Source organism: Puma concolor, chromosome B1, assembly GCF_028749965.1.
Source record: "Puma concolor isolate L17-30 chromosome B1, mPumCon1.1.hap2, whole genome shotgun sequence".
NCBI lineage: Eukaryota > Metazoa > Chordata > Mammalia > Carnivora > Felidae > Puma > Puma concolor.
The window spans coordinates 125,939,202-126,515,917 of record NC_141670.1 but is presented as its reverse complement, the minus strand read 5'-3'; the positions used below and the strand labels follow the sequence as shown (position 1 = coordinate 126,515,917).

The 576,716-nt window shown below is 35.4% G+C and overlaps 1 pseudogene; it reads left to right on the top strand.

Moving 5' to 3' along the window:
• The first annotated feature begins 129,250 nt into the window (after positions 1 to 129,250).
• Positions 129,251 to 129,569, top strand: LOC112858310 (large ribosomal subunit protein eL42-like; annotated as a pseudogene).
• The last annotated feature ends 447,147 nt before the right edge of the window (positions 129,570 to 576,716 follow it).

Here is a 576,716-nt window from a genome sequence, read left to right as displayed (position 1 = left end):
AAGTTTATCTTTTAGGTGGTGGGGCATTATTATTTTTATCCTTGTTACTACCATTATTAGCATTGTTATTCTTATTGGAATACCAGGTTTATGCAGGAAATTCTCCATTGTGGCGTCCTGTCTGCATCAGTTAGCTGTTGCCATATCACAAACGACATTAGAGACTTTAAAACACACACACACACACACACACACACACACACACACACACACATACACCACACTTATTTAGCTCATGAACCTGCAGTTCAGAAATTTGCGTGTTGTTGTGTTGGTTTGGTCTGATCTGGAATTGGCTAATCTCAGCTTTATTCATTCCGCTATCTGTGGTCAGCGGGTAGGTAGGTCTGCAAAGACTGGGTAGGTTATAATGGCTTCAGATGGGACCACAGGGACAATTGGGCTTTCTCTCCAGGTAGTCTGTCATAGGTCAGGCTAGCTGGAGCTTGGCCACATAGTGACAGAGTTCCAAGAGCAGCAACAGGACGAGATCCTATTTACAAGTACTTTGTATCTATTTCCAACATTTTGACTACTATTCCCACAGACCCAAGGAAATCCAGGACTAAGGCCAGAGTCAGAGTGCAAAAAGCACCTCTAATGAGTCTGATTACAGGGAATCATGAACTAACTGGGGATATTACTGCATCAATCCACTACACTTGCCTACATGGACTCTGAAATGCTGGGATACCTGAATACCCAGTTGAAGAATTCCTCCAAGGAGGGTAGGTGTTCGTCACCAACATTCAGTTAAGCTCTTCTCAGGCTCTGCTCCCACCTCTAGCCTCAGAAGGCACACCCCCCACTTAAAAAAATTTTATTTTTGCTCTTGACTCACATTGCTGGAAATAAAAGTTCTCATTATTTTTTGTATTTGTGTGTTTGTAGAAATCTTGAAATATTTAATATGTAAGAAAATTTAAATTGAATGAAAAAATGCTTGAGCTCTTTATTCAATACATCCATTCCAGTATTATTATTTCGTTCAAATAAATTTGGCAAAGTTTGGAAATATCACAGTTACTGTCTTAAAACTTCGTTATGTATCTATATATCTATAATTCTCTGTCTATAATTTCCAATACTCTGGAGCTGAAAGGGGACATTGCAATGGGAAAGAGTAGTAGGAGTAATAACCATTTCAGCCTGATTCCTGTATGCCCCGTATGCTGCTGATCCCTTCGCGCAAATCCCCCTCCTTCTTCAGGAAACTAAATGAAGGGTCAGTTTACACAATTTAAAATGCTAGGTATTGCGGGACAAATAAGTATTTATTAAAACATAGTAGTTAATTGTAAATTAATATTTTATTGATAGTAATAACAGTTAATTATAATCCTAAAGTTTCTGTTGTTCAATGTTAAGGAATGAAACATTATTTTTCTTATATAAGTTTAGATGGGAAATGTCTAATTTTACTTACAGAAAAGACAATGTTATCCCTTAATTATATATTTTGCATCCTACCCATTTTTATTAAATTTTTTTTTCAACGTTTATTTATTTTTGGGACAGAGAGAGAGCATGAACGGGGGAGGGCCAGAGAGAGAGGGAGACACAGAATCAGAAACAGGCTCCAGGCTCTGAGCCATCAGCCCAGAGCCTGATGCGGGGCTGGAACTCACGGACCGCGAGATCGTGACCTGGCTGAAGTCGGACGCTTAACCGACTGCGCCACCCAGGCGCCCCTCCTACCCATTTTTAAAGTGTCTTTGATGACCTTATGAATGCTTTACTTATATACCCACCCAGGAGTCCTGGTCTTTCCCCCCATCCGTAGGTGCTTCTCAACCCTGACTTAAAAGTTAGTCTTTTATAACCGAATGATTTCTGTTGAAGTGGCTTATTTTTAAAAAAGATCTGTACAAAATTGAAATTAGGTCTCCAGTTGCCTTATATCCTCCTGAAAAGAAAATTAGCCTAATGAGTAAGAATTAGTATGAGATGTTTCAGAACATTTGTAATACTCCACAGCACGGGGACCTGCCTGGCACCAGCTCCTCAGGCAGTTGCCCCCAGGGCAGGGAACTGTTCTCTCTTTATTATCTTTTGCATGGATTACCTCGGGGTCTTTTAGCATTCAGTCTTTCTCCTTCCTTTTCCCTTGTGTTCCTAATAATTTGCTGTGGGTATTTTCAGCACGCCACACAACTGCTGCTGCTGATAATGAGAACCATTCACCTACTTTCTCCCTGCCACGCACTGCGAATGACTGTCTAGAGTTGGGGTATGCAGTGGAAAACCTTACCAGAAGGCTGTGAGTGGAAGAATGATTACATAGGGAAAAGCCCCAAAAAGGCAGGCACCAGCGAAATGTGATTAGCACAGCTTGTTATCTATGGGTCAGACCTCAGGGAAGAAAATGTTTCTTCACTTTCCGCTGTCTCTGCTGCCTTGGACCAGGTGGCTGCCGGTTATGCCCCACGTCCAGCATGGGTCCAGGCATCCCGAAAGCACACCTTAATTAGTTATAGTTGACGGACTCAAATGAGCTGGAAGGTTAGATCAGGCCTCCTGCTCCATGTTTTGTATTATATGTTGGAGACAGAATGGATTATAATCTTTAAATGGAATTTCTCAGGGCCCTTGTGAACACCAATAGTCTCTTGAATTTGCTCTTGTCAACTAAATTGCAAATTACTTAACTTAATTAGCAACAAGAGTTTAAGAAATGTCTGCATTTAAAGATTATGGGATGACTTTGTTCCATAATATGTGTTGAACACTCACTGGGACCAGAACAATGAAACACCGTGGGGAGATTTCAAAGCAAATAGAAGAATTCCCTCTCCTCAAGGTATGTTGGTCCATGTCAGACAGGCTTCAAGGAGCATTTCAAAGGTAGAAGATACAGACTTGACATTATGAGGCAAGGCTTTTAACAATTGCAAAAATAATAAGATAAAAGCACAACAAAACATCTCAACTTCATGGACCTACACACATACCTGTCTTTGGGTTAGATTATATTTTATGAATAAGTCACTATTCTTAGTGTTCAAAACTTTTTTTTATCAGAAAAGAGAACATAAAATTCATGAAGCTGATAACTGTAGAAGAAGTAATTTCTTTCACAAGTGTATCACTAACAAGTATTTAAAAACTTAAAAAAAAATTCCCATTGATCTACTTGCTTCTCATTTTACTCATTCTCTTTAATAATATCACTGGTAATAAGTTGTCTAAACCAGGAACCCTGTAATTATATTTGATTCCTCCTTTACCATTATATAATGTATTGTTCAGAAACCATGTTACCATTCTAGCCATCTCCGTACCTTCAAACTCGCCTGGCAACCACCTCCTCCACTCCACCCCCACTATCTTATTTTCAGATTCTTCATGTGGTACGTGGACAGTTTGTATGGCCCTTCTGTACCTGACCTCTTGCTATTGCAGTCCATATTCTGTCTTCTACAACGGTGATCTCTTAAAACGTTTCTGATGAATCTCCTTTGCTTATAGCAAAAACCCTGTACTTTAGTCGTGGTGTATGAGGACCGATGAAAACATTGATACTGGCTCTGTACTATGATAGACAACACTCTGAGGGAAATATTTGTATATAATTTATTCAAGAATAGGAAAGCTACCTTGCCAAGGACACAAAATAAATAAGAGTAGAGCTGAGGTTTGTTTAGCTCCACCTACCTGACTGCAGAGCCAGGCTCTGGCCTACCTTTACTGTCTCACCCCTGCTGCCCTCACTGGTATTGCACTGGAATTTTACTGCCTCTCCTGGATGGCCCATACTTCCTGCTAATCTGTCTTATCCCCTACCCATCTTTCAAAATTGAAATCTAGTACATCTTTAGTTCCTCAGTTTCCCCTGGATGTCTCCTCCTGCAAAATGACTATTTAATTATATGTTTGCATTCCCATAGCATTTCATATATCCTTCTCTTCAGCAGTTTTCAGTTTATATCAGAGTTATTTGGTTATTTATTCATCTCAACCATATTATGTCCCTTGAGACCTGAGATGATATATTACTCTTTCCTAATATCCACGGTACCCACTATAATTTACATTTCATAGTAAGGCTTCCATAAATATATGCCGAATTAAAGTGATACTGCAAAGAATTATGGAATGATCACATTGATAATGTCTTAGGTAAGAAGTTTGACAAAGGCATTTATTTGCACGTAGTAATTTTATTTTTTTTCTTGCAGAATCTTTAGTACATAGCAAATGCAGATCTAAATATATTTATTACCTATGTAGATACACAAATATTCCTACATTATGTGTATACATGTATATGTTGAAATACATTATAAACTATATAATGTAGTTGTGCATACAATGCATGTCTATTTGTATTCCAGATAATTTGTCAAATAGATTACAGTTAACTTGAATGATTATTTTCCTGTTTGCATCCTATCCTTGATCTGGGATATTAGTTTTAAGAGACACTCTAAAGAAATTGGTAACAGTCCATTCATTAATGTGCCTCATTTTGTCAAGAGAAAAAAAATCCAATAAATTAAAAAACCCTATGTGTATGATAAAGCTTGCCTTTAATATATATATCTTTGTTTGACCTGTTTACTATTGACTAGGGTCTACATTCTACAAAGTTATATATTAGTTTATAAACAGTGATATGTAGCAAATAATGTCCATTTGTTAAACATTCAAACAAATTTCATCCCCTAGAAGAGATACATCTCAATCATAGTTTTGTTCTGTATAATACATTAGTCTGTGCAAATGTGTTCCAGCACATAGATTTTACAGGAGTCTCCCTATCTCATTTTGAATTGTGCTATTTGGCTTATTAATGAGTGAAAAGGTGCTTAACTTTTTCTGGCTACTCTTCTTCTGGGTATTCAAGTGAAGAAAATGAAAACACTTACTTAAAAAGATAAAGGCACCCCTATGTTCATTGCAGCATTATTTACAATAGCCAGGATATGGAAACAATTTAAGTGCCCACTGATGGACAAATTGATAAAGACAATGTGCTTATATATTATTATAATATTATTATTCCACCATAAAAAGAATGAAATCTAGCCATTTTCAACAACATGGATAGATATATAGATATTAAGGGCATTATGTTAAGTGAAATAAGTTAAAGAGAGAAAGACAAATACCATATTATCTCATATATGAAATCTAGAAAACCAAAAATAAATAAAAAGAAAAATAAACAACCTTACAAAGAATTGTTGTTTATCAGAGGTATGGGAGGTTCACACTCTGATCCTTGTAATTTGTGAATATATTACTTTACATGGCAATGCATTTATGTGTTTATGCTTTTAAAATTATGGAATTTTAGGGGCACCTGGGTGGCGCAGTCGGTTAAGCGTCCTACTTCAGCCAGGTCACGATCTCGCGGTCCGTGAGTTCGAGCCCCGCGTCAGGCTCTGGGCTGATGGCTCAGAGCCTGGAGCCTGTTTCTGATTCTGTGTCTCCCTCTCTCTCGGCCCCTCCCCGGTTCATGCTCTGTCTCTCTCTGTCCCAAAAATAAATAAAAACGTTGAAAAAAAAAATTTAAAATTATGGAATTTTAGAAGGGAAGATTATCCTGGATTACCTAGGTGGGCCCAATCATATGACTACTGAAATAGCAGAAACTTCTTCCTGGCTGTGGTCAGAGACAGATTGGACAACAGAATATGGCAGGGAAATATTTCATGGAAAGGCCTCAGTGCCCTATTGCTGGTACTGAGATGTGGGACAATAAACAAGCAAACAGGAAAAATCTCTTGGTGTTAAGGTTGGCCCCCACCTGATAGTCAGCAACAAAGATCCAAAATAAGAACCTTAGTCCTGCAATCACACGAAACTGAATTCTGTCAACAACCTAAATGAGCAGGAAAAGGATTCTCCTATCTCCTATAGAGCCTTTACACAGCCCTACTGGGTTCTTGATTTCACCAAGTGAGAATCATGCTGGATTTCTGTCCCAATAGGAATGTAAAATAATTAATTTGCATTGCTTTAAACCATCAAATTTGTGGTAATTTTTTTACAGCAGGAAGAGAAAACGAATAAAATGAGTTTTAAGAGCTTGGCTATTCAATCTATACTAGTGTGAGAGTTAGATTTTTGACTTTCTGAAAATTATATTTTGACAATTATAAGGTCTCCTTGAGTGTTCATGCCTGGCTTAAGCAAGGCGCTGAATTATGGTTTAAGAAATACTATTTACCCTCCTTTATCTGGCTTAGAAATTAATGATCTTCTCAGAAAAGATTCTTCTACTACAAGCAGATTCTCTGCTTTGAGGATCTTCTGGAATGGTACCTATTCCTGAGAAGTGGATGGTTAATACGTGTGGAAACCCCTTAGAACCTGCCAAATATTTCTTTTTTTTCATATTTTACTTTTAATTTAATTTAATTTTTAAATTTACATCCAAATTAGTTATCATATAGTGAAACAATGAATCAGGAGTAGATTCCTTAATGCCCCTTACCCATGTTGCCTATCCCCCCTCCCACAATCCTTCCAGCAACCCTCAGTTTGTTCTCCATATTTATGAGTCTCTTTTGTTTTGTTTCCCTCCCTGTTTTTATATTATTTTTGTTTCCCTTCCCTTATGTTCATCTGTTTTGTATCTTAAATTCAACATATGAGTGAAGTCATATGATAGTTGTCTTTCTCTGAGTGACTAATTTCACTTAGCATAATATCCTCCAGTTCCATCCACGTAGTTGCAAATGGCAAGATTTCACTCTTTTTGATTGCTGAGTAATATATATATATATATATATATATATATATATATATATCACATCTTCTTTATCCATTCATCCATCAATGGAAATTTGGGCTCTTTCCATACTTTGGCTACTGTTGATAGCACTAGTATAAACATTGTGGTGCATATGTCTCTTTGAAACAGCACACCTGTATCCCTTGGATAAATACCTAGTAGTGCAAAAATATTTCTTAAACATCATCATTTTATATGCATTGAAAAAAAGAAAGGGAATCAATTTGTTAGAGCCTTTAGTCTGATAAGAAAATATATCCTTTAAATACAAAAAAGAAAAAGAAAAAAAAAGTTTCTAAGATGAAAGAAATTAGTTAAGTTGCCAAAGATCAATTTACAAAATAGACTGAAGAATGCCATTTCTGAGACAGAAGGGTGGTGACAGTGTTGGGAGATGCTAGAAGTGTTGATAAGATTCTAAAAGGTAGTGGGAATGATCTTACCTGACTTCCTCCTCCACTCAGTGGGGAAACATGTTAGTATCCTGCATAAATGCCTGGACACAAGTTGCAGAGGACAAGAATTCCTTGTGTCTTATCTTAATAGACTGATAAAAGAGTCATGAATATTAGTCAATGTTTATAAAAACTGTTTACTGATTAAAAGTGTACAATTTCTGGGGCGCCTGGCTTAAGCAAGGCTCTGAATTATGGCACTGGCCCTGAATTATGGCTCGGTCGGTTACACGTCCAACTTCGGCTCAGGTCATGATCTCACAGTCCGTGAGTTCGAGCCCCACGTCAGGCTCTGTGCTGATAGCTCAGAGCCTGGAGCCTGTTTCAGATTCTGTGTCTCCCTCTCTCTCTGCCCTTCCTCTGTTCATGCTCTGTCTCTCTCTGTCTCAAAAATAAATAAACGTTAAAAAAAATAAAAAAAATGAAAGTGTACAATTTCAATAAGATTTTGATCTTTAGGATGTAGAATACTTTTAGAATACTTGTAAAATTCGATGAAAATAGATAACTTTTTACATTGTATTGTTCACTTTACTCTCTTCAAATCTATGTGCTGAATTTTTAATAAAAAATTCATTTTACCTAAAAAAGTTATCTAGGATAAATTATAAATATTTATCTTTTTTATATTCCCTTGGAAAAAATTCTTTTATCCAAATTCCTATTTTGCAAAATGTCTTTATTTTATGGAGTGTTTCCATTTTCCTAGGGAGAGACAGAACATGCATGAACATACACACACACACACACACACACACACACACATACACATGCACACATTAATCTAAACTACCTTGTACCAGAAACAACACAGTCTACATTAATAAAGAATATATAGGGGTATCTGGGTGGCTCAGTCGGTTAAGCATCTGGCTTCAGCTCAGGTCATGATATCATGGCTTGTGAGTTTGAGCCCTGCATTGAGCTCTGTGCTGACAGCTCAGAGCCTGGAGCCCACTTTGGATTCAGTGTCTCCCTCTCTCTCTACCCCTCCCCTGATCACACTCTGTCTCTCTCTACTTCAAAAATAAATAACATTAATAAACATTAAAAACAAGAAAAGAAAATATAGGTCATTTACACATTTGGGCCACTAAAAAAGATGCATCATAATGAAGAAATGTATAAGAACATGTTGATATAAATGTGTATCATAGTTTGGCAACTAATGAAATTTATTAATTATTTGAGCATTACTTTATATGTTACTGAGGATATTCGTTTATTTTAAACCATTGAAGGAAGGAATTCATCATTGCTGGAAAAGAAAAAAAAGAAAGAGAAAATTATCTTACTTTAACACAGTATGAAAATTTGAAGAGACCCTAACTTTATGATTTGTACTTCTAAAGATGTACCAGGATTTATTCTAGTGAAGTGTATATTATTTTTCTTGATCAAATACTTTCAATGGCAGATTTCAGTTGCATTTTCTATCACTCTGACAATATCCACATGGAATGCTGATCTTTGTGCTCATTTTGTCAAAGTAAAATATGATCATATTCTAAAGGGAAAAATTAGGGGCACCTGGATGGCTCAGTGTGTTAAGTGGGACTAACTCTTTTTTTTTCAATATATGAAATTTATTGTCAGATTGGTTTCAATACAACATCCAGTGCTCATCCCAACACGTGCCCTCCTCAATACCCATCACCCACCCTCCCCTCCCTCCCACCCCTCATCAACCCTCAGTTTATTCTCAGTTTTTAAGAGTCTCTTATGCTTTGGCTCTCTCCCACTCTAACCTCTTTTTTTTTTCCTTCCCCTTCCCCATGGGTTTCTGTTAAGTTTCTCAGGATCCACATAAGAGTGAAACCATATGGTATCTGTCTTTCTCTGTATGGCTTATTTCACTTAGCATCACACTCTCCAGTCCCATCCACGTTGCTACAAAAGGCCATATTTCAATCTTTCTCATTGCCACGTAGTACTCCATTGTGTATATAAACCACAATTTCTTTATCCATTCATCAGTTGATGGACATTTAGGCTCTTTCCATAATTTGGCTATTGTTGAGAGTGCTGCTATAAACATTGGGGTACAAGTGCCCCTATGCATCAGTACTCCTGTATCCCTTGGGTAAATTCCTAGCAGTGCTATTGCTGGGTCATAGGGTAGGTCTATTTTTAACTTTTTGAGGAACCTCCACACTGTTTTCCAGAGTGGCTGCACCAGTTTGCATTCCCACCAACAGTGCAAGAGGGTTCCCGTTTCTCCACATCCTCTCCAGCATATATAGTCTCCTGATTTGTTCATTTTGGCCACTCTGACTGGCGTGAGGTGATATCTGAGTGTGGTTTTTATTTGTATTTCCCTGATGAGGAGCGACGTTGAGCATCTTTTCATGTGCCTGTTGGCCATCCGGATGTCTTCTTTAGAGAAGTGTCTATTCATGTTTTCTGCCCATTTCTTCACTGGGTTGTTTTTCGGGTGTGGAGTTTGGTGAACTCTTTATAGATTTTGGATACTAGCCCTTTTTCCGATATGTCATTTGCAATTATCTTTTCCCATTCCGTTGGTTGCCTTTTAGTTTTGTTTGTTGTTTCCTTTGCTGTGCAGAAGCTTTTTATTTTCATAAGGTCCCAGTAGTTCATTTTTTAATTCCCTTGCTTTTGGGGATGTGTCAAGTAAGAGATTGCTATGGCTGAGGTCAGAGAGGTCTTTTCCTGCTTTCTCCTCTAGGGTTTTGATGGTTCAAGTGGGACTAACTCTTGATGTTGGCTCAGGTTATGAGCTCACGGGTTTGTGGGATTAAGCCTTGCATGGGGCTCATGCTGACAGTGTGGTGCCTGCTTGAGATTCTCTCTCTCCTCTCTCCCTGCCCTCCCATCCTTCCTTCTGTCCCTCCTTCTCTCTCTCTCCCTCTCTCTCCTTGTTTTTCAAAATAAATGAATAAACATGAAAAAATTTTAAAAAAGGGAAAATTGAAAAGTAGCAATAATCTGACTTACATATTTCAACTAATTGAAGTTTCCATTTAGAAAATACATTAATTGAAAAAAGGAAAGACCTCAAGATTTTTGACCTTACTTAATGTATGTTGATTTAAATGGAAACACCACTTTGTCTGATTTAGTGCCTCATTTCTGCAACTTGGTGGTGATGCAGTTTCTTAGATCACTATAATAAAAGGAAGGTCCTGTTTGTAATCTGATTGTAGGTTCAGACAACTGTATCTTCTCTTCCCCGTTTCTTGCCAATCATATTTTCTCTCACATAGAAGAATCCTTCTTTCCTCTGCCTCAGAGGATATTGATGATTTAGAGGCATTAGAGTTACAGAGAAAATAATAGCTATATAAGAATGAGAGAGATGGTGGGGAGAGAAGGGAGACTGTGAGAGAAGGGTAGGGATAGAGGAAGACAGCATGCATGCGAGAGTATAACTATGTTTGACCTTCACAATTTCCCTCGGGTTCAAAGACAGAAAGAATAACTTTTATTGTTTATTGATTAGCTCTAAAGCAACAATTGTGAATCTGAAATTCTCATAAATGTGATTGAAAATTAGCACTAGAAGAAAGTTTGTCTACCTTGTAGGACAGAAGACAGAAGAAAGAAATTATTTTTTATATTAAGAAGAAGACTTAAAGAATAAAATACTCCCTGGAAATACATTTTATTTATATATAAGCTTTTAAATTGTATACCCTCAGCAGAGATACAGGCATCATATGAAATTCAGTTGATGCTAGCAAATGATTAGACATCATTTACTTTTTTATAACATAATCCTAAGACAGGACAGACTCATGTTCTATTCAGTTTAATAATTGCTTTGGTCTGAGTTCATTATAGAATCATTTACCAAACACACACACATGAAAAATAATTATTAGTTCTCAAGGAAATTCTTCAATAGATTGTGTATTGTGTCATTAATTGAAGGTGTATTTCTCAAGACGTATGAAGATGCCTCCATCCAATTCAGTCAAGCACAAATCTATCTAATGATATGAATTAAGTAATAGAATTGGTATGTCAGCATTTTGGATATAATTGAAAAGCATCAGATTGCCATTACCTCTATGCTAAATAACATACTTACATTATCCCCTAGATTACAGACAAGGATATGTCTAATTATTTTATTTTGGGCATACGTTATATAAGAACTCTTACTCAGTAAGAATGAGAGAAAATGTTTTTCTGTGTTTTAACACCCTTTCCTGAACTATGAAAATCATTAACTTCCCACCCATTGGAACAAAGTGTCAATGGATATTGGCATAAAGTATACATTAAATAGTGTTGCTGATGTGTTCCATTTTGTCTCTCAGAAGGAAACTTTGTGATTTAGTAAATAAATTTTCGATTGAAGAAAGTGTTGTGAGTTGAAAATATGCTCATTTGCCTGAAACATGACTGGGCTAAATGATTTCCGGTAGGTAGAGAAAGGCAGGAATTGGTTCTGCCAATGTTAACATTTTAGGAAGGAGATCAATAGCTAACAAGGCCTATTAAGAACAAAAAATGAATAAGGCAAGTAGATTGCATTATTGGACATTTACATTCTGTTTTCATCCTCATAACAACACTATTGGTACTGTCTTAGCCGCATATTTTATTGAAGAGCAAACTGACGTTGAGCCAGGATTATAGAATACATAGATGGAGGGAACAGAGCCAGACATGTCCTGCTCTACCTTTTACACTTAACTATCACACTAAATGACTAAAACTCAATTCAAAATTATGGGCCCTGAAATTTCCACTTTCACGGGAAAGACTGCTTATTTGGACTTTTTTTATTAGGTAAGACTGGGAAAGACAGAGTAAAAGATTTAAAAATCCAAGGAAGTTCCAGAAGGAGAGATTAAAATAAGATTTTGGGATAACTTTTGGATTTTATTCACTTGTGATATTCTAAGTATCCATAGAAAAATAATGTCACTGGTTTTAATAAATCAAGAATGGTTAGTAAAGTTTTCTCCTAATAAAATCTCTACCAGAATAAAATTAGTTGGTAAAGTCAGTTCCATGTTTTGAATGCAATCACCCAATTTATCACTTATATTTCACTTAAAGTTTCCTAAACATAGTGATCACTCAACTTACTCTGCCACCTAATGCTTATGCACATTCAAGGAAATCAACAATTATTGAGCAGCACTACATATAAGGTGGTGAGGTTGATGTTGTGAGATACATGGTACATGCCATCAAAATACTCCCAATTAGGTAGATGGAGTAAAATGTAAGTCTTATCTTTCCAAGAGGGTAGAATATGAGGAATTCAGGAAGGTAAAGTTTAGTGATAGTTTAGAAGAGGTCAGTGGAAGCTTTAGAGAAAAAAAGCACTGGGTCTTGGTTGGCAGGCAGGTGGCATTTGGACAGAGAAAGGAGTAGATGGGAAAGAGAAACAGGGCATTCCAGAAAGAAAGAAAAACCTAAAAAAAAGCACAGTAGTAATTGCTTCTCAGCGTTTTGGCTAAGATCAAGTGTAGAAAAAGCACAGTAGTAGTAAAAAAACAAAAACAAAAAACAAAAAACAAACAAACAAACAAAAACAGAGTCTATTTCTTATCATCTAAATGTAATTCTTCTGAAGAACATGAATGAAATTGGCCATGGACCATATCTTCGAGGTCTTTGGACATCCTATCTACTCAAACTTGGCAGGCCAGAAAGGAGTGGCAGGAAATTTTCCATGTCCTGAATAGGAAAAATATGCAGCCAAGAATTCTTTATCCAGCAAGCTTGTCATTCAGAAAGGAAGAAGGGATAAAGATTTTCCCAGACAAAAGCTGAAGGAATTCATCACCACTAAACCAGCCCTTCAAAAGATCGTAAGGGGAAAAACATACCATGCTCACGGATTAGAAGAATAAATATTGTTAAGATGTCAGTCAATACTACCCAAAGCAATCTACACATTCAATGTAATCCCAATCAGAATTGCACTAGCATTCTTCTCAAAGATAGAACAAACAATCCTAAAATTTGTATGGAACCACATATGACCCCAAATAGCCAAAGTAATACTGAAGAAGAAATCCAAAGTGGGAAGCATCACAATCCCAGACTTTAGCCTCTACTACAAAGCTGTAATCATCAAGACAGTATGGTATTGGCACAAACACACACACACAGACCAATGGAATAGAATAGAGAACCCAGATTTGGACCCACAAATGTATGGCCCACTAATCTTTGACAAAGCAGGAAAAAGTATCCAGTGGAAAAAAGACAGTCTGTTTAGCAAATGGTGCTGGGAAAACTGGACAGCAATATGCAGAAGAATTAAACTAGACCACTTTCTTATATCATTCACAAAAATAAACTCAAAATGGATAAAGGACCTGAATGTGAGACAGGAAACCATCAAAACCCTAGAGGAGAAAGCAGGAAAAAACCTCTCTGACCTCAGCCGCAGCAATTTCTTACTTGACACATCTCCAAAGGCAAGGGAATTAAAAGCGAAAATGAACTATTGGGATCTCATGAAGATAAAAAGCTTCTGCACTGCAAAGGAAACAATCAACAAAACTAAAAGGCAACTGACGGAATGGGAAAAGATATTTGCAAATGACATGTCAGACAAAGGGCTAGTATCCAAAATCTATAACGAGCTCACCAAACTCCACACCCAAAAAACAAATAATCCAGTGAAGAAATGGGTAGAAAACATGAATAGACACTTCTCTAAAGAAAACGTCCAGAGGGCCAACAGGCACATGAAAAGATGCTCAATGCCATTCCTCATCAGGGAAATACAAATCAAAACCACACTGAGATACTACCTCATGCCAGTCAGAGTGGCTAAAATGAACAAATCAGGAGACTATAGATGCTAAAGAGGATGTGGAGAAATGGGAACCCCCTTGCACTGTTGGTGGGAATGCAAACTGGTGCAGCTGCTCTGGAAAACAGTGTGGAGTTTCCTCAAAAAATTAAAAATAGAACTACCCTACGACCCAGCAATAGCACTACTAGGAATTTATCTAAAGGATACAGGAGTGCTGATTCATAGCAGCATATGTATCCCAATGTTTATAGCAGTACTTTCAACAATAGCCAAATTATGGAAAGAGCCTAAATGTCCATTAACTGATGAATGGATAAAGAAGATGTGGTTTATATGTACAATGGAATACTACTTGTCAATAAGAAAGAATGAAATCATGCCATTTTCAGCAATGTGGATGGAACTGGAAGGTATTATGCTGAGTAAAATAAGTTAGTCAGAGAAAGACAGATACCATATGTTTTCATTCATATGTGGATCTTGAGAAACTTAACAGAAGACCATGGGGGAAGGGAAGGGGAAAAAAGTTACAAACAGAGAGGGAGGGAAGCAAACCATAAAATACTCTTAAATACAGAGAACAAACTGAGGGTTGATGGGGGGGGGTGTCAGAGAGAGGGGAAAATGAGTGATAGACTTTGAGGAGGGCAATTGTTGGAATGAGAACTGGGTGTTGTATGTAAGTGATAAACCATGGGAATCTACCTCAAAAACCAAGAGCTCATTTTGCACACTATGTTAGCCAATTTGAGAATAAATTATATTAAAAAAAAAAGACGTGAGCTGTTCTGTCATATTAAACTTGTAGTAATATGCCTCTACATCTTTTGTCATGTAAACAAGGCACAGATGCACACATCACTACCTACTAACTTGATGTAGTGTAAACGTAGAATAATAGAAAACTTATGAGCAGAGAACTATCAGAGCACAATATCCATAAGCTTGCAGGCTGGAGGAGGAGGCTGAGACCAGCCATGGCTGGACTGGATACACCACAGAAAAATATCCAGGAGAGGGCACTTCTATTCAAACAAAACAAAACAAAACAAAACAAAACAAAACAAAACAAAAAACAAAAGCAGACAGAGAACATCACAACAAAGGGGGAATAAGAACTTTCTTGATAAGTTCTTGATAAAAAAAAGTCTTGACAAAAAGGCTGCACACCCAGAGTCCAGCGTCTATTATCAGCCAGTTCTTCAGTGAGCTGCCCTAGACCTACAGAAGGGTTTCTTGCCTTCTGGCTCATTACCAAAAGTGGAGGAATGGGGCCCCCAAGGTTACTGAATTTGTCTCTTCTCATTTGTATAATATGGTTTGGTCAAATCCCATTTCTACATAGCTGAGCAGCTAAGTAATTAGTACAGGCAAGTGATGTAACATCTGATAGTTCAAATAGGAAAAACAGCTCAACGTTGATTTAATAGTAAGCTAGAAACTGGGATGTTACCGAGAGTTGATAGTACATAAAGAGTATTACCTATTATTTCTCGCTTAAATGACTTTATAGTTTCACTATAGTTTGAGAGATGAAATAGACACATGTGAAAATATTTCAATAATCATGATGCTCCAAAAATCCAAAATGAGTTGTATAAATAAACGTTGATATATATTTGTTCCATTGGCAATTTTACAACACACTTGTATGACAAAAGAAACACTCTCTAGTCCAACAAAATTGTAAGAAGTGACTTGTCATGATTTTAAGAAGATTAATATGAAGTCTGTTGGATGCCATTTGAAATTTGTTTTTTGAATTTTTCCACTTTTGCCTTGTTCAATGTCAAACTTAAAACAAAGAAGATAAATTAATATCTGGGAGGGTGAGAGATGGACTTTTCTCCTTCAACACATAATCAGAGTTTTACCAGTTTTATTAAGTAATTTGCTTTCCAATTACTATTTCTATTTTTATTTTTCATAAAGCAACATATACTGACCTTATAAGCAACTGGTGATAGACTAAGATTTTTTGGTACATTTTGTTATTCTTGTAGATATTGCCCTTTTCTCGTAGGTTCCAACCCTTGACATAACATTATTAGCATAGAACACAAAGGGTTATTTGGAATAACCCCAAAATGATCCATAATAATTGAGCAATTTGGTTTTTAATGTATTTTGGAATTGTCATGTGTCTATATAATCATTCATGTCTTAAACCTATACACGTAAGTAGGATGCATTCCATGCTCAAGAGTGCAACAATTTTCCTGGGGTTGCAACAGGTCAATTTTTGACACTTTTCATGAAAAATCAAGCAATACTATATGTACTTTGAACATAGCCTATAGCTAGTCAAAATTGCTTCTTACAATTTTGGGGGTATTAACTCAATGTTAAAAAAGGATGAGCAGATGGAAATTTTGGCAGGCCATTTCCTGAAGCACTTTTTAGTGTCAGAATAATTACAAATCTACATTATTTTCTTTAATTTCATGATACTAGATTATTTTCTTCATGTTATTTTTGTAGTTTTCTCCTTGCTGACTTTAACATTTATTGCATACCGCTAATATTTCAAGTACTTAAATATTATTTTAATTAATAACCACAAAACCAAGCATGATATGTTATTCTTACCCCAGACTATAGACTCAGAAACTAAAATCAGGAATTTTTGGTAAATTTTTGTAAGTCACACATCTGTAGCTAGGAGCCCATTCTTATGCTCTCCCATTCCACTTATCTTAGGATAAAATGTGACTTTGAGAAAGGATTGAAACATAGTATTATTGAATTTTTCTTTTAATTGACTTATATGATCTTCACTTTTGTTTAAGGAAACAATGCATAACCCTACCCTAGCCTTTGGAATATGGGTTGTCCTTTACAGTTGCACAATAGCTCTGATAACTCAATTTCCCCTACAGGCACCTTTCACATCACTTAGATAAAGAATAAAAACTTTATTATCTGTTCAATGCATCATTTCCCATACGTGCTAGAAATGTTCAAGCCATTGAGAGAGAAACATTTGAAGTTGTTTATATTCAGACAAAGCCTGACTGAATATTTGCAGTTAGTCACAAGGTAAATGGGATACCAAGGGGAAACACACACACACACACACACACACACACACACACACACACACACGCCACACGCACATACACAGAATACTGAATTACGTAGGAGAGTAACTTTGATTTTTTTTTTCTGGTAACAAACAACTTTTTAACACTAGAGTTATTTATTGTTTGGCTGTATATTAATTAGTAACCCTACTGACTACTAATAAGGAAAATGAAACTACAGAAGAGTAAACAAACCTAGACTTACAAAGATCATACTCATCATAACATTGCATCTAGAGTTCTATGCTCCAGGAAGGGGAAGAGAAGAGTTGATATGAAGAAGAGGAGAAAAAAAAAAAAAAAGATTAAAGCATTTATTAAAGTCTGCAGGGTACTTGCTATTTCATATGCCCTGTCTAATTTAGTTTTCTTCCAAAAACTCTTATTATATAATCCACTCAACAGATGAAGAATTGGCAGCTAATAGAAGTTAAGTAAATAACTCAAGGTCAGTTACATGAGTGTGAGCAGAGAAATTTAAATTGACGGAGATAATAAAAAAGCAATAATAATAAATTGAGAAAGATAGATTGCAGATTGATTGGTTGATTGCTTCTGCTTTGATTTGTTCTACTCTCTGATACTTTTAAGATTAGCAATTCTTTATTAGATTTCTTGATGTTCAAGTAAATGAGTAAATATCTGTTGTAAATATTTCTGAGGTAATCAACTCGTTTATTTCCATTTCAACCTCCTTGATTTCAGACTCTGCAAATTAAAATAGAAATTCTAATAAGTGAGAATTTACACATATGTTGGTAACTGAGAGGTTTAACTGTTACAAATGTAAATCCGTAAAGTGAGACCCATTGTATTTACATAATTTGCAAATTTAGCAAATGTGAAGTATGAGTTTTCAAAGCTATGAGTAAGTGGTGATAGGAAAACATTCATAATATCCAATTTTTAAAAATTTTATGAAGAAGGTAGTAGTTCATGAATTATTTATTCATTAAAAGAAACACTTAATCCAGATGAGGGTTTTCTAGATTATTGTATTTCTGTGAAAGAAGACTTATGTTTGGGTAGTAAGGCAATGAGTAGGCAATTAAATATTAGATAATAATCATTAAAAAATGGGTAAAGATGTTTCTGATCTGTTTTTTTTTTTAAATATGTGAATGAATAACAAGCTGATATTTGCCCATTTGACTGTCTGGGAAGTATTGTTTTGGGAACAGATTTTCAGTTTCAGTATACAATTTCTGGGTATTAGTCTCAGAACGATATGTAATCAGACCAGAATCTTTATCTTTCCAGCTTTTCCTTAGATAAATATAAACCTATTTCTGAAATACAAGGTATTTAAAAGAAAAACAAACAGTCATGCACTGAAATGTGTAAGTGGATCTGTGGGGGGACCCGCATCTATTTGCAGGCTACACATGGTTTGTTGGCACTACAGACTAACCACATTGACATAATCCGAGGGCCCCTGTGGGATAAACTGGCATAGAGCAGAGGTTGTTGATAATCATGCCTGACATGTGCTTCCAGGTATTTGGCAACTAAAAGTATTGTGTGCACTGGTCAGCTAGCCAGTCACACTCAGGATTCAGGGTGTGGAAGGAAGAAACTAAGATTAGGAAAAGTTTTAGACTTCAATAAATTACCTGATATTTACATCTTTAGCAAAATCTAATTTTTCTTTAAATTAATTAGTAGGGGCACCTGGATAGCTAGGTGGGTTAAGCGTCTGACTCTTGACTTCAGCTCAAGTCATGATCTCCTGGTTCAAGAGTTCAAGCCCCACATAGGGCTCTGTGCTGGCAGTGTGGAGCCTGCTTGGGATTCTGTCTCCCTCTCTCTCTCTCTCTCTCTGTCCCTCTCTTGCTTGTTCTCTATCTCTCTCTCTCAAAATAGGTAAAATAAATAAACAAATAAACAAACAAATAAACAAATAAAACTTTAGAAAATTAAATTTCAATTAATCAGTAGACATTAGCTTTTGGTTTCACCACCCCACCCCTTTTATTCTTTTTAAAAAAATTTTTTTAACATTTATTTATTTTTGAGAAAGAGAGGCAGAGTATGAGCAGGGGAGGGGCAAAGAGAGAGGGAGACACAGAACTCGAAGCAGGCTGAAGGCTCTGAGCTGTCAGCACAGAGCCCAGTGCGGGGCCTGAACTTAACAAACCGTGAGATCATGACCTGAGCAGAAGTGGGACGCTCAACCAACTGAGCCACCCAGGCACCCCTGCACCCCTTTTATTCTTTTTGTACAGTTTCATTTCTTTTCTTTTTTTTAATCTTTATTTACTTTTGAGAGAGAGACAGAGTGTGAGCAGGGGAGGAGCAGAGAGAGAGGGAGACACAGAATCCAAAGCAGGCTCCAGGCCTTGAGCTGTCAGCACAGAGCCTGACGCGGGGCTCCAACTCACCAACCGTGAGATCGTGACCTGAGCCAAAGTTGGACGCTCAACTGACTGAGCCATCCCAGGTGCCCTGTACAGTTTCATTTCTAAAAAAAACTAAACATAGGCGCTCTTTATCTATGGCCAAGGTCTATATGCTGAAGATTGGGTAGTAACTCCTAGTGACATGTTTAAGTTTTTGATTCTAGCTATAATTGAGTGTTATTTTTTTTTCCATTTGACAATAGTTTGCTACAAATAAGTAAATCAATGAGAGAATAGATGAATGAGTGAATAAATGAAATAACAAATGAAGCCGAGATTATTCTAACCCTTGCTTCAGATAAAGGCTAACCATGCCAACTGGTACTTTCTGAGGTGCATGCTGAGACATTTTGTTACAGTTCTCATAAATGGATTTCTTCTCCTTTTTGTGTGTTTCAGAGTAAAATAATTTCTTTTAATAATATTCTCTGTCATTAACTTTTAAGTAAGCTACAATTTTCTTCTCTATAAACAGCTAATGTCAAGTGCACTTTTGACTCTATGAAGTATTAATTGCCTTTTCAATGTATTCCAGCAATGTTATGTAAGTGTACTTAGATTCTTAGTACCAGACACATCACAAAATTTTTCCATGGGCAATAAAACTATTTCTTATAAAATAATATTCTCTTATAGTATTGAAAAGAGTGTATGAAAAATTCAGGAGTTAATCATCAAAGATGTATGTCCATAAGTCAAAACAAAGTAGTTCAAGTATTTTTGAAGACCATTGCTCATTCTGCCAAAAAAAAGATCATCTTATTGAGCATTGTAAGGTGCATAAGAGAGGTTGTATTTATTAGTCTTAGCTAAAGACTTTATCAGGTTTCTGTTTTTCTAGATTGCTGAATATAAGAGTAACATTTTATTGCTTCAAGATATATAGTCAGTCAATAATTTTTCATTATCATCTTAGGAAAATAATGTGGAAATATCTCTTATAGAGTTTTACATTTATTACATTTTTTAAGTTTATTTTTGGAAGAGAGAGACAGAACATGAGTGGGGGAGGGGCAGAGAGAGAGGGAGACACAGTATCTGAAACAGGTCCCAGGCTCCGAGCTACCAGCACAGAGCTTAAGCGGGGCCCAACCTGTCAACTGAGAGATCATGACCTGAGCCAAAGTCAGACGCTTACCTGACTGAGCCACCCAGTCTTCGCTACATTTATTACATTTAAAAACTGAAGTCATTCTGTGAAAAGCATTTGTTTCATATAGAAGTAGCACAAATTTTGCTGGGTATACATCATTCGTATAAAAAAGGTCCTGGGGTTGGGGGGCACCTGGTGACTCAGTCAGTTAGGGCTTAAGTGCCGACTTCAGCTCAGGTCCTGATCTCACAACTTGTGAGTTTGAGCCCGAGTTGGGCTCTGTGCTGACAGCTCAGAGTCTGGAGCCTGCTTTGGATTCTGTGTCTCCCTCTCGGCCCCTCCCCCAACTCACACTCTATGTCTCTCTCTCTCTCTCAAAACTGAACATTAAAAAAAATTTAAAAAAAAGGTTCTGGGGAGCCTAGATGGCTCAGTTGGTTCACTGTCCTACTTCGGCAGGTCATGATCTTGCAGTTTTTGAGTTTGAGCCCCAGAGCTGGCTCTGTATTGATAGCTCAGAGCCTTTGGATTCTGTCTTCCTTTTGTCTGCCCCTCCCTGCCTCTCTCATTCAAACATAAATAAACATTTTTCAAAATAGTCCTAGTTAGAAGTTTAACTTTACAATCACTTAGAAAGGTGGAAATTGATGTTCTATACAATTTGTGGGAATTTTTAAACCTTTAACTATTTTTTTAAATTCTGTTTCTTTTAAAACATGTAGAGTAATATGATAAAATGTAAAGGATGAAATTACCCGTATGGTTACATTCTGAGATATCCAACCTTAACATTATGCTTGTACTATCAGAATTGTTTAGGTTACCTATATGCATTTACTTTAAATTCCAATAAAATTAAAATCATGCTTCATATATTGTCTTTAATTGGATTTATCTCAGTGATATAAAATTAATTTATTTTATATAAATAAATGGATTTCTATTATGCCACTTTACATGGCTGTATAAAGTTCCATCTTAAAGATTGTGCTTAATCATTAAAACCCCAATCTTCCAATGTGAAGGTTATTAATATTTTTCCTCTGTATCAAAACAATGTTACAATAATCATTCTTGCAGATGGATGTTTGTGTATGTCCTTAATCATTTTTTGGGATGATTAATAAAAAGGGAGATGCTAAATGTTAATAGCTAATACCAATTTGTGGCAGGTAGTCTTCTAAGTATTTTATATCTATTACCTCCAAATTTAGTGTACTATTATCACCTTTATATTAAATATGAGGTCACTAAGACATATTGAGTTTAGGTAACGTGATCAAGTTTACAAATGGCCCCAGTCTGTGCTCTATAGCACATCAATGACTATGTATACACCTTACTCAATTGGTTAATATTACTAAATTGTTCCTAAGTTACAACAGGACAGTTGACCTTAATTAGCAATGGATGAACATTACCTTCCTATATATTTTGCATTGACTAATTAAGAATTAATGCTATTATGCTAATATGTTTCTACAACTGAATAGGAATGAATTTGACTAGTTGATAACCTACCACATTAAAGTTTTTTAGACTTAACAGTCCATCAGCAAATCTGTTGCCGTTTCCATTTCAGTTAGGAAATTAAGTCAAAATTTGGTTGAATGCTTTCTTGTTGTCACTGAAAGATCCATTCTAGGTTGTAAAGACTATAGCATAGTGTAGGCTCATATCATTCTACAAAAACTTTTTCTTTTAGCCTGCTCTTGTGATTTCACATTGACTTAACTTGAGGATGTGCATGCATGCATCACATTGTGTACTTCCCCCTAATTTCCTCAATTATTTAACTAAAGTGAAGTGAATGCCCAAAGGAGTTGTATTATAATGAGCTTGCTCTATTAACCTTGAATTTCTGGCATAAGTTTTTGGAATTTTTGGAAAGAAGACGAAAAGAAGCATATCAGTCTAACTTCATATGACTTGTAATCAATATTAGAGATTCCTGTGTAGAAGAAATACCAAGATGCCAAGGCAAAACTGGATTGATATTAATATATACATATGAGTCATCTGCTTGGAGAAATATCTAAAAGCACAAGCTCATTCACTAGCCTGTTGTGACTTGAAATCACTCCAGAAGCCATCATTTACACAAGCCAGTAATTTTATATACCTGTATCATCAAGTCAGAGTATTTGACACCACTAACATTTTCAAATATGATATGTGAAATGTGATATGTGAAAACCCTACTCTACTAACTTGAGAAGTTGAACAAAGAAAATGCCAGATAATGCCAGAAAAAAAAAGCTTAAGTTATTTTTAAAAAATGATATGGGTTAACTTTCCAGGACAAAACAAAACAAAACAAAACAAAACAAAAAAACATAACCACCCCCCCACACAAAACAAAACAAAACCAAAAAAAAATCCAAAAAACCAAAAACAAAAAATTCTGTATGAAGCAAAACAATATTCCTTAGTAAATATATATGTATTTGAAACAGTATATCTAAATAATGGATTACTTTGAAGAGAGTTCTCTACCTTTTCCTTACAACGTAATTCAATTTTATTCTGAGGATTTTGAAGGCAGGTAAACCCAGATTCATGTACCATTTAAGGAGTGTGATAGAGAATGATAGTTTCAACTTTCGGAAGCTATAAAACTCATTGTTCCATAAACAATTTGGTAGATTCTTTTAAGTGTAATTAAATTTCAGCTACTGTCATACTTTCTACCTTTTTTTAGAGCCATTAGACTATTTTAAAAAAATTTTCATCTCCTGAATGAAATTGAAAAAAATGAAAAAGTAGGTCATTTTGTATTTTCCTTTCCTGTATAAAAATTAAACAGGGTTATAATGCATTTTATGAGAGTTACTTGGAAGAGCAAAAAATAATAACAGGTACACAATGATCATATCGTTTTATATTTTCAGTTTACTGAGTATTCAAATTAGAAAAAGAAAAACTGAAACAGGTGCAAAAAGACGGATTCAATTAGAAGAAAATGCCCTTTGGTTTTTAACCATAAATTGTAAAACAAATGTTTTCCTTTTTCTTTCTTTTTAAAAAATGTTTGTTTATTGAGAGAGAGAGAGAGAGAGAGAGAGAGGAAGCATGCATGAGCAGGGGAGGGGCAGGGAGAGAGGGAGAGACAGAATCCCAAGCAGGCTGCACACTTTCAGTGCAGAGCCGGATGTGGGGCTTGATCCCCACAATCGCGGGATCATGACCTGAGCCGAAATCAGGAGTTGGACGCTTAACCAACTGAGCCATCCAGGCTCCCCTCTTTCTTTTTTTTTTGCTGGTCCATTTACATTCTAAACCATAATTCAAATCATCCCTAACTTTGGTAAGCCGGCTGTACATCAGTTCCACATATCCCCGTTTTAATTGGAATGGTGCTATGTTTAATCTTTGCAAATCTATATGGGAGGTAGTCAGATCTGAATGGTGAATCTGAATTGACCTGTAGACCTGGTACTGCTGTTGCCCTGCCTGGATCCCCTTTGAGAACTGATGCACTCAGCCTCTGTTGCTGTGAGTGCTGGCTACTAGTAGCTCACAGCTGCCTTTTCCCTTGATTTTTGCCCTCTGCTAATGGGAACTGCTTGGCACAGAAATATCTAGGAGCTTATACTCCCCTTCTACTTCACAGGCAGCCTGTGGCCAATGACTTACTCATAAGGGTGAAAAAAAGGCTGAGCCCTTGCTTCAAGGGGTGACAACTGAATGATACCATTCCCACTCCAGGATTCCCTGTGAGGTGAACTTGAGGCCAGACTTCACCTGCATGGACATGTGAGCCTAGCTCTCCCCTGGCTTAGTCTGCTTTCCTCACTTGCTACAGGGGTCATCAGGACCATTTCTCCAATGCAGAACTTACACAAGAATCTGTTTCTCAGATTATGCTTGTAGTGAATTTGATATAAGACAATCTGGTATCCTTACTGGAAAAACAAATCAGTGTCAGTTGACATTGAAATGATGCTTTTTAAGTGTAATTTGAGGAGGTTCCAGATGATTCTAATTTCGTGCATTCATTTAAACTGAGAATTTTTAAAAACTGGGTTCAGAGTATTGGTTTATTTCTTAGTCCTCGTCTGTTTGCATTTAAACTCAAGGTTGTTGCCAGTTGAAAGCAATGTACTTCCCTAATGTACTTTCACAAAAGTTGCATTTTTACCTTTAAAGCAAAGTTTGTTCTTTTCTCACTATACAAGTAAGGGAATTTAATAGTACCAAATAAGATTGTCAACTTTTTTTAGAATGTATAGAGTTTATTGATAGAATCAACAATGAATGTGAAGAAAACCTAAATGTTTCCATAAGCATGCTGGGTTCCTCAGTGTTTTTCTCTGCTTAAATGATATTGACGGTTGTCCTTATTGAAGAGGAAGTAAGTATGTGCTTGGAGCCTCGAAGACAACCATTCATCATGCTCTCATGCAAAAGATAGAACCCCTGTGCCAGCACACAAAATCCAATGGCAGCTACAGTAGCAGAAAATCAATAGACTGTATTAGAAAACTCAGAGGCTAATCAGAGCCCAATCTCCAGGCGTGATGTACTCCAAGAAAAGCGTTGCTTTAGGACATAACTCAATTCTCCGAACACCACAGACTGTGGCTTAATTCAAGCATTTAGAGGGAAAATGAGGGTCTTTAAAGTATACATTTTGTTCTTTATTGCCTCCCAGAGAAGCTTCAGTGCAGTACTGTAATGAATAATGATAACATACATTCTTAAAAACTGATGTTAGCTCAGTCATTATGCCCAAAGAGAATGAGAGCCCATGCTGTGTGAAGCAATGAGATGTCATTAGTAAGCAGCATCTCAGCTTAAAAGGAGGATGCATATTGTTACTTGTTAAACACACTATTAATATATGTAAAGGTAAATGACAATTGGGTCTTTACTTTCATAAGCGGTTGCATATTTTAATAGAGGCTGAACTCTAAGCGGAGATACATACCCAAATCAAAATTTATTGTGTGAAAAATTTCAAGTAAGTTGAAATTGAACATGGAAAATAAAAATACACATAGGTTAAATTATTCAAAAATACCAGGCTTACAACAATACCTGAATATTTTGTACTGGTATAATATTCTCCCCCTTGAGAACTCAAAGCACTCTGGAATAATACATCATATGGCAACTGTTCTAAATTGTCTCTAGGATAAGTAGAATATACTTCTAATTTTAGTACTTTTATTTATTTTTTGCCATTATGGAAGTGTGGATTTATGCAAGATTGTACCATTGATAAACTTTCATAATATATCTATCTTTTAAGTCATCAAAAGTCTCCAAGAATGGGTTTATTTTTTTTGATAACTTTGTCATATCTCAACATGATTCTGAATTGTATATAACAAATTCCTGTTTCAGTATGAAAGGGACATTTATGTTTTAATGAGTCTCTGATTTTATTTTAGGGTAACAACTTGAATTTAAACATTGCATAAATGTATGCATTTATTGTAATAGATGAAATGTCAAGGTCAATTTGAATCTAATAATCCCAGCAAAATGAAGTAACATCATGAAAAATGAAGCCCTGCTTGGAAACAAAAGCTAATTAAGAGTTTTTTAATGCCCCAGAGAGAGAAGTGTAACGGAGAGTAGTCATAGTTGGTTTAAGATTGGCAACTCTGTCGGATGTGACAGCACATTCAGCTTGTTCCATGCAGACACAATCAGGCATCTGGGATGGTAATTATTAGACTTCAGAGCACTTCTTGGAAACTGTCCATGTATTAGAGTACTTACAAAAGCATGCCTTCTGGAATTACCACAGTTTTATATATTAATAAATACTTTATCAATATTTATTTATCACTTTACCTCTGAGTTATAGCTACTTTGACATGTAAAAAGGGGAGGTCTGCAGATTTAAAGAAATACTTTTACAAAATATCAGCCCTTTGGTTTCCTTTTAGAAACAAATCTTATCATTTACAATGACAATATTTAAAATTCCAAATACACTACCTCTGTTGAATAATACTGGTAAATAAGGTATCATAAATAAAATGAGTTGAAAGCATCTAATTTTAGTATAAACTTAAATGATTTTGCCTTTTTTTACTATTAGCAATTTTGAGGTGTCTTATTTTTAAAGGATTTTAAATAAATGTTCATATATATTTATATATACAGCATCCTGTATAATATTCACTTAAAATGTTATTTGATAAGTATTTTTAAGGTGAACAAGAAAAGACTAGTATAATATTCACTTAAAATGTTATTTGATAAGTATTTTTAAGGTGAACAAGAAAAGACTAATTTGAAGCTTCAATGGATAGTTTTCTGGATAGATGTTACTATACATTAGAAGTGGTTGAGTGTGTATTCTTTTCTGTCTGAGAGCTGATGTGATTTATTATTGAGGCATAGAACAGGTTCTGCCACTCTGTAACCTTGGGTAAGTCACCTCAGTGTGTTCATGTAGAATCTTAAGACAGTTTATTGACTGTAAACAATTTACCAGACATAAGTCTGACAGAATAAAATAATTTTACAAACACATTGATATGCTACAATATGAAGATATTTTCTCAAATTTTATCCAACACTATTCTCCCAAATTACATAAAGTCTATGTCCTATAGTTTTTAGCAAAAACACATTCTCACTCTAGCCTCCCTGTTTTTTAGCTTCTAGACGTCTTCAGATATACTCAATATATTACTGAAAGCTCTTTTAGATACAAGTAATGGAGACTAAATTTAAATGTAACAGAAAATTGATTGGCTTGTATAACTGGGAAATCTATAGTCTATTGCTTTGGGCACTACTGGATTCATGAAATTAATGATGTTAAGACCATGTTTCTCTCATTCTCAAATTTTCTCCCCATATGGTTGGTGAAGAGCCTGCTAGAAGAATCAGACTCTCATCCTAATATCTTATCAGTGCCAGTGTGAAGGGGACATTCCATTGAAAAGAGGCAACTTTCCTGGAAGAACTCTGGTCCAATTTTGTCACAAATATTTGTTAGGTGAATGAACCCTCCTCCCTTATAGTATCATAGGGATACTAAAGTCAGATTTGTTACGCCTGCATAATGGCTAGAAAAGCATGAATGGTGAGTGGCAGGGTCAGCTCCATTTGAAGACAAGGAAAATTTCCTCAAAGATGAATGGTTCTGCCATTTGTCCTTGTTTCTAGATCTACAACTAGACTGGACTAGTATAGACTGAGCCTATAACTAGACTCAGTTATTAGAAATTCCCAAAGAACAAGGTACAAAATGTGACCCATAGAAAGAACTGCATGGTTAGTTTTCACATATACTTACAGAAATCTGGGGAATATGTATAGGAATGGATTTTAAGGATGTGGGCAATTGTGAGAAGAACATAAAGTTAGATCAGGCCAAATGTATTGATAAGCAGAGATTTTGTGTTTGACTGAAGATATTAGAAAGGGATCTAATGCTTGTTTTGCTGGATTGTCTGAAGCCTGGTTCCTAAATTGCCTATCTGATATGAAGATGAAGTTTCAGAATTGTCGTAGTATACTATCAAGGAAGATTGTCCCAAGCTTAGAGAGATTATAATGTTAGACTATATTTATCAGGTTAAGACATGCTCAGTCATCTCAGGAGGGTCCATAAGACATACCTTTCACAACAAATATGATGAATAAATGTGAGGGGAGCCCCAGCATCCTTGAAGAGTTGGATGGTCATTCTTCTATGCAGGTCAGAAATTACAGTGGGGAATGCAACCATCAAACAGGGTCCCAAAAGGCACAGGGATAATGAAATACCAGGATGGCAGGGACCAAGCGATGGCACTTAGCTATGAAGGCAGGGTAATTATGGCTAGAGAACAATTCTCCACGAATATATGATTTTTCTACATATTGCTGATTCTCTTAGCAAAAGTGTTTATAGCAAAGTTAAGAATATTTCTATCAGAAAACATTTCATGGTAGTAAAGTTAAAAACCTCTGCCTCTCCAGAGAGATTTCAAGGTAATAAAAAACAATCCTTTCTCTCCTCACTGGAGACATTTGTTAACATTCCAGTGTAAGGATAAGGTCACTCTCTCTCTAGAAGTAGGACAGTCAGGTCATCAACAGGCCTAACAAATTCAGAGTTTCCTAATTTTTATGTTTCTCTCCTATGATCCAGGCCAGTGTATATGCAGGTAATTAATATATACTCCCAATTTGTCACCTGTGAAGATAGAGGTTTGAGTAGCAGGGATAAAATACTATTATAGCTCCTGCTTTTACTATGAGTAATAAACTTATGTGCTCTGTTTCTGATTCATGGATCTTATGTCTTCTTATTTCTCTCTTGAAGTGTGTGTGTGTGTGTGTGTGCGTGTGTGTGTGTATGTGTGTGCGCATGTATGTATGCGTGTAAAGTCAGGTTAACTTGTTAGCTTACAAATAGAGTGAAAGCTCATATCTTTCATGGTGACTGACCTATCATTTGATACACATAATACAATTTAATGAGGAAAATTATTTGTGTAAATATAAAATACAAAAGGAAAAAAGCTTCATACAATATTTTTGCTAGTGAAAATGATTTTTAAGAAAATTGTGGGTAATCTTCCTAGATAAGTAAGTCAGAATCCCTCAGAAATGGGGATAGGTATGATTATATTCATCAGAATAAGGTATTGGTTTATAAAATAAGGTATTAGTTTACAAAATGTGTTGGTTATTCAATTTAGATGAATTAATTCATGACGATTTCTTGTGCATACATTGTGTGCTTAAAGACATTGTGTAACAACATATTATCTCCAAGTAATCTTTACTAGTGAAAAAGAGCTAAAACTATCTCCTGTGAACAATGGTGACTGATACATCTAGATTGCAAGTTCTGATGCATGTACGCAGATTTTTGGATTTCAGAAATACCATAATTACTATGGGACAAAGTAGAAGAGAAAGGCTTCATAAAGCAAAGGGATATACTGATATTTAAGATTTTGAGATTAACTGAATTAAATTTTAAATTTCTTCCTTGGGGGCGCCTGGGTGGCTCAGTCGGTTAAGCGTCCGACTTCGGCTCAGGTCACGATCTCACAGTATGTGAGTTCGAGCCCCGCTTCGGGCTCTGTGCTGACTGCTCAGAGCCTGGAGCCTGTTTCAGATTCTGTGTCTCCCTCTCTGTCTGACCCTCCCCCGTTCATGCTCTGTCTCTCTCTGTCTCAAAAATAAATAAACGTTAAAAAAAAATTAAAAAAAATAAATTTCTTATTTGTAGCTAAATACAATAACCTTTATTAACAAGGTAACATTTCTCTGGTAGTATCATCTTACTTATAGTTATTTCTAACTTGATCCTGCACAAATATGCTATGGAGTAGCAGGTAGATTTTATGTGCATTTTAAACATCATATATGAGACTTCAAACAAGTTTGGGCTTGAGCAGGGCTGATTTAGACACTGGAAGATGTAGATTTTTCAAGATGAGTCACTCCCTACTAAAAATTCTTCAATAGATTCCCATTATACTTACATTAAATCCAATCCCTTAACAAAATCTGCAGAGCATCTGCTTGATTTGTTCCCTGCCTATGTTTTTCAATCTCAGCAAATACGAGTCTCACATCACTCATTAAATTTCAGTCAAACTACCGTTTGGACTATTCCAGGAAAATATTAAACCTTCTTCAAACATTTGCATTTTCCGTTCTTTTTCCCTGGAAAGCTCTATCCTTAGCTTCCATTAAGATAGATTTCCTTCATTCATTAAGATCTCTGATTGTACTTCTGCCCACTCTCCAAACTGTAGACATTATTTTCACCAATTTTGGAACATTCTCAGATATATTATCTTTAAATATTGCATCTTCCATATTTTTCTTTAATTCTTTTCTACTGAAACTGTAGAAGATAATTTTGTCTTTATAATCCATATCATGGTTTCCATTTCTTTATATACTTTCCATTTCTTTATATCTCTGAGAATTTGGGACAATTTTCTTAGTTCCTTTATCAATAAGTTGTATCTGAACTGTTCTCTATGTTTCCACTGAGTTTATATTTATTTTTTATTTTTTTAAAAAAACTTTATGGTTTATTTATTTATTGTGAGAGATAGTGAGAGACAGAGAGAAAGAGAGAGACAGAGCCCCAGTGGGGGAGGAGTAGAGAGAAGGAGAGAGAGAGAATCTGCACTGATAGTGCAGAGCCTGATGCAGGGCCTGAACCCATGAACTGTGAGATAATGACCTGAGCTAAAACCAAGAGTTGGACACTTAACCAACTGAGCTACCCAGGTGCCCTGACACTGAGTTTTTAAAACTGTAATAATGATTTTAATTTCTAGAATATATATTTTTTTCCAGGTACCCATGTTTGTGGTAATCTATTCTGTCATGATTTTTAGTTCTTCTTTAACTTTCTAAATAATTTTATACAAATTCTGTAATTCATTTATGAAGAGTATTATATAAACTGCTGACTCACTCATGTTTTAAATTGTTTCAAAGCTTTGATTCTAGTATTTGGATTGTGAGCTTATTACAAGCATTGTGTACTCTTAGCTGTAGAAATATCCTATCCAAGGGATACAGGAGTACTGATGCATAGGGGCACTTGTACCCCAATGTTTATAGCAGCACTCTCAACAATAGCCAAATTATGGAAAGAGCCTAAATGTCCATCAACTGATGAATGGATAAAGAAATCGTGGTTTATATACACAATGGAGTACTACGTGGCAATGAGAAAGAATGAAATATGGCCTTTTGTAGCAACGTGGATGGAACTGGAGAGTGTGATGCTAAGTGAAATAAGCCATACAGAGACAGAGAGATACCATATGGTTTCACTCTTATGTGGATCCTGAGAAACTTAACAGAAACCCATGGGGGAGGGGAAGGAAAAAAAAAAAAGAGGTTAGAGTGGGAGAGAGCCAAAGGATAAGAGACTGTTAAAAACTGAGAACAAACTGAGGGTTGATGGGGGGTGGGAGGGAGGGGAGGGTGGGTGATGGGTATTGAGGAGGGCACCTTTTGGGATGAGCACTGGGTGTTGTATGGAAACCAATTTGACAATAAATTTCATATATTAAAAAAAAAAAAGAAATATCCTATAGAGAAGCTTTATGTTAACTTCTTCAGATGCAGCATATGATAGAGTATAAATTTGCTTTACAATTGAAATCAGAGCTTAGGTTCTGTGTCTGAATTTTTCATGGGAAATAGTTTTTCTATACACAGAGCCACAAACAGGAAAGTTTTCTTGCTACCTCCTTGAGTCAATGCAAATAGATAGTTTTTGTATACACAGAGCCACAAACAGGAAAGTTTTCTTGCTACCTCCTTGAGTCAATGCAAATAGATTGCATTCTCCTTCCTGCAGAAAGGACTGATTTAGTAGAGTCCCAACACAAAGTATAAAACTAAAGTTTCTCTTTTAGCTCGCCACCTCATATGAGCTCATAACCACATTGCTTGCCATTTCTTGGACATTAGCACTACCAATAAACTTTGCAATTAAGTTTCATATCCATGTTACTTCTCTGGACAGCCAAAATATTAGCTCATGAGTTTAATATCCTGGCTATAGTTTCCATTATTGCTTATTAGATTCATTAGTGGAAAGGTCCCATATTAGCATAGTCAACTAACTTCTAGAGTCAGGAGTTGCCACTCTCTCAATATTTCCTATTTTCTGTCTTAACGTCATATATTCTTTCTGCAGAGAAAGTATATATACGTGTATATATATATATATACATGTATGTGTGTGTATATATATATATATATATATATATAGTAACCAGATAATAATATAGTATTATATATTACATATATTATATATATACTATATATAGTTATATAGTATATAATATGTATATTATACATACTATATATATATATATATATACTATATATATACTATATAGTATATATATAGTATATATAGTATATATATATGTATATATAGTATATATATATGTATATATAGTATATATATATACTATATAGTATATATATAGTATATATATATATGTAATATATATAATAATATAGTAGCCAGATAATTACCAGATAATACATAAAATCATAATTACCAGATAATACAGAAAAAGACTGGAACATAATTCCAAAGAAAGGAAATTTTCCACAATAAAAGTTCTGCTTCTGGAATGGCCAAGTAAGCACCTAACAGGCTGATCATTTCACAAATAAAAACTATAAACTTTGGACAATAATTTCTGGCATAGTGGAAAAAAAACAACTAGGCATACTATGGAAGGAATTTTGATATGGAAGAATGAAAAAGTGTCAAGTAAGTTTCAAATATTTATGACCTTTAGCTTGAGAGTAGACTGTGGTCGGCATTTCTTAGGGCAACTAAAACTCCAGTAGAAAATTTGTATATGCTTCGGGGCCTGAATAGCCATTGAGTAGAGTATATGGCAACCACAGACACTAAAAATTGGCTGTGGAGTCCTAGAAAACAAAGATACATAATTGAGAACCTCATGGTCTATGAATAAGTTCTTTACAAATCTCAATCTGCTCAGTGAAGCATGCCTGCCTATTACAGACAGAAGTCCTGAGAAGGGGGAATCAAGGGTCTGAACTGAATTTGGAGCTGTTAACAAGAAAAAGAATTTTAGTCCACCCAAGTTAGTTGCCTGCTAAAATAAAAACATAAAAATTCTTCAGAGGAATATAGCAGAATGCATAGTCTCCTTAACACAACATTCACAATATCTGGTCCCAAGTAAAACTTACATGATATATGATGAATGAGGAAAATTGACCCGTTTTTTTAGAGGAAAAAAAAAAGAAAGATAACCAATACGAACTAATCTCAAGATATAAGAAATAACAATAATGACCTAAAAGCAGCTAATATAGCTATAATAAATGAGCTAAAATAAAATATGAATTTGATGAAATAAACAATGAAAACTTCAACAATGAAATAAAACTACAAAAAGAACAAGTAGGAGATGAAAGAGCTGAAAATACAATATCTGAAACAACATCAATCAAATGGATTTAGAGTTGAATAAGAATTGGTCAGCTTGAAAATAAATCAGTAAAAATTATCTGATTTGAAGACCATAGCAAATTAAAAGGTCAGAGAAAATGGGCTTCTGGGTGGCTCAGTCGATTAAGCGTCTCTTTGGCCCAGGTCAGGATCTTGCAGTTCATGAGTTCAAGACCCACATCAGGCTCTGTGCTGACAGCTCAGAGCCTGGAACCTGCTTCAGATTCTGTGTCTCCCTCTCTCTGTCCCTCCTCCTCTTGTGCTCTGTATCTCTCTCAAAAATAAACATTAAACAAAAAGAATTAATTCAAAAATCAGAGAAAGAAATTAAAATAGGCTTAAGATTGTTTGAATAATATAAAAAAAAACACTAACATGTATGTAATCGGAAACCAAAATGAGACAGATGAAATGCAGTGAGGCACGAAAAACAGTTTGATGAAATAATGGATGATTTTTTCCCAATTAAGTGAGTGTTACACATTTGTAAAGATAAGAAGATCAGAAATCCCCAAACTAGATACATTTTAAAAGTGACAAGCCTAGACACATCATAGTAAAATGACTTAAAACCAGCAATAAATAAAAATCTTGATAGCATCCAGAGACAAATCATATATTACATCCAGAGAAAAAAATGATTCAAATGATAGCTGCCTTCTCAATGGAAACCACAGAAGCCAAAAGAGAATTGAGTACCAATTTTAAATGCCAAATGGAAAAAATATATTAACCTAGAAATCTAAATCCATTTAAATTATCCTTCAAAAATAATGGCTGAAGATATTTTTTAGATAAAATAGCTAAGAGAAATAATCACCAGCATACTGTACTACTAAAATGTTAAATGAAATTATAAAACTTACCACAATTAATAAAAGATGAAATGGTTCTATGACTATTAAATAAATTGATTTTATTAAAAAAAATCCCACGAAAAACCCATGCCCAGGAGGTTATGCTGTGAATTATATTAAAAATCAATTTTATTTAAAAAAAACTTTCATAAAATAGAAGAGGAAAGAACACTTCCCAGTTTGTTTATAAAAACAGCATAACTTTCATACCAACACCTGTTAACTGTATCACACAAAAGGAAAGTATAGACAATAGTACTTAAGAACATAGAAACAAACATTTGTATAAAACATTAGCAAATTATGTCCAATATTACATACAAAAAATAATATACCATGACCAAGTAGGATTTATCTGTGGAATGCAAGGTTGCTTTAACATATAAGCATCAAAAAACGCTTGCAATTCACTATAACAGAATAAAGAAGAAAGACTATAGTCATTTCAATAGAAGCACAATAAACTTTTGACAAAATATAATACCCACTCATAAACAAAGCACTCAGAAAAACTAAAAATAGAAGGCAACACTTTAACCCAATAAAAGGCAGCAACAAAAAAAATATAGAATTAACATCATACTTAATTGAATATATTTACCCTAAGATTGGAAAGAAGGCAAGGATATTTGGCCTTACCACCTCCTTTCAGTACTCAACTATAAGTACTAAAAATTGCAATAAGGCAAGAAAATAAATGAACACATAATGTTTGGAAAGAAAAGTAAAGCAATCTCTATTTAAAGATGACATAATTAAAAACATAAAGATGCCATGATTGTATTCATTTAAAAAATCAAAATTTCAACAAAATAACAATTAGAACTAATAACTGGGTTTAAGACAATATCATCAGATATAAAGTTAAACATCTAAAAATGAATTGTAATATGTTAACTGGCAACAAACTTTTCTAAAGAAATTAAAAAAATATACTTGCCATCACATTAAACATTGATCTATAAGTTAATGAGGTGTCTGGGTGGCTCAGCTGTTTGAGGATCCATCTTCAACTCAGGTCGTAATCTTGTGGTTCATGAGTTGGAGCCCGGGTAGAGCGCTGTGCTGACAGCTCAGAGCCTGGAGCCTGCTTCAGATTCTGTGTCTCCCTCTCTTTCTTTCTTCCCCTCTTCCACTCATGCTCTGTTTCTCTCTCTCTCTCAAAAATAGATAAAAACATTTTAAAAAATTCAAAAGAATATTTATAAGTTAAACAAATAAATAGGAATTCTATTGCTTGCCACTATTAAAGAACTGAATAAATGAAGAAATAGGTACCAGGTTCATGAATTGTAAGGCACATTGTTGCAATTTCTCATCAATTAATCTATGATTTTATTGCAGTCACAATTATAATACTAACAAGAGTTACTTATTTTTTTTTTTAGAAATGGACAAGTTAATTCTAAAATTTATATGAAAATGGTGGTGCCTGGGTGGCTTAGTCGGTGGCTGGGCAACTTCACTAAGGTCCTCACAGTTTGTGAGTTCGAGCCCTGGAGCCTGCTTCAGATTCTGTGTCTCCCTCTCTCTGCCCCTCCCCTGCTTGCACTCTGTCTTTCAAAAATGAATAAAAATTAAAATTTTTTTAATGTATATGAGCATGAAAAAAGACTCTCCAAAGCAACATTAAATAGCAAGAACTGAGTTGAATAACTTACACTACATGACTTTTTTTTTTAATTTACTGTAAAGGTATGGTAATCAACATTATGTGTTTTACAAATAGAATAACAGAAAAGAATAGACAGGACAGAAATTGAGCCCCAGCTATATGCTCATGTGATTTTCATTACAGACACTAAAGCAATCTCATGGGAAATGGGATGTCTCTTCAACAACCTGTGTTGGAATTACTATCTATCGTCTATCTATCTATCTCTCTATCTAAATAAAGGAATTTAATTCTCTACCTTTCATCATACATGAAACTTAAAGCCTATCTTAACAAAATTGTTGAGGGAAACACATGGAGAATATCTTCATGTTTCAGAGATATACTAAGCGCAAAATGACATGAAAGCTTCTCAAAACCATAATGTTCAGTGAAAGAGGCCTTGCACAAAAAGCATGTATGGTATAATTCTATTTATAAGAAGTTCTTAGAAGAGTCAAATCTGAACTATAATAGATAAAATCAGAAGAATGATGTCCTCAAAGGAGAGCAGGTAGAAATTAACTATGAGGTGATATCAAGGAATTTTCTATAGTGATCAGTATGTTCTTTATCATAAAAATTTTGAAGTATATACATTTGTCAAAACTCAGCTATTAAGTAAGAGAGATTTGTGCGTTTCACTGTATGTAAATTTTATATGCAATGAAAATATCTGTAAAAATATTTAACTACTCAATGATATTCAGGCTACACCGTTTAGAAAGAGGTGTACAGATGTCTACAATTTATTTTAAAGTTCATCCAAAAAAAGATCCTATTTTGCATGACTAAAGCCAGAAATACATGGACAGATACATCATAAAATAAGAACACTGAATGTTTATGAAGTTAGAATCTAGGTGATGGGTATATAGGTATGCACTGTAAAATTATTTAAGCTCTTTTATATATATTTCAAATTTTATAATCTAATGTTGGTGGAAAAAACGTAATCAGAACCCCCTACTCCTTATCCAAACAATAAAAAAAAAAAACAGAAACAAAGATTAAATCCATAGATTATAAACTTCGTGAAGACAGGGACAATATCTGTTCTTTTCACTGATACCTGACATATAGGTGGTACTCAAAAAAATGTAAAGAATATTTGTTGACGGAATAGATAAATAATTTCACTTTCCTTCACCATCAGGCTAATTTCCTATTAATGTTTTACATGTTCTTTGTAACAAATAAAAAAGTAATATATACACCAGTCTGTAGGAATCCCTGATGTAATTAATAGATCATTTGATAAGTGCCTAAAATATATAATTAGGTTCAGAAAAAAATATTTCTCACAATAAAGTTTGGATATTTAAGCTTAATATCCTGGTATTCATTTGAGGAATTTAGAACCTATATCAAACAGTTCAACAGAAATTAGAGCCCACAAAGTTGGGAACTAATCACCTAAATAAAAGAAGAATGGAAGGAGCAAACAGATTAAGAAGGAGAGTTAAAGCAGCAGTATTATGAACTAAGGAAAGCCCTCTCTACACTTGGGCATGATGGGACAAAGGAAGAAGCTGATATTAACCTCCAGGATCCTAGGTTGCCTTCTTGGATCTTAGAGAAAGGACCACTCAGTAGGAGAGGCAGGAAGAGAACCAGGCAGCTTCCCATCAGAAGCTGGGACCAAAGAAGAAGGGCCCGCCCAAGGGAAATGGAACCATTGAAGAAGAGGCAGCCACCACCATACTGCACCAGACTCCACCTGAAGCCAAAAACCAAGAGAACAAATACCCAAGATCTTCTCTTCTCTTGTTGTCCCATCTCCTGTCAGTGCTTCTTGTCAGCCTGTTCCAAGTCAGCTTAAAAAGTGTAATTTGTAAGGGTTAGTTCACTATGATATGAAGAAGGGCAGAGAAGGATTGGAGAAGAAACAGGCAAATGATTAGTTCACCTACTATAGCACATTTGAGTATTTCACATCTGTAGTGATAGTTGCCAAAATGTATAAGAACACCTGATAAAGACATCACAAAAATGTAAATTGCTTAGCAATATACCTAGCATATTGTGAGTTTAGGAAAAATGCTTATTCTTCTCTTTCCCTATTTCTGCCTTTGTCAGAAAAGAAGGAAGCTACTTCCATAAATTTCTTGCAGTATATTTATTTGTTCATCCCAAGGCAGCAGATGTACTAATCTGATTAGGCTGAGTTTGACATTCTTTGGACTGAACGCTGCATGCAAGTGAATAGTTCTGTCTCAGACATCTTCATTTTTTATTACCTATATCAAAGATATGTAAAAAGCATCCTGGAATTTTTTCTCCCCTATTGTATGCAAACCAGAGGAGGGTTCAGTCTTGCAATTATCTCCCTAGTGGCAACCCGGGTCTCTTCAGACCCAGCTCTCCCTGAGGCATACCTGAGTAAGGAAGATTCAAAGGGGAAGGTTGGTTTATGATGGAGGACACGCCATTTCAGACCCTATTCTCAGCTCTTCTCTTGTTCTTCACTACAGCACATAAATGAAAGCCTTACACTTGACATTTTAAGTTACTTGCACAAATTAATAAAATTACCATTTGATTTTCATTTGGCTAGAATGTTTGGCTAGAATGTTTCTTTTTAATGTTTATTTACTCTTGAGAGAGAGAGAGAGAGAGAGAGAGAGAGAATGTGCACAAGTGGGGTGGAAGGCAGAGAGATAGAGGGAGACAAAGAATCCCAAGCAGGTTCCAGGCTGTCAGCACACAGCCCTATGCCAGGCTCAAACTCATGAACCATGAGATCATCCAAGAGTCAGACACTTAACTGACTAAGCCACCCAGGGGTCTCTGGCTAGAAATCTTTATGTGTATATTCCTTCAACCAGAAGCTTGGTGTGAAAGAGAAAGGGGTGTTTTTTCTTTGAATCCCAAATAGTAAGTTCTAAATAAATGGTAGCTGTTTCTGTTGTTGGAACAACATACCATAACAGGGTTTTGACAGGGAAAGTAAAATAAAGATAATACATATAATTCTTATCTTTTTCCAAATTTCCAAATTATATATATTAATTTAAGCTATGTATGTAAAGGGAGTATATCTGCAACATTAACATTAAAAAATAACTGAGAAATAATGACACCTGTTCATTTTTTAAGACTAAAATCTTCTGATATTATCTTGGATTAGGGATGTTTATTCACTCCGTAATACTTTTTCTCAAATAGGAAGAGGGAGGTTATTCTGAGAAACAAAATTAATGGCAAAGGATACCATAGAAACTGCACATAGCAACGAGGAAGACTGAACAATGCTGGAAAATAGAGGGAGATGAAAGCAAAGATCATGCATAAAGAGCACTTATACACGCCACTATCAGAGTAAGGTTGGAAACACAAGAAGCTAAAATGAAGTGATTAAAAGAAACATTACATTTCATGTAAAAGACACAAGTACAGGAAAAACAACTGTCTTCCATCCCCAGTACTAGTAGGTGTTTTAGTTCCACACAAGGTAGGAGGAATTTCTCGTAAAATTGTTTAGAGACCTAAACCATCCACCAACTCACATTGTCTTATTAAGAAGCTGATCTACCCCCTTTACTTCCCTCTGTGTTACCAGGGATCCAAGAAGTTGACCTCACCAAGCATTATTTTACTTTTCCATTTCTTCCCTGTGTGCAGCATGGGTGAATGGGTTGAGTCAGAGACTACTAAAACCAATCAAATTCTCCTATCGTTCTCTAAATATTAGACAATATGTTAGGCAGACCCAACTCCCTGAAATTATTTTGATTCCTTTCAGTACACACATTTCAGCACTCCCAATGCTTTCATTTTTGCTGCTTTATGGCAATGTTTTAGTCATGCATGCATAAACATTCCTCTGAGTTGGCTTTAAATCAATCTTTTTAATCTTCTAAATCTCTACATCTGATATAAAGGATTAACTAATAATGTATTTGTGTCACATCGAAATTACTTTCAGATTGTGGAAAAGTAATTTGAAATTCATTTTGTACCATAGTTAGGTAGCTCTACTCGAAGCACACAGAAAAACTCAAAATGAAATGTAATGTATATTTTAAATGTTTTTTCTAGATACGTTGTTTAAAAAGCCTAAATTTAGGACTCATTTATCTAAGTTGAATGTGTGAGAGACTATCAAACTGGCCATTAAAACCAGTTTCTCTTCCTATACATAGAACTAGACTACATGTTCCAGCCTCTTTTGCAGCTAAATATGGCCATGTGACTATATGGTAGACAAGAGAATGTGGGTAAAATTACTATGTGTTCTGCCCATAAAACCCTCCCTCATATGAGCCACTGAGATTATTTCCCTTTTGTAATGACTGGAAGACCACACCTACAGCAAACTCAGGTGCTTTGTGTTGAAGATATTAGAGCCATAATGTGGAATATGCTAGAATTCTTATGTGGCTACTTGATAAAGAATTATTCCTGATAAGGAGCTTTCATTTTAAACTTCATTTGTCATACCAATAGATATGCTTTATGTAATTGTCATGATAGACTACTGGATTTGGAGGTTTACTTGTCATCACAGCATTACTTTAATGAAGGTAATATAATAAAAGTAAAATAAATCAAAGTATGCTTTAATAAGGTCCTTGTAATGTTAAAGTCCTCATGTATCTTAAGGGAAAGAGGTTAACCTGATGTCATTCCAATTGATGTCCTATCTGGGAGGCCATTCTCAATGGCAGTTGTGCCTGTATAGTATCAGACTTTATTATAGGCTACTTTTTCAAGACTATTGGCATAGTAAACAGCCTTGGAAGATCTAGCATCCTTCTCTAGGGCTGAGGGTAAATTGGTTTCCTGTCCAGGGTAATAAAACTTATGTCTTTGTCTGAGGCAAAGAGTTGGCCGTTCCTTTATAATATTAAAGACACCCTAATTTTGGACTTCCACAGGTGGGAAACAAGCTACTTATGTGCAGTCCAAAAGGGTCCACATCCTTATAACTTGTGTGGGGCTTATGGAACAAGGGGAACCAATGAGAACATGAAGCACCTGCTGCCTGCTGTATTATGACTAACACGATTCTTTATCTCTGATCCGGGAGTCTGTTGGCATGTATGAAACCTTAACATGCTAACTTGTTAGCTTACAAGTAGGATAAAATCTTAAAGCCTTCCCAGTTCTTGCCAGCCCTCTCGGGGTGTGTGTGTGTGTGTGTGTGTGTGTGTGTGTGTGTGTGTTTAAGTAAATTTAGGTGCTATGTTTCTGTGTCTATCTAAACTAAATCATACTTTTTGCTTTCTTGCTCCTTCCTCTTTGCTCCACCAACTACTACCTCTTTTGTATGCCGAAAGTACGTACACATTCACTGAATTCCTGTTAAAGAAGTGTGGTAGACACAGATATTAGGGAAAAAAATCACATGTACTTGATAAGAATAGAAACAAAAATAATGGTGATAATAGTGTTGATTATTGTAAATTAGAGGACTTTGTACATGACAGTTATATTAAGTACTTTTCATATTTAAGTCATTTAATAGCTACAACACCCTTATAGGTAGTACAACTGTTATCCCCATGCACAGTTGCTTAGAAATATTTATTTTGGATTTTTATGAAATTGTGTACAATGGTTGGTGCTATAGAGCAGTGTCTTAATCCATTTGGGCTGCTATAACAAAATACCACAGACTAAGATGGCTTACAAACAACAGAAACTTATTTCTCACAGTTTTTTACACCGCAAGTTCAGGACAAAGTTACCAGCATTGTTGTGTTCTGGTGAGCTCCCTCTTCTTGGTTCATAGATGACACCTTTTCTGTGTTGTCCCATGGTGGAAGGGTTAAAGACTCTTTGTGGACCCCCTTTCATAAGAGTGCTAACTCCATTCACAGGGGTACAGCCTTCCAAAGACCTATCTCCTATTACCATCACCTGTCAGGGATAAAATTCAACATATGAATTTGGGGGGCACACATTCAGACCGTATCATTTAGACTAGATGCACTGAGCAGCACCAGATGCTGCCAGAGGCCAGATACTCAGATGCCATGACTTACCACAGCTGCTAACCAACCTCAGAATTTTGATGTCACCCTAGATAAGGAAGGGGATAAGAAAAGGAAATTTGTATTGATTGTGCTTTCAAAATTGTAGTCATCTGAAGTCACTGAAAAAAATCACAGAATCAGAAGGAAAATATGAATTTCTAAAATTTATTTTTTTAAATGAGAGCGAGTGATTGATATCAAGTGCAGTTGTCATGATTTATAATGGTTATTCCTAGAATTAGAATAAGGAACGCAAGTGCTGTAGTTTTCCTAAATACCAGATCTACAAGAGACAGGATGATCAAGAGTATAGATTATACAATAAAAAAGGAAGTTTATTTCCTATGTGACTCAATTTAGGTAAGACAGGAAAGGCAATTGTTTTAATCAATTTTTAAAATCTTCTCCATACTTTATTTGAAAACACATAGATATTGAACTATAGAATTCTGTTTTACCAAAGTTTTACCTTCAGAGTCAGCAAATTCCAGAAGACACAGAGTTTAGTTTCATTTCCCTCTGTATCCAACAATCTTTTGTCTCATGTCTTAGGATCCCTATAAAGTGGAAGATTCACATATTTCCACTGAGGCTGTTTTCTGTATCTCAGTCACCCACTGAGATCAGTCATGCAGTGATGGTTTCGATCAGAAGGCCCTTGGGACTCTCCTTTAAATATTGTACCCATAACTGTATCTTTCGAAATAAAATATGGAGAAGACAAATTGTTTATACAATTGCCTTCCTAGCCCTACCTGGACTGAAACACTTAGAAAGTAAGCTGTCCTCTTTTTTTACTGATTAATCTACACTTCTGGTCCTCCTGTCTCTATAGACTTGGTATTCAAGATTCTTACAGGAGTGTCTGTCTTTACTTCAATTCTCAACATAACAAGGGCAAGCCAAATTGAGGGTTTAATTTACCACTTAGTTTTAGCCAAATGATTTCAACTTGATTTATAAAATTCCTTACTAATTAGAATTCAAATTGCTGAGCTCACACAATTCAGATCCCCAAAATGTAGCTCAATCCAAATGTTTACATTCGGTTGCAGATTTCTGCACTGAGATCCACCAGAACTGTTATAGTGAAGGAAAAAGTACACTGAAAAATGAGCTCATACTTTCTAAGGGATGAAGGAGAGGATACCCTCCTTTCATTGAATTGTTATATGAAACAATGAACAGCATTTAAGAATAGAGTATTCAAGCTTTGAAAAAAGAATACTTTCAAAGATAATCACAACATTAATCTGAACACTACCTTTTAAGGGTGAAGAACTACCATGCAAATTACATTGTAAAGACTTGAGAATTTCACACAGTTGATTAGATTCTTATTTTACTATTGAGAAAGAATGGAGATCCACAGACATAAAAGTTCTGTAGTTGTGTGTGTGTGTGTGTGTGTGTGTGTGTGTGTGTGTGTGCGGTACGTATCTGTATTTCAACTTAAATCAAATAGGTTATTACAATGGTTTTCTTAGAATACCAACTGATCTATTGGAACAGCTGCTGGGGTGAAGGAAAAAATTTAGGAGGTGGGGCTTTACCTGTCCCCTTAAACCAGAGCAAATGTAGATTCATCTAGAATATTAAAACACTCTAAAATTTGCTTTTTTAAAAAAAAATATGCCCTGGAGCCCAGAAATGGACCCACATAAATATAGTCAAGTGATCTTTTTCATAAGAGCTAAGTCAGTACAATGGAGTAAAGATGGTATTTCAAAAAATGGTACTGGAATAATTGGACATTCACATACAAAAAAATGATAAATCTAGACATAGACCCAATACCCTTCACAAAAATTACCCCTAAATATATCACAGACCTAAATGTAAATTGCAAAATTATAAAACTCCTAGAAGATAACAAAAGAGAAATCCTGGGTGACTTGGGGATTTTTAGAGCAGCAAAAATATTCTGAATTATGTTATAACGGTAGACGCTTATCACTATACATTTGTCAACATATAATGAACAACACTAAGGGGAAACTCTAATGTAAGCTATGTACCTGGGTGATAATGGTATATCAATGCAGGTCCGTGAATTATAACAAATATACCTACTCTGGTGAGGGATGTTGACAATGGGAGAGGTTGTACATGTATATGCTCAATTTTGCGGTGAACCCAGAAGTGCTGTAAAATATAAAGTCTATTAAAAAAGTATAGGGGTGCCTGGGTGGCTCAGTGGGTTGAGCAAATGACTTTAGCTCAGGTCACAATCTCACTGCTTATGAGTTTGAGCCTTGCATCAGGTTCTGTGCTGACAGCTCAAAACCTGGACCCTGCTTTGGATTCTGTGTCCCCTCTCTCTCTCCCTCTCTCTCTGTCCCTCCCCTGCTCATGCTCTGTCTCTGTCTCTCTCTCTTTCTCAAAAATAAATAAATGTTAAATTAAAAAAATGTATATGTCTTGGGGCAGCTATGTGGTTAACTTAACCATAAGCATCCCACTTTGGCTCAGGTCATGTTCTCCTGGTTTGTGAGTTTGAGCCTCTGCTGTAGCACGGAGCCTGCTTCAGATGCTCTTTCAAAAATAAATACACATTAAAAATTTTTTTAAATGGCTATGTCTTATAGAAGGGAAGTCTGAGGAAAATAGTTTTTGTAGTAAAACCACTGCAACAATGCACAACATAATTGTGTATGCTCTGTTCATCAAAGTGTTCACTTCAAACCTAATTATTAAGGCTACAAAGCCCTCCACACTGCATAGACTATGTTTTGTCAATTTGCTAGAATACCTTTTGATTTAGAGCTTATAACTCAAAGTTATAGAATGAAACAAATTTCTTGAATAATGTCATAGTATCATCAGTAATTTAAAGAGCTACCAAAGAAAAAAATACAACAAAATTCTATCATATTCTAGTCCTCGCATCTATGATTTTGTGGGATGATTCAGGCAATGCCTCAAGGAAAAGGGAGATGAGTCAAAAGGAAACTTTACAGTAAATTTTTGGTACAGAATAAAAACCACATTGGGGGTGTCTAGGTGGAAATAATTACCCATTGTAAAATAGAGAGAAAAAATATACAGATTCAACAAAAATTAAACAGTAGGTAAATATCTTGTGGACAGCCACAGAAGTGATAGAAAACGGAGAAAAAAAAGGAACAAAGGTAGAACATGCAAACATAGTATGCAAAAAATTGAAAAGATTCCATTCTGGGAGTAGATATATCTTAAAAGATGAAAGAAACTTTCTAGAAAGTATTTATTATCTCTTGGAAATTAAAGATAACGTGCAAGTGGCAAAATAAGTGATAAAAAGCCAAGTGTTAAGAGCACAGAATGGGAGGAGGAGCCAAGATGGCAGAACAGCATGGAAGTTTTTTGTGTGTCTTGTGTCCATGAAATACAGGCAGACCAACACTAAACCATCCTGCACACCTAGAAACTGATCTGAGGATTAACAGAACAATATGCACAACCTGAACCACAGAATTCAGCAGGCATGCAGCATGGAGATATGAACTAGGGGAACGAGAAGCTGCAGAGGGCAGGGAGCCACTTTTGCGTGCAGAGAGAGGACAGAGACAGCGGGGTGGGGGGCGGATAATAAGGGAAAAGCACCCTTCCCCAAAAGCAGCTGAAGAGAAAGTGGAAAATTGGAAACAGCCATAGGGACTGAACTAAAAAGGGAGAAAGGAGAACCGAGAGGGTTTAAATTCCATTAAGACTGAAAACGGGGAGAACAGAGTCTGAAACTCTGCAGCTCGATACTTGGCAGTGCTCTGGTGGGAAGGGAGAATCCCCAGGAGCAGAGTGGGGTCCAGGAGGTTCTCAGGTCACACGGTGAGAAGCGACTCTACTGCTGGAAGTATATTTGGTAGAGACTGTGAGGCCACCTGGGCCCAGCAGTCCCCAGAGAATGGCCACATTTGCTGGTGCTGGAATAAGGTTGTTGGGGGTCAAGTCTGGTGCCAAATATGTATTGTGATTTTCCATAATCTCTGAGGCACTGCTGCTACACTGTCTTGCAAACTTTTCCTGGGGCGGGTTGGCACCTGGCCGTAAGTCTCTGGGCGTTGGCAGCAGCATGGTCCCGCAAGTGTTCCTGGGTGCAGCTGGCACCTGGCCATTGCTCAGTGAGACCCTCCGCAGAGGGGTGGAGCAAGTCAAAGCCGCAGTCCCTCAGAAGTGGGAGGCTAGGGAAGGCAGCCACATCTGAGACAAAACTTGGGAGAGAGGTGCTGCCTGGGGCTTGGTCACAAACAGTGTGGAAGCGGGGAGTGGACAGAAGCCGAAGATGAAGGACAGGTGTGCAATTGCTGATTGGGGAGAACAGAGTTCCAACACCAGAGACTGGGTAGCTGGGTGAGGCCATTTTCACCACTCCTGTGCATGAGCATAGGCACCTACAAGCACCACAGCACTCCATCCCAGTAGGCTAGCAGCCCCATCTAGTGGAGAACGGAGTGTTACACTAAGCCCCGCCCAACTGGGCCAACCTCACTCTTCAAGAACACAAGTCTAACCACATTCTTAGGTTATGGACTACAAAGCGCTTCATAGTTTGATTTCAAGGGAAAACAAAGTAATTTCATTCATATTTCAGTCTGTTAGCTGATCCCAATATTCAATTTTATTTCTTTCATTTTTTTTCTTTTTCATTTCTTTTCTTCTTCTTGAATACAGAAAGAGGAAAAATTCATTTTTATTTTCAATTTTTATTAAAAATATTTTTCTTGAATTTTTTTCTACCATATTTTTTACTTTTGTATAATTTTTTTCAAATTTTATTTTACTCCCATCATTTCAGTTTAGTCTACTTCAGCGTACACATTTTTTCAAATTTTCAACCGATTTCCTTTTTTTCCCTCCCTTTTTTCTCTAATCTATCAAGCCCCTTTCAACACCCAGATCAAAACACACCTAGGATCTAGCATCACTTATTCGATTTTTTTTGTCTGTGTGTTTGTTTTTAATTTTTTAGTTTTAATATTTTTTAATTTTAATTTTTTCTACCTCATTAATTCATTTTCTCCCTTCAAAACGATGAAACAAAAGAATTCGTCCCAAAAGAAAGAGCAGGAAGAAACGACAGCCAGGGACTTAACCAACACAAATACAAGCAAGATGTCTGAAGCAGAATTTAGAACCACGATAATAAAAATACTAGCTGGAGTTGAAAATAGATTAGAACCCCTCTCTGTGGAGATAAAAGAAGTAAAAACTAGTCAGTATGAAATAAAAAAATGCTATAACTGAGCTGCCATAATGGATGGATGCTGCAGTGACAATGATGGATGAGGCAGAACAGAGAATCAGCGATATAGAGGACAAAATTATGGAGAATAATGAAGCAGAAAAAAAAGAGGGAGATTAAGGCAAAAGAGCATGATTTAAGAATTAGAGAAATCAGTGACTCATTAAAAAGGAACAACATCAGAATCATAGGGGTCCCAGAAGAGGAAGAGAGAGAAATAGGAGTAGAAGGGTTATGTGAGCAAATCATAGTGGAAAACTTTCCTAACCTGGGGAAAGACACAGACATCAAAATCTAAGAATCACAGAGGACCCCCATTAGAGTCAACAAAAACTGACCATCAACAAGGCATATCATAGTCCAATTCACAAAATACTCAGGCAAGGAAAGAATCATGAAAGCAGCAAATGAAAAAAAGTCACTAACCTAAAGGGAAGACAGATCAGGTTTGCAGGAGACCTATCCACAGAAATTTGGCAGGCCAGAAAGGAGTGGCAGGATGTATTCAGTGTGCAGAATCAGAAAAATATGCAGCCAAGAATTCTTTATCCAGCAAGGCTGTCATTCAAAATAGAAGGAGAGATAAAAAGTTTCCCAGACTAGCAAAAATTAAAGGAGTTTGTGACCATTAAATCAGCCCTGAAAGAAATTTTAAGGGGGACTCTCTGAGGGGAGAAAAGATGATAAAAATAATAAAAATACATACATATATACATACAAAAAGCAATACATACATACATACAAAAAGCAATAAAGATTAGACGGGACCGGAGAACACCACCAGAAACTCCAACTCTACAAGCAACATAATGGCAATAAATTAATCTTTCAGTACTCACTCTAAATATCAATGGACTACTTGCTCCAATCAAAAGACATAAGGTAACAGAATGGATAAGAAAACAATATCCATCTATATGCTGTTTACAAGAGACCCACTTTAGACCTAAAGGCACCTTCAGATTGAAAATAAGGGGATGGAGAACCATCTATCAGGCTAATGGTTAACAAAAGAAAGCCAGAGTAGTCATACATATATCAGGCACTCTAGACTTTAAAATAAAGACTGTATCAAGAGATGAAGAAGGGCATATCATAATTAAGGGGTCTATCCACCAAGAAGACCTAACAATTATAAACACTTATGCACCAAATGTGAGAGTACCCAAATACATAAATCAATTTATCACAAACATAAAGAAACACATTGATGGTAATACCATAAGAATGGAGGACTTCAACACCCCACTCACAGCAGTGGACACATCATCCAATCAAAAAATCAACAAGGAAACGATGGATGTGAATGACACACTGGACCAGATGGAATGAACAGATATGTTCAGAACATTCCATCCTAAAGCAGTGGAATACCCATTCTTCTCCAGTGCACATGGGGAACGTTCTCCAGAATAGACCACATAGTGGGACAAAAATCAGACCTCAACAAGTACAAAAGGATCATACCATGCATATTTTCAAATCAGAACTCCATGAAACTCAAAATCAACGACAAGAAAACATTTGGAAAGGTAACGAATACTTGGAGACTGAAGAACATCTCACTAAAGAATGAATGGGCCAATCAAGAAGTTAAAGAAGAAGTTAAAAAGTATATGGAAGCCAATGAAATGATAACACCACATCCCAAAACCTCTGGGACACAGTAAAGGCTGCCATAGAGGAAAGTATATAGCAATCCAGACCTTCCTAAAGAAGGAAGAAAGATGTCAGATATACAACCTAACCTTACTCCTTAAAGATCTGGAAAAGAACAGCAAATAAACCGCCAAAACAGCAGAAGACGGGAAATAATAAAGATTAGAGCAGAAATTGATGCTATCGAAACCAAAAAAACAAAAAACAAACAAACAAACAAAAACCCAAACCAAACAAACAAAAAACTCCACGGTAGAACAGATCAATGAAAGCAGAAGCTGGTTCTTTGAAAGAATTAACACAATTGATAAACCACTAGCCAGTTTGATCAAAAAGAAAAAGGGAAGGACCCAAATAAATAAAACCAAGAATGAAAGAGGAGAGATCACAACCAACTCAGCAGAAATAAAAACAATAATAAGAGAATATTATGAGCAATTATATGCCAATAAAATGGGCAATCTGGAAGAAATGGACAAATTCCTAGAAACATATACACTACCAAAACTGAAACAGGAGATATAGAAACAGACCCATAACCAGTAAGGAAATCAAATTAGTAGTCGAAAATATGCCAAAAAAACAAGAGTCCAGGGCCAGATGGCTTTCCAGGGGAATTCTACCAAACACTTAAGCAAGAGTTGCCACCTATTCTCTTGAAGCTGTTCCAAGAAATAGAAATGGAAGGAAAACTTCCAAACTGTTTCTGTGAGGCCAGCATTCCCTTGATTCCAAAACCAGACAAAGACCCCACTAAAAAGGAAAACTATAGACCAATTTCCCTGATGAACATGGATGCAAAATCCTTAACAAGATATTAGCCAACAAGATCCAACAATACATTAAAAAAATTATTCACCATGACCAAGTGGGATTTATACCTGGGATGGAGGGTTGGTTCAATATCCACAAATAAACCAATGTCATATGTCACATTAAAAAGAAATAATAAGAACCACATGATCTTCTCAATAGACACAGAGGAAGTATTTTACAAAACACAGCATCTTTTCTTGATAAAAACCCTCAAGAAAGTAGGGATAGAAGGATCATACCTCCAGATCATAAAAGCTACATATGAATGACCCAATGCTAATATCATCCTCAATGGGGAAAAATGGAGAGCTTTCCCCCTAAGGTCAGGAACAAGAGTGGGATATCCACGCTCACCACTGTTATTCAACATAGTATTGGAAGTCTTAGCCTCTGCAATCAGACAACACAAAGGAATAAAAGGCATCCAAATCGGCCAGGAGGGGTCAAAATTTCACTCTTTGCAGATAACATGATACTCCATAAGGAAACCCAAAAGATTCCACCAAAAAACTGCTAGAACTGATTCATGAATTCAGCAAAGTTGCAGGATATAAAATCAATGCACAGAAATCGGTTGCATTCCTATTCACCAACAATGAAGCAATAGAAAGAGAAATCAAGGAATTGATCCCATTTACAATTGCACAAAAAGCCACCAAATACCTAGGAATAAATCTAACCAAAGAGGTGAAAAATCTATACAGTGAAAACTATAGAAAGCTTATGAAAGAAATTGAAGAAGACACAAAAAAATGGAAAAAGTGTCCATGCTCCTGGATAGGAAGCACAAATATTGTTAAAATGTCGATACTACCCAAAGCAATCTACATATTCAATGAATCCCTATCAAAATAACACCAGCATTCTTCACAGAGCTAGAACAAATAATCCTAAAATTTGTATGGAACCAGAAAAGACCCCAAATAGCCAAAGTAATCCTGAAAAAGAAAACTAAAGCAGGAGGCATCAAAATCCCAGACTTCAAGCTATACTACAAAGCTGTAATCATCAAGACAGTATGGTACTGGCACAAGAAAAGACACTCAGATCAGTGGAACAGAATAGAGAACCCAGAAATGGACCCACAAATGTATGGCCAACTAATCTTTGATGAAGAGGAAAGAATATCCAATGGAATAAAGACAGTCTCTTCAGCAAGTGGTGCTGGAAAAACTGGACAGCGACATGCAAAAGAATGAACCTAGACCACTTTCTTACACCATACACAAAAATAAACTCAAAATGGATGCAAGACCTCAAGGTAAGACAGGAAACCATCAAAATCCTCGAGGAGAAAGCAGGCAAAAACCTCTTTGATCTTGCCCGCAGCAATTTCTTACTCAACATGTCTCCAGAGGCAAGGGAAACAAAAGCAAAAATGAACTACTGGGACCTCATCAAAATAAAAAACTTCTGCACAGCTAAGGAAACAATCAGCAAAACTGAAAGGCAACTGATAGAATGGGAGAAGATATTTGCAAATGACATATCAGATAAAGGGTTAGTATCCAAAATCTATAAAGAATTTATCAAACTCAACACCCCCAAAAACAAATAATCCAGTGAAGAAATGGGCAAAAGATGTGAATAGACACTTCTCCAAAGAAGACATCCAGATGGCCAACCAACACATGAAAAAATCCTCAACATCACTCATCATCAGGGAAATACAAATCAAAACCACAATGAGATACCACCTTACCCCTGCCAGAATGGCTAACATTAACAACTCAGGCAACAACAGATGTTGGTGAGGATGCGGAGAAAGAGGATCTCTTTTGCATTGTTGGTGGGAATGCAAGCTGGTGCAGCCACTCTGGAAAACAGTATGTAGGTTCCTCAAAAAATTAAAAATGGAACTATCCTATGATGCAGCAATTGCACTACTAGGTATTTATCCAAGGGTTACAGGTGTGCTGTTTCAAAGGGATTTATGCACCACAATGTTTATAGCAGCGCTGTCAACAATAGTCAAAGTATGTAAAGAGCCCAAATGTCCATCGATGGATGAATGGATAATGAAGAAGTGGTATATATATATACAATGGAGTATCACTCGGCAATCAAAAAGAATGAAATCTTGCCATTTGCAACTAAGTGGATAGAACTGGAGGGTATTATACTAAGTGAAATTAGTCAGTCAGAGAAAGACAAATATCATATGACCTCACTCACGCAAGGACTTTAAGAGACAAAACAGATGAACATAAGGGAAGGGAAACAAAAATAATATGAAAACAGGGAAGGGGGACAAAACATGAGACTCATAAATATGGAGAACAAACAGAGGGTTACTGGAGGGGTTATGGGAGTGATGATGGGCTAAATGGGTAAGAGACATTAAGGAATCTACTCCTCAAATCATTGTTGCACTATACGCTAACTAATTTGGATATAAATTAAAAAATAAAATAAAATAAAGAGAACAGAATGAACTGACCAAACGTTTGATAAAAGAAAGAAAAATTTACATAGAAAACATACAGCTACCAAAAATCAGAAGTTACAACACGATGCAACAGACAGATATCGTGAGTAGGAAAATTAACACAGCCTCCAGAGCAAAAGGATATTATTTAGTGCCAGACGTTAGTGGAGCAATGTCTATAATGAAGGAAAATACCGTGAATTCCAAATTGCATATCCAGGAAACTGTGCTTCATATGTAAAGGCATCAGGAATATATATTATATATATACAATTGGTATGCAACAATTCAGGAAATACAGTTCTTCATTAATATTACAGATATTCATAATATGACTGGAAAGAAAAAGCTCCTCTATGCAAAGAACAGTATTAGGGGAGTTTTGATAGAATTCCCAACTTTCAAAAACGCTGATAATTAATCCAAGGTAAACATGCTTATTCCAGTTTTCCTCCCAGTAAAATTTCAAAAGTAGGAACGGGCCCTCCAACAACACCGGAGAGAAAAGATGCTAATGGCTTCTACGACAGGTTTCTCTATAACTAGGAGAGAATTAAGAAAGAAAACTTCCCTCTTCTTCACTTGGATACTTTTTGTCTCTTTTCATCTCATTGTCTTGGATGTGACTGTGGCATCTGAAATTTCTCCAGCCACCTGCTCTCAGTTTAAGTTTAAGGGCAACACTGGTCTTTGGTAACATTACTGAGACTGAGATGTTCATTGCAATATTCTTGGATCCTGCGCCATCTGTAGGCTTCTACTTATGGAAGACATATTTCCTAAATTTTTAAGGCAATTTAAGTGATTTTTAAAAATCCCGTTTCCAAAATCTTCTTACCTGCTATCATATGGTGTGAAAAGATTGATACAGATAAAGACATTCACTATAATGGAGCCTTAACTAACTGTGATGATAGTACTGAGAAATGGATAAAATAGTTTATTTTCTGAAAAGACAAGTTCTATAAAATAAAACATAGTAAGTGCTATTAGCTCTCTTTAGTGATTGCAGATACCTGAATATTTTAGTTACGTTAAGAATGAGGGAAGAGGGGTGGAAGAAAGTATTCATCAGTTTATTAATTTTATCATCTTCCATATCAGGGAATTAGTAGATGCTTTTCCCCTCACTGAAATTAATAAAATAAGAAAGGCAGGTTTAAGTTATGACTTAAGTTAGGAAAAAAATTACTTCTGAGGGGATGAAAACAGTTTATCACTTCTATGAGGCAACAAACAGATACACAAAGACAGAGAAAAAAAGGAAAAGAAAATAAGGAAGTAAAATATCTGATAAGGTGACAGAAATAAGACTGAACAGATGATCTATGAGGAGCAGATGGCTCTGACCTGTCTTCTCCTCCCATGGTCTTGGCAAATCGCTTAACCTTTCTGGGCCTCAGTTTTCCATTTATCAAATGGGAATAATAGTAACAGTAGCTATCTTACATTGTGGGGGGTGGTTAAATGAGTGAAGGCATATTCAGTTGATGGGGGCACATAGGAAACTTTAGACAGAAGTTGGTTTTATTGTTGTGGTGGTTCTTCACAAAAAGGAAGTCACGATTATCATTTGTTCTTGAATCACAAGGCGTGATATTATAAAGCTGCCCATTTTCACTAACCTCTTAATTAAATATAATTACAATTTAAATCTTAACATGCTTTATTTTTTAGATTTGATAAGTCTTAGATCTCTTTCTGGTTTCTATATATCTATGTCTGTGTCAAACGGTCTTAATTATTATAGTAATTATACCCCACGAAAGAAAAGAAAGCATTAAATATCAATAGAATAAATGTAGATTATTATTATTTTTTTTTCAACAAAAGCTGTTGGGTCTCTGGCTGGCCATTTGAAAAATAATTTTCTTACCTGGATTACAACCACACCTTGTAACTGGCCTCCCTACTTTCACCCCACTGGCCTTTGGCTGATTCTTAACAGAGGCAGATACCATTGCTCAAAACTCTCCATTGTCATCCTGTCTCATTCAGGGAATACAACCTGGAGAAACCTATGATCCAGTGCCTCTTTCTTCTGTGCCTCATCCTGTCCTTGCTAATCAGGTCCTGCTCACTGGTTTCCTGGCTGTACCTCAAACATGTTAGGCCCGATATCAGGGCCCTTGTGCTTCTTCTGTCTGTCTGAAATAGCTTCTCACAAAATTCAAAGCACCTGTACGCAAACCTCTTTCAGCTTTTGTGCACTCTTACTGAGTGTGCTAAATGAACAACCCTCCTAAATAATTGCTGTTGTACTCAGCAATGTATATTAATTAAAAAAGTAAAATAAATTTAAGAAATTGATTTTAGCTTAGTCTTTTGTAGGATATTTATTTGAAATAGGAAGTTGGTTTAGACTATTTTAGGGGCATTGATGTGGCAGCCTAATTAACTTTGGAGATTATTTTCCATTATTTTCCCCAAGTTTTCTTTTGAAGCACTACTTATAATATGTTTGATGTTTGCATATAAAACTGACATCTCTAGTTTTTCAGTGGCCTTGATATACAGAGGTAAGTAAATCAACGAAAGCAAAAGCCTAAATTAATAATGGTGATATTTATATTTAGAAGTGGATGATATAATTTTTCCTGAAAGGATGTTATACAATTTAAATATATATAAACAAGTGTATTTATACTTCCATATATAATATATAAGTTCAAAACACATTAATTTCAAGTCAGACACCTTATAAAATTTTCTTAATGTTTATTTGCTTTTTCAGAGAGCGGGAAGGACAGAGTGCAAGCAAAGGAGGGGCAGAGAGAGAGGGAGACAGAATCCAAAGTAGGCTCTAGGCTCTGCGCTGTCAGCACAGAGCCAGATGCGGGGCTTGAACCCACAAACCGCGAGATCATGACCTGAGCCAAAGTCGGACGCTCAACCGACTGAGCCACCCAGGCATCCCTCAAAACAGATACTTTGAAGATGCGAGAATATAATCAATGAAGGTAAATAATATTTAGCTTTTTTTGAGGTGTAATTGACATACAGCACTGTATTAGTTTCAGGTATACAACATAATGATTTGATATTTGTATACATTACAATAAGTAATAAGTCTTAATACCATCTGCTACCATACCAAGGTACAAAACATCTTTTCCTGTGTTGAGAACACTTAAGATTTAATTTCTTAGCAACTTTTAAATTTGCAATAAAATATTATTGACTATAGTCATCATGCTCTACATTATATCCCCATTACTTCTTTATTTTATAACTGTAAGTTTGTACTTCTCGATCCCCTTCACCCATTTTACTCAGCCCCTGTAGCCCCTCTCTCTGACAACTGCCAGTCTTTTCTCTGCATCTGTGATTTTTATTCATTTGTGTGTTTGATTTTTTTTAGATTCCACACATAAGTGAGGTCATATAGTATTTGCCTTTCTCTGTATGACTTATTTCTCTCAGCATAATACCCTCAAAGTCTATCCATGTTGTTACAGATGGCAAGATTTCATTCTTCTTTATGTCTGAGTAATATTCCATCATCAATATACATACAGAGCATTATCTTTATCCATTTCCTCCATCAGTGGACACTGAGGTTGTTCTTTTATCTTAGCTGTAATAATAATGCTGCAGTGAACATAAGGGTTCATCTATCTTTTCAAATTAGTATTTTCATTTTCTCCAGAATATTACCCAGAATGGAATTGTTGGATCATATGGTAATTTTATTTTTAATTTTTTAAGGTGTTGCATCCACACGACTCCTGAAACAGAATGCTACGGGCACCAGTGACAGTCACAACAAAGTTTATTGCAATGAGAGGCAAGGCCAACCAATCGGGACCAACACTCTTGATCAGAGTGCGGCCTCGAACAGCCGGGGTACAGAGTTTTTATGGCCGATCACATCTTTTATCATCACCTGGGAACAGAACAGAGAAACAGTTCCCAGATGAGTTAGAAACAGTTCCCAGATGAATTAGAAACAGTTGCTGGATGAGGAGATTATTTTAGACTTTCTGCCCCTAAGTTGCAACCAGTGGATCTCCTTGACCTTGCCTCTGATGCTCTTTTCTTTGAGCGTTTGTTTCCTTCAGTGGTGAAGCCTGATTTACAAGATTATAAAGCATAATTTACAAGAGTAAAGCAAGGCTGTTATCTCTTGACCTTCAGTGTCAGAACAAAGCTGTTATTTTTCAAGCTACAGTGTTAGCCTAACACTACAATTTAACCCTTACAAAAGAACCTCCATACTATTTTGAATAGTGGCTGCACAAGTTTATATTCCCACCAAGAGTGGACAAAGGTTCTTTTCTCCAACACTTGTTATTTCTTGTTCTTTTGATAATAGCCATTCTGATAGGTGTGAGGTGGTATCCTCTTGTGGTTTTGATTTACATCGCCCTGATGATCCATGATATTGAGCATTTTTCATGTGCTTGCTGGACATCTGTGTGACTTCTTTGGAGAAATGTCTATTGAGATCTTATGCCCATTTTTTCATTGGATGGTTTTCTTTTATTGTTGTTGTCATTGACCTGGATGAGGTTTTTCTGTGTATTTTGGATATTAACCTCTTCTCAGATTTATGATTTCCCAATATCTTATCCCATTCAGTAAGTTTCCTTTTTACTTTGTTAGCAGTTTCCTCCATTATGCAGAAGCTTTTTATTTACATATAGTCCCATTGGATTACTTTTGTTTTTGTTTCCACTGCCTTTGGAGTAAGATCTGGAAAAAAATGCTTTATAGTAATGATTTAAAAGTTTGTATAGCAATACAATTATCTGATGGTTTTGCTACCATTTATAATTTTGGTATGTATTTAAAGATTAGATTCTCCATTTATTTTGTTTTGTGGGTGTTTGACCATTGCTCATTTTGGACCATGATGTTTTTAGTGCCTCATATCTAATGCTTATCATATTGAAAAAAATGCAAAGAATGGTGCACAGAATTACATGGCTCCATGTGTAAGGAAAGTCTAAATTTGTAAAATGAGTGTATTTCTTTTCTCAGCTGTTTTCTGGTAAGCTTACTTGTATAAGTGAATATGTATAGTCCACTATTACATATGAAATTCCTTAGGGATCTTTCAGTGCTTTTAGGGGAAATTTTAATGGGAAGTGTAGTTTGCACTTAAAATGTTGGCATATTTTAAAATACAATATTTTTAATAAAATATATTGAAAATGGAAGAGATTATGTTAAAGGACTCACTGCGCTTTTAGCCCCATCTTTGCTTCAGCTTTTTGTGTAATTAGCCAGCCATTGTTACCGGGGCACTTTTGGACAATTGATGCTTTGGGGCATACACCTCAGTGCTCACACCACAGTGTTGATAAAACCTAGTTGATTGTAAATCCAGAAATCCTATCCAGAATGCCTTCACAAAGGTTTTGTTTTGCTGGCTAAGTGGAGATCTTTGCATTTTTTTGATGTTTCAATTCACAGAAGCCTGATAACTTGTACATTTCAAAATCAAAAACTCAAGAAGCCAAAGAGGAACTCTCTGTTGGATGTGGTATAAAGAGTACAGTTAAGTGGGAACATGGACCAAATTATAGCGTTATTGTTTACTACAAGATCCAAAATGTTGGCTTGCATAAATCCAACGAATTAATCAACTCATTTGTTTTTGTTTAATTGTTTTATCAGGTTGTTTGTTTTTTTGAGCACCTACTAATTGCCATGAGGGCATAGCGGTTAACAAAACTAAGAAGGCCCTGCCCTCTAGTGGAAAGACATACAATAAACAAGTAAAATGATAAGTGCAAATTATGATTAAGTGCTGAGTTTTTGATGAAGGTTATAGGAATCTTTCAAGATTACATTCTAGAAAAACAAGCCTCCCTCTCTTTTTTTTCTTTCTTAAATAGACTTGAGTATTAATAAATGTTCTTTAAATGCTTAATCCAGAGTACATCAATGGCTATTCAGTGTTCCACAGAGTTGTCAATTGAAAAAAAAAAAAAAAGCTAAACAAATGGGTTGAGAGTTAAATATAGAATAACTAGAGACTTTATTCTTTTAAAAGGAATAGTGTTTGAACACTTTGAGCTTAAAGTGCTTGTGATTTTTGTTTAGATAAAGTGATATGTATTTTTACTTGAAGGATATACTTATATACAATGAAATGTTACTTCTATCCAATTTTCCCCAGGTGTAAATACCAATGAGTGCATATACTGTTCCAACAAAGTGAAAACTATCCCTATAACAACGCTGTTCAGCTTTGAATTTGCACACAAGTTGCATGTGTTTGATTAAAGCTATATAAAAATATGTGATATATAAAAATTGGATGTGACTACTAATGGCATTCTCCCATTATTTTGTATAAATTAATATTCCAATAAATAATTTATGATGTTTACATTTTTATTTTGAAAAGTCCAAAGAATGTTATGAAGCAAGAAGTATCATAGTGTTTGAGATTCATAATGACGGAAAAATTTAAAGAGCTATGCTTCTAACTTGTCACTCAAATGAAAACATGAATGATTTTACTTTCAAGGAAATAGTAAGTTTCATAGGTGCATATATTTTTTTATCATGCTTCAGATGCCTTTTACCAGTTAGAGTTAGAGTCTGTATCCATGGTTTAGAAGAAAAGCACAGCATGATTTGGGCAACAAGCGGCAAGTAGAAGTCTACCTGATTTAATTATTCATTGTTTGCATCTTTTTGGAGTGCTCAACTGTTTAAACAACCTAATAGGAGAAATAGACATGAAATGGTAGAAAAATTCTTATCCTTTTCTTCTCATCCTAAAAAGGGGAGAAAGGATTCTTATTTTCAATTCACTGCTCATACATTGTAAGGTTTGGAGCTGGGGTTGAGAGGGACTCTAAGAAAATGAAATTAATTTGAGTTTGGGGGTCGAGATGATCAGTTTGGAATGAAGAAATGAGATTCTCTTAGACATTCTTCCTGATGTAACCATCTACGATGCTTGTGGTCCCTGGGCCACCACCCAAGTCATATGGTTTCCTTCTCCTTTCTGATGCCATGGATTTGTTCCTCTGCTTCCCTTTCAGCTGCCATCATCTGCAGCTTTAACTGTGATTCTTCTTCTGTGGCCTACTGGGTAAGAAAATGAAATCCTTAATTTGAACCAAGTCTCCTACTCACAAAGCCCACATATTTTGTTGAGGTAATCACAAGCAATCTTACATGATCTAAATGTAGACCTGCATCCACTCACAATAAAAACAAACAAAAAGTTATATTCCTCAGAAATGTTTACGATGATTAAATGTTATTACATCTTTTTTTTTTTTTTTTTTTTTTAAGGAGGAGGGTGTCTGCAGACAAAGACCAAGCAGTTCATGGATATGGGAGGAAATGGGATGAACTGAATGGAATGTCACTAGGTTTTGGACATTCCCAGAGCTTCCTCTGAGAATACGAGAGAATTGCATTTAAAGATATCAGAAACACACTAGTTGCAAATTATTTATAAAATTTTCTCAATGTCTGGTAGAGTTAATAATGTCCTTACATTTAAAGGTTAAGATTGATTGAAACACCTTTCTTTTTTTTTGCTATGATAGAGCAATACACAGTATTTACAATAAAATTCAGCAAACTTTAGATGTTTTCTTAGGATAGATTCTTAGTTGTGGAGTTATTAGTTTAGAGGGTTTGGTTTGTTTATGTCACTTGATGGATATGTGCTGCCAAAATATTATATTATACAAGCAAGCTCTGATCATATTCAATTTACAGCATTGTCATCATAGTGATTATTTTGAAGTAAAAACATTTCTGTTAACTTGGTAAGGAAAATTAGCTAGCAGTTCTCCACCCTTTACACACACACTCAAAATCCTAGAATGATTCTAAAGAAATGTGCGGGGGGGAAAAAGAAATGTGTGAAGTTTCATTTCACATTTTCAAAGCAAATTAAATTAAAAAATAATAATAACTTCACCTTCTTAAAAAAAATACATGGTCTTGGTTTAATAAAAGTATTTGGATAGGGTGGCTATCCATACTTGGTTTCCTTAGCTTTCTATTTCCAGCATTTCTTGTGTTAAATAGTGGGCTTTTTAACAGAAAAGCATGCCATCTATGGTGTAGTAGCAACTAAATAACTCCTTAGTAGATTTCTTAATATTCAACTACATAAGGGGCGCCTGGGTGGCGCAGTTGGTTAAGCGTCCGACTTCAGCCAGGTCACGATCTCGCGGTCCGTGAGTTCGAGCCCCGCGTCAGGCTCTGGGCTGAGGGCTCGGAGCCTGGAGCCTGTTTCCGATTCTGTGTCTCCCTCTCTCTCTGCCCCTCCCCCGTTCATGCTCTGTCTCTCTCTGTCCCAAAATAAATAAAAAAAAAAAAAAAAACGTTGAAAAAAAAATTATAAAAAAAAAAATATTCAACTACATAAAAAATGTCAAAAAATTGTAATCCTTTTGTTAACATATCCTGATAGTTCTGTGTGTGTGTGTTTAATTTTAATTTTTTACAAGCTAGTCCCAAGCCTTGTCATCATGTTTAAATGATAAACATGCTTAAACATGTTTAAAGGTTTACATGGATAAAATGATTCACTGGTCTTAAAATAAGAGGTGAACATTTTAAGGTCTTTTCACTACTAGATGTATTAGTCTTCACGTTGCCTAAGACATTGCCAGATCAGGGGTGCAGGTCTTCTCTTCATGGCTTCACAACATGGCAGTCTAGGTGTCAGCCAGGCCACTTTCCTTTCTGGAACTTCTCATCCTTTTTCAAACTCATGTGGCTATTGACAGAATTCAGTCCCTTGCTGTTATGTTGATGGAAGTCCCCACATTTTTGCTGGCTGTCAGCTAGGGATTCCTCTCAGCTCCTACAGGCTCACTTACTCTGAGGTCCATCCATTCACAACATACCCACCTACCTCTTCTGTCAATGGGAGAAGCTTTTACTCTAGTCTATTCAGATGGGGTCTTATATGATCTACTTACAGGGGTGACTCTCTCACCATTTTTGTCATATTCTATTGGTTTCAAGCAAGTGCCTGGTTCTATTGGACTTGAAAGGGAATAGATTATAAAAGAGCGTGCATGATTCACTGAGGTTCACCTCAGCATAGTGCCTCCCACACTAGACAATAATATGACTGCATTTAACTGCTCTGGGATCTATCAAGCTAACTGTTAAGTACTCCCCCATTCCAGAGTCGTGAGCTGTTTTTCTTACCACTCTACTCCAACTGTCTTACCAGAACTAAGGATCTGGTCAGCATAGACTGACTTTCTAAATATCATTAGTTGTTTTTGTTTTTGTTTTTTTCTTAATAAGAAAAATAATGTCTAAACTACATGGAGTATTTTCTAATTTTTAAAGAATTTTTATATAATTATTTTACTGTATCCAAAAATTCAGTAAAGTTTTAGTTATATCAATTCATAAGTAAAGATACTTTTGCTCAGAAGTTAAACAGTCATCTGCCTGATTTAGTGTAGCTTTACTAAAGACTTGTGATTGGATATGATGAGTTTTAGACTTTTCTTAAATTAGAATGACCAGAAAGTGGCTTCCATGAGTTCTTTTGTTGGATTGGGTCATCAGTTTGGTTATTTCTCATTTTGATCCAATCTGTCCAGTGCAAAAGGCAAAATAAAGATAATACTTGGACTTATTACAACTGTGAACATTTCCACTCATGCATAGGACTTTTTTTTTTAAAGGAGATTTGAGGAAAGGTATTAAATAAAGACTATATATGGTTTTCAAGAAAAAATAGTAGCTGAGCATAAGCCAAAAGTCAAGAGGTAAAAGTTAAATAGGTAAGAAAACTATGCTAGAAACAAATGTCAGCAAGAAAAGACAGAGAAGGAAAAAAAGTTTTACTTAAATTTAGAAGAAAAATTGCTGACTTCATTTCAAGATTGTATCAACTTGAAATTTGCTGGCTGTGAATTATAAATACTGGGAGCCACAATTTTAAAGTTATAAGTTATGTGAGGAAATGCTCCCTTCTTTGCCTCAAGGTCTGAGACTATTGTTAGCTCACATTTACCCTTCACCACTAGATTTTTAAAAACCTCCATTAAAAAAAGGTTTTGATTACAAAGGCTGAATTACATTATTTTATACTGAAATATATCACTTAGACTGAATTATACTCTCCTTAGTATCAAGAAAAACATCTTAAGTTAAATGAACACAGAATGGGAAATGCTCATGCTAATAATACACATGTAATAATTACCATAATGAAAAATGTATACTTTTCCTTATTTTTTACATGGAGAACATAAACCTATTCATAGGAAAAGGGTTGAGAAGTTAGAGGCAAGTAGAAATGAATAGAGCTAGTTTAATAAATTATAATTATTAAACACAACTGATTATTCATTCCTGTACTTATTTATTAAGTTGTCATTGTAATAAAGAAAACTATGCACTTGACTAATGTACTCATCATCAGACAGGACCTCAACATTAAATGTCCCACCACACAATAACATCTCTTTTTGAATTTCACAAAGCAGAGCTATAATTTTTCTCATTAAATAAATCATTGAAATAAGAAGTTGTTAAAGATGCCAAGCTTTATAAATTTAAATCCAAGACATCATAAATGACTAGCATCTCAGATTCTATTTAACAATCTGTGATTCATTTTTCTAAAACATACAGCTTGTAGATACAGCTGATAGATTTAACAAACGAATCATGTTATGTTTTATTTTGCTGTAATAGACAGATATCGATCTTGTGATATAGAACGAGTAATGTCCTTGTCTTGCAGCTATTGAGAAGTTTCCAAATATTTTCTCAATATTTGAATAGTCTACCCACTTGAGAAATTTTTACAAAGCCATCTCCAAGGATTAGAAATTGTCAAAACTAACCGAGAACATAAAGTCTAAAAGACAAGCTTAAGGGAAATCTGAGACTCTCCCTTTAAAAGCCTTCCCAAGAGCCCAACCAGTTGACATCTACATGCTCTATACCACCAAAAAGTGTCCTGCATTGTGCCCATATCTGTAAGAAAGGCTATTGAAGTAGGTATTCTAACAGGGCACACTGGAAACCCCTGTTCCCACTAAAAAAGTTGCTTCTATTTGCAAAGTAGAAAAAATGAATAGCGGATAAGTGACTAACAATGTCTGCCACTCCTATGGATGTGCACATATGTTTCATAGGACTGTATGACTAGAGATAAATGGGCAAAGAAATACAGCAATCTGCTAAGATTAATTACACCACAGGGGTGGGAATGGAGGTTAGAAGACTGTTAACTTTTTACACTATTTGTGTATTGTTTCACTTATTACAATTAGAACACATGCTCTTTTTATTTCAAGCAAAATGAATGGAAATAAATGAAAAAAAATTGGATGAAAACATGTCACCAAAATATTGAAAAATACTAATTACTGAATTTACTTTAAGTTGTGGAGTGTAGGAAGGAAGAAGACCACACTCAGAGAGACGTACCTGCTATGGTCATAGTAGCAAGATCCTGTAGTTGTGCATAAGACTGTGGATTCCATTCTAGGGCCAAAAAGAAGCCACTGAAATTCTTTAAGAGGAGGTTTTCATTTAATAAAAGTTACTCCAAAAAATGTGAATATTAGGTTATAAGAAATATTCATAGACCAATTCAGCAACTCTCCTAAGGGTCCCAGAGGAAGATGTTGAGAATCTGAACTGAGCAGATGACAGGTAGAGAGAAGATAGATATGACTCGTGTAAAGGAAACAAAATCAACATTCTCCTTCTTATTTGAATTGAAAAATTACTGATGTCATTTGCTTTATCTGATAGAGAAAATAATGTGTATTAATAGTGAGTTTTACTTAATTTAAAATAGCCACTTTTTTTCCAGTTTTGTAAACTACATGTAGGTGTCATGAAACAAATGTGTGAAGAAATCTGTATTACAAGTAATGAACATATGTTTGCATATTGGATAGCACATTTTGCCATAAACACATTGTACATAAGAACATTTCACACCATAAAATTGATCAATATGCTTATTCAAGTTAAAGATTTAGCTCAAAAGTACCTCTAAACTTTATGAAAAATGCATAATTCATGTGACTATATTGTAAGGACACGTATGGGGTGTGCATTTGTTAGTGTTGAATGTTTTATTTGACCTAATGTTTAAATGTTAAGTTTTATATTAATACCTTAGGCTTTTCAAAACACCGTAAGTCATTGTGTTAGCCAGGAGAGTCTAGGCTATCCCTCGGTAACAACCCAACATGAATCTCAATGGCTTAAAACACATGGGAAAAGAATTAAAGGTATATTCCTAAGGCTATAAATTCATCTAGGTTTTCCTCACAATAGGGTCCAAGTAAACGGAACTTCCTCTATCTAGGATATGCTTGGTCACCATGGCAGAAAGAAGGCAATATACTATACATTGTCTCTTAATGGCCTCTACCTGGAAGTTACACATGTTCTTTGCAGGATATTTCACTTATAAAAGCAAGAAGTGAGGACATTTTTAAGTTCCATAAACGGATATCTAATCCTACCATGTGCCCAGGGAAAAAAATTTAAAGTTAAAGGTCAACCAAACTAATATCTACCATTGTAATGCATTACTTTCCCTTTCACTAAGAAGAGATTTTGATAAGCAAAAAAAGAAAAAGAAAATCCAGGTGGAACAAAGTTTCTATCCATGTACTTAACATTAGCACATTTGGGATAAGTATGCTCAGTAACTGAGACTTGAATGAACATTAAAAAAATTTTTTTTTTCAACGTTTTATTTATTTTTGGGACAGAGAGAGACAGAGCATGAACGGGCGAGGGGCAGAGACAGAGGGAGACACAGAATCGGAAACAGGCTCCAGGCTCTGAGCCATCAGCCCAGAGCCCGACGCGGGGCTCGAACTCACGGACTGCAAGATTGTGACCTGGCTGAAGTCGGACGCTTAACCGACTGCGCCACCCAGGCGCCCCTTGAATGAACATTAAATGTAATGTCACATTGGCTTTATAAAAATTTTAATTAAGGTAGAAATATGGAAGAGAATCAAACTCATATCTCATCTCAAAAGTCTTTAAAAAATACAGACTTCAGTCCTAGTTGGTAATGAGCTCTTATACAAGCCATTTGTATGTTCCATATTATGAACAAGCATACACCACATTTTAATATTTTTATAGGTTGCAAGGAGAAACTTTCCCCAAAACTTTCCCCCAAAAAAGACTAAATTTAGAACAGAATTGGAACAAGGATTTTTATATAGTACTATCTGAAGTAGTTATTTTTGAAGTTTTAGTTACTATGCTTTCTCGAATCTCTAAAATTAGAGTGATTGGTGAGAAACAAAATTTTCCATAAGTGGTACAGCATACCAATAGGCATATGCTTAATTTTATTTTATTCAGGTCACAAATAATGAAAATTACAAAGAAAATAAAAACAGGCACCATCTTTTCCTTTCAACTAATAAGTGTACCTTCTTCTTCTAAAAAGCAGATGTATGTGTTAGTGTCAAGACACTTAAAGCCCTCAAATATTATTTATGTAATGATATCAATAATAACAACCATATATTGTACTGAGTACTTTCTGACTATCAGGGATGATATAATAGTTATTTTACATATGTATGTTCTGTAATGTATATAAAACATCCCAGGGCTAAATATCACATCATAGCAATATATATATATATATATATATATATATATATATATATATATATTCAATATATATATCATAGCAATATATATATCACATCATAGCAATATATATGTATATATTCATCTTTCAAAATGTGCAATTCAGCATTTTTTAGTATTTTGAAAGAATTGTGCAACCATCACCCCTCATTTTATTTTTTAAAAAAAAAATTTTTTTTCAACGTTTATTTATTTTTGGGACAGAGAGAGACAGAGCATGAACGGGGGAGGGGCAGAGAGAGAGGGAGACACAGAGTCGGAAACAGGCTCCAGGCTCTGAGCCATCAGCCCAGAGCCCGACGCGGGGCTCGAACTCACGGACCGCGAGATCGTGACCTGGCTGAAGTCGGACGCCTAACCGACTGCGCCACCCAGGCGCCCCATCACCCCTCATTTTAAACCATTATCATCATACCCAAAAGAAACTCCATACCCATTACATGAATAATATACACCATTACATGGCCATAACACCTTTTTATACATTCATCAGTGACAGACTGTTTCCACTTTTTGTCTGTCAGATATGATAATGCTGATATGAACATTTGGGTTTAAATTTTTGTGTCAACATCTTCCTAATTTTCTAAATATATATCTATGAATGGAATTGCTAGGTGATTTTGTAACACTGTATTTAACTTTTTGAGGGACAGTAGAACTGTTTTCCATGTTGGCAGCACAATTTATATTCCCATCAGTAATGTAGAGTATTCCAATATCTGCACAACTTCGTCAACACTTGTTAATGTCTGTGGTCTTGACTGTAGCCATCCTGATAGGTATGAGTCAGCATCTTCATTGTCATTTGACAATTTCAGAAATTAGCATATTTTCATGTGCTTCCTGGCCATTTATATATTTTATTTGGAGAAAAGTCTATTCAACTTCTTTGGCTATTATTTAAATTGGGTTGTCTTTTTATTGTTGAATTATAAGTGTTATTTATATAACAAGTTCCTTATTAGATATGTGGTTTGCAAAAAACTTCTTTATTTGGAGGTTGTATTTTCATTTATTGATGGTATTCTTTGAAGCTCCAATATTTCATTTTAATTAAGTTCAATTTATCTATTTCTTCTTTTGTTGCTAATACTTTTGCTGCCATAGCTAAGAAATCATTGCCTAATCGAAGGCAAAGAATATTCACCCCTATGTTTCTTTTAAAAGTATTATAGTTTTAGCTTTTATGCCTAAATCTATGAATATTTTGAATTAAAATTTTGTATGGTCATGAGTTAGAGGTCCAATGTAGTTGTCGTGCATGTGGATTTACAGTTGTCTTGGCACTATTTGTTGAAAAGACTATTCTTTCAGACTTCTTGGCTAGCTCAGGCTGTAGAGCATATGACTCTTAATCTCAGGGTTGTGAGTTCAAGCCCCACATCAGGGGCAGAATTTACAAAAAAAAAAAAAAAAGACTATTCTTTCCCCATTTAATTGTCATGGTGCCTGTCCTAGATCACATTCCACTTTTACATATGAACAAATGGAGACTAAGAAAATTAAATATAATGTCAAGATATATAATGTCTTATAAATAACAGAGACATTATTTTCAAGCCTGAATTGTCTGGCTCTAAAATCTTTCCACTAAACCAGAAGCTCCTGGGCTCTGGATCCTGGAGTTGGGGGTGGCCACAGTACACTTTGAGTTATTACAACATCTATGAATCTAGATACCTGCAATTTAAGATCTGTCTAGTGAGTGTTTTTAAGAGTGCAACTACCATAATATAAGGAATTCATAATAGTTTTTGATATTCAAAGAGAAACTAAACATATATGTATACACGTATAGTCATATATTAATATATGTATACATATATAATTTGTCATTTATGGTATATATGTATATATATAGAGTTTATGGTTTGTGGTTTATAGTGTATATATATGCGTGTATATATATACACACACATACACACACATGTAGCTTGTGTGTATGAAAAAATACATGCATAGTGTTATACCATACCATGCTTTTTATTCTTTGAAAATAATATTTAGGAATGTTGGGAGATTGCATTTTATAGAAATGTCTTATTTTATGAGACATTTGCTGTTCACCATATTAACAAAGCATTGTAATATTTTGAGTGCATAAAATAAATGGATATTTACTGGTATTTCAAAGAACAATAACTGATATTTTCATTACAAACTAAAAAATGTTTACTTAAGAGATGACTAATTCTTTCCAAATGTCCAGAAGTCATTTAAGTCAGGAACGTGTTTGTATCCACTTGAGTAATTAATGCAAGGTACAGGGATCCTTAAACTCAAATGTTGAGAACAGGAGAATTACAAATTATCATGCTTTCTGGTAGACAGCAAAGCTCTTGAGATAAAACTCTAAGAAGATGTGTTAAAAATACAAATATCAATACACTTTAGTGAAGTTTGAAAAAGTATTTAGATGAAAACTAACAAAAATAATGGTTTCTGTATTTGTGATTTGAAGTATAAGGGACAGAAGAAAAAGTTACTGATATAATACAGAAGATATTAATTTTTTTCCTCATAAATACTTCTACTCCACTTATTTGGAGCATGAGAAGAATGACTTTTAAATACCAGGTTTATTTTTTATATGGTCCAGTTGACCTTTGCATTCTACACTTAAGTTTAAAGTTTTGTTCTCCCTCCCCTCACCCTGCTCCCCTCTCTCTCACTGTTCTCTCTCCCTCCATCTGTCTTAAGTAAGCTCTCTATCTTCCCCCCTTGAACCTCACACTCCCAGGTGTAAATTCATAATAATATTCCTCAGCATTATTGCGAATATCAACAAGATCAATATAAACAAAAAATATATGAAAACTGTGTATAGCTATCCAAATGGAATTTTTATGACACTTATGACTATCTGAAAGTATCAGTCCATGTATTTTTGAATAATATTTTCCTCCACCTTGTATTTCTGGTACACCACTATCCAATTGATTTTAACAGTGACTTGCACTGAGTAGGGATTCAACAAATGAGAGAATTCTATAGGTAATATGTTGTTGGAGTTATTATTACTAGATAAAAGCCTGCAAATGAGCAGTTATTCACATACTGTTGAGTGAATTGTGTTCTCTTATATTTCAATGTCAGCATACTGACATTTTACATATTACAAAATGAAAAAGAAATGTAGGGAAAAAAAGATTTTTATGGATGCTCTTAATGAGGTAGTTCTCAATGAACCCAAATACCAAACACTAGCAACCTACTCATAATAGATATATTCATAATTTGAGTGTTTGATTATATTTGTTAAATCGTTTGGTGGAAAGCTCCGTTACCATTTTTGTTTTCATCATTGATTTCAGTAGCAGTAAATCAACTTAACAATACTCATTTTTACCCACTTGGAGATCTACACTGGCTCCTGAATCAGCAGGTGACCCATTAATTTAAGAGACTCATTAGACATAATCAATATGACTTCAGTGCCTTTACTAGCTCTAGAGTCTTAATATTCAATGTCTCTGAAAGAATCAAGATTATGAATTTCATTTAAACTATATTTACTGGTAGATTATACATTTTATCTTAAGGTTTATTCCAGTCATTTAAACCATATTAAAGGTATCATTCTTAACTTGATGTTACAACTTATTTAGCAATTTATATTATGCAAATGGATATAGAATATGGAAAATAATAACTATTAATTTTATAATTTAAAGATATTTTCTAATATAAAATCCAATAAACCACAAACAAAAACAATAAATGAAATACTGAAAGTAATTTCTCCTAACTCTTCTAAATATTAAAATGTGTCAAAACAACAAAAGAAAATCCTGGGGTTTTCAGCATAAATATCAACTAAATACATTAAATGAAATAAAATGCATATATAAAAGCTAACATAAAATGTTAACATAAAAAAGAGAGCCCTAAGAAAAGGTCAGAACAATGGCTGATGTAACAGTTTATATGAACTGACAGAAAAAGCTAAAGACATTAGCTTCATTAAGCCTATGCTTTGGAAATATTTAACCTATGTTAGGGGCTACAGGATATTATGATAAAATTTCTGAGTAAGGGTATGGAGCTATTTAAGCTACCAATTAAACAAATAATTACCACAAATTAACAGTATGCAGGGTGACTCTAGTGTTAAAGCAGTCCCTGTCTAATAGGGCAGAGTGAAAAATTTAACAAGTCTGATAAAGAGACCTACTTCTGTCTTGGCCTTTCTGCAGTTTCAAATTGTGTCACCTTAGTTTTTTATCATTTGCTGATTTTTGTCTGAGACTCATTCTTTATCAAGTTTAGCAGCCACTTTGCTCATACAAGGAAATTTATGCACATTTTTTACATAAAATTTGACATTAAATCCCAACTGCCTGAGTTTGCAATTGCATCAGACATTAAGAGTTTTCATCAACTGAGGAATAATAATAAGAAAGGAAGAAAACCTTACTTTTTGTGCTACTTGAAATAATCCCTTTGTGCAGAAGTAATTGATGCTGCTGTATATTTAGCGCATACCCCCAGCAAATAGAGTTACCTTTGAAATTTGTGTTAGAGTACTAATACCATGGCAGTGTGCAAATAAATCATAGCTAAAAATACTGGTACTTTCTCATATTGGTATACTCCCTCCAATGTACTCTTTTTCAAGATAGAGAAGTTTTGAAGGCTAATTATAAAATAAGATATTCCAATGTTTAACACATTATTTTCATACTTAGTGTATATTGTCAGTAGTCTTTCCTGCTGTATCACATGATGGTATTTAGGTTATGTCAGCATTACAACATGTATTGTAAATTGTATTTTTATATTTTGGAGTAATTCAAATAATTGAATTATCACTTTGTTAAAGGTTATTTAGAGCTGCATTCTAAAACCACATGGAATTCTTGCAATTTTAAATTTTTTTTTCAACGTTTATTCATTTTTGGGACAGAGAGAGACAGAGCATGAACGGGGGAGGGGCAGAGAGAGAGGAAGACACAGAATCGGAAACAGGCTCCAGGCTCTGAGCCATCAGCCCAGAGCCTGACGCGGGGCTCGAACTCACGGACCGCAAGATCGTGACCTGGCTGAAGTCGGACGCTCAACTGACTGCGCCACCCAGGCCCCCCAGAATTCTTGCAATTTTAAATAGTAGGTCTTTAAAGGGGTGTCTGGGTGGCTCAGTTGGTTAAGCATCAGACTTTGGCCCAGGTCATGATCTCACGGTTTGTGGGTTCGAGCCCCACATTGGGCTCTGGGCTGACAGCTCAGAGTCTGGAGACTGCTTTGGATTCTGTGTCTCCTTCTCTCTCTGCCCCTTTCCCGCTTGTGCTCTGTCTCTCTCTCTCTCTCTCAAAAAATAAATAAACATTAAAGAATTTTAAATAGTAGGTCTTTAAATCTGTTTCCTGATCCTTTTATGGTTTTTGATTTGTTATATTTCTTTATAGGTCAATTTTGATCCAATAGTTCTATATAATGTTATAAATTTCCTTGCGATCTTGTAGTTTCTCATAAATATTTTTATAATCATTTGCAAATTTGATTCTATTTTTTATTTCATTACCAATTATAATTTTACTGTGTCTTTTGTTTTTAGTCAAGGCAACTGAGAGTTTCTTTATTGTACTTTACAAAAAGCCAGTTTTTATATATATTTTTAATTTATCTACTAGTTTTCTTTCAATTAATTTCAATGGGAGAAATGTTGAACAGACTGTGCCATAATCATTTTTGGAATACTATGTTGCTTTTAAAGATATTGAATTAGATGTATAATCATTGATATATATACATATATATCATATGGGTGTATATATCTATCCATAATGTATTATTAAATGCAAAAACAAGTATTTATGAACAATGCTAAAAAAAAAGGCTTCTATTGAGTACCTTTTGAATAACTTTGAAAACCTTGATTACCTTTTGAAAATACACATGAAAACTATTAACTGTGTATGTGTTTGAATGTTTTTGTGTCTGATAATAATCCCATAACACTTTTCCCACAAAACAAACATGAAAAACTTTAAAAAGGGGGAAAAATTACAACAAGTAAAATTTTGCTGTTCTATACAGGGCTTTTGTTTGCTTGCAAACCATTCCAATAATTTCAAATAAAACTAGACAGGATGAAAAAATACAAAAATCTCAAGGCTTCTGTAGATTTTGAAGAAGGAGATGGACAATCTTCAGTTGAATGGGTACAAGGTTGTGGGAGATCAGGAATCTCTCACCTCCACATCTTAGAGCCATAATGTCCCTTCTATAGCTATGTCTTTTTGCATGTTCTTTCCTGACAGATTTCCTCTTACTTGTGCCCCCATACATGTCCTAGAGCTCATTTTCTTTCTTTCTTTTTTAAAACTCACTTTCATAACATGACTTTAAGGGACAAGTTCTACCCCCAAAAGCATAGTTTCTTAGTTTTTCAGATTTTAATCAATTGATCTGTATGTCATAAATAACAAACCAGCTTGTGAATTGTTTCTCGTCCATTCCAGAATCAACTTCTGGTCTGGTCGTCTGTGGCTGAAGGTGTTAATTTCTTGTTCATTGCAAAGAAGCAGTGGACAAAGATTTCCTTAGAAACGTGTTCCCCACATAGATGGTATGAATTTGTAGCTCCGCGTGGCTTTTTATAAACACTTGGAAAACAACTGAGCAATAAAATGAAATTAAAGCAGGGTTTAAGGATATAAAGCCAATTGTATCATGAGATTGGAGAGAGTATGCCTTTTGAAAGAGAATTATGTAAGGAGCCATTGCCATAAATTAATGTTCTAACTTACCCCAAATTTTCAAGAAAAGAAAATAGGACTTCTTTTTCAGAACCTATAAAAATTTAACAAAATCCTAGGTGATTTAGGTCTCTTTCCAAGAGAGAAAAAAATATGCTGTCTTTTCCAAGACTTAAACCAGTACTAGGCCTAAAGCCTTTGAGTGGTGACATAACTTGAGTCACTGAATACATGTTCTGTGAATTATTTTAGCTAGTCATAAGAACTTGGATCATTAATGACTTTGCATAAGATCCCTAACTTTAGTTCTCTACCTGGCTTATGTAAATATCTAATTATTTCTTCTGTGAAAATACCTACTTAATACCCACAATACCCAAAAATTTACCCATGAGGACAAACTGTTTAAGCAATGATTTTGTAGCAAAGAAGAAAATGGTGCATATTCCCTAGCCCCTCTTCTCTACACTTGATTCCATAATTTGATACTCTCAAGCTCTTTTCATCATACTTTGGGGAGAATGAGCAGTATAAAATAGTTTTTAAGGCTCTGGAAACAAGTCTTTAAGTTACATCCTGATTTCCATTAAATAACTATGTGAACTTGAACAGTTCACTTTAGCCTTCATTGCCTCAGTTTCCTCAACCACACAAAGGGAGCAATAGCACCTAATTCCTAGGGTTGTAATACATTTTAAATGAGTTCTTTAAATCAAATTTTATAGAACTCGTTAAAATCTATAAAAAGCTCAGTAAATATTCAGTGCTTTATGATAGCAGAAATTTCTCTTTAAATTTGACTGACTTGGTTTTTCCTGATTCATGCCTGAAATTTTGAGTTTCTTGTTCAAAGAAATTTGAAGAGCAGAGTCAGATCTCAGAAAGTCATTAAAAATACAACCACACACATGCCCCACCTCCCTCCCCACACTTGTATGTGCACATGCACAAACAGAACTTAGTATACCCAACTGTAGGACATTCTATTAACTTAAATATATGTTTTTACAATTGTTTCTATTTAAATGTAATAACTAAATTGTTTGTTTTTCTTAGTGAAAAAAAGTGTGTTGTTTCTCTTAGTGAAAATAATTATACGTTAAATGGAAAAATACATATGGCCACCAAGCAAAGATTATCCACTTTTTTCATTAATAATTATGTTCCTAAGTATTTTTAATAATAAATTAGACTTCAATCCTTCTTTTCCCAAGGAGGAAGATATCATAACAATATTCTCTAAAAATTCTGCTTCCATATACACGTGAGAAAGTTAAATCTTGGACTATAATGACAATTAAAACCACAGGTAAAGTTTGAGTCCCTGGTGATGAACAAGAATAAATGATCCTGAACTAGGAAAGGAACCAGATGAAGGCACCTAGTCACGAGCAGACACCTATAAATCAAGCTATAAACTAAGGACACAAATGAGAAAAAACTGGGTAAGTGACAAGAAAGGAACACTCCAGAAGCAGACGAGTATTGCTCAGAGACTGCAAACTTAGAAGGCAGCTGTCCTCATCGGTTGTCTACATGTGAGAATCCTGCCAAGGTGGATGACTCACTACCTTCTCTATACATTTTTAGGACTTCACTTTGGCTTTTCTCTCTAAAAAGAAAACCCTTCCTTAAATAACCCCAACTTCTTTCCATCATCCAAGGCCAATGCCTTTGTTAAAATTTTCATAATAATTAATGTTTTCTTATTCTAAATTCCAATAATAGATTACCTATGCCAATTATGGAATATCCTTATCTATCTTACAATTTCTTGTATCTATGGCTTACCCCGCTTACTGATTCTGCAAAACAAAGAACTGAATATTATTTTTGTATCTTCAAATGTACAGTGCTGCATATGTAATATTGAATATGGAAGGGTAAAAGTAAAACAGGCGAACATGGACTATCAGTAATATTTAATATATATTATCACTACCACAGGAAGTATTTAAGACTCTCCACAATTATAAAAATTGCTATGGGGGATTGGGCCCAAAGAGGTTAATTATGTTGACTAAATATGTTAGCAAAACAAGAATTTAAACTCAGGCCTGTTTTCTGAAACTTCCTGCCAGTTAAGTAGATATATGATAGCTAAATAAATCTACACAAGAAGGGCAGATTAATGGATTAATGTCAATTTAGATAGGCTTCCCTAGTAAAATAATGCAGCTTCTGTTCCCATCCTTTTGATGTTCCATTTCCCTTTATTGAAGAGATGAATTACAGCTGAGAAAGCATGCTCATAAAATTTTTACATGGCACAATATTGCTGTTCCTTGCCTCCTTGGCTCTGTTCATGCTATTCATTCTGTCTAGAATGTCATTCTTTCCCTTGTATGGTTGATAAATACTCATTATTCAATGTCCACCTCCAAAGTCAATTCTTCTGAACGATCATCCCCATTTGCCTTGCTTTCACAATAATCAAGAGAACAAAATCGCACTTTCTCATTTGAGTTACTGCTGAACCTGTGATTAACCTAGTCTCTGAGGCTCTTATCTTCTAATGACTTCTCAGGCTCCTGCATTCCTGCCTGCCGGTTCATTCACAAGACCCAGCCCAGCTGGTCTTTTGTAGTTCCACAAAGTGCTGAGCTGTCTCCCTGCTCAGTGCTCTATTTCAGCCTCCTCTGTTTACCTGGAATATTCCCCAGTACCCTCATCTTCCCTTACGTAACTAGTTCTTTACACTTTGGTTTCAGTTTAAATGCCACTTTCTTAGAGAACCATTTCAAACCACCCAACTGAGTCTTTTCCTGCCATTTACTTTTGTGTGTTTTCATCAGAGCACATTCAAATATTTCTAATTGTTTATTGTATCTATATATTTAATATTTATATCTCTCATGGATGATAAAATCCAAAAGATAAGGACTACATCTATGTTGCTCATCAAATTATGAACAAGAAATATTTATCATACACTTTTCTTTGGTCACTCTATTTACTGGTATAGCAGCATTTACTCGAAGTCCAAACTGGAAGCTGATTTCAATTGATTACTATAATTTTTGAAATCCATCTAGTACTTATACAGGCATATGAAATAAGTGATTATTCTACTTCACTATCATCCACCACATGCCAACAATGGACTAAACATTCTGGAAATAAAGACCAACCTGGAAGATGCCTGAATTGACTACATCTCCTCAGACGTTCACTGGGACATCTTACCAACCCCTAAAGGGACCAATATTTCAATCTGGTTAGTTCCCTACCTACTCCAAGAGTCCTCCCTTGCTCCACCAGATTGCTATAGGAGCCTAAAGTGTCTGAAGGCCAATTGTTGAAATTTCTTTTCTCCTATGCACCAGTTTTGTACAACTATCTTTTTTCTTTCACAATTGTCCCAGTCTCACAGATGTGTGCACTGAGAAATACTAAAAACAAAACAAAGAAAAACAGGCACTCAGCCTGGCTCATCAGTACTACCTAGAAAAAAGCATTTGCATTCCTTTCAGTAAATATCAAGAATAAATAAATAATAAATAAATAAATAAATAAATAAATAAAGTGAGTAAGTGATTATTAATAAAGAATTGTATTAGGCAGAATAATTGCTCCCTAAAGATATCTATGTCTTAATATCTTAATCTCTGGAGCCTGTGAATATGTTATGCTACATGAGAAAAAGATTATGTTTAAAGACCTTAAGGTTGGGGAGATTATTTGGATTATCTTGGTGGATTTGTTCTAATCACCTGAGTCCTTAACAACAGAAACTCTTTCCCAGCTGTGGCCAGAGTGTTGAGGCAACAAAAGAGTCAGAGAGATGCACTGTTCTGGCTTTGAAAATGGAGGGGGTGTTAAAAGATAAACCGAAGCATATTAATATTTTCAAGAGTTTAAGTATACATCGATTTGATTGGGGCAGCACCAAATGGAAAGTAGTTCGGCATGCTTCACCAGCAGGAGCTAGGGCAAAAGTTTTTAAAAAGAAGGCACAGAAACAAAACAAGAAAATTTTGATTGCCTACAGTGTAGGTAGTCACTTTATCTGGGAAAGCTTAGTTGGCTGTTTGTGATTATTTCTAAATTTCATTTTCTTGGATTCACGTACGTTGACTGGCTCGGATTTTGGGTTACTTACACAGGCTATCAAGACAGTAAAGCCACTCCAATCTTATGGCCTCTTTATGTAATTGCTTTAACAGGAGCCATGAACAAAAGAATGTGGGTGGCCTATAGAAGCTGGAAAATGCGAAGAAATGTATTCTCCTCCAGAGATTTTAGAGATGAACACAGTCCTAGAAGCACTTTGATTTTACCTCAGTGAGACCCATGTCAAACTTCTGACCTACAGAAGCATAAGATATTTTGTTTGTTGTTATCTTAAGTCATTAAAATATGGGAATTTTTTCACAGCAACAGTACAAAAATGATTACAGAAATATATAATACATAAGTAAGGTGACAATTCAGATACAGAAAATTCTTTTTCTTTAAATTAAAAAAAATTTTGTTTAATGTTTTTTTATTTATTTTTGAGAGAGACAGACAGAGCACAAGCAGGAGAGGGGCAGAGAGAGGGGAGACATAGAATTGGAAGCAGGCTGCAGGCTCTAAGCTGTCAGCATGGAGCCTGACATGGGGCTCGAACTCAAGAACCAAGGGATCATGACCTGAGCCAGAGTCAGACGCTTAACCATCTGAGCCACCCAGGTGCCCTGAAAAAATTTTCAATTATTCAGAAAAATGGGCTGAAATAAACACAGTTCAACTGTGACTGTAAATCAGTATATAGGCTTATATTTAACACAAATGTCACTGGATTAGAGATATCTAACTTAGCAGAAATTCATGTACAAAAGACCTTGGATTTCTAACTTGACGATGACCATACCAGGAGTAAGAATTGTGGAAATTCTCTTAAAGCAGCTAATGGAACTTTAGATTACACTGGTTGAAATCTGGTAAGATAAGAGACAATTGGGCTACTCTGTTCCACAGTGCTCACATGACATCACGTTTGTTGTATATTGCACCATAACACCATGTCATATTTTAAGCACACTGAAAAACAGCTACCTAGGCTGGAGTAAGCTTCTGAATTAAAATTATATAAAAATATATTTAAATAAAATGGGTTGAAATATGCAAGATTCAATAGATTGTAAGTCAATATAATTACTGCAGATATTTATTTGCTTGTCTTTCTAGCAGGTACAAGGTCATCTTTATTATGTACGTAAGAACAGAAAATAGGAGGAAGGTCAATGAATGACAGTGAGTGACACTGGACTGGATTCTATATTGTATAGAGGTAGGGACAAGGTCTATGTCAAAGAGAAGATGCTAATTCTTTCATGCATTTCATTCTTTCATGCAAAATTTCCCAATTGTATAATTATCTGAAAGTCTACCAATAAATTATTATCAACATATATTTCTTCTTGCTACTAATATGTGGTATTTTTTCCTGAATGAACACCCACTATTCTCTTTTTAATAGTAAGTGCACATAACTACACAGTTTTTTTTTTGTTCATAGTCTAACTTAAGACTTCTATCATTTCATGCAATGCACATACTCACATTGAGTAAATAAACCAAGAGTTAAAAGTTTACATAAATAATATTATTTAAGAAAAAATTATGGTAAGAAATACCTTATGGTAAATATGAAATATGTTTAATATCATGACTAAGAAAAGCATAGTAAGTTTTTCATCATCCCACTCAATTAGATTGTCATCATCCTACTCAATCAGTTAAAAAAAAAGATAAGAATAAAAAATAATAAAGAAGGTAAAAAGATTTTGTTTATATTAATTACAGACTAGATTACCAGGAAGATAAGAGAGGCATATTAAATATGTGAAGCTATAATTGTTTGGGATTTTTCAGGACTAATAAGAAATATCAATCCTCAGATACAAAATGGTCAGTTAATCCCAAGCAAGATAAATGAATGTTTATCTATGAATTTCTATCAATGAATGTTTATCAGTGAATCTTTCCCTAGATACAATATAAAAGAACACAACCAAAGATATAAAGAATTAAAAAAAAAAATGACCCAAAAGACAATATCTCAAACAAGCAGCAGTTGACTTATAGGGGTTATAGTTGACATATGCTTGACTTACACAACTTATCAAAATCAACAATAGAAACAATAAAATGTTAAGATATTTTCAATAACTACTACTACTACTAATAGCCAACATAGCTATTCTTCTATAACTGGTGAAGTTTTTTTTTTTTTTTTTATCAAAATTAAAGATGAAATAAAGATACTTACATACACTCAGAAACTTAGAGAATTCATTAACAGGAGACCTGTATGAAAGGAAATCATAAAGGGTGTTCTTTAATCAGAGGGATTTGCTAGTAGAAGGAAGTTCTGAGAAGGAAAAAAGGAAGAAAGAGCAAAGACATTGGTTAATAGAGGGAAAATGTAAATAAAACATTATATTGAGGGTATAAAACAGATGGGTTGGAGAAATCAAATAATATTATTTTTTTAACGTTTATTTATTTTTGAGACAGAGAGAGACAGAGCATGAATGGGGGAGCGTCAGAGAGAGGGAGACACAGAATCTGAAACAGGCTCCAGGCTCTGAGCTGTCAGCACAGAGCCGGACGCGGGGCTCGAACTCACGGACTGCGAGATCATGACCTAAGCCAAAGTTGGCGGCTCAACTGACTGAGCCGCCCAGACGCCCCAAATAATATTATTTAAAATGCCGTACAAGAGTAATGAAGAAGTCATGAGGATGGTAAATGAAATCAAAGTTCTCTAAATCTGTTATCTTGGAAAATAGCAAAAGTTTAAAATCAAGGTGTCAGCAAGGCACGCCACATCTGAAACTTGCAAGAGAATCTTTCCTTAATTTTTCCTGGTTTCTGGTATTTTGTGTACAATCTTTGATGTTCCTCGGTTTATAGCTGCAGTGGTCCAGTCTCTGCATTCATCATCACATATGTTCTCACCGAGCATATCCATTTTCAAATGACCGTCTTCTTATAAATACACCACTCATATTAGAGTAGGACCCCACCACTTCCTGTATGACCTTTTCTTAGCTAACTGCATATGCAACAAGCCTATTTCCAAAAAAGGTCACATGCTGAATTAGGTTTAGGACTTCAATGTATCTTTTTTTGGGGGGAGGAGGGGGGAGGGGTGGGGGGTGGGGAACCCAATTCATTACATAATACTCATTAATAGAATAGAAACAGGATATGTAGCTTCCAAAAGAGTAAAGATAATAAATATTTCTTTTAAAATTTTTTTGAACATTTATTTATTTTTCAGAGACAGAGAGAGACAGTGCACAAGCAGGGGAGGGGCAGAGAAAGAGGGAGACACAAGATGCCAAACAGGCTCCAGCTCTGAGCTGTCAGCACAGAGCCCTAGGCGGGACTCGAGCCCACAAACCGTGAGATCGTGACATGAGCCGAAGTCAGATGCCTAACCAACTGAGCCACCCAGAAGCCCAGAGAATAAATATTTCTTAAGCAATATTCCTAGCAAGCAAAGAAAAAGGAAGAGCATGAAATAAAAGGCAGAGCAGAAAAATTAAAAGCTCAAAAGAAGAAAGTGGAATAAACTGAACTATAATTATATTGAATGCGTTACATTTTATTAATTAAAACTACGGTTAAAAGACAAAGATCATCAGACTAGATGAAATAATAAGTTCAATCATATGCAATTGTGAAAGAGTCATCTTAAATATATAATTACAAAAATGTTGAAAGTACAAGGATGAGAAGAGATATACTGTAAAAATAAAAAAGAAAATTTATTAGCTAGTATAGTATATTAGACACAACTTATTTTAAGGTAAAAATATAAATAATATCTTCAACATGATAAATGCTTAAATTTATTTACGATATGTAACATTTTATAAGTTGTATGACCATAGCACCAAAGCGTATCAACAAACTTCTTCAGGGACAAAGTGAAATAAGCCAATCAGAAATGGGTATTTTATTCAACACTGTAAATAATAGAATAGGCAGACAAGATGTTAGTAAAGTTATTGGAGATTTGAAGCATATGGTGGAAAATACTCGTCATAAAGTATTTATATAAAACAATGCACCTATCAGGTTAAGAGACATTTATTTCAGAACATATGGATCATTTATAAAAGTTGTTCATATCATACGCTGTAAAGCATATCTAAATCTTTCAAAATATTGAAGCCATACAGAATGTGCTCTCTAACCACACTGCAATTTAGATTCAGATGCATTTTAATAAACAAACAAATAAATAAATAAATAATCATTACAGCCTGGAAATAGGGGATATACTTCTAGTCAATCTATGGGGAGAAAGAAATCATAGTATATATTTAAAATTATTTAAGAAATTTTTAATGTTTATTTTTGAGACAGAGAGGGACAGAATGTAAGCGAGGGTGGGGCAGAGAGAAGAGGAAGTCACAGAATCCAAAGCAGCTCCAGACTCAGCTGTCAGCACAAAGCCCGCTGTGGGGCTCAAACCGGTAAACCGCAAGATCATAACCTGAACTGAAGTCTGATGCTTACCAACTGAGCCAACCATGCGCCCCTAAAATTATTTTGAATTAATAATATGCGCAACTCAGAACTGTAAGATGTGGTTAAAGAAAAACCTATGGGAAATGTTTATGTTGGAAATGAATAAAGTTAAAATCAAGTCACCTCAATAAATTAAAGAAAGCAATAGTAGAAAGTGTTCAAGAGATTAAAAACTAGAAGAAAATATTTAAAAAAACAGTAAAATTAATGAAACAAAAAAAATCACATAATTGAGAGGAGCAAGAAAGACTAAAGCTGGTACATTATGAAAATCAATTTTAATAAAAATGTATGATGACAGTGACAAAACAGAGGGAGAAATTACAAATATCCTATGTCAAGAATGAAAAGGGAATATCACTTTAAAAAGAAAATAGGATAATTATGAAAAAATTTTCCTATTAAGGACAAATGAAACAATATCTCAATAAATACAAATTAAGAAACTTAAATCAATACTAAAAAACGTGAAGAATCATTTAAACATTTAAAAATTGCATTGCTAGTGAAAATATAGCCCCAAGAGAAAGGATTAATTCCAGAGCGCATAACTGAGACTTAACCAAAAAAGACAAAATCCAAATTAATACAACTGTTTGAAATTAATTTTCTAAATCTAGAGAAGTCCTGATATTCAAACCTTACAAGGATAGTAGAAAAATGGAAATTATAAGTAATTTCATTATAAATATAGTCATGAATATATTAAACATTAATACACTGAATAGCAATGCATAAAGGATATTCATGGAGGTTAGTTTAACATATTACACATCATATTTACATATTACATATTATATTAACAAATTAAGGCAGAAATATAACATGCTCAAAAAACATTTTCATGAGCAACTCAATAGATTCACAAAAAAGCTTTTAATGAATTTCAAAATATATTCATTTCAATATTTACATAAATTTTAGTCAAGTAGACATATAGGGGATGTTCCTAAACTTGAAAATTTATAGCTTGACAATTCTTACAGTAAACAAATTATTTAGTGCTGAGATATTTAAATATTTCCCTTTAGAAGCTGTAAAAGACAAAACCTACTAATTGCACAAATATTCAAGATTATTAAATATGAACAAGATATCTGAATGCTTATTTCATAAAATAGAACATCAAAATGACCAGTAAACCTATGAAATCTCATCTCAGTTCATTAATTATTTGGACAAATGTAAATTAAAATTTTTTTTAACATTTATTTATTTTTGAGACAGAGAGAGACAGAGCATGAATGGGGGAGGGTCAGAGAGAGGGAGACACAGAATCTGAAACAGGCTCCAGGCTCTGAGCTGTCAGCACAGAGCCCGACGCGGGGCTCGAACTCACAGACCGTGAGATCATGACCTGAGCTGAAGTCGGCTGCTCAACCAACTGAGCCACCCTGGCGCCCCTGGACAAATGTGAATTAAAACCACAATTAGATTTCAAAACACAGTCACTGGTTGGAAACATGGAAAGTGTGATAATAGCAAGTATTGACAAGAATGTGGAGCATTACACATTGTCATATACTCTTGTAAATTCACACAACTATTTTAGAAAATATCAGGCATTATCTTATGCATTTGAAATATACATAACCAAGCAATTCAAACACTAGACATATATTCAGTATACACAAATGTCTATGTAGTCATGGATCACTGATATGTGTGTAATAACACGTAGAAACATCCCCAAATGTACATAATACAATGGATATACTCATACAAGGGATTACTACATTGCAATGAAACAATACAAACCAGAGCTACACGTAACAATAAAGATGAATTTTGCCTACCTAATGTTGAGTGAATTATACAAGACACAAAAGAAAACATACAATTTAATTCCATGTATATACATTTAAAACAGGCAAAATTAAAAAAAAATAATGTCAGAGATTTCCACATGGGTGGCAAATAAAATACTAATAAAAGCAAGGAGCAAGCTTCAGATTACATATATATGTACTAAGTTTCCTCAGGTGGAGAAGAGGCTTCAGAATTAGTAAAGTGGTCTCTTAGAGTACAAATGATATGGTGTTTTTTGACCTGGGTGGTAATGAAACAGCCAAACAGGTACATGTAATTTGCATACACATTTCTGAATAAATATCATGCAACACAACGTCAAAAAATCTTTAAGGATGCCTGAATGGCTTAGTCTGTTAAAGGTCTGACTGGGTTTTTTTTAACTTTTTTTTTTAATGTTTATTTATTATTTTTGAGAAACAGAGAGAGGGTGAATAGGGGAGGGGTGGATAGAGAGGGCTCCAGGCTCTCAGCTGTCAGCACAGAGCCTGACACTGGGCTCAAACTCACAAACTGAGATAGATCATGACAGGAGCTGAAGTCAGACACTCAACTGACTGAGCCACCCAGGCACCCCAACTGTCTGACTCTTGATTTCTGCTCAGGTCATGATCTCAGAGTTCGTGAAATGGAGCCCCACATCCATCCAGAGCCTGCTTGGGATTCTTTCTCTTTCTCCACCACTCCCCTCTCATAGGAGAGCACATGCTACTGTCTCTCAAAATAAATAAACATTTAAAAATATTTAATGTTTTCATAATTAAAAATAAGATAAAACACAAGTTTTCACATAAGAAATAGATTTTATACAGTCCTTATTGTAAATTATATTTCAATTAGTGTATCTAAATTATTTCTAAGCAATCTACACATTTTACCCAAATTGGACACTTTAACTACATATAAAAGGAAAAGAATTATACTGGGGAAAGTGCAGAAATTGTGAACAAAATTGGAAATAAATGAGGTGCCACTCACCAGAAACTAGAATTTTTTCTATCTCTGGTCCTCGTATATGTTTTGACACACTCACACCCCACACGACTTGTGTGTGTGTGTGTGTGTGTGTGTGTGTGTGTGTGTGTGTATGCTTGTATAAATGTTACAGACAGAAATCAGGGTATCGGAAAACTGATTGTACTTCAAAATAACATTTGAAAATTCAGATTAGATGTGCACTGACTGCCATCTGCTAGGGATATGATTCACAATAAGGGGCTACAACCCCCAACCCCATAACACACACACACACACTCCTTCAGAAGCATCTTGGTTGTTTCATCAATCTGAAGTCTTAGACATTAGAATTTGTTTCTGTCTCATTGCCTTATTTCTTCTTTAAACATCTTAGAGGTGTGGTGAGATGGCAAGGGCGAGGGACATAGCTGCTTTATTTTAAGTAGAGGGAGAGAGAAGTTTGTAGCATAATTGATTAGCCTCTACTGAGTCCCGCTAATGTGCTCAGGACTGATCTAAGGGCCTTTTGTGAATTGTTAATTGTAACAACTGTAACAATTATAACAATTGTGAATTGTTAGTCCTTTTAACACTTCTATGACTTATATTATGATGCTTAGTTTATAGATGAAGAAGCAAAAGCACAAACTGTTTAGGTATCCTGCCCAAAGTTATACAGCTAGTAAATGGTAAATTTAGAAATTAAACACAGGCAGTCTAGCTCCAGGAAATCCATTCTCTTAACAGTACTTCCTCTCTATTATTAAAATAATCAATTTGTTTTCTGACATTGTCATACTTACCAGAATAATGCCATGTGTAATACATTTTAAAAACAAAACGAACTTAATGGAGAACCTGACCAGTTATTACGTTTTTTCCTGTTTTTCCCCCTTTTCTTTTTTTCCCAAAGGAATAAAAACATTATAACACTCAGAAAAATTGTGAGTTATTTTTGTCATACTTCACAGATCTGTTTTACTTGCTTTTCAGTGATGATGATATATTTTGGTTTGGTTTTGGTTAAGCTGACAGAATATAGTAACATAATTTAGCCAGTTGTCTTTTAATAACCAGACTTGTATAACAGCAGATTTTTCTGATCAAATATAATTTTTATTTTTTTATTTTTTATTTTTTCATTTTATTTCATTTTTTGTTTAGTGTTTTTAAACCTTTATTTTTAGAGAGAGAGAGTATGAGCAAGGAAGGAGCAGATGGGAGGGAGAGAGAATCCTTTTGTTTTAATTTATTTTAACATTTATTTTATTATTTTTGAGAGAGAGAGAGAGAGAAAGAGCATGAGTGGGGGAGGGGCAGAGAGAAAGGGAGACACAGAATCCAAAGCAGGCTCCAGGCTTCAGGCTCTGAACTGTCAGCACAGAGCCCCACACAGGGCTCAAACTCATAAACTGTGATATGATGACCTGAGCCGAAGTCGCACACTTAACAGACTGAGCCACCCAGGCTCACCCAGATGTATATAATTTTTAACACTCCTAGGTTAGTCATTATATAAACTCAATATTTCTAATTCTATTCCCTGGCACTTGGTAAATGGCAATCCCTGTAGTCTTAAAGTGAGGTGTGGCCATATGAATTGCTTTGTTCAGTGTATGTCTCATGGTGGCAGAGCTTTATGAGCCAGCATAATTCATTACCTTCTCTTTGTCTCTACCACCATACCAGATTTAGTTGATGAATGCTCTGTTAGCATGGTTCCAAGACTGAGATGTAGCAGGACCCCAGTTGACACTGATAGACATGGAAAATGGAAAGGAAATAAAGTTCTGCTGAGATTCTTGGATTCTTTATTATCACAGCATAACCTAGATTATCCTGACAGATACATACTCTTGCTAAAGCAGACGTATGCAGGATTCTCAAAAGAAAATATTTGATTTTACAATGGTACTTTCTTCGGAACATGCTGCCTCAGCATGAATGTATTATGTTGTCTTAATAACTTCCTGTATACTAACAAAATAACTATTTTAGGATTTACAGAATAAGGATGGTGATATAAAATCATACATATAAACTTAGTATTTGGTGGTAAAGCAGGGAACAAATTTTTCTTATAAATTGTTACAAAGATTTTGTGACAATATTGAATCCCCGTTCTCTACTACTTCTGTATTTTTTATATTGTGATGCAATACTGATGCCATATTAACTTGTTATATATAGAGATATGCAGTCTAGAAATGTCCATTACTTTTTCTCTCCATTTTTTGAACTTACTTTTCTCTTTTTTTAAACATTTTTTTAATGTGTATTTATTTTTGAGAAAGAGACAAAGCACGAACAGGAGAGGAGCAGAGAGAGAGGGAGACACAGAATCTGAAGCAGGCTCCAGGCTCTGAGCTGTCAGCACAGAGCCCGACGTGGGGCTCGAACCCATGAAGCATGAGATCATGACCTGAGCCGAAGTCGGACACTCAACCAACTGAGCCACCCAGGCGCCCTTACTTTTCTCTTTTTTAACAAAGGTATTTTTTTTTTCTGAAATAGCTTTATTTCATGTCATTTTCTGTCCCAATTATGGAGTTCACAATAAAAATTTATGATTGAAAACGATTTTCATATGTTTCCTAGACACAGTATTAATGTTAACTAATTGCTCTCTTATTTATTTATTTGAGAGAGAGAGAGAGAGAGAGAAAGAAAACGAGAGAGTGAGCAGGGTAGGGGCAGAGAGAGAGGGAGAGAATCCAAAGCAAGCTCCTTGCTGTCAACACAAAGCCCAATGTGGGGCTCAAACTCATGAACCATGAAACCTGAGCTTAAACCAAGTGTTGGATGCTTAACTGACTGAGCCACTGAGGTCCCCCAATGTTAGTTGCTTTCATAATAACAGCACTTTGTTATCACTGCTGCTATTTGTTAAAGAAGTAAAGCTCAGGGGAATCAATGACTCAGCACTTCATAGATGACAAAATTCAAAGTAGTTCAACTTGCCCATGCCTCAACAAGTGAAAAACTGAACTTCCATTTAGTAAAAAAATGCATCACATCACTCCTTAAAACACTGGGTAACCATTGCATTGTAATTTTGTTGTTGTTGTTCTTGGCAGAAAACTTGACTCTAATGGAAGCTCATTCAAGTGGAATTCAGATTTGCATATTCCAATACATTGCAGCAATTTCTACTTTACCGTAACTGAAAAATCACTACATCTCTATTTTCTACAAGTGAATCTTACAGTATATGCATAATGTTACTGTTGCCAAATTATATAATATGCAATATTGTTCTACTCACAACACATTAAGATCCTCTATGCTAATCATTTGTCAGCTAAGATATCAAATTGCCCAGTGGTCACTGTTTCAAAGCCTATCACAGAAAAACATATAGCTGTTTTAACATATAAGCAGAAAAGAAATGGACCTATAGTTCAGCATGATAACTTTCATCTAGAGTCTCTTAGTGTTTATGTGTGGAATGTTATATGAAGAATGGATGGCAATTTATTTATATGCACCCTCAGTTTTCTATCCATATTCTATTTCTAACCATGCTTGTAATTGACATTGCGACTGTGTCTGAATTCAATACTTTCTAATGGCTGTAATGGCATCAAATTCATTCTTGCAGGAGCACCAGGCCTGTGTAAGTACTGAAAGTACTAACTAAAAGAATGAAATTGGGAATGAAAAAAAAGACCTAGAATTTCCATTAAGAGAATTATAGACTATCAGATGAATTCAAAAGTTAAAGAAAGTTCCCAGAAGCATCAACATAGCAAAAGAATAATGAGGTACTTTGGCATGGATTTATAGTAATAATTGTCACACCTGTGGTTGAATGTGAATCTGTAAGAAATTTTGCTTCAGTACAGAGAACAATCATTAAAACTGTATCTACCAGGCATTTTACATAGATAATTACCTTTTATTGATTCATCAGAGAAATTTTGACTAAATAGAACAGTTATATAATTTATCTAAAAAAGGTGAAAAATTTTGCTGAATCTATTATCTTCTCAGTTATAAATGTAATATTCAAGGGACTATAATTTGACAACAACTTTGGTGAGTTTGCACACAAATCTCTCATACTTGACAGTATAATTCAACCAAATCTTTCTAATCTAAATTTTTCATGTAAGAGGTAAGTGAGGTGGGCTGCAATACTATCCTAATAAATCTTAGGACAAAGTAAAATATTTGAACATATATATTTATTAGTCCCCATTAATGTGTTTATATCCTCCCATGTTGTACTGTTAGGTCTCTAAATAGCTTAACACCTGAATCTTAGATTATTTCCGTATCAATTTTCTAAAAAACACCAAGATTTTCAGAGAGAAAAGATATAAAACTAATACTTATCTCTTTTTTAATTATTACATAGGTTCTATGCCCAGCGCAGAGCCGGGCACAGGGCCTGAACTCACAATGCTGAGATCAGGACCTGTGCTGAGATCGAGTCAGATGCTTAACTGACTGAGCCACCCATGTACCCCAATACTTACTATTAATACTTATTAATTAATACTAATTAATCAATACTTTTTAATACTTATTAAAGTATTAATTAGTATAATACTAATTAATACTAATTAATACTTATTAATTAGTACTTATTTCTTTAAGTACTAATTAATTTAATTTGTTATTCAGTGATATACAATATAATGGAATACATATTATTCAAATGTATGTATAAATATATGCATAAATGTTATAAATAAGACTATTTCTGAAACTCAACAGTGAGGTCCAAAAAAGATATAAGAAACACTCATTAATAAGTAGCAATTATGCTGCTGAAACACTGAAATTAACATCCTGTATTTATTGCTTTTCTATCCTCCTACTAAATTTTGCCAATTAGATACAGAAGGTCATAGGAAGACTCAAAGCACATTTATAGGGGTAATTGTACTGAGACTAATCCAATTATGTTTAAATGCTTCCGTGATGTTATCATTCTTATGGAAACCTCTGTTACACCAGCTTCATTTAGGAGACAGAGCAGATGTTGCTTTCCATTTGCCTACTTCCCCTCATCCTACTAAGTCCGGAATGTGGTCCAGTCAGGATATTATTCAGAAGAAAATGCCTTGATACTAGTTTCTTTAAGTTAAATTCATTGGCTATACATAGATTCCAGATTAATGTGGAAGGGATTGGAAAATGATGAGCTATTTCAAGTATTTTCTACATCATTAACATGATTAATCTATGTCTGTATTATACAACTCCAGCTCTCCAAATATTCTATCATGAGGAATAATATTGAGCAAGGGGTTATAATTTATCAAAGTTGTGGTAGAAAAATGACCCTAGCTTAGACTTTCTTGATTCTTTTTCCTGAATGTCATGTGTTCTAAATTATCAAAAAAAGTCATGAGAAAGTAACTGCTAGTGGCAGTCCCAGATGGTGGTACAGAAAGATCCTGAACTCACTTCTTGCCATGGATATCCAATCTACATCTACATATGGAAGAGTTCTCTCTGAAGAAGAACTGAAAACTAACTGAAATGCTCTTCCACAACAAAAATAAAAGGGCCATATCAACATTATAGGGGAGGCAGACATGTGGTCTCACCAAAACCCCACCCCCAATATGGTGACCCATAATAGGAAAGAATCTCCCTAGTCTGGAGCTTCTCCCTGATAAGTGAGGGGTGTGGACTTCAGGTCCCGAAACCCTAGGGATCTGGACCAGAGAGATGAGCCCGTGAAAGATCTGGCTTTGAAAACCAACAGGCCAATATCCAGGAGACCTAAAGTGCTGTAGGAAACTTAGATACTCCTTTTAAAGGGCTCATGTTTAGACTCACTTGCCTGGGATCCAATGCAAAAGCAACAGTTTGCCAAGATGTACACAAAGGAGATTTATTTGCTATTTTTAAAGCATCTTCCAGAGGGGCAGAGACCAGTTGGGACTTTCTGAAGGATTGGAGGCACTGCCATTTTTGTTCTCTCCCTCTACCTGGCTAGTGCAGGGATCCACATGAAGACACAGCACCCTTCTGGTACCTTGCTAAAGCAGGAGGCCACAAGTGGTCACAGCATTATCCTGGTGTCTTGCTAAAGTTGATGGAAATGTGCAGCCACAGAATTCTCCCATAGCTTTACTAAAACCTGTCAGTGGGTATACATGATTATAGCACTTTTCTGCTGCCTTTTTAAAGCTGATGATGTTCTAAGGCACAGCATTCTCCCACTGCCTTGCTAGGATTGGTGGGCACACATAATCAAAGGATTTTCCCACTGCCTTTTAAAAGTCAATAGGCATGCCCCATCCCCAACATTCTTCCATTGCCTAGATAAAGCTGGAAGATGCCTGCAGTCTACATAGGGATATCCCTTAACACCTGACTATAGTGGCTCAGGTCTTGAACTCCTGGGACCCAAGGCACTATAAAAATCAGAAAGACAGGTCTTGGCAGGCTACGCCCTCCAGAGTATTGCACAGACAGCAGACTGAAACACGCCTCTAGTCTTCCTGTGAAAAAGGCCTATTTACTTGGCCTTGAGCTTCAGCTTGTAAGACATGCTTTAGGTTTGCTATACATTTGAAAAACTATGCAGGTTCTATCAAGAAATGTTGATGGGGGACACCATCATTGGGCTCTCCCTTGCCCACATTATGGTTCATGTATTCCTCTCAGAAAGGAGTTTATACACTTGCCTGAAGTCCAAATTTTTGCAACGGTTTCCCAGGGGACAGCTCAAGATATCCTAGTTTGAAGGCCAGCAGGGTTTATGATTTCAGTCTCACAACACTGTATAAAATCTCAATAACTTAAAAGCTAGTGCCTGTTGATCTGGGTCCAAATGGCCTGAATCTAAGTGTTGACTGAGATCCCTCCCTATGAAATGCTAACATATCTTGGCAGATCCTCAAAAACTGGGACCTAGCAAGAATAAATCATTCTGCTCAGACAATTTCAAAAGTTCAAAAGACAACCAAGAGCAAAGGCAAAGTTGATGATCAGGTTCATCTCCTATACAAAGTCACTCCTTCAAGACTGGGAGAGGCACTTATTTTGCTAATACACAGAAACAAACACAAATAGTCCAGCAAAATGAAAACAAACAAAAAAATAAATAAACAAAACAAAACAAAATGCAAAGTGAAAAAAAAGGAATATGTTCCAAACCAAAAAGCAAGATTAAGCCTCAGAAAAAGACAATGAAACAGAGATAAGTAATGATAAAGGGTTCAAATTAATGGTCATAAAGATCTTACCAAATTTGGGGAAAGAATAGATGAACTAAAAACTTCAACAAAGAGATAGAGAATATAAGAAAATACAAAACAGAAGTCACCGAGCTGAAGAATACAATAAATGAACTTAAAAACATCACTAGAGAGGTTCAATAGCAAACAGAATGAAGAAGAAAAATGAATCAGTGATCTAGACGACAGGGTACTGGAACGCACCTAGAGCAGCAAAAATAATTTTAAAAAGAATTGTAAAACTAAAGACAGTTAATACTTGTGGGATAACATCAAGCAGAATAATATTTGGATTAGAAGGGTCCCAGCAGGAAAAAAGGGAAAAAAGGGGGCAGATAATGTATTAAAAAATATATTGGTTAAAATTTTTCCTAACCTGGGGCAGGAAAAATATATCCAACTGCAGAAAGCACAGACTTCCAAATAAGATGAACCCAAAGAGATCCTCACCAGGATATGTTATGACTAAAGCATTAAAATTTACAGATAAACATAATTTTAAAAGGAGCAACAGACAAACAACTTTTCATGTACAAAGGAACCCCCATAATACTATCAATAGATTTTTCAGAAGAAACTCTGCAGGTCAGGAGAGAAGGGTATGATACATTAAAATCTTCCAACCAAGTATACTCTACCTGGCAAAATTATCATTCAGAATTAAAGAAGAGATAGAGAAAATCAAATGCAAAAGAAGTTTATCATCATTAACCTAGCTTTACAAGAGATATTGCAGGTACTTCTTTAAGCTGAAAAGAAAAAAACACCACTAATTAGTAATAAACAATATTAGTGAAAGGAAAAAAAAATCTTATGAAAGTAAAAGTCTCACTGGTAAAGGTAAATATATTGTAAAAGTAGTGGATTAATCCCTTATAAAGCTAGTATGAAGGTTAAAATACAAAAGGCATAAAGTTAACTATAACCATAGTAATTATTTAAGGGCTACAAAACATAAAAAGTTGTAAAATATGACACCAAAAACGTAAAACATCGGATTATAGGGAATAAAAATATACAGTTTTAGAATGCATTCAAATTTTAGTTGGTATCAACTTAAAAATAGATCACTTTATAGATTTATAGTCTATTAAATATGAAACTCATTATAATTACAAAGTAAAAAAACAAAGTAAAAACATATAGTTGATAGACAAAAAAGATAAAGCAATCTAATATAACACTAAAGAAAGTCTCAAATTAAAAGGCAAGAGAGTAAGAGATGAATAAAATGTAAAGGAATTACAAAAACATGTAGAAAATATTTTTTAAAATGGCAATAATACATACATATCAATAATTACCTTAAATGTAAATGAACTAAATTCTCAAATCAAAAGACATAGATTGGCTAAATTGATTTTTTAAAAAAAACAAGACTCAGCTATATGCTGCTTATAAAAGACTCACTTCAGATGTAAGCACACAAACTGAAAGAGTGATTCCATGCAACTGGAATTGAAAAGTGGTTTAGCTATACTTATATCAGACAGAATAGATATTAAAACAAAGTCTGTAATAAAACACAAAAAAGGGTATTACATAGAGATAAAGGGGTCAGTCCAACAGAAGACATAACATTTACCAATACTGATGCATGCAACATAAGAGGACCTCAATATATAAAGCAAATATTAACAGACCTAAAGGGAGAAATTGACAGCAAAACAATAATAGTAGGGGTCTTTAACACTCCACTTACATCAGTGAGTAGATCATCCAGACCAAAAATTAATAAAGATAAATTGGCCTTAAATGACACATTAGACCAAATGGACTTAATAGATATGTACAGAACATTCCATCCAAAATAGCAGAATTCACATTCTCTTCAAGTGTACATGGAGCAGTCTTTAGGATAGATCACATGTTAGGCCATAAAATAAAGTCTCAATAAATTCAAGAAGAATGAAATCATGTCAAGCATCTTTTCCATCATCAATGGTATGAAAGAAATCAATTACAGGAAGAAAGCTGGAAACATCACAAATACTGGTGATTAAACAACATGCCACTGAACAACTAATGGGTCAATGAAAAAATAAAAAAGACAAATAAAAAATACCTTGAGACAAATGAAAATAAAAATACATTACAAAATCTATAATGGGATGCAGCAAAAGCAGTCTTAAGGGTAGTTCATGGCAAAATAGACTTACCTCAAGAAACAAGAAAAATGTCTAACAACCTAACTTTACATCCAAAGTATCTTTAAAAAGAACAAGTGAAGCTTAATATTAGTAGAAGGAAAGAAATTATGAAGATCAGAGAGGAAATAAATGAAATAGAGATTTAAAAGACAATAGAAAAGATCAATGAAACTAAGAGCTGGTTCTTTGCAAAAAATTACACCTTTAGCTAGATTCAACAAGAAAAAATAAGGACTCAAATAAATAAAATCAGAAGTGAAAGAAAAAAGTTACAATTGATACCACAGAAAAACAAAAGATCATAAAAGACTACTTTGTACAATCGTACAACAATAAACTGAACAAACTAGAAGAAATGAATAAATATCTAGAATCATACAATACTCCAAGACTGAATAGAAAGTCTGAATAGACCAGTAACTAGTAAGAAAATTAAATCAACAATCAAAGAACTCCCAACAACAAAAGAAGTTCAGGACCATATGACTTTACTGATTAATTCTATCAAATAATCAAAGAAAATTTAATACCTATCCTTTTCAAACTCTTCCAAAACATTAAAGAGGAGGGAATACCCCCACACTCATTTTTCAAGGTAAGCATTAGTCTGAAACTAAAGACAGAAAAAGACACCACCACCACAACAAAAAAATTACAGGCCAATATCCCTGGTAAACATAGATGCAAAAATTTTCAAGAAAAGATTAACAAGGGGCGCCTGGGTGGCGCAGTCGGTTAAGCATCCAACTTCAGCCAGGTCACGATCTCGCGGTCCGTGAGTTCGAGCCCCGCGTCAGGCTCTGGGCTGATGGCTCAGAGCCTGGAGCCTGTTTCCGATTCTGTGTCTCCCTCTCTCTCTGCCCCTCCCCCGTTCATGCTCTGTCTCTCTCTGTCCCAAAAATAAATAAATGTTGAAAAAAAAAATTAAAAAAAAAAAAAAAGAAAAGATTAACAAAACAAATTCTAAATACAGTAAAACGTTGGTTTGTGGGCATGATTCATTCCGGAAACATGCTTGTATTCCAAAGCACTTGTATCAAAATGACTTTCCCCATAAGAAATAATGGAAACTCAGATGATTCATACCATAACCCAAAAATATTCATATGAAATGATTACAATACTGTAATATACTATAATAGAGAAAACACAAAATATGAAGAAAAATAAACAAATTAACCAACACTTACTTTTGAAAACCTTTGTGACTGGTGTGAGGGAGACAAGAAAGAGGAGGGTTATTGTGAAGGATGAATTTCACTGTCACTAATGGAATCACCGCTATCTATTGGCTCAATGGAATCCTTTTCTTTTCATGCAACTTTAACAAGGAACCTGTCCAATGACACTTGCTTTTGCCTCCTTTTGAGGATTTTGCAGAGATGTGACATTGCACTGTCATTAAACAGATCCATCACTCACTCTGATACAGCCTTATTTGGATGGTGCTTTGCTACAAAATTTTGCACTGTTTCCTACATTTTACACATCTCCCTAATCTCATTTGAAGTGAAGGTTCCTCCATCCTTTTCTTTTCCTCCTCCTCCTCTGCAGACAAGATCTCCTGCATAACCTCTTGCAGTTGCTCGTGATGTGGATCCATCAGTTTGTCAGTGGTCAGATCCTGGTCATGTTCCTCTACTAGCTCTTGAATGTCATTCTCATTCACCTCCAGTCCCATGGTTTTCCCCAAGGACACAATTTCATCGACAACTGGCACCTCCTGTTCAGGAAAAAGCCTCTCTAAGTCATGTCCAAGAATGTAATCAGGCCACAGTTTTCTCCACGCAGAATTGAGGGTTCTGTTGGTGACTGCATCCGAGGCTTTACTGATGATCTTGAGGCAGTTCACAATGTGGAAATGATTTTTTCCAAAACTCTTGGAGGGTAAGGTTTGTCCCTTCAGTCACCTCAAAACATTGCTGAAATAGTGCTGTGGTGTAAAGCTTTTTAAAGTTTGAAATGACCCGCTGATCTATGGGCTGGAGGATTGGAGTGGTGTTGGGAGGAAGGAACTTGACTTTAATGAACTCAAAGTCCTCTAGTAAGTCATCCCCAAAGCCTGAAAGATGAGCAGGAGCATTATTGATAACCAACAAGGCTTTTAGTGGCAGATTCTTTCCTAAAAGTTATTTCTTCACTGCAGGACAGAAGACCTTGTTGATCCACTCAGTGAACAAGATAAGAGTGACTGAAGACTTGCTGTTGGACCTCCACATAATGTTTAACTGGCTCTTCTGCACCTTGAATTTCTTTAAGGCTCATGGCTTCTTGGAATGAAACATGAGCACGGGCTTGACTTTCAAATCCCCACTTGCATTAGCACAAAACAAGAGAGTGATAAGGTCTTTCATGGGCTTATTACCTTCTCTTGCATTCTCTTCTTCTGTAATGTAGGTCCTCTTTGGCATCTCTTTCCAAAAAAGCCCCATTTCATTGAAGTTAAAAAGTTGCTCCAGAAGGTAACACTCAGAAAACATGAGCTCTGGACTCAGTAGCAAACACCTCAGCTGCCTTTGTGTCTGAACTCGCAGCCCCTCCATGCCTCACAACACTATGGATGCCACTTCTTTTAAGGTTATCACACCATCCCATGCTTGCCTTGAAGACTTATTCATTTTCTGTTGACCTACTTGGAATTTTACTTGTTAGGTCAGTGTATGAGGTCTTTGCCTTCTTGTAGATTAAGCTCTTGCTCATGGTTTCACCTGCTAGTTGCTTATCATTTATCCAGAAGCAACTTTTCTACATCTTCCAGAACACGTAGACATTGCCTTGGTATTTTGTGACTCATTTTGCTGCATCTAGCCTCCTTATTTCTTTTTCTTCTTTACTATTGTGTAAATGGTCAGTGTAGACTTCTAATAAAATCTTGCAATTTTGGCCACTGCCGTACCTCATTCATACTTCTCGATGATTTCCTTCTTAACTTCCACCGTAATCATCTCTTTCTTCTTACCACCTTTCTTTTCAATGTTTTCTTCATGAGGCCATTGTATACACTTGCACAGATGCTGACTACAGTACTGTATTAGTACACTCTTCTCATACACTGTATTTAATGTAACTGACAATAAGGCAGTGAGGAAAGGGTCTGTATCTGCAGGCAGTTTAACCTAGAATGAAGCAAAGAATTGCTAAGCTTACTCTTATATGGAAAAGCAAAGAACTGTCCATAGGTGCTTTGAAGTGACAAATAATACAATAGTGCCAGTTGTGGGTACCTTCCAACATTCTGAAAAATCACCAATCTCTGACAACCACCACAGCCTGAAACCAAGTGACCAAGTATGGGAGACAGTCACCCATAATCCTGTAGTGAAAGATAGAGAAGAACCATTGGTTCAATTGTAATCACATGACATTCAGCATCATGTACTACTTGTATTGCAAGACATTGCTCGTTTATCAAATTAAAATTTATTAGAAATGTTGGCTCATCTTGTGGAATACTCAAAGAACAAGTTACTTGCAACCCTAGATCTTAGTATACATTAAAAAATCATACACCGTGACCAAGTGGGATTTATTACAGGGACACAAGGATGCTTCAATATCTGCAAATCAATCAAACTGATACACCACATTAACAAAATGAAAAATAATAATCGTATGATCATTTTAATAGATGTAGGGAAAGCATTTGACAAAATTCAACATTTATTTATGGTTAAAACTCTCAATGAAAGTGGGTTTAGAGTGAACATACTTCAATATAATAAGTCCACAGCTAACATTACACTTGAGCTTAATATTAAGCACATGAAAAGGTGTTCAGCATCATAATCATCAGGGGAATGCAAATCAAAGCCACAATGAGATATCACCTCACTTTTCTCAGAACAGCTATTCAGAAAGAAAAGAAATAACAAGTGTTGGTGACGATGTGGAGATAAGGGGACCCTGGTGTAGTATTAATGGGAATGTATTGGGAAAGCCACTGTGGAAAAGAGTGTGGATGTATTCAAAAAATAAAAAATAGAACTACCATATGATCCAGAAATTCCATTACTAGGCATTTATCAAATAAAACAAAATGGACTAATTAAAAAAGATATATTCACCCTTATGTTCATTGCAACACTTTTAATATTAACCAAGATATGGAAACAACCTAAGTGTCCATTAATGGATTAAGAAATAAAGAAGATTTGGTATATATATATATATATATATACACTCAATGGAATGCTTCTCAGCCATAAAAAATAAGGACGTCTGGACCATTTGCAACAACATGGATAGACTTTGAGACTATTGTGCTGAATAAGTGAAATAAATCATATAAAGACAAATATTACATTGTTTGACTTATATATGGGATCTAAAAAACAAAAGAAATAAATGAAACGAAGCAAAACAAAATTCAAAAATTTGGAGAATAGATTGGTTGTTGCCAGAGGAGAAGGGAATTGGGGGTTAGGAGAAATGGGTGATGGGGATCAAGATATAAAAACCTCCAGATAAAAAATAAATCATGGAGATATAATGTGCCACGTGACAACCATAGTCAATAATACAATCTTGCATATTTCAAAGTTGCCAAGAGTGAATCTTAAAAGTCCTCATCATAAGGGGAAAAAGTCCAAATTTGTATGGTAACAGATGGCAACTAGACTTACCTTGGTAATTATTTCATAGCACATACAAATATTGAATTATGTGAAAACCTGAAACTGATATAATGTTGTGTGTCAAAATTTTACCTCAATTAAAAAAAACATGGTGATGTATCACTTCTGACGATTAATGTTATCTGCCTTTTTAATTTTTGTCAATTTAATGAATATATGAATATGTCATTGCACCCTTGGTCTGTATTTCCCTGCTCACAACTGATATTAAATAGTTCATAAGTTGTTTTGCTAGGTGTGTTTCTTTTTGTAAGTAGTGTCTATTCATGTCTGTTGCCCATTTTTTACTATTGGGTTTTTTGTGATTTTTAATTAGTAATAGTAGTTATTTATATATACTTGACACTAATATCTCCGTTGTATGTTCCTAGAACATCTGCAGTTTATATCTTCTCTTTTTACCTTCTTATGGTATATGTGAAATAATCAACTTTCTCAATTTTAATATACTGTAGTCAAGTTTATCAATATTTTCTTTTATGGTCAATGTCCTTTTTTGTGTAGGGTTTTATAATTTTCCTTACTTTAATATCTTATAAATGTCTAATTTTTTTTTCTGCTCAGTGTTTTAGTTTTGTTGTTGACATTAATGTATCTAAGTTTATCTTGGTTCATGACATGAGTTAGTCATCCGATTTTATCTGTTTTCCACATGGATTACCATTTTATTTTCAGCTCCACTTGTTGAAGAACCCTTCTTTACCCCATTGATCTACAGTGCTCCCTCTGTCATATACTGAATGTTCCAAACATGTGTGAGTCTACCTCTAGGTTCTCTGTTCTGATCCACTGATCCCTTTTTACCAATACTATAGTCTTAATTACTCTAATTTATAAGACCACTATACTTTCATGCTTCAGAAGTATCATGCAATTTTTATCACTCCTTAGCAATTTTAGTATTTTCTTCAAGTAGTTATTTTCTAATTTTATTTCTTAGAATTCTGTTTAAATGCCATAGCTTCTGTGAAATTTTATTTGATACCCTGATACATTTTCTGCTACTCAGAGCATCCCTCTTCAACAACCTAATATCCATTATACCCACTATGCTTTGTAATCATTTCCAAATTACATTTGCACACACACACACACACACACACACAGATGTTTACTATAAGCTCCACAACAGTTAGGGACCTCAGTTCTCTTATCTTTTCAGGTCTTAGTACATAGAAGGCAGTTATTATTTTTAAATTTTTTGTTTGTTTGTTTATTGATTGAGAAGGAGAGAGCATGCATGAGCAGGGGAGGGGCAGAGAAAGAGAGAATCTCAAGCAGGCTCTGTGCTGTCAAAGCAGAGCCTGATGTGGGGTTCAATCTCTAGAACCCTGAGATCATGACCTGAGACGAAATTAAGAGTTGGTCATTTAAAGGGCTGAACCACCCAGGTGCCCTGGCATTTTTTTTTTTAAGAGTAACTTCCTTCTTTGGGACTGCACCAGAATAACTGTTCCTCCTTGTCCCCTGCTGTAGATCTGACTCACCCTGGATTGCAAAGTCTGGTTGAATCTCATTCAGACCTTTCATGTACCTTTACAGGATTTAGAAGAAATTGATAAAATGTTATCATGAGCCAATACTCCACTGATGGTTTTATGCTCATTATCTCATTTAATTCTCAAAGCAACCCTATGAAGCAGGATTATTGCCTCTAAAGTTCTAATATTAAGTGAGATCACTAACAATTTGTTAAGTAATTTGCTAAAAGTCACACAACTATTTCAAGAAGAAAAGGATGAGAACCAGGTTGGTGAACAAAGTCTGGGCTTTTAACTATGTGGTAATCTTGTTTTTTCACCTGTGAACTCAGCAGTCTTGAGGCTTAGGATATGTTTTATCTTTGCCCATCACTGGGTTATGTTATTTTTCTTTCTTTTCTTGTGTCTTTTTTTCCCCTTTATTTTCTTTTTTGGAGATATAATTGACACACAACATTGTATAAGTTTAAGGTGTACAATGTATTGATTTGACAGGCACTTAACAAACAATTAATAAATTGATGAATAAAAACATAAATGTATCTGAAAATTTTTTAAAAAGTGTATTATTTAGAAAAATGGTCTTATTCTCAAAAATTTCAAGAACAAATTAATTTCTTTTATACTGATAAATATATGATTTAGATATTTTATCTTCTTACATTTTTCCTCAGATTCAATCACAGGAATTTTTCTGCTTAAGCATAACAAATAAAAACATCCACAAACAATATAGATGCTTGGAAATAGCATAACTTATTTTGATTATAATTTTTGTCTAAATTTGTATACTTCAAGTGATTTTAAATCATTAAAGCTTTGCACACATAGCTTTCATTTTCCAGCAGTATACTGAATCCTACTTAATACAATGTAGATGAGTACTATATGTATACACATACATAATTTCATTGCCCATGAATCTTTTGGTGATATAATGTTGAAAAATATACTGAAGTCCAGTTTCTTAAAATCAAAGTTTTTAACATTTCTTCTTTTTATCTTTGGATTCATGACTTAATATAGCTCTTAGATAAAATGAACAAATGGCTTCCACAACTGTAGACAACCAAAAAATCCCATATCTTATGGGCACGTGGCTGGCTCAGTGGGTAGACTCTTGATCTTTGGGTCATGAGTTTGAGGCCCATGTAGGGAATATAGTTTACTTAAAGAACCACAACAACAGCAACAAAGATACCGTATTCCACAATATGCTGATAATATGACTCCATTATCATAAACTAGTAGCTGGCAATTGCTATCAGAAGGAATGACTTAGAATGAACTACTCTAAAACTGAAATCAGTTTCAGGCACATGTTCCCCAATGTCTAATTGGCTTACATCCAACAATTGTATCCAGAGTGCTAACATGTTTAGTTACCTCAGGGTGTATTTTACAACTAATTTAGCTTTTAATGGTTCACTGGGAAGTCAAATTGCTTAAAATGCAATGTTTTAGAGGCCCTGGTGAGTGATTGATAATATTCGCTGCGAAAATTGTTCAGGATAAAATTATTGAAGCCATCTAGTGTGGTACAAGTCTTTAAGGCCTCAATAATTTATTTATTTTATTTTGGAACAAATACAGAATTATTTACCAATAAAATACCACACTCACTGTAGTTTTTCTTGCTATCTCTATGCAAAGATGGGTGGACCACTTATTTAGACAAAATTATTTGTTTTGAAATCTAATTTTCGTGTTATATACCAAGTATCCTTTCTATCCTCAGATAATTATAAAGCATATAGGCCTGCCTTTAATCAATAGAATGACTATTGGGTCTCTAGATTCCCACAGACTATAATCTTATACTCTTTGTTCCTCATTATAAATAAAAATATAAAAGAACGAGCAAAAACCCATGGTTACTGTTAATGGGGTACTCTTGGAAGATGTGTTGAATCATGTTATCATGCTTGATATGAAGAGTAGTACTTTCAACTATATTATATATGTACTCTACCTTAGAGTCTCTGAGGACTGCATTTTGACCTCCATGCTTCAGTATCTTAACTTCCTTTATTGGACTTTCCTGTGGTATCATGTGCTCAGCTTAGATTTACAGTGCTGTAGGAACCATTATATTGAACTGATTGGGTGGCTCAGTCAGTTAAGCGTCCAACTCTTGATTTTGGCTCAGGTCATGATCTCACGGTTTGTGAGTTCTAGCCCTGCATCAGGCTCTGTGCTGACAGCAAGTAAGCAAGTAAGCAAGTAAGATGATAAAAACTAAAAGTTAACCTACAATTAAAACATTCCATTATTTTGTTGGCTTATTAAGATTATCTATTCATTTTTCTTTCAAAATTATCACTTTCATTTACTTTTATCTTAGTGTGCATTTTGTCACCTGCCTTAAAAAAACTTAGAAATTGAATAAATAAAACATCATATCCATATCATATCAATCCAAGATTGCTCATTCATTAATTTGTTCATTCACTGAACAAAAATATGGTAGATACTCACCCTGTACCAGATACAATGCTCAGTGTTGAGTTGTAAAAATGAATAGAATCTCACTTATAAATACACTCAAATCATTTGAGACAAAGGAGCAAAGAAAATACAACAGATCAAGGATAATCTTTTCAATAAATTGTGCTGGAACATTGAGACATGCACATGCCAAAAAAAAAAAAATTCAAATATAGGCCTTAGACCCTTCACAAAAATTAACTTAAAATAGATCACAGATCTAAATTTAAAATTCAAAACTATAAAACTCTTACTAAAAGATAGGGGTGCCTGCGTAGCTCAGTCAGTTAAGTGACCAAGTTCAGTTCAGGTCATGATCTTGTGGTCCATGAATTCAAGCCCTGTATTGGACTCTGTGCTTACAGCTCAGAGCCTGGAGTCTGCTTCCAATTCTGTCTCCTTCTCTCTCAGCCTCTCCCCCACTTGCGCTCTGTCTCTCTCTCTCTCAAAAATAAATAAACACTAATTTTTAAAAAAGATAATATGAAAGAAAACCTAGACGACCTTGTGTATGGAGATGATTTTTTTGTTACATCACCAAAGCATGATCCATGAAAAATATAGTTGATAAAGTCTAGCTTATCAATTTGATAAACTTCATTAAAATAAAAAAAACTTATGTTCTGCAAAAAACATTGTCAAAAGAATAAGACTATCCATTACTGGGAGAAAATATTTGCAAAAAAAAAAAGCGTACCAGATAGATGTCCATTCTCTAAAATATACAAAGAGCTCTTAAAACTCAATAATAAGAAAACAAATAACTCAATATAAAAATAGGCCAAAATCTCTCAAAAGAAGATATACAGGTGGCAAATAAACATATGAAAAGATGCTCCACATCATACGTCATCAGAGAAATGCAAATTGAAATAATAATGAGATACTTCTATACAGCTATTAGAATGATCAAAATCCTGAACACTGACAACAGTAAATGTTGGTGAGGATGTGAAGCAGCAGTACCCTCATTTATTGCTGGTAGGAATACAAATGCATACATACTAATATTTACCCAAGGGAGTTGAAAACTTACATCCACAAAAACAAAAACAAAAACAAAACAACAACAACAAACCTGTACATGAATGTTTTTCAGGTTTATTTATAATTGCCAAAACTTGAAAGCAATGAAGATGTCCTTCGGTATGTAAATAGATAGTCTATGGTACATCCAGATAACGAAATGTTACTCAGCACTAAAAAGAAATGAACTGTCAAGCAATGAAAAGATATGGAGGAAACTTAAAGGCATATTCTGCAAGGCTGCATACTATGTGATTTCAACTATATGACATTCTGGTCAAGACAGAACTATGGGGACAATATAAATATCAGTGGTTTTCAGGGGCTTGGAGTGGGAGGAAGGAAGATAAATAGGCAGAGCACAGATGATTTTCGAGGCAGGGAAAATACTCCGTATGATACCATAATTGCTGTTACACACCATGATACATTTGTCTAAATCCACGGAATGTACAACATCATTAGTAAATCATAATATAAACCATGGCCTTTATGATGTGTCAGTGCATGTTCATCATTTAAAAATATGCACCATTCCAGGTAAGTGATGTTGATAATGAGGGAGGCTATGCAAGTGTGGGGTCAGGAGTATATGGGAAATACCTGTATCTTTCCCTCAATTTTGTTTTGAACCTGAAACTTCTCTAAAAAACACAGTCTTGCTAAAAGTTAAAACTAAATAAAAAAGAAGAAGAGGAAAAAAGTGAGTAAGACACAATGTCTCCAAGGAATTCACAGTTCAATAGAGCAGACAGATAAGTGAATAAGCATTACCAGTAACAGGTAGTGTGAGATAGACCACAACAGAGTCAAACACAGGATGTTACTAAAGAGAGGAGGGACATGTAATCTGCTTTTCATCTAACAGTTTGGGTCAAGAAACAATTTTCTGGAGATGGCAATGTAGCTGATTCCTGAAACCCTCATTTTAGTAATTTTGATAGGTTCTGCTACCTCTTTTAGGACACTTACTTATATTAAGATTAACCCTAACTTCACTCCCATGATTTCTAATTCTACCCCAACTATCGCAGGTCATGGTTATAAAAAGGCAAGTTAATCAAATCAGAATTAGAATGTCTGCATGCATTAGTTACATCATTTTTGCCTACAAACTTTTGTAAAAATAGGAAGCAGAAATTTTACCAGGAACATTGAAATTATTTCCAATTTTTCTTTTATTTATTATCCAGTATCGATGTGAGTGGCATTAATTATGACCCATTCCATACTGGTATATTTACATTTTGGTACCTATATTATTTTTGGTGAGGTTTGTGATCGTAAGTCAATCTATCATTAATTTCCAGCTAACACTCATCTAATACTTCCAATTTATTCTTAAAGCCAACAACCTTTGAGCAAAATTGTGCTTGAGAGGCATTAGGTCACTCTTTTTCAGAGTTGCTATTTAGGATTAAACAAATAAACAAACTTGATTTTTATTGAAGCCAGTAGAATCCTCAAAAATGTCAGACTGAAGAATTTTGATTCAACTTAACAGCCTGAAGGAAACATTTAGGAATAGCTTCTTTCAAATGCATACAAAGGTCATTTCTTCCGTTACTTGAAAATTATAGTATTGTTGCATTGTGCAGTTGTAGCCTAGAGGGAAAATAGTGAGTAATTATTTGATACACACACAACTTTATTTCTAAGATTTCTTTGTTATAATCATTCATGTCATTAATATAAAAAATCTATAAAGTAAATTCTATTATAAAATTGTAATCGCATTAAATTTTTAATTCTATATTTCCATCTATATAATTGTAGTAAGAACAGTCATAAGACTTTATTATGGTATTATATTTGTATAATGATTAATTTGTCAATTTGTTTTAATATTTAGTATTTTATTCTTCAGTTTAAATAGGGTGATCCGTATGCAAAGATAAGAAAGATACAGTAGCTTGGAAGAAATTATTGCAAATATTAATGATCCATCATTCGACTATTTTGGTGTAGCTTGCAATATTTTGACATTCTGACATTTCAAATCCGTTTAACTTCTGATGATTGCTTTGTACAATTTCCACAGCTTAAACTAAACTATAAGTTGTATACCAATGGCTTCTTGGAACAGCATTTATTTAACTTACTTTTGTGGTATTATACATCTTTTGTTTGTGTTTAATTTCTTATTGTTTCCATTTTAGGAATTACCATCTTCATTTTCTCTCATAGGAAACTTTATGTTTTTTCTATTACCTTAAAATATAATTTTAAAATGACATGTTACAATAAAGGAGTAAAGGAAAGATGTAGAGTTTATAGTTTGGGTGTTAAACTACTACTTGTTGGTTTTCTGCTCAATTGATTGTACTCATCATAATAAATTCAAGATCAGTTCTGAAGAAATGGTCATAACAAGAATAAAATCCCTGGTAAGCGGGATGTGTTACAGAAAGCACACAGTTGAAATCCATAGACACTTATTCAGCCCTTGCTGAGCTTAAATTGTTTTGCACACCAAATGCAAATGTAAGAGTAATCATCCCCCAGTCTAGGTGAGGTTTCTTTATGACAGTTGTTTTTTTTTTAAAGTTTATTTATTTATTTTGGGGGGGGGTGCAGAGAAAGAGGGGCAGAGAGAGAGGAAGAGAGAGAATCCCAAGAAGGCTCTGAGCTTTCAGTGCAGAACCCAACATGGGGCTCTATCCTGTGAATAGTGAGATCATGGTCAGAGCTGAAATGAAGACTCATATGCTTAAATGACTGAATCACCCAGGCACCCCGCCCCCCCCTTTTTTTTAATGACCTGTAGCATTGGCTTTACTTGGGAAGTAGTTGTGCAAAATCCAGCAGCTCTGTAATTTTGGTAGAGTAACTTAAGCCCTCCAGAGGATTAAGATATGTGCTGAAGATTGAAAAACACTGCTTTGTGAGATGCTCCTAAAGACCACTTTCCTTTCACACACTGATCTGAATAAGTGAAATAATGCATATTTATTACTATATAGAGCTTCTTCATTACCTTCTTGTAACTAGATTGCAAACTCCACTGCAAGATGAACCTCCTCTGTGTTTATTCATTATGTATCCCCAGGGTCCTGCACTGAATGTGTCATTTAGCTCTCTGCAACATTGTTTTTGGTAAATGACACTGTAGTTTGGAATTCGACTCTAAAAGGTAGACATTACACAACTAACTTACAAAAGAAGGTTATACTAAAATACTAAAATTAAATATGAGGGAAAAATAGATTTTACCTTCCAGCTTATGTGCCTTAAGCATTTCTTACCATAACTTTCTATTATAATCTATTCAAAATCAATGCTAATAATGCAACATTTATCTCAAAGACATTCTTATAAATGCTCACTATAATTAGGTTAATGTTTATATTTCTATAGTACAGTTTCACTATCTAATATATTCACATATAATTCTTGATTTAATTTAACACATATGAAAGGGTTTAAATGCATGTCATAGTTTCTAAATGCTTTCATATTTTTTTGCCTCTTTTGATCAAATGGTGGGAACAATATTTTTAAAGTATCATTATTGTCATTTAGGCAAAAAATGATAATAGGGAAGTTACCAACCCAAGAAGTCTATTGAGAAGAAGCGTCAGGTCACATTTTTTTCAGAGTTGATTCTTAAGATTAAAAATATGAAAATAATATATTGTAAAATTTTGCAACTTTCCTGAATTATATTCATTATGCTAACTCTTGCATTTCCTTTTTTAACATATGTTTTTTTTTAAAGATCCATGTGGTTACCTCTGTAAATACAAATACCTCCTCCCTTGACTCTTCGTCTGCCTATTTTTTGGTCCTTGATGAGAGGATGCATAGAAGGCCTTAGGGGATTTTGAATATATATAAGAATAAGATGAATTATCTTAATTCTGTATTTACAGATCTTCCAAATCATACTCTAAGAGCATTCATAATGTGTATAGGTTATTGTTCATTCTTGTCTTTAAAGCACTTACAGAAAAAAAGAATTGCCAACACAAATGTTAAGTGCAATGATCTATGACATGCAGCTTAAGGTCTGCCCTTGATATTTGCAAGACCAGGACAAGAGCAGAAATGAAGGCTCACATTCCATATGTCTAACATTTAAATATTACATTAAATTGGAAATAAGAAAGAGATAAGTCTGCTCTAATCTCTTACTTTGAAAAGGTACTCCTCAAAATTACATGGAACAGAATTTAGTACCAAAATTACATGGTACAGAATTTAGTACCCCAATGTGGCTGTGCGGTATGTCCCCCTTTTCTTCCAGGCTTGCCTCAGTCCTATACTACAAGGTCAAACACTCCAGCCTGAACTTCCAAATCTGTCCAAAGTCTCCACAAATAATCTTCCTTGGCTGACACTTGAGCCCAGAGGCACCCACAACAGTGGGTGATCTGTCCTACAGAGGATGCAAGCAGATTCTACAAACAGACTTGGAGCCATTTGGGTGTGGAATTATGATACATGGGAACCAGTACCAGGATCTGGAAGCATTGCATGGGATCTGAGTGCCCACATCCTGGAAGGCCCAGTGATGCCTTGCCCCCTGAACCCCAGCCCATGGGCAGCTGAAGCTGAAAGGAGATTAGAGCGTGGACCCTTCTAGTGCATGACAAAACAGGCAGGATTTCTGTTTTCCTCAGTCCAAGGTTAGAACTGTGCATCACACAGGGAAAACATTTTAAGGCAACACATTCTACTTGTCTTTGCTTAATTCAGTGAATATCCTCATGATTTCACTCCTTTATGGAACAAATAGCTTTCAAATTTTTCCCCGGAGCATTTTCCAAGGTAGTTTGAGACCTGCCCTCTAATCACTTGTCATATCATTTTTGTTCACTTTTTTCCTTATTATAATAGCATTATTTTTTTTTAAAGAGTCATGTTGCCAGGGTTACCAGAGTGAAGAATGGGCATTGCTGCCTTTGCTGAACATTTAACTCTTCTTGAATAAATTTACCCTGTAGTATTGGACCCATTCAACTTTTTGTGAATAGTTTACAATCTCTGCCTGTTTCTTTTTTTAATTTTTCTTTCCATCTCTCTCTCCAAGTGTTGCTGTGCTATTGATTTTCTCTTGAACTTCCTCTTTCTGTACCCACCATTCAATATGGGTACTTTCCCTTTTATTCCCTAGATTTTTCTCCTCTGTTCATTACCGCACACTCCACATTCTGCCAAATGGTAGCACTGGCTGCTCGTTAAAACTTACTGACTCAGAGAACCCTGTTCTACTGGTAACTTTTCAAGTTGGCCTTACATGAGAGCATCTGTAGCAGCCTGTGCTTAGATTATTTCTCTGCCATTGCTACTGCTCCATAGGAGGGGATTGGCCTGTGCAGGGTAGGCAGTGAGAGAAGAACAGAAAGCCAACACTAATCTGTACTCAAAGCTATTTTCTGCTTTCACTTAATACTTTTCTGTGTCTTCTCCAATAATTAAACTCTATTTCCAAATAATTTAATTGAAAGGAAGAACCAATGGAAGCACCGTAAACAAATCACTGAAGTTGGAAGTGAAATCATACAGGATTTATAACTTTATATCAAATATGCAGGCTAAAGATGAAGTTTTGCATACATTTAGTGGCTTTTCATATTAGAGGTTTGTTGCTATTTGTTCGGTTTGGAATATTTTAGTTGATGCTTTAAACCACACAGGTTTATTATGAATATAAAAAAAACACTCACACTTTTAGGCATTTTCTGGGATACTTTTCCCTGGGATTTAAATTCAACTAGAAAATAAATTCTGATGCTTTACCAGCCTGTGTTCTTTAAACGTCCTGAGTAATACTATATAAGCACACTTTTCATGAACCTGCAGTGGTTAAATTGCAAACAGGTGTCTCTTTCAAGGCAGGCTCATACCCTGGTGTTTTCCAAAAAGGATCATGGTTTTTCACACCACATTTTAAAAGGAAACAATCTCAAATCTTTTGACTAGTAAGTTTTCTTTGATGCTGCAACTTTGCTCGTTTTATCACTGAATATAAAGGAAGCAGATGCTGACTTTAGAAACTGAATTGCTTAAGGAGACATTTGCAGATAGGTAATGATGTTAGTGCCAAGCAGAAAACACAAAAGTCAAGAACAATACCGAAATAGAGGAGAAAGCTGAGCAGGTATATAGGGAAGTAAACAAACACACCTGGGAAGTAAGGAAAACAAGCTTACTGGTGCAATGAATATAGTGAAAAAGCACCCCAAGTGAGATACAACCACAACCACATTTTGTATATTACCACCCTACCCCTTTATCTTTTGTTCAGTGGGACTAATTTTTCACCTGTAAGTGGATAAAATCCCTCTCTCTCTTCTCTCTGCACAAATCAGATCCAAGGTAAACACTCATATATCCAACACACCCTGGAAGGACTTATCAATCAAACTGGTATTGTCTCCTTTATTTCTGCTCTCAACCCAAGTACTCTGTACCCACCCTACTTCAGAAAGTAGACGTCAGGCTGTCTGAAAGATCTCATGAAGTCTTCCTCTTTAGGTTTGAGAAAAGGGCATGCATCCCTCATCCTGGGAATGAGGCGGGGTCTCAGAGTCTAGCCCAGCAATCTCTAGAGAAATTCTCTTTCTTCAAATTCCCATTCTTAAAAAATCTCACTGAGGGTGAGAGTTTCCAGGATCATGTAACCATTTTTTTAAAATTTCAACGTAAAGTTATATATTGTTCTGGCACTGAATTTTGACTTAGCTAATTTTGTATATCTTAGCACTTCATTGAGAGAATCAAGTTTAACATTCCAGTTTGAGGGAAAAAAATTATACCTAAATATTTATGTATCCTTATACATTTATTTTTCCCTACATATTTACCCTGTGACTAAAATTACCACTTATTGAAGTTTAGAGGGAGTGGGGCATAATGGCTTATGGACAGCCTTCATTTTCCAGTAAGTATATTGAGTCTACAAGCCATGATTTATCTTTCAATCTGCCAAGAAGAATGTTAATGATAATATTTTAAATATTAACTACCAATTCTCTTAGGGCTCAAAAACCATTATATGTACCCTACTTACTGTTTTATTTGTATTTTTAAAGCAAATTTTATAGTGGCTCTGAATTCTGTATCCTCCTTTACTGGTAGCATCATCCTAAAGTTGTTCAATAAAACTAATAGCAAATAACTCTAGCTTTAGAATCATAAACTGTGTGTTCAATGTTAATGATCTGATAATTAAAATGAAACATGCTACTAAGCACATCCACTTTTGACCCTGTATAAAGTGCCATACTTTTGAACTCTTCCAACTCTGTCTATGTGTACATAGAATTGATAACTAGATACAGGCTTGGGAAGATTCTCAATCAGGGTAGGTGTCGGTCATGTAAGGTACAATGGTGAGGCAGCGTAGGGAGGATGGATCCAGACGGGAGCATTTGAAAGCCACTGAAGCCAGAAAAGGTAGTGGGTTGTACTTAAAAAAATTAATCTGTTACTACAGGATATAAAATGACAATGCAGGAAAATATTTGGAACCTACAGAAAACAAAAATAAAAATGATATAATCATCCATTTATCTAAACCCAAGAGGAATGAATTCTCAAGACTTAAATGGCAGGTCAGCAATCTTTTTTTTTTTTTTTTTTTTTTTTTAATAGGACAGAAAAAGTTGTGGAGATGAGCAAACAAGAGAAGCCAGGTGGTTTTTTTGTGTAAGGGATTATTTTAGAGAATCATTTCTTTAAATTTTTTTTTTTTTTTCAACGTTTATTTATTTTTGGGACAGAGAGAGACATAGCATGAACGGGGGAGGGGCAGAGAGAGAGGGAGACACAGAATCGGAAACAGGCTCCAGGCTCTGGGCCATCAGCCCAGAGCCCGACGCGGGGCTCGAACTCACGGACCGCGAGATCATGACCTGGCTGAAGTCGGACGCTTAACCGACTGCGCCACCCAGGCGCCCCGAGAATCATTTCTTAAACCTTGAGTCATATATAACTTTCATTTTAGAATATAATTTTGGAATTTCCTTAAGAAATTTAAAAATAATTCAGGTGATTTCATACTTTGCAATATATTTAATGAATTAAATTAATTATGACAGTACTATAGATTGTTGTACCAAATTCATTTTAATATAATCTGTAATACTATTTATGACACATGGACAAATGGTAAACAAAGTGTTTAATTGCTTTATACAGAAAAAAAAGTAACTATCAAAAGTGAACTTTGAAATCATAACTCAGGATGAATTTGGTGCATGAGTTAATACCAAAAATATGGATTGTGTTTTGACTGGGAAGGGGCTGAATGCCTATATTTGAATCCCAGTCAGCCATGGGTCTCCATCACAGGCTTGCTACTGTTGGGCAAGTTGTTTTACTTTTCATTTCAATTTCCTTAGTTGGATCATGGGAGTAAAAATAGCATGCACATCAGATAATATTTTAAGAATTAAACAGATTAATCCACACAAAGAGCTTCTAATAGTATCTGAAACATGTACAAACTCAACAAATATTGCCAATGCTCTGTGGCACACACAAATACAAATGTTCAACATGAATATAAATTTAAAATGTTAAAAAAGAAAATATAGAATAATATCCTTTTGACTTCAAAGTAGGAAAATATTATTAATAAAGATAATAAAGACACATTTCATTACATGATAATTTAAAAGTACATATAAGGGTGCCTGGGTAGCTCAGTCTGTTAGGAGTCTGACTTCTGCTCATGTCATGATCTTTGTGTGTTCGAGCCCCACATCAGGCTCTGTGATGATAACACAGAGGCTGGAGCCTGTTTCAGATTCTGTGTCTCCCTCTCTGTCTGCCTCTCCCCTGGTTGTGTTTTGTCTCTCCCTCTCTCAAAAATAAACATTAAAACAATTTTAAAGTACTATATAAATAAAGTAAATATGTATAAAATTAAAATAAGTCATGGATTGGAAAAAGACATTATATGTGTTTATAGTATATATTTATATATGTATGTACACACATATATCTGATTTAAAAAATAACATTTAAAAAGAGTAGGTCAAGTCAATCAAGTAAGACAAGGTTCAACAGGAAAATATATCGAAGAATTAGAATAACAACTCATGGAAAGGAAAGCTTGAACAACAATAAAAATATGAAAAAGTGATCCATCTTATCAGAACAGCTCAGAATCAGGCAAGTGAAAATTAAATATTAAGTAATGCTTCATATATATCAGACTGAAAAAAATTAAAAGACTGGCACTACCCCGTGAGGGTGTGGAAATCAGAAAACCCTCATATAGTACTGGTAAGATATAAACTGACAAAATTGAAACGTACCATACTGCATAGCAATTCTACCAGTAGATTTATTCTAAAGAGTTCTCAGGCATGTGCTCAAGGAGAGAGAGATGTGTGTATTGATTGCAGTTCTGTTTGTAATTAAGGATACTTGGACACTGTATATATCCATTAATAAGACAAGGGATATATAAATTGCAGAATAATAAGTCAATGTACTATCCTGGAGTGAAAATGAAGGAATTCCAGATATATGTTAAATGGTGTCATTTACAGAAAATGAAAAAGAATACAGAACAATGTATATTGTTTATTAATTCAGAATATTGTGGTACAAACTCCTAATGAGAATAATGACAGCAAATTGTGAACACTGTTATCTCTGAGAGGTGAAGAACAATTTAAAAAGTGTTCTGTAAGTGGTTTTACATCTTTAGTCTTTACTTGGTTTTAAATATATATATGTATTTAAATATATATATATTTAAATATATAATTGTTATACAGGTATTCATTAAATCAAGCTCTCCTTAGTTCTCATGTTTAAAATATTTCATAACAAGGGGCTCCTGGGTGGCTCAGTTGGTTAAGCATCTAACTCTTCATCTTGGCTCAGGTCCTGATCTCACAGTTTGTGGGATCGAGTCCCTTGTCAGGCTCTGTGCTGTCAGTGCTGTCAGGGCAGAGCCTGCTTAGGATTCTCTCTCTCCCTCACTCTCTGCCCCTCCCTCACTGGTGTGCGCACTCTCTGTCACTCTCAAAATAAATAAATAAACATTAAAAATATTTTAATTTTAAATATTTCATAACAAAAATCAATTTAAAATACAATAAAATATAAATTTATCTACTTGTGTTAAAACATTAGAGATAGGCAAAATGCCTTAAAATTAGATTACTTTATTTTGTGCATTTTAAGTATTCATCAGATTACTGTGTGTGTTCCATTTTTATTAGTTTTCAATTTCAACTTATTGAAATTGACAAATTATTGACAAATAAACTTGTGAGATATTTAAAGTGCATATCATGGTGATTTGATGTATGTATACATTGTGTAAGAATTTCCCCCATCTAGTTAATTAACACATCCGTCACCTCACATATGTATCCTTGTGTGTGTGTGTGTGTGTGTGTGTGTGTGAACATTTGAGTTCCACTCGCTTAGCAAATTTGAATTATACAAGAAAGTGTTTTCAACCATAGTCACCATGTTATACATTAGACTCTCAGACATTATTCAACTTACAGCTGAAATTTGTACCCCTTCACCAACTTCTTCCCATTTTCCCTACCTCCGAGCCTCTGGCAACCACTTTTTTACACTCAGTTTCCTTGAGTTTGACTTTCTTTTTTTTTTTTTTAAGATTGTACATATAAGTGATACCATGAAGTATTTGTCTTTATCTGTCTGACTTATTTCACTTAGTGTAGTGTAATATCCTCATGGTCTATTCATACTGTCACAAATGGCAGGATTTTTTCCCCCATGGCTGAGTACATTATATATATATATATATATATATATATATATATATATACATACACACTATCTCTCTCTCCCTCTCTCTCTCTCTCTCTACACACACACACACACACACACACACACACAAACAAAACATCCACATCTCTTTTGTCCATTCATCCACTGATGGACACTTATGTTGTTTCCATATCTTGCCTATTGTTAATAATGCTACAATGAACATGGAGTACAGATATCCCTTCAATATCCTATTTTAATTTCCTTTTGATATATACCTAGAAGTGAGATTGCTAGATCATATATTAATTCTATTTTTAATTTTTAAGGAACCCCTATACTGTTTTCCATAGTGGCTGTACCAAATTAAATTCCCACAAACAGTGCCCAAGAGTTCCCTTTCTTTACATTCTCACCAACACATTTCTTACCTATTTTTTTTTTTTTTAATAATAGCCATTCTAACAGGTGTAAGGTGATATCTCACTGTGGTTTTGATTTGCATTTCCCTGTTGATTAGTGATGCTGAGCACTGTTTCATGTACCTGTTGGCTATTTGTATGTGTTCTTTGAAAAAAATGTGTATTCAATTCCTCTACCTGTATTTTTATTGAATTATCTATTTTATTGGTATTGAGTTGTCTGTGTTTCTTACATCTTTTGGATTTTAACCCCTATCAGATACCTGTTTCACAAGTATTTTCTCCCATTCCATAGGTTGTTTTTTCATTTAGTTGTTGGTTTCCTTTGCTCTCCAGAAGCTTTTTAGTTTAATGTCCCACTTGTTTATTTCTGCTTTATTTCCTTTGCTTTTGATATCAAATAAAAAAAAAATATTTCCAAGACTGATGGTAAGGGACTTAACTCTCGTGTTTTTTTTCCTAGGATATTTATGATTTCAGGTCTTATGTTCAAATCTTTAATCCATTTTGAGTTGATTTTTGTGTACCACGTAAGAAAGGGGTCCAATTCCGTTCTTTTTAATGACAAAAAAAAAAAAAAGCCACAGTGCTGCAACATGTTTTATTCCAATGTTTCACTGAAAAAATACAATGCCTCTATTGGTACCTTTCATTCCAAAGAAATGAAAATCCATATTGCATTTAATCAATGTTAAATGTTGAACATATTCACAGTTGCATATGATTATCACTCTATTGTCTCTTAAAAGTTTTTAAGTATTATCAAATACTTATATACTCCTTGTGCTATATAAACATTTTGATTTCAGAATTATTATTTTATGTCCCTATTAACTTTGTGTATGTCAACACTCATTCTTTTCAGATAATCTCTCTTTATCTTTTTTGATCTTTTGTCCTTTATGAGTCCAATGAAACAATATATAAAAAACAAGAAAGACAATGTAAAATTATGATATTCATAACAATTCAAAACTAAATTTATAGTCACTACGTGAAAAAACACCTGAAAAATCTAAGTTTGAATATGTTGATTTAATCTCCTTTAGTAGCTGTAAATGCACACTTGGTCACTCAATCTGCTCTCGATTAAAGGGCAAAGAATTTATTTTATTGAAACTATTCACTGATTTTTCAAAATAGACATTCAAAAGTGTTAGTATAGGCTTTCATTATTTGATACTTACTACCCTCCCAAACCAAACTAATAGTGACTTCCACTCAGGAATCACCAATTGGGAAATACATTCACAGAAGCAGACAAGCTAAGGCTTTGATATCATTGTGGCATAATCACATGCATGATTCTAATAGCAATATTAATTATTTATGTGATATGTGTCCTACATATCACATTTAGTTAGATGCAACCTGCAGACAAACTGCTCTAGCATAGCTGGCTAAGAATTACCTGTTTGATAAAGTCCCTAATTAACTTCTGAAAGGACTCATCACTTCTGTCAGGAAGTTAGAGAAAACCAATATTATATGTGCCAAGGACTGTGTGACATGCTATGAATATTGTAAACATTTATGTTATTTACACTTCACACCAGCAAAGCGTATATTATGTTATTAAATAAGTTTTATAGATGTTAAGGGAGATGTTTTGAGTAGTGCAATTCCTCGCCCAAAGACATATAAATAATAAGGGTTTATCAGAATCTAAAATCTATGTTCTTCCTTACCGTTTCACGACTCTGCCTCTGGATCCACCCTGATTTAACAAAGACTCATGGCTTAATAAACCCAACAAGAGAGTTCATATGAATGAAGTCAAGAGTCAAAGCTAGTCCTTGAGTTGGGGATACATTTCAAAATAGAAACTAAACTCAATTATTGGGTGTTCAGATGTGCAACAGTTACAGAACACACATGTTTTATCCATTCAGATATGTAGGACCAGAAGAGAAACACATATCAGTAAGAAGTGGGAAAGGTAACATCAGTGAAACAGCAGCCTGTAAACACTGATATTTGGAAAGAGCTTCACAGTTCTCAGCAACCTGTTGGTTCCCTGTACAATAGTATAAACTTTAAAAGACTCAGAGTGCTTAAGGGAAATTACTTTCTTAGCTTTTTGGGTGTATCATATTTAAGAACATTTACATAAAAGTGGTTAAAATCCTATAAAAGTATATGGTGGTGTTAGAATTATAAAATTGCACAGAAGCTCCCTGTCCTTGGTGTGGTCATGCCTTTAAATAGCTGCAAAGAAAGCCCTACTCTGTACCACCCTCCCCCCAGAAGACAGCAAACTTTACAGGGCTTCAAATGAAAAAACTGGCAGCCTTTGTATCTGTTGGTTCTTCCAATTAGCGCATCAAAAATGTAAAGACAGAGCTAAAATTGCAAGGAATGTACTGGAGGGAATGCTAATTAGAGATAAGGGGAGAGAGGACTGTAGCAGGGCCAGGCTTCCTGAAATCCCTCAGATAATTCTACAGGTCTGATAACTGTAACAAAGAGGGTCAGAATAGGAGACTGGGTAGGAAAAGTCGCAGACTGCTTTGCAGCTCTGAAAAAGTCTCAGCCAGCCCCTGTGGGAGTTCAAGCACAAAGACTTGTTGGAAGAAGTGTCCTGCATGGGGCAGAAATGGTTGGGGCTTACTATCGCAGCCATGCTCACTAGTTGGCTGGGGGCTGTCTGGAAAGAGGATGGCCTCAGGCAAATGCTGTGTTATATTCCAAAGGCACTGAAGGTGGAGGGTGGCTGCTAACTGAACGCCTTACAGCTGATCATCCTGTTCTGTGAAGGGGAATCCAAGGAGTGTGCTTCCATGCTGCCACAGACTGACACACATTTGGCGGCCACAGGCTTATTCCACTGTTTTTTAGCCCCTTTAACACATACGCACAATCAAAAATTTTTGTTTGTCCTGTGAAAACTTGATCCTAAGATGGTCTTCTGCTGAATTTTTCTGGCTGAAATCTTTTCTCCAAATTTCCATCAAGGCTGATTTGAGTCTGAAAATACCACCCCTGTCTTGTAGCAACACCATTTATTTCCATCTATTCAGTACCCTGTGTTCCTAATCCAGACACTGTGTTTTGTTTTTCTCTCTGCTGGAACCTGACAAGTTTAACAGTGATTTTGGCTCAGAACTCAAGATTGATGGTAATTGAGTCTGTTTTCTATTTAATGCATTTACTTTAACACAATGAATATACTTTGAGTATCAATTTCAATCTTATGTTGATTACATGGAAACTTAGTACATGAGTCACCTCAATATTTGAAGGATTCTTATTGAATAAATAAAATGCATACATAGGAAGATGTGGGCAGGTGTATCTTGAATTCAGTCTTTTTCTTTCATTCTTTCTTTGTTCTTTCCTTACCTTTTTTATTCACTGAAAAACTGCAGATTACTTCAACAGAGATGACCATACATGTCTACAAAAAAGACACATACAAGGAGAAATGGAAACACCCATTAGGGCAACTAGAATAAGAAAGGCAATTGTTATTGTGTTGATGAGAGTGTATAGAACATGCAACTGTCATACATTGCTTGTGAGACTATAAAATGATGCAGCAACTTTGAAAATAGTCTAGCTAACTTTGAAAATAGTCCCAATATGGTATACTTAGAATTATTATATGACTCAACCATTCCACTCATAGGTATACACTCCAAAGAACTGAAAACATATGCCCATACATAAACTCATACATGGATATTTTTAGCAGTATTATTCATAATATCCAAAAAGTGGAAACAATCCAAATGGCCAACAACTGATGAATGAACAAACAAAATGTCATATATTCTAAAAAGGAGGTGCTCATACATGATATAACATAAATAAAGCTTGAAATCATTGTGCTAAGTGAAAGATACTAACCCCTAAAGCCACATGTTGTGTAATTCCATTCACATTAAATTATAGAAAAGGTATATTTATAAAAAAGGAAAGTAGAATAGTAGTTTCCAGGAACTAGAGAAAGGAAGGGATATTCAGTGACTACTAGTTGGTACAGACTTTTCTTTTGGGTGGTGAAAGTGATCCATAATTATATTGTGGTGATGGCTGCACAACTTTGTGAATATACAACAACATCAACAGACAACACTCAATTGTACACTTTAAAAGGGTGAATTTTAGAGTATGTGAATTTTATCTCACAAAACACATACACACAATCAGAAGTTTTTATTTTCCTTACGAGACAAAAGCATTAAAGAAAAATCCAGTTATTACGTAAACATATGGTTTGAATGCTGGTTACAATCGCCAGCCTTCAAGACAACCTTGAATCATCTTCTTTCAACATACACCCTTATGTAGTTCACTGCTACATAATTTGGTCTATTTGACCAATAAAGTACAGAAGAAATGATGGTATGTCTCTTCCAAGATTAGATTATAAAGACACTGTGGCTCCCATCTTGGTGACTGTATTACATCAGTCTTTCTGGGAAAGCCAGCCATGCCATGCATGGCATGAAGAGACCTTGTGGTAAAGAACGAAAGCCTCCTCCGAAATCCGTGTGAGTGGGCTGAAATGTGGATCCTCCAGCATGAATCAAGCCTTCAGAGAAATGCAGCCTGAGCTAACAGCTTGAATGTTGGCTCATGATGGACCCTGAGCCAGAACTATACAGAGCCTCAGAAACTGCATGAGAGAGTTAATTTGTTGTTTCAAGCTGCTAAATTTTGAGGTGATTTGTTACACAGAAATAGAAAACATACATAGGCAAATTTCTAGACATAGAGGTGTTGAGTAATGGGTGTGTATGTGTGTATTTATATTTTATTTTTTATTAAATTATTTTATTTATATCTCATATTTATTTTATTAAATATATACACATATTTTATTGAATATATATAAAATAAAATGCACAAAACCTCAAATATATTTATCTCAAATATATATATGTATATATTTTAATGTTTTGGTTTTTTTTTTTGAGAGAGAGAGAGAGAGAGAGAGAGAGAGAGAGACAGAGCATGAGTGGGGGAGGAGCAGAGAGGGAGACACAGAATCTGAAATAGGCTCCAGGCTCTGAGCTGTCAGCACTGAGCCTGATGCAGGGGTCGAACTCACAAACCTCGAGATCATGACCTGAGCCAAGCCGGACGCTCAACCAACTGAGCCACCCAGGCGCCCCTACCTCAAATATATTTAATCACAATATATAACATGTATATATGTATATATGTCATTACATTTATACATATTCTCTTAGAAAAACATTTAAATAAAAGAGATAAAGAGGAACTGTAAGAGAAAAATGCACTAAGGAGATAAAACTGAGAGAAATAAGATAAATATTGTGTGATAGCCATGTGTTTTCCAAACTTAACACAAAGAAAAGGGTAATAAATGTGTTTCTTAACCAAAAGAGTAGAATAATGATGGATACAATTAAGAATAGTCCCCAAGGACACCTTAGAGCATTATATGACTTTTCAGCCAAAAAATGGAGCATTATATGGAGCCTTCAGCCAAGTGAGTAAGTGCATTAAATAAATATAATAAGGCACAAGCAACCATAAACATCTAAACTGCTTCAGGTGAATAACAAAAGCAAAGTCAACATTAGATGAAATTTTAATGTACTTTTTATGATTCTTACTGTGAGAGGTTTAGAACAGTGCTGAATAGGGGGTTGAGGGTGGAGTTGAAATAACTCCAAATACTATGATCATTGATTTGATAGTTTAAAATCATTCCTCTGTGCCTTCACAAATGTTGGAAGTCTTTAAAATTCATATCTAGACAGGAATAAAATTACAAACCAAGGAAAATAAAAATTTCATTGTATAGAATACAAGCAAATTTTTTAAGTTTATTTATTTCGAGAGACAGAACGCAAGCAGGGGAGGGGCAGAGATAGAGGGAGAGAGAATCTTAAGCAGGCTCTATGCTGTCAGCACAGAGTCAGATGTGGGGCTCAGTCTCATGAGTATGAAATGATGACCTGAGCTGAAATCAAGAGTTGGACACTTAGTTGACTGATCCACCCAAGCACCCCTAGAACACAAAGATTTTTAAGTGCAAACATTATTCTCTGCTCTGGTAACAAAGACTATTTTAATCATCTCGTTATGTATTTTGTAAAGATCATATAATATAAAACATCTAAAATGTGACTACAAAAGCAAATATGGATTAACTAACATATCCAGTTGAAGCATTTTCCTTAAATGTAGACATGATAAGTGGAGGAGGAAGGAGCGGACAGACCACACTTAAGTCAAAGTTGCTATAGTACAGCAAATAGATTTTGTTTTGTTTTTGTTTTGTTTTGCTTTAGCTCTCTTCCAGTATATATTTTCAAAGGTGATGCTTAAAAAAACCTTTAGCTACTATCAATAATCATTTATGAATTCGTTTTTCTTCAGAAATAATCTTATAACTTTCAGAAAAAAGTTAAGACTCTGAAAATCAGGGAGTACCTGGGTGGTTCAGTCGGTTAAGCATCTGACTCTTGATTTTGGCTCAGGTCATGATCTCACACTCCTGAGAATGAGCCCCATGTCAGGCTCTGCACTGAGTGTGGAGCCTGCTTGAGATTCTCTCCCTCCTTCTTTCTCTGTCCCTCCCCTGCTTGTGTTCTCTCTCTCTCTCTCTCTCTCTCTCTGAAACTAAAAACAATTTTTTAAAAAAGGCTTAAAATAATATATTGTTAGAACCATAAGCAACCTCATTTTACATGTGTAGACAATTGGACCCAGAAAGTCTGATATCGCCCAAAGTCATACCACTGGGATTAGGACATTGATATTTTTTCTCCTATTACACATTTTTTCCCATTCACTGCAATTTTTGTAAATGTTTATCTTCAAGTTTCTTGTTCACTGCTGCTTTGCCCAGTACATTAAGTTACAAGCGCTATCCTCACTATTTTTCTTTCTTACGTAAAATGATGAATACTTAGCTTTAAAGTACACATTTGAAAAACATTTCAGATTGCATTAGGTTTTAGTAGAGGTACAAGATACTTTTTAGAACTACTAGTATTAAAAGCAATTAGTTGTCTCCACTAGAATATAGTCATATATTACTTGTTCACAAACTAATTAATGGAATTTTTGGACATTGACACTTTATCTGATTTTCTCAGAAAAAGTCAGTGTATCTGCAGGTTCCTACAGAGTTATATTTATATACATGCATGCACATACACAAACACTGTTAAGTAAACATCCGGGATTCATAGATTTCCTCAAAGTCAACCCCATGAGCCATGGGCCTCATTTTAAATCATTGTTGAATTATCTTCCTTTCTAATTGCTTACAATGCTTATTTTCCTGCTTAATAGTGTAAAAATAAAGCTGAAAGTTGGTAGAAAACGTACCATCTTTGGTCAAGTCTGATTGATAGTCTGGTCAAGTCTGATTGGTGAGGGCTGTTGAAAATGCAGATAGAGGGGCGCCTGGGTGGCGCAGTCGGTTAAGCGTCCGACTTCAGCCAGGTCACGATCTCGCGGTCCGTGAGTTCGAGCCCCGCGTCGGGCTCTGGGCTGATGGCTCAGAGCCTGGAGCCTGTTTCCGATTCTGTGTCTCCCTCTCTCTCTGCCCCTCCCCCGTTCATGCTCTGTCTCTCTCTGTCCCAAAAATAAATAAACGTTGAAAAAAAAAAATTAAAAAAAAAAAAAAAAAAAAAGAAAATGCAGATAGATGATTCACATTCAGCTACATTCATCAGGTTAGAAAGAAAATTTTCAGTTTAGGAGATTACCACTTTTTATAATTAGAATCTAGATAATTAAAAAATGAACCTTAATTTTGAGAATCTTCACATCATGTAAGATATAAACAAAAGTCTTCAGAAAATAATGACAACACTCTATGAAAATTTTCTTAAAATAGGATGAAAGCAAAATGCTCTTGGGTTGAGAAGATTCATTCCAATTTTACCCTAAAGCAAATATTTTACTTTCAAAATAAAAATCTCCAAAAATAGAGTCTGAAATGGAACTGCTGACAAATCCTTGGCTACAGAGTTGCAATTGGGTACAAGTATAATGACGTACATATTTCTTTGTGAAGGAATTGAAAGCGGCAATAATAAAGCTTAGTTGTATAAAATTGAAATCCTCTTTCTCTCTCCTTTTTTTTGGCTTTTTTTGTTTTGTTTTGTTTGTTTTTTTAACCTCCAGGGAGAAAAACAATTAGAGACAGACAATCTAGCTAAATAGACTAGGAAACAGTCTTGCTACATCTATGCTTCATTACCCTTCCTCTTTCTTCTCTCTCATTTTCCACAAATGGCTTATGTTTACCTGACATCCACATACTTCCCTGCTGACTGGCTGTGGGTGCTCTGAAGCCAAGATAGACAATGTTTGCTACGAAAACTTAAGAGTCCTTTGAAAAGAGGCCAGTTTTTGTGAATATGTAGTTGTAACTTCAATATGTCTGTGACTGTAGTTTCCCAGAATTCAAAAGCACTGTCTGAAACCAGCCTTACACAATAGTCGTAAGTGGAAGCAAGATTGCTCTGGGGTGCAAACGCTCCATGTTAGCTAAGCAAACGCAGAGTCAGAGGTTAGGAATTCATGCCATGAATAAGAAGCATGCCCCCTAAAAGGTTGATCAAATGTTGAACTCCTTTATACTTTCAGAAGTCAGGGCTTTTAGAAATATGGCTACCATGTTTTGATGCCCTTTTACTCCCAAATCCAGCAGGATAATGGCCTCTAACTGTTGCACTGAAATAAAGTGCTTTTTCTAAGATGAAGCTCTTTGCAAGCACAGTCTGGGATGAGAGCTGCGGAGAAATAACAAGCAGCAGAACTGATTTTCCTGAGCTCTCTTTATGGACTGAGCCATAAATCTATAACGATGTGAAGGCTTCAGAGATTTCCTAGTTGCCCTCATAAGAAATAGACATCATTCTATTTTCTGACAGTTCAGGTAGTAGAAGTAGGCACATTTTCCCCATTGTCACCAGGCTATGAATCTGAGTAACTAATCTACTGATAATTAGATGTGATGCCTCAAATTAGAAACCAATATTACACGTGTGAATTAATGGCATTTCATTATGTATTACTGTCGCCATTAATAAACTGTGACTAGATTAAGCTTTTCAGCTCTGAGGTAACTCAGGAGAGTTCTGTTCAAGTCCAGTTTCAATCAAGGACAGTATGAAATGATGAATGTAGGAAATGAAATACACCGAATATATCTTATAGGCAAAACCATCTGGAGCTTCCCAGTGTGTGTGAGTCAAATTCCTCTCATGCTGAAGACAGCAGAACGTTGCAGAATGAAAGGTAAATGGGGATTTAGAATCCTCAGTGACTCTCAATCTACACAACAGATTAAACAAGTCATACTCATTGATTTTAAGTTAGAATGGTCACAAACTGACCCAGCTCATTGAGTAGAAGGAACTTGGTCTGGATTCATAAAACCTGAATCACTGAAAACCGAGCTTTGTTTAGAAAGTGATAAAACTGATTCAAGAGCAGAAGCTGAATGTAATAGGGACCCCTGTGATTCTCCTTTCTCATTTGCAACCTCCAGCTTCACTGCTTGTTACAGCTGAACAGGCAGCATTTATGCAGTGAATAAAAAGCTGCCTTCCCTACATCTTCAAGCCCCTTCTCAAATCCTGCAGTATTTCCAAATTCAGTCTGCTATTTTAAATGAAAAGAAATGCTATAGCCCTAAATCTGCATTAGTGGATCATGGAGGACAATTTAGGTCAGCTCAAAATGTACTAATGCACAGAGAGGCCCTCCTTTCTTGACTTTATCAAGGGTTGGCCTTGGTCTGTCACTCTGGAACAAAATTTCCACTGTTTGCGTGTGTGTGTGTGTGTGTGTGTGTGTGTGTGTGTGTGTTTGTGTGTGTGTGTGTGTAGAGGCGGGGACATATCACTAGTTTGTCACTGGTAAGGGTACTCCCCATGTTGTCTAAGTATGGGTGAGAAAGCAATTTATTTTTCAGATTTGGAAGATTGTCTCTTCTAAATTGATTTTATTATTTTCATTTCAAACACATTTACACACGTGTATGAATCTTGCATTTTTAATACTGCATATGTTTTTCTACATACATATTTAAGTGAGGTAATATAAAGAAAAATAATGCTTTGTCTTATATTCCAAATCTTTGTATTCAATTTTTCCCCCAAATTATCCATCTGCCATCCTAACTTATTGTCTCTCTCTCTCTATTCTCCTTAGATATAATAGTGGTTTTAAACTTTGGGTTTTCTTTTGGAGCATATCATGATTCTGGGTACTGCCCCAGTGCCTGGCCGTTTAACTGAACTTGACCATAGATGGTGTCTCTCTTAGCCCGACATGGCTTAGATGCTACATGTTTTATTCTTTTAGTTTCCTCACATTAACATGTGTAATCCCAAATGCTGTAAAATAATGAATTTCTCTTCCAAAATCTGATGTAACTTTCGAGAAAGTCAGTGTATCCTCAATTTAACTTTGCCTATGCTGTTGTAAGCTCTATTCTTTCCGTGAATTAAATTTACAACCAAAAAGCAGTATTCTCTTTCCCTTTTCTCTATTAGAGAAAAATAGGTAATTAGTTTGATCCAGAGTACTTCGAAAATCTACTACTAATCTATGAGTTTTTGGTATTACAATCCCTAAATGTCATGCAGTTTGTCTCTGCAAGAACCTGCGTGCTGATATTCCACTCATGGCTTTGAAGTCTCTAATCTTCCATGCGGTTCTATTCACTCCAGTAAGAATCACCTTCATCAGGCATCAATTTCTCTTTCAGAGGCCAACATATCCTTGTAATTGCATCTCAAATTAAATTTATAGTTAAGGGATTCTCTTGTGACTGTTAATTACTGGGTTCAACAAAATGAGAAAAGAGGAGGAGAATTAAATTTGTCTGCTCTGTGCTATGTATTTTATATGCATCCTCTCATTTTAGACTCAGAGCAAACCTGAGAAGAAAGGAGTATTATTTCCTCTACATTAGTGAAGAGAGTGAGACTTATACATATCAAGAAATTTTCCTACATTCCTAAAGCCACTTTAGGTCCTTTTTACTTCCTTGTTTTAAAGAGAGGCAGGGGGGGCGCCTGGGTGGCGCAGTCGGTTAGGCGTCCGACTTCAGCCAGGTCACGATCTCGCGGTCCGTGAGTTCGAGCCCCGCATCAGGCTCTGGGCTGATGGCTCAGAGCCTGGAGCCTGTTTCTGATTCTGTGTCTCCCTCTCTCTCTGCTCCTCCCCCGTTCATGCTCTGTCTCTCTCTGTCCCAAAAATAAATAAACATTGAAAAAAAATTTAAAAAATAAAGAGAGGCAGGGGCGGGGGTATGGAGGAAGAGGGTGGGAAGGGCCATTTGCCAAGAAAAAAGGTAAGATATGTAAGGTCACAGCAATGTTTCTTTCATTAATTCACATATGTATAGTCTCTAAATATTTTTTATCAATATTTGCACAGTGATGTATGAGCGCTTGAGATATATAAAAATATTACAAGGAGAAAATACAAGGGGTGCACCAGATAGCTCAGTTGGTTAAGCATCTGACTCTTGGTTTCTCCTCTGGTCATGATTTCATGATTTTGAGCCCTTCACTGGGCTCTGAACTAACAGTGTGGAGACTGCTTGGGATTCTATGTCTCCTTCTCTTTCGCTGCCCTTCCCTTCTTTCTTAAAAAAGAAAAGAAAGAAAATAGAAGGAAACACTGCCTAAATGAACCCATTTTTCAGATTATATACTAATTGTCCATGTACATTTGATGAAAAAAAAACAAATGATAGAGCAATGATATTAACATTTAATAGCATAACTACACATAATTAAAATCATTGCAATTATAAATTGTGCCATAGTAATCAGGCACATCCTGCAGACAATTTTAATTTCTGCAAAAATATTTGTCAATTTGGAGAAAGTGTATGGTGGATGAATGGTTCCTTTTAAGTACATGTTAGGGTAATATGCAATAAAAATATGAAACAATAACTCATAGATATTGGAAAAGGGTTATTTTGAGGAATAATATCAAGATAAAAGCAGCAAAACATGATAGATTGCTTTTAAGTTCACAGAATTACATGTTTCTTTCACCACTTGCCCACAAAAAAGGTTAAAGGAAAACATTACTTGCTGTTATATTCAAAGATGTTGAGTATAGCTTAGAGGGCAATAAAAATTCCATTATGGTAAATATTTAATTTGCACGAGTCCCAAATATATATTCTTATTTATGAAAGATATAATGTAATAGTGGAGAAAGATCCATAAAACATACGAAAAGGTAACTGCTGAGATTTTGAGATAAAATAACACCTACAAAATGGGCTTTAGTACTATCACTTGGAGATCAATTTGTATTAATATAGGTAGGGATGAACAGATTTGTCATGTACTAACACAACCTCTGTGGATCCCTAGACATGGACTCATTTCCTTGCACCCACACTCAGGTGGTATTAGAGCCTCCGGGCACTGCTGTGCAGTGACTTTGTGCAGGTGGTGGAAGGGCCATCATTCAATGGCTCATAAGTCCAGCAGGGCCAGCAGGTGCTGGGGTTTGCTTCCACGGGTTTCCACTAAAGCACTACCACTCAAGCAATAGCTTGTTTGGCTTGACAAACACCATAACTCGCAAGTGATATGCTTTCCATATGTATTTTATTTATTTTTTTTTAAGTTCATTTATTTTGAGAGAGAGTAAGTAGGGAGGGACACCGAGAGAGAGGAAAAGAGAATGTCAAGCACGCTCTGCGCTGCCAGCACAGCACCCGAAGTGGGGCTTGAACTCACAAAGTCACAAACTGTGAGATCATGACAGCCCAAATCAAGAGTCAGACGTTTAACCGACCAAGCCACCCAGGCTCCCCTCCATATATATCTTATTAGCTAAGAACAGTGGTCTTCTGTGAATTTCAACTCATGTGCCTCTACAGTATGGCCCTGGTGGTGGACACCAGACGTAAAGCAACGACCCAATCATTCATACTCCCATGACGCAAAAGGTGATTTTTTTTTTTGCCTTGCGGTAGAAAGCAAAGACGAATATGCATTTTTTTTGTTTTTTACCTATTAGTGTTAAAGAAAATTTAGTTACTGATATAAGGAAAAAAATTATGATTTGCATATATAAAGATAATTAACTTTTATGTAAGAAGTTTCTTTGAAATTGGAAAAGAACATAAAGAAAAGAAATTAAACGAAAACATTGAATCCTAATTCATTGGATTAAAATATTTTAGTAGGAAAACAAATTATTATTTTGTTAATTAATACTGAGTGTTTACCATGTGTTATTCAGTTCTAAACACTTGACATGTTTCGTCTCATTTATCCTCAAGACACCAGAACAATCAATACTTTATCAATACTTTATCGATGAGTAACTGAGGCTCAGAGTGGTTAAGTAACTTCCCTGAAATAACAGTAAATTTCAGTGCTGAGGGTTGACAATGACATTATAACTAAATGGTTCAATAAAGCCAATTAATTGCCCATATTCAGATCTATGCTGAATGTTAATTATAATGAATTAACAAGGAAGAAATACACTTCATATGTATGACCTGGCTCAATTCTGGTAACAACTTCATGGAACAGAAATTTTCATTTTTATCATTTTACATTTGAAGAAAGTAAGGCTTGGAGGGGTTAGATAAATTTCTCAAAATCACTCAAACAGTAAGTGTTCAAAGTGAGTACTTGGACAAACTACCCACTTTCACTCCAGAACTATTTCTCTTATCTACTATTACATATAATTTTATATCCTCTATCCAAGAAATTATGTCATACACAGGTGTGAACACACACACACTCAGATGTTATTTTGTCATTACTCATTATACCTATACAACAAACAGGAATGCAAGTATAGAGGAAAAACAAAAATATTTGTGCACACTCTAACAGATTACATGCCTTCTGCCTACTCCAAAGAAAGATTTCGAATTTTATGTTGCAATAAAAAGGGCTGGCACAAGTTTTAGACTATTGACCCATGCTGCTTCAAGATTTTAAGTGTGAAAAATAGAACATCAAAAATGGACTTCTACATGAAATACATTGTTCTATAATTTGCCTCTAGATAAACTCACAATCGAGTTTTATACAGTATAAATATATATCATTTAAATAATTCATAATAGCTAAGGGGATTGGAACAAATAAAAAGTAAGGTTGCTAGCCTTTTGAAATTGTTGCTAGAGTCTGACTATTTTTCTTAAAAGCCAATATTGCTCATATTAATTTCTCCTTTTTCCTATGTAGTGTTCAAGAACTCATAATAGTGCATACTTTTTAGCCCTTTATTTATTTATATGAGATAATTCTGGCATACATACCACCACTGGCTATAACAAATATGACAATGCAGCAAATAAAACTATGCTTCATTTATAAGTCGCAGACTAGTGCTGTGCAGTTTGTAACCGATTCCTGGAAATAATATATTTTTGCTGATTAGTTGTCTGACTAATCTTCCGAGCTTGGAAAAAAAATGGAAATGCAGAAGTGAATGACAAAATACTGATGATATTGTATGGTTTATACTGGTCTTGGCCACTCTATTGGATCAGGGCTTAGAGGTCACATTACGGACTATTCAGCCCACCATACAAGCTAATTCGTTCTTCTGTTGCAAGTCTTCTCCCCTTGGAAGCCACAAAATAAACTGGCAAATCTTCTTGGGGGCCACAATTTTAATATTCTCTAAAATGTTTTTATTTGCTGGGTGTTTGGGTGACTTAGTGTGTTGAGTGTCCGATTGTTGATTTTGGCTCAAGTGGGATTGAGCCCTGTGTCAGGCTCCATGCTGAATGCTGAGCATAGAGCCTGCTTAAGATTCTCTCTCTCTCTCCCTCTCTCCCTAAAATAAAAATATATATATATGTATATGTATAAATAAATAAATAAGCAGTAAAATAAAATATTTTATGTGCAAACCTATATGTCATGAAAAAGACGGGAAAATCCCAAAATTCTCTTAAAAGATTTAAAATTTACATATACAGAGAACCCCTTTTGCCAATATAGGTACACTGTATTTAGAGTACACTTAAGAAAGAGTAGTTGAAAACCCCAGAAGATACTATGCTAAAAAATATGTAGGGTCAAGTCTTTCTACCACTGATAGTGACTAGGATGACAATCTTTATCTTCTCTTCTGGCAAACAAGCACTGCATGATTATATAGAAGTCTCTGCCCTCATGTGGTTATGGCAAAACTAGTCTCCAGCCAAGGGTGGTGTTTGAAATAACCCTTGCTCACTCACAGACAAGAGTGTAACCTCACACAACGTACTCACAACGACGTCTTATGTGTTTTAAGAGTATAAATATACACTAATTGAATAAGAAAATATTTGAATATTGCCCTCATGTATCAAAAAGAGAGATGGTCAGTTAGAACCCTAGGGTTTGGACATGGCTTACAGATGTGTTTTCTTTTGCCCACCACCTTTCTTGCAAAAAGAGATCTTTTTTACCCATGATGATAGCGTTCTTGCAAACATGGGGAATGTTCCTAAAACCCACAAAACTTTTTGCAACAAGTGTGGCAAGCACCAACCCCACAAAGTGACAGAGTACAAAAAGGCAAAGATTCTCTTTATGCCCAGGGAAAGAGGCATTTTGACAGGAAACAGAGTGGCTACAGTGGGCAAACTAAGCCAATTTTCCAGAAACAGGCTAAAACGAAGATAAGATTGTGCTGAGGCTTGAATGTATTGAGCCACAAGTGCAGATCTAAGAGAACGCCGGCTGTTAAGAAATGCAAACATTCTGAACTGGGAGGAGACAGAAGGGCAAGGGTCAAGTAATTCAGTTCTAAGCTTCATATTTTGTTATATTATGAAGACAACAGAACCTAGAGGTTATATTCAAAAGAAGAGGAAGAGGAAGAAGCAGAAGAGAAGGAGAAGAAGGAAAAGGAGAAGAAGAAAGAGAAGGAGAGGAGAGATTTTAGATTTAAAGAAAACTCCCTTATTATTAGCTTCTCTTAAAACAGAAAAATCTGGCAACAATTTGCCCACATTCTTGTACAGTGACAATCCGCAATACACAAACAGTCAATGGTACTTCATGCAGGTTATTTGTTCTTTGGTTGGCCACAGTCTCCACCATTCCCTATTGTTTATTGCTTTTCACCTTCCTTCATGTATTTCACCTCTCTAGCCTTTGACTATCAAGACAATTAAAACAAGCACATACTAATTTACCATTCTGACTACTAAGTCATTCATTAAATAAAGCTTTTTAGTCAAAATGACTGAACCACTTATGAATGGAAACAGGCTAACTATGATACATGCATCTCACAGTAGCATTGATCCATTGCTTGCCAAATGTCAATGTATATACATTATTTTTAATTAATGGTAGATTTCCAGGTCAAATAATTAAAGGATTAAGGAAGAGAGTAATTGCTTAGATAAATTGAAATTGATTACCTTTTCCAAGCACAGAAGCATAAGAACATTTTGGTTGGGGAAAGCCAATGTAAACAATTTAACTACCTTATGGACACAAGTGATTCAATTTTCAATTTATAAGATGTCCAGCTACAAGTGAGTTTACCCATTATCACTACCCATAATCTCCACAATCTCGATTCATTTTCAAAATGACAAATATGCATAGTGTTGGTAATTTTACTGAATCCTGTTTTATATTACTTGGCTTCACAGAAATTGTGGTCCAAATGCAAATATATTTTTGCTAATTAATAAAGCCTGATGTTATTTCTCCTATAACTCTCTTACTCTTGAAAAACAAGTTCAGAAATGTTAATGATCACTATTGATTATTATGAAAGATGAAAGAAAACCAAAAACAAAAATGCAATCATCAAATGACTTTCATTTGTAATTGAATATACAGCATCCTCAAAAGCAGTTTACCCATTTCCTTACATTTTTAGAGTTTTTCCTTTGTAAAGATGTCTACTTTTAGAGGAAAAACATACTTTTTCAGTCATAAATTTTTATATATTTTCAATAGACACTCAAAGATCAGGAAGTGGAGTAGTTTTCTATGTTTAATATTCTATTTGCTTTGGACTAATTGCTTTATGTGCATATTGGATACTAAACCCTACTTTATTTTGAATTAAAAAATAATCAGCTAAAATAATTTGAAAAGAAAAGCATGGTTTTAAATCTTATGTTTTCTCAAAATGTATGTGTCTAATTCATACTAAATTAATTGTTATTAGATTATGAAATGACTTTGTAATATGCTTTTACCTGGTTACTAGTTTGGGAGATAGGAAATCTGACACTTACAGTGATCAATCATGAGATCTTGGGAAACAAACTTTTATTTTCAGTCCTCAGTTTCCTCCAATAGTGCCATTCTATCTCCAAAATTCTGATATAGATTACTCTAATTTTAATATGTGTTTCTGGAAACAAAATAGCCAATTTTTGAACAATTTATTTCACTCTTTATGGGAAATGCTATAATTATTGCAATGGTTATAATCCTCCTCTGCCCTCTTTTCACCATACAATGCTTTGTCAGAAGACCATGGAAGATGAACATCTAAGTTATTTTTAGTCAGCCATCCTAGTCCCTATTCTTGTTTTCAGATTTATTCTGAATAAATCATGTTGGATTCCTAATCAAGGGCCTTAAAAAATATGTTTTGTTTTTTTTTTTTTTTCTGAGCAAAGTGGATGACACAGTAAGAAAAAAGAATCAAGAAATTGGAAGTAGAAAGCTTGGGTATAGAGAAACAAAATGGGACAATTTTCCAGATGATCAAATTGTATACTTAGATGCACAAGAAAAACAAACACAAAACAATTTCATCATATAAGAGAATGTGCTTAGGTAGCTACTTACAAGATTAATTTTTTAATAAAATTTTCTTTCCCATATTTCAAGAAGAAAAACATTACAAAATATCAATTAAAGTAAAAGGCCACAAGCTGATGGTTGCCAGAGGGGAGGTGGGTGAGGGGATGAGCAAGATGTGTGAAGGGGAGTGGGAGATACAAGCTTCCAGTTATGGAGTTAATAAGTTATGGGAATAAAAGGCACAGCCTAGTGAATATAGTCAATAATATCATAATAGCATTGTATATGGCAGATGGTACCACGCCTGTGGTGAGCATAGTATACCATATACAGAAGTTGAATCACCATGTTGTACACCTGAAACTAATGTAATACTGTATATCAGCTACATCCAAATTAAAAATTTAATAAATAAAAAATAAAGACCCACATGGTGAGGCAATAAAAACAGAAAAAAAAATTTAGACAAACTTAAGAATATAAAACAAAAAAAAATATGAAAAATGGTAATACATATCCTATCATTAGTTAGGAAAACTCAATATTAATTCAATGAGGTCTATACTAAAAAACATAATCTCAGTAAAATACCAAATTTTCATCCTTACAGGAAATAATTATGCTAATTCCAAATTCTAAAAAATAAACTGAATAAAATAATTTTTGATCTGTACATGCATAATCTCACAAACCAACAGAAAAAACAGAATCCAAAGATAGGCATGGCAGATAAAAATGATTTAGTGGGCAAAATACTTTTGCAATGTATTTAAATCTTACTTTAATTTTTTTATTTGTTCTTATTTTTTTTAATGCTCACTGAAGTACAGCACACACACAGAGAATTCCATGGACTATAAATTGCACAATTCAATGATATTTTACTAAGTAAACATAGAACTATAATCCAGATGAAGATATAGAAAAGTATTATCATTGTCCCAGAAGTCTCCATCTCATCCCCTCCCACTTATTAGCACCTCCTAAGGGAATTCACTACTTGGGTGTGTTTATGGTTGAGCTTTATAAAAATGAAAAAAAAAAATAGTACATATTATTTTGTGTCTAGCTTCTTTCACCATCGTTAAGTATGTGGGATTTACCACATTGCTTATAGCTATAGTTTACTTTCTATTGTTGGCATACATTTAAGTTGTTTCAAGTTTTTGAAAAACTGACATGAACGTTTTAGGTCTGGGCCAGAGAGAGCTCAGATTTAACAAATACTGTGAAAGTTTCTTCTAAAGCAGTGTGCCAATTTATGTTCCAACCATTAGTGAACGAGCTTTTCATTGGCTCCATATTCTCACCAACTCTTGAAATTAAAATTAACTGTTTTTTTTTGTTTGTTTGTTTTTAATTTTTGCCTCTGTTGTGTTAGGCGTATAGTGACATTTAATTGTATGTTTATTCTTTATTTTCCTCATGACAATTGATGTTAAAATCCTTACACAGACTATTTGGCCATTTGGGTATCATGTTTTGTAAAGAGTAAGTTCAAATTTTATTTTCTAATATTTGCTTGTCTTTTTTTTCTTAATGAATTCTTAGAAATTCTTTGTTTATTCTGATATTCTTTGTTTATATCTTTGTCAGATATAAATATATCAGACTGTCGTTTCTTCCTCCTGATGGCATCTTTTGATGAGCAAAATATTCTGCTTAATGGAGATCCTTAATCAATATTTTTGTAGAATTAGTGTTTCTGGCAGCCAGTTTAAAAATTCTTTGACTAGGGGTGCCTGGGTGACTCAGTTGGTTAAGTGTCCCATTTTTGATTTTGGCACAGCTCATGATCTCATGGTCGTGAATTTGAGCCCCACATTGGGCTCCATGTTGACAGACCAGAGCCTGGGATTCTCTCTCTCCTCCCTCTTATTCCCTACTCCCATTCACTATTTCTTTCTAATAAATAAGCATAAAAAACTCTTTGCCTACTCCAAAGTCATAAATATATGTTTTATATATTTTATTATAGAATATTGCTCTATCATTCAAATAGGTCTAAATCTATCTAGAATTGATTTTTTGTATGGTATGGTGTAGATAGATTTATATTTTCCACAACGGACTCTGTGTTAACAGTGTAGATCCTGCTTGGGACTCTCCCTCTTTCTCTGCCCCTCCCCCTCTTGCAATCTCTCTGTCTCTCAAAATAAATAAAACTTTTTTAATAATAAAAATAAGAAACCTCTATTATTCCTAGTTTCATAGTGAAACTTTTCAAATATATCACCATTAAATAGACCCTTTACTATAGAAATTTTGGTAGATACTCTATTGTATTAAGTAAACTCCATTCTATTTCTGGTCTGCTAATTATTTTTAAAATTCATGAATAGTTGGTGAATTTGTTAAATATATTTTTGGCATCTATTGTTATGGTCATATATTTTTCCATATATTTAAAAAAATTTTAAAAACCATTTTTAAATGTTTATTTATTTTTCTGAGAGAGACAGAGTGCGAACAAGGGAAGGGCACAGAGAGAAGGAGACACAGAATCTGAAGCAGGATCCAGGCTCTCAGCTGTCAGCAGGCAGCCCTTCACGGGGCTCCAACTCCTGAACACTGGGATCATGGCCTGAGCCTAAGTCGAAAGCTTAACCAAGTAAGCCACCCACCTCCCCATACAGTGATTCCTTTTAATGTTAAACCTATCTTGAATTTGTTGAATAAATCAACTTTGTTATCATTTTTAATAAGCCTGAATTCAGTTGTTAATTTTTAATGATTTTTCCAAGTGTTTATTATTGTCCCATCCTTCTCCATAAATGGGACTCCAATACCTGAATATTAGATACCTTTTCCATACATTTTATAGCTCTTATGGCTTTTCTGCATTTTTAATTATTTTTTTCTTTCCAGACTTCAATATGATATTTGCTGCTGAACTACATTTCACTTTACTACTTTTCTTTTCTGCTCTGTCTAGTGTGTTATTAAAGACTATTGAACTATAATTTCATTTATTTTATTTTTCAATTTCAGAGTGTCCATTTGATTTTCGGGGGGGGGGTAAATTTCAGGTCTGCTAAAATTCTCCATCTTTTCTATATTTTTGACCGTATATATTAACATTATTTTAAAAGCACTGTTATCCCAATATTCTGGCTTAATTTTCTGTTTTTTTTTCTCTAGGTTGTCAGTTATTTTATTCTGTTCCTTGATATAACTGACTCAATAGTATTAACAGGATTTTACCATTAGGAAAGGCCCTTGATATTAAGTTTTTCCTGAAGAGATTTTCTACAAACAGGTGATTAATACCACCTTTTTTTTTAAATTTTTTTTCAATGTTTATTTTATTTTTTTTGGGACAGAGAGAGACAGAGCATGAACGGGGGAGGGGCAGACAGAGAGGGAGACACAGAGTCGGAAACAGGCTCCAGGCTCTGAGCCATCAGCCCAGAGCCCGACGCGGGGCTCGAACTCACGGACCGCGAGATCGTGACCTGGCTGAAGTCGGACGCTTAACCGACTGCGCCACCCAGGCGCCCCTAATACCACCTTTAATTCATGTGAGATTGAGATGATATTTGCTGATATTCTTCTTAACTGTCAAACTCAAGCAAAAGTAGAAATATTTAAAGATTTCTATTTCCAGCATTGTTTATCAAAAATTCAGTTTCCTTTTAAAGCGTAAGAATCTTGTCATTCCAGAGCCTGACAGAGACTTGTTCAAGTGAAAAAACACTGTCTGCTAATTAGGTTATTTTGGGCAGCCATTTATTACTTTCAAAGCACCTAACAAAATTTGGATTAATATTTCCTTAATTGTGCTACTGAAATTAACCTTGTAGCTTAAACATTTTGCTGAGAACCCTATCTACAATGAGTCCAGATTTCTGTATGTGATAAAAGATTTACATGCTTTTTGTACCAGTTTTTCATGTTTAAAATTTTTTTTTTCATTTATTCATTTTTGAGAGAAGAGAGAGACAGAGCACAAGCAGGGGAGGGGCAGAGAGAGAGGGAGACAGAATCCGAAGCAGGCTCCAGGCTCCGAGCTGTCAGCACAGAGCCCAACGTGGGGCTCGAACTCACAAACCACAAGACCATGACCTGAGCCGAAGTTGGACGCACAACCGACTGAGCCAACCAGGCATCCCCCAGTTTTTCATATTTTTTAAACATTCTCAAGGGAACTGATAATCTTTTAATAAACTCAATCATTTTGTAGCATCATCCAGACACATTGGTTTTCATTTCCTCTCCAAATATTTTGGACGCCAGCGTTTATCTGGGAACAAAGCAGTGTATTATAACAATGTTACAATTTATTTTATAACAAGAGACAAAACCTCTCATGGGCCAAGCATTAATGGAATAACATTAGTAAAGAAGCCAACACAGTTCCTCCTGGATAGAACTTTCTAGATTTGGGGGCACCTGGGTGGCTCCGTGGGTTAAGCATCCGACTTTGGCTCAGGTCATGATCTCACATTTCGTGAGTTTCCGCCCTGCGTCAGGCTCTGTGCTGACAGCTCAGAGCCTGGAGCCTGCTTTAGATTCTGTCTCACTCTCACTCTGCCCCTCCCTCGCTCATGTTCTGTCTCTCCATCTCTCTCTCAAAATAAATAAACATTTAAAAAATTAAAAAAAAAACTTTTTAGATTTGAAGATAAAACATGAAATAGATCTTGTCCTCTTTTTGTTTCAGACAGAAACTTGCAGCAAGAAAACGTTGTTTCTGAATTTCACCAACATTTACAATTTTTACAAATACTAAGGCTTGACCTTTAATGATGAAATCTGTTTACTTATCAACCTGAAAGAAGTTGTTTTTCTATTTATTTTCTCTCAAATCTCTTTAGTTTCAGATGATAGGTCTTCAATATTTCAACTTACTATACAAAGAGACAATGGAGTCTTCAATTCTTCTAACTGCATCTTAACCTAGTATTTTATTGCCGTAGTTTTACGTGGTTTCATCGTTACGTTTTCACCAACCATGTGATTTTTCCTTTATGGGGTAATAATTTCCACCACCAAATAATTTGATCCTTGAAATGTTTCATTGGATACAAGTACTGTTTTAACAAACATGCACTGAGTTTAAGTTTCCAAGAACCATTCGGCACCTTGCCTTGTTAAGTGACTGGTTTGTATTTGTGCCTTTTTCCTCCGCTTGCTTCACTTAGAGATTGTTTGCAACCCACTATGTACAATAGAACTGGGTACCCTGGATTGTCATCTTATGTAAACAGAAGTGATATTAACTTTCATGGTAAAGATCAGGTTGATTGCTATTATTATTGTTGCTGTTGTTTTTTGTCTTTCCTTTGTTGCTTGGGTTCAATTACTTTGAAATGACTTTGAAGATTGTGATTATTACCAAACATATTAGAAGGAATCATAGACCCAAGGCCAGAATCATTCTCTTCCATCCTACACTTCATGTTCAAAAAATACCATATTTGATATTGAAGCATGTTTGTCATCAGAAACATTAACAAAATATTTTAAGAAGATGATAAACAATTTAAAAAGAAAATCACAAAAAAAGTTAAAATTTTATAACTTTCAACCTACACTATCCACATTTTGCAACATTTGCAGTAACAGTCAAGTGGCAGGACTCCTGATATGTGGAGTCATTAGACTAAAATTTTGTCATTAGAATGAAACATTTTATCTTATTTTCTATTATACCAGCAGGTCTTGTTTATTCCTGCCATTTACTGGGTGGTGCTTAGGAGATGATTTAGAAAGGAAGTAATTCAGTACTGAGAAGCTGCCATCATCAGCTTACTGACCTCTTCTTTCTCAGTCCACCACTCATGAATTTTCAATGGTCCCCAAACCCCACTTTTGCTCCCAATCTGCTGACAAAATATGAGTAAATACTCAATACATTCAACCAAATGAATATGGTTTCCTACTGTGCATGCATATGGGGCTTAAAAAACTGCTAATGGAATTGCTAAAGGTGCTATTGACAACTCTGAACTTTATCATTGTATATCCCACAAAGTTCCGAATCAGTTATTTTTAGCCATGAAGGAAAGAGAGAAATCCTAGGATTCTGCAAGGTATTGTTTGAAAACTCTGAATTCTGTATTTTAACCACAGCAACCTTAACTGTTAAAACTATAAAGCCATAGCCCCACATCACTCATGTAATTGTCTTCTAAAATGCACTGGGGTACCTGGGTGGCTCAGTCAGTTGAACGTCCAACTCCACTCAGGTCATGATCTCTCAGTCTAGGAGTTCGAGCCCCACATGGGTCTCTGTGCTGACAGTTCAGAGCCTGGAGCCTGCTTCAGATTCTGTGTCTCCCTCTCTCTCTGCCCCTCCCCCGCTTGTGTTCTGTCTCTCTCTGTCTCTCAAAAAATGAATAAATGTTTAAAAAAAATTAAATGCAAACAAATGGCCCAGGAAGAAATAATCATTCTTTTCAGTGCAAAATCTAGGAGTGGCAAATATTATACAAAACTTGTATGTGTGTATGTAAATAGTAAATATATTAGTGGTAAAGATAAATAATTTTAATAGTATATTTTCACATACACAATGATGACTCGCAAAGAGAATACTAACCCATAGCTAATACTTGTTTTTTTATTGCAACATACCTGAAGAAGAATATATCATCTGTTCAATAAAAAGCTCACAGTGGAAGTAATTTTCTTGGATACAGTGAAGGATGTTCCCCTAAAGGGGATCTATGAGATCCCCAAAGTGCATGAGCAATTTGAAAAAGAAAACAAGTAAATCTGTCATTCCCTCTAATTCCATTACTTTATATCAAGTTGAGAATCAGTCTTGACCCTCCAGATTTCATCTCTTTTATATGTTCTACTTAGAAAATATACACTGTTGTGTGTGCTATGTTTTCTCAGTGTTAGCCAACAGACTTAATTTTAGGGCCTCCTGGTAGGTGATCACACTTCTAATATTAAAATGGGCTTTCCAAAAGTGGCGAAAAATATAACTTGCAAAATTGTGGGCCAAATAGAAAGAACTACAGTTTTAGTCTTTTAAAGATCACAGCCGTTATTTTTGCTACTACTAGGAGAGGTTTTAATTTTCAAAGAATCATGACTCTATTAGTCAAACCCAATCATATTGTCACTATTTCTAGTTTTGTTCTCTACTTAGGAGGAACTACATTTCTGTCGCGACCGGCGCGACAAACACCGAGGTCAATGTCCTGAGGGTAGGGGAATGCAAGACAAAAGAGAGAGAAGAAAGTTTGGGAACAGGAGGGTCCCCTGGGCTGATGGCCCAAGTGATGGCTTTATTGTTGCTGTACACAATCTTTTATATCCAGACTCATATGGGTCAGGCCATTCTAAGAATAAACAGGTTTCACATAATCGCTGCCAACCAAAACATTTAGTTCTGTGTTTCTTGTGCATTTTCTAGACGGGTCACAAGACCCTGTTGATAGATTGCTAGCAAAACACAATTCCCATGTTTGTTTCTATCTGACTCGGGGTAGAAAAAGGGAGGTAGCATTACTGCCAACACCTGCAGACCACAGGCTTCAGGAATTAACTTTCTCAGCCTTGACAAGGCTTTCGTATGCCCTTGAAAGTGGCGGAATGGGAGGGGAAACCACCGGGTTGGCTAAGTCAACAGGTAACGTTGCTCGACCCGGTCTCAGCCTGGCACCGGGCCCGGCCCCCCACACATTTCCATAGGTGGTGTACGCTTCCATCCCATTCTCTACCCTCTGTTACCATTTGATAAGATGCAAATAGAGTATGTCCGGCACTAATAAAAACAGGAAAAGGCATTTATTTGACTTTTGCATTTAGTTCTCTGCACCAACAAATGGCAACTTGCTTTGAAAATGAAATTAGATTTAGTTAATGTGTTAGTCTCCTATGACCACTATAACAAATCACCACAAATTGGGTGGCTTAGAGCAACAGAAATTTATCCCTTTGCATTTTGGGAGGTGAGGAGTCTAAAATCAAAGCGTGGGTAGGGCTGTGCACCCATAAATGCTCTGGGGAAGAATCCATTTCTTGCCTTTCCCAGCTTCTGGTGTCTCCAGGTTTTCCATGGCTTGTGACCCCATCACTCTAATCTCTGAAACCACGATAATATTGTGTCTTCCTCTTCTCTGTGTCTGTCTTCTCTTGTGTTTCTTAGTCCAATTTCCCTCTGTTAAAAGGACACGTGCAATCGCATGTAGGGCTCAACTGTATAAGGTAGGATATTATCTTCCTCTCAGGGTCCTTAACTTAATGACATATGCAAACACCTTTTTCCAAACAAGATAATGATCATAGGGTTCAGAGATTAGTATGCAAACATATCTTTTGTGGAGCCACCATCTAACTCACTACAATCTGCCCTGACACCCAAATATATTCACTGTGGTCCAGCTTCCCCCAAATACTCAGCCCCTTATTTTTATTTTATTTTTATCCTCATTTTTGCTTCCTCCCATCCCATGCCAACCAATTTGCTGAGTCTCCCAATCAACTAAGTGTCCTACTATTCAATTAAATTCTGATACTATCTACCTGGAGTTAGGGTCAGACACCAAATATTTAAGGGCTCAGTTCCACAAGACTGTTCCCACTTCAGACATCAGTGGCAACTATCAGTCCCCCAGGTCACCCATACTTCTGAATTTCACCAGTTTGAAGGTTTCTACAATCTACCACTCAAGTTTGATAATTTGCTAGAATGCAAATTCTATGGTGCTAGAATGACTTTTAGGACTCAAGAAAATGCTATTCTTACTAATAAAGGTTATTTTAAGGAATATAAATGAACAGCCAGATGAAGAGATGCATAGGACATGGCCTAGAAGGGTTCCAAGTGTACGGGTCTCTATCCCGATGGAATAGAGGTATACCACCTGGCCAGCACATGGATGTTGCCAACCAGGAAGTTTCTTGAATCCCATTGTTAAAGGCATTGTTGAGATTTCATTCCACATGCATGACTGTGCTATTGCTAATTCAGTCAATCTCCAGATCCTATGCCTTCCCTGGATGTTAGGGAATGAGGCTGAAAGTTCCAAGCTTCTAATCACGCCTTGGTTCTTCTGGCAAACAACTCCCATCCTAAAGATATGTAGGGGCCAGCCAAGAGTCACCTTCTTAGTACAAAAAACACTCCTACCATCTTTATCACGGAGGAAATTCCAAGGGCCTTTGAAGCTCTGTGCCAGGAACTGGGAATAAAAACCAAATATCTTTCCTATTATACTATGGGTTCTTTACTCAATTTATCCCTTACCTCTTGTATGTTCCTGTAAACAACAATAAGAAACAAGATCACACATAAAACCTTTCCCTTGGCAATTTCTTCATCTAAATATCCCAATTATTGCTGACAAGTCCTGTTTCCACACAATTCTAGGACAATATTTGAACAGGTTTTCTGGCACTTTGTAATAATTATCAGCTTTCCTTTAGCTTCAATAACATGTTATTTATAAATCTCTGAGCCCTTTATATCCTTTTTTCCTCTCAATATTCTGTTCATAACAACACAAGTATTCTCTAGAACAACAGAAACTTTCTCTGCTACACTCCTCGCTTTTGAGAGGTCACCAAAAGCACTTTAAAATAAATATTTATTTATATATTTTAAGAGAGAAAGAGAGCATGGGAGAGGGGTAGAGAAAGAACAAGAGAGAGAATCCCAAGCAGGCTCTGCGCTGCCAGCACGGAGGTTGACACGGTGTTCCATGTCATGAACGGCGAAACCATGACCTGGGCCAAAATCAAGAGTGGATGCTTAACTGACTGAGTCACCAGGCACCCTACCAGAAACACTTTTAATGTTCATAGTGCTAACCTTCTGTTCAAGGACATCTACGCTTTTTCTATCATATGCTTTGAATTTCTTCCATTCCTTATCTTTCTTTAATTCCAAAGCCACTTCCATATATTTAGGAAGAGCAGGCTGGAAACTTTCAGGCAGGAGCTTATACTGAGATCCACAGAAGGAACATCTCCCCAAGGAAGCTTCAGTTCTGCTCTTAAGGCTCTTCTACAAATTAGATCAGCCACATGCAGATATCAAGGACAATCTCTTTTACATAAAGTTTACTGATTATAGATGTTAAACACATCACAAAATAGCTTCACAGCAACATTCAGATTAGTGTTTCTTTGAAAAACTGGGTCCTATAGCCTAGCCAATGTGACACATAAAGCCAATCATCACACTTAATTTAAGCAGTATTTTAATTAATTTCAATATTAATATAGCACTATTAATTCTAGGTGAAATGTAGCCTTTTAAAAATTATGTCTAAAATTTTAGGAAGAGTGTTTTAAAAAACAAAGAGTATCTTACATATTTGCCTATTTCTATGATACACAACCTCTATGTGCATGTTCAGTATATATTGCACTAAGATAAATACACTTGTTGACCCTGAGCAATAAACCGGTAGAATAATGAATAATTCAGCCTAGGTGTGATACAAAGGTAAAGTGAACAATAATATACCAAATTAAATGTGTGAGGAATACCCTTGTCTTACTCAGATAGCTTTTCTTGCAACTAATATATTTTTAAAAAGAGAACTTAATTACATTTGCCTTAAAATGTGAAAAATCTTGCAAAGGAATTTTCTGAAATTACACAAAGATTAAAAAAAACCAAAACAACCTAATACTGGAAAGGGACTTCAGAGAAGGTTTATTGTATAAGAGAAAGTAGAACAAAATGACCAAAAAGTATAAAATAATAATTCTATGGAACGCAGTAAAGGTATAAAATGAAATTTTTTATATGAAAGTATTTATCTAGATCTTGCCCATGATCTGGTGCTGTGGTCTGACTTTTCAAAAAAAATGGTCTATAGGCTGCAGATATGTAAATGCTTCTGAGATTATTACAATTCTGTATGCCTCATGTTACTAGTATTTTAAAGGTTATTAAAGTTATTGTATTTACCAGGGCTTTGCTCATATTAGAGATGAGCAAGAAACAAATTTTATAATGACTTTATAATGACTAGGTTTAAATTTTGTTCATATAAATATTATTTACATATTAAAATTCAAAAACATACTTATCAATTTGATTTCAGAAAGTAGTCTAACAAATGGACACATAAAGACCAATCCACTACTTTTGTAATCATTTTTACACAAATCATGATGTACTATCTACTTCTGAAATTCCCACAAATACATTGTATGTCTTAAACATTTTTCCTTGACAGTTGATATATATCTCATTATTTTTGTTAACCAGTGCATAATATTCCATAAGTAGACTTAGCCATATTGTATTTAATTGGTTTTATTCAAGATAAAAATTTGGTGATTTGCATTTTTTGCAATTACATACAATATATTCTTTCTCATGCATTTTTAAAGGTGATTTTCTAGAACACTTTCAGCTTAATAGATTCTGCCAAATTGCCCTTGGAAGTGTCTGTATTGACTTATATTCATTAGCTTTGTCTGAGAGTACATGATTCCCCAGATTTTGCCAAAGCAGGATATTGGGTGGAATTACCTGTCACCACTCTTAAGTAATCTTTCTGAGATTTACGCATTCTCCAGATGCAAGGGTTTTAATTTTTACAATGCAAAAGAAAGAGAATTAAGTAGGCCCTTTTAAAGTCTTCTGGAAAACACCTGGAATACTACCATCTTTCCGTAAACACATCATAAAGTAGTGTATATTAAAATTCATTAGTTCATAGTTTATAATACATATTTTATAGTATGTAAAAAATGAGACAAAAAACTCAAAATATTGGGGCACCTAGGTGACTCAGTTGGTTAAGCGTCCGACTTTGGCTCAGGTCATGATCTCATGGTTTGTGAGTTCGAGCCCAGTGTCTGGCTCTGTGCTAACACCTTAGAGCCTGGAGCCTGCGTAGATTCTGTGTCTCCCTCTCTTTGCCCCTCCCCGTTCCCTCTCTCTCTCTCTCAAAAATGAATAAACATTTAAAAAACCTCAAAATTGTATCATGATAATGTATTTTTTCTGTAAATATTAATTATGTCCATATTTGGCCAATTATAGTTTATTAAATATATGTAAGGCAATGGATTTATTTTTTGTGGAATCAAGGTAAGAAATTTAACTTCATCTGCCCTGACTATATTAATATATAACCAGCCACATGATTTCCAGCTTCTTAGGCCCATCCCTAGAATTTCTAATTTAAAAAAAAAATAATGTTTATTTATTTTTGAGAGAGAGAGACAGACAGACAGACAGTGCAAACAGGGGAGGGACAGAGGTAGAAGAAGATACAATCTGAAGTAGGCTCCAGGCTCTGAGCTGTCAGCACAGAGCCTGACACGGAGTTCAAACCCATGAACCGCGAGGGAAGCTTAACAGACTGAGCCTCCCAGGTGCCCCCCCCCCATCACTAGAATTTCTGATTTAATAGTCTAGGGTAAATCCTGAGAATTTGTATTTCTGAAAATTTCCCAAGTAATTCTGATGGTGAAGGTGCTGATTCAGAGTCAGTACTTTGAGGACCACTGCACTAAGTAACCATGAAATGTTAATCAAATTATCGTCCATGAAAGGCTCCTAGCAGCATCACTTGGAGCTTGTTAGAAATGCAAATGTTAGGGGCTCCTGGGTGGCTCAGTCGGTTGAGCCTCCTACTTCAGCTCAGGTCATGATCTCGTGCTCTGTGAGTTCCAGCCCTGCGTCGGGCTCTGTGCTGACAGCTCAGAGCCTGGAGCCTGCTTCGGATTCTGTGTCTCCCTCTCTCTCTGCCCCTCCCCTGTTCATGCTCTGTCTGTCTCTGTCTCAAAAATAAACATTAAAAAACAATAAAAAAAAGAAATGCAAATGTTAATGAACTAATGGGACTTCCTCAAGTTAAAAAGCTTCTGCATAGCAAAGGAAACAACAAACCTAAAAGGCAGCCTACAGAAAGGGAAAAGGTACTCTGCAAATGACATATGTAATAAAGGGTTAGTATTCAAAATCTATAAAGAAGTTATCAAGGAGCCTGGGTGGCTGTCTGTTGAGTGCTGACTTCAGCTCAAGTCATGATCTCGCAGTCTGTAAGTCCAAGCCCCTGACAGGCTCTGTGCTGATAGTTCAGAGCCCAGAGCCTGCTTCAGATCCTGTATCTCCCTCTTTCTCTGTCCCTCCCCCACTCACGCCATCTCTCTCTTTCTCTCAAAAATAAAATAACTATTAAAAAAAGTAAAACAAAACAAAACAAGAACTTATCAAACTCAACACCCAAAAAACAAATAATCCTGTTAAGAAATGGGCAGAAGACATGAATAGATACTTTTCCAAGAAGACATGTAGATGGCTAACAGACACACGCAAAGATGTTCAATATCACTCATCAATCAAAGAAACGTAAATCAAAACCACAATGCATTACCACCTCACACCTGTCAGAATGATCAAAATTAACAACACAAGAAACAACAGGTGTTGGTGAGGATGTGGAGAAAGGGGACCCCTCTTGCACTGTTGACGGGAATGCAAACTGGTGCAGCCCCTCTGGAAAACAGTATGGAGGTTCCTCAAAAAGTTAAAAATAGAACTACCCTACAATCCAGCAATTGCACTTGTAGGTATTTACACAAAGGATGCAAAAATACAGATTCAAAGGAGTACATGCATCCCAATGTTTGTAGGAGCATTATCAATAATAGCCAAACTGTGGAAAGAGCCCAGATGTTCATCTATTGATGAATGGATAAGGAAGAGTTGGTATAGTAGTGCCTGGGTAGCTCAGTCAGTTGAGCACCCAACTCTTGGTTTAGGTTCAGGTCATGATCTCACGGTTTGTGCAATTGAGCCCTACATCAGGCTCTATGCTGACAGCATGAAGCCTGCTTAGGATTCTCTCTCTCTCTCTCTCTCTCTCTCTCCCTGACCCTTTCCTCCTCATGTGCTCTCTGTCCCTCTCAAAATACATAAATAAGCAATTTTTTAAAAAAGGAGTGATATATATATATATATATACATATACCCGTTTAATGCTTTTTAAATTCTATATTTACACCATCAAATATGGCAGTCACTAACTACATATGTCTCTTTACATTTAAATTTAAATTAATTGAAATCAAATTAAATTAAAAACTCAGTGTTTTAGACACAGGAGCCACATTTCAAATCCTCGATACCAACGTGTGGTGAGTCGTGACCATATTTGCATCATCACAGAAAGTTCTACTGGACAGTACTATTTCATAGGAATACCAAGGCTACGTATTTTCTTTCTTTTTAAAAACAAGGTTTAGTTCACTGCATTCAAAACATATTGACTGTACTATTTTGGCAACCATGAGGCATTTCTTGGGATTTTCCTTAGAATATCTACTAAATAATTCTGATGACTAGAAGTACATAAATAATACTACAATTGTGTTTTCTTTTATTAAAAAATTTTCTTAACGTTTATTTATTTTTGAGCCAGAGAGAGGCAGAGCATGAACGGGGGAGGGGCAGAGAGAGAGAGAGACACAGAATCCGAAGCAGGCTCCAGGCTCTGAGCTGTCAGCACAGAGCCCGACGTGGGCCAAATTCACAGACTATGAGATCATAACCTGAGCCGAAGTCGGACGCCCAACCGACTGAGCCACCCAGGTGCCCCTACAATTGTGTTTTCTTTTAGGACACATAGAAATATATGGCACATTCATAGTTTTGTACTTGGAAGGCTATTAAAATACGACTTGTAATTTACCCAACAGCTTTTCTCCAAAGGGCTCAGTCCTTAGAGAGATAATTTCAAACTAATTCCAACTTTCTAGCTTTTATCTATCCCTTTCTACTCTCAGTAGTGTTGTAATCAATAGAAACATGTCTAACTTATTTGAACTTTCTAGGCTTCTTTTCACTCTGTACTGTAATAATGAACTTTGCTTCTCTGTGCTAAAGTCACTAGAGATGCAAGGGCAAGTCAAATGTTTCTTATGTTAAAAATAACTTTCACTTTGACAAAAAGAACCAAAATCCTAGGACTAAGATATGTTGCTTATAAAATTATACAGAAGATGTTGCATAAAGAGAATTAATTCCCTTGTGTTTAGGTGCAGCCCAATCATTGCAACTATTTATAGTATTCTAAGAAGCATCAAGACTCCTGAGTGCCAAAGTTCCTCCCTGGAGGCAAATTCATTATTCATGGATGACCAAGATTTATAGAAGATTGGAATGCCACCATGATCCATTATTCATAGAATTAGAATACAAAAGTTCCTAAAAATCCAAAGTGCTTTGGTAAGATTGTGGCCAAAAACATTAGTGGTAAAACATGCACTGAATTGATGGGAAGAAGTGTTATGTTTAGCCTATATTAATCCTGTACAGTTTAACTATTCATACAATTTGCTGAAGAAATACAATTATGTTTGATTATGGGAGGTAACGTCAGAACCTTCTGGGAATATTTACGTGCCAACTTTTTCAGTGGAATGTTGCTTTATTTGGGTCTCAAATAAAGATATAATTTTTAGAAGTCAGAGACAGTAGTACTCATATAATCCATAAAGGTTAGTATATTATGGTTGAGAATATCAAACAGCATTAGATTTGACGTATTTGAGAAGGGACTACGTAAGGGGCATTAAACCCAGGAAAATGTCTCTGCTGCAAGGACACATAATTCAGACTTGTGTTTACCTGTATGTGCACATAATTCTGAATTGTTCAGGGATAGATAGCCTAATAAATGGAATACTACTGATAAGCATTATTTTTCTGATTCAATTAATATCAAGTTTGCAAATAGTTGCATTGAATAATGTAAGTTTATGTATCAGGGACAATATTGGATGTAGTCCCACTCAAATGTAAGGTCAACAATGGGACAGTTATTGATAATTTGTTGGAGACATGAATGATACTTACTAAAATGAAGTTGAGCCGAATAGAAAATATGAATAAGTAAGCAGTATGTAGAAACATAAAGTTATTATCTTAAGAATTCATTTTTTCCTGAAACAAACATATTCAGTATGGTTTAAATTCATTAACTTTTATAATATTGTGTACATAAGGAAGCACTGAATTGTTATGAAAACAAGCTAACAATAGGGATAGTAAAGGCATATAGTGCTAATTATAAATAAGCAATTTCTTCTAAGATACTCAAAACGTGTACTGATACCATATTAATCTCCATGTACCTTCTTAGTTTTAAATTCTAAGAGTTAAAATATGTGTCAAGAATAATTCATAACTCATCTAAGACACAGGAGATTTCTTGCTGACATCAAGTGGTAAATATCACACTTAATTATTGTGAAAAAATGTGTTAAAATGTATAACACTTAGTATAGGTTAAAACACTACTTATATTACCAAGCTGAATTCAAATAGAAAGCATTCACTAAATGTCAGCTACCTTTATTTCATTAATAGTCAAGTTCCTTTCCTCTCACACTGCCTAGATGACTCTAAATTCCACTCTACTTTTAGAAAGGATTCATGTTTTTGTTCTTATAATCCAATGGCTTTCAGTGTCTTTATAATGTATATCTGTCTATACATATCTATTCCAAAATGATAATAAGCATTAATGTCTGCAATAAACACTCTAAGCACAAAATGCCACTCTATCCATATGTTAATGTTCTGTTTGCCACCATTCTTGTGATTTCCACTTTCAACTGCTTTGAGTGGGTTTAAGTTACAGAAACAAAATTGTTTGGCTCAATAAATAGAACAATTAGAAATGCCGCCAAATTTCATTGGTTGCCTCCTGAGGTAGTAAATTCCTCTTCCTTGAAAGCTTTGGACTGGAGTCTGGATGGTAAACTACTAAATGAGAAACATAATTTTGGATCTGTGATAGTTTTCAGTGAGGTAATTCTTAAAAATTAGTCAGATAACATTGAATTAGTTTAAAAAATGCATTTCCAGGTCTTTCCTCCTTGCAATTTTAATTCAGAATGTTTGAAAAGGAACTTGTTTTTATTTTTTTATTTTTTTTACTAAGTAACTCAAATTATGCTGATGTTGGTGATCAATAGACCATACCTTGGGATCCTCTACCTCAATGATTATTTAGTTCAAATCTCAATTTGCAAATGAGGAAGTGGAGCACAGTAATTAAGTGAATTTGATGTAAGTTATATAATTAATTTGTTGTTCATCTGGGCGTTGAAGTAACATCTCCTGATCCCTAGTCCATCGTTCCTATTTTTAAATAAGTCTCCAAATAACTTGTGGGAAACATCTCTCTAAAATTTTACTGTTTTGCAGATTTTTTAAATGGGGAAAATTCAAACAGATTCTCAAATAAGATTTTTTTAAATTTTTTTTTAAAACGTGTAAAAACAGAAACTAAGTTAAGCTCTCTCTCTTTATATTTTTTGTCTCCATTGGAAACTAAACTCAATTTATAAATAGAATTTATATTTACTTAACAGAAACTTATATTGTCACTATATGAATCAATCCCTATTCTAAGAACTTTAATAGTAATATTTGTAAATATTAATAAAATTAATAAACCAGCTGCTCTTCTATTAGCAATGTTAATTTAATGTTGCAAATGGCACCACATTGCTGAAACTAATTTAAGGGCCACAACATGGACATAGTGGTAACTATTCTGGTGTTCTATAACCAATAATAATATCTGATTGTTGGCCACTGGACTCAAGAAGTAGGTTGGCCCTGTGAGGAAGATGGCAGGGTAGGAGGGTCCTAGACTCACCTTCTTCCATTGATATACCTAGATAACAACCACATCAGTGTAAATAACCCAGAAAATGACCCAAAGACTGGCAGAACAGACTCATCACAGCTAAATGTAGAGAAGAGGCCACACTGAAGAGGGTAGGAAGGGAAGACAAGTAGTCCAAAGATAAAAAGACCCAAGGAACCCTGGGGGGGGGAGGGGGAGGGACGTGGTTGGGAGAGGAGACAGGAGCAGACTCCATAACAAGCATCCCAAGCATAGGAGACCTGCACTTCATTGGAAGATGAATCCCTATAACATTTGGCTTTGAAAACCGGAGGGGCCTAATGTGTCAAGTTCTTATGATCGGTAGGGCTTAACACCTGGAACCTTGAAAATTACTGGGCTTGGCTCTAAGAGAGCCAGAGGGCTATAGGAAATGGAGTCCTCACTCTTTTTTTTTTTTTTTTAATTTTTTAATGTTTATTTATTTTTGATAGAGAAATAGAGCTTAAGAGGGGAAGGGCCAGAGAGAGAGGGAGACACAGAATCCGAAGCAGACTCCAGCCTCTGAGCTGTCAGCACAGAGCCCGATGTGGGGTTCGAACTCACAAACCGTGAGATCATGACCTGAGCCGAAGCTGGAGGCTTAATGGACTGAGCCACCCAGGCAACCCTGGAGTCCTCACTCTTAAAGAGATAGCACAACAAAAAGCTCCACTGAGATACAACATAGAAGAAGCAGTTTGGAAAACACCTGAAATATAAGGGAAGGAGATTTATTTACTGATCTGAGAGAGTGCTGAAGAGGCAGACATCTTTGGGAGACTTCTCCAAGAGCAAAGGTGCTGGTGGGTAAAGTTAAAGGAATTCCTCAACCCTAAACCAGCCTCATAAGAAAAGTTAAAAGAGATTCTTTAAGTAGGAAGGTAGACCATAATCAGGAGTAAGAAAAGTGGGAAGCACAAAAGCAATAAAATTAAATATATCCATAAAAATCAGTCAAGTGATTCACAAAATAAAAAGACGTAAAGTACAACACCATATCTTATGCATTGAGCAGTCTATTTTAAGTTGATAGTTGCTTAAGTTTGACCCATTCTAAAACCACTAAATTTTTATTCCTCTCCCCCTCCACATTTTAGGTATATGGTGTCATACTTTACATCTAATGTAACGACAAATCAAAAATCAGTAATAGATGTGCAAAAATAGAGAGGAATCCAAGTATATCACTAAAGAAAGCAAGCAAACGGTGAGAAAAGGGAGCAAGAGAAGAAAGGAAGAGAAAAGAACTGCAAAACAATCATAAAACAAATAACAAAATGGAAATAAGTACATACTTATCAATAATTACATCAAATGTAAATAGACTAAATGTTCCAATAAAAAGACATAGGAGATATAATGGATAAAAAAGCAAGATCCGTCTATATGCTGCCTACAGTAGACTCATTTCACACCTAAAGACACATGTAGATTGAAAGTGAAGGGATGGAAAAGCATTTATCATGCAAATAGAAGCAAAATTAAAGCTGGGTTACCAATACTTGTATCAAACAAAATAGACTAAAACAGACTGTAACAAGAGAAGGTCACTGTATAATTGTGAAGGGAAAAATACCAAAAGAGGATGTAACAATTGTAAATATTTATGCACTCAACATGAAAACACTCCAACATATAAAGCAGCTAACAAAATACATAAAAGAAGTAATGGATATGGGCATCTCAGTCTGTTTAAGGGTCTGACTCTTGATTTGGCTTAGGTCATGATCTCACAGTTTGTGAGTTCAAGCCCCACATCAGGCTCTATTCTCACAGTGCAGAGCCTGCCTAGGATCCTTTTTCTCTCCCTCTCTCTGCACCTCTCCTGCTTGTTCGTGCACTCTCTCTCTCTCTCAAAATAAATAAATAAACATTAAAAAAAAGAAATAATGGATAGTAATACAATAAGAGTAGAAGACTTTAACACACCACTTATACATCAATGGGTAGATCATCCAAACAGAAAATCAATAATCAGTGGTTCTGAATGATACATTGGACCAAATGAATCCCACAGATGTATTGAGAACATTCCATCCTAAAACAGCAGAATACACCTTATTTTCAAGTGAACCTGGGACATTTTCCAGCATATATAGCATGTTAGGCTACAAAACAAGTCTCAACAAATTGAAAAAGATGAAGTCATAGCTTGCATCTTTTCTGATGACAATGCTATGAAACTAGAAATCAACCACTAGAAAAAACCTGGAACAATAAGAAATACATAAATGTTAAATAACATGCTACCAAACAATAAATGGGTTAGCCAAAAAAAAAACAAGGAAATAATATATATATATATATATATATATATAGAGAGAGAGAGAGAGAGAGAGAGAGAGAGAGAGGCAAATGCAAATGAAAACACAATGGTCCAAAGTCTTTAGAATGCAGAAAATGCTATTCTAAGAGGGAAATTTATAACAATAAAGGTCTACCTGAAGAAGCAAGAAAAATGTCAAAGAAACAACATAAACTTACACCTAAAAGAACTAAAGAAGAACAAAGAAAAGCCAAAAGCAGTAAAAGAAAGGAAATAATAAAGATCAGAGCATAAATAAATGAAATAGAAAGTAAAATAAACAAACAACTCCCCACCAAAAGAACAATAGAACAGATCAAAGAAACCAAGAGCTGGTTCCTTGAAAAGGTTAAAAAAAAAAAAAAAAAAGAAAAGAAAAATGTTTAGCCAGACTCATCAAGGGGTGGGTTTGGGGGGGGGGGTAGAGGACTCAAATAAACACAATCAGAAATTAGGAGAAAAAATAACCAACACCACAGAAATGCAAAAGACTGTAGGAAAATGTAGTAACAAAGTATACACCGATAAATTGGACAAACTAGAAGAAATGGATAAATTCCTAGAAACATATACCTCCCAAAACTGAACCAGAAAGAAACAGAAGTATGAAGAGACCAATTACCAGCAATGAAATTGAATCGTAATCAAAATACTCCCAACAAAAAAAAGTCCAGGACTAGATGGTATCACAAGCAAATTCTGCCAAACATTTTAGGAAGAGTTAGTATCTATTCTTCTCAAACTATTTCAAAAAATAGAAAAGAAAGAAAAGCTTCAAAATTCATTCTATGAGGCAAGCATTACCCTGATAGCAAAACCAGACACTACAAAAAATAAAAGAGAACTACAGGTCAATATCTCTGATGAACATCAATGCAAAAATCATCAACAAAATATTAGCAAACCAAATCCAACAATACATTTAAAAAGAACGTTCACCATGATCAAGTGGGATTTATTCCTGGGATGCAAAAATATTCAATATTTGCAAATCAATCAACATGATACATCACATTAAGAAGAGGAAGGATAAAAAAAATGATCATTTTAATAGATGGAGGAAAAACACTGACAAGTACAACATCCATTCATGATAAAATACCTTAAAAAAGTAGGTTTAGAGGAAACACACCTCAACATAATAAAGGTCATATATGAAAACCCATAGCTGACACCATACTCAATGGTAAAAAACTGAGAGCTTTTCCCCTAAGTTCAGGAATAAAACAAGGATGTCTACTTTCACGAATTTTATTCAACATAGTACTGGAATTCCTAGTCAGAGCAATCAGACAACAAAAAGAAATAAAAGGCATCTAATTTGTTAACGAAGCAGTAAAACTGTCACTATTTGCAGGTGACATGATACTACATACAGAAACCACTAAAGATTCCACCAAGAAACTCCTAGAACTGACAAATGAATTCAGTATTCTTATGATACAAAATTAATATGCAGATACTTGTTGTATTCCTATACATTAATATTGATGTATAGAAAGATAAATTAAGAAAAAAATTTCCATTTATAATTTCACCAAAAATAATAAAACACCTAGGAAAAAGCTTACCCAAGGAGGTAAAAGACCTATATTTTGAAAACTGTAAAATACTGATGAAAGAAATTGAAGATGATACAAACAAATGGAAAGATATACCATGCTCATGGATCACAAGAACCAATATTGTTAAAATGTCCATACTACCTAAAGCAATCTACCAGATTTAATGAAATCCCTATCAAAATACCAACAGTAGTTTTCACAGAATTAGAACAAATAATCCCAAAATTTCTAAGGAACCACAAAAGATCCCAAACAGCTGGAGAAATCCTGAAAAAAAAAAAAAGAAAAAGAAAGAAAGAAAAAAAGGGAACAAAACTGGAGGTATCACAATCCCAGATTTCAAGATATACTACAAAGTTGTAGTATTCAAAAGAGTATGGTCCTGGCATAATAAAAAACACATACATTAATGGTACAGAATAGAAAGCCCAGAAATAAATTCATGGTTATATGTTCAATCATCCTTTGACAAAAAAGAATTTATAATGGGAAAAGTACAGTCTCTTCAACAAATGGTGTTGGAAAAACTGGAAAACTACATACAAAAGAATGATACTGGATCACCTTCTTTTACCATACAGAGAGAAAAAAGCTCCAAACGGATTAAGAACCTAAATGTGAGCTCTGAAACTATAAAAATTCCAGAAAAGAACACAGGCAGTAACTTTTCTGACATAAATCGTAGCAACATTTTTCCAGATATGTCTACTGAGGCAAGAGAAACAAAGTGAAGATTAACTATTGGTACCACATAAAAATAAAGGTTCTGCACATTGGGGCTCCTGGGTGGCTCAGTCGGTTAAGCATCCGACTTCAGCTCAGGTCATGATCTCACAGTGCATGAGTTCAAGCCCCGCATTGGGCTCTGTGCTGACAGCTCAGAGCCTGGAGCCTGCTTCAGATTCTGTGTCTCCCTCTCTCTGCTCCTCTCCTGCTCATGCTCTGTCTCTCTCTCTCCTTCAAAAATAAATAAAAACATTAAAAAATTAAAATAAAATAAAAAGGTTCTGCACATTGAAAGAAACAATTGACAAAACTAAAAGGCAGCCTACGGAATGGGAAAAGATGTTTGCAAATGGCATATCTGATAAAGGGTTAGTATTCAAAATATATTAAAAAATTACATAATGCAACATCCAAAGAAACAAATAATCTGATTAAAAATGGGCAGAAGACATAAACAGGCATTTCACCAAAGAAGACATACAGATGGCCAACAGACACATTAAAAGATACTTAACATCACTGATCATCAGGGAAATGCAAATCAAAACCACAATGAGAGATCACCTCATGCCTGTCAGAATGGCTAAAATCAACAACACAAGAAAAAACAGGTGTTGGTGAGGATGTGGAGAAAAAGCAACCATTGTGCTCTGTTGGTAGGAATGCAATCTGGTAGAGCTATTGTGGAAAACAGTTGGAGGTTCCTCAAAAATTTTTAAATAGGATTATCACATGATCCACTAATTCTACCACTGTGTATTTACCCAAGAAATATCAAAACATTGATTCAAAAAGATATATGCATCCCTATGTTTATTGAAGCATTATTTATAATGGCCAAATTATGGAAGCAACCCAAGTGTTCACTGATAGATTAATGGATGAAGATATGATATACATATATATGTGTGTATAAATATATATACATATATACATCATATATGTACATAAGTATATATACACACACAATGGAATATTAGTCACAAAAAACACAATAAAAATCTTAACCATTTACAACCACATGGATGGAACTAGAGGGTATAATCCTAGTGAAATAAGTCAGTCAGAGAAAGACGAATGTATATGCTTTCACCCATATGTAGATCTTAAGAAACAGAACAAAGAAAGAAGGAAAAAAATAAACCAAAGAACAGCATGTTAACTACAAAGAACAAATTAATGATTACCAGAGGGAATGTGGGAGAGTGGTTGAAATAGGTGACAGAGATTAAGAGGGCAATTATGATGAGCACTGAGTAATGTATAGAATTGTCAAACACTATATTGTACACCTGAAACTAATATAACAATACATGTTAGCTATACTGGAATTAAAATGAAAAAAAAAACATAAAAATACTAACCTTGCTGTATTTGATATCCATATTATTCCCAATTAAAAAAAAAACACTTTTCCTTCTATGTCCTTTTTTTTTTTTTTTTTTTTTTTTTTTTTTTTTTTTATTTATATATGAAATTTATTGTCAAATTGGTTTCCATACAACACCCAGTGCTCATCCCAAAAGGTGCCCTCCTCAGTACCCATCACCCACCCTCTCCTCCCTCCCACCCCCCATCAACCCTTAGTTTGTTCTCAGTTCTCAACAGTCTCTTATGCTTTGGCTCTCTCCCACTCTAACCTCTTTTTTTTTTTTGTTCCCCTCCCCCATGGGTTTCTCTTAAGTTTCTCAGGATCCACATAAGAGTGAAACCATATGGTATCTGTCTTTCTCTGTATGGCTTATTTCACTTAGCATCACACTCTCCAGTTCCATCCACGTTGCTACAAAAGGCCATATTTCATTTTTTCTCATTGCCACGTAGTACTCCATTGTGTATATAAACCACAATTTCTTTATCCATTCATCAGTTGATGGACATTTAGGCTCTTTCCATAATTTGGCTATTGTTGAGAGTGCTGCTATGAACATTGGGGTACAAGTGCCCCTATGCATCAGTACTCCTGTGTCCCTTGGATAAATTCCTAGCAGTGCTATTGCTGGGTCATAGGGTAGGTCTATTTTTAATTTTCTGAGGAACCTCCACACTGCTTTCCAGAGCGGCTGCACCAATTTGCATTCCCACCAACAGTGCAAGAGGGTTCCCGTTTCTCCACATCCTCTCCAGCATCTATAGTCTCCTGATTTGTTCATTTTGGCCACTCTGACTGGCGTGAGGTGATACCTGAGTGTGGTTTTGATTTGTATTTCCCTGATAAGGAGCGACGCTGAACATCTTTTCATATGCCTGTTGGCCATCCGGATGTCTTCTTTAGAGAAGTGTCTATTCATGTTTTCTGCCCATTTCTTCACTGGGTTATTTGCTTTTCGGGTGTGGAGTTTGGTGAGCTCTTTATAGATTTTGGATACTAGCCCTTTGTCCGATATGTCATTTGCAAATATCTTTTCCCATTCCGTTGGTTGCCTTTTAGTTTTGTTGGTTGTTTCCTTTGCTGTGCAGAAGCTTTTTATCTTCATAAGGTCCCAGGAATTCACTTTTGCTTTTAATTCCCTTGCCTTTGGGGATGTGTCGAGGAAGAGATTGCTACGGCTGAGGTCAGAGAGGTCTTTTCCTGCTTTCTCCTCTAAGGTTTTGATGGTTTCCTGTCTCACATTCAGGTCCTTTATCCATTTGGAGTTTATTTTTGTGAATGGTGTGAGAAAGTGGTCTAGTTTCAACCTTCTGCATGTTGCTGTCCAGTTCTCCCAGCACCATTTGTTGAAGAGACTGTCTTTTTTCCATTGGATATTCTTTCCTGCTTTGTCAAAGATGAGTTGGCCGTACGTTTGTGGGTCTAGTTCCGGGGTTTCTATTCTATTCCATTGGTCTATGTGTCTGTTTTGGTGCCAATACCATGCTGTCTTGATGATGACAGCTTTGTAGTAGAGGCTAAAGTCTGGGATTGTGATGCCTCCGGCTTTGGTCTTCTTCTTCAAAATTACTTTGGCTATTCGGGGCCTTTTGTGGTTCCATATGAATTTTAGGATTGCTTGTTCTAGTTTCGAGAAGAATGCTGGTGCAATTTTGATTGGGATTGCATTGAATGTGTAGATAGCTTTGGGTAGTATTGACATTTTGACAATATTTATTCTTCCAATCCATGAGCAGGGAATGTCTTTCCATTTCTTTAAATCTTCTTCAATTACCTTCATAAGCTTTCTATAGTTTTCAGCATACAGATCCTTTACATCTTTGGTTAGATTGATTCCTAGGTATTTTATGCTTCTTGGTGCAATTGTGAATGGGATCAGTTTCTTTATTTGTCTTTCTGTTGCTTCATTGTTAGTGTATAAGAATGCAACTGATTTCTGTACATTGATTTTGTATCCTGCAACTTTGCTGAATTCATGTATCAGTTCTAGCAGACTTTTGGTGGAGTCTATCGGATTTTCCATGTATAATATCATGTCGTCTGCAAAGAGCGAAAGCTTGACTTCATCTTTGCCAATTTTGACGCCTTTGATTTCCTTTTGTTGTCTGATTGCTGATGCTAGAACTTCCAGCACTATGTTAAACAACAGCGGTGAGAGTGGGCATCCCTGTCGTGTTCCTGATCTCAGGGAAAAAGCTCTCAGTTTTTCCCCGTTGAGGATGATGTTAGCTGTGGGCTTTTCATAAATGGCTTTTATGATCTTTAAGTATGTTCCTTCTATCCCGACTTTCTCAAGAGTTTTTATTAAGAAAGGGTGCTGGATTTTGTCAAAGGCCTTTTCTGCATCGATTGACAGGATCATATGGTTTTTCTCTTTTTTTTTGTTAATGTGATGTATCACGTTGATTGATTTGCGAATGTTGAACCAGCCCTGCATCCCAGGAATGAATCCCACTTGATCATGGTGAATAATTCTTTTTATATGCCGTTGAATTCGATTTGCTAGTATCTTATTGAGAATTTTTGCATCCATATTCATCAGGGATATTGGCCTGTAGTTCTCTTTTTTTACTGGGTCTCTGTCTGGTTTAGGAATCAAAGTAATACTGGCTTCATAGAATGAGTCTGGAAGTTTTCCTTCCCTTTCTATTTCTTGGAATAGCTTGAGAAGGATAGGTATTATCTCTGCTTTAAACGTCTGGTAGAACTCCCCTGGGAAGCCATCTGGTCCTGGACTCTTATTTGTTGGGAGATTTTTGATAACCGATTCAATTTCTTCGCTGGTGATGGGTCTGTTCAAGCTTTCTATTTCCTCCTGATTGAGTTTTGGAAGAGTGTGGGTGTTCAGGAATTTGTCCATTTCTTCCAGGTTGTCCAATTTGTTGGCATATAATTTTTCATAGTATTCCCTGATAATTGTTTGTATCTCTGAGGGATTGGTTGTAATCATTCCATTTTCATTCATGATTTTATCTATTTGGGTCATCTCCCTTTTCTTTTTGAGAAGCCTGGCTAGAGGTTTGTCAATTTTGTTTATTTTTTCAAAAAACCAACTCTTGGTTTCGTTGATCTGCTCTACAGTTTTTTTAGATTCTATATTGTTTATTTCTGCTCTGATCTTTATTATTTCTCTTCTTCTGCTGGGTTTAGGCTGCCTTTGCTGTTCTGCTTCTAGTTCCTTTAGGTGTGCTGTTAGATTTTGTATTTGGGATTTTTCTTGTTTCTTGAGATAGGCCTGGATTGCAATGTATTTTCCTCTCAGGACTGCCTTCGCTGCGTCCCAAAGCGTTTGGATTGTTGTATTTTCATTTTCGTTTGTTTCCATATATTTTTTAATTTCTTCTCTAATTGCCTGGTTGACCCACTCATTCGTTAGTAGGGTGTTCTTTAACCTCCATGCTTTTGGAGGTTTTCCAGACTTTTTTCTGTGGTTGATTTCAAGCTTCATAGCGTTGTGGTCTGAAAGTATGCATGGTATGATTTCAATTCTTGTAAACTTATGAAGGGCTGTTTTGTGACCCAGTATATGATCTATCTTGGAGAATGTTCCATGTGCACTCGAGAAGAAAGTATATTCTGTTGCTTTGGGATGCAGAGTTCTAAATATATCTGTCAAGTCCATCTGATCCAATGTCTCATTCAGGGCCCTTGTTTCTTTATTGATCGTGTGTCTAGATGATCTATCCATTTCTGTAAGTGGGGTGTTAAAGTCCCCTGCAATTACCACATTCTTATCAATAAGGTTGCTTGTGTTTATGAGTAATTGTTTTATATATTTGGGCGCTCCGGTATTCGGCGCATAGACATTTATAATTGTTAGCTCTTCCTGATGGATAGACCCTGTCACTATTATATAATGTCCTTCTTCATCTCTTGTTACAGCCTTTAATTTAAAGTCTAGTTTGTCTGATATAAGGATGGCTACTCCAGCTTTCTTTTGGCTTCCAGTCGCATGATAAATTGTTCTCCATCCCCTCACTCTCAATCTAAAGGTGTCCTCAGGTCTAAAATGAGTCTCTTGTAGACAGCAAATAGATGGGTCTTGTTTTTTTATCCATTCTGATACCCTATGTCTTTTGGTTGGCGCATTTAGTCCATTTACATTCAGTGTTATTACAGAAAGATATGGGTTTAGAGTCATTGTGATGTCTGTATGTTTTATGCTTGTAGTGATGTCTCTGGTACTTTGTCTCACAGGGTCCCCCTTAGGATCTCTTGTAGGGCTGGTTTAGTGGTGACAAATTCCTTCAGTTTTTGTTTGTTTGGGAAGACCTTTATCTCTCCTTCTATTCTAAATGACAGACTTGCTGGATAAAGGATTCTCGGCTGCATATTTTTTCTGTCTAGCACACTGAAAATCTCGTGCCAATTCTTTCTGGCCTGCCAAGTTTCAAAAGAGAGATCAGTCACGAGTCTTATAGGTCTCCCTTTATATGTGAGGGCACGTTTACCCCTTGCTGCTTTCAGAATTTTCTCTTTATCCTTGTATTTTGCCAGTTTCACTATGATATGTCGTGCAGAAGATCGATTCAAGTTACGTCTGAAGGGAGTTCTCTGTGCCTCTTGGATTTCAATGCCTTTTTCCTTCCCCAGTTCAGGGAAGTTCTCAGCTATTATTTCTTCAAGTACCCCTTCAGCACCTTTCCCTCTCTCTTCCTCCTCTGGGATACCAATGATGCGTATATTATTTCTTTTTAGTGTATCACTTAGTTCTCTAATTTTCCCCTCATATTCCTGGATTTTTTTATCCCTCTTTTTCTCAGCTTCCTCTTTTTCCATAACTTTATCTTCTAGTTCACCTATTCTCTCCTCTGCCTCTTCAATCCGAGCCGTGGTGGTTTCCATTTTGTTATGCATTTCGTTTAAAGCGTTTTTCAGCTCCTCGTGACTGTTCCTTAGTCCCTTGATCTCTGTAGCAAGAGATTCTCTGCTGTCCGCTATACTGTTTTCAAGCCCAGCGATTAATTTTATGACTATTATTCTAAATTCACTTTCTGTTATATTATTTAAATCCTTTTTGATCAGCTCATTAGCTGTTGTTATTTCCTGGAGATTCTTCTGAGGGGAATTCTTCCGCTTGGTCATTTTGGATAGTCCCTGGCGTGGTGAGGACCTGCAGGGCACTTCCCCTGTGCTGTGGTGTATAACTGGAGTTGGTGGGCGGAGCCGCAGTCAGACCTGATGTCTGCTCCCAGCCCACCGCTGGGGCCACAGTCAGACTGGTGCGTGCCTTCTCTTCCCCTCTCCTAGGGGCGGGATTCACTGTGGGGTGGGGTGGTCTGTCTGGGCTACTTGCACACTGCCAGGCTTGTGATGCTGGGGATCTGGCGTCTTAGCTGGGGTGGGTAGGCAAGGTGCACAGGGGCAGGAGGGGCAGGCTTAGCTTGCTTCTCCTTAGGTGATCCACTTCAGGAGGGGCCCTGTGGCAGCAGGAGGGAGTCAGATCCGCTGCCGGAGGTTTGGCTCCGCAGAAGCGCAGAGTTGGGTGTTTGCGCAGAGCGAGCAAGTTCCCTGGCAGGAACTGGTTCTCTTTGGGATTTTGGCTGGGGGATGGGCGGGGAAGATGGCGCTGGCGAGCGCCTTTGTTCCCCACCAAACTGAGCTCTGTGGTCCGGGGGCTCAGCAGCTCTCCTTCCCTTTGTCCTCCAGCCTTCCCGTTTTCTGAGCAGAGCTGTTAACTTATGACTTCCCAGACGCTAAGTCGCGCTTGCTGTCGGAACACAGTCCGTCAGGCCCCTCCGCTTTTTGCAAGCCAGACTCCGGGGCTCTGCTTGGCCGGCGAGCCGCCCCTCCGCCCCGGCTCCCTCCCGCCAGTCCGTGGAGCGCGCACCGCCTCGCCGCCCTTCCTACCCTCTTCCGTGGGCCTCTCGTCTGCGCTTGGCTCCGGCGACTCCGTTCTGCTAATCCTCTGGTGGTTTTCTGGGTTATTTAGGCAGGTGTAGGTGGAATCTAAGTGATCAGCAGGACGCGCGGTGAGCCCAGCCCCTTCTATGTCCTTTTAAGACCTTTTTGCCATCTTTAAATTTGATAAGAAGACTTGTGCCTATAACAAACATTTAATTCATATCTCCAATATAGCTGAAATTAAATATTTTCAAACTAAATTCATGATGTCCCTCCAAACCGTGTCCTCCACTGAAGTTAGCTCTACTACCTTGCTAGAAAAATCATAAATTCAAAAGTCATCCTAGATGCCTTTCCTCCACTTTCCCTATGTATCAAATCCTTCACCAACCCCTCCTTGAACAGGTCATGAAGCAGTCTGCCTTCTTTAATCTCCACTGCCAGAATTGCCATCAAAGTTACTGTTGTCTGGACTGGTATAGTTTTCTAACTGAGTACATTCATGGCACCTTCCAACCAATTATCTAAACTATTACCAGAACAAGCATATGAAATGTAAATTTAATCACATAATCCTCAACGTAAAGTATTTCCTTTTACAGTGAGATTAAGTCCAACAATTCTACTCTCAACTGTTTCCTGTCTCATCCTGTCCTATTTTCTTTCCTGCTTCCTGTGACCAGGTCTCCCTGATGATGAGTGATGTTTAGCATCATTCAACTGCTTATGTCTATAAAACTCACCATATTCCATCCCCTCCCTGCAATCATCTTTCTTTCTCCACCCTCTCCCATCTATGCCATGTTAATTTCTATTTTTCCTGCAAATTCTAGATTCATCTTTATTTGGTTTGAAATGTGCTTCCTGACTTCCCAAATAAGGTTAGTGATCAATACCTTCTGGCACTATGTGCATCTCTTCTTTGTAGCAATGTCCACAGTAACAATTTTAAATTTACATAATGTGGCTCTCTGATTAATTTCTCATTTTCCAATTAGATGAAGTCCATGAACTCTCCTTTATTTCTCCACTCCTATATCCCAAGGACTTTCAGTAGTAGATTTAATAACATTTGCTATATATACATTGCTGAACGGACAGCAGTAAATTCTGAATGCTGCAGAACAACACAAGAAAGGATTACCTGCAGAAATCCTACTCAACATTTCCTTACTTTACAGCATTACCTATAATTGAGAAATGTCCTATGTCTTTGGACTCCTAATGAATTCCTTATGTGAGAAATTCATTCAGGGCTTTTCATGCACTTCCATATCTAGATGTTATTTTTCTATATACTTAAAGGATCTTATTAGATAAAACTTTCTAGAAAGCAAAGACTGTTTACTGTAGATCTTCATTCCTCTACGTCTCAAACCAGTATTTCATACACAATATTTTGAACATAACACACACACACACATACACACACACACACACACACACACACACGCATGCAAGCTCACTATGTAAATAAAAAAAGAAGCCACTGGATTGTTTTCTATATATTAAGTCTCTTTTATCAATTTCAAATTTCTCTGGAGAATTTTTAACATCACAGTTGAATAAAGAGTGTGGCCTTCCCTCTTCCACCTCCTTCCCTTCACCCCTACCTGATGCACATAAAAATACAGGTCCAGTCTATTAGTGCATTCTTCAAGATAAGTCATTGTGCTTCAGGGACATGAGAGATTAGTGGACATTGTTTATTCATTCTCCAGTAAGTTCATTTGTCTAAGTTTTTCATAAAGGCAACAGCTTTAATAGGTATTTTATTAGCATTTTGGATATAAAATTAAATAACTTCAACAATGTAACTCCTGATAATAATTGTATGTTACATAGAGTGAGAAGTAACAACAATGAGAAATGAAAGAACAAATCTAAGAAATATAGGTTTAAAAAGAGAAATTTATATACTAGTAGTTTAGAAGTTAACATTAAAATGGCTTTCAAAATTGTGCTATTGAGGATTTCTATAAGTTATTCATTTTTTATCAGTTCCAATTTGAGTTGGATTCTCACATCAAAGCAAAACTCAAATCATTTTTATATTCTGCTCCTCTCGAAAAAGTCTTACAAAAAAAATGAACAATGCTACAAGATTTTTATTCTTACATACACACTTGTGTATTTTCTTGCTGAATGTTTATAAGTCAAGATAGATTTCTCCAGATGACCTGTAACGACATTCTTTTAGCTGGTCTCCTCCTGTTATTTTGCTTTTTCCTTCTCAGGACTGAAGACAACATAATTTCTTGTCTCTGTGAAAGAATGCTGAGACCAAACAAAAACATCCCAACTGCTTGCTCCAGGAAACTAATTGTTCCTAGAAGACTGTGAACCAACCAACAGCTCACTTATCTAATAGCTTATTCATTAATACTAGTTTCAGGACACTCCCTCACCATGAAGACCAACCTAAAAATGTTAGGTTATATACTCTGCCCAATACTAACCAGATGCATACCTTGCAAGATCTACCTTAAAATTATCCAGCCTAAGCACTAAAGTCTTTTTAATATCTCCCCCCAATACTACTAAAACTTCACAGTGGGGTTTTACCTTTCTGCCCAAATCTAATAAAATTAATTTTGTTTATTTCTTGTGAGCTTTTGAGAGGTAGTCAACATTTGTATTACTTTCCTATATTTCTTCTTTAAATATGTCCTTAGTTTCAAGGACTGTCCTGGCTTCTTGCTTGTTAACTGAATGACCTTGACTAGGTTACATCTTTAAACTTATGTCTCCATAAGCAACATGGCACCCTCATAGAGTTCTGCTGAGAGTAAATAAGGAAGTATATGAGGAACATTAACACATTTCCAAGTATATTGACACATTTAATACTTACAATAATTGTGTAAGTCATTATCTATATTTTGTAGATAAATAAATGGAGGCAGAGAGAGGTCAAATAACTTGCCATCAGTCACAGATGTTATAATCAGTGATGCTGCTTTGCCTTATTGGTTTGGTTCAATTCTATCTTCATTGTTGGAAGAGGTGGCTCCATGTGCTCCTTTTCCATTTGAGTTATCATAGATACTAACACAATCATCTTTATTGTATAACAGGTGTCAAATACTCTTTGTGAATAGTGCTAGCCTCCAGTGATTAGAGATAAGTTGAGGTTATATCACCTCACTCCTTTTTCCCAGTCCTGATCCTACCTCATTTTAGGGAGGGAAAAGGCCCAGCAGATATGTCTGGAGAATTATTGGAGTATGACGCTTCCATCCATCCATCCTGAAATTTGTTATTTTCTTCCACAAAGATATAGGCTTAGGGAGGAAAAATGACTCTCTACTTGCAAGTTAAGAAAAAAGAGAGCCAGAGAGAGAATATACGGAGAAGAAAACTAACTACTTGAAATTTGGAATACATTAGTAGTAATAACAGTAGAAGAAACAGTAAGGTTAGCAAGACTATTAATTGCAACAGCAATAGTAGTAACAATTGCAACCTTAGGTAGCACTGCCCCTGATTCAAGTAACAAATGTCTATTGACCATTTGCTATGTGCATCGTGTTGTGCTTCATTCTGGGGCCCCTGGCTAAGAACACTGTTTCCTCATTGGCCCTTTTGTTCTTCATACGTCTCCTTTCTATGATTTAACTATCACCTTTCTGATAGAGGCCCAAATCATTATATCGAATCCTTATTTCTCCTTTGTGCAGCAAAACCAAATGCTTACTGACAAAAGTACTTATTTCCAATAGTAAGTCAGAAACTCAAAATTCACAGAAGTGAAAATACATGTTGTCTTCCCCCAAATCCAGTCCTCCTTTGTTGTCGGTCTAAATGAATGGCATCACTTCCCATTTAGTTGCTCAGTAGAAGTCTAAATATGAATCTCTGAGTGGTCCAGGACCTCAAGTCGTGATGTATATTGACTGATGTCCCCTCTTCCACACCTGGTCTGCTAAAACCTTACTGTCTGACATGTCACCATGTGCACCACACATGTTTTTTCCATGTGTCTTTTAACTCCACTCTCACAGAAGAACAGTGAAGGCCAGGATCCACTTTTACTTCTCTGTTTTGTAAATATATATATCTCAAAGGTGAGTGAGATGTCAATCCTTATGATCAAGAAAGAGTCAATCAGTAGGCAAAAGGGTGTTTATAAACATTTTTAAATTGAATGAAAGGGATCAAAGTGTCCAGTGCTATTAGAGAGGGTCAGAAGAACAGAACTTAATTTCTTCATTTTCATAAGCTAAAACTGTTGCTAAGGCAAGGCTGCTCATTTAATTTCTCAATTGTTTTATTTGAAAAATATTTGTATTTTATAGGTTTTATGACAGTTAAGTAATTAAGCATGACAAGGCATGTCGTACTTTAAGACAGGGTGTTTATTGAATGGTTACCATATTCTATGTGTTTTTACATGTACCGCCTCAGCCCACAATTAGAAAGCTGCCATGGTGTGTTGTTATTTTATTAAATGACTCTTTCCAGAGCTCAATTTTAAAAAGTTTTTTAAAAAGGTGAAGGTCTAGGGGCGCCTGGGTGGCGCAGTCGGTTAGGCGTCCGACTTCAGCCAGGTCACGATCTCACGGTCCGGGAGTTCGAGCCCCGCGTCGGGCTCTGGGCTGATGGCTCAGAGCCTGGAGCCTGTTTCCAATTCTGTGTCTCCCTCTCTCTCTGCCCCTCCCCCGTTCATGCTCTGTCTCTCTCTGTCCCAAAAATAAATAAAACGTTGAAAAAAAAATTAAAAAAAAAAAAAAAGGTGAAGGTCTAGACATTTGAACTTGAAGGTTTTTTTTATCGCAAATCCCAAAGTCTTTCTAGTTTTCTCTTGTCCTTGTCTTTTTAGCACTGATCCTCCTTCTGATGTGCATGGTCTGTGTAATTCTTTTATCTCCAGCCAATGCAAGCAGAAAATTAGTCCAGCAAACATATTCTCTATTTCAGAAGCACAACATTGTTGCTTTGCTTCAAATGAGATGACTATATAATCAGAATAATATATCATCCCTTGAGGACCTATTGTTTTGTGTTAAAAAAGAAAAAAAAAAAAAAACTCATGAACTTGTACTGAGTTAAGTAGTACGTTGCTGAGTGTCTCTCCAAAGACTTGTCACATGGCTCATATGAGCTACACATTTTCACTCAGTCATGGGACACTTTTAGTGTACGTGTTTTTTTTTTTTTTTTTTTTTTTTTTCAACGTTTATTTATTTTTGGGACAGAGAGAAACAGAGCATGAACGGGGGAGGGGCAGAGAGAGAGGGGGACACAGAATCAGAAACAGGCTCCAGGCTCTGAGCCATCAGCCCAGAGCCTGACGCGGGACTCGTACTCACAGACCGCCAGATCGTGACCTGGCTGAAGTCGGACGCTTAACCGACTGCGCCACCCAGGCGCCCCTGTGTACGTGTTTTAATAAAACTTATGCCTTTTGAAAAAAGGGCAAAAGTGGATCATGTTTTTCTATGCCATTGAGGAATCTAGGGCTTCATTTGTTAAACAAAAATTATTTGTGACACTTGTTAAAGAACAGTAAAATAGATATTTGTCAGAAACATTGCTATGGTTGTCAGAACCACTGCAATGGGGTTTTGTAGTCAGGGAGGGAGATTACAGTCAATTCAGAATACAAGGAAAGGGGAATTTATAGTCAAGGATCAGGGTGGGAAACAGTGGATGAAAACTTACTTAGATGAAACATCAAGGGTAAGGAAGAAGTCTGGCTAACAGACCTAACAGAATTCTTGCTGTAGGCAGGCTGAGGTGCCTGGGCATCACCTGCGTGGGGGGTGGGGGTTGGCAGGTGAGGAACCCCATTAGACAGCAAGGGTGGTTGGATATTGAAGATGGGGAATTTGGGCTAAACCAACTTAAGAGGCTGTTTGTTAAAACTGAATGTGGAGACAAACAAGGAAGATTAAATTCAGGGCCTATGTGAGAAGAGAGCTCAGAGAAACCTGAGTAGTTTGGTCAAGAAGAGAATCTTTGTCACAGCTTATTTTATTTACTTTTTTAACTTTTTTTAAAAAAAAGTTCAGTGTATTTATTTATTTTGAGAAAGACAGAGACAGCACAAGTGGAGGAGGGGAAAAGAGAGAGGGAGAGAGAGAATCCCAAGCAGGTTCCACGCTGCCTGCACAGAGCCTGATGCAGGGCTCAAATCCACCAAGCCACAAGATGATGACCTGAGTCAAAACCAAGAGTTGGTTGCCTAATTGATTGAGACACCCAGTCACCCCTCAAAGTTGAACAATTCCCATACATAAACAGAAAACACAAAACAAACATCTTTAAGAATTACAGTGATTTATCACAGTCATTCTTATTATGAAACATATACTGAGGTGTATAAGCATCTTTCTTCAAAATTTCCAAAGGTGGTGGTCAAAGGCTGTACAAAGAAAAGTCTGAACAAAGAAAAGTCATCTGTCTGAACACCTTAAAATGTGACTAAATTTGGAAGATCACCATTTCGAAGATAGTAATTTTCACTATTTTTGTAAGTGCAGAAAACTAAAGAAAAAGATGACATGTTCAAAGAAAATAGTATTTCAGAGGAATTTGATAGCACAGGAGGGTGTTATTAAAAAAATCTAAGAAAGAACTTACTTATCTGAATATGTATGAATTATTGAAATAATTTGGAATGGTATACATGGAACTATATAAAAGACAAAAATCAAATACAGCGTTCTTAGTTTAGACATGTCCCACCATTAGAATGTGAAATCTCTTGAATAAATCTTTTCCTGTCCTCTGGCCAGTCTGCTAAATGAGGCATACAAGGCAATTACTAAGTTTTCCCTTCCTATGTGAATAGAGAAATACAAGCTCTGGGCTTTTGTTATTTTATAGTCACTCCCATTAGCATTACTAGCTGCATTGAAAAAATAGACTGATGAATGGGGTATTGTTTCTGTGAGTGACTAAATAGCATTTAATGTTCTGTTCTGAAGTTTAAGAAATTAGGAAATGGTAGGGCAGTGTTTGACATGTATTTATTTGTGAACACAAGGCTATAACAAGGGCAGAATTAATTAAGAAGACCTAGAAGTTCTTGTGATGATGATTTTACAAATTTTTTGCTTGTGTAGGTTACTTCCTTATATATATATATATATATATATATATATATTATATATATATATATATATATAATATATATGTATATTTTATATTTGTACATATATATGTGTATATTTTATATATATTGTATATATTTTTAAATATTTTTAAGGTTTATTTAGGTTTATGTAGGTTACTTCCTTTATATATATATATATATTATATATTTTTTAAATATTTTTAATGTGTATTTATTTTTGAGAGAAAGAGAGAGCGAGACAGAATGTGAGTGAGAGAGGGTCAGAGAGAGAGGGAGACACAGAATCTGAAGCAGGCTCCAGGCTCTGAGCTGTCAGCGCAGAGCCCGATGTGGGACTTGAACCCACCAACCATGAGATCATGACCTGAGCTAAAGTCAGACGCTTAACCAACTGAGCCACCCAGGTGCCCCATTTCCTTTATATTTTTAAGTAGAAAAACATTAGTTTGACTCATAGACTCCTGAAGTAGACACATGCCTGTTCAGTAATTATATAAGATGTTTCAGAACTTAAACTAAGTTCATTTAGCAGTGTTTAGTGGAAAAATTACTGATTTCAGAATTCAAATTCCTACCTTCAAATTCTAACTCTCTGTAACCATGGGAAAGTAGCAAATTTCTCTAAATTTTAAATCCTGCCTTTTTCAAACTCTGTCTTGGGTACATAATTTAAGCCTTCTAGACTCAAGTAACCTTGTCTGCAAAATGGAGATAGCAGTGAAAATTTAATGAAATCCATCATTTAGAAGTATAACGGAGCATAGAAGAGTGTTTATAGGAAAGAAGTTGGAAACATGGGCTCTGGAACCTGATGCTTCTGGCCAAATCCTGCCTCTTAAGAACTTGAGCTTATTGTTTCACACTTCTGTGCTTCACTTTACACATTTGGAAGACTGGGATGATAATAGTAGTACATATCTCATTGGATCTTTGATGTAATGCTTATAAGGCACTTAACATGATGACTGGTACAATAATCGGCACTGAAAAAGTTATATTCCTATTATCCAGGGCAGGTACTAGGGTATAGCTCATGTTCAAAAAACACTTTCAAAAAGGAAATATGGTTACTCATTCTTTAGAATAGCTGTTATAGTTATTCTTAAATATTGTCAAGTGCTTGCTCCCTGAAATATCACCAATACAACCTGTTGAAAAGATGAAGCTGAGTGTATTATCTACTGCAGCAAAGGAGAACACCATTGCATTACTTCCTTAGTAACATCCAAAGACAGAAAGACAAAGCTGGGATATTTATTAAGATCTTTAAGGCATGTCAATCAATGCATGGGGCTTGTTTAGGATTGAATAAGAATCAGGATATAATAATTTAAATATTAAAAAAAAAACACAGTTAAGATGTGAATTTTGAGGTAAGGTTTTCAGAGTCTCCAGGTAATAACTATATTTTGATGCTTTCTTTTGAAGACAGCATGGGTATTTCAGGAAGTCCCTGGAATGTACAACAACTTTATTCACAACTTTTACCTTACTGGGACAATAATGGTGTTATATTGATAAAACAGTGTACTAATAACTCATGATATTGTAGACGGTGATCTGTGTGGATGATTTCAATACTCAAAAGTTGTATATAGCAATAAAGCAATCTTAATTTTCTGAATTATACACCCACATTAGCATCTAACAGGAAAACACTAATTTTTCAAATCTTAATCACACCTTCTGTTTTCTCTATATTATTACTAAAGGACTTGTTTTCCTAAGTAAATGAAGACACAGGTGCTTTTATCTACCAAGAAATACAAAAAAAAAAAAAAACAGATTCATCAAATCAATATAATTTTTAGAATGAACATTGACTCAAAATGGTTATTTCACTATTCATAACATTGAAAAAATTGATTCAATCTTATGCATTTCTTTCATTGATGTCTTCATAATTATACTTCCCCTTGTTATAACTCTGTTTACAAATAATCTTTAAGTATATTGTGTATTTTCTTGATTTCCTAAACTTCAAAACTAAATGCCATATAAACATTTACAGAAACAGTATTCTGCTCATCACTTTACTGGATTAGGTTAGTAATGTTAATAAGGGTGATTATAAAATAATAAAAGCCTAAGTAAGATTTATATTTTTTTCCATGTCAATATATATAGATCATGCTCATTATTAAATTTAAATAAGAAACTGGTATTTTGGTGTGAAATTGCTATAAATTTCTTGTGATCCACTGACATTTATTGAAATCCAGAGAAGTACAGACATTTTTCTGGAATTAAAATAATATGGGGACCTAGACAAGATAGTGTAGACTCATTTTTCCCTGCTGCTCCCAAGTAGATACAACTAAAAGCCATAGAGATTGCAAAAGGCAATCAAAGAAGATCTCTGAAAGGTGGTCAGAGGAAGGTAAATTGGTTCAGAATCCCAGGACTACAGAAAAAAAAACACAGCATTGTAGAGTGCCTGCATTTCTCTTCCAACAGAAGGAGGTGATTCAAACCTAGTGTTTCCAAAACCCAAACTTAGCAGGTGAAGGAAACCCAGATAGGCCCATTCCTCTCCTGGATTGAATGGGGGTCCCTCCGTTAATCTCAGATGAGCGTAGAATTATGGAAAGAGTGTTATTAGTAGAAATCCCGCTAAAAATAAGTAGCCAGTTCTTTATTCTCTGAAGGTCTGAAGACCCCTTTTGCACCGATAGATACCAGGGCAGCCAGATGGTACCAGCAAGAGGAACAACACTATAGTAAATAGCTTGGTTCTGAAAGTCTGTTTATCCCTGTGGGTTGAGAACCTCTTTTGGTTCTCCTCTGGTGTCTGCATCCAGGTGCCCCAACCAGTGTTGCTGGGTGGACCAAGGGAATGAAAGGAGCCATTCTGCCACAATGAACCCCTAGCTCAACAAGGAAGCTCCCACCACAAAAGCATATGGTCGATATACATGTTGGAGTGATCATATGGAACACAGCAATGGCAGGGACTGATGGAAATCCCACAGAGACCAGATAAACCAAGCTGATGAAAATAACACCACGGAGGCTCTGAAAGCAAGCTGTGTTTAGAGGCACAGCCCACAAGTGTAGGTTAGAACCTACATGCAGAACGTAATGAACAGGATGACTGCCTGTTAAATAAAAAGATTTAATTGGGACTAAGAAACTCCTAATCTGATAGACAAAATATCCAGGATACAATTTAAAAAAAACAAACAAAACAAACAAACAAACAAAAAACACACCACTTGGATTACCAAGAACCAGGAAATCACATTTTTTAATTTAAAAAAAATTTAATGTTTATTTATTATTTTGAGAGGAGGAGAGAGAGAGAGAGAGAGTACAAAGGGGGAAGAGGGGCAGAGAGAGAGGGAGACACTGAATCCAGAGCAGGCTCCAGCCTCTGAGCTGTCAGCACAGAGCCCAAAGCAGGGCTTGAACTCCTCAAGCATGAGATCATGACCTGAGCCAAAGTTGGATGCTTAATGAACTGAGACACCCAGGTGCAATTTGAATGAGAAAAGCTGATTAATCCTTATAAATATGTTCCAGCTATCAATTATGAATTCCTTTGAAATACATGAAAAAAAAAAAAAAGAAAGACACCACTAAAGAATAGAAAAAAGCCAAACAAAAATTACAGAATTAAAAGATAAGACGATAAATTACAACCTGCTGGATGGACTCCATAGTAGAGTGGAGATGACAGAGGCTGACAAAATGGGTGAAATTAAGGACAGAATATAGAAGCTACCAATGTAAACAACAGAGAGAAAAATACCAAAAAATAAAATAAAATATAATATAATCAATGAAGAATCTCTGGGAACTATGGCACAATAATAAAAATCCAACATGCATACAGTCAACTCCAGGAGAATAAAAATAAAGCAGAGCTAAAAGAATTGTAGAAGAAGTACAGTATTGTAGAATATCAGAAAATGTCCCCATAGAGAAACACTAATTTATATTTCTCATCTGAAACCATAAAGCTCAGAGGAACTGGCATGACATTTTTCAGTTGATGGGTGGGGAGAAGTGTTAATCACCAATTCCATTTTCATTAAAGTTATTTTTCAGTAATGAATAGAAATAAAGTCATTCTAAAATAAGGGAAAACTAAAGCAATATTTTGCTAGCAGACATACCCTTAAAGATTGCCAAAAAGAAATTCTTCAAGCAGAAAGGAAATGTAAAAAGAAAGATTCTTGGAGCACTCAGAAGGAAGAAAGAATAATAGGGGGAACAAAAGATATATTGGTATGTAGCATAGATAATCCCTATTCTCATGAGTTTCACAAAAAGTATTTGATAGTCAAGACAAAAAAATTAATACCATCTCATACACAATACATTGATATTTAAATCAAATAAAGGGGCGCCTGGGTGGCTCAGTCGGTTGAGTGTCTGACTTGGGCTCAGGTCACGATCTAGTGGTTCACGAGTTAGAGCCCCATGTTGGGCTTTGTGCTGACAGCTCAGAGCTTGGAGCTGCTTCAGATTCTGTGTCTCGCTTTCTCTCTGCCCCTCCCCTACTCGTGATCTCTTTCTCTCTGTCTCACAAAATTAAATGCTAAAAAAAGTAAAAATAAATAAATAAAAAAGAAAGATGAAAGAAAGAAAGAAAGAAAGAAAGAAAGAAAGAAAGAAAGAAAGAAAGAATAAGGATCAAATTAGAGGCAAGTTTCCAGAGTTCACTCAAAATGGTAAACTATTGATACCAGTAGATGGCAATAATCTAGTTATATATACTGAAATACTGGGAACAACAACTACAAAAGCTATACAAAAATAAGCTCAAACGCACCATAAATGAATCAGATAGAATTCTTACAAGAGGTACAAGTAGTCTACTGAAAGATAAGAGGAACAGAAGAATGAGGACCAGAGAAACCAACAGAAAATAAATAATAAAATAGCAGACTTAGGCAGAATAACATGTCCATAATTAATTTAAATGTAGTCTAAATATGCCAATCCAAAGTGAGAATTCACAGTGGATTCTTTTAAATTACTAAGCTATATGCTGCTTATAACAAATTCAATTCAAATTTAATGATAAGAGAAATCTGAGAGTAAAAGCATAGCAAAACCTATAATACATAGACATTAATATGAAAAAAGTGCCAGGAAGAAGTATATTAATATCTGATAAGTTAGATTTCATAGCAAAATAAATTACTAAAGACAAAGGACAGTGGATAATGATAAAAGAATCAAGCAACCAGGAAGACAAAAGGATCCTTTATGTGTAGGTATATCCTACAAAAGAACTATAAAATATATGAAGCAAAGAGTCACAAGAGTGAAAGGAGAAAAAATTCCACAATGAATGTACTCAGCAACTGATGAACTTACTAAGCAGAAAATCAGCAAGATAAATAGAAGAGATCTGAACAAATAAATCAATCAATAGGATCTAATTCAGATACACAGAACACTTCACCTGACAACAGCAAAATGCATGTAATTTCAAGTTCTCACTGGGCATCATCAAAAAAGACCAGAGTGCAATGTCTGATGATAGTAGAATGAGAAATCAATAACAGAAAGTCAACAGGAAAATCTGTAAACACATGAAATTTTAATAACACACTTCTAAATGATCCATGAGTCCAAAGAAAATTCTGAAAGTATTTAAAAAAATACAAAGAACAAAAGAAGCTGAAAGTAAATCATATTAATCATATGCGGGATGCAGCTAAAATAGTGATGAGAGGGAAATTTATAACCTCAAATTACATTAGAAATGAAGTAAGATCTCAAATAAACTGTTTACACCTCAAGAAACTATAAGAAGGAAACTAAACACAAAGCAAATAGAAGGAAGAACAAATAAAGATAAGATCAAATATAAATGATTTAGGGGCACCTGGGTGGCTCAGTCAGTTAAGCATCTGACTTTGGCTCAGGTCATGATCTTGTGGTTCACAGGTTTGAGCCCAGTGTCAGGCTCTGTGCTGACAGCTCAGAGACTGGAGCCTGCTTCAGATTCTGTGTCTCCTTCTCTCTCTGCCATTCCCCTGCTTGCTCTCTCTCTCTCTCTCTGTCTCAAAAATAAACATTAAAAAAAAAAAGAAATGAAATTAAAATTTGAGAAAAAACAGAAAATCAATAAAACAAAAATCTAGTTCTTTAAAACAATCAGTAAAATTGATAATCATTAACCAAAATGGACAAAAGTTTAAAAATAGAAAAAGATTAGTCAGCAATATAGAGATTGAAATAGGATACCACCATAGACCTTATAGTTATTAAGAAGATACTAAGAGAATACTATAAATAATTTTACACTGATAAATTTGACAATTTATTTGACATGGAGTAATTACTCAAAAACCAAAAACTACTGTCAATAAATTAAAATGAAATAAACAATAAATACTTTTATAATCATTAAAGAATTTAAATTTATAATTAAAAAGCTCCTGAGAAAAATATCTCTGGTCTCAGATTGTTTCACTGCAGAACTCCACCAAACAGTTCAGAAGAACTAACAAAATTCTGCACAGTCCTTTCTAGAAAATAGAAAAGAGAATAATCTTTATAGGTTAGTATTACCTCAATACCAAAATCAGAAAAGTGGAGTACCAAAAAAGAAAAGAATAGAAAACTACAGCCCAGTTACTTTCATGAACTTAGAAAATAAAAGCAGATTAAATCCAATAATTTAAAAAGAATTACACATCATGACCAAATGAGATTTTTTTCTAGGTCAGCATGTGTGATTCACTGTTCACAAACCAATCAATAAACCCACGGTATCAACAAGTTAAAAAGGAAAAAATCACATGATCATTTCAATTGATACAGAAAAAGCATTTGATAATATCCTAAACATAGTAAAAAAACAAAGAAATAAACCAAAAGCAAAAAATAACTCTCTGCAAATTAGGGGCAGAGGAGAATTATTTTTACATGATGAAGAAGAACTGCAAAAAAAATCTACAGCTGACATCTTATGTAATGGAGAAAGACTGATAGCCTAAGACGAATCTGTCTGCCTTGACCACTCTTTTTCAAGTACAGTACTGGAAAAATTGTAGCCACTGCAATAAGAAAGAGAGGAAGAAAGAGAGAGTAGAGAAAGAGAGAGGGAGAGATGCAAACTAGAAAAAAGAAAACTTTCCTATTTGCAGATGGCCTGATTATCTACATGGAAGATTCCAAGAATGCCACCAAAAAAGAATACACCCTCATAAAACTAAAAGTGGATTTCATAAAGTCTCAAGATATAAGGTAACACACAAAAATCATTTCATTTCTTTATGTTAATTATGAACATGCAGAAACTGAAATTTAAAACAAAATATCAATCATAGTGACTCCTCAAAAATGGAAATACTTAGATAGGCACTTAGTCAAACATATACTGTGTCTATGTGATAAAAATTATAAAGCACAAATTAAATAAAAGATGACTTAAACTAACTGAAGGTACACTATGTTGATACATTGAAATACTTATCATAGCAAAAGTATTAGCTCTTCCCAAATCAATCTACAGGTCTAATGCAATTCCTGTCAGGTCACAGCAAGGTTTTTGTAATATAGACAAGTTTATTCTAAAAATGATATGGAAAGGCCAAGCTCTCAGAGTCACTAAAATAATTTTGACAAAGAAGCATAGAGTGAGAGGAATGACTCTACTTGATACTAACTTTTACTATAGGACTATAGTTGTTAATACCATGTGGTATTAGAGGAAGGATGGATGGATAAATGGAACCAAATAGAAAACCTAGAATTTAGACCCCGCACAAATATTCTCAGTAGATTATTGACAATGGTGTGGAAACAATTCATATGGGCAGCTCAATTCAATACAATAGTTCACAAACAATGTTGGACACCATTAGCAAAAATTAAGCTCAAAGTAAAACTTACACCTTTATTCAAAAATTAATTAAAAATGGAATAAAGATTTAAATGTGAAATGTAAAAACACAAAACTATTAGAAATAAACATTAGAGAAAATATTTGGGATCTAGAGCTAGATATTTGTTGATCTTAAAGTATAACAAATAAAAAGAAATCTGATAAATTTGAACTTTGTCCAAATTCAAAATATTTTCCTTGTGACAGATCTTATGAAGTGGATGATATGAGAATCCACAGACTGGAAGAAAATATTTGCAAACTGCATATTTGACTAAGGACAGGTATCTAGAATAGTAAAAAAAAAAAAAAAAAACTTTCAAAACTCAAAATAAATGCGAGAAAAGAAGGAAGGAAGGAAGGAAGGAAGGAAGGAAGGAAGGAAGGAAGGAAGGATGGAAGGAAGGAAGGAGAGAGGGAGGGAATGAGAAAGAAAGGGAAAGACAAGGGGAGAGAGAGAACAAACCCAAAACAATCCAATTGGAAAATGGGCAAAAGACATCAACAAACATTTCACTGAAGAGGATATAAACGTGGCAAATAAATACAAGAACATAGATGCGACATCATTAGCCATTAGGGAAATGTGAATTAAAACACAATTAGAAGTCTATGTATCTATCAAAATGTTATAATTAAAAATAATAGTGACAATACCAAATTGGGGTGAGGATGCAATATAACAGCCTCTACGGAAACAATTTTGTAGTTTCTTATGTAACTAAAGTGCAAATACCTTAGGACCCAGCTATTGCACTCTTGGGTATTTATCCCAGAGAAATGAAAACATGTTGATGTAAAACCATGTACATGACTGTTCACTGTAGCTTTATTTGTGACAATAAAAGAAAATAGAAATAAATATTCTTCAGAGGTGAATAGTTAAACTATGTTCAAAACATACCGTAGAATGTAAAACAAACAAACAAAAAACAAACCAAAACAAAAAACATACCACAGAATGCCATTTGGCAATGAAAAGAAACAGGTTATTGATACATGAGCAGTCAGGGAATAATGTTGAGTGTATAATACTGAGTACACCAATTCCAAAAAGTTTCATATTTTATTATTCTATCTATGTGGCATTTTGAAATTACAAAATTTTATAAATGGAGAACAACTTATTGGTTGCTAAGGGTCAAGGATGGGAATGGGTTATGGGAGGTTGATGTTGTTATAAAGGGCATGGAGCTGTTTTGTATCTTAACTGTAGTAGTGGATACAGACACCTACCCAAGTGATTAAATTGTATATAACCAAGTACACACACACACACACACACACACACACACACACACACACAAATTAAACCAAGGAAGTGTGAATAAAATCAGTACTTTGTGTCAATGTCAGATGCTGCCCTGAAACTGTACTAGGGTTTTGCAAGTTGTTATTGATGTAAATTGATGTAACTGAGTAATATTGAACAGACTGGCATGAACATTGACACTGCATTTTGAAAGTTCACATTCATTAAATGACGAATATTTCTAGTGGGTAGAGCAAAGGGGTATTACTTGTCCACTGTGGGGTTAGAAGGGACATGACAAGCTAGAACAGAAGACTATTGCTAAGAATATGGACTTGATTATATAGTCCAATAAAAATTATCATTGGGTTTTCAACTGAGATGAATTTGAAAGATATTTAGGAGGTAGAATCTGCATAACTTGTTGAAAGGAGAGGTTAATCAATGAGAGAAGTCATAGAAGATATAACTGTTTTGGCTTTAGGATTAGAAATCTCATATTATCATTATCTGAGAATAGAAAACTTAGGCAGAGGATTCAATTTATAGGAGTGGACCATTAAAGAGATGTTTAATTCCTTTCAATAAAAGAATTTGTATTTTCAAGTAAATTTCTAAATAAAAGTTATCATTTAATTAAATACTATTTAGAAATTAGCAACTGGAATTTCTAGGAAATTGCGGACAAAGCATTTTTATTCAATTTAACTCCTTTGATTTTGAAGGTATTCTTGTTCTGTAATTCTATTTTAATGAAAATAATGTCATGTATATCAAATAATTATAGTGATATACAAAAATATATTTTTCAAACAAAATCTACTCTCAAATGAATGTGTAAATATGTTTATTTAAAATTTAATATACATAGGGCGCCTGGGTGGCGCAGTCGGTTAAGCGTCCGGCTTCAGCCAGGTCACGATCTCACGGTCCGTGAGTTCGAGCCCCGCGTCGGGCTCTGGGCTGATGGCTCGGAGCCTGGAGCCTGTTTCCGATTCTGTGTCTCCCTCTCTCTCTGCCCCTCCCCCGTTCATGCTCTGTCTCTCTCTGTCCCAAAAATAAATAAACGTTGAAAAAAAAATTTTTTTTAAATTTAATATACAGAAAACAAGCTTCAAAAGTTTTCAAAATCATAACAGCAATTAGCTTTTTATCTGATCAGATACAGATATTTCTATATCTTCTCTATCTATGTATCTATGTGTCTATGTATCTATGTATCTATCTATCTATAGTTCTTTCAACAAACTGACCACCGATCATTTCCATTATTGGTAGGTTGAAAATAGTTTTTCTTTTGGTATACTCTGTATAGTAAGCTCATTCTCTGCTGACCTTTATTTCTCTTATCCCACGGGTAATATTTTCTCCAGTGACTGCTACTTCACTGAAAGAATAATTTTTCCCCTGGTAAGTTTTTGTGGCTCTGCCAAACAGAGCAAACCTTTAGGATAGGTTTGAGTGTATAGAACAGTTCAACATATAAACTATGGTTAACCAGGTAATTAAATACGAAGTAATACTACTAAAATTGTATGCTAAGGTGGCAGTGGAATATACCTAATGTTTTGGAGTATACTGTGAATTACTCTACGGCCAACTTTCTACTTCAGTCATCATTGTTCAATGAATCTTCAATTCATATGGAAATTTATGTTTCTTATAAGGCACTCAATATATATTCATATAAATTAAGTGCAAGTTTCATTCTTCATAATTTTTTTTTACTGCTTCCTTTTATTTCTCTGTCATTCTTTCTCTCCTTTACTGGCTTTTTATCTCTGACTTTACCTTTCTGTATTATTATCAACAATTTAGTGAACAGTTCTCCCTTTTAACCTTATTTTACAAGTTTATGAATTATTTCATAAACCCCAAAACATGGCTACTTAACACTTCAGCCCAAAAGACAAGTGTTGAATATATTTAAGAGAATCAGATAAAAAGAAAAGTGATGAACAAAAGCAGAGGGAAAAAAATCACAGGATAAATACAAAAGGAAAAATAAAGAAGAAGCAAAGCAAGGAAAGGGGAGGAAGGGATGGGAGAGATAAAAGGGAGGAGAGCAGCATGAAGAAACACAGGCATGAAGGAACATGGGATGATAAACTGATGGAGACACAGACTAAATCATGTAATGACCACAGCAGTGAATCTGTAGGTTAATTTTGTGATATCCATAGAGCAAATTGCCTCTATCTGAGAAGTACTAAAGAATTAATAATAGTAATAAGTCAGAAAGGTACTAAAGGAATGCTATGTATTTTTTTTTCTTTTCAAATTTTCATTTAAATTCTAGTTAGCTAACATACAGTGCAATACTGGTTTCAGGAGTAGGATTCAGTGATTCGTCACTTATGTACAACATCCAGTGCTCATCACAAGTGCCCTTCTTAATCCCCATCACGCATTTAGCCCATCCCCTGTCCACCTCCCCTCTCAACATGAAGTTTGTTCTCTATGGTAAAGAGTCTCTTATGGTTTGTTTCCATCTCTCTTTTGATCCCCCTTCCATATGTTTCTGTTTTGTTTCTTAAATTCCGCAGATGAGTGAAATCATATGGTATTTGCCTTTCTCTGACTGACTTGTATCACTTAGCATAATATACTCTAGCTCCATCCATGTCATTGCCAATGGCAAGATTTTATTCTTTTCAATGGTTGAGTAATATTCAACCCATATATCTGGTGATATAAAAGGTTTCCTGGTTTGAATAGAACCAGAGAAGAAAAGGGCTTTGTAGTGCACTTACCATTCATACACCTGCCTTTGTGGCATGTCTATTTGAGAATTGTGTCCAACTTTTATTGCGTTTTTTAAAATACTGAATTGTGGGATTTTTCATGTATTCTGGACACAGTCCTCAAAGATATTTGCAAATAATTTTACATTCTATGGCTTTCTTATTTGTTTTCTTAATGATGTCTTCTGTAAAGCAGATTTTGTTGTTGTCTAATTTATAGGATGTTCTCTATTGTTATTTCTATATAGATCAAGATATTTTGGCTACCTCCAATGTGTGATCACATTTTCCTATCTTTTTTCTTTCAGTTTTACTATTTTAACTTCTATATTGTAAATCTATGATTGATCAATTCATATTGTGTACTCTATGAGGTAGGAAATAAACATTGTTTTGTGGTTTTTTTGCCATATCAGTATATGGTTGTTTTAACACCATTTCTTAAAAAGACTTTCCATTCTCTACTGACTGTTATATCATCAATGAACTTGCCATTCTTTGGAAATATTCTTTGTCTTGTCAGTTTTGTTTGATTTTATTACAGAAACTCTAGTTCTCCTATGCTATTTATTTTCAATTTACCACACCTGGCTTTTGCTCATTTTCTACTTCTTCCTTTCTTTTTGGGTTTATAAACTTCTTATTATTAATACTCTATTTTAATTTATAATAGGATTTCCTGTACTTCTTTGAAAAAATTTTAATATGTTCTCTGGGGCTTACAGTATGCAGCCCTAATTTATTAGTCTACTTGGAATTGTTAACATACCACCTTATGTACAATGCAAGAAGCTTGCAACTTTACATTTCTATCTACTCCTGCCTTAAGTTCTACTTTAGCATTTGCCCATATTCTAAATACCACGATTCATCAATTGAATGCTGCTTTAAATAGTCATCTGTTCGGGGCATCTGGGTAGCCAGTTGGTTAAGCAGCCGACTCTTGATTTAGGCTCAGGTCATGCTCTCATGGTTTGTGAGTTTGAGCCCTGCAGTCAGGCTCAGCTCTTACTGCATGGAGCCTGCTTCAGATCTTCCTCCTCCCTCTTTATGGGTCTCTCCCGTGTGCTCTCTGTCTCTCAAAAATAAATAAAAGTTTAAAAAGTGAAATAAACAAAACAGTCATCTATCTAAAAATTGAAAGATGTAAACAGTATGAAGTCACATGTTTATACACATATGTACAATTTCTAGTATTCTTCTACTCTTCCTGTATATCATAGTTTACATATGTTGACATTTCTCTACATGTAAAAATCATTTTTATCATTTCTTTAAGTTCAGAGTCTGTTGCAACCAATTGTCCCATTTTTTGTTTATCTGAATTGTTACTTGGCCTTTGGATTTGTTTTTTGTTTTTGTTTTTGTTTTTTTTAGATATCAAATTCTTGGTTGATAGAGTTTTTTGTTTGGTTGGTTGGGTGGTTGGTTTTTGTTTTGTTTTATTCTGTTTGTTTAGGCACCTTAAAGGTATAATTTTCTTATTGTTTTCTTTATTGCTTCTGATGAGAAGTCAAGCATCATGTGTACAGTTCCTCTTTGATTTTTTTCTATCTGCTTCAAAGATTTTCATTCTTTTTGATTTTCTACAATTTTACCATGGTGTTCTTGTATGCTGGATATTACATTTGGTGTGTTGTAGAAATTTTAGATTTATTTGTTTTCCTCAGAAGAATATTGATTTCTCTTCAAACAGATGGTTAATATAGCTGGACTCAAACTCTAAACTTTTATCTCCTGTAGTTCTGTCAGCTCCTGCTTTTGACTTGCAATGGTTTTTGGAATGACCACACACATCCTGTTCTGGGGTCTGCCAATCATTTGGGCAAGGTTAAAATGGAGATTTTGTGGGTTGCCTCTTTGGTAGCTCCTTCTCTTTGGAATGTCCTGTCCCCTCCCTGCCACCACATTCCAGACACTGCAGTGCTGCACTTCATCCTCTGATTTCTCAAGTCAGCAAAGCTGTGTGTTCCTTTTTGAGTTGTAACCACTCTATACCTAATTGACTGAGAGTGATTCTAATGAAAATGTACAGAAACATCAATTTCACCCAACACCGATGTCTACTTTCTAGGGTCAACTCCTCTGTAGTTATGGCCTGATACTGTTTTTTTCTCTAGTGCTTTCAAATAGTTGCTTTGAAAAGTATGAGGATCAGTCGGTTGAGTGTCTGACCCTTGATTTCAGCTCAGGTCCTGATCTCATGGTTCATGGGTTTGAGCCCCACATCGGGCGTGTGCTGACAGCTCAGAGCCTAGAGCCTGCTTCAGATTCTGTGTCTCCCTCTCTCTCTGCCCCTCCCCTGCTTGCACTCTGTCTCTGTCTCTGTCTCTCTCTTTCTTTCAAAAGAAATAAGCACTAAAAAAAGTTAAAAAAAAAAGAGAAAAATATGCTCCATATTTAATAATTACTATCTGCAGGAAGGATAGTTTGATATAATTAATCTGTCATTTCCAGGAACTAAATCATGACGTTTAGCTTTGGATCCTTCTGTCCTCTGTAAGTACCATCTTTTTTTGTCACATCCCTTATTTCATGGTCTTTCCATTTTTATTATGGAGAACACATTCTCCATACATATGCTTCCTGTTTCTGTACAATTATTTCCACTTTGTAAGAGTCCAAAACAAGTCTTAGTCTTATAATTTCTTCCGTACCCTACTTTATCTTATTAAATTCCAGATTAATTCATAGAAATGGCAAGATTTATTTTGTAAACTGGTACAGCCTAATATCCATTTGATTAATACCAAAGTAGGCAAAAATGGACCTCATGTTGTTCCCATAGGAAAGATAATATCCTTCCATACTTTGCAGCAGAGGGCGAGTCATATTAGCAAATGGTAAAAATGTTCTTTGAAATTAGAACTGGCAGTGTGCCTGTGTGGATCAGTTGGTTGACCATCCGACTTCAGCTTAGGTCATGATCTTGCAGTTCATGAGTTAAAGCCTCATGTCAGGCTCTGTGCTGACAGCTCAGAGCCTGGAGCCTGCTTCAGATTCTGTGCCTCCCTCTCTCTCTCTCTGCCCCTCCCCTACTCATGCTGTCTCTCTCTCTCTCTCTCTCAAAAATAAATAAACATTAAAAAAAAAGAGATTAGAACTGGTAATAGATATTTGAAAGATGTCCAAGTGGTAAATATCTGGGATACGTAGTTGAGTATGCCACATTTTGTCAGGGAAGCAAAGCATTGAGAATATTTCTCAGTTGAGACTTTACATTTTCAATTATGTAAAGTAAAAATGTGGTAATTATGAAGTCTGCTTTTCTTTTCAAATTGAGGGCCAATGATCTACATTTCCTCTTAGCCATATGGATGATCCATATCCACTTCCATAATGTTTGAACGTATTTTCATAGTTTCTACGTTATTGTTTTTGATTTCTTAACTTAAATAATTCTCAATCAAGACACACTTTTCAGACTGGCTATTTATTTTTAAAACAAATATTTGTCCTCACTCACTGTCCTTTGGGTGATATTAGATTCCCATTCAAACAAAATATCGGAGCATAGGTTGAAGTATATCACTCTCACTCATTTGCTTACAAATATTCATTTAATTTAGCTTTCTAGGTTTAAGAAATATTTCCTACTTCCATTATCTCTTTTTTAAGTTCATTTAACATAATGTAATATGTGAATAACTGTGGTCCCACTTATGAAACATTAATTACCAGGACTATTCCTATCCCAACTCTGGTCTTAATGTTAAGTGTACAACTTGTAAAATCCACCCCCAAAATTACTATTTCTATTTCCTAATTCCTTATCCGTATTCTGTGGTCACTACAGACTGCACATAGATGTAGAACTATGCTAGTAGAGGAAGAAGTGCAGACAGCAAAGGTACCTGCACCAGCGTCCTTAGAAGCTAGTGCTTTAGATTAGAGGTTTTCTTCCTCATAATTCTGAATTTAGAGGAACATGATAGATGAGAAGTGAAATAGGTTGTAGATCTCTTTGGATTAGCATATTTGCTCCATTTTAAGCATCACCTTTTATATTGAACAATCATTGCTTTTACCTTCTTTTGCTAATAGATGTTAAAAAAAATCTCCCATGTGGTACCACCACTTAATACATTAGCTTTATCATGTGCTCTTTTTCAAGAATTTTAATTGTGGTTTGGGAATAACTATAACTGGAAGTATAAGTTTAAAATACTGTATAGATTTATGATAAAATGTAGGCATTTAAAATATCATATTACACAAAGGAACAATAGATACATGCAGTTTGGATTTAGCTATAAACCAGAAACCAGATTTCTAAAAACATGTGATTTTCTCAACAAGAAGCATCTTATCCAAGTATCAGCTTACTATTTTAAAAAGTCAGTCAAGGGGCGCCTGGGTGGCGCAGTCGGTTAAGCGTCCGACTTCAGCCAGGTCACGATCTCGCGGTCCGTGAGTTCGAGCCCCGCGTCGGGCTCTGGGCTGATGGCTCAGAGCCTGGAGCCTGTTTCCGATTCTGTGTCTCCCTCTCTCTCTGCCCCTCCCCCGTTCATGCTCTGTCTCTCTCTGTCCCAAAAATAAAAATAAAAACGTTGAAAAAAAAATTAAAAAAAAAAAGTCAGTCAAAACTAAAAGGGTATGAGAAAAGTTGGATTTTTTTATGCCAAATAAAGATTTTAAAGTATAGTATGTGAAATCTAGAAAAAAGGTTGGGAAGAGAAAAGAAAAATAAAATTTTCCTAAGAATAAAACATTTCCTAGAGTATTCTTTGTATTTCCACATTTCACATTAGGTATATCTTTTTATTATTTATTTATTTGTTTGCTTATTTATTTATTTATTTATTTATTTTTAATGTGACTTATTCCTTTTTTAATGTTTATTTTTGAGAGAGAGAGAGAGAGCAAGCAAGGGAGGGGCAGAGAGAGAGGGAGACACAGAATCTGAAGCAGGCTCTAGGCTCTGAGCTGTCAGCACAGAGCCCCTGACTTGGGGACGGAACTCACAAACCATGAGATCATGACCGAGCTGAAGTCAGATGCTTAACTGACTGAGGTATATCTTGAATAATTTATATCTGAATAAGAACATCTTATCACAGATCACAATATTTGGTTTAAAACCTGAACTAAAATACATGTGTAACAGGAATCAGTGGTATCAGGCAAATTCATGATGATTTAGGTAATTTAAAGTGTCCTTTTTTACATAAAGGGGATTAGGAAGGTATTTATCTTGATGAGCACTAAAAATATATAGAATTATTGAATCATTATATTGTACACCTGAAATTAATATAACTCTGTACATTAATTACATTAAGAATCTCTTGAAAGATAGGAAGGAAGGAAGGAAGGAAGGGAGGAAAGAAAGTAGAAAGAAAAGAAAGTGCCCATTTTTTGGAGGCCTGAGTTGATTGGTCCTGGATGCACATGCCACACTAAAATATGATGTGATGGAGGGATATAAAAGTGAAAGAATTTTACAAAAGATAATTGGGCCTGGGAAACCTACATGGATATGCAAATACATTATCCAGTAAATCACTTTTTAAGGAATGGAAGGTGAGAAATTAGAAATTTATTTCTTTTCAACTATATCCTTAGCTCCCCCTGAGCACATCTTCCTAGACAGATAACTGCTGTCCAGTATGAAAACCACAATTTTAGAAAATAAAGTTTAAACTACTGTCTAATGCTTATTTGTCTCCTGAAAGTGGAAGGGAAGTTATTGAGAAAAAAGGTAAACTTGTTTTTTCCCTCCTTTTAAACAAGGAAGACTCTATGTTTCTTTGGATGGTTTGATGTTTTCACATCCGTAAAACTGCTTATTCTTGGTTTACATTTGAAGAGTGACATGAAACAAGTTAAAAATACAAAAAAGGAAACATGTTTTATTCAAGTCCAGAGGCAGTATGAAGCTAATAATATTTAACCAAACTATACTTCATTACTATTGGAACTGAACACATTTTGTTTGTTAGCTCTATTCTTTCTCTCTTTATTCAATGTTCTTTTCAAGTTTTTCTTTAGTGCCTCTTGTTTTCTTTAGTTGCAGTTCTTGCTTCGTTATCTTGCCTTCACCTACTCCATGCAAACTCTATATTATTCTAGTCAACAAGAACGTGTCTGTTCTCTTCATCTCTAAACTTTTCATGCCTGTATTTGAGACCAAGTGTTTATTTCCCCTTTCCTGATAAGGAACAGCTAGATTAAAACAAACCCAAGGAGAAAAATCCTAAGCACTCTCTCTTCCCAATTCTTGCTTTGGTCTTATTTGATATCTTTTTGGGGGTTAACACTTTCGTCCTAAGGTTTATAAAATGGTATTTTTATTTTATTACGTTCAAATATATAAATATCTAGTGCCTTTACAATTTTGGAATCATATTTTCAGAATTCACCTAAGATTAAAGAATAAATTTCAAGTAAGAATTGTGACTCTGATATATTTATTAAATGAACACATTGCCTGCATGGCTCAAACGGTTAAATGTCCAACTTTTGATTTTGGCTCAGGTCATGATCTCAAGGTTGGTGAGTTTAAGCCCCACCTCAGGCTGCATCCTGACAGGATGGAGCCTGCTTGGGATTCTCTCTCTCCATCTCTTTGTGCCCCTCCCCTGCTCATGCTCTCCCTTCTACTCTCTCTCAAAATAAATAAATAAATTAATTAAAAAAATAAAATGAACACATAGCAAACATTTTAGTAACCCATTAATAAAATGAGAAAACTAGTAATAAGTTACAAATGCTTGAAAGGAGGATCCAAAGGACATTTTTATAAATGTACAATATTGAAAGGAATTTGCAAACAGATGCAAAACTGGCTTGTAATGCAGTTGGGAAAGGAAACAAATTGAACCTCCACATGACAGAATTTGTTTGCATACCTATACACACAAGTTATTTTGCATTGTTATCTACAAATCACAAAGGTGCAAAATAGCTCAAAGGCAAAGAAAATCACAGAATCCCAATAGGATCAGATAAACTGAAAGAGTGCACTATAAAGAGTGCAATTATTGGAAACACTTTTATGTCAATGTCATGAATATTACTTACAAATGTCGAGCATATTTATTGCCTTTACACATTGACTAGTTTTTTCAGCTTTATTAAGGTCTAACTGACAAATAAAATTGTATATAATTAAAGTTTACAACGTTATGTTTTGAGAGAGAGAGATAGTGAAATGATGACCAGAATCTAGTTAACATATCCATCACCTCACATAATTATCATTTCCTTCCTCTCTCTGGCCCTCCTTTCTTTCCTTCTTTCCTTTCCTTTCCTCTTCCCCTCTCTTCCTTCTCTTTCTTCCTCCCTCCCTCCCTTTCTTTTCTTTCTTTCTTTCTTTCTTTCTTTCTTTCTTTCTTTCTTCTTTCTTTCTCTTTCTTTCTCTTTTCTTCATTCTTGTCAGAGGCTTAGGATTTGCCCTGTAAACAAATTTTAAGCAGACAGCACATAACTGTAGTTACCATGCCATACGCTAGATCTCCAGAGCTTACTTATTTTGTGTAACTGGAACATCTTATTTGTTCACAAACATCTCCCCTGTTCCCTTTCCCCTAGACCCTGACAAGCACCATTCTAGGCACTGCTTCTATTGGTGTGACTATTTTAGATTCCACATATAAGTGAAATCATGAAGTATTTGTCTTTCTGTGTCTGGTTTGTTTCACTTAGCATAATGTCTTCTAGCATAATGCTCCTGCAAAGGGCAGGATTTCTTCTTTTTTAAAAAGTAAATATGTTCCATCACACACACACACACACACACACACACACACCACTTTTTCTTTATTCATTTATCTATTGACATTTAAATTGTTTCCATATCTTGGCTACTGTGAATAATGCTGTAATGAGCAAGAGAATAGCATCTATCTCTTCAAATCACTGATTTTTATTTCTTTGGATAAGTACCCAGATTGTACAGTAGTTCTATTTTTTGGTTTTTTGAGGAACCTCCACATAATTTCCTATAATGGCTGCATGAATTTATGTTCCTACCAGCAGTGTAGGATTCCTTTTTCTCTACATCCTTGTCAATGTCAGTTGATATCTCATTGTGGTTCAGATTTGCATTTCCCTGATGATTAGTGATGTTTTGCACCTTTTTACATATCTGTTGGCCATTTGTATGTAATCTTTTGAGAAATGTCTATTCAGATCCTCTGCCCATTTTTTAATTGGATTGTTTGTGGGTTTGTTTTGTTTTATTTGTTTGTTTTGCTGTTGAGTTGTATGAGTTTACTATATATTTTTGGTATAAACCCCCTACCAGATACATGATTTCCAAACATTTTCTCACATTCAATAGGTTGCCATTTCATTCTGTTGATTGTTTCCTTTGCTGTAAAGAAGATTTTTAGTTTGATACAATCACACTTGTCTATTTTTGCTTTTTTTTTTTTTGCCTGTGTTTTGGTGTCATATTCAATAAATCATTGCCAAGACTAATGTCAAGGATTTTTTTTCCTGTTTTTTTTCCCACTAGTTTTATCATTTCAGGTCTTATCTTTAAGTCTTTAATTAATTTTTAAAATTTTTTTAATGTTGATTTATTTTTGAGAGAGAGACAGAGACAGAGACAGAGTGCTATCAGGGGAGGGGAGGCGATAGAGGGAGACACAGAATCCAAAGCAGGCTCCAGGCTCTGAATTGGCAGCACAGAACCTCATGCGGGGCTCAAACTGGTGAGCTGTGAGATCATGACCTGAGCTGAAGTTGGCCGCTTAACCAACTGAGCCACCCAGGTGCCCCAGTCTTTAATTGATTTTTGGTTGATTTTTATATACAGTGTGAGATTTAGGGTATTTTCTCAGACTCCCATAATAAATATATTGGTCTATTTAGTAGTTCTATAAGTCCCTTAACCTATCTTCATTCATTTTTGTTTCTTTTTTTCCTCCTCTTACTGGATCTCTTTTTTTCACTTGATCTGGTCTGTAGCCTCTGCTAAATTTTCAATTCAAGTATTGTATTCTTCAGCTCTGTTATTTTTATTTGATACTTTTAAAGTACTTTCTATCTCTTCCTGAGAACTCTCACATTATTCATGCAATACTGTCCTGACCTCACTGAGCATCTTTATGACTGTCATTTTGAATTTTCTGTTGGTTAAATTACATATCTCTATTTCTTTAGGGTCAGTTTCTGGAGATTTGTCTTATTCTTTTATTTGAAACCTATTTCCCTATTTCTTCATTTTCCTGTTGTTTGTGAATTAGATAAAACAGTTATCTCCCATTCCTCACAAATTGGCTTCAAACAGGAGAAAACCCTAACCACTCAGCTTGGCCAGATATTTTGGTAGCACTCAAACCTTTGGGTTTGTCTCAACTTCCAATTTTGTTCTTAGCAGCCTCCAAGAGTCTAGAGAAAGCCAAGTCCCATCAGTGCCCCAAGACAGGCAATACCTCAAGACAGCCAATCCCTCAAGTAGCACCCAGAAAGCTTGAGATGCTAGATATGCGATAAAAATCCTTCTCTCCTAGGGAGAATCTGGGAAGTGGAGTTTATCACCCATTCACTCTGCACTAAGCTGGGACAGAAACCAACCTCTTTCAAACCATTGCTTTGTTTTCTGTAGCCCTCAAGGGCCTAATGAATTCTATGCCTGTCAGTGTCATAGGCAGTCAATTAGAAGCCAAGCTTTTATTTATTTATTTTTATTTCTTTTTCATTGTTAAAATTTATTCTATGATTTGGTCTTTTTTACTCTACATATTTTAAAATAATTGTAATCATACTAAGTAAGAACTGGTTATTCAACCTTTTCAATTAATATTTTTGCTTATGTCCCAATTTTATTTTTAGTTTATTTATTTATTTTGAGAGACAGACTGAGAGAGGGAGGGAGGGAGGGGCAGAGAGAGGGAGGGAGAAACAGAATCCCAAGCAGATTCTGAACTGTTAGTGCAGAGCCCAATGCAGGGCTCGAACTCACAGGCCATGGTCATGACCTGAGCTGAAATCAAGAGTCAGACGCTCAAATGACTGAGCCATCCAGGCGCCCCTGTGACCCATATTTATAATGAATATCATAATTATATTATAATTATTGTATTTACCCATGAGGATAAACATTTTTCATGTATCTTTTTTTTAAAATTTTTTTTTTCAACGTTTATTTATTTTTGGGACAGAGAGAGACAGAGCATGAACGGGGGAGGGGCAGAGAGAGAGGGAGACACAGAATCGGAAACAGGCTCCAGGCTCTGAGCCATCAGCCCAGAGCCCGACGCGGGGCTCGAACTCACGGACCGCGAGATCGTGACCTGGCTGAAGTCGGACGCTTAACCGACTGCGCCACCCAGGCGCCCCTCATGTATCTTTTTAAATGTATACTTTTTTGCATTGTGAATTGCCTATTCTTTCTCTACTCATCTCTTCAGCATCTTTTTTTTTTTTTTTTAATTTTAGGAGTAGAAATATATGATTTCATTCATATGTGGAATTTAGTTTAGCATAGGGGAAGAAGGGAAGAAAAATAAGATAAAAACAGAGAAGGAGGCAAACCCTAAGAGGCTTTTAAATACAGAGAACAAACTGAGGGTTGCTGGCAGGGTGTTGGGGTGGCGGGATGGGCTAAATGGGTGATGTGCATTAAGGAGGTCACTTGCTGGGAGGAGCACTGGGTGTTGTATGTAAGTGAGGCTGGTCTTTGAAGTAGCAACAGGAAAAGTTGGGGGACAAGATGGCTCTCCTTCCAGAGAGAAGATGGAGGCTTGGTTTATTGCTGGAGTGATTTAGAGGGGAAGAGTCTTGGGAAGTCCTTTTAGGCACATGCAACATTATCACTTTGTGCTCTGTAATCTAGTGAATTTTGGCCCTACCAGCTTCCAGAAACAGGAGAGTTATAAGCCAGAACTTCGAGTAGCAGTTGGAAAAGTTAGGGCACTACATATATGGTATAAACTGCTCCTCAGATAGGAACAGAATTAAGGGTTCTCTCCTAATTGTATGGCACTGTGTCAGGAATGGGGTTTATGGCAAGAGTGTGTCTCAGCTTCTTCTAACAGTCAATATGTGTAGTTTCTCACTTGCCCAGTATACGAGTCTCTCAAGTAGTGTCTGGATTTCTCATTAAGGGAAGTGATCCTTTGGTAGCTGTTAAATCAGTGGTCTGTGAGGACAAGGCGTGTGTGAAGCCTTCTATTTCAGCATTGTTGATGTCCACACCTTGATCTGGTTCATGCCCACACTTTCATGTCCGCATTTGACTATTTTAAAATATAGTCTCAAAATGAGAATAGAAATATTCCTTATAATCTTTTAAAATACATAATTTTAAAATAAAAATGAATAAAGGAGGCTTTTTTCTCTTTTTGTACATAAAATACATTTTGTCATTTGATATTAGGAAAAGCAATACACACATCTTAGGCAAAAATTATAAGATGAACACATATTCAGGTCACATTAATATATGAAAATGCAGAGTATATGAAAAGTATTATTTTATGCAAATAATCAGCAATTATGTTGCCACATCTTGTGGTTCTTAAAACTAGGAAAAGCCCTGTCAGTCTTGAAGGCATCACTTCTGAGAGGGCACTTCTGAGCTTTTTTTCTCATGCTTGGTAAAACATTAACTTCTAAGATGAAGCTTACACTCATTATGTGTTCTCCATTTGGCTCTATTAATACCCTCACTCTACTATCCCATGTAATAAAACAGCCGCTGTAAAACATAAGATAATATCTGAAGGAAATAAAAAAAGATGTTTGAGATAAGGTTTTAGTTAGCTTTGCAAAATGGTATTCATCAGATATTTGTACTGTTATAAGCTCAGCTTTTCATTCTCTTTGGTTGATTTAATTATTTGGGATAAAATGTCAAGATAGTAAATAACTCCTTTATTTGAAAGATTTCTTTTCTCTTTTTTTCGCCCTTATAGTGCATTACTTCATATAACATTATCTCATCTTGTGGGCCAGAATGAGGGCTGAAAACAGTGCATATTTAACTTATGAAGAAGTAATTCTTCAGAATAGGAAGAGCACTGTCAATTGAGATTATAACTGGCTTTTAGAAAGTAGGGGAAAAAATCAATTTTTAAAAAGAGTTCTATGATGTCCCAGAAAGCTAAGCATATGTACTCTATACTTTAGAAGCACAGGGCCCAAAAGCCATTTTACTGACTTGAATGACAATAAAATTTACTAGAGGCTGAAAGTGACTATTCATTCTTTTGCAGGATAAAAGAAACTGCTGTACCACCAATTAAAGGGATGTGGGCCTGGGACTGAATAAACCTGGGAAGATCTGAGTACCTGAAAAGATAAATACAAACACAAGTGGGAGCTGGATTAACTGAAGCAGAAAGTCTCGCTTGATAGTTTGGTTGAAAAGAGATCCATTAAAAGCAAGTAAGTGGGGAAACAGAAAGGGATTAGTAATAGCAACCAAAACAAACAAAGAAACCATCAATGAAAACATAGTCATTTTCACCCCAGGTCTCAGAAAACTACATCATTTTGAATTCCCCAATTATGCCTCCATGCTGCTCTTTGGTGAAGGAAAATAAAAAAGCAATACCCTAGGTTTTATTGCTTCAAATGACCCAGCTCATCATGAGGTGATCTACCACTGTGTTAAATATGTGTTATATCTTGTCACAAACTGACCCTTCAGAGCACATTTAAAAGAGTTTCTAACACTGAACTTTAAACGCACAAGTTCACTTGTCCAAATTGATGTATTCAGTTTAAATAAAAATGAGCTGTTTGCAATGGCTTTAAGTATGTTGTGCTAAATTAATGCAGATACACACAGATATGCATTTAAAAATAATTTCCCATCTGGGGCGCCTGGGTGGCTCAGTCAGTTAAGCATCCAACTTGGGCTCAGGTCATGGTGTCATGGTTTGTGAGTTCAAACCCTGCGTCAGGCTCTGTGCTGTGTCTCCCTCCCTCCCTGTTCCTCTCCCGCTGCTCACGCTCTGTCTCTCTCTCTTTCAAAAATAAATGAACATTAAAAAATTAAAAAAATAAAAATAATTTCCCATCTGACAAAAAAACAAATATATGCCTGAAAATACTTAAGTAGAATTATACAGTTTGCACTTCATTTTACTATTTTTTAATTACAACATATAAGATGTTTGTCTTATAAAAATGAGGATTGAAGTGAATCTTGTTATGACCTGGGAAATGGATTGAACCAGAAATGTGACTACAACACAGTTAAATATTGCAAATGAATAGCCACGACTGCTGGTAGGAAAATGATGCTGTACATTCAAAAGATTCTCTAACTTTGTTGTAACTTTTAGTGAAGATAATGTCTGTGACAATATGGTGATCATATTGTAATGTAAAAACGTTAGGACAACTGGGTTTTTTAACTGACAAGAATTCTCTGTTATGCATGTTTAGTTTATATGATAAATGATACCTGGAACACTCTCTTGTTTTATCATCTCTTTACAGTCCATCAGGAGTTATAGATCTCTGTAGCCAAGAAATTTCACAGATCTCAAAGTGGGCTTCTGTTTTATATGGAACCATTGATTTAAATAAAAGTGAAGTCAGGGTGCCTAGGTGGCTCAGTTGGTTAAGTGTCTGACTTCTGCTCAGGTTTGTGAGTCTGAGCCCCATGTCAGACTCTGTGCTGACAGCTCAGAGCCTGGAGCCTGCTTCAGATTCTGTGTCTCCTTCTCTCTCTGCCCCTCCCTCACTCATGCTCTGTCTCTCTCTCTCTCTCTCTCTCTCTCTCTCTCTCTCAGGAATAAGTAAACATTAATTTAAAAAATAAATAAATAAATACGAGTGAAGTTAGTGCACTGCAAAAACCAGGATCTACTTTAGTAATATGAGGAAGAAATCCACTGATGGATTTGTTTATTAATTCAATCATATGATTTGTCATTTTACAAATTGTTTAAAAGTTGATCACATTGCAAGGCCCTTTTTAAAAGATTTTTTATATACTTTCTATTTCCTGCTGAAACTTCCTATTTTTTTTTTCAACCTTTAATTCCTTGCAAGCACATTTTTCTTTATCTCATGAACATTGTTATAATAGTTGCTTAAAAGTCCTTGTTTGCTAATTCCAACATCTGGGTCATTTGGAGGTAGGCCTACACTGATTTTTTTTCTTTTGAAAAATAGGTTACATTTTTCTGATTCTTTGTAGAATAAAATACAATGTAATATTGTATTGTGTCCTGTTCATTGTGATCTTACACTATGGAGACTCTATGTAAGAACTCTTGTTATTTTCCTCTGCATAGTGCTGATTTCTGTGGTTGTTATTGTGTTAGCAGGCATTTAACTTGGTTGGATTCAAGCTGGGAAGTCCTTGTGTGGAAGCTCAAATCTCAATTCAATTCATTTCCTGAAGGTTTACTCTTTGCCATCTATCCCACACTTGTGGTTCAAGGGTCAGCAGGGATATAGGCAAAGTTTATACACAGAATTGAATTCTTCCCACGATTTCAAGAGACAGCAATTCCCTCTAACTGTTTTCCAAGTCTTCCAGGCAAGAATGGGTGTTTTGCACTAATGGCTGTAGTAAAACAGGCTAAAAATAACTTACAAGACCGGACATAACAATGCTAACAAATCTACAGTTTATTTCAGGACCAGGCAACTCCATTAAAGTAAAAACAAAAACAAACAAAAAACCCAAAAGCTGCCTTGATAGCAAAGGGTTGGAACTTTGGAGAGGTCAGGTGGGAGCTCAAACCGTTCTCCCTCTGTAAAAACACAAATTTTCTATAAGATCAAGACTCACCAACACGTGTATAAGTCTTCAGAAGAAGGAGACGCAAATTGGAGTCTCAATTGGGGTTTTTATATTGTAGTGCAACAGCAAGGCATTCATTATCAGGAACAATCACACACACACACACACACACACACACACACACACACACACACAATCTAATCAGGTACAATAATGATATACTTAATTTTATCCCATAACCATAGAATAGAAAATAAAAGTGATGAACATACCAAATTATATACCATGTTTTATAAGGTTTTATATTATCAAAATGAAATATTTTGAAAATATATCTTAGAGATCAATTTTTCATGTTATTTGAATACTGAAATATTTTAATGCACAATGAAAATACAGTGACAGTATATTTTTAAAAAAGAAATCGACAGCTACAATTCTAAAATACAGTCTTCTATATGTTGATTAATAAAAAGTCATTTTATGGAAAGTCAAAGTAGTGTTACTGGCATAGCTAGCATATTTTCATAAATATTGCACACCTTTAATCATTCATTCTAATCTCCCATTGATCAAACAAACAAGTCAAAGACGAATAACACAAATTAATACTAAAGAAGAAAAAAACAACAACAAAAAACTATATAATTATTTTTCTACCTTTGAATTCACAGAGAATGATTTTCCTATAAAATTGTTAGTAGGCATTTTTCATCAAGCAAGTGTAGTTTTATGATCAATTCATTGCAATCATAAATCTTTTTCTTAAATTATATTTATATCTACGTCTCAGTAAACATACCATGTGCAATAACAGTGGCAGATAAATAGGGTTCAATTGTTACAAAATTCTCACAGAATCCAAAATGATGGTGCTTTCATATCTATAGTTACTTGAAGGGAAAGAATACAATACAACAATGGTGCTAAAATAAAGATATGAAGCACAGCCATATGGTCTTATAGCAAGGGGACCAGAGAGGTCAGGTGCAGGTTTCTGTTCTCCTCCATCTGTAAGGGCTGTGGCAGAAAGCACTTTCTCCTATAAAGAACCACCAACGTGTGCACAGAACTTCAGAACCAAGGAGCCCAGCATGGTGTCTCAGCTGGGTTCCTTTACGTTTTGCTGTTTTACACATAAATCTGTTATAAAGCAGCTTCAATGGCAGAGTCTCTGGGGGTGGTGGGTGGGGAAGGGCATCGCAAGGCGACCACATGAAAATAAAATATCACTCTTAATAATATAATGGTAAAAAACTGTTGAAACTATCCTTAAATGAGCAACTCACCTATGTTGATCCATTCTTACAAGTTTCAAAGTCTCTCCAGAATTTCCCTGCTTTTTCATTTTCCAGGGCCTCTGGATAGTTGTATTTTGTGCAGTTTACTGTTGTTATCTGAGGGGAGGTCAGTTTGCTCAGATTTTAGTCAAATGCAAGGAGAGTTCCTTATTCAAACTAACATGTCCAGTGAGCAGTAATACGTGGAATAGTACCTTGGTTCCAATAACCTACAGCACTATTTTTTTAAATGTTATTTTCTAACATTCTTTATTGATTATTATAGTGGATATTCTAACTTTCTACATTGATAAGTAGAATATTTTAGTTTTTATTAAGAAGAATATTTTTAAAAATTAGTCTCCAACCATATCATATTTCAATCTAGTTAACTTTCCTACTTATTTAAGATGTACTAAAAAGCAAATTATACTGGCTATATCACTAAGACATTAATTCTCACCATTAAATATCTTATGTACATCACTCTATTATATAATAATAGCCACTACCTATTAATGAAGTTGTGCTGAGCAATTATGTCCTGAGAAATGCCTATGTATTGTCTTATTTAATCCTTAAATGTCCTATAAGTAGATTGTTTGTTATTACTACTTTATAGGTTAGAAAACTGAAGCAATATGGCTAAGTGACTTTTCTGGCATCTTGAATGTAGTAAGCATCAGAGTGCCAATGGAATCCCAAAGACTGGCATTAACTACTTAAAAATAACAACAATAAACTCCCAAACAAACCAACAAAAAGTATTAACTTCTGCAGTTAACATCTTTCTTTAGGAATGGATCATGATAGAAAGAAATGTTCATTTCTCACCAAGGACATGTATAAACTCACAAGCATTCTGCTGTTGTTATATTTGCTATTCACAGAAAGTGTTCATGATACTAAATCATAATATCTGTAAACTATTACCATTATTGAATTTATGTTTTGGGTTAAACTGTTGACATGTTCAAAGGTTATAAACATCAATAATCATGTTACAAGAAGATAGCTAGTGGGTGGGCAGCAACACTTACATGTGGCCATGGGTAATGGGAAAGGGTCACAAATATAGTATAAAACCTTGCAACACAGGGTGAACTGGATGCTATGTAGTAAAGGGCAAGAATAAGATGGGATAATGAAAACAAAGAAGTTGAATGTCCATGGTACCCTTGCCATATCAACACCTCATAAACAGATTGCCTTCCTTAGACTAGGTTCCAGGAATTGTCTGTCACTCCTGCTCATGCATCTGAACAATGGAAATAAATTCAGCCTAAGCAATTTTTATGAAACTTTTACTTTTAGAAGTTGATGGCTACCAAAATTTGAGAAATGAGAAATAGCATGCCAGGCCTCATGGTCTACAAAGAAAATGGAAGTTGACTATAACAAGGTAAATAAAATATAGAATCAAACTAGGAAGTAGATATTATTCATTTAAATGTGATATGGAGGTTTAAGCATGATGTAAGAAATAGCTGAAGTTAGGCAACAACTATTAAAATTCAGTCTCCTAACATATAGGATATCAATACAATATATTGATTAGAATGGGAATAAGATATCATAATGTTTAAAATCACTTAGGAGGACAAGAATGACCTCTCTTACAATGACCTAGAGGGAGAACTTCCACATGTTGTCATTGAACAAAGGGTTATTATTTGGCCAACGATTTTAATGCATTTGTAAAGAGGGAGATATTTTGGAATGACCTTTGTTATATTTAATCCTTGAGACTCACATTTAAAACCTTTTCTGTCCCATATAACTGTTTTTATAACCCCCCAATAATCTTTTAAAGATGATTTAAAGGAGGACTTTAAGTTACAGCTGGCAGATTTAAATAATTACTTCTGGGGGCTCCATACACTGCTTTCCTAAATAATGATATATTTTCATTTCAGCCCCTCAGGTAAGGCCTAGAAAACCAAAAACTTTTCTGTAAGGAATGAGAACTCATTTACTATTTTTTAAAGAGGCATACAAATCAAAAACTAAAAAGAACCCATTTTCATCTTATATAATTCATATCATCATTTTTCAATCTATCACTACAGAGAAATAAAATAAAAAAAACAAATTTGGGATAAAAAGTCCTTTACTATATATGTATTTTTTTTAATTAAAGGTAGTACTTTCCTAATTTCAGATCCTTAATGAAAGGAAAAGTTAACCAGAACATATCAAGCATAAAAATTAAAAATAGGCAATTGGGCAATTGTGTGATGTGTTGGGACAAGTTAGACAAACAACACTGCCCTGGCCCACGTACATCACAAAGGTGAAAGTCTTATGAACCAGTTATGATCATGTGTCTTTAAAAGTGAAGACTCTTGGGGTGCCTGGGTGGCTCAGTTGATTAAGAATCTGACTTTGGCTTAGGTCATGATCTTCTAGTTGGTGGGTTTTAAGCCCCACATTGGGCTCTGTGATGACAGCTCAGAGCCTGAAGCCTGTTGCGGATTCTGTTTCCCTCTCTCTGCCCCTCCCCAGCTCATGCTCTGTCTCTCTCTGTCTCTCAAAAATGAGTAAATGTTAATTTTTTTAAAATGAAGACTCTTTGGTACATTAAACAAACTGAGAATATATAATTTTGGTAATTATATGAATATTTATTAGAAAGCATTAGAACAAATGCACTTTGAAATTTATAAAAATACTTGTTTTATTCTCTGTAATGTTAAGAAATTAACATTGTGAGTTACTGACATTTATTCAGTACAACTGAAGTGGGGAAACGATTTCCTATCAGGGTAAGTCTAAATACCCTGTACTGTGTTTTACCTTGTTTTGACCTTGTGGTAATAAAAAAAAATGGCTGAAAATGATCTTCTCTCTTCCCTTGGAGAATGTTATGGAGTTGCTTCATATTCTTCTAGGATATAAGTAATTCCTGTAATATGTAGGTTTATTTTCAAAATCAAAACTGTTTTTATTAAAAATTTAAGTCATCTAAGTATTTTTACATCTTTAAAAACTATATTAAAAATGAAATTAGAACTCCAAAAGATGTGTTGCTTCAATATATTAATTTTACTCTGGAGAATGAGTCAAGATAAATAAATGGTATGGAAGATGTTTTTGTTAGAAAAAAATGCATCCTTGATGCTTGTCTTTCCTTCAGAGTAGTTGACAGATATTTTGGGAATAGACTTCTACAATCTATCTAGAGAAAAAACTGTGAAATTGGTCCATACTTAGGAAAAATCTTCTATGATGATAAAATGTTGATAATTCTGCATGTAGAATACATTGGAAGCTACATGTTGAATTGTACTTTTGGTATAGCAACATTATATTAATCCATCTTAAAAATTTCTAAAATAAATGTTCAGATCATGATTATTTTCTTTAAGATCAAAACTTAGCTTCTTTGAATAATTCAGGTATTTATTTTCCATATATTCTTTATTGACTGAGTACACTTCATCATATTTAAATTTTCTTGGTTCATCAGAGACACCATTATAAGCACTAGTTTGCTTGTTGAATTAAGATCATTATCTCAAGGGATCTTAAACGGCATTACAGGCCCTAAATGGCCCTCAATCGGGGTTTTTAAAAAATTTATTCTACACTAGTGTGTGAAATATGTTTACTGATTATTCACATCCAAATATTGCAATGAGTTCAGAGAGGATTAGAAAATGAATACTACATATTTACCCATAATAAACTTATATAGTGTTTTAAAGGATGTACAATATGGAGAAAACAATACACTAAATATTAATTCACAAAATTACAAATAAGCAACAGCTATAGTTGAGACCATGACGAAACTTGAGCTGAAGTTCAGAAAGAAAGGCAAAACCAGAAATATGGTGTTGAGCATCAAAACCATGTGAGAGTGTGGATTGCCATGGTAAAGAATGTGGAGAGAGAAGCATATCGGAAAGTAAATAAAAACCCATAGGATCTGCTTAAATTATGAAAGGAGGACATGAGGAATACATGTAAATGGAATTATGAAGAACTGATAAACAGAAAATCTTGAACAATATAAAGTCATGGAAGCCAGTGAAGAATATTTGAATGAGGAAATAAAAGCCACAAATGTTTAATGCTACAGAGACTTCTAGATGAATGGAATCTGGAAATGGACACTTTGGTAGTTTGAAAGAATTTAGGAAAATTCAACTTCTATAAAGGTTATTTATTGGAAGGCATGCAAAACACCAAGTATTACTTAGGAATGAGGAGGTAGACACATAAGAGACATTGATGAATATTACTTCTGAATTAAATATTGTCAATCCCTTTGACAGGTTGTAATTTAAGATAAGGACATTAACACTAACAGAGTAGATTTATTGTGAGAAGTAAATTGGAAATTGAGAAAACAAGAAAATATGTGAGAGGCTTGATAAATACCAATGCATCTCTTTGCTAGAGCGTGACATACGTATCATTAACAGTGGTGTTTTAAAAAGGACCTTTTGCGGGGCGCCTGGGTGGCGCAGTCGGTGAAGCGTCGGACTTCAGCCAGGTCACGATCTCGCGGTCCGTGGGTTCGAGCCCCGCATCGGGCTCTGGGCTGATGGCTCAGAGCCTGGAGCCTGTTTCCGATTCTGTGTCTCCCTCTCTCTCTGCCCGTCCCCCGTTCATGCTCTGTCTCTCTCTGTCCCAAAAATAAATAAACGTTGAAAAAAAAATTAAAAAAAAAAAGGACCTTTTGCAAAAAATAGCAGTTATCTTTGTTCAAAATCTCAAGGGTCTTTTCTGCTTCTTTGAAAATATGTTCATGTTATAAAATTTGGTAATCTATGATTGCCCAAAGGTAATAATATTTTCATGTGTTCTTGTTGTTTATACATGTATTTGCAGTTTTATAAATCTTTGAAGAGGACATTTAAGTAAGCTTGTGAGAAGGAGAATTTGAAGATCAATAAGAGTAAAGAAATACAAAATAGCACCATGTCTCTGAAAGGGCAAGAGAGCACTGGGATTAAGTAAGAATTCATTTTGTGAATTGACCAGCAAGTATCAGACTCCCTCCATTGTGGGCAAAGAGAAAGAAAAAATGTTTTTTACACTATTGCCTTAGATTCTTTTTTCTTATGGCTTCTTATTTCTCTGCCATTTCTCAAAGCCACTTTTAAAGTAATTCAAGTCTTGTTCTTATCACACTATTTTTTTTCTACTACTCTCAGCAGATATCCTTGTCTCTTACATCTCTCAGAATAAAGTTTCCTGCTTGTATTAGTTAGCTAATACTGCATAACAAAACAGTCACAAAATACAGTGGCAACAGCAATAAGTATTCATTCTCATGCTTATAGATCTATAAGTCAGATGATTTGGCTCTAAGGATTAACTGGAATGGCTTTGCTTTAGTCTGCTTACATATATGTCAGCAGGGACTACTCTGTCCCATGTGTCTTATTTAGGAGTCAAGGATGGAGATTCAGGGAATACCTCTGTGCTATGGTTTTCTTATCACAGAGATCAGAAGCTCCAAGATGAACCCACAGAAACATATAATGTGTCTTAAGGTCTATACTTGGATTTTGCACTGTTATTTTCATTGCCATTTCAATTGACCAAAGCAGGTCTCATGGCCAAATCTAAAATCAATGAGCTTAGAAATATACTGCACCTACAGTGGGAAGTAAAGGGTCATGAATATTTGTCAAACAATCATCCATCCAACAAGCAAAGTCTACCTTATTCTTCACCAATACCCCATATGTCCTCTTGCATGCAAAACACATGTACTCCTTTTCCTGTTCTTTTTTCTTCTCCATGAAGTCCTTTTCTAAGGCCACTGATAGACTTATCTGTTACAGTGGCAGCAGACTTTAAGACAAGAATCTTAACATCTGCATCCAGTCCAGGTGCAGATCTTCTTGATCTGAAGACTTAGGAACCAAAGAGATGAGCATTTACTCTCCACACCAACTTAAAATGGTGAAACAAACAAGGCTAGCCATAATAAATATTTTCATTCCACAAGGAGAAGGATAAAAGGCAGAAATAGTTAATTGTCCACAGGAATTCTAAATTCCTCCTAGGCAAATGTTGACAGATGCCTCTACCCTGGGGGTAGAGGATGTTCCTTGATTCAACTCCAGATTTGCACCACGGAAGTGGCTACTAATTCTCCATTGATTTCTTCCACTCATGCATGATACTACCCTCTGGGAAGTCTTTCTTTATCTATAATAGTCCTTAGCTACTTTTGAAGCACTATTCCTTGGTGGCTGAGCAGCTTTTTCAGATTGCTTCTTGTCTATAGAAAGTTGGTGGCTCTCAGGTATTTTTACATTGCAATATATTGTCCCATTTGTTCCAAACCGGTAGTGATTTCATTAATATAGTTGTCTGTGGATTTCTGATTATTTGACAATAGTGAACTCCAACCGCCAAAAGGCAGAACCACAAGTTTTTGGATTGTTGTTGTTGTTGCTTTAATGCTTATTTATTTATGAGAGAGAGAGTGTGAGCAGGGGAGGGGCAGAGAGAGGAAGACAGGATCCAAAACTCTGCTGACAGCAGAGATCCTGAAGCAGGGCTCAAACTCAGGAACTGAGATCGTGACCTGGGCCGAAGACGCTTAACCAACTGAGCCACCCAGGTACCCCTAGGATTGTTGGTTTTTATTTGTTTAGGCATGCTACTCTTTCTTTGGACATAATTATAGTTATTATAGTTATTTTTGCTTATAAGACTTCTATAGGACCACCTCTTTGTACTTTCCAGTGACACTTTGTCCAGCTCAAGGAAAGAACTAGAAACTACTTTAATTTACTTAGATATTAACAAAGAGTGTTACATCCTTACCTAGTACTCAGGAATTTTGTCTTTTTCCTGAACTATGTTGTGATGGCTAGGCCTTTTTGGTTTTTCTATATGCCCTCCAGGTTCTGATTTCAAACTGCCCAGCTCTTTTCTGGACTCACTTTCCCCCCTGTAGTATTTTATCAAATGCAACTAGTAGCATTTATCTCACATTATTCAAAACTTTCTTGCCCAATACTACAGTTACATTAGATATTTGTTCTATCTTCCAAGTTACCACAGGCAAAAGATTTATCAAATATTTTGCCAAAACGTATCATGGCTCATTATCTGGCCTTCAATAAGAGTTCTCCTGTTAGCTATTATTCAGTCTCAAAGCCAATGTGAACCATGCTAAGTGCTTGATAATGCAGCATCCCTGTGCTAAATATCAATTAATTTATTACTCAGCTATTGTATGTAACAAAACATCCCAAAATTTAGTGGCATGAAACAATAACTATTCTCAATGAGAATTCTCACATATTCTCAAAACTATTCCCACAGCTGTTCAGGTTGGTTGGAGGACTTTGCTCCAACTATTTTATTTTGCAGCTCAGGCTAGAGGAGCAGAAGCTAAAAATCACACCTCAAACCAGTAAGGTATACGTAAATAGACTGCCTACACTGAGGAAGAAAATGTAGTATTTGCTGAACAGTAAGGCAAACATTTCATGCCGCCTCACTTATTCTCCTGTTCCCAGATCCTTAGCCATTTCCTTCTTTCAGCTCTCACAGGGAGATGGGAGCCTTGCATCTTTGCTCTGATTATGTTCTCATTCTGCCCTTTCAAGGATACAATTGCCATCATGTCATCTTTGTAACAGTTTCATTACCTTTTCTGCAGCAATTTGAAGCTTACCATTTATTTTAAGTAAGTTTTATTTTAGTTAAAAGTTCTCCTTTGACACCGTGTCTTCTCTGATTGATGCTGACCCTTGAAAGCTAATCTACCCATCCCCATCTCCCTGTCAAAGATACACACAGAAACATGGACACACAGACATTATGCACAATACTATTTGCTTTAGTTAGGGGCCATATTTTACTTCTGTTTTGTAGAAGTCTAAAGCCATGTACGGTGTATGTCACATAATAGATAGTAAATGTTAAATGAATGAATGAGAATTGAATCAGAAAGTGGGCTGTCTTGTGGTTGGAAAAAAATGGAACACAAGGTGGGGAAAACTTTTCTACCCACTTTCACAGCCAAATTTGTTTCATCTCTTTTCAATGTCTTTGCCATTCAGCAGGTTCACTCAGGTCTGATTTACTTATTTTAATCAGCTGTGAGCCGCATTGCTTGATCACCGAGCCTGCTAAGCTCTCTTGAGAGATCTGACTAAAGGGCTAAGAGCTCTTATGAGTAAAGGTTGTATATGTGGCCTGGGCAGAAATGCTTGAACTCTGTGTTCCCTGATTGGCTGTAGTCCCTGTGGGGGGGGGGGGGGGGGAGTGGTGGTGAAGTCTGTGTTTCTCAACCTTTTATCCAGCACTTAACAGTAAACCCTAAATGAGGAAGTAAATGAATGAATGCATATTCCTGGCTGATATCCTGCTTCCACACGATATGATTTTCGGATGAGTCTCCTCTGTTTCTGGGTGGGATAATTGCGTATAGTTTTCATTTAGGCCTAAACCAAAGATATAAAACATTACGTTCTCTTTCAAATTATGGTCATGGTAAGATTAAAAAATAGGAAGTATTTTATAAAGTTAACAAAATTGAAACTAGGTTATAATTTTTCTTACAAATATTTTTAAACATATTTTAACCCACTTTTACTGCACTGAAATATAGTTTCCTGCAGTATTGACAATACCAACTGTCATTCTAATAGTATGCTGGGGCATAAACTTTATTTATTAGCATTTTGAAATTAAAATGAGAAACCAAAAGGAAAAGAAAAAGCAACAACTATATTTCTCTTTTATCTTGTGTAGATGAAGGTTGAAAGGAGAACCCTTAGTCCACTTACCAGACAAATTAATCATAACCTCCTTTGCTATGAACATTTTTTGGCCCATTATTGGTTTACAATAAAATATAGAAAAGCAATTGAATGTCAGGATACTCCTCACTGAAGTAAACATAATTTATCTCTATTCAATTTCCATGTACAAAATTGCTGATGTTCTTCCATAGATGTTTGCTTATCAGAAAAAGTCAGAATCAGAAAACCGAAAGCAGATTGAAAATTCTCAAGTAAAATAACTGCAAGATATTTTCATAAATCGCATTACTTGATGAAAATCATTGCACATAAAAAAAAAAAAACATTTAGAAATATCTATTGTAACTTAAATCACATTCCTAAAAGACTTTCCCCAAATTTGTTTCAAAGTTTTTTACCTAGGGGCTCCTGGTGGCTTAGTCAGTTAAGCATCTAACTCTGACTCTTGGTTTTGGCTGAAGCCATGATCTCATGGTTCATGAGTTCAGTCCCCGAGTTGGGCTTTGTGCTGGCAGCATGGAGCTTGCTTGGGATCCTCTTTCTCCCTCTCTCTCCCCCTCTCCTGACCTCTCACTCTCTCTCTCTCTCACACAAAATAAATAAATAAACTTAAAAAAAGAAGTTTTTATCTACACACACACACACACACACACAGTTTATGTAATAGGGAGACTACTTCAAGATTTGAACATAGATTGTACAAACTAGGGTTGTGAGTTTTCTAACATATAGAGAATGGATAATTAATTTATGTCAGAAAAGGGAATTCAGTTTTTACTAACAATGAGAATTTCATGAAATAATATTTTGAGCTGAATTTTTGAAGGATGTGAGTGGAAAAATTGCAGGTGGAACTATTCATGATTGTCAATGAAAAATTTTCTGCAATGTCAAAAGTACAGATGTTCAGCGGTGCCTGGGTGGCTCAGTTGGGTAAGCATCCAACTTGATTTTGACTCAGGTGATGATCTCACAGTTTGTGAGTTTGAACCCTGTGTTGGGCTCCACGCTGACAGCGTAGAGCTTGCTCCCTCCCCTCTCTCTCTCTGCCCCTACCCCACTTGTGCTCTTTCTCTCTCAAAATAAATAAACTTAAAAAATACAGAGACTAAAAACAGATATTAAATTACTATAAAATAATTTATTCATAATTCCATCCAATTAAAGGAATGTATACATACTACTATTGAGTTAAAAGTATTCATCTTAGTACATATCCTAAATTGTCTTAAAATCTAAACTATCAAAACGTTGGAATCAAACAAGTCTTCAAAGAGGATGATTTCAAAGAAGATAGCCACCACCTGGCTTCCTGGTAGTGAAAATCCTACTGAAAACACAAACTAGTGAGAAGGGAATGAATTTCTGTAGAGAGCCTGCTATATACTAGGTATACAGGGATTTTCTGTGAATTATTTGATTTCATACATACAACAGGTGAAATGGGCTCAGTTATCCCCAATTTACAAATGAGAAAGCTGAGGCTAAGAATTTAAAGCTTAGAAGACCCAAGTCCTCATGTACAAATAAATAACAGAGGCAGGATTAAACCAAAGAACTGTGTGTGTGACTCCTGAGCTTTTCTTTTTAGAAACATATTATCTCTTTGATATTGGCATATTTTACCATACAGATATCTCATTGGGCATTAAGAAATGTTAACCATATCGAGCACCTGGGTGGCTCAGTCAGCTAAGTGTCTGACTTTGGCTCAGGTCATGATCTCACAGTTTGTGGGTTTGAGTCCTGCGTTATGCTCTGTGCTGACAGCTCAACTCAGAGCCTGGAACCTGCTTCTGATTCTGTGTCTCCCTCTCCACCCTTCCCCAACTCACACTCTCTCTCTCTCTCTCTCTCATTCCCCCTCTCAAAAAATGAATAAACATTGAGGCGCCCAGTGGCTCAGTGGGTTAAGCATTCTACTTCAGCACAGGTCATGATCTCATGGTTAGTGAGTTTGAGCCCCACATCAGTCTTTCTGCTGTCAGCACAGAGCCCAGTTGGGATCTTTGTCCCCCTCTTTCTCTGCCCCTCCCCCACTCTCTCGCCTCAAAAATAAATAAACATTAAAAAAAGTGAATAAATATTTTAGAAATTAAAAAAATATTAACCATAAATGAACTTAATCTTCTTTTGTATATTGGTTGAACAACTAATTACAGATGTGTTGTAGATATCAAGGTATGAGAGCTTTTACAAAGAACCAGAAACACATGCTAGACACATAAATATAAATAGATATTTGGGAGTACTACTATACCATGTGTACAGTAGTTATATATACTACACTACGTATGTAGTAGTTAATATCAAACATTTCAAATGTAAGGCCCCAGAGGTCAGAAAAATGACTGGGCCTGAGAGTTAATGATAAAAAGGGCAGGGTAAAGATTGTTTTGATAAGCAATATTAAGAGTTCAGCTTTCAGGAATAATGGTAGAGAAAAAGTAGAGAAGGAAACGTTATCAAAGTTAGGCAGTCTCAAGAAGTTCTTCCACAAAAAGAAGCTTTATTTACTAAGCCACTTGATTTTTCATTATTTGCTTGAAATTTTAAGGTGACAGATAGGTTGCAATTGCTGCCCCCAAGTACTGGTGAGCAAGGGTTTACAGTGAGGAAGTAATCAGACAACTTGTTTCCCTTTTCTTTCAATCCACCCAGACTGAGGGCAGACACAGATATTCTATCTTGCTGCCCTCATGGTGAAGAGCTCTGCAGACCGATGAAAGGCCTTTTGAGTCCAACTCTATGCAGTGCTCTCCTGTTCCACCACCCGATGCACCCACACTTTGGAAGTATGAGTAGGCAGCATGATGAAATCACCAAGATCTAAAACCTTAGGGCCAGGAAAAGGAAATCTAGTCTTGACACTGCTGTATTTGTGTGTTTTCTTATTATTTCAGGTCTCAAAACAAATCCCCTCATATTCTCACTACTTTGGTCTTCTCTCTGTGTTAACATGCTTCCAAATACATGTTTCTTGTCTTTGGATTCAGATATAAGCTCTATGTTAATGAATCACAAAATTAAATTGCTTAAGCATGAAAAATATATTTCTGTATGCACACTGGATATTCTTATCTCAAATTCAGCATGTGTAAAATATGATCCAGAATGTCAAGCTCACAGCATACTAGCTATATGAAATCAAATTACCTAACTTTCCTGTGCCTCAATTTCCACATCTCTAACATTAGAATAAAACAGGTCTTCCTTATAGGGAGGGCTGTTTGAGAAGCAAATGGGTTGTTACATATAATGAATATGCTTAAAACAGTGACTGGCATATGACAAATATTCAATATTCAAACTTTATCGTCATTAACCTCTTTACGTGTTCTTTTTTTCCTCTATTCATCCTGTTTTATTTATTTTTTTTTTAATTTTTTTTTTCAACGTTTATTTATTTTTGGGACAGAGAGAGACAGAGCATGAACGGGGGAGGGTCAGAGAGAGAGGGAGACACAGAATCGGAAACAGGCTCCAGGCTCCGAGCCATCAGCCCAGAGCCTGACGCGGGGCTCGAACTCACAGACTGCGAGATCGTGACCTGGCTGAAGTCGGACGCTCAACTGACTGCGCCACCCAGGCGCCCCATATTCATCCTGTTTTAGTCATGGTAGACTTACCGAGCTGTCATAAAAGCAATTTAGTCAATTTACACATGAAACCATTAATATCTCACTTAACTCAACATGTGATAAGGACTGGATGCCATTCTAGGGTTGCTTCTATCTATCAAGTGACTTGTAGATCTAGTTTCTAAGTGATTCAGCCATCTCAAGATCTCCATTGACATCAAGTGTAGGGAAGAGCCAGACAGTTGCACGCCACTTAAATTATTTTACCCAGAAGGAACACACATCATTTCTGTTCATAGCTGACTGATGAGAAGTTCTTCCACAGAAATAAACATTATTTACTAAACCACTTTATTTTTCATTAGTTGCTTGAAAATTTGATCCTACTCTTGTGGTAACAGAAGGCATGTACAATATGGGAACACACATAGACGGTGAGCATTAAATGTCTGTGTTTCAACTAAGACATTACAATTCGCTCAAGATGGAAATCTTCAACTCATTGCTGACTTCTCCCTTTCCCTCTTCATCTATATATTTGCTTCAAGTAAGTCCTTTCATTTCTCTCCCTTTAATGTCTCTTAGATGAGCTTTTTCATCTCCACTACTGCTTCTGCTCAAATTCAGTGGATTTAGACTCTTAGATAGTATTTTATCTGATCTGTCTGACTCCAGCTGTCTGCAGTAAAATCTATCCTCCTCAGTACTTCCAGGGTTACCATTATAAAGCTATGACTACAGATTTCTTTGTATAAAAGAGCTCTGTTTTCTTACATTCCCTATGATTGAAACAGACTCCTTCTGGACTTTGGTAATTTAGCAAGGGAGAAAACAGTGTGTGATTTTGTACCAGCAATCAAATGCCCTGGCCTGAAAGTGATACCTCTTGATTTCCACTCACAACTCATTGGTCAAGACAGGCTTTAAAAGCCCTTAACAATCTAAAAATCCTTACTGTTCTGGCCTATTTTCTGTTCACTTTTATTATGACCTCTGCATCCTGGGTTTTTTTTTTTCTCATTTATTTCAATAAATATGTATTATACACATACTGTGGTCAGGGATCATATACTTTCATATAGAGGCTTATATTTCCATGCTTTTCTCATGTTCTTGTCTCGTCACATAACATATTTCCTTTCTCTTTTAAGACCAGAAAAAAATTTTAAGGTATGATCTAAATTTACCCATGCTGGACTACCCAAATAATCCATTCTATATCCATCCAAAGCTAAATTAATCCCATAGCATGTTATTCACCTCTTGGTACACTGTTAATACGTGGATTACTGCAGCTATTGATTAGTCTATGCTACATTATAGACTATTAGTCCCTTAAGGTTAAGTTACTGGAGTAACTATTCTTTGTATCTCCAGAACTTGGCACAAATTATATACTTAAAGTTGTGAAATGAACTAAAGTTTGACAACAGTTCTATAGAGTAAATGCTTGAGGGACCACTTCAAAATTGAAGTGCTAATTCTAAAGCTTTTCACAATTAGGCTTTCACTCCACAAATTACTACCAAGTAAGTAAACTGGCAGATGCACTGGCTCAGGCAGTTCGGTGTCCATTCCAACCATTTTCTAACATGCTTTCTTATAAGGCAGATGCTGAATAACTAAAACAACAACAAAAAAGAATGCAAGATCCCTTGTTATGATTTAGATTCTTCAAATCAGACATACTTGAAGAAGACTTGAGTTCAAAACTGGGTTAAGTGGGAGGAGAAAAGAGGCACAAGACATCCATTTGTGTTATGTGTATGTGTGTGTGCATATGCATGTGTGTGTGTGTGAGTGTGTGTGTGTGTAGTATAGCATAAGTATTATGGTTATGAAGCAAGCAGCTGTAGAAGTGAATTCCCAATTCAACAGAAAGTTTCTTGATGTGGCAGGAAAATCAGTCTCTTTGGGATGTAACGTACAACATAGGGTATATATTCAATAATTTTGGAACAAATCTGTATCATGACAGATGGCAACTAGACTTACTATGTTGATCATTTTGCACGGTACATAAATATCAAATCACTGTACACCTGAAACCAATACAACATTGTATGTTGATTATTTTTCAATTAAACAAGTTAAAAACAACCCCCCCCAAAATTTGGTATCCACACAATAGAATATTATTCAGTCATAAAAAGGAATGAAGCTCTGATACATGCTACAACATGGCTGAACCTTAAAACATGTTCTGTATATATTTTACTGTAATAAAATAAAATTAAATTAATAAAAGAAAAAGAAAAAAGAAAAGCAGCCCTTTTTAAGCCCATTATTGTTGACTTGGAAGTTATATTTGAGGTCTCAACCTAGAATCTATTCCCATTGCTTCCCAATAATTCAGTAAGAAATTACATTCAATATAATGCATTATTTTCTGCATATGTTAACTTGCGTGTATTCCACCTTTGCTACTAAACCATAATTAATATAACAATTTGTGCCTGGTAATAAGCCTCAAGGAAATGGGTCCCTGGTATTGAGTATATGACCTGGTTGTATTTTAAGACAATGAGGATCCTTCTTAACATCAGTGTTACAGAACACTGTCATTTTATCATATTCTATACCAAGGCAATAAATTAAATGATTATCTTGTAGTCTCCGGGGAGAAAGTGCTTATTGAAGGGAAAGTATTTGGTGAGATTATTAGCTGCTACAATATACCCTTACAACAAAAATGAACAATTCATGAATTTGGGGGTGAGTGAACTACTTTAGCTGTGCTAAAGAATATAGGATAGGAAAAAGACAAGCCTGAGTTCCAAAGTCCTGCTGAAGACATTGTCCCACCTTTGGGGAATTTTTATAAGTGCCTTAAAAGAATTATAATCTCTTACGCGGTGAAGGCATAGCCTAATATCCATGATAATCAATGTATTAATCAGGATGGGTTAAGCCGTGCTGTGTTAACAAACACCCCCTAAATCTAGGTAACTCAAAATACAGATAGTTTAAATTCCATATCCATTGCTGGAGAGTGGGAGGTTCTCTTCATAATCTCTAAGGGGCTCAGATTCTTGATGTAACTACCTTCTTGAACACAATGGCTATGTTGGTTGTAAATGAAAAGTGTGGAATGTCTCATACCAGAAATTAAATGCTCTGTCCTGGAAGTTATATACAGAAGTCAACTCACAATTGACTGGGTACAAATAATAACATAGTTCTACCCAACCTGAAGGGGGTCAGTAAGGGCAATCTTAGGACATGTCTAGAGAAGCAAAAACTAGAAATATTTGGTAAATAGTGGTAATAGTTACCACAACTGATCCAAAACTCTGATGCTATTGATTGCTACATTAAGGTACCGAAAACAATATTTACAGTCTTGACATATGTCTGCTAAGAAAACTAATACATTTGTTGGAAAATGACACCTCAAAAATCACAATGAGAGCATTTGTGTGGATTTAGTTAACTCTGAAATCCTGGAGTGCCCAGTGAATTTACCTTTCCCACAGAGTAACTTTTTCTACCCTGATGAGGCTAATTTTGAGTTGCATTAAGACTTCGGGATAGTGTCAGCTGCAGTGGTTACCTCAAGGAGACATGTATTCTCTAGCCTTACCATTACTTCCAACAGTATGTACATCTGTAGAAAGAGATCTTAGGATGATGTGAGGATAGTTTACTCATACTAGTCCACCAAAGTTTTTGCTAACATATATTAACATGGGAATGAGGAATATGTGTGAGAATCAATCACAAATATACTATATGAATGTGGTAAGAATACAATTTTAGTCATGGATAAATGTATTTATAAGGCCACACTTCCAAGAGAATCTAAGTACTATTTCTAACTGAGGCATTTGAGAATCTGTTTTGTTGGCTGGTTCCTTAAATATGAACCTAAATATGGTTTATGCTAAATTGTCAAAAGGCCAAAATTCCCATGCATAGCATAGAAGGAATCCTAATGCCTCAAGGAGTTAACAATGTTGGAGTTCCTTAATCATGGATGATTCATTTATATATCCACTATGACTCCTAAGGAAGCCCAAAGGAGAGTCTTTTCACCAAGTCATTGAAAAATCCATTGGTAAGGAAAGACATAGCATATTGTTTGCTGTTCTTTGTAGTATGATAATGAAGGTTGTATTGATATGTGTTCTGATTTTAACGAGTATCATGGGATCTCAAAATTCAGAGGCCAAGTAGAAACATTTAATTGACAGAAAAAAGGGCATCATGATTTTCATAATAGGTAACAGTAATAGTAATCAGAATTGCTGTCTAATTGTTTACCGAATCCCAAAGATTAATAAGGGGCAGCCCCCTAAATGCTTACTTTAATTTTTTATATACTTATAACTGCAATCTATATACTTACAAGTTTTATACTACATTTAATATAAAAATATATTATTTATAGCTAGACATATTTTAGAATATTAAGGGAAGGCAAAATTGACATTCTAGAAGTCTCTGGACCCATTGCATCTACCTCTACTCCACTGGTACCCTTCCTTAGCCCACATTTGTGATGCCCATATACAGAGTTCCCAATGGAGAACTTAATGGTGAAGAGGGGGAAAAAGAAACTTGTTTACACATGGTCTTTTATTATATGCTAGAAAATAGTTATAAGTGCTCCTGTAATACTGCTATTCTACTGTCTGGAAAGGAGACGGAGGAAGATTCTGCGTTTAGCAAATTTCAAATTATACATATATCACACTGTGTGGAAAAAGAGCTGGCTGCAAGTATGGCTTAACAGTTATTCAAAAGTAATGGGCAGTAGTTTGGCCAGGTGGTCAGGGAACTGGAAAAAGAAAATGTAAAAGTAGTTAGGTTATAAAAAGGTTTGGGAAAAAGGTATGTTCATGAACTTCTCGAAATAGACCCAGCACAAGAGGATATTTGTGTGTTATGTGCTTCTCTTGGTAGAAGAAACGCTCAGTAAATAAGACAGCATTTTTTATAACACTTGGCCTCTTTTCCTAGGTATCCATACTTGCTTAAGGGATCTAGGGCAAAAAGTGATCATGCTGATAGGGATAAAGATTATGAAGGAGTGTATGTGGACAGTTTTCTTCTTACTAGGGCTTAGCTGGATATACCACTTGCATAGCCGAAGGCCAGCAGCAGAGAACAACACTGAGGCCTCCACATAGCAATATCTCTAAGGGAGCAGTTAGGTAATATGGGGCATGTCAAATATGAAAGGTTTTCTTATTTGAAGAAACACCTATTCTGGTCTGTTCTTCTCTGCCTATCATGCTTCTTCTAACAATGCCATTATAGACTTACAAAATGCCTTACTCAACAGCAGAATATCCTGCTTCTTAATGAATGTGCTTATTTTTCAGCCAGAGTAGTGAGGCAATTGGTTTATACTCTTAGAAATAATCAATCTTACTCTCTAACCTGGAGGTAACTGGTTAATGGGCTCTTAAAGATTGCTATCGTGCTAGTTTGAAGCAGCCCTTTGAAAGTATGGCATCCAAGAGAAGAGAATGTGTTCTAGATATCAGTGACCAATATATGAGGCTGGGCTAGTCCTCTTATGGTCAAAACACATGGAACTGGAATCACCAGGTAGATTAGAAGTAGCATTTCTTATATTGTACCTAACGACTAACTCACAATGTATTATCTACTTTACCTTGCATCACAGAGTTCTGTTTGTTCAGAACTTTTAGGTGAATGCTTTCACCAAATAAAACAATAGTCACTGAACTTGTTGTTGAGAATGCCACCTGGTTATTTTAGGGCTTTATGCTGTTTGATCAACAACCCCGAAAAGGGGAATAATACTATGTTATATGAAATGACTGTTTCTGATTATCAAGGGCGAATTGGTTACTTTTAACACAGTAGGGGTCAGGAGGAATGTTCGATGCACTGCCGTATCTGGTGGTATCAGTTAATGGAAGACTGGAGCAGCCACACATATGTAGGAACGTCAAGACTTAGATCCTTTAGGAGTAAAGATTTGGGCCACCCCGACAGATAAAGAATCCCGAAGAGTAGATGTAGTGACTGTGAACAAAGGAAATACAGAATGGGTAGGAGAAAAAAACAACTTGAAAACCTTATTATTACCTTGTGTAAATGTAGACTAAAGTAGCTACCCATAAATCCTTCTTATATGCCTTTTTATGAATCAAATTTCTTTTGTTTCTCTCTCCCTTTGCACAACTATCTTAAATAGGATATTTTAATTTTACATCTATCTCCTAGTTAAATGTAATTGCTATCATGATGGGGTTTTAATTGAATTAGAGGAGAAACAAACATGCAGAATGTGCCTTTTCAACAAAATCTGGATACTCTTTCATTTGCCCAAAGGAAGTTTATACTTATTAGGAAAGTGCCTTTTGTTACCAACTATTGTTATTTAAAAAATTTGAGGATGGAAGCAGGTTACTGATTAGCAATTTTTGCATTGTAGTAGATACACAATGTTAATTTAATAATGATTCATTCTAACTGTCTTCTATAAAAATTCCTATATGGAAGGAGCTCAAATGCTTAAAACTTACTTTTCTAATCTTCCTTGAACCTAAAATTTTAAAAGTGATTCAGATATCACAAATCAGATAGACTGGAGCAAAACTTGCTTTCGGATTAAACTTTGAGGGAGAAAGCACAGGGCCTGTCTGAGACGTCCCTTTGCACACAAAGGTAACAGCAGAGCTAGTGTGGAGCCATAGCAGTGACTCCCTGATGCTAAATGGAGCTTTCTTACCAATTATAGGAAGAACAGTGACTTTCTTGACAGACCAGTTCTGGAGCATATTTTTGGTAATAGTTCCTGGAAGATTAAGCTACAGACTGTTTTCAGCCCCTTCCAAACTTCTTAAGCATTTAATCTTCAACAACAAACTCTTTTTTGCTAATATAAAAGCAAAGTGATTCTCTTTTTTTAAATTTTGAAGCATATCATAAACTGAATTTTAACACTGCAGTAATCACAACCCAGCAGAAAGATGTATAGAATTAATTATGTTGTTAATTAAAAAAAAAAGTTTTCAAAAAGCCACAATATAACCTTATAATGAACTTGAAGAAAATTTGCTGACATTGATGGGGTGCCTGCGTGGCTCAGTTGGTTAAACGTCCAACTTCAGCTCTGGTCATGATCTCACAGTTCGTGGGTTTGAGCCCCATTTCCATCTCCTGACAGCTCAGAGCCTGGAGCCTGCTTCAAATTCTGTGTCTCCTTCCCTCTCTGCCCCTCCCCATCTTGCTCTCTGTCTCTGTCTCTCAAAAATAAATAAATGTTAAAAAAATTAAAAAAAAAAATTTGCTGACATGGTCTTTTTTATGTCTAACAGAAAATTCACCATGAATAAAATAATGACATTCACGGGATGAGAGCTAACATTTTTTGAGTACTGCCTCCGTGCCAAGCATGAAACTAGACACATCAATAGTTTGAGATAGAAATAATTGTCCTTGTTATATAGATAAGAAATCTCAAAGTCAAAGAGCTTAAATAGAGTTCAAAAGTCACATAGCAAGAAAGGTAGACTTATTACAACTTAGGTCTATTTGACTTTCAAGTCTATGGTTTTCCCTGGCAACACACTTTTTTCTTTTTCTTTCTTCCACTCCCACTATCTGCCATTACTATGTTTAAACCTACAGAATAGAAATTGTGAGCTCATAAAACAGATCTGGCAGAGTCAGGCTTTTACTTTTAGTTTCCACCATCCAATGATCTCATTATATCCACCTGCATTTAAGACACCTCAATAAAATCAGGCAAAAAATATATGCATAGTAAAAACAAAACGACTTTTCTACCTGACAATGTTTACAAAGCTTATGGGGATGTATGGTACTTCAGAAAGTTTGTATAAATTTATCCTTATGATATGGAGTAGAATTTCAATGCTTTGCATGACAGATTATGGACATAATTTATTTCTATGAACACCTAGAGATATAGCTTCTGTCCTTTTTTTCCTAGTTTGGGAGAAATCGAACAAAGTGATTCTGTCTCCGAGGGTTTTGATAAGCAGGAGATACCTTTATTCAGCCTCTGGCTGGTTAGAGTCCATTTTCCATCGCTAGCTGAGTCAGACCCTTTTCATCCATTGACAGCCTGATCTTCTTCCCTATTCACACCTTGGTGTCAGACTAAGTGACATTATCACTTTTACTGAATCCAGCTTTTGTCTGCTTCTGAGATTTTACTAGGGCTTTTCATCCTTCCTATATGTCTCATCCACTTTTTTTTCTACCCATCCAAACAATATTCATACTACACAAAGGTTAACATGATTCTTCGATTTAAAAATCTTAAGAGTTCCTATTGGTCATTTATTTGAAAATGACTCATACACAGTGTCTTTGATATGTGTTCACTTCTAAAGGTATATAGGTCTTCTATTGTAAACAACAACTTCAAAAACTGGTTAAGATTGGATGTTTTATTCACTCACTATTTTAGGAATTAAGTGACCAATAATGTTTAGAAAAATCTAACATATAATGAAAAACATCCCAAGACATTTTTTTCTGAACATCGCTGGCATCACAACTATGCAACATTAAGCAACCCTAGATAGCTCAGGTTTATAAATCAGTATTCATGATCAATTTGAAGTTTTTCAACTCTGCTATTTTCAACCCTAATAATTAAGACACATATAATATGTGTCCTACTAAGAAAAACAAAAGAACTTAAAAGAAATAATGCCAACAAAACAATTTCACTTGTCCCATTTCAACTATAGTTATTTTTTAAAATAAAAGAGCACAGACTGTCTCAACTCATTCTCTGTTAATCTTGGAATAATTCTTTCTAATGAGAACATTATCTGAGTTTTTTTGTTTTTAACACTAGCATGAGCAATGTGTAAATCACATCACTCAGTCACTCAATGGATCATTTTTACTTAGAAAGCATTATGTGTTTTATATTTCTCTATGGAGAAAAGTTAACATTTAGCTATATTATGGAATAAGATAGTATCAGAGAAGGAAAGGACATTAGAGGAAATCAACTTCAAAAGCCCATCAAACCATCAATATTTGGTGAGCACCTACCGTTCTTTACCAGACCCTGTGGGAAATTGTAAGGGAAACACTAGACAGAGTTTTTGTCCTCCAGATGATACTTCTTGAAAAATATTTAATTCATAATCAGATCTTTCATGTTATTATCTTGCTACACTTCTTAGATTGTAATAAAAATGATTTGAAAGCCATTTTAACGTGGTTATTAATTATTTATCATTTATCAGAATTCAAAGGCTGTTATGTATGAAAATTCTTAAATATAAGGTTATATTTTAAAGTATGTTTCATGCAAATGGACATGGATTTTAGATCCTTTCTGTTTTTTTCTTTTTCTTTTTTTTAATTTTATTTTTTATTTTTTTAAATATACATCCAAATTAGCTAGCAGATAGTGAAACAATGATTTCAGGAGTAGATTCCTTAGTGCCCCTTACCCATGTAGCCCACCCCCACCTCCCACAACCCCTCCAGTAACCCTCAGTTTGTTCTTCATACTTATGAGTTTCTTATGCTTTGTCCCCCTCCCTGTTTTTATATTATTTTTGTTTCCCTTCCCTTATGTTTGTTTTGTCTCTTAAAGTCCTCATATGAGTGAGGTCATATGATATTTGTCTTTCTCTGACTGACTAATTTCACTTAGGATAATACCCTCCCGTTCCATCCTTTCTAATAACATTAATAATGTGTGTTTTCAAATAAAACAACCACTTTGAAAGAGGTCTTTCTACCTTACTTGTCAATCATAAAAGCATAGCCTAAAAAATAAAAATAAATAAATAAAAGCATAGCCTTTTTTATGTGTTATGAATGTGAAATATTATTGAATTAATAACAAATACTTAAAATCAATTCAGGAATTTTAAAAAATAGAGCACATGGGGCACCTGGGTGGCTCAGTGAGTTAAGCGTCTGACTTTGGCTCAGGTCATGATTTCACAATTCATGAGTTTGAGACCTGCTGTAAGCTCTCTGCTGCAGTGCAGAGCTCTCTTTGAATCCTTTGTCTCCCTCTCTCTTTGCCTCCCCCCCAAATTAAGTAAACATTAAAAAATACAGTGCTAATTTTAAAAATAATCTATCATCAATGCAGTGGATATCTGTATTTTAGAAACATGTAATTATATTGAAGTCAGCTTCATACTCTGATAATAATAAAGTGATGAAATGAAATCATTTTATTTATTCAAATATATATGCATATTACATGTGTGTATGTACCTGGGTGCCTATATATATATATATATATATATATATATATATACACATATATGTTTATTTATATTTCACAGTTTTCTGACTCTGATTATATGATACTCTAATATTATATTTATTTGTCTCTCTTATCATCCTTGCCTTATTAACTCTTATATGACCAATTCTTAGCTTGACCAGCAGTACCAACCAGACACTCTGTTTGTTGATATTTTTCATATTGTAATATATTTTTAGGCTTTATTATACGGATAAAATTTAACTACGGCTGTCACAGGTCAAGTACTTAATTCTAAGTTTTAAAATTTAATTTAATTATATAAGTTTACTCTTAAATTTTAATATTAAAATATACACTTAAAACGAGTGTATGAAACTATTATTGAGGCAATATAATAAAATTATGTTGACAAGGCGATATAGATAGTAAAATTGGTGCAATAAAATAAAAATTATTATATAATAAAAAATAAATAATAGATAAAAATGTAAGCAATTAGTGGGGCGCCTGGGTCCGATCTCGGCTCAGGTCATGATTTCATGATTTGTGAGTTGGCGCCTAGTGTCAGGCTCTGTGCTGTCAGCTCAGAGCCTGGAGCCTGCTTCGGACTCTGTGTCTCCCTCTCTCTCTCTGCCCCTCCCTTGCTCACACTCTATCTCTCAAAAATAAATAAACATTGAAAAATGTAAGCAATGAGAGAACGCAAAAGGAATAACTTTATGCAGAGAATAATTGCTGGTTCCAAGTGCAAAGAACAGTAATGGATGCCATGCATTAAAAGAGAATGAGGGGAAATGACACTTGAAGTAGGGGGGGTCATCAGAGTAAAAATAAAAATATAACTGCAAGGAAAGGTCCTGATGAGTTTGAATTCAAGTAAATCGTTGGCCAAGGAATAAGGAATAAGGATTTACCAAAAATCTCTACACAAACGAGCAGAGAATCTTAGCTGGGGTTTTAAAAGTAGCATATTGAAACAATATTAAATTAGATTAGAGGGTTAACGATAAAAACACAAGGACAGACCACACATGTCTAAGCATAAGTAGATGCTTCCATCCACAAAAGGTAAGAGAGTATATATGAGCTTAGTAGAATCTTCCGGGCTGGTTCTTCAGGATCAACTATACTCCCTCCATTCCTTTTTCTGCTGAACTCTGTGTAGAACTTGCTATAAACTATCCAGGTTAGAAAGGAGCAACCTCTTTAGCAAAGAGTGTCTCCCTTTATGGAACATCTCCAGGGGCAATACTCTGCAATTATGATGTTAATGATTTATCAATTTCAGCTTTCTTTTGCATGAATTCATGTCCATTTTCTCTTGTCTGCACTCTACAAGAAAATTTTCTAGATACATAATCTCAGCATGAATCTGTGCTTTCATGTATTCATTAATTTATTATTTTACTCCACAAATATTAAGTATCTGCTCTGTGTCAAATTGCTGGAGTAGCCATTTACCTCCCAAAAGGCCACTTGAGAGTGTCCATAGGAGTTTATATCTTTGTGGTTTTTTATTCATTTGGAATAAAATAGCCGTTTTAAAATTTGCATAGGGTTACAGAGTTAAAAGCATCACTGTATAATTTGATGTCCTTAATCAAACTGAGAGGTAGTTAAGCAGATAATATGACTAATTTTCATAGGGGAGCCCCAAGACTCCAAAATTAATTCCCTATTTCCCCCCCTTAAGTTGTTGTTCCTAAGGTTTTACCTATTTGATAATGTCATCACATTTACTTCATTTTTCAAGCAAAAACCATCAATCATTTATGTCTACTCCATCTCTCATCCCTAATCTACTGTCAGCAAGGAATTACCAGTAGTTACTTTTTCCCTCAATACTTGCTTCTTCAGCTTTATTGTTTTGTTAATAGAGTAGCTTCAATTTTTCTTTCTACAGTTCACCTCAGTTCAGTGCCTGGCCATCACGGAGGTGCTCACTGATTAATGAATGCTCTGGTTTTTGGTTTTTGTACTTTTCTACAGTGATATGATAACACATTTATGCAAAGATATTCTAGTGAAATGGTTGTGACAGTGTCATACTATCATTATCTGTGATCCCCGTAGCCACTTATGTATCAAGAAGTAACAACAAACTTACGTAGGGCAGTTGTTGGAGGCTCAAATGTGTTAATGCATATATGACATTTTCCTCAGTTCCTGACATATGTTAAATGAGCTAAAGAGTCAACATCCTTATGACACTCTCTATAATGTCCATTTGGCTTTTTCCATCTGGAAAAGGTCCATTTATCCTTAAAGTCTGAGCTCAGTTGTTAACCATCTTCACGAGGCCTTTGCTAAACCTCTTAGGGAAGTGTGCCATTTTACGCATGTGAGTATTGCCACTTCTCTCGCATTATTGAAATTATGTGTTCAGACATCTATTTCCCCCACTAGACTCTCTGAAAGGAGCACCATTGCCAGAATCACTTTTCTATTCCAAGGGCCTAATGAAGAGTCTGGCCTGTTAAAGGGCAGAATAAACATTAGATAACATGATTTCCTAATATTATAACACTAGTACATGGCAGGAAAGTTCTTAGTTCTCTTCAAATAAAATACAGAACTGAAAGTGACAAAGTACATTTTGAAAGAAAATCAACTTGCATCCGTGTTACTAAAAGGCCTCCTTAAAACACGAAGCCTCAGACGTCAGTGGGAACAGAAGCAATTTCATTTCCAGACTGAAACACTCTTGGTGCTCAATGAGTTAAGGTGCATTCTACCCGTTAAGTGCTTCCTTTTGTCAGCAGCCTTTGTGTACTCTTTCCCTGAGCTGGTTGCCTCTCCCCACACTTAGCTCTTGGCTTGGTCTGAAGCTGACTCCATCAACATACCCAGTTTTCTTTTCAATTGAACGGATAGCTACTTGGCTTACCAGAACACGCTGAACTGCCCACCACGGGGGTTGATTCTGCCAGGCCTTGCCTCAGCTGCACCTGATTCACATTGAAAATAAAACTCACACGCACAAAAATGGTAGCTCCATTTCCCTGTACATTCTCATTACTTTTCATGTCCAAAGAGAAAATGTCATCCAAGAGTCAGAAATAATAAACTCTCTTTTGTTGTCTCTGTATAACTCTCCTCTTTGCCTTCTAGCTCCTCTTTTGGCTAATTAATGATTCCATTTTCTGTACAATGTGGTTGCTTACTTGTGATCCAGCTGTTTCAATATTCTGGGGACTGGGAAATTGTGATTTTTACAAATCAACTGGAGTATATACTCTGTGGAGGGATAGAAAAGTGATAATAATACTACAATTTATAATCACCTATTACATGTCACACGGTCATTTATATTGTTATAGTAACTTTTACTACAACCCTTCAAGGTTACTTTTGCCAGATGAAAATCAGGGAATCTGAGAAATAATTATATGTCCCAGGGCATATAATTAGGCTGGTGTAAAGATAGGATGTATGCCCTGGCTAGTTTCATTTCTGTGTCTGTGCTTTTCCCCCTATATTTTACTCTTTAAAACATCAGGACTCCTGTCAGAACAAGTCAGTTATATGACATCAGAAGAGTGACTCTAACCAAAGAGCACCCATATTAAAGATATAGTCTCTGGAAGAGCCACACAATCCTTGAACTATTTTAATGCTTCAATAAAATAATGGATATCTGAGGGTAATCTATCATGGAGTTTTATGAAATGTGTTTTTCTATTTCTATAGGCTCTCTTCCTTTCTGCTAATGAAAAGCAGCTTTTAATTTTTTTTTAATTTTTAATTTTAGAGAGAGAACAAGTGCATGCAAGGTGGAGAGAGAGGCAGAAGGAGGGAGGGAGAGAGAGAGAGAGACACACACACAGAGGATGCAAGGCAGGCTCTGCATGCAAACCCGGTGCAGGAATGTGGGGCTCGATCCCACAACCCTGGGATCATGATCTCAGCTGAAACCAAGAATCAGGCCCTCAGCTGACTGAGCCACTGGGAACCCTTAGTGAAACTCATTTTGAATCACTTTGCACTACATGTATTCAATGAATAGCCAATACAGTATAAGCTAAAGCTATTAGAAATGTGCCTACCATGAAGGCAACTTGGTTCTTTGTGTCGTTAACTATAGCCATCAACAAGCTACCCAAAACCAATACCCCATGCCAGAAATGCCTAATTTATTTTCTTGTATAGATTATATGAGAAATTTGTTTATATATTTATTTATATATTTATTTATAATATATATATTTATAAATTATATATATATATAATTTATATCTAAATTACTTCCCCACTTTCTCACTGTGTTCTCCTTTAGTAGGTTTTATAATCCCTCTCCTAAACTCAATGTACATTACCTACAGTCTTTTAAAAATGTGTTGATTAGGACCAATAATTTGATAATAGTCTGGCTTGGAAATAAAAAGAGATATTCCCAGTTCTTTTAATAACTGATGAATAAATTAATGACACTTTTTTATTTCCATGTAGAACTTTTTATCTCATGTTCTGCACACCTTTGAAGGTTGAAAGAAGGAAGCACAGGAGGACCTGCCCATCACCATTACTCTTATTGTTCAGTTGAGTCTTTGAAGGAATGTGCCCCAGGTTGAGCCAGGGAATAATCTATACGCCTTCAGGTGGGCAATGAGCTGGGTAGTTAAGGAACACTGTTGACTCTCTGTCCCCTAAAGTTGTTTCCAACATAATAAATGCATTCCATCTCTAGTGAACTATGATTAGGAGATGGTTTGTTTTTCTACTTTTCCTACTTAGCCATCATTTCTGAACTTTTAATTGCAATTGGTTCTTTATTACTAAGTGTACTAATTTTAACTTACCTTACTTGAGAATCTATTTTTAGGATTTAACTAAGATAATTTAGAACTATATTTTTACTCTTCCTTTAAAGGAATGTAGGCTTATTGTAACATTTTCAAAGAATAGAAATATTTTGATTAAAAAGTGAATATCCTCCTCCAGTCTCCCTGAAACACATTCCCACATGTAATAATAACAGTTGCTTAAATTCCTTCCAGACATTTTTCCATGAATAATCAAACACATACACACTCACATGTGTATGCACATGTATGTGTATATATGTGTGTGTAAGTGTATGTACACATACATATATTTTATACAAATATGCTATCAACCATTCATTGAACCCTTAGCATATCTTTGGAATCACATTATACCAAAGTAGTTATGGTTCCAGGCTGCATAATTTAACAGATAGAATGAATTCAAATCCTGATTCACCTTGTACTAGCCATATGACTCTTGACAAATTATTTAACTATTTTGTGCTTTTGTCTTCTAATTTATAAAACTGGGTAAAAACAATGTCTACCCTAGGGCTATATTTGCTATGATAAAAAATACATGTAAAACATTTAGAAAGATGCCTACTATTCAGTAATAATTAGCTATTATGATGTTTATCTCATTTAAGTCTATTCGAGTAATAATCCCCAAAAGAAAGAACTATTCTTGCAATCCATTTTGCTAATGAGGACATTGGAGTTCACAGAGGTTAAGAAATTTCTCAAGGTCACACAATGGTTAGTGATGTCATAAGGTATTAGCCGGGGAACCTGCCTATAGCCCATGTTTTAACTTCTATATTATCTGAACTACATTATAGAGTGCTATACCATGCTCTAAATACATTCAAGGAGTCAGTGCTCTGCTAGTTAAAATTTTCATCTAAAATATAATAATAATAAAAGAACAGCTAATTTATATTGACCATTAATTATGTGCTAAGTGCCTTGCATAAGATATATTATTAAAAACAACTTCAGATTTAAGGAAAATGAGATGCAGGTTTATGTAGGTTAAGTACTTTTTCACCATCACATGGTAAATAAAAGGCAGTGCCTGCAAAATAACTCAGTTCTGCTGACATGAAAGTACATGCACTTAAACTCTTTGATTTACTCCTATCATGTGTTGCACATATTTCTATGTGACAGCAAATGAGTCTACTTAATCCTGGTGCATTGAATGTATGGATATATTATGATTTATTTAGCCCATTCCCATACTGACACACATTCAGCATTTTTGTCATTTAAAAACAATAATCATTTATCCATATATTTCTTTCATATTTTGTATGATTATTTCTGCAGGATACTTCCTTAGAAACAAAATGTCTGAGATAAAAAAAAAATAGGGATATAAACAATTTTGCCCTGGAAGCAGTTGTGTCATTTTTCCCACATAGCAGTAGTGTGTGAATACGTCAAGAAAATGCTAATATATAAATAACAATTTATCTATGATTTTAGGTTAGTTCCCCAGATAAAGAGTTTGAAACAGGTTCATGCAATATGTCGGGGGGAGTGCTCTCAGGAGAATGAGAAGGAAGAAACAGCAGAGAGCAAGGAAAACAGGTAAGCAAGTATGTAGTCTCAGTGAAAATTTAGCTTCAGTACACTCTCAAGAAGACCTTTAGATCTTGAACGTCAGTCAGTTATTGAACATAAACTGCATCCCATGGGGTGAGTGGTACAAGTGGTCTTTTTCAGTCGGGGTTATTCTCTGTGGGATGGGACAGTTCTAAGCCTTAGCAACTCAACATTTGTGTAGGTGGGGTGTGGTGACACTGGTTCGTAAAGGGAATCTAGGTCACCAGCTGAATGTTCACGCTTCACAAGGCATAGAATCCGATGTTTGTCCATTTTTAAAACTAATAGTATATTGCAGGTATGGCATTTGTCTACGTTGCAAGTGGATTGAACATTCAGCAGCGGAAGTAGCAAGATCAACCTCAATGAGAGGGTGCCATGTTTCTGTTCTAATGAGTAGACCCACCTGTGTCATCACATCTTTGTTTATGACTCCATTGTCCAAAGACTTTGATGGCCAAGAATAGAAATTAGCCTAAATTTATTGGCCAAGCCATCCTGTCTACTTAGTTATTTACAGGGCCTTCAACTTTGGATGCTCTCTGGTGGGACTTACATGATCTTGTGTCCACTTCCATAGATTCAACCACAAGCTTCTCTCCTAAATTTCCTCCTCAAAGATCTCCCAATATAACTTGTTCCAGAAATTCAACCCATTAGTTAAGCCATTCCCCTACCTATGAATCCAGGCATAATTTTATCTCAGGCCATAACTTTCACGACACAATTGGATAATCAGTCACACTGCTCAAAACCCTGTTCATTGAGAGAATTTACTCTCCCTGTTCTCTTTTCAGGGGATCCCATAGGAGGATCTAGTGCGGCAGTACAATATTTTTATCTAGCCACCTGTTGACCTGATCCATCCTTGAATCAAGCTGAATTTATTTTCATCCTCTATCAGCTAGTCAGAAGAAGTTCTCCATGAGCCTTAGGTGTGAGCTGAGAGAAGTCAGTACAACATGAATTGATAATATAAGGATCTGTTCTACCTCTTCACGCAGCTTGTTGTGGTCTTTGGAGTTGTCTGCTTCTAATTCTGTATGTACCATTTCCATTGCACAATGGGTTTCCACTGAGCCCTTTCACTTTATGATTTGGTAGGTCTGATTAGACCTAAAACATGATTGGCAATTCTGACCACATGGGCACTAATGTGGTATACTTTGTCTTTTCCAGACACAGGAATAAAATAAGAGATGTTTTTTGAATGGTATCAGGGAGAAGGGTAATTACTCAGTATCACTTGGAACAGAATAAGATGCTGGGAGCTGAAATAATTCTATGTCCAAACATCAGAAAATGTTCTCAAGTATATACAGACACATGTATTATTTGTAAAAAATGTATATTCACAGATATTTTATTGAACTTATGAAACTGCAGTGGTAATGGATTCTGGAGATAAGGGGTAATAAATGGATGGAAAAAGGGGTGATAAATTGAAATAAATTAATCTATGAAATAAATTATTATTTAAAGTTCAACATTGCATTGGATATAGAAAAAAATGGGTTTATAATGTAAAACCCTAAAATGTAAGTTGCTAAAAGTTTGTAAAACAATAAAACGGAAAGTCATGTTGCTTATGTACCTATGAAATGACTGTAACAAAAATTATTAACAACATTTCCTCCATTTAAGAAGAATCTTCAGTGAAACTTCCATTCTCTGGAGATCAAGAAAACATGGTGCATCTCAAAGACATTGAATATTCAGGAAGTACCATGAAGGTACTTCTACAATGCCTTTACAGCAATAATCAGGGTGTTGGAGATTCACAGTAGCTGTCACTTATGACATGAGTATCGGTCAGGCAGTGGTGTTGGTGTTACATTATGGGCACTAGCACTGCAGTAGCCCAGGCAGCATTATTGGTTTGGCATAACTATAAATAGTCAGTCCTCTCTACCAGGAAAGGAGTTTAATGTCATCAGTTTGCCACCAAACGAATGGTGGGTCTATTTGTTTAGTTGGTCGGCATCTCTTCCAATTCCTCTCTAATGTATTCTCCCCATGAGAAACAGAGAGTAATTATATTGAAACACAAATTAAAACTGAAAGGTTCTCATTACCCTTAAAGCTAAAGCCATGACCTCTGTATACCTCTCAGGTTTCCCTCATTCAGCTCTATCCCCAACCTGTGGAAAAAAGCTTGTGAATCCCTGAGTTTACTACTCTCTAGTCTCAGTTTATTTCCTACATAGCCAGAAAGCTCCTTTCAGGAGGTTTGTTCAGGCAGACATTGGTTGAGGAAAGGGCTGCACCTCTTACTACCTATTTTGCCTTCCACAAAAAAATCAATGCTATTGAAATTTTCTGTTCCAATCAGTAAAAGGGATGTAGTGATTATTACATTTTATTAAATTATATAATTATATCAATAAAATCATATTAAGTATAAAGGATAAATGAGAAATTAATATTTTCTATAGTGATTGATGTAAGATGGTGATATCTGACATTTTTGGAACATTCACTACATGCCAGTCATACTTGTTCAAAGATTACACCCATTATCTTATTTAAGTCTCAAAATAGTGAGTTATGAGTTAGTAAATGTGAAATAAATGTTAATAATTATTACTACTATATACTCCTTCTACACACTCTCCACTTGTTTATGTGGTTAGTTTCTATCCAAATTCAGCTTTTCCTGTAACTTTTCCTAACCTCTAGAAATGGTTTAACTCTCCTCCTAGATGTGTCTGTAGCCCTCTGTGCTTACCTACTGCATAGTTTTGTATTTTTGTTGTTGCTTTTTTCATATTGCATTATCTTTCATACAGTCTTCTTCTCTTCTTCCCTCAGACTGCTGCTTCAGGATGGGAGTCCAGACACACTCATCTTTGCATGCCCAGTGTCTAGTGTAGATCCTTACATATATTAAGAGCTTATTGAATATATTTAAATAAATGAAAGAATGAATGAACACATTGTCTCTAGAATGAGTGGTAGGGTGGCTCGAATATCCTTGGATGAAGGCAATGGACAATCAATTGGCTTGATTTTATTTCTACTAACCAGATTGTTCTACCGGAAGTAGAGTTTTACATCAGCCAGAGCAAGAGAACAGAGAGTTTTTGCATATATGATTTAATGGAAAATACATCAGTAACAAAAATGAGATACCTTCTTGGGATTGCAAAAAATAATCGGATGGAGATATTTTACAATGGCCTATTTAGATTTGCAAAAACTTTTGGTGGAGACAAGAGCCCCCTAAATGCTGTTTATTGAAACTCTACATAAATCTAGAAACAGAAGTCAATATTTCTGTTTGCTTATGTAGATAAAAGCATTTAAGGTAAACTCAAAACAAATTCTATTTTCTTAGAAGTTATTAGAAGCAAGTTTTGCTTGTGCCTAGAATTGCTCACCAGGGAAAGCAATGCATTATAGTAATTTTTAAAAAATATTTCAAAAAAATTATTTCAGAATATTATTAGAACTTATTCTAGAAATAAGACAAGGAAAATAAAAGAATTTTAAATCCTCATTATTCTAGGGACAGGCAACTTAAAAAAAAAAACATGACCCAAAGAGGTCTCAAATATTCTTTGACAGTGCATATGTCATTTGATAAAGGACAGTCACATGCCTATAGAAACTTATTAACAGGTCAACAAGCTTAGTTTTATGACTTTATAACAAATTGTTTTAAGTTATACATGTATAAATCAGTATTATTTTTCTTATGCAATTTGAAGATGATATAAGTGTTAGTACAACATAAAAAAGAGTTCTTAAAATCATATGCTTATCATATTGCTAAATGTTGCTGAGCATGTTATAACAGTTAAAAAAAGGTAGGTGTTTTTCACCATAAAAATAAAATTTGGGTACATTAAAATCTTACTGTTTACGTGATGTTACAATACAATACCCAAGACTATACTTAAGAAATATTCTATTGGCTTTTACCAGAATATATTTAAGAGACTAGAAATAACAGCATTCTCTAGGGATTGTATTTCTTCAGTCAGTATTAGATAAATCATTTTAGTAATGCAAGTTTAAAATATAAAAGCCTTTTTTTTCACATTAAATACAGATGAGAACACAACAGGAATAAAATCATCTCACTTTCTATGTCACCTCTGGACCATAGAGAAGAAAAATTTTAGCAACAGTACACATAATAGATAGAAAAGGGAAGACTGGTTAGAAAATAACTTTAAGTCTTTGGTGAAAGCTAATGGGAGGGATCTTGGAAAAGACACTAAAAGTATGAATACTTGGTTTTTATACTGAGAATCTACTTTCTGTTGCAAGATTGTCAAATAGCTCTCTAGAGTATCTCGGGTTTTGGATATGATATGATGTCAGCCTGTGGATCTTAAGTTCTTGGACCTTCCTTCCTAATCTACCCAGAAAGCAAGTACTGGGATTGTGACACAAAATTGTGACTTTGAAATGATTGCCATAGAGCAGAATATCCCTTTTTAACATCTAAAATTTATTGGCAGTCAATGGTCCTTGCCTTCCCACAGATGATATTAATGCTTTGGAGTTTGGCACTTATTTTTTTTCAAAACATAATTAAAGTATTTCCACAAAAATGGAAGTTAGTAATTAAAGTTTCACAGATGCTCTTTCTTCAAATTAGTGATATAGACAGCCAGAATTTGGAAAAAAAAAATATATATATACACATATACACATATATATATATATATATATATATATTTCTCATGGGCTTCTCATATCAAACATCAAAATAAAAACCCTTTGAAGAAGTAACAACAATATTTTACCCAAGTTTTTTATATATACAATTCTATATTTAATTACATATGTATATTTTATTTATAAATTATATTTAATTTATATTATATATATATAAAAATATGCTTAACCAAAGTACTAATCTATACTATTTTTTCAGAAGGCATACAAGTTATAATTTCAGTAAAACTAAGATAATTTTAATACTAACATGAACATTTTTGAAGTATATCATTACACTTAATGAAACTATACAAAGAAAAATGATTTTTTCCCATTCCAAACACATTTTAATTCTTCCAAAGTTTCCTTGTTAATATTATTATACATATGCATAATTTATATAGTTGTAATCCTTATGAACATTTAATTTTGATTTCTGTTGTTTCAGTTAACACTATATATTTATATATTATTACATATAATCTATGTTATTGTAATTGCCATGTTAATTATATCATTTATTCAATTTGATTGATATAATGAAACATAATTTTCATAAATATTCTGAAATTTTAGACATTTAGCTTGTTAATTTTAACCATTGTATATATGTATATGTATATGTATACTCTAATACTATCTTTGTGAATATAACTATTTCAGTATTTTTAAATAAATGTTAAGTTTCTAGTACATTTTCAGACATCTATTCATTCATTTGTCTTGTCATGCAGGGAGAAAATACTTCCTGGGAAACCTACCAATAAACAGACTAGATCATCTTTTAGAACTTAGGTCATAATAGGATTTTTCAAAACTGTTTTTTTCTCCCTTAAACTACATGGTTTTCTCCTGTGGAAAGAGCATTACTCAAGGAGGCCACATAGAGCTACCTGACTCAAGGTCATCTCAGATGTTTGTTAAGTAAAGTGGAGATTCCCAGTTCATTCTAGGTCTCCTAAAATTGAGTTTCTGGAGTCAGAATATGAAAATCTGCATTATTATTAAGACTTTCAGATAATTTTTCTGGCCATCAATATTTGGAATATTACTGCCTTGTCAGGTCTAAATGATTGACAACATTTTTTCCCTTAGTAGGATTCACACATCTTTACATAATTCTCATTCATATGCTTACTATGGATCCTTACAGAACACTCCCCTCGCTTTTCTCTGAAAGCACAAACCCAGAAGACTCCTTTAATATTCTTATCCCATCTTATTCAGTTGAGTGTCCAAGATGTTATCTGGTCAATTCACCTATGAGCTTCTTCCCATCACTGATATCTTGGTACAAATATCCCAAGATACTCCTACTTGAATGGGTAAAACGCTGAATCTGTGACAATCTGTTGAACCTAGTAATCATTTTAATTATTTTAGTTCTCCTTGGCGCCAAGCTCCTCACACTGGCCAGTGGAGATTTTCTTTTATACCAGATGGATTTCCTGTAGGGTGCCTTCATGTGATTAAGGCTCATCTTTTGGAATATAGCTAGTTGAACATCCAGAGGAAAGAGTTGGATGTGTTGGCATATTAGTAGGATTATCTTGGCAGAAATAAGAGGATTGCAACCCTTTGTCAGTTCTAAGTGAATTGCCCCTAAGCTTTTAAAAACATTACATACAGAGCATATGCCTGTAATATATATATATATATATATATATATATATATATATATATATATTGCAAATATTATTCCTGGGATCAATATAAAACTGGCAGTTGAGCATCTTTTATTTTGCTGGTTTTAGAATTCAGTGATTTAGGGCAGGCCTCATGCTATCAGTTTGTATTGATGCATGCTATAACAAACAGCCTTATGAGAACCAGAATTATAATTATTATAGGGATGTAGTTTAGGATATACTGTAGGACTCCAGAGTATTTTATGAGAATTATGAGAATTATGAGAATTTATGAGAATCCAGAGATTTTATGAGAAATCTAGATAATATATCTTCCCTTCAGTCTAGTTTCAAGAAAAGTTATGCTGATCAATAGCTTGCTTTTGCATTAGGACATTATGAATATTTTAATATAAACTTATTTTTACTTTTGTTTTCGCCACTAGGAAACTTGAATGAATTTTTTGGCCATCTGTAGCTCATATACAAAAACTGCAGGATGCAATTGTGTGTGCAAATATTTCCATTGCTTTTCCTTTGGCTTATGCTCAAAACAATGTATTTGATTTTTGCTATATTATGTATTTTAATAGATGGCCTTAAATATTTTGTGTAATAAGATTAAGAAACTATTTTTAATAAAGTCATAATTTTGAAGCTTCAATAACACTGTCATTTAGATAGTTTTCTTATTCAAGAGACATGTTTTTACACTGTTTTATTGTTTTTATTTCTATTTCTTGATATTAGTAACATTACATGTTTTTGTTTCTCTTTACACGTGAACTTTTGCCTTGCCCTTTTATAGTTTTGTTGCTTCCTATTGGCTACATATACCATAGAGGTAGATAGATAGGTTGGCAGGAATATATGGCTAGTTCAAATATGATGCATATATTTGTCTTACTTGATGAAGTATATGCCCATTGATGTTTCTCATTTAGTCCTTATGCCGATTTTCACTGAAGAAAGGATTTGAATTCCTATGCAAAAAATGTTTTTCCTATGTTATTTTTTCTATGAATGCTGCTTTAAAAATAATTCTCAATGATAGGCAAAACACAGTTAGCAGTTAAAAATGGAAACTAATACAAAAACTCTGAAATATACAGTTTTCTGCTATACCATGAATTCAAATTTCTATGCATGATCAATAGAAACTGTCAGTAGACAGCTACTCTAGCCTACAATTTTTAAATGAAATGCTGTTGTAGCAATGGTACTGGGCTGAGAAAAATCAATATGTTTGAATATATGGCATTAAAATGGCTACTATTTCATAAGTGTTAAAGCCAATAAAGTACCCATAAAAAGCTCAATGTTATATAAAGTGTATATAAATTTATGATGATGGATCTGCTGTGCCTTCAAAAGAAACATAAATGTAGTACTTAGATGGAATGAGTCTTGTATACTATATTCTAGAATGTCTGTGCTTTCTTTGATTTGTTATTATAGGAGTAATGTTAATTAATACCCATAACAACATATGAGGATAGAATAGATTTGTATGTCTGAGTGATTCCAAATTCTGAGTAATCCTTTTCCCATGACTTGAAATCAACATACTTGCACAACCTTACTTTGCAGCCACACTATCTACAGTTGCAAGAAATAACACACCTAACTTGGGAAGCTTATCCTTTATACAAGTTCTACCAAACAGTACCAAAATATTCTCCCAGAAATATTGTTTTCCCTTGCTAGTATGCATTTTTGTTGAGTCCATTTGTAGATTGTGCATCTTTGATGACATAAATTTTATCCTCAGAATTGTAGCCTGACAGTTACACATGCCCTAGGTGCCCTAGTTAAAGCAAAAGGTCCCAACCTGACTAGACCTGATATCATCACTTTAATTGTATTTCCTTTCTACTTTTATATAACTGTATCATTATGTATTTGTTTGTTTAACATAAAACTTGCCTTGCTCACTGTAACATAAACTCCTTGATAACAAAGATTTAGCTTTTTTCCTATTCTCTCCTCACTGCATAAAACAGTGCCTGGCACATAGTAATCATTCTATAAATATTGGTTGAATGAATGAATACGTTATATAAATACTGCAAAGTGGGACCAATTAATAGTGTTTGTTCTAAAGGAAGCAAATAATTTAATCTTAACTGATATGCTTATGATAAGAGAGTTTTCATATCTTTATATGGAGATAGAATTTTTTTTTGTGAACGAAAATAAAACATAGTTTGGATGTTAGCCTAGGTTCAGATCCTTACACAGGCATTTAATTACTCTGTGGTTCAGAGCAAGTCAGTATCTCTGGTTCTTGAATTCATCTGTAAATTAAAGATACTATTCTCTGGATTGTAAATTCTGTCCCCTTTCATTTATGAATAAAATTCCATAGATATAAATTTTTAATCCCTTGAGGGCAAGCCAAAAACTAATTTATTATTTCATGAGGAAGATCGAGCATATGTAGTTTCCTCTAGAAGTTTGTAAAAATTAAAAAAAAAATTGTTAGACATAGGAATCAGTATCAAAACCTAAAAGGAAAATAAAAATCTTTTAGTTCAATAATATTTTGACATCATAAGTATGCAAAATCACTCTAGACTATCTTTGAAAGTTAACAGGAGAAAACATGTTATTTGTGAGAAGCCCATGAGAAACTTGTGTATATCAAGACATTAAAATACAGTTTAATTTTATTCTAGTTGGCCACATACCTTAACCAAATTACAGCTTCATATTTTAAGAAATATCTGTATTTCTGACATATTAGGTCACTTTATATTTTTATTTGCATTTTGGATTACCAGAGTGATAAGCAATGTATCTTAATAAAGTCTAAAATAGCTTCTCAAATGTTTGAAATCAGGCATTTATTCTTACTGATTTGTATCATCTACCAAACAACAGAAAGTATTAAATATAGCAGGTGCTTAGAAAATATTTCTTGTATTGATTGGTGATAATATTATGAAATTGATTGCATTTAGAAGTCAGAGGACATTCATCCATTCATAGATATTATTTAATAGACTATTAAAACATACCATATATTATATTATACTATATATGATATATATCTTATATCATATATAGTGGATATTTATATTTTTAATATATTATTGACCTCATCTCCCTTCCTTAAAAATCACTTATTCAATAAATAAAGTAAAAAAAAAGAGAGAGAATAAAATCCATCAACAAAATAGGGAAACTTCAAATCACAAACTATGCAGAGTATAGGTCCAAATTTATAAAAACTAAGTTCGAACAATACCATGCACTAAGAAACAATATACATTTCCTAAGACTTTATGCAGGACAAAAATGTATTTAAAAGTAAGTGTGAGGGGCACCTGGGTGGCTCAGTTGGTTAAGCATCCAATTCTTGATTTTGGCTCAGGTCATGATCTCATGATATGTAAATTCAAGCCCTGCATCAGGCTCTGCACTGACATTATATGTATGAAAAAGGTTAAAAAAAAATACACACACACACACACACACACACACACACACACGCACACACACACAAGAAATATGTCCAATGTCCAAGTGACAAAAAGGCTGTATGTTTATTTTGGGGGTAGAAGTGGGGTGAAAAAAATCAAAGTCTGGATACAAAATAAAAAATAATTAAAAGAGGTCCACAAAATTTGTTAAAATAATTGGAAAATCCAAAATTTGCTAAAATAATTAATACAGCAAAAAGATAAAAGGGTAATGATCAACTTTTGTATCTCTGCAGCATAGGTTCTGAATTAACTTTTAACAACTACTAAATGAAATATACAAATTGGCAAGGCTTCATGGACTAACCAATAGCCAGGCTCAAAAACACAGTTATATCTGGAGATCCCATTAAATTTAAACATGACCCCCTATAATCTTAGAGGAACTGGTAAATATAAAATAGGTTTGTCTCACATTAACTATTGTATTATCTTAATTTCCCATAGAGATAGCACCCAATTGTGCTAAAATATCCCATAATGGGCCTGAGTGCCCTTATGTAATGAACAATAAATTGTAATAAAATTAAATATTGCCAATTTACATATTGTTTTGCCAAAATGGGGTCCCATTAACACCCCCAAGTTAAACAATATGGCTCAGTATAAATTAAAACAAGGTTTGTAAGAATTGAAACTTCTTAAATAAGACCTAATAAGTAATCTCACTTCTTCTACATTGAACAGCTCAATTTAGCCTGTTCTTAAATTTAACGAGAATAAATAATACTTCACAGTGGATTACTGCAACCTAAATGTTGTGCCACCCATTCATTAAAACCCCCATAATCCAGAGCCAATATTATTGAAAACATTGACTGATTGAATAATCAGCAACCAGGAAATATTTTGTTATTAGAGAATTGGCTATAATTCTCCATTTCAACAGTTTCTTAGCCACAGTGAACCTTCCCCTTCAAAAGAACACAATACACCTTTAACAGGCTTCCCATGATGGGGTACATCAGAAGCCTGTCACTACACACAACGTTTGCAGGCAATATCTTCACTGCATCCATCTTTTCTCCAGGAGCACATGTATGATATTACATTGATCACACCCTCCTTCCATATGACATATTTTAGTCTCCTCTGGGTTCAAAAGATATCATATTTTTCATTTACAAATTTTATTTAATCTTAGTAATGCTGTTACTTATAAATTGGCTCAGCCTAAATGGGAATTCCTCCAACTAAAGGTCCTACAATATGCTCAATTCGAAATCAACAGGACTCTTGTTATCGCTTGACAAACCCAAACCGCGGGCTTCTGGTATCAGAAACTGCTTTTCTCAGCCCTGCACTATACAAAATTAGAACAGCAATTACTGGCCACGTACTGGATTGTCCTGGTATTAGAGGCTTTCACAGATCCTGAAACTGACTCCATAACAAACTATCCATCATGCCTTAGGAATGAGCTCCCAACAAGCTCTGCACAGCTGCTAAAACCACCTTGCTACAGGATAGAACGAAACGTGGACCCTCTGGCATACCCTACCAGCAGGATGGGTAGCTTTCCCTGTCTTTAGTTCCTCCTCAAATGCCACAGTACTCGAGGAGGTTGCTCATCTTTCAGACCCCTTGATTACCTGGGGAGCCTGTAGGATTAACTGAGTGAAGAGCAAAGAGGGTTCATAGACTTTACAGGTGGGATTGCCACCATTATATGTGACAGAGCTCAGTGGAATGTTGCTATTTTCTTTCCCTTAACCAAGATGCCCTTAATGAAGGAAGAGACCCAAGGATCAGCATGATTGGGCAAATATCAGGCAATCATTGTAGCTCTGGATGCCCTGGTCAAAGATTGGTCTATCTGCACATCTGTTGCTAACTCTTGGGCCACTGCCAATGGTCTAGCTGTCTGGTGCAGCCATTGGCAGCAATAATTCCTCCTCTAAAGTTTCCCCTTTAGGAATCTGGGAATCTCTTGCTTCACAGATATTCAAAATACAATTCAAGGTAATTTATACTAAGCCCACAAAATAAGGCCTTACTGGGATGCTCCTAATCCCCTTTGGAGTTCTTGGCATTACTAATAGTAAACAAGGCACTCATTACACTTCTTACAGTGCATGATGGAAGACTCTTAAAGAGGGCATTCAATGGAACTTCCACCTCTAAGTCCAAGCAGCTAGTTTAATTAAGAGGCCAAATGACCTCCTCAAAATCTATTTAGGTTACAGATGGAAACTGGATCCCCTGCTGAGTCTAAATTCATGCTCCTTGAGGACATGTACCCCCACTCCAATGTTATACAGGTACCTCATTTGCCTTTGACATTTCTAAAGTCCAGGGTTTTGATAACACCACACCATGTGACTATTCTGATAAAGTATCTCCTTGGTTTCCTAGAAGAGCACTTTTTCTTCTACTAACTAAAAATATTAATCATCATTAAAGTAGATATTTGACAAGAAGGCATCAAGGGATTAATTGTAACATAGGGCCTAAAGTGTCATATGTTCTCTTGACATCTTTGGGCCTCACAAGACCACTAACTGTGAGTTCCTGTGCTCTCACCAGATAATATCCCTCACTCAGTGGGAAAGATTCCCCACCTGGCTAGTCCTTATCAGCTGGGCCAACTGCATTCCACCAATCCTCAGTCTAATGTTTTTCACTTCTTTGCCAGACAAGGGGCACCTCATCCTCTCATGATTGCAAAAGCTGCCTTTCACAGTCCCTATTTGTTCACTGGGCTCCAGAATGCAACCTCTGTGTGGTCTTGCATGGTATGCAATGTCTTCCTTTCCAGGTTGTGAGTTTATGGCACTAATAAACTGCTGTCAAGTTCATCTGTCCCATGTTAGGTTCTGGGTGTTTGCTCATTTCACACACTATTTAAGGCAGAGATCCTTTTCCCACACATCTGAAAAGTTATTGGAATAGTGTGAATTTGATAAAATCTACACACAAAATCATTTTCTTCTTGATATAAAGCAAAGAACTCTTCACACCTATAAGTACACATTTAAACACATATAGATATACATTAAAATGTTATTTAAAAAATCTATGCCATATAACAAAGACAAGATAATAGAGTAGGCATAATAAGACATGTCAACATAAAGAAAAATATAAAAACTTCACTTAGAGTCCCCCCCCAAAAAAAGATGAGTATATGAGGAAATTGGCAAAATAAGTGTTCAGCTTGCTTTATCAAATTATAAAAATTGTAAAACTATGAAAATTAAGACATTATAGAACTGATGCAGAAACAGATCAGTGGAAATAAATAGAAAGGTTTTCATATAACAATTTCTGTCAAGGCAGTGATGGGGCCAGAGATCATTAAAATTATGGTGTTAAAAATTGGTAGTCACTTGGAAGAGTAATTTAGACCTTGATCTTACATCTTACACTATAATAAATTTTGAACAAAGTAAAGATTTATAAAACAACACTGTTTCTAGAATAAAATATAGATCAATATTACATAATAGTGTGCTGTGTAAGGACTTTCTGTGCTTGAGGCCAGGGACATTATGAAGAAAAAAATAGTAATAACTTTTACAAAATAAAAATTAAGAGAAGTCTTTTATGGGAAAATATCTTAAAATTTTAATGAAATATAACCTAAAAGTGATATCTGAAATGTGGTAAAAGTATATACTTTATATTTTTATATTAAACACAAATTAATATGAAGATAGGTGAATATCTCAATTTAAATATAGATTATAGACACAAATATATTGGAAAGTATGAATGGCATACAAACATAAGAATAAATTATCAGATCTATTATTGAAAAAGTTTATAAAGAAAGAATTTAGGATAACTAGGGATAAAATAATAATAAATATAGCCCTTTTGATTTCTTCAAAAGCTCAATGTATTCCAGAAATCTAGGTAACTAAAAAACTAGCTATCAATCTAGTTACCTAACTCTATTTTTTAACCACATGAAGCATTTTATTTTATATACATAAAGTTTGCTTTGCAAAAGGGAAAAATACGTTTTTCATCCATTTCCTCTAACAAACTAGAATTATTATTCTGAAGTAGAAGTCAGAGGACTATGTGTACATAAATAAAAGGGTATGTTTTTAGATAGTTTGTAAATAGCTTTAAATAAGAAATTATTGCTATCAGCTACATCTGATGAAAAATAAATGTCAGCAGTACAAATAAGCACAAAAACTATGGGCTTCAGGTCACAATTACAGTTTTCTTGAAAAGTTTAGATAGATTTCTAGTGAGATAAATTTTAGGTCCAAGCTAACTTTTGCATGTTAATCACTCTGAAATATTTAATATCTAGGACTTTCATCTTCATATATAATGTAACTGTGGTGTTATTGAATTTATAGAGATTTTGATTTTATAGAGATTTTGATGCAAAATGAAGACAAATGGAAATGAGATAAGAATTAATGTTTTTTACAGAAAAAAAAGAAAAGAACTGAAAGTAGAGTTGGGAATATAGGTACAGAAGAGAGGCTCTAAAATCACTCCAAATATTCTAACCCAATATTCACTTCCTTTTGAGTGTGGGCTGGAGAGTTGCTTCTAACCAAAAGAGTCATTGGTAATGGGATGTCACTTCCAAGATAATATAAGATTATAACTTCCATCATGCTAGAAGACTCTCTCTCTTGTTGGCTTTAATGAAGCAAGTTGCCATGTAGGGGAGGTCCCAAACCCAGATAGGAGGTACTGAGTCCAATAGTCTAAAAGGAACTGACCCATGCCAGCAACCACTTATGTGAATTTGGAAACAAATCCTTCCCAGTGGTGCTTTCTCTCAGACTCCAACCCTGGGCAATGCCCTAATGGCAGCCTTATGAAGAGTCATGTTAATGAATCTTCTTGAATTTTTGACACACATAAGTTGTGATAAAACAAATATGTGGTTTTCAAGCCAAGTGATTTGTTATGCAGCAATATATAATTAATACACTAGATAAACCTACTTAAGTTCTTTGGACCTCAGATAACTCCCCTGAAACTTAGTTATTATTTTCACAGGCTACGAATTTACAGAGAAGAGTATACATTTAATCTAGATACTTGAAGTCTTTATAAAAGAGGAAAAGTATGTGCTAGGAATAACAGAATTATTCTGTGGGGGGGAAAGAAATATCATTAGGATAAAAGTAACATTTGTGAAAATGTGGAAAGAAAGTGTAAACCAAGTCAATATAAAAAACTGAGTTAATATATAGCTATATACATAGCTATATACATAGGTTTTATACACACACATATACACAGATGTATGTATACACAAAATAGTAAAAAATAATATATCTATACATTTCAAAATCAAAAACACTATGGCATATACATCCTAGTGACAACCATTTTCTATCCTTCTCTTCCATTCAAGCATTATTTAGATATTTGTTTAAAGCCTGATACACCATTTACCATTGCAAAATTACCTAAAATCAATCACCAAGTATGGAGAAGGATTGATTTAAAGATATGAAGATAATCATGGGTGGTTGCACAAAAGGATGGGAGTAAGATATTGATGAGAATACTTCAGAGTTCTGGCTGAGTCACAGACCGTTTGTATCAGTAACCTTCTTTTACATGTGACATTGCTATGTTGTACTCTCATCAGAAAACACATACTGGTCAATACTTTGGATTAAACCTTATGGAACTGCCATTTTCATGTTAAAAGTACTCAAACAGCAATGGATGGATATGTTTCCATTTCATCTTTCCGTTGCTTCTGAGCATGTCTTCAATAGAAACTGTAACTTATTTTAATCAGATAGGAAAAAAAAGTAATTCAGTGGGGGGAAAAATTACCTATAGTCTAAACTTAACTTTAAGAAACAATTAAAAACAATAAATCTAGGCCCTTTTAAGGTTGCATCATCATAAACTATTACTATATTCTATTTTCTTCCTTTTCAGAGGATACATCTAAGATTGCTGTTATTCTATGCATTCAAGGTGACTGTTTTTACTGACACCTGGATCATAAGAAAAAAATATAGAACCAATAGATGAAAAAATATTTACTCTTTGTTAAAATTTTACTAACAAAAGACATCTAAAATAATTTTAGTTCTTCCACCACTAGTTAAATTTAATTTCATGGTTACACAAAGGAAAGAAAGAGCCTAATTGTTCCTCCAAAAGTAGAAAAATACATTTGTACCCATTGTTTTAATTTTCTTTTGTTAAATAATGTAAGTCAGTTGACTATTCAGTAATGCTTTAGAGAGGCACATTTGAGACAATTTCTTTTATTCTTTTGTTCACAGTAGTAACTCTGTGTTTGACTTAATTTAGTTTGCTTATAATTAAAAAACAAATATCCTGTACTTAATTACTTTTGTTCTCAGATTTCTCCTTTTAAGTAATTGTGTAATCAGTGATCAAGTGTACCAGGCTTTTAGAACAGTTTGATGGTTATAGGGTATTTGTCCCACCTCATTTGGTGAGCTGGTTTGAATGAAGGTAATAGTGTTGGTATTAGTTTAATGCAGCTCTGGATCAATGCTTTCAATTTATTTTAAGGACTATAACTCTTGTTATTACACATAATTGCTCCCACCCATTGAAGAAATGTACATACTATATTTCAAGGCATAGAATGGGATCCATTTTTATCTGAACAATGCTTTCATAAAACAAGTGAGATCCAGGTATTTGGAAAGGCTTATATTTTTCAACTGTGGCCATGTAAAAGTATGATTGAAAAGCCAGGGAAGACTTTCCTTGTCTTTCAGTTTGACGATGCTGTAAACCAGGATAATTATCATCAATACAAGATAGGGTTACCTCTCAGCAGATGAAAACATCATTTAGCTAAGCTTTCTTATACCTATACTACAAATAAATAAATTTGCTGCTACATTTTCAATCCATTTATTTTTGCTATGAGTATCAAATCTCCAATTTTTTATCATTTCATTTCATTTCATTTCATTTCATTTTATCTCATCATGATAAGTGTACTCTTTAATACCCATCTCCTATTTCCTCCATCCCCCAATCGCCCTCCACTCTGGTAACCGTCAGTTTGTTCTCTATAGTTAAGGTCTGTTTCTTGGTTTCTCTCTCTCTCTTTTTCCTTTGATTTTTGGTTTTGTGTCTTAAATTTTTCAAATAGTTGATAATATTTGCAAAATTAAAAACAATGTAAGGAAAAGAAGAAGACAAAAATAATAATCTGAATGCCAAATTCAGCACCAACCAAAAGTTCAGACAGGTTATCTAAACTAGGGATAGTAAGTGTAGATTCTATTAACACAGATGTTGCTTAAGCAAAGCCTTTGAGAGTTCTTTTGGCTTTGATTTTAAAAAGTAAACAACATATTTACCTTTAATGTGGAAATTCTGGTGATATTCGCATTAGAATCTTCAACTACTTCCTTGGCTCAAGATCTGTCACCACTAGTTTTCCCTGTGAGCCCAGGTTAGTGATATCAATGCCAGAAAAAAAAAAAAAAAGAGCAAAACAGCATATTTCTCCAGTATCACAAGGTTTGTTTCCCAGTCACATAATAAGCAGAGAATCATTCCTCCTTAAAAAGTTCCAGCTGAGGGGCACCTAAGTGGCTCAGGGGATTGAATGTCTGACTCTTGATTTTGGCTCAGGTTATGATCCCAGGATCGTGGAATTGAGCCCTGTGTCTGGCTCTGCACTGAGCGTGGAGCCTGCTCAAGATTCTCTCCCTCTCTCTCTCTGCCCCTCTACCCTGCTCATACTTTCTTTCTCTGTCTGAAAAAAAATCCAGTTGAAAACACTTCAGTATACCAGATGCCAACTTACTAGTATTTCCATTTACTTATTTTGATATTTTATTCTTAAAACATTTGTATTTTTAAAGAAAATTTTTTTAATTCTTAAAAAAAACTGTCTCTGAAATTTTTAGTTCCTTTTAGTAGTCAAACAAACACATACATGTGCGCACACACACACACACACACACACACACACAAGAAAAGCAGCAAGGCGTTTAGATCCATTTTCTAATATTGCACCACATTCTATTAAGTGGCACTAATTGCATTGGGAATGAAAATTAATTGAGAAGCTCTCACTATCTTTGCATAGCTACTTGAACTTACACATTATCTTTGGAGTTCATTCCCAGTGAGCAGTTTTTTCACACTGTCTTCACAATCCATGACCTAATATGAACAAATGTATGCGTAATTTGCCAGTGCCTCACCACTGAAATGCTGTGATTCAATGTAGCCAAAGTACATAAAAATGACAATATAGTTATTTCCCAATTATCCCACAGCAGCAGAGTAACCACTGTTTCAATATAAAGTGTAATTGATTCCTAATTGCTGTAGTTTCACAGAAAGGCCACAGCCCATAACTTCATTAAATAGTGAAAACACAAATAACTATTCATAAGGAAAGAATTAGCATATGCTATATGCTTATTTACTTTCTAATCTGTAAATGTTTTAGTTTCTGGTCTGTGGAAAGGCTGCACAGTTTGCAATATGTCATTCAGATGTTCCTCAGGGAACAGGAAATTCGCCTGGTGATGTTCATTTAGGAGGGGGAAATAAAATATTGGCTATTTGATATTTGATGTGCTCTAGAGGACTTGGCCCAATTACTGGACCATTTCCAATACTGACATAGAGGAGAGCAAATATCCAAGCCTGTGAATTGAGGGCAGATTCATTTTTATATACACTAAGTCAAGTGAGGACTTCCGTAAAGGATGGAAAAGAAGAAATGATAAAATGATAGAACACATGGAAATAGGATTTCTCTACTGACTAGTGTGGAAAGTGACTGAAGAGTGTAGCTTCTAATCATGAGTGTTACTCAGGTACTATTCTAGAAGTGTCCTTGAGGTAAAAGGAAGGGCAACCTATATCTTTGTATTATGAAAAATGAGCAAACAAAATAGGAGGTGTAAAAAAAAAAAAAAAGAATTTAATTAGACCTGCTACAAAATACTTATGTTAGGTTACCAAATACTGACTTTTAACAGTCCTAGAATTGATTTTCCTACCTTCACAGTGCCCTATTATAGAACTTTATAAAAATGTTTTGGGGGCGCCTGGGTGGCGCAGTCGGTTAAGCGTCCGACTTCAGCCAGGTCACGATCTTGCGGTCTGTGAGTTCGAGCCCCGCGTCGGGCTCTGGGCTGACCGCTCAGAGCCTGGAGCCTGTTTCTGATTCTGTGTCTCCCTCTCTCTCTGCCCCTCCCCCATTCATGCTCTGTCTCTCTCTGTCCCAAAAAATAAATAAACGTTGAAAAAAAAAATGTTTTGTTGGGTTCCCTATAACTTAGCAAAAAGATTCAGATGATCTGCAAGTGTTAAACTACAATATAATTTAAAATATTTATATTATGCACTACTTGAATGATGGTAATAAAATACACTCATTGGAAATAACCAGGATTTTAATGTATGACTGCCAAAACAGTGATGTTTTCCCTGAAATAAAATCCTCATAGATGACAAACATGGCAATGATTAGAAATATGTTCACACACTGGTCGTTTTTTGAGATTCAGGCTGTGCACATTAGTTCACATAAAACTGTACAGGGAAATACAATTGTGCAGTGTAAATAGTAGAACATGTATCTGCTATGTATACTGAATTAAATAAATGCTAGACAGGACACAGGCTCATCTGCTTGTCTCATGTTCTTTCCATGGTATGATAATTTAAGAAATAAGCATTAAGAAGGCATGTGGTAGACACTTCTGGTGTTCTGTCCAAATTTCCTTTGCACACACTTTGCAGGAGAGTGTCTTCAAACCCCCAGATACTGGATGTGTTAGCAAGTAAAAACTCAGAACAACATCTTTCTCTGAAGAACTATCCTTGTTCCCCTCACATAGGAGTCTATGAATCTTCCTTCCTGCCTAGTAGACCTTGACCAAAGACTGAATGCCAGACCCATTGTCACAGGTATAAATAACATTGTAGTCTAATTTGTGCTTCAGAATAAAGCTAGATTCCAGTTAAGTTTTCATTACTCCTTAGTTCTTTCTCCTGGACTGTCCAAGATCCCTCGCCCTCCCCTCATCCAAAGTCTACTCCCCAATAAATAACAGTATAATAATCCCCAGTTCAGTCACTTCCAAGAAATCCTACTAAGAGTGGGCTTGGTTCTAGTCTCAGGAATGGTCCTAGAAAGCGGGTCCTAAGAATGACATCTAGAGTTGGCTCAGTTACTGGTCATATGACCTTGTATGTCCCATCACTATGGCAGGTTAAGAATTGATGGGTCCTGTCACACTATAGGTATAGTGAACTGGGAATGCAAATAGGTGGAAGTAAATACACTAGTTGATGCAATGTCTCCAGGTGTCATGAAAAAAGAAAATATGGGAACTTGAGAATTTCATACTTGTTGCTAAGCACCATTGATATGCTAAAGAGAAAAAGTGACAGACTCACATCTATTAATCAATACTTTAAAGCAAAGGTAGCCATGCTGTCTTGATGATTACAGCTTTGTAGTAGAGGCTAAAGTCTGGGACTGTGATGCCTCCCACTTTGGTCTTCTTCTTCAATATTACTTTGGCTATTCAGGGTCTTTTGTGGTTCCATACAAATTTTAGGATTGCTTGTTCTAGCTTCAAGAAGAATGCTGGTACAATTTTGATTGGGATTGCATTTAATGTGTAGATTGCTTTGGGTAGTATTGAAATATTAACAATATTTATTCTTCCAATCCATGAGCATGGAATATTTTTCCATTTCTTTGTATCTTGTTCAATTTCCTTCGTAAGATTTCTATAGTTTTCAGCATACAGATCTTTTACATCTTTGGTTAGGTTTATTCCTAGGTATTTTATGATTCTTGGTGCAATTGTGAATGGGATCAGTTTCTTTATTTGTCTTTCTGTTGCTTCATTATTAGTGTTTAAGAATGCAACTGATTTCTGTACATTAATTTTGTATCCTGTGACTTTGCTGAATTCATGTATCAGTTCTAGCAGACTTTTGGTGAGACTATCGGGTTTTCCATTTATATTATCATGTCATTTGTAAAAAGTGAACTCTTGACTTCATCTTTGCCAATTTTGATGCCTTTGATTTCCTTTTGTTGTCTGATTGCTGATGCTAGAACTTCCAACACTATGTTAAACAGCAGCAGTGAGAGTGGACATCCACAGACCAGTAGAATAGAATAGAGACTATAGAATTGGACCCACAAAAGTATGGCCAACTAATCTTTGACAAAGCAGAAAAGAATATCCAGTGGAAACAAGACAGTCTCTTTAACAAATGGTGCTGGGAGAACTGGACAGCAACATGCAGAAGAATGAAACTAGACCACTTTCTTACATCATTCACAAAAATAAACTCAAAATGGATAAGGATCTGAATGTGAGACAGGAAACCATCAAAACCCTAGAGGAGAAAGATGGAAAAAACCTCTCTGACCTCAGCCGCAGCAATTTCTTATTTGACACATCTCTAAAGGCAAAGGAGTTAAAAGCAAAAATGAACTATTGGGATCTCATGAAGATAAAACACATGAAAAGATGCTCAACGTCACTCCTTATTAGGGAAATACAAATTAAAACCACACTGAGATATTACCTCATGCCAGTCAGAGTGGCTAAAATGAACAAATCAGGAGACTATAGATGCTAAAGAGAATGTGGAGAAATGGGAACCCCATTGCACTGCTGGTGGGAATGCAAACTGGGGCAGCCACTCTGGAAAACACTGTGGAGGTTCCTCAAAAAATTAAAAAATAGGGGCGCCTGGGTGGCGCAGTCGGTTAAGCGTCCGACTTCAGCCAGGTCACGATCTCGCGGTCCGTGAGTTCGAGCCCCGCGTCAGGCTCTGGGCTGATGGCTCAGAGCCTGGAGCCTGTTTCCGATTCTGTGTCTTCCTCTCTCTCTGCCCCTCCCCCGTTCATGCTCTGTCTCTCTCTGTCCCAAAAATAAATAAACGTTGAAAAAAAAATTAAAAAATAGATCTACCCTATGACCCAGCAATAGCACTGCTAGGAATTGCTGATGCATAGGGGCACTTGTACCCCAATGTTTATAGCAGCACTCTCAACAATAGCCAAATTATGGAAAGAGCCTAAATGTCCATCAACTGATGAATGGATAGAGAAACTGTGGTTTATATACACAATGGAATACTACTTGGCAATGAGAAAGAATGAAATATGGCCTTTTGTAGCAACATGGATGGAACTGGAGAGTGTTATGCTAAGTGAAATAAGTCATATAGAGAAACACAGATACCATATGTTTTCACTCTTATGTGGATCCTGAGAAACTTAACAGAAAACAATGGGGGAGGGGAAGGAAACAGAAAACTTAGAGAGGGAGGGAGCCAAACCATAAGAAACTCTTAAAAAGTGAGAATAAACTGAGGGTTGATGGGGGGTGGGAGTGAGGGGGAAGTGGGTGATGGGCATTGAGGAGGGTACCTGTTGGGATGAGCACTGGGTGTTGTATGGAAACCAATCTGAAAATAAGTTTCATATTAAAAAAAAAAGCAAAGGTAGAGTTACAAGGCTTTCTTGACAGCATTTCGAAAGACTCTCACCTCCCGAAATCCTAAGGCAGATCACTGAAGTTCAAACCCAGGACTTAATTGCAAGAATGGAAGAAATCAAGAAGAGCCTGAATTCTCAGCCTCAGCTGAATTCTCAGTCTCTGTGCAAGGCTGGGGCCTGATGTGGAAATAATAAACCCAGAGATTTGGAAATGAGTATCTATGTTGGTATATTTGAGAATCTTAAATCTTGAGGTCTGAATTCTCAGGACCAACACCATCTTCTTGGCAGATAGACCCCCTTTCCTGACTGCTTGTTTCAAACCATGTAAGAACTTCTTATAAGGCAAGAATGTAAAAGACAATGTTTGCCCTCTTCAGGATGTGCCCCGAATTGTCTTCTGTCCAATAGACTATTTTTACCAGTTTTATTGAGATATAATTGACATATAACCTTGTGTAAGTTTAAGATGTGCAATGTTATGATTCGATAGACATATATACTGCAAAATGATTACTGCAGTAGGGTTAGTTAGCATATCCATTACTTCACAAAATTATCATTTTTTGTGCTGTGAGAATGTTTAAGATCTATTCTCTTAGAAAGTTATAAATATATAATACAGTATTCTTAACTACAGTCACCATACTGTATATTAGATCCTCAGAACTTACTCATCTTAGAACTTGAAGACTGTACCTTTTGACTAATATCTCCCTATTTTCTCCACCCCTCAGACTCTGGCAACCACTCTTCTACTCTCCGTTTCTGTGAGTTCAACTTTTTTAGATTTCACATATAAGTGAAATACTTGCAACAGACTCTTAATTAGGGTAAAATATCAGTATAACTCAACCAGAAATTAGTAGACCTAATCAGGATGAGGAGGTTTTATACGACAAAGGAGCTGCAGGCTGTGCTAATAGGTGCTAGCAGGAAAGTAGGCCTGGAGGGTCCTGAGGGTACCAGCAGGTAGGCAGAATATAATAGGAGTTTGTCTATATGGGGGCACTCTCTGGTGACAAAGGATTTGATACTCTCACAAGGGATAATCTAAATGCTTGAAAAATATGTTAGCGTTCATTAAATAAAGAGGAGATGCCGGAACTGCCTAGGTGTTATATTGATACCAATATACATATGACAATGTATGACCACAGAAATCACCATTCATGAGAGCTATGCAGACCACAATGAGATAAATGTTATACCTGTTAGAATGACCATCATCAAAAAGACAAGAGATAATAAATTTTGGTTGAGGCTGTGAGGAAAATGGGACCCTCATGCAGTGTTGGTGGGGATGTAAATTGGTGCAGCTACTATAAACAACAGTATAAAGATTCCACAACAGATGAAAAATAGAACTACCATATGATACAACATTTCCACTTCTGGGTATTTATCCAAAGGAATGAAAACAGGATATTGAAGATATATCTGCATTCTCATGATGTTACATATTACAGAGGAAGACACGTGCTGTATGGTATCACTTATATGTGGAATCTAAAAACATCAAACTCATAGAAACAGAGAGTAGAATGGTGTTTGACAGGGTACAAAGGGTGAGAGAAATGGGAAAATGTTGGTCAAGGGGTATAATTTTCAGCTATATAATGAGTAAGTTCCAGGAATCTAATGTACAACGTGATGACTCTAGTTAACAATACTGTATTGTATACTTGAAAGCTGCAATGAGAGTAGAGTTTTAATGTTCCAACCATAACAACAACAAAGTGGTGATTATGTAAGATGAAGGATGTGTTAACTGACCTTAATGTCGTAATAATTTCACTATATATATATGTGTGTGTGTGTGTGTGTGTGTGTGTGTGTGTGTGTGAAATCATCACATTGTACATTTTAAACTAACACAATGTTACATGTCAGTTATATTTCAAAAAACCTGGAAAAAATTAGAAAACTGAAAAGCTAAGTATATGTCTTGAGAGGGCCCGAGAAGAGTCCATTTACCAAAGCAATAAGTAATATGTTGGGGGGGGGCAGTATTATTTAAAGCCTAGGCCTGACTTCTTTAAAGATAAGAGTTGGGGGTAGAACACACAGATAAGGAACTGAGAATGCTAGTATCTGTATACATACATATGCATATACATATACAGAAACGTATATACAAACACATTATGGAGAACCTATAGAGAGAGAGAGAGAGAGTGTGTGTGTGTGTGTGTGTATAACCAACATCTACTTCATAATATGTCCACTAGGTCCACAAGCCTATCCAGTAGAAATTTCTCTGGTTCCTGAATGTACCACTGAATTTGACACACTAAGCTGTTTTCAAAATTCTCTGATTGTTGTGCTCTACTACAAATAGTCCAAAGGGACCTGAACCATCTAGAAATTCTGCAAAGCATCACATTGGTTCACTATATTAATGATATCGTATTAAACGGATCTATAACTTTTCCCACTAAGAAAGAAGCATAATGTTTGGTAGTCTTCTTTGGCACATTCTCCATGTGGGGATATTGCTAGCATCAACTTTACACAAAAAGCTTCTAGCTTTGAGTGGGTTCCAGAGCAAGAAAAGACGTGGCAGCAGGTCCAGGCTTGGGGACAAGCAGTCCTATTACTTGGGCCACAGGACCCGAAAGATCCCATCTAAGGTAGCAAAAGGGAATGCCTTGGTTTGTTGAAAGCTCTGGAAATAGAGTTGTCACATGGATCCTTAGGGTTCTGAAGCAAGGCCATGCCATCTCTGCTAGAGAACTATGTGCTCGATTTATGAACAAAGAGCTCCTGGCATGCTTGTAAGCAAACTGAGCATCTGGAGCTGGGTTATCAAGAGATCATATATTTAGAACTACCCATGATAAATCAGGTACTGTCACACTCATCGACTCATATAATTATTCACCATAGAAACAAGTAGTATAAACCAAGTACTGTGGGTAGGTCACAGAGAAAAAACTGTGACCCCATTTCAGTGTACTTCTGCTGCTATATGTAAAATACCTGAAATGTTAATGGCCCCTGGATACTTTTAGCTCTTCTAGTTAGTTATATGTACTATCACTAAAAAAAAATATTTTACACATTTATATAGGAATATCTTTCATATATGTGTGTATGTGTATGTATATATATATATATTCACACATGTGCACACACTCATATATATTATATATATGTGTGTGTGTATGTGTGTATATATAAATATACACATTTTATATACATAAAATGAATGGTAAATTTAAGGCCTAAATTATATATTTTTCTCTTACATTGTTTAAGTAGATCATTCTATGCATATGTTAAATTTCTTTACAAACATTAAAGAATATAATGCAATATCATAGCATATGGTATTACTAATGAAAAGTTTAAATTTAATCTGATTGCCCTTTCTTTAAATATAGCCTATATTCTGGGGCACCGGCGTGGCTCGGTAGATTAAGCATCGACCTCAGCTCAAGTCATGATCTCGTGGTTCTTGAGTTTGAGCCCCTCGTCGGACTCCGTGCTTACAGCTCAGAGCCTGGAGCCTGCTTCAGATTCTGTCTCTCTCTCTCTCTCTGCCCCTCCCCTGCTTGCACTCTGTTTTTCTCTCTCTCTCAAAAATAAATAAATGTTAAAAGAAAATTTATTTAAAAAAATAACTTGTATATTTATTTCTTGAAATTTCACTAGAAACATTATCTTCTCAGCAGGATTTTTGCCTTTTAAATCTAAAGAATAACATACAATTGTTTTCAACTTATTTTCCTCTAATCTATCATTGGTTATATCTTGCCTCCACTCTCTTTCTCTATGCTTCCTTAATTTCAACTGCATGGATCTATCCTCTTGCCTCCATGTCTTTTAAATTTTTACATTATATTTACTATTGTTTACCTTTTTCTCTGCCTTTTAAAAGATTTCTTCATGTTTACTTATTTATTTTGAGAGAAAGAGAAAGAGGGAGAGAGAGAGGGGGAGAGAGAGAGAGAGAGAGAGAGAGAGAGAGAGAGAGAGAGAGAGAGAATAAGCAGGGGAGGGGCAGAGAGAAGGAAAGAGAGGATCCCAGTGCAGGGTTCAAACCCAGGAACCATGAGATCATGATCTGAGCAGGTCATGAAACCAAGAGTAAGGATCTTAGCTGACTTAGCCACCCAGGCACCCTTGAAATATTTCTTCATGTTTAATATTCAGACTACCTGCTTAATCATCTATCTCATATAGTCTATTATTTAGTCTGTTTGTTTAATCTTTTACATAATTTTTAACATTTTTAAAAAATTTCTAGGATCTCTTTATTCTCTGATTGCTCTTTCACAACAACTGGTTATTTTCTTAGAGATAAAATGTCTTCTTGCAATTCCTCAAGGGATACTAATTTGAATTTTTAATGTCCTCTTTTAGTGCCTGAATTATAATCTGTTTCTTGCAGGGTCATTTCGTCTGTGTACTCATTTTGGTCCATCTATTTCATGCTCATAGTTGCTGTCAAATTTCTGATGGTTCTTAGTTCATATTTATGAATGAAAGACTAGGTTAATTAAGTGTGTGGTATAAATTGCCTCCATGATTATTAAAGTATATTTACAAAATGATCCCTTCCTTGAAGGAAACAACTGGCAAGTCACTCTAAGTAGGTTGAAGAATTCATTAACAGGTAGGCATCCCTAAATGAAATCTAGTCAGTGAACAAGCATGTACACTAGGGACCCTCTCAATTGCTTTAGGAGAGCATTATTCGGGAATTGGATTAATGTAGTGAAAGTTACATCTGGGATGAGCTGATTTCTTTTTTTGTTTTGACTCTCACATATTAATATTAAAGTACATACTTCAGTCTTAAACATTCCTTTAGTTTAGTTGTTTAAATCTTTAAACCTACATAATTGTCTTGGGCAGATTATTCCCAACAATTCTATACATGGATAAAGTGAAACGTTGTGATTGGCTCAAGTATGTAAACTGCATTTCTTTAAATATCTACAAGGCTATCTTAAAGTCATCTTCCATTTCTTCAGATATTTTTAGTTTGAATTTGAAGCTGGTCTCAACTTTCTTTAAAAGGGACTTGGATAGATCTGGTGGTACAGTTCTGTTTTTTTCTGACCTATTTGCCATCTCCAGAAATCATGCCTTTGTTGACTCTAATCTTCTAGAATGTTCTCAACTAATAATAACTAATTTTACGTTAATTTAATAATTTATGTTAATCTAATAACAACTTTACTTTTAATCAACAGTGCCTTGTGTTCACCATTTTATTTCTGTTTTCCATCCTCTACATGTGTTGAGTTCAGCACATTTTTTTTAAGACTTTTTTTTTAACATTTACTTATTTTTTGAGAGAGACAGAGACAGAATGAGAGTGGATTAAGGGCAGAGAGAGAGGGAGACACAGAATCCGAAGCAGGCTCCAGGCTCTGAGCTGTCAGCACAGAGCCCGACAGGGGGCTCCGGCTCAGGAGCTGTGAGATCATGACCTGAGCCGAAGTCGGACTCTCAACGGACTGAGCCACCCAGGCGCCCCGAGTTCAGCACCTTTTATCAGAGTTTCAATGGCTAGTTTGTTTATTTAAAATTTCAAGGCAGATTATAAAAAAAACTGAACAAATCCACTTAACCATTATAGGTTTCAAGGATCTATACTTCAAATCGCAAATCAAATACCAGTAAAACATTAAAACTTCCTAAACACTTTTAAATGACCATCTCCATGATAAGCAGTAAGGTAAGTATTTTAGTATAAAATTGGAAACTACCATAATATTGCACCCTAAATTTTATAGCAGCACTATCAACAATAGCAAAATTATGGAAAGAGACCAAATGTCTATTGACTGACGAATAGATAAAGAAGATGTGGTATATATATACAATGGAATACTACTCGGAGATGAAAAAGAATGAAATCTTGCCATTTGCAACAATATGGATGGAGCTAGAGGGTATTGTATTAAGGGAAATAAGTCAGTCAGAAAAAGACAGATATCATATGATTTTACTCATATGTGAATTTGAGAAACACAACATATGAACATAGGAGAATGGAAGGAAAATAATACAAAAACAGAGAGGGCGGCAAACCCTAAGAGATTGTTAAATACAGAGAACAAACTGAGGGTTGCTGTAAGACATGTGGGCTAGGGGATGGGTTAAATGGGTTACGGGCATTAAGGAGGTCACTTTTGGGAATGAGCACTGGGTGTCATATGTAAGAGATGAATCACTGAGTTCTACTCCTGAAGCCAAGACGACACTATATGATTGTGTCTCTTTCTCTCTCTGCCTCTCCCCCACTCACACTCTGTCTCTGTTTCTCTCTCTCTCAAAGCTAAATAAACATTAAAAAAAGATAAAAACAAATCAAAACCAGAAAGATACTGATTTGTGAACTGCTATGAAGTAGTAACTCTCACCTTGTACTAAAAAGTTCAAATTGCTTAATTCCTTAACAGATCCTTGTCATTCTTAATAAACTATTACATAACTAAATGCTATAAATCAGAGTTTATAATGTGTGTATATATATTCACAGAAAGAGAATACAATTTTATGCTTTGTGTATTGGTATGCTATTTAAATTTTCTTTTAGGGACGTCTGGGTGGCTTAGTCAGTCAAGCATCCAACGTTAGCTCTGGTCATGATCTCACAGTCTGTGAGTTCGAGCCCCATTTCAGGCTCTGTGCTGACAGCTCAGAGCCTGGGGGCTGTTTCAGATTCTGTCTGTCTCTCTTTCTGCCTCTCCCCTGCTTATTTAGAAACAAACAAATGAACGAACATTAAAAAGATAAATTTTAAATTTTCTTCTAAAACTTGAAAGTTGGTGATAATATTTAGTTTCTTTCTCACTTGCTTAATAGTTATTCAATATGATGTTTGCTTATATTTGAGTTTGAAATACTCTGTTGGCTACTCAAGAAATGGGTTATTTTAAGCACTGGCTCTTCACAGAGAAGTCAAAATGATAAAATCTTTTACTATTACAATCATGACTGGGAACATCATGCATAGGATTTTGAGGGTCTGAAGTTTAATGTTTTTTTAAATAAACTTTCATATAGCACATAGGATGAGAAATTCAAACATTGTCTTCTAAAACAGTTAAAATCATCTTCCGAGTAAACAGCAGATTATTTATCCTTGCAATTGAAGGATTAACTATAAATAGCTCAGAATTATCCTTATTAAGCTGGTTTATGGTATTTGAATTTCTCATGAGTTCATGAAAATTCTTATCACATTAAAGTTGGGGGATGCTTTACTAAATAGAAAAATATATACATTTTTCTTTTTTTTTTTTTTAATTTTTTTTTCAACATTTATTTATTTTTGCGACAGAGAGAGACAGAGCATGAACGGGGGAGGGGCAGAGAGAGAGGGAGACACAGAATCGGAAACAGGCCCAGGCTCTGAGCCATCAGCCCAGAGCCCGATGCGGGGCTCGAACCCACGGACCGCGAGATCGTGACCTGGCTGAAGTCGGACGCCCAACCGACTGCGCCACCCAGGCGCCCTGAAAAATATATACATTTTTCAAGAGGTCATCACAAGAGTGAATTTATCAAGACCCCTTACATTTTTTATTCTGGAAGGTAGACTAAGAAAGTTAAGTATGTGTTGACATACTTAATTTCTAAAGGATTCTTAATGTGCAACTAAACTATTATCTTTTTTCCTTATAGAACAATTAAAATATGTCAAATAGTAGAGAATTAATTCTTTAATAATGGTCTAGTGAATCATTTCACTATAAATTTAAATGGAGTTTAAATGGACTTTAAATTTAATTTTTTTAAATTTTTTTTAACGTTTATTTATTTTTGAGACAGAGAGAAACAGAGCATGAACGGGGGAGGGGCAGAGAGAGAGGGAGACACGGAATCGGAAGCAGGCTCCAGGCTCCGAGCCATCAGCCCAGAGCCCGATGCGGGGCTCGAACTCACAGACCGCGAGATCGAGACCTGAGTTGAAGTCGGACGTTTAACCGACTGAGCCACCCAGGCGCCCCAAAATGGACTTTAAATTTAATACACTAGTTTTCAGCTATGTGAAAAAAATGAAGTTTGTTTTCTAAGCATGTCTCATGTTTTTCATGATCTCCACTGGGAATGCAAGTGGCGTATAGATTTTATCTTAACATTTTAGTATATGTCCTTCTCTTTCCATTTAAAATATCTTCCAGCCTCTTTCAAACAAATGCTAATATCCAGTTGTTCTTCCTGGACGTGTAATTTATATATATGGGGAAAGGGAAGCTAGCATGACAGGATGGTTGTGGGTAGTTGACTTTTTGGTTCTGTGTAAAAGTTTTGTGTAACTCTTCTAGTCTTTATGGAGACTTTCCTTCTATATTTTTTCTTACTGGTATTACAGAGCTCCTTAATAGCTGCAGCTTCTACCATCTTTCTCTTGGCCTAGCTTACCCATGTCATAACTTTATTATGGAGTTACTTTGCCCCCTTGGCCCCAATAGCACAACTGCTCCTTTTATTAAGCTACCTTCTGCATCCTTGAGGGAAGACTAAGAACTTCTGGGTCCTTAAGGAGACAAGGGAGGCTCATGAGTGCAAGACTTGTTTTTCTCATAGCCCAAACATGGACAGTTTGGGGACTGCAGCTTGGCCATGCAGAAGCAGCTAACAGCTGATTAACCTGTGGCCTTCACACTCATTAGTTTAACAACCATTGCTTCTCCACCATCTTGTTTTCACGTGAGCTCACCGTGCCTAAAAAACCTTCTCTGATAGTTACAAACTGAGGATGGTGTAGGGACTTGGGCCTTTCCTTCTTCCTAATGGCTCATCTCATATTAATGCTAAAATTTGTTCTAGTATTGGAAGTCTGGACACATAAGCTTGATCATTTATTTCTCTTGCGTCTCAGTTCTCTCTTCCTATTTCTACATTAGGATGGCATAGGTGAACTATATTTACTTTTACACTGTTAATAACAAATATCTTCACCTCCTATCTTGTTGTGGAAAAGTCTCTAAATCATTCAAAGATATGAATTTATATGTACGAATAATTATATAGGACTTTCATAAATCCTTTGTATTTTTTTAAAATGTCTATGCCTACGTTATTGTGGAAGTCTGACAAATAATCTATATTCTTTTTGCGAACAGACAGAATAATTTTCATCCATTAGTTCTTTTTGATTCTTCTTCTTCTTCCTCTTCTTCTTCTTCTTCTTTTAAATTTTTTTTTAGAGAGAGGGAGCATGCAAAAGACTATGCATGGGGGAGAGTCAAGAGGGAGAGGAAAGGAAAGAATCTGCAGCAAGCTCCGTGCCCAGCATGGAACCATGCTGGGCTTGATCTCACCATGGTGACATCATGACTGTGAGACCATGACCTGAGCCATAATCAAGAGTCTGGCACTTTAACCACTAAGCCACTCAGGCACCCCTGATTCTTATTCTATTAATCCTCACTGTATTAGCTAGAGTTCTACAGAGAAACAAAACCAATAGAAAGGGAGGAAGGGGGAAAGGGAGGAAAGAAGAGGAGAGGAGCAGGAAGGGCAGGAGGGAGAGAAAGGAAGAGAGAGACAGAAAGAGAGATGCATTTATTTAAAGGAATTGGTTCATATGATTTTGGATGCTGACAAGTCAGAAAGCTGTAGTAGGCTGGCAGGCTGGAAATTCAGTCAAAAGTCGATGCTTGTCTTGAGAAATTTTGCATTAGAATTTATTTTTCTTCCAGGAAGCCTTAGTTTTTGTTCTTATAACCTTTAAGTGATTTACTGAGCTCTACCCACATTATGATGTGTGTTTTTTTTTCTTAAAGTCAATTGATTGTAGACATTAATTACATCTAAAAAATTGTGTGGTTCACATCAACATCTAGGTTAGTGTTGGTTAAATAACTGGAACTATAGCCTAAACAGATTGACACATAAAACTAAACATCATAATCACTGAATATAATAAAATATTCAGTTCAAAAGCCTATTTCGCCTGTCATAAATTCCCAATAGTGGTACATTAGATAATGTTATATTCTGTGCTTGCTTAAATTTTTTTTGAAATAAATTGTACATATTTTTCTATGACACCAAAAGCATTCATTAAGATTTACATTTAAACTGCTAAAATATAAATAATGATGAAGTAGGTCATTAAAATTATGATTTATTCTTTCTATTCATCATAATTGTTTGTTCCTTACCTGTGCTACCTAGGAACAATACAAAGAGTAGATAATTGTCATAATAGGAGAATATAGAGAATTACGTCTCATCTGAAAAGAGTTCTAATGTTTCAGATAACTTTTCTCAAATGTTCAATATTCTACATTGTGGAAATTCAAAATAATTACAGATAAATATGCGTAAACTATTCTCTTCACTTTATTATTTCTATGTTCCAACTTACATGTGATAATAATTACATCTCATACTGAGTCTATGTGTCAAACTGAATCTAAGAATAATTCTTATTTTGATTCTGACCAGCCCTTCTGTCACACAGACTTATTAGTATTGGAAATTTGCTGCCACCCAACACTTTAGATATAATTAGAGATTTAAGCAATAATTATATTTTCACACATACATTAGTAATCAGAAAAACAAAAGGATAGAGCTGTAAATTAAGTCCACAAAATAGCATGTTTACATTTTTCCAAATTATTAAATTTGTCAAAAATATTAGTAGTTACATAACAAAACATTAGTAACAACCAGTTAAGTTTATGACAATGCGATGAAACAAATAAATGAAAAGCTTTTAAATATTACTAAATAATTTTTTAAATTAACTGATAAAAAGAAATATATATAGTTAAAATCTATTAATAAAACAAAAATAGTTAAACTACTACTAAAACAAAAATGACTTTAACCTATGAAAATAAAATATAAAAATAAATGACTGGTATTTATAAAAATAAATATATAAATAATAAATTAGTAATTTTTACCTATATCTCTCTGAAAACCTTCACATAATTTAACAGTCAAAGAAAACTTGTGATCAGTTTGTGACAAAAGGGAGAGAATGGAAGAATATCTCAACACATTAAAAAAGTTACTAGGGAGCACCTGAATGGCTCAGTCGGTTAAGTGTCCAACTTCAGCTCAGGTCATGGTCTCACAGTCTGTGAGTTTGAGCCCTGTGTCAGGCTCTGTGCTGAGAGCTCAGAGCCTGGAGTCTGCTTCAGATTCTGTCTCTCTCTCTTTCTCTCTCTCTCTCTCTGCCCCACTCCCGTCACTGCTTGTGCTCTGTCTCTCTCCTTCAAAAATAAATAAACATTAAAAAAAATTTTAAAAAAAGTTACTAGGAATCCACTTCCAGCTATGCAGTATTAGGAATATGATTTTATTCTCTTCCCTTAAGCAATTAGAAAACTGGACAAAATACATGAAACAAATTGTCAGCCACTGGGCTAGAGATAACCCAAGAAAGTAACGTGTAAGAAAAGGAGAATGCTAGAATTACTTCAGATTACAGAGTGAAGTCACAGTGCAGGGAAGGACAGTCTGGTAATCTGGATTCTTGGAGGAGATAAAGTGAAGGGTCTGCGGAAGCTAAGGTGGCTAAGATTTGCGGGACTAAAGACTAGAGAGATATATGGAGTTGTATGGAGAGATTGCTTCAAGTTTTAGCCAAAGAAGAAAAAAACAGTAAATCTGAAGAACTAGTAACAGAAATGATTCCAAATAAAGCACAGAGTGGAAGAGGACGGGAACAAAGTGTTAAAGCACAGTGAGCTTTGGGGCAATAGCAAATGGGATAACACAAATGTAGCTGGAGTACACAAAGAGAAGAGAAAGTAATGGTACACAAAGACCATGAAAAGAAAAAAAAATGTTAAATTTGACTTTATGAAAATGTTTAAAAAATTTTCTCCGTGAAAGACACTCTTACAAGAATGAAACACAAGCCACAGACTGAGAGAAAATATTTGAAAACTGATATATAATTTTAAAAAACCCACTTCTATTCAAAATATATAGAAGGATGAACACTTAAGCAGGAATCAACATCTTTAGAAAACATGGGATGCTAAAAAGGGAAGGTGGTCACCAAACATCACATGTTTAATAGTTGTGCTGATTTTTGACAAAGCTATATTCAGAATAAGCCATTCCCTCTTTTGTACACCTCAGTAAGAGCCTCTCTCTTTCCCTCTCTCTTCTCTAAGAAAGACTCCTTTGTTTCTGGCAGGTACAGCTTGAAGCTCTGCAAGCTAGTCCTACTGGATAGTGAAAAATTCAACTGCCTTGCTGGTCCTGGGCCGTGAGGAACGAGCCCCCTAATCCTGCCTCTTCCTTCCACATGCCTCACAACTTCTGAACTAACACTTGTGGAAAGAGAAGACAAATCAACTGAGCACAAACAGTGGCTCCTTATTTAGGACTTGCTATATAAAGGGAGTCAGCCACTATCAACTGCATTTGGCAGAAACTTAAAGGCAAATAGTGAACTGGGAAAGCCTTGTAAGAAACAAGAAAGGATTCAGGTATGCTCCAATTGGAGCCCATTGGCATAAGGAAGCTGGAGATTCACTAACTAGAAGCTGGGCATCTTATGACATTGCTTTGGGAAACATTTAACTTTCTCTAGTTGGTTCTGAGTTGGAAGTGAGTATAAAAAAATAGGGAAGCTAATAGCATTTCTTGACCAATTCCTGGGCCAATTGTTGCAGAGGTTGGGGTCAGGGTTTTATTGATATAGATGGTCTGACCATCATATGTATTCAGTCTGTTGCATAAAGACTTTGGACAACCGCTTGGAAACTTTCAGTAATTTTCTTCAAGTTGTATTACTGGACGGTTAGTCAATTGAGAAAGTACTGTATTGCAACCCAATAGCTGCTTCTGATTCATAACTCACTGATGAAGAGAGAAAAAATGGGGGATGCAAATATATTGATAATTAATCTTTTTAAGAAATAGCTTTAATGTCCATATGTTTTTAAGCTTAAAGTTCATTTGAATTCATTTCAGCAAGGCAGAAATAAACTAACTTGAGATAAAATTATAGCTCTATTTGTGTGAGAGGTAAGAAGGAGCACCTTTTAAAATAATGCATGTCAAAATATCTGAACAGTGTTTAAATAGGTATTCTAGATTGGAAATTTAAAATAAAAAGATTATAAATGTTAAGAAAACAGTATGATCATAGACTAGATATCGATGAAGTAGAGAAATATTTGTGTCATAAATTTCAAGATGTCAGTAATACTTTGAAAAGAAATTAGAAAACAGCGAAGTCACTCATTGTTATTTAAATTAGGCAACATGAGGGGCGCCTGGGTGGCGCAGTCGGTTAAGCGTCCGACTTCAGCCAGGTCACGATCTCGCGGTCCGTGAGTTCGAGCCCCGCGTCGGGCTCTGGGCTGATGGCTCAGAGCCTGGAGACTGTTTCCGATTCTGTGTCTCCCTCTCTCTCTGACCCTCCCCCGTTCATGCTCTGTCTCTCTCTGTCCCAAAAATAAATAAACGTTGAAAAAAAATTTAAAAAAAAAATAAATAAATTAGGCAACATGAGTTCAAAATGGTGTCACTACTAAGAATTAGTAGATTTCTAGTGACAAAAAAGTTAAAGATAGTTTATTAAAATGAATGTAATTTAAAGGTTATATTTTATTTTTTAAGTTTATTTATTTTTTAGAGAGACAGAGACAGCATGAGTGGAGGAGGGACAGAGAGAGAGGGAGACAGAGAATTCCAAGCAGGCTCCCCACCATCAGTGCAGAGCCTGACGTGGGGCTCGAACCCACGAAACTGTGAGATCATGACCTGGCCAAAACCAAGAGTCAGACAGACACTTAACTGACAAAGCCACTCAGGCGCCCCTAAAGGTTATATTTTTTTTTTTTTCAACGTTTATTTATTTTTGGGACAGAGAGAGACAGAGCATGAACGGGGGAGGGGCAGAGAAAGAGGAAGACACAGAATCGGAAACAGGCTCCAGGCTCTGAGCCATCAGCCCAGAACCTGACGCGGGGCTCGAACTCACGGACCGCGAGATCGTGACCTGGCTGAAGTCGGACGCTTAACCAACTGCGCCAGCCAGGCGCCCCCCTAAAGGTTATATTTTAAAAGTTGACTCTTACTTGCTTGATTTTTACATTATACAGATAAGGTTTAGTCTAAACTCTTTCACATCGCTGATACTCTGAGTTTCAATTTTTCAGTTTTTTTAAGCTTTCATTTTTGTAGACCCAAAAATGATATGATGATGACTATCTTACAATAATTTGGGATTTCAATGAGATATTGCATATGAAAACATTAACATAATACCTGTGGTTTCTATACCCCTCCCCTGAATATCTTCCAGATGTGTTTTTGCCCCCCCCCCCCCCCACCCATTCCTCTTTGTTCTCCCAACTAACCAGTGCCAACCAGCTCTCCTTAGTCTGGACTATTGCAATAGTCATGAGCTCATCTCCCTTATCCATTTTTTTTCTCCCAAAGACAGTCAAAATGGTCCTTTTAAAGAATTCACAATTTTGTCACTGTTCAATTTAAAATTCTTCAGTGGTTAACTTTTTTCCTTAGAATAAAGTCTTGCACTACTAACAAAGCCTGCAAGGCCCCACACCACCCAGCCCAGCCCACATTTTCTAGTTCTTTATGCTCTAGTGGTACTGGACTCTTTCTTCAAAGGTGCTTTGTTCTTTTCTATCTCAAATTATTCACACCTGTTATTTCTAAAATCAAACATTCTTCTTTTTGCTTCTCTTCTTCAACTTTCAGAGGTAGGCCAATCTACCACTTCTTCAAAGAGCTTTCAAGATTCCTTGGACCAGTGTTAATGTTCCCACTGAATTTTTATATAACATCCTGTCTTTGTCCTTCACAAAATGATTGATCATGCTCCTGACCATTGACTTACCTTCCTAGCTTCCCTCTTATGCCACACAACATCAAATATAGCCCATTTTTGTTCATAAATGAAAACTGACAATTTTAGCATCTACTTATTTTATTGAAAACGACTACATGAAACTAGAACTAAGTCACCTATGACTTGAATTTCTGAATGTTTCTCTTTAAAGATAAAATAAGCATGTGTGCATGTGTGTGTGTGTGTGTTTTCACTCTGATCATAATATAAAAATAGCCGGCTGAAAGACTTCCCTTTAAAGCCCCAGAAAATACACAATGGAAGAATGACATGCATTCTCATTTTTCAGATTTTTGCATAAAAGCCTTTAAATTCATTGACAGCAGCAATATCTTTCATTTCCCCTATCTAAGAGCAAAGTGCCATTTCTCAGTAAACAAGCCTTCAGAGAACTCATATGTCTAAGTATATTTGATAGATAAATGAATAACATCAAAACTAATGCTACACTTAATGGATGTACAACTTTTCTAGCATCCATTCATTTGTGTGTGAATGCACCATAAGTGTAGGTGGTCTTCCAGTCAATTATACTTCAGCTGAGCATGACATGAGAAGAACACAAAAAAACAACCTCCTTGAGGAAGCAGTAATGGAGAACAACAGGACAGATAATCATGAGGGATTAGAACATTGCCTCATAAATCTGCAGCAAGGCTGACAAGATTTCAGCTTTGAGAATGACAAACCTTTCCTCTTACTCATGCTGTGGGGTGAAAGATACCAGGCTAATGGACTCGTTCTGCCAAATCCATCATCTAACCAATGCATAATTTTCAAAAGAAATATTTCTATATTATTTCATGTTCATCTACAAAATGATAGCGTTTTGTTCTTAATCCTAACTATTCACATGGGATTTGAATAAATTATAAAGTAATGGTTTTAGCTAATATTTTGCAGAAAGTGTTAGCACTATACTGGAAAAGTCACATCACTGCTTAATAAAAGTTTAGGTACGATAAATCTAACTCTTCAGTTCAGGGAAAACTTATATATATAAATGTAGCCCAATGTACACATGGAAATTGCAGAATTCGTACTCAGAACAACTCTTTTAGCCAATTGCAAACAGGTACAGATCAAATCCTGATTCTGAGTTTCTATGGTGAGGAAAGTTTTAATAGGGAACCCACTTTTTCCTCCCAGACTATGCTATTAATTTAAGCATTTTACCTGGTTAATTTATACAACTATAATAACGATTAACTGGTCATCAACCAGTTCTGATCGAGTACGTATTAAATGGAAATGGGCAAGAAACAAAACACCACAAAACAATAACAATAGCCCAATGTCAAACAATTTATTTGTGACCTTTGAGAGTCTGCCTTTTGAAAAATTACTACGCCAAATTAAGCATTAAGAATTATTTAATTTTGAGGTGCCTGGGTGGCTCAGTCGGTTAAGCATCCGATTTTGGCTCAGGTGATGATCTCATGGGTTGTGAGTTCAAGCCCCGTGTCAGGCTCTGTGCTGACAGCTCAGAGCCTGGAGGCTGCTTCAGATTCTGACCCTCTTCCTGCCCCTCCCTCTCTCCTCCTCTTTCTCTGTCTCTCAAAAATAAATAAACATTAAAAAAGAATTATTTAATTAAAAAAATTTTTGTTTTCAACGTTTATTTACTTTTGGGACAGAGAGAGACAGAGCATGAATGGGGGAGGGGCAGAGAGAGAGGGAGACACAGAATCGAAAACAGGCTCCAGGCTCTGAGCCATCAGCCCAGAGCCTGACGCGGGGCTCGAACTCACGGACCGCGAGATCGTGACCTGGCTGAAGTCGGACGCTTAACCGACTGCGCCACCCAGGCGCCCCAAGAATTATTTAATTTTAACTAAAACTTTAACTTTCAGTTAACTGAAAACATAGTATCTAATCACAAATTATTTATAAAGTATTGACCATAAAACCTACAGAGACAGAAAGCATGGGAATAAGGAGTGGCTGTAAATGGGTACAAGGTGTTTGGGAGCATTCAAAATGCTTAAAAATAGATTTTAGTAACATTTGCACAACTCTGTTAATGTACTAAAATGATTGAAGTATACACTTAAATTGTATCTCAATGAAGCTGTTAATAAAAAAATCAGAGCCTTTAACAAAGACATCTTGTCATAAGTGTTTTGTGGGCCTTGAGCTCTTCGAATAGTAGGCATTACTTTTCTTTTTATTTTTTTTGAAGTTTATTTATTTATTTTGGGATAGAGAGTGCAAGTGGGGGGGGGGGGTGCAGAGAGAGAATCTCAAGCAGGTTCCAAGATGTCAGCACAGAGCCCTATGCAGGCCTTGATTTCATGAATTGTGAGATGAAGACCTGTGCCCAAATCGAGTTAGATGCTTAACTGAGTCACTCAAGCGCCCCTAAGCATTACTTTTCAATCTCCTGCCTGCTGGAGGTTTTCTATGAATCTACAGAAACTGATAGTTTAATAGAAAGTGGATTGAAATGAGAACCTTAATTCTTCAGTACACTTGAAGAACAGTGGGCAACATGTTTCCTTATTTTTCAAAAGGTTTTTGTAAAGATTTTTGATGATCTGATTCTGAATAGTGATGCCAAAATATAGCAGATTTATACATCTTCATGCTAATTTAAACTATAATCAGTGCTGAAAAGCAGTAACACTACATATATTGTATATAAAAGCATATTACATACTTTATTTTATAATAAATTATATAATATAGAGTATATATTATATTCTATGATATATATCATATTCTGTGGCATATAAAAGAGCATTATATTCTATAGTCTATAAAAGCATACCACATGGGGCGCCTGGGTGGCTCAGTCGGTTGAGCATCCGACTTCGGCTCAGGTCATGATCTCACGGTTTGTGAGTTCGAGCCCCGCATCGGGCTCTGTGCTGACAGCTCAGACCCTGAAGTCTGCTTCCTATTCTGTGTTTCCTTCTCTCCCTGCCCCTCCCCTACTTGTGTTCTGTCTCTCTCTGTCTCTCAAAAATAAATAAATGTAAAACAAATAAAAAAAAATACCACATTTGCAAATGATGAGGGCACATCTGAATCACAGGGTTTATTAGCATTATAAGTCAACCCTTAATGTGTAATTTAAATGAAAATACCATATCACATTTAATTTTTCAAGTTTTACAAAATTTTGTTAAAATGATTTTTAATGTTTATTTTTGAAAGAGAGCGAGAGAATGAGAGAGAGAGAGAGAGAGCCTAAGTACAGTAGGGGCAGAGAGAGAAGGAGACACAGAATCCAAAGCAGGCTCCACGCTCTGAACTGTAAGCACAGAGCCAAATGTGGGGTTTGAACTCACAAATTCTGAGAACATACCTGAGACAAAGTCTGCTTTTAAACCAATTGAGCCACCCAGGTGCCCCATGAAGTTTTTAAAATAACTGAAACCTGTGAGAGAGGACAGTATTGACTAAAATTATATAGCAGCAGACGGAATTTTAAATGGCTCATTAATAATCCTAATCTTAAAGTAAACAGAGTGTTTACTATTTACTCAATTGATATTAAAAGTGTTATTTTTCCCCTTAGTAGAGTTATGTTTTCTCAAAATAACACACACATAGACCCCAACGGCTTATAAATCCAGTGGTTCCCAGGACATTTAAGGGAAAGCAACAACAGTCCCTTTGCCTCACTGCTCCCGGCCCCACAACCACAACTTTTTTTTTTTTTTTCAACAGTTATCCAGTAACTTATTGAACAACTCTAAGTCATATGCTTATGGAATTATAAATTAACTCATTAACTGTGAATATTATCTACTGACGTCTGCCATGACAAGGGAGGATTTATCACTTCAAGAATGTGGTGGCAGCATCTCTGTTCACGTTCACCTCACAGTATTCATTGTTGTTATCATTTTTAGTAGGATCATAAGAGAAAGAGGAAAAATCACATATTCCGGGTCCATCTGACTGAAATGGAACATGAAATACAAAGGCCTTTTTATAAAGGCTTGTTCATTTCATTAATACATCCATGCTAGTCAGTGATTCACTCTTTTGTGTCCTAGAAGAGGTCTTCAATTATGCTTAACTCTCATATTCACTTTCACATACTTTGACATACACAGTCATAAGAGTTACAGAAATTTCTTCCTTTAAGCCTCTTAAGTTTCTGCCTTTTAGGTTTACATACCTCACCAATATAGTATATATATTGTGTGTGTGTATACATACATATATATACATATATATACACACATATATACATATACATGCATATATATACGTGTGTGTGTGTATACACACACACACACACACACACACTACTTTCTCCAAACACTTCTAATAATGCCTAGTAAAAATACATAAGTAGATACTTCAAAAGGAGTATTCTTTCACTGACTTTAATTGAATAAATACTTATAATCAAGCTTGTGTGAACCATAAAGATAATGTTTATTGAGAAATCAGATTGATATTGCATCTATCATCCTAAAAATGGATATAACTCTTACAACATATAATTATAAACTTTTTAATACCAGCAATAAATGACTTTATTTGGCCCATTTTGCTTGTTGTGGCTGGATGCCCCCCTTACTTCCGAAAGTGGATGGGCTTTAACTGTGCTGTGTTCTGCACTTATTAAGTAGTCACTTCCCAGTATATTAGAATGCATTAGAATAATTTAGGAGTGAAGAAAAATCATAGCCATAAAAGTCTTCAGAAAGTCTGAGTCTGTATTTAAATATCACACACTCATATGAAACAAATGTCTAGAATTACATCTTCCTTTTCTTTAACATATAACTGATAACATCAGTTATCAAAATGCTGTTATGAGTGCACCAATAAACATCACTTATTGCATAAAGGAAAACGAGAAGAAAGAAAAAATAGTCAGTGCAAGTGGGCACATTAGTTATGAAACTACATTCCTATTTCTGTTATATTTGCATATAAATTGATCTAGAAATCCATCAGCTGACTCCATTAATGAGGTCAAGAACAACATGCAGACTTAATCAAACTCTGCTACAGCTTTTGTTGGTTAACTAAAATTCCAAAATATGAAATCCTGCTTTCAATTGCATTTCCCTCCTTTCTAGAATAATTTCTACCATAATATCATAATTAAATCTCATTTAGAAGTTCCCTCACTTTTCATTTTTACTCCAAAACTATTGATGTGTGTCATACTTGTCACTTTAATTGAACTTTAAGACATAAGTGACATGTGGTAGAATTTGGAATGACAGTATAACACAATTGCATTATTTCAGAAGTTTGAGCAAAAACCTGTCTTTGAATTGAAATTCTAGCTAAAGAAATAGACAGGAAATATGAATACATTAAAATTTCCCCTCACTTCTCTAGCTTTACAGTTTCTATGCATTCATGCCACAGATATCCTTTATTTGAAGACACTATGTCAAATCATATTCTGTAATATGACAATTAATAAAAAATCACATTCTGCAATTTTCTTATTAGGTAAAGTTTTAAAATATTGCATTATGTAGTTCAAACAGTGTTTAAGTGCTTTAGCACATATTTACATAATGTGCAGTGTAGTTGAGTGAACAAAAAGCTTTAGCGACGATGCCCCACACTATGCATATTAGCTTTTCCTTTCTGACCCTGACGCTTCTCTATAATCCCAGTCAGGGTTCTTTTTGCCATAAACTTGGATGATGAAACTTGCTCCATCCTCTAACAAGGTTTCTTTCTAGGGATATTAGAGTGAATATGTGGTAAAATGTAATCTGCTCTTAGCAGTCCTATTTTTTAAGCAACACGATATGGTTGAACAAGACAGGGACGACGAGATACAAGCATCCTTGATCAGTTTTACAATAACATAATCAATCAGCACATATTTGGTATATTATATGTATTATATACTGTATTCCCAAAACAAAGTAAGCTAGAAAAAAGAAACTGTTATTAAGAAAAACCTAAGGAAGAGAAAATACATTTACAGTGCTGTACTGTATTTATTAAAAAAAAATCTTCATAAAAGTGGGCCCACGCAGTTCAAATCTGTGTTGTTCAAAGGTCTACTGCATTATGAGTGCTTATAAACATTAGAATTATTTTTAAAGTTTATTCAATTTATATACATTCAAATTATGTTTCTGAATTTGAATCAGTAGTTGATGCCACTTTATTTCTTCATTAGTTTCCTGTTTCTCCCAAACTTATTCTGATCGAGTTACTAAAGGAAAATGTGTCACCTTATTTATAATCATGATTCTATTAGAAATGCCTGGAATTCATTTGCAGGAGACTAGTACAGCTGCAGTGATGAAGATATTAATGCACTTTACAAACATCATCTGTCATTCAGCGCTCTCTAACGTCTTTCTTGAAACTTCTCAAGGCTAGAACTGCATTGAGAATTTTTTGAGTCTATTTCACATATCATTACTAGAAGATAAAATATTTGTTTATGTGATAAGAGCTCCATTTGGGGGATATGAGAAATCATGTGTTACTAATACATAAACAAACATCAGGAAAGAAATAGGCACCTGTGTAAAACTATCCTATACAACAGCTGCATCTCAATGAATGGACCTGAATTGCCCATTAAATCTCAATCTATGACAGATATTGTTACTCCATATTGTGACAGCCTGGAATGCTCTGACGAGAATATGCCACCCCAAATAGGATTATAGGAGTTCAGGATATGCTGTCCCAAAATATGCTGCTTTGGCTATATTATTTTGAACTTTGGGCACTGGAAAAACAGCAGATACAGGGACAGTCTTTCTCTGCACTTTCCCTCTCTGTTTAAAGACAAATACTCCAAAAGAAACTCAATTGTCATAGATTTCCTTCCTGGGAGTTTTATCAGCCAGGAAAGATGGAATCATCACAGAACAGGAAATTAGAAGTTGACACCATACCCAGACAAAATTTATCACAAATTATCATATCTCTTCTCTATTCTTCTAAGGGCCCATTCATCTTTCCTGAAAATCACTTAAGGATTTTCTCATTAAGAGGCCTACATCTCCCCTCCCCATTCCATATTAAGATGGTATTTAAGTCTAACTTCTAATCCACCTCAAGGGGTTACTCATTTTTCCCTGGTTATCTCCCAAGTATACATGAAGTATACATGTTAGTAAATTTCTGTTTGTTTTTCTCTTGGTAATTTCTTTTACTACAAGGATCTCAGCTAATAACTCAGAAGGGTAGAAGGAAATTATGTTTCCTCCCTCTACCTCTTTAATTTGAATTTAACCGCTATGAAAAAAAAAAGCCACAATCTGGTTATACATTCAAAACTTGATAAAGCACAGCCTTGGCGGCAACACTAAATGAATAGCTGCATAAATAGTGCTCAATACTACCATCTATGGGAATGGTCCCTACTGGGGGTGTGCAGTGCACATCAGGAAGGACCATACGTGGTAGCCATGACAACATCTTCTTGGGGAGCATTCTATAGCAGCCCTTCCAGACCATTCTCTGCTTTATGATACTCCAGGAGGCTGACATTTCTAGGGTCTCATGTTTCCTAGCTTTTAAAAAAGGGCACTAGCAGGAGGTGGGAAGATCTTGGTAGAGAAAGACCAGAGTGCTCACTTTTTTTTAGTTTTCTTCCTGTTGGGTATCTATCTCATCAGCCATTCTGTCGGTCTTTCTCTTTCAACAGCTAGATTCACGAAGTCTCCTTCTCTGGGTTCTTGTAACACTTCTTTTCCTTGACCCTTCAAGCCTAGGAGCATTAATATTTCTGCTGTTATAAGTCTTTGGGTGCTTAATGTCTCTGATTGGTTCCATTAAGCCTCTTATCATCTCAGTCAATAGTCTTTTATTCTAATATTCTTCACCTAACCTTTTATTTATTTATTCATTTATTTAGGCGGGGGGGGGGGGGGGGCGGTGCAGAAAGAGAGGGAAAGATAGAATCCCAAGCCAGCTCCATGCTGTCAGCATAGAGCATGACACAGGACTTGATCTCTCGAACCCTGTGAGATCATGACCTGAGCTAAAATCAAGAGTCAGATGCTTTACTGACTGAGCTACCCAGGCTTCCTACTTCACCTAACATTTTGAGTGTGCCTATTTATCCCCTGGTCTGACCCAAATTGTTGTACATTATTTTAAACCCCAAATCTTGAAGGAATATTTTATAAAGAGACATTTCTTTAGGAAAGTATGTGATAAGTAGATTCTTTGTCAAATATTTTATCACAACAATGGCTACTTCTAGGGAAAGTGTGATTGCTAGATAAATAATGAATCTGGGTTCCAAGCACACCTACAGGGTTATCCACAGTTCTTTTCATGTTCATGGTGGAGCTATCTATCCAGGCACACTGCTCCTTCCTGGTGAGTTAGGGTAAAACCCTATAATTTTTATAAGCAATGTACTCCAGGCCATTTCTACCAATAGACAGTCTGAGGTTTGCAATTTCTGAGACTGTCATCACCCCATCAATGCAAGCCAAGTCTTTTTGCTTTTGAATCCAATATCCACTGTCTTCAAAGGGATTGTTGGAAACTGTTTTCACTGGTCAAGGCATAAAGTATAACCAACCTTGGGCTTTAATCTTCTTGCACACTATCCTCTCTCTTGATGCATTATGCTTTCTGCATTTTACCCAAGCCATTTTCTTCACTTCCCTCTCAAACTCATCCATAAAGTTTTCTGGATCTCTCATCCTAACAAACACATCCCCTGTATCTTCAACCTCAGTTTTGTTTGTTTGACCTTTTCACTTTAACTGAGATGAAGATCTTCCTTGAAAACGTTCTTTTCTTTCCTGGAACTATCTCAAATATTTGCTATGTATATATTTGTATTCTTATCATCATAAGGTCAAGCATTGAGAATGTATCATTCTCACATCCATAGACTCTCTCCCTGACTTTTCATATTATTCCTTTTGTTAAACAACTAATTGCAGTTCATTCCATGTAGTTCAGTGGACCTCTTCCTCCCATGCTTATTGTCACCTGAATTTGGGCCACTTCCCCTGATTCACAGAGGTGTTTAGCCCTTTGACTACAGTCTTATTTTCTACCACAAACACTAACATCTTGGATCATGTTAACATCCACGTAAGACTCCTCTTATACCAAACATGTGATATACCATATCTTATTTTTATACCATATTCTTATACCAAGAAGTGATATAGTTTAGGAGCAAAATGGGGACTGGGTAGGCTGCCTGCCTGTTTTCTGAAGCAGACAGCTCCAATCCCAAAACAAGTTACTAAACCCATCGTACCTTAACCTTCTCATCTGTGAAATAGGAATAATACAACAACTCATTTTAGGATTGTTGGCAGAAAAAAAGAGTAGACAAAATATCATGTGGGTCAAAATAAACCTTCAGTAAATATAAGCTATTATTATTATTATTACTACTACTAATTCCTTTCTCAGCATTCATATCTCCACAATGCACACCCAAAACCTCATCTTGAACACTGTTATGACCCAAATTGCTGAATCTATAAATTTCACCAAGTCGAGAATCACTGTCTCTGATTAGAACCTCCTTCCTTCCAGCTTGTTTCTGCAATACTGCCCCTGTAGCTTCACTCACCTTTATGGAGATTTTCAGCCACTGACTCCATTATTTCAGCATAATTCTCAGGAGACAAACCTTTTTTTTTTTTTCAATTCTAACCACATGTGGATTAGATTCCTAAGAGCACCATTTCAAGAATACTCTGGCAATTGTCCCACATTACCTGAACTCTTCATATTTTTCTTAACACTTTCTTGGTCAGAAAGGACAGCTCTGAGTGGAATCAAATACTTAAATGTAAGCAGGCCCACTCCCAAGCAGCTGAGGATTGTTGGGTTTAATTACAAAATAAGCAGATTGGTTCAACCATTAACCAGTAATCAACAATTTCCATTAGGCTCTACAAATGACTTTGTTTCTTATTTAAAAAGGACAGGGGTGCTTGGGTGGCTCAGTCAGTTAAGTTTCCGACTCCTAATTTTGACTCAGGTCATGATCTTTGTGTCAGGCTCTGCACTGACAACATGGAGCCTATTTGGGATTCTCTCTCTCTCTCTCTCTCTCTCTCTCTCTCTCTCTCTCTCTGCCCCTCCCCCATTCTCCCTCTTTCTGTCTCCCTCCCTCCCTCCCTCAAAAATAAATAAATAAAACTTTTAAAAAATAGTAAAAAAAATAGAAGAAAACTTATCACACAGTCTCCCTTCAATACCACCAAAAATGTACCAAGCATCCTTTTCTTTCTTTTTCTCCCTCCCTGCTGTTGTAAGAGAGGAACAGCTCACAGTACCATAGGTTAATTTCTTTGGGTGCTATGGAATCACCTCTCATTCTTTCTCAAGGCTCTTATACCACCAACTGCTTCTTTACTCTTGTTTTGCAAGCTTCCTCCCTCTGGAGTCTTTCTATCATCCTTAAAGCATGTTTAAAAAAGTTTCTCTTTCTTGGAACCCACTATCTCTTTCAATTATGGTCCTCTGTTTCTCCTTTTACTTACAAACAAATTGCTTGGAAAATTTTGTAAAATATTGGTGAGAGATTTTGCACACATTCTCTACTATATTGCTTATGTGCATTCTTTGACAGTGTTCCATGTTAATATTCATCGTTCTTCTGCCTTAAAGAGGCTTTAAAATCTTCAGAATATTTTCTTTGATCCTCTAGCTCTTGGTCCCTCATCTCCATGGTCATGTTTGAAAACTGGTAATACTTTCCAAACCTCACTTGCTTGATTCCCCATCAGTAGTCCATACTGTTGGATGTTCCTTTCTTTTTTTTTTTCTTAATTTTTAAAAAATTTTTTGAATGTTTATTTTTGAGAGAGAGAGAGAGAGAGTGAGCGGGGAAGGGGCAGAGAGAGGAGGAGACACAGAATCTGAAGCAGGCTCCAGGCTCTGAGCTGTCAGCACAAAGCCCAACGTGGGGCTCGAACTCACGGACTAGGAGATCATGACCTGAGCCAAAGTTGGATGCTCAACCGACTCAGCCACCCAGGTGCCCCTGGATGCTCCTTTCTTTTGGAACAGTCTTCGCTTTGCACAGATGATGTGATACTGCCCTGCTTTCCTTCCATCTCTACCTAGTCCTCCTCAGACACTTTACATTTCCTTTATTCTCTTGGGCCACTCATTTTAGGAATCCCTGGAGGCTGCTATACCTTAAACTTCAATCATAATATATTCCCTTATGAGGCCACCGCATCCCATAACTGAGCTTCAGTTATGACTGTATGCAGATGGTCAGAAATTTACCCAAGAGGCAGATTTTACATTTTTGCAACAATCTCAAATTTTAAAAATGGAAAAGAAATTTATCTCATAACATGTTGTGGTAAAATTTTAAAAGCTTGAAAGCAGGACGCTACTTATAAATACAAACAGACTTCAGTGGAGGCATGCAATGGTGGCATCCTGCAAAATGATACGTTAATAATGAATGAATAAGAAGACATATCCCTTTGAAAATGAGAACAAAAAGCAGTGGAGTGGACTCATACAGAAGTGTCTGCTCCAAAAAATATTTAAAGATTATGAAACCCGATACTTATTTTTGACCTCTAAAGCAATGGTATGTGCCCTGCCTTAGTCATCTCACTTAACTTCTTCAATAATTCACCATTCCCTTTTAGCTTTATTTTCACTAAAAATACAGCATCACCAGAAATACATACAAAAGTGACAGATATTTACCGAAATGCTTTGGTTCAATGAAATGAAATGAGTGTTAGTGGGATGGACAAGAGATGTACTGCAGTTTTTGTTCAAGACCTGGTTTCGGGTGGACCAGTAAAAGTTGGATTACCCCCCTTTTCAATACAGTACCCAATACACAATACACAATAGTGTATTCTATAGAGTACAGACACAGGGTGTTCTATAAATTCAGCAACTTTGCGAAAGAAGTAATATTAGAAGATGCTGCAAATATGATTTCCATTTGTGTATAGGACTGTGTTTTTAAAAAGAGCCATGTAAACATGATAATTTCTCACCTCTAAAGAATGTTTTTGTTTTTGTTTTTGTTTTAATTTTTGGTCGTCATCTAATTGAAAAGCTGAGTTACACTTGGTGTTCTTCACTTCATAACTTCTTGATGCTTATATCTAAAAGGACCCTATTTCTTTGCTCAGGCTACTATCGGCCTGCAACCCAAATCGGCAACAAATATCTTTTGAAAAGCCCGTGACTGGCTTAATTGGCTTACCAAAAAGAAACCCCTGCTGTCTTCTGTTCTGTCTATACAAGCAGCCCCACTCTGTTTCAGTGTTGATAGCCTGCTATTCAGTTCACCCTCTTGTTGCTTAAAGATAAGTTCCATGAACAGGCTGCTCTCCTCATTGTCCCATTGCTCTCCTTCATCTTTCCAGTGTCAGCTTAGTAACCGTTACTCTAAGAACCTTCCCTGAACTTCTGGAATTGGTTAGGAATCTCTCTCTCTCTCTCTCTCTCTCTCTCTCTCTCTCTGTCTCTGTTTATCTTCTTGAGACATAATTGGCATATAACATTATGTGAGTTTCAGGTGTGCAAAATAATGATTTAATATTTGTATAATATTGCCAAATGATTACCACAGTAAGCCCAGTTAACATCCATCACCATACGTGGTTAGAGTATTTCTTTCTTTCTTTCTTTCTTTCTTTCTTTCTTTCTTTCTTTCTTTCTTTGTGTGTGTGTGCGTGTGTGTGTGTGTGTGTGTGATGAGGACTTTTAAGGTATACTCTCTTAACAACTTTCAAATATGCAATAGGGTGTTACTAACTGTAGTCATCATGCTGTAATTTACATACTCTTTCTTTTATGCATGCACCCTTTCCTTACATACACACACACAAACACAATTCTGAGTCCCATCAGACCTGGGTTAGTTGTCCTCTCGGGGTAGCATTAGGGTTTCCAGTAGCAACCCCCACAGCTCAGTTCTACAGTAAACCACACTGTTATTTAAAAGCAAACTGCCCATCACCCTACAACTTAACTTCCTTACACTTGAGTCACCAGTGCCTACTTAATTTATATATTTATTTCGGTACATATTTGAATCTCGGGGAAGAAAAGTTAAAGATTTTTTAAAAAGTGAGAGACAGAATAATTTCCTTTTAAACAGAAATAGCCAAAATTGTAATTGTTTTGTAGAAAGGACCCCTTTTATCTTTTCAGTACAGCTTTACTCACATTAATAGCATAGCTAATAATTCTTACAATGCAAAAAAAAAAAAAAAAGAAAAGAAAGAAATTCTTACAATGCAATGAGCATAAGTGAAGACTGAACTACAGCTCCAAAACTTATGACTTAGACCACCCTGCAGTTTTAATACTAATTAGTTGACTGTGTAACTTTAATTCCAGTAGACTTGAATTTTCTAAACTGAAGATTGAGTGGGGCTGGACTAGACTAGTGGTTTTCACTGGTGCTAAATTAGTTTCCTGAGGAAGGTAACAAATAATCAAAAACTTGGTAGTTTGAAAGAACAGAAATTTATTCTCCTAAAATTCTACAATTCTGGAAGCCAGAATCCCTAAAGCATTAACACTGGGCCAAAATCAAGGTGTTGGCAAGACTACGCTCCCACGCTCCCTTTGGAAGCTCCATGGCAGAATCCATTCTTTGTCTCTTCCAGCTCCTGGTGGCTGATGGTGTGCCTGGACTTGGGCTGTATCACTCCATGCTTCAAGACCAGCAGGTTCAAACTTCTTTCTGTTCTCTCTTCATGTCACCTTCTCTGTGAGTCAAACCTCCCTCTGCTTCTCTCTTTGAAAGAACCAAGTGATACACGTAGGGTTGACTTGAATACTCCAGGATAATCTCCCCATCTCAAGATCCTTAATCACATCTGCAAAGAACCTTTTTCCAAATAACGTAACATTGACAAGTTCCAGGGATTAGGATCTGTGATCTTTGGTGTCAGGGGCATTTCCCAGCCTATCACAGCAGGAGTATTTGTTACTGCGACTGCTACTAATTTTACCACTACTACATTGGAAATCTCTCTATAATTGAAGTATAAAAAGGAAATCTTACATGCACAACACATAAGGCAGAGGTGCTCTGCTTGAGGCAAAGATGGTCACAGTCAACACTTCCTCTATTGTTTTTCTTCTTAGTCCTCCTTCTCCAAAGTTGATCTTGAATCTGCGGTCCTCAAGAGCAGTTTGCAAATCTCTACATTGAATAACTTTAAGTACTTCATAGAGACTGAAATGATGTAATGTTCCACTTAAAATGGCATAGAACTATTAAGTTGTGAGGAAGCAATTAAAAATATTATGAAAATGAGCAATATTACTTTGCTCATTTTCAAAGAAACCATATCTAGTGCAACATAAAAAATGCATCATAACTAAACTGCAGAAAATTTTATGCTATTTAAATAAACTAGAAAACTTCTTGCATAACACAAGCATCCAGCCCACTGACCAGCAAAAATAATGAGTGCTTGAGTAATATTTGTTAGATCCATTAAATAATATTTTTAAATGTGTATTATATCATCACATTTTTTGTTAGTATATGTCTTGCCAATTTTCTCTTTATTTTACACTTGGATGATGCCTGGCTCAATGTAAGAGCTGAATAAATGTAATATATCTATTTCTATATTTACATATATTGCAGTTCTCTATTTACATATAGAGATAGATACATAGATAGATAGATAGATAGATAGATAGATAGATATAGATAGATATCTACAAAGATTGCAATAATAAGTAAAATAGAAAAATATAATCAAGATGAACTTTGACAATATGTCCCAGGAAGTATCATGAGCTATGGATATTTCCCTAATAAAAGAGATGTTTAAAGTGGAGAGCAGAAAAAAAAAAAAAAGTGTCTTCTGACAAAAATACATTTTATGCTTATTGTCCACTGTAGCTGAAGTTAACTAATGGGGCCTATTAAGCAATTACAGTAGCAATTACAGGTTTAGAGATTGTACTCTGGAAGAAATAAAAATTTTGTTTTTTAATACATCAAAATTAAAAAAAAATTAATATAACTGAAAAAGACTGTTTTTAAAATAGAGATACCAAATAATTTATATATTAAAATTTGAATTATAATAAATTGATAAACGCTATAAATATCTGTTCAAACTGGTTTGGTACACTTGGACAAATTGAGGTACTATGAGAGAATAGCAAGATCTTCCTGAAAACACTGTAACTTTTCTGTAAGTTGAAGAGTTAAACTATTAGATCAACACATAATAATTGAGACTGGAAAGAGAAAGATTCTTACTTATCAAAAGAGAGTGGTGGCTGACCATGGTTGAATTGGTTTCAACAAACTATCAAAGACAGAATATTTGCCATAAGAAATGGTAATGGTCAACACCAAATTGGGGAGGCCATCATTGCCAGTGATTCTCTGGCAGTTTCCATGAATGGGGGGTCCAGACTTACTCTGTCCTTGTGAGAGACAGAAGTTTATGGTAGGATAGATATACCCAGATACAGTCTGACATCACTAGATATTAGTATCATCTAATTTCCCCTAGTTCAAATTCCATGCTTACAAAGTCATTGTCTAAATATCATTTGACTTCTCTTATAAATTCTTCAAAAAGATAATGTACTGGACATACTGATATATTTTTTTGTCCATTTTGTAGAAGATCAAATAAATTGCCAATAAGATTTACACATTCATTTTTACTTATTACTATCATTACTATCGATCTATCTATTTATTTATCTAATAATGACAGTTTCTAAGTAAGCCATGTTCTGGAACACTGAAACAATAATTTCTTGGTTTAAAAGAACAAGGGCAAGATCCTGGATTGTATTAAATTCACGAAAGCAACTCTACAACTTTTGCCTGGTGACACCATTATATTTATGTTTAAGTTAATAGTTTAGAGGTGTAGTATATTGCACAACACATGTGATATTTTCTCTATCAAGACTTTGCCTCAACATGGTTAATCTTGATAATTGATCATTAATCATTGATATTGTTGAAAATCTTGACAAATTTTCAAATTTAACAAGAAAACAACATAATTGTATAAGAAGTTCTAAGAAAAACTATCCAAACTTATAGAATCCAAGTGATACATAAATCCAAATGTCAGATACGCAAAAAAGGTATACTTGTAACTACCCTTAATAAATGATACATGAAAAAGACCTTTTCTTGGTTAAATGTGTTACATATTATACAAATAGATATATTAAACATGTTTTTTTAAGTAAAACCTTTTAAAACATAGGTGTGGCACTTCTTTGATACTTCTTTCATTGAAAAGTGGGATCCATGTCTTTTCCCCATGAATCTCAGAGGGATGGTGACCATAGAGTACAACAGAAGTAATACTATGTGATTCTCAAGGCTAGGTCAGAGGAACTCTTGGAGCTTCCTCCTTGGTATCTTGGAAGTCCTGCTCTCCAGAAGCTCTCTCTAGGAACACTCTCTTAAAAGAACTGAGGTACTATGCTTTGAACCATATCAAAAGGCCAGATGCAGGTGCATCCATTGACAAACCCAGCTATCCCAGACTTAAAGTCATGCCATCCCAGATGCCAGCCACATGACTGAAGAAACCCTTTGATATTTCTAGACTCTAGCCTTTTGAGTCAATCCCAGATGTTTAGGCTTCCCAAGTAAGGACTCAGATGCAGGGAAGCAGACACAAATCATATTTGCAATGTCCTATACAAATTATTTACTTTGAGAATCCATGAGTATAATAAATGGTGCTTGTTTTCAGTACTAAGTTTTGTTAGGGTTCTTCAGAGAAACCAAACTAATAGCATATAACTATAGGATAAAATTTATTAAGGAACTGGGCCATTCAGTTATGGAGGTTGTAAGCCAGTTGTGTAATTCAGTTGGAATCCAAAGGCTTGAAAATCAGGGAAGCCAATGGTGTAGATTCCAGTTCAGATCTGATGGCCAGGAACATGGAGGGCAGGAAAAAATCAATGTCTTACTTCAATCAGTCGGGAAAGGATGAATTCTTTCTTCCTCCAAGTTTTTGTTCTATGCAGGCCCTCAGCGTATTTAATGATGCCCACTCACATTAAGGAGGGCAAATTGCTTTACTAAATCTGCCAATTCAAATGTTCATTTCATCCAGAAACACCCTCACACACACATACAGAAATAATGTTTAGACAAATATCTGGGCACTCTACAATCCAATCAACAACCTAACATAGAATTTACCGTCACATATGTATATAGGATTGTTTCTTATGCAGCTGTATAGAACCAAAACAGATAATAATAGCAACAACTACAAATAGCAAGCATTTCTTTTGTATTTACTATGTGTTAGAGGTTGTTCTGCGTTTGGTTAATATTTTATGCAATTATCACAATATATCTATGAAGTATATACAATTCTCATTCTTTTTTTTTTTAATTTATTAATGTTTATTTATTTTTGAGAGACAGAGACAGAGTGCAAGTGGGGTAGGGGCAGAGAGAGAGATGGAGAAACAGAATCTAAAGCAGGTTCCAGGCTCTGAGCTATCAGCACAGAGCCCAATGCAGGGCTTGAACCCACAAACCATGGGATCATGACCTGAGCCGAAGTTGGATGCTCAACCCACTGAGCCACTCAGGAATCCCTTTATAATTCTCATTCTTAAAGTTGAGACTACTTAGGCTTAGGGAAATTAGGTATTTTGACCAAAGTTACTAAGGCAGTAGGTTAAAAAAAAAAAAATTATTTTCTCTTTTTGTTGTTCAAAATAAAGGCGAAGTAAATGTTTTATAATCTCATCTTTTAAATAATATTGGTAAGAGAATTCTACATAGAGATATTCTTTGTACTTATAAGCAATTTCTAATATTGTATGCTGCTATTGATATATATTTTTTGTCCATCATCAAGTTTGCCTGACAGCTCCTGCCTACCATAAAGAGTCAATGATATATCACTATTACATTGCACAAATTGCCAAAATAACAGGTTTTAATTTTTAACTTTTAATTTACCAGAATAAGTGTTCCTTTGGCATGCTAATATACTTCCATACGGGTAGCAAAGTAACAAGTCATTTGACTTCCCATTCCAAAAATGTAACTGACTAGGTAAATTGCAAACATTCTAAACACTAACATTTATGAACACTATAGACAGCGCATTTACACATTTAAACCTGAGATTAGAATGAAAAAGATAAATAAATTAGTAGGTGCAGAAAATTCAGAAGGAATTGAAAACAAAAGCAAGGTGGGTGGAGTGGAGAGATAGAAGTGGTTGCCACTTTAGCCCCTTGGCTTAGTCATGTGGGGTCAGGAGGTAAGGCCTTAACTTATGAAAAGCAGGGAGTTGAAACCAAGAGGCCTGAACATAATATGGAGAAATTTAAAGAACTATTAAGCTGCTAAATGTATAAACTGAGAAAACATCATCTGCCCAATAGCATAAATGGGTGAAAAATGAAACATGTATGTCTTTCATAGGATCACAATGGAAAAAAAGAAAGTCTTAAAATTCATAATCATACACTGTACCTTAAAAATTTTGTTTGAAGTGATCAGTAGTTCTAAAACATCTGAACTAGGGAAGACCATAAAAATTCATCCTGCACTACTGACAGCCCTCAAGTGCTTGGTAAAATAAAACACAAATTGCTTAGTTCCCAAGATAACTACTGATAAAGCCCTCTGTAAAAGAGCGTCACAAATGGGAGTTAATGAGAGAAACTAAGAGTGACAGAAGGGTGAGTAATCTTCAAACATTTGCATAATAAGATAATATGTTAAAGAATACGAAAGAAATATGCTAAGGAGGCTTAGGGAAGATGGCGGCGTAGGAGGACGCTGGGCTCACCGCGCGTCCTGCTGATCACTTAGATTCCACCTACACCTGCCTAAATAACCCAGAAAACCACCAGAGGATTAGCAGAACGGAGTCGCCAGAGCCAAGCGCAGACCAGAGGCCCACGGAAGAGGGTAGGAAGGGCGGCGAGGCGGTGCGCGCGCCACGGACTGGCAGGAGGGAGCCGGGGCGGAGGGGCGGCTCGCCGGCCAAGCAGAGCCCCCGAGTCTGGCTTGCAAAAAGCGGAGGGGCCTGACGGACTGTGTTCCGACAGCAAGCGCGACTTAGCGTCTGGGAGGTCATAAGTTAACAGCTCTGCTCAGAAAGGGGGAAGGCTGGAGGACAAAGGGAAGGAGAGCTGCTGAGCCCCCGGACGACAGAGCTCAGTTTGGTGGGGAACAAAGGCGCTCGCCAGCGCCATCTCCCCCGCCCATCCCCCAGCCAAAATCCCAAAGAGAACCAGTTCCTGCCAGGGAACTTGCTCTCTCCGTGCAAACACCCAACTCTGCGCTTCTGCGGAGCCAAACCTCCGGCAGCGGATCTGACTCCCTCCTGCTGCCACAGGGCCCCTCCTGAAGTGGATCACCTAAGGAGAAGCAAGCTAAGCCTGCCCCTCCTGCCCCTGTGCACCTTGCCTACCCACCCCAGCTAAGACGCCAGATCCCCAGCATCACAAGCCTGGCAGTGTGCAAGTAGCCCAGACAGGCCACCCCACCCCACAGTGAATCCCGCCCCTAGGAGAGGAGAAGAGAAGGCACGCACCAGTCTGACTGTGGCCCCAGCGGTGGGCTGGGGGCAGACATCAGGTCGGACTGTGGCTCCGCCCACCAACTCCAGTTATACACCACAGCACAGGGGAAGTGCCCTGCAGGTCCTCACCACGCCAGGGACTATCCAAAATGACCAAGCGGAAGAATTCCCCTCAGAAGAATCTCCAGGAAATAACAACAGCTAATGAGCTGATCAAAAAGGATTTAAATAATAGAACAGAAAGTGAATTTAGAATAATAGTCATAAAATTAATCGCTGGGCTTGAAAACAGTATAGCTGACAGCAGAGAATCTCTTGCTACAGAGATCAAGGGCCTAAGGAACAGTCACGAGGAGCTGAAAAACGCTTTAAACGAAATGCATAACAAAATGGAAACCACCACGGCTCGGATTGAAGAGGCAGAGGAGAGAATAGGTGAACTAGAAGATAAAGTTATGGAAAAAGAGGAAGCTGAGAAAAAGAGAGATAAAAAAAATGCAGGAATATGAGGGGAAAATTAGAGAACTAAGTGATACACTAAAAAGAAATAATCTACGCATAATTGGTATCCCAGAGGAGGAAGAGAGAGGGAAAGGTGCTGAAGGGGTACTTGAAGAAATAATAGCTGAGAACTTCCCTGAAGTGGGGAAGGAAAAAGGCATTGAAATCCAAGAGGCACAGAGAACTCCCTTCAGACGTAACTTGAATCGATCTTCTGCACGACATATCATAGTGAAACTGGCAAAATACAAGGATAAAGAGAAAATTCTGAAAGCAGCAAGGGGTAAACGTGCCCTCACATATAAAGGGAGACCTATAAGACTCGTGACTGATCTCTCTTTTGAAACTTGGCAGGCCAGAAAGAATTGGCACGAGATTTTCAGGGTGCTAGACAGAAAAAATATGCAGCCGAGAATCCTTTATCCAGCAAGTCTGTCATTTAGAATAGAAGGAGAGATAAAGGTCTTCCCAAACAAACAAAAACTGAAGGAATTTGTCACCACTAAACCAGCCCTACAAGAGATCCTAAGGGGGACCCTGTGAGACAAAGTACCAGAGACATCACTACAAGCATAAAACATACAGACATCACAATGACTCTAAACCCATATCTTTCTATAATAACACTGAATGTAAATGGATTAAATGCGCCAACCAAAAGACATAGGGTATCAGAATGGATAAAAAAACAAGACCCATCTATTTGCTGTCTACAAGAGACTCATTTTAGACCTGGGGACACCTTTAGATTGAGAGTGAGGGGATGGAGAACTATTTATCATGCTACTGGAAGCCAAAAGAAAGCTGGAGTAGCCATCCTTATATCAGAAAAACTAGAGTTTAAATTAAAGGCTGTAACAAGAGATGAAGAAGGACATTATATAATAGTGACAGGGTCTATCCATCAGGAAGAGCTAACAATTATAAATGTCTATGCGCCGAATACCGGAGCGCCCAAATATATAAAACAATTACTCATAAACATAAGCAACCTTATTGAGAAGAATGTGGTAATTGCAGGGGACTTTAACACCCCACTTACAGAAATGGATAGATCATCTAGACACATGGTCAATAAAGAAACAAGGGCCCTGAATGAGACATTGGATCAGATGGACTTGACAGATATATTTAGAACTCTGCATCCCAAAGCAACAGAATATACTTTCTTCTCGAGTGCACATGGAACATTCTCCAAGATAGATCATATACTGGGTCACAAAACAGCCCTTCATAAGTTTACAAGAATTGAAATCATACCATGCATACTTTCAGACCACAATGCTATGAAGCTTGAAATCAACCACAGAAAAAAGTCTGGAAAACCTCCAAAAGCGTGGAGGTTAAAGAACACCCTACTAACGAATGAGTGGGTCAACCAGGCAATTAGAGAAGAAATTTAAAAATATATGGAAACAAATGAAAATGAAAATACAACAATCCAAAAGCTTTGGGATGCAGCAAAGGCAGTCCTGAGAGGAAAATACATTGCAATCCAGGCCTATCTCAAGAAACAAGAAAAATCCCAAATACAAAATCTAACAGCACACCTAAAGGAAATAGAAGCAGAACAGCAAAGGCAGCCTAAACCCAGCAGAAGAAGAGAAATAATAAAGATCAGAGCAGAAATAAACAATATAGAATCTAAAAAAACTGTAGAGCAGATCAACGAAACCAAGAGTTGGTTTTTTGAAAAAATAAACAAAATTGACAAACCTCTAGCCAGGCTTCTCAAAAAGAAAAGGGAGATGACCCAAATAGATAAAATCATGAATGAAAATGGAATTATTACAACCAATCCCTCAGAGATACAAACAATTATTAGGGAATACTATGAAAAATTATATGCCAACAAATTGGACAACCTGGAAGAAATGGACAAATTCCTGAACACCCACACTCTTCCAAAACTCAATCAGGAGGAAATAGAAAGCTTGAACAGACCCATCACCAGCGAAGAAATTGAATCGGTTATCAAAAATCTCCCAACAAATAAGAGTCCAGGACCAGATGGCTTCCCAGGGGAGTTCTACCAGACGTTTAAAGCAGAGATAATACCTATCCTTCTCAAGCTATTCCAAGAAATAGAAAGGGAAGGAAAACTTCCAGACTCATTCTATGAAGCCAGTATTACTTTGATTCCTAAACCAGACAGAGACCCAGTAAAAAAGGAGAACTACAGGCCAATATCCCTGATGAATATGGATGCAAAAATTCTCAGTAAGATACTAGCAAATCGAATTCAACGGCATATAAAAGGAATTATTCACCATGATCAAGTGGGGTTCATTCCTGGGATGCAGGGCTGGTTCAACATTCGCAAATCAATCAACGTGATACATCACATTAACAAAAAAAAAGAGAAGAACCATATGATCCTGTCAATCGATGCAGAAAAGGCCTTTGATAAAATCCAGCACCCTTTCTTAATAAAAACTCTTGAGAAAGTCGGGATAGAAGGAACATACTTAAAGATCATAAAAGCCATTTATGAAAAGCCCACAGCTAACATCATCCTCAACGGGGAAAAACTGAGAGCTTTTTCCCTGAGATCAGGAACACGACAGGGATGCCCACTCTCACCGCTGTTGTTTAACATAGTGCTGGAAGTTCTAGCATCAGCAATCAGACAACAAAAGGAAATCAAAGGCGTCAAAATTGGCAAAGATGAAGTCAAGCTTTCGCTCTTTGCAGATGACATGATATTATACATGGAAAATCCGATAGACTCCACCAAAAGTCTGCTAGAACTGATACATGAATTCAGCAAAGTTGCAGGATACAAAATCAATGTACAGAAATCAGTTGCATTCTTATACACTAACAATGAAGCAACAGAAAGACAAATAAAGAAACTGATCCCATTCACAATTGCACCAAGAAGCATAAAATACCTAGGAATCAATCTAACCAAAGATGTAAAGGATCTGTATGCTGAAAACTATAGAAAGCTTATGAAGGTAATTGAAGAAGATTTAAAGAAATGGAAAGACATTCCCTGCTCATGGATTGGAAGAATAAATATTGTCAAAATGTCAATACTACCCAAAGCTATCTACACATTCAATGCAATCCCAATCAAAATTGCACCAGCATTCTTCTCGAAACTAGAACAAGCAATCCTAAAATTCATATGGAACCACAAAAGGCCCCGAATAGCCAAAGGAATTTTGAAGAAGAAGACCAAAGCAGGAGGCATCACAATCCCAGACTTTAGCCTCTACTACAAAGCTGTCATCATCAAGACAGCATGGTATTGGCACAAAAACAGACACATAGACCAATGGAATAGAATAGAAACCCCAGAACTAGACCCACAAACGTATGGCCAACTCATCTTTGACAAAGCAGGAAAGAACATCCAATGGAAAAAAGACAGTCTCTTTAACAAATGGTGCTGGGAGAACTGGACAGCAACATGCAGAAGGTTGAAACTAGACCACTTTCTCACACCATTCACAAAAATAAACTCAAAATGGATAAAGGACCTGAATGTGAGACAGGAAACCATCAAAACCTTAGAGGAGAAAGCAGGAAAAGACCTCTCTGACCTCAGCCGTAGCAATCTCTTCCTCGACACATCCCCAAAGGCAAGGGAATTAAAAGCAAAAGTGAATTACTGGGACCTTATGAAGATAAAAAGCTTCTGCACAGCAAAGGAAACAACCAACAAAACTAAAAGGCAACCAACGGAATGGGAAAAGATCTTTGCCAATGACATATCGGACAAAGGGCTAGTATCCAAAATCTATAAAGAGCTCACCAAACTCCACACCCGAAAAGCAAATAACCCAGTGAAGAAATGGGCAGAAAACATGAATAGACACTTCTCTAAAGAAGACATCCGGATGGCCAACAGGCACATGAAAAGATGTTCAGCATCGCTCCTTATCAGGGAAATACAAATCAAAACCACACTCAGGTATCACCTCACGCCAGTCAGAGTGGCCAAAATGAACAAATCAGGAGACTATAGATGCTGGAGAGGATGTGGAGAAACGGGAACCCTCTTGCACTGTTGGTGGGAATGCAAATTGGTGCAGCCGCTCTGGAAAGCAGTGTGGAGGTTCCTCAGAAAATTAAAAATAGACCTACCCTATGACCCAGCAATAGCACTGCTAGGAATTTATCCAAGGGACACAGGAGTACTGATGCATAGGGGCACTTGTACCCCAATGTTCATAGCAGCACTCTCAACAATAGCCAAATTATGGAAAGAGCCTAAATGTCCATCAACTGATGAATGGATAAAGAAATTGTGGTTTATATACACAATGGAGTACTACGTGGCAATGAGAAAAAATGAAATATGGCCTTTTGTAGCAACGTGGATGGAACTGGAGAGTGTGATGCTAAGTGAAATAAGCCATACAGAGAAAGACAGATACCATATGGTTTCACTCTTATGTGGATCCTGAGAAACTTAAGAAAAACCCATGGGGGAGGGGAACAAAAAAAAAAAAAAAAGAGGTTAGAGTGGGAGAGAGCCAAAGCATAAGAGACTGTTGAGAACTGAGAACAAACTAAGGGTTGATGGGGGGTGGGAGGGAGGAGAGGGTGGGTGATGGGTACTGAGGAGGGCACCTTTTGGGATGAGCACTGGGTGTTGTATGGAAACCAATTTGACAATAAATTTCATATATAACAAAAAAAAAAAAAGAAATATGCTAAAAAAGTTAAAGACTTATAACAATGAATTGATATTACTATAAGATAAGAAAATATGAAAAATATGTCAGGTATGTTTTACAAATCATCAAAACTCTTAGAAGCAAAGAATATTTAATCATTGAAATAAAATATGCACAATAAACTAGTTAAATTATTTTTTAAGTTTACTTATTTTGAGAGAAAGAGAGAACACATGCACAAGTGGGGTAAAGGCAGAGAGAGGAAGAGAGAGAATCCCTAGTGGGCTCTGTGCTGTCCGTGCAGAGCCCAATGCAGGGCTTGAACACACAAACCGTGAGATCAAGACCTGAGCTGAAACCAGGACCTGGAGGCTTAATGAACTGAGCCACCCAGGCAACCCCAAAACTAGTTAAATTGTTAAGAAAACAAACAAACTGCAGAAAAAAATTAAAGATAAGACTTGAAAAACACCAATATAAAGAGTTCAAAATCATGACAGAGAAATTACTAAATATGGTGAATAAAAGGTGAGAAGCTCAGGGGTGCCTGGGTGGCTCAGTTAAGCATCCAATCCTTTGGCTCAGGTCATGATCACACTGTTAATGGGTTTGAGGCCCATGTAGGGCTCTGTGCTGACAGCTCAGAGCCTGGAGCCTGCTTCGGATTCTGTGTCTCCCTCTCTCTCTGCTCCTCCCCAGCTCATGCTCTATCTCTCTGTCTCTCAAAAATAAATAAACATTAAAATTTTTTTTTTGAAGTGAGAAGCTTAAAAACCAGGAACTCCAATAGAAATACAAGAGTAGATGCCATTTAAATTAGAGAATGGTACGGGGCACCTCGGTGGCTCAGTCGGTTAGGTGCCAGACTTCCTCTCAGGCCATGGTCTCACGGTTTGTGAGTTCGAGCCCCGCATCAGGCTCTATGCTGATAGCTAGGAGCCTGGCACCTGCTTCAGATTCTGTGTCTCCCTCTCTCTCTGCCCCTCCCCCACTTGTGCTCTGTCTCTGTCTCTCAAAAATGAATAAATGTAAAAAAAAAATGGCAGAATGCTCTTAAATTAGAGAATGATAATATTCGAACAAATGTATTAAAAATCTCCAGAATTCTTGAATGGTGTGAATCTTTGTGTCTTTGTATAGTTTAGGAGCAGGGAATGGAGATGGATATAAACAGAAAAGAGACATAATCAAAGAAAGATGACCTGAAATTCTTTGGTTGTGTATGCCAGTATAAAAGTAGTTATAATGTGTAAAGAAACTATCCATGATGGTCCAAGGGCAGATAATGATGGAAGTACAAGCCAGAGTGGACTGCCTTCCATAGAAAGATTTCAAGGACTCTGAACTTTTTGACTTCTACAATTAAGGGGCAGAGCTGGCAAAGGGGACTCTTACCCAGATCAGATGCAGACCAGAACTCCTTGTTTATCTTTGTAGTTTATATAAATCTACAATAATTAAGAAAGTGTGGCATTGGCATGGAGTTGGAAAAATAAATACAATTAAAGAAGTCTCAAAAACAGACCAGTTACATGGGACCGTTACATATGCCAGAGCAGCGTAAATGAGAGAGGAAAGGCTTGGTGGCCTAAATATGCATAAAAAGAAAAAGAATTAAGATTTCTATGTCACGTGATATGTCAAAATAAATTTAAGATGAATTAAAAACATAAATGTAGAAGACAAATTTTTTAAGAAAGCATAAAAGAATCATGCGATACATAGGATTTTACTCATTATTTAAAGTACATACACTCATTATGGATCAAAAAAAAAAACTCTTAGAAAATTACAAATTAACTTATAATGTGTTGCATCAATAGATATAAGAAAATAGAAAAATATATTTTCATTTAAATAAGTGTGATTAGGGGGGCCTGGGTGGCTCAGTTGATTGAGCTTCCAACTTCGGCTCAGGCCATGATCTCATGGTTTGTGAGTTCAAGCCCAGCAATGGGCTCTGTGCTGACAGCTCAGAGCCTGGAGCCTGCTTCGGATTCTGTGTCTCCCTCTCTCTCTGCCCCTCCCCCATTCGTGCTCTGTCTCTCGCTCAAAAATAAACATTAACAATTTTTTAAAAATAAATAAATAAAAATAAATATATGTGATTAAATTATTTTTCCAACCAAGAAAAGAAAAACAAAAAAGAGAGAAAATATCTTTTAAAAAAATATTTATTTATTTATTTATTTTGAGAGAGAGAGCGGTAGAGAGTGAGCAGAAGAGACGTAGAGAGAGAAAAAGAAAGAGAGAGAGAGAGAGAGAATCCCAAGCAAGCTCCACACTGTCAGCACAGAGCCTGATGTGGAGCTTGATCCCACAATTGGTGAGATGCTTAATTGACTGAACCACCTGGGCGCCCTAAGAAAATACCTTTCTTACATCAGGTAGGGAAATATTTCTTAGGCAGGTACACATAGGACAAATAAATCAGATAAATAACTCCTAAATAAATAAATCAGTAAGAAAGAGAAGATGAAGCATTAAAAAATAGCAAAGAATATGAACAAACTTATTTTTACCCAAAATGGGAGAAATGTAAGTTAGAAAATTTATATACCACTTAATATCCATCATACAGACCAAAATCAATGTCTGGTAACACTTGGTATTATTTGGTGATAGTATAAAGAAATGAGGCCTTTTATATCTTTGCTGATGAAAGTTAGATTGCTACAATTTTGAAATTAATTTGATAATATCAAGGAAAGTTGATTATGCACATATCCTTTGACCCAGAAAAGAAACTTTTGTGTATCTTTCTGTGAACAGGAGACAAAAAGGATGCTAATTATATTAGTCTCTTTTTAAAAAGGAAGCTATGAAAATGATTTAACTCTCCCTTGGTACAGTAAAAAAAAAAAAAAAAAAAACAAGGATAAAATGATTTACTCATATAAGTAAAATCACTAAGTGGTGCAAATACATGAAGGATACATATAACACTATGAAGACTTTATAATCATAAGATCAAATGAGTAAGAATACATATAGTAGGAAACCATATAATGTTTCACAATATACATTTCTTACAAATATTAATATTATGACATATAAATATATAATATGAGTTTTAATATATAAATCCGAATGGAATATGTCAACCTCAGAGCCCTTCTTACCTCTGGGAAAGGAAAAGGTAAGAGAAGTGGCAAGGGGGCGCCTGGGTGACTCACTGGATTAAACGTCAGACTCTCCTGATTTCTGCTCAGGTCATGAATTCCTGGTGGTGAGACGGAGCCCTGCATCAGGACTGGGTGTGGAGCCTGATTAAGATTCTCTCTCTCTTTTGGTGTGCCTGGGTGGCTCAGTCGGTTAAGCGTCTGACTTCGGCTCAGGTCATAATCCCACGGTTTGTGGGTTCAAGCCCAGCATTGGGCTCTGTGCTGACAGCTTGGAGCCTGGAACCTGCTTCAGATTCTGTCTCTCTCTCTCTCTCCCTCTCTCTCTCTCTCTCTTTCTCTCTCTCGCTGTCCCTTCCCCTCTTGCTCTCTCTCTCTCATTCTCCCAAAAATAAATAAAAATTAAAAAAAATATATATCTCTTTCTCTGTCCTGCCCTATCCTGCAGCCCTCCCCTGCTTGCTCTCTCTCTCTCTCTCTCTCGGAGAGAGAGAGAAAAAGGCAAGGGAGCTCAGTTACATCTGCATCCTTTTGCTTTTGTTTAAAAGTAGATTTTTAGAAGTATGTTAACATTTATTTAATCTTGATGGTGGCTACATGTGTGCCTATTGTTTTATAATTGTTACTTTCTATATATATGATATTCTTCATTATTTTAATTTTTTAATGTTTATTCATTTTTGAGAGAGAGAGAGACAGACAGAGCACAAGCAGGGGAGGGGCAGAGAGAGAGGGAGACACAGGATCCAAAGCAGGCTCCAGGCTCTGAGCTATCAGCGCAGAGCCTGACATGGGACTGGAACCCACGAACTATGAGATCATGACCTAAGCTGAAGTCAGGAACTTAACTAACTGAGCTACCCAGGCAACTCTATTCTTCATTATTTTAAACAAAATAAGTTTTAGAGAAAAAATATTAAAAGATTTGATTAGGAGCAAAACTGAAATTCAAGAATAGTTTGCAATTGTGACTGTACTATGTATAAATCAGGTAAGGCTTATACTGTATTAACATAAAATTAGTGATTTTCCTAGGTGAGAGTCAGTAATATTTCAACCTCAGACTGCATAGGATATTACTGGAATCCTTAAATAAATCAATGCTAGTGACACAGGAGGTAATTTCTACTTTATAGGTTTTTTTTTAAGTTTATTTATTTATTTTGAGAGAGAGAACTCTCATTGTGTGCAGGTGCACGGGCAGCAGAGGAGCAAAAAGAAAGCAAGAGAATCCCAAGCAGGATCCATGCCAATAACTCAGAGTCCAAGGCAGGACTCAATTCCTTGAACTGTGAGATCATGACCTGAGCAGAAATCAAGAGTTGGATGCTTAACCAACTGAGCCACCCAGGAGCCCAGGTAATTTCTACTTTGTATAGAGAAATACACACACACACACACACACACACACACACACACACACACACACACACAAATGTAACAACATACTCCACTACCAGAATTACTTTATAGGATGATACAATATATGGTAGAAAGTGTTGCATTGACAAAACTGCACCAAAGTGATTGTAATATAAGACTAAAGTGCTAATGTGTTTTAAGTGGCTTTAACCTGTAACTATTTCTCTCTTGAGAAACCCCACACTTCATATCTGTCTGTGGACCCTTTGGGGTTAAGTTCATAGCATGGAGCTTACTTTTGCAATGGCTGGGCTGCCAAACCCACGTGGCTTCTCTCCAGTGTTCTCTGGAAGGTGTTAGGGGAACTAGAAGGAAGGCTAAGTAAAGCGACTAGAGTCCCCTCTCTTCTCCAGCACCATAGCTATTGGGAGGAAATGCATCCATTCTCCTTCCCCAATCTGCGTCTGCTTGTCCTTTTACATGGTCAGAATCCAGGACTGCCTCACGTGCCACATTTTCCCAGTAGACACAATAGCCGTGCCCTACAGGCAGAAATTTAGGCTCCCCCTTTCTCCCAGGTTTCATCCATACTGCATCATGTGGAACACAACTAGACAGGGTGTCTTCTCTTCTTTTTTATCCATGTTAGGTTAGTCAGTGCCTGCTCTGAGGACAGGCCATATTTTTCTCTTTCCTTTCTGACTGGCTTGACTTGCAAGATTTAGAATCAAGGAAACAGTGCAAGACTGCTCTAGAGTTCAAGTTGAAGTCATACAATCCAAGTTAGTTTATGCCAATGAACCTATATTGCTGTTGATTTGGGTAGACCCAAATAATCAAAAAGTATATACTTTGATTCCCATTCAGCCATGTGCAGGTCTCCCTTAGGGAGCCTTCAGGGGAAGAGGAATGATTGACAGGGAAATATTTCATATCCCTGGCAGGGAAATATTTTAACACTATTAAAATATTGCCAATATTTTCAGCAGACCCGATCTGAGTAAACTCCTGGTCCCTATGCAGGAAAATGTGAGTACCATGGATTTTAACCTAGGTACCTAAAAGCCTGAAATGAAAATTCCCTAGAGAAAAAAAAGTCTTTAAAAAAGCTTACATATTAACAACAAATTTACACACTCTGAGTTATCTTTAATAATTGGCAAAACTGTTCTTATCTATATGTTTAATTGTTTTTTGGTTGATTGTTTTTATTTTTCCCCCAGGAAGCCCAACTAACTAGAGTAGGAATTATTTTCAAATGGGAATATTTATTGTTTGTATAGTTACGCTTCTTTTTAATTAGACTAACATGATCTGCTAATTAAATTCCCTTGGAAAACAAGGCCTACACTATTAGGAGATGTACTTCCACAAATGGGTTTGCCATCTCTACCACTTAGAAAAATATTAAGAAGTTTTTCAAAAACTCACCAACAGTATTGGGAAGTTTTAAGCTTTCTATATATGCAAATTCTTTGGAGAATTTATAAAATGGTAAACAGTTTCCATTTGTTTCTTTCTTTCCCATGTAGCATATAGCAAATCCAAAATTACTGAATACTTAAAGAGTCATTTTCTCAAAGATATAAAGTGTTGTATAAATATTTTCTGTCTGATCCTGGAGCATATAAAGGGATGACATGTGAACTATGACCAGAAAGGACAGATTGGAAGGGCCAGATTGTGGAATCTGTCCCCCAGGGTGGATCATACACAGGACACGGCTACCGTAGCAGGTGTGAAGAGGAAGTCTAGCCATGCAGGTAAAACCTGGTATCGAAGCAATAGGCCATAGACAGTAATACAATTCAATCCATAATTTTGTGTCAGAGAACTTCAACTTGGAAGACGTTTTTGAAATAGGCAAGTCAGGAATCGCAATAAAGAATCAGAAGCAAATGGTATTTTTAAGATCAGACCAGTAATCAGCAAATCAACAATAGGAAAGTCTTCGAATGCGGGAGGAAATGGAATGAACTCATAGAGGATGTGTTGGGTGCCAGAGTGGAAAGGTATACATATACATTTATCCATTTAACCCTCAATAATCTGAAATAGTTTTCATTTTATGAAAAAGGAAACTATGAACAAGATAAGTTCATTATAACTAGTACCTGGTATTCAAGCCTGGTCCAATTCCTTAACCCACTGATCATGATAATCATGTTATATTTAATAATCATATGAATCAATAAATCACTCCCAGGCTGGGGAGTTTGGGATGAATAAATATAAATTGTTTCAAACAATATTAAGTCTTAAAATGTTAAGGAGTCTCACCGTTATGCTATCCATATTAATTTATATTTTTATAACTACAGACATAATATTAAACATTTGTCATGAGGGCATTTGGGGAAATGAGGCATTACACAGTGCCTAGGAAGTATCTGAAGTCTCTCCACAGTGCTCTTTGGTATTCAGAGAGGTGCTTTCTATGTGATTAAGCTCCCAGTTAAAGTTGTTGATAGACGTTGCTTACGAAAAATGAATTTTGCAGGAGATGGTAGTGACAATGCTATAATTTAACCAAACCTCTTTTCATATTCACTTTCCTGTAAGTGGAAAACCATACATACAGAATGTAGATTTTACCAAATTTATCTCACCATAGAACCATCTGTTTGTACTGAATCAGTCTGAGTAATTAGTTTTTTTCCAGAATTATATTTTGATAAGCAATGCTCTTTTGGGAGCCTAGAGGATGAAGGGGAGATTTGTGGAGGTAGGTTTGTCTGGGTCAGAACCTCATGAGAAGAAAATAGAATTAGAGTCCTGGAATAACTGGGATCCTAATTAATGAGTCAAAACCTTAGTCACTAAGAAAACAAAAATGAGTTTTTAAAACACAGATAAATAAGTCTGAGTTAGATAAGCAGCAAGGGTAACTTAATGTTGGGTTTCCACAGCATTATGTTACAGTTGCTTCAATCTCTTCTGCTTAAAATCTGGGGAGCTTGGGGCACCTGGATGGCTCAGTAGGTTGAGCATCTGACTTCCATTCAGGGCATGATCTCAAGGTTAGTGAGTTCAAACCCCACATTGGGCTTGCTGCTGTCAGCCTATCAGTGCACTGCCGACTGTGCCCCTCCCCTGTTTGTGCTCTCTTAAAAATATATATATATATATATATTTTTTTTTTTAAATCTAGGGAGATCTACTTTCTGGACAGATAATGAGTAAACAAACATGTGTGTAAATATGTACATGGGATGCAAAGGATTCAGCTCCGAGAAGAAAAATAGAGGATATCAAAACCAGTTGGGACTGAAGAAAAATTTAGGGTAAATATATCCCCTTTGATCTCTAGATCCATATCCTGTGTTAAAATAATATGAAATAGTTAAATTGCATAAAATGATAGCTTGATAGATTAGATTGATAAATTGGATTCTTTAAAAGCATGAAGCACATATGCTATGCAGGCAAAAATAGTCTTGTGAGAAAAATACACATCAATAAATAAAACAATCAATCTGCTAATACTATGTGTTCCTTTGGGTACCAAATTTGAAAACATTTGGTAATTTTCTGTCAAGAAGTGCACACAAATCCAGTCTCTAAGTTGTCCTCAAACAGACCATGGAAAAATAAATCATATGGAATAAAATAAGAAGCCTCCAGGTAGAGTTTAGACTTTTGTTTCTTTTTAGTTCCCAGTCCCAGAAACTCTATGATATTATTCCTATTATAAATATCACAAGGTTATTCTCCTCACTTGCACATTCACTGAAGCAATAAATCAGTGACTAATTGTACTTCACAGTCTCCATGTTAAGTGTGCTGTGTGATGATTTACATTATTTAGAACTATAAAAGTGAGATTAAACCATTGCCATCAATGATTACAGTAAAGGGCATAGAAGGAAATTGTAGCATTTTAATGAAAAGGGTAGCTTCTGCTTGGAGGCACTATCACTGCACGATGGCTCTCCTGGTGTTCCTAATGTTTTACCCTTTAGGGTCAGAGCAATTACTGCAATTCTCTATGGAACCAATATTTTGCCATGTTTTATCATCTCAATGTAGATGCATTTAAAGTGGTGCAATGTCATCGTCATTGCCACTATGGAAGATAAGCCTTCAGGTAAAACTTAGCATTACCCCACAAGATAAATTTTTTATAACGTTTTCAGTTGGAAATTTGTCATGTGTACTTTGCAATATCACCATAAGTTTCTGAAAGGCAGCACGTATTTTTAAAAATTAGAAAATAATGGCTTGTTTCTTTTCCACCAGGCAATATGTTCCAAACTAATTTGATTGAATTGATAAAACATGATTATCCTCAAATAAGATGATATGCTTTCCATATCTTATAAACCTGCCATCACAGTAAATGTAGTGATTTCTATTTTATACCTCTAACCTTTCTATTGCCTTAGATAAAGCCATATCTCTCAAGGTTTATTTCTATAATTTAGCATTCTATAAACTGCTACTGACGGAAGGAAAGATAATGAAAATTGGTAGTTAGAAAAAATGTCTAAATTATATAGAGTTTCTCAGAATTCATATTCGTAATCTTTACTTGATAGAAATTATAGGACATTGAGGAATATCATCTTTGCATGAAGGACAAAAGACAATCTTGTGACCTTATCAAATAATAAGAAAAGACAAAAAAATATTATAGAGTTAAAGAGAATCCCATGTAAGCCACAACTCTTTCCACCTTAGGTACCCATCATGGAGCTGTTTGCCTGAAGGAGTGATGAAAAATCTGGGAGAAATCTCACTCAAAGGGTAATGTCTTAAAGATGCATTTATTTCATGGGAAATGCATTAGTACCATAGGGAGTTTTTAAAACATCGATACCTGTTTCTTAAATTGACTTCTGTTTTTCCTTTCCAGATCATCTCTAAATTTTGAGAAGAGACTACAATAAATACCAGCCCAAACATGAGACACAGTGTCTACAAGGCAGAACTACTTGAGTACAGGTGATGGAGGGCAGAGAGCAGAGAAAGAGAAAGGGTGCAGGCTGATCTGACTTTGAGGAGTCTATTGGATGACATGGGAGCATAAACCTGACATGGTGCCATGGACAAGAAATAGAATATTACCAGCACCCCAGAATTCTCCATGCCCCCATCCAGTCAATATCCATTTGTTTCTTGCAATAGTAACTTCTACTCTGACCTCTACCATATGGCTTTTCCTCTGTCTGAGTCACCTTTTGTCCTAGGTTAATAATGCCATATCCAGAACTACTTAAGAGAGACAAAGCATCTCTCACAGGAGAAGCTAAGAAAAGTCTCCTGTCTTGCCTTTCCATTTCCCAGTTCAGAATAGATAATTATATTTTCACCTTTCAAAGTTGATTTAAAGGCTGGGAGAAAAAAATCTGGACACCTGACAGTAAATCAGACTAAACAGTCATGAGAAATCCTTAGTAATTTATCTTTGGAATTACCTCTACATGAGTAATCTATAAATTCAAAGGTGATTGACAGAACAAAGAAAGCTATGTAAATAGAATAATGGGTAAATAAGGGGAGAAAAAGAACATAAAGGAAATATAATGGATAAAATAGAAATTATTTTAGCCTCCTGTTTTTAATTTCTTAGTTTTTCTTTTTTTATTCAATGCATATCAAAATGCTTTAAATAGTTCAAAGGTTTTAACACTCTTTGGGGATTAAAATAAAACATTCTGCTAAAAATATCCTTTTCAGTTTTACTTTACAACCTCTTATTGGAATCTTTAGTCTTTATACTACTCTGCAAAAATCTTCTTATAAGTTTAAAAACAGAGAGTAAAACCGACTAGTATCATTATAAGCACAATATAACATCTTCAATGGGAATGCCTTTTGCCATACATTATAAAGCTTTAAAGCAAATATTTTAGAAAGTATATCATGAAAAGACTCTGCCATTTCATTATAAAAGAACAACCAAAATAACAGCAGTCATCATATTAGAATTACCTCATTTTCCCACCAAGCAACCTAATAACCTACTCATATGTGTTTCCATAAAATCTTCCTTTCCTCCTATCACAATATACTGTGTAATAAATTCCATTCCATTTGTGTCTCAAGGATTTTGCTATTGGAATTATTCTCTCTCATCTGTATCATAAAATTTTCCCACACTACTGGATTGTCTTCCTTTAGTTCACAGACACGTCTTGCAATATTTTTCAACTTAAAGCCAAACCAAAGCAATGAAAAGACCACAACCTTTCCTTGATCCCACATTGCTTAGCTGCAGCTCCCTTGATCTACCCATCTTTATAGCAAATGCCACAATATGTACTATTTGCTGCTTTCTTGTCCTCATCTTCTATTCTGTCCTCAACCCATGCTAGTCATCTTTGCTCCCCAAAACTCCTCTGAAAAAATTATTCCATGGTTATTGAACCCTCATCTTGCCACACCGAATGGAGAATTCTCAGTTGGTTCCCATCTTTCTCCTACACCAGCACGGAACACCATTGACCATCTTCCCTTTGAACTCCTCTCTTACCTTGACTCATAGGGAGACATATATTGGTTTTCCTTTTAAGCCAATGATTGCTCCTTTTCAATATCTTTTTTTGATTATTATTTCCCCTGAGGTTTAGACTTTTGAAGTGTCCCTTGACTAAATCCTTAGAACTCTTCTGTCTCCACACTCACTTTCTAGGGGTTCTCATCCCATCCATTGGCTTTAAATATCATCTCTGTGCTGATGAAATGAAAATACGTATCTGATACTTTCAAATATGTCTCCACCCCTAATCTTTTTTTCTGAGTGTCAGACTGATATACCCAACTATCTAATGAACATTTCCAACACAGATGTACAATAATAGAAATCTTGTTTCCCGTCCTATGAGCACCGTTAGCCTTGACCAAACATGTTATTACTTACTCTTCAGTAATGTCAATTTCAATCATACAGTTGCTCAGGTCAATAACTGGTAATTATGCCAGGCAATGTTTTTTTCAAAAATAGCTCTATATCTATTATGGGCTGAATTGTGTCTCCCCCTCTAAAGAAATTTATATATTGAAGTCCTAACCCTTAGTAACTTGGAATATGACCATATTTGCTGATAAGATCTTTACCAAGGTAATTAAAATAAAACGAAGGTAATTACAGTGGGCCTTAATCTAGTATAACTAATACCTTTGAAAGAATAGGAAACATAGATGCAGATAGGTCCAGCAAGAAGACGATAAGAAGGCGCAGGGAGAAAACTGCCATCTATAAGCCAAAAGAAAGGCCAGGAATAGAACTTTATCACACAGTCCTTAGAAGGAACCAGATTTGCCAACACCTCGATCTCAGATTTCTAACCTTCATAACTATGAGAAAATAAATTTCTATTATTTGAGCGACCCAGTGTTTTGTACTTTGTTACAGCAGCCTTAGAACAGTAATACAATATCCATCCCATCAACTTGTCCTATCAGCTCTACCTTCAAAATATATCCCAATTCTGACGATATTCAGCGCTAAATGGATTCTCTCAGCTACTTCTCTCCTGAGGACAGTGCGAGTCTGCTAATTAGTCTCTACTTCCATCCTTGGTCCCACAGTTCCACAAAATATGACGATAGTCATATTTTAAGAACACAAATCTCATATTGCTTTCCTACTCACACTGTCCACTGGCTTAATATCAAAGTAAAATAAATGCAAACATTCTACAGTAACCTAGGTCTTAAAGGATATTGTCTCCACCCAACTTCCTTCTCCCATTCCCTAATATCTGAGGGTTTGTTTGTGTTTGTTTTAATGTTTATTCATTTTTGAGAGAGTGAGACAGAGCGTGAGCAGGGAAGGGTCAGTGAGAGGGAGACACAGAATCCAAAGCAGCTCTAGGCTCTGAGCTATAAGCACAGAGCCCATTGCAGGGCCTGAACTCATGGACCACAAGATCATGACCTGAACTAAAGTTGGATGATTAACCCACTGAGCTACCCAGAGGCCCCTCCTACTACCTGAGGCTTTTCTCTCACTTCCTTCTTGCTGCTACTGGAATATACAAAGCTTTTTCTCACTCCAGGTTATTTTCAGAAGCTTTTCTCTCTCCCTTTCTCATGATCTGCACAAGGCCTTCCTTCTTAGTACATGCATTACTGACTGGCTTAAATGACACCTGGTTTTACAGCCTTTCCCTGACCGCTCTAAAATATGTATTGTCCATCTATTTGCCTGTTATTATATTATAATCCATGGTTTCTGTTGTTGTGTATTTCTCCCCTAGGAGAAGGAAAGATCCTTGAGGGCAAAGATTTTGTTTGTACCATAGCATCCCAGAATCTAGAATATATCTGGCAATCTTTACTGAATGAATCAATGTGTGGAGTCACTACCACAGAGATGCCTCACATAATACTGGTGTCCCAGAGAGAACTACTAATCTTCAGTACTAAAACATATCCTACCTTGAGTATCTACAATGCTGAGGTCACACAAAGAGTAGAAACATAACCTTCTCAAGGACCCACCCATGTTTCGCTTCACTTTCATTTGTCCCTTACAATTTTTACATTCAAGCGACATTAAAGAGATGAAAAATTATTACCCATTTGTCTCCACTAGGTTTCTGAGTTATGAAGTCAATGTTTCTTTAAGCTTTTTATGTGTAAAACATTTTTTTTCAAAAAGAAATGGAACATTTTGAAATTATATTTGAAGGTTTTCATTTCTAGCTTATCTGTGTAGGTCTCAGAGTACAAGTTAACTGAGAAACCTGCTTTTTCTTCACTCAGTACACATTCTACCTCCCACTAGGCCAAGCTTTAGCGAGAGCCCTTTTGATTAGAAGTTTCTTTTCATTCTGGCAAGATGAATGTTTAAAGATACATCAAAGTATACTTGACTAGCTGAAGATATTCTTTACAAAAATTGTTAATGCAACACCTTTATCTTAATGAGTAAGACAAGATTCCAAAACAAGCATGCTGTTTTAAAACAGTACTTGCCACTGTTAACTTTCTGAGAGTGAACTGAGGTCATCTTTACATTGAGTGACAAAGATTTAGATTTCCTTACTACACATAAAATAAACCTAGACAATGATTAGGTAACTCCTAAGGTCTTCTGAGAGGAAGATATATTGTTATACATTTTAAAGGCTTTAACAGTAATCATTACAACCCAGAATCTTTTGTGGCTGATAAGTGTTATGTTTTGGTTTTAAGAAATTCAATTATTGATCTATTAAATTAAAAACTAACTAAACACCAAATTTAAGCCATGTTCAATGATAGGCACTGGACATACACAAGGTGCATTGGGTATGTCTTATCTTTTGAAAAACTCAGAATCTGCTCAGTACAATAGCCATGTAAAAAATTACACTCTAATATCATAATAACTATGATAATAATTATAATAAATTCACATTAATTTTCTGAATTATTTATTCCACAATTACAACGGATTTAGGGTGTATACAAACTCTTAGAGTAAGCACTTTGAGATGGTCAAGATGTGTTTTGAATAATTAACAAGAATGTGGAGGAAGAGAATGAAGGAAAATATATCACTAGCAGAAGAAATGCCTTTGCGTAAGGTAATGGAACCAAAACATAAGTATGAGTTGCCATCTTCAATATTTGAGAATTTAAGTGTTGCTGAAATAAAAGTTTTTGAAGAGGATAGGGATGGCTATATTTGGTGTAAGATGAAAGAAGTAAATTAGGGCCAAACTGTGTTCCAGTTGGATGCCTTCTATACCATATGGCAGTGTTTGAATTTATAATGAAAGCAATGGTGGGCCAACATAAATCTTTTAGTTAAAACGTGATTAGATATTTTTATAAAGACGAATCTGTTAACTACAGTGAGAAGATGATAGATAGATGGTTGATAGAAGTTCAGATAGATAGATGATAGGTAGATAGACAGATGATAGATAGATTAGATAGATAGATAGATAGATAGATGATAGATAGATAGATAGATAGATAGATAGATAGATAGATAAAAAATGGTATTGACAAGAGCATTTACCAGGTTGTTGTACTTGAAAGACATGAAGGGAAAGAACCAAAAATGGTAAAAAGCATAGATCAAAAGAAATTATTAAATTTGGGATATATTTCTGATATATTTCGGTGAATTTGGTGTCTGATTTGAGAAGAGCTCAAGAGAAAAGAGTCAATAATTACAAGATTTTTGGCATGGAAGTATAGATGAATAGAGTTAAGCTTCACTAGAAAAGGTTAGAAAACTCACCTGGATGGATACCTTTGAATAGGAAGGTAATTAATTCTTTGGGGGATATACTGGGCTTAAAGTACCTGGGGGACCTGTAGATGTCCATACCTTCTCATCACATGTACTCCTGTTTAAGTGGCATGTAGGGTGGCTGGGTGGCTCAGTCAGTTAACCGTCCAACTCTTGGTTTCATCTCAGGTCATGATCTCATGCTTCATGAGTTTGAGCCCTGCATGGGGATCTGTGCTGACAATGTGGAGCCTGCTTGAGATTCTCTCTCCTTCTCTCTGCCCCTTCCCTCCTTGCTCTCTTTCTCTCTCTCTCTCTCAAAATAAATAAATAAATTTAAAGAAAAATTAAAGTGGCATGTAATTGTGGCAAAAGACAAGAGACTTCAGGTAACATAATTAAGATTTCAAAAGATTAGAATAATTCTAGTCATAAGGAGTTTTTAATTTAAATGTTGCGTAAATGATGAGCATTATTATTATTAAGAGCAACCTTGAAAACCCCAAATTTCTAGGTTAGGGATGGCATCTGTTAGTGTAGCATTTGGACTCCTTGGTCATTTAACACTTCTTTGATTCAAGAATTTCATGTCATTGGCTTTATGTAATGAGACTATACAGGTTAGTTATTGGTTATTGACTCTTGATTCAGACAAAATTGGGTTTAAATCTATGCCTAGCTATGTAACTTTGGACAAGTTACATAATGGAATAATAGTTACAGCTAACCCACGTAAATATTAGGATTGGATGAGATGCTTTAAATAAGAAACATTATTGAAATAGCAATGCCTGACACCCTATGATTCTGAATCAGTACTTATGCTATCATAACAATTAGCCCACAGTGAGGAAAATTATTATTTTCTATTTCCCCCAATTTTTTTTCTGTTGCATAAGCATTTTTTGTTGTTGTTGGGGCACCATAATTATTTTTGCAAATTACATATTGAGAAATATAGCCTGGTAAAATAAAATCACCAAAGAAGAAAAATAAGTAAAACTTTCTAAAATAAGCAATTGATTATCTTCCCCCATAAACATCCCTTGAAATCGGCCTTCTACACCTAATGATTGTGATGAGCCGGCTAAACCAGGGTCAGCCCTCCACCTCCTAGATGAGGCTATGGCCCAATTCAGAATCTCTTTCCCAGATACACATTAGGGATGAAGTGGTTGGAACGGAACTTTTCCTGCACTGTCTTAAGGAGATGCCCCCAAAGTGCCGCGGGGATGCTTGAGCTACTCTGATTTCTGGCATCTTGAGCACTTATTAAATAGTGGTGGTTTTTACTTTCTGAGTTACATGACTCTTAAAATAAATCTTTCACTTTCGTTTCCCCCCTTTTACCATTTAGGTTAGTTGAAGTTGGAGTTTGTTGATGACAGCGGAAGAAACTAAATAATACAAAAGCTGAACCAGAGAGAATCTGTACGAAAAAAGATACTCATGAAACATAGGGTACTCGGTGTCAGCTATGAGACTCAGGTTAGACAAATGCAATGGAAGTCTCTGCTAATAGTCTGGATGAGATGGAACTAGACTGAGCCTCTCAGTGCTGATTGCTTTAAGCAATTTATTTCCATCTGGCCTCATAAAAACCTTTTGGTAAAGTTTTGGGAGACCGAGCAAGTGGTATGATAGGTCAATACAGAAGTGATGGGAAATGCTTTTTAACAAAGAAATGAAGATTATTTTAAAATCATTTAATAGTTAAGTGGAAAAAATAAAAGCTAAAATTTGAATTTTTTATCTCTCAGGACTTTTATGTGATAACAATGAGAAAACAGCCTGCTGTTTGTATCTGCTGTTAAAAATTTTATAAAGAGACTGATTGTGGAAGTCACGGGACTTTACTGTCCATTGGCTGCTAGGAAGAAACTTTAAGGCTGATTACACTGTTTAGGAGCTAAGAACATTAAAGAATCCCAATTTTCAAATCCTTTGAGAATTATCTCTTTTGTACCTTATCTGACTGAAGATAATGTGTTTTCCCTACAGAAAACAAAATAACCCTTCTCATACCATACTCCCTCATATTATTACTTGCAAGATAACATAATTTCAAAGGTAACATAAATTCAAATCAAGGAAACCTAGAATTGATAAAGTAGAGTCATGACAATTAGAGGGTCATCCATGAGGATATGCAGATAGTTCGAGGAACAGATTCCGGTTTGTCAGAGTCTTGAAGGTGACAGTGCACTTGTCTTCAGTCCAGCAGGTGAACCCAGGGTGGTCACGTGCACCCAGCCTTCTCTCATTCACCTGGCTGTAATGTTGGGAATGTGTAGCCACTCTGTGATATCAGGCAAACTTGGCACTTAAAAGGGAGGTTGGGCAGCCTCCGAAGGAACACACAAGTTGCATTAGCGAGTTACTATTTCTCTAGCGCCTTGCATACATCCCACTTCCTCACCACCTACAACTGAAATCAGGGTAGTGCCTCAGATCAGTTCACTAAGGAATGGGAAGCTTCTTACCCAATTTACACATGGCTGTGAATATATGCACACAAGAGCAATGAGAGGGCAACTGGAAAATAACCTCCTCATTAATAGGAATTCCCTAAGGACAAAAGGAAAATTCTTTGATTAGGCAAAAACTTCAATCACTCTGTTTTATTTTCCACTTTGCTTAAAAGAAGTGATGGCCTGGGGTCAGAATCTACAGTAATTCATGGGTTGTGACTAATGGACTAGAAAAGTAGGTTCTCAAAAGGCTTTAGACTGAAGGATTAGACAAGAAGTTGCCTTTCCCCTTCGTTTCCACTACACATGATTTGGGGCAATATTTTTTGTTTTACTACTGAATCCTCCATAAATCCATAACAATCCCTAATGATCCTGGATTTGGAGAAAAGAAGCCTCATGACATTGGCCTCTGCAGGCTTTACCTAGACATTTTCTAGGATTGTTTCTCCTTGACAAGTCAGTGAGTTTGTTTGCAATTATAAGCAGGTCCGTTTTGAAGACAAAGACGTTTTTGGAAATGAATATATAGTATATGGAAAAAGTTGTGTGTATGTGTGTGGGTGTAAGATATCTGTGGGTGTCACACAAATAATAAAAATAAATTTTGTATGTGTTAATTATTAGTCCAGGCTCAATTTTCTTGATATACCTTCTCCTGTTTAATGTGATTCTGGTAAAGCTACCAACCATAGAATGTGTGCTTCTGTATAAAGGATACACATGTCAGAATAGCCTGATTCTTTTCTCAGGACTTTAATTAGACCAGAGGTATTCAGGAATGGAAGGTCGTTAGTCATAATTAAAATAAAATAGTTCTCTAAAGAGAATGTGAATATTTTTTTAATTGTTACAATTCCTGGAGTTACATGCTTCCTGCTTTTTTAAGACCTATCTTTATACGTTTTTTTTTTAAATTTCCTTTTTATTAGTTGTAATAATTACCTTTTTTGCTCTTAGTAGAAAGAATTAGGTCTAAATAGAATTTATCAGGATTCCTGTATAAGCAGCTTTTATAAATAAAACTATGCATATTTCTAAATACATAAATAAATATTTGAATTCAATATGGCTACCTACAAGTAAAATAAAATGTTTATTAACTTAATTGAGTTATAAATCACAGAATATTCAGCGGTAATAAAATACTGAACTAAATTTGACAGTATGTGTCAGAGAAGGCACATCCATCCAGCTTCATTTGTCCCTTTGAAATGATGAGGCATTAAAGTCATTGCAAAGATAGCTATATCTTCTGTATCTAACATCTATGATAGAAAAAAAATATGTTGATAATTACTTTAATCCCCAACGTTTACCTAAGAGTAGTTAAAACATCTACCTCCATTCAATATAATTTAGGTAGGATGGTGGCAGAGAGTTTGGTGGAATAAAATTTAAAGAAATCTACTCAATTATCAGTCTTATCAAGTTAGAGCACAGTTCAATTTTTCCACCTGTCCCTGGATACACAAAACTAATTTACCTAGAAATCTGAAGTTTCTGAGATTTAGAAAAACTGAGTTGACAAAATTAACCACCTTATCCCCAAAACATGTATCTATAAATGGACCCTGGTTCTGTAAAAATCATAGCTCCTGGCTTAAGCTAGCACATAAGTCAACGCATAAAGCACATTCTGACAATCATTTACTAGACTGTATAGAAAAGGGCCTGCCATCAATGATGTTACCCAAAACAGTCAACCCACTTGGCTGTTACCATGGTGATAAGGAAAAACTGAATTGCAAAGAACTGTGAATTGTTTACCTGTGGTGAGCATTCAGTCCTTTCAATTTACACTGGCAAATTCCTTATTTTAAGAGGAAAAATTAAAATATATTAAAGCCAACTTTATAAAGAATTACATTCTACATTGAAAAATAAATATGCTTGGAACTGCCACATTTTATGATTTTTTAGTGTTTATTTATTTATTTTGAACAGAGAGAGAGAGAGAGAGAGAGCATGAGAAGGGAAAGGGCAGAGGGAAGTGTAGAGAGAAAATCTCAAGCAGACTCTGTGCTGTTAGCACAGAGCACCAGGAGGGGCTTGATCTCATGAAATGTAACATCATGACTTGAACTAAAATCAGGTGTCAGGGGCTTAACCGACTGAGCCACCCAAGCATACCACTGCTACATTTTAAAATGCTCATTAAAATTATTTCCAGAAAGTCAGAAAATGAATAGATTAAAATATGTAAAATGATTTGTTTGACAGAGTACAAAATTGATAATCATACAGTAAGTCCTTACATTAATTAAAGGTTCACATTTTTACAGTTGCCCTAGAGAAAATGAATTACATAGGTAACATTTTAACGATAATGAAATTAAAATGTCCTCTTCACTTAGCCAAAACTATAACCTCTGAAAGTAGTTAAAAAAATCTTTTATCTATTATGGATCGTAGTGATAAATAACTATAAAATACTGAAAAGATTTCCACATAGAAAAGTGTGTTTCAGGGGTGCCTGGGTGGCTTAGCCAGTTCAGCACCTGACTCTTGAATTGGGCTCAGGTCATGTTCTCACAGTTTGTGAGACCCAGGTCCATATGGGTTCTGCACTGACAGTGGGGAGCCTGCTTTGGATTTTCTCTCCATCTCTCTCTGTCCCTTCCCTGCTCATGTATACTTGCTCTCTCTCTCTCTTTCTCTCTGTCCCTCTCAAAAATAAATAAATAAATAAATAAATAAATAAATAAATAAATAAATAAATAAATAAAATAAACTTTAAAAAAGTCCGTTTCATAGTATTATAATCCTGTTTCTCCATAAGTTTAGTTCCTTCATAAACATATTAAAAGTATATATAATTCCAAACACTTTGGGAATCTGTTCTTCAACAGATGATACAGCAGAGAGGGTTTAACATCTTCAACATTCCCACATTTATTTTACAACCAACTCTATATAACATTTTCTTTGCAAATACATCTTAATAAATATACTTTAGTATATACTAAGTTTGCAATCCTTCACATCCTTGAAACTCTTGACCAGGGTCTAAGATGCCCACTTCTTCCTTGAGTTGTTTTGTCATGTTCTACCAATATACTCTTGTAATGTTTTCTTTCTTCCTATTCTTGCTCCCAAATATTTCCACTGTGAACCCTGAAACTTCCACTCCCTAAATAAACTCCACTACAGTCTCATCCTTTCCTCTAAATTTGTGGTCTTGTGGATATAGATTTCCCTGCAGAACATTCAAGAGGCAAGTATTCTCTTCAACTGTATTGGTACTACTATACAAGTATCAACTGAGATTGGTATATTCTTGGTTCATCAAAACATTATTGCTAATTTCTTATGTAAAAACCAGTCCAGCATTTTTGGAGGCTTATTCCAGTTGGCTATGCAAACAGCTATGCTTCCTCATATTTTCATGGATGGTTCTTATTATTTTCTTCTTTCTCACTAATAACTTCATTAGCAAGCTTTTCTTATATTATTCTTTACTCAAGTTCTTACTCTCATCCTGGGTGTTTAAATGCCCGCATAAAAACTCCACATAACACACTGCATTCCCAGTTCCTTGACCTGACATTCCTATCATATTTGTTCCACCTGAGACACCCATCCATCTCTATGGCCATATCCTAAACTCGGTCATTACTCAACCTACTTTAACTCTTAAGTAATATTGTGTGTGTGTGTGTGTGTGTGTGTGTGTGCATGGTTTTTAAAAAATGTTATTTTTCTTTCTTTCTCCAGCACTCTCCAGTCAGATCAGCAATGTGCTACCTGAGTAAGGAAGGGAATTATAAACAGTGCTGTCCTATCAGTGCTTGGAATTTGTGAGAATGCTTCCACATGAAAGAGTCAATGCCTCTGTGTGGACAGACACACTGCGTGAATAGGGGACGCTGGGTTGGGTTGCAAGTGACCTCAGCATGCCACTCTAATGGACTATCTACTTTACTTTCTTCTTCTTCTTCTTCTTCTTCTTCTTCTTCTTCTTCTTCTTCTTCTTCTTCTTCTTCTTTTTCTTCTTCTTCTTCTTCTTCTTCTTCTTCTTCTTCTTCTTCTTCTTCTTCTTCTTCTTCTTCTTCTTTTAAGTAGAATCCATGTCCAGCATGGAGCCCAATGTGGGGCTTGAACTCATGACCCTGAGATCAAGACCTGAGCTAAGATCAAGAGTAGGACGCTTAACCACCTGAGCCACTCACGCACTCCCTACTCTATTTTCTCATCTCAAAGACAGGCGATTATAATATGGTGTCATCTCCATCTTCCAGATGATCTCTACCTTTTCCTAATTTTCCCACTGTACTTTGCACTAAGCAGTGTGTTAAATTCATCATAACAGTGGAGGATTCTGTTCTTCAGACCCAGCCAAATACTTGAGACCTATTCCATCCTTGCTTTTCCTTATCCAGGGGAGGTAGTGCCCCAATAGTACTACAGTATCATGGACTGATCCATCCAATCCTAGAAGGAGGTCAAGAAGGGTAAATTAAATTTTTCTTATTTTTCCTGAATAAAATCAACCACTTTTCTTGGCTCAAGCTGCATGTCTGATAGACCCCCTCCATTCACCAGAGTTTTCAAATAATTATTTCAGTCTCAAATCCTCTGATTGAACCTCAAAAATATTTCTCATATATATCTACTTCTCTTTATTCTCATCGCTATGACTATAACAGAGGCCTTTTTTTAAACATTATTATAACTGACCCTTAATTTATTTATTTACCTCTAAATTATTCCATCTGATTTCTGGGCCTTTTCTGCTTTACATGCCTTCCTGAAGCACCCACTCCTCATGACTAAATTCCCATATTATTACTCTCAAATGTGGGTATAATCCCCTTTGGACTTCTGCCCTCTCTAACCTCCCCTCTCTAATGTCCCTTTCATTTTCTCAACCAATCCTTTGTCTGTGCACCTACACAACGTTACCTCATCTCAGCAAGCATCTCATTTGATGATTATTTCCTTAATTGCCTGTATCCTCCTCATGGTCCTTAAATTTCCATGAAGGTAGGAGTATACATGTCTTCTCCCTTGGAATGTCACCATAACTAACATCACATGGCACAATATGTGTTTGCTTAAAGAACTAGTAAGTAAATGATTGACTAAATAAAAGCTGATTCATAACATCGGATATTTCTATGTAATTTCCTTACAGTCTTCAACTGTCTGATAAGCAGCCTTAACTCTTACTTCAGTCATCACTAGGATATATAAATGCTAAAATCCATATACAAAAGATGGATCTGAATTCAAAGGTGGTATGATTCTTCTATTGTACCTATTGTCATAATGGAAATAATAAATGAAAGACCAATGGGTTAAATGGATTCCACTGTCAGGAAAAGTAGGTGTTAATTTGAAATTCCCTGTGTATGGCTTAACAAGGAATTGTAAACTAATATTTTGTAGCACTAAACCTCTTGATAAAACAATGAAATTATTATTTAAATTTTTCTACTTTTGGTGGTCAGCTAAAAGATTTCTAGAACTACTTACTGTCTAAATATTATCCTTCAATAGTTAAGTCATTCAATTGCTGTTGTTAAAAAACTATTGTGAAATGTTGTTTAAACAACCCGCTTCTTCAACAATAAAGAATATTGTTCTCCTGTGCCCGTTATCCCTTCTTTTGAATCATGTTCTGCAGCTACAACTTGCTCCTAAATTCTAAGCATCTCCATTTCAAATAGCGCTTAACCTGCACCTTACAAACACGTGAATTAAAAGTTTTGCTTTACCTCTCACCTCCAACCCCCAGCAACTGACCTATCCTTCCTTTGCTGCTCCCTGAGCTTTTGGGAAAACAAAAACAAAAACAAAAACAAAAACAAAAAACAAAACTTACTCCACATTTCACACATACTATTGGGTTTCTATAAAAATTCAAAGCCACTCAGTTGATTTATTTTTGTTCTTATTCTTTTCTTTTTTAACTGACAGTTTTACTTTGTCATATATTTACCACTTTCTCTAAATTTTCATTTACATTTATAACTATTATTTTCCACATGTCTTGTGAGATCTTCTTCCAGCTCTTATTTAAATGCTGGAGTTTTCAGAGTCCTGTCTTTGGTTCCCTGACCTTTCTACAATTCTCCACATTTCTCATGGCTTTAACTAGTATCCATATGCAGAAGACAGCAAAATCTTTATCTCTTCCTCTGACTTTTCACTTGAGCTCCATTCAGACTTTTATATTTACTCAAACTTATAGACACATGAATTTCATACATTCCTGACAAGTGTATTGAATGAGCTGAGCTTTACAGGGAAGAATCAGAGAGCAACTCTATTATATTCTCCCCATTTCTTATCAAACACACTTTGTAATCTCATTCCTTCCTCTTCTTTCAAGCATGGCCCTTTTCTTTTTTTTTTTTTTTTAAGGATATTTATCAGGTTTTTATTTTCACTTGTACAACATTACCCTCTTCCCTCCATCTCCCCTTCCTTCCTTTTCTCCTCTTTCCCTCCTCCCTCCTTTCTAAGTTTTGCTTTTTTTTTTTTTTTTTTAATACTTAGCCAATAAAATTAATTTCCATTTAGGATTTTGTCTATGAAGTAAATTCAGTCAAACATGATCATAACTGGTATTCTAAGAAGATTAATGAAAACTAACAGAGACTTGTCCTCACGCAAAACTTAAATGTTGCCATAACACATGTCTAGGAGTGCACAAGAATGGAATGTTCATTTCTTTTTTTTTTTTTTTTTTTTTTTTTTTACTTCAAACTTCTTTACTGGCTGGTAGTGTTAATGCCCTTAAGGTTCTTTTTATTTATTTATTTATTTTTATTTATTTTTTTAGTTTATATATGAAATTTATTGTCAAATTGGTTTCCATACAACACCCAGTGCTCATCCCAAAAGGTGCCCTCCTCAATACCCATCACCCACCCTCTCCTCCCTCCCACCCCCCATCAACCCTTAGTTTGTTCTCAGTTCTCAACAGTCTCTTATGCTTTGGCTCTCTCCCACTCTAACCTCTTTTTTTTTTTTTCCTTCCCCTCCCCCATGGGTTCCTGTTAAGTTTCTCAGGATCCACATAAGAGTGAAACCATATGGTATCTGTCTTTCTCTGTATGGCTTATTTCACTTAGCATCACACTCTCCAGTTCCATCCACGTTGCTACAAAAGGAAGCATGGCCCTTTTCAAAAAGGGCCCATTTGGCTCCTTTCTGGTATAAGAGAAATCCTTAATTTCAGTTATTTAAATGATATCCTATCCCAAAATCCTATTGATCTGTTGGGGAGCTCTTTTCCTTCCAGGCCTGCAAAGGAGAAGCGTGGCACTTCCCTCTTCCTTTCTCAAACTCAATTTCCCCAAAAGTGACATCTTGAACAACTATAGTACAGCATCATAGCCAGGACATTGACATGCATACAATCTACCAACCCTATTCAGATTTCCCAAGTATTACTTGTACTCTGCATGCATGTGTTGTTCTTTGTGTGTGCATGTGTGTTTAGTTCTATGCCATTTTTCAGTGCTTAGGTTTATGTATTTGCCACCACAGTCAAGACACAGAACAGCTGCATCAACACAGGGATACCTTCTGATACTTTTTTTATAATCACATCCACACAGAGTACCCTAAACTTTAATCTCTGGCAACCATGAACTGTTCTCCATTTCTAAAATATTGTCATTTCAACCATTTTATGTAAGTAAATCACATACTATATAACCTTTCGGGATCAGCGTTTTTTCTTTTCTTTTTCTTTCTTTCTTTCTTTCTTTTTTTTTTTTTTTTAATTCAGCGTAATCTCCTTGAGATTCATCCAAGATGATGTGTGTGTCGCTAGTTTATTCCATTTCAGGGCTGAGCAGTATACATGGAATGGTTGTTTATTCACACAATTTGTTTATTCATTCATCAAGTACAGAACAGGTCATCCGTTTATGACCTATGTCTAATCCAGTGGCTGGCCAGAGGAGGTGCAACATTTATTAATGGGAATTCTATGATGTATGTCCACCTTATATTTCCAAAAGAATAGAAAGTTAATTACTGAAGCATTTAAAGTTAAAGTAACCAATGTAAATTGTTTCACTGAAGTTAGACTATGGAAAATGCTTAATTAATATGGAAAATGGAAAAGGAATGGATGGAATTTTAGGTAAAATTGTGTTTTCTGTTATCTTCTGCATACCAAAAAAAAAAAAAAAAAATCAATAGACCCAAAGCTAGCAGAATTGGGGGTTGGTGCTTTGGTAACTTTTTCAGATCTTTTCTCATTTCTACAACATGCTTAAATATTTTAGCATTAAAAAATTAGAAATGATCTTTAGGGAAACTATTTTTCTTTAGCTTAACTAAAACTTTAGTTGGTAACAATTTATTTTGCTGTTAGTAATAATAATTGAATCTGGTGGCATGCTTATTAGCATTGGAAGAGTAGGCAGGTTATGTACCTTCCCTGGGCCTCAGTGTATCTATGAAATGTACCCACTTCATAGCTTTATAAAGATGAAATGACCTGATACATACAAAGCTTAGACCAGTGTCTGGCAGGGTGGAAAGCAACTACTGAGAGTTAAGTTATATCAGTTAGCTTTTTTTTAAATAAAATTTTTATGTTAAAATAATTTCAGATTTATAGAAGAGTGATAATGATAATAATGAGAGTTGCAATATACCATTCACTAAGTTTCTCCTATTGTTAACATCTTTCATCACCATGGTTCATTTTTAGTGTCTAACAAAACAACATTTGCACATTACTATTCATGTTCCATTAATGTCATTTTTCTGCTCCAGGATCCTATCCAGAAAACCACCTTACATTTAATCATCATATCTCCTAGGATCCTCTGAACTGGGACATTTTCTTAATATTTCTTTATTTTTCATGACCCTGATGGTTCTGTAGAATGTCTCTTGACTTTTTTTTTTAATGTTTTTCGGATGGTTACATTAGGGACATGATTTTTGGGAAAGAATACCACAGGGGTTATTGCCCTTCTCATCAAATGATATCAGGGCTACATGTTATTAATTTGGTATTTTATTTCTGGTAAGTTCACCTGCTGTGAACTACCAAGGTTAAGGTAGTCTTTACTGGGTTCTTCACTATAAAGTTACTTTTCTCCTTCTTTCCATATTCCAGTCTGTGAATCATGTTACTAAGTACAGCCCGCCATCAAGGTAGGAGAGTAATAAACTCCACCTCCTAAAAGTCAAGTATTGACACAAATTGTCTGGGATTCTGTACAATACATCTGGCTATCTTTTATCTAAAATTTCTCTCTGATTAAATCAATTATTTCTAACAAAACAGAGTCATATATATTTATGTTATACTTGGTTATAACCAAGTTGGTTATAATTGGTTATATATAACCAAAACTGATTGATTTATTTTGTTTCTCGATTGCTCCAACTTTGGGGGCTCTTTCAGGTTGGCTCTGCCATCTCTTTGACATGATCTGATTCTATTTCTTTTTCTTTTTCTTTTTTTTTTTGAGGACTTTAATTTCTTATGAGATGCCCCTCATTTTATATTTGTGCTAGCCCTAGAATCAGTCATTTCCCCAAATGGCCATTTCTACATTAAATTTCCTTTTTACCTTTGTAAACAATCAATTAACTATATTTGTATTTCTCAATTTTGTCATACTGATTTATCTATATTTGTATTATTTTTCCACTGCCACACTGTTGTGGTTACTGTGACTTCACAGTAAGTCTTGAAATAGATTATTGTGAGTCCTTCAACTTAGTTTTTCTTTCTCAGAATTGTTTTGCCTCTTCTAGTACCTTTTCCTTTCAATATAAATTTTAGAATTAGCTTGTCACTTGTCAATATGTACAGTTGAGTTTTCTTTTTTCATTTTTGTTCATTCTTAATTTTAATTTTTTTAATTTTTAATTTTTTTTTTTCAAATTTTTATTTAAATTCCAGTTAGTTAACATATGTTGTAATATTGGTTTGGGAGAAGAATTTAGTGATTCATCACTTACATATAACAACCAGCGCTCAATACTCAAGTGCCTTCCTTAATAACCATAACCCATTTAGTGCATCCCCCGCCACTTCCCTTCCATCAACCCTCAGTTTTTTCTCTATACTTAAGAGTCTGTTTTATGGTTTACCTCTCATTCTTTTTTTTACCCCTATGTTCATGTTTTATTTATTAAATTACACATGAGTGAAATCATATGGTTGGCATGTTTCGCTTAGCATAGTACACTCTAGCTCTGTCCATTCCATCGCAAATGGCAAGATTTCATTCTTTTTCAGAACTGAGTAGTATTCCATTTTATACATATACCACTCTTCTTTGTCCATTCATCTGTCAGGGGACATTTGGGTTCTTTTCATAATTTGTCTATTGTTGATAATGCTACTATAAACATTGGGGTACATGGGCCCTTTCGAGTCAGGATTTTTGTATCCTTTGGGTTCTTTTCATAATTTGTCTATTGTTGATAATGCTACTATAAACATTGGGGTACATGGGCCCTTTCGAGTCAGGATTTTTGTATCCTTTAGGTAAATACCTACTAGTGCAATTGCTGAATCATAGGATGTCTATATTTTTACCTTTTTGAGGAACTTTCATTCTGGTTTCCAGAGTGGCTGAATGGGTTTGCATTCCCAAACAACAGTGTAAGAGGGTTTCCCTTTCTCCTCATCTTTGCCAACATGAGTTTTTTCCTGTGTTGTTATTAATCTTAGCCATTTTGACAGGTGTGAGGTATTATCTCATCCTGGTTTTGATTTGTATTTCCCTGATGATGAGTGGTTTTGAGCATCTTTTCATGTGTCTGTTAGGTATCTGGATGTCTTATTTGGAAAAATGTCTATTCATGTCTCCTGCCCATTTCTTAACTGGATTATTTGTTTTGGGGGTGTTGAGTTTGATAAGTTCTTTATACATTTTGGATACCAACACTTTATCAGATATGTCATTTGAGAATATCTTCTCACATTCCATACTCTGCCTTTAGTTTAATTGATTGTTTCTTTCACTGTGCAGAAGTTTTTTTTTTTTTTTTTTTTTTTTAATCTTGATGAAGTCAAAATAGTTCATTTTTGCTTTTGCTTCCCTTGCCTCTGGTGATGTGTCTAGTAAGAATTTTCACCAGCTGAGGTCAAAGAAGTTTCTGCCTGTGTTCTCTAGGATTTCAATGGTTTCCTGTCTAATATACAGGTCTTTAATCCATCTTGAGTTTATTATTGTGTATGCTGTAAAAAAGTGGCCCAGCTTCATTCTTCTACATGTCGCTGTTGAATCTTCCTAACATCATTTGTTTAAGAGTCTCTTTTCCATTGGACATTTTTTTCCTGCTTTTGATAGGGATTGCATTAAATGTGTAGATTGCTTTGGGTAGTATAGACATTTTAACAATATTTGTTCTTCCAACCCATGAACATGGAATGTTTTTCCATCTTTTTGCGTCCTTTTAAATTTCTTACATAACTGTTCTATAGTTTTCAGAGTCCAGATCTTTTACCTCTCTGGTTAAGTTTATTCATATATATCTTATGATTTTTGGTGCAATTGTAAATGGGAGTGATTCATTAATTTCACTTTCTGCTTATTCACTATTGTAAATTCAACAGATATCTATATATTGATTTTATATCATGTGGCTTTGCTGAATTCATATACCAGTTCTAGCAACTTTTTGGTGGAGTAACTTTTTGAGTTTTTTACATAGAGTATCATGTCATCTGCGAATAGTGAAAGTTTGACTTCTTTCTTGTTGATTTGGATGCCTTTTATTTCTTTTTGTCATCTGATTGCTGAGGCTAGGACTTTTAGTACTATGTGAAATAAATATGGTAAAAGTGGACATCTCTGTATTGTTCCTGACTATAGAGGAAAATCATTCAGTTTTTCTCCATTGAGGAGGATATTAGCTTTGGGTATTTTGTATATGGCCTTTATAATGTTGAGGCATGTTCCCTCTATCCGTACTTTGTTGAGGGTTTTTATCAAGAATGGATGCTGTATTTTATCAAATGCTTTTTCTGCATCTATTGAGAGGACATAAGATTCTTATCTTTTCTTTTATTAATGTAGTGTATTACATTGATTGATTTGTGAATATTGAACTACACCTATAGCCCAGGAATAAATCCCACTTGAACGTGGTGAATAATTATTTTAATGAACTGTTGGATTTAATTTGCTAGTATCTTGTTGAGAATTAATGCATCCATGTTCGTCAGGGATATTGGCCTATAACTCTCCTTTTTAGTTGGGTCTTTGTCTGGTTTTGGAATCAAGGTAATGCTGGTCTCATATAATGAGTTTGGAGGTTTTCTTTCCATTTATATTTTTGGAGCAGTTTAAGAATAATAGGTATTAACTCTTCTTTAAATGTCTGGTAGAATTCCCGTGTGAAGCCATCTGGCCCTGGACTTTGTTGGGAGGTTTGATTACTGATTCAATTTCTTTGCTGTCTATGGGTTTGCTCAAATTTTCTATTTGTTCCTGTTTCAGTTTTGGGAGTTTGTATGTTTCTAGGAATTTATCCATTTCTTTCAGATTGCCCAATTTGTTGGCATATAACTTTTCATGACATATTCTTATAATTGTAGTTCTGTGGTGTTGGTTGTGATCTCTCCTCTTTTATTTGTGATTTTATTTATTTGGGTCTTTTTTCTCTTTGGTAAGTCTGGTTAGAGGTTTATCAATTTTATTAATTCTTTCAAAAAACCAGTTCTTAGTTTCTTTGATTTCTTTTACTGTTTTTTTTTATTATTATTGTTGTTTGTTTGTTTCTATATCATTTATTTCTGCTCTAATCTTTATTTCCCTTCTACTGGCTTTAGGCTTTTTTGCTGTTCATTTTCTAGCTCCTTCATGTGGAAGGTTAGGTTGTGTATTTGAGACTTCTGTTGTTTCTTGAGTAGGCCTGTATTGCTATATACTTCCCTCTTATGACCACATTTGTTGCATCGTAATGGTTCTAGACTGTTGTGTTTTTATTTTCATTTGCTTCCATGTATTTTTTTATTTATTTTTCAATTTCCTGGATAACCCATTCATTTAGTATGATGTTCTTTAACCTCTATTTGTGGTCTTCTAATTTTTTTTTTCTTGTGGTTGACTGTCATTATGGTCTGAAAGTAAGCATGATATGATCTCAGTTTTTTTTGTATTTTTGAGGGCTAATTTGTGACCCAATATGTGATCTATTTTGGAGGATGTTCCTCCAGAATAGGGCTAACATTTTGCCATGTTCTCTCATTTTCCATCAGGTTGGTCTGGAGTTATTCATGTGGTATCAAGGAAGACTTCATGACATGTATCCAGAAAGTTGCTTATTTTCACTTACATTGCATTCCATTGCTTAAAGGATGTCATAAGGCTTGCTCAGATTCAAGGGATAGGCAAATGAATTCCAACTCAAGATAGGAGAAGCTAAAAATTATAATGCAATCTACCACACTTATTAACGGAGGTCAGCAGCAACATAATTTTTGGAATCATTAGATGATAAGGGCAATCACTGGCAAAATGAAAATAGAAACAAATCCATAATTTTTTAGAACCAGAATTAATTGAAATAAAGAAAAAAATAGCAGTTTTTCTTAAAATGGAATGATGGAAATTGTGGTTTCTTAGTCAATTTAGACTTCTATAAGAAAATAGTATAGGGGTGCCTGTGTGACTCAGTCAGTTAAGCATCCAACTTTGGCTCAGGTCATCATCTTGTGGTTCATGAGTCTGAGCCCCATATCGGCCTTGGAGCCTGCTTCAGATTCTGTGCCTCCCACTCTCTGTGAGCATCACTCACATTCTGTTTCTCTTTCTGTCAAAAATAAATAAACATTTATATCTCTCTATATAAATATAGATATAGATGATATAGATATAGATATAGATGATATAGATATAGATATAGACATAGATATAGATATAGATATAGATATAGATATAGATATAGATATAGATATAGATATAGATATAGATATAGATAGATATATATAGACTTAGTGACCATAGATTTAGCATCTGGTAAATACCCACTTCCCAATTCAGACTATGCTTTCTGGCTGCCACTTCACATGGTGAAAGGAATGAGCTAGCTCTCTGGGTCCCTTAAATAAATACTACAGCTGATCATGAGGGCTCCTTCCTCATGACCTAATCATTTTTGAAAGGGTTCATTTCCTAATATTATCAACTTAATAGGATTTCAACATATGAATTTTTGAGAGACACACTCAGATCATAGCAGTCATAGATTAATAATAGCAGTTTAATAAAGGAGATATTTCATTTGTCCAATCCTTAATCTAAAGTTTCATCTAAAATATAGATATAAATGCAACTCTTGATATAGATAGAAATTTAGCTCTAAGTTGTCCTGTGGATGATTGGTCCAAACTATATGACTAAGTATTGGCCAGTGTAGGATTTGGACTTCTATACTCTAGCTCCCAGTCCAGTGTACCTCCCATAAAAGTGTGCTCCTTTTTTATGGTAGAAAGCATTTTAGGAAAGTTTCCTTTAGGAAACAATATATATATATATATATATATATATATATATATATATATATACACACACACACACACATATATATACATGTATGTACATATGTATATACAAATATGTATATATACATACATATGTGTGTGTGTGTGTGTATATTAGTGTATCAATTGATATATTTTTCTGGCTTTTTGAACCAGAGTCAGAACATAAATTTACAACTTTTTAATGATTAGTGGTAAATAAGAAAATTGTCAAAATATATAAAATGATTTTTCAAAAGGCAATGTTGTTATATACTGCTTTAGTTAAAAATTTTATTCATAAGTTTTAGTGAATTTCATTTGCCAGGCTTATATGAAAGAGAAGGAAGTTTATTATTCCCATTTTGCAAGTGAGAAAAATTAGGTTCAGAAAAACTGGGATTTGAGCAAAGATCTGTAGGTAGTCATTAAAAGTGTCCAGACTTGAGCTAATCAAGTTTTTTTTTTTTTTAATTTTACTAAATGGTAGGAAAAACAGAATAAAATTGGTGATATTTTAAATGGTATTATTATTTCATGAAGGGTTGCTTTTCCTTATAACAGAGGGAAGGTATAATGATTCAGGAAAACCTTGTGCTGAACACTGGGGGTTATTATAAAGGCTGATTCTGAGCCCTTATTCCTAAGGGGTTTATTTATGATAAGTCTCTGGTGACCTGGGATTTTTTAAAGCATCTCTAATTTCAGTTCAAAAAGACATGGTAATAGGTCCCTAAAAGTTAGAGATACCCAGTATTGCACACACGTGTGTGTGTGCATGTGTGTGTGTATGTGCCTACTTGAATGTATGTTCAGGTAAGTCTTGTGTGTGCAAGTACAAATGTGTGTGTATTCAATTATATGTGGATTTATGTGTATAATGTCTTTGTGTGCTTTGCACTGGGAGAACTGCTGCTTAGTAACAATTCCTTATTTGTATGAATAAAATTATATAAAATAGTATCCCAGAAATGTACCCTTGTTCTTGAATTTTCACCGAGGTAAGTTTTACAAATTATATCCACTCAATAATGCACTTCCTACTCCTTATATTTTGTAAAATCAATAATTTTACATCAACTTTATCCTTTATGGATGTAGTACATTTCTTCAAGCATCTTAAACATGGGCACCTATGTTATATGAAGACAGACATTTTACTGTAATGGTACTTCAAATGGATTGTGAATTCAGATTGATTTTTCTCACATTAGTTGTTTTAAATGGCTTTCATAAAACAGACATATAATGGCATGGCTGTCCCCTGCCAAAAAATCAAAAAGGAAAGTATTTTAAAAGAAACAATATGAGACATTTGGAAAGAAAGCCCATATTCATCCTCTTCTAACTGGCCTCTGGAACATTTCTGCTTAAAAATGTTAATGTGTTTTATGAGTTTTGATTTATAGATATTTTTAACATCATGCCTTTAAGATATCAGCTCTTGGTAAACTAATTGTGCTCCCTTCCCCTTTTAAAAGCTTGCAGGCTGCTGGGTATACCTTAAGGGAACTGATAACCAAATGAGTAGGCTTCAGGTTTGTTAATAAGGTTTAATCTGAAATCAAAAAGAGAACAATATAATATTGCTTTGAATTTGAATAACATATTGGCTAACAGCAATAGAAGAAAACATCAATTCACATGGAAGGGAAGGCAGCTAAAATTGTATTATAGAGTCTGAATCACAGAATAGCTGTTGGACTGCAATGACCAGCAGGGACAGCACATCACCTCACAAAGCAGCCAGTCTCTCTCTTCCTGTAGTTGCTCCCCTACCCTTACAAGCACTGTCACTCCATGAGTAGGGAGAAACTAATTTGAAAATCCAAATATAAACCCAAAGGTAAAAGGATATCCGAATCAACAAACAGAAAAATACATTCTTCTCTTTTATCTATGCATCCTTTATAAAAATAAATATTGTTTTCAGGGTACAAAAACAGCCTCAGTGTTAAAATGTTAAAAACAGTGATTTTAGAACCCATGTTTTTAGGTTTTAATGTCATAAATCTAGAAGTCAACAAAAACATTGCTTGACATGTAATAAACAGAAATTTAAAATGGAAATCATCTGTAAATTAAAAACAGATTTGTAAGGGACAGTATAGCCTATCAAACTTTCCATAAATAGTGTATTGTATTTACTTAAATACCTTTACAGAAATAAAACAAATGTGCCATATTTAGTTCATGCAAATAGAAAAGAACAAAATAAACTAAAAATTGAGTTGAAACATATCATGCTAAAGCTTAGATTAAGTTAAAGTGAAAAATAAATTAATATAAAACCCTAAATAAAGCCTACTTCTCTTTCCTTAAAAAGATCAAATCTCATTAAGAAACAAGAAAGTTAAAAACAAAAACAAAAACAAAAACACGAATATGTTCCAGAAATGGTGCCAGGGTGCCTAATGTTCTATTTAGAAAAAATAAATAAATATAAACTTCCACTTTATAATAGATAACAAAATTAAGTTTAGATTCATTAAATATATAAATGTAAATTTAAGACAACTACTAACATATTAGAAGAACATCTGAGAATGTTTATATAATCTGGAGGTGGAGTAAAACTATTTAAGTAATTTAGGTAGGTTCAAATCATGAGTAAATTTTCTGCAGAATAAATTACATAACTTGAAAACATAATTTGGCAAAGGAAAGCATGGACAAAGATAATAAACTAATTCTCACCCACACTTTACCTTATTCTCAATCTTAATCCCACTCACATTTATAATAAAATGCAAAATCCAATGCGGATCCAATCTAGTCTGGTCCATGGCCATCCATCAGTGCTCCTAACACATAAACATTGCAGCTAATCACTTGATAATTAGAGATAAAAACAGTCATTTATTTTTGTATGAGTTAGTTCATTTACAAATAGAATAGACTGTAAAGCTATCAAGAGTTAAATTACAGGTATAAAAAGCAGAGAATTAATAAGGATTTCTGAAAATATTAGCAATACTGTGATTTAATGCTTAAAAGCATTGTACAAACACACACACACACACACACACACACACACACACACACACACACCAGCAAAGAAGCATGAAGGAACATTGTGAGGTAACAGATACGTTTATTACTTGATTGTGGTGCTAATTTTATGGATATATGCAAATGTTCAAACTCATCAAATTGATATTAATTAAACCTCAATAAAGTGGTTTAAATAGGTCAAAAGAAAAAGAAAAAAAAAGAAATAATATTTGGGGACAATTTTCATCCTGAATACTAGTACTTTCAAAGTAAAATTGTTTTAATTCTTCTAAATTAGACGTTTATTTTATTTTATTTTATTTTATTAAGATTTATTTATTTTTGAGAGAGAGAGAGCACAAGTGGGGAAGAGGCAGAGAGACAAGGGGACAGAAGATCTGAAGAGGACTCTATTCTGACAGTAGTGAGCCCCATAGGGCTTGAACCCACCAACTGTGAGATCATGGCCTGAGCTGAAGTCTGATGCTGAACTGACTGAGCCACCCAGATGCCCCTAAAGTAGACATTTTAAAGTAAACTTTGTATTTTGAAATAATTATAAATTCACATGCTGTTGTAAGAAATAATATAGAGAGATCCTGTGTATTCTTTATCCAATTTTCCTAATGGTTATTATATTTTTCAGTTCTAAAATTTTCATTTGTACCTTCTTTATATGTTCTATTTCGTTAGTGAGACTTCCTACTTTTTCATTAAAATTTTTTTAATGTTTATTTACTTATAAGAGAAAGAGAGGCAGAGTGCGAGTGGGGGTGGGGCAGGGGTGGGGAGAGAGAGAGAGAGAGGGAGACACAGAGTAGAAGTAGGCTCCAGGCTCTGAGCTGTCAGCACAGAGCCAGATGCAGGGGTCAAACTCATGGACCGTGAGATCATGACCTGAGCTAAGTCAGATGCTCAAGCGACTGAGCCACCCTGGCGCCCCTCTACTTTTTCATTTGTTCTCCAGTTAGTCTTTGCTGATGTTGGTTAAGGTTGGGTTGATGTTACAGCTAGCAAAGTTCCAGCAAGAAAAATATATGGCATGTTTATAAAAGGTGGTTAAAAAAAGTTTAATCATGGTCATTTTAGAGTTGTATGGACACATTTAAGGGACACCAAAAAAGAAGGTGAAGCATTTTATGGGCTAGCAACTGGTGACTTCTGCTTTTCTTAGGGTCAAACATGGCAAGGCTTGCAGGTACAGGAGGTGCTGCCCAAGTGGAGCTTGGCCCACAGTAGAGGAACCAGACATTGATAAACATAGTCTAACAGAAGAGGCTAAGGATTTAAATACAATGGCAGTTCTGCCTTCATACCCACCAGTCTGATTTCCCACTGGAATTTTCTACTGGACAAATGTAACTGTAAGGTATGGGGATAAGGAATCTAGCCCAGTCAAACACTAGTGCACAGGGTCACATAAAGAAGGGTAGAAAGTGAAACTCTAGGACCAAGTACAAAATATTCAACCCAGAGAGGATTCCAGATGGAATAGAAGGCACTAAGGTAAGTTTGTGTGAACAAAGTGAGGTTGACCTGTCTAGACAAGAATTCAAAGGAAACAGGAATTGGATGTAAAATTAGACCATAGAGGGCTGTGAATGTGGGGTCAGCAGTCTCAACCAAAGCAAATGATAGAATGTAATAATTCACAGGGTATGAAATGGTTAAAACACACATATAGGTAGTTAAAGAGATAACATGCAAAGCTAAAAATATTCATGACTCAGTTATATTTTTAATGAAAAAAAGATTTTTCACAATGAGTCAATAGAATAAAAGATAAATTTAATTAACATAGCAAAATATGATAATTTCATTGCAAAAGTGTTTAATTAAAATAGAACAACAGTGGAATAGTTGGAAAGATAGATTGGGAATTTTGTAGAGAAAAATCTATTGTGTGAAAGATGCAATTCAGATTGAAAGGCTGAGTATGTACCATTTTATTTCAAGGATTTGTGTGAATGTGGCATTTTTCTCATTTACATAAATAAGCTGTACTGAAAATAAAAAATCTCAACCAGAAATCTGCCTTCCAATGAGAGACAATGACCACCTAATCACTACCCTTTTTCTTCCCAATACAATTAGGGTCATCAGAACCACATCTTCCTAACAGGGAAAGAAACACCCAATAACATTTTAGCAGGTGCTGCATAATCATGCCTCAAATGACTTTCTGCAGATAAAAGGAAAATAGTATTTGCTTGCATAACTGAACATATCTGCCCGAATTGTTTTCCTACAGATGTTATCCTGGGAATAGAAACAAAATTGTTCATTCACTAGCAGCCTTCAAGAAGCACTATGATCTGGGGCAGCAAAGAGCCAGCAATAAAAGGCATTCACAATTCTGGAAGAAAATGCTGGTGTGGAAAATACATAAAATGGCTGTTTGGTCTCAGGACTGCCCGAGTTATTATCTAACTGTGCTGGATTTTCTAATTCCTGTGTCTCGGAGGACTGAAAATAGGCTTATATACTGATTTTTTTCTATATGTAGATAATACTGTCAAATAAACGCCAGGTTTCACTAACAGTGTTTGTTTTAAGCTCTCTACATTTTTTTAGGCTGGCACTATTTGTGGCCAAAAACACCTACTAAATTATAAATCTTTGAGAGCAGTGACTGCTTCTTATTTACTTTGTATTCACAACTTGAGCCTTCTGCATATGCAATATCATAAATGTTTCTGGCATTAAACATCCTTTATGTTCAAGCTACATTTACAACTCACAGCAGCTTAAGGGTAGGGATTTATTATAAAATCGTAGTATCTAGTATTTTACTAAAGATAGCTCACATGCAGTTTCAGTCAATTGTAGAAATCAGAATACACAGCACACATACTACTGCTCTCCTGGCAAGCTCTAGACCGTAACAGACAATGAAACTTGAGTTTGAAACTTTTCTATTGAGTCCAAACTCCGGATCGTTATCTTTTACAATGTAATCCACCAGGCAGACACTCCCAATAAATCAGAGTTGGTGAGGAACACGCAATCTGTTTGTGGTCCTGAGTTCAAAGATATGTAGCATGTACTGAAAACAGACACACACACACACACACACACACACACACACACACACACACTACTCCTACTAACTATACTCTAACTAAACTTCACAGTGCACTGTACTTAAACTATATACCGCGCTGTAACTAGACTAGACTATAACTGAACTACTCAATTACTATACTCTAAATAAATACTAAACCAGGTAGGAGAGTTAATTGTATATATTAACTTGACTGGATCAGGAAATGTCTAGATATCTGATTAATCCTTATTTCTAGGTGTGCTCATATGGGTGTTTCCATATGAGATATGCATTTGAATCAGGACTGAGTGAAATAGATAGTTTTCCTCACCATGGGTTAGCATCATCCAGTTTGTTGAGGGGCTAAATAGAACAGAAAGTCAAGGAAGAAGGAATTCATGCTTCAATCCCACCCTGACTCATTGCTTGAGCTGGGACATCTCATCCCATCTTCTCCTGCACTGGGAGTGAGATTTGCATCTTTTGCTGGTTGTCAAGTCTCAGGACTGGAACTGAATTACACCACTGGCTCTCCTGGGTCTTTAGTTTGCAGACAGCAGATCATGGGATTTCTCAGTCTCTGTAATCACATGAGCCAATTCATAATAAATCTCCTTTTTATATGCTATTGGCTCTGTTTCTCTGGAGAGACCTGACTACTATAACCAGGCAAAATATTCCATTGTCAGCATATTGTGCTTTGGAAACTAATACTGCATTTTGGATTCTGATTCAGCTGCAACTGTTCATTTATTATATGGATCTGTTGTGTTTTCACTTGATTTCTGTTTATAATTTCTCTTTGCTAAAACCTTCTGGCTTGGCAATACACACTCATCCTTGCAACACATATTTACAGAGTGCCTAGCATGGGTTAGGCCTTATGTTAGGTAGTGGAGTTGTCCAAAGGCAAGTTAGCTCTGGAAAATGAGATTCAGATTCCAGATTGCAGCTAGCCAGCTTGAATTCTGCTACCATATTTATATGTTGATATCTTTATGAGTATTAACAAGCAGTGATAACTCTATTTTCTGTATTCTTATTTATTATTATTTTGTGTTAATTTGTAGGAGATTTGCTCAATTAAATGAATGGACAGAATGAGTGATTTGTGAATAAACACACAGAATTTCAAGTCAGTGTATTCCATGTTCTAACTAATTTGTCATTCATTGACTTACTTTCCTCCAAATTTTAGTATTTAAATGGGTGTGATGATTTAGATTCCACATTAGCACTGATTTAAATGGAGTCCAATTGAAGCAAGAGTCTCAAGTTGTGACAAGATGAGTCACGCATGTACTCATCATGGTATTCATTGACTTAGGCTGTTTGGAGATACACCATGGCCAACAGCAAGAAATGAATATGGAATAGATTCTGGGTTTAGAAAGAGAGAACTAGTGATTGCTTTTAACAATGACAGGGCTCCAGCTGAGCAACCTGAGATTCAAGTGTAGACCCCCGAGTCAATGGGTAATGAGTGCACTGAAGAACTGAAAGAAGTCACATCTATGTAGTAGATAAACACAACTGTGATTTTGTATGTCCAGAGTGTCCACCCAGGCTCTGTGGCTGGTAGAACAACAGGATGATTTTCAGCCCCAACTTATTTGAGGGGTTCCTTCGCCCAGTGGTCTTCCTGCCCTAATGACTGACTCAATTACTATGTCTAAATCAGGAGCTGTAAGGTCTGAGCGTCACTGTGAAAAAGAAAGAATAAGGCTTTCAGAATTTGTAACTGGAAAAATAAGATACTTTATCTATATTCTAAATACATTTTCAACTTTTTTCTGCTCTTTAGCAATCTTCATTTATTCTCAATTGCTTTCCAGAATAATATTAAAGCCATATTCCCTCCTACACTATGCATATTTAAACATACATTTTGTTTCACTTTGTGATTTCATTTCAATACATTGTTCAATTTATATCTAGTCTATTTTCCTGCAAGTTACTTTCATTTCTCAGCATGACCAGGAATAGCCTACAATATACTCCACAAAATATCATATTTCCTTATTTCAATACCCTCCAAAATATACATTCTATTGACCTTATTTTTAGTCATTTTAGACTCTAATAAGATATAAAAATAATGAATCCAATATCAATGCATATTCATAACTTTTGCTCCAAGCTATGAGATCTGTTGACTTCAATGTGTGAACTTTGAAGGAAGCTGCAATCAATGTCTATCTCATTCTGTGTTCTGTTCGGTTCACTCTTTGTTCTCAACAGATCTTCATATCTTTTATGAGAATTACAATGATTAACTGTGTGGCTATTGTATATTTTATTAAACATCATCTCTGTCCTCCAGAAATAGATCATGTAGGAAGGAAGATAAAGTTCATGTGTAAATAACTATGACAGAAGGTAAAATAAGATAAGTACCTCATAAGGTGCATACACAGCATGTTATATAAGGTCTGAAAAGAAAGAGACCCAGTTGTACAGGAAGAGCTTTATTTAATAGGCCACATGCATTCCATTTGGTTCTTATTGTACAGAGAATATTTTTAAAATGCATGTACTTGGAAACCTTTTAGTGTTTGAGTTTTAAGAGACAGCATTGCCATATTTTTATTCACTATTACACAAAAACTCATTAATATATTAAAAAACAGACAAATATATATAACCTAAGAAAGAAGGCAGGCCCTCCAAAATAGTTGAAGGTGTTCAGAACAAGTCTCCCCACAATGTGCCACTTTGATATTTGGACTATTTTGAGCTGAAGGTAAGCAAGGCCCAGCAGACTCCAGAAAAAATTTTGCCTCTCCCTTAAACTATCTAAAAGAATTTGGAAATTCTTAGCTTAGAAAGAGAGCAATTACCGAGAGAAATTTTTTTTTATCTGAATGACCTTTATAATCTGAATGGCAGGACAAACATCTAATTACCAAACATCTGTTCTTATCATTCTGTGAATTACAGTCCCCCCACCCCTCTGCAGCCCCAGGCCCCTACCCAATTCCTTAGCTCAAGATGGCACATTAGCCTCAATTGTCCAAGCTCGTCCTTGGGTCTCATACTCTTATGGGGCCCTGGTTCATATGTAATTAAAATTGGTTTTCTCCTGTCAATCTGTTTTACATTAATTTGATTATTAGTCCAGCTGACGTGTTTAGAAAAGTAGAAGGAATTTTTTTTTTCTTTCCTAACATGGTACATATAATTTTTTGGAAAAGTAATGACATGCAAAACACCTGAAATTTCTGAAACATATGAGTCCCCGACATGTGTGGGATTGGATCTACTGTCTTTGGGGTGATAGGCTGCCTAAACACATCACATTATCTTGTTAACACAAGTCACAGTGTGTCTAAAAGCTTTACTTCATGACCACAGAGACCCACTGAGAGCATGGCCTTCACCTTGCAGAGTGGAAGTTCAATAGCAATATTTAATCTCTCGGTACACTTTTTGGAGCAAGTAAGTGTGTATCATGATTTGAAATGTAAAGCAAATAACCAATTCCAGAACTTAGAATCACTGTAAGTGCATCCTTTGTGTTCAGTTCACTTAACTCATTTCTCAGAAGTCCCTACTCTGCCACAACTTATTGGTAATTGCTTTCCCGCATTTTTAGTAGATCTCCCTATAGTTTTTACTCTTCTTCCCTGACAATGTTACATACTTCGCTTTCCCTGGCCCTCCTGCCTTTTTCCTTCCTAGAACTCAGGAGGAAGGCTTTTTGTTTTTTTTCTTCTTCCTGCCCATTCTTTTCCTGTACTTTTTTCTATGATTACAAGTCAATCCTTCATCTTTTGCCTTCTCATTTTCCTTCACAGCTGACAGTTGATATGCATGCCTGCTCCTCTCTGCAGGCAAAGTAGCAGGTAGGAGTAAGTTAGCTACAACTATTAACAGTTTTCCTTTCTTCCAGCTTCCTTGTTCTCTCCACACAGTTTGCACATGCTGTTCACATGAAATGTTCTTCCTTTATTATAACTCTGCTTTGTAAATTAGCTGCCTAAATTTGCCAGACTCTTCTCCCCCTCTTTGAGATGGTCCTTTCCAAATTGTACCCTTCTCATAAATGCACACAGAATCAAGTAAAATTTCATTTAATCTTTATATGTAGCTTTGTACGTGAAATGTGACTGATTTCCAGTTTAAGTAAATTGAGGCCCAAAAAATTTGTAATATTTTAAAGGAAATGTGACTGATTTCCAGTTTAAGTAAATTGAGGCCCAAAAAATTTGCAATATTTTAAAGGTGTCTAAAGTGTGATTAACACAGGGCATCGGGGTGGCTTAGTCGGTTAAGCATCAGACTCTTGGTTTCAGCTCAGGTCATGTCTCACATTCTTGGGATCAAGTCCCTTGTGGGGCTCTGTGCTGACAGCGTGGAGGCTGCTTGGGATTCTCTCCCTGCCCCTCCCCAACTTGTGACAACTTTCTATAAATAAATAAATAAATAAGTAAGTAAGTAAATAAATAAATAAATAAATATTTTAAAACAAAGTGATTAACAGAGCTGATACTAGAGCCCAGGTCCATATTTGTAACCTAGTTCTCTTTCCACTGCCAACCACAATCTTATCTAGAAGTAAACAAGTCAGAAACATTAATATATTATACATTGTCTCTATACTTATAGTCTCAACTAAGGCAGGTAAGATTTCCTAGGAAAGAAATGAAACTAAAATTATTTTCACAAAAACCATTACAACCAGAAGTAAAAAGTTAGAGGAAATATGGGAGAAGAAACTCAGAGAGAGGTCAACAAACTTAGAGCCTGAGTCTGGTGGAGAATCTGATTTATAGGAAAAGTTGTCTTGAAGGAATGTTGCCCTTTCTTCAGATGGTAATATATCCCTAAAGTTGTTTAATTAACTGAACATTTCACATTGCTTGATATTCAGTGCAAGCTAATATGCTAATTTAACCACAGTGCCAAACTCCCTGTGTAAGAATCAGATGGGGAATGTGTTAATTATAAAGATTCCTGGCCCTACTTTTAGAAGTACTTCTTTAATAGTTCTAGGGCACAGTCCAAGAATCACTATTTCTATGATTTCCATGTGATATGATGAGCAGTCCATAAGGGAACAATTAAATCACACTATTTATTATTAAGGATTCAGTAAAGAAAAACAAGCTTTTGAAGGAAGAAAATTTATTGAATTTCTAGATGACAATCATTTCTTGATTTCCTGTAGACTATTTTCATCACTTTCCTAAACTGCTCTTTTTCTTACTATTTTTCAAGAGAAGTTATGATAAAAGGAAAGTATTGGAAATATGTATTAATGTCATCTATTATATCCATAGTAAATATTCATGTGGAGTCAATTATAGGAGTGGGGAGGGGGAAAGAATTAAACCTAATGAAAGTTAATCAAAGAGAAGAACTTCCTTCAGGCTGGCCATGCATGTCTGTGGTTTGTCTGTCATTTATAATGCTGCAGCCTCTGGTTCATAGTCAAGCTGTAATTCTGCCAGTTAATGTATCCAATTAACCCCACTAATGAGCTAATCAACAGTGTAAAATCTGTGTAAAATCACTGAGGGTGTATGATGAATGGAAAATGCACTGAACTCTCCCAATATAAAAAGTGCTTTATTGCACTTGTTAAAGTGGCACTGTCTTATCCCTCTCTAAAGAGTAATTTATCACCAGGGTCCGTAACAGTGCCATGCCCTGATAAGGCAGAGGTGGCAATAAACCCATCAGAAAATGATTACTCAGGAATGTGGAGCAATTACAATGTCTTCCTGTATCAGAGTCATAGGCGACAAAGTAAATGTGTTTTTTTTTTTTGTTGATGCAGGGTTCAAATACAGAACCAGCAGTAAACTTGAAGGTGATCCATAACTTGTAAATGGATGGTATTTTTATATATGTGCATATTCATTTATGATCCTCTGAAGTAAGTATCTGGTATCACAAGTCTCCGTTGTAAAAGAGGATGGTGGTTCTTTATGGGAACTCCTTATCACAAGAGTGGGGCAGCACAAAAGTTGGCTGTCCTATAGAAGCTATCCATTTTTTCTAAAATCAATCATCTCTCATGGAAAGACTTTCATCAGCTAATTAATAGTCCTTTGTTCTTGTTCATATACCAAGATAACGTTCTAGAAAGGCTCATTCTCATGTGGGAAATCAAAATTTTCTTTTGGTGTATGATCCAGAGTCATCCTCTTTAGGATATAGATCCCAAAGCAAATCCCAGTATTTGCTATCTCTAATCCTATCTCTTTCTGGCACAATCCCTGGGTGGTTGACATGCTTAAAACCAGTTGGAAACCAAGGATAGACTTCTATGGAATGAAATAAGTAGCATCCCCTCTTCATTTCTGGATAATTCCTTGCCCTATTTGCTACTTTTTTTTTTTCCTATTTGCTACTTTGGCTGATCTATTTTCGTGTCATTACTTTCATGTTTCTAGATGATCCCTTTTCTAGTTATGGTCTTCAAAACAGACAAATTCCCCACTTTGTCACCTGCAAATATCTCTGCTTTTCATTACTCCCATCATCCTAACTTGAACAAAGGCATGACCTACCTTCCTTCTCGAATGAACTCCTCCATGTATGTTGGCATTCCAACCTTGCTCCACCATCAATTGCTTGCTTCCTACTTTCCCTCTCCTCTGTTCTTCTTTCTTCCTCAACAGATATGCTCAAGCATCTTTACTATTTAAGATCCTTCTCTTCCATTCTGAATCTTCCCGCTAGTTACTACTTTTCTTCCTCCTGTCACTTAAAATTACTTCTCCCTTACTGTCTCCTCTTTGCCAATGGTCATACGAACTTAACCCAATAATGTCCCCATCTGTTTCTTCTATTAGTTAAACTAAAATTGGTTTCTCAAAGTACTTCATTATCCTCTCAAATATCAAACTTTATGGTCTTGGGACAATGATCACAATAGTTAATATATGAAAATATGACACACTTGACTATGTATGCTTCCCTAAAATTCTTAACCCCCCATTACATTTTATGAAACTACATTCTTATCCTTTATGTCTCTGGTTACTTTTCTTGAAATTATCTTCTGCGGGTTTTAGTTTGCTGTACTTCGTATGTATATATTCCACAATTTTATTTTATACACACATTTAAAATATTTCTGCCATGCCTGTACACACAAACTGAGCAATCTGTTGTCTAATTTGACTATGTCCTCTATATTCCAAACTATGAAACTGCAGCTCTGATCTAGGTCATGAATTCCCTGTCTAAATTTTCAAGCTCTGTTTATGTTTTTGACATCTCACATTTAATATTTGAAAAAATTCAGCTGATTATATTTACTACTCAATCGACTAGGCCTCTTTAGATAACACAAATTCTACTTTAATTAACTTAGGCTAAATAAGGATTTATTAGAGAGATCCGGGGGTGTGACTGGACTAGCCATAGTCTGGAGTCCATATACTTGTCTTCCCTGCTTCTTTTTATTTTATTTATTTACTTTTCCTAGGAGAACATTATATTTTTTTATTTTTAACTAATTAATTAACTAATTAATTTTATTATAATTTATTGTAAAATTGGCTAACATACAGTGTGTACAGTATGTTCTTGGTTTTGGGGGTAGATTCCCATGATTCATCACTTACATACAACACCCAGTGCTCATCCCAACAAGTGCCCTCCCCAATGCCCATCACACATTTCCCCACTCCCCCCACCCCCTCCCATCAACCCTCAATTTGTTCTTTGTATTTGAGCCCTGCTTCTTTTTAGATAATGGCTTTATTAAGTCCAATCAAAACCCACACCCTACATGGGATAAGGAAGATGGTTATCAACATTGTCTGATTCTCATGCTTGAAACTTCTAGTTGTGAAGCTTTGACTGGATCTTCTTCCTTAGCTCCAGTTTGCAAAATCATGGGGAATTCTTGTATCAGCTCACTTTAGGTCAATTGAAAGACACCTGGACATTTAGGCCCACATAGGCAGAGTAAAGCTGAATTCTGAGATTGTGGGATCATTCTGAATCAGGCATCTACTCCAACTGGTACCCATCACTGCCTACTTTCTGTGTTTTCTGTCTGAACAGCAGCAACGATTAAGTCACACAAGCTAAATACCACAGCATCACATTTGCCACTTTCTTTCTCTCTCAAGCCAACTACCAACCCCTAAATATTCTATCTCAACATTGTCTCACTAGTATTTTCATTTGCCTGTTTCTCCAGTGGTCCTACTCAAGTTAAACTCAGCATCATATCTCTCTTGCATCACTGATAAGTTGATTTCTGACTTGAATCTCTACCATTTCTAGTGCATTCATCTCAGTCTAGTCAAAGACGATGATTACCACCCTCAACAAACATGCACTATACTTTGTCTCTCCTCTGTATTCACAGCCACGTTTCTCTGCTATCCTTTAGGCTAAAAGGATATAGCACAACTTGATAACAAAATTTCTTTACAAAGTTGTCAATAGTCCATGTCTTCAATTCCTCATTTTCTCTAGAAGCTAGCGAAGGTTTCCCCCCTGCCCACCAACCCATTAAACCAATCTTTCCTAATCACCAAAGACATCCATCTTGCTAAATCCACTGTCAGTTATCTATCTGCCTGACTCAAGCCTTAGAAGCATTTGTTACAGATGATTAGTTCCCGTTCTTAAATTACTTTTTTCTTGGCATTTTAGTTTCCTACCCTCCTGACTTATTTCCTATCCCTTAGATGTCTTCCCTTTTTTTTAAATTGAGGTATAATTGACATACAACATTATTAAATTAACATTTAATATTTAATATTAACATTTAATATTTAAATATTTAATATTTTAATATGTATATACTATAAAATGATACCACAGTAAGTCTAGTTAATGTCTATCCTCATGCACATTTACAAACAATTTTTTCTTGTGATGGGAACTTTCACACAGACGCCGTCGTTTCATTGCCTATACTAGATCTATTTCCTCTTCCCAAACAACAAATATTGGCATTCTATGGGGCTCAGTCCTCAGGCCTCATTGTTTTTCCTCATATAAACGTTCTTCCTAGTTTACCTGTATAGCTTTTCCTGTCCTCTCTGCATATAAATTCATCTACAATTACATTCACATACCACAACCTTGCAGTGTATTCGTAATTACTTCATACTTTTCTGTTTCTGTAATACTTCCTATGCGCTCATACAGTTGCCATAATGAAGTCTTTTCCCATTGTTTGCCTGTGCTACTACCACTATTTCTTTAAGACCCAAGTCAATGCTATTTCTCCTAAGAAGCCTTTCCTGATTAGCCCACCCAGCTTAACTGGAATAAATTATTTAAGGCTTCCCTCTCTGAGTAGCCTGTACCTCATTTTAACACTTGCTACATCCTGTATTCTCTTAAAAATTTCTACTAAATTTTTGACTACACCACTGAGACTGTAGTTCCATGGAAGGCTGCTATAATCTGTTCTGGCACACCACCATGGCACTCTTGCAGCTAACCTATGAACCCATAATTCAATTCCTGACAACCGAGGCTTTTGATCCTTACCTAGCTCAGCCTATCTGACTTGCCTCCTCTCAGGAAGTTTTATCTGTCTTTCTAACCTCTGATTTGCTTCCCAGAAGTGGCTCTATCCAACTTTTATTCTCAGTTACTTAAAAGATAGTGGGCACATCATTTAAAATATTACATTTGTTCACTCAAATTTACTTAAATTCAATGTGTTAATGGTTTATTCAAATTTTTATTTTTTGTGTGTATTTAATTTATTTTTAAAAAGTCTCTAGCCTTACCTATCCAAAAAAAAAAAACAAAGCAAAACAAAACAAAACAAAACAAAACAACAAAACCTGACAGAAGTTAATTCTTGACAGAAGTTAATTTGCTTAAGTCCACAGTCAATGAGGGAAACTTTAAAATATTTGAACTCATTTTATTTCAATTCAAAACTCAGCCTTTAAGACTGTTTCCCCTTTTCTTCATCAGTCACCCCTTTACCTTTTCTAGTGCCTGCCTTACTCTAGCAGAGTGCCCCACACAGTAGGCACTCTGTAAATATTTGTTGAATTGACTATAACTTTTGTGGAAGTTAGCAGCTTTGTCATGAAAATGCTGGGAGGCAGGGGAGGTTAATTGAATATGAGTCTCAAGGCATCTGTGTTATTTCTGTCCTCAGTACTAGCTGGCAAACTGCATTTTTCTCCTTTCCCAACTGCTTCTTATAACCAGCCACAGGGGGCCTGCAAAGCTTAGAGCAAAGTCAAATAACACAGTCAACCCATTCTAGGAAGGCTCTGCCAGAAATTTACAGTGCTAAGGAGCTAGGAAATAGATCACAGAATTGGAGGAAGAAAAAAAACCTGTCTTCTAGCATAGCAATACACTTGAAGCACTTGATGGTAAGAATACAACTTCTGTTACCTTCCAGGATTGGATTATATACAGCATGGATGAAATATGTATGGGTTTTCTAACAGACTTACTGAAATCCAACAATATTGCCAAAGAAGAAAAAGCACAGTGGTGAGAAGGTGTCTTTGTCTCTTTACAGAATTTTATTATACCTTTGTTTCTTGACAGACTTTCTAAAAATGTAACCAATGATACCAAAATTAATGATCAGATATTGAAAATGTTTCCCAGTCAAAAACAGACAAAATAATGTTACAGAGTAGCACTTTAACTTTTTTGTCAAGCAGAATTTCATAACTGATCTCTCTGTTAAATGGATTCAAAGCCATTTCCTATAGTTAAAAAGTGATCATGCCACATTTTTAACTTTAAAAAGATGAATAATCTCTTCCATTAAAAAAATCTTATGCTCTAAAATTGTTTACATGATTACTTTTTCTGTGGGTATACTGACTGATAAGAGAAAAGAAAAATAGTTGAATATTTCTTATATCTGGAATCATGAAGTAGAAGAAAGCTTCTGATCACAGTCATATTTAGAATTAATACAAAGCTCCAGCATTAGGTAGACTTTAAACACTAAATCTTTATATCACTGACAGTACACCTGCTCATCTCTGACTTATTTGATCCAAATTTCTAGGAAAAGTTTTTATTTTTTTCATTCTTCCTGTGGAGCAACACAATAATTGACCATAACACATATGCTGCTCTCCCATTCAGTCCATGTGATCTTATCCAAGATATCCTTAAATTTGCATCCCTAATGCCACTTACTCTAAGAAGCACTTTCCAATCACCTCAAGGTAACACATTGTGCTAGGTAAAAAACTGAATACTTTAACTTGAAGCCCTGTAGCTAAGAATAATGCTTTAAGCTATCCAAGAAATTTTAGTTATTTTGCAAAACATTACTTAATGTGGATTTGTATGCTCTCCTCATTATTAGATCAAGTTAAACATTTTTGTCTGAAGCAGTGATCTGTTGTATTCTTTGTGCAGCACAAGGCATGTGGTATATAGTTGTTCATTTTTTGGCAATGAAAAATTTGATCGCTTGGTTAAAGTGTCATCTAGATTTCTCTCTCATAAAGGGAAGTGAAGTAAGTCATACTGAGAAAGACAAATTCTGTATGATTCCATTCATAAATGAAATCCAAAAAAAAAACAAACAAGCAAACAAATAGATGAATAAAGAAACAAAAAGCAGAATCAGACCTATAAATACAGAGAACAAACTGATGGCTGCCAGAGGGGACAGGGATGGGAGGTTGGGTGAAATGAGTGAAGGAGAGTGGGAGATACAGGCTTTCAGTTGTGAAATGAATACATCACTAAAATAAAAAGCACAGCAGAAGGAACATAGTCAATGATATTGTCATAGCTATACAATGGGACAGATGGTAGCTACACTTGTGATGAACATAATATATAACTTACCAAATCACTAACTTGTACACCTGAAACAAATGTAACATTGTGTGTCAACTATACTCGGATAAAAAATAATAAGCAAACAAACAAATAAAGGTACCTTTCCCCTTTTGTAATAAGAAACAGTTTGTAAGGTGGTAATTTGAACCGTGTGAACATTATTTTTCCCACTAAACTTTCTCCAATATTTTCTTTTTAATACTTTTTTTATTCTAAAATAGTTTTAGATTTACAGAAAAGTTTCATAGGTAGTACAAAGGTTTTTTGTTTATCACACCCAGATTGTCCTGTTGTTAATGACATATAATGACATTTATCATAACTAATGAGCAAATATTAATGTGTTATTACAGAACTCCATGCTTTAGTTGGATTATTTAATTTTTATTCAGTGTTATTTTTCTGATCCAGGATCCCATCCAGGATATCACATTGCACTTATTCATCATGTCTTCTTAGACTTCTCTAGACTTTCCTTGTTTTTTTGATGACCTTGACAGTTTTGAGGAAGACTAATCAGGTATTTTACAGAATGTCTCTCAATTTCAATTCAGCTGATCTTTTTCCCATAATTAGACAGGAATTTAGGTTTGGGGAAGGAAAATCACCGAGATAAAGTTCTATTTGTATCATATCATATTAAGGGTACATGCTACCAACATGAGCATTCACGGTGAATATTAACCTAATCATGTGGCTGGGGTAATGTTTGCCAGGTTTCTCCACTGTAAAGTTACTCTTTTTCTTTCTTTTCATTATCTATTTTTTTGATAGGAAATCCCTATGAGCAGGTGGGACATTATGTTCCATTTTCTGAAGAGAGGTGTTTCTTCATAAATTACTTTGATTTCTTCTGTATGGAGGTTTACCTATTCTTCCTACTTTATGTATTTACCCAATTATTTATTTACATAAGTATGATTCATAGGTTTTTATTTTTACTTAGGTTACAGTCCAGTTCTACATTATTTATTTTATCATTCAAATTATCCCAGCTTTGTCACAAAGAGTAGTTCCATTGTGTTTCTTTGACATATTTCATCGTTTTATTTTAAGCACTTCCTTAATTTCTGGTACTACAGAGGTTCCAGGATCATCTTATCTATTTCCTGTCCCAGATTTATGATCATCTATTTCTCCAAGGAACTCTCGCCCTTTCTATTAAAAACCAGGATCTGGGGCGCCTGGGTGGCGCAGTCGGTTAAGCGTCCGACTTCAGCCAGGTCACGATCTCGCGCTCCGTGAGTTCGAGCCCCGCGTCGGGCTCTGGGCTGATGGCTCAGAGCCTGGAGCCTGTTTCCGATTCTGTGTCTCCCTCTCTCTCTGCCCCTCCCCCGTTCATGCTCTGTCTCTCTCTGTCCCAAAAATAAAATAAATGTTGAAAAAAAAAAAATTTTAATAAAAAAAAAAAAAAAAAAAAACCAGGATCTGAGTTCTGGTTGTGTTCATTACTACTGAAGTATCAATGTTTCCAGGATTTTTCAGAGTAAAGAGCTTGGAAATATTATATTATATACCTCTGTATACACAGAGATTATTATAATACTTTATTAATATATAATTATCTGTTACCTCATATAAGCATAAACCCATATTTATAATTATTTCTGGATCTATCCATTTGTATTATCATTAATCCAGACGTTAGTTCATATTGATGTTTCTAACTTAAGCCAGTTATTCTAGCCTTGTCTCTTTGTTTATTTGTAACCTCTCACCCCATCAGTGAGAAACCTGGTTCCCAACATCTATAATTCATTTGTGTATTTATTCAGTCTCAGTATGCATGTTGGTTATTTCAGATATGCTAACTCATAAACTTGTGAGGCACAAATTTACCACCTCAAGCACAGTGCTTTCGTGTAGTTTCTTTTGTTCTTAATCTAATGGTCTCCACTTGTTTCCCGAGTCACTTGGAACGTGATGGTTTCCCTCCACCTCCTTCGGTGATGTCACTCATTTGTAATACAATTATATTATTTCACCACAATTTTCATTTCATACTGGGATCTCTCCCACACACCTCCTAATTTACACTTAAGTTTCACTTAAGTTAATTTACACATTAAGTTTCACTTTTTGGCTGTACGGTTCTACAAGTGACAAATGCTTGCTGTCATGTATAAACCACTATAGTATCACACTATGAATAGTTTCACATTCCTAAAATAAAACCCCCTGTGCTTCACTGTTCAGTCCTCCCAAATCCCTTGCAACCACTGATGTGTTTTCTATCTTTATATCCTTGCCTTTTCTTAAATGTCATATAAATGCAATATTATAACATATAACCTTTTCAAACAGGCTTCTTTCATTTAGCAATGTGCATTTAAGATTCATTCACGTTGTATTCATTCCTCTTTTTTATTGAAATATAATTGACATATGACATTATATTAGTGTCAGGTGTACAACACAGTGATTCAATAATTGTATATATTCATTCCTCTTCGTCACTGAATTGTTTTCCATTGTATAGAGGTATAACAGGCTTTTATTATACATTCATCTTTTGAGAGACATCTTGGCTGCTTCCCTTTTTTGGTGATAACGGCTGTAAAAATTTGAATGTAGAATTTTGGTCTACATAAGTTTTCAAATCAGTTGAATAAATACATGTGCAATTGGTGTATTGTATGGTAAGACTATGTTTAGTTTTATAAGATGCTGCCAAAATGTCTTTCAAAGTAGTTATACCATTTTGTATTCCCACAAGCAATAGATGAGAGAGATTTCATGTTGTTTCACATCTGTTCTGGTAATTGATACTGTCATTTTTTTTTTAATTTTAGCCATTCTAACAAGTGTGTAATATCTGATTGTTGTTTTAATTTAGCAATGGTCTTGTCACTCTTTTACAATCTTTTTCTAAATCATTTATTAAGTTGGTAGTTGCAAAATATCAGTATTTTAATTCTATAATTTATTTAGTATTATTTGCTATTCTTGTAAGTCCTCTGTTAAAGAACAGTGCCCACCCCTCTTTCTTAAGTATCTTCCATAAATATCAATTTCTTTATTTTATTGTGTTGTAATATAGTATTGATTTTATATATTTATTTTGATGCTCAAATTATCCCACATTTATTTTAGAAAGAAGTTTATTCCTCCTTTTGACATATTTGGGACAATTTTTTAAGTAAATAAAAAAATTAATATCAGCAATAAAAATGTCTAGAGGAGAAAAGTCAGATTGCAGACTTGCTACAATACACTATCTAAAATAACTACTTTTCAACAAAAATTCATAAGACATATAAACAAACAGAAAAATGTGACTCATACTCAGAAAAAAAGTCACTATGGATGAGAGAATCCAGATGTTGGTTATAGCGGAAAAAAAAAATTGAAAGCAGCTCTTTTAACTATGTTCAATGAATTAAAGGAAACAATGCTTAAAAAATTAAAGTATGATGACAGTGAGTCAACAAATAGGGAATCTGAGTAAATACATAGAAATACATGAAAAAAAGAACCAAATGGAAACTCCAGAATTGAAACCTTTAGTAAATGAAATGGAAAATTTACTAGATGGACCCAATAGGATATTTGAGATGACAGAAAAGTAAATCAATAAACTTGAAGATTGGTCAATGGATATTATTCAATCTTAACAATAGGGAGATACAAACAAACAAAAAAAGATTGAAGAAAAATGAATAGATGCTCATACACCTGACAGAAAATATCAAGCATACCAACACAGACGTAATGTGACTGTCAGATAGATAGAAAAGAGACAAAGGAGTAGAAAAAATATTTGAGGAAATAAGGGTCAAAACTTTCCCACATTAGATGCAATATTAATTTACAGAGCCAAGAAGCTCAACAAATCCCATGTAGGATAAAAACATGTAGGATAAAAACATGTAGGTATCTATATATCAATAGATCTATAGATAAATTTTTGAATATATCAAAGTCAAATTGCTAAAAGACAAAGACAAAGAAAGTTCTTCAAAAACTAAAGAAAAACACCATATAAGAAGAAACAACATACAATTAATAAATGACTTTTCACTAGAAACAATGAAGACCAGGAAGCAGTAGGATCCACTTGTTTCCTACAGTGTATTTCACAAATGCCTAAGCCAGAAATTTCATTGTTCCAGAAAAGTGTGTCATGCCTGTGAATGCCTTTTCTTAAATCTTTGATTATTTGTTTAGGATATCTATGCTGATTATCTTTTTATCTTCATGTGTTTACTTTTGAGCTTCAGGAATTTTCATTCACTTACTTTTGAACAATAGTCAATAAATTCTAGATATCCCTATTCATCGTTAGAGGGAAACTGGAAATAGTTACATATTTAGTGTACTCTTTTGGGTACAAATAATAATGATTGCTTCATTTGCCAGTCCTTTCAGAGAGAAAATGAAATCTTTAAGTGTTGAGTTCTGAAGCATTCAAGTAGTCAGTATTTCAAAAGTCTTACAATTTTGAGGTTGCCTTTTCCATGCAGAAACAACTTCATCAGACAGACTCCAGCCCAACCATCCAACCATCAAAACACTTAAGCAGGTGGCATTATGATAGGGAAAAATAGGATAAAATAGGCAGAGAGGGAAACATTAGGACCTGGGGTCCCTGGTTTGGGGAAAACACATGTTTTGGAACAATGCTGGGAGCGTCTGACCACAGCAAACTCCCTTGGGCCTAAGGTTCAAGTTAAGAATGTAACAGACACCATCTACTCCCTCTCAGGTTCCCCTGAGGAATTTGACAAAAGACCTAACTAAAAATAAAAAGTAGACCATAAAACGTATGACCCAAAAGGAATGATATAGACCACTCCTCATCCAATGGAACCGAGCCAATCAGGAATGGGCAACCCAGCACCTAGTGATCAAGACAATAAGGGTAGGACCTGAGAAGGAACAAGGGGGAAGGGAGGGCGGGTCCACCAGAACCTTATAAAACAAGGACCCTTGGCTATTGTCATGAGCATTCACTTTTGAATGCCCCATCTCTGTAAAGAGAGCTTTCATACTATTCTTACTTTCCGATCTTATCTTATACTCTAATAAGCTTTTGCCTACTGCTCATTTTGTTTTGTGACTACCTCTTCTTTCTTGGAAGCAGCGAGACAACAAACCCTGGCATCCAGATAAAAAAAAAAAAAAATCCTGCAACAGCATGATCCCTCACACTGTCTCAAATACCAAACAAAACACCCCTTTGAGATATTTTACTTCTTGAACACCAGCCTCAATATTAGTGTTAACCTAATCAACATATATTAATGTTTATAAGAGACTGCAGATGTACTTTATTTGGCAGCTCAATAACACTTTGGGAAGGTTTGGAAAAGTATTGAAGATATATAGAAAAATCAGTCATTAGTTTTAGAGAGTGGGTATCATGAGTCAAGATTTCAACAGGTCTGCTACCTGCTGCTATTCCTTTTCTTTTTTTTCTTTTTTTTTTAATGTTTATTATTTTTGTGAGAGAGATAGAGAGACAGAGACCAAGCAGGGAAGGGTCAGATAGAGAGGGAGGCACGGAATCAGAAGCAGGTTCCAGACTCTGAGCTGTCAGCACAGAGCCTGTTGTGGGGCTCGAACTCACAGACTGCGAGATCATGACCTGAGCCAAAATCAGACACTTAACCAGCTGAGCCACCCAGGCCCCATAGGTGCTCTATTTCTGATTCTCTGATATTTCATCCACCTCAGTCCACAGTTTTCAGGTACTTCCTCCTATATACTTTCATCCATATCTTACACCACAAAATTTCTGTTTCAGGCAAACCAAGGCGTTAGTCATAGAACTTAGTGGTGTCTGTAAATCTCTATTTTATTTCTTACCCAGAACACATCTCCTCTCTCTCAGTGCAATAAGATATCTTTCCAGGCTGCCATGGCTTGACAAGTTGAAGATCGAGATGAGGAAGCCTGAATTTAATTTTGTGATTTGTATATTTAATAACAGTATATTTGAACAGTAAGTACATTTTGAAAGTCTAGGAAGAAAATAAGCTAGCATTATGGTGATGATTTTGAAATATGGATTTTAGTCTACATGGCAATTTAATTGCTAGTTAGGAGCAAATCCTGTCTTATAGCAATAGGGTTAGTCAGTATTTCTCTAAATTCAATATGAACTATTGATTCATGGCTGCTACAGTACGAAGGTCTGCTGAAAGAGCAAGGGTTCCAGATAAGGTAATTTGAACAATAAAATCATTTGAAAAAAAAAAAACAACAACAAAAAAAAAAGCTTTTTAAAGAACAAATTCATTTAATTCACACCGAACCAGGCCAGACTCCTAAGAACTAAGGGTGTAAACTTGATTAAGAGCAGCTGTTTGTTTAGTTTGGAAAAGGGGGGAAACCATGCTGTTAATATGATCCCTTTACACTATTTCCAATAAAATTCAGCTATTGTAAAAATTCTATTGGAAATATTCTTCCCAGTAAGAACATATGATCTCACACATAATCAGACCTGGGGTCTTAATAATGATAAAGGATATGTGAAATTAGTAGAGGCTATACCTTTTTGGGCCCTAAACTCTCTTATGTGCCTTTTATTCTTTCTATGACTTTATGGCTATGTCAGTCCAGCACTGGCATTTCTTATAACACTCAGGTAGATAAGTTATCAACTAGGTAAAAATTACCTTCAATACCTCAGACTTCTCAAATATATTCCAATTTTTCTTCACATTCCATGTCTACTCAGTATTCATCTTCATTCCTTCTCTACCCTTCAAAATTTCTAAAATCTTCATTTCTTTTCCAAATCTCTTTATACTAAGGTAAAAATAAATAAACAAGTAAACTGCGGTATTACCCTTCCTCATAGCGTTTGCATTTTTACAATTAACTGCCCTTTAACCAATATGTATAATGTTCATCCGAGATCCTGCATTTGAACCGAAGTTTTCAGGCTAGTGCTTCTCAAAGCAAAGACAAGAGAAACAATTTCCAGGGCAGTTGCTCTAGTTGCTATCAGGAAGTATATGGGGTGAGGAGAAGGGACTGGCCAGGCTTGGATACTCTGAAGCACTCCTGGGATGATTATGAAATGTTCTTCCATACCTCTCTTTAGGACTGAGACACATTTCTCTGTTTCTGCCTCTTCCCCTTACTCCTAAAACCAACCTGATACGATACCATCACAATGCAACTTGCCGTCTTCTACTTCTGTGCTTCATCTTGTCTCCCAGATTCTATTCTAGATCACAAGGAATCTTTGCCAAGTGAACCCCAGTAACTAGCACAGGATGTGAACTTGAAGCAAATACAAGCACATAGAAGGGAAAATATAAAGTAGCGAAAGGACATGCCTCAGTATCTGATAAAATACCTCCTTTAGGACAATTCTTCTGGTTGGGCTCAGGAGGTTGATTTCTTTCCTTTCAGATATAGTCCAGAGCAGTGCTTCCCAACATTCAGTGGACATTAGAATCATTATAAGAGCTTTTAAAAATATCAATGTCTGGCCTCAACCCAAAGATCTTTATTTAATTGATTTAGGAAGGGTCTGGCCATTGATTGTTTTTTAAGTTCCCAGAGTGATTGCAGTGTGTAGCTAAAGTCTATAATGTTGAGGTGCCAAAAAAACATAGAACAAAGAACATGTTACTTCATTATATTTTAAAAAGCAATGCATATTTATTTTGGCATATTCTTCCTGAAGCCTATCCATATAAAATCTTCTCTTTTTATCTTCAAAATGTAATATATGAAGGTAGTTTGACATTTTAAAAGACCGAAAAGAGGTCATTGACTAAATTAATTCCCCAAGGTAGTTTAGTGCCAGATACTGAAACCAGCATAGTGTTATCTGCTGCTAGCATGGGATTTTCTTTTTCTAAAGGGAACATGTTTTCCTAAGAGACTCCTTTGAATTCTGATCTTATAAGATGTCACCAAAAAAGTATCACTGGTCAAATAAGCTTGAAAACGTTTTAGAGCATATCCTAATTTTGCATATTTTTAATCAAGTCAGTATTTTTAAATGCTCTTTGAGGTCCTGCAGTGAAGAAAATCATTTGAAGTGATCAATTCTAGATTTTCCTAACCTTCTTTGACTATGGACTATGTTCTGTAGTAAGACATAGCTAGCAAATTTAATCTTCTGCCAAACACACATGTAAATCACTATACTGCATCATACTGTCCTACATACATCTATACAATAAGCCACATTCAAGAATCCCAGTGAAATCCTATGAGCTAATATTTCCTGAAATTCAGAATGCTAGAAAAGAAGGTCTAGCCGTCTTATTATAAAAGAAGTTACAGTAAGTTCCACAATTATATTCTAATAAAATATTATTTAACTCATGGGAAGGGCTGCAAATCTACTGAGTGTATCCAGTGTTGTTAACAAATTGATTTGCAGTGTAATTCAGTGTCATTGTAGGGGCGCTAGGTGGCTCAGTCAGTGAGACATCTGACTTTGGCTCAGTTTGTGGGTTCAAGCCACATGGGGCTCTGCAATGACAGCTCAGAGACTGGAGCCTGCTTTGGATTCTGTCTCCCTCTCTCTCTGCCACTCCTTTGCTTGTGTTCTGTCTCTCTCTCTCTCAAAAATAAAATAAAATAAACATTAAAAAATAAAGTGTAATTATAATAGGATATAAAATTATTTCAATCGAGGTTTTTATTAGCAAATATTTGTTTCTCTATCTATATACAGCCACTAATTTATTTTACCAGTTTCTATCAAAGACAGTTACAGTTTAAGTCAAATTTTGACATTTCAGTGTTTTTCACTATGCTGACTTTAAAATATTTGCAACTTCAAGCATTACTCTTCAAAGGGATTTGTTTATCATAGAATTCTAGAGCAAAGTGCCTTCTCTTCTTGCAATGCGAGCACTCTGAGCAGTGTTTCACACATCATCCTTTGTCTAATAAGAGCACCCTATTGATTCATAGTTGCTAAAATGCATTTCCTTGGATACTGTTGTTTTGTGTGTGTGTCCTAAAGGTGGTTAAACACACACAAGTAAATAAACACACACACACACACACACTTCAGAGGTTTAATTTTATTAACCACTTATGTTTATTGGCTACACTGAATTTGAATGCATATTCTGTAGATTTGAAGTTTTTTCTCTTTTAGATTTAGTTTGTGGTTGTGTTCTAATTTGTTAAAGTATTAGTCCATGCCGTTACTCATAGCCAAATCTATATGTGTATAGATCATTTAGTTTGAGTGATTTCCACTCTTTAAAATCAAATGACTTTTATTATCCTATGTGCTTCTAAGCTGTTGCTTTCTATCATTAATTCAACCCACTGTTTATTTTTTCATGTATATAATAACAATAATAGGGAAATTACATTTATCATAAAGGAATGATATACGAAGGAACACTGAAGCTTTGCTGTGGGTTATCTAATATTAGCTATACATAATTTTTTAAAGTTATCTTAAAAAAACACTTGGTAATGGGTTGTTTTGCTTTATTCACCCTATTATTTATGTTAATGATAGGTAGGAAGTTTTTTGTTTGACATAGTTTTTCTTAGCAGAGTTATATTCATGGAAACAATCAGCAATCAGTTTCAAAAAGGACAAAGAGAAATTTTGTGAAGGTGGAAAAAGCAAGTGGCAAATAGACAAATAATATTAAAAGCTATTGGTAATTCTTGTCATGTTGTCTCCTATTTTTAGGACTTGAAAGTAAACTCACTGAAATGAAACAATAGGATACAATGTCATGTTTCTTTCCCTTGGACATTTTAAACAGCAGGAGGGATCCAAATGATTGTCAGGTGGCTTTTGTTGTTGCTGAATACCAAAGAAGTAAAGAATTATAATTTAAGATAAATTTAGTTTCTAGAAGCCAAGTCCAAAAATTCTGAAACCACCCATTTTCTTTTGCTATACGTCTAACTTCAATATCTTCCTTGGTTGCCTCTGATTTTCTTTTCAGGACTGGCAGATACAATGGTACTGAATTTAGAACCTCTTCATTAGGAGGCTGATTTACCTGTATTCATTTATTCCTTCTTTGGTCATATAGCATGATACTTTTAAAATATATCCAAACTCTTGAATGCTTATAACACTATCCCTATTATTGAGTCAAATCAACCATCCACATGGTGACTTGTCTTGCCTTTATTTACTTTAGTCATTACCCTGACAATATTAGACATCACATCAACCAAACAAAAGCAAATATATTAATGCCAAAATGTGGTCTTTCATTCACTTAACACTTTTCTGATATAAATTTATCTGACTAGAGAGACAGGAAGACCTTTTTTTTGAAAGGAAGTTTAGCCCAGAATTCTAGAATTGAATCATCCATTTTCTATGCATCAGTGAAAATGGTCATTTCATTTTTCTAGGAGTAAGTTCTTTCATTTGTAAAATGATACAGTAGGGTTTGATGATCCCTATAGGTCTTTTCTAGAAGGCTTATCAACTCAACATTCAACAGAAAATATGCACTTAAAACATATTAGAAAAATCTATTTTTACTTGTAATTTAGAACTAAAGGATTCCATCAAGATGCTACTATCAGGAAGAAAAAAAAAAGGCAGAATTAAGTTCCTAAAATATCTTTAGTCAGATATAAACACTTTTATTTTTTGGAGAATAATTGACACAGTGCTCATGTGTTTGAAGACAAAGCTAATGTATAGCAATACTCTCTTCATAGAGTTTGTTAGGGATATTTTCAACAGGTTATTTAAATTTCTGCCTGGAAATTTAGGGGTTCCACCCAAATAAATTTACAATAAAATTTTTATTTGTATGCTATAAATCATAGCTTTATATATTCTTTCTTTGTATAAGAAATGGGAAATATTTAATGTTGGTGGAAGAGTTTTACAGGGAAAACTTGAGTAATCACTTTACAAGCACATTTAGAAATTAAGTTTTATTTTCTATGATATTGATACTTGATATTCCTAATTTCTGACTCAATGTCACAATTTTTCAAGGATTGTTATTCTCCTAGGAAGAGACGACATGCATGCATTCACACATTTACACACACACATATAAACATAAATACACCTGCTAAATATTCCTAATTTGTTTAGCTATAAAGAAAAACTCAACAAAACCAAAGATGCTATCAGTTGCTACATAAGTGGCTTATTCATGTGATATTTTTCTCATTTCTTGTTTTCTTTGGAGGAGACCCGCCAGTAATACATTCTACCAGGAGGCTATTATATAAGAGTTGGGAAAGAAGTCAAATGTTCTTGTACCACTTATCTTTTATCTGGGCTTTTCTTCAACTATTCCAGAAGAACTCACACCAATAAACTAAGTGTTAATCTTCCTAAATTTCCATTAAAATGTTTGTTATTCTTATAACAAAATCACGATCAATGAGACCTAAGTATTCTGAAGAGTGTTCCTCCAACTTTCAAGATTCTAGGCAGTCCTCTTTACACAGAGTATGACACAGTTTATTCAAAGAGAACAAGATTTTTAACACTGATTAAAACCTTTAACATAATTAAAAATTTCATGTCTTGTTCTCCTTCTAACTATATGCCTCCCAAATTATAATTTAGTTTCTGTCATTCAGACATATCAGAATTACAAGCATTGAAAGAAAAAAAGCACTATAGGTAAATTGACAAAGTATGCATCTGGGGAATATTTTTAGGTATTTATAATATTTCTAGGAATTCTATACTGATATATACCTTCTATATTTCTAACATATACTTTTTGTTGAATACTCACCTATATTAAGGAATAGTCTTTATATTGCTATAAATAAATGTTCTTTTATATAATTATGTGTAACGGAACTGTATAAAATCAATTATTATTATCTAATATGGGGATTATTTGGTTACATCTGATAAAAAAATTATATCCCATAAGATGATAGGCATGTTTTGCATTTGCTTCTCCGTTAATTCACACACACATTAATTTTTCATTGAACCCACAGAGCTCACAAAGCACCATCACTCCTGTTACACCAATGACTGAGAGGGGCTTAGACACACTGTAGGAAAGTCCACCCCTGTGAGTTCTGATGACCTACAGAATATCTACAAATGCAGTGACCAATGACTAGAGAAAGTATGTCACATGTCCAAGCCAACCATACCGTCTCTACTAGGTATGTGACTCTATTCAAGTTTTCCCTTTCGTTTAGTCCATGTATTCTAATTCCTCTTTAATTTTTTTTCCTGAAACACAAATCTGTGTTCACTTATCCATATATTCATTTTTGACTCCTAATTCTGGCCACACTGACATTGCTTTCATTGTTCTGTCCTGTGTATAAAAGAAAAAAAAATAATTAGCTCTATTTTGAGTATTTATAAGTTTGTCACCCTATTTGTTCTGCAGTATTTAGTGACTATTCTATACTAAAATGTACTTTAGCTGCTATACTTCACTATCTTTCAGAATGAGGTTTATGCATCTACTTTCTTTTTTATTTTAACTTTTTAGAATATTTATTTATTTTTGAGAGAGAGACAGCGTGTGAGAAGGGAAGGAGCAAAGAGAGAAGGACACACGGAATCCAAAGCAGGCTCCAGGCCCCGAGCTGTCAGCACAAGCCATACACGGGGCTCGAACTCACAAACCGTGAGATCGTGACCCGAACCAAAGTTGGATGCTCAACCGACTGAGCCACCCAGGCACCCCTATGTATCTACTTTTCTTTCCTTGTTTCTCTTTTTCTTCCTTCTCCTCTGCCCATTCCTTTCCTCTTTTGAATGTGTTTTGCTTCAAAAATATCTTACTGATAAAATGCCATGTTAGAAAATGGGCAAACAAAAATGATCACTTACCTTTATGGATTTTTTTTGACAGATTTTGGACAAAAATAAAAATTTCACAATAAAAATGGGAAGGCTAGGGGTGCCTGGGTGGCTCAGTCAGTTAAGTGTCCAACTCTTGATTTTAGCTCAGCTCATGATCTCAAGGTCATGGGATTTAGCCCTGCATCAGGCTTTGCACCGAGTATGAGCCTGCTTGGGATTCTCTCTTTCCCTCTCTCTCTGACCCTTCCTACACCATCTCTCTCTCAAAATAAATAAATAAACATTTTTTTTTAATGGGAAGGCTAATTCCATCTACTATGATCATTATTATGCTATTATAATATCAATATGAAATCTTATTTGCCTATCAGATATTTTAATTTTTAGATTTAATTTTAATGGATCTTGATAGACTTTTACAACTAAAATATATCAAATTAATTGAGAAAAATAACTTTGAAATATGGTAGAGTCTTTTCTATTCCTGGCTCCCATATAAATAAAAATGTGATTCTACTTTAAAGGAACCTGGTGATAAATTATATTGATATTGAGCACATTTTCATGTTAGTGTTTAGTACATTAGCTATTGTATGTGTAATTTAACCTAACAAATCTGAAGGCAAATTGTAAAGAATAAAATGATAAATATTGGACTTTAATCTAGTTTTGACATAATGGAGCTGTCATCTCTAAAATCATTTAATCTCTCTGGCCTGGTTTTCCACTGTGTAAAATAACATTCTCCCATAATAATGGAATCTATGGTAATGATTATTTAAATAAAATCTTAAAATATTTAAATAAAATCACAAAATCTTATTCTAACATTTTGACTGTTTTAAATTTCATGTATTTATTTTAAGAAAGAGAGAGAGAGCATGGGAAAAGCAGAGAGAGAGGGAGAGAGAGAGGCCCAAGCAGCCTCCATGCTGTCATTACAGAGTCCAACATGGGCCTCTTGAGCCAAAACCAAGAGCCAGACGCTTAACCAACTGAGCCACCCAGGTGTCTAAGAATATGTTGACATTTTGACCACAAGCCTCACACGAAGGAAAATAAAATCAGGGAAGAGTAGGGAAAAAAGAGATGCAAAATTACCAAATACCCACTAAGTGGTGCCCCGTGTTCAAGGTATTTTATATTTATTGTTCTATTTAATTATCATACTTGATTTTTGTGGTAAATGTTATCTGAATAATAAGGTTGAAGATTTCATGGCTTGACCAGGTAAATTGACTAGTAAATAATGGATTGATGCAGGTATATAACTTGTATGAACCTTATTCAAATTTGCACTTGAATGTGATACTCAATGTGAACAAGCTAAAAGCTTGTCCTACCTGTGTACCTCCCAGGACCATCTGTTCTCCCTATGTATACACATGCAGTCCCATAAAACCTCTATGCAAATGACACCCTTTTGTTGGTGAAACTATGTGTTAATCATATACCATCATCTTTTATGCCCCCACGGCATTAAGATACTGCATCACCTGTTCTTTAAGTATTCTGTGGTTCCTCCCCCATTTTTATACCTCAGATTAATTTTCTGAGTCTTCTATTTAAAAAGAAAAAAAACTCTTTAGTGTCACATATATGTTAAAGTTGTCGGGGTGCCTGGGTGGCTCAGTCGGTTAAGTGTCTGACTTTTGCTCAGGTTATGATCTCGAACTCCGTGAGTTCGAGGCCTGCTCCAGGCTCTGTACTGACAGCTTAAGGTTCTGTACTGACAGCTCACAGCTTGGAGCTGCTTCAGAGTCTGTGTGTCCCTCTCTTTGCCCCTCCCCTGCTCACACTCTGTCTCTCCCTCTCTCTTTCTCTCTAAAATAAATAAACATTTTTTTTTTCCAAATAAAGTTGTTCATCTTGCTCAGTGGAGAGAAGGAAACAATTATCTCTGACTTTTGATAAGGTGCAAGAATATATCAAGATCTAAATATTTGTTTACTTTTACTGGCATACAAATCGAATTGACATTTAACTGTGGTTTGGCTGGATCTCATTACCACTTATTTAACATTATCCTTCTTCCAAATCTGGAGTTATTTTGTATCCTCCACTTGAATTCTATAAAAACAAACAGCATTCACACCAATCTTTTAAACCACATTTCACAGAACAAGCAATCTGTTATCTCCTGGTTACTAATTTAGAGTTTGAAAAAAAATGATATTCACCAATATCTACTAACTTTTTATTTGTCATTGGTTATTATATGAGAACAAGACACATATTTTCAAGAAAAATCATAGACAAAAAGAAAAACTAATCTAACACAGCAATAAGGCACTTAATTCTCTTCACAAACCCTGAAAGAGTAAACACAATTGACCAAAATAACAAATCATTGACCACATTTTATAGTATGTTATATATCATAAAAATGAATAGAATGTTTTTAGAGATCAGTTTGTTCATGTTGTTTCAGTATTTGATGTAATAGATTATGATCCACTATGGATCATATACATATGTATATATACGTGTATATTTAAAAAGCACTTGACAGCCATTATTCTAAATACATGTTGTTATGTGCTGATTAAAATGAAGTTAGAAATTTTATAGAAAGTTGATGTAAGCTTATTGAAATATCTAGTATAATTTTTAAGATAATGCATATCAGAGACCTTCATTTGCACTTACTCATTCTAAGAGCCTATTGATCAAAACAAATAATCCAACACTAACAATGTAGCATAACTGTGAGAGAGGAAATATATTAAATAATAATATAATTATTTTGTCTACATTTGAATTGGCATGCATGGCATGGTCTTCCTATAAAATGGTTAGTTGAACGCTTTTTCATAAAATGAGGATAATTCTAATATAAGCTCACTGTATTCACAATCTTCTTCATTAAATAATATTTATTAATTATATCTCTGCCTTAGTAAACAGACCAAAATATATACATTTAATTTAATAAAAAAAATCAAGGTGTAATTTAGATTGGTAAGTATTTGCTCAAAAAATTTTTGAATCTTGTAAAATATTTATGTGGTTCTTTATTACATATGAAACATATGTATTTAAATATCCAGTTAAGTATATCGTGTACCAGTTAACTTTAGGTTTAAACAAAATTTAATAAGAAGTTTTAAGATTTATGATTAAATAATAAATCTTTAAGCATATGACTACACAGAATAGTCAAATACTGTTTTTCCTGCAAGAATATTAGATCCATAGCATTGAGTTTTGTATAATTCTACCTTTGTAAATAAATACAGTGATCATAGTTTATAGCATACTAAGGAAACATCTTTTAGTTTAAAAATTGCATTGCAAAAGATAGCATGAATCTACAATAAAATCTGAACTTGCTTTTTTAAACTTTTTATTTAATCAGCATAACCAACTTTTAATCTAAAATTTTTAATATTTATTTAATTTTGAGAGAGAGAGAGAGAAAGAGACAGAGTGTAACCAGGGGAGGGGCAGAGAGAGGGAGACAGAATCCAAAACAGGTTCCAGGCTCTGAGCTGTCAGCACAGAGCCCAATGTGGGGCTTGAACCCACAAAGGTCATGACCTGAGTTGAAGTCGGACGCTTGACTGACTGAGCCAGCCAGGCTTCCCCAACGAACTTTTAATCTAATCAACAGAAAAAGGCATACAAGAGCATAACTTTAATAACATGAAGGCACTAAAGCAAATGGAAGATAGTCAATCCAATCTGAGTCCTCGCTTAAATTATGTAACATTGCAATTAAAATGTGTATATCTATGGTTGTGTAGGTCTCCCTCATTTCACACAAAGAAATTTAAAAAGTAGGAGTATCATCACATCTCATCATTTTGGGGTAACTGCTGGCATAATATGACATTGTACCTCAACCATATCTCACATTATAAAGAGTCAGACAAACAAAAGAAAGCAAAGTATTGAGATTGCAAATATCAAGGCAAGAAATACCTAAAAGCAAATATGATCCTACTTAAGCACAACATTTAGCTAATAATGTAGATCATTATTTTAATAGTTTTCTCAAAAGTCTCTGAGAGGACAGAACTTAAGTGAAAATGCCTGTTGCATAAACTTCTTGAGGAGCAGTAGCTACCTATTTATGTTAACTCAGTCCTTTGAGGTTGTTGCTAAGAGTTCTTCACTATTTAGATTTAGTTCCACAGGTTTTTACCTCTGATTTATTTTTCAGTTTGTGGAGTGATTTTCTGATCTAAGAATTTGGGTGATATCTCTTTCAGTTAAGATTTGGAGGTCAGACATGTAATGGGTATAATATAGTGATATGTACCATAGAGTTTGATGGTATTTCTGTAGTTGGGTTGTTATCTTCTGTAAATAGTGAGAACCTTAAAAATAAAATAACCAGTTATTTTAGTAGCAAAAGAAGATTATTCAGGAATAGTAGAGGGATTGCAGATTTGGAACATGGGAACAATGGCAAACCACAGACATTTATGAAGAGACAGAGAGAAGGGCAGCTTCTATAAGGATTCAGGAGGAAATTGGGGAGGGTTGTTTTGAACATAGGTTCATTAGAAAATAACACTTTGAGACTGCAGTAGTTTCTCAGTGGCTGGTAGTTGTGATGGTTAGTGCCTTGCTGCTGGGGCAGAGAGGGACCTTCTTCTTTTTCTTCAAAACAGGAGATAAAATTTCTATGTGAACATGCCTTCCCTTGTCAAAATAATTCTTAACTTCCTTCTTCCTGACAATTATACAGGCTGCAACCAGTGGTATGTGTGTGAGAAGGCCCCCTTCAGGGCCTTCTGAAGCCATTTTATTTTATTTTATTTTATTTTATTTTATTTTATTTTATTTTATTTTATTTTATTTTTTTATTTTATTTTTTTATTTTTTTTTAAATTATTTTTTTTTCAACATTTATTTATTTTTGGGACAGAGAGAGACAGAGCATGAACGGGGGAGGGGCAGAGAGAGAGGGGGACACAGAATCGGAAACAGGCTCCAGGCTCTGAGCCGTCAGCCCAGAGCCCGACGCGGGGCTCGAACTCACGGACCGCGAGATCATGACCTGGCTGAAGTCGGACGCTCAACCGACTGCGCCACCCAGGCGCCCCTGAAGCCATTTTAAATAAGGTTTCCTGAGGCGCCTGGGTGGCTCAGTCAGTTGAGCTGCCGACTTCGGCTCAGGTCATGATCTCGCGGTCCGTGAGTTCGAGCCCCGCGTGGGGCTCTGTGCTGACGGCTCAGAGCCTGGAGCCTGTTTCAGATTCTGTGTCTTCCTCTCTCTCTGCCCCTCCCCTGTTCATGCTCTGTCTCTCTCTGTCTCAAAAATAAATAAACGTTAAAAAAAAGAATTTTAAATAAGGTTTCCTTTACTCATTTTCACAATACGTTGCTTAAAAGTAGAGTAATGAAAATCTATTGTTACCGGCGACAGGACCGTAGAACAAGTAATTAATTGCTTTGATTCTCAGATTTCTCATTTGTAAAATGGAGTTAATAATAATAAAATTAATACCTACCTCAAGGGGTAGACATGCAAATGGTAAGAAAATATACAAATGGCAAGTAAATACATGAAAAGATGTTCAAAATCTTTTGTCATTGGGAAATATAAAATAAAACCATGTGGCAACCATGTGCCTCAAGTGTTGCAACACTACTCATCTATTTGAATGGCTCAAATGGAAAAAAAAAACTGACAATAACAAATGCTGGTGAGGATAAGGAGCCACAAGAACTCTCTTTCATTGGTGATGGGATTATGAAATGGTAGAGAAACTTTAGAAAAGAGTGGCAGATTTTTATAAAATCAAACAAAGGCTTATTATATAATCCAGCAATAACACTGTTAGGTATTTATCCAAGAGATTTGAAAACTTATATTCACAGAAAATCTGTATGAGAATGTTGAGTGTAGCTTTATCCATAACAGCCAAAACTAGAAGCAATCTAGATGTCCTTCAATAGGAGAATTGATAAATTGTGGAAAAGCCATACAGTGGAATATTATTTCAGGATAAAAAACATGAATGATTAACTCATGCAACTACATGCATGGCTATTAAATACATTTCACTAACTGAAATAAGGCACACAAAAATCTACATATTGCATGATTCCATTCATTTGATATTCTGGAAAAGGCAGAGTATAAGGGTAGAAAACAGGTTAATGATTGCCAGAGGCTGGGAGAGGAAAGAACAGTTGACCACAGAAGAATGAAGGGATTGTTTTACATAATACTGGGTGTAAGATACATGACTTTATGCATGTTTTAAAATCCATAGATCACGTGCTTCACAAATCAGACACCATAAACCATACATCATCAAGAACGAACTTTAACGTATGCCAGAGTCTAGATAATAGTAATGTGTTCATGGCAGTTTCTTAGTTTCTGCAAATTTCCATAAAAATGTAAGATGTTAAACTAGATGTGAGGTATACGGGAATTCTATGTGCTATCTTTGTTAAATTTTCTATACCTGTAAAATATAAATGTAAAAAGCATGATAGTATTGCAAAATAAAAAAATAATATGCTCATTCTAGAGTTCTTAAGAGGATTTAATAAGTATAAATCGCAAAGATCAATACCCGAGTTATAACCATGCAATGTTAGCTAAGTATTTGTATTATCAGTCTTGTCTTTTTTTAAATTTTCCCCTCTTCTGAAAAGGGAGCGTTTTCCTATGGGAAATTATTCATGTACTTCACATAAGACTGACAAACATCTTCCCCTTCTCTCTGCTTCCAGTTAAAAGGAATGAACATATATATCACATCTAGACAATGAGACAATCTCATCCTCCAGCCTCAATAATTATTTTTGGCTAGGACATGTAACCTAAACCAGGACTTGAGAGACCCCAGGCACTGTTGGGAAATAATTGTTTTAACCTATTAAAGTTCTTAAATTTACAGGATATGAGCATGTAACTCTTGGTGAAGCTTTTTGCAACTATGTGAATAGAGCTTTCCTGAATGTAAAACCAAATAGATGTGAGCAGAAATAGAGAAAAAAATTCTGACAATATTGACTTATACCCCTGATTCAATCCATTACTGGGGTAGAGTCATCCTGTTTTATCCAGTAATTTATGTCAACACATTAACTTCATTACTTCAGCTACCATGAGTTGAGATTCAGTCTCTTACAATAGGAAGACTCATGACTATTGTAGTTTTAACTGTAGTTAGACAATGTCAGTTCTAAACCATCTTGTGAAAAGATTAACTTGTTCTTTGGGTAAAGAACAATGAAATCAAAGGCAGTCCCAAGCATCAATCAACAAATGATCAAAATGTTAATTTTTCCACCAATACATATTGTGTAACCTTGTTTTAGAAATTCATATCACTTAATGTGAATATCTTGGAAGCAACAGACAGATCACATGTAGCTATAGCTTATAGCTGAAAGCTGAAAACTGATTTTTGAAGGGAAAAAAAGAAAAAAACAAACATGGATTGCTTATACAAATCTACCAGAAAAGAAATTTAGGAAAACAAACAACAACAAAAACAAATAAGTGAACAACAACAACAAAAATGTGTGAAAAAGAGAACCAGTTAAAAAGACAATTATCAAAGGTTTTGCTAATCAGTTGTACACATAATCACAACAAAAGAACAAAAGTAACAGGTGATAATACTTCCTTTCCAGTCATATAATAGCAAAGGAAAAAGTAGTCTTGACAACAAAGGCATTATTCCTACAATGCAAGAATGATGCAGTATTAAAAAATCCATCAGTAAAACTCATTACAGAAGCAGTACAAAGCAGGAAATCTACATGATTAGATTAACTGATGCCAAGAGCCAATTAGGAATCATGGAAAACTTCCCTGAGTCAGAAAGATATTAGTAAATATGACACTTAATAGTGAAGCCAAAGAGCGGCTCCATTAAACTTCAAAATCAAGGAATGCCAACTATCACCACTTTTCTTTTACATTATAGTGGATGGTTTAAATTTTTTTTTTCAACGTTTTTATTTATTTTTGGACAGAGAGAGACAGAGCATGAACGGGGGAGGGGCAGAGAGAGAAGGAGACACAGAATCGGAAACAGGCTCCAGGCTCCGAGCCATCAGCCCAGAGCCTGATGCGGGGCTCGAACTCACAGACCGCGAGATCGTGACCTGGCTGAAGTCGGACGCCCAACCGACTGCGCCACCCAGGAGCCCCTATAGTGGATGGTTTAGCCAATACCGTAAGACAAGATAGAGAAATGAGGGATGAAAATATTTGCAAATGATACATAAAATTCACTATTACAGAAAATCTAATCTTCTTACACATCCTCATAATAAAATAAAAAAAGAACAAATAGGAGAGTCCAATAAGTGTTGGATATAAGATCTTACAAAAATCAGTTTCCCTTTAAAGTATTATTTAACAAATAGAAAATCTCATAGAAAAATATAATTATTATGCTAACTATATTTAAATACTTAAAAATAAAACTAATAGGAAGTATAAACACTTTTATGAAAAGTAAAAGCTGATAACCAGAAAACATGATTGAAGACCATAAAATACAATAAGTAAATGAAGAATTAAACAGTGTTCATGCATAATAAGAATCAGTAATATAAAGCTGGAAGTTCCACTCAAGTTCACCTATATTCAGTGGTTTTCAAAAAAACTAACAATATTTTTATATAATTTGACATGGGCTTTTAAAATTCAAATGGAACCACAATTTGTAAAAATAACCAAAAGAGTTGTGATTAAACAAAGAAAGATAATAGACTTGATCTTTGACCTATTACAGCATCTTATAAAACTAGAGTAAATACAATAATGTCATGCGGTTGAAAACAAAGAATAGATAATTAAAATATGTTAGAAAATTGATAAAGTGGCTTACATATAAACATACACAATAAAACATTTAGTAAATGATAAAAATAATATTTCAACTTAATAAAGAAAGGATGCATTATTTTGTAATTTATAATTTGTTTTTTAAATGATTCTTTGGAAAATATATAATAAGATTTTAACATCATACCACATATAAAAATAAATTTCAAATGAATTAAATGTCTAAATATTTTTAAGTCTAGGAACATATTGACAGCATACATAATGGATTTCATAACAGAAAAATATTGATATATTCCATTATCAAATTTATTATCTACTTGGTTAACGGCACCATGAAATATTAAATCCTAAAAAGTCAAATGGTTTGTCTCCAAGAATATGTAACGGATTAGTACAACCCAACAAAACACAGATAAAAGTGGGAGATTAGGAAAGTGGACAAAATTAAAGACAGTCATTCACAGAAAATATTTATATATGGCAAGTAAACATATAAATATATTTTAGCATTTTCAATAGAAATATTGTGCAGCGGTTTTAAAAATGAGGAATCTCCATTTACAAATATGTAAACAATGACAACATAAAGACTACATGTCTCAGAATTATACATGGAATATGATGTCTCTACATAAAGAAAAATACACATGGAAAACTACATTTATAGCATTATACATTGGTGATGTGGATGTGTGTGTCTGTAACTATATTACAAAATATCTGAAATACTACACATCAAACTCATAAAAGTAGTTACCTCTGAGAAAGGACACAACTAAGGCATGAGACAAGATTCAACCATAACTGCCAAAGGAAATCAGATTATAGGTGTGTGTGAGTGTGTGTGTGTGTGTGTGTGTGTGTGTGTGTGTGTGTATAGAACTGCTAAATCTCTGGGCTTAGAATAATACTTAACACAGGATAGGCATTCGAGTATCTCCCAAATGAATCAACAAAAAAATTCTGAGCATAGAAAAATAAGAAGCGACACAACATAATATATAGAGGAGCAGCCTGCTTGAGTTTTCCTTAAAAACAATAGCAGAGCTTGCCTTCTTCCTTCCCACCTTTTCTTCAGGGGCAAGGAGGCAGGACAAGCTATGTAGGTGACAATGGAAGTGGATGAGCAGGCAGATAGCATGTTGGGAGATGAGTACATGCAGGAGGAATGAACAAATAGTAAATATATTGAGGATAATGGGTCCTAGTTTCTCTTTATTAGAAAAGGTTTTGAAAATGTAGGAAGAGAGAAGGAAAGAAAGAACCAAAGTCATTAAACTGGAAATATAATGTGTAGCTGCTTTTTATAAAATAAAAAGATATAAAATTGATAAAAATATAAATATATGTATGTTTCTGTGTATCATGCATATGCACGTGCACACACATACGTACATACATACATGCATTTCCTTAGTCTACTAAGTCATAGCAGCAGTAACACTACAGGAGAATGAGCACACTAGACACCAAATCTTGGTATATAGATGTCATCCTCAACAGCAACAAAAACTAGGACTCCTTGGAAAAATGTCTGTATTAGGTCTGGAATAGGAAAAGAATAAGAAGAGTCTGTAACATCTTATTGGCCCGGAAAGTAAAGAAGTACTCGAAGAATGATGAGGAAAAACACAAAGGCACAACACCCAGCCTTAACACAGTTTTCACTGGCCAAAATGAGGACAATTATAGCTTTAAAATAAAAATTGAAAACAAGAAGTTAGCACTCAAATAAAATAGGACTCTACTCTAAAACAAATAAAAGAGTATACAAATAAGTAAGAGAGAGGAAAAAGCCCTGCTTAGAGTAAAATGCCAAATAATGAATGTAGAAGGAATGACTGAAGTAGAAAAATCACCATTTAGCAACTCTTATTTTGGTGTTTAATTTTGGCAGAAGTCATGAGTGGTGCTAGAGCTGGTGGGTAGAGATTTGATGAGAAATAGGTATTGCATTTGAAAACATGACAGGATTTTTTAAAGAGTATATTCCCATAAAGCACTTAGCAAAATAACTATGAAATATGAAATATGAAAGGAATATTCTCTACAGCTGTCAAAGTCATGAAACACGAAGAAAGATTGATGAGCTATAGCAGTTTGAAGAGAACTAAACAAACAGGAAAACCTGTCCTAGTCAGGATACTGAATCAAAGAGGAAAAATACACTCATTGGCATAGTTGGCACAATTTAACACCAGTGAATAAACTGGATGGTAGTGTATAATTTTCTAGTTTGAATAATTGCATTGTGGTTGTTTGTGGTTAAGAGGTATGGTGTTGGGGTGCCTGGGTGGCTCAGTTGGTTGAGTGTCTAACTCTTGATTTTGGCTTATGTCATGATCCCAGTGTCGTGAAATCAAGCCCTAAGTAGGAATTCTCGCTGAGTGTGGAACCTGCATAAGATTCTCTCTCTCTCTCTCTCTCTCTCTCTCTCTCTCTCTTCTGTCTTCTGCCTCTCTCCCCTGCTCTCTCTCTCTCTGTGTCTATAAAAAAAAAAAAGAGGTAGAGTGTCCTTGTTTTACCAATAAGCAAACAGGGATGCTGAGGATTGTGCGTATAACAAGCTCCCAAGTAAGAGGGGTAGGGTGATGGAGCAAGCATGGTAAAATACTAACTGTTGGGGAATCTAAATGCATGAAAATGTGGGGATGTGTGAGTTCTTTGTACTATTCTTTCAACTTTTCTGAATGTGTAAAATTATTTAAAAATAAAATATAAACAAACCATATTTAAAAGAAAGTAAAATTGATTAAAAAGATAAATTAGACTAAAATTCATAATGTTTAATAAAGAGAGATGGGAAACTTGATCTATATAATAAGGTGAATAATATTTACTGTGTGCTTATGATCATTTAAGACCTATAAGATAGATGAAGGAACAACAGCATATGGTCTTCACTTCAAAACCCTACCACACTCTGTGGGGAAATAAAACCAAATATGACGTTAATTGCTATATTTTAAAATACCACAGTCTTTACCTACATGATTCCTTATTTCTTGGCTTATTCCAAGTATGTTTAAAGCAATTTTTAAAATATGTGATAAAAGAAACGAATTAAACTAATATTAAAATAATAATAAATAATAATATGTTATATAATTATATAATATATACATTTTAATTAAAAATAAGAGGGAATAAAAACAAGTAACTTAAGACTGTATATAAAAGAAGAGCCTAAGATAATTAAAGTACCTGGTTAAATTTTTAAAATTTTTTTTATTGTTTATTATTTTTGAGAAACAGAGGGGGAGAGAGAGAGAGAGAGAGAGAGAGAGAGACTTAGAGCAAGCAGGGAAGGGGAAGAGAGAGACACACACAGAATTGGAAGCAGACTCCAGGCTCTGAGCCCTCAGGACAGAGCCAGACACGGGGCTCAAACTCACAGACCGCAAGATCATGACCTGTGCTATAGTCAGCTGCCCAACCGTCTGAGCCACCCAGGTGCCCCAGTACCTGGTTAAATATTAAAGGATTCAAGTTTGATTTAATTTTTTTTAAATTTTTTAAATCTATTTTGAGAAAGAGAGAGAGCTAGAGAGAATCCCAAGGAGGCTCTGTGCTGTTGCCACAGAGCCCAATGTGGGGCTCAAACTCACAAACAGTGAGATCATGACCTGAGCAGAAATCAAGAGTCAGACACTTAACCGACTGAGCCACCCAGGAGCCCTTAAATTGTTTAATATTTAAAATAACTTCAGTAGAATGAAATTCCTGGGCACACTTTAAGAACTAACAGGAAATAAGGTGGCCAGGTTACAGGCCTTATCAGGTTTTTTCTTTTTTTAATGTTTATTTATTTTTGAGAAAGACAGAGACAGAGTGCCAGCAGGGAAGGGGCAGAAAGGGAGACAGAATTCAGAACAGGCTTTAGGCTCTGAGCAAGCTGTCAGCACAGAGCCTCACTTGGGGCTCAACTCACCGACCGCGAGATCATGACCTGAGCTGAAGTGGGATGCTTAACCAACTGAGCCACCCAGGCGCCCCATAATCAGGTTTGATTTAAAAGAGATATAGTATCACAATAATCCTGAAATAGGAAAATACAAGTCAGACTCCTGAAATGAACCAAGGAATGCTGTTTATCCTTTAAGCCCTTTTAAGGCAGAGATGCCTTGTATTTTTCACATCTGAACTCCTAATTTTTTTCAGTGGAATTAGTTAACAGTTGTAAACAGCAGAGATGAGGTTTTGAAAATTGGACTATGAATGAATAAATTGTTTTCCTGTCTGGTTACAGCAAATGTTAAGAGTATATGTCTTATAATCAATTCGTTGTTTGTGAAGTACCTTCTATGCCTGTTCTTTTCCTCCACGTCCACAAGGCAAAAGTAAAGAATAAAGTGGACAGAATGTCCATTTGTAAAGGCTGCTTCAATTACTATTTGTGCTTAAATGTACCACCTGTAGAAGAGGCATGGCTATTTTCTGCACTCTGAGCCCCTGTCTAGGTTCTTAGAACATTGGAATTGTAGTGCACCGCCCCTCTGTCGTTTACACTCCACTTTTATGTGTTGCTGCTTTTATGGAGTGCTAAATTGCTTAATTAAATTTTACTGGTTTATTCTGCTTGCTCATTCATATCCTACTTAATCCAGCCTACAACATTTTCTTCCTTAAAATGAACATAGGAAACCTTATGATGTATTCATAGAGGTACATTTGGGCTGTGAGAATGGATAAGTAGTTTAATGTATAAGGTGCTATTTGTTGAGAAAATAACTGAATACTCCACTCTGGTACTGAAGGCATAAACAGCATCAGCGATTTGGCTTTAACAAAGCTTTTGGAGGGGAAAATATCAGATTAAATATTTGCTTTAACTGGGTATCGTTATGGTTTATTTGTAAGCTTTTGTTCTATCTCATATATTTGGAAATTCTTTATTCTTGAAACTAAGAATTATGCACAAAATACTCCCCGTAACAAATTCCCAACTTAGAGTCCATAAGAAGAGGAAGCACTCCTCTCCTGTTTGCTTTTTCAGAATCCCTTCATAAAGGCAGGTGGCTGGCACACAATGAAGGATTTGAAAATTTTCCACACCATTCACTTCAGTACTACTTCTGAAATTTTCCAATTCCTCTTGGAGCCATTTATTCCCTTTTCAGATGACCTCCTGTCTTCATATGAAAAGCCTATAACAATTTAAAATGAGTCTCTTCATTGTTTCTTCTTCACATATTATGGATTAACTGTAGCTTTTTCCAAACTAGTCTCCTTCACGCCCATCATCGATGATAATTTTTCATGGTAGTGGATCATGCCTCATTTTTTTTGTGAATTAGCAATAATCAAATCTATCTTTTTTCTGTTTCTTATGATTATACCTAATATTTAATATATTCATTCTATTCACACAACTCACTTATTTGAAAGTATATATATATGAGTTGAACCATCTTCCAGATGAGAATAGAAATACTGGTACAATTATAAGTGGGGAGCTTTGTTGCTGGCTATTGGGGTTCAAGTCAAAAACATGGCATTTAAGTCTTTTAATCTCAACATACCTCAGCTTATCATTTATAAAATTATAGTTCTCACTATAATGGAGTAATTGTAGCACTCAAATGAGCTAACACATATTTAGGGCATGGCCTAATGTTGGGTATCATATTATTAATATATTTAATAGTGTTGACAGCTGAAAGGGTTGGGTGTTCTGTAGTTTAATCAGTACCTCCCACTTTCATTAATTGGCATTATTCATATTTGATGCCTTGTCAGCTTATCATCTCTTCCCTGGGCTCCCTGAACTGGGTGACTGTAGGGCAAGGGCCAATTGGCCCATTTTCTATGAGCACTTACCAATCAGAATGGACACAAGTAACTCAGAGTCAGGTTGTAGATAACCTGTAGTGATCCAAGCTTTAACCAGTTTTTGGATTGCTTGATCTTAGAGAAGTTGGACTATGGGGCAGAGGTAGCTGCACATAAGTTTGTGTGGCCTGGACCATCCTTTGAGGACTCAGAGAAGAAACACATTTCCAACCAATGAGCATTTGTTTCAGTATTTTAACTGGCTATGCAGAGGTTGTCTGAATAACTACCATCCTTTCTTTACCCCGGTGCTAATCCTGATCTTAATGTTCATCCAGGCCATCACCAGATGTAGGGTCATGCCACATTGATGTTTCTTCCTCTTTCTCAGGCAATTTGAGCCAAAATCACTATCAGATCATTCCTTGCTCCTTCAAAATTGTAGAGATTTTTCCATTAGGAACACACACACACACACACACACACACACACACACACACAAGAATCTTCAACCACTCAGATTGATATCTTATCTTACTCCTTTATATGGATGTCAGACTGTACTTTTGTTTGTTTTTTCAATGTGCTCCCTGGGCCAGGTGACATGTGAGCAATAACCAGTCAGCTCTATGAGGTGGGGCCTTCCCTTTAGTGAACCCATTCCATTGAGTACATATGCAATTTAACCAAGCCATAAAAAGTAAAGCTCTAGATCAATAAGTCAACTCTTTTCTTTATGCACATTGCTTCCAAATATTTAATTCCAGATTTAGTATTCTGAGGTCCACTTTTAAACACACACACACACACACACACACACACACACACACACGTATATTTGTATATTTGTGTGTATATACATATATACCTCTTTCCCCCTTCACGTGAATATCTTGTTATTATTGCTTCAAACTCACTATTTCCAGAGTAAATTATGTATACACCTAACTTAAATGTCTTCCTACACTTCTTATCTCTGTTAGCACATCCTTATGTGGTGGAAATTTTAAAGTCATCTTTGATCACTCTCTCTGCCTTTCTCCCTGTATTGAATTAGTTTTATGTTTTCTAGAGTTCAGTCTCTTAAATTTTTATTTTAAAAATTTCATTTCTTTAAAACCCCAGACTTCTGCTGGGACGAGGATATACTTGGCAGCCATTTACCGAGCTGAGTCAAGGAAGGGATTTGGGGCTTTAAACACTATTTAAATAGCTATTCAATTGGTTCTTCTATCTCTACCTTCACACTCACTTTACGAAATACTATGAATTCTTAAATGTTTGAGATATTCTCCAGGATAACTAGGCACTTATCAGCCTTTCTTATCATGTGTTCAGGAAACCACATTTTCAGATATAGGGTGAGGGTTAGGATTAGGGCTAGGGTATGTGCCTCGTATTTCACAGTTCAGAGATCTCTCCAGATAATAAAAGCCCAGACTTATGTTGAGATTAGGGTTAGGGCTATGGTTAGGGGTTAGTAGTTAGCCATTAGGGTTAGGGTTAGGGTTAGGGTGTGTGCCTGTAGTTCAGAGACATCTCTGGAGGATCAGACTTAGCATTAGCATTAGTGTTAGGGTTAGGGTTAAGGTATGGTAAAAGTTTAGGTTAGGGTTAGGGCTGTGCTACAGTGACAGTTTGTCCCTGGTATTTGCTGTTCAGAGCCCTTTCTAGCAATTGGTATTTACACAAAGAATATATAAATATTAATTCAAATTAATTAATATTTAAATAATTAAAAATAATTAAATTAAATTATTTTATTTTAATAAAATTTAAATGATTAAAAATATTAATTCAAATGTAACACTGGGATACATGCACCCCAGTGTTTATACCAACATTAACTAATAATAGCCAAACTTTTATGGAAACTGCACAAGTGTTCATTGATTGTAAATGTATAATGAAGATGTGGTATATATGTATAGGATGGAATATTACTCAGCCACAAAAAATTTTGTCATTTGAAAGAATACAGATAGTACTAGAGAGTATTATTTTAAGCAAAACATATCAAAGTAAGACAAAAACTATGATTTCATTTCATATGTGGAATTTTAGAAACAAAACAAATGAGCAAATGTATAAAAGAGAGAGAGAAGTTACCTAAGAAACCCACCTTTAACATTAGAGAAAAAACTGATGTTTCCCGCAGGGGAAGTGGGTTGGGGGATTGGTAAAATAGGTGATGGGGATTAAGCAGTATATTTCTGATGAGCAACGGGTGATATATGGAAGTGTTAAATTGCTATATTTTATACCTGAAACTAATAGAACACTTTATGTTAACTAACTGGAATTAAAATAAAAACTAAAAAGAATAAAAAAACATGAATAAAATTCTTACCTCTAAGTCATAGTTTTAGATTCTCATTAATGTTTACTTAAAACTATTTGATATTCTTCTTATTTACTGCTCCTTGTTTATTTCTCTATTAATGCAACAGAGATATCTTTCCCGAGTTCTAGGCCTTTGTATCTTACATACCTGACATCACTACTCAAATATCTCACAGCCAATTCAGACACATAGCAAGGCAAACCTGGAAACCCGAGTTTGTTTTCAAACATACACACATTCTCTCTCTCTCTTCTCTCTTTCTCTCTCTCTTTCTCTCTCTCTAGAAATTGGTATTTACACATAGAATATACATACTCTCTCATATACATCTGCCAAATTTGTCTTTTCTCTAGTGCTCTCTAAGTACAAAGTCCCTTTACTAACTCTTTTGATCAAGGCAGACAATCTGGGAGATGCCCTTGAGTTATCCTCACCAATATATAATGTCCATCAAAATTACATGTCTGAGATATGTCTCATATTAGGATCTTATTAAAACGAAGATTCTGATTAAGTGGATTTAGGGTCTGACTTCTGGGTATACATTTTAATAAGATCCTAAGGGATGCCAGTACTGATGGTTTGAGAACCACATTTTGCATAACAAGATTGTATGGTGTCCTACATAATCTGGTCCCTTTTTAGCTTCTTAGAATTAATCATATAATACTCTCCATGTGATTCCTTCAGTCTAAGCCCCTTGGCTTCCTACATTTCCTTAGCACATCAAGCTCTTCAACATGTGTCCATGCAGTTGCATGTAATTTCATTTTTACAGAATTCTCTTCCCTCCTTTTTATGCCACTAATTCCTTGCATTCTTTACAACTTCTCTCATTTATCTGATAAACATTTACTGAGTGAGATGGTTAATTTTGTGCATCAACTTGATTGGATACATGGCAACCAGATATTTGATTAAATATTATTCTGGGTGTGCTTTGAAGGTGTTTCTGGGTGATATTAACATTTGAATCAATAAAGTGAGTAAATCAGATTGCTCTTACTATGAGTGGGTCTCATCCAATCCACTTAAGGCATGAATACAACAAAAAAGGAGGAGTAAGGGAAAACTTGCTCCCTCTAACTGACTGTCTTTGAGCTTGGACATCATACTTCTGCCTTTGGACTTGGACTGTAATTTACATCATAGGCTCTCCTAGTTTTAAGGCATTCTGGCTTAACTCTCCCAGGCTTCCAGTATGGTGACTACCAATCTTGGGACTTTTTATCTTCCCTAATCATGCAATCCACTTCCTTATAACACTCCTTATAACACACATACCCTCACATGGACAGACAGACAGACACACACACACACACACACACACACACACACACACACACATTATTGGCCCTCTTTCTCCAAAGAACCCTGACTAATACTCTAAGTGGATATTACCTACTGATAAACACCCAGGTAAATTTTTGGACACCATAGCAGTGAGGATTACAAAGGAATAGAAATTCCTTATGAGAGAAAGAAATATACTTATATAAGTGGTCAGGAAAGTCTCCTAAAGGGAAATCGCATTTTAATTGAAAATTGAAGGTATATTTAGTAGACAAAGAGTCAGGGAAAATCATCTAAAGCAGATGGAACAACCCTTATGAAGGTGTTGAAACAGTGAGCAGATGAGTGTGTTCAAGGCCTGAAAGAAATCAGTGCTTCTGGAGTAAAGTAAGCAAGAAGATTTTCATTGGATGATATTATAAAGGAGGAAGAAGGTAAACTATGCAGAGCCTAATAGCCATTGGTACACTATGGATTTAATCTAAGTACAATAGACACTCAATTAAATATTTAATCAAGAAAAAGATACAACCTAATTTGTGTTTGTTACATGTTAGTGTGATGGGACCCCCTGTTTCCAGTCATGATATAATAAGTGATACCAGACTTGATCTCTTCCTGAACACTACTATAAGACAGGGTAAAATGTATGAGACATAAGATTCCAGGTATGGGACAAGAGGCAAAGGAGGACTGTGATTGTAGACAGAAGGATAATGCACAAGTTGAGCCAGATGATTGTGCCATGGTGACCCCAAATTTCTGCCTGGAGACATTTCTGTGCTGCAAAATAGGAAGGCAAATGATAGGTAATATGGCTGAGTTGAGGATGAAGATATCTGATTTCTGGGCTTCTAGAGCAGTGAACATGTATAGCCCTGGGTATCTGACAAGAGAGAGCTGTCAGAGGGGAGCTCATAAGGCTCTATTGGGAATCATCATGCGTCCTTAGATGAGGGCTCAGTAGTTCATTTCAGATAGACATTTGAATCCCAGACCAGTCAGAATGGAACAATCACACTCTCCCTACTGCCCCAAGCACAGTGAACATTCACTGGATAGATAATGCCCTGACTTAAAAGTAAAGACCACACCAGGGGGTTAAGTGGCAAACCCTAATACTAAGTACAAAACAGAAATATAATCTCCCTAACACAAACTAAGATCCAACTTAACAGAACTGAAGTATAGGCAAGTAATTTAAATGTCTGACAAAACAAATGCAACGCCCTTTAAAGAGGGAAACATAACCCAAATACCCACAATACAATCCACTATGTCCAGCATAAAATTAAAGAAAAAGAAAATATTAAATGTGAAGAAATAGGAAAGGTCACCCCATAGACAAAATAAAGAGCAGGAAAAAATATCAACTCCAGAATGATCCGGGTGTTGTAATTAGTAGAAAATAACTTTAGAAGAGCTGTCGATGCTTTTCTTTTATTAAGTTATCATGTGAATACTGTTGTTTTCAATAGTGCAGGGGAAAGGGCAAATTGCAGGAGTAAAAAGAACTGTGCTTATATAAATAGAAAATTCTTAGGCAAATAAACATATGGACAGAGAAATCTATAATGCTTGTTGATTCTGGATTTAAGTCACTAGTATATTTCTATTTACCATTTTCTTTATTTGTTGCAAGAAATCATGATGCTTACTTACAGTGTGTTTTAATCTTAGCAAATTAATTGATAATTGAAATAGAGGGGCGCCTGGGTGACTCAGTTGGTTAAGTGACCAACTCTTGATTTCAACTCAGGTCATGATCTCAAGGTGGTGAGACCAAGCCCGGTGTTGGGTTCTGCACTGTGCAGAGCCTGCTTGGGATTCTCTCTCTCCCTCTCCTTCTGCTCTTCCCTAGCTCACGATCTCTGCCCCACCCCTCTCAAAAAAAAGCAAGAATAAAAAAGAAAATTCAAACATAAATGGGTTATTTTTAGATGTGTGAACCACAGTGTACAAGTTAAGATTGGGCATTCTTGAATTTGAGAGTTTATAGGAACTACAAAGTTCATATATTTACCATTACTAATTCATTATTATTATTTCTGAATCAGAAGTAGAATGTTAAAATAAATATTTATTAAATGATTTTCTATGTGACACTTGGACTACCTTGAACAAACCTCACACTATCTAAACTTTCATTTCCTTACATGTAAATTTGGAATAATGACACAAATTTTAACATGCAAATCTCTTATTGTAAGAAGAAAAAGTGTTCCCCTTCCTCTTCTCTACATCCTGGAGTGGATAATGGAAGCCTATTCATTTATTATTGAAAATGCAAATGTGGTCTTATTCTAAAAAATTTTTTATAATCTATTTTTATTTAGTTATACAGAGAATAATATATGACAATTAATATAGGCACCAGTACTCAATCCTGCTTTTCTCCTGATCACCTCTTTTTCTAGATCAGTTAGTCTTTTCTAGACATAGCTCTTGGAACACTAATTATTTCTTGTCATGGTATACTTTTGGCCATAGGTTTCCAAAATCTGTTCTGAGATTCAGAAGCCAGAAATTCATCCATTGTTTTCAGTCCAATATATCCGTTACGTCATCATTCAGAAAATGTCATACAACCCCATGCTGGAGCTATTAGTTTAGTCTGGAGACAGGGAGGAGAGATTTCATTAATGCAATGCAATTCTATGGTCATGTAGTTTATTTAATATGTAAATAATGCCAAAATTGAATTCAGAAGACCCCAATCCCAGCTGTCTCTTTACTTACTAGACATTAACAGCATCACTCCTATTTTTTCATGCTAAAGTGTAGGCACACATCCAGCCTGGTTCAGAGAGATGTGGTAAAAATAAAATCAAACTATTTATGGTATATGAAAGCATTGTATAATAATAATATAATGGAATTCATTATTTCTATCATTATAACTATTGAGCAAATAAGTAATATTAATTACAATGACAACAAATATCGTCTTCATAATCTTTGGATACATAATTTTACACAATATCCAATCATACAATATGCTATGATATCTTTGAATCATGGAATCAATTTCATTTTTATGTTTTTTTTTTCTGAAAAAATGTCTTCTAGTCATTTCATTTCCTCTAACTGCATACTCTAAAATGTTTAAGTATAGAAAAACAAACAGCAATATTCTGTTTTTTTAACAATCTGCAATATTCTTAAGGAGAATACTTTATCCATTAAATATTAAGTAGGCATCTGCTCTGTAGCAGGCAATGTAGAACATACTTAGTATACATGCAATACAGCAAGACCAGTATAGAAAAAAAATAAAAACAAAACTATCCTTTCATGGAGTTTGCATTCTGATGAGGAGAAACCCAAAGACACTTTAACAATGAAATTAGTGTTGTTAAAAAACAAAATTTAACTGAGTGTAAATTTGAAGATCTAATTGGCTTTATTATGCGATTCATGAATTGGACAGCATCCCATCTAGCAAGTAGAGACATTCCAAGGAGCTATACAAAATGGAAGGTTTTTATAAGAAGGTAGGGGGTGGGGGTGAGGTTATTAACAAAAAAAGAAGAAAGGATTGCTTCAGGCCAGGACAGTTTCTTTTATGAGGAGGGGAACAGCAGGGTTTTTTCCTGACAGATTACCTCACTGGTGTTGATCAGGACATTTCAGGTTGACTGTTAAAAAGTCACCTTCCTGGGATAGGTTGAAACTATAATTAAGTCTTGGTTTGCTATTGCACGGGCAAATGACTCCATTTGGGGTTTGTTGTTTCTCTTTTAACGGTGTGCACTTATACTCAATACATTTCTATATCAATTACTCATCTTCCAAACACTATTGGCGTGAGATTAAAGCCTGTAATGAAATCAGCAAATTGCCTAATTCAAGAAAACATATTTAAGCATTATTTTATAATTAACAGAAGCATTTATTTGGTAATATTTTAGTGTAGTATTTTATTATTTGTGGTAAAAATGGCTTTGTTTTACTGAAGTTTACCACCTAAGACTAACAATAATAACAGGGACATGATATTAACACATTGTGCTTACATTCCATTCCTAAAATTCTCATTACATAATGTTGCTCCAGAGGCTTCTGGTCAGTTTATATGAATCAAAATGGACACAATCAGTTAGTCATCTAGAACCAAATAACCTAATATTCATGGTTTCATTGGGTGATTTCTAGTTTTCTTTTTGCATACATAATCAGAGCTTTATTTTAATAGCCATCTCTTAAGGCATATTTTTCTCAGGTAATCATAACCCTGATATTGATTTTTTTTCAGAATTCCAAACTCAGACAATGTAATTTTAGGACAAAAAGATCTAAGAGCTAATCTAACTCAATCCTGCCCCATGCACATTTAATAAAGCAAAAAAATTGTGCCTGAAGTAGTTAAATGTTTATTTTTGAAGCTAATTGGTCATAACAGAACCAGAACTTAAATCATTCCCAAGTTTCCCAATTTCGCACACTTATAAACTTGTAGGTTTCATTTAAGCTCTTTTGTTTTTTTATTATCAACATTTTACATTGGTGCAAAGAGAGTTCTTCATCTTTAAAAAAGGATTACTTTGTGGTTACCTTTTAATGGACTTTATCCTAATTCATTATTTCATCAGGAGACTAGAAGACTCTCAAGGTAATAGTGAGCTTTCTAGGTTGGATGATCTTTTACATTACAAAAAAAAATTGTTGGAAATAGTTTTATATCTAGTTTATAGCTGAAAAGCACTCATGGGATTTCTAAGACATAAATACATTCAGATATTCTTATCTCTCACAATTACCTTTAGTGCTAATACAACAATGAAATTTATTTCTTGGTTATTCAACAAAAAGATAAAATTAATAAACATTTAAACAGGCAAGCAGTTATCTTAAACTAGCAAATAGATAATTTCTGTTTCTGTGTGTGTGTGTGTGTGTGTGTGTGTGTGTGTGCGTGTGTGTTTGCATGTACATGTGGGATCAATGTGGTGTTAAAAGTAATAATATCTTGGAGGTTTTTCTCTGTCTATTCATGGAAATCATTTAACAACTAGAAAATTAAGCTATATTTTAATTTATTTTGGCAATGGAATTGACCAAGTTTGTTTATAGGGACCAATGCTTTACTTAAATTGTAAAATTTTAGGGATGCATGTGTTTGGTTTGAATCTCTTTCAGAAGCACACATCAGTTGTCAAAAGAATATTTATCAAATGAAAGACATAAAACCTCTAAAAATAAGAGAACAGATTGTTTAATAGCAATATTCCTTATACGGAAGAATATGACATTAGGTAATAAAACAGTCTTTCATCCTGTGACTCCTCACCATGTGGTCTTGGCATGTCTGTGAGAGAAGCAGGCATTTATTACTTCCTATGTCCTCTGATACTTTGGGATTATCACTTAATTAACTCGGTATAAATAGATTGAACAAGTGGTGTAAATCCCAGTGGACACAACACTTAGATTTCTATGATGGATCCTCAAAAGAAATCCTGGAAAATGAACTAACAAGAAATAGAGAAGTGACACCTGCTTCAGATCAGAATATGAGTATATGACAAACAGGTTTTTTTTTTTAATTTTTCTGCACATACTTGTTAGTTTTGGCTGGCACATTTAGAAGTTATAAATAGGCAGATAGACATACATTCATTGAAGTATTATAGGACCTTCTCCATGCTTCTCTGTTTAAAGAAATATTAAAGGAAAAAAGATTAGTTTAAATTACAGATAAGACATTAAATACTTGCTCTGTTATGGTTGAATTTAACAGAGTTCACAAAAGCCATTAGTTGATGACAGAAACATAATTTTATGTTGCAGGCAATACAGAGCAATTACTACTATTTATTGTAAAAGTTTAAGAGTGTAAAACTCATGTGATTAAGGCTTATTATTTTCTAAAGATCTCCTCAAAAGTGAATTTAAACCTTTTAATCAAATCTGTCTGTGACAGATTATTAGAAATCTGATTCGACCCTTCTGAGGGTATCATACATAGCCTATTTTAGAAATTTGTTAGGTCAGATCAAAAGTAGTACCTAGATGTTTTAGCCCAAATTGCATCTAAAAGCAAGTATAAAAAAATAAAAGAAGGAAAGCAAGAGAGAGAAAGGAAGGAAGGAAGGAAGGAAGGAAGGAAGGAAGGAAGGAAGGAAAAAGGAAAGAAAGAAGGAAAGAAAGAAAGAAAATAAAAATATTATGCAATTTTAGCCAAACTAGATCTTAGATGCATGTTATGCATGTTATTGCATTAACTTTTCCTGGACTTTGTCAGTGAATCCTTGTAAATGGACATAAATATTCATGTCAATTGTTATCAAACCGCACTGGAGGTTTTACAGTTTAATACATTTTAAAGCATATAAGGAGTATCAAACTGAAGTCTAATTTTTTTCTGGCCACATCCAAAATCATTTTAGAACTTAAACAAAATACATTTGTGTTTGCATCTAAAGACAGAAAATGAATCCCTCAGTAAAGGACATCTAAGCTCCATGAAAGTCACTTTTGAATTCTTACAAGATGTCTCAGAAACAGATAAATTGAATACATCACAGTCTAATATGCAGAGATGTTTTTCCCATTGATATCAAAAAATTAAATCATAATAATACTCAGTTTTAAAAACTAACATGCTTACATAAGGAAGTCTGAGTGTCTGTTTGCACAGTCAAAAATTCTGGTATGCTAACAGAAATGGACTTCGGAGATACATCTATTTCAACAGGCTGTATGTATTCTTTCTAATGATCAGGGGCTTTTATTTTAAATGACTTTAGGGTCATCATATAATGAGTTATATCACAAGATTGTTCTGGTAACATACAAAAAATGAAGAAATAGCAAAATGTTTTATTTTCTGGATAGTAATTTAATAAAATTTTTCTGCACATTCATGGATTTTGGTTCTCTCTCATTTTTCCATATCCTATCTCTTGACTTATAGACCTAAGTTATAAATAAGGTGGACTTTATAAAGTTATATACATTACTTACATAGTAAACAATATTAGTTTCTTTATACTTTTCTCTTCTTAAGTGCATATCAAGGGAAGTGTTCGTGGGACTACTACTCATAGGAAAAGGCACTGTTTAATGGCATAACAGAATCAGTTTATGGTTCAGAATGAAAATGGAACCAATCCAGAAGAAAATTCTGATTTTAATTTCATTACCTGGAGGCGCTTGTGTCTGGAGGAGAGAACGCAACTGCCCAGGTAGCCACTTGAATACTATAGACAATCTAAGGTCCTTGTCTGGCACCCAGAACATTGATAAAATCCTAAAGACAATGTGATTCAAACAATTTTTTATAATAGCTTTTGGATGCTATGCCCTTGTGGTTCTCAAACTCTTGAGAGTTAGCCAAATCAATTGCCTTGTATAGGTTCAGACCTGCCACAGGAGAAATGTACTGTCTTGGTTACAGGCAACTGGTAGTTAATTTTCATGCACTTGCTGCCTTTGCTATATTGACTTTCTATGACTTTTATTTCTCTGGTGAATATGTTTTCTTTTTTTCTTTCTTTTTTTATTTTTTTTTAACGTTTTATTTATTTTTGGGACAGAGAAAGACAGAGCATGAACGAGGGAGGGGCAGAGAGAGGGAGACACAGAATCGGAAACAGGCTCCAGGCTCCGAGCCATCAGCCCAGAGCCTGACGCGGGGCTCGAACTCACGGACCGCGAGATCGTGACCTGGCTGAAGTCGGACGCTTAACCGACTGCGCCACCCAGGCGCCCCTTTCTTTCTTTTTTTAACATTTATTTTTGAAAGAGAGAGAGGCAGAGAGACAGAGCTCAAGTGGGGGAGGGGCAGAGAGAGAGAGGGAGACACAGAATCCGAAGCAGGCTCCAGGCTCCAAGCTATCAGCACACAGCCTGATGCAGGGCTGGAACTCAGGAACCATGAGATCATGACCTTAGCTGAAGTCTGACGCTTAACCAAAGCCACCCAAGCACCCCATCTTCTTTTGTCCATCCCTAATACACTGCTGGTGGCCATGCCTACTTCTGACAATACATCTGTCTGAACTCAGCAAAATATGTCTACTCTCACTTTTGAATTGCCACTTAGAATATGCTCTCATGACATGGTTTTGATAAATAACAGCATAATAAGTACTTATAGTTATCATGAGTATAAAAAGAAATAATTTCTCATAAGTATTATGAGAATAAAATGTAGCTCTTTAATAATTTGTATAAAATTAGATGTTATGTTCAGTAGTATATTTTATTATCCTTGGGATGGTCTACATATTTGGAATTAGTTTACAAATTTCATTCACATATATTCTTCACTTAAACAACTAACTTGGGTTTTCCTTCCACCTTTTTTACTACTTGCCTTTGGCTGGTCTATTGTGTCCTCCTGACTTTTGGTCCTATCATATTTATTAGCTCAACATGGTTTTGAAAATGTTTCTCATAACATTCTGAAACTGAACACATTTTAACTACCAATCAAGGATGCCAATCTCTTTTATTTAAACCCACAGATTCTTGGAGCTCAGTAGGCATAAGTATTAGTAGCTTTTTAAATTCCATCTTACATTACAAAAGGTAAACATAAGTTTTCCAAGATTTCTCTATAATAAATAATGGACAGTGCAATAATTTGCTCTAAGAAATAGGGGAACTACTGGTCCATTCCTAAAATAGATCAATAACTTATATTTATTACTTAATGTCAAAGGGGCTATTCCTGTTGAATACTGGCTTTTGGTTTTTGTTGTGTTTTTCTGGACAGCCATATGGAATTTGAATTATTTTTAACCAGCTATTATCTCAAAGGAATAGCAATTACTGTATTTAAAAAATGAATAAAGTCTATTATTATTTATTGAGTGTGTCTGCTAGGCATCCATGCATTGTTTTAGGTGATTGATAGATAAATAGGCAGATATATATATACATGCAGACACAAGCAGATGGATAGTCTAATGTAATCTTCACAGTAATTTTATTTTTCTTGTTATTACTTTATTTTTATTACTGTTATCATATCGTCACTTTTCAAATGAGGAAACAGAAAAATCACATAAGTTTGAGAGATATGAAATCTAATATGATTTATAGAGAGTAATATGTTTTGAGTCTATAGGACTAGAAAAGAAACAAAATTTGCGATCTTTCCACTATCTCCAACGTTTCACATTAGCATTTAACCACTCCTTTTCTAAGGGTGTGGTGGCAACTGTCAGGTGACAATAAATTAAGTCAAAATTGAAGCTACAAGTAAATATGCCTATAGCCACAAATGTCAAGAAATCCACATCTCTAAGCACTATTTGGTATTAGAATGGATTCTTGCCAAAAAAAAAAAAAAAAGATATATTTCTGTCTTTAGCTTTGAGGAAGCTGGCAACAGAAATGAGGTAGGGAGTTTTATAAGATATAGTTCTTTTTCTTCAAATACAGTCTAATTAATAAATTTGCAGGTTGAGATGTTTGTAAGTTAGTAAGATGTTTGCTGTAATAAAGTTAATTTTTCATCATGTACACATTTTATAAGTATACATTTTAGTATAAAGATTGTGAGTTTCCGATTCTGTGTCTCCCTCTCTCTCTGCCCCTCGCCCGTTCATGCTCTGTCTCTCTCTGTCCCAAAAATAAATAAACGTTGAAAAAAAATTTGAAAATAAAAAAAAAAAAAGAAAATAGATAACACTAAAAAAAAAAAAAAAAGATTGTGATGCCAATATATTACAATTAGGATTTTTTTTTGAAATGTTGGAGGCTTTGAGAATAACTACTTACTTACACTTCTTTCATGTTTTAAACCAATTGAGAAGTAGATACAGTAATGAAGTGAAAATATGAATGATATATCATTTTTATTGCTGTTAAACCTGAATTTAAAAAGCAGCTTGGGCTAAGGTGTAAAATGAATTTCTATGTCTCTGAAGGCAAAGGAAATAAAAGCAAAAATGAACTATTGGGACCTCATCAAGATAAAAAGCTTCTTCACAGCAAAGGAAGCAATCAACAAAACTAAAAAGCAACTGATGGAATGGGAGAAGATATTTGCAAATGACATATCAGATAAAGGGTTAGTATCCAAAATTTATGAAGAACTTATGAAACTCAACACCTGAAAAACAAATAATCCAGTGAAGAAATGGGCAGAAGATACAAATAGACACTTTTCCAAAGAAGACATCCAGATGGCTACCAGACATATGCAAAGATGCTCAACATCACTGATCATCAAGGAAATACAAATCAAAACTACAATAAGATACCGCCTCACACCTGTCAAAATGGCTAAAACTAACCAGGAATTCCTGTTGTCAGGAAACAACAGATGTTGGTGAGGATATGGAGAAAGGAGAACCCTCTTACACTGTTGGTGGGAATGTAAACTGGTGCAGCCACTCTGGAAAACAATGTAGAGGTTCTGCAAAAAATTAGAAGTAGAATTATCCTATGACCTCAAAATAGCACTACTGGGAATTTATCCAAGGGACACAGGAGTAATGATTCATAGTGGCACATGAACCCCGATATTTATAGTAGTACTATCAACAATAGCCAAACTATGGAGAGAGCCTAAATGTCCATAAACTGATGAATGGATAAAGAAGCGTGGTATGTTTGTGTGTACACACACACACACACACACACACACACACACACACGTGGCAAAATATAGGACACTCTTAAATACAGAGAAAAAAAACTGAGGGTTGATGGGGGTGGGGGGTTAAAGGGGTGTGGGAGGTGAGTGATGGGCATTGAGGATGGTACTTGTGGGAATGAGCACTGGGTATAGTATGTAAGTGACGAATCACGGCAATCTACTTCTGAAACCAATACTACGCTATATGTTAGCTAACTTGACAATAAATTATAAATAAATAAACAAACAAACAAATAAATAAAATGCATGTCTACAAGTCTACCCTGCGAGCTTTATGTACTTAACTATTAAACTGTAAGTAGAGCAACTGTTGAAAGTGGGAGAATTAAGGAGACAAAATAAGAGAGAGAGAGAGAGAGAGAGAGAGAGAGAGAGAGGAAGACATGAAGAAGTTGGCCTCTGAATGAGTACTTTCCTTTAATGCATTAATTCCACAGTAGGATGGTCAGTGAATGTCATGTTTTTCTCTCTTAAGGTGAAATAAGCATGGAAAACACACAGGATTCCTAGAAATATGTTTTTCTTTTTTTTCCAAATGTTTTTATTTATTTATTTTGAGAGAGAGAGAGAGCGAGCATGAGCAGGAGATGGGCAGAAAGAAGAATTTCAAGCAGGCTCTGAATTGACTGTGTGGGTCTTGATCCCATGAACTGTGAGATCATGACCTGAGCCAAAATAGAGTCAGATGCTTAACCACCTGAGCCACCCAGGCACCCCAGCATGCCTAGAAATATTATCTCATAATTGCTTCTGCTTGGAGAATGAAATTGCCACCTATGCATAGTAATGTAACAAAGAGAAAATAGTCTTTCCCCAATAAATTTGATGTGAAACTAAAATAGTCCAGATCAGACTTATGGTAAGAGTTGAAATCATAACCTGAGAATAAATAGACTGAGATATATTTAAGATTGATGACCAAATAAACTGAAACAGGCAATGAATAAATTGACCTTCTTAATTACTTGCAATACATAGATATCACAAAGGCTTAATTGAATATGTTTTGTGATTTTTAGAAAGGGTAGTAGAAAGCACTATGTACCTGAGAGGTCAACAGAGCCATAAAAAGCCGGAAACCTGGCAGGAAGGCTTCAGAATGACAAAGAGCAAAACAGATGGAAAGTACTATGGTCCATTAATATAGCAATAGAGATGCTTTCCTAAAATCAGAAATTCATGCACTGACAAAAAGTGATTTTGACCCATACATTTAATGTTAAATAAATACCAATGGCCTGTACAAATTGCAAATAGAAGAAGCTCATGATGTACAATGATGGAGAGAGATTTTCATAAAGACCAGATGTGTTGATCCCAAGAAATCTAATGGTATGGCATTGCTTTCATTTTTTTTAGTTCAGACTTTGTGCTTCAGTTTTGTGGATGTAGAAACGCCATTGTCAGCTCACCAAGATCATATCCATTTCTCCATGCTTACTTAAGTTAATAAAAAGAAAGAATTAGGAAAGAAAACATCCAATTGGCTAGTGTAAATGAGAACTTTGGAGATATAAGCCAATGACTATATTCGCCAGCCAATTCATTTTTCCTATGTTAATGTAAAATCACATTATCATCAATAGGTTTGTTGTCTGTTGAGAAAGGAAGAATTAGAGACTTAATATTTAATGGTATTAAATATTGAAATTTCAGGCAATGAAACTGCCTGAAATATGCTTCTCCTCAGGATGGAGGTAGTGTTGTTATGTGGCCTTCAGAAGGATCTGCCATAGAAAACTTACACATAACTGTCAACATTTTGCCTTCATACATGCAAGACCTAGTAATCTATTAGGCGTAATGGGTATAGTGCCAGAGACCCACCATATCTGTGGGGCCAAGAAAAGATTTCAGATTTCCTTCGAATAAGAAGAAAAAAATAAATTTTTTGGTATAATAAAATTTTTTAATGTGTATTTATTTATTTATTTATTTATTTATTTATAGAAAGAGAGAAAGAGACAGAGGGAGAGATAGAATCAGATCTTAAATCAGAGCATGGTGTACCTTTGTTTCTGTAATGTCTCCTCACACTTTAAACAAGCATGCTATTTCCCATAATGTGCTGATTTTGAAATTTAAAACTGAAGGCTATTTTATTATCCTTTCCCTTGTTCCCCTTTTTTTGATCTGAGATGTTATGTGGAGATTTATAGTCATTACTCAGAACACTGATAAATTCTTGACTAGACTTATAAATACTTGATTCTCTATGAAAAAGATAAAGAGAATGGTTCTTCTAATTCTATATCTGAACATAAAGAACTGCTGAATGAATTGGAACTTTAAACTTTCCCTTCTAGAAAAATATCCATTGGCCTACATCATATTAAATCATATGAAAAACTAAATATAATATATATAGCCTCTATAGTAGGAACTTCTCAAAGATAAAATGGATACACAGTTATAATAGAAGCACTACATAATTAAATTCTTATAACTTGAAATTCTACAAAGGGGGAGATAAGAAAGAAGTCTGTGAAAACCAAACTGGCTGCTTATAAATTCTTATCTTTGGAACATTAAAACAAATAAAAAGAAAAAAGAGGATTTTATGTACCCTCATTGGGAAAATTTAGGACTTAAGACAAATTGCAAAGAAATTTGAATCATGGTCAGAGGAAAGATAATCCCTGAAGGTAACAGACCCTAAAATGGCTGCCAACTCTCCTTGCCAGGTTTGCTTTCCCCACTCAGATTCCCTAAACCCTTACATATGGAGAAGCAGAGGCTATGAAAAACAGGTATTCTGTAGGCATTTACTCTTAAAATATTCAGAAAGTCCAACTCATATTTGACTAAGCAATTCTCAAAAAACTAGGACGTGAACCCACATTTTCCAGAAGCATTTGCCTAAAGATTGACCTGCCAAATAGTCAGTTAGCCTCAGCCTCCCTTTACTCCCTTTCATTTTGGAGCTATTTTGAGACCTGTTGTTTTTGTTGATATTGTAATATTTTTAATTATTGACAAACACTCTTGTAGAATTTTAGGAATTATTTAATCAATAAATCTAAAAGTGTTTTTTTTACTTATTTTTGCATTTTAATACAAATGTATCAAATCTACCATATTTTCTGATTTTTTTTCTTATACGGGCATTTTTTTCTTTCATCTCTTCAAAGTCTTTTGAATATTTTCAGACATTTTACTTCTTTGGCTAAAGATTCTCCAAAGATATTTTATTTCTAGTAATTCACACTTAAGAAACATTTACAGTAGTCTTTAGAAATTTTATCCACTGTATTTACGCCTTTGTTCTTGTTGCTTTGTTCCATTGTGCGTGCCTGGGTTTACTTCATGCATTAAACAAATTAGTACCTGCCAATATTCATTTCTGTTAGTGTTTCCTTAGGTATTGATATTCTGACAGGAAAAAGAAAAAGGGAATTGGATGAGTCAGAATGCTATTGAACTCCATTAAATCTTATTTTTCGAGATAATTTTTTAAATGTAAATGTGAAACAAAAGGATAATTGAACTTTGGAATCACTGTTATGGCTAAAATGTCACTGTTGTTTAAAAGCAAGTCGTGATTGTTCACTTTGGATAGTCAACGATTAGTTGATTATTTAAAAAAAATTTTTTTTTTCAACGTTTATTTATTTTTGGGACAGAGAGAGACAGAGCATGAACGGGGGAGGGGCAGAGAGAGAGGGAGACACAGTATCGGAAACAGGCTCCAGGCTCTGAGCCATCAGCCCAGAGCGTGACGCGGGGCTCGAACTCACGGACCTCGAGATCGTGACCTGGCTGAAGTCGGACGCTTAACCGACTGCGCCACCCAGGTGCCCCAACGATTAGTTGATTATTAAGCAAAATCATACATCACACACTATTTAAGAATTGTAAATTAGCAGGGATTCCTCACTCAGTAGTGCACAAATGTTGGCTGTAATTAATTTTTTTTTTTCAGTGATTAGTTGTACAAATAGACTTAGCTATAGACTTAAGTTAAAATCCCAACCCAACCACATTACAAGGATTAACTTGATCCACCCCACCCACCTCAACTCTCTAATTTGTCTTCAGACTCTCCAGGGACTCTATTATATGTAAAAGGTGCAACTATTGACCTTACTACAGGGGGTTGACCAGATATTCAGTGTGCTACCAGACTTGTTCCCATAAAAGCCACAACTTTTAATATAGCTAATCTCCTTAAGGCTAGCAGACCAAATTTTTCTATTTGATACTATGGCATTTTGACAGTAAATGAGATAAAAGATGATTTTCTGGGTCAGGCCACATAAATGTGAGTTGCATGTTTGGATGAGCCAGTTATACAAAGAGGATTCTCAGAGACTATCACTAAGAAAAGTCATGTCAGGCAACAGGGACACGGGGGAGAATACGGGTTTCAGTTCCCAGTCAACAGAAGCTGGGAAATAGGACATTTTTAGAAACTAGATGGGAAGCACAAATATAAATAAAGCAGGAGAACCCATCCTGGAGAATACACCTAGTTGAGCCAGTCTGATACAAATCCAATAGCATTTTACTGCTAGAAAGCTTTATAAATTCAGAGTATTTGGCACACACCCTATAGATCAGTTTTGACTCTAACGTTTTGTGTGAACTATGCAATGTTTTCCTCAGGGAAATGTACAAAATGAAGTGAGAAAAATGTGAGGCCTTTACCTTATTACGTAACATGCCAACCTGTATCTTAACTGCATTTAGCCTTTTCTACAATGGCAAGAAATATAGCTCTTTTTCCAAACCACCCGATTCTCCTCAATAGCCATAGCCAACCTTGCCCAAAATTTCCAGACCAAAAGTTATTTTTAAAAAATGCATAAGAGGGAAATATGGATATATAGCTTTAAAATTTCAGAGTAGTGTTCTACTAAGAGCTTGTGAAAAGTGTGAAGCTTGAAGCTATGGAAAAAAGAAAAGGTATGAAGATTGGTCATTTTGAAACTGGGGTAGCAAAGATTCAATAGAACTATTGCTAGGGATAGATGATAATAAAAGTTTATAATTCAATCAACCACAATCTGTTTTCAAATTGTCTAATATCTGCTAGTCATTTAGCCGTGCTTTAGGTGTTGATTATATAGTAAAGGATAAAACCTATGGTAAAGAGAACACATGCTTTCCAAATATAATTCTTTACATCTTTGTTAATAAAGATACCAGTTTTCAGTTACAAAAGGGTATAGCAAACAGAGGCCTAAATATATGAAGAGTGGGCACCTGGGTGGCTTAGTGGGTTAAGCTGACTACAGCCCAGGTCATGATCTCACAGTCCATGAGTTCCAGCCCCATGTCCAGCTCTGTAGTGACAGCTCAGAGCCTGGAACCTCCTTCAGATTCTGTGTCTCCCTCTCTCTCTGCCCCTCCCCCACTCACACTCTGTCTCTGTCTCTCAAAAATGAATACATGTTATTATTTTTTTTAATATATGAAGAGTGGATGAAGAAGGGATTAACAAAGTTAAAGTCTGGGGGCTCAGGCAATTTACAACCCAGAACTTGCTAGCAATTTAAAAATGAGAAATGTTTCAAAACAATACCATTCTAACTTATAATTAAGGGAAGGAAACTATATTCGAAAAATATATAGATCAATAACTTCAACTTCACTAACTGAACAAATATTTAGATATTATTGAGCAAGATATCCCAGGAACTTGTGGAGTTTACCATTTAGTGGGGACATTATTATGTCCAAACATCAATTAGACATTAAGGTGAATACTATGATGACAGGATGTGCAGTGTATACATAAGGTTAAAAAAGAAACATGCCTACATTTCCTAGAAACTGCAAAGAAAGTATATTTAGTTAAGCTGGCAGTAACAGAATATTAAACTAAACATGGCATAAACATCAGAACATTTATCACATAATTTAAAAAGAATCCCTGGTGGTTCAACAATGTTACTTGTACTTATGTTCCTTCCATCAGTCTGCTTGCTCAACCATGTCTCCCTTTGTAGTCAAAAGATGGCCCACACCTAAAATCCCTCATTGACAAAAAGCATTGACTGGCATTGGGCCAGTCATGACCTATTTCTTTGTATTAGGGAATAGTCTACTCCTTGAGTCTTTCACTGCCTAAAATCTAGACAGAATACAGTATCTGTTAGCCAGCAAGAGAAAGGAAGTGTTGTTATGTGGCCTTCAGCAGGATCTGCCATAGAAAACTTACACATAACTGTCAACATTTTGCCTTCATACATGTAAAACCTAAAATTTATTAGACATAATGGCTATAGTGCCAGAGATCCACCATATCTTTGGGGCCAAGAAAAGTTTTCCTTCAAATAAGAAGAAAAAATAAATTTCTATGTATAAGAAAATGTTTTTAATGTGTGTTTATTTACTTAGAGAAACAGAGAAAGAGAGACAGAGAGAGAGGGAGAGAGAGAACCCTAAGCAGGCTCCTCGCTATCATCCCAGAGCCCGATGTGAGGCTCAGTCTCACAATCCACGAGATCATGACCTGAGTGGAAATCAAGAGTTGGGCACTTAACCGACAGAGGCACCCAGGCACTTGAAAATGTTTTAATATGTAATATCAACATATTTGTCTTTATACCAATGTAATTGTGGATCATAAATTTTAGCATTTTTCTATAGAGGAAGGGGCCCATGGAAATCATAATAACAGTTCTGGTTGCATGCCAGGTACTCAAAGACAGAAAGTGCATTCAAGGTGAAGGGAATGGCACATGCATTCTTCATGGGAAAGGTGAGTCATCCCATTTCAGAGGAATGGATATCCATACTCTCAAATTCTTAAATGGTCCTAGAATCGTTATGTGCATGAGCAGACATCTGCAGTGGGGATACTCTGATTAATGTATTCTAAGTCAATTTACAATTAAGCTGGACATAGTAAACAGATTTTCCCAGGGGTGCAAATGAATATAATGTAGCAACATAATTTTAACAGTTTTTTCTTCCCATTTTTCAAAATGATAGATCAATATTTCCAAAAGAAGGATGTGCCCTCCTTATGCCCCAGTGTTCCATAAACGCTGTGCCATATACAATGTGCACACCAGACACACAAATGTTTTTACTTCTTGACATCCTTTTCAAAGTGGTACCTTTGATAAGTGGCTATCTGTATTTTTATTGTCAAAGTCCTTTATTTGCCAGCTGGTAGGAAAGAAACAGGCAAAGGTTGATTTGCTTTTCCCCAGGAACAAATCTGTCCTAACACTGCTGTTCCACTACAGTAACCTGTAGGACTGGGGATGCCAGTCCCCCTCCCATAGGGTACTTCCTGCTCAAATACACACATAACAGATTTTCTTCTAGATGAACTGGACATCAGAGTGGCATTCAAGCTTTATGTCAGAAAAGAACTTAAGTCACAAAAACTTGCCTAGATATTTCCAACAGAGTACTTTAAGAAGCTTCTTATATCTGCACGCATCAAGGCTTTCTGGCCTTTGTAGGCATAAGAGTCTTATTTTAGAGAGCAAAACTGCAAAGCTTAGTGATCAAAGCACCAGAATTTTTCTGGCAGAAATAAATGTGGTTCAAACATTAGTAAATATGTATGCTGTAATGAAAATATCTTTTTATAATGTACTTTCCCACTCTCAGTTGTGAATTTTCATGGGAATTATTTCCAAAGACAAGCTGCAGGGAAAACATCAATTAATCTGCTGAATGAATTTTTGAATCCATTCTCAATGCTGAGACCCCCTCCTGGTGCTTGGTAATTACCCCAATATTTTCTGCACGCTTGTTTAAACGGCTTCCTCTTGGGTTTCCTGTGAAGAAGGCCTTTCTCTCTGCTGATGTGAAAGGCAGCGTGCCTTATCCCTCTGCCTCATTCCATCTGCAGTTCGTAGGGGGTCCCGCTAATCACTGTCATTGGAACATTGGATGAGCAGTCTGGGGACATAGATAGATGTGACACCAAAGGAGACCAGGGACTTTCCAACAGAGTGCTCATCTCCGTAAATACATCATGCCCTCCCAGATTCAAAGCAAGAGATGGACTCCTTTAAAGCAAAGGCCTGCACCTTAATTATACAAATACAGTGATCAAAGTTTATTATCACTCTTTTAAAAGGCCAGGGATTTATGAGAATGGTGTTTTGTTACCTTTGACAGAAAATATTTGGTCCTTGTGAAGAGCAAAAGTAGCAGAGAAAAATACAATAGAGGAGGAAATAAAGTAAGAAGAAAGGGAAATGGTTTTAAACAAAAATGCTATTTATAGAGAAATATAATTCGTAAGCAATTGATGCAAAAGATAAAAGTTGTTAAGTGTTGGATTGTGAAAGAACTTCAAAGTGTATTCAAATGTCACTTTGATTTTTTCTTACATCTTTAAGTTTCAAAGATAAATGTGATCCACAATTTATCCACATGTGATTTATCTATAAATAGGAAATAAAGCACAGTTATTTTTTTCGTATAAAAGAATCTTCAGATTGGAAATATTTATCCTTTATTTTTCTTAAATAAAGCTGATTTTCATGCTTTTGGATACTCTGACATGTGTGACTAGCATTTTTAAAATAACTCAGAGGTTCCTCAAAACTGTCTATGAAGTATCTAAACACAGGCTATTTTACTTTACTGGTTATGTAATAAGTGAATGTGTAGAAAATATTTCAGATATAATTTAAAGAATATGAGCAATAAGATTTTTTTTTGATGGAGGAGTATCTGAACAAAAGAAAATTAAATAAAAGGCTAACAGAAAACAACTCATTCCTTTTAGTCCCAGGATATAAAATTTCAGTTCAATTAATTTATCTCCGAACTGAGTCCCAATATTAGAAAAAATTGACATAGCGTCTCATTTATAATGACAGTGATTTCTAGGACATAAACTTGGAATATCACAAGCACAATCATTGTACTTGCTAACACCCAAATAAAGTATTTAGAAAACCTCTATATTTAGAGTACTCAGAAAAATATTTAGAAAACCTCTACCCATTTTATTTCAATGCACTATATATACAACATAATTCAAAATTTTACCCATAAAATGAAAGAGCCAGTCATAATGATATAGTAGGGTATAAAAACCCAGAACAATCCTTAGTTAAGATTCAAAGGTCTATATTTATCTCTAATTTGTCTCTTCTTGTTTTCACTGCTAATCAGGAATTATTTCCACCACTTCACCAAAATGTCCCTATGCTTTTAAGTTGCTCCCTGTTGCTAAAATCCAATGATCAATCCCCAATTCTATTCTTGGTTGATCTATTAGTGGCATCTGTCATGGATTCTCAGACCCTTCATTTTGAATATTTGTTTCCTGGACTCCAGTGTACCATTCTCTCATCATCTTCACCCCACATCACTGACCAATTCTGACTTATTCTGATTTTGTTGGTTTATCCACATTGCACTGATTTCTAATCATTTTAAACATCCTACCGCTTAATCTTCCAATCTTTCCTCTCTAAATGGATCCCCTTAGAGATCTCATTCAGTCTCATAGTTTGAAATACCATCTATATGCCTATGACTCTGAAATTGAGATTTTCATCCAGCATATCTACCTGTACTCCATAGTCATATCCAACTTTATACTTTAAACATCCCAAACTTAACACACTCAAAACATATCTGATCTTTCCCCAGGTAGGCTCCCCCTAAAGTTTCCTAAACTCAATAAATGGAAAATCCATTTTATCATTGCTGAAATTAAAAAAAAAAAAAAAGTTGGGATTCATCTAACTCCTGTTTCTTTAACTCTCCACACTTGACATATCAGCAATGTTTTAGCACAAGAACAAGAATTATCTTTTTATAACTCAAGGCTGATCATGTAACTCTTCTACTCTTAAACTGTCAATGGCATCCCATGTTGCTCAAATGTAAAAAAAAAAAAAAATACATGACACTCCAGTGGGCTACAAGATGACGTTTATATTATCTCTGAATTTTTCATCTCTTACTTTTTCATTTGCTCATTAAATATCACTTTACATTATTGTTGTTCCTAGATGTGGCACAACATCGTCTCATTTTTGCTTTCCTGATCCTTCTGTCTTGAAAGCTCATCCTTGACATTTCTGCTTGGGTTATTCCATTACTTGTGCTCATATATTAACTATGTTCTTGTTAGTGGCTATGTGTGACCTTGGATGAACTTTCTTAACTTTCTGGTATGCATTTTTTCCATCTGTGTAATATTGATAAAACTTATTTTACAGAGACATTGTAAGATTTAAATGAGATAGTACAACAGTATTAATAAAACTGTATGAATGATACACATCTCAGCCCAGTACAAAATATACTATTATGGGGGTGCCTGGGTGACTCAGTCAGTTAAGCTCCAACTTTAGCTCAGGTAATGATCTCATGGTTTGGTTGGGGAGTTTGAGTACCGAGTCAGGCTCTGTGCTGACAGCTCAGAGCCTGGAGCCTGCTTGGGATTCTGTGTCTCCCTCTCTCTCCGCTCCTTCCCCACTTGTGCTCTGTCTCTCTGTCTCTCAAAAATAAATAAACAAACAAAAAAAGAAAATATGCTATTAGAGATATATAACAGCAGAGTCTATAAAAGCTTAAATTATGCTAAGATAAAATTCATACCAGCATCTTTCCACTTCTTAAAACAAAATGACAGATTTAACCAGTCTGTCTAGAAATCAAGCAGGAAAGATTAGTAACAATTAGGCAATTAGTCAAACTATCTTACCAAATTAGAAAAAATCCATCTTACAGGTAAAAACAAAGTGAAGAGACCCTAAAGAGGATCTTATTCAAAGTGAGGTGTCAGACAACTCCAGTGCTATAGTACTGTATTAGCTCAAAATAAAACTTTTTAGAATGTTTCAGAACCAGTGCTGTCTCCAGTGACATCACATACCTGAGCAGTCACATTTGATAAACAGTAGTGTAGTTGATGCCATGGACTTTGGTGCTTGATTATTTGAACTCAAATCAACAGTCTTCTACTGATTAGTAGATAAGTATAGCATGGATCCATAATGGGCTATTCAATCCCTTTGCTTACCTACCTTGTCTTTGCCTGACATTCAGCTTTGAAAAGTGGTAAAAATAAGACTACATACTGTATTTGTGAGAATTAAATAATCAGTGATATCAAAACTTAGATAAGCCCCTGATTCATAGTAAGTGGTTAACAAATTTTAGTTACTAGTAACATTAACCCAAAAGCAAAATTTTTGTAGAGCCTTGCATGGGGAATCAAATAGCCCTAAGGCACTGCATAGGTAGAATCTAATGTAAACACATGACATCTCTCAGAGTTAGATGTTTCTACCTACAAGTGTTTTATATGGCCCATGTAATTCCAATGTAATGAAATCACTGTTGGAAAGATAAGAAGCTGCTATGCTGCAGGTCAGCAATCTCCCTTCAGTCTCCCTACAGCCTCCATTTCTCAAGGATAGACCAACAGTAAATTGAAGTTAAAAGTTGAGCTCATTGCTTTGAGTGACTTAGTCCTAGATGCAGATCTGAGCTAAATCCCATTGTTGGGAGAGGAGGGGTGGTGGGCAAGAAATGACAAAGAACCTGTGTTAGTTTTGGAGTGCAAACTAACCTGTGTTAGTTTTGGAGTGCAATGTAGATATAATTAAAATTATATTTTAGACCCTTGGAAAACTTAGATCTTTTTAAGTATTATAGCTTTCTAATGTGGCACTTAACTCAATCTGCTCCAAATTTTTGTCCTAATAATTTCTCAGGGATAGTTTTTTTTTTCCATGAGCCTATTTCACCGGAAAGCAATCAAAATGATATATTTTAGTCTGGACCAAACTATGGGGACAATGTATAAATCAGCTGAGTCCTGTAGTCAGTGTTTCTCGCTTGCAACTGACTTTGGATAAAAGGAGAAAAGGGACATCTGTGAGTACAAGAGGAATTGTTTTTTTAAAGCAAGTCTAACATAGACCCAGTCTCTCCCTCACCAATCATATATGTGTTTGGAAGAAAGGCAGATTTCAATTAGTTTAAAATTATATTTCATACCTAGTATTAAGTAAAATGCAAATGGTTTCACTTCCATTTCTTACCATGTCAATGTTTTAGTGTGCTGTTGCTTTCCTTTACATAGCCTTCACATTTTTTTTGGCTGGAACTCAAGGCATGGGGTGTATGTATGAGTGTGTGTGTAACACAACTGTAGAAATGTAATTCATTATCACATTTTGCTTTTAAACCACATACCTTTTTAATTCTGAATAAATTATGCATTCAATTATACTTCATATTCTGTAATTGGCTTTTTGTCTTTTATATGTGTTAAGAAAATTGTTCCTTTATAATTTCTTACCATAAAAGGACAAAAATTAAATGCTAAAGTGACATATTCATAGGTCTAGGTACAAACCTCTCATAGATTTATAAACTCCACTGATGAGTTCAAAGTAAATATGTTGATTTGAACAAATGAGTGTATCATTTAAGCAACTTCCTACATTGGAATAAATTCAGGGAAACTCTGAAATGGTGACTTTGAGGGACATGATGTCTGGTGTGTTTCCTTTATTTCAGTTAATTTTACTCAAAGAAAACTAACCAGTTTAAAATTATAAAATAATTCTCATATTAATAACCTTTAATGAAATATTGATTCAGTCTCAGATGGCTTAAAAATTTTCTCTTTTTTCAGCTAATAGGGATCTCAGAAGATGCTCTTCTATACATTCCAACAATGCATATAATCAGGAATTGCAGGCTACAAAGTCCTCCTTTTTCCTTGGAAATTACAAGCTGACCTTTGATAGTGAATTGAAAGAAAAGTGTTATGTTAAATTCGTGTCCAAAGAAATCTCTGTGAAATGTTTTTGAGAGGTGGAGAAGTGGGAAATGAAAACATTTTGATCACTTAACTTGCAGATGACTTTTATCACTTATATATGTCATACGCACACACACACACACACACACACATATATTGTATTTGCAATATATGTATTGCAAACATATGTCAACATATTGTATTTGCAAGCTTCATGATTTTCTGTTTAAAATGTAAAATATTTTACAAAAAGACCAAAAACTTTCTGAGTAATGAAGGAATTTCTGATAATGATAGACTCAGCTAGAGGTTACATGCAAACAAATTACCAATCCACATAAACAGAAAATAACAAAAAAAGTCAGTTGTATAACTAGAAAATCTTTTCGAATGAAACAAGATTCAGTAAAGTTAACTTACAGAGAAGATAGAGAACTGCATGTTTCTGAATGTTTGATTAGAGAGCACATGTTTTCTTTCCGAGCTACCATTTTCTTCTCTCCAACCCATTTTGTAACTTACACTATATAACTGTATTATTTAAATGATACTTGCATACATTAATCTCATCGCATTCTCAACTATCATTTTGTGTTCCACTTATACAAATGTGATTTTATTTTCATTATTTTGATACAGTTTGAAGAAATGTTTCTAGGGGAGAATTTTATATCTTAAATGTTGAATATCATTTCTTTTGCAAGCAGTAAACAATATAAAATGGGACAAAGATACGTTCCCATTTATTATTCATTCCATAAACGTTATTCAGCATCTGTTATATATACGATGTTCTCTTATGCACACTTGGGGGTTGGAAAGCTCTATTAGACCCATCCTTTTCTTTGAAATATCATGCCAGAATGATGAGAAAATAGTTAACGCTGATTCCCTGCCACCTCCCTGGGCTAGCCCAATGCCACTTGTAGGCTGCTGAAATCCACTAGAAACGTGCTATCGCTTCATTTCTGTTATAGAGCAAGATTCCTGCTAACGTGAACTGCAGACTTACCTATTTTAATTATTGCATCTTTTGAAACGTGTGCATGCATGCGCACACATGCACACGCACATTACCTCTGTTGGACGTTGGTCAATGAACAGTGTTATTTAAACACATTTTGAGAAAGGGAATATTGCTTTAACTTGCTTACATTCCCAAAGCTATATTATAGCCAGAAATACGTTAATTTTCTTTCCTAGTGTGAATGTGCTGAACTGAAAATTAGGCTTTGCTATCTTTTAATTATGATCCTTGGCTTTTGAATGAATGTTTTGAAAAACTCATGTCACCCAAAACTCATTTTTGCAAAGAATCTTTTTTCCCCTTCTATTGGACAATGCCAATGAGTACAACAAAGGATACAATGTGGGGGACAGAGCTACTATATGATTCACTGCCTATACTAGTTTCTGAATTGCAAATGGCTTCCCGTGAAGCGTTAAGCAGGAATCTGGTAAAAGAGACCCTGACATATAGAAGCCCAATGGCCAAAAGAACACTCTTCTTCCCCTACACATGGGACTTGGGAATTTAGGGTATCATTGGTTATTCTTCTAAAAGCTCAGGGACTGGCTTAATACCAAATGTCTCAAATTTGGGAAAAAATGTACTGCTAAAGAAATAGAGTATGATTTGCATTTCCATAAATGTTGTAGCAATTATTGTAAGAGCATAACACAGTTTAGACTTGTGAAAAGAAAGGCTGTACCTTATCAAAACAGTTGAAAAATTGAATGTGTGCTCATGTGGAAACCTTTTGATGAAGGGCTCTAATTCCTTAGATTCTCTTTTTAGAGACTCTTGGGAAAGTTCACTTTAGGGGACAGCATGCCAGTTGTAAAATGGGCAATGGCCCATAGCAAAACTAGATACAGAAGAAAAAGAGCTCACAGTGCTGAGATAACTTCCAAGTGCACAAATCAAAAGACTTAAAACCAAACCTTCTCTGCTTACCCTAAATAGCAAAGGGAGCTGATGTTGAAAGGTAAAAAAAAGAAAGAAGAATTATAGATCAGATAATCTGTGTACTTTAGCTGATCATTCTAGCATGCTATAGCTCTGAATAATCACTAGCCATCATATATCTCTTTGCTGTTCACCTGGAAGAAGGCCAAATAAAGATGCTTATATCCTAAACAAGTTCCATCTCAAATAAATGACTGTTACTTGAAGAGATTATCTCCTCTGCCTCATGATGTTGAATACATATTTGAAATCTAAATTTCAAACTGTGCCCATATACTGATGCTGTAAAAAGCAGAGAGAAAGAAATACATCGAGATATAAATATATGTGTATGAGCATAAAAAAATAAGATACATGTCACACTTGCAAATAATCCTCTGTGATCACAATTAAACTTTACATATTATAAACTTATTTTCAGTGAATAACTCAAAAGAGTTGAAACTATTATTATTTAGATAATATATATTAAATGCATGCAAACTCTGCGTTCACTGTAGTGGAAGATTCTATCACTGATTTACTCTGACAATTAGATTTCATTGCCATAGGATTACTGGACAGAGTCCACCAACAGCCATAAAACCCGCAGTAGGCTTGGTCTTTACGTGGCAACTTACAATTTATACAGTCACATAAATACTTTTGATTTAACATCACCACCACCTCCTGAAGGCAACTTTCATGTACAAAATAAGGTGAATGACACTCAGTGAAATTGTGCAAAAGGGTAGGGATACAAATTACATACATTGGCAAGATGTGACAAGCACTTTTCAGTATAAATAGTTTATCTGATGAATTGAGAAAAGGCACCTTTTTTTCTTCTGAGTGATCAGTCTATGACCAAACTTTTGCAAATGTATAGATAGATAGATATGCAATTAAACAATTAGCATTTATATATTATGTTATTATATTGTATATGTCATATATATATATATGTGCACATATATATGACACAAATTCCAACAGAAAGAGACTTTAAAACTTTAAAAGAGAACTTTTGGCTAATAGCAAATGATTTCCTTGAAATAAAAGTAGGGATTTTCCCATTTTTTCAGTAAAAACATTCTACACTAGCCCCACATATTTGAAAATGTGCCAGAATTGTCTCACAATGTTTGTTTTTGGTAAATCCATCATATTACATAATCTTTTTTCAAACATTATATTTATTACTATTTTTTAAATATGTTTATTAAAATACAATTTACATTAAAAAGTGTGAACTAATAGTGAGTTTACAGGTTTATTAATTTTCATGAAGTTGACACACCCAAGAACCAAATAGAAGACAAAAAATAGGACACTAACCACATTTCAGAGGCTCCCCTCAGGCCCGCCCCATATAGCAACCCTTCTTTTTTTGAGGTAACCACTTTCCTGGAAATTAGGTTGTTACTAAACATTATTCAAGTGGACTCTTACAGCATGTGTCCTTTTATGTTGGACTTCAAAATTATGATTTTGATATAAAAAAACCTAGTGTTGCAGGTGCCTTTTTTTCCTTTTTAATTTCTATATCTATTATATAAATACTACAGTTTGTCTATTCATTATATTCTTGTGAAAAATTATGTTACCAAATTGGGATCATTTCACAGAATGTTGCTAGGGAAATTTTTTGAACATATTTTCTGGTACACAAGTATAGATATATCCCTTGTTTTTGTATTCACGAGTGAAATTGTTTAGTTTGAAGAATTCATATGTTTTTGTTTGGTAAATAACCGCCAAAAACCAAACAAAGTCATTATAACACCAGCTTCAAGTTTGTAGTACTATCTGTTGTTTGATATCTTGTATCATTTTTGGAAATTCAGTATTTTTCTGCAAATATTTTCTTGTCCCATTGTCTTTCTTTCTTCCCTTTGTTATAGTAATTACATTTTTTTTTACCCCCCATATGTGTCTTTATCTTTTTCTGTATTTTCAAAATGTTGATCTCTCTGTGCTTCAGTCTGCTTTTTTTCATTGATCTATCTTTCAGATCTTAAGTCCTTATTTGGGCTGTTTATAGCACACTCAAACCAATTTACCAAGCTCTTAATTCTAGATAGTATGTTTTTCTTATTTTAAGTTTATTTATTTCTTTTGAGAGAGACAGAGAGAGCGTGAACAGAGAGGGGTAGAAAGAGAGAGAGAGAATCCCAACCAGGATCCGTGCTGTCAGTGCAGAACCCGACTTGGGGCTCAGGCTAACAAATTGTGAGATCATGATGTGCGTTGAAATCAAGAGTCATATGCTCGACCAAATGAGCCACCTAGGTACCCAAATAAAGTATGGTTTTCTAGTGCTAGAGTTACTTTTGAACTATTTTCTATGAATTCTGAATTCCTGCTGAAATTCTCTATGTTTTGATATATTTTCTTATATACACGCATATTAATTACAGTTATTTTAAAACCCATGTTTGATATCTCTAATATTTTTTTCTATTTTCTGATTTTTCAATTAATTTTCAGTCAGTTTTTCTTGTATCCTGGTATTCTTGGGGTTGGTTGGTTGCTTTGTTTTTGTCTTTGTTTTTAACTTTGTATTTAAATTCCAGTTAGTTAATATACAGTGTAATATTAGTTTCAGATACACAGTACGGTGATTCAACACTTCCATACAACACCCAGAACTCATCACAGCAAGTGCACTCCTTAATCCCCTTCACCTATTTTACCCATTCCCCCACCCACCTCCCCTCTGGTAACCACCGGTTTGTTCTTTATAGGTAAGAATCTGTTTCTTGGATAACTTCTCTCTCTTTTTTCCCTTTGGTCATTTGTTTCATTTCTTAAATTCCACATATGAGTGAAATCATATGGTATTTGTCTTTCACTGACTTATTTCGCTTATCATAATACTCTCCAGCTTTATCCATGTCATTGCAAATGGCAAGATTTCATTCTGAGTAATATTCCATTGTGTGTGTGTGTGTATATATATACATATATATATGCACACACATATATGTATATACCCACATATATGTGGGTATACATATATATATACACACACACATACCACATTTTCTTTATCCATCCATAAGTCATTGAGATGTTTCTATAATTTGGCTATTATAGATAATGCTGCTATTAACATTGGGGTTCATGTATCACTTTGAATTACTGTTTTTTTTATTCTTTGAGTAAATATCCTCTTGCACTATTGGTGGGAATGCAAACTGGTACAGCCACTCTAGAAAAGAGTTTGATGATTCCTCAAAAAGTTAAAAATAGAACTACCATATGTCTCAGCAATTACATTACTAGGTGTTTGTGGTGTTGGTTCTTTTTTTTTTTTAATGCCAGACATTGCATGTGAAAAAATGTATAGGTTATTTGTGGGTCTAAATATGTTATTTCTCTGTTCATTTGCTCCTAAGAGATTAAGGGAGGATTACTGTAATCCTATGTTTTGAGGCTAGGTTTTGGTCTTCAAGAGAGTAATTCTACTTTCTATTCAGCGATTGTCTTTGAGCACATTTCTTCAGGGATCCCAACTGAAATCCCAGGGTGTATTCCATAGCTCACCACCTTTCCAATATCCCCATAAGTCTGCTAAATGCTTTTCTCAGCTTCCAGTCTTTCTTCTGCTGTTAAGACTAAGGACATATCATCATGATGGAATCAGAAGTAGTGCTGGTTGAAGTTTCAGATCTGGTTGCAACTTGTAATTTGGCAAATAACTGTGAAGTAAGACCAATTTCCAATACCAAGCTTCTTTCTTTTTGCTTCTTGTCTCTCTAAGCTTTGACTTCTCTAAGATATTTTTGGATAACTTGATAGTTTATTGCTGTTTTTAAATGGATTTTTAAAATGGTGTTTTAATCACTTGCTTAGCTTTTGTCAGCAGGAGAGCTGGTATGATATAACTGGATCTGCCATAGTCAAAAGCAAAAATCTAATATATATCTTCTTCACATGAACCATGCTATAACCACACATGTATTATTCAATAAGAACAGCGATGGTGTGGGAGGTATTATGTATAATTTTTGGTTGAATTTATGAACATGTTTTTTATCAGTTCAATAAAACATGTTAAACATAAGACTTGACATTAAAAGCACAAATGTATTATTCACATATATGGACTTTTTAATGTTCCTAATATGTTTGGGCTTTGTTTCTAAAGACTTATTTACACAAATTATTATAAAACTACTTGAGACTGTAATCTGAACATATAAAAGTCATACATTATTTTCATAGAGTGGTCTTAATTGGGTATACAAATGTAGCCATATTAAACTATTAATTTTTAAATGGAAATACACAAATATTCTTTATAATTTCAAGTTATCTTTTGTATGACTATATTTGCCCCTTAGTTGAAGATGAATTGACTGAATAATTATATAATCAAGTAATTTATTTTTCATTGGTTTTAGAAATAAAAGTTTGGTAAATTAGAAACAATTATTAAAATAGTGCATCATTATTTGGTGATCGTACTCAACCGTGAATATGGAGAATTATATAGATTTTTAATGATAAAATCTGGCTTAATTTTGAAGGTGTCTTAAAGTTTTTAATTTACTTTACCACTGACTCAAAAACCTATAACAACTATTTTCGTCACAACTTGAGAACAAGTTAATATTTTTGGTGAAAGCATAATACAATTATGGATTTTCAGAATATTCTTCCAATTAATCATGGAATAAATAAAACAAGCCAATTAATTAGAATTAAATTATTTATATGCATGTGTACTCATGTTCACTTGAGCACCTATCTTCTCCATTTTCTACTTGCATTGGTAAAAATGGAATAACATAATATTTGCATTCATTTGCTATTGAATCAAATAAAGTATGCTATATTGATTAAACACTTCAGTCAGTTCTGCCTTGTATATGCTCTCATATCCCATCCATCTCTAGAAAACCTGATATTGCTGGAGACTTTCTTCTGATGGCCTTTTAGTAGCTCACTAACTTTTATTCAAAGTATATTTACTAAGCAGCTACAATATGCCTCTCCTTCTTAGACTGACTGAGGAAATACACCCCTGTGCTCAACAGGAACTCTGGAACTGCATGCCAAATCAAAAAGAATGACCTCCCTTATCTTTCTAGTCTGATACTTTCATTCACATCCCAGGTCAAGTCTCTGTGCCAGTAGCCTGGCTAGTTTCTTAATGAGTAATGAAAAGATCCTGACTGATCGGGATCTGTCCCTAGAATCTGGATCCCATCCACCATCTGGATCAACAAACTGTCCTTGCTTTAACTCCTATAAGCTTTCATACAAATTCATAGCCAGATTTCTGAGTACCAGCTTCTTGTTAATCTGTGAGAGTTCTCTACCCATTTTTTTAAGACAAATCACTACTATGCTTTGCTCCTTCTTCAGTACTTTTACTGACATTTGCCTGAATCATGACCAGAAATTGCCCATCTCACTTGAGAATGTCTTCCAGACTGGATCTTCTCAGTAACCAGGATTTGGACACTGCATTGTTCCATGGCTTGTCTATGGCTGTAATTTGTTATAAATTAGCTGTCATGTTCTCTCAAGAATTCAGACACAACAGATCTCACATAAGCAATCCTTTACTGTGACATAGAATTGACCTATCTTTTGTCTTCTCTGTAAAGAAAACAATGATTCTAACTCCAGGGACAAGTTCATTACTTTAAATTAACAGTCAAATACTACTTTCTCAAGCTTAAATATAATATAAACACTTAATACCTAAAATACAAAGAAAATAGAAACCAAGAACAAATGAACATTAATTTAATCATTCCATAAAATACTGATGAAGATAAGCTAGCAACAAGACTCTTGTATATTTATAGATGTTACTGTTACCAAAAAGAAATTGATTGTTAGCAATCACCAAAATTTTGTCTGTAATACCAGTTCCATATTAAAAATATGTGACTTAGGACAGTTAATCCATTTACTCAAATCACAGCTTCAGGCAGGATATGAATGAAAGAGTAAGGAAAGAAGAGTATACACATTGAGTCTACATTGGTAATCAAGAACAGAAAAGATTTTTCAATCAGATCACCTTCACCTACAAAATATGAGACTGTATAAAAATTATTCACTTTATCTTCCCCCCAAGAACTCTATGAGAAAAAAAATGGGTTTACAACAGTTAGAAAAAACTCTTGTAACACTTATTTCCACTGGAAATTTTGATGCCAAAATTCAGTTCACCTAACTTTTTAATGTGATCGTTATGACCATTCCGACCTTGATGAAGTAAATTAAGAAAACTAAGCTTTCTGAATTTTTATTGCCAAGTAAAATAAGATACATATGTTCTCAGCCTACATGTGAATATTACCCTATCACTACATCTAGATGTGTTTAGGATGAAATGAAACTAAATAATTAGCCAAACAAAATATGAGAGTTCAGAATCATAGATGGGGTTAAAATGGAGAAAATCTTAGGAATGAATCAGGGATAGAGTGAAGACCAGGGAGGGGATCAGGGATAGGGTGAAGTTCAGAATAAGTGCTTGTAGAACTCTATTTTTGGTATAAAAATAGCCTCTAAATATTATGATGTGGTATGCACAAACCATTGCAATATAATTTTGTTGTACAATCAATGATACTTCATATCCTCTGTCATCATAAACATAAAGAGATTTCTAATAAGAAACACGCTAAGAATTTATTTTCCAATAAAATATAAACATAAAGATTTCTCTGTAAGTAATATATCTAAATCAGTAACTATATATAGAAATACCAATGTTTAGGTAAGATGACCTAGTGGAAGTCTCAGTAGAGCAAAATGAGAAGGTGACTTAACTTAAAGCTTAATTGTCATTGATTTCACTATTCTTTAGAGAAAGACTGTGTTAACAGAAAGGATGTTTAAAGGGAGTCAGAGAAAGTGTATTCAAAAGGCTGGACTATGACCATGTGACTTAACATCTATCTAGTCTGGGAAAAGGTCCACATGGCCCAAAAAGGAGACAGCTGCCTCAGGCTAACCCAGTTTGATGACACCAGCCACTGCAATTATAAAACTAATTATCCTTGTACTGATTCTGTATCCATCAAACTAACTCCTGTTTAAAATTTGGCTTCTCGAACAAGATTTTCCTACAGAGAATGGATGTCCTCTCTAGTCACCATGAATATCACAGTTCTACTGTTCATTACAAATTAGTATCTTATGACTTTGGTTACAGCTAAATCTTTTAAAAATATGATCATCATGGATTAGTTCTCAAGAGACTACACTATTTGAGCCATATGGACAAATTATGATTCTGTTCCAGGAACATTGAGAAGTAAACATATCCAATGCATCAAGTCAGAATTTTTAAATACATTTTATTCAGGTTTAATGTATAGTCATTAAGTGAAGATATCTGAAGCATCCACTTGATGGGTTTGAAAAATCTATACACCTGTGTATACAACACTCAATAGAATGTTTCTATATCCCAGAAAATGTTCTCATTGTTGAGTTAATCTCTTCCCACAGAGGCAGGCACTGTTTTGATCCTTATCACAATAGATTATTTTTGACTCTTCTAGAATTTTTGTATAAATGAAAGCATAGGGCATATATTGCATTTTTCTTGATATTTTCATACAATATAACAGCTGTAACAATAATCTATATTGTTGCATGTATTAGTAATCTCTTTCTCTTGCTTAGTTTATACCACTGCATAAACATATCAAAATTTGTGTATTCATTGTCCTGTGGATAGGCAAATCTTCCTACTCCAGTTTGGAGCTATTATAAATAAAGATTGTAAAAACTTCTACATATATTTTTGGTTGGGGACATGTATACATTCACTTATTGTCATTATATATCAAGAAGTGGAAGTGACAGGTTATAGGCCAGGTGCATGTTTACATATATAAGAGAATATCAAATGGTTTTCCATTTTATACTTCCACTAACAATGCATAGCATGAGAATTGCCAGTTGCTCCACATCGTCAAAATGCTTAGTTTTTTAATCATTTTTTAAAATTTAGTTATAGCAAGAGTGCAGTGATATCTCTTAGTCATTTGTTTGTTTGTCTGTATGTTTGCTTTATTCTCAGGTTAGTTAACATACAGTGTAGTCTTGGCTTCAGGAGTAGAACCTAGTGATTCATCTTTTACAATGACACCCAGTGCTCATCCTAAAAAGTGCCCTCCTTAATGTCCATCACTCATTTAAGTGCCCACCCCCAGCAATCCTCAGATTGTTTTCCTTATTTAAGAGTCTCTTATGGCTTATCTCCCTCTGTTTTTATCTGATTTTTGCTTCCTTTCTCCTATGTTCATCTGTTAAGCTTTTCAAATTCCACATAGGAGTGAAATCATATATCTTTCTCTGATGAATTTCGCTTAGCATAATACCCTCCAGTTCCATCCACATTGTTGCAAGTGGCAAGATTTCATTCTTTTTCATTCCCATCTCTTGTTTTAATCTGCCTTTCCTTAATGAACCATGATGAGCTCCTTTCACATGCTTATTTTCTTTTGTAAAGTATTTGTTCAAGTCTTTTAATTGAGTAGTTGGTGTCTTAAGGAGCTGATTATATAATCAGGATAGAAGTTCTTTGCCAGAAATTTTTACAAACTATTTTTTTCTGGTTGGTGTCTTGCTTTTTTATTTATTTAATAGTACCTATTAATGAGAGAAGTTTTCTATTTTAATGAAACAATTTATTACATTTTTAAATATATTGTTAGTGCTTTTGCATCCTAAGAAAATTTTGCCTATCCGAGGGTTGTACTGATACATTCATTTGGTTTCTTCTATAATCTTTTCAGTGTTACTTTTATATTTAGGACTATGATGTATCTTTGATTATTTTTTATGTATGGAAGAAGTTTCATTTTGCTCATTTTCAACATTCAACTGTTCCTGCACCATTATTTGAAAGGACTTTGATTTCTCTTTGAATTGCTTTGCCACCTTTGTTAAAAATCAATTTTCCACAGTTATGTGAGCTTATGTCTAGACTTTATGTTCAGTTCTATTAACGTATTTATATATCCTTATCAACTTTTGTCCTTTGAAGTACTTTTTAAAGCCAGTGGTAGAAATCAACCATCATTTGTTCCCTTTTTAAGTTGTTTTGACTATTTTCAGTCATTTTCTTTCTCATATAAACTTTATCAGTCATTTTTCTCCAAAATCACTACATGACGATGATTGTGATTACATACTTAATATGGTTATTATATATATGTTATATATATGGCTATTATTTTCTATTCCAACTCTGTTTTCATCTGAGAATACATTCTGTATTATTTTGACACTTGAAATTTACAGAAACTTGTCTCAAGGTGCCATATTTGCTGCATGTTATACACATGTACTTGAAAAAAATGTGTAGGGGCGCCTGGGTGGCTCAGTCGGTTAAGCATCCGACTTCGGCTCAGGTCATGATCTCGCGGTTTGTGAGTTCGAGTCCCGTGTAGGGCTCTGTGCTGACAGCTCAGAGCCTGGATCCTGCTTCGGATTCTGTGTCTCCCCCTCTCTCTGCCCCTCTCCCCTGCTCATGTTCTGTCTTTCAATACTAAATAAAGGTTAAAAATTAAAAAAAAAAAAAAAGTGTGTAGCCACAGTTATTGACTGTGATCTTCTATAAATATCAGTTGGGTAAAGTGGTTTATATTGTTATTTAAATTTCTAAGCCCTTACAGATTGTGTCTATTACTCTTATAAATTACTGAGAGAGATCTGCCAAAATAACTCCTTGTCTTTTTTTGCTTTATGAATTTTTAAATTGTTAGTAAGCAAACATTTATAATTGATCAATATACATCATTATTATTATGAAATTTCTCTTTTCTTCAGAAAATATTCCTGAAAATACAGACAAGTACAACCTGTCTGATATTAATAGAGCCACATTAGCTTTCTTATGGATAATGTTATACTTTCAACCTGCATACTTTGGGGGGCGCCTGGGTGGCTTAGTCAGTTGAGCAACTGACTTTGCTCAGGTCATGATCTCAGTTCATGGTTTTGAGACCTGCATCAGGCTCTGTGTTGATAGCTCAGAGCCTGGAGCCTGTTTCAGATTCTGTGTCTCCCTCTCTCTCTATTCCTCCCCTGCTCATTCTCTGTCTCTCTCTCTGTTTCTCAAAAATAAATAAACGTTAAAAAATTTAAAAAAAAGAGTACTTTGTCCTTTTTTTTAATCCCAGTCTGGTAGTCACTGCCTTTAAATCAAAGTGTTTAGTCCACTTAAAATTTATGTAATTATTTATGCAGTTGGATTTAATCTGTCACATATTTATTTGTTTTTCTTAGACCTATTCTTTCTTTCTTTTTTCTTGATGCTTTTTTTATTAACTCACCAGTTTTTTTATTTTATTGCATCCGCTTTTTTTCATTTTAGGGTACTTATTTTTATGTTACTTTTATAGTGTTTAGTGATTATAATATGTATACTTAACACTGTCTAATTGAATTAACATAATACCTACCATTTCATATACGGTCTAGGACTATTCTCATCCTCCTGATTTTTTGCTAATCTTTTCATACATTTACAACCACATATGTTTTCAATTCCACAAAACATAGCTATTAGTTTATGGTTTATCTTTTGATAAGATTAAGAAAACAATGTTTTATATTTAATCCCAAATATATCATTTCCAGTGTTCTATTCTTCTTTGTTTAGATACAAGTTTCTGTCTGGTATCATGCCTTCATCCTGAATAACTTCCTTTAATATTTCCTTTAGAGCAGTTTGGTGGTGATACATTTCCTCATATTTCATCTACTTGAAAATGTGTTTGTCTTCATTTTAGAAGAATATCTTTACTATATAATTCTGTGTTGATATTTTCTTTTAGAACTTCAGAGATGTTATTTCATTATTTTGTCCATTTATTCATATAAGATTATTAGTAGTCATATATTGCTATTTGCCTTTTGTATATTTTTTCTCTGATACTTTTTAGTTTTCTTTGTAACTTTTGTTTCCTGTATTTTGACTATAATGTGACTAGATGTGGTTTTCCTTGCAATTATTCTATTTGGGATTGCTCGAATTTTTTTCAATTTGTAAATACATTTCTTTTATAAAATTGGAGGATTTCCACATAATATATCTTCAGCAATATTTTTGCTTCCATCTTTCTCCATCTAGGATTCCATTTACACATAGGTCAGACTGCTTAACATAGTTCCATAAGTACCCTCAGTGTTTGTTGAATTTTTTAATTTATTCTTCAGACTAGGTTATCTCCATTGATCTGATTTCAATTTACCCGACTTTTTACCTCCAAATCCAGGCAGCAAGAAATCTGCTTCCTATCCTTAAAGACTTCCCTTTTATGTACATTTCTTATGAATGGCAACATACAATATGTAGTCCTTTGCATCTGATTATTCACTAAAGATAATGTTTATGAAATTACTCATATTGCAACATATAACATTTTGTTCCTTATTCATATTTTTTTCATTCACCAGTTGATGAACATTTGGACTGTTTCAAATTTTTCTTCTTATGCATAATGTTGTTCTGGAACTAAATGTAAAAGTCTTTGTACATAAGTTTCACTTACTATGTGTATATTCATAGGAACTATATTTCTGTGTAATGCAATGAGTTTACGTTTTACTTTTTTATGACAATAACAGTTTTCCAAAGTTACTATGCCATTTTATATTCTAATCCCTAATACATGAAAGTTATAGTTCTTCAGAGCCTTAGCAACACTTGCAATTTTCTGCCTTTTTAAAATTATAGCCATTCTAGTGGTTGTGAAATAGTATCTTAGTGTGGTTTTAAATTTCATTTCCTTAATCACAAAGATTAATTCTCTATTGAGAATCTCCAGACATTCGTTTAGTATGACATTATATTCTTCTAAGTCAGAGTTTCTGAGCAGTATTGCTATATTGTTTTCTTTTCACTGAATCATTATAATTTATTTACTGATGGAAAATTAATAAGAAGCTTCTAGCTATTTTTATGACTTTTTTTTTACCATCTTTTAAAAAAACTTATTTAAATCCAAGTCCGTTTACATATAATGTAATAATGGTTTCAGGAGTAGAATTTAGTGATTCATCACTTACAGGTAACACCCAGTGCTCATCGCAACAAGTTCCCTCCTCAATGCCCATGACTCATTTAGGAATTCTCCCACCCAACACAGTATTACCACTTTGAACCAGATCATGATTTGTCTGGGAAGGACATCTTGTACATTGTTGGATGTATAGAAACATCCCTGGCCTCTAGTTATTAGATGCCAACAGCAGCCCCGCCGGTTGTGACAATCAAAAATACCACAATATATTGCCAAATATCCACCTTGGGAGTCAGGAATTGCCCCAGTTGAGAAGTACTTCTCTAATTCTCTGATAGTAGCTTTAAATTCCACTTACACTGATTCCAACATCATGGAATAGATTTTCCTGTTTCTTCACATGGACAAGAATTACTATAATTATGTATAATACATTGCAGAGGTTCTGGCTTCTGTTATTTTCTTCAGAGAAATATTAATTTTTGTTTACCACTCAATTAAGTTGCTGGTTTAATATCTTGTGAAAATGGAAAATTATTTTTTGTGCTTCATTAAGGTAGGTTATTTTCAATGTTCCCTTATTCCTAGAGTGAATCCCTTAGTTCACAGATCTACTGTTTGTGCCTAATGTAAGTGTCTTTGGGCTTTCAGCGGAAAGCCCTAGGTATTTACTAGTGCCCACACCTTGATAGATCTCAGTACAATGTCTCCCATTTAACAGCTGCTGAAACTTCTGCTTGAGGTTTTCAGCATTCTATCAATTCCTTTCCACTTGCTCCTTGAGATCTCCCCAACACTTGCACAATTCTGTAGCCAAAGATTTGAAGAAACTTTTCTGGACATCCTGAGATTCTCTATCAGTTCTGGTATTCTCCCATGTTTAATTTTTCAGCTTCTCTGGTAGTCCTAAAATATAACCTTTGATGAAACTGATAAAGATCATAGATTTCTTCTTGAGTTGTAGGCATTGTATGTAAAAAGCTAGTATCAATGTAGACCTCAGCAAGAGATACTCTGAACTAGCTTCTATATGCTTTTGTGTCAAATCCCCATCAATTCTTCCTGCTTTTGTCTCTCTCCTTTGCCTTAAAATAACACAAGCATGCATGTGTGTATCTGTGTGTATATATATTCTAGAGTTAATAATTATCTGTGATCATGTTAGTTTGATACTGTGTATTCTGATTTCACCTAAATCAGAATTCTCTATGGGTAGCCTTTCATATCTCAGCTTTACAGACAACTGTAGGCTCAGGAAGATTATTAACTTCTTTATGGTCACATATTTGAAAAAGTAATCCTCTCTCCATTTCACCATACCTTTGGCCCTTAAATAACATGTGTTTGAACTGTATGGCTCTATTTACATGCAGATATTTTTTGACATATATAGTACAGCACTGTACATGTATTTTCTCTTAGGATTTTTTTAATAGCGTTTTCTGAAGCTTACTTTATTAGAAAAATACAGTATGTAATACATATAATATATAAATTATGTGTTCATCACATATATGATTAATCACATGTGTTAATCACAAGAAGTTATGTTATGTTATTGATAAGGCTTCCAGTCAACATAGGCTATCAGTAGTTAAGGTTTTGGGGATTCATACAATATAAACAGATTTTTTACTACATGGGTGGTCACTGCTTCTAACTTCTGAGAGTTAGCTATACTTTTATTTCCTATTTTTTCTATGTAGTTTTTTTTTTAAATAAAGTGTTGGAGTTAATAGCACATGATTTATAGCTTACATCATATACATTGTATGTAATAGTCAAACACAGGTGTTCATTGTCAGAGAGGAGTTTAAATATGTATATATTTGGTTAAAATAAATTTAGGAAAAGTAGCTTCCATTCATATTGAAGAAGCTGTATCTTAATTTTAAAGTCAGTCCCAAGATGTTAACTCTAAAAGCCTTTCAGCCTTTCAAAATTAGTTGTCCAAATATGTATCAGCCTACTTCTGGATTCTCTGCTCGACTCCAATTATTGATTTGTCTGTTTGAGCCAGTACTACACTGTTTTGATTACTGTAGTTAATAATAAATCTTGAAATCATCTGATGAAAAAGTCTGGTTAAAAACATACTAAAGTCAGACTCAAAGAAATAGAAGAATGATGGCTACCAAAGGCTGGGAGTGGGGGAAATCAGGAAATATTGGTCAAAGAGTACAAATTGACACTTAAAGATGAGTAAGTTCTGAGTATCTAATGGACAGATAAGAAAATAAATGGTAATTATGTGATGCGATAGAGGTTTAGCTAATGCTATGGTGGTAATCATTTTACAATATATAAGTGTATCAAATTAACATGTTGTACACCTTAAGCTTAAAAAGGAGAGAAAGAAAGGGAAAAAATAAAGATTTTGTGATGTATTTCTTAGTTATCAGGATTTCCAACATTTTTTTAAGTTTATTTATTTATTTGACATAGGGACAGAGTGAGCAGAGGAGACGCAGAGAGAGAGAGGGGGGGAGAGAGAATACCAAGCAAACTCTGTATTGCCAGCACAGAGCCTGACGTGGGGCTCAAATGCATGCACAAAGCTGTGAGATCATGACCTGAGCCCAAAACAAGAGTTAGACACTCAACCAACTGAGCCACCCACGTGCCCCTCCAATACTTTAAAATTAAAAAGAAATCCTTCTATTTTCTTTAATTGATAATAAATTAATATTAATATTATCAATTCTCCATGCCTAAGTGTAATTAAATCTTAGCTTTGCAACAAGCAATCCATTTCAAATCAGAAATCTTAAACTAAAAAAATTAACTTGAGCACAAGAGTTAGTAAAAGGAAGAATTAGGAATCAAATTTTGGCAGTGTAAGACACAACTGAGTTCTTAAGTATCTTACTTCTGTTCATAATAAAACAGTTGAAAACTATACAAAAGCATACAAATAAAATAGTAAGTTATTTTAACCTCACTCAGTGAAAATAATTGCTGTTATTTATTTATTTATTTTTAGTGTCCATTCTCTCCAGAATATTTTTTTATTTATATACTAATAGTATGATGCTTTTTATAATGATTTGAACTCCCACCAAAAATGAATGACATTCTTGAATGTGATAACAAATTTTGATCTATTCAGTCCAGCAATCTAAATACAATATTATGTAACCAGATTTACTTAACTCAAGACTGTAAAAAAAACAAAAACAAAAACAAAAACAAAAACAAAACAAAGGGATTTTTCAAAAATATCAGAACCTACATTTGATCATGAAAACAACGTAGTTATTGATGTTTATACTGAGGACTGAGCACTGTACCAGGTAGAAAATGTATCTTTCAAGGACAGGGTTTGTCTGCTTCCCATTGAGGAAGTTAATAGTAAAGAAACATTTTTCAAAGAGGTTGGACCTCTTTGTGCAATGAACAATAATATAAAGCATTAGTGATATTCTTTATCAGGTTTCTTCTTACTAAAGCAATTGACATGATGCTCAACTAGCCAAATACACTAAAGGGTATCTACTGTTCACAGTCCTTATCATGTGATTTTGTTAAATTGGCATTTATTAACTAAACTCCTGCTGTGTTGCATAGTGAGACAGGTTCAACAAAAGACCACAAAGGAATTGAGATAGAGAAATATATTACTTACTGGGCCTGGAGTTGATGTATAGCATACATTGAGGGGCTGAAGGGGGAGATCAAGGTGGGATGCAAGCAAAGAAAAGGTAGGACCAGGGGCACCTGTGGTTTTTAGGATCTGTGAGTCGAGTACTTTGAGGTTCTCTGGGAAACATAGATTGAGATTGGTCAACTCAAACCCAAAAGTGTGGGGTTTTGGTAAACTCTCCAGAGGTTTTAAACTAAGAAATTTACCAGGTTAAAGGCCCTGGGAGGCAGGGGAGACAATTTATCACAAGGGATTTGGGGAAGTCATATTAGGAACTTATATTTTCTTGTGACTTGGGTGGCTGCTGTTGAAGGTATGCATTTGCATGAAGGGCTAGTGTCCTTTTAAGGTCCCCGAAGGCCACTTGCCCAAACAAAATGAATGCCTAGCAATATCATGGAGTACCTTAGCTATAGTCCAGACACCTTACCAATGAATTCTCAAATTTTTCGTTTTCATCCAGGGACAGACAATGCTTCCACATTGTGTCTCGGAGCCGAATGGGCATGTCTGAGCTCTCTGCATAGTGACCAGTATTTTCTTGCTTTGAACATTCCTGCTCAGATACAGAGATGCCAGGTAGCAGAGAAGATTCTTTCTGCTTAGACTGTGTACTAAAGTTGGGTTCCTCATTTGCAGGGGTCAGGACACATCCCTTTTAATTACCTTTCCTCTAGTGAGATGCATATTACAAAGCAAAACTTTCTGCTCTGGCCTTGAATGTAAAATGTAAATAATTTCTATTTTGTCTGTGTATTAAGAAAATAATATAATATGTAAGGTAATGACATTTATAGCTAAGTATATTATTAATAATGGGATTTCTTATGAACATACTACCTCCTCAGAAACTTTCTTTTCTAAAGCTAGCATTTCTCACAGTTATCATTTGGATACAATGAGGATGTGGTATAAAATTACAAATTAATGGTGGGTAGTTTCACAAAATGGAGCATGCGATATTCCCTTGGTTTTAATTTATAGAATAAAAATGTTACTGTTTCAGTGTTTTAGGAAAAAATAAGCATTAACTTATGTATTTGTGCGTGTGTGTATAGGCATACACACACACATATACATACATATATATATTACACACACACACATATATATGTATATGTGTGTGTATTTCATTTCGAGTACATATCATGCTTTATCATGCTTTAAAGTCTATTATATTTTTATATTCACCCCTTCCTCTGGGTGAGGAAGCATAGGATACAGCTCTCCCTTGTTCACTACTATTTCTAAACACAGCTACAGGAATAATTTGTTCCCAGGTGATAAAGATAATTGAGATAATAAACTGTCAAATGAAAGCAGTTTATTATCTGTTTTACTTAGTTTATCTTATAGAAATGTAACTATCATTTTAATAAAAAAATCTCTGAAATTTTCATGCCTATTTCTTTAAACACAAAGCAATTTAAACGATCTGAAAGGGATGTCTACTCTGTGTACAAATAACTCCCAAATGCATTAACACAGATCCTGCGTCCTGAATTGTTCTGGATGATTAAATGTAGGTGTTTCAGTGATCTATGTTTAAGATGAAATATGTGAAAGATAGATGAATTCTGATTAGAAGAGGTGTTCAGCAGACGTTTAGCTTGCATTAATCAGGAAATAAAAGCCCTTAACATATTCTCATTGGGGCTAACTGTATAATTCTAAACTCCTGCCTTCACCTGCATAAGTTTTGAACACAGAAAATTTGTTAGCCAAAATATAGTATAGTCTGTTTCTTATAAAATATGTGAGTCTTACCAAAATACTCTTAAATCAATATTTTTAAAATACCAGCTCCAATACCAGTTAAGTATCTTAAAAATGGAAATGGGGAACTATATACTTGGAGGCAGGGCATGAAAATCTGAATGAATCATTTGGGAAAAGTTCCAACATAGCAACTTCTGAAGAGAGCTTTTCTGTCATAATAGTAATGATGAGCTTAATTCCTCTGGGTGTATATAATTCACATAAGGATAGTATTGTAATTTTAGATGAATGAAAGTGTTGTGAAGGGGTGCAAATTGGCTCATGCACACATCTCCACAGCCCATGGGAGAAGAGATGAGCCTGAAGCAAAATCCTTCTTGAGATTATAATTCTCAGTTTATGAAGTGGCTATTTCTTCTAACAGGAAAATACACCTACCAGAAAAATCTTTTGTTAACCTTCTGTTGCAACTTTGCCTCACACTAGCAAACAGCCAGATGCAGTCACTCACACAGCAAGTGCTTATGTTTGAATAGAAATTGAACATTCCCAAAGGGTGAGAATATGGCTATTTGCACCTTCAAAATGGAATTGTAAGCCTGAGGCCAAAAACAAAGCTTTGTAAAATATAAATTTGACACAATGGACCTCCTCTGACTCTTACAAACTCCTCCCCAATCTTGGAGACGCCACCATGTTTTCGTATTTTTCCAGGCCTAATTAACTTCTCCAGTCTCTCTCAAAAGTTTTTCTTTTTGCTTTTCCCACTTGATAAATATTGGATTTGTTATATTTAAGCAGCAGGTGGGCATTTTCACTTGGAAGTCTTAGGCTTGTGGGGCCCCTGGGTGGCTCAGTTGGTTAAGCAACTGACTTCGGCTCAGGTCATGATCTCTCGGTTCACAGGTTCAAGCCCCGGGTCGGGCTCTGTGCTGACAGCTCAGAACCTGGAGCCTGGTTCAGATTATGTGTCTCCCTCTCTCTCTTCCCCTCCCCCAATAGTGCTCTCTCTCTCTCTCTCTCTCTCTCTCTCTCTCTCTCTCTCTCAAAAATAAATAAAAAACATTAGAAAGAAAAAAATAAAGTCAGGCTCATTAACTAAAGTAAGTCCCACTAAAACCACAATCTTTCAAATGGCTCATCTTTCCAGATTTCACTGTCAGTATCAACTGTACTATATTTTTTCTTGTTACACAAATTCAAAACCTTGGAAATGTGTTTGAATTTCTTTGCTCACTCCTTAATTTAAGATATATCATTAGTTCAGACTCCAAATATTATTTTCATACTGGTAACACTGCTACTATCTCTTCCTCTATATTTTTTATTTCTCTATATTTTTATTACTGCTCTTCTAGATAATTTCTCCTGCTTGGATAATTGAACTAGTCTTCTAACAAGGTTTCCAGGCTTTACTAAAACTGTCTCATTGAGCATCACCATCAGAGTGATCTCCCCCTGCAGTGTTCTCAACAGGGACTTATCCTTGATCAAAACAAACTAAAAGCCTTCTAGATAACATTCAAATCATGACAGTGTCTACTCCCTGGCCATACACAAATCTCTCTCTCTTTTTTTTTTTTTTTTTTTTTGTCTAACTCCTTTTCCCTGTATGTCCAGATATATGTATTCCTACTATTCAAAACACCTCCCTCAAAGCCTCTCCATTTCCAAAACCCATCTAACCTTTGAAATCCAGCACTATATTCAGCATATATTGATCATCAATCATTCAAATATTGATTCCCTAATGCACTGTCTGCACCAAGGGTCAGTAAATGACATCCACGGGCTAATTCTAGTCTTCCACCTCTTTCTGTATTTCCTGCAACCTAAAAATGATTATAGACTGAGCCCCAGTCTATAACAGTATCTGCAAACTGGGATATGAATATATGGGTTTCTGGGTTCTCTTTAAGAATCAATTTAATTTATGCTTTAATTTCATTATCTGAAAATAATAAATCTTTCTGTATCATCTGTGTAAACTCCTTATAACTGAATATTGCTTTGTGGTCTTATTGCTTGTGTTCAGATTCCAGTTTATAGTCAACAAAATTCAGCCTAAGTGATAGTATTAGATTTTAAATAATTTTCAAGCATGCTGTATTTGGAATTGGGTATACAAGCATTAGGAAATATTGCCAGCATTAGATTGGTAAGCCTCTATATTCAAATTCGATCTTCCGATGAGCATCTGAACTTCATAATCATAGCATAGGTCTTTAGATATTTAAGTCAATGGCAATGCCCAATTGGGATTCATATTCACAAATTAAAGTTTTAGGTTCTTTAGTAAGAACTTCTCAAATAGAATTCTGTGGAGCTGCTTTCTTCAAATATATTTTCAAGATCTAGGCTTATTCAGGTTGGAAAACGCTTCCACTCTTCAGACATATATATTGCCCAAAGTTTCTTAGTTCCTGAAATAGCTAGATGTTGTCTACAAGGAGATTACAATGTTAAATTACAATGTTAAATTCAAGTCAGACTCCACAGTAAAGACCTATACCTATACTATTTACCTATACCTATACCATTCCTGTAACAATTTCATTTGTTTTTGATTGATTTATTCATAGTCAGGTAAAGGCAATGGGGAAAAGCAGTTGGTTCTTGAGGTGACACCTTCTACACATTCCCTATTGTAGCCCTTTGAAGGAAACTTTACAGCTGCCTCTTGGCACAGAGCTCATTACTACCATGGAAGTCTTAGGGTGGAGATGGACAGGCAACTTGGGATGGAACAAAGAAATCTCATTATGTTTTTCTTGGATAGTGAACACATTCCTCTGTTTCCCAAATGTAAAATGTAATATCCAGCATGATGATCTGCAATCACCACTGAGTTATTCCATATCCAAATACACATATGTCCTTTTTCCAAATCTAAGGGAAAGAAAAGTGAAAACTAGGTTCTAACAGGTTCTTTTAGAAGAACGAGGCTATGGGGCGCCTGGGTGGCGCAGTCGGTTAAGCGTCCGACTTCAGCCAGGTCACGATCTTGCGGTCCGTGAGTTCGAGCCCCGCGTCGGGCTCTGGGCTGACAGATCAGAGCCTGGAGCCTGTTTTGGATTCTGTCTCCCTCTCTCTCTGCCCCTCCCCAGTTCATGCTCTGTCTCTCTCTGTCCCAAAAATAAATAAACGTTGAAAAAAAATTTTTTTTTAAATAAAAAATAAAAAAAAGAAGAACTAGGCTAAGGCTACAAAGACAAATAAGGAAAGCATGCAAATAATGAATTAAGGTGATAGTACTATAATGTGAGAAAGTGTTTGAAAGGTTCCTTTTCCATCTTCAGATTCACAGGGAAGAATTCTCATTAGTGAATGGAATTAAAAAAAATAAATGTTTCTATGTGAGAAAATAAGAACTATAAATAAGTATTTTGATACTGCTTTTGAAGAATATATAGTTTCATTATGATTATCTAAACTTACCAGCCATAGTGCAATATATACATATCTATACTAGTAAATCCCAAAAGAGGAGGTAGAGTATGTTCTTTAAAAATCTGCTTTTCAAGCAGCAATACTTACAATAATGAGTTTGTTAAAAATGCTGAAATACAGATCCCATCCAAAAGTACTGAAACAGAATTGTATTTTTGATGAGTTTCTCATGCGATTTTTATACATATTAACATTTGAGAACCAGTTATTGAAATCACGTAAATCCTAAATAATCTATTTAGCCCCTCTTTTATTGAATTTTATAAGGTAAAACAAAATTTCCATCCCCCAATAAAAGTTTTTGACAGCAATAGCAAGAAAGAGCAATTTATTATTTAAAGGGATAGAGTTCAATAGGAATAAATGAGAAGTTACTAGGAAGGTTAAATTCCATCAGCAGTCATGTTGTTGCATTGTTGTTTTTCTTGTTTTGAATATATACTTATACTCTCAATGTAATATTGATTGTTACCTGTTTCAATTTGTATCAATCACAGGTATTAGCTTGGGATAGATAGCATAATTACAGTCAATCCATATAAACAATGTTAATACCAATTATGTCTTTTCTTTACATACAGAAAATATCTGCATAGCAAGGGTCATCATATTTTTATCAGTTCTATCAGCTAATATCAATTATTAAAATTATTTAAATGTTGATTATGCAAAATGTTTGGCCTGGTAAATTTCCCAGAAAGTTTAAATATATAGATTCTTATGCAGTTAATCTAATCAGTTGGTGAAGTAAAGGTTATTTCTTAATGTAATTTCACAGCTTTTTGGGGCAATTTTTATGATAAAAACTAATTTTTATTTTGATGACATTTCTACTAATTCATTTTGTCTATTAACAAAAACTATTCCATCTGGAAGCATACATTTATTTAAGGGCAGTGAGAATTACTTCAATCACAGTGACATTCAAATAAAAATTAAAAGAACACAGTCTCAAGGGATCCCAGAAATTACACCAAAATAAAGATCATGTCCTATGTAAGCAGTATGAGTCCACAACACTGAAAGTGGTAGGATTGTATATGTAATAAGTAAATTATTTTTAAGAAATACACTGCAATTTATAAATTAAATATTCATTTCAATAGAGTCAACTTGGAAGTCGATAAAATTAAAATGTTAAAATTATTTAAAAATATTTAGAGGACTTCATTTAGAATTATCTTTACAGATAATATATATTATCAATAAAAAATCACAGATGGTGTTCTAATATTCATCTTTTAAAAATGATTTGCGGACGCCTGGGCGGCTCAGTTGGTTGGGTGGCCAACTCTGGATTTTGGCTCTGGTCAGGATCTCATGGTTCATGGTTTCAAGCCCCACATGGGACTCTGTGACGAAGGAGTGGAGCCTGCTGGGATTCTCTCTCTCCTTTTCGCTCTCTGCCCCTACCTCACTTGCTCTCTCTCTCAAAATAAAAAATAAACTTAAAAATTTTTTTTAATTAAAAAAGATTTGACTTTTGAAACGATCTTTGGTATACTATTTGAGACAGCAATTTAAGATTCAGTTTCCTATTGAGCATATTTGTGGCTCAACTTGCTGGGCAACAACTTGAATAAACTAAATTTTCTAAAGAAATAATAAGGTAATACCTCATAGGTCTTATACTCTCTGCATTGCTTTAGTGAAGGAAACATCATGCATTAAGATATTCAAATAGATTGGCCCCCAAATACATGGGAGGTCCCATGGAGGTCAAATAAATTGACCCCCAAATACGTGGGAGATCCACATAATTTTTTTCTCTGTTCTCGTTTTCCTTCCACTTAGTACCTAGTGCTCGCAAGAAAAATATAAGTAACTAGAAATAGAAAATGAATTCAATAACTCTTTTTTTTTGCCTTTTTTTTATTTATATATGAAATTTATTGTCAAATTGGTTTCTATACAACACCCAGTGCTCATCCCAAAAGGTGCCCTCCTCAATACCCATCACCCACCCTCTCCTCCCTCCCACCCCCCATCAACCCTTAGTTTGTTCTCAGTTCTCAACAGTCTCTTATGCTTTGGCTCTCTCCCACTCTAACCTCTTTTTTTTTTTTTTTCCTTCCCCTCCCCCATGGGTTTCTCTTAAGTTTCTCAGGATCCACATAAGAGTGAAACCATATGGTATCTGTCTTTCTCTGTATGGCTTATTTCACTTAGCATCACACTCTCCAGTTCCATCCACGTTGCTACAAAAGGCCATATTTCATTTTTTCTCATTGCCACGTAGTATTCCATTGTGTATATAAACCACAATTTCTTTATCCATTCATCAGTTGATGGACATTTAGGCTCTTTCCATAATTTGGCTATTGTTGACAGTGCTGCTATGAACATTGGGGTACAAGTGCCCCTATGCATCAGTACTCCTGTGTCCCTTGGATAAATTCCTAGCAGTGCTATTGCTGGGTCATAGGGTAGGTCTATTTTTAATTTTCTGAGGAACCACCACACTGCTTTCCAGAGCAGCTGCACCAATTTGCATTCCCACCAACAGTGCAAGAGGGTTCCCGTTTCTCCACATCCTCTCCAGCATCTATAGTCTCCTGATTTCTTCATTTTGGCCACTCTGACTGGCGTGAGGTGATACCTGAGTGTGGTTTTGATTTGCATTTCCCTGATAAGGAGCGACGCTGAACATCTTTTCATGTGCCTGTTGGCCATCCGGATGTCTTCTTTTTTTTTTTTTTTTTTTTTTTTTAAATTTTTTTTTTCAACGTTTATTTATTTTTGGGACAGAGAGAGACAGAGCATGAACGGGGGAGGGGCAGAGAGAGAGGGAGACACAGAATCGGAAACAGGCTCCAGGCTCTGAGCCATCAGTCCAGAGCCTGACGCGGGGCTCGAACTCACAGACCGCGAGATCGTGACCTGGCTGAAGTCGGACACATAACCGACTGCGCCACCCAGGCACCCCGCGGATGTCTTCTTTAGAGAAGTGTCTATTCATGTTTTCTGCCCATTTCTTCACTGGGTTATTTGCTTTTCGGGTGTGGAGTTTGGTGAGCTCTTTATAGATTTTGGATACTGGCCCTTTGTCCGATATGTCATTTGCAAATATCTTTTCCCATTCCGTTGGTTGCCTTTTAGTTTTGTTGGTTGTTTCCTTTGCTGTGCAGAAGCTTTTTATCTTCATAAGGTCCCAGTAATTCACTTTTGCTTTTAATTCCCTTGCCTTTGGGGATGTGTCGAGTAAGAGATTGCTACGGCTGAGGTCAGAGAGGTCTTTTCCTGCTTTCTCCTCTAAGGTTTTGATGGTTTCCTGTCTCACATTCAGGTCCTTTATCCATTTTGAGTTTATTTTTGTGAATGGTGTGAGAAAGTGGTCTAGTTTCAACCTTCTGCATGTTGCTGTCCAGTTCTCCCAGCACCATTTGTTAAAGAGACTGTCTTTTTTCCATTGGATGTTCTTTCCTGCTTTGTCAAAGATGAGTTGGCCATACGTTTGTGGGTCTAGTTCTGGGGTTTCTATTCTATTCCATTGGTCTATGTGTCTGTTTTTGTGCCAATACCATGCTGTCTTGATGATGACAGCTTTGTAGTAGAGGCTAAAGTCTGGGATTGTGATGCCTCCTGCTTTGGTCTTCTTCTTCAAAATTACTTTGGCTATTCGGGGCCTTTTGTGGTTCCATATGAATTTTAGGATTGCTTGTTCTAGTTTCGAGAAGAATGCTGGTGCAATTTTGATTGGGATTGCATTGAATGTGTAGATAGCTTTGGGTAGTATTGACATTTTCACAATATTTATTCTTCCAATCCATGAGCAGGGAATGTCTTTCCATTTCTTTAAATCTTCTTCAATTACCTTCATAAGCTTTCTATAGTTTTCAGCATACAGATCCTTTACATCTTTGGTTAGATTGATTCCTAGGTATTTTATGCTTCTTGGTGCAATTGTGAATGGGATCAGTTTCTTTATTTGTCTTTCTGTTGCTTCATTGTTAGTGTATAAGAATGCAACTGATATCTGTACATTGATTTTGTATCCTGCAACTTTGCTGAATTCATGTATCAGTTCTAGCAGACTTTTGGTGGAGTCTATCGGATTTTCCATGTATAATATCATGTCATCTGCAAAAAGCGAAAGCTTGACTTCATCTTTGCCAATTTTGACGCCTTTGATTTCCTTTTGTTGTCTGATTGCTGATGCTAGAACTTCCAGCACTATGTTAAACAACAGCGGTGAGAGTGGGCATCCCTGTCGTGTTCCTGATCTCAGGGAAAAAGCTCTCAGTTTTTCCCCGTTGAGGATGATGTTAGCTGTGGGCTTTTCATAAATGGCTTTTATGATCTTTAAGTATGTTCCTTCTATCCCGACTTTCTCAAGAGTTTTTATTAAGAAAGGGTGCTGGATTTTGTCAAAGGCCTTTTCTGCATCGATTGACAGGATCATATGGTTCTTCTCTTTTTTTTTGTTAATGTGATGTATCACGTTGATTGATTTGCGAATGTTGAACCAGCCCTGCATCCCAGGAATGAATCCCACTTGATCATGGTGAATAATTCTTTTTATATGCCGTTGAATTCGATTTGCTAGTATCTTATTGAGAATTTTTGCATGCATATTCATCAGGGATATTGGCCTGTAGTTCTCTTTTTTTACTGGGTCTCTGTCTGGTTTAGGAATCAAAGTAATACTGGCTTCATAGAATGAGTCTGGAAGTTTTCCTTCCCTTTCTATTTCTTGGAATAGCTTGAGAAGGATAGGTATTATCTCTGCTTTAAACGTCTGGTAGAACTCTCCTGGGAAGCCATCTGGTCCTGGACTCTTATTTGTTGGGAGATTTTTGATAACTGATTCAATTTCTTCGCTGGTGATGGGTCTGTTCAAGCTTTCTATTTCCTCCTGATTGAGTTTTGGAAGAGTGTGGGTGTTCAGGAATTTGTCCATTTCTTCCAGGTTGTCCAATTTGTTGGCATATAATTTTTCATAGTATTCCCTGATAATTGTTTGTATCTCTGAGGGATTGGTTGTAATAATTCCATTTTCATTCATGATTTTATCTATTTGGGTCATCTCCCTTTTCTTTTTGAGAAGCCTGGCTAGAGGTTTGTCAATTTTGTTTATTTTTTCAAAAAACCAACTCTTGGTTTCGTTGATCTGCTCTACAGTTTTTTTAGATTCTATATTGTTTATTTCTGCTCTGGTCTTTATTATTTCTCTTCTTCTGCTGGGTTTAGGCTGCCTTTGCTGTTCTGCTTCTATTTCCTTTAGGTGTGCTGTTAGATTTTGTATTTGGGATTTTTCTTGTTTCTTGAGATAGGCCTGGATTGCAATGTATTTTCCTCTCAGGACTGCCTTTGCTGCATCCCAAAGCGTTTGGATTGTTGTATTTTCATTTTCGTTTGTTTCCATATATTTTTTAATTTCTTCTCTAATTGCCTGGTTGACCCACTCATTCGTTAGTAGGGTGTTCTTTAACCTCCATGCTTTTGGAGGTTTTCCAGACTTTTTTCTGTGGTTGATTTCAAGCTTCATAGCATTGTGGTCTGAAAGTATGCATGGTATGATTTCAATTCTTGTAAACTTATGAAGGGCTGTTTTGTGACCCAGTATATGATCTATCTTGGAGAATGTTCCATGTGCACTCGAGAAGAAAGTATATTCTGTTGCTTTGGGATGCAGAGTTCTAAATATATCTGTCAAGTCCATCTGATCCAATGTCTCATTCAGGGCCCTTGTTTCTTTATTGACCGTGTGTCTAGATGATCTATCCATTTCTGTAAGTGGGGTGTTAAAGTCCCCTGCAATTACCACATTCTTCTCAATAAGGTTGCTTATGTTTATGAGTAATTGTTTTATATATTTGGGCGCTCCGGTATTCGGCGCATAGACATTTATAATTGTTAGCTCTTCCTGATGGATAGACCCTGTCACTATTATATAATGTCCTTCTTCATCTCTTGTTACAGCCTTTAATTTAAAGTCTAGTTTGTCTGATAGAAGTATGGCTACTCCAGCTTTCTTTTGGCTTCCAGTAGCATGATAAATAGTTCTCCATCCCCTCACTCTCAATCTAAAGGTGTCCTCAGGTCTAAAATGAGTCTCTTGTAGACAGCAAATAGATGGGTCTTGTTTTTTTATCCATTCTGATACCCTATGTCTTTTGGTTGGCGCATTTAATCCATTTACATTCAGTGTTATTATAGAAAGATATGGGTTTAGAGTCATTGTGATGTCTGTATGTTTTATGCTTGTAGTGATGTCTCTGGTACTTTGTCTCACAGGGTCCCCCTTAGGATCTCTTGGAGGGCTGGTTTAGTGGTGACAAATTCCTTCAGTTTTTGTTTGTTTGGGAAGACCTTTATCTCTCCTTCTATTCTAAATGACAGACTTGCTGGATAAAGGATTCTCAGCTGCATATTTTTTCTGTCTAGCACCCTGAAAATCTCGTGCCAATTCTTTCTGGCCTGCCAAGTTTCAAAAGAGAGATCAGTCACGAGTCTTATAGGTCTCCCTTTATATGTGAGGGCACGTTTACCCCTTGCTGCTTTCAGAATTTTCTCTTTATCCTTGTATTTTGCCAGTTTCACTATGATATGTCGTGCAGAAGATCGATTCAAGTTACGTCTGAAGGGAGTTCTCTGTGCCTCTTGGATTTCAATGCCTTTTTCCTTCCCCAGTTCAGGGAAGTTCTCAGCTATTATTTCTTCAAGTACCCCTTCAGCACCTTTCCCTCTCTCTTCCTCCTCTGGGATACCAATTATGCATATATTATTTCTTTTTAGTGTATCACTTAGTTCTCTAATTTTCCCCTCATACTCCTGGATTTTTTTATCTCTCTTTTTCTCAGCTTCCTCTTTTTCCATAACTTTATCTTCTAGTTCACCTATTTTCTCCTCTTCCTCTTCAATCCGAGCCGTGGTGGTTTCCATTTTGTTATGCATTTCGTTTAAAGCGTTTTTCAGCTCCTCGTGACTGTTCCTTAGTCCCTTGATCTCTGTAGCAAGAGATTCTCTGCTGTCAGCTATACTGTTTTCAAGCCCAGCGATTAATTTTATGACTATTATTCTAAATTCACTTTCTGTTATATTATTTAAATCCTTTTTGATCAGCTCATTAGCTGTTGTTATTTCCTGGAGATTCTTCTGAGGGGAATTCTTCCGCTTGGTCATTTTGGATAGTCCCTGGCGTGGTGAGGACCTGCAGGGCACTTCCCCTGTGCTGTGGTGTATACCTGGAGTTGGTGGGCGGAGCCGCAGGCAGACCTGATGTCTGCCCCCAGCCCACCGCTGGGGCCACAGTCAGACTGGTGCGTGCCTTCTCTTCCCCTCTCCTAGGGGCGGGATTCACTGTGGGGTGGGGTGGCCTGTCTGGGCTACTTGCACACTGCCAGGCTTGTGATGCTGGGGATCTGGCGTCTTAGCTGGGGTGGGTAGGCAAGGTGCACAGGGGCAGGAGGGGCAGGCTTAGCTTGCTTCTCCTTAGGTGATCCGCTTCAGGAGGGGCCCTGTGGCAGCAGGAGGGAGTCAGATCCGCTGCCGGAGGTTTGGCTCCGCAGAAGCACAGAGTTGGGTGTTTGCGTGGAGCAAGTTCCCTGGCAGGAACTGGTTCTCTTTGGGATTTTGGCTGGGGGATGGGCGGGGGAGATGGCGCTGGCGAGCGCCTTTGTTCCCCACCAAACTGAGCTCTGTCGTCTGGGGGCTCAGCAGCTCTCCTTCCCTTTGTCCTCCAGCCTTCCCCCTTTCTGAGCAGAGCTGTTAACTTATGACCTCCCAGACGCTAAGTCGTGCTTGCTGTCGGAACACAGTCAGTCAGGCCCCTCCGCTTTTTGCAAGCCAGACTCGGGGGCTCTGCTTGGCCGGCGAGCCGCCCCTCCGCCCCGGCTCCCTCCGCCAGTCCGTGGAGCGCGCACCGCCTCGCCGCCCTTCCTACCCTCTTCCGTGGGCCTCTCGTCTGTGCTTGGCTCCGGCGACTCCGTTCTGCTAATCCTCTGGCAGTTTTCTGGGTTATTTAGGCAGGTGTAGGTGGAATCTAAGTGATCAGCAGGACGGGCGGTGAGCCCAGCGTCCTCCTATGCCGCCATCTTCCCTCTCTCTTCCTCAATAACTCTTAAAGCATATGGAAGACCATTTTTAAAAATCCCTATGGGTTTTCAATAATTTAATTAAAGAGATATGTCACGTTATTAAAGAAAAGGTAAGAATATGTGAACTTTTCAAGTAAGCTAACTTTTTTCTGTCATGAAAAGTTTGTTTGCTCTTATTTGGAAGAGGGGATTCTCAACACAATATTCAATAAAACATGGAGTCAAACATTCTGAGAAGTATACCATGTCCCTTTCCTTTAACTAGATACAGATCCTACATCAGAACAAGAAAGAGTATACATTTTATAGTACATATACCTCCTCAATCCCCCACCACATGAAATATGTAAAAAAACAAAGAAAACATTTTCTTTTATTTTTGTAGCATTTCTTCCTTGAAAAGCAGATAATTGCTCTATTACTACAGCAAATCTTTAATGTTTTCTACTAATACACTACCAAAAATAAAGTAAGTGAAATGAAATATTTATTCCAGAAAAATATAATTAACTCTCTTTGTCTTGAGATTATTGTGTGTATTTTGATACAGAATAAAGTATTTCCAGTCCTCTATTTTCTCTTTTGGAGAAGAAAAAAAACAAAGAAAATATAATACATGTTATAAATATAAACAAAGAAATGTCTAACTCTGCCTGCTGGAGGCAATTTCCCACAAGAGGTCATATTTGATCTAGAAAAATGAAGTGTCATTGTTGTAAGATATGTTTTCCCATACAAAATAACAACAAAATATGTATGGATGTGAATGTATTCCAAGTTATATTATTGTAAAGGAAGAAAGTATTTATCAGCCTCGGCTAAAAAAAATCTAAACAGATAGCTTCCCCCAAGCTTCACCTCTCAGTAATGCACAAACTGAAGGTGGTTTTTCTGCCTGGAGTTATTCTAAAACATTCTCAAGGAAGCTGATCACTCTGACTTCTACTTTCCCCATCTTTTAAATTCATTACAACTGCATGTTTTAAACTGTCAATTTCTATAACAAATGTAACACTTGATTGATACTGATTCATGTTTCTAAAACCGGTGTATGCTTGATGAATGTGGAACCATAAATGCTATCTCTATTTGCAAAAATAGGAAGAGGCATGAGAAATAATTTACATCAAATATTTTCCCCAAATAATTGCTTTTATTCAAGTCAATGTCAGAGTCCAAATAAGTTACACAGCAGGTTGTTTCTTAAATTGCTTACCCAGCTACAATCTTTCTTTTGCTTCATTTGTAGTTTCTGTAATTGTCACATCTGCAATCCACTTTTTAAAATTGAAAGAATACATTGCAAGGAGAGAAGACATAATACTGGAGTGTATTTGAAATTAAGAACTAACTACTTCAGGTCAGACAGACTATAGAAATTTTATTATGTGTTATAATCTCTTAGTTAACAAGAGCTTACTCAGAATGTTATAATTCTTTATGCCTATCAAGTTATGAGGCAAATATTGTATGTTTCAAGAAAATAGTCATATATTTGACATCAAGTGTAAAAACACATGAGTGTGCACACACATGAACACACACCCCTGTATCAAAATACTCTCAATGGCCCCAACTTTAGTGGAGATATTGGACTTTACCTGCTTCCTGTATTCCTTACATACACTACTTCTGATTTTCTCACTAGTATTCACAACTAGTGTGCTAAATACCTATTGTATTCACAAGTAGTGTGCTAAATATCTATTGCCATAACAAAACTATCAAAAACTTAGCAGCTGAAAACAATACATGTTCATTTTCTCACAGTTCCTATGTATCAGTTTAGCTGGTACTCCTGCTCAGGTTCTCTTCTAATGAGGCAACCAAGGTATCTGCTGAGGCTATAGTTATCTCAAGGCTCTAGGGAGGAAGCATCCTCTCCTAGGCTCACTCACCTGTTTTTGGCAGGAACCAGTTCCTCACAAGTTGATGGACTAAGGACTTCAGTTCCTTGCCAGTTGATTGGCAGAGGCATCCATCTGTTTCTTTCTTTTTCTTTTTTTTTACATGTGAGTCTCTCCATAAGGCAGCTTACACTTGGAAGCAGCTTCATCTAAGCAAGAGTGTGAGAGGGCAGGAGAGGATGAACAAGACAGGAGTCACAATCCTTTGGTAACCTAACCTCAGAAATGACAAGCCAGTCATTTTGCCCTATTCTATTTATCAGACATGGGTCACTAGACCCAACCCACACTCAAGTGGAGGGGATTACACAACAGTGTGAACACTGGGAGGTGAGCCTTCTTAAAAGGCTGCCTCCTATTTGGTGCATGGAATATAGTCAGCACTTAATAAATATTTCAAAAATAACAATATTTTATTATAAAAAATCTCTGAATACACAAAATAGTTCAAATGATACCAAAATGAAATGGTTTCTATAGTGAAGAATAACTTTGTGTTTCTAAAACCAACTGGACTAATGCTAAATAGCATAATCTTTGCTTTAATCCCTAAATCTACCGAAGAATTCAATATAAAGTGTCTAATTGTTACAATTCATAACTTGGCTTAGTATAGTGACTTGTCAAGAAGACAGTAAGATATTTACAAAGAAGTCCACTTTATGTATGTAATCATAAATATCCTGGTTCAATATTAATATCACATTTTTATATGAAAATATTAATGGTGGTCACTTTAATGCAGCACTTCCTGAGCAAGCAGCTTGGTAGTACCAACAAACTTTGCAATGAATTGAGATATATATTCTCAACATCGAAAGTTGTGTATGTGCGCAAATACATATTTGAAGCTGTTTATGCAAACAAACACAGACCTTCCTAAACAGAAGTGTGGATCTGAAAAAAACATATTTATAGGAACTAATAAATTTATTATTGGTTTCTACTTAAGCGGAATTTCCCTCAGCAATTTTTTAAATGCTGCTACCGGTTCCACTGTGTGCTTTCTCTGATGGTAAGAATTAAAAATTAAGAATATATGTGACATCAGTTGTCCTTAAAGAAGTGAAACTAATAGTGAATCTTGGAGTATTTAGCTAAAATACCTAGAAAACTAATAGCCAAGATGTTGAAATCACGTTTTGAACCCACCAAAAAATTAATATGTATCTCCACTTACTATAAAACATTAGGCAGTAATATGGCTCATTGTGAGGAAAAGAAATGTAAATATCAACTGAGGAAGGAGATTAGTTTTAAATGTTCTTCTTTGTCAGTAACCAATACAATCCATCAACTTTTTACATGTTTTCATTGAAATGGAAGAGTGGTCAAATTCAAAAGATAATGTTATCTGTCATTCATATCCCTAAGAAACTTGATGTTTTGTTTCTAATTCTCAAATACATAACTAAGTGCTATTTTCCTGTTTGTGCATTCAAAATATTAGCATGTATCCCCAGGTCTTCCAATTCCTTATTTGCATCCATGAAATTTTGTGATAAAATATAAATTTTGTATTAGAAATGAGACTATATAATCAAATAATAAAAGTTAAAACTAATACCATAAAGACATGATTTAAAAATACAAAAAATATTTTATAGCTCTTTATATTTATATTTTGCTTTTATTTACACATAACAACCATTCAATATGGATATTATTGGCTCTTATAATGGGTTGGATAATATCCCTCAAAGAGGTATGTCTATGTCTTAACCCTTGGTACCTGTGAATGTGACCTTATTTGGAAACATGGTATATGTTTACATAATTAAGGATTCTGACATGAGATCTTCTGGATTTAGAGTGGGCCTTGAATTCAATGACTGGTGTCCTTACAGAAGGGATGTATGAGACACACAGAGATACAAAGAGGAAGGCCATGTGAAGACAGAGGCAGAGATGGAGTGATACATCTATAAGCCAAGAAACGTCAAGAATTGCCTGCAGCCACCAGAAGCTAGGAGGCAAGGTAAGATTATTCCTTACATCCTTCAAAAGGTGCCATCCCTGCCTATATTTTCATTTCAGATGTGTAGCTTCTAGAAATGTGAAAGAATAAATTTTCTTTGCTTCAATCCATCAGGTTTATGCTAACTTGTTATGGCACCTTTAGGAAAGCAATATAACCTCATTTAACAGAAACACTTAAACACAGAGATTCTTATTTTCCCAAGATGAAACTAATTAACTGATTTGATGTGGGTATCATTGGCTTTGAGACAAGAAGGAAATATTCGTTTAATATAAGCTGCATTTCCATTTATCTTGATACACTATAGTTTACTATAGTGTTTGGTCAAGAAGTTACCATTAACTTTAAGTTGACAGGTGATATAAAAGAGGTGGACTCTGAAAATGAATAAATATCAGGGCCATCTTAAACAATATTTTTACCTATGCTTTCTTTTTAATGCTTTCTTTTTAACTACATGTAGTTAAACTAAGTCTAAAAGAGTTCTATTAGTAAGTAGAATTTTTGACAAGTTGAGAATAAGGTACCTTAACAGTTTATCTGATTTTCCTTTTACAGAGATCATAAAGTAATGGTGTATTTTGCCACTGATTCTTAAATTTAATGACATTTGCAACTGTCATACAGGCTATGTTAGTTAAAGGGAGATGGAAGAGAAGTTTTTGCAAAACAACTTTCCAAGGATTGCTTTTCTCTCATGCAGAGACCTAGAAATGTCACATTGTCACTTGCCAGAACTGACAAAAATGTATGAATCCCAGTGAAAAAGTTTATTCTGAAGCAGACACTAATGTTATACTTAACAAAATGTTATCCTATAGAGAGGTAAAATCTATTTTTTTCATTTAAAATGAATATGTTCTTCTAATTTTATGGGTTTTCTTTTTTGTGTTTTATTTGTTTACTTTTTCACTAGAAGTTTTAAGCCTACCAAGACAAAAGTTGTGTACTGGCCCAGGTTATTCTGGGCTGATGCTTTTCAGAGTAGTTGTGACAGACATAACCTAGGATATCTCCTATATTTATACTCTGTATAATCCTGAGCCTTGGTTATAGACTGGATCTGCGATTTGTTTGTAACTAATAAAACATGGGCACTCTCATGATTACATTTATATCTATCTATGTACCTATCTATCCATATATCTGTTTATATTTGTATCTGTATCTATATATCTATCTCTGTGTCATAAATATATACATACATACATACATGCATGTATATGCATCTACATTTTCATGCAAGCATGTGCTTCTCTGTAGAAATATGCAAGCATACATTTGTATGCGAGCTTGCCAGGAAGACTTCTCCCACTTCCTGGCACCATAAGCTTCCATCTTGTGAGGGATCTATGGAGAGAGCACTGCATCAAGGAAAAACAAGCAACTGTGTAGTTCCTGGTCAAAGACCACCAAAAAAGTGGGGACTCAGTTCTCAAAATGTAAGAAGACTAAGCTGCCAACAGTCTGAGATAATTCAGAGATGAATCTTCCTTCAATCAAGCCTCTGATGAGAACGCAGTCTTGGCCAACACCTGCGTGGCAGTCTAACCTTGTTCCATGTAAACCTAGAGAGTAAACATGATTATTTTAAGCTGCTGAATTTGTGGTGATTTAACAATTTTTTTTAATGTTCATTTATTTTTGAGAGAGAGACAGACAGAGCATAAGTGGGGAGTAGGGGAGGAGCAGAGAGAGAGGGAGACACAGAATCTGAAGCAGGCTCCAGGCTCTTAGCTGTCAGCACAGAGCCCAACGTGGGACTCAAATTCACCAGCCCAGCAGTGGGATGATGACCTGAACGAAGTTGGACGCTTAACCGACTAAGCCACCCAGGCGCTCCAATTTGTGGTGATTTTTATAGAAATTTGCAAAGTAAAACTAACACCAGTAGTCAACTTTTTCAACAATATTGATGATCAATCCATTCTTTTCTTCTTGATCTACATTGCTGATTTTAGTATGAATTAAACATTTTGAACACTAGTATCTTTCTTCTGCTCCATTTGTTTCTATTTTGAAACAACCTATTCTATTTTGTCAACCTATTCTAATGGTGACTTGTTCAGAAATCCTGTACCTTGCTGCTGTAGAATTGGATAATATTTATCTGGTGGTAAGGTTTTTTTATTTGTTTTCATTTGATTTGATTTGAAGTGTAATTCATATTCATTCCTGTTAACTGCTAGTTGATATTTCACTTCAGAAACTCATTAGCATAAACATGCATTGTATCAATGAGAAGATTTATTTTGCAATTGTGTTACAAGATAATTTTTTTAATAAAAAGTTTTTAGGTTGGCAGCTGCCTGTAATCAAAGGAGTGATTGTCATATTGAGAAAACTGCCATCATGATAAAAGTTTTGGCCGCATCAAACACAACATATACATGTTCAAGAGTATCTTCCGACTGAATGATGAGATCTTTTTGTCTAATATTTCTACTTTAAAAGCCTATTATTATAAAAATTCTAATGATACTTGGCTTTTATTTCATTTTTTTTTAATTCATCAATCTAATTCCCTGGTTAACAGAATCTGGCAGATGTCTCTATTTTATTCTGTTGATTTGGCAGATTTAGCATATTCTTTGTAGAGAAGCCTTTTTTTTTTTCCACTCAGCTCAGGTTTTCATTTCTTCCTGGCACTTGTCCCAGTCCTTAGGGCTTTGCAACCTTTTGAGAGGTACTCTTGTCCATGCTCTCCTCTTCCTTGGATCTGTCAGGCAAATCCAATCAGGAGTGACACACTTTCACCAGCATCCACTGATGAACAATGTGATGTGGTACAGTGTTTTTTTTTTGTTTTTCGTTTTTGTGTATTCTGAATGGCACCCATTTACCTGCTTCTATAAAAAGGCTAAACCATTTGTATTAGCTATCAATTTCTCACTTTATATTTTTATTCTTGAATGTTTAAAAAGCATTTATAATTCAAGTTTCAAGGAAATTTCAATATTTCTACTTTAGAAGACTATTATTGTAGAAATTATAATGATACTTGGCTTTTTTAATTCATTTGTTTTTAATTCGTCCATCTAATTCCCATTAATAGAACTCTTTTCTTACAAAGCACATTATTTACTATAAACTGAATCATGAGGTTTTTGGTCTTTATTAAGACATATTTATAAAAAGACAATATTAAATATCAGACATTATTAGTTAGGGAACTATGCAAGTGTACTTAATGCAATTCAAACCCAGAAAAAAATATTATGTTTAGGTAAAATAAGTTGCATCAGTTTATTATTATATGTGAAGTAGACTTTTTTCCCATCAACAACAACCTGAATAGCTGCAGGATTTAGCAGTTGTGTTTAATCAGTACAATTAATCATCATTAGTGTATACTTTAGAGTGATCAATCACATTCAATTTTATGACCAGCATTGATCACAATACAATGCATTAGTAATCATCCAGAAACTTAAGAAAATAAGCCATTAGCTCCCTTTTGAAGTCACTAGTATTTTTCATTATGAATTTGTATCTGAATATTTTAGACATTTTTTTTACTTTGAATTAGTGTTGATTGACAGAAGTAGTTATATTTAAACATGCTATTTTTCTTAAGTTTATTTTTTTTTATTTTGAGAGAGAGAGGAAGTGAGAGTGAGAATAAGTGGGGAAGGGCTGGGGAGAGACGGAGAGAGAGAATCCCAAGCAGGCTCTTTGCCAACAGCACAGTGCAAGGCCTGACCGATCTCACAAACTGTGAGATCATGACCTGAGCCAGTATCAAGTGTCAGATGCTTAACTGACTGAGCCATCCAGGCACACCTAAGCATGTTATATTTGCAAATTGAAAAATGTCCTATACTAATCTTTGCACTGACTTGTAAGCTCTAGCCTTTTTCATCAATTTAACTAAAGTGGTTATACATATATATATGTATATACATATATACATATATATACACATATATACATATATATGTACTCATATATATATTCTCATATATATATTCTAATATATATATATATATATATTCAACACCTGTACTTATTTTTTTTTAATTTTTTTTAACGTTTATTTATTTTTGAGACAGAGAGAGACAGAGCATGAACAGGGGAGGGGCAGAGAGAGAGGGACACACAGAATCGGAAACAGGCTCCAGGCTCTGAGCTGTCAGCCCAGAGCCTGACGTGGGGCTTGAACTCACAAACCGCGAGATCGTGACCTGAGCTGAAGTCAGAGGCTTAACCGACTGCGCCACCCAGGCGCCCCCCAACACCTGTACTTAAATGCCACTTTCTGAGTGAAGCCTTTCTTGATAATTCTCTTTAAAACAACAGTCTCCCATACATATTTCCCTTATGTTCTTTCCTTGCTCTATTGTACTCCATAACATGAACAACTATCTAATGTACTATACATTTTATTCCTTTATATTTAATATCACTTCTCTCTTTCTCTATCCACTAGCACATGTAAGAATATGATCTTTAGGGTCTAACACATTAAGTTTTAGTTACAGCTCCGCCTGTTACTAACTGTGGAATTTGGGAAAAATTAGTAACCTTTCTGTGCCTCAGTGTCTGTGGGAGTAATAAGGTTGCCTACCTCGTATAGTTCTTCTGCGGTTTTAATGGGTTTATATTTTTTAAAGTACTTAGCACAAAGCAAACACTATGTGAGTGTTAGCTTTAATCTTCATACTGACAAAGTTTCTTTTTTTTTTTTTCCCACTAGTGTATCCCTAGAACCTATTACATTTCTGGCAAAGAGCAGACAGTAAATGGTTTTCTTAAATAATGAGTTTATCCTTAGCTCCCAAAGGTTCTCTGATTTTCTTTTGTGACAAATATCTTACTATGATCTCTGACACTGTCATTTCCTCCAACTCTTCACTTCAAGATGGGGGGAAAGGAGAGGGGAGTAAAGGTGGCAACATTTGCAACCAAATTGAAGGGGATTTTAAGATTGCACTCTTGGGGCGCCTGGGTGGCTTGGTCGGTTGAGTGTCTGACTTCGGCTCAGGTCATGATCTCACAGTCCATGAGTTCGAGCCCCGCGTCGGGCTCTGTGCTGACAGCTCAGAGCCTGGAGCCTGTTTCAGATTCTGTGTCTCCCTCTCTCTCTGCCCCTCCCCTGTTCATGCTCTGTCTCAAAAATAAATAAACGTTAAAAAAAATTGCACTCTATTTTTTCTATTACAGGTTTTTAGTGACCACCTTTGTCATTACTCATGGTTTAAGGTATATAGAGTCTGTAACAGAAAAATGAAGCAAACAAAAAATACTGTAATTGTATAAATAAGACAATCTCTTCTGAAGGCAAATACAACATACTGTATTAAAAATAGCTTTCTACTTAGACAATGTGTAATGTAAAAATTAAGCTTAGATACACATGTAACTAATGGAACTAAGAGCATTCTGCTTTGTAGTTTACAAGTCATCTGCTTGGGGATGTGTGTTTGATTTACTATTGAATCTTGTAGAGGATATGATAAATAAAATTAGACTTATGGCAAATATCAAACTATTTTCTTTTCATTTATATTTGATAATTGTTTTTTTACATTAAATAAATTAAATTCTTCAAATTGTGACAAAACAAATGTAAACAAATATTTTTAGATCACATTTTATTTGATTTGATTTCATGCATTAGATCTAAAGGTAATGACAAGCTAAAATGTACACAAAACATCACTAAATCCTAACAATAGCATGAGGTAGGTTTTATAACAACATTTTATAGTTTAAGAAATTGAAAGTGAAAAGGTTTAGTAACTTACCTATTGTAACACAACTAACATGCAAATACAGTTGTATGACACCATACGGCCCATGTTTTTCTGTTATCTCAAGCCTCATCTTCATTGCTGAACTAAGATCACATAGACTTTCCCACTAATACAGGCCTTTAATTTAAAATTTAAGATTGATTCTTGTATCAATTTTACATAACAAATTTCTGCTTCTATCCATAAAGGAAAAACAAAGACAGAACTTCCCATCAGAAACAACTAGAAACTGCACAAAATACATGATACTATTCCTATACATTGGACAACAGTGTGGGACATACAATTCCTCATTTCATTGCCTGGAGACAGTTTCTAGACCATTAATATAAGAGGAAAGATAGAAATGGCCTTCGCATCTTTACATGATTAAATTGAGGACACGGCAATCAGATTTTTCAGAACTGTGTCAGCTAGAAGGGTAAGCCAGAGTTCTGAAGAGGGGGAAGCTATGTTGAAAAAGTATTGGAAATCTGTTTAGGTATTCTTGAGTCTTTACTGAGTACTAGGTTGTGCATGACTGGATTAAAATGCTAAAAAGCAGGGCAAAGGATGACAAAGGATGTACATGCATAACAATTCCAGGGGCTTAAAGAGGATAAGTAGATGCTTAAGTTCCAACTCCCCACTCTAGACTCTTTAGTAATAACACATAGCATTCCATGGACATCCAAGAGAGATAATGCCTAAGGAGTGTGGTTGAGTGTTCTATAAATTGAGGTTGAGTATTCCTGCCCTAGCAAAGCTTAAAAACAAGCAGGGATAAAATTAATACAAAAAATAATAATAATTTTAGGCCAAAAAAAAAACCTACCAAAAGAATCACACTATTTAAAGGAAAGCAAAAATTACAATGCTCAGTATCTAATCAAAATTCTACACAAGTCAAACAGCCAGAAATGGCAACACATAGTTAGAATAAAATTCACTTAACAAAAATAGACCCCAAAATTTATAAATTATGGAATTACAAAACAAAAATTCTAAAAAATGTATTGTAACTATAAATATATATTTAACATAAAATAGGAATATAATAGGATAAAAATCAAACATTTTTAAAAGACCCAAAGAAAAAACTTAAATGTAAAAACTTGATTATTTAAAATTAAATTTTTATCGAATGAGACCAAAAGTAGATTAGACATTGTAGAAAAAAAAAAAAAAAAAAAGAGGAAGGATTAATGATCTTGGAAGAAGAGCAATACAACCTATCCAAAATGAAGAAAAGAGAAAAAAGGTAAGAAAAAAAAAATGATCGTGAACCTCTAGACCTATGGAATAAATTGAAACAGGGTGAAATGATATAATTATAGTCTTAGCATAAAATAAAATAAAGATAGTTTAAGAAGTAATGGTTAATAAGATGCAAATTTGATTAAGGAAAAGACAATTATAAACTTACCAATTATAGAAGCTCAAAGAACTACAAACTTGAAACACATATACTGCATCGAGGAATATATAACTACATTTCCAAAAACCAGCACTGTGAAAAACAAGACACATTATATACAGAGAAAAAAAAGAGCAATTGAGTCTTCTCATAATGAATAATAAAAGCCAAAAGACAATGGTAACTATTTTCAAATAATAAAAGAAGAAAACTTTGTCAATTTAGAATGCTATATATAGCAATATTCTTTAAAAAATAACAGTGGAATATAAACATTTACAGAAAAAGGGAAGGTAGAGAATTCATTAGAAGTTGATCAGAACTAAAAGAATATTAAAAGAAATTCTTCAGGAATAAAAACTATACCACATGAATCAGACCTTCCCCAAAGAATAAAAAGTACCAGAAACTATAAATATGTGAATAAACATAAAATATTACTTCTAATTTTTAATTTTTAAAAAGATAATTATAATTTAAACTAAAAATAAAAATAATGCATTTTAAGGTTTATGATGCATGCAGAAATTAATTGTTTAAAAATAATACTATAAAGTATGAAGAGGAATTCTTTTTAAGCATTCTTTTTTAAGAATGTATCTTGTACATGATACGTGAAGAGTATATTATTCCAAGGCAGATTGCAATAAAGGTGAATATGTGGATTTTAAACATTAAAGCAACCATTAAAACCAGAAGAGTTATAGCTAATTAATAAATAATGTTAACATTAAAATATATTTATAAAAGCAGAAAAACAAAAAAATAATAAACAGATGCAACAAATATAGAACAAATTACAAGATGATAGCCTGAAAACAGTGATATTTACATTAAATGTAAATGATCTAAACATGCTCAGTAAAAAGGCAGAGATAAAAGAAACATAAGAGTCACTATAAAACGACACTTTAAAAAACACAGTAAGGAGAGAGCGGAAGATGGCGGCGTAGGAGGACGCTGGGCTCACCGCGCGTCCTGCTGATCACTTAGATTCCACCTACACCTGCCTAAATAACCCAGAAAACCACCAGAGGATTAGCAGAACAGAGTCGCCGGAGCCAAGAGCAGACCAGAGGCCCACAGAAGAGGGTAGGAAGGGCGGCGAGGCGGTGCGCGCTCCACGGATTGGCGGGAGGGAGCCGGGGCGGAGGGGCGGCTCGCCGGCCAAGCAGAGCCCCCGAGTCTGGCTTGCAAAAAGCGGAGGGGCCTGACGGACTGTGTTCCCACAGCAAGCGCGACTTAGCGTCTGGGAGGTCATAAGTTAACAGCTCTGCTCAGAAAGCGGGAAGGCTGGAGGACAAAGGGAAGGAGAGCTGCTGAGCCCCCGGACCACAGAGCTCAGTTTGGTGGGGAACAAAGGCGCTCGCCAGCGCCATCTCCCCTGCCCATCCCCCAGCCAAAATCCCAAAGAGAACCAGTTCCTGCCAGGGAACTTGCTCGCTCCACACAAACACCCAACTCTGCGCTTCTGCGGAGCCAAACCTCCGGCAGCGGATCTGACTCCCTCCTGCTGCCACAGGGCCCCTCCTGAAGTGGATCACCTAAGGAGAAGCAAGCTAAGCCTGCCCCTCCTGCCCCTGTGCACCTTGCCTACCCACCCCAGCTAAGACGCCAGATCCCCAGCATCACAAGCCTGGCAGTGTGCAAGTAGCCCAGACGGACCACCCCACCCCACAGTGAATCCCGCCCCTAGGAGAGGGGAAGAGAAGGCACGCACCAGTCTGACTGTGGCCCCAGCGGTGGGCTCGGGGCAGACATCAGGTCTGCCTGCGGCTCCGCCCACCAACTCCAGTTATACACCACAGCACAGGGGAAGTGCCCTGCAGGTCCTCACCACACCAGGGACTATCCAAAATGACCAAGCGGAAGAATTCCCCTCAGAAGAATCTCCAGGAAATAACAACAGCTAATGAGCTGATCAAAAAGGATTTAAATAATATAACAGAAAGTGAATTTAGAATAATAGTCATAAAATTAATCGCTGGGCTTGAAAACAGTATAGCTGACAGCAGAGAATCTCTTGCTACAGAGATCAAGGGACTAAGGAACAGTCACGAGGAGCTGAAAAACGCTTTAAACGAAATGCATAACAAAATGGAAACCACCACGGCTCGGATTGAAGAGGCAGAGGAGAGAATAGGTGAACTAGAAGATAAAGTTATGGAAAAAGAGGAAGCTGAGAAAAAGAGAGATAAAAAAATCCAGGAATATGAGGGGAAAATTAGAGAACTAAGTGATACACTAAAAAGAAATAATCTACGCATAATTGGTATCCCAGAGGAGGAAGAGAGAGGGAAAGGTGCTGAAGGGGTACTTGAATAATAGCTGAGAACTTCCCTGAACTGGGGAAGGAAAAAGGCATTGAAATCCAAGAGGCACAGAGAACTCCCTTCAGATGTAACTTGAATCGATCTTCTGCACGACATATCATAGTGAAACTGGCAAAATACAAGGATAAAGAGAAAATTCTGAAAGCAGCAAGGGGTAAACGTGCCCTCACATATAAAGGGAGACCTATAAGACTCGTGACTGATCTCTCTTTTGAAACTTGGCAGGCCAGAAAGAATTGGCACGAGATTTTCAGGGTGCTAGACAGAAAAAATATGCAGCCGAGAATCCTTTATCCAGCAAGTCTGTCATTTAGAATAGAAGGAGAGATAAAGGTCTTCCCAAACAAACAAAAACTGAAGGAATTTGTCACCACTAAACCAGCCCTCCAAGAGATCCTAAGGGGGACCCTGTGAGACAAAGTACCAGAGACATCACTACAAGCATAAAACATACAGACATCACAGTGACTCTAAACCCATATCTTTCTATAATAACACTGAATGTAAATGGATTAAATGCGCCAACCAAAAGACATAGGGTATCAGAATGGATAAAAAAACAAGACCCATCTATTTGCTGTCTACAAGAGACTCATTTTAGACCTGAGGACACCTTTAGATTGAGAGTGAGGGGATGGAGAACTATTTATCATGCTACTGGAAGCCAAAAGAAAGCTGGAGTAGCCATACTTCTATCAGACAAACTAGACTTTAAATTAAAGGCTGTAACAAGAGATGAAGAAGGACATTATATAATAGTGACAGGGTCTATCCATCAGGAAGAGCTAACAATTATAAATGTCTATGCGCCGAATACCGGAGCGCCCAAATATATAAAACAATTACTCATAAACATAAGCAACCTTATTGAGAAGAATGTGGTAATTGCAGGGGACTTTAACACCCCACTTACAGAAATGGATAGATCATCTAGACACACGGTCAATAAAGAAACAAGGGCCCTGAATGAGACATTGGATCAGATGGACTTGACAGATATATTTAGAACTCTGCATCCCAAAGCAACAGAATATACTTTCTTCTCGAGTGCACATGGAACATTCTCCAAGATAGATCATATACTGGGTCACAAAACAGCCCTTCATAAGTTTACAAGAATTGAAATCATACCATGCATACTTTCAGACCACAATGCTATGAAGCTTGAAATCAACCACAGAAAAAAGTCTGGAAAACCTCCAAAAGCATGGAGGTTAAAGAACACCCTACTAACGAATGAGTGGGTCAACCAGGCAATTAGAGAAGAAATTAAAAAATATATGGAAACAAACGAAAATGAAAATACAACAATCCAAACGCTTTGGGATGCAGCAAAGGCAGTCCTGAGAGGAAAATACATTGCAATCCAGGCCTATCTCAAGAAACAAGAAAAATCCCAAATACAAAATCTAACAGCACACCTAAAGGAAATAGAAGCAGAACAGCAAAGGCAGCCTAAACCCAGCAGAAGAAGAGAAATAATAAAGACCAGAGCAGAAATAAACAATATAGAATCTAAAAAAACTGTAGAGCAGATCAACGAAACCAAGAGTTGGTTTTTTGAAAAAATAAACAAAATTGACAAACCTCTAGCCAGGCTTCTCAAAAAGAAAAGGGAGATGACCCAAATAGATAAAATCATGAATGAAAATGGAATTATTACAACCAATCCCTCAGAGATACAAACAATTATCAGGGAATACTATGAAAAATTATATGCCAACAAATTGGACAACCTGGAAGAAATGGACAAATTCCTGAACACCCACACTCTTCCAAAACTCAATCAGGAGGAAATAGAAAGCTTGAACAGACCCATCACCAGCGAAGAAATTGAATCAGTTATCAAAAATCTCCCAACAAATAAGAGTCCAGGACCAGATGGCTTCCCAGGAGAGTTCTACCAGACGTTTAAAGCAGAGATAATACCTATCCTTCTCAAGCTATTCCAAGAAATAGAAAGGGAAGGAAAACTTCCAGACTCATTCTATGAAGCCAGTATTACTTTGATTCCTAAACCAGACAGAGACCCAGTAAAAAAAGAGAACTACAGGCCAATATCCCTGATGAATATGCATGCAAAAATTCTCAATAAGATACTAGCAAATCGAATTCAACGGCATATAAAAAGAATTATTCACCATGATCAAGTGGGATTCATTCCTGGGATGCAGGGCTGGTTCAACATTCGCAAATCAATCAACGTGATACATCACATTAACAAAAAAAAAGAGAAGAACCATATGATCCTGTCAATCGATGCAGAAAAGGCCTTTGACAAAATCCAGCACCCTTTCTTAATAAAAACTCTTGAGAAAGTCGGGATAGAAGGAACATACTTAAAGATCATAAAAGCCATTTATGAAAAGCCCACAGCTAACATCATCCTCAACGGGGAAAAACTGAGAGCTTTTTCCCTGAGATCAGGAACACGACAGGGATGCCCACTCTCACCGCTGTTGTTTAACATAGTGCTGGAAGTTCTAGCATCAGCAATCAGACAACAAAAGGAAATCAAAGGCGTCAAAATTGGCAAAGATGAAGTCAAGCTTTCGCTCTTTGCAGATGACATGATATTATACATGGAAAATCCGATAGACTCCACCAAAAGTCTGCTAGAACTGATACATGAATTCAGCAAAGTTGCAGGATACAAAATCAATGTACAGAAATCAGTTGCATTCTTATACACTAACAATGAAGCAACAGAAAGACAAATAAAGAAACTGATCCCATTCACAATTGCACCAAGAAGCATAAAATACCTAGGAATAAATCTAACCAAAGATGTAAAGGATCTGTATGCTGAAAACTATAGAAAGCTTATGAAGGTAATTGAAGAAGATTTAAAGAAATGGAAAGACATTCCCTGCTCATGGATTGGAAGAATAAATATTATCAAAATGTCAATACTACCCAAAGCTATCTACACATTCAATGCAATCCCAATCAAAATTGCACCAGCATTCTTCTCGAAACTAGAACAAGCAATCCTAAAATTCATATGGAACCACAAAAGGCCCCGAATAGCCAAAGTAATTTTGAAGAAGAAGACCAAAGCAGGAGGCATCACAATCCCAGACTTTAGCCTCTACTACAAAGCTGTCATCATCAAGACAGCATGGTATTGGCACAAAAACAGACACATAGACCAATGGAATAGAATAGAAACCCCAGAACTAGACCCACAAACGTATGGCCAACTCATCTTTGACAAAGCAGGAAAGAACATCCAATGGAAAAAAGACAGTCTCTTTAACAAATGGTGCTGGGAGAACTGGACAGCAACATGCAGAAGGTTGAAACTAGACCACTTTCTCACACCATTCACAAAAATAAACTCAAAATGGATAAAGGACCTGAATGTGAGACAGGAAACCATCAAAACCTTAGAGGAGAAAGCAGGAAAAGACCTCTCTGACCTCAGCCGTAGCAATCTCTTACTCGACACATCCCCAAAGGCAAGGTAATTAAAAGCAAAAGTTAATTACTGGGACCTTATGTAGATAAAAAGCTTCTGCACAACAAAGGAAACAACCAACAAAACTAAAAGGCAACCAAGGGAATGGGAAAAGATATTTGCAAATGACATATCGGACAAAGGGCTAGTATCCAAAATCTATAAAGAGCTCACCAAACTCCACACCTGAAAAGCAAATAACCCAGTGAAGAAATGGGCAGAAAACATGAATAGACACTTCTCTAAAGAAGACATCCGGATGGCCAACAGGCACATGAAAAGATGTTCAGCGTCGCTCCTTATCAGGGAAATACAAATCAAAACCACACTCAGATATCACCTCACGCCAGTCAGAGTGGCCAAAATGAACAAATCAGGAGACTATAGATGCTGGAGAGGATGTGGAGAAACGGGAACCCTCTTGCACTGTTGGTGGGAATGCAAATTGGTGCAGCCTCTCTGGAAAGCAGTGTGGAGGTTCCTCAGAAAATTAAAAATAGACCTACCCTATGACCCAGCAATAGCACTGCTAGGAATTTATCCAAGGGACACAGGAGTACTGATGCATAGGGGCACTTGTACCCCAATGTTCATAGCAGCACTCTCAACAATAGCCAAATTATGGAAAGAGCCTAAATGTCCATCAACTGATGAATGGATAAAGAAATTGTGGTTTATATACACAATGGAGTACTACGTGGCAATGAGAAAAAATGAAATATGGCCTTTTGTAGCAACGTGGATGGAACTGGAGAGTGTGATGCTAAGTGAAATAAGCCATACAGAGAAAGACAGATACCATATGGTTTCACTCTTATGTGGATCCTGAGAAACTTAAGAGAAACCCATGGGGGAGGGGAACAAAAAAAAAAAAAAAAAGAGGTTAGAGTGGGAGAGAGCCAAAGCATAAGAGACGGTTGAGAACTGAGAACAAACTAAGGGTTGATGGGGGGTGGGAGGGAGGAGAGGGTAGGTGATGGGTACTGAGGAGGGCACCTTTTGGGATGAGCACTGGGTGTTGTATGGAAACCAATTTGACAATAAATTTCATATATAAATAAAAAATAAATAAATTAAAAAAAAAACACAGTAAGAGATATAACATAAATAAGAGAATAAAAAAATATAAACTCTGCAAACATTGAATGTAAAAAAGCCAGAAAGGCTACAGTAAAAACAGGAGAAAAAATATTACAAAAGAAACAATATTACTAGAGACAAAGAGGGGCATTTCATAATGACAATGAAGTGAATTAACTAAGAAGCATTAACAGTCCTTCATACCTGCATACACAATTACAGAACTGCAAAATACATAAGGCAAATACTAGTACTAATGAGAAGAGAAATAGACAAATTCAGACCCATGACTGGAGTTTCCCATGCCCTTCTCAGTAACTTATTAAACAATAGCAACAACCATATAATTTATAAGAAACAGAAAAAATTTTTACAGTATCAACCAAATGGACCTAACTGGCATTTATGGAATACTGTAACCTAACATCACATAATTTTCAAGTATAGGTGGAATATTTAACAAAATAGACCATATCATGTGCCATAAAATAAGTTTCATCAAACTTAAAAGAATTGAAGTCATAGACTATATTCTCTGACAATACCAAAAATGAATTAGAAATCAATAACAGAAAGATATGAAAATATCCAAACATTTGTGAGTTAAATGAAGCATTTCAAATACCCCATGGGTCCAGCAGAAATCAAGAGGCAAATCAGAACGTAATCTGAATTAAATAAAAATGAAAATCAGCATTAAAAATCTGTTCAAAGGGAAATTATGGGTTAAACTGTTTATATCAGAAAAAACTACAAAAAATTAAAATCAATTATCTAAATCAAGAGTTCACAAATTTTTCTATAAACAACGATATGGGAAATAATTTAGGCTTTATAGTCTACTGTTGTTCCTACCAGGTCTGCCACTGCAGTGTGAAAGCAACCATAGACAATGCATAAATAAATGAGCATGGCTGTATTCTTAAAAAAACGAAAACAAAACAAAACAAAAACCATTACTTATAGAAATTGTCAATTGAATTCCATAAAATACTCACATGAATAAAATATCATTTTTATTTATTCAAATATTAAAAAGTGTAAAATTTACCCAGCTTTCAGGCTCTACAGAAATAGATGGTAAGCTGAATTTGGCCTGCAGTCCATAGTTTGTGAACTCCTGATCTAAGCTTTGACCTTAGGAAGCTAGACAAAAGAAACAAATTAAACCCAAAGTAAATGGAAGGAATAAAATAATAAACATACAAACAGCATTCAATGGCATTGATGACAGACAAATGGGATAGGAAAAGCAATGAAACCAAAGGCTGGTAATTTGGAAAAAAAAATCAATAAAGTTGATGAACATCTAGCTCTACTAATAAAGAGAGAACAGGGTGAAGATATATTACTAATATTAGGAATGAAAGAAGAAACATAATCTAGAGTCTACAGGTTAATAAGGAAATGCTATAAACAACTTTTTGCCAATAAAAATAACATTTTAGGTGAAATAAATGTATTCTAGAAACACACAAATAATCTAAATAGACTTGAAAACTAGAAAATTTCCATAACCCTAGATCTTTCAGGGTATTTTGATTGGTAATTAAAAGATTTCTTACTAAAGGAAACTCCAGACCCAGAGGCTTTCATTGGCAAATATTACTAAATATCTAAGAAAGAAATAGCATGAAATCTATATGAACACATCCAGAAATTAAAAGAAAAAGGGGTCATAATTACCTTAATATCAAAAGTAGGCAAAACTTTCACAGAAAAAATTATAGACAAATATCTCTTACTTGAAAAATCTTTTTACATTTTTGGCAAAGAAACCTAGAAATGTATAAATAGGATAAGACAGTTTGCACTGTCTGTGGTTTATCTTGTGAATAAAGTCACCATATTAACAAAATAATTGGGAAAAAAAGAAACAAGACCATTTTCAGAAACACCATTTGACAAAGTGCATGATAAAAACTCTTAGCAATTCAGAAATATAAAAGAACATCAGTGAAGCATCTATCAAAAACCTGAAGCTATGATTATACTTCATGGTGAAAGGCTGAATTCTTCCCCCTAAGATTGGGAACAAGTCAAGATACCTGCTTATATTATGTCTATCAAGATTGTGCTAGAATATATAACCAATGCATTAAGAATAATAAAATAAAATAAAATGCATACATTTTGAAAAGAAATAAGTTTCACTTTATATTAAAACATCATGAGTATCCTAAGAAATCTACAAGAACTAATTCATGAATTAAGCAAGGTCATACTGTTCAAAGACAAAAGAAAAAAAATCAATTGTGTATATTTATATATTAACAATCAATAACTGGAATTCAAAATTAAATCAAAATGCTTAAAATAATATCAACATATTAAATATATAGATATAAATTTAGTAACATATGTATAAAAAAAAACCAAAAACACTGTAGAAAGAAATTAAAGGAGACCCGCAAAATTGAGTGATATATCATATTGTTCATAGACAGGAAGACTCAATAGTGATAAGATAACAATTCTCCCTAAAATGATTTCTAGATTTTATACAATCCCAATGAAAATGTAGTGGGATGTTTAGTAAAAATTGATAAGCTGATTCTTAAATTTGTATGGAAAACTAATGACCCAGAATAGCTAAAACAATTAAGTAAAAAAGAACAAACATAAAAGACTCACACACTCTGATTTCAAGGTATAGCATAAGTGTTCAAGATTTATTTCTTCTTACCATATTGCACTGGTTGTGATTTCCAGAACTATTTGAATGACAGTGGTGATGAAGATATAACATGCTTTGGTTTTGAACTTATAGGCAGAAAATTCAGATTTACATTGTCAAGCAAATTAGCTCTAGCGGTTTTTATTTTTTGTTTGTTTTAAAGATGTCATGTTGGGGCGCCTGGGTGGCGCAGTCGGTTAAGCGTCCGACTTCAGCCAGGTCACGATCTCGCGGTCCGTGAGTTCGAGCCCCGCGTCAGGCTCTGGGCTGATGGCTCAGAGCCTGGAGCCTGTTTCCGATTCTGTGTCTCCCTCTCTCTCTGCCCCTCCCCCGTTCATGCTCTGTCTCTCTCTGTCCCAAAAATAAATAAACGTTGGAAAAAAAAAAAAAAATTAAAAAAAAAAAAAAAAAGATGTCATGTGTCTGTTAAGAAAATGTATTCTGAGATTGCTGAGTCTTTTTATTACAAATGGATGTTGAACCTGTCATATAATTTTTCTGCATATTTTAAGATAATGTGGCTTTTATTTTTAGTTTGTTAATATGGTGAATTGTATTGATTTGTTTGTGAGTTTGGATCAGGCTTGTATTCTTGGGGTAAACCTAATTTGTTTGTGAAACATTATTGCTTTTATATTTTACCAATTTCAACATGTTAATATTTTATTGAGAATTTTTATGTCTATAGTCATGGGGTACACTGGTCTGTAGTGTTTTTTTTTTTTTTCCTTGTAATGTCTTTCTCTACTTCTAGCAGCATTAGGGTAACTTAGGAGTCATAACATGAATGGGTATTGTTTTCATCTTTTCTATTTTCTGAAAGGGATTTGCAGAATTTGGTTTATTTCTTTCATAAATGTGTGATTGAATTCACTGTGAACATATCTAAGGCTTGTTTTTTATTGAAGGATTTTTTATTACATATTAAATCTCTTCAATGGACATAGGTCTAATAATATTGTTTCCTTTTGAGTAAGATTTGGTAGTTTGTTCTTTTAAGAAATTGACACATTTCATCCAGGTTGTCAAATTGATGGACAAAGAATTATTTGTAGGGTTTCTTTCTTATGGTTTTGGTATCTATACTACACAGTATTGAATACAACTTCATTTCTAAAGTTGATATATGTACACTCTCTTTTTTCTTGGCCAATGTAGTTACAGCTTTATAAATTATTTTCAATAATTTCCATAATTTTTAGTTGATATTCTCTATTACTTTTGTTTTCAATTTTATGAATTCTATCCTTCTTTCTTATATAATACCTTTCTCTTATTTTGAGTTTAATTTCTCATATTTTACTTGTTTATTAAGCAGGATATTTATGATATTGATTTGAGAACAATCTTTTCTTCTTCTTTTCTAGTATAAGTATCTAATACTTTAAATGTCCTTCCATCACAGTTTTAGTTGCATCTCATACATTTTGAAATTTTGTATTTTTATTTCATTCAGTTCAAAATATTTGGTAATTTTCCTCAAAACTTCCCATTTGACCATTGAGTTATTTATAAATGTTTTATTTACTTTTCATGATTGGGTTTTTAGATATGTTTCTGTTGTTGATTTTATTTATTTTGAGAAAGGGAAAGAGGAAGAGTTCATGTGCACGTCGGAGAGGGGCAGAGAGAAGAGATAGAATCCAAACAGGTTCTGTGCTGTCAGTACAGAGCCTGATGCAGGGCCCAATCCCACAAACTGTGACATCGTGACGTGAGCCAAAATCAAAAGTAGGATGATTAACTGAATGATTAACGGACTGATCCACTCAGGTGCCCTAATTTTAAATTTTATTGTATTGTGAATTTTGTATAATTATATATTTTCAGCTCATTATTGTTTGTTTAATGGCTCAGAATATGGTCTAGTTGAATGTTTCATATACACTTGAGGAAATGTGTATTCTATTATTCTTGAGTAGAGAGTCAATTAGATCAATTTGATTATGTTGTTCAGTTCTTCTATACCATTACTGATTTTCTATGTGTTCTATCATTTAATGAGAGAAGTGTTTAACTCTCCAAATACATTCTCTCATGTAGCTTATTATTTGATACAAAGCAGTGACCTTATTTCTTTATAGTTTTGAATATTACACTCATTTTAAAAGCTAGTCTTAAATTATTATCCTTATACTCTATTACAATATAGTTTAAATTATTACTCAAAGAACTAAGTAGGTTATTGTATTATTATTGCATTATTGTTATTATTCTAAATAATCTACATAGATTAACCATATCATTTATGTATCAAATCACTTTCATGTGTTTGTTTCCCTTGTATATTATGATATTTAGACTCAGACATAAATGAATATATTTTCAAGGACAGATAATTATAACATGAGGTTTTCTTTGTTAGTGGATCTACTTTGTTGAAAATCTTGTCAATATTTTTCAAAAACTGAAAATCCCTATTTTGTACATAGAAATCAAATATTGAATACAAATTCTATCAATGCTATCAGCCTTGTAGACAAATATTAAGGCTTATAGAATCATGAGATATTTAATTAAATTGACCTTACCATATCGTATTGCATTATGGAAACCAGTAATAATCAATCTCACTTGTAAATCAGAGCAGGGAACATTCACTGTATTCTACCATATCTTTTTAGTTGTATTCTCTTTCATTATAATAATTGCCTATATTATCCTAAGGAGGAAAATAAAAGTATTATCAAGTGAAGTAAAATAAGTGGCTCAAATGATTTACTTTTATGGTACATGAAGTTAATTTCTGTCTTCTCGTAAATTATTATTATGTGAACAGTTACAACATTCCCATTTAAGGTATCCAAGTTCAAAATGATTCCATCAGTGATTGTAGGTATATTTTACACCATTTTAAGCTCAGAATTATATTTTACCAAGTATTGGGCGCTGAAATACAAAAAGGAGATAAAAGTGATATTTGATACATATGCATTCACTTTTGGTTTGAAACAAATAGTCTTATAAAGTAAATCAGTGAAAATCTTGATTCTTTTCTGTTTGTTTATTTGTTTGTTTTTGAGAAAGCACAAGCAGGGGAGGAGCAGAGAGAGGGAGACAGAGGATCCAAAGTGGGCTCTGTGCTGACAGGCTGATAGCAGGGACCCCTCAGGTGGAACTCAAAATCATGAACCATGAGATTGTGACCTGAACCGAAGTCAGAAGCTCAGCGGACTGAGCCACCCAGGTGTCCTGAAAATCTTGATTCTTTTGAGGAAAGCCACAGTTCGATTTTAGGTTATTAGTGGATCTTCTACCCCTTTATTAGGGGAACCCACTCCTATTTAGGGGCTTCATACTGAGAATATTATGGTTTCCCACAGAAAAATAGCTGTTGCTTCATTTTCACAGTTCTTAAAACTTCAATTCCATTCTGGTTTCCAGAATATTCTCCAATTCCATACTGGTTTCCCTACTGAACTCTCTGAGCTTATTTCCTTTCGATTTTTTACTTGCTCACTTGGCTCTGATCACCCAGGTCTCTTCACTATTCCTTGTTTAGCAGGCCTCTCTTTTAGGGCTTTCACACTTGCACTTCCCAGAACACTAAGACATCCTAAGGACTTCTGTCCTCCTCTCAGATTTCTGCTCAAATATCATCTTATCAGAGAGGCTTTTCTAGACCATTTACCATCCTTATTTTTTTTTGTCCAAACGCTCTTATCATGACCTAGCATATTATATATGCAGTTCCTATTTATTTTCCATCTTGACTTCCATTAACATTCAATTTCCTTTAGAACAGTGACTGTCCATTTTGTTTACTTCTATATCCCCAGGGCCTAGAGTTCTACCAACAAGAAGTAGACACTTAAGAAATACTATTTGATATATTTATTGGCTGAATTAATGAGGAGAATATGCCCTGAACTGTATATAAGCTTGCATTGATATTAATTGCCAACACACATACATCTTGAAGCACTGTATATTTGTGAACTTGTGCAAAACTATACAACTTGCATTTTTCAAGATAACAAAATAAAAGAAGTGCATTCTTACTCACAGCCTTACCCATAATGCTTTTTGTCAACTTTCTAAACACATCAGTAATTATGATAGAAGAACAGTATGAGATTTAGTTAAAGGGAAAGCATGGATTTATTGATGTGTTGTCTCCATGTGAAAATGTGCTACAATTTAAGGAGTGCATTTGTTGTGATGAGCACTGGGTGTTGTATGGAAATTTTGAATCACTATATTGTACACCTGAAACTTATATTACACTGTATATTAACTAACTGGAATTTAGGAGTCTCGTGCTCTACCGACTGAGCTAGCCAGGCGCCTTACTAGCTGGAATTTAAATAAAAACTTAAAAAAATTTTTAAATATTTTATGGCTTTACTTGAAGTTTTAAAAATATTCTATATATCTATATTTGATTCAAGTATTTGTGTAACTCCAAGTATCTCTGAAAACCATAAAAATTCACAGAGCACAAGTGGAAAACTCATAAAGTGGAAGAATATACATCTCAAAAGAATATAACTTTCATTAACCAGAATAAAAAAAAAAGGAAAGAAGCAGGCTGTGGTGAAGGCTATTTTCTACCAATCCTTAAACAAGGGATCACTCTTACAGAATGGGTCTATCCTAAAACAAAAGGCCTGAGGAGAGCCCTTCTGTCATGAGAACAGTCCAAATCCTAATGCCCACTCCTTGATAGAACTGCTTCCAAAACATTCTTGACTCCAAAGAAGATACAACTATTACATTTGAAAACTAAACCTTAGCAAGAAAGAAGGAAAAAAGAAAGAAAAGAAAAGAAAAGGAAAGGAAAGGAAAGGAAAGGAAAGGAAAGGAAGGAAGGAAGGAAGGAAGGAAGGAAGGAAGGAAGGAAGGAAGGAAGAAAAAAGAAAAACACGGTTCAGTGGGTATTTATTGAATGTCTACTTACTATGTACAAAGTTAAGAGTGACAAAAAGGGCTACAAAAATAAATAAATGAGCAATTCATTCAATTAACAATTATTGGCCGAGCTCCTGCTACATCCAGACATTGCTCAAAGCAAATAAAGAAAAATTCTAGATGCTTAAGGAACTTGAGAGAAGTGGGTAAGTAAGGTTTACTCAAGAGGGAAAAATTGAATACTTTAAGAGTAAATTTATCATAATGTGATGTGAACAGAGGAACAGAAATGAGGGCAAGCAGGAGTTTTGAAGAATGGCTCAGGTACTTTGTGTTGGCTAGATTGAAAATGAGCTGTGTAAGATACTTATGGAGCAGGGGCGGGGCTGGGGGGATTCACACTGCAGAGACTTCAAATGCCAAGTCTGAGGATTTTGTACCGAATTTGCTGGTCATGAAGAGCCAGTGAAGGTTTGTGAATAAGCAAGTAGTCTTAGAAGTCAGAGTGAAACAAAGAATGCACTATTATATGTTGATATTATTTTAAAACATTAACTTGCCTACATTAACTTGTTTCATTCTCAAAAGCCCTACAGTAGACAGATACATGTCTCTTCATAAGCTACCAGGGGAAAAAAAAAAGAAAAAAAGTGAACAATAAACTTAGTAGCTTTGACTCCTTTTATCTTATGAAGGTCCCTTTCTTTTGTATGGAAAGCTAGATCTTTTTTGAGTTACTCGTGGTTGAGCTCCTTGACCTATTTGCCATTTTGAAAGAAACTGTGATGGGTTTTAAAATATTGTAGGAATATACCCAGATGAGCACAATGTCTGGCCCTTGTACCATGATGAAAAGCAATATTTGGGCATCTAATATTTGTATTCACTTCAACTTGTTTGTTCATTTTTCATTGTCAGTGCCCATAGAGATGAAAGAAATCAGTTCATTATTGATTACTTTTAAATTCAGACAAGCTTGGGGACGGATGGACTCAGACAGATGCTTGTGCACCATTATGAATGTTACATCCAACCAGCACCTGTTAAAGAACGTTAATGAAAATAGTATTTTGGATGATGTTCTTACAAGTCACTTCATTTAGTCTGTTATTTACTTACATCCATATATGTTAAACTGTACTTACTAAAATGGCCTTGCCAAAAAAGTCAAGTAGATAATTTTGACTGACACCATCTCTGTATTTTGCTCACACAAACACATAGAGAGAGATGGTTGAACATCAGATTTCTTTTGCATGAAGGCCTAACACCTTTGCATATGACTCAACTTACTACCCTAATGTAGTGCTCATTAATCTGTGGAGCTTTCTTGGAAGATAAGAAGCTTTAAAATGAAAATAGTAAATTCTCTTACTTCCCAGCATCTGCCCAGTAATTCATATTTTCTAGACAGATTTGCAGAATTCTTCCCCCAAGTTACCTTTGTGACGCTTGCTTGAGCAGAATAAAATGAGGAAAGGTTTTAAGTTTAAAACATTCCTACAAGAAAACTAACTTAAAAAACTTAATCATCTTATACATAATAAAATAATAATTTAATACAAAGAATTCCTAGCAATGCTAATCAACTTCCTGAAAATCAGCAGGCTAAAACAATCATTTGCCCTACATTATCATTCTGGCCTTTTTGCAACTGAGTCCCTGAAAGTAAATGATGTCACTTCCCCTTCACTAAAAAGATCTTTTTGACCATTTCCATGAGACATACATTAAGTTGTTTTGGAAGTCGCTGCTAATAATCTTGCCCTTTAGACCTTGGCTTGCAGAGATAATGAGTCGGAATTTGCTGAACATTTCATCTCTTCTTCAAGTTCCAGCATGGGCAGGGTATTGAATGACCCAGTCTGGTAAAACATAACTGCTCTTTCTTTATTCTCATTACACTTGGGAAGCAAAATCTGATTAGCTAACTGACTGGAGAACTGTGTATGGTTAACTGAAATATGACCCGTCAATTGAGAAGCTTTAACATTGCAGGACAGACCAGGAGAGGCAGGAAACTTCCAGTTGTTTTTCAGTTGGAAGCTCATTTAACTCTCAATAAGCTGTTTCTAGAAACTAAATCTAAATTCATTGTATCCCCCTCCTGAAAGGTTTCTCAAAATGTTCCTCTAACTCTAAAATGCAGGTAGAATTGAGAGGGAATGGATCCTTAAACTATTTATTATTTTCAGTTACAAATTTAGTTTACTGAAATGTTAATGGCTAAAATACAAATGTCTTATTTTAAGTACTGGCAAATGTTATAAAATCTAGTATCTCCTATCCAGATGCTAATCTTGTTATGATTAGTATGTATGGTAATTCCAACATTTCAATTCAATCAATGCCAATCAAAACATGACTTTGGGAAAATTGAATGGATTTATTCATTCTCACATTAGTGAGTGCTCCTTTGCTATACTGGGCAGTGCCCACCTTTAAACTGAGGAGATGTGGTGGGGGGTGGGGGCTGCCTGGGTGGCTCAGTCAGTTGAACATCTGACTTTGGCTCAGGTCATGATCTTATTGTTCATGAATTTGAGCCCTGCACTGGGCTCTCTGCTGTCAGGGTGGAGCCCACATCAGATCCTCTGTCCCCCTCTCTGTCTGTACCTCCCCCACTCATCCTCCCTCTCTCTCAAAAATAAATAAACATTTTAAATTAACATTGTAAATTGAAGAGATAGGAAAACAGGCAATAATTACAACACTGCATTAAGGACCATAACAGAAAAATAAGTACATATGTATTTTTATATAATAGTAATTATAGAGCTCTTCTAGCTCTAATCCTCCTCAGAGATTTGCTTTATGATACTATTTATTTATTTATTTATTTATTTATTTATTTATTTATTTATGAGTGTTAGAATTTTTACAAGTATGCCTGAATTTCACACATCTTACATTTCAATGCAACCATTCAAAATCCTTCCAAAGGTTTCTTGATGGTCCCATCTTACAAAGAGGGGCCTGCAGCACAAAATACATAGCTTACTTTTGTCCAGGAAAGACTCAGAGTAAGACTATCATACATCTGTCTCCAGCCCTCTCACAGAATGCTAGGACATATAGCTTGCAGTAGCCATGCCATTTTATATGATTCCACAATCTCAAGTCATACCATAAAAAGATTGGCCTGAGGTTATCCTGAGGCATCTCTGGTTGTGCCTGGTTGTGTAAGCGCAGAGCGTCTGGTCAGTCCATCTGACTGATATCTTCTCTCCTTGGCTGCCTTCCATAAAGGTGGCTCAGTGAATGGGGGCATCGCTTCTTGCTCTGAGGATAGGCACTCATCTCTCTTCTCCAGGTCAGAGTGCTCATGGGGAACATTAACTCATATGTGTCACAGGAGTATCTCCTTTTCTGGAAAAATCTCATAAACTGCCTCACTGCAATAGTCATTCTTCCAAACTCTCCTGGAAATGCCTGCTGTCTAAAGGTCTTCCCTTATGTGTTTAAATCAAAACAAGAGGAGAGCTGTACTACTTTTCAGAAAAGTCCATCTGTCTCTACTCTGACATTCACAAACAAAACAGCATAGGTATTCTTGCTTCTGTTGCTTGAGATCACCAGCGACAAAGTTTGTCCATGATTTCTATAGGTACATAAAGAAATATTATAAAGTAATTACCATATTTTATTATATCTATTTAATGGAATCATATCAGGGCCTGGGCATGTGAATATTCTTAGGCTCTGCACACAGTTCTCTCCATATGAAGATACTCTCTTCCCACTTCTCCTAATAATTCTTCAGCCCTTGCTTAAATGTACTTTTCTCCAGATTTCTGAGATACACGAAAGTGTATTAAATGTTCTTGCTTTGTGCATCATTACCCTAACCCTCATCTTCTTTTCATTGTACATATTCTTCTCTGTAAAACCCACAAGGACAGGGATTTTAATTAATTTGTTCATGACTGTAACCACATATTGGGTACTCACCAAATACATTTTGAGTAAATAATAAATAGATCAGTGACTCTTATGATAATAGCACTACATTATTCATATATATTAAAATTGTATCAATTTCAAAGATGATAGAAAAATATATGAAAATCAAATGTTATAAAGGGGCATAATATATGCAACTTATTCTCAAATGTTTCCAAAAATACTAATAATATGCACATAGAATCAAAAAGCAAACTTAACAGAAATTTATTAATTGGTGAACCTGTGTAATTCTTTTTGCTATATTTTGCTTTTTATGTTATTTTGGCATTGATTTGAAATAAGCAATTAAGTTTTTAAAAACTGAAAAAATATTTTTAAAACTCCTACATTACAGTTCCTTTACATCAGCAGCGTATTATTTAGGAATACTATTAAGTGCATTTGTGTGTATACCTATAAAAATTCAAACCTCTTCAAAAATGACTTTGAATTATGAGAACATTCCATTCTATATACATGCTAGATAAGAAAAAGACAATGCTATTTGTCTTAAAGGAGTTTAGAAAATGCCACCCTAAATACACTGCATTGGTATATTATTTTTAGCTTGAAGACAGGAAAACAGCGAATTCAGGTACAGGCTTTCTATGAACTTCTGGTATCTGTCTAAAGACAGATTCTCCAAAACAAATTCAAATGTCAGCAGTGTGGTTCTGGGGAGTTTCATCAACAAGGAAAGGTTGACTCCTATCACAAGACAGGAGACTATAAGTCCACACCACACTCAGACAAACTGTCACAAACTATCATAGCTCCCATTTTTCTGCTAAGGGCTCACTCATCTTCCCTAAAAGATCATTCACGTTCCCCTTAGTTCCGTAATCCCCTCTTCCTTTTCCCCTATTCAGATGATAGACAAGACCCCAAATCTCTTTTGCAGATTTCACTTTTGCTTTCCTATGATGTCTCCTGTATATCTTTTCTTCTGTTACTTGGCCTGTTGTCAGTTTATTTCATAGACCCATAGAACCTAGCAGTGAGGAAGAAAAATTTTTCCTCCCCTACAGTTTCATTACATAAATACAATAAAAAAGTAATCAAGATATAAAATTAAAAGTGTTACAAAATAGTAAGAAAAGATGTGATTGTCGTGTATATATTATGTGACTTGTAACGAAGTAATCATTGGAATTCTGACAGTTATGTAATCATTAACAAAATACTTAATTTCTCCATTAATGAAACATATTTATTAAATACTAGCACATAATAAATCCTAGAAATGTTACTTTTTAATTTATACTTCTTAATTATAATCCATTAGTTCTTAGGATAAGTAATACCCACTCAGTGCTGAGAATTACTACATAAAATATGTATTTTTTTACTTAACACAGTCTAATTGGAAATAAATAAAAGTTCAAGTGCAAACCAGAAAAAAAATACAGGATTTTCATTAGTCAGTCAAGAAATACAGATATATAAACACATAAAGTAAAAACCACTACAGATTGATTGTGGGTTGTTTGAGAGTCAAGTGGATTAAAACACTTTAAGTGGATATATATATTTTTTTAAAGTCTAGATATAAAGCTAGAGATCTGAGACTCTTTCCAGAATAAAAGGAATACTGTGTACTTTTTTATCTGTGCATTCTATTAACATTAAATTTAATTATGGCCCCTTTTCAGTGTAAAATAAAGATTTTTTTTAAAGATGAACTCAATGTTTGAATTTAGGAAACATTTTTTTTCATTTTTCAGCATTACAAGATCAAATATGCAGTTAAATAAAATAATTCTTTTGAGTAATAATAATTTTGATTAATAAAAGTTTAAAAAGTTGGTATACTTTGGTGGTTAAAACTAATTTAATGACATTTTATCCAGCTATCCTCTAGCTGCCCATCAATATTTGGTGTTATGGGCTGAAATTGGGTTTCCGATAAATTCTAAAGTCCTTATGATTATATTTGGAGGTAGGGGAGACCTTTAAGGAGATTAAGTTAAAATGAATTTATATAGGTAGGTCCTAATCCAACAGGACTCATGTCCTTACAAGAAGAAAAGATTAGTACACAGACACCACAGCCTGGAAGATAATCATATGAGGACATACAAAGAAGGTGGCCATCTGCAAGACAAGGAGAGAGGCCTCAGAAGAAACTGAACCTTCTCATCCCTTGATCTCAGACTTCTAGTTTCCAGAACTGAGAGAAAATAAATTTTTGTTGTGTGGATCACCAACTCTGTAGTATTTTGTTATGGCAGCCTTAGTAAACTATTATATATAGTCACCTAGAATCCTAACTGATAAGCATTTACATTAACAAGTGTCCCCCACATCTTTAATACCTCAGAACATGACAACAAGAAGCATTTTACCTTTCAAGCTGTATGCCCTTGGAAAAATTATATGACCTAAGTCTCATTCTATCTATTCAATGGGAATAATGATTAAACCCTACCCCTAGAAATGTTGTGAAAAATAAATGAGACGAAACATGTAAATTTTTAGCCCATAGTGTATTGAATAGTAATTGTAGAATACATGTGGTCATTTTTCTTAATTATTAATTATACAAGTTATTTCACAGGACTAGAATAAATTATCCCCTAATCAGATGTAATTACTAAGTGTGAATTCAGAAATAAATTAAAATGGGTTCAATGTCTTTTTATGGTATTGATTTTTGTTTTCTCTAGTATTTTTTGATGTATTTTCTTTTTTTTTTTCTCATTTTTGTCTATGTGAAGTTGAAAAAACCAGTATTAAGAATGCTGTCAAGAATATTGGACTAAATTCTCCATAATAGATAAAATAACTGAGTACTGGATAATATTAATGGATGAGTAAAGAGCATATGTCAGATTTTCTCTCTCTCTCTCTCCCTCTCAACTCAATGTTTTTTTCTTTCTCTCTTTCTTTCTTTCTCTCTCTCTTTGTCTCTCTTTCTCTTTCTAATTTTAGAACCTCACATACACAGATTTAAGTTAATGGCATAATATCAGCATCATTACATCCAAATCGTTCTCTAATTTACTTTAATCATATTTTATTTTTTCTTTATCCTCTTTTTCTCCAGTCCCTTTCCTCTCGCCTTCCATTCCTATTTTTAGTATATTGAATGCATGACTCTACAGTCCTTTCCATTGCCAATTTTCTTGTTTAGATGTAAATGTATCCTTGAAACTATATAGAGTGCTCTTTGAAATGTATGTATGTGAAAGAGACGTGCTGTCTTCCATTATATGCATATACCACATTTAATTTATCATTTTTCATAGCAAAGGACACCTACGTTGCTTACAGTTCTTGGCTACAACAATCAGAAATGTTCTGAACTTTCTTACTTATATGTTATCTTTGCACCCTTGGAAAGTTTATTTATATCCCATACGTGGAAGAAGCTTCCACCTAACTTTCCTTCCTTTCCTTTCTTTTCTGCTTCATTTAGGATCACATTCCAGTTGTGGTCTGATGGTTCTGCTAGCATCCCCTGACTCACTCCATCTTCTCTCACAGGGCTTCCCATTGATACATTTGTAAGTGATTAATACTATCTTGGTGTTTTCTCTCCAGAGAATATGGATTACACAAACTCTGATAAGTACTTCTTTTTCTGTTTTCTTTTTGGATTAGTTTGTTTTAATTTCAAGCATTATTATGTAACTTGTTTTTTAAGTCCTTTCCATTTTTCTCATGAAATTCTTACTCTTTTAATTCATGTTTTACTCTTTTCCTCTGTATCTGTTAATATAGATAAATAACTATAATGATTTCAAATCCTCAGTTGCATGGTTCCAATTTATGGACCACTGATCTCTGGTCTAGTTTTATTGATTGATTCATTGCTTAATAATTATTTTTTCTTATTTTTTGTCTAAGCTCTAGTTTTTGATTAAATGACAAAATCTGTATATAGAAGAATATTAGAACTTAGATAAATATAATTTATGTCTAGCAAAAGATATATCTCTCCTTCTTTCTGGCTATTAGCATAGGAGTTATCTCAGTGCACCACAGACTTCGGATGACTCCATATGGGGAGGATCTGTGTTCATTGTGCAATTTAATGTGTGGTCTATAATGCTGGGGGTTTTCTCAGTGTCCCTGCTCCACTCTCAGCTTTCGGGAGTATAATAAAACTACACCACATGCCTGATCACTCTCCTCTTCCAGAAGTTAATGGTCACTGCTTTTTAGTGGGCCCAGAGCCCTCAGTGGGATAGGAGTTTTCTTGGTTATCCCATTCTAGTCAGTTTCAATCAGACCCTGTTTACCTGAGATTCTAACTCTCTGCCCTTTTAGAAGTAAAAAAAAAAGTAATATTTTACTTATATTTATAAAAGTACATTCTTCCTTGTACTGGTAAAGAGTCCTGAATATGAGCATGTAACCTGTCCCTACCCCAGAAGCAAACAATCTTTGCTTGGAATCAACAAATTATCCTCAACATTATCAGGTTTCTTGCCCTATCTCTTGTATCAATGTGAGAAGGATGGAAAAAGGAGGATCTTCTATGGAGCTTTGGGTAAGAAACATGGGGGATTTCATAGCTTTTTCATTAGTTCCAGAGGGTTTTTCCTTTTTTCCTTCCCTCAATGTTGTTCTGGGACCACAGAGTAAAAATTTTTCTTCTTTTCCCCCCAAGGAGAAGAGGACTTTTGCTTGGCATGAGAGAAGATTTCAGTACATGAGTATAATTTAGTCTTGTCCTCTAGCATCAGTCAATTATCACCTGCATGCCTGCATGCACAGTTTACTTTGTATCTGTGTTCATGTCTACCACTTCTTTTTCCCACCATCTGCCAATAGTGTAACATCCAATATGTTCTGTATCTCCTCAAAGTACTTGTTATCCTTTGAATTAAGTTAACATGGCTGCCTTACAATCTCAGCCTTACAAAATGTCCAAACAGTTCAAAATGTTATAATTGTGTAATTTATATGGCTTTTGGTTTTGGTGTGGGAGCAACATCCTTCTCTTGTGGCTTTCTAAGTAGAAGCAGGACTCAAACATTTTTGATATCGCAAACTCTATAAAAGACTGTGCCTCTCAATTTAACTAAGATCATAAAAGCTTCTAACAAAAATGAATCTTGGGGGCGCCTGGGTGGCTCAGTAAGTTGAGTGACCGACTCTTGATATTGCCTCAGGTTGCGATCTCACAGTCATAGTATGAGCCCCACTTGGGGCTCAAAGCTGAGCATGGAACCTGCTTGGGATTCTTTCCCTTCTTCTCTCTCTCCCTCCTCTTGGTCTCTCTCTCTCTCTCTCTCTCTCTCTCTCTCTCTCTCTCTCTGTCTCAAAATAAATAAGCTTTGAAAAAATGAATCGATTATTTATGCTTTTAAAAATATTTCATTTTAATATTTTACTTCTATTTATAAAGCCAATTCTCAATATTTCTATTTCTCAATCTAAATTGGCACGTAGATTTATTTTAACATAGTTAACACTTTTTGTAATATGAAGTGGGTTAAAGTTTCAAAATATAGGGGCACCTGGCTGGCTCTGTTGGTTGAGTGTCCGACTCGATTTCCGCTCAGGTCATGATCCCAGGGTCATGGGATCGAGCCCCATGTCAGACTCCATGCTGGGCATGGAGCCTGCTTGAGATTCTTCATCTCTGCCTCTACCACTCTCCCCTGCTCGCTCGTTCTCTCTCAAAAAAATTAAAATATAGGGGCACCTGGGTGGCTCAGTTGGGTAAGCATCTGACTTCAGCTCAGGTCATGATCTCATCCAGAGTTTGAGCCCAGCGTTGGGCTCTGTCATCCAAGCCTGGACCATGCTTCAGATTCTGTCTCTCTCTCTCTCTCTCTCTCTGTCCCTCCTCCACCATGCTGTCTGTCTGTCTCTCTCAAAAATAAATATTAAAAAAATTAAAATATATATCATAACACCTCCCTTTGTTTTATAAGTGAAAGAGAAGAGGCACAAAAAGATTGAATTAATTTATCTAGGTACAAATACAGTGGATGGGTACAAATACAGTGGATGGGTACAACCCAATTTGTAGGTCAACTATGTCCAATACTAGTATTTGTGCATACCTTGGAAAATTTGTCAAATTTGGGTCAGGCTGAGTCAACGTCTGTTTGCAAGAGTAACTTAGAAACCTCTCAAGAGTGTACTCACACCCAGAGAAGAGAGTGAAACAAACACGTTTGATCTAGTAATAAAAGCTTAGTCATCAAAGATAGGGGACAAGGAGAGTTTAGCATCATGTTTGTAACTCAAATTTATCTTCAGATGCACTTCTTAGTGGGGGATGGGTGATTCCTTCAAAATCTTAAGGCACCAGTGCAAGCTAGTAGAGCTAGTGTATTTTAAAACCCAAACATCGACAATGCCAATATTTTTCAGTTTCTCCTGATATAAATAAAGGTAGTACAATTTCTTTTACAGCTCTATATTGCTATATATAAAACTTTGTATCATATATAACTCTGATGCGATCTTTTTACCTTCCATCCAGTAGATTGTCAAAAAATTGTGTTAAATAATTAATGGATTAAATAAACTGTATCTCCCAGTCATCTGCCTCTGATGAATACAGACCACACTGCTCTAAAACAACTCTCTCTTCATTTAGTTTTTGGATAACATATCCCTTAAGCATAGTGCACTATGATTCGACAACATATTTCAAACATAGCAGTATATGCACACATATATACACTCATGAATTCTTGTTCTTTATGTGCTTATGCCTGCTCTTGTTTCTCTTCCCTCACAATTAACTTGGAATCCAAGCACAAATTATTCATGATGATTAATTTCTGTTCTTTCTCATTTCACCCATTCCTATGATTCTTAACAAAGGATTGGAGAAATGGAATGTGTTTGTGTTGAATGAAAGTGACCACCACTACAAATAAAATGCAAAAGAAACCTATTTCACAAACGCTTTTGTAAGATATTGCAGTATAAGCACTGAAGCTTTTGGTACCCCTGAGGATAAAAACAACACTCAAGCAGAGAGAGGAAAACTGCCAACTTCTGTGAGGTTCACAAGTTGACTTTATCAAACTAAGGCCTTTAGAAAGCACAAACAACACTGGATGTTGAAAGTAGCAATGGTGATACCCAGGGGGAGGAAATGACAGTGATGCCTGACAACAAATAGCATAGTAGGAGGGACAGAAGCCACTAGAATGGTCTCAAATATGGGCACTTAAGGAAGGAGCAGCTATTACTGGAGGTTGCCAATGCATTGAAGATAGATAAAGCTGAATGATAGATAATTTCTGTTCACATCTAAAACATACCTTGGGAATGCCTAGAATTAACTGGGCTGGGGAGACTTTTGAATGTATTGACACTCTTACAACAGATATGAAGAAATTACCAAGAAATATAAATTCACAAATGGTTAAAATAAGAGATATAATCAGGCATTAACTAAGATATATATATTATATATATATATTTTGTTCTCACTATAACTTAATCTTGTTAGTAGTTGTAAGAGTAAGTGGTGTAAAATTTTCACTACCTTTATATTTTTCAGTAGCATTATTCTTTTTAACCTTTCTTTTTTCTCATCATAGCACTTACCCTTACGATAAAAATAATATTACTATTTTTGTAGAAGTAAAAAAATATTAGAGCTGGAAGGGATTTTGAATATCATCTCATGACATCACCTCATATTATAAAAAGATAATTTGAGCTAAGTATGCAATCCAACTCACCCATCTGGTCGTTGAGCAAAAATTAATAATAGAGATTCATACTGCCAAAGTGCTGTGACACTGCACTGTAACCTTTGAAATACTGTACCTTTTTAGAACAGCTATTTTTAACATGAGGAATCAGTTTCAGAATCTAAATTTTATATAAAAGATGGGGCACCTGGGTGGCTCAGTCAGTTTATCATCTTACTTCAGCTCAGGTCATGATCTCACCGCTCGTCAGTTTGAGCCCCGCGTCAGGCTCTGTGCTGACAGCTCAGAGCCTGGAGCCTGCTTCCAATTTTGTCACTCCCTCTCTCTCTGCCCCTCTCCCACTCATGTTCTGTCTCTTGCTCTCAAAAATAAATAAACGTTACACAATTAATTTTATATAAAAGGGAATCATAAAAATTAAAGTTTTTAAAAATAACAAGATACCCCCAAAAAAAGACAAAAAAGAAAATCTAAATCCACATCCCTATAGACAGTATTTAAAAAGGGAATGTTTGAGAGTCAATTCCATGACTCCTAAACTCCATTATGCATTTTGAAATATGAAACAATTGTGATGGTGTGCAGAAAAAAAAAAAAGTTGAACTTGTGAGGGTATTTATTTGGAGATTTGTTGCCATGCTGTACATTTCCTGAGGGAAGAGAGTTGTCAGTATTTCCTTTACCTTAAACTTAGTGTCGGGGCTTTGAGAGAGCCACTCAGAGACTTTGAATGCATTCCTTGCAGATAAGAGGCCAAGAAAAGTGAGAACAGATCCAAGCATGAGAAAAGGAAAGGGGGGGGGGGAAACCACAGTGTGTCCTAAAGCAATAGGCAAGAGGTGATTGTGTTAAGACCAGCCTGAACTCCATAATTCTCTTGGGTCAAATGATGTATGTGTGTTTCCTAGGCACGATTGTTGCCCCATGCAAAAGAGCAAGTGAATCTAGGACTACTTAAAATTCTTTACAAATGGAGCATCAAAGAATCTGAAGGGAATCCAGCATCCTAAAGTGGGGTGAAGATGAACAAGTGAGCCAGCCACTGAGGTTGATCTTGTGAGTCTGAGGAATAGAAAACATGGCCAAGAGGTAAAAAGTTCTTGCCAGTGGGATTGCCCCAAGAATACTCTGGAAGAAATAAGAAAGTAAGCAGTAAAGTCAAAGTTAACCATATTCCAGCTCTAGAGTTTATGAAGACACCCACTCAAGTCAGAAACACCTGATTCCTCTCCACTCACCACTTCTGTCATCCATTTAGAACAGAAACAGAGATTACAGAGTGAAGAAGGAGAAAGAAAGCAATAATAAAATGAAATAACCCAGTGAATAAACGGAAAAATATTTAAACAGACAATTCACACACACACACACACACACACACACACACACACACACACACACACTCAGACACACACACACACACGCACGCACGCACATGCACACAAACACACACACAGTCATGAAAAGTATTTTCTTAAATGGATTGTGCTTTTGGTGTCATTTTCAAAAAATTTTGAACTAGCCCAAGGCAACAAATTTTATTTTTATAGTTTTTTTTCTTCTGGAAGTTTTATGATAGTTTTAAAGTACCTTTAGGCCTATAAATCAATTTGAGCTAACTTTTGTATATGGTAAAAAGTATGGCTCAAGGGGATGTTTGTTTGTTTACTCATATGGGTATCCAATTGTTCCAGCAACATTTTTGGAAAAGTCTGTCTTTTCTGTACTGAATTACATTGTAACATGGGGTAAAATCAGTTGATTATGTATTTGTGCCTCAATTTCTTGACTTTCTATTATGTTTAATTGATATATTTATCTATTTGATGCCAATATTGTTATGTCTTATTTAATGTCACTTTAATGCCTTGAAGTCAGGTAGTACAAGTTCTACAACTTTGTTGTTTATTTCCAAAGTTGTTTAGCCTATTCTATGTCCTTCGTATTTCCATATGTTTAACTGGAATTATCTGGGATAAACTTCTTTAACAAAAAACCCTTCTGGAATTGTGACTGGTATTATGTTGATTCCATGGATCCACCTGGGGAAAACTGACATTTAAAACTTTTTAGGGGCGCCTGAGTGGCTCAGTCGGTTGAACGTCCAAGTTCAGCTCAGGTGATGATCTCCCGGTCGGTGAGTTCAAGCCTTGCGTCAGGCTCTGTGCTGACAGCTCGGAGCATGGAGCCTGCTTCAGATTCTGTGTCTCCCTCTCTCTCTGCACCTCCCCCGCTCGCACTCTGTCTCTCTCTCTCTCTCTCAAAAATAAACATTTAAAAAAATTAAAACTTTTTAGTCTTCTGATCCAAGAAAATGATTGATCTTTTTGTTTATTTACTTTTTAAGCTCTCTTAGCAATGCTATCAGTTTTAAGAATTTAGAACATTCACATATTATTTGTTCATCCAAAAAATAATATGTATTATTATGTTATTATATATGGTATTTATTATTTTCAATTTCTTTATTGCTGGTATATAGAAATAAACTTAAATTTTATATTGATCTATGTCATACAATCTTGCTAAACTCACTTATTGGTTCTAGCTGCTTTTTGTATATTCTACTATACTTTCTATGTAGACATTTATGTTGTCTGCAAATAAAGACCATTTAACTTGTTCATTTCTAGTCTAGATTCCTTTATTTTATTTTCTTAACTTACTTCACTAGCTAGAATTTCCAAGGGTGAGGAAAGGGTGGAGAAAAAAACAAAAGTTTAATTGAAGTTGTGAAAATGGCATTCTTGCCTCATTTTTTGATCATTAGAGCAATGCATTCAATATCTCACCATTAAGTAAGTTAGCTATAGCTCTTTTGCAGTTGACCTTGATCAGGTAATGAAAGTTCCTTTCTATTTCTGATTTGCTAAGAGTTTTTATCAGACATGTCCATCATATTGTGTCTAGTGATTTTTCTGTATCTGCTGAAATGATCACATGACCTTTTTTTTCTGCTTTTAATCTGTTAATAAGATAAATTACAATGAATGATTTTGAAACATTAAACCAAACTTGCACTGATTGAATAAACCCTACATGATCATATTATCCTTTTTTTAATGGTTATTTATTTATTTTTGAGAGAGAGAGAGTGTGTGTGTGCACAATTGGGGGAAGGGTAGAGAAAAGGGGGAGAGAGAGAATCCCAAGATGGCTCCACACAGTTGGTGCAGAGCCCGACATGGGGCTTGATTTCCTGAACTGTAAGATCATGACCTGGGCTGACAACTGAGTCAGATGCTCAACCAACTGAGCTTCCCAGAAGCCCCTACCCTTTTTACATATTGTCAGATTTGATGTATTAAGAATTTGTTAAGAATTTCTGGGCTCATGTTCATTAGAAATTACCATCCACACTTTTTATGTTTTTATCTGAATTTTGTCTTCAGAGTAATATAGGGCTTAAATACTGATTTGAAGGGACACATGCACCCCAATATTTATAGCAGCATTATAAACAATGGTCAAATTATGGAAAGAGTCCAAATGTCCATCAACTGATGAATAGGTAAAGAAGTTTTGGTATATATACACACACACAATGGAATATTATTCAGCCATATAAAGAATGAAATCCTGCCATTTACAATGATGTAAATGGAGTAAGAGTGTATTAGGCTAAGTGAAATAAGTTGGTCACACAAATGCCATATGATTTCACTCATAGATGGAATTTAAGAAACAAATAGATGAACATAAAGGGGAAAAAAGAGAGGCAAACCATTAAACAGACTCTTAACTACAGAGAACAAACTGGAGGCTGTTGGAGGGGAGGGGGCAGGGGGGCAGGGGGATGGGTTAAATGGGTGATGGGGATTAAGGAGGGCACTTGTGATGAGCACTGGGTGTTGTGTGTAACTGATGAATCACTAAATTCTACTCCTGAAACTAATATTACACTATATGTTCACTAACTGGAATTTAAATAAAAAATCGAAACAAACTATATATAGAATATCATGAAATACAATTTATCCTTTTCAATTTTGAGAGAAATGTTACCTATTGTTCTTACTTAAATATTTGTTAGAATTTCTCAGTAAAACCATTTTGGTCTGGAGATTTTTTGGGAAAGTATTTTTAAACAAATAATTAAATTCGTTGCAAAGATATGGGGATATTTACATAATGCATTTTTTCTCTAATAAACTTTGAAAGTTTGTATTCCTTAAGGATTTAATCATTCCTCTAAATTGTTGTTATAAAGTTGTTAATAATATTCTTATATTACTTTTATCTAGAAAATCTGTAGTGATGTCATCATTCGTATTCCTAATATGAAAATTTGCATCTTCTGTCTCTTTCAGTTTTCCTTTCTCTTTTTCCTTAATATTTTTTACTCATTTATAAATTACCTTAATCTTCACAAAGAATCAACTTTTAGTTTCATTATTTATTTCCTTTCCTATTTTTGGTTTATTCTTCATTGATTTCCATTCTAATCTTTATTACTTCCTTTTCCTACCTACTTTCAGTTTAATGTTCTTTCACAAAAAACCTAAGGTAGAAAATGAAGTTATTAATTTGTAATTTTCTTCTGTTGTAATACAGGCATTTAATGCTATACATTTCCCTACAAATTTATTTGCATCTCACAAAATTGAAAATATGTTGTAATGATACTTTCATTTGGCACAAAATACTTTCTAATTTGCTCTTTCTCCTTCTTTAAACCATTAGTTGATGAGAAGTGTGTTCTTTGGTTCCAAAGCATTAGAGTTTCTCAATATCATTTGTATTGATTAGTAATTTTTTAAAGTTTATTTCTTTATTTTGAGAGAGAGAGAGAAAGAGAGAGAGAGAGAAGAGGGAAAAATCCCAAGCAAACTCCAGGCTGCCAGTGTAGGACCCAATGCAGGGCTTGACCTCAAAAACTGTGAGATCATGACCAGAGCTGAAATCAAGGGTCAGAAGTTAAACCTAATGAGTCACCCAGGTACCCTAAGTAGTAATTTGATTCCACCGTGATCACAGAAGATATTTTGTGTGACTCAAGTCATTTTAAATTTAGTGCCACTTGGGTTTTTAATTTTTTTCATGTTTATTTATTTTTGAGAGAGAAACAGAGTGTAAATGGGGAAGGGGCAGAGAGAGAGGGAGACACAGAATCCAAAGTAGGATCCAGGCTCTGAGCTGTCAGCACAGATCTTGATGGAGGGCTCAAACCCACGAACCTAAGATCATGACCTGAGCTGAAGTCCTATGCTTAACTGACTGAGCCACACAGTGCAACTTGTTTTATAGCCAACAGCATCATGTATCTTGGCAAAATTTTTTTTCAACGTTTATTTATTTTTGGGACAGAGAGAGACAGAGCATGAACGGGGGAGGGGCAGAGAGAGAGGGAGACACAGAATCGGAAACAGGCTCCAGGCTCTGAGCCATCAGCCCAGAGCCCGACGCGCGGCTCCAACTCCTGGACCGCGAGATCGTGACCTGGCTGAGGTCGGACGCTTAACCGACTGCGCCACCCAGGCGCCCCTGAAATTTTTTTATTTTTATTAAAAGCAGTAGTTCCCCGTTTCTGTCATGCTTCATAACACTTGTTGGTCTCAGTCCTGGGTTTCCACATTAAGAGCTTCTAAAAACCCTTAGTATCTCCAGAGTGAAAGTGGTAAAAGAGTCTTTTGTATGCTAATTAAATGACTGTGCCTGGGGTCCATAGTTAGCTTCCTGGTAGGGCTGGTTTCCAGAAAAACTAAAATTCAATTAGAGGATTGGAACTTTTAGCTGCCAACCCCTCACCTCTTCCAGGAAGAGGAGAGAGGCTGGAGATTGAGTTAATCACCAATGGCCAACAATTTAATCAACCATGACTAAATAAGGAAATCTCCATAAAACTCCTAAACTACGCAGTTTGGAAAGCTTCTAGGTTGGTGAATGCAATCACACCACACGACAGAGAGATGCAACATTGCAGATAGGGTCATAAACTTTTGTACTTGGGACCCTTCTGGACCTCACCTTATATAGTCTTCATCTGGCTGTTCACTTGTATCCTTTATAATATTTTTTATAATAAACCAGTAAACATAAGTAAAATGTTTCCCTGAGTTTCATAAATAATTACAGCAAATTATCAAATTGAAGAGTGGGTTGTGGGAACCTCCAATTTGTAACTGGTTGGTTAGTAGTACAGAAGACAACCTGGGGCTTGCAACTGACATCTGAAGTGGAGGGCAGTTTTGTGGGACTGAGCTCTTAATCTGTAGACTCTGTGCTAACTCCAGGTGGTTACTACAGAATTGAATTGAATTATATGACACCCAGTTGGTGTCTGGACAGTTGGACTATTGGTTGTTGATGCAGAAAAAAGCCCACACAATTGATATCAGAAGTGCTGAGAGTGAAACAGTTTGTAGACTTTCATATGATATAGCTAAATTCAATAATGAATAAAAACATCATCATAGAAAGATGGCTTTGCTAAATTAGGAGTAACAATATATAGTCAACATGCTGAGTAATCCACAGAAATTAAAATGTGTAACAAAACTGTATTTGTTACTTGAGAGAAAATCTTTCTTAATACATTATATTTTAAGTTCAGAGAGATCCAGACACATCCTTGCATGGGCTTACTGAAGGTTGTCATTTCCGCAGAGCCAATATTCCTGTCTATACTCACAGATAATATTAGAGAAGAACATACAAGAGAAAGAGTAAAAACAGTGGAGTATTCATGAAGAGAAGGAAGGGTCACTCCACAGGAATTGCTCATAAAGCTTGAGATGAAACAATTAGTGGTGCACATCAGTATTATTTCCTCTGCTCCACTTGTGTCTAGATAAATATCTGTAGGCAAACTCACCTAATTCTACTTTCTAGAAACCCAACTTGTTTGACAAGGAGTTAACAGCTAATCGGGGACAGGACAGCAACCTCCTCTTGGGCAGTTTAGTAGGTATGAAATGTGTCTCTTTACCCCTTTCTAAGGTATATGCTAATGATATTTTCTGGAAAAAGGAAAGAGAAAATGTGGCAGAACAATCATGTGTGGTGAGGTATGAGGCTTAAATATAATATGAGGTAGAAAATTTAGAATGACTTGACTGAGTCTTTAAATTTTTTTTTTCAACGTTTATTTATTTTTGGGACAGAGAGAGACAGAGCATGAACGGGGGAGGGGCAGAGAGAGAGGGAGACACAGAATCGGAAACAGGCTCCAGGCTCCGAGCCATCAGCCCAGAGCCTGACGCGGGGCTCGAACTCCTGGACCACGAGATCGTGACCTGGCTGAAGTCGGACGCTTAACCGACTGCGCCACCCAGGCGCCCCTTGAATGACTTGACTGAGTCTTAAAGGTAGCAATGAGATTTTTCTAATCAGCAATAACTATTGAAAGGTCACAGTTTCAGACTGAAATACCATGAAAAAGCCTGATTCCACATGGAAAAAGAGAGTTTTTTTTTTAATTTTTTTTAAACATTTTATTTATCTTTGAGACAGGGAGAGACAGAGCATGAACAGGGGAGGGTCAGAGAGAGGGAGACACAGAATCTGAAACAGGCTCCAGGCTCTGAGCTGTCAGCACAGAATCCGACGCGGGGCTTGAACTCACAGACGGTTAGATCATGACCTGTGATGAAGTTGGATGCTTAACCGACTGAGCCACCCCGGCGCCCCAAGGAAAAGAGAGGTTTATATAGCTCATGGTGGATATACATTATTACATTTTAAAAATAATTTCTTATTTATTTATAAACAAATGAATTGAAAATCTTTAAATGGGTAGTCTGTATGATGTGTGTATGTGTGTATTTGCATGTGGTTGGTATGATTCCAACTGCTAGAAAAACATATCATCAAATCAGTCTTGTGTTCTCCTTTATAGAAATACCATATTCCATATCATGATAATTTATACTCCACAGTCAAAATATATATTTTTTTCAACTCAGTAAACATAATAATACTATTTATTCACTCTACTAACCATTATGCTTTGCCAGATGTTATACACTGAATATTTAAAAAAAATTATTACAACTAGATTGGTGCCCTTTTACAGGTATCTCTTGGAATCAACAGTTATAAACTATTCAACACCATTAAACACAAATTTGAACAGAATTTTGAATCTAAGAATTTAAAGGCTAAGGAAAACAAGGATGAACTACACATCATACTTTTACTATGAAAAAAATTTTGAATTCTTATTAATAGAATTTCCCAGAGTCTTTGTTATTTCTTAAAAGTGTTGTGAGTTACTGTTTTTATAGCAAAAATAAGTTTGGAGATGCAGATAATGAAGAAGCATAAAATCAATTAACAAATAAAAGGTAATAAATGATGGTGGCTATATCAAAATGATATTGCAAGATTTAAGTCTTTCCCTCATTTTGATCAAAATTTTTTTTAAAAATCCAAGAAAAAAGGAAAATAATGTTAAGGCTGAGAAAAAAGAAAATTAAGTGCAAAATGAAAATATATTGAAAAAATAAAATAGTTGAATAACAGATGACATAATCAACAAGAGTCTCAAGAATATGGAAATTATTATATATGTGTGTGTGCGTGTGTATATGTGTATACAAATTCCACACCTTATATATAAATCTTCCAAATATATTTGATTGTAGGTCTGTTAGTCAGGCAAAAAGTTACCAGCGAATGTGGTATCTTGGACCAAATTATTTCTCTGCTTATAAGATCCAATAAATATATGCACTGGTTAGAATGTCTAAGTTGTTATTTAATTAACAATGATAAATGCACAAAAACCAATAAATGCAAGAATTATGTGATTAGTATTGAGAAGAAACAACTTGAAATAAGGCAGATGATGGCATATGGCAGAGTTAGAGAGTGACATATTTTACATCCAGAGGGATCAAAACAGGGAATATGACTACTTCTGAGATGTGGATAAAATGCAAATGGAACCATTGGACTAAATCCTGGGAGTAAGATAAATAATCTAGAAGCTATAGATGTCAATTTGGATGGTAAAGGTCATTAGAGTGATTTGATCATTGAAAAGAGACAGTAAAGGCAGAATCTGAAATCTACATTCAGATTCTGTGACATGTTGTTATTTGCCTCAGTTAACTTAAATTACTGATATAACTGAATAAGTTATATCATGAGGTATGACTCATCCAAGCACATGCCAGTTAGTAAAGAAATTCAGATTTTGTTAACTATAAAATAAGAGTTAATGGGATCTGTAAACAACATTTGATCCCAGGAACACAGGTTTCACTTTTGTTAAGGAAGAATAAAGGCTTAAAATGGCATCCTGCCTCACTGGCTAAACAACAAAATCAGAAGACAAGGACTCTGAATTCTAATTTTAAGTAATGATTCATCTCACATTAGGTGAGGCAATTAGCTTTGGTTTTCTTGATTATGAAATGGAACAAATAATACCTAATTACCTTGTGGGAACAGTATAATGATAAACTCAATATGCATAGTTATAAGTAACCTCAAAACTATAAAGTTCTAGATAACATATATAAGAATATTTTCAAATTCACCAGTAACTTGCAAAATACGTTGCTAGTTTTATGATACATTGTTGAACTTGTAACATCAAATAATGGGTGAATGTGTGAAAGTTGTCTTCACCTTTCTAGATAAAATGAATACAAGGCAAATTTATTCAAAGAATTTTAAAATAAAATTGTAAAATTTAAGATAGAATGGCATTGGCTCAGGGATAGAAGAATTGACCATTGGAACAGAAAAGACTGCAGAAAAAGACCCACACATATACAACAACTGAATTTGTCAAATAATTACTGTAATACAGTGAAGAAAGGATGGTCTTCTTAATAATGGTACCAAAAAATTACATACAATATGTAAAAATTGTGACTGGACCCCATATCTACAAGTATAAACTAAAATCAGGCACAATTGGATTACGGACCCAAATGTGAAATGTAAAGCAGTTATGCTTCTTAAGGAAAAAAGACTAATATTTTCATGACTTTGGAAGTAGTCAGAGATTTCTTTGCACATGACAAAATAAATATTAACCTTAAAGGAGAAGATTGATAATTTGGACCACATTAAAATTAAGAATTTCCATTTGTCAAAATATTCTATTCAGAGAGGAATAAGTAAGCCACAGAGTTGATGAAAATATTTACAAGTTATATTTGATGAAGGATTCACATCCAGAACATACAAAGAACACCTAAAATCAATGAGAAAAAAAAAACATAGAAGAATGGACAAAGTAATGAATTCTACAGTTCACACACACACACGCACACACACACGCACACACACACACACACACACAAAAGGTTATCTAAAGGATTGCTAATCAGGTAAAAAGTACTCAGTTTCATTGGTTATCAGGTAAATATAAATTGGAACCACAGTGGAATAACTTTCAACAAGATGGCTAAAACTTGAAACTAGTATTGTGAGCTGAATTATGTTCTCCAAAATTCATATGTTGAAGTCTTAATCCCCAGTACCTCAGAATATGACTATTTGGAGATAGGATCTTTAAAGAGGTAGGTATTTAAGTTAAAATGAGGTGATTAGGGTGAGCCCTAATCCAGTGTGACTGGTGTCTTTATAAGAAGAGGAGATTAGGACATAGACACACACAGACAGAGAGACCATGTGAAGACTCAGGAGAAGATGGCCATGTATAAACCAAGGAGAAGAAACCAAAACTTTAAACACCATGATCTCAGACTTCTAGACTCCAATCCTTTGAGAAAATTAATTCTATTGTATAAGCCACGCAGTCTGTTGTATTTTGCTATGATAGGTCTGGAAAACTAATATAATGACAAAACCAACTTTTGGCAAAGTTGTGCAAAAAACTACACCTTCACACAGTTGATAGGAGTATAAGTTGGCACAACCACTCTAGAACACTTTTGGTATTATCTACTAAAGTATAAAGCATATATTATGATCTAACTCTTTCACTCCTGAAATGTAAATATGTTTACAAAGGACATGTATGATAGTATTCATAACAGAGTGAGTCCCTATAATCCAGTCATTGCACTACTAAGTATTTACCCAGAGAATACAAAAATACTGATTCAAAGGGACACTTGCATCCTGATGTTTATAGTAGCATTATCAACAATAGCTAAATTATAGAAAAAGCTCAAATGTCCATTGACCGATGAATGGATAAAGAAAATGTGATATATATTCAATGGATTATTACTCAGCTATAAAGAGGAATGAAATCTTGCCATTTGCAATGATGTGAATGGAGCTACAGAGTATTATGCTAAGCAAAATAACTTAGAGAAGAACAAATACCAAATGACTACACTCATATGTGGAATTTAATAAACAGATGAATATAGGGGGAAAAGATAGAGGCAAACCATAAAATAGACTCTTAACTATAGAGAACAAACTGAGGGTTGCTGGAAGGGAGGTGGGAAGGGGATGGGTTAAATGGGTGATGAGGATTAAGGAGAACACTTGTTGAGATGAGCATTGGTGTTATATGTAAATAATGAATTACTAAATTCTATACCTGAAACTAATATTACACTGTATGTTAACTAACTGGAATTTCAATAAAAAGATTTAAAAAAAAGAAGAGATAGAAGAAAAAAAATAACAGAGTTAATCTTAACAGCTCAACTGAGAAACAACCCAAATATTCACCATCAGTAGAAAGGGTAAATAGATTGTGTTGTTTTTTACTATGTATCACTTTTGGAGTAATTAGACAAAACAGATGACCATTACATACAAAAAAAAAAAAAAAGGAAGCATGGATAAATCTTATAAACATATTGCTGACCAAATTGCCAGATATGAAAAAGTATACACTACGTGGTTTCATTTACTATCAAAATCAAATATAGGGGTGATTAATCTATAATGAAAAAAATCAAGACACTGGTGGGGCGCCTGGGTGGCGCAGTCGGTTAAGCGTCCGACTTCAGCCAGGTCACGATCTCGCGGTCCGTGAGTTCGAGCCCCGCATCAGGCTCTGGGCTGATGGCTCAGAGCCTGGAGCCTGTTTCCGATTCTGTGTCTCCCTCTCTCTCTGCCCCTCCCCCGTTCATGCTCTGTCTCTCTCTGTCCCAAAAATAAATAAACGTTTAAAAAAAAATTAAAAAAAAAAAAAAAGACACTGGTAACCTCTATGGAGGAAGAAAGTAACTGGGAGGTGGATAAGAGGTTACTCTGCATTACCAAAATGTTTCATCTCTTAATTTGGTAATGGTGACATGATTAAATGGATTTTGCAAAAACTAAGTTGGAAATTTATGATTCATAGACATTTCTGTATATATTTTATTCTTCAGTATATAGTTCACTTAAAATTCAGAGTGAAGCATTTCCAAAAACGTTTTAAGCCATTATAAAGGTTTGTTTGTAGCTTAAAAAATAAAGGACAAACACATCACTCTTCACTCAAAACACCCCAAAGTCCTAGCCTCACATTCAGAAACAAAGCTAAAGACCTTCCTTGGCTTATGCCATTGGGCCTCTACTACCTCTTGACTTGACCTTCTACTGCATTCACCTTTGTTCACACTGGCCTCCTGGACATTCCTCCAACAGCCAAGTTTGTGTTCACTTCAGGGCCTTTGCATAATCTCATGATTTACTTCCTTATTTACAACAGGTCTCTGACCAGACAGTACTTTCTAATGAGGTCTTCCCTGACCTCCCTAACACAGTAACATAGTAACACTTTCCACACATTCTCTCTTCTTTTCCTGCTTCATTCTAAGTAATTATTTATCACCATACATAAGATATTAACTATATGCCCCTGGCATACTAACAGATAAGCCCTTAGCGGGCATGGATTTTATCTGCTTTTGTTTTTTTTTGTTTGTTTGTTTCTTTCTTTTTTTTTTTTTTTACTTGACATACTGCCTGATATGTAATAGGCTATCAGTAAATATTTGCTTGAAGGGAATGAATGAATCAGTTTTTCTCTTATTATAAGATTTCAATAGTACCTTGTCACCTTATAACTTTTAGTAAATGGAGAATTGTCAAATGAGAATAATTTTTAAGTTACCCTAAATTATAAATAAAGATAAGAAGAAGAACCCAAGTTAGCAAGCATTTACTGACATTAATGAAATGTTTTGAATGAACACTTCAGTTTAACAGATCACAATGATCTCAACAATAGTTTAATAGAAAACCACCAGATCAGAGGAAAAAAAATGTCATTGTTTCATTTCTTCTCAATGTAGTTCTCTTATTATATAAGTATACATTGCATAATTATATGCCTTTCTCAAAATTTAAATTGTTTAAACAATATAAATTGGGGTCAATTACTCATACTGAAATTAAATGTAATCAAAGGGGCATTATAAAAAGGTGGAATAAAGTGATGTTTAGTGTTGGCCTTGCTTCTATCATGCAAGTGTTTTTTTTTTTTTTGTCCCACATACATGTATATAATATAATATGTATTATAATCTGTATAATTATTCAGTATGATTTAGATACTATTTCTTGTTTATAATCAAGACAAATGTGAAATGTATTATTGGACAGAAGATTACTGTCTCCAATTCTACATATTTTGTCCAAAACAAATCTTATTCCTTCTGAACCTATATATCTCATTTGTTGCTTTAAAGATATTATGTAGGATGTTTTAGTAACACAGACACAAATTGTATATATGTTTGGAATTAAATTTTCCCTCTTCTAAGAAGTCCTATTAAAATGTTCTAGCCTAACCACTTGCTTCATGAGTTATTGTCCATAGGTATTTCTCACTCGTAGTGGCTGATTTGTTTCTTCATTATGAACAAGCACTCAGACTGTCCTTTTTCCCCTTCATCAGAATTGATCCATGACCTGCTTGAAAGCATTTCCATGGAGCTGCAGATAAACAAAACAGGTCACCTTCCCCTGATTTATTATTTTTATTAGGATTTGAAATCATTACCATGGAAGAGTACCCACCAAGTTATTTTGTTATATCAAGATCAAGATTTAACTCACTAAGACACTCTTATTTGGTTCCCTACTTGCTAAATTTTTGTCATTTTCATCTATTTTTGCTCTTAAATCTCTAGCTCATAGACTTCTTATCTGATTTTTCTCTGTCCTTTGGGCATTTTTATCAACTTCTCTTACTTCTACAAGAAGTTGCTATTTTTTTTTACTATTTTTTGTTACTATTTTTTACATTTTGTTATTGTGGTTGGTCTTTCAGAGTATAAATTGGAAATACTCTGTAAATGTTGGATATGTCTATGTTTTTATGTCAATATTTTGTGAATCACAGTGTATTGAGAAATCAGAAGACTAAGAGTCTGTCATATTAAGCAGCTAGTATTATAAGTTTTGCATATGGCTCCATCACAGATTGTGATCTTTATATGAACATGATCATCTTTGTCTTGTTCATGATGACATCTCAGTGACTACCTCAGAGCCTATCACATAAACAGTATTCCATAAATGTTTATAAATGGATTCCATTTGCTTGCTTTTATTTGGCACTCATACAGCACATTCATACTTCAGATATTTTAAGCTATCCATTTGTATGTTGATTATTTAAATCTCTCACCAAAATAATTCCAATTGAAATGTGACTTTTGAATGGTCTTTTGGTGGGAGTATGGAGCTTTAAATATTAGGATACTACAATTTTATTTCTCATTAAAATCTATATCTTTTCTCCTAAAATATAATTCCTGATAAAATTAGAGAAAAACATCATTTTCTATCCATCATTTCGACCCCTTACACAAGAGAAAAAATAATTCTCAAAGAATTAACGATGGCATTGGAGGAAATTAAGGGCAAAAAGATGAGTTAAAACAAAACTGCATGAGAATTATTTGTTTACATTAACATGTAAAAACATCATTTGCAAATATAAAAGCTGTGGCTCTGAAAAGAGCAACATCTCTCCTCATTAACCTATAATGAAAAGATGCAAGGACAAAACTTTCAGTAATTTATCAACTAGAACTTCTCCTAAGCTCTTTTAGGAAAATTGACCTAGGAGGCTACCTAGGCTAAAAAAAAAGAAAAAAAAAGATTCAGAATTTCAATACCTTTTAACTGCTCTGAAGTAGATGTATAAATAACATGCACTAGTTTTCTGTTCCTTTAAGAAATGCATTTAAACACAAGAGAAATAAAGAATGAAAGAAAGGGTCTCAGAGGATTTATACAGTACTTTTGCCATTTTCAGTTAATTGAATGACCTCAATAAGAGGGAAAGCATCCATTTTTAAATTTCAGAATCTCTGCACAGTAGATTATATCTGAAAATCAAAATCCAAATGGTCATTTCAACTATCAGGGGAAGGACAATTTCATGGGTAGATTAATTTCATTTTTTGTTTATCTGTTTCATTCATTAAGTTTTTGTCTTCTGCTACTTACTGCTTAATTTTTCAGTTCTAAAGAGAGATTGAATGGAGGAGATGGAGAGAGATGACATATTAAACTATTGGCTAAAATTAAGTTCATTGATAGTCTTTTTGTGTTTTCTGGTTGACAATTAGACTATACAATAAATTATTTTAGAATTAAAGATCTTTATTATAGTCATATGTAAAATGAAAAGATTATAAAAAATAACAGATAGGAAAAGGTTTCTTTTTATTATTATTGTTTAGTTATAAAACCAAAAAGCAGGCATCCTGAAATCCATGTCTAACTGATAGTTCTAAAAATATGTCTCTCAAGGGGGCCTTTGCTGCTGAGTCACAAAAGGTGCCGAGAGCAACAACCAGCTATGGAAAGTTCTAGGTAGTGCCAAGGGGAAAACCTGTCATTAGGTCTATGGAGATGTGGAGTCTGCATGAAGAACACTTGCTAAAATCCAAGGAGATAAAAGAGGAAGGATGAGGTTGACCAACTGAATAAGGACATAAAGCATAGAGAGCTTCGGCATATACAAATTGGTGCAAAGGTTGGTTCAGGAAATGTCCACGAACACAACTTTCTTGGGCATTTGCACCTTAGGGGCCTTTGTATATTTTTTTAAAGAACCAAGTCAGTAAGGATGGATGTTGTTTTATTACTACATGATCGGTTTGTCATATTTATGTTGCCTTCTGTGTCTACAATGTTTTCTAAATAAGTACTCATCCAATATTTGTTCAGTTTAATTTAATCTAATTTAATTATAGATAGAATCTCCCAGTAGCCATGGATAAAGCCAGGCAAATACATGACTTTCCTGTCTTTTTTACTTTAGAATAACATTGACACTTTACAGGGGAGTAGGTTTGCTTAAATAGCAACACATTTATTTAACCACTCACTTCAATATAAAAATGAAAGTAAACCTTTCCAAATACATTTTTTAAAGGTTGTTACATTTTCTGCTTGTTAATTTTGGCATTTAACTAATTTTTATTAGGTTAAATTTGATTGATAGTGACATAATACTATTTATATATTAAGAAGGAAAATTTAGTTCTAGATAAAATTTTATTAGGCTTAAAGATAATGATTCTGACACATTACTTGTTTGCTCAGAAACAGAGAATGGTCTTCCATTTTAATATGACATATCTAAGAATAAAGAAAAGATTGGATGCTAGCTTCAATGTCTCTGTAAATTGTATAGAAAAGACAATTGTATCAAGCTGTATCATAAAAGTGAATCCTGGCACTATGTAAATATTTACCATGATCTTTCTGCTGGAAAACTTAAAGTATATTATTAATGTATTGTGACAGTTTTTAAAGTTTTTTTAATGTTTTACTGTTTGGCTTGATAACCAAGTAGCTGTTACTATATTTGAAATATAAAACACTGCTCTCCCACAAACATACAAATGTTATGGTATGCCCTAATTTTATTCATATTCCTCTTTTACCGTAACCTAGGCCAATTCACAAAATGTTGTTATCAAATAGCTATCACGTAACTAGAGTATTTTATTTTATTTTTAAAAAAAATTTAATGTGTATTTATTCTTGAGAGAGAGACAGACAGAGACAGAGTGTGAGAGAGGGTCAGAGAGAGAGGGAGACACAGAATCTGAAGCAGGCTCCAGGCTCTGAGCTGTCAGCACAGAGCCTGACGCAGGGCTTGAACTCATGAACCATGAGATCATGACCTGAGCTGAAGTCTGATGCTTAACTGACTGAGCCACCCCAGTGCCCTAATTACATTTTAATAAAGGGCTAATCTGAGAGGAGGAAGGAAAAAGATGATGGATCCAAAAGATAAGGAACCACAGGGCTAAAGGAGTGGACCTAGCACAGGGCAGAGACCCAGAACATTTTGTCAGAATGCCTCAAAGACATACCAGATGGGTAGCAGTACTAATTTTCAGGAGTATGGGAACTTCATATAGCCACATAGCATGTCCTGCAGTTGACTGCTCTCAAACCAACAGTAGTAGGAAAGATTGGATCTACATTACCAAAATTCCTTCTCCCCACTTCTATTTATCCATGAAGACACTTTCCAGCAACACATCTCGAGGTATAAGAGAAAAGCATACACCCTGTTCCAAAATGTTATACATGAATAATGTGGCTGTTGTTTGAGCCATGTGTGTAAAGTGGAATCCATTTATGCTACCATGCCACAATTAATTACATCAAAATGAAGTGTCTGAAGAAGATACAGTTACAACTGAATATGAGGACTTCATCCAACTGGTGGGTGACAATCTGTCCCAGTCAACTAAATTATCTTGTGTAGCATGAATGTTGGATGCACACAGATAATGTGGGTCTTTAAGCTCATGCCATATCTCAAATGATTGAGCTCCATTCCTGGCTCTCTCCCCGGCTTCCTTTGCATCTCAGATTTGGATCTGATCTGATTATATTGCCCATATTTCTAAGAAGGAGATGACATCCAAATAGTTAGATCTTCAAAGCCAGCAGTGGCAGGCCAAGTCTTTATCAAGATAGCATCTCATTCTGACTCGTCTGCTTTCCTCTTCCCTTTAAAAGCACATGTGATTACATTAAGCCAGTCTGAATAATCCAAAATAAACTCCTTATTTTAAGGTAGCTGATCAGCAACCTTATTCCATCTGTCAACTTAATTCCTTTTTTGTCATATAACACAAGACATTCACAGGTTCTAGGGATTAGGAAGTTGACATCTTGGAGGACCATTATTCCACTGCCATAGAAGGCTGTTTATAAAAATTGAGATAATATTTCAGATTCACAAAATAAGTTGCTGTTTGTATGCTACACAGATGATCAACTCCATTCATGCAAAATATCTGGTAAGTCCAGACAGACTAATTCTAGACCTAACCATGCTGTTGTAGATGTGACTTCTAACAATTGTTATACACAGTGGCTCTAGGATTAGATGAAGTTTGAACTTCAGGGAAACGATCTATTGCTTATAATTGGAGAGAGTGGGAGGTCAGGTAATATAGCCTCCTCATTTATATAATAGAAAATACCCCAGCTACAAATTTTATTTATTTTTTATTTTTTTAGTGTTTTATTTATTTTTGAGAGAGAGAACGAGAGACAGAGAGAGGAAGCATGAGCAGGGGAAGGCAGAGAGAGAGGGAGACACAGAAATAGAAGCAGGCTCTAGGCTCCAAGCTGTCAGCACAGAACTCTTTGTGGGTCTCGAACCCACAAACCGTGGGGTCATGACCTGAGCTGGAGTCCAACGCTTAACTGACTGAGCCACCCTATTTTTCTTCCTTTTGAAGAATTTCAAGGATTAAAATAGTCCCCTCTTGTTTCTAAGACTCAAAAATGATTCTTGCAATAAACTGCTCAAAACACTGTTTAAATTATATAGGATTTCTAACTTTTTAAATCCTAAAAGTGACTCTTGCTGTGGAGTGCCCTGAAACAATGAACCACTGAGCTTAAAAGATTTATAGTCATGTTTGCTATGTGCTGATACCTCTGCTATATTTCATCATCACTTACAGAATCTAAAACAAATAGACACTGTTAACCTCCTTCTTAACTTTTCAACTGTAAAAAAAGATAATGATGACTGGAGCCTAGAATTTCTGCACATTTGAATGTGTTTCAGTTTCTGTGTTGTAAGGCATTCCTTCCCAAGTTGTTTTCACACACACACACACATAAACACACATGCACACACACACACACACAACTTTCTTGATATTTACCTTTACTTGATACATCAGGCTATAATGATTGATGTAGATATCCATAAAATGTGGTTAATACTCTTGTATTCTTTTAAGATAGCCAGAGTTTAGTTTTCTTCCAAGAAAATATAAAGCAACTTCAAAATCTCTATTTATTTAGTGAATCTTTGAGGATATATTTCATGTACCCAAAAGGTTTCAATAAGACAGAGAAAAAAATATTTATTTTGTGGGCACTTAGACAACAGTGTATAGTTTTTCTCTATATAAATATTATTGCCAAGAGCTATCCCTCAATACTTCACACTCAGAGTTTGTCTAGTCTTATCCACATGGCATCTCTCAATGTCTTATCTGTTGTTTCAACTGAAATTAAACTCATTTCAGGTGAAGATTTTTAAGTAAATCAAAATGCTTTGAGTTTATCTTTCTGGAAATTACTGAAATGTCAGGAAACACACCAATGCTAGGGCAGGGGCTTTGAATGCAATAAAGTGCAATGTTTCGGCATGGAAGCCCGGGTCCAGTCACTGACAACAGTGCCCTCGTAACTTTCTCTGAAAGTTCTTAATCCCCATGTTACTGAATACAATAACTATTTGAGTAAAAAGGGCATATATGAATATAAAAGATTTCTCAACGAAACCAGAATCCTTTGTGATTGACCTCTCGATGCTGTGACTGAACAAAGGCACACCCTTGCTTGCTTATTGGTTTGCCTTCCCCTTTGGGCTTCTTCCATTCCTTTTAGAGCTATATCTCAGAATCCAAATGATCTTGATTACTACTTGATCTAAAATGGAAGAAGTTAGCGAATACAGAAGGAGACTGATGTGTCAACCAGAGCATTGATTCTAAATAGAATATTATCTTCTTTTAGAAAAATGTTTTTTGAATGTTTTGGGAATAAGAATTTTTGTCACAATAATAAATAGATGATTCTTCTTGCACTGGGCAGGGATCAGGAATGTTAGGAAATCTACAATGCACAGAGCAGCAAACGATATACTTTCCTATATCCAGTATAGGAGTTTTATACACATTGTTTGCAATCCTCATAAAAACTTGGAAAGATAAGTGTTATTAACCCTATTTACAATTTGAGAAACTGAGGTTCAAAGAGGATAATTGAGCCTTCCAAAATTCAAACTGAGGTCACTCTGGTCTCCCATCTGATCCACCAGAGCTTCCACTCTGTCACACTCATTTTTCAGGCAAAAATTCTATTTATTCTATGTAAAATCACCTCTTCATTTTCATTTATTTTACGTAGGACCTTTTGTGCTTATTTTTACCAATATAGAAAACTACCACTGATATGCTATCCTTCCATCTTTCTGTAAATAATGCCACATACAGATACAAACTTTTATCTGTGTATCTGTATAATGAATCCATAAATAATTGATGCAAAAAATGCCATATAATGGAACCAAAATCAATGTATTCTAGTTTTCCAAATGTAGAACTAATGATTTACTATGTAGTAGAATAGGGCGCTAACAAATTTTCACATGGATTTCTGCCTTCATTTCCTGGAGCACTAAAATTGTATGGTCTCATCTCCTAAATCTTTAGAGGGTTATCATCTTAGCAGAGATATTCTACAACATTTCAAAAATACATAATTTTACATTCAGGACTATTTTATACCCACCATAAGTGCATACCTTCTTCCAATATTTATATACAAAAATATATCAAAACTTAATGTCCATCTTTTCTCTCACAATCCAAAATTCTGAATATTTACTGTAATATGATACAGTTATGATAAACATAATTGTTTTCCACATTATAGAATTTAGGCTTTTCAAATGCATCAATGGATATGATCTAAAATTATTCAATTTTCTTCCCTTTTGAAAATGACCAAATATCAAAACTTAGAATTTAATGGTATTTTTTAGGCTGATGTAGTTTGACACAATCAATGAATCACATGAGTACTTTTGTTAGTGGAGAGAGATACAGTACAGAGGTGGAGGAGAAGGTAAATTAGTGACCACTGCTAAAACAGTCTAGTCTTTCCTCTCAACTGCATCTAAGAACATGCATCTCTTCCTTCCTTTTCCATCTCTCTTCCCTCCCTCCCACTCTCTCTTCTTTTTTTCTTCCCTCCCTTCTCTTTTTTCGCCCTATTTGATGAGTAGTAATGAAGATGGATGTTCAATGATGATGGCACTCTGGGATTCATGCCCAGGGAGAAAAACATCTTTATTATCTGCCTGTGTGCATGAAAATTTCCAGTTGACTTTCTTCTTTGATTCTTTTTCCTGATCTTATGGCAATTTTATTTGCTCTATTGCTGACAAGCCAGTGCCATTTCCACTGGCAGCATTGTAAGTGGTATTTATGCTTGCTCATGAATGTTCGGAAGTGACCTTCATGCCTCGAAAGTTTTCATCTCCTCCAAAATTTTCTTTATTTGTGATTAAAGAACTCCCCGGGGCGCCTGGGTGGTGCAGTCGGTTAAGCATCGACTTCAGCCAGGTCACGATCCCGCGGTCCGTGAGTTCGAGCCCCGAGTCAGGCTCTGGGCTGATGGCTCGGAGCCTGGAGCCTGTTTCCGATTCTGTGTCTCCCTCTCTCTCTGCCCCTCCCCCGTTCATGCTCTGTCTCTCTCTGTCCCAAAAATAAATAAACGTTGAAAAAAAATTTAAAAGAAAGAACTCCCCAAATCTGTATCACCTGCATCTGATGCTATCTGATAATTTGTTTCTGAATTTACCTACTTGTATTCTGTTCTATTGCATGCAGCTTGAGAGCTAAACAAATGTTTCTTTTCTTTTTGCATGAATATAAACCATAAAATCTAAATGCTGACTAGTGTGGAATGCCAAAGAACAATAGCTGTGTGCTTAATAATTCCATCCGTACTGAGATTCACTCATCCTTGGTTTCATTTCTACCTTCGCGATTGACTTTTAAGACTTTAAACAATTCACAAAACCTTTGTTAAAAGCTCATTTACTCTTTTTTAATGAAGAAATAGTAAATGATCAACAATTAATCTTCTTTACTGCAATTTAGTGTAATATACAGTGTTCCATGCATTGCATGATTTTTCGACCATGATTAGTTTTCTCACAGAGCTCTATTTAATTTCCTAGAGTGAAACACTGAACGTTCCATGTAAATACCTTCAGAAAGACTAAGGAGACCTCTTTAGAATAGACAAGAATACGTCTTCTTTCTCATACATACATGTTGCCATGATGCACCTGCTATGCAAAGCCAATGAACCTGCTGTGGGAGAATGTGGAGAGAGCAGATAGCAGCAAAAGGGTAAGGATAGATCCCTGCTAATCACCTTATTCTTATTCATCTCTGCCAGTACCTAAAACATGAAATATAGTAGCCAGCATTTACTGAATGATTACAATATGGTATGTATCATGGTAATCCTTTGATATATGCTAAGAATTTATTCTCCACAACAATCCTAAGAAGCTAATATTTTATCTGAACTTTATGATTAATAAAATGAGTATAAGAAGTCTCATAAACCGCTTTCCAAGCCCTACTAGATTCTAAACATCTGACTTTAAATCACAACTCAGTCAATTTGATCCCAAAGCCTGTGTGTTAAATAGGCTATGCTGGCTCAATTTCATTAAAACCATGCCTGCATATTTAGTGCTCAGATGTCATCTTTCCAGTACTAGGAAAATTCCTCTTCAGAGCCAAATAGAATTTGGGAATCCCTAAATAAAATATTCAATGACTCACATTAGGCCACTCTCCCTGCTTGTCATAGTTCTAATGCCAGGGTTATCTTCTGGTTCCTTACAACTCAGCACTAATAATAATAATAATAATTCTGCATAATGTTTTCATAATGTGAATTTGGATCTCATTTCCAGAACACAGCACCTTGTCTGGAACTTTCTAGAACTACATATAATGCAGTATTATTTCTATCCTTCATTTCCTAGGTCTGTTGTTCCTATATAATGCCATATCCTTCTAATTCCACTAGAACATCTTTCTGGGTCACTGCTTAACTCTAGCTTTCTGACTTCCATGAGTCCTCTTGCCTGTATTTCTTCTTATCATTTACAGTTCAGTCCTCTTAGACTTACTTCAACAACCAAATGGATCTTTCAAATTCCTGGATACCTAGCCCTTCCAGTGTTGCTTATTTCTAATAGTTGCTTAAGTTTTTACAAATTTTTATTATTTATATTCCAAAAAACGAGGTAGGTGTTGACGATACAATGGGAAATGAGACAACAGCTGTTCCCTTGTGGAACTAATAGTCTAGTGAGGGAGCAAAACAGAACAAAGAAAATGAGAAACTTGGAAATAAGTACAAGTGCTATTAAAACAACTTCCCTTATAGGGAAAACTGTGAGTTAAATGAGTATCAATTTAATAGTGCGGGTAGGAAAGGCCTTTCTGAGGAAGCAGAATTTAAACTGAAGCAAAAAAAAAATATATATATATATATATATATATATATCCATCCCACAATACATGTAGGGAGCAAAAGAAAGAATGTTGCAAAATAAGTATCTGTGTGCACAAGGATACTTGGGTAGGAATGAACTCAGAATGTTTCAGGAACTGAAAGGAGGCTGGTGTGGTGTGGGGGTAAGTAGAATTAGATGTTAGAAAGGTAAAGGGAAACCAGATCAAGTATATGCCATGGTTAAAAAAAAGTCAGATTATATTTGTTTTAATCAGAATGTTGACAAAACCTGATTTAGGTTTTAAGATTTGCCTAGCTGCTTCATTAAAAATAAATTGGGGGGTGCCTGGGTGGCTCAGTCGGTTGAGCTTCGGGCTTTGTCTCAGGTCATGATCTTGCGGTCTGTGAGTTCAAGCCCCGTGTCGGGCTCTGTGCTGACAGCTTCGAGCCTGGAGCCTACTTCCGATTCTGTGCCCCCCCCCCCCAACCCCCGGCTCTCTCTGCCCCTCCCCCACTCATGCTCTGTCTCTCTCTGTCTCAGAAATAAATGAAGATTAAAAAAAATCAAATAAAAAATAAAAAATAAACTGGATACAAACACAGGATCATTATATACCTGAAACTAATATAATGTTACATATCAATTATACTTCAACTTAAAAACGTAGATTGGGATTGACAAGTATGGACATGAAGACACCAATGGAAACCTGTTTCAGTTCTGTAGGTGATGCAAGTTGTGGCTTGGGCTTGGGTGCTGATGCTAGAGATGGAGACAAGTGGACTGCCTCATATACGTTCGTGTGATAAAACTGATGAGGCCCAGCTAGGGTGAGGTAGTAAGAGAAAGAGAGATAAATACCAAGATTTCTTCCTTGAGTAACCAGATGCGTAGTTATGTTATTTAATTAAGTGGGAAGAACTGAGGGGATTGGGATGGACTTGGGAAGTAAAATCAGTAATTCATATTTTGACATATTCAGTTTGAGATGTATGGGAAATGTCCCGGTATAAATACCAATTAACATTTTCATATGTAAATCTATGGTTTAGAGGGGAGGTCTGGGTGACAGAAAGTTGAGAAATCCGGCTTATTCCATAGGAACGAATGACAACCTAGGAAAATGTGTACAAAGGGAAGGGAAGAGTACCTGAAAGAGAGTTTTGATTCATTCTACCATGCAAGGTAGAATAGAAAAAATTCTGAAGAAGATTCAGATGTGACCAGAGACATAGGAGAAAATCCAAGAACACGTCTCTGAAACTAGACCTTAGCAGACGGATAGGACCAACACTGAATACTGCTAACAGGTGCAGTAAAACTATGTTGTTATTTTCCAGTTCTGAAAGCCTCATCATACCAATATTCTTTGTATCGGTACTTAATTTTTTTTTATTTTTTAATGTGTATTTATTTTTGAGAGAGAGAGACAGAGACAGAGTGCGAGAAGGGGAGGGGCAGAGAGAGAGGGAGACACAGAATCAAAGCAGTCTCCAGGCTCCGAGCTGTCAGCATAGAGCCTGATGTGGGGCTCAAACTCAGGGACTGCGAGATTATGACCTGAGTGGAAGTTGGACACTCAACTGAATGAGCCACCCAGGCGCCCTTCAGTACTTAATTTTTTTTTTTAAAATTCAGGAAATAATCTTAATATTGCCCATACCTCAGAGTAAATCTTCCTGGAGCAGAGGGGTAACTGTGTTAAATACGTAACTACTAAGTACAGTCATTTAATCTAGAAAATGTTCCTAAAATTTGAAGGTAATATTTGAAGGTATATTCTCAATTCTTTTGTTGAGATAATTTCTACATTGTTTTCATTTTTTAAAAATAACCAATTAAAGTAGAGTCATGCTAAAAATGCTTGTTTTGCCTTAAAACACTGATTCTATCATATCAGTTCAGGAACCTATCTAGATCTTGTAGTATTTATTGAAATTTGGCATACTGAACATCCCTAACTAATGATCCTTTTTGGCTATTTGACTTTTCCTTCATGTTTCACAGCCATTGGAAATAATTATTCGGAAGCCTTGAGGATTTCTTACTTACTATCTTAGTTTTTACTTGGATTTGCAGCTTGCTTATTTATTGGGCCAGGATTTCTCCCAACTGCAAGATCTGTCCTTTTTAAGGCAATAAATACCACTAAATCTGTTACTTGATATTGTATATGATATTTAAGTAGAAAGATCCTTTCAGTAAATACTTAGGAGTGAGTGAGTTAAAAGTGATTAAATGCAAGATTTGGTCCTTAGAATTCAAAAATTCCACTTTCAGCTTAACTTTCTACAACAATTTGCATATCATCTCTATGAAACTAGTTACCTCATGTGATCCTGAGAATAAGGAATATTTCCCAGTAATAAACTCAAATGTATTTACACTTGAAAAAAAAGGGGAAAAACAAAGACAGAAAACCTTCTCAGAACTCACTTCCTTTCTTCCAAATGCCCATATGATCAGCTAGCTGTTTGTTCAAAAAAGTTTTTTTCTCCATACTCATCAAGAATGGCTGACACCAAATTCCAGGAAGATTGTAAAGAAACTGTATCACTTACACACTGCTGGTGATAATGTCAAATGGCATAGCTACTCTTGGAAATAGATTGGCTGTTTCTTATAAAATTAGACATGAAAGTATTATATGAGGAAGCAATTTGGCTCTTGAGCATTTCTTCCTGAGGCGGGGGTGGAAAGTAAAATTAATGTTCACGCAAAAACCTGTACACAAATGTTCATAGCAGTTGTATTTGTGATATTCATAAGCTAGAAATGACCCGGTGCTCTTCAATAAGCAAACGGGTAAACAAACTATGTCATATCTATGCCATGGAATACTACTTAGCAATAAAAACAAGTGAATCATTGAAATACACAACACTTTGGATGAATCTCCAGGGAATTACGCTCAGTGAAAAAAGACAATCCTAAAATGTAGTATACTATCCAATGTAAGGTATTTAACTTTTTAAAAAACAACAATAAATATGTTCCTCTCTCCCTACAATGGCACTCTAGGTAAGACATTTAAAAACCAAGTAAAGGCATAATTCTGAATGTAAAAATCTTACCGTGTTGTTCTTATTTTTCTCATTTTGACTTGTCCAATGTGAATCCATGTATAGACCTTTGGGGACTGCTGATTTGGAATAATACATTACTTATAAATTTCAACATTCAACTAAATAATTTTGCTAAGTCTAAAAATACTGATGATATAGGTACCAAAATGATCTTAGTCTTGGCTCTATCTATTCACTATGTACAGAGACAGCTGACTCTCTCACAGTCTATTCTACCTCCTACCTTCTCCACCTCCCCTTGTCCTCTCTCTTCTCTGTCCCCTTGTCCTTCTTTTCCTCCTCCTCTTTATCCTCCTCCACCTTCTCTTCTTCCTTCTCCCTTTTCTCTTTTCTCTTCTTCCTCTTCTTCTTCTTCTTCTCCTACCACAAGAAGAGCCCCAGTTTGGGGCTAGACAGAAGACCTCCTGTATAGACAGATGCTGTCATATAAGTAAGTTCTAAGCAATGTGACAGAAATGGAAATAGTGTGCACAATCTCAGGAAATGTCCTTCAAGAGATAGGTTATAACCTCCTATTACCCTATCTTCTTTTCTGCTGAATGGAATGCAGACATCTTGACAGAAGCAAATGAATCATATTAGATAATAAGATAAAAGCCACATGTTTGAGATGAAGGATTTCTAAAGCAGAGTGAGCGTGGGCCCATGATGATCACAGAGTAGCCATTCCAACTCTGAACTTCCTACATTCACATAAGAAAAAAAAAAACTATCTAGTGTTTAAAATGTTGCCATTATTTACAGAAGAATCTAAAACAAAATACGGTGCAAATGATTTACTTTGAATTTATTCAAAATTAGGAACATTATACCTTAGTTGTGCATTACAAATAAGTCTAGCAAATTATTAATAGCAAACTATGAAGTAGAACCCTCTCTCTTTTGATATGCATTTATTAAAAAGTTCTCATGTACGCTGCAACTATGAAATTCCCATAACTCTGTTATCCTCTATATTCACAATTTAAATATACAGGCATACCTCATTTTATTGATCTTTGCTTTATTGCACTTCAGAGGTATTATGCTTTTTACAGATTAGAATTTCAAGACTTCAGTGGAGGCATAGCTACAGATGTGGTGGAAATGACAAGAGAACCAGAATCAGAAGTGGCCCCTGAAGATGTGACTGAATTGCTGCAACTCATAATGAAACTCTAATGGACAAGGGGATGAGCAAAGAAAGTGGTTTCTTGAGATAGTACCTACTCCTGGTGAAGATGTTGTGAAGACTGTGGAAATGACAACAAACGACTTAAAATATTACACGAAGTTAGCTGATAGAGCAGCAGCAGGGTTTCAGAGGATTGACTCCAATTTTTAAAAAAACTTCTACTGGGGGTAAAATGCTATCCAGCATTGTCACATGCTACAGAGAAACCATTCATGAAAGGAAGAAGCAATTGCTAAGACAAATATCAGCGCTGTCTTATTTTAAGAAATTGCCTCAGCCATTCCAACCTTAAGTAAACATCTGATCAGTCAGCAGCCATCAACATTGAGACAAGATCTTCCACCAGCAAAAATATTAGGACTCGCTGAAAGCTCAGATGACAGTTAACGTTTTTTTTTGCAGTATTTTTTAACTAAGGTCTATACATTGCTTTTTCAGATGTAATGCTATTGCACACTTACTAGACTACAGTACACTGCAAACATAACTTTTGCATGTACTGGGAATCAAAAAACAAGTCATTTGACTTGCTTGATTGCAACATTTGCTTTATTGTGGTGGTTTGCAACCAAACCCACAATATCTCTGAGGTGTAAATGTATAAATTATGGGATTTTTTTTTAAACATCTTGAAGGCAAATGAAAGGCAATATGTATAGTAGGAAGAATGTTAGATATGTCTTGCTGTCTATCACATAATCTTTTTCTTCAGTTTTTTTTTTCTTCTGTCAGTTCATACAGGGGTAGGAAGGGCATAAAAACTAAACAGACATTCCCATCCCAAAAGAGGAGCTCAATTTTTTATAGTAGGACTAAGCATGCTCAGAAATAGGTAACACGCCATAGAACACAGGCAGGGCTCTCAGAGCAGGGCCATGAGGGTTTCCAGGTGGCAGTTTCTTCTGTTTGAGAGAAGCAGTGGAGCTTTAGGGACAGGTGAGCACATTACCCACCGGCAAGTCAGGGGTGAGGTGGGCACAATCCTAGCAGAAACAGCTACATTGGCTGCTTGGCAAGGTTTATTCTGAGTAATTTGTGGGTGCTAAGATATCTGTTCATACAATAATGCTAGGAAGAAGATACTCTCCTCATACGATACATGAAAAAATGAGGAACAAAAGAGGTACAAATAAGGGCTGGAGTTCCAATTAGGCAGTCTAATTCCACAGTCTACATTCTTAACCATGAAGAATACTGTTTTGGGGGCACGTGGGTGGCTCAGTCAGTTAAGCATCCAACTCTTGGTTTCTGCTCAAGTCATAATCTCACTGTGAGTTCGAGTCCAGTGTCAGGCTCTGTGCTCACAGCACAAAGCCTGCTTAGGATTCTCTCTCTCTCTCCCTCTCTCTCTCTCCCCCTCCCCTGCTTTCTCTATCTCTCTCTCTTTCTCTCTCAAAATAAATAAATGAACTTAAATTAAAAAAAAGAATATTGTTTTTAACCTCAATGAGATACCACTTCACACCCATTAGGATGACCATTATAATATAACAACAATAGCAGCAGCAGCAGCAGCAGCAGCAGCAGAAGGTAACACTTGTTGGTGAGGATGTGGAAATCTGGGACCTTTGTGCATTGCTGGAAGGATGTAAAATGGTGCAGACATTGTGGATAAAAATATGGCAGCTCCACAGGAATTTAAACAGAATTATTATATAATCCAGCAATTCTATTTATGGTTCCATACTCAAAACAATTGCAAATACAGACTCAAATAGATACTGAACACCTTCATTTGTAGTAGAATTAATCTCAACATCCAGAAAGTGGGAACAACCTGAGTGTCCATTGAAAGGATGAACAAATGTACTGTGTGTGTGTGTGTGTGTGTGTGTGTGTATATGTATATATATATATATATATATATATATATATATATATACACACATATAGTGAAATATTAGTCAGCCTTCAAAATGAAGGAAATTCTGACACATACTATAAAATGGATGAACCTTAAAGACATTATGCAAAGTGAAATAAATCAATCCCCAAAGGACAAATATTATATGATTCCACTTATATAAGGTACATAGAGTAGTCAAATACATAGAGACAGAAAGTAGAATGGTGGTTGCCAAGGCATGAGGGAGTTGGTGGAGGGAGGTGTAGAGTTAGTGTTTAATGGATACAGAGTTTCAGTTAGGGAAGACGAGAAAGGTCTAGAGATTGATAGTAGTGATGTTTTCACAATGTGATATACTGGCTGTCACAGAACTGTGCATTTAAAAATGGCTAAAATGGTAAGCCGCCATTAAAAAAAAAAAAAAAAAAAGAATACTGCCTTTCTCTGAATTGCATTGAGTGCTGTCAGAACTAAAAGCTGAAAGACATAAATAATAAGGACCAAGGAAAATAAAGATCAGAGTACCAAGGGGAATGAAAATGTGGGTCATCTGTATTTATGCAGACCACATATATGTGGTTTCTAACTTCATCACTAGGTTATGAAAGAATAATACATAATGAAGGAACAAATAATAAAAAGAATAGTTTGTCCTATTTTTCTGACATGTAGTATATGTTCAGATTTAGAAAAAAAAAAACTTTTAAAAGAAAATTCAAAAAGCTAACGAATGGATACAGTCAACAAAGAACAAATGTAAGCTCAGTCTAGAGCATTCATTCTTTTACCGCACAGCATAATGGACATGAATCAATTCACATATACAAACTCACATATGAAGACCAGTAAGCTGGGAGCTTTCCCCACGTATCACACATAATGCGGCACTTGGACCACATGTGTTTGTGATGATGTCCTGTACTGTAAAGTGTTAAGTAGCTTTCAGGATCTCTCATTCCTTCCTCAAAATGTGATTTCCACTGATTGAGTCTTGCACTGTATTTCAGAAGATTTACAGACTTTGATTTAATATCAACTAATTTAATTTTAAATGTTACTGAAAGAAAGACCCATCTGTGCATCTGCATTTATAAATGAATATTTCTTTTGATTTTCTGCTTTTATCTAGAATATGGCTTTTATCTAGAGTACTGAATATATTGATTATAAAAACATGTAAATTTAGAATTGCTTTATATGATTATAATAGAGGAGATCATCAGGCATTTTCATTTTACCCTAGAGCAGTCTGAAACAAAAATAGAAGCATAGGAAGAAGACATAATGCTTTGAAATGATGTAATTTAATTTTTACCTGCTAATTAGACACACATGATAACTAAAATGCACACAGTGATTAACATGTGCTGGTTACTTTTCTAAGCATTTCACATAAGTATGTTAATCCTCATAATAATCCTATGAGGTAGGTATTATTATTATTTCCATTTTATAGATGAAAAAAACTGAAATAACATGATCATACCAATTAAGCAGCAAAGCTAATATTTGAATCCAGTAGTCTAGCTCCAGAGTTTGTTTGGCTCACTATAAATCGGGAAATATTTAAGACTTACCCCTAAGCTCCCTACTAAAATTTCTCTGCCTTAAGGGCACATCAAAGCAAAGCACCTCCTTTGCTGAGCCCATGAAGATGCCCATAATCAGGTTGTCAGTAGGGACAACAGTTTTCTCAGACACTAGAGTTATTAGCAAAATAAGTGGGGCCATAGTCGCGACACTCTGCTGGGTCTCTCCTTAGGCTATCTGATTGGAATATGTACATCTGCCCTTTGCACTATACTAAAGAGGACTGTTTGCCTATGGTGACATGGATTTCTAACATAAGAAATTCTTTTAAAGGGGTGCCTCAGAGTTTCAATCACCAAATATGTTTCACGAAATAGTAGTTGCACAGCTTTTTTTCTCATTTACTATATTTGAATCCTTTAAATGTGTTCAGTGATTACGTTGTTATTTAAGAAGAGGATTCAGATAAAATAATGCAGTGATGTGAATCATATTTTATAAACAAAGTGTACAAGAAATATTATATGTACCTGTTTTAAAAAACATGTTGAACTCAATTACTGAGCTACCCATCTGCCAGTTTGGCGGGAAAACCGACATTAGCCATTACCATAGTCTTGATTGCTCACCTGTAATCCCAGGTTGCCCAAGAATACAGGCAGTTTAAAAGGTTCCAGCTAAAAGTGGGGGATTATTGCTCATGCTCTATCCAGAGCAGTAACTACCCACATCCTCATTGTCCTAGATCATGTGATCTCCTGTGTTAGGCTACAACTCCAAGACTTTTATGCCAAGCTTGGGCCACATGACTTTTTACTTTTCTAATTTAAGGCCCTGGGATTTAGGGTCCTACCATGTAGTCTTACTATCAGTTTTTAATGGGTTAAAGGGGATGTCATGAAGTAAGAAGGCATCCCTGTTTTTCCCAGAGCCTGTGGATTTCAGGAATGTTTCCCAACCTGGGAAATTTTCTCACTTACGTCTCTGTTTGAAACTCTCTTTTCTTCTTTAGGACACAATCAACCTTTCTTTAATAACTTTAGGCTTTCACAAAGAGAGAAAGAGAAGAGAATCTTCTGCTTTCGAACAAGAAACAAGAAATCAGAATGCATCTGGCAACTTGCCTGAAAGAGGAGAAGAGGACACTGCAAGAGTAAAAATTAGATAAAACCTCCATAAGTTATTCTGCCATAAAAATTAAACACGTTTGTTTCCTGTAGCACTTCACAGCGTATTTAACCTCTGCCTTTGGTATCATGAATCTAAACAGCAGATATATTATGTAGTGTTTTTCAAAAACCTTGGCCATGATTTTTTTTTCCTTTTCTTCTCCGAAGAGCATCTTTCAAGAACGAGTTTGGGAAATGTTTCTCATGGAATATGTTCTTACTGTCTGGACCTCTAGGAATCTAAACATTTTGGGTTTCTTAAACCTCACAGTTTCCCACTCCTTGTCTCCCAGAGAGCATAAGAGAAGATAGCTCATTATGTGATGCCTCAGAAGGCTTATTTCTATATATTTTTTATACTTAAAAAGGAGATGGAAATACTATAAAGAAAGTTAATGTACACTCTTTTCAACCTTCAGAGATAAAATGACATATTTCCTTCTATGGTCTGCCCTTTCTGAATAGGCCTGTGTGCCTTTTCATGATGAACAAAACGACAGGTGAGAGATGTGCTAGTGAAGATTCTGCCATGCTTCATCTAAGGGATAATAAAAATTGGGTGCAGGCAAGTTTCCTTCTTCTGAATCACTGGATTTGTTGAGAATTAAGAAAAAAGGAAAATAGAAACATTTCTTTTTCCTATACCCCAAGGAAAATAAAACTCAAAGAAAAAAAAAAAAGACCAACAAGCAAAGAAGAAACTCGTCAGTATGTAGCAAAAGAAAGTTATCTGCTGTGCATTCTTTGGATTAAGATTTAGTGACGTATTGAAATATTGCATAATTCATTATGTTAAATACTAAGTCTCCTGTGCTTTGCAACTTTTGTTTGCAAAAGTGTGGCTTTTGTTTCCTTTTACTGACGATATTGTTTCCAAAAAAAAACGTAATTATAGGAAGTGCTTATAGTATGACTTTGGTCAGTTAGTAAATTTGAGCAATTAAAAAATAAAAAAAGAAAGAAAGAGAAAAAAGATCACTTGCCTGTAACATTTTGGTCAGACACTGAATAACCAAAGGGTATGAAAGGCCCTCTGCTAGCTTAATGAAGCATGATGTTGGTCAGATACAGGTCTTACCTTCATGAATCTCGCAGCCCCATTGTCTCGCAGACAGACTATAAACATAGAATAAATGATTCTAGAGTATTAAGTGGTATGAAAAAAAAAAAAAAAAAAACATAGGTAGGTAAAACCAAAGCGGGGGTGTCTTAGTTCAAGGAAAAGCTAAAATAAGATTTTGCAAGAAAGGGGGAAGTCAAGGACAGGGAACCCATTCCATACTAACAGTAGAGGAGAAAGCCAAGTCTTACATGTATGTCACAACATATACAGCACACAATCATTTCTACTTCCACTCAATTTGTTCTGGCAAAAGATTAAATAAAAGTAAGAAAAACTGGCCTTATGCAGTTTGTTTCATAAAACTTCTGCCAACTACCTTTATTTTCTCCTTATCCACAAGTTTTAAGTTTTTCTTTAATTTCAAATGTCAAACACAGGAAAAATAAAACCGTATATTAGGAAAGTGGTTTTTACAAAGGAAAATTAGATATTTGTCATTGCTTGATATCTTACCACTGAATTTTTCCCTTCTTTCATTCAAATCCATACCCGTAAAGAGCATTTATTTGAACATAGTATGGGGTGGAGGTGATGTGCGAATAATTCAAACAGAAGTTTTGCTTAATGCCAATACTATCAAATGATCTATCTTGGTACTCTAGTTTCCTAGACATCTCTCTGATAGCACCCACATGTTGGTGCCCCAGCGCCCCTCAGTTCCCCAGACAGAGCTCTCCTGGTTGTGCCTATCAAACAATACAGCTTTACAGTGTGAAACCGCTCAGGCTTTCCAATGCTTCATCAAACAGCTTTCTAAGCACGTAGTATTTCAAGTGTCTTCATTATTAGCAAGTCTAAGATATTTACCCACTTTCCTTCCTTCCTGGCAGCTACTACTACTGATTCTGGCTTCGGGAATTTAATCTCCCAAATCAAAGTATATGATGCAACAGTCTCTCTCCAGATCAATCTTCCCCATCCCTTCCAGGCTGGCCCAGAAAACGAGCACACAGACTCTGTCATGTATCTTGGTTTCTCTCATCATTTGCCATAATATTTATGATTTTATTAAATCTGTTTATTTTCTGTTTTTCTCATGAAAATGTAAGTTTGGTGAAACTAGGAACCCCATCTGCTTTGCTTACTTCTGAATCTCCAGAGTCTGAAACATAGTAAGTGTTTAATAAATTTCTGTTCAGTAAATTAATGAAGGAAAGGATATTTACATCTCCTTCCTTATGCTAGTGCTTGGTATACTCTACATCTTTCCTAAATGTTTAAGTAAAATTTCAAGTACAATTACATGATATTGTAAAACAAATAAAAATTAAAAAAAAAACAAATTTAAAATGCTCTAAGGTTTGACAAAGTTGTATCAAGTGTGTGTCATTTTTGTTTTTTTCTTTTTTTTTCTAAATGCACAACTCAAGTTTCTGTAGACTTCTTTTTATGAAGCTGGAGCACTTTTGTCCTCTTCACTTCACCTTTGGGGACTTCTTTCCTTTTACTCCATTTTCAGAATTTAACTGAAAAGGTACAGTTTGGGTCTTTAAACTTAAGTGTGTCATTAGCATTACTTTGTGTCTTAACTTTGTTTCCCAACTCAGTAGCACACAGATTTGCTCCTCTCCCTATTCTCCCAGGAAAGCGGTGTGAAATCCCTCTTAAGGCTTGCCTTCTCTTTCCTCAGATGATTGCCATTAGGGGCATCTTGGTGTCACCACCTTGTAGTGAAAGTTCCAAGAGTCCCATGGGTATTTAGAAAATCATCCAGAGGATCTGAGATGCTTGCTCCTAGCAATGTATTGGAGAAAAATAATGGCTCCATCAGTCCCATCTCATCAATATTGAGTCACTGGATTTATTTGTCACATAACAGCCCAAGGCATTATTGCTATCAGAATAACAGGAAAGAAATGTTGCACTGAATTAACTGGGAAACTTTCCTCGTTACCACTAGTAAATCCCTCTTCTTAAACTGGCTTTGATTTATGTCAGATCCTGGTACCTAAGGTGCCAGTGAGTAAAAACATTCAAATCATTAATTCCATATTGAAACAATATGAGTCGTGGCCATAATCTTGACTACAGGAACTGAGACTCATCCAACCAGTTATGTTGGCATATTTTATTGAATTTCCTCATATAAATCAACCTCATAGGATATAGCAAAGTTGACATATTGGTAACAATTTCTTCATTTTTGAGAAAATATAGGAAAGAAATTCTTAATACCAATTTATAGTAGTGAATATAATAATCCTAAAACAATATTAATTAGGTTAATGGTATAGCAGATTGTCCTCTAAATCAAAAAAAATTCTATTCCAAGAAAACAATATTTGAAGATTTGTAGATATCTTAATATACAGTTGACCCTTGAATATCATGGGTTAGGGGTACTAATCCCCCAGATAGTAAAAAGTCTATGTATAACTTTTGACTTCCCTCAAAACTTAACTATTAATATCCTACTGTTGGGGCACCTGCGTGGTTCAGTCAGTTAAGTGTCCGACTATTGATTTCAGCTCAGGTCATGATCTTACGGTTCATGAGTTTGAACCCCGTGTTGATTTCCATGCTCACAGCATGTTCTTGATGATTGAAGAATTGAATACAGCTTGTTCTTGATGGTTCTTAATACGATGTTTTGTGCTAGGACTGAAGGGTGCATTTTCTGTTGGGCACCTACACTACTGGCATAGCTTGTGGTTTAATAAGCAGGAGACCATAGAAAATTAGTTGCCTTTGTGAAAACTTTAGAATTGTTATTTGTTATTGTTTCTCATTATTGACTAAATAACAAAGAATCCTTGACTTATAATTGTAAGAATGTTCAGCATATTGTAATGGGAATGAATTATTTGCTGGTTTGAGATTTTTATATTTCAATTTGAATTCTAGAAAATGTAATGCTGAAAACTGAAATTAGATGTTTAAAAATTAGTGGTAAATATTTAGGAATGAAAATTTATATAGTATTTTCTCTATTAATGTTTTAACAAGATTTTAAACTGTTAAATGATACATAAATATTTATACATTTGAATAACTATGTGGATTTAAGAAAATAATTAAAAGAAGTTAATTATTTCTCAAAAATATATGAATACGTAATTAATGATAATTAAGTTAAACACATGTTATTTGTAGACAGTGGAAATGATTGTCACTGTTATGTTATTAAAGTTTATTTTAAAAATTATGTACATTAAAAAATAAGCCAACATTAAGAAATCAAAATGATATCACATTTCACTAACATTTTAGTTGTATTCTGTATTGTTTAGCAAAATATTTCACTTCTACCTGCAAATATCATTTATATCAATACAGATCTATTATGTTCTTCGAACTGGATTTTCTCTTCCTTGCTCAGATAAATCCCTATACTGTGAGAGAGAACTTCACTTGTGCGAATTGAGGGGTAGTTATAATAGTCACAGTTATGGGCATGGATTGCCCTGTAAAGAAAATTAAAACTCTTGTCTTTCCATACCGTAGTCGTCATCACTGGACCCTCTTTTCTGACTATTATATGATACACTGAAATTCCAAAAAGGTGAGATCCCATCTAAAACCTCATACTTGTGATGTAAATTGCTTGCTACCTTGAGGAAAATAATGAAAAAATCAGTATGTCTTCCTTACTTAAAAGTTTATGACACTTGTTGTGTTACTGTGATAATTTTCACAGTAAAACCTTATTCTATTAGGTTAGTGGTCTTTGTTCCATTTAATCTACCAAAAAAACAGTAGTTTTCAAATAGTTTTGCTCATGCACCACCTAAAAGAATTTTTAAAAATGATCTACTCTCACAGGTTTTTGTGTAATCTAAAATTTTACTTTTAAATAATTGCCAGGATAAAATTTCTAGCAATTATGTATTATCTCTATGCTTTAAATACATTTTTGTCAAAGTCTTTGAAGTACATATGTAGCACATTCAACTTACTGAAAATATCTTGCAATTTTCAGTCTTTGTTATACAAAGCAGCCAAATGGGACTATTCTGTCTGAAAATGTGTGTCTTTATTTCAAAATCTGAATTATTGTGTTAGTATGCATTACTGAGGAAACAATCTTTCCTCTTGAATGCTAATTCTAAGATAGATAGACTGTTTATGTATATAAAAAGACTGTTGTCCTAAGTTTGGTGTATGTATAAAATTTGGTACACTTTCCAATTTTTTAGAAGCTCTATTTGCTTTTGTTCTCACGGAACTCACCTCAGTGGGAATGTATTCTTAAAACACCCCTTGTTTGGTTCCCTGGAGCTAGTTAGAAAGAACATTCTGCCTATATTGTAGAAAATAGAGGAGAAAGAAGATAAGAGCAAACCTAGAAAAACAGTCAGATGGCTGCTGCAGCACTAATGCAGGTGAAAGGTGTGATGCCCCCAGACTTCAATAAGGCAGTAAAGATGGGGAGAAATGGGCATACTTGAGAGATACATACAAAGAATGGTCAACAGAATATAATGATTGCTTGGATGAGTCAGATTTAGCTCCCAGGGTTCTGGCTTGAGTAGCTGAATGGTTTGTAGTACCATTTACAAATCAGGAAGTAAGTGATGCAACAGACCCAGTGAGCAGGAAGGAAAGATGGTGAGGTCAGTGTGAAAAATAGTCTTGAAGTCCTCCAGGTGGAGATTCTGGAGTACTGAGTCCTCCAGAACTGAGCCTCAGATAAATCTCAGAGTAGACAGGTGAATGTGTCCTGTCTTTAAAGTAAGCAGTTTCAGAAATCTATTCATAATCTTTTCTTGACTTGTTTTAAAGATGGTGACACTGGTACTAAATACTTTCTATGATCTCTCCTATACCTACTATTCTACATATTTTTTAAAAAGTGTTTATTTATTTGTTTTTGAAAGAGGGAGAGATATAGAGAGAGAGCATGAGCAGGAGAGGGGAAGAGAGGGAAGGAGAGAGAATCCCAAGCAAGCTCCACACTGTCAGCACAGAGCCCAACACGGGGCTTGAACTCATGAACCGTGAGATCATGAACTGAGCCAAAATCAAGAGTTGGCCACTAAACCAACTGAGCCACCCAGGTGCCCTCTACTCTTCCACATATAGAATATCACTGTCTATTAAACATGGAAAGTAAGGGGTGCCTGGGTGGCTCAGTCTGTTGGGTGTTTTACTTCGGCTCAGGTCATATTCTCACGGTTTGTGGGTTGGAGCCCCACCTCTGGCTCTGTGCTGACAGCTCAGAGCCTGGAGCCTGCTTCGGATTCTGTGTCTCCCTCTCTCTCTGCTCTTCCACTTCTCATGCTCTGTCTCTCTGTCTCTCTCTCTCTCAAAAATAAATAAACATTAAAAAAAATTTTTTAAAACATGAAAGTAAAATTCATTCATTTAGTCTTTCATTCTTCTTTAATACACTTTTTGGTAAAAATATATAGAGAAAATTACACAACCATGCAGATATAATTCAATGAATGTTTACACCAACCACAGCAAGAAATAGAATACTATCAATATTGGGAAAGCCCTGTCATGTCCTCTCCCAATCATTTCCTTCTGTTCAACAAAAGTAACCACACTATTCTATACTGTCTGCTAACTTTATACATTTGCCTGGTTGTTGTTGTTGTTGTTGTTGTTTTAAACTTGACATTGTGGGGACTCATTTGGAACCTCAGATATTGTATGATTATCATTTTAAGCTGAAGACATTTCAGATCTAACAGATGCAGAAAGAAGCCACCTTGGTGTTTCCCTCATCAGAGTAAAAGCAGCAACTTCTGAGAAATGACACTAACATAGATCCCTTTTCTTGAAAAGTTATACACAGCCATGAAGATCACAAGATACTTGTACCTGTATAAACAAACACTATCACAAAATTTCTTATCTCCCATTTGTTCTCCTAAAATCCATGTGTCTTTCCTAAAGAAACTTATTCCTTCTTCCCATTGAAGACTATTCTGCCCTTTCCCTTTTCCCTAGTAAGTTAGGTATATAAACTCTAACTTCAACCATTTATCTAACTAGCTACATGTTTTATTATCTGTCTACATATGAATAATCCTTCCTTCTGTTGATCTGCCTTTTTTCAGCTTAATTCCCAGGCCCTCAGGAACTGAACCTAAGACAGTAGAAAAAAACTTTCCTCCTCAATTATACAAATGACGTTAAATGTTATGTTATTTTTTTATGTATGGAATTTTTGCTAAAAATTGTATTTGTATGATTATTTTCATTGTTGAATAGCATTTCTTTGTATGAAATTACAACAATTTATCTATTTTGCTATTAAAAGAATTTGGGGGTGTTTCACTTGTTCATTAATGTATGAATGTGTGATGCACATTTATTGAGTAGCATCAGACATTTAGCATCACACATTGTGCTAAGTAAAGATGAAATATAGATAAGACAAATTTATGTCTGCAAAGAGTTGTACTCCACTAGAAATAATAAAAGATGAACAAATGTAACCACTACAAGTGTACAAGATTATAGGAACAAGAGACAGTATACTGAAGCAAGTAACATAATTAATTCTGCCCAAAAATGAGATCAAGGGATAGAGGGGCAAGAGGCCTTTGATCTACAAGCATGAGCCAGTAGAGGGTACAGAGAACAGCACGTCTAAATAAGATTAGGATAGAAAAAAAATCACAGGTTTAGAAATAATAATTCTAAGTGCATATTACTTTTTAAAAACATAGTTATATGGTTATGTTGCAAAGGAACGGTAGGGCCAAATAATAAAGGTATATGTATTTTGAAATCGAGTTTTTGTTTTTGAAAGGATACTTGTCACTAACAAAGAAATAATGAGACAAGGGAAAAACAAAGGAAACTAATTCAAGACACTCATCAAAAGATGAAGGTGGAAGCAGATGAGAGGTTTTAAGGTGTGAAGAGGATGGGATTTGGCTCTTGATTGACAGAGTACTCTAAGGTAGCTCATCAATGTTTTAGCAAATAATGTTGATCTCAATATCCAGGCTGAGTATAAAATTTTGCAAAAAAAAAAAAAAAAAAAATATATATATATATATATATATATATATATATATATATGAAGTTCATATTTGTGCTTATTGAGGTTGAGCTGGTAGAATTCTCTCCGGTACACAGTTAGTTGTTTATTTAACTGGAAATTTAAATTACCAGTGTTAGTGAATTCTATAGCAGAAATGAAATCAAGCAAAATGTGAGAAAAAATGGTGCGGAAAAAAAAATTAAAGGTTGGTCCTGGGAAAGGCAAGAATGTAAGGCACAGAGGAAGAAGAACTATATGTATTCCTTTAATTGTGTATTTTTCAGTATGTTTTCATTTTATTTCACCATTATCTATTATGAAATATGTAATTTTATATAACAAGAGCCAAGGACAATAATTACCTCTGTAGTATACTTGCACCACACTATATAATACATATGCCACCTATAAATATTCTGTCCATGATAACTAGTCAAATTTTTTTTGCCTGACATTAGGTGAAGAGGTGTAATCAAACATGTTTCTCAAGTCCTGGAAAAATAGCAATTATAATTTACTGGGAGATTACCACAAGATGTCTCTTTTTTTTTTAAACCTTTATTTACTTGCATTCATCATTCCTACTATTGACAACCATTTCTGTGGAATAGATATACTCAGGATCAGAACTGCTGAGTCACAGAGAAGACCTACACTTAATATGGCTAAATATTGCCACCCTGCTCTCCAGAAGCCCTTAACCAATCCATAGCCCTGTTGGAAGTATTGAAGAAATGGTGAAACCAGGGGCCCTCTTTAAAAAACAAAGAACAAACACAAATATTAAATCAAATAACAAAATGAATATGTATGTAGAGCAGGAAAGGAAATTAACACAAATTGCAATCTAAGAAAAGTTGAGAAATACAAGAATATCATGGCCTCTATGGAAAACTATTACTTAACCACTTAACATACTCATAAAATATACTTTCTCTAGATCTTTTAACATATTACTCTTTAATTTCCTTTCCATATGTGTACAAATTTTAAAACATAATTTTCTGTAGATAATGGAAATATCATTTAACCTTTCTTTCTTAAGTAAAATGATAGTTGAAATGTACAAACTATGAAATCTTTTAGTACTGGTAATGAGTTTTGTTTCTAAAATTCTAATAAATATGATTTCATGCAATTCTTATCAAAAATGAAAAACATGTATGATATATTTATGATAGTAAACTGAATTATGGAGTATATTTTGCAAGAGAAAACTCTGTTTTCAATGAGAATAAAATTATTTTTTTATTATTTTACACATTGAATGATTGGAATAATTTTCTATAGGCCTGCTTTTTTTTTTTTTTTTTTTTTTTTTTTTTTTTTTTTATTTATTTATTTATTTATTTATTTTTACCTGTAAAACTTTTTTTTTTTTTTTATTTATATATGAAATTTATTGTCAAATTGGTTTCCATACAACACCCAGTGCTCATCCCAAAAGGTGCCCTCCTCAGTACCCATCACCCACCCTCTCCTCCCTCCCACCCCCCATCGACCCTTAGTTTGTTCTCAGTTCTCAACAGTCTCTTATGCTTTGGCTCTCTCCCACTCTAACCTCTTTTTTTTTTTTTTTTTTTGTTCCCCTCCCCCATGGGTTTCTCTTAAGTTTCTCAGGATCCACATAAGAGTGAAACCATATGATATCTGTCTTTCTCTGTATGGCTTATTTCACTTAGCATCACACTCTCCAGTTCCATCCACGTTGCTACAAAAGGCCATATTTCATTTTTTCTCATTGCCACGTAGTACTCCATTGTGTATATAAACCACAATTTCTTTATCCATTCATCAGTTGATGGACATTTAGGCTCTTTCCATAATTTGGCTATTGTTGAGAGTGCTGCTATGAACATTGGGGTACAAGTGCCCCTATGCATCAGTACTCCTGTGTCCCTTGGATAAATTCCTAGCAGTGCTATTGCTGGGTCATAGGGTAGGTCTATTTTTAATTTTCTGAGGAACCTCCACACTGCTTTCCAGAGCGGCTGCACCAATTTGCATTCCCACCAACAGTGCAAGAGGGTTCCCGTTTCTCCACATCCTCTCCAGCATCTATAGTCTCCTGATTTGTTCATTTTGGCCACTCTGACTGGCGTGAGGTGATATCTGAGTGTGGTTTTGATTTGTTCTATAGGCCTGCTTTTATCTCATGTCTTAAACATATTTTTATTTTTCCTTATCATTTATTCATTTTTTGATAGAGACAGTGTATGAGTGAGGGAGGGGCAGAGAGAGAGAGAGAGAGAGAGAGACAGAATCCGAAGCAAGCTCCAGGCTCTGGACTGACAGCACAGACTGTGGGCTTGAACCCACAGACCCTGAGATCATGACCTGAGCTGGAGTCAGATACTTTACCGACTAAGCCACTCAGGCGCCCCTCATGCCTTAAACATTTGATGCTTCTTCATATCCTCGCACTTCCAGTGCTTGATGCTATAGGACGCACTCACCTTACTATGGTAAAACATCTGGGCCAGCATCTTCATGTGATGCAGGTAGGTGGTAGGATATTCCTGGAGCCATCCATACCTTGGAATAGATAGCAATAACTTAACTATATGTTAATTCTTTGGTTGTACAGTCTTTGATCACCTCTTCATATGACTATAATTTATAAATACCATTTTTATAGAGAATATATTATAAATAAAAAATATTCAACTAACTCCAAAGTAAATGTATCCCCAAATTAACTTCTACTTCCCTAGATATGAAATATGTCTGCAGCCACTCCAATAGTACTTGACACAAGGCAAGTCAAGTGCGACAGTAAATGTCCTACTTACTGACTGTAAATTTTAAATTCAGAAATGCTGTAGTGGAAATTAACCATAGCAAATATAAACAAGACCTGAAAATAACTGTGGTAAGACTATTAAATTTGGTTCACAGCCAACCTAAGAAGCATTGAACATATGATATCGGTAAGGATCCTATTGCAAATCCTATAATAAGTTCAACAATGAAGATACGTTGTGTTTTTTTTTTGCAGTAATAACGTGTATAATATATGTACATTTTTATGTAGAACAGTATCTTAAAACAAAACAATGTCTTTCTAAATACAGAAGCTTATGAAGAAGATATAGAACTGAAATTTATTATGGTGCTCATTATTTGTCTATTGCATCTAACAAATTGCACTGTTTTCCCATTTGAAATAGAAGCTACAGTTTCATAATATCTGAACATATTGTATGTATTTTAAAAGTCATATAATGTTATTTTAGCACTGATTTTTACTCTCAAAAGTGCCCTGGTTTTGATGATATGCATGATATGAACACATTAGCCGAAGAAAACAAGAAATAAGCAAGCAAAACAAAATACTGGAAAGTGAAATTTGTGGTCTTCATGACGTTCCACTAAAAATTTATGTACCATTATCTTATGGTATTTATTTTTAGTCACTCTCACTTTGCTTCAGATTTCAACGGGTGACTTTGGGGTGAAAGATGCCATTTCTTATAATCTCTAATGCATCCAACCATCCTACACATTGGAACAACAATTTTTAATGGAGGACATTAAATCAGCTTTCCCTTTGGCACTAAGTGTGAACCTCTGCTCCTGTACTAGTCCTTATGAATGCATCAGCCCCTCAGAATGAATGATTGCTCTATTTTTATAGTACATATATATTTCACAACTTACACAGGGAATTTCTGACCTATCTGTTATTTTCTAAATTATAAAATCAGTAATGCAGTTATGAAGATAAACTGGTAATATATCAAAGATCCAAAGAAAATGAGGGTGAACCTATTAAAATTTGAGCTATAGCCAAGTGAAGAAATATAACAAACTCCATTTTCATTATTTCTTAGTTGTTTTATGTATATGTAGAGTGTCTCTGGACTGAAAGCTGTAAGTAAAAGAATATTGGGTAGAATACAGGCAAAATTTACCTTCCAAAAGGAACAAATCTAGACAAGTAAATCTTAGAACTGTTGCAAGGCTAAAGTAATTAGAAAATTTGTGTGAGCAATAGTGTTCTGAGTTGAATTTGACATCCAAAGTTACTTAATGGTAGGGAACATAGAAAGATGGTAGAGAAATAACGAAGATAAAACATAGAATGTAGGTGATAATAATTGTATATAACAGGCTCAGCTAAAATATTTGACCTAGTGTTGAAAATCTCTATTGAAATTCAAGTTGACTTCAATGACTCCTCCCTGTGCACAAATCTCTTTTGTGCTGAGAGCCTCTGGCCTCATAGGCAAACCCTTAGCGTACTTATACCTGCTGGGCTTTTTATTGACCATTGCAAACAACAGTCCCCCCATCTCTGAATAATGAGAATGCCTGTTTGATACCATTAGCTAGGGAAAAACAAAACAAAACAAAGCAACTGTTTAAAATATAGCAGCAGCTTGAAGAGTGAGAATGTAATGTAAATAAATTACAAATCCTTCAGTTTTCTTTATGCATGGGCAGTTAGTCCTGGTATAGCTGGAAATTTCTGTGTTAGTAATTTAGCAGAGTATCTTGAGAATGATGTATTTTATTATGGAAGGATTACAGCATTTCTTCTTCAGAGATTAAACAGTGAATTGTAGCTCTGAGTGACAGTACATTCAAATGCATTAACAGTTTTAAATTTTTTATGTTACTTAGAGGGACCCACTCGTGTGTATGTGTGTGTGCAAAATAAATGCTAAAGTAGATCCTGACCAGAATAGGTTTTAAATAGCTTTTATCATATGACAATGACAGAAATTTTGAGAGAATAATTTAATTATTTTCGGAGGCAGGTAAGACTGTGAATAGTTTACTGACAAATTATGTAGGAGGTTAAATTTCCTTCCTCTGGCATTGTGGGGTCACATAGATATACTTATTCAGTGTACCACCTGGTATCTAGGGGGAAGGGATGTAACTTTTCAAAATGCATCTAGTAGACAAAGAGTTTCAAATAGAAAAAGGGAGTCAGATTGAAATCAGGGTTCTGTGCAACTGAAATATGGACTCAACTACAACCATTGTAAGATCTTACACTTGGAATTGGTGTTAAGAATTCACCTTGTTTAGTCAATTAAAATTTAATCTCAAGATGAGCTGTTGTCAGTATTGCCGATTTGTTCATCAATGGCATGTTTATATTATTCTTTCCTTAAAAAAAACATGAAAAATATAAAGAAATTCATCATTAAAAAGCAAAGGCTAGATATTAACATGTGGTAAAGCAAAAATCCCCAATTCCCTGCATTAGTTGTAATAACTAAACACTGAAAATCCTCAGCAAAATAATATTAATGAGAATGTTATGGAAGACATGAAATGGCAGTTATTGTCCTAGATTTACTTCCCTTCTTAGCCAAATTTGTTGACACTTTCTTGACTTCCTCTCTTCCCATATCCTTTTAATCAATGTCTATTTTTCTCTGTTTCCATCACTTGATTAAAACAACTCTTGTCCAAGTTGCCAGTGATAATACATATTATAAAATCTAAAGAACACATTTTTATCCTTATCCTGTAGACCACTTTCTCCATCTTTACACATGCTCTTATCCTGGCTTCTATGATGAGGACTATCCTAGTCTTCTGCCTCTGCCTGTGCTAAATGTTTGAATTACTTAGAGATCAATCAGGGGTTTTATTCTACAACTCTGCTCTGTCCCTGTAGTGTTCCTCAATATTTCAACAGCATTAAATAGCATCTATATGCTTATATTTCCCAAATTTACATTTTAAACCAAAATTATGTCAGCAGTAAACTCATATATTCAAGTATTTTCTTGTTATACCCTGTTGAAGTTTCACTTGGGAATCTCAAATATGCCTTAGTAGAACTCTAACTCTGTTTTCCACTCTGTTTTTTTCTCTGAAACTTCTGCCTCCCCTAGACTTCTCCAAATCAGCAAATAGCACCATAATTAACAACACTTCTCAAGCCATAAACCTGAAATTCATCCTTATTTCTCTATCCTTTACCTGCCCCCGCATATCTAACCAAACAGTGTGGAATATAGCCCCCAAATATACGGATCTTAAATCCATCCATTTATCTCTAGCTTGCCATCATGGTAAGCAGGTGATCATTAGTTCTTATTAGCCAGCAAAACAACTTTCTAACCAATCCCAGCATTTCTATTTTGACTTTCCTTAACTAATTGTGCACATAGAAGCCAGTGCAATATTTTTACCTTGAATTAGACCTTGCTTAAATCCTTCTAAATGCATCTCCTTGGAGTAGAATGCAACAACGATATCTTGGCATGTCCTATATCATCCTTTCTGATTTGATGCTACGAATCTCTCCTTCATGCCTCTCTGCCTTTCACTGCCTTTCTAAAATGCCAAGTTCTCTCTCAGTTCAGGGTCTGTGCACATGTCAGTTCTTTTTCGTTTCATTTCCCATGCTATTTTTTCCTTCTATTAACATGTTTACCAATTAATTAATTTTGTTAGTTTGTTAAAACTGAATGGAAATGGGCATTTTTCTGAGGTTTACTGACTATTACAATGACCTTGAAACTGCCACCCTATTTTATTTTATTTAAGTGATGTTGGGCAGCTATCTCAAGACCAAAAACAAATTTATCTAGACTCTAGGTTGAGAATTATTATGAACATCATAACCTTGAAAGATGGAGATGAATATAATAAACAAAAAGACATCAGTGATTCGGTGTTTCTACTCTGTATAAAGATAAATGTACAAAGAAAAAACCACAGAAGTCATAGTTAACTTTTTGAAAAGGTTGCTGTCTGGCAGAGTTATAGAAAACGGCTTACCATTGATCTATTTTCTTAGGAGAGAAAGAAGAAAAAGAAGGCAGCAAAATTGGCTTTCATAAAGCCTTATATTCATTTGTTCCCTTCCTTATCTCCCCTCTATCCTTCTCTCTGTCCATCTCTTAAATTGAGGACAAAATATACTCATTAGCAATTTAAAGTTTTCACTAAGTTTCAAAGAAAAAAAGAGTTATTTTTAAGTTATAATTAGCAAAAGTAACTGCCTACCAGTGACAACGGTGACCTCTTTGACCACAGAATGATTCACACCCATTGTACCTACAACGTTGTTCCAACTGAGCTGTTCTGTGGAAGGAGCTCCTTTCGTGTGTGGTGAGTCACATTTCAACTATATTTCATGATGTCGGTCAAGTCTTACCTTTCCAGCAACGTTCTTACAGACCATTCCAGTCTCTATGTGGACTGCTTTTGAATTATGCTGCTCTGTCTACCAATATGGCCATCTGATCACCTCTCGCCTTATCAGTTAGTAAAGTAACTTATGAGTAGATTGGTCTTCTCCAGTGGCATTCTAAATTCATAGAGGGCAGTAGTAAAGTGGTTTTTTTTGTTTATTTAATATCTCTTCTAACGTTACCTAGTCCTAAGGATTTGTTTTATAATAAAAATATGATTAATGCAGCACATGATTATTGAGCTCTGCCTAGAGAACATAATGTACCATTGTACACTGAGAATCCTGTATTCATATATATTAAGAACTTAATATATGTCAAGTTGTTCGTTGTGTTTTACATTTAAAAAACTAATTTTCACTGTAAAACTATGACACAGACAACATTCTTACCACACACCCCAATTTACAGATTAAGGAGCTGACACAAAGTCACACTAAATAAGTTGCTCAAGGTTATAGAGCTTGTAAATAAATGGGGCCAAGATTTGAATCCAGGGAGTCTCACTCCAGGTATGTTATTAACTCCTTCACTCATTACACTTACAATCTTGTGATGAACACAACTGAATGAGTAGTTACAAAGCAACATGAATACTTTAACAGGGTAGAGACAGTACACTAAAGGAGTACAAAGGAAAACATTTATGTAGATCTATGGGCCCAAAGTCTATGCACTCTGTATATAGAAGTGCGTGTGTGTGTGTGTGTGTGTGTGTGTGTGTGTGTGTGTGTGTGTGTGTAGTATGAGAGAGAAGTTGAATTTATACACACACACACACACACATATTATGTAATTTATATACATATAAATTACATAAACACATACACACACACAGCATTAGTCCTTGCAGGTAGTTTTGATCTTCAATTTGTTTCTAGCTTTTGCATAATAACAGTTCTGCATTTAGGCTATTTAAAAATGCCTTAACAAGGGGCGCCTGGATGGCTCAGTCAGTTTAGCATCTGATTTCAGCTCAGGTCATGATCTCCAGGTTCATGAGTTCAAGCCCTGCATCAGGCTCTGTGCAGACAGGTCAGAGCCTGGAGCCTGCTTCAGCTTCTGTGTCTGTCTTTCTCTTTCAAAAACAAATAAACATTAAAAAAGCCTTAATAATAAAAAGACTCACTGCCTTGTCACCAGTAAAATCTTACTGCCTACATTTTCCAATGGAATTCCTGGGAAAAACATTAAATTTGGATTATTTTATAAAGCAAAACATGTTTTCTTAAATTACAACAAGATACAATTTCTTCTAAAATGGAGATCACAATTTTCTTACAAAATCATATGAAAATATATTGCTTACATGCAAATATTTGTCTTCTGAATTAATAACCCTATCTATAGTATTTACCAGAAATACCACAAAGTTGTGCAAATCATATTAATCTTTTAGTGTCTTCCCAAAGTGGCACTCTGGATATGTAACAATTACACTTGATCTTTCACGTTTAAAAGTTCCTACAGTGCTTCCAAGATTTTGGCACACATGTCATCTGTGAGAAGATCCAAAATTTCACACTCAACTTCTCTCAGCATTCTTTGAACCCAACAAATAAATTACCAAGAGGTTATTTTCATTATCCATTCACTGTTTGTGTATTTAAACACAGACAATATAAATGTAATTCTACCATCAGGGAATCCAGATTCTAGGGGAGAAGAAATTCTTTGGTTTTGCTAATCCTTTTCAGGTTAAAAATCAGTACAAAGTCTGAACCTCAGTGTCTTCCAAAATGCACCAGAGAAGAAAAGCCTGATGTGTACAGAGGGACACTGATGTGAAGGATGAGCCACAGATAGACTATAAAAACAATGCTCTGAGCATGGCTGCTGCATTGCACAACTCCAGAAGGCACAGTCACATTGTCTCCTATAGAAATAATGCTCCCTGAGTTGTGCAGTTCACAGCATGCTTAACCACCCCTGGCAGCCCTAACTAAAATTTCACTTTATGCTCCAAATAACAATCCCAAAGAGTTCATTTGGAAACATGAAATCATCAAACAAACAAAGGCTATTCCTCTTAGCTTCAGAAGCAGACTTTTCAAGATAATAGAGAAAGCATATCATTATGAAATTCAACATTTACATTACAGACCATTAATGATTACTTTAAGAGACTGTTTTTAAGTAACCATGCCTACTGGGGAACAAGGAGCCAAACTTCTGTGAATGATTTCATCCTGCTCTCCAATAAAGCTTTTAATTATGGATACTTTTTAAAGTGCGCTACATTAATTAGCCATTTGCTCAGCAGGCTGCTTCCCAGGGCTCCTTCCAGTTCCTCTGACTCTGTGGCAGGACCTGGCAGTCGCTACAGCAAGAGTAAAAGTTCAGATGTTTGAAAACAGAATTCAATGATCTTTTGCCAACATGAAGAAGATAGATATGAGCATAAGGAAAAGAATGCATTGCTCTGCAAAACACTGCTTCATTTCTCAAACACAGAGGGAGGGCAGAGAGGAATAAATTGCATTGGGCAGCTTCTCAGGCTTAAAATAGAGGTTTACAAGGCAGTTCTATTTTTTTTTTTTTTGGTACCATACATCATTACTTTAATATTATTTGGATAGGAAACTGATTTAACTCAATTACCTTTAACTGAATTCAGGACATTTTAGTCACGCAAACAGGAAAGGAAGAGTAGAGTAGCATGAGAGTTATTAGGATTGAGGCAGAGAAGAAATGTTCCACCCACCCAGCTGCCCACTAGTACCATTACTTTTCCCATCCATAATTACATTCTATCTACAATTTTATTCTCTTCCCAGAGACACATAATCTGACTTCAGAAGTCCTCTTTCTAAAGCGATGACATATTGAGAAAGCCTCACAACGTCAAGTGCCCTGTTAAAAATGCTGGACCTTTCTTCCCAAAACTGTTTCCTCTTGAGTGATTTCAATCCCCAATTTAGGAGCTTGAAAGTCTTGGTTTGGAAATATATTCAGTGGTGCCCTTCTTACATTGCAAAACCATGAATTTGGTATAGGAAATCTGGCTTAAAAACAAAACAAAACAAAACAAAACAAAACAAAACAAAACAAAACAAAACAAAACATGGAAAACCCTGGAACCCTGGAAGGCAGGGCTATTGCAAGGGCCATATTTGACGTCAATTGGCTGTACTTGGTAAAGGGAAGTTCAGCATCTGCCTTGTGCAGTTTCTGGAAGCCATCCCCACTAATGTCAACTTCTCTCTTTTGTATCCACCATATGCTCCCTACACAAAACAGGGTAATATTTATAACAAGGGTATGATCCAGCCACTTTATCCAATATATAAGACCTACATTTCCTGGATTTGTACTGTATAGTTATCCTAGGTTATTCACTTATTTATAACATTGGCTAATTGGGCCTTGAGCTTTGAATATGAGAAGCACTGGTTCAGATATGACCTATAGAATTCTGTGGGGATGAATGGGCATAGGCCAGAAGGGAGGTATTGGTAGAAGTTTAGGGTTTATATATATATTAGGGTTTAAATTATACATATTAAATATTATAAATATTAAATATAAATTATATATAATTATAAATTATAAATATATATATTTAATTTAATATATTTAATTAAATTAAAGTATATATATATATTTATATATATATTAGGGATGAATGGGCATAGGTCAGAAGGGATGTCTTGGTAGAAGTTTAGGGTTTAAATTACATATATATGTATATATATAAATATATATATACATATATATGTGAACTATTAAAGGAGGTGAGAGAAAAAAATATATATCAAATACATTCCTTCTTGCCAAATCATTTCAATTTGTGCCATATGTTAACAATGATGACAGCTTTTCTGGAAAAAGCTTGCTCTGTTTGAGATCGTCTCAATATTTTAAGGGTATATTTCTGAAGCTGACCTTGTGTAAATGACCTTGCTCAGAGATAGAGAGAAGGCAAATGGACTGTGGTTCCATGGATGCCCCCTGCAATGTAGCTCTGGTGCTCCAATGTCCCTAGGGAGGGAAGAATTGAGCTGAACCCACTGGATGCACTTTCCCTGGTGTAGCACCCAAGCTCTTGGACGTGGACTAATATTTCTATTCAACAATTCCACGTTGCTTCACCATAACCTGTTCTTTTATCCACCCAATCTCTGCACTAGGCCTGAGCATAGGTAATAATAGGAAATTCCTAGAATGTGAAAAATGGCACATAGTTTATAAAAGGCTTATTACATAAGATAATTTGCCTTTATCCTCCAACAAATATGTTAAGGAAGAATTATTAACTCCATTTTTTAAATGAGGAAACTGAGACTCGAAAAGGTTGAAGGTTTGCTCAGGTTCATACAACAAATACATCCAGAATGGATGCTCAAATGGAAGCATTACATTTCTAAATTCACTGTTCATTTAACTCACTGCATACCTCTATACTTAAATGAAACTTGAATGGATTCCACATTATTCTAAAGAATTCTTAAAATTTCCTAGTGACCCAAAAGAAAAGAGAGAATATATATGCCAAAAAGTTAGCATATGACTTCCATATTTCTGTGGAGAGCTCTCTTCTCATTTGATAGGAACACTGAGACACTGGAGAAGAGTCATAATTCACTGGAATCAAAGACTAAAATTAGACTAATTTGTTTTTACTGCACCAAAATATATCTTATTAACAAAGGGGTGCTGAGCTGTGGTTGTATGTACGGTGATGACACACAATCACACAAATATTGTGACACACAAAACCAACTCACTGTTGTCAGAGTATGCGGGGAAGTGAGGGTGAAGCTTACTGATAATGTGGTTTGGTTTCTCAGAAATAGATTTCTCTATTTTCTGAGTTTCTTAATGTTTTTGGCTCTGTGGGTTATTTTTAAAATTATCTAACTACAGTTTTAACATGTCTATTAATTACTATTTTGCTTTAAAATAGATTAGAAAGATGTTAGTAGATATCTTGAGTTCTTACATGATCATCATATACAAAAGATTGTCCTTTATAATGTTTCTTCTTTGCATAAAAAGATATTTGTCTCAATTACTCATTTTACTCTACTCTCATTTTATTTTTTAAAAGTTTATTAATTTGAGAGAGAGAGAGAGAGAGGGAGAGAGAGAGAGAGAGACAGCCTAGCATGAGCAGGGGGAGGGGCAGAGAGAAAGAGAGAGAGAAAGAAAGAGAGAATCCCAAGCAGGTTCCACGCTGACAGTGTGGGGCTCAAAATCATGAATACTGAGATCATGACCTGAGCCGAAACCAAGAGTCAGACACTTAAACAGCTGAGCCACCCAGATGCCCTTACCCTACTCTCATTTTAGATTCCAATGCATTGGAAGTGGATTTTAATAAATTTAAGTTAGCATCCCCTGTGTTCTCTCCCATGTCTTGTTTTATCTCTTCTCTAATTTCTTTTTGGATGTTGCTTTATAACCATCTTCCCTTTTTCCAAAAAACTCTCCCTAAGTTTGCAAAAACATACAATCTTAAAAATACAAAACACACAAAAGAGAAATTTAACCCAGGGGCACTTGGGTGGCTGAGTGGGTTAAGTGTCTGACATTGGCTCAGGTCATGATCTCATGGTTCGTGAGTTTGATCCCCACAATGGGCTCTCTGATGTCACCACAGAACCCACTTCAGAAACTCTGTCCCCTTCTCTCTGCCTCTCCCTTGCTGGTTCTCTCTCTCTGTCAAAATAAATAATAAACTTTAAAATAAATAAATAAATAGATAAATAAATAAATAAATAAATAAATAAATAAATAAATATTTAAAAAGAGAGAAATTTAACCTAAATGTCATTTTCTTCACTGCTTTATCTCTCAAATTATCACTCTTAAACTTCCCTCTCCTTTTATTAGCAAATATATTGAGGGGCGCCTGGGTGGCTCAGTTGGTTGAGTGTCTGACTTCGGCTCAGGTCATGATCTCACAGTTTGTGAGTTCGAGCCCCACGTTGGGCTCTGTGGTGACAGCTGAGAGCCCAGAGTCTGCTTCAGATTCTGTGTCTCCCTCTCTCACTGCCCCTCACCTGTTTGCTTTCTCACTCTTACTCTCCCTCTTTCAAAAATAAATAAAACATTGGAAAAATATATTGAAAATGTGGTTTCCATTTTTTCCTCAGTGTTTTGCCTCCCATCACAACTGTGGGTGACACTGATGCCTATAGAATCTGATGTTCATGGATAACCTTTTAATTAGTGCTGATTTCTTTTCTTTCTATAGGCTTTCTTTGTGATCTCATCAACTATTCACTAGGACAGTAGCTTCTCAATCTATATCATCAGTGCTCACTTCTCTTCTGCCCATTTCTTTCTTTTTTTTTTAAATTTTATTTTTTTAAATTTACGTCCAAATTAGTTAGCATATAGTGAAACAATGATTTCATGAGTAGATTCCTTAATGCCCCTTACCCATTTAGCCCATTCCCCCTCCCACAACCCCTCCAGCAACCCTCAGTTTGTTCTCCATATTTATGAGTCTCTTCAGTTTTGTCCCCCTCCCTGTTTTTATAGTAATTTTGTTTCCCTTCTCTTATGTTCATCTGTTTTGTCTCTTAAAGTACTCATACGAGTGAAGTCATATGATTTTTGTCTTTCTCTGACTAATTTCACTTAGCATAATACCCTCTAGTTCCATCCACGTAGTTGCAAATGGCAAGATTTCATTCTTTTTGATTGCCAGGTAATACTCCATTGTGTATATATATATATATATATATATATATATATATATATATACACCACATTTTCTTTATCCATTCATCTATTGATGGACATTTGGGGTCTTTCCATACTTTAGCTATTGTTGATAGTGCTGCTATAAACATGGGGGTGCATGTGTCCCTTTGAACAGCACACCTGTATCCCTTGGATACATACATAGTAGTGCAATTGCTGAGTCATAGGATAGTTCTATTTTTAATTTTTTGAAGAACCTCCATACTATTTTCCAGAGTGGCTGTACCAGTTTGCATTCCCACCAGCAGTGCAAAAGAGATCCTCTCTCTCCACATCCTCACCAACATCTGTTGTTGCCTGAGTTGTTAATGTTAGCCATTCTGACAGGTGTGAGGTGGTATCTCATTGTGGTTTTGATTTGTATTTCCCTGATGATGAGTGATGTGGAGCGTTTTTCATGTGTCAGTTGGCCATCTGGATGTCTGCTTTGGAGAAGTGTCTATTCATGTCGTTTGCCCATTTCTTCACTGGATTTTTTTTTTTTTTTTGGGGTGTTGAGTTTGATAAGTTCTTTATAGAGTTTGGATACTAACCCTTTATCTGATATGTCATTGGCAAATATCTTCTCCCATTCTGTCAGTTGCCTTTTAGTTTTGGTGATTGTTTCCTTCGCTGTGCAGAAGCTTTTTATTTTGATGAGGTCCCAGTAGTAAATTTTTGCTTTTGTTTCCCTTGTCTCCGGAACGTGTTGAGTAAGAAGTTGCTGCGGCCAAGATCAAAGAGGTTTTTGCCTGCTTTCTCCTTGAGGATTCTGATGGCTTCCTGTCTTACATTTAGGTCTTTCATCCATTTTGAGTTTATTTTTGTGTATGGTGTAAGAAAGTGGTCCAGGTTCATTCTTCTGCATGTTGCTGTCCAGTTTTCCCAGCAGCACTTGCTGAAGAGACTATTTTTATTCCTTTGGGTATTCTTTCCTGCTTTGTAAAAGGTTAGTTGGCCATACGTTTGTGGGTCCATTTCTGGGTTCTCTATTCTGTTCCATTGATCTGAGTGTTTTGGTTTTTTTGTGCCAGTACCATACTTTCTTGATTACAGCTTTATAGCATAGCTTGAAGTCTGGGATTGTGATGCCTCCTGCTTTGGTTTTCTTTTTCAAGATTGCTTTGGCCATTTGGTGTCTTTTCTGGTTCCATGCAAATTTTAGGATTATTTGTTCTAGCTTTGTGAAGAATGCTGGTGTTATTTTGATAGGGATTGCATCGAATATGTAGATTGCTTTGGGTAGTATTGACGTTTAAACGATATTTGTTTTTCTTATCCAGGAGCATGGAATCATTTTCCATTTTTGTGTGTCTTCTTCAACTTCTTTCATAAGCTTTCTATAGTTTTCAGTGTATAGATTTTTCATTTCTTTGGTTACATTTATTCCTAGGTATTTTATGGGTTTTTTTTGTGCAACTGTAAATGGGATTGATTCCTTGATTTCTCTTTCTGTTGCTTCATTGTTAGTGTATAGGAATGCAACTGATTTCTGTCCATTGATTTTATATCCTGTGACTTTGCTGAATTCATGAATCAGTTCTAGAAGTTTTTGGGTGGAATCTTTTGGGTTTTCCATATAGAGTATCATGGCATCTGCGAAGAGTGAAAGTTTGACCTCTTCCTGGCTGATGTGGATGCCTTTCATTTTTTTGTGTTGTCTGATTGCAGAGGCTAAGACTTCCAATACTATGTTGAATAACAGTGGTGAGAGTGGATATCCCTGTCTTGTTCCTGACCTTAGGGGGAAAGCTCTCAGTTTTTCCCCATTGCAGATGATATTAGCGTTGGGTTGTTCATATATGGCCTTTATGATCTCGAGGTATGCTCCTTCTATTCCTACTTTCTTGAGGGTTATTATCAAAAACGGATGTTGTATTTTGTCAAATGCTTTCTCTGCATCTATTGAGAGGATCATATGGTTCCTGTCCTTTCTTTTATTGATGTGATGAATCACGTTAATTGTTTTGCAGATATTGAACCAGCCCTGCATCCCAGGTATAAATCCCACTCGGTCATGGTGCATAATTCTTTTTAATGTATTGTTGACCCAGTTGGCTAATATCTTGTTGGGGGTTTTTGCATCCATGTTCATCAGGGAAATTGGTCTATAGTTCTCCTTTTTAGTGGGGTCTTTGTCTGGTTTTGGAATCAAGGTAATGCTGGCTTCACAGAAAGAGTTTGGAAATTTTCCTTCCATTTCTATTTTTTGGAATAGTTTCAAGAGAATAGGTGTTAACTCTTCCTTAAATGTTTGGAAGAATTCCCCTGGAAAGCCATCTGGCCCTAGACTCTTGTTTTTTTGCCAGATTTTTGATTACTAATTTGGTTTCCTTACTGGTTATGGGTCTGTTCAAATTTTCTATTTCTTCCTGTTTCAGTTTTGGTAGTGTATATGTTTCTAGGAATTTGTCCATTTCTTCCAGATTACCCATTTTATTGGCATATAATTGCTCATAATATTATCTTATTATTTTTTTTATTTCTGTTGTGTTGGTTGTGATCTCTCATCTTTCATTCTTGATTTTATTTATTTGAGTCCTTTCCTTTTTCTTCTTGATCAAACTGGCTAGTGTTTTATCAATTTTTTAAATTCTTTCAAAGAACCAGATTCTGGTTTCATTGATCTGTTCTACTGTGTTGTTGTTGTTGTTGTTGTTGTTGTTGTTGTTTGGTTTCGATAGCATTAATTTCTGCTCTAATCTTTGTTATTTCCTGTCTTCTGCTGGTTTTGGGTTTTATTTGCTGTTCTTTTTCCAGATCCTTAAGGTGTAAGGTTAGGTTGTATATCTGAGATCTTCCTTCCTTCTTTAGGAAGGCCTGGATTGCTATACACTCTCGTCTTATGACCGCCTTTGCTGAGTCCCAGAGGTTTTGGGTTGTGGTGTTATTATTTTCATTGACTTCCATATACTTTTTAATTTCCTCTTTAACTGCTTGGTTAGCCCATTCATTCTTTAGTAGGATGTTCTTCAGTCTCCAAGTATTTTTCACCTTTCCAATTTTTTTCTTGTGCTTGATTTCGAGTTTCATAGCGTTGTGGTCTGAAAATATGCACGCTGTGATCTCGATCTTTTTGTACTTACTTAGGGCTGATTTGTGTCCCAGTATATGATCTATTCTGGAGAAGGTTCCATGTACACTGGGAAATAATGTATATTCTGCTGCTTTAGGATGAAATGTTCTGAATATATTTGTTAAGTCCATCTGGTCCAGTGTGTCATTCAAAGCCATTGTTTCCTTGCTGATTTTTTGATTAGATGATGTGTCCATTGCTGTGAGTGGGGTGTTGAAGTCTCCTACTATTATGGTATTACTGTCGATGAGTGTCTTTATGTTTGTGAATAATTGATTTATATATTTGGGTGCGTCCACATTTGGCACATAAATGTTTACAGTTGTTAGGTCTTCTTGGTCTATAGACCCCTTTGTTATGATATAATGCCCTTCTGCATCTCTTGATACAGTCTTTATTTTAAAGTCGAGATTGTCCGATATAAGTATGGCTACTCTGGCTTTCTTTCCTTGACCATAGCATGATAGATGGTCCTCCATCCCCTTATTTTATTTTTTTAATCTTTTTTTAATTTTTTAATTTTTTTTTTATTATATGAAATTTATTGTCAAATTAGTTTCCATACAACACCCAGTGCTCATTCCAACAGGTGCCCTCCTCAATGCCCATCACCTACCATCCCCTCCCTCCCACCCCCCATCAACCCTCAGTTTGTTCTCAGTTTTTAAGAGTCTCTTATGCTTTGGCTCTCTCTCCCACTCTAACCTCTTTTTTTTTCTTTTTTTTCCTTCCCCTCCCCCATGGGTTTCTGTTAAGTTTCTCAGGACCCACATAAGAGTGAAAACATATGGTATCTGTCTTTCTCTGTATGGCTTATTTCACTTAGCATAACACTCTCCAGTTCCATCCACGTTGCTACAAAGGGCCATATTTCATTCTTTCTCATTGCCACGTAGTACTCCATTGTGTATATAAACCACAATTTCTTTATCCATTCATCAGTTGATGGACATTTAGGCTTTTCATCCCCTTATTTTCAATCTGAAGGTGTCTTTTAGGTCTAAAGTGGGTCTCTTGTAAACAGCATATAGATGGATCTTGTTTTCTTATCCATTCTGTTACCCTATGTCTTTTGTTTACTGCATTGAGTCCATTGATGTTTAGAGTGAATAGTGAAAGATATGAATTTATTGCCATTATGATGTTTGTAGAGTTAGGGTTTCTGGTGATGTTCTCTGGTCCTTTCTAATATTTTGTTGCTTTTGGTACATATATATATATATTTTTTTCTTTCATCTTTTTTCCCCTCAGAAAGTCCCCCTTAAAATTTCTTGCAGGGCTGGTTTAGTGGTCACAAGCTCCTTTAATTTTTGTTTGTCTGGGAAGCTTTTTATCTCTCCTTGTATTTTGAATGACAGCCTTTCTAGATAAAGAATTCTTGGCTGCATATTTTTCTGATTCAGCACACTGAATATATCCTGCCACTCCCTTCTGGCCTGCCAAGTTTCTGTGGATAGGTCTGCTGCAAACCTGATCTGTCTTCCCTTGTAGGTTAAGAACTTTTTTTTCCTTTGCTGCTTTCATGATTCTTTCCTTGCCTGAGTATTTTGTGAATTGGACTATGATATGCCTTTTGATGGTCGGTTTTTGTTGAATCTAATGGGGGTCCTCTGTGCTTCCTGGATTTTGATGTCCGTGTCTTTCCCCAAGTTAGGAAAGTTTTTGGCTATGATTTGCTCGCATAACCCTTCTACCCCTATTTCTCTCTCTTCCTCTTCTGGGACCCCTATGATTGTGATGTTCCTTTTTAATGAGTCACTGATTTCTCTAATTCTTAAATCGTGCTCTTTTGCATTAATCTCCCTCTTTTTTTCTGCTTCATTATTCTCTATAAGTTTGTCCTCTATATAGCTGATTCTCTGTTCTGCCTCGTCCATCCTTGTCGCCGCTGCATCCATCCATGATTGCAGCTCAGTTATAGCATTTATAATTTCATTCTGGCTATTTTTACTTCTTTTATCTCTGCATAAAGGGATTTTAATCTACTTTTAACTCCAGCTAATATTCTTATTATTGTGATTCTAAATTCTGGTTCAGACATCTTGCTTGTATGTGTGTTGGTTAAATCCCTGGCTGTTGTTTCTTCGTGCTCTTTCTTTTGGGGTGAATTCCTTCCTTTCGTCATTTTGAAGGGAGAAAAGGAATTAATGAGGAAGAAAAATTGAAATAAAAACAAATTAAAATTAAAAAATATTAAAATTAAAAATTAAACACACACACACAAATAGAATACATCTATATGTTTTGATCTGGGTGTTGAAAATGGTTTGACAGATTCAAGAAAAAAAAGGGGGGGAAGGAAATCATTTGAGAATTTGAAAATAATGAATACACTGAAGTAGACTAAAATGAGATGATGGGGGTAAAACATATTTGAAAAAATATACACAAAAGTAAAGAATGTAGTAGAAAAAATTTAAAAAAATATATTTTTAATAAAAATTAAAAATAAATATGATTTTTTTCATTTTTTGTATTTAAGAAAAAGAAATGAAAAATAGAAAAAAGATAAAAAAAGAAAAAATCGTTTGAAAATTTGCAAAAGTGAATACACTGTAGTAGACTAAAATAAAATGATGGAAGTAAAATAGAACTTGAAAAAACTTACATAACAGCAAAAAATATAGTAATAAAAATTAAATAAAAATATTTTGAATAGAAATTGAAAGTAAAACAAAATTTTTCTCTTTCTGCATTCAAGAGAAGGAAAAGGAATGAAAAAGAGAAAAAAAAAGAAAAAAAGGAAATTGAGAATTTGAAAAGATGAGTACACTGAAGTAGACTAAAATGACAGAAGTAAGGTAGAATTTGAAAAAATTTACACAAAAGTAAAAAGTATAGTAATAAAAATTATAGAACAATATTTTTAATAAAAATTGAAAATAAAAATGAATTTTTTCTCTTTCTGTATTCAAGAAAAAGAAAAGAATTGTAAAAGAGAAAAAGGAAAAAGAAAAAAAAAGAAAGAAAATTGAATAGATGAATCTGCTAACAGATTGAAGTAGGACTCAAATTTCATCTAGAAGTCAGTCTATGTAGCTCTTTATAGTCCATAAATTAAGCTGGCAGTGAGACTTGTGTTCTTGAAGAGCATAGTTGGCCCAGTTGGGCAGGACTCAGTGTAACAGCTCTGCTCTCCACTAGGTGGTGCTTTTAGCCTACTGGGGTGGATTGTGGTGGGGCTCGTAGGTTCGAATGCGCATGCGCGGGAGCGGTGAAAATGCCACCAGCCCAGCTACCCAGTCTGTTCTTGATCAGCAATCGTGCACCCGTTCTCTGTCTTCAGCTCTCGTCCTCTCCCTGCTTTTTCACTCTCCGGGACCAGGCCTCAGGCAGTACCTCTCTCTCGAATTTTGTCTCAGATGCGGCTGTTTTCCCCGGCCCCTTACTTCTGAAGGACTGCGGCTTTGACCCGCTCCGTCCCTCTGGGGGAGGGTCTCACCGAGCAATGGCCGAGTGAGCAATGGCCGAATGTCTGATGCACCCAGGAACGCTTTCTGGACCCTGCTGCTGCCGGTGCCCCGAGACCGCGGCCAGGTGCCAGCCCGCCCCAGAAAAAGTTCGCAAGATAGTGTAGCAGCAGCGTTTCAGGGATCATGGAAAATCAGAACACACACCTGGCACCAGCTTCACCCTTAACGACCTTGTCCCAGCACCAGCGAATGTGGCCATTTTCTGGGGTCTGCTGGGACCAGGTGGCTTCAATAGTCTCTACCAAATGTCCTTCCAGCAGTGGAACCTCTTTTCCACATGTGGCCCAAGAACCTCCCAGACCCCACTCTGTTCCTAGGGATTCGCCCTTCCCACCAGAGCATCACCAGGTATTGAGCTGAGGAGTTGCAGCCTTTGCGCTCCCCTTGTTTACAGTCTTAATGGAATTTAAACCCTCTCCTTTCTCCCCTTTTAGTTTAGTCCCTGCAGCTGTTTCCAATTTTCCACTTTCTCTCCAGCCGCTTTTGGAGAGGGTTGGTTTTCCCATATTCTCCTCCCCTCCCCAGTCTCCGTCCTCTCTCCACGCAAAAGCAGTTCCCAACCTTTCGGGGCTTCTTGCTCCCCAAGTTCAGCTCTCCGCGCCGTGTACCTGCTGAATTCCTCTTCTACCCATTTCTTTCTCATATTTCCTGATCATTGATTTACCTCTAAAGTATTTCTTTTTTTTTTTTTTTTTAATTTTTTTTTTCAACGTTTATTTATTTTTGGGACAGAGAGAGACAGAGCATGAATGGGCGAGGGGCAGAGAGAGAGGGAGACACAGAATCTGAAGCAGGCTCCAGGCTCCGAGCTGTCAGCACAGAGCCCGACGCAGGGCTCGAGCTCCCGGGCGGCGAGATCATGACCTGAGCCAAAGTCAGATGCTTAACCGACTGCGCCACCCAGGCGCCCCTACCTCTAAAGTATTTCTTAAGATCCCCCCCTCATCTCAACCTTTCCTAAAACCCACCAACATTTCTTACTTGAAAAGCAACAATCACTTACTTAGTATCTGTTTCCACCTCTCTTTCTTCTATTACAAAGATAGAAGCAATCCTTCTAACATGTAAATATAAGTCTAAAACTCTTATAGAAACCCCCAATAATACCTGAAAAAGTAAATAATTTAAAATATAAAGATGTTTGTGTGATAATATTAAATAAAACAGACTAAAAATACTGTATGCAGTGCTACAATAGCTAGATGAGTACCTTGCATGCATTTGGCAGTCACACACAAATTTCTACATAGTTGTGTATTACTGTGGAGGATGCCAAAATATATTTTAGTGTTAAATTTTTCTATCGATTTTTAGGTGTAACTTTAAATAAAAAGGGGCGCCTGGGTGATTTAGTCGGTTAAGCATCGGCTTCGGTTCAGGTCATGATCTCGCGGTTCCTGAGTTTAAGCCCTGCATCAGGCTCTGTGCTGACTGCTCAGAGCCTGGAACCTGCTTCAGATTCTGTGTCTCCATCTTTCTATGTCCTTCCCCTGCTCACACTGTCTCTCTCTGTCTCTCAAAAACAAATGTTAAAAAATTTTTAATTAAATAATAAAAAATATGTATTCAATAGCTAAATTGCCTAAACTACTTGGCCAAACTGCTTCAACACAACACAGAAAATTTATTCAAAGCCATACTCAACTTAATTTTTCCAAGAAAAACAAACAAACAAAAAAATAACTTCATCAAGGTATACAATGCTATTCAATCTTTTAAAAAATATATCTTGTTAATTTCTCTTCCTATACTTGGCACATGAAACCCATTTTTCAATGCTTGCCTTTTATTTCTGTCCTAGATTCTACCAAAACTTTCTAGGCACTGAGGTTTTTTATCATCTATGTTTCTAATGCTCTTTTCAGCCATAAAAAGGAAGGAAATCCTGTCACTTGTGACAACACGGCCAGTCTTTGAGGGCATTGTACTAATGAAATAACTCAGACAGAGAAAGACAAATACTGTATAATGTCACTTATATATGGAATCTAAAAACAAAACAGACTCATAGATACAGAGAAGAGATTGGTGGTTGCCAGAGATGAGATATGTGGTAGGGAGCAGTGAGAGATATGGTGAAGGTAGACAAAAGGTACAAACTACCAATTATAAGATAAATAAGTCCTGGGAATGTAATGTACAGCATGGTGACTATAGTTAACAAGACTGTATTGTGTATTTGAAATTTGCTGAGAAAGTCTTAAGAGTTTCCATCATAGGAGTTTCCTCAAAAAATTAAAAATAAAAATACCAGCTCTTGCAGCAACTCCATTACTGTGTATTTACCCAAAGGAAAGAAAAAAAAAACACTAATTCAAAACCACATATGCATCTCTATGCTTACTGCAGCATAATTTACAATAGCCAAGATGTGGAAGTAACCCAAGTGTCCTTCAATACATGAATGGATAAAGAAGATGTGGTGTATATGTACAATGGAATATTACTCAGCCATTAAAAAATAATGAGATCTTGCCATTTGTAACAGCATGAATGGACCTAGAAGGTATTTTACTAAGTGAAATAAGTCAGATAGAAAAAGACAAATACCATATGATTTCACTTTATACATGGACTCCAAAAAGTAAAACAAATGAACAAGTGAAAAATCAGAAACAGACCCATAAATATGGAGAACTGTTGGTTGCCACAGAGGAGGTGTTGGAGGGATGGGAAAACTGGGTGAAGGGGAATAGTCTTCCAGCTACAGGATGAATAAGTCACAAGGCGGAAAGGAATAGCCTAGGGAATATAGTCAATATTATTATTATAGCATTGTACGGTGACAAATGGCAGCTACACTTGTGGTGATCACAGCATAATGTATAAACTTGTTGAATCACTAAGTTATACACCTGAAACTAATGTAACATGTGTGAAGTACAATTCAATAAAAATCTTTAAAATTTAAAAAATGATAAAGGAAAAAATGTTCATCACAAGAAAAAAATATAACCATGCCAGGTGACAGATATTGACTACAAATATTTTGATAATCTTGTCACAATATATACATATGTCAAAATATTATGTTGTTGTACATCTTGAATTAATACACTGTTATATGTCAATTTTATCTCAGTAGTACTAGAAAAAGTAAAAACAAGTCTTTGGCATATGGGGCCCATCACTGGACCATGACATCCTTGAAACAAAGAACCTTTACTTTTCATTTTTGAATCTCTCTTTTAACCTAAAAAACTCCTCAGAATGCTTATTTTCCCTCCACAAAATCTTTCATCCCTCTTACCCCTAAACTCAGTTGAGAGCATAGCATAGTACCTGGTTTAGAGCTGGAGCTGGAGCCTTCTGCTGAAATGTTATAGTCCTTGAGACTTATAATAGCCATAAGTTGGAAGAGAAATAACATCATCTAAATAAACTAACTAAGTAACTAATCAACTAACTAAGTAAATAAAGCAAGCAACCAGAACCCAAGTAAAGTTGGGGCCTCTAGACCAGCCTAGTGTGGAAAAGCTAACCTTAGATAATATTTTCATTTCTAATTATGGAATAGTTACTGAATCTCAGAAAGGCATCAGAGAACTACAATAAAGACACATGAAAGCTAAGAATCCAATTAATAAACCAGCCTTGTCAAGCTATAATGAAGAATATGGATTTCCTTGGTGAAGGGCTATTCTGGGTCTTCTGTAAATTTCGAACGTGCTTAATATAGTGGCTGCCTCTTCATATGTGCTCAATGAATATTGTGTATTATTATAATTACTATTGGATCTTCGGGGGTATATCATCCACTGCTTCCTCTAAACATATGGCATAATTTTGAATCATTGTTCTGGGTTGCTTGATTTCCAATCCAGATAGCCTCCCCTCAAATTTCAATATGAGCTAGCATCCTGTAACTGAAACTCATCCTACCTATCTCATCTTAACTTGAAAGTTAATGGGAAAAGTACCCTTTTTGAAAGATAATTCTTTTCATTTATTTTTATTTTATTTTTTAGAGAAAGAGTGCACATGAACAAGCTGGAGAGAGGCACAGTGAGAGAGAGAGAGAGAGAGAGAGAGAGAGAGAATATCTTAAGCATGCTCCATGTTGAGAGTGCAGCCTAACATGGGTCTTGATCCCACAACCCTGGGATCATGACCTGAGCCAAAATCAAGACTCAGAATCTCAACTGACTGAGCTATTCAGACAACCCTAAAAGATAGCTCTTGAGCTCATGGCCCATTTTATTCAAAATCTTCATCTAGATCTTGAAAATTATTATTAATCTCCTTAAAGTTTATGTGTCATGGTAACCAGACCACAAGGTAAAGTTATAAAATTTGATAACTGCACTCTATGTTTATTATAAGAGCTCTTCTTTAAGAAGCAAAAACACAAGTTGCTGAGTGTTTGATAAAGGTTCAGTAAAAGTTAAAAGCAGAAAACTCATAAGAAACAACATTAATGAAGCATAGTTTCAAAATGTAAGAGAACTAGATCTGGTCTGGAAATCTGTTATAAAGGTATTATTCAAAAACCTATTTGCTTAATGACCAACTTGGTTCCAAATACTGGCAAGTTCTACATAGCATGGATTTTCTTTTTTAATGGAAAATTAATGAAACAAGGAATGATGGGATTCTGCTAGATTTCTTAGTTTTCGAAACAATATGGTCTTAGATCTTAAAGGTTTCAATTCCATTCTATGAAAGAAAGTCAAGTTTCCAACTCTTAACCAAGGATGAGAAGAGGTTTTGTTTTTTTTTTGTTTTTTTTTTTTCACATATTCTGTATGGGACTTCATGAAGAAAGCATTTAAATGACAATAAATCAACCACACTAATGCATAAGAAATTGGATTTAAAGTTTATGTTAATTGAAAAGACAGGAAGCACTTACTAGAAGTCTTGCTTTGAACTTGGCCACAACTTCAGTAGTTTTAATTATTTTTTATTGTTAGGTTATTAACTCAAGGTACATTTGAAATATTGCTTAATTTCCTTCAACATTAAGTCATAGTTTGTCCTTTGCTTCTTATTATGCTTAGAGAAAAAGAACACATGTGAGTATGAATGCAAAGCACAGGAATGAAGAAGACACAAAAGAACTAAATAGGGACCTAGGAGCTACTAATAATCATCATAATAACAGATTTAGGTTGGGTATATTGGGGCCTTATTATCTAAATCATTTTTCATTTGGCAGTATTTGACTTAACAAGAGCATTTTTACATCCTCTTTGTCTTTGAGTTTTCCCTGCCAGAAAATATTGCAACTATAAGCCACATTCCTTGGAGGCTCAGACCAAATCATGAGAACTTAGTTTAATGACAGGCTTTCCTTTTTGTGTGTGATGTAATTATGCCTTAAGTATTTCTGTACAGTTGTATCTTAGTGTCTCCATCTATAAAGGAAGGCAGATGCACTCTGTCACATACTTACAAGTACACAGAATCAATAAAACACGTTTAGATCTCTATAAACTTAGATACCATTATGATTTTTGAGCACTTCCCTTCTTATGGAATCTCTCAATAAGTGATAAGTTATTGCCATTCCAATCCACACACTCATATAGCCACACTCTTTTCATCTCCCCACTTTCTCTTTACTTGTCCCTTGCAAGCACTGTGTTAACAGCACTTTTATTTTCATGTAGTTTGTCCACACTAACCCTTACTCTCTTCATTCCTCTGTATTGTGTTACTTCAGCATCATTATTACCATCATATGTGGAGTGCCAACTATGTAAACGGCATTTCCAAATGACAGAATAAAGTGGGTTTGAGGGAAATCCACTTCTCCCCCACAAGTTCAGAAGCATGAAAGAAGAGAATTTAATCATGAGGAGTGACAGAAAACCCTCTTAAAAATGAGCCTATTTTTAAAAAATGAAAATGTAACATGGTAGACCACCCATTTCTATGGCCAAATATTAATACAATATTAATAAAATATTAATAGTAATATCTCATCCTCCTGCCTCCTCGCTACACCCAGATAAATAGGCCTATTCCTATTTGAGAGGCACATGCAACACACCTTCTAAATAACAGAAGTTATATCTGCTCATATATTCCAGAGTCCCTACAAGGGGGAAGGGCATTTCTCATTTAATCACATTGCTCTCCCCAGTTCACAATTACTACGTGACATAGCCTTTAAAAGCTGGATATAAAGTGCATTACTTTAACAAACTTCATTCCTTTAGGTAGAACAGCAAAAGAACTGCAAGGCAGTTTATTTCTGTCACCTTACTATATGTCTCCCAAACATTAATACTGAGTTTTCATGAGCAATGCCTGGTGTTCATACCTATATCACATGTACTCAGGAGATTTCTTCTACATCATCCATTCAAAGAGTACATTGTGGGATATCAAGATATTTTAATTTGATCCGTTGACTCCCTGATATTTTTAAGTATTCTTGTCCTTTTCCCCACTTACCATAAGTACCATAGAATTTGGTTCTTTCTTCCCTTTTTATACTATTACTATATTCTATCTTCCCTTCTTTTCATGGAGCTTCTCATCCAGCTAGATCCTCCTAAATGCACTAATTCAAACACAGTAAGAGGAAGGAAACCTAAGGTAAATCCACACAAGGACACAATACATGCTGGGGAGGATGATAAAAAATAAAAATAAAAATAAAAAAATAAAAATAAAAATAAAAATAAAAATAAAAATAAATTGATCACTGTGCTTTAAAAGTGCCAAGGTCATGAAAGACAAGGGAAGACTGAAGGACTGTTACAGATAGGAGAGACTAAGGAGAAATAACAGGTACATGATCCTTGATAGGATTTTGGAACACAAAAAAGGACATCAGTGGGAAAAATTATGAAAGTCAAATAAAGTCAATGCATTAAAAGTTACTACTTTTGTGCCCATGTTAATTTACTGTTCTTACCACTGTCCTGTGGTTATGTAAGGTGTCAATATTACAGAAAATGAGTGAGGACAAGAAATAGAAGAAAATTGTTTCAACTTTTTTTTTCTTGCAATTTTTCTGTATGTTTAACATCAGTTCAAAATTTCAAAAAATAATAAATAAAATTTTAAAAATGGAAACCCTATGCATAAACAAAGGCCATGCTCCAAAAATTTTGTTTGAACCCGACTTTCAGGGAAAATGGAGAATCGGAAAGTAAAATGATTAGATTAATGTAGGGAAAATTTGTTTCCAAAACAACCAAGTTTCATTTGTTAGCAAAACCACCTCATGAATCATCTAACAAGTTCTGGAGAAGCAGCATAATAAAGGGCCAGGGCTACAGAGCAGAAAGCAGGGAAACATGGTTCCTCACTATTTTCTTCAACACTCCCAGCCACTGAGGAAAGAAAGAAAGCTTAAGTAAACAGCAAACTATCTACAGCCATCTGTGAGTGAAGATTTGCCCCCTAAGCCCCAATTGAGTTTGTTCTTTTTAAAAGTAAAAATGTACACTTGCTCACTGTGACACAGTATCTTTCACTTGGAGAAACTGAAACTCTTACCAATGTTAACATTTATGGAGATTACAAAAATACCCCACTTTTAGAATCCCAGTTATGATACAAGGTAAAAACAAAACAAAACAAAACAAAACAAAACTTCCAGTAATTCACAAAAATTCTGTGCAGCGATGACATAAAAACAATAGAAAAATTTGAGATATTCATTGGGAGTGATAAAATACAAGTATCCTTAGCAAAGTTTTAGTTGTTAATAGGATATTAAATTTGGTTAGTGTTAACAGATTTTAAAAGTGTTTTGATACATTTTAAACCATAATGTATTGAATACAATAATGGTATTTATACCATAGTGGCATGCACATAAAATATCAATATATCCACTATATTTATAAGAAAAAGGTGAAAATTCACAAGGTTTATTAATGGTATAATCTACACATGGCAGAAACTGATATTTGGTATAAGCCAAAGGCTTCAGCTCCAAGGGTATGGTAAACTGAATGTAAGGGAAGAGGTTGATGTACAAATCTTAGCTGGTTTCCATTTAGGACTGCAGGCCTGATATGGTCACATCTTCTAGGTTTTCAAGACGAATTTGAAATTTTATCAAATAAAATTTGATCAACCAAAAATTTAGTGTCTTGTTTCTTCTGATTCAGCTGGTAATGACATTTCTCAAAAAATACATTTCTAGATATAATACTACATTAATTTCCTCATCACTTCTCACTTGAAGACTAACGAGTGAGATAAAAGTGTGGCTATCTTATTATACCTATTGTGAAATTCAGAAGAACATTCTATACCATGTAAATATTATGTGGTATTCCTTAATATTTAAGGATTGCATAAGTTCATTTTTTTTTAAATAAAGCACCATACCAAACTTTGTGGGTCAACAAAACACCTGTGGCCCCCCACATTTTGACATGTGAGGTATACTTTATGCAAAAATTCTTAAGGATTTTTTAAGAAGAAGAGAGAGGAAGAGAAGGAGGAGGAGGAAGAAGAAAAAGTGAAATGCTTAATCCTTCAAGTGTATCATCGGTTTGTTGCCAGGATCAAGTGAGAGAATGCATATGGAATAAATAATAAAATAAGTTACTGCATGAAGGTAAGAAATTCTAATTGTTTTTATATTTTATGAAAAAATAATGCTTGTCTTGAAACTTTTCTCTCAGCCATTCTTAAAGTATCCTAGTATATTATCCCAGGTATGCAGAGTAAAAGGCTGTACACAGTCTCCAAACACAGATGTGAGTTAGCTTCTGTGATTTGTGCCTCTTTGCCTCTAAAGACAAAAATATGAGGAGGGGTGCCTGAGTGGCTCAGATGGTTAAGCATTGGACTCTTGGTTTCAGCTCAAGTCATGACCTCACAGTTTCATGAGTTCAAGCCCCTTAAGCTCTGTGCTGACAGCACAGAGCCTGCTTGGGATTCTCTCTCTCCCTCTCTCTCTCTGCGCCTACCCTGCTGTCTTGCTCTTTTTTTCTCTCTTTGTCTCTCTCTCTCAAAATACATAAACTTAAAAAACAAATATGAGGAAATAAAATTACTAAAAGTAATATTAAAAAATATTGTTCTGTATTAAAAACAAGTATAATATGGGGCGCCTGGGTGGCTCAGTCGGTTGAGCGTCCGACTTCGCTCAGATCACGATCTCACGGTCCGTGAGTTCGAGCCCCGCATCAGGCTCTGTGCTGACAGCTCAGAGCCTGGAGCCTGCTTCAGATTCTGTGTCTCCCTCTCTCTCTTGCCCTCCCCCCGTTCATGCTCTGTCTCTCTCTGTCTCAAAAATAAATAAATGTTAAAAAAAAAAATTAAAAAAAAACAAGTATAATAAAGTAAATAAAATTGCATACTTCAATTTAGTCTTCAAATCGGAGCTAATAAAGAAATTAATGCATATAATATTTTGCCCAACAAACTGGATATTTTCCTATGAGATAATGTGAATAACTGTATCATTGATATCACTTTCCAGATATAATAGAAATACCAGAAAACTAGTGGAGAAAATTAAGCAAATGTATGTGTGTCATTGCATTTCTGTACATGGCAAGGATAAAACAAACAAGGGCTTATTTTGTAGAGATAAACGTGGATATATGGCTCTGAGACCAAACCACAACCTCTCACAGTTCAGGGTCTCTGGTGACGAATTTCCCCCACTTCAGCCCTTCTAAGAAAGGAAAACTTCGAATGGGTTTTAACCCCCACTTGTTTTAGAACTTTCCACCCAGGCTTCAGAGCCAGACTGACTAGATGCTAAGTTCTGCCATTTATTGTAAGATCAAGCAATCGATTTAACTTTCTGAGCCTCAGTTTCTAGATACGTAAATAGTATTGAAAGTACTTACCTCTTAGATGATGAATTGCTAAAACTGACTCTATTAACAAGGAATATTTTTAGATTTTACACTCTCAAGGAACATAGCTATTTTTCAAACAAAAAAAGGAAATTCTACTCTGCATTGCCTGCTGCTATATGTTATTTTGACATATAAGGAATATACCCTGTGTGGGTTCTGATAGTATTGAAGAGAGATTTATTACTCTCTTGACTATAATTCCAGAAGGAGCCCTATTCCATATATATATATGTATATATATATATATATATATATATATATATATATATGTATATATATGTGTATATATATATATGTATATATATATATACACATATATATACTACAAATTAAATATTAATTATATATTTAACTCTCAATATCCCAGTGTGCAATTTTTTCAACAATTGCTGTTACCCAAAAATATTCTCTGTTAACAAATTGGATTCTATTTTAGATATTAGTAGTAATACTTATTAGCAAGAATAATACTTGGGAATCTGACTATGTCAGGTACTGAGCTAAGCATATTACACACATTATGGCATTAGTGAAGTATGAAGAGAGGAAATTTGGAGTGAGTGACCTGAGTTCAAATCTTGACTCTTCTTCTTCCTGGCTGACTAACAAAGAGGAAATTCTATAACCTCTCTGAGTCTTAGTTTGCATATCTGTATTATGGATCTAATGTACAAGGTTGTTATAGGGATTAACTCAGTTAATTAGAGCTTGAGATCAGTGTTTGGCACAAAGTAGACACAGAATTGGTGATAACTATTATTATTATTGTCATTGTTATTGTTATATATTTTAATTGAGAACTTGTTCACTTTCAGGATCACTGTAGTAGGCATAGTGGAAAATTTTGCAGTGAATTTCAATCCCTGATCCCAAATTCTTTTTTTTAAGTTTTTATTTAAATTCTAGTTAGCATATAGTGTAATATTGGTTTCAGAAGTAGAATTTAGTGATTCATCACTTACATATACACTCAGTGTTCATCACAAGTGGCCTCCTTAATATCTATCACCCATTTAGCCCATCCCTTGCCCACTTACCCTCTAAGTGGGCAACCCTCAGTTTATTTTCTGTAGTTAAGGGTCTCCTATGGTTTGTCTTCCTCTCTTTTTTTAATTTCCCTTCCCCTATGTTCATCAGTTTTGTTTCTTAAATTACACATATAAGTAAAATCATATGGTATTTTTCTTTATCTGACTGACTTATTTTGCTTAGCATAATACACTCTAGCTCCATCCAGGCCATTGCAAATGGCAAGATTCATTCTTTTTGATGGCTTAGTAATATTCCATGTAAATATATACATATATGTATATATATGTGGAATACATATATACACAACACATCACATCTTCTTTATCTATTCATCAGCTGATGGATGTTTGGGCTCTTTCCATAATTTGGCTATTGTTGATAGTACTGCTACCAATATCAGGGTGTATGTGCCCCTCTGAATCAGTTTTTTTGTATCCTTTGGGTAAATACCTAGTAGTGAAATGGCTGGGTCATATAGTAGTTCTATTTTAAACTTTTTGAGGAAACTCCATACTGTTTTCCAGGGTGTCTGTACCAGTTTGCATCCCCACCAACACTGTATGAGGGTTCCCCTTTCTCTGCGTCTTCACCAACATCTATTGTTTCCCATGTTGCCAGATCACAAATTCTAATATCTGTTATCACTTTGATTGAATCACATTACATCACTAAGCCTCAATTTGCTCTTCTGTAAAATATGAATAGCAACATCTGACTAATGGGCCTAATATTACCATCAAACAGAGTAACATAAGAAAAGTTCTTCACAAAGTATAAAGCCTTTACAGAAATATAAGTATCTTCTTACCTAAACAGAAAAAATAAGACTCGATTGTATCTTGCCTTTTTTTCATAACATCTGTCCCAGTGTCCACTCTCCACCCCCACCCAATGGAAAGCTTCAAAACTACAAACTCCAAATCAGAATGGTTCTTTTATGTTTGAAGACACAATGCACCTAACAAGAAATATTGAAAGCAGCTGCTCTCTATAATTTGCAACAAATTCTTCTATGTGCAAAATTAAAAATAAAATAAAATAAAATAAAATAAAATAAAATAAAATAAAATAAAATAAGAGAGAGATTCTCAAATTTTAGGGGTTAAAAATGACAGCATTTTTTCACTCTTGAGAATGTTTTTTTATGCATTTTTTGTCAAGCCTTTCTTTCCTGCCACTCTTTGCCTACTAGGGAATCTGAAAATGACAAAATGAATTGTTGAGTATCAAACACACATTAATTAAAAGCCTCAGACCCAGTCATCCTTTTTCTCTAGCAGCAAGTTTTCTGATTGATACATGTACTTGTGGTTTCACTCTTATATTCTGTTGATAAAATGTCATCTTTTCTTACAATTTAATGATTATGACACCAGGTAGGAATGTTTCAGGCTAACACATCATTCTCAAAGAGAACCACTCAGCGTAGGTGTTTCCCACAGTAGGCAGAAGGATTTTTTCAGTAGTAAGGTAAGATTTTTACCAATCAAGTAGAGATTTCTGAAAACAACTAGATACTTGGGATAGAAAATAATTTTAATGAATATGTAAAGCGGATTATTTTTTTCCAGCAACTCTGGAAACCATATAGTGGTGTTCCAATTTTTAAAAAGCTTAGTCACTAACTTAATAGTGGAAGTTCATCAGATATGACTAACAAAATTTTTTATCTTCCCAGTATAGAAGAGAAAAATTTGACAATAATTCAGAATTTATATTAAACTCTTTTCAGTGGAGACCTGGATGATGTATTTGGTTACATAATCCTTCTAAATCTTTTCTCACTGTGTGTTAATGAAAGTAGAAAAGACCGGTCTTTCTTTGGACATTCTGAACTCGCAAAAGCGTGAAATTTCTTTGAAGTTTTCTGTTTCATTTCTAAAGTTCATCTGAACTTTGCATTATGTTCCTTAATATAGGTGAATCTCTTTTAAAAGAAAAAATATCAAATAAAAATTTTTGATTAATGAAAATTAATGTGTACCAGGAAGATGTCATGTTTATCATGCTTCAAGACACTATTCTCAAATTCTAATGTCCATACAAATCTCCTAGTAACATTGTTAAAGACAGAGATTCAAACTCAGTTGTCCTGAGGAGGGCCGAAGATTCTGTATTTCTGAAGGCTTCCATAGAAGAAAGAAGTTGCTGGTTCCAGACTATATTCCAAGTAGCAAAATTTTAAGGGAAAATTAAAAACCAATCCAGAGGAGTCCCATGTAGACTCATGAGGGAGATATGAAATTCTTAAGTCATACAGTAAAAATCAGGTTATGTATAGGAATAGTTATTTCTGAATTGTAAACAAAATGTGAAAATTTCTCACTTTAATTAAACTCTAGCTACTTATCTATATAATTTCAATTACTCAAAAGTTAATTGGTGTCTATCAGTTTACACATATTCTTTAGATTTTAATTTAGTGTTATATTGTACTGAATATGTTCCTTTGTGCCGTTTCTGACTACCTTATCACTTTGATGAAGCCAGTTCTGACACTCTGGCCTTAGGAAGGTTCAAGAAATAGTATAGGATAGGGTCAGAATTTTAATCCACTCTGACTCGAGAACCTGGCCACATACTCTTAGAAGATATATATATATATATATATATATATATATATATATATATATATACATACATACATACATTTTTTGGCCATAAACTCTGAAATCTTAAGTTGCAAATGTATTGCAAATGGAAAAAGTTAATACAGTAATATAGTATATTAAATATAATTATTTTCTTGAATTAATGTTAAAGCCCCTTGACAGCATACTTCTTTATAACATAAGTATCTAATGTACTAAAAACACATTGAGCTGAATACATTTTATTTTAGGTGTGTCATAAAACAAAACAACAGAATTCCATAATCTATAACACAAATAATGGATAATATCCAGTCTCTAATATTCAGTCTCAGAAACCTGAATTGTTGCTAATCCTTTTTTTTTTAAGTTTATTTCTTTGTTTTGAGAGGGAGAGAGAGAGAGAGCGCGCGCGTGCACACGAGCGAGTGGGGGAGGGGCAGAGAGAGAGGGAAAGAGAGAAACCCAAGCCAAGCTGGTGAACTGTGAGATCATAACCTGTGGCAAAATCAAGAGCTGGACACTTAATCAGCTGAGCCACCCAGGATCCCCAGTGGTTGTTAATCTAATACAAAATTCTGGGTAACCATTTTATGCAAAAAATAAGGCTCTGAATTCATACTGAAATCACTTGTTAAGCCATTCTAGAAGAACTCTACCATTTTGAATAGTTTCAAATACACATGTTGCATTTTCCTGATCTGGGCAATAGAAGTTTATTTATAATCTCTCTTTACCACGTTATTTATCTTTTTCACAGCAACTTTAAAATCAGTGCTTTGCAGGGAGGGGTATTGAGTTTTCTCAAAGTCCAATTATTTTTTTAAGTTTATTTATTTATTTTGAGAGAGAGAGAGAGAGAGAGCGTGCATGAGCAAGGTAGGGGCAGAGAGAGGGAGAGAGAATCCCAAGCAGGCTCCACACTGTCAGCATGGAGCCCAACACAGGGCTCAAACTCAGGAACTATGAGATCACGACTTGAGCGGAAATCAAGAGTCAGATGCTTAACTGACTGAGCCATCCAGGCACCCGATCTAAAATTCCAACTATGTTTTTAGTATTGGTAAAACACTTGGGAAGTGTGAGAAAATCATCTCACATGGCTACACTTTTCTCCAAAGCTTTAAATAGCTTCTGAAAGCTCAGTTTGTGCAATTAGATCACTGACAGCTAAGGAAGGGAGAAGTTCAAAGAGTGGCTCAATCAAACCACTAAACCAGACAAGTGGAAAATTGCATTTTGTTGCCTTGTGCTAGGTAAGCTATTACCTGAATATGTATGCACATATTTATTTCTATGTTTATTAATCTGAAGTTCTTGACTTCTCTTTTACCGTTTCTATAGCCCTTATTTAAACAAGTTGATATTTTGGTTTCATTTCTTTAATCCCTAGATGGCATTTCTCACAGAATGAGATTTCTCTCATCTTATTTTAATGTTTAGTGTTTATGAAGGGGGTCCACTTGTGAACCCAAATGTATTAGTTATACTCCAAAGTAAAGTTCTGTATAAGCCCTCTGGAAGTACTGGTACTAAACTAGGTAACAGTAATTCAAATAAACACAGGCTGATGTGCATACAGTCGGATAGCAATGTGCAATGGATGATTCAATTTTTGATTATTTATGTGTCTTCACGCACAACTGGTGTGTGCTGTAGTATAACCTGTAACCCACAGGTCCCTGAACTGATTTGGGAGATCCATAAAGTAGCTGAAATTGGGTGAAATTTGTGTATATATGTTCATGTGTATATTTCTTGAAAGAGATGATATTGCTTTCACCAACTTCTCAAGGGTGTTTTAAATCCCCAGAAAAGATTAAGAATCACTGTCTTAAACCAAGAAATATCTGGCTTGTCACTTACATGTGTGCTTTAGCAGGCTAACAGAAAGCATGAATGATGCAAGCTAAGACAAGATACAGAAGTGTGTATCAAATATTGCCAGAAATCCTAAAGATCTTCAAGGGAGCAGAAAATACTAGCATTTGTTAAACTACTACTATGAGTCAGACAGTGTATTGCATGCTTTTCATACTCATTAAATCTTGACTACAATTCTGTGAGATGATAAAGGATTCTTCTCTACTCCATTTCACAGCTGAAAAATTTGAGGGTCAGAAAAATTAAATACTGAGCAATTAGACCTCAACAACATTTATTGATGCAATTATCTGTGCTAGCCACTATTTCATGCATTATTTCACTTAATCCTCACAACTATACAAGAAAAGTGTTACCCTTATTTAGTAGATGCATAAATTAAAATTTAGAAATTTATGTTGCTTACTAAAACTACATAATTAAGGAAGGGCAGAATCAAGATAAAATCAAACAACACATGAAATAAATTGTGTCCATAATTATTATTTTATAACAAATATGATTCAAAAATTCATACTAATTTTAGTAAAGCACAACTGCTAAGTAGGTAATAATGATAATTCACAATTATATCCTATCAAAATGATTTTATATCTTAAAGGGGATTAACAGTTGGCAAGAATGAATGTTTTAAAAGACCTATAAGAATTAGGCTAAACTCTTAAGATGAGAGATGACTTCAAGATTCTTACATGGTTAGAATTTTTGAATTGAAGGGAAAGAACCTTAATACAATCCAGCCCAGCCACTTTCTTATGCCGAATCTTCTCTATCTCCATCAAGCTAGCATCCAGCTCTTGCTTAAGATTCTCAATGGGTAGGAATCTATCTCTCGAAGAGCCCATCGTAAGATTTTTAGTTTTTACCATGGGGAAAATTAAATAGGGAATAAATAATGTCCTGAACTGGAATATAATTCCACTAGGTTGGGCATCCCAAGCCTATACTCATTCAGAGAAGGCAGATGCTCTCTTCCTGCTTTCACTCCTCTTGAGCATCCATTGTCTCTTACTTAGGTTTAGGATATCCCTTTGTTTCAAGATTGTTTTTACTCACCGAAAACATGGGTGCAAAATGTCAAAGATCTATATTCGGTGTTGTTGACTACCAGAAGCAAGGTGATTCCTTCTGTGATTTTCTTCTATCATATGTGATTTTTAAGAGCCTTTGGTTTTTTTTTTTTTGTTTTTTGTTTTTGGTGTCCTTGATATTATGTGTACACAGTACTTCCTTTATTCAAACATTTATTAAATAGACACTCTATTGAGTGCAGAAGACATAAAAATACATTGATGTCCTTCAAAGGGACCACAATTTAGTGGAGGAGACAGACCAGTAGACTATGTCAGTAGAAATAACAACTTCTCTGCAGAATACAGAAGAATGCCTCATCACATCAGCTATACATTCCTAGAGGAGATGAGTTCTGGAGTGCTTACTGGTGGCTTTGTCCTTCATAACATCATTTTCACTATGCCATGTCAATCTTCTGTATTTGTCCTGAGTTCTATGGCCTTCTTCCAATCTTTGTTTCAAGTCTTCCTGTCCTTTTAAAATCCAAACTTATCTGAGAGCAAGTTGTGCAGTCAGATGGTTCTCTCTGGGAAACTAATTCTTCCCTTATTTATCAGAATAACTTTTGATTGCAGAAATAGAATTTCATTTGTGATGACATTTTCAACTTTAGAAGCTTCATAATATATTGTGATTCATGATTCTTATGTTTGTTTTGTTGACAAAAAAATAAATTAGAAAACAACACACTTCTCCCTTCCTTCTAACAGCCCTATTCCTTTGTCTAATGTTTTCCTGTGTGATAATTGTCAGGGTCACCCTCAGATAATTGGTACACTGGCATTTAACAAGTGAACAGATCACACGGGGGGAATGTTAGCAATGAATTATGAAGAAACTAAATGCAAATTTCAATAAAAATGTATTACTTTTCCCATTGTGAAAAAAATATGAAGAGTGCAAGGTGCCTTCTGATTTTTTGTCTTTGTCGTCAAGTTTTCATCATGATTGATCATAGAAGTAATAATCCAGTGATATCTTAAGCTTTCTATCGACTCATTTTTATCTATTTAAACATTGAGTAACCTGATATTCTCCTTTTCTTTCCATATTTGCAGCGTAATATATTTCCATACTATATTAGAAGCTCAAGCTTCTAGACAAATCATGTAGAAGCCTTTTATATCATGTAGCTCTGCCTATGATATCTGAAGTCTGCAATAGAAGAGGACCTTATGAAACATATTTAATGAGGAAAAAAACCCACTAGAATTCTCAACCATCATCTTCTTTCATATGTCACCACAATTTAAGTTTTAGAGAAAAATGTAGCTTTTTGTCCAAATATAAAGTATAGTATAGTAATCTGTATAGTATAGTAATCTGGCTCCATTTACTTACTTTCTTTCAAATAACCGAAAGAGCTTTCATGAATATTATCCCATCCCAAAGATGGAAGTATTGGTTTTATGACCACCATTTTGCCTCTTGAAACATGCCTATAACATTCCTGATATTGTTTCTAAACTAAGTGACTGTCTTCCCTTCCATAACAAAAAATGACATAATATTTTGCTTTTATCTCCTTTTACTTCTCATATTTGTTGTTACCCAGTATCATCATATGTCTTTTATAATAGTTCTCAGACTGCATCACCGTCATATTGTTAAAATCCTTCCATGGAAACTAATCTCTCTTGGAGAATTAGCTTTCAGCCCTCTGCATTCTCTATTTTGCTTATTATCTATTTTGAGCTATATAATCTAGCAAAGGTCACTAAATGACAAAAAAAACTTATTTCTCATAAGCTGATTATATTATATGTATAATAAGTTATCCTATATACTTGTTAAATTTAAAAACATTCTTTAGGTTTGTTTTTCCAACCTCAAAGTATATACAAAATCAAGCTGTACCTTTGCTTTGGTCCAGCCCCTTGTGACAACTTATCCTCACTCATAAATGTATTAAACATACATGTTATATGTGAGAAAAAGTAATTTTTTAATCCACCTTCTGCCCTAAGGGAATCTAGCCAAGGTGTGTAGGCTTTACATCCTAAGTAAATTCTGGGGCATGTTATCACCTAAATCAGAAAAAGGAAGTTCTCTTCCGAGTTTGAAAACTTATAATTTTTCTAAATCTCATTAGAATGTATTCTGTTTGAGAACAGGCAAAGAAGGGGTGGAAGATGACAAAATAAGCTCCAAAAAGGAAAGCACTAAAGCAAGCAATCTGGTGTCATTAATGTGAGAGCTGTCAGGAGTATAGCTTGTAATAACAGGAACAGATAGTGCTTTTTTTCAAAGCCTGAACTTAAAGCTTCAACAGTAAGCTGGGAAATGACATTTACATTGAGATGTAAATTGCAGCCAATGACACTGTTCATTTATGTAAGATGAGTTTATTTTGGTGTTTGGAAATATAAATTGAAATCCTGTGTTTTCTCTTGGAAAGACTTGCTGCATAGAAAGTAAAACTTAAACTTGTCCCTGACACATCAGGAAAATGTAAGGGCCATTTTATTGCTAAAATGTATTAATGTAGCGCAAAGGTAATCCTGTTTAAGAGGAAATCTAAATTAGTAAGATTATTTCTAAGTTCCCTCGGAAAGGCCATTGCTTTTGAGGCAATAGAAAATCTATAAAATAGTAAAGCCTTCCACACAGAAATATGCAGACACTTCTCTGTTATCCCCAAACATTAGGTAAACAGCTTCACAATTGTGTGCCCTAGGGACAAGTGATGCATTTCAAAGAACTAAGAGACTGAAAGATAATTTGAAATGCTATTTTAATTTCAACTCCTACATCCTGGCACATGTTTATTTTTTTTCCATACAAATTCCAAGAGCACACGATTCTTTAATCCCTGTGGTATGACATCAAAGCAGTCACAACCTTTACCGTAAGAAATTTTCAAAGATTGACGCTATTCCTAACTCATTCCACTTAGTACATTGCCTAAAGTCTTCCAGCGTGGAAACCCAAAACAAGAATTAATTACCGTATCCTGTGCATTGGTATTTGCCCCTTCAATAACTCTCTGCATAATTCTATCATAGCACCCATAACATTGGACAAAAGTTATCCTATCTCTCTCACCTACTGATGATGATGATGATGATGATGATGATGATGACCTCTGATGGCAGACTGTGTGCTTTTACAGTGCCTAGCTCAGTATCTGGAAGATAGTTGGCATTCTATAGAAGTTGAGTTGCTATGTTGTTTATTATGTTACATATGCTATATTTAAGATAAACATTTTCAAGCATTTCAGATAATAAGAGGAGTTATTTCTCAAACCTTTTTGCAATTCAGCAACATACTTTACCAACAGCACTGCAATAAATGTTTTGTGGTTATGATAATGCAAAATATAGTTTGTGAGTTGCTTTGCCATTATTTTTCAAGACCTGTCAAGTTGTCATGTTATTCTGCCAACAGTACAGTCTTTATGGCTGACTGATATATAAACCATGATTGAGGTAATTTGGGGGGAAGGTAAGTGCTGCTTGGTACAAATCGCACTATTTGTGTGATCCCACCACAACCTCCTGCTATAAGCCCTGGTTATGTTGGGATAAAAATGATCAGGGCAACTTGAATAATAAAAGAAGGCAAATATCAGGGTGTCTGGGTGGCTCAGTCAGTTAATCATCTGCCTCTTGGTTTCGGATCAGGTCATTATCGCATGGTTTGTGAGTTTGAACCCCACATTGGGCTCTGAGCTGACAGTGAGGAGTCTGCTTGGAATTTCTCTCTCCCTCTCTCTCTCTCTCTCTCTCATTCTCTCAAAATAAGTAAATCAACTCTTTTTTTAAAAGGAAGACAAATATTGGGGGGGCGCCTGGGTGGCTCAGTTAAGCGTCCGACCTCGGCTCAGGTCATGATCTCGCGGTCCGTGAGTTTGAGCCCCGCGTTGGGCTCTGTGCTGACCGCTCAGAGCTTGGAGCCTGTTTCAGATTCTGTGTCTCCCTCTCTCTCTTACCCTCCCCCGTTCATGCTCTGTCTCTCTCTGTCTCAAAAATAAATAAACATTAAAAAAAATTTAAAGAAAGGGAAGACAAATATTAATAATAGCAGCAGTTAAGGAAGAGATAATGTCAAAGCTATTTTCAGAAGTCATATTCTAATTGCTTTAAAAATAGTGGCAAACTCTTATGTGGCAGCTGATCAGAAACCCCTCCAACACTTTTCCCCTTGGGCATCCTGAGAGACTTTGGCAAATCTTGCACCAGGCTTGCTACAGCTTTGCTGTCCCTTGCCGTAGCAAGGGTATTCCAAAACAACTTGGAATTCTCCCAATTATAACTCCACCATTATCAAGATGATTAGTTCATCCATCCAACTAATATTTTTTACGTCACTTTCACATATCAGACATCTTTCTGGACATAAGACAATTCATTAAAAAGATTTGTTTAACTATGGAGCTTACATCTAGTACAGAGATATACTAAATACATATTCAATAAATATACACTATATTAGATAGTGATAAGGATTATGACAGAAAATAAACAGGCTTAGGTGACCATATAAATTATTGTGCAAAATAAGAAAGAGAAAGAAAGGAAGAGTTTTTATAATAATACTAGTAGGCATAAACCAGAACTATCCCATGTAACCAGAGTAGGTAGTCTCTGTATTTGAGGGACATGAGAAATAGGAAGGACATAAGGAAATATCTTAATTTCTAGGATCTAGACACCTGAAAATTAGCTAACTAGCCCACATGTATGAGTAGCAGGAACTATTTAGAACATTCTCTCTGTAGAAACTCATTTAATTATTATCACAACATTATGAGGTAGGTGTTATTATTTTTTCTATTTGATGGGTTGGGAAACAAATGCAAATAGATTCAAGAGTGGGATTTTCCTATGAACCTTTCTCTCATTATCCCTTGGTTCTCTTGCCTCCCCTAGATCCCTTTCCCCATTAGCCTGAAGTACCCATGCCTACAACTTCCCTCTCAAGGCCTCTTCATGTGATTGAATAAGACATCCAAACATGGGAAGTTAATATGAAGATACTGAGGGGTGCCCTGGTGGCTCAGTTGGTTAAGCGTCCAACTTCGGCTCAGGTCATGATCTCACAGCTCATGAGTTTGAGCCTCTAGTGAGGCTCTGTGCTGAAAGCTCAGAGCCTGGAGCCTGCTGCAGTTTCTATCTCCATCTCTCTCTGCCCCTCCCCTACTTACGCTCTGTCTCTCTCTCTCTCAAATATAAACATTTAAAAATTTAAAAAAATAAAATAAAATGAAGATGCTGAATTTTGACCATAAGTACTGTGCATGTGAACCTGGGGAAATATCCTTTTTAGGGGTCCTCTTTGGTGGTTAAAGTTTTTAGACAGAGTCTCTGATGCTCTGGCCACAAAACTATTTTTTTAAATCCTCATGTCTTTCTTCATTCAGATTTGATACATTGCTTTCAATATTGTATGCACTGTTTTTTCATTGTTAAATTGTTTGTGTGTGTGTGTGTGTGTGTGTGTGTGTGTGTGTGTATGTGTGTGCTTTAAGAAATGCTCTCATATTTTGAAAGACTGTGTGCCACCAAGGTAAAGCAAACTGATAAAGAAATATTAAACTAAAAAACAAGAGAGTACAAAGTTTTATTTGCTGTATAAATATCTTTGTGTAAACCATGGATATTAATGGGAACTGGAAGAAAAATAAAAATAAAAATGAAGTAGATTTATTAAAACTGTAGGACTGTGAGTAATTTTTAATGAGTTTTTATTATTATTAGAAGATTGCACAATAAATAGATTTTTTTAAATCACCCAGCACAAGACTTATTCACATCTTAGAGTCACTGGAGAGGTGATTTACAGTTCTTAATTTTCTAGAGACTATGTAAATTACATGGTCCTCTTTTATATTATACTTGGAATGGTTTAAGGTCTTATTTACCAGTTAACCATTTCAAACTTACACAGAATAAATGGGAAAGAGAAAACACAACTGAGTAGAAAAATTGTTAAGGAGTTTTGATGAAATCAGTAACAAGTGTAGACTCTGATGAAGTAGTTTAACAGAAACACTTTTCAAGCAATATTCTATGGTTTGACATCTAGTCCATTCATGCATTTGGAGGGATGTCTGAAGAATTTTCTGGTATCCAGCAGAGGGACAGATAAAAGATACTGAGATAAATAAATGTCCCTGATAGTTCTTCACTGATACAATTTGAAAGTTATTTGTGCCCTACGGCTTAGTTTTATATTAATCACTCTGAAGCTATAATAGCCTTTATAGAACCCTTTAAATTGAAGCTGTCTAAACAAGTAAATATATAGTTTTCAATTGCTGTTTAAATACATTTAAAATTGCCATTATGTAAATTAATAACATTAATAAATCTGTATTATATTTTATATTATATTAATATTTAGTACATATTTTAAATAACAAGTTCTTTGCAAAAAAAAAACACTTTTAAAAAAAACAATCAAGGTTAATTATAGGGTTGAAATAAAGTAGTTAAGAAATTTTAAATGTATTATCCTTGCATAGAGACTCTCATTTTTGTCATTCAGTATTTAGAAGAACAGCTCTTTAGCTGTGATGTTTGAGAAAAAAACTGTATGCATATGTTCATTTTTTCTAAATGCTGCCTTATCAATGTTGTATAGGAAACTGAGAAAGTGCTCTTCACCAGTGTCCTATTCTGGAAGGTAATGAATGAAGGCAATACTGACCTGTGAATGGAAAAGTCACTGAAAGATATGTGTACATGAGTGCTTTGGAAAAGAAATAATATTGGATATACTTACATCTAGACACTCAATACTATTTGGCTCAAAATGTCCATTAAATTTAAACAAATGTTATGCGAAGCCTTGAGATACAGCTTTAAGGTGTCTTATCTTCCAAATATTACTAAACTTTGTCAGTTTCAGCAAGGCAACTAATGCAACCCTCAGTAAGATGAATAATGATTAAGCTCTCCCTTAGGCCATAGTCTTTGAATAAGTCTTAGGAAGCCAGGAGACAGGAAGAAGCCTCAGCTTGAACCTGATCTTCATCTGGCCAAGAGTATGAAGGGGCATTCTCTGAGGGACTTTTTCATTCAGATAATCTTTTGAGATCAATGTATTCTTGACAATTCCCTACTTAGATTAAGAAACCTACCCATACTCTTAGGTTGAGTAACTTAACCATAGTTAATCTCTGGTTCAAAAAAAAGAATATTAACACCACATCTACACCCATTTTAAATCTCTTAATCAGTCCTTTCCATGTCCAGAGCCTGGGATTGGAGAATGAAGGGCTAGGGAAGGACATAAAATTGCTTCATTTCTATTCCATTCTTTGTATGCAGCCTTTTATCTCATTATTAGTTTGATAATGACAACGTTAAAATATATCTCAACCCCAAATCTCAAAAACAGTAATCATTTGGTTGACACTTTTATAAGAATGAAGATTAGCACAACATAACCATGGGAATGAACTCTGTAGAAACTGGTTATAGTGCCACTGGATGCATGTATGGGAGGAAATGATTTACATGCGCATCACTGTATTATAAGACATTTTTCTATAAAATGAACAGTGATATTTATGGACAATTTGAGCTAAATAGCTAGTAAACAAACAAAATAAAAAGTTCGAGGTAAACAAATACTTTTGATGTAATAAGAGTAAGGGTGTTCCAATGCATTTAACCTAAGTATGTAAGCTTTACTAACAAGAACATTTGCTTAGTCTTTTCTATTAGGTTTTATTGCTACATTGATTGTGAAACTATAATAAAACCTTGTTGAGGCTTTATGACCAAATAAAATGTACTGATAAACGAATCACCTATTACATAATGCATAATGGGTGCTGGCAACCACTTTTTAAAGATCTCAGCAAACTTATTGTTCAATAGCTATTTCCTAAACACTGTGTCAGGCACAACTGGCACCATAAAAGATGTAAATATATTCAACACAATCTCTAATATTGAGTACATATTACAGAAAAATTCCTAATACATCAAGAAATATAGTTGACACATGATGGTAGAGGAAATAAACAAGAGCTCATGATATTTGAGTAGTAAAAACGTGTTGAGTGACAAAGAATGCACTTGAGTTAGACAATGAAGGATGAGAATCTGGACAGGTAAAACTAGAAAAGAAAGCAGTCGTGGAGACTCTGTGCAAAGTCCACTGACAGCTGACAGATTGGGAGGAAATTGTTACAAGTTAAAGAAAGACTACTCAGTAACCTTAGCATAATTAAGGAACGTAGGTGAACGAGAAAGACAGGTCTAATATGGCTATTAATAGGCACCAATGGGGAAACTTGAAGCATATGAAGATGTATGTTCAACGTCATTATGGAGGCAGAAATGAAATTAAAACAGCAGTGAATAGCCCCTTGCAAACATTATTTCGCAAAAATATTAGAAAATCAGGTAATACCAAATATTGGTGAGAATGTTGGGGACCAAGCATGTTAATCCAGTACTGATGGAAATGTAGACTCGTGCAGTTATTTGAGGAATTAATGAAATAACATTGGCCAGATCCCATCATGAAGAAATTCACTCCTGGTTTCATCCCTCAGAGAAACTAGTACACAAATACCATGAAAGTAAGCATTCTATTGTTATTGCTGTCATGGTTGTTGCAATTTTCTGACAACAGGGAGTTGAAGGTAATTGAAGTGTCTGAAGATGGAACTTAATACAGGACTGAATGAAGTAAAATGTGATGGGAAATATCTGAACCATGTGGAATATAATACAACCACTCTGATAAATCTTACATAGATATCATTTAAGTTTAAACAAAAGGGAAGAAAAAAGATAAAATTTCTAGTATAATCCAATTTATGTAAATTTACGATACTTGCATTTATAAAATAATGTTGTATATAATTTTCAGAAGTACATACATATCCAGAGATATAAAGCAAACACAAGGAGCAGACACCTATAGCGGGAAGAGGGTAAAATGAAGCAGGATTCTGAGGTGAAAGAAAAATAAAATTAAGACAGTAATTTGCGGAAATGAAGATAAAAGATGAAGATGAAGATAAAAAATTGGGGCCATAAACTGGGTAGTCATAAGCTCCAACTCCCTGGGTCCCCCAAGGAAAGCCAATTAGTCAGCCTCTATGTTTTCTTGGCATATAGTTGTAACTCTATGCACAAGGAATCAAATTTCGTTTGACTTTATCTTTTTAACAAGTACTTTTTAAGACATGGCTTAAATCAGCAGGATTATAAAACTAGAACTGTGGTGTTTTTTTCCTAAATATAGATCTCAGAAAAGGGGGAGGGGGAAACGGGCTGAGTTCAGAGCATGCACTGTTTAGGAGGCAATGGCTCTGGATTAGAAGACGCTAAAGCTTTGTTAATGTCAGAGGAACCCAGATATTGGTGTCACAGGCATGTTTAACTAATTTAGGATATGTATGCTGCCTGATAGCAACAGGACAAAACTGAGGGGAAGAAAACTGCCCACATTCTTCCAGGGAATATGAATGAAACCAGATTGAAACAGTAGGAAGGAATTTTGGGGCAGACAAATCCGTGCCATTCTAGTCTTTTCCACATGTGCATTAAAAGTTAATACTGAAGACTGTTGACTGCTGACAAAACATCTATCTTTCAACTCTGAGTTGCAAACTGCTGTATTGTGCTTGGTTTAAGACACAAATGGAGATTCCTAAGGTTCCTCTCACCTGCATGGAGCTGGCATAAATGAGGGAAAAAAGAGCTTTTATTTTACCTTTACCCATCTTCTTAAAAAAAAAATAGAGATCACTAAAAAAGGTATGGAAAAAGATAAAGGGGTATTAAGTGGACATTATTTTTCCTTGATGCCTCGATACGGTAACTCCTTCATTAAAATCATTCCTCTCTTCTCAACTCCTTTGGCTGAGTCTTGAGAAAAGAAATGCAAAGGTCTGACCATTGGAAGTAGCCACCACATCATGGTTGCTCTTAAGCAGGCAGCATTGTTGCAGACTGGTTGAACCCAAGGAAGATGATGAGGGCTGCAGATCCCAGCTTTGTTAATGTCAGAGGAACCCAGATATTGGTGTCACAGGCATCTTCAACTAATTTAGGATCTGTATGCTGCCTGATCAGTGGTGTGAAAACCCACTGCAAGGTCTTCCTCCAGCTCCTGCTCTGCTCAAATTCACCCCTGTGGCATCTTCTGGGCCATGTCTCTTTCCCCCTTTAAGTCCCACGCTTGGCTCTTGGACTATAATTTCATCCTCTACCTCAATCTCCAACATAATCACGCCATTCTTAACATCCTGATTCTACTACAGGTATTAATCTCCCACACATCATTCTATTTCTGTGCTACAAGTCTGCCTTTTGATTCCTCCCTTTAAGCATGCAAGTATTTGAGGACTTGTGAAAATATTAGGTTGATGCTTTCATGAAGGGCATTAATGGCAAAATAAACACAGATGGAACTCCACAGTATGATGTCTTATTTTGTGTGAGAATTGAAGTGGAATCTTCTTTCCTTTTCTTCAAATGATTATGGACTATGAATTGTTCTCATCATATGAATAACCAGAACTCACAACACTGCTAGAGTAGGCTCTCATCATATTACTATCAAAAGGTAGTGTCAGGACACTATGAACTCAAACTGTAGCAAAAAGCATTATGATTATTGACTTTCATGTGAGTTGCTTACAATTTTATACCTAATTACTGTGCTGCACAATAATGATTATGTAGACCATTAAATGTTTCATTAACATTTTATGTCTTTTATTTGATTAGTACAGCAAAATCTACTCATGTGTGCTCCATGTTCAGAGTTTATTAAATGTACAACATAGTTTCCTGCCTATAGGGCTTGATTTCCCCTAGTCTAGACATAAGGAAATTTAAAAAGTACTGTATATAGTCTTTTTTTTTAATTTCCTTTTTTGTTGTTGTTGTTTTATGTGGAGTACAGAGAAGAAACCATCAAAGTTACCAGAAATTTCATGTGAATATAATGCAATAAAAGTTAACTTAAAGCATGTTGAGAAAATGAATAATTTGGGTATTGTGATAAATGAATTGAGTCTTTCGGCATCTCAGCTCTATGTTGGCATATATCATGAGTGCACATGTCCTCATTCTGAGTTATATAGTTCAGTTAGTTTTACTGTGTGCTACTGGGAACTGGTAGCATACATTCATACTGGTGACAATAAATAGAAGCATGTCCTTCTAAACAACATAGTGTAACCTAGGCTTGAGAACTTTATGATAATTCATTCATTCTTTTTAATAAATGTGACAGATAGACTCTATTTTACATATTGGAACATTTCATGTACTTGATAAAATGCTGACTTCATATAATAGATTTATGATAATAAACTCAAATTCAGGGCCCAATTACCAATCTTTCTTTTTATTAGAATAACTCCAAAGATTGACAGATATAAACTGTCTTAAGAGAGTAACTTAAATTGGAATTAAATAATTTGCACTGTTAAATTAACAATTTAGTGGAGATTATATGTGAACTCTCAGCTAGTAAAACCTAGTTCCTGCTCAGCTTTTGAATTTCCTAATGGACTTTAACAACATGGATCTGTAACCCCTGCCCATGCCCCTTATTCTAAATTCCCTTTATATATCAGTTATTTTGTCATTGTGCTTTGCTTTCTTGTTGATATCCTTAGAGTCACTACAATAGTTTTTTAATAGTTGCAGGTCTGCTGTGAACTTTCACCATATTCATTCAATCTCATTTTCACTAATATTTGACTTACATCACAATTTATTCTCAACACTTCCTGCAGTTTAAGATGGTTTTCCCCCATTTTTGATGTGGCTATTAGTAGCAATGAAAGGAGGAAGTATTTAATTTTCTGCAATCCTAAGACATCTTATCTTTCTTTACCACTGTCACATATATTATAATGATGTAAATTTGTTGCAAGAATATGAGAACAGTTTGCAAACAATGAAATACAGCACTTGAAATTTTAAAAGGTAATTGTAAATACAATTACCTTTTAATATACACACACACACACACACATACACACACACACACACAGTCCATTTGTCAGGTTTGTCATTCCTAAATAATAATATAAAACCAAACAGGCTGAATTATCCACAGATTATAAAATACAATCACAAGAAGATAAAGGAACAATATAAATCGACTCTCTTTAGAGAACTTAAGTAGTTAACAGCTCACCATTAATACAGAAAAACAAGGGGGCTGGATCACTGTAACAGTTAAATTTATGTGTCAACTTGGTTAGACCATGGTAACCAATTGTTTGGTCAAACACTAACCTAGATCTTTCTGTAAAGTTGTTTTTTAGGATGTGATTAATATTTACAAGAAGTTGACTTAAAAAAGTATATTACTCTCCATAACGTGGGTGGGCTTCATCCTACAAGTGGAAGTGCTTAAAAGACTGAGGTTTCCTGAAGAAGAAGGAATCTTGCCTCAAGATGGCAACATAAAAATTCTCCCTCACTTTTCAGCCTCTGAACTCAAGACTGCAACATCAACTCTTGCCTGAATCACCAACCAGCCAACTTGCCTGTTGATTTTGGACTTGCTACCTGTCATGTCTCAGAATGACATGAACTGATTCCTTAAAATCGATCTCTCTCTCTCTCTCTCTCTCTCTCTCTTGTGCTTGCATACTCTCTCTCTTCCCACACCCCACCCTATTTTCTATCGGTTCTCTTTAGAATTGTGCCTAACAAAATGGCTACTACAGAATCTTCGAAATTTTATTACAAAAAACAAACAAGAGCCACCCAAATCACAGTCAAAATTTAGATACAAGAAGATCCCTTCAAAAGGTTACCCCTCCCTCATTTGTCATCAAATCATTTTTTGGACAGAGGTTTCAATTAGAACCATCATTAACAAAGGGTCATTAACATAGGTATTGGTAATTTTACCCTGAAAGTTGGTATTAATAGAAGCAATTAATGGAAGAAATCTTGTGATGTTTCATCAACCCATGGTCTATATTTTTCTGAAAATTTCTCTCCCATCCTGCATAGTTAGACCACCTCCTGTCATACTTGCACAGGTTGGAACCCACCTGTAGTCATCACTGACTGGGCCAGAGACGAGCACCTGATTAAGGCTGGATTCACCATATCATTCTTTCTTAGGGCTCTGCAGATAGGTTTCAAAGTCTACATAAGGCTCGGTAAGTCTTCTTGAGAATGGAGAGAAATCTGGTTTCGGAGAAAAAGAAGAAAATAAGAAAACTAATAAAAAAGTAGAGACAATAACCTCAAAAACACAAAGAAAGAAAGAAACAAAAATCCTAAAAATTAGTAATTTCAACTGCAATTAATAATTGTATTTAGTAAAAATAGAATCAATAGCATTGGATGATATATGTAAGTGATGAATCACTAAATTCTACTCCTGAAACCAATACTACACTAACTAACTTGAATGTAAATAAAATCTTGGAAGAAAAAATAGAATCAATAAAAGCCAGATTCAGTTCCTGAGGGGATTAGAAACATGTCTTTCTTCAGAATCCACGACATATCTCAGTAACTTTATACGAAATTCTTTCCACCTTTTCTTCCTCTTCCTACTTCTTTGTTTGCTTCTTCTTCAAGCTAATTTGAATGGCTTAATCATAAGAACTATGATTAAGATAGAAAACCAGTTTCCTTTTGATAAAATTAACTATGACTTTTATCATTTGTTGTCTTACATTTTTATTCGTAAGTATTTTGAAGAGATAAAAATCAATGCCTCATTTTTAATGCACAGTCACGGCATGAATCACATCACCATTTTCCCTAATAGAATTGAATGTATTACCTAACACAAAAAAACGCTTAGATGATGCCAAAATGTAGGTTTTTATTTTTACTGATTGTTTTAATTAAGATCTTAAGAACAGAGTCACAAGTCAAGCTGTGAAATGTCTGGAATGCATTACATCATGAAACAGCTGCAATAGTCGAAAACACACTAACTGAGAAAATGATTCAAAATAATTAGTATAGAAAACTTATTAAGAAAAACATAGAGTGATTAGAACTTAAATTTGATAGCATTTAAGGTAGGAGTTAGATGTGTAGTATTTTGGTAAACATTTCATATCCTATCTTCTGAAGCTCATCCAATTTTAGCCAATGTTATTCAATCCAGAAAGGACCTTTACTATGGGCAATGAAAGAGCTCCACTGGAACAGAACAAGGATGTAAAGAGCTACTGCATGACAATTTAGGAGACCCATACGTTATAGAAAGTCAATACCCTTCACAATTATCCAGCTTACCCATCGTTTCAGTTTAATCAAGAACGTGTATAGAGAGGCCACTTGATAGTTACCTAGGCTTCCTCAACATAGAGGTTTAGATTAGAAATAATCTCTTCTGACCCTGATACAGGGTTTTCTTTTATGAAAATATTTCAGAATAAAAGAAAAATCTTTGAATCTTTCCCAGAAAATACGTTCTGTCTTAGAAGTAACAAAAGTGTTTGTGATGCATGTTATATGAGAGATAACATTTAAGAAGAGCAAAAATAATAACTATCCATTTTACTACTCCAGAGAAGAAGTGATAGAATGACATTAACATATGCAAAAGCATAGGAATGAATAGTTTTAGCAGTGAATTTGTCATTTCAGATTTGTGTGACAAAATTTTCAATGAGCCAATCAGATCTGAATGTTTCTAAATAATAATTACACTGATGTCAGATACATTTAGTTGATTAGTATATCAAAATCTCTAAAATAATTGACTCACCATTTCATAGGCTGAATCTGTGAAGAAATTCAGATACATTTACTTATAAAGTATCTACTAAAGATGTTCCTTTATGTATGACCTTTGCTACTTGCCTATTTTAAAAATCATTGTATTTGCATCGTATCTGTCATCTACATTTAAATGAAAATGTGCAGTACAGCACAATTCCACTGAATAACAACTTGTTATTCATTGACATGGCATTGGTTATTTGTTTCTTTGTACCAAGGCAACTATGACATCAAGCATTTCCTGTGTAACTCATAGGAGCTTAGTATTATTTGAGTCTAATATAAATATCGTCATAAATCCTAAGTGAAGGAAGTTAGTCTCAAAATCTTGGTCCAATTACAGTAGTCTATGGTTGAATGAAGGGCAATGCTGGGTACAATATGACATCTCCTTTACAGACTTCTCCTATGCACTCACTCCCATCCTCACAGGCCCACAGGTATCCCAGGGAAACCTTCAATTAAAAAGGAAAAGAACTTAAGAGGGTAGTTCACATGACACTTTCTGTGGGATGCAAGGACAAAGAAACAAAAAATCTGAAAAGATTACAGACACAGGAAAAAATGGATTATCTTCAATGCATGGCATTGGCCATGCTTTAGGCAATTCTATACAACAGGGGATGCTAGTGACAGCAGTTATGGTGGCATCAGAGTCTGATAACTGACTTAAGTGTAGATGGTAGCAGTTGGGGTTGAAGTACGTCTATCTTTGCTATAGCAGTTTCCTTTCATTGACATTTCTTGGGGGTACAGCACAGTTTTGGAGCTTGCAGGGTGCTGTACTGCAGCAGCTTTCACCATTTTGATGACAATAATATCCAACATTCATGTGACTACAGCTATAGGACCAACAAGAGAAGGCAACTCAACAGCCAGCTCTAGTGGCAGGCATGAGGATTCCTTTGTAAGACTTATGGAAAACAGGGCCTTTTGAGTATACTTCAATCTTTAATTAGTACACATTGTTTCATCTGCCACAGCCTACACATCAGTTACTCATCACTTTCCCAACCCCCCCCCCATCTCATATGCTCCTATGATGCTCTGTCAGACTCCTTCAATGAGCACATCACACTTTTACTTGTTTAGTACCTGCCTCCTCTCTTAGTTCATAGTTGGCAGGAAACTGTTTACCTGGCTTGTCTTCTTCACTGCTGAATCCCCAGAGCCTGGCATATAATAGGGGCTCAAAACCTGTTTATTGAGTTAATAAAAAGGATATACTGGCTGGGCAAATCCCAATGTCCCTAGAGGTCTTCCACATGCAGCAAACAAGGCCACCTTCAATATAAAAGAATGTTCTATGGCACATAAATAGAGGCTGAGCTCTATCTCCTAATTGGCATAGGAAGCCCTTTGGAAAGTGAAACCATGCTCGCAATCAGAGCTCACACACATGTGCACACAGATGGCTACAATGGTAATGGAGAGGACAATGGCAGAACTAGAGTAAATCAGAGGGTCAGGAGACCCAACTTACTCATGGGGTAAAATCATCCTTAACACAAATGTTCCCTTGGCCTTTATGTATGTGGACCTTACATAATGTTAATTATACAAATTTCCCCCAGATATGTTGAAAAGAACACAGGAAGATGCTGACAGAAAAAGTTCACAGTGCTGAGTGAGAAGCTCCTTACCTTTCACAGTTCTTGCAGGAACACACCGGCTATAATATTGTCCACTTCAAGATTTAAGAGACAGATCTTCATGAGGTCTTTGTGCACCTACCCACCCCCAGCCTACCTCTGTGGCATTAATATTGTTTCCACAATCTGCATAAGAAACCAAGCCCCTTAACTGAGCACATTTTCCCCCGAAGCTCTCTCAAGTGGCTACTTTCTGGTGTTTTAACCCACATTATGGATACCACTGCAACAGAGAAGGTTTTTCCCTTTTTATTTCACAGAAACATAGAAGCAATGGGAAGAGAACTTACATACTGTTCCTAAACCACACCTTCCAATCTACCTGCATCTGTAACCAAGATTCTGATGTTTCTCTTGTCAAAGAGATGAAAACCTCCACTTCTTCCCTCGATTCCAGTATGTCTCACTTATTTGCCCCTCCTCAATCTTCTTGTTCTCAGTAAATCATAAATCCATCCAGCTTCTCAGGCTCATTTTAGTCCTCGATTCCTTGCTCTTGCTTACCTCACAGATCCCAATCCAACAATGAGCCCTGCAAGCTCTGTCACTAAACTATATCCCCAGGCATTCACTTTTTTCCACTTGCTCTGCCACCACTCTAGCCCAACCACCATCACCCATTGCAAAGACCTCAATGTGACAGCTTCCTCCCAGGTCTTCCTCATGCTGATCATAACCCCCAGGACGTATTTTTTTCATACAGCAGCTATTTACAGTATTCATCTGAGCACATCAGTTCACTGCTCAAAATCCTCCAATGACCCAAACCCTCCTTATACTCAAATAAAATCTTAACTTTTTCCCATGGCCTACAAAATCCCACAAAAACCCCACAAAATCTCATCCCTGTTTTTATCTGTATCAAAAATATACAACTCTCCAATCCATGCACTCACATTAAAACCATAGGGTTTTTCATTTTCCTCAAACTCTCATTTCTGCCTCAAGGTCTTTCTTAATCCATTGCCTAAAATATTCTGCCTAAAGACCTTAAGATGAGTCATTTCCCCAGTTCACTGAGGATTTTGCTTCAACGTTAACATATTCAGACTTCAACCAGAGAAACAATATATAACAATAAATTATATATAATATGTATTATATAATATGTATTGTATGTTATGTATTATATATTATAAGAAAGAAAATTTGTTAGAAAAATGCTTATGTGATTGTGAAGCTGGCTTAGAAAGTCTAAAGTTTATAAGGAAAACCATCAGAAAGGGAAGATCAGACTGTACCCCCACAGGGATGAAATTGTTGTCCACAGGCAGAATTGGTCTTGTCTCTCAGGACAGATTGATTTTAATTCTTATTTTATGGCCTTTCAACCAATTAAGTCAGGTCCATCCAGAATAATTACTTAAAGTCAAGTTACTAAAGTAACTTGAAGTTATTTAAAGTTAACTTGCTTAAAGTCAAAGTAAGTAATTACTTAAAGTCGACTGCAACTTTAATTACATCAGCATAATTTCTTCACAAGAGTATCTAGATTACTGTTTGACTGAATAACTGGGAGCAGTAATTTAGTTCAATTAACGTATCAAAAAGCCATCACAGTCATTTGTTCAGAGAGAACTTCCATAAACATCATGGTCATATCAGGACCTTGCCAATCTCTTCATTCTCTAAGTACATCACCTGCTTTATTTCTTTTTTCATAGCATATATCACAAGCTGACATTATGTATTTGTTTATTTTATGATCCTCCACTAGCTCTAAGAAGTCAAGGACTTTTATTCATAACTCTACAGTTATTTCAGATTTTTTTTAATGAATGAATTAAGCAATGGAATGGTTACTGTAAATGCTCTAAGAAAAAGGAGGTCTTCAAGGTATGACATACTTCTCTACTCAGAACTCTGTTCTCATTCCTTGGCAATAAGTATCATTAGACCTTTTATTAAGGACTTGGCAAGGAGAAAATTTAAAGGCGTTTGTATCAATAACCTGAAGTAAGACAAGGACTGGTCATGATATGTTTTATTTTAGTCTAACATGTTTGAAAGGGACTTGATTTCTAATGTTTGATTGTTTCATTACAATCAGATTTCTGATATCTGTTAACATTTTTTCTCTATAATTCAAATCTTTATGTACTCTTTCGATCATGAAAGAGTACCTTTTGTAGGTACAGAAATTTACAATGTAGTTTTCAGTTAGAAAGAAAATAAAAAGGAACAAAAAGAAAGAAAAGAAGGAACGAAAGAGGGAAGAGAAGAGCCTAAAATTAATTCATGGTCAATTTAATTATTTTGTTTCTCTGTTTAGTTTTCCCTTCAGTTTCAATAAGCGACATAGAGAAAATCACATTGCTTTTGTAATCATTGTGTCTTTATTTCATACAAGTGCCTTTAAATACACAAACAACATTGTTGTTAATAAATTTCACATTATTTAGTTGCCCATTAAAAAGAATAGCCTGTGTGGTCTGAAAAGAGTGAGTTGGGGCACTGAATGCTAATTTAACTGATTTGTAACATATACTGAGATTCTATTATGTGACAGGCACAAAATAGGTAGTGTGAGGGATACAAAAAATGGCCGCTTGCTTGTCTGAATCTCATATTTATTACATGTGTAAATCTTCCTTATTTTTCTCTGAATTTACTAAGCACAAATTCCCTTTGCCATACTTACATTTCTTTTGCAATTAACTATAAATAAATAAATTAATTAATTAATTAATCACAAACCCAGTTAAAGCATGCATCTTTGCATAGGGGCTCTATAAAAAAACCATTGTTGATATGGTAGATTAGGTTATAAAAATCAAAACCCAAAGCAAAACAAATTTTGAGTCGCTGGAAAGAAGAAAAGTTGTATATACTGAAAATAAATACTTTTATCAACCAATTCTCCGAGTGGATGAATGGATGAATTATTCCTGGGGAACAGCAAGTTGAGTCCTTTCAAAGGTACAGTCTGTCTCTTTCAGGCCACTCAAGGCCTATTCAGAAAAGGAAGCCACTGTATATAAATGGTACCAAGACAGTCGAGAAATCAAAGAGCCTCCCTACCTCACTCATCAGGAAGGTCTGGCAGATTGAGAATTGTTCCAGAAGAAAGCATATTAGACAACAAACATCTCCTTGAATCATACCCAATGTAGGATATGGCGGAGGTTAAGAAAAACTCCTTTGTGACCATCAGTACACAAAGATTCACAGCAGAACAATAGTCAGGGTTTTCAAATAAATGATTCTCAGTGGCCTAATATCTTGTGTCAGATTCCTATTACAAGAGAATTTTAAAGCTTTGCATGAATGTCTTCCTAAAGCCTCCAAATTGCTACTCTCTTAGATGGGAGGCTCTCAAAACTTTGACTTTATAACACACTTTAAAATACAGACATTTTCCTCCTAAGCCAAGTTTTCATAATGCAAATTTGGTATGAATTGATCAATTAATGTTGGAAATAATTACTAATTTCTATCATATAAAATGCCATGATAAAATCTGTTCTATTCACTGATTCATAAGAAAAGACTCATGCAAAAACAAAAACAAAAACAGATGCATCAAACAGTCATTCTCTCAGTAAGATTTACATTAATCTGTAACAATTAAAAATAAAGTTATCACTGAAACTTCCTGTGCATCACTGGCTAGACCACATATGAAAGGGGCATTTTGCTACCATTAAGAAAGGAACACTGATTCTCGAGCAGAGCTGTTAACTTATGACTTCCCAGACGCTAAGTCGCGCTTGCTGTCGGAACACAGGGATGCCCACTCTCACCGCTGTTGTTTAACATAGTGCTGGAAGTTCTAGCATCAGCAATCAGACAACAAAAGGAAATCAAAGGCGTCAAAATTGGCAAAGATGAAGTCAAGCTTTCGCTTTTTGCAGATGACATGATATTATACATGGAAAATCCGATAGACTCCACCAAAAGTCTGCTAGAACTGATACATGAATTCAGCAAAGTTGCAGGATACAAAATCAATGTACAGAAATCAGTTGCATTCTTATACACTAACAATGAAGCAACAGAAAGACAAATAAAGAAACTGATCCCATTCACAATTGCACCAAGAAGCATAAAATACCTAGGAATCAATCTAACCAAAGATGAAAAGGATCTGTATGCTGAAAACTATAGAAAGCTTATGAAGGTAATTGAAGAAGATTTAAAGAAATGGAAAGACATTCCCTGCTCATGGATTGGAAGAATAAATATTGTCAAAATGTCAATACTACCCAAAGCTATCTACACATTCAATGCAATCCCAATCAAAATTGCAGCAGCATTCTTCTCGAAACTAGAACAAGCAATCCTAAAATTCATATGGAACCACAAAAGGCCCCGAATAGCCAAAGTAATTTTGAAGAAGAAGACCAAAGCAGGAGGCATCACAATCCCAGACTTTAGCCTCTACTACAAAGCTGTCATCATCAAGACAGCATGGTATTGGCACAAAAACAGACACATAGACCAATGGAATAGAATAGAAACCCCAGAACTAGACCCACAAACGTACGGCCAACTCATCTTTGACAAAGCAGGAAAGAACATCCAATGGAAAAAAGACAGTCTCTTTAACAAATGGTGCTGGGAGAACTGGACAGCAACATGCAGAAGGTTGAAACTAGACCACTTTCTCACACCATTCACAAAAATAAACTCAAAATGGATAAAGGACCTGAATGTGAGACAGGAAACCATCAAAACCTTAGAGGAGAAAGCAGGAAAAGACCTCTCTGACCTCAGCCGTAGCAATCTCTTCCTCGACACATCCCCAAAGGCAAGGGAATTAAAAGCAAAAGTGAATTACTGGGACCTTATGAAGATAAAAAGCTTCTGCACAGCAAAGGAAACAACCAACAAAACTAAAAGGCAACCAACGGAATGGGAAAAGATATTTGCAAATGACATATCGGACAAAGGGCTAGTATCCAAAATCTATAAAGAGCTCACCAAACTCCACACCCGAAAAGCAAATAACCCAGTGAAGAAATGGGCAGAAAACATGAATAGACACTTCTCTAAAGAAGACATCCGGATGGCCAACAGGCACATGAAAAGATGTTCAGCGTCGCTCCTTATCAGGGAAATACAAATCAAAACCACACTCAGATATCACCTCACGCCAGTCAGAGTGGCCAAAATGAACAAATCAGGAGACTATAGATGCTGGAGAGGATGTGGAGAAACGGGAACCCTCTTGCACTGTTGGTGGGAATGCAAATTGGTGCAGCCACTCTGGAAAGCAGTGTGGAGGTTCCTCAGAAAATTAAAAATAGACCTACCCTATGACCCAGCAATAGCACTGCTAGGAATTTATCCAAGGGACACAGGAGTACTGATGCATAGGGGCACTTGTACCCCAATGTTCATAGCAGCACTCTCAACAATAGCCAAATTATGGAAAGAGCCTAAATGTCCATCAACTGATGAATGGATAAAGAAATTGTGGTTTATATACACAATGGAGTACTACGTGGCAATGAGAAAAAATGAAATATGGCCTTTTGTAGCAACGTGGATGGAACTGGAGAGTGTGATGCTAAGTGAAATAAGCCATACAGAGAAAGACAGATACCATATGGTTTCACTCTTATGTGGATCCTGAGAAACTTAAGAGAAACCCATGGGGGAGGGGAACAAAAAAAAAAAAGAGGTTAGAGTGGGAGAGAGCCAAAGCATAAGAGACTGTTGAGAACTGAGAACAAACTAAGGGTTGATGGGGGGTGGGAGGGAGGAGAGGGTGGGTGATGGGTACTGAGGAGGGCACCTTTTGGGATGAGCACTGGGTGTTGTATGGAAACCAATTTGGCAATAAATTTCATATATAAATAAAAAAAAAAAAAAAGAAATATATAAACTTATCAAGTGATAAAAAAAAAAAAAAAAAAAAGAAAGGAACACTGACAATTTTAAGCCTTTTATTTTATGTGAGATGCACAAGGAAAAACACAAATTAATACATAAAATAATCCTAGAAACATCAACATAAAATGTATATCAATTTGTTATAGAGGACTTCCCTGATCATCTGAATTATAATAGTCAGTATGTATTGAACACTTATTAACCTTCCTCCCAGTTACTGCTTTAAGAAATTAGCATACATTTATATATTAATTCTTTCCATCCTTATTTAACTCTATGAAGCAAATACGATGTTATTACTATTACACAGATGCTTTAAGAAATTAGCATACATTTATATATTAATTCTTTCCATCCTTATTTAACTCTATGAAGCAAATACGATGTTATTACTATTACACAGATGAGAAAATAATATATGACAAAATTAGGCAATTTACCAATATAACAAAGCTTGGAAGTGGGGAAACCAGATCCAGACAGACTTCAGAGGATAAGTTCTTTTTTGTTTATATTTGATGCATATATATTTTTTATCATCAGTTTCACATCATAGGTAATTAACATTTTTTTAAATTTAAATCCAAGTTACTTAACATATAGTATAATAATGATTTCAGGAATAGAGTTTAGTGATTCATCACTTATATATAACACCCAGTGCTCATCCCAACAAGTGCCCTCCTTAATGCCCAATGCCTATTTAGCCCATCCCCCTACCAAACACCCCTCTGGGAACCCTCAGTTTGTTCTCTGTATTTAAGAGTCTCTTATGGTTTGTCTATCTCCCTGTTTTTATCTTATTTTTGTTTCTCTTCCCCTATGTTCATCTGTTTTGTTTCTTAAATTCCACATATGAGTGAAATCATAAATTTGTCTTTCTCTGCCTGACTTATTTCACTTAGCATAATACACACTAGTTCCATCCATGTTGTTACAAATGGCAAGATTTTGTTCATTTTGATGACTAATATTCCAGTGTGTGTGTGTGTGTGTGTGTGTGTATACATCTTCTTTATCCCTTTGTCAGTCAATGGACATTTGGGTTCTTTCCATAATTTGGCTATTGTTGATAGCACTGCTATAGACAATGGGATGCATGTGCCCTTTTGAATCAGCATTTTTGTATTCTTTACATAAATATCTAGTAGTGCAATTACTGGGTTGTAGGGTAGTTCTATTTTTAATTTTTTGAGGAATTTCCATACTGTTTTCCAGAGTGGCTGCACCAGTTTGCACTCTCACCAGCAGGGCAAGAGGGTTCCCCTTTTTCCACATCCTCACCAACATCAGTTGAGATGTTAATTTTAGCCAATCTGAAAGGTGTGAGTTGTATCTCATTGTTGTTTTGATTTGTATTTCCCTGATGATGAATGATGTTCAGCATCTTTTTAAGTCTGTTAGGCACCTGGATGTTTTCTTTGGAAGAGTGTCTATTCATGTCTTCTGCCCGTTTCTTCATTGGATTATTTGCTTTTTGGGTGTTGAGTTTGATAAGTTTTTTATAGATTCTGGATACTAATCCTTTATCTGGTATGTCATTTGCAACTACCTTCCCCCATCCCATCGGTTGCTTTTTAGTTTTGCTGATTGTTTCCTTTGCTGTGCAGAGGCTTTTTAACTTGATGAGGTCTCAGTAGTTTATTTTTGCTTTTGTTTCCCTTGCCTCTAGAGACATGTCAAGTGAGAAGTTGTGGCCGAGGTCTAAGAGGTTTTTGTCTATTTTCTCCTCTAGAATTTTGATGTTTTCCTATATTTCATTTAGGTCTTTCAGCCGTTTTGAGTCTATTTTTCAGTATGGTATAAGAAAGTGGTCCAGGTTCATTCTTCTGCAAGCCGCTGTCCAGTTTTCCCAACACCATATGCTGAGGAGACTTTTTTCCATTGGATATATTCTTTCCTGCTTTATCAAAGATTAGTTGGCCATATGTTTGTGGGTCCATTTCTGGGTCCTCTATTCAGTTCCATTGATCTATATGTCTATTTTTTCTTTGTTTTTTATTTGGTTTGTTTGTTTGTTTGTTTGTTTGTTTGTTTGTTTGTTTGTTTTATGCCAGTACCATACTGTCTTAGTGATTACCTCTTTGTAATACAGCTTGACATCTGGGATTGTGATGCCACCAGCTTTGGTTTTCTTTTTCAACATTACTTTGGCTATTCAGGGTCTTCTCTGATTCCATACAAATTTTAGGATTGTTCTATCTCTGTGAAGAATGCTGGTGTTATTTTGATAGGGATTGCATTGAATATGTAGATTGTTTGGTGTAGTATTGACATTTTAACAATATTTGTTCTTTTAATCCAGTAGCATGGAATCTTTTCCATTTCTTTGTGTCTTCTTCAATGTCTTTTCTACAGTTTTCAGTGTATGTATCTTTTACCACTTCGGTTAGGTTTATTCCTATGTAGTTTATGGCTTTAGTGAAATTGTAAATGGGATCGATTCCTTGATTTTTCTCTACATTGCTTCATTATTGGTGTCTAGAAATGCAACTGATTTCTGTACATTGATTTTATATCTTTGGACTTCGTTGAATTCATGTAGCAGTGTAAAGGATAAGTTCTTAATCACTATATAATATTTATTTTATAAAGTCACTTACATGTCCTCGCTTTTTTCAAAGTCTATTTATTTATTTTGAGAAAGAGAGAGTGTGGAGGGGGAGGGGCAGAGAGAGTGGGAGAGAGAGAATCTCAAGCAGGCTCCACACTGCCAGTGCAGAAGCCAATGCAGGGCTCCAACTCACCAACCACAAGATTATAACCTGAGCCAAAATCAAGAGTTGGACCCCTAGTGACAGGTACTCCTGGTGTCCTCATTTTATTAAAAAAAAAATCTCAGGGGCGCCTAGGTGGCTCAGTTGATTGAACGTTTGACTTTGGCTCAGGTTATCATCTCATGGTTTGTGAGTTTAAGCCCCACATCCTGCTCTGTGCTGACAGCTCAGAGTCTGGAGCCTGGTTTGGATTCAGTGTCTCCCTCTCTCTACCTCTCCCCTATTTGGGCTCTCTCTCTCTGTCTCTCAAAAATAAATATACATTTAAAAGTTTTTTTTAAAAATCTCTGCATTCATAATTATCACAATTTATAATTATATTTCTAGTTGTTCTTATTGACTTAGTATCTGTCTGTCCCTATGGTCTCTAAAATTCATGGTACCCTGGACCATGTCTGTATAATGCAGTTTCTGGCACTAAGAAAAATCATCATAAACATATATTAACTACATGAATGAATAAATGAAGAAACCAATGAATTCAGAAAAAAATTACATAAATTTATTTTCCCTGATATTTCATGATTTTTCAATCAAAATAATTGCAAGCAAAACTTGCTTTCATAACCAATTAACCTAGGACCCTTTGGTCACTTGATGGTCATTTTAAAGGGCACATTTAAAAGGATTTCATGGCACCCGCCAATTGCTCACTATATCCAAGCTCTGTTTCACTGTCTAAATAAAATTGATGCTACTTTTTAATTACAAGGAAAAGGTCTTCTATGTTCTTCTACATTACATGCATGCTGCTTCTACAGCTATTCAACATGCACTACCCATACCTTTTCCCTCTTACTCCTGGCAGGTAATATCCTGAATTACATTCACAATGATTCAGCTCCCCAGTCCATATGAGAAAAACTGTCATGATAATATTGGACTCAATATGGAAAAAATGTATTTTATAAATTCATCAAAGCTATAAAGAGAAATTGGTGGTGATGTTTAAAAAGTAAAAACCTTAAGAAAGCAAAAACTAGAAATATATGAGAAAAAAGCAAGACCTTGGAAGTATCAAAGGAAAATGTTCCTTATGATCTCCTTAAGCTAGGCAGTGACATTTTTCTTGTTATTACCAATTCCCCAGACCCTCAGTTTTCATATATATATATATATATATATATATATATATATATATATGAAACACACACACACACACACACATATACACATATATATATATACGTGTATATATATGTATATATGTACATATATATGTACATGTATATATGTACATATATATACACGTATATATATACAAGTATATATATATATACGTATATATATGTACGTGTATATATATATATATATACACACACACCCACATATATATATATATATATATATATATATATATTTTTTTTTTTTTTTTTTTTTTTTTTTTTTTTAATGTGAGAGTATCCTTTGCCCCTCATTAGGCTGCAAACACCTTAATGTTAAAGGAAGGAACTATCCTCTATATATGTAAAGAATGTAAAGAGGCTTAAATGCTGGGATTGTGGTCAGGTTTCATGGGAAGAGCATGCAACATCTATCTTGAGGCCTGCACATGCTCAGTGTGTAGGAGAAATAGCATGGTATGCCCAAGCAGCAAGTAGGAAGAGACAGTTCACAGGCACAGGAGATTTGGGCTGCAGTGAAGAAGCTGTGTGGGTGAGACAAAGAGGAAATGTTGTAGGTGCTCCTGAGATAGAGACATGCCTAAAACAGATTTTAAGAACACTTCTGTATGATTGATCTGCATTCAACTTTTAAGAAAATATTTCACTTATTCTCTGACATCTCTGAGTCTAGGCTTCACTTTCTTTACTCATTGGTGAAGGTACAGAGCTCTGTGTGATCTACACATGGTTCCATTCCTTAGTACTTTGTATAGATCAGGTATCTTAATATGGTTTTTTGACTCAACATTACTTGAAGTAAAGAGGAGTAAGAAAGCTGGGCTGAACTTAAACTAATAAGGTCTTATTTTTTTAGGAAAAACAGAGACATCCATGTAAGATGACATATTGTGGTTTTATTTAGATTATCACATGAAAAAGCTGCATTGCATCCCAAACACTAATGTTCAGCAGATAGATGTTCAGTTAATATACAAAATGAAAGATTATCATTTAAAATAGAATACAATAATTTATTCAAAACACAATCAACATATAAAGCCAGAAAAATAAGAACTTTCTATTAGCACCCATTAATAACAAAACAGGAGTAAAGGAGTGGAGGCAAATTAGCCCTTGTTGGGAAAAAATTCAAATCTACATCACCTAGGTTGGGATAAAAGTCAAATCTACATCACCTAGTTGATATACACCCATAAAAGCAATTTGCCCTTTTCCCCCATGATGCAATAGCTGATGTAACAAAATTGAAAATTATGTATATGTGTGTGTATATATGTGTGTGTATATATGTGTGTGTATATGTGTGTATATATATACACACATATACATATATAGGTATACATGTATACATATATACATATACGTATGTATACATGTATACATATATATATACACATATATATAATTTTAGCTATTTGTGTGTTTTGTATTCTACCATGAATTGATACAGTCACAGATTTGTCTCTTTCATTTTGGTGGGATAGAATAGGGTTTACCAAATTACAATAATCATAATGACTTAGTCCCCAAGAAATCTCAATCTGAGACCAGACTTGCCCCTTTAAAGCCTGTGACCTGTTGCAATGTTCCAACATTTGTAGAAAGTTTCTCAAATGGAAGCTGATATGCACTGCTGCCAATATCTTCCACCTCCTTGTAAATCAACAAGGCCTGTCTTAGCTGAAAAATGACCCAAACCTATTTATTAGTCAATGTATTGAATTATTCCGTTCTCATTTTTAGAAATTGCTTTAGATCACTTAATTATCCTATAGATCACAAGTTAGCAACCTATGACCCTTGAACAGTACCATTTACTGAAGCTTTAAAAATGTGTTTGCAAAACCATTTAGACAGCAAACATCTCAAAAGCAGAGACTCTTATATTCAATTTGTTTATACCTAACACTAATGGAGTACTATGAATATTAAGGGATTCTAAAATGATGTATTTGTGTGTGTCCCAAAATTTGAATTAAATTATTTTCCTAGCTGAGGAACTTAGCTTTCAGAGCACAGAAACACAGCTCATGCCTCGTCATTTGTTACATTTGGTCATGACCATTACTGTGTAGTTATTCTGACAACTCAGGAACAAAGAGACTCTAAACTACAGCATCATTAGAAAGAAACGCATCATTCCTAGGGAACAATCTTGAGAATAGGTATGGTTTAGGCAACAGATAAAGAGTATGAATATATGTCAGTGAAGTATGGCAAAGCAGGGCTACCATGTTACACAGTTCTATAGCACAAAAGTCAAATTGAAATTCTGCTGTAGGGAGAACCATTTGCATAGACTAGATGCAAACATCATTCACATTTTACCTCCTAGATTTGTTCAACTCAGCAGCAAAGCCAGATAGACCACCCTGAATATTTTCTTAAAGCCCAGCCACAGGATTTGCAATTTAGAAATCAAAGCTTGTTTAAGGCCTATGGAGCCAATTCTTTCTCTGAGTTTGGGATCAGGCCACCTTAACACTGAATCTCAAGAGTCCTGAAGGTCACTAGCTTTCTGTGCTTTGCTTTTGCTGATCCAGCACTTAGAATTTTCATTTCCATTTTGAAACCAATAAATCAGCATATCTTGCCAGAGGAGTTTTAACCTCTTAAGATGCAATCAAATTGCTCAGTCAGAATGACTCCTGAAAATTGATCTGCATGTTGCTAAGAATGGAAAAGAACTTTCATGTTTCTAAGGAATATATATTGCTGATTTATAGAATAATGCTAGCTGGATCGTGCAGGACTAAGTAATGCTATTGTAATTAGAAAGATCTGAAATTATCCATACCAAATAGAGCAGAAAGTTGTCTATCAGTGATATTGTCCCATTGTATATGGTTAGATAAACAATGTAATCAATGTGTTTGCTGATACACTGTTTTGTAATTACCTTCATGTCATTTTGAAATGTTACTGTCTTTGATCATTGTTAAGAACCATACAAACAAAATGCACCTTTAATTTCTGAAGTACTTCCCTTGGTGCTTTATATAACATACCAAAGTTACTTTTGGTTTGTATGGTGTTTGGGGGGAAAGAAGGTACATAATTTTATTATTTTTATCCTGATTTTTATAGTTTGATCCAACAAAGTATCAATGGATAATAGTTTCTAAAATTAGGTCTTTGAATGAAACAATTTGTATTTAACATATTAATTTTCTCATTCAATGTGTGATGCAGAGCAGTAATATTATCAATATATTGCTTCCTAGGTTTTTTCAACCCAATCCTATCCTATTTCTTTGGTCATGGCTGGCCCAGATTCACAAGGGAATCCTAAAAAGATCATTCATCTCCCAGCTAGAACATTGGGAGGGAGTTGAGAAATGACCACCTCTGTTGAGACCCTACATCTCCCTTTAATGAAGCAATATCTATCTAATTAATCTAATCAGGCTATTACAGGGATTAGCAAGATAACACGTCCCAAGTGTCCCGTGTTATTTAGAGAAAGGTTTTATGTATATAGAAGAAACAGCATAATTTTATCTATGTATTATTCCTTCAGCCCTTAAACTGACTGGTTTTCAGCTTCAGTGCTCAGAATCAAGTGAGCCTAAAGTCAATGTAAGACTCAAATAAAAGAACAAGTGAATTGGCAACCACTAAAATCACTAAGTAATGTCTGAAACATATGAACATGAACAATCAGTCTGCTATCAGGAATCTCAAAATGACACTTTTTTTTCTTGCAGAGTTTAGTACTAATTTCTCACCTCTTCAACTGCTGGGTGTCATATAAAATGTAATCTGTGCGTGTTTTTACTAAACTAGCAAGGCAGTTGGTATTGTTTCTCTCTTTCTATAGAAAGGAATGCCAACCTCCCCCATTACAAGTAGGGTAATCAGGTAAGTACAATAGAACAATCTTTGCCTCTGAAGTTTTGCATTGTTATGAACAGAAAATAATAACATGGTTTTTGTTACTGTTGTTATCACCCAACTCATGTTCTGTTTAAAGGCAATTATTGCTAAAATATAAATGGGTAAAGGGAATAGAATAATGAAAGGAGTCATTAAAAGAAGGTTGCAAGAAAGTCTAGTTAAGACAGCTGCAATGCATTAAATTGTAGTTTAATTATTTCAAACTTTTCCTCAGAATACTTAAGGGAGAACTGCAGGAATATTGGAGAGGAAAGGCCAAGCTGTACTAGGCATTCTGAAGGACAATATGATAAGATTCTCTACCTTTGTTATTTTTCCATGTGTTTTCTGTGTTTGCAGCCCACATAGGAAGGAGGGAAAGAATGGATACTGCTCCCATCCCTATACCCTAGTTCTTGGTTGCAAAGGCCTCAAAAACAAGCTGTCACTTTGAGCCTGCTCTGTAATTATGGCATGGGCCTTTTATGGAAGAACACATGAAAAAGTCTAAAGAATAATCTTCTAATATCACTTTGCCCAGAAGTGTTTTCATCCCATCATCAACTATGCAAATTCCTTCTTGGTCCCTCAAGAACTGCAGAAGTTAAAGCTGGAATTAGGAGAAACTTCACTCTTGTTCACATTTAGGAAATTTTGAAAGAACCTATATATAAAAAGACAAATATCAGCATTGGGTCAGAAGGCCTACTCTGGTTCTCGTAAGTTGATTGTTAAATGTTCTGGCATTTTATGAGATAGTTATTACACCACTGGTGGCTTTATTTTTTATTTTTTTTTTTAATTTTTTTTTTCAACATTTATTTATTTTTGGACAGAGAGAGACAGAGCATGAATGGGGGAGGGGCAGAGAGAGAGGGAGACACAGAATCGGAAACAGGCTCCAGGCTCTGAGCCATCAGCCCAGAGCCCGACGCGGGGCTCGAACTCACGGACCGCGAGATCGTGACCTGGCTGAAGTCGGACGCTTAACCGACTGCGTCACCCAGGCGCCCCCACCACTGGTGGCTTTAAACTGAGCTTGGTAGAAATATTTACACCATGGAAATGGATAAACAACACATCAGCCCCCCAGTTGTCCAGCATCCCAGTGAAGCAGGAAAGCTGAAGAGGCCCCATTTCAGAAGAGCCACATCTCTGCTGTTTTTCTGATAGGCCCAATTTACTCATGTTCCATATTTTTCCACTGAATAAGCCAAAGAATCTATGTTCCCACTTCAAGAGAGAAAGAAGAAAGGTAATAATTCTCTGAGTTTTTTCCTAGGCCCAAACATCTGATAACACCTAAGAAGACTCATATTCCAAACACATTCCAGGACATTAGCTTTAAAAAAAGCTTGGCCGATGATTCAATAATTTACGGAATAACACCTATTGTTCACCTGACACTTGCCTTTGATTGGATCCTACCATGGATTCCTGAAGGAACACATACCTTAGATTAATTCCCAATATAACCCCTAACCCCAAGCAATGATGAGACTCATTCTTCTCTCCTTTATGAGTCTCCCAGACACTCCATCTGCTATTCTCTGTCATTCATGCTATTCAATAAACTCCGTTTTCACTTTCTCTAGCTTGCATTTGATTTCTATCTTGTGTGAAGCCAAGAAATCTTGGCCCACAGGACCCTCCCCTAGGTTCTCAGACCCAGTCTGCCTGCATCACTAGCATGCTGGAAGGAGTGGCAACTGGAATAATAGTGACAGCCGTGAACCTTATAGACTTTAGTAAAGACATTCCAGTGTAATAGGATTAGTGTAGATGCCTGTTAACTTCTAAGATGGTCATCACAGGAACTTTCAAAAAGATGATGAAATAGCATGATGACACAGCAGTATATAATGCAAGGGAAAAAAAAGGCTATAAGTAGCTCAAAAATGATCTTTAACCACCTGTGACTGGTACCCATCCCAAGACAGGAAACTTTGCCTTTAAATACCACCATACTTGTCTGTTTTAATAAATGCTGTTCAAAATTGTATGTAATTCAACCAAGTTTTCTCTCCACCTACCCCCATCCCCAAACAATTCTTAGTGGTGTGCTACAGCACAAATTTGAAAAAATCTTTTTAGGTGTTGTTAAATCAAAATCAACCTAAATGCTCTATAAATCACTGCCTCAGGCTTTTGCAGACAGTAGCCTAAATGAGTACCTGAGAAAACTTAGTTTTATATTTATTCTCATGAGCAGACAGTAGCAAGACAAATAACCAACACAGATTTGAAGAGTTAACACTTATACACTGCTTACTACATACCACAAGTATCATCATACTAAATGTTCATAAGACCCTGTGAAGTAACTACTGCCATTTTACAGATAAAAAATAAAAACAAAAATAAAAACAAAATGAAAACCTGAGTCACAGGGAGCTTAATTACCTTGCTAATATCTCAAAGCAGTAAATCTGGAATAAGCTATGAGTCCAGAATAAGCTATGGAGCCATTGTGTGGCTCCAAAAGGTAAGAGTTTAACTATTATACCAATGCTCTTCATGAATCATGATTTTTGTGACATTCAGAATTTCTAAGAATGTTCTGATTCAGTTGTTCCTTTTACTAGAATGCAATTTGTATTATTATTTTTTCTTTCTTATGTATAAAGAATGTTAGTTTAGGGGCGCCTGGGTGGCGCAGTCGGTTAAGCGTCCGACTTCAGCCAGGTCACGATCTCGCGGTCCGTGAGTTCGAGCCCCGCGTCAGGCTCTGGGCTGATGGCTCAGAGCCTGGAGCCTGTTTCCGATTCTGTGTCTCCCTCTCTCTCTGCCCCTCCCCCATTCATGCTCTCTGTCTCTCTCTGTCCCAAAAATAAATAAACGTTGAAAAAAAAAATTAAAAAAAAAAAAAGAATGTTAGTTTATATATAAATATTTTGACATTTTCATCAATTTCTACAATTATGATAGTCACCTGTATAAATGTGAATTTACTCTAATTCAGGTTGATTTAATTAACAGTTAAGAATATACTAGAAACTGGGGCACCTGGGTGGTTCAATTGGATAAGTTTCTGACTCTTGATTTTTTCTCAGGTCATGATCTCACAGTTCATGAGTTCAAGCCCCAAGTTGGGCTCCACACTGACAATGTGGAGTCTGCTTGGGATTCTCTCTTTCCCTCTCTCTCTGTCAGTCTCTCTCAAAATAAATACATGAACTTAAAAAAAATTAAAAAGAAGAATTTACTAGAAACTACACACTCTATTGAGAATTACGGAAAACAGAAAAGCAGTATTAACAGTAACATGATATCTGCATCAGACTTCATTACAATGGAAGTTGAGAGCCAGCACTTACACACCTGAAACATTTGTAGATTGGAACAAGTTAAAATACAATGAAGTGCTTCCTCCAGGAAAGTTCATGTAAGAGACCATATTAAATTAATGTGCAATCCATAAAGATTGCTGTAGAAAAAAACACAAGACAAAATAATTAGGCATTAGAAAAATGAATGATAAATAAAACAGCCCTTTGATATAATATGCTATTATAGAGTTATATAAAGGTGAATAAAATACATAATGATGATAATCAAAAGACCTTCCAGAAAAACTTTATACTGAAGAAAAAAAAAAAATCTGGAGTAGATAAGGAATGAAGGAAACATAATGCAGAATCTCGAATGATTGAAAAAGAGAGGTGTATGATGTAAGAAGAAAGCAGAACTGTAACTATGATACAAAACTGAGGATACAAGAGAAAATTTTTAAATTAGAAATTCAAGAGGTGACAGTATTTCTTTCAGTAGGCTAAGGCAACTGGGCTACAAGCACAGAATCTCTCAGCGTAGACAAACAAAAAAAACATGATTTATATTCAGTGAAAAAAGAATATTGTAGAGTAACACTAATGAAAAAACTATATCTCAACATTAAATTACCTTTGATTATTGCTTGGACTAAATATAACTTTAATTTTAATTAAAATAACAAAATGATTGAATTTAAAGAATTATAAGATCAATTTCCTAATTTATGTCCATGTGGATGGAATGATTAAAGAGATACTAGGCATTCAGAAGATGAAGAAAGAAATCAGGACCCATGGTGTCATTTTGAGGAAGAAATTAACTCATAAAAGAAATGATGGAATTGAGATATAATGATTTATTTCCCAATAAATAAGGAAATGGATCTGATGCTCTTTGAAAGCCTGGGGGTATACATAAGAGAATATAGCTGGAATGTAATGTATGGGAAGAGAAAGTTTAGAGGAATCAAGGAACTTTCATGAGAGGAATGGATGCTTTTTTGACCCTGTAAGGACATTTATTGGCAAATTGATAATAATAAGCACTGATGAAATCCTAAAGTCTATTATCAAATTGAATTTTATTTATTTTCAGTCATACATACACAGTGATTAGGCTAATGGCATAATGTATTTGTTAGAGTAAGCAACTAACTGTTGCAACAAATAAACCCTGAAATTTCAAAGGCTTATTAGCCAATAAAAATTTATATCTTACACATGCAATCTAACATGGTTCAGTCAACTTTCCTCTCTGTAGTTATACCATCTGTAATACTTGGCCTCCAGAGTCACCACTATAGGGAAAGTATGATCTGGGGATTTATGCAGACTTTTTTAAATCCAGGCCAAGAAATAATACACATAATAACTGTCCACATCTTACTGGCCAAAACTCAATCTCAGTAACACAACCTAACAGCAAGAAAATACAGACTTTTCCTATGTGCCCAGGATGAGAATAAAGTCAAGTGACAAACAGCATCAGTTCTGTCAATATATATAATATTAAGACACAAGAAACAATACATAAATTTATGCCTGGAGCACATTCTGCTTTCACTACTTGTGACTCAAAGGGAAAACCGAGGAATGGGACAAACTGGGACAATTAATCACTAGTGTCTTCGCTATGAATCCAAAAGATCCCATGGGGCACCTGAGTGGCTCAGTGAGTTGAGCATCCTACTCTTGATTTAGGCTCAGGTCATGATCCCAGGGTAGTGGGGTCCAACCCTGCATCGGGTTCCATACTGAGCATGGAGCCTACTTGGGATTCTCTCTCTCTCCCTCTGCCTCTCTCCCCTACATGTGTGCTCTCTCTCTCTAAAATAAAAATTAAGTAAAAATTAAAGATCCCTGACCAGAGCAGTGTCTGAACAATGGGTGACGAGACAGTCTTTATGAGAGGAGAGTACTATTAACAAAAAAAATTGGTCTTATCAAGTATCAGCAGTAAGAGTTTATATATAGTGCCTCTCTTGCTCTCTCTCTCTTTATCTCTCTCTCTCTCTCTCTGTATATACACTTTCTCTCTGTATATACTTTCTGTAAATCTGTTAGGCTCTGTGTCCCTGTACCATTCTATATGCTAATTTTCCCTCTCTTAAGACTTACCAAGAGGCCATCTGATGTAGAATTACCTGATTATTTCATGGATGAACATACCCCATGATAAATAACTGGATATCTTCCTTAGGATTCTTCAAAATATGTCTCCAACCTGCACTCAGTTTTGCTACCTACTGCTTATTTCTTGCATCTAGCCCTCCCATATTCCTCAAATCATTATTATACAAAAATATTTACCTTCAGAACAATGCATTCATAAATCTGAATACTTAGGGCCATCATTTTATCCAGAAACAAAAAAGCCTGATATAATTACCAGATATTTCACCTTTAGAAGGAAGAGAGATAGTAAACAAACATGTAAATGCATTAGTATGTTTTACTGAGAGAGAAGGAGGGAAGAAGAGAGGGAGGAAGAAAGAGAGGGAAAGAGCTGGCTGGTTTAGAAGATCAGACAACTCTATCCCCACAGTAATTGAATAACAGATGAACATTTTATCCAAACAGGCCAATCTGGGTTATGCCGAGAAATTTTCTGAAACTATCAAGAAAGACATAATCTTTCTCAGTTTGCCAACCCAGGATAATATAAGAAGTAGGTAAATAAGGTTCTTGTTCTATGATACACAGAAAACTTAAGAATGAATTCAACAAAGGTAAATAAAATAGCTGAAAGATGGACAAAAAGAAGAAGGGAGAGGAGACAGAGAGAAAAAACCTGAATCCTGTATTCTGCCATGATTCAAGCAATTTCTAAACATTTCAGCTACTGAAATAATAAATTCCTACACTATGCTACTTCAGCAATTCACCTAAAGGACTATATATATATATATGATATATATATATATATACCATATATATCATATATAATATATCATATATATATGATATATGATATATGATATATGATATATGATATATGATATATATATGATATGATAGGTACATATATATTTCAGAATAAAATTTTTAGAGGCACCTGGGTGGCTCAGTTGGTTAAGTGTCTGACTCCCAACTTCCGCTCAGGTCATGATCTCATGGTTTGTGGGGACTGAGCCCCACATTAGGCTCTGTACTGACAGTGTGGAGTCTGCTTTGGATTCTTTTCCTCCCTCCCTCTCTATGTCCCTGCCCCACTTTCTCCCTCTCTCTCTCTCTCTCTCTCTCTCTCTCTTTCTCTCAAGATAAATAAATACACTTTTAAAAGAAGAATAAAACTTCTAAAGTTTACAAGAGAAATATGTACATAAATACAAATAGTGAAACAGAAAAACAAAATTTTAAAAATCAATATTTAAGGGGTGCCTGGGTGGCTCAGTAGGTTGAGCATAGGACTCTGACTCAGGTCATGATCTTGCCACTCATGGTTTCAAGACCCATGTTGGGCTCTGTGCTGACAGTTCAGAGCCTGGAGCCTGCTTCAGATTCTGTGTCTCCCTGTCTCTCTGCCCCTTCCCTGCTCATACTTTGTGTTTCTCTCAAAAATAAACATTACAAATTTTTTTAAATAAAAATCAATATTTTAAGAAGTTCCTTGTGTCAGGCAGGACTTAAAATGTCTTTATTTAAGTCCGTTGTACTTAAAATTTTTCCTATAAATTATTCAATTTAACTTTAGTATAACCATATAATAGTTATTATCATCACACTCTACAAGAAGCAAACTTATGGTTCACAGAAGAAAATGATTTGTTCAAGGTCATGTAATAAGAAATTGAACAATAATTCAAGCCACCTCATTTCCACTGTGGGAATACAAAATGTTCATCTTAGAGCTAAGAAGTGTGAACTCTAAGTTAAACATAATAATAAATGGCCAAGAAAGTTTACTTTCACCTCAGAAAACAATTACAGAGGAGAAGTCATCCTAGTTACCTTGGTCTGAGTTCAATTGGAAGCAGAGCCTGAGAAAAGACTTGACTGCAGGTATTTTATTTGGGAGGTGATCCCAGAGTGCTAGAGTGAAGGAATGGAGAAAAAGGGACAAGGAAGGAAAAACAACAAAGGAAAAATCACTGTGCTTGTCCTCAGTGTGTGCATCTGATACTAAACCCCACTTGGGACCATCTGATAAATCTTCTTGTGCATATGCAAAACTTTAACCTGGGTGATTGGAAGCTACAGCTTTTATCCACCAACTTTCCATTTCTACTGTTTGTCGTGGCCACCCCGCTCCAGGCATGAGCACTCCCAACAGCTCCTTGAGGCCACACCTTCATGTGGGCCAAGAGTGCTTGTCCCTGCTGCCTAGAGAAAGACCTGAGGCAGAGTTGGGAAAACCTCAGCATGCTCACAGCTGCCCTCACAGGTGCAGCAGGAGTCAAAGGCAGGATCCTGGGACCTAGCAAAGGGCACCAACTATGTCTGCTACAGTCATTCCCAAAACGGACTGACGTTAAAATCAATGTGTTATCATTGCTCTGAGATCTGATGTGGACCTGGTAACAACAGAGAGAAAGAACAATGGAAAAGTCTGTATCAGCTCTCACAGAAAACAGATAACATATTTTTTCTCCTTATTAACTAGAGTTCAGCATCCATCTCTTAAAAACAATGTGCAGTTTCCAAGAGATTTGATTTCTGGCTTGAGTGGTAAATAGAATTATTCATAAACCAAGAATGAAAATGAGTAAGAAAAAGATCAAATTATTACATTTAGATATAAATATGTTTCATCACCATCACTATATTTAATTAGAAGTTCTAATAAATGTTACCACTACAAATGTCTAATACCTCACAGACTAAATTACCTTTAACATACACAACAGGGGGACAATTTCGTTTGGGCAGTAGACAAAGATAAATATAAATAAGTCTGAAGAGAAATATAAGAACCTACTACATTTTTATAGCGGTACATATTAAAGATAAAATAGTTTAATGTTTAACTTAAAATTTGTAGAGAATAAGGTTTAGTTTCAAAAGCAAGTTGCATTGTAGAAACTTATCTTTTTATTTAAAATATCCCATTTTCTTTTATAGTTTTAAAAGCCTTCATAAGCATCAATACTTGTATAATATTTTTAATATTTGCAAAAAAGTCAGGACAAAACAAACAATTAGAGATTCCTATTGGGTAAGCCATTTATTAGTAGTTAGGACATTTTCTGATTTGATATTAACAATGAAAGTTACTGAAATTTCCATGCCTTCCTGAATTATGCTCCTATTGACTTCAGTCACTAATACTTCTTTTAAATGTTAATGTTTATTTTTGACAGAGAGAGAGAGACAGAGCATGAGCGGGGGAGGGGCAGAGAGTGAGGGAGACACAGAATCCGAAGCAGGCTCCAGGCTCTGAGCTGTCAGCACAGAGCCAGACGCGGGGCTCCAACTCACAGACCAGGAGATCATGACCTGAGCTGAAGTTGGACTCTCAACCAACTGAGCCACCCAGGCGCCCCCAGGCGTTAATACTTAAGATCACATAATAACAACTAGAAATTGTGTAAGCACACTTCCTATGATAATTTTACTTGAAATAAGTTAAGCTAAAATGCTACAAAATTTTTAATCAAAATGCTTGAAATCATACTGATGCTATGAATGTTTCCTAATAAAATAAAAAGCCTCATACAGAGATTATAACTGTAGAAATAAGAAAATTCAGGGAATTCTCCATATGTTCAAGGATATCTGTATAGGTATTATTCATATATATTTTTAAATGTAAATAAATTTTATTGAGGTATAATGGATAGTCAATTAAATATACTCATTTTGAATGCACAGTTTGACAAGTTTTGACAAATGCATTCCCATAACTACCACCACAGTCAAGATATAGAACATTTCTATCACCTGAAAAAAGTTCCCTTATATCCTTAGCCAAACTTGCCCTACTATACCACGACGGGCTCCAGGCTATCACTGTAGATTTTTGCCAGTATACATTATCTTTGCCTGTTGAAGAATTGTATACAAACAGAATCATATGTATTGCAATACATTTTGGCTGGCTGATATAAGGTCCCAAACATAGAATAAAAATAGTTTGGGAATGACTGTCCTCCTCACTGAAGAATGAGCTAGAGTATGGAATCTCCCTTGGGGAATGGCTTATCGGAAGCTCTGAGGGTATATAAGTGTCAATAGTGATGGTTGGTTGCTTGTTGCAAGTTTTCACTTCATATCTCTCTCTTCCACTTGGGAAGACTCTGCAGGGGAAAAAAAAGTTTCTTCTAAATCATTATAGTTTCTACTTCTTTATTAAGTCTTTGTTCTAAAACCTGCCAAAATCTAGACATTATTCTTTCTGGGATAGACAGTACTTTGATTCATCTATGCACAATGAACAAAACACTTCATAGCATCAACAGGCAAAACTGATCAAAGGGTATCACATTACTATGTATTCCCTGTCAAAACTCAAACAACATCCTAATGTTACCTGCACATATTTCAGTTCTCTGCCTGAAAAGGGGGAACTTCAGTTTTGTCAAGGGATCCTGTACCCTGAGCAATAGTTGCTTGATAATGCTGATTAGAAAGAAGGCAAAAAGGGGCTGAAAGAAGGTGCAACAAGTGGGAAAGCAGTGATCTAAACCTTTTAGGTTTTGCTGGGACAAGGGTTTGGGCTTCCATCTACCTCCCAATCACTCAGTTATATCCTTGCAAATTCCTATTTTGCATTATGTGTGACTATTTTCTCCTTATCTAGTGGGGAGGAATACATACATAAAAAGGGCAAGCCATCTGGGTTTCTACACAAATGAATTTTAAATATGGAATCTGCATATGTTATTTACTCTCCCTCACTGAAAACATGTAAATGTCTTAGGGAAAAGGCTGCAGTTAACTTTCAAATATCTTACTTAAGAGAGATGTTTGTAATGTTAGCATCCTCTATCCCCATAAAAAAAGGAAAAATCATTATGTGATTAGGATTATGGAATTTCAAGACACATTTGGAGACAGTGCCCAAGTTTTCCAATAATTATCTATATGGTCATTGATGCAAGGTGAATATTTTGTCTTAATACTTGAGGAACTCTCCAAAACTTTCCTTTTCTTAGGTTTTATTTTTTAGGGTTGGTTTGTGGTGTTTCTCCAAATTTTTATTTGTCCAATAATTTAAACCTCCAATTCTTAAGAGAATCTAATGAATTTTGTGACTGTAATTTAGTTTGAAGATCTCTGTCCCTATCCATCTTGACCTTGCCCTTCCTCCTCTGAAAACACCTGCTATTTCCCCTGCTTAGCTCACTTTATTTCCTCTTTTCAATACAACACAAGGGTGGTTGTTAAAGTCCAATGAGCATGTAGTTAGGCACAGGAAAATGTGTAGTAGAAAACAGAAGTAAAATTGGAGTCATTGGCATGCATTAAGAATAAAGGAGTTTAGGGGCCTCTGGGTGGCTCAGTCAGTCAAGCGTCTGACTTCAGCTCAGGTCATGATCTCACAACTGGTGAGTTCAAGCCCCACATCGGGCTCTGTGTTGACAGCTTAGAGCCTGGGGCCTGCTTTGGATTGTGTGTCTCCCTCTCTCTCTGCCCCTCCCCTGCTCATGTTCTGTTTCTGTCTGTCTCAAAAATGAATAAACATTAAAAAAAAAGAATAAAGGAATGTATGGGGTGCCAGGGTGGTTCAATCGGTTAAGTGTCCGACTTAAGCTCAGGTCATGATCTCACGGTTTGTGGGTTTGAGCCCACATTGGGCACTGTACTGATAGCTCAGTCTGGAGCCTGCTTTGAATTCTGTCTCCCTCTCTCTCTGCTGCTCCCCCACTCATGCTCTCTCTTTCTCTTTCTCAAAAATAAATAAACATTAAAAAAAGAATAAAGGAGGTTACTCATGGAGATGGAGAAGAAATAATAAAAATGAGAGGAAAATAAAAGTGGGAAGAGTCATGTAGCCAAGGGAAAATCACCTTTAAATTTTTTTTTTAACGTTTATTTATTTTTGAGACAGAGAGAGACAGAGCATGAACAGGGGAGGGGCAGAGAGAGAGGGAGACACAGAATCTGAAACAGGCTCCAGGCTCTGAGCTGTCAGCACAGAGCCCGACGCCGGGCTGGAACTCACGGACCGCGAGATCATGACCTGAGCCGAAGTTGGCCGCTTAACCGACTGAGCCACCCAGGTGCCCCCGGAAAATCATCTTTAAGAAATGGTAGCAGTTAACCTCGGTGAGGTATATGGCACCAGAACTTGGTTCCCCATCACTGCAAGGCTAAGGTTTAAATCTATAGATAATGGATTACAGTTAAACCTTTTGAACAAGAAGGGAGTATAAGAAATACAAAGCTTTGTTTAAGAGAGATTAATCTGGAAGGTATTGTAGTGTGCATTTTATACATGCAGACTTCCTTATAATAGCTATCTAATGTACCCTAAAATTCTTCAGCTGAGTGTGTTGTGCATATTTATGTGTGTATAAGTTAACTTTAGTCTATATTTTAAGAACAGTTGGTTAATTTGAATGATCCTAATCAGAGATACCTAC